The following is a 565875-nucleotide window of genomic DNA, read 5'->3' as shown; positions in this document are numbered from 1 at the left end:
TCAGAGAAAGGTGATCCAAATCAAGATAACTCTGAGATACCACTACACACCTGTCAGATTGGCTAGAATGACAGGGAAACAGAATGACGAATGTTGGAGGAGATGCGGGAAAACTGGGATACTGACACATTGTTGGTGGAATTGTGAACAGATCCAACCATTCTGGAGAGCAATTTGGAACTATGCTCAAAAAGTTATCTTTGAAAGAGATCTTAAAGAAGGGAAAGGGACCTGTATGTGCAAGAATGTTTGTGGCAGCCCTCTTTATAGTGGCCAGAAACTGGAAACTGAGTGGATGCCCATCAATTGGGGAATGGCTGAATAAATTGTGGTATATGAATATAATGGAATATTATTGTTCTGTAAGAAATGACCAGCAGGATGATTTCAGAAAGGCCTGGAGAGATGTTCATGAATTGATGCTGAGTGAAATGAGCAGGACCAGGAGATCATTATATACTTCAACAACAATACTATATGATGATCAATTCTGATGGACCTGACCATCTTCAGCAATGAGATGAACCAAATCAGTTCCAATGAAGCAATAATGAACCAAACCAGCTACATAGAATTCCCAATCCCTCTATTTTTGACTGCCTGCATTTTGGATTTCCTTCACAGGCTAATTGTACAATATTTCAGAGTCCGATTCTTTTTGTACAGCAAAATAACGGTTTGGACATGTATAATTATTTTGTATTTAATTTATACTTTAACCATATTTAACATGTATTGATCATCCTGCCATCTAGGGGAGGGGGTGGGGGGAAGGAGGGGAAAAATTGAAACAAAAGGTTTGGCAATTTTCAATGCTGTAAAATTACCCATGCATATAATTTGTAAATAAAAAGCTATTAAAAATTTAAAAAATAGTTATCTTTGATCCAGCAGTGTTTCTACTGGGCTTATATCCCAAAGAGATATTGAAGAAGAGAAAGAGACCCACATGTGCAAAAATGTTTGTGGCAGCCCTCTTTGTAGTGTCTGGAAACTGGAAACTGAGCGGATGCCCATCAATTGGAGAATGGCTGAATAAATTGTGGTATATGAATGCAGTGGAATACTATTGTTCTGTAAGAAACGACCAGCAGGATGATTTCAGAAAGGCCTGGAGAGATGTTCATGAACTGATGCTGAGTGAAATGAGCAGAACCAGGAGATCATTACGCACGGCAACAAGAAGATTATGTGATGATCAATTCTGATGGACATAGCTTTTTTCAACAATGAGATGATTCAGACCAGTTCCAATGATCTTGTAATGAAACGATCCATCTACATCCAGAGAGAAGACTGTGGGGACTAAGTGTGGCTCACAATATAACATTTTCAGTCTTTTTATTGTTTGCTTTAATTTTGTTTTCTTTTTCAAATTTTTTTCTTTTTTGATTTGATTTTTCGTATGCAGCACTTATAAATATGCATATTTATACTGGATTTAACATAAATATTTTTACCTTGTTTAACATATATTGGATTACTTGCCATCTAGGGGAGGAGATAGAGGAAAGGGAGGAATTTGGAACACAGGGTTTTGCAAGGGTTAATGTTGAAAAATTATCCATGCATATGTTTTAAAAATAAAAAGCTTTAATAAATAAATATATGTATATATTGTATGTGTATACACATACATATGTGTGTGTGTGTGTGTGTGTGTGTGTGTGTGTGTATACTTTCTTGATCTGGTAATTTGTTGTTATATATTTTGAATCCTCCCTAATGTTCTGCTGGGCACATGACAATGTTCTCTTCAGTTTTGTTCTGTTTTGTATTCCTTTTCTGTTTTTCTTTTTTCTTATCTTTTTAAAAAATAAAACAAATTTTAAAAAATTCTGGAAATGAAAAAAAAGAAAAGTTTATAAATACAAACACACATACACATATATAACATGTATATAAACATATATCTATATATAGACATAATACACACTCATATAAATATGTTGTTTTGTTATTGAGTTACTTTTAGTCATGTCTAACTCTGTGACCTTGGGATTTTCTTGGCAAAGATACTGGAGTGGTTTGCCATTTCCTTCTCCAGCCCATTTTACAGATGTGGAAACTGAGGCAAGCAGGCTTTTGTCACTTGCCCGGGGTCACACAGTAAGTGTCTGAAGCTGCATTTGAACTCTTGAAGATGAATCTTCCTGATTCCAAACCCTCTTCAGAGGCTTTAGGGCAGAGTCTTAGAAGAGAACCAGAATTACTAAGTATGATATAGATGAAAAATCAGCAAAGGAGATTAAGAAGGAGCAGTCAGAAAGCCCGGAGGAGAATTAAGAGCACTGAGTATCCAAAGAAGAGAGAGAATTCAGGAGGAGGTGATTACCAACATCAAAAGAAAAGATGAGGATTGAGAAAAAGGCATTACATTTGTCAACTTTGGTAACTTTGAAGAAAATAATTTCACTTGAATGATCAGGTCAGAAGCCAGTTTACAGAGGATTTGAAAAAGAGGGGCTGAGAGATGGCTTTCTCAAGAAGTTTAGCCATGACCAAAAAGAGAGTTATAGGATTACAATTGGTGGGGATAGTTGGATCAAATGAGAGTTTTTTGTTTGGGAGAGACATGAGTATATTTGTAGGCACCAAGAAATAAACCAATAGACAGAAGATAATAAAAGAAATTGGGAATGATAGTGAGGGCATTATTAATGCATATACATATGCAAAATCAATTTACCATTACTTATACTAACTAATGCAATGGAATCATTAATTAGACTAAGACTTCTCAATGCCAGTGATCAAAATTGATTAATCAAATGCATGAAAACATCAGTTCTTCTTCTTAATTAAGCAGTACAAATATGAATCTCACAAGGAATAAACCACCAAACCTGATTTCCTATGGCCTCCCAGTAAGCATGTCTGTACTGGTATTCAACAACAATAAAAGAGAGAATATAGTTGACTTAGTTCAACAAAGGGTCAAGATAAGGAATGGATGAAAGAATAGTTTGTGTAGGGGCAATGACCTGGAAAAGAACTGAGGAATGAAGGAAACAAAGATCATAGTAAAGATATAGAACATGGGTAAGTTGTAAAAAGAAGGAAGAGATGTAATGATAAAGGATTGTGATGAGATAAAAGAATTTTAGAGTTCATGAATATGACAGTGGAATCTTTTTGGGTAATGGCAAGGTTCAAGGGAATGTGTAGTTGAGGTGGAATGGGGGAACAAGCAGTAGGAATTGAGTAGATTGAAAAACTAGGAAGTTAGATTATTTGAGAAAGCATGAAATATATATGCTTAAGTTTCCTAGAATGAGGGAAGAAGTTAGGAAGGAGAGAAAGACAGGCACTAAATTCTTTGAGAAAAGAACATATCTGGAAAAGAAGGTGTACAAATATCTAGAATGAGTGTTAAATTTAAATAGATGGACCTCAAAGGAAAAGTTTCCTAGGTACGGTGCAAGAAGAAGAACTGTTAGGTAAAATCTGGAAGAAACAATGTAGAACAAAGAGAATTCTAATTCCCCATTATGACCAGTGAGTTAGGGTATATAAGATAAGCATAGTATCATCGGGAGGGAATTACATCTTAGGACTAACCAGAAAATGGGATGAATCAGAAAGGAAAAAGATTTATGATGGAAAAAAGTTTCTTAATGAAAGATCAGGAATTCCAGAGAACACAGTGGAAGAAGCACAGAAATTAGTAGGTAAGGTAAGGATTGAAGTGTAAAAGAATATGGGAGTAAGAATTTGGACACCAGGAACAGATTTATACTTTGTCAACTAAGAATCTCTGACATGGGTAGTGTATAATGGATTGGGAGTAAGCAAACTATTAAGGAGTGAGTTTAGGTAGAATATCAGTGATTGTAGAGGGGATCTTTGGAGAAGGCACATGATTAGATTGTTTGATATCCTCCCTTAAGGTCCAATTATTGAGACTAGAGACACCAGGCAGTGGATGATGCTTGATCTTGTGCTGGAGATAGCTTTGGGACAAGGCCCACAAGAATCAGGAGCTGGGGTGAACATTCTAGCATCAGAGATGACTTACTCAATGTTACACTGCAAGGATGTTTCAGAGGAACTTGTAGGACCACTTTTCTATCTAGTAAGCCATACTGCTTAATATAAAGAAAAACAAGTCCACACATTGGCCACATTTGAAAAAAAAAAAAGTTTCATTCTGCATTTTAAATCCATTAATTCTTTATCAAGCAGCAGATAGCTTGTTTCAGTATTGGTCCTCTAGAATAATTATTGATTCCCTGAGTTTCCTTATTTCTAAACAGCCTCCTAGAGAAAGTAGTTTCGAAATGAATTTGGAGTTCTTTCGTGTACATAAAATGAAATATGTAGGAATGATATCTTCCCACCTGCCCTGATATTTAAGCTTAACCACCCCTCTCCACCCAAGGTCAGAAAGTTGTTGGGATCTCAGAGTGTACAAAGGAACACTGAAGACACAAGTCTGGATGTTCGTTGAGCTGATATTCCCCACTCCCATCTAGAGTTTGGTCCTAGTCTCTACTAAGATCTTTCCTCCTGCAGATGCCCTTTGGGGTAGGTGGGACCATCCCTGGATTATATTTGGCTAATAATAATATCATAATCTCCAGATCCTAAAGATGAAAGAACCTCTGAAATCATCTCTTCCCTATGTCCAGAAAGTATAACCCAAACCCATGTAAAGTATTGTATCCTATTTCGAATGACTAAACATTCTCATTTGGTTCTTACACTAATTCTGTGAGCTAAGGACTACAGGTATTTATCTCTTTTTTGGGAAGTGTGGGAGGAGAGTAGGATTAGACCTCTGGTTTCATCAGGGTTGACAGTGCCTGGTATGGAAACTCTTCTTTTCATTGGCAGTTCCTTAAAGTCTTAGAGTATTTCTTGGCGCACTGAAAGATTAAGTGACTTTTTTTAAAAAGTAAGTAAATTACCTCAATTCATTTTGCTTCATTTCAATGCCTTCTTATTTAGCCTTAAATCACTGAATGGGTGTTGCTTCAGACAAACTGACATCTGGTCAAGGTCTCCCATTGCATCTGGAGTCATCTTCAGTCATCTTGACCCAAGTCTTGCCACTTAGACTCAGAAGAAGCTGGAGCTGTTTAGGAAGAACAGGTGAAAAAAACCAAGATCTCCCACTGCATCTAAGCATCTTCAGTTGTCCTGATCTCTATCTTGCCACTAGACCCAGATGGCTCCAGAGACGAGAGCAAGGCTGGTGGCTTTGCACAGCCCTCACTTAAATCCAATTCACTTGCAAGTCATGACATCACCTTTCTAAAGTCACAGTTTTCTTCCAGAATAAAGGACAAACAACAAATGAATTGGGTGAAGTAATCAAGTCTGAGGTTTGGGAAAGGAAAACCATAGATGCTATTCTGGGAAGGGCAGGCAGTAAGATAGACAGCCTCATGCCCCCTTAGGCCTAGGATTCTACATTTAAGTGGACGACAGTTTGTGGGATGACTAGTTATTTTTTATCCTTTCACCTAATATTTTAGAGAAGTTCCCAAACCCTTGTCATCTGTCAGTGATCTGACATGAATCTGTAATATTGGAATGAGGTGACACAATTTTAAAAGAATTTCTAAAATCTGTATATATTTTAGGCTGGTGCTACTTCTTGAAAGTAAGAAAATCTAGAAGTTTACTTCTTACTCTATAAAGTAGGACTTCTTGCTAGTCCTAAACACAATCTCTCTCAAATTCTAAAAGAATCTAGAATCCTGGGTTTAGGAAATGCTTTACAGAAATTCCAAGATTGCATTCCTGACTCAAACATGAGAGCTTAGAGCCTGTGCCCCCCTTTTCACTAATAGCTTTGCTCACCTGACCTAAGACATGGCTAGCTCTTTTTCTGATTTCTCATTTGAGTGATCTGATCTGGAAGAACTCAGATCTCATTCCCGAATTTGGCAAATTTAGTTTATTAAACTCTTTAGAGAAATGCCTACTTATCCCTGACCTTTTTTTTTTTTTTTTGAATTTCTAAACCAGTTGGATAGCTATGAAAAAGAGAACTGCAAATTTTATCACAATGCTCACACTGAAAATTTAACAATCGTCTGTCTCAAGTCAGCTCAAGCTAGCTACTACTAGACTATAGTACACTTTTTTTTAAAAGTTTCTAGTATTTATCTTTTTTTAATAATAGCTTTTTACATAACTGTTGATAGCATAAAATATTTGGGAATCTACCTACCAAAGGAAAGTCAGGAATTATTTGAGCAAAATTACAAAAAAGTTTCCACACAAATAAAGTCAGACTTAAATAATTGGAAAAATATTAAGTGCTCTTGGATAGGCCGAGCGAATATAATAAAGATGACAATACTCCCAAAACTAATCTATTTATTTAGTGCTATACCAATCAGACTTCCAAGAAAATATTTTAATGATTTAGAAAAAATAACAACAAAATTCATATGGAACAATAAAAAGTCGAGAATCTCAAGGGAATTAATGAAAAAAAAATCAAATGAAGGTGGTCTAGCTGTACCTGATCTAAAATTATATTATAAAGCAGCAGTCACCAAAACCATTTGGTATTGGCTAAGAAATAGATTAGTGGATCAGTGGAAAAGGTTAGGTTCACAAGACAGAATAGTCAACTATAGCAATCTAGTGTTTGACAAACCCAAAGATTCTAACTTTTGGGAAAAGAATTCATTATTTGATAAAAACTGCTGGGATAATTGGAAATTAGTATGGCAGAAATTAGGCATGGACCCACACTTAACACCATATACCAAGATAAGATCAAAATGGGTCCATGACTTAGGCATAAAGAACGAGATTATAAATAAGTTAGAGGAACATAGGATAGTTTATCTCTCAGACTTGTGGAGGAGAAAGAAATTTGTGACCAAAGATGAACTAGAGACCATTACTGATCACAAAATAGAAAATTTTGATTATATCAAATTAAAAAGCCTTTGTACAAACAGAACGAATACAAACAAGATTAGTAGGGAAGCAACAAACTGGGAAAACATCTTTACAATGAAAGGTTCTGATAAAGGCCTCATTTCCAAAATATATAGAGAACTGACTCATATAAAAAATCAAGCCATTCTCCAATTGATAAATGGTCAAAGGATATGAACAGACAATTTTCAGATGATGAAATTGAAACTATTACCACTCACATGAAAGAGTGTTCCAAATCACTATTGATCAGAGAAATGCAAATTAAGACAACTCTGAGATACCACTACACACCTGTCAGATTGGCTAAGATGACAGGAAAAAATAATGATGAAAGTTGGAGGGGATGCGGGAAAACAGGGACACTGATGCATTGTTGGTGGAGTTGTGAATGAATCCAATCTTTCTGGAGAGCAATCTGGAATTATGCCCAAAAAGTTATCAAACTGTGCATACCCTTTGATCCAGCAGTGTTTCTATTGGGCTTATACCCCAAAGAGATACTAAAAAAGGGAAAGGGACCGGTATGTGCCAAAATGTTTGTAGAGCCCTGTTTGTAGTGGCTAGAAACTGGAAAATGAATGGATGCCCATCAATTGGAGAATGGCTGGGTAAATTGTGGTATATGAATGTTATGGAATATTATTGCTCTGTAAGGAATGACCAGCAGGATGAATACAGAGAGGCTTGGAGAGACCTACATGGACTGATGCTAAGTGAGATGAGCAGAACCAGGAGATCATTATACACTTCGACAACGATATTATATAAGGATGTATTCTGATGGAAGTGGATTTCTATGACAGAGACCTAACTGAGTTTCAATGGATAAATGATGGACAGAAACAGCTACACCCAAAGAAGGAACACTGGGAAACGAATGTGAACTATTTGCATTTTTGATTTTCTTCCCGAGTTATTTTTACCTTCTGAATCCAATTCTCCCTGTGCAACAGAACTGTTCGGTTCTGCAAATATGTATTGTATCTAGGATATACTGCAACATATTTAACATATATAGGACTGCTTGCCATCTTGGGGGGGGGGTGGAGGGAGGGAGGGGAAAAAACGAAACATAAGCGATTGCAAGGGATAATGTTGTAAAAAATTACCCTGGCATGGATTCTGTCAATACAAAGTTATTATTAAATAAAATAAAATTTAAATTTAAAAAATAATAATAATAGCTTTTTACTTTCAAAATATATGCAAAGATAATTTTCAGCATTCACTCTTGCAAAACTGTATTCCAATTTTTTCTCACTCTCTTCCCCCATCTCCCTAGACAGCAAGTAATCTATGTTAAACATGTGCAATTCTTCTATACATATTTCTACAATTACCACATGAGTAGAGATGCATAGTTGCTGGCTTGCAGCTGTTGCTGAAAGGGGAAGAGAGAGAAGAGAAGAGAGAAAAAGTAGCTTTCTCAAGCATATCCTAGTGATAGTACCTTTCAAACTCAGTGTTCCAGGTCAGCATCTGAGATTCTCCATCTTAGCTAGCAGGTCTGCCCAATGTGACATTATCTCTGATTTCCATGCCTTTGCATAAGCTATATATACATTGCTTTTTCTCCCGAATCCCTCATGCTCCTCAGACTCCTCTAAGATTGATATCAAGTGAAATCTCCTTCAGGAAGCCTTTCTTAATCCACCCCACATCCACCTCCCAATTGTTAGTGTTCTTTCCTTCCTAAAGTCATCTGGTATTTACATACCTGTAGAAATGCTGCCTTTCTCCAGAAGAATGTAAATTCCCAGAAAGAAGAAGCTGTTTCAGGTTCTGTATCTTTTTCTGAGCAACTTGCATAGTACCTTGCTCTTACCCATGTTCCCCCGATAATAAGACACTGTCTTATTAATTTTTTGGACAGAAAAACACCAGAAGGCTTATTTTCAGGGGAGGGCTTATTTTAATGAACATTGACAGCAATTTTAATAAACAGGTAAATGTGAACAAAAAAAAGTACCTTTATTCAATAATGATCATGTCATCTTCTTCAACAACATCGTCATAAGTGTCCATACCCTGAATTCCGTCCTGGATGTCTTGCGCCTCTATTTCCTTCAGAAGAAGTGGACCCAATCTGTCATGTCCAGCAATATAGCTCTCTTTAAATGAATATGTCTTGTCCAGGTAACCTGCTCGTAGTGCCTTGGCGACACAGCTGTCAGTAATTTTATCCCATGACTTCTTCACCCAAGTCACGACTTCTTGCAGACAGGGCTTCACAAAGTTTCCACGCTGATTTCTTTCCATTCTATTTTCAATGTAGTCATTGACTTCCATGCGCAAATGGTCCTTGAATGGCTTGTTTATTGCAATATCAAGGGTCTGGAGATAGGCAGTCATTCCTGCAGGAATCATTACTTGATCTATTCTTCTCTCTGCAAGGAAGTTCTTCATTTCTTTAGTGCAGTAAGTGCTGGCTGAATCCCAGATTATTAACCTCTTTGGTTACCTCGCATAACAAGTGGCAGCATTAAATCAGCCCACTTTCTTATAACGGCTTGTGTACACCAGGCTTTTTCAGTTTCAAGAACGTAAATGCCTGATACACGTTCAATCTTATCTTTCTTGCCCTTACTGATGATTAGAGGTGGCTTTCTTTCCATCCAAACGAATTGCCAAAACACAGGTGACCCGTGCAGACAGAATAATAAAATTATGACCATCAGTCCTTCTTTTCACTCCATCATGCCCCTCAATAATGTTTTAACCCCATCATACTCCCTGAGTTCTTCTTTTATCCTCCATCATGCCCCTTTTATCCTCCATCATGCCCCCTCACTCCTGCTTAGAGGGTACTGTAATGTAGCGTGTAGCGCAGGGGATCACCTTCACTACAGTAGCAATCTCAATAGGGCTTATTTTTGGGGGAGGGCTTATTTTAGAGCACGCTTACACAGTAAGGGGAGGGCTTATTTTAGGGATAGGTCTTATTATCGGGGAAACACGGTAGCTGATACTTAACCAAGGTTTCTTGAATTGAATCACAAAATAATTGCCATTTCGTGGATGTAGTAAATGAAGTATCCATCATCATATAACTAGTAAATGTAAAAACCAGGAGATGATGTCAAGGCTAGTATGCATTCTACTTTAACTTATTATAATGTTCCCATCCTCTTAATTTCTAGGGCAGGAAGCAAATGATTTATTTCATCTGTGTCATCTCTCATATCTGACTGAATCCTTATCATTGTGAACTCCATTGATTCTCCCTCTGGTTTTCTCTCTTAGTACTTATATACTTTCTTGATAATAACTTTAAAATTTATTTTCCTGTGTTATTCAAGTGTTTTTTTCCTACATTTTTTTTCTTGAGGCAATTGGGGTTAAGTGACTTGCCCAGGGTCACACAGCTAGGAAGTGTTAAGTGTTTGAAACTATATTTGAACCTCAGGTCTTCCTGACTTCAAGACTGGTGCTCTATCCACTGTGCCACCTAGCTGCCCCTCGTGTTGTTGGGTTATTTTTTTTTAATGGCTTTTGTATCCATCCTGTCATAACCTGTCACATTTTCCAGACTTCTTGTTCTCCTCCCTTAGGCTTGACTCCATTTTTGGAAAGATGCCCTATAAAAGCTTCTTTGACTCTGCTTTTTTGGCCAATCTAGGATTTTTCCGAGTACTTGGTATTTTTATTCCTAAGCTACACTTTTCCTGGACTTCCAAGAAGGGTTTAAAAAAAAAAAAACAAACAAAAAAACCTCTAAGACTTTCTGCGGTTTGTTGGGTTTTTTTTAGCTCTATTTTTCAATGATTTTTCTATCAAAGGACCACATTTTTTTCCTCTTTTAAACTATATTTAATACATATTAGTTGCATTTCTTTGTTATCATTTCTTCTATATCATGTGGAGTAAATTGAGCTGAAATATCAGGTGTTGTCCTTGTAGCCTGTTAATGATATATAATGTTGCATTCTCTTTTTCTCCCATTTCGAGCTAGCTAGAGTTGGCTCTCTCATCCTACCTCCACTTACTTCAGCAGATCAGGATGTTCCCTAGAGAGCCAATCATGTTGTTACTACTCAGACTTCCCCTAAGGGCAACGCTGAAATGTATTTATGCAGGGAGGAGGGTGAAAAATACATTCTTGCTACTCAAAACAGTAGCCCACTGATGGGCTTCCCATTTACACAAAATTAGTAATAATGATACTATTAATTCTTAAACATAAAATATTTACTAAATGAGAAGAAAAAGAAATAACAATCATAATATAATATTTATTCATTAGAAGGCAAATGGATGAGTAATTTAAATATCATGATCCATCTATAAGTCAATGTATAGATTGTTCATAAGGGAAAAGTGGTTATGTTTTTGTTTGGGTTTAGTTTTTTTACTTAATGATCTTTTCCCCTCAAATAGATGTAAAGATATTTTTCAGCATTCATTTTCATAAAATTTTGAGTTCATGTTTCCTCCCCTCTTTTCCTTCCTTCTACTCAAGATGTGGTTGTATATTTTTAGAAAACTATCAAAGGAATATGTGAGGGAAACTGTATACCATTCACCCTGATGTCCATTGAATATGCTGTCCATGTGCTATATGGTAGGCAAACTTACTTCTTTGCTATATGCTTTTCTTCTGGTCTTCACAACTCTCCTGGGCAAAACTATTTTTCTACTGTTCTTAGGGCACTGAAACAGTGTCAAGTTCTTTTTAACACACAGCCACCACTGACAAAAAACTGAGAAAGTGTCATACTTCCTTTTCCCCCAACAACTCAAAGCAAAGCAGATGCAAGACTTATATCACCCTCTGGTTTTTCCCTTTCAAATTGTAGAGGACAGTAAAAAGCAAGAGACAATCCCCTCTCTTGTATGCTGAAGTGGTGGTGCTGAAGGCAATAAACTCAATCAATTCTTCATATCTGAAGGATTATGTTTCCTCCAACCAATTTTCAGCAGATAAAGTGCTTTCCTATAGTCAAATAGTTCCTTGCATTATCTACAAAATCAGTCTGTCAGTTGTAGTCAACTACTTTCCATTTCTGAAATCAGCCTTTTATAAGCATCTTCTTTTTTAACTTTGTTTTATTTCTGTCTCTAGTTATTTCTGATTCCTTGAATGCTCAACTTTCCCTGTTTCTTCTCCTTTTTCTTTTCCTGTTTTCTCCTGAACTTCTAATGTTTCAAATCAGGGCCTCTCCATGAGCAGTGATCTATCTCTAACTCAGGCTGAAAAACACAACAATTACAGTCCTAATTCAAATTATTCAAATAACTCTCTGTCTCTCTCTCTCTCTCTCTCTCTCTCTCTCTCTCTCTCTCTCTCTCTCTCTCTCTCTTTATATATATATATATATATATATATATATATATATATATATATATATTTCACACACACACACACACTCTCCAAAGAGTTTTGAGAGTTCAAAACCCTGAAAATTGTCATAGATGAATGAACTGGTGAACAAGGATGCCTTACAGTCATTCCCACCTTCATTCAGGGTCTTTTTCTCTGAAATAAACTGTCCTCTCTGTGATTCTCTCAGGGTAGTCTGGCCTCCTCTCAAGTACTTTTATCTGATGGAATATATTTCTTTTTAGGCTGAAGTCATCAGTATTTCCCATATAATCTCTTCTATTTTTTCCCCTTTTCATCAACTAAAATGCCTACATAACAAAGGGACAGTATCTTATACCCACATTTATGTTCAGATCCTCTTGTCCTCTTACATGGAATATTGAAACAGCATAATAATTAAATTAGAATTCCTGTCTTTCAGCCTCTCCTTTCTACAATCCATATTCCAGACAAAACGCTAAAACAATTCTTCCTAAAATACAAATATAACTGTGTCACTTCCTGGCTCAAAAAGTCTTCAAGAATTATCTATTGCTTCTAAGATAAATCAATTTGACATTCAAAACTCTTCATCTACCTTTCCATTCTTGTGAATATTTCTTTCCTTCATTCACTCTGCATTTTAGATAACTTGCCATTTCATACATTTAACATTACATCTCCTACATCATTGCCTTTGCATAATCTCTCTCCCACACCTATAATAAACCTTCCTTTCCATCCCTTACAATTATTAGCTGCTACCTGTCCCTACCAGAGCTTATATATCTAAGCCATGACCAGAAACACCACAGCATGACAGGATGCTGAGCCACTGAAATAATCGTCTTTTAATTAGTACCAAAAGACGCTAGACAGAACTGATAACAAGGAGTCATATTTATCACACTATTGATAACAGAGCTGTTGATTTATTCTAATCCATTGTTTCCCTTCTGCACTTCTCATTCTCTTAAATGAGAGATGAATTTTCTCCCCTACTCCCTTCCTTGTCTCTGTTAAGAGTATGTTCAGGCTGATTTCCGAAAAGCTTAGAAAGACTTGTGTGAACTCATGCTAAATGAAGCAAGCAGATGCAGGAAAACACTGTATACAGCAACAGCAAGATTGTGTGATGATCAGCCATGATAAATTTAGCTTTTTTCAACAATATAATGATCCAAGGTAATTCTAATAACTTGGTATGGAAAATGCTATCTACTCCAGAGAAAGAACTATGGAGACTGAATGCAGATAGAAACATACTATTTTTACCTTTTCCTTCCTTCTGTTTTTTCTTTCTTATGGTTTTTCCTTCTTGTTCTGATTTTTCTCTTCCAATATGACTCATAGAAAGTGAATGTGCATTTATAACCTAACAAAAATTAAACAAACAAAAAAGAATATCTTCACTTTCTGTATTTTTCATGCATCTTCAGAGATGTTTTCTCTAAGATACCATTTATTGTGTGTGTGTGACCTTGGAGAAAAAAGAAGAAAAACAGTTAAGCAGAAAGTTATGGTTGACTACAGAGAGGGATGGGAAGGAAATTCTTTTTTTTAAATTGCTGGAGTGCCAGCTAGGTGCTCAAACTGAACCAAAGAGATTTTTATCAAAACTATATAATAACGTTTCCCCAAAACAGAGATCAAAATAAATCTGCCCCAGATTCTGGATTTTCCTGGGCAAAGAAGAAGCTAAGTAGTCATGTTAGGGGAGAAAGAGGTAAACAAAAGTTTTTATTCTAAGCTTTTCTGGGATAGTTAACTCTTAGTAACTCCTTTTCCCATTATTCTTGACAAGTTCAAAAATTCCTCTCCCCCATAAGTAAGGAAGTGAGAATATTGGTTCTCACTGTGTCCTATTTAATATTTGTTTCTCTTGAGGCTAGATTAATGATCTTCACACAGTAGATATTTAAGTATTTGTTAAATGGAATCATAGAATAATAAGAGAAGTGTCATATAATCTACTGTCTTCTTTGACAGATTATGGAGAATGGAGAAAGTGCTGTGGAATTGGAAAAGAGCAAATATTTTCTCAATTTCTAAAAAAAAAAAAAAAAAGGTTAAAATATACAAATTATAGGTCAGTGAACTTTACTTCTATTCCTGGAAAAACCTTAGAACATATTATTAAAGGGTTGGCTTGTGAGCATTTAGGGAACCAATGATTACTAATAGCTAGTATGGCTTTATCAAGAATGTCATGTCAGACTTTTATTTGGCAGAATGATAGATTAAGAGAATGGTGCAGATATTAGAGACTTAAGTAAAACATTTGACACTCCTAATGCTACTTTTTTGGAGAAAATGAGCTAGTTATAGTCCAGTTGAATGAATTCAGAACTGGATTATTGACTTTATTTTAAAAGTAGTCTTTAGTAGATTGATACTACCTTGGAGGGAGGTCTCTGAAAGATTATTAATGATTTGTCCTTAGATCTGTCCTAGTCATCATTTCTTATCAGTTTCTTAAAGGAAGACAGTCAATCAACAAGCATTTAATAAGGACTTATTATTAGGTGCTGAACTAAATTCTGAGGCTTACAAATAAATTAAATTTTAGACAATTTGAAATAATATTTAAATTAAATATAAAATACCTCCTGCCCTCAGGAAGCTCACTATCTAATGGGAGAGACAATATAAAATTAGTTGCAAATGAGATATAGATAGATATATAGATAGGATAATTTGGGAGAGGTCTCAAAGGAAAGGTTTCTTATAGAAAATAGAATTCTATCTGAGACTTGAAGGAAGCAAGAGGTAGGGAGGTTCAAGGAGCAGTAAAGAGGTTGATGTCGTTAGATCACAAAGTTCAGAGAGGGATAACATTTAAGAAGACTGGAAAATTAAGAAGGAATCAGGCTTTAAAAGCAAAGCCAAGCAGATCAAGAAGGATTTGGTACCCTCCAAAATCTACAAAGAAATAAGGGAGGAGAGAATAAGACAAGGTGGGACATAGAAGGATGTTTACATTTATGGCAGTGGGATAAGGTGTGTAGATTAATGGGAAAAGGATAAAGAGGGAGGTAAAGGGTGCCATAGGATAAGGTGGGTACAGAAGAGGTTTTAACTGGAGTGGGATAAGATGTTTAGATTAATGGGAATGGGATAAAGTGGGAGGGAAAGGACTGGAGAGAAAATAAGGAGAAGGGCACTTGCAGGGAGATTAAGTAATAACAAGTCAAGTAGAAGAGTTAACAGGGACAGGGAATAAGAGGTATACACAAACATAATAACAATGCTCAGGAGTACAGTTTATTTGAAAAAAAGTAGGGGTGGTAGTCTCTCATTGATGACAAAATCAAATTTTAATTAAAAATTTCAGCCAATGTCAATATGGTTTTATATGTGTGTGTGTATGTGTGTGTGTGTATATATGTACATATGTGCATGCATATATGTAGGTATAGCATGTGTGTGCATGTGTGTGTGTGATGGGTGTATGCATATAAATATATCCTTGTTTGAGTGTAGCCTGCTTGAGGGAGGTGATAGGGAAGAAAGGGAAAAAAGAATAAAGTAAAAAATGTAAGGGAGAGAAAAAAGAATAATCTACAAGGAAACAAAGACAAGATGTCTTCTATTATTATATATGCTTTCTTGAAATGAAAATTTATTGTTACATATTTTGAATCTTCCCTAATGTTCTGTTGGGCACATGATGATGATTTTTTTTTCTTTTTTCTATATGTCTTTTTCTATTTTGCTTTTTTTCTTATTTTGCATTTGTTTTAAGTAAATAGAAATATTTTTTAAAAAGATCCTGGAAGTAATCAGGAATCACTGGAATTTATTGAATAGGGAGATGACATAATTGGAACAGTGTTTTGGAAGAGCATTTTGTAGCTGAGTGGAGAACTGACTGAATTGATGAGAGTTGAGACTGGGAAAGCAGTCAGTAAGCTACTGTATTAGTTTAAATATGATAAAATGAGATCTTCCATCAGGGTGGTAGTTGTGTCAGAAGAAAAAGGGAACATGTATAAGAGATGTTATGAAGATAGAATCAACAAGACTTGACAATAGATTAGATATGGATGTGGGGTGAGAGAAAAGTTAGAAAGAAGAGAGGGTTTTAGGGGAAATAAAGGGTTCAGTTTTAGACACATTGAATTTAATATGTCTATAGTTCATCCAATATGTGATGCCCAATAAGGAAGTTGTAGAGATAAGGCTAGAGGTTCAAAGAGAAATTGAGTCTGGATAAATGGATCCAAGAATCATCTGCATAGAAATGCAGATGGGAATCCATAGCAATGATGAGATCACCAAGTGAAAAAAAAATAGAAAGAGAAGGGAAGAAGTCCCAGGACAGAGCCTTGGGAGACACCTATAGTTAGCATTTGTAACCTGGATGAAAATCCAGCAAAGACTGAGAATATGTGTTTCAATAGGTAGGAAGAGAACCTGAAGAGAACAATGTCATAAAAACCTAGAAAAAAGAGAGAATCATGGAGAAGAGGATGATTGACAATGTTAAAGGTTCCAGAGGAAATGAGGATTGAGAAAAGGCCATTAGATTTGATTATTAAATAACATATATTGGAGATATTCTTGTAAGTTTATAGATAATATGAAGCTCAAAATGATAGATAATTAACATGTTGGATAACAGAAACAAGATTTTAAAACAATCTCAATAGGCGAGCATGAAGGGTCAAATTTATTAAGGTAAACTTAAACAATAAAAAAGTTAATTCTATATTTGACTTAAAAATATAATCCCTTGTATTCTGATGGAAGTGGATCTCTTTGATAAAGAGAGCTTTAATTGATGGACAGAAGCAGCTACACCCAAAGAAAGAACACTGGGAAATGTTTGCATTTTTGTTTTTCTTCCTGGGTTATTTCTACCTTCTTTATCTAGGATATACTATAACCTATTCAACATGTAAAGGACTGCTTGCCATCTGGGGGAGGGGGTGGAAGGAGGGAAGGGAAAAATCGGAACAGAAGTGAATGCAAGGGATAATGCTGTAAAAAATTATCCTGGCATGCGTTCTATCAATAAAAAGTTATATATATATATAATCCTTGAGCAAAGGTTGAAGGAGACATAGCTAGAAGATGGTTCTTGTGAAAAAGATCTCATGATTTCAGTGGATCGTAAGCTTAACACAAGTCAACATTCTGACATGACAGCCAAAAGAACTAATAGTATTCTAGACAATATTTGGAGAAGGATAATATTCATAATGAGAAAGATAATAGTTCTACTATACTTTGCTGAGGTCAGACCACTTTTGGTGTATTATGTTCAGTTTGGAGCACTGTGTTTTGGTAATGGCATAGCTGAACTGGAGTATGTCCAATAAAGGTGATAAGAGGGTGATAAGATGACTTAAAAACTTGCCTTATAAATATCTGTTGAAAGAACTGAGGATATTTGGCCTGGGGGGAAAAGGCATAGGGGAAACCTGACTGATTGACATGATAGCTATTTTCAACTATTTGAAGAACTATCATGTGGAAAATGTATTAGGTTTGTTCTATTTGGTCCTAGGGGGAAGGGGAGGAATTTACAGAGAACTATATGTCATCTTTATATAAAGAAACACTTCCTAATAAACTAAGCTGTCTAAAAGTGGGATGTACTGATAAGGAAGACAGCAAGCTTCTCCTCACTGGAAGACTTCTTGTTGGCGATATTACAGAAAAAAATTTTTTTCATCTATATGGTTGGCTTTGAGATTTCTTCTATTTTGTGATGACTATTAGTAGCATGCTAACATATTATAGCAAATCATCTAGAAAGATTGAAAAAGCTTCTGAAAACCAAAGATAGTAGTAATGATAATTTGGAGGAAGTGATATAATGCATGGCATGGACTTAAATTTTATTTTGGTTCCATGAGTATATTATGTTTTTTGTTTGTTTTTGTCTAGATCTGTGATATGATGGTCTCCCTTTGTGGAAAATCTGTAAGCCAACATGGACACTCCTCCTCTACAACTCAAAACTATTTACAATGAAATTCAAAAAATGATTTAATAAACATCCCCTACCCCTCAACCTCCTAGGAGCTCCCTTTAAATCTTCTACTCTCATTATACATTTATGTATGAAGACTAGGTATTTTTAACAGTTAAATGGTTATAGTCAATTTGTATACTGTTTGACTTCCTTTCATTTAACATTATTTCATATAGGTCTTACCATATTTCTTTATATTCCTTATATTTATGGTTCTTGCAGGTTATCTATTATCCATTACATAACTACCAGTTTTGAGCCATCTCCTATTAGAAATTTAGATTGTTTTCAGTTCTTCACTATTACAAATAACACAGTTATAAGTATCTTTATACAAAAATTTTTTTTCTCTCCTAATTACTTGTTTATGGTATGTGTGTGTAGGTATATGATGTACATACCTATATAAACATTTTTGGGGGGAGGTAATCAGGGTTAAGTGACTTGCCCAGGCACACACAACTATTAAGTGTCTGAGATGGAATTTGAACTCAGATCCTCCTGACTCCAGGCCTCCCCCCCATCTACTGTGCCATCTAGCTGCTCTTTAGGATATATTTTCAATGAGGGAATTACAGGGTAAAATTATTTATTATTCTTATTATTTATTATTCTTGCTCTCCTAAAAGATATGGCAAAAAAATGTTTGCTTTTAAAAGTTGTTCAGAATTTTTTTTAGGTGACCCAGCAAATTAACAGCAGAACCAGGTATGAAACCTCAGTCTCCACTGACTAGCACCATTAAGTGCCCCTCTTGAACTCTGCCTTGAAGACACAGATTCAGATTTTTGCATTTAAAAGAGACTTTACAAATCGTCTATGCAAACACTCTAATTAAAATAGCTAAGAGTGTGGAATGTTATGGCTATTCTCTCACATCCACTTGATTATCAAGTGGTCCTTGAAAAGGGGCCAAATATGAACTCTCAGGCCTTCAAGTCTTCTGAGCCTCTTCAAGTGCCCTGAACACTAGGAAATTCACGAAAATTAGCACTCCTCACAAAAAGGCCCTTACATCATAATTGAAATGATTGCTTCCATCTTCTGCTTAGACTGTGGATAATGGATTTATACTTGTAGTACTTATCAGTTAAAGAGCTCTTTACTGCTTTTAACTGTTCCACAGTTACTTTACTTAACAATATAATTTTTTTGGCATATGTGTGATTCATCTGTAGGTGGAACTCCCAGTAGGAAACTTCCCTCCAGTGATGCATTGGTAGCTCATGCAACTTTCAGTCTTAGAGATTCACTTGGGGTATTGAGAATTAAATGCCTTGCTTATTGTCCCATGACTAGAATTTATGCAAGTCCAGATTCAAACTTAGACCTTCCTGACTTCAAGGTTGGCTCTCTATCCATTATGCCAGATTGCCTCTTAGAAACAATGTAAAGTCATAATAGAATTTGCTTACTTTCAAGCTTTCCTAAAAATATTCTTGTTTGTTCAAAGTTTAGAAATTGGCAATAATCCCATCTGTGTGTTAGCACTTACTGTTCCTCATGTCTGGAATGCATATTTTGGAATCTCTGGCTTTCTCCAAGATTCTGCTTGGCCTTTCCTTGTCCTTCAGCTGCTAGTGCCTCCCCTGACCCCTTCCCAACCCACACTATTTGTTGATATCTGTTATATATATTATTTTTAATATATGTGTGCATGTGTGTATTCAATATATGTAATATATACATTATCATATATAATACAAATATATGTAGTACATATGTGTGTATGTATACATAATTTCATTTCTTCTGCTAAACTGTAGGATTTTAGAAGGCAGGAATTGTTTTACTTCTGTATTTGTATTCCAGGTACCTAGCATATAGTGTGAACTTAATAATAAATGCTGTTTTGATGGATGGATTTCAACAGACTTAAAAAAATTTTTTTAGCTAATAATTTGTTTATTTTAATTTTTCTGATTTTTATTAAAGCTTTTTAATTTTCAAATGATATGCATGGATAATTTTTCAACATTAATCCTTGCAAAACCTTGTGTTCCTAGTTTCCCATCTTCTCCCCACTCCCTCCCCATCAACAGACTTTTTTAAAAAAGCAACTACTACTACATATACTAAGCACCAAGTATACAGAGTCAAAAATACTAGTCCTTTTTATTTTATTAGGTGGCTATAATATGTATGCTGAATAGCATAATACAGAGGGTGGTTTGAGAAAATCAAGAGCACAAGTGTTTGGAGAGAACACAATAGGGTCTACAGAGGAGATGTCAACTGAATTCAGCTTTGAAAGAAAATAATATTTTAAAAAGCTGAGATGAGAAGGGAAGGATTGGAGGGGGAGGGAGTTTTATGAATTCACAGTGGCTGGCAGGAGATGGAACATCAAGTGAGTGTTGTCTAGTCTGGTTGGAATGCAGAGTGAATGGCAGTCGATTGAAATAAGGCTGGAAAGGTATGTGTAGCTACTTTGTGAAGGGCTTGGCTTGTTATGCATCAATTCTCTTTTATTGTCCCAACTCAGTTTCCCTAATTATCCTGACTAGGTTTCCCTAAATTGTCCTGCCTCAGTTTCCCTAATTGTTTTGCCTCAGTTTATAACTATTCTGCTCAGTCCTGCAAAACCACCCCTCCTTCTTAATCAGAATATTTGATAAGGATAAAAGATCTTATATTTTAGAATATCAGAATGCCTCTCCCCATCCCAAGCTATTAGAATATCAGATATTTTCTTATCAAGATGCCTCTCTCCATCTCCAGGGTACCTCCCCCCCCCCCATCGCTGTTGGCTCACCCCACCCTGTCAGAGTCCCATTCCTGCCCTCAGCACCCTGACTCCGCCCCTCCCTCAATCTACCCCCTGTGTCTGAGGTCATTGAGAACTCACATTGTTTGCTGGATTGTTTGAGACGATAGTCTCATTCAGCTCTGGGACCAAACCATGGATTCATTTGGTCCCAATAAATCTCTCCCTTTTAAATAAATTATTAAATACTCTCTAATCCCTATCTTGCCTCAATTTCTCCAGCATTACAGGCTCACCAATTTATGTAAAAAGGGGACCACTGAAAGTTTTGGAGTAGAACAGTAACAAAAGTATAGGAAGACTATATGTAGGGAGGATAACTAGGAGGAGAGAATTGAAGATAGGAAAAGACCAGTGGAGAGCCTATTATATTGGAGAGATAGGATGAGATCTGCAGGAAGGGTGGAAGAGAGAATGTGAGAGATGTATGAGGAAAAAATTGATATTGGTTTTGAGGAATGAGAGACATAAGAGACTAGGATAATTTTAACTACAAAGGTAGTAGCATTTTCATAAGAAATCAGGAATTTTGGAGGAGGAAAAAATTTGTGGAAAAGTGATTTCTATCAATGAATCAATCAATGTGAACTCTTAACAACAATGTAGATCCTGCATGAGTCTCACATAAAGTGCCACAAAGAGTTCATTCAATGGGTTGGGGTAACAATCTGAGATCTAAGCAAAATCAATTTATTAGCAAGCTAGCAATTGCTACTAAATAGGTCAATGGACTCTCAAGAATCAAAGACCCTGAATGAGACTAACCATCTTCTTTTAATAGTAAAAAGAAGAGGAACTAATCACAATATATATTCATGTGATTAATACATATTCATAGAATCTAATGCATATTCATGGAATTTACAGGAATGGGGAAGTATCATGAGACCATGAAATTAGGTTGATTTGTAAGATTTGCTTTGGGGACCTTCCTGACCCCACATGACAATATTAAATCAAGGTAATTGAATAATATAACAATGTGCCATAAGAGTATTACAATTTCTAGTCAAACTAAGAGTTTCTGGGAATGGGGAAATGAAAAAAAAAGTATAATTTATGAAAAACTTGTTGATTAATAGGTTAGCGGCATCAGCAGTATTAGTTGAGCATCATATGAAGAAACCATAAACTCAAATGAGGAATTATCTTTACCTGAACTGAACAGAGCAATTACAAGAATAGGGAAGTTTAGCTAAGTTCCATCAAGAAGAATATCTTGATGATATCCCATGTCCTGACAAAAGTCACATATAATCTTCCTATGATATCTTTATAAAAGCAAAGTTTGGGCTCACACAAAGGGGAATGATCACAAATAAGAGTGGATAACCAATTATACTACTAACATAGAGCCTAATCTAATCCTCATTTGATTCTTTCATCACATTCTCTTAACCCTGAATGGATGTCATTGGGGCATTTGGTCAGTCCATCAGTTGTTTCACCCCATCTTATTTTTCAATCATACATTATGACATTCCTTATATTGTTTTTCTTATAATTCTTGATTTATAACATATTGCAGTCTGCTCATGCCTACCTTGGGATAATCCTCTACTTTAATTATTCAGAAAATAAGAATGAAAAAGAAGCAGCAGTAGCAGAAGGAACAGCAATAGTATGAGCTCTAGACTTTGCAAAGCCTTTTCCAGATATTATTTCATTTTGTCCCACAACAACCCTGGTTGGTGGTACATAGTTGTCGTTTATCCTTCAACACCAATCCTAGGAGATAGATGTTATAATTAATTAGACTCACTTTACAGTTAAAGAAACTGAAGCAAATAGACGTGACTTTTGTCACTGAGAGAAACTGTAGGTAGATGAGATCATTAAAAGAATTGTATAATTTACCAAAGGCTTATCTATAGGGAATTCCTCTTTGACTATGCATCTATGCTGGACATCCTTCAGAACAATCAAGACTATCTTTGTTGAACATGCATCTCTCTGTTTTATTCTTGCTTAATATTAATAATCATTGAGTAAATAGTTGTTTCTTTTGTTATATCTTTCAACAAACCTTTTATAATTTTGTTACATGCAAGATACCTTGTATCTTTTAAGCAAGCTTTTCCCTCTACTGAAGCAAATGACGTTTTTATTGTCAACAAAGAATAAACACAATAGGATATTGTATTCCCTATGTCTTCCAATCAGTTGTGTGATTGTTAAGATAGAATCTTCTGTGGAATATTGTTTGTGAAAGATAGCCTGTTCACATCTCATTCTCTGATCAAGCATGCCCTCTATGTGTGTGTAAGAAAGGTTTATTATTATTATGTACATTTTTCCTCCCCCCTCTTCACTGAAAAGAAACAAAGAAATGCAGAGATTGTGTGTTATATAAGCACAGTCAAGCAAAACATATTCCCACATTAGTCATATCTAAAACCAAGTTTCTTGTTCTGCATATTAGGCCATTATCTCTTTGTTGTGAAGTGAACAATATTATTCTGAAGTCATGGTGGATCATTCAGTTGATTAGAGTTCTTAAGTCTTTAAAAATTTTCATTTTTGTAATATGATGTAAATTGTTCTAGTTCTATTCACTTCATTTAAGTATTCCTGTGTCTTTTTTAAATTATCTTCCTCATTTTTTTATAGTAGCCTTTAGTAATAATATTCTCTCAGTATCTTTTTGGGGAATAAGCTAGATTTCTTTGTATACCTTTGGCATCTTTCTTTTTAATAGTTATACTAAGAATTGATCCCCGAAAACCTTGAAATTGTGTCCCCTCTAGAACATGCCTCCTATTTATACTAGGTCTATGAGTCTGACTGCTTTTCTCACTTTCATTTTCTTTAGAAAACGAGAGAGACGGAGAGAAAGAGAAAGAGAGAGAGAGAGAGAGAGAGAGAGAGAGAGAGAGAGAGAGAGAGAGAGAGAATGATTGATCAAACTGAGTCCCTAAGGAGAAGTTTTTGGAATAGAGGATGTTGGTATTATTAGCACAAATTTTAAAATTGAAGGCAGGGGCAGGTTTCAAGGAAGGTGATGATTTCAGTTTTCAACATCTTGAGTTTGAGAATAATCATATGGGTTATCAGCCTGCTAGAAATACAAGGATTATAGCCTTGACTTCAGACAAGGAGCTACAAAGGGAGGGGATAGTATCTTCTTCCTCTTTGTCCTTCTCCACCCCACTCAGTGTCCAGTTCAGAGACTTACCTTCTAATCCAATCCTTAAATTTACAAATGGATAAACAGATTTGGGGACCCATAGTGATTTATCCAAAGTTTACAGGTAGCAATCTCAAAGGCAAAATTTGAACCCAGATTCTCTGACCCAGAGCCAGTGAGTACTCTTTCTCCTCTAACAGGCTTCCTCTAAATTTATGAGGCTTCATTTTCAGACATAGGTGCCAAGGTACTAGACTAGAGGCAGAAAGGAAGGGGCTTTGATCTTCTCTCTCTTCTACACCTTTCATTCTACTGGAACTGGGGAGGGAAGACTGATCGCCTGCTGTGTCTACTGTCTGATGAGGATAAGGGAGGAAATTAGTGTCTTTCACTCCATCAATGCCATGTCACTTCCAAGGCAACAGCACCACCTCAAATCTACTACCCAAGAATTTCCCTTCTGTTTCATTTGCCTGTTGAACTCCTACTTCTCCATCAAGTACCAGTTTAAATGCTATATCCCCTAATCTCTATAGTTCCATTCTGTCCTGTCCCCTCCTCTCCATTTGGCAATAGATAGGATAGAGAATGGGCTTGTGATTTCACTGATAGAGAGAATTCCTTTGAACAATGCAGATCATCATCCTCTTTGCGATTTTCAATCTTAGAGAATTTCTTAGATACTTGTTCAGAATCACATAGCTAATAGGTGTTATTTGAATTCAGTTCTGAAGCCAGCTCTACTATTCCACTGCCTCTCACCAGTCTTATAACAGAGATATATATCCAGAAGCATGCTAAATTAATTCCAACTTCCTTGGAGTGTATTGCTAAATTTTCAATGTGAGCATTTACACCTTGGAAATCAGCAAACATTACAAATCAATGCATGATTTGTTGTTTTGTTGATTGCCTAGACTAAAGAAAATGTCAGACAAAATATTAATAATTCAAATCAAACTTAAGAGTCATGTATACTTTCTCCTCCTAGAGAACCAAATGGTAAACATTTACCAGAACACCCTTACATATGGCCTTGATTTCCAGGCACCAATAACAGGATTATCCTTGACATCATTGTTACAATGGAATGTTGGTTTTTACTAAGCCACCTACAGTTTTCAGCTGAAGATGACATAGGGAAGAAGGGGGATATATCTTATGGGTCCTTAGCTCAACTTAGAGAGTTAGACTCCAAGATTCAGGCCCTAGGGCTTGGCAGCCATATTATCTCTCACTCTGGAAATATACTGTTTTATATTGAAGCTATCATTGTCTGTCCTATTCTCCCTTCTGAAAGCTTTTCAAGGTCAGAGCCCCACATCTATCTCCCCTTGATGACTTGAACATGGTAGATGCTCGATAACTAGTTATTGGATTAAAAAATTAACATCGTTATGTATGCTTAGGTTGGATATGGTATCTTTTTTTCTTGTTATGAACCACCTTCCCCTTCCCCCCCAAGTTCTGAGTATGGGGCCAGAAAGGCTAATAATTCTTGTATGATAGAATAGAAAAAAATGTGACTTTCATGGAGGGAGAATCAAGTTTCTGTGATGTCTACAAGGCCCACCTTTGATGGGGTTGAGAGAGAGCAAGATCTGTCTCTAAGTACATAGAGAGGTAGATGGCATCTAAATGAGAAATTTGGGAAACCTGGATGAATTTATGTTGAATTTTGTATCTCTTGAGCAGAGAGAATATGAGGTCCAGAGCTGCAGAAATGTTCACAGGAATAGGGTCAAACTTCCTTCCCCCAAAAGCATGTAACATAAGAGGAGAAGTCATAGAAGTCCTGCTTCCATATTTTTCTTTGAAATTATGTAACTCTACTAGATTGATTCCTTTAATGTTTTCTTTTGTGTCTTATTAGAATCTGGAGGTGGGACCCTGGGTTCTCAAAGTTGAGCCAGTAGAGGAACAGCTCTAGAAAGTTTTACCCAGAAGGAAAGACTTCAAAAAGAAGCCTAAATTTCTATAGTACTGCTGTCCTTATACTGGCCTGATTAGATTTGAAGAGGCTCACTACCAGCTTGGTTACTGTGTAATGATTTTTTTCTTTTTTTGGTTTTAGTAAATCTACAACTCTTTGAAGACCATTTGCTAAAGCATAATAACACTCCTACATTCCATCTATTTCAACAGAATCAATCAATAAGCATTTATTAACTACCTACTGTGTGCTAGTCATTGTGCCAGGTTCTGAATACATGAAGATATAAATAAAACCTGGAAAAAGTTACATGAACTGATGCTGGGTAAAATGAGCAGAACCAGGAAACCATTATACACAGTAACAGCAATATTGTATGATGATCGCTATGATAAACTTAGCTCTTTTCAGCAATACAGTGATCCAAGACAATTCCAATAGACTTTGGATAGAAAATGTTATCTGCATCCAGAGAGAGAAGTTTGGAAACTGAATACAAATGGAAGCGTAATATTTTCATTTTTTATTTTTCTTTCTCATTGTAATTCCCTTTTGTTCTGATTTTCCTTTCACAACTTGATTAGTATAAAAATAGGTTTTGAATGATTGTACATGTATAATGTACATTACAAAACAAAACTGAACAAAATAATTCCTGCCCTCAAGGAACTTATGTTTTATTGGTGGGGTGTAAAAGATTTACATAGAAATTAGGGATAGAGATTGGATCTGGTTTCATTGACATAGGGAGCTCTTGGGTAAAGAATCTCCTACCATTGCAGGTCAGCTCCTTCTCTAGCACTTAGAGCCTGAAAAAGCTTGCCTATAAACACGGAGAGACTCAGTGACTTGCTCAGTGTCTCACAATAAGTATGATGTCAGAGGTAGGACTTGAACCCATTTCTTCCTGGTTTTGAGACCAGCTGTCCATACTGCCTCTACACACATTTAAAAAATATAAAAGATAAAATTGGTGAGTATAGGAAGGCATTGATATCAGGGGTGGGGATGGGAAAAGGTCTAATGAAGGAAATGGTACTTGAGATAAACTTTGAAAGAAGCTAGGGATTTCAACAGGCATAGGTAAAGAGGGCATACATTCTTCCAAGCACAGGCCACTACCTATACAATGTCACAGAGACAGGAGATCCAGTATTGTGTGTGAGATATAGTAAGAAAGACCACAGGATTCATGAAGGTGAGTTATGTAACAAACTTGGAAAGTCGGCTTGTATCTGACTGTGAAGAACTTTTTTCCCTTAAAAAAATTTTTTTTTATTACACTGCCTTATTTTTAAATCACTTATATTTCCCAGCATATCCCTCCTTTTGTCTTTCCCATAAAAGATATCCCTTAAGACAAAGAATAAATAAGAAAGGAAAAAAAAAATCTGCAGAACTAATCAACATGTGGAAAAGATCTGGCAAATGCATGGTTCCAAAGCTATGATTTCCCCACCTCCCATCTCTGCAAAGAAAGAGGGGTGTGTGTGTGTGTGTGTGTGTGTGTGTGTGTGTGTGTGTGTGTATGTAGGGCTTGGCTTGAAACAGGAAACACAGGAGTCTTTTATTCTAAAGTCAATTAGGAGCCTTAGAGTTTTAAAAATAGAATCAGAGGTCTTTCAAGCATTGACGATAGGCTTAGAATTGTGTAAAATGTTCTAATTTTTCTGGAATTTTTGTAACAAGTAGATTCTTTCTCCTTTTTTCCATCAAATCAACGATTTCTAATGCAGTTAGAGAAAATCAGTAAAACAGAGCTAGTGTTTAAAGTGGGTTTCATGCTCTATGAGAACCCTGTTATGAATCATTATTCTCACACATTCCTTGAATCAAAATGCATCAATTATCAAAACTGACAGACACTCAGCTGGAAGACCAGTTAAAGAAAAGCCCCAGTACAGGAAACAAGGATCAATTAATAATTAATCAACAAGCAGTTATTGCTGCTATGTGTTCAGCAGTATGCTAAGCACTGAAAATAAAAATCTCCAAAAATGCAATAGTAAGAAAACAATTTCTGCATAAGCACATAGATACCCAAGTACAAAATATACACACAAACACCAAATAATTTCAGAGGATGGGATACTTGAAGCTGGAATACTTGTAGCATTTGTATTCAAACTGTGAGAGGAGTTAGGGCTTCTAAAAGACAGAGAAGAGGAAGCAGGGCATTTCAGGCATAGGATCTAGCTTGTATAGGAATATGGAGACTGGTCTCAGAATATTGTATATGCAGGACAATAAATAGGGCTGTTGGAATTTAAAGTGTGTAAAGAGGATTGATGTATAATAAACTTTAAAAGGTAGATTAGAACCAAATTGTAAAAGGCTTTGAATACCAAATGGAAGAGTTTGCATTTTTATCAAGTTCTTAGTTCACAGCAATCAAGTATTGTTGTTAAGTCATTTTTTGGTCCTGTCCAATTCCCTGGGACCCTATTTGGGGTTTTTCGAATGATTTACTATTTTCTTCTCTAGCTTATTTTACAGATGAGGAAACTGAGTCAAACAGATTAAGGGATTTTCCCAGGGTCACATAGCTAGGAAGTATCTGAATCCAGTTTTGAACTCAAAAAGGTTAATCTTCTGACTTCAGATCCAGCACTTTATCCATGTGGCTATCTAAGCTGCCTTACAAAAATAGGTGTAAAACAAAATAGACAAGAAAAGGCATTTAAATTGTATTTTCTCCTTAACTCAAAAGTTTTTAATAATTCTGAAGGGATGCAATGATTATGATTTATTTGTTTCTGTAGGAAAGTATGAATTTTGGGGAAATGAAATTTTTAAAAAATCTGACCTATATAATTTTCTATTGTTATTTAGATTTTTGAGAAATCCTTGAAGCAAATTTTAGTCTTTGGATGTAAAAAGATGCTGTGTATTTTGTCCCCAGAGCTCTCAAAATCTGTGGTTCTGTGATTTGATCACAAGGAAGATCATTGAACATTTAAACAAATACAACATTGTAGGGCAATGGCAATGTGGTTTCTATAAGAGGAAATCATTCCTGACACATCTTTTAGAAGTCAACTTCAATTTCAACAAACATTTATTAAACATCTATTACACAGTACTGAGCCCTGTATAGTGTACTTAAAGGGGAAGTGGGGGATAGGGGGCAATTGATACAACAATAAGCTTACTCTAGTAGAATCTTCAATGTAGTATGAAACATAAATACATATAGGATAAATCCATGAGAAAGGGGCCAATCAGAAATTTTGTGGCATCCTGAGGAGGAAGGAAGAAAGCAAGAAGTATTTTTTAATCTGCCAACTATGCACCAGGCACTATGCTAAATTCTTTATAAATATTATCTTATTGATCCTCACAATAACACTGAGAGGAAGGTGCTATTATAATCCCTATTTACAATTGAAGAAAGAGAGTCAGGTAGCGGTTAAATGACTCACCCTGGTCACAGAGTGAGTAAAATGTCTGAGGTAAGATTGGAACTCAGTTCCTCCTGGCTCCAGGCCCACCTAGCACTTACTATCACTAATTTCTAAGGGAATCAAGGAAGACTTCAAGTTGAGTTTTAAGGATAAGCAGGATTTCAATAAGCTAAAGATGGGAGGATAAGGGTATTGCAAAATAAGTGACCAATATGAGCAAAGACAGAGATGGGACATTTAGCAGTCTGGTTTGACTATGTCTCAAAATATATGGAAGAGAGGAGTGATACATAGAATCAGGAGAGTTGGATAGGACCAGAATATGAAAGACCTTGAATGCCAGTCACAAGCGTATCAACTTTCTTGTATACTAAATGATATTTAAGTCTCCTAGAAGTCACCTGGGGGAAACAATCAGTAGGAAAATGGAAAAAGCAAACATTGTATGCAGATATATGCTTACTAACATTTTTATTTCTTTTTCTCTTTTTTCTTGAGGAACCTTTCCAGTTCCCATTCCTTCCTTATCATGGTAGGACAGGGTGGGTGACTAATCACTGCAGCCAGGGCCAGGTGTTGTGAAGAGTACACTGGGATAGATCCTGGAGAGCTGTAATGGCAAAAATGGAGACCTGGAGCGGAGATGGGTTTAGGACATTATAGTAACCAGAAAACAATGTTAGAACAGGAAGATGGGACTAGGAGAAAGACTTCATAGTCTTAGAGGTCGAGGAGATTAGAACAGGGGACTCATCAGTATTCCATTTTTTAATTTTTATTTTGGCAGTCAATGGGGATGACTATGAGTCATGCAGTTCTGCAACTCCTTTCCGGCAGCCTATCTCATTTTCTCCTGCTCCCGATCAGTGAAAGCAGGGAAAGATCATCAGGAAATATGAGAAGATGAAGCAATTGCTTAATAGTTTTGCTATGTTACAGCTCTTTCCAGTCACTCTACTATGCATAAATAAATTATATAGCCATCAAAAAGCCAACTTTCTAGATCTTTTGGATGAGATTAGTTGATTGAGAGCACAAGATTTCCCAGTTGTGGGTTTGAAGGCTGAAAAACAAGTCAAGATTTCTGTAATTTTCTAATTTCAGAGTGAATTCTTCATTTTCTTGTTTCCAAATCCCTAGATAAATTTTTAACTTGGTCAGCATTGTCCCATGAGCCCTATGGTGTTGAGAGGCCGAGTAATCTAGAGTATATAGGGTGAGCAAGCAGTCTATGGTGACCATGGAGATGATTCGGGTTTTGGGAAATCATTATATAAACAATAATCCATGAAGAAATTACTGGGTTAGTAGTTTGGGGTTAGTGCCACATAGTGGCCAAATTATATACTACACTCTCTTGATGATTAATTTAAAAAGTGACAATCTGCTTTTCTCTTAATTGCAGAAGACAGGGAAATGAGTCTGGTATGTTAAACTTTTGCAACATCAGCAACTCTGAAGTGTAGACCTAGCCCCTATCATCTATTACATGTGGGATTTCTCATCTGGGATATTTTGGGTTATAGCTATTTTTTTCCTTCTGTTTTCCTTTTTAGTAGTTCTGTCTGGGTAACCACAAAAGTCACATTGAGACTACTCCTGAAAATATTTTTTAAATGATTGTATATTTTGAGTTGAATTTTACTTGAGGTTTTTGTTTTTTTCTATTTGAGGGATTTAAAAAAAAAAAAATTTACATTTCCTTTCCTTTTTTGAAGTATTTTCTTTTTTTTCCCCTGAGGCAATTGGGGTTAAGTGACTTGCTCAGGGTCACACAGCTAAGAATTGTTAAGTGGCTGGGACCAGATTCATACTCAGATCCTCTGACTTCAGGGCTGGTGCTCTATCTATCCACTGCATCATCTAGCTGCCCCTTTTTGAAGTATTTTCTTGTTTATTCACTGAAATTGTTTCTTTCCAGTCCAGATTTTTTCATATAATAAAAAATATTAAATTTCCCCCAAAAAACAGGTAGAAGAGAGAAAATGATCAAGAGACTCTCAATAAAATAATTCCCTTTCCCTGCAATACAAATGGTGAAATTACAAAATATAATGTGGAGAAAACAGACAATAAAGTATTAAGCTTTTAAATAAGAGTTCATACTTTGCTACCTCCTTAATGAGTATGAAGAAATAGAGATTAAATTTGATGGAATTGGAGGACAATTTAGTTAGCTATTGATTGGATAAAAGGCAAGGTTATGCACCTAGCAGTTTTTCAAAAGTCAGAGTCTCTAGGGAATCAATCAAAGTAGGAGACAAAGCAGGATATCTCTGAGGAGTGTAAACTTCATGAACTGATAAGAGAACTATCCATGAAAGACAAATTAAGCCCTCATTACTTGCTTCCCTGGAGTGAAATAGAAGTCTTCCCAGCCCCCTACAAGCCTTGACATCTTACTTTAAAATTAATTGCCCAGTAGGAGACACAGGACTCAGTAGAAGGACAGGCTCTGTCAGTCAAGGTATAAGATAGGAACAGAATCTTGATCTGAGTGTTAACCATTGGGAACTTAAATGCAGAGAGGAAAAGACCCAGGGAGTTCAAAGGAGTGAGTCAGTCAACAGAAACACTGAGCCCAAGACAAGAAGAATGAGGATACTGTAAGAAGATATCAAGGTCCTTCTAAACTAGAGGTATGAATTGCCTTGGCTACATGTGTTCCTTAAGTAGATGGCCCTCAACCACAGTATTCTACATGTATGCCCACTCTTTTCATTTATGAAAGAAGTTCCCTTGTTTGCCACTCTAAAAGGTGACAAAAGCTCTGGGACTTAATTGGTTACTGACTCTTGATTCACCTTGATTCCCACCTATGTGAAGTTAAGACTCTTTCTGCAACAGAAGCAGGATGATTTCAGAAAGGCCTGGAGATTCTTAAATAAACGAGGCTAAGTGAAGTGAATAAAACCAAGAGAACGTTGTACACAAGATTATGTGATGATCAACTCTGATGGCCCTGGCTCTTTTCAGCAATGAGGTGATTCAGGCCAGTTCCAATAGGCTTGTGATGGAGCCATTAACATCCAGAGAGAGGACTGTGAGGATTGAGTGTGGATCACAACATAATATTTTCACTTTTTTTGTTGTTTGCTTGTTTTTTCTCTCTTTTTTTTTATGTTTCTCTTATTTTTTTCTTTTTGATCTGAGTTTTCTTGAACAGTCTGATAAATGTGGAAATATGTTTAGAATTGTACATGTTTAACCTATATTGGATTACTTGCTGTCTAGGGGAGGGAGTGAGGGGAAGGGAAGAAAAAAAATTTGTAACATAAAGTTTTGCACTTTGAAAACTAAACTTGCATGCATTTTGAAAATAAAAAGCTATTAAAAAAAAAAAGAGAGAGAGACCCCTTTTGACTTCATGAGTGCTTGAAGAGCACAAGAATAACCATACCCTACCTCATAGACCAGACAAATTTCCACAAGGAGATATATACAGAGAAATTAAGTGCCACTATATCCTTATTGAATATCCTTGCTTTGTTAGGGCAAAGTAAACCTCCTTTTGTTAACTGTTCAATGACCTTTGATTTACCCCATTTTGTGCCAACATTGAACCTGAACTAACAGGATGCTTGTGGTAGGCTTACTTCTAACATCACTGTTGTCATGTGTATTTGTAGGAGTTTGTGCCCTAAGTTTATGGGGAGAATGATTTGTAATTACTATTCTTAATGATGTAATCTAAGAAAATGTTTTTGCTTTAAGCCAAATATGTCCCCAGGCTGATTGTTAAAAGTAAATCTATCAGTAGGAAAGTATAGTTTTAAGAGTAGGAGTCACAGAATACTTGGAAATTGAGATTATCTGTGTTCCTGGTGAATCCAGACTCTAAGTATAAATGATGCAGAAGGTTAGAGAGAGTCAGATCCAGACAGAATGCTACATTTGTTTTTGTTTCTTCATGGTAACTCCCTCTCTCATGATTTACCTACTGTATTTCATAAGATTATAAATATGTTCCATTTATGATTTCCATTGGTTTTTAAGTTGTTACTCATTTGCATATGGGACCAACTGCATATTGTTGGCTCATTCATAAGCTTCTTATTGAAGAAATTGCTCCAGAAATTGTCATATGCATTTTCATCAAGATTTTCAATTAATCAGCAAGTATTTATTAAAATCATTATTATATTTGAGGCACCAAAGAGATAAAGAAAAAAGTAAAAGTATCTGTCCCCAAGGAGCTTTCATTCTAACTAGGGAGAGAAAGTGCACATATGCAAGCTACCTACAAAATAAATACAAAGTAATCTTAACAAGAAAGGGTAGTTAGGTGGCTCAGGTAATAGAGCACTGGGCTTAGGGCTAGGAAAACTGCTTTCTGAGTTTAAATGTGGCTTTAGACACTTAGTTGCTGTGTAATCTTAGTCAAGTCATTAAATCTTTTCTTTTTTAATTGTAGTAAGTTTATAGTAAGTTTATTAATTTCTAATACACATTGCTTTATGAATCATGTTGGAACCGAAAAATCAGACGAAAAGGGAAAAATCATGGAAAAGATGAACAAACAGAAAAAAGAAGTGAACATAGCATGTGTTGATTTACATTCCGTCTTCTTGGTTCTCTTTCTTGATGCAGATGGTATTTTCTGCCCCAAATCTATAGGGATTGCTTTGGACAAATCATTTAATTTTGTTTGCCTTAGTTTCCCCATTTACAAAAAGAGCTAAAGGAGGAAATGAAAAATCACTCCAGTACCTTTGTCAAGGAATCCCCAAATAGGGTCATAAAAGTCAGATGCAACAACTCCACCTTAAAAGGAAACACTGAAGCTGCTGAGGGGATAGAAAAGCCCTTCTGAATAAAGCTGAATTTTTAAGGAAAGCAGAGATCTCCTAAGGTAAAGAAGAGTAACAGCATTCTAGATTGTGAGATGAATTGTGGGTGAGGAACAGAAGCTTAGCATGGTTATATTACAAAAATTGCATATTTGTTTTATAGTTTTATTTGCTTTGAGTCCCTGTTTACATGAAGTTTGATTTTGTACTATTGGTTTTCAGAATATAATTTTAAGTAATGTTTTAATGAAATGGAAGCCAACATTGTGGGGAAATTTTGTGAAACAATAGGTGTAACAACTCCCAAGTATTTCTCAATCCTAGGAGCAGTCCTTGAGCATGAAAATAAGGACATTAGAAAGGAAAGGGTTCTCTACTGAATCTATATCCCAAAGAGATCATAAGAAGAAAAAAGACTCACAGTTGCAAAAATGTTTATAGCAGTCTTTTTCTGTAGTGGCAAGAAACTGAAAAATGAGTAGATACCCATCAGTTGGAAATGGCTGAATTAGTTATGGTATATAAATATGATTGAATATGTGCTATAGTGCTCGCTTCGGCAGCACATATACTAAAATTGGAACGATACAGAGAAGATGAATATGTGCTATAAGAAATGACAAGCAGGCCGATTTCAGAAAAGTCTAGAAAGACTTACATGTACATCATGATGCTAAGTGAAGTGAGCAGAACCAGGAGAACATTGTATGCAGCAACAAGAAGATTATGTGATGATCAACTGTGATAGACTTGGCTCTTTTCAACAAAGAGGTGATCTAAGGCAATTTCAATAGACTTGGGATAGAAAGACGCATTGGTATCCGGAGAGAGAATTATGGAAACTGAATGTGGATCAAGGTATAATATTTTCACCTTTTTGTTGTTTGTTTACTTGCTTTTTTTTTTTTTTTTCTCATTTTTTTCCCCCCGCTTTTGATTTGATTTTTCTTGTGTGGCATGATAAATATAGAAATATGCTTAGACTGGGAAAAACACTTTTACATCCAAAGGATCTGATCAAGGCCTCATTTCCAAAATATATAGAGAATTGACTTAGATTTATAATAGTTCAAGCCATTCTCCAATTGATAAATGGTGAAAGGATACGAACAATTTTCAGATGAAGAAATTAAAACTATATGTAGTTACATGAAAAGGTGTTCCAAATCACTATTGATCAGAGAAATGCAAATTAAGACAACTCTGAAATACCACTACACACCTGTCAAATTAGCTAAGATGACAGGAAAAGATAACAACAAATATTGGAGGGAATATGGGAAAACTGGGACACTGATACATTGTTGATGGAACTGTGAACAGATCCAACCATTTTGGAGAGAAAGTAGGAACTATGCTCAAAAAGTTATCAAACTGTACATACCTTTTGATCCAGCAGTGGTTTTTTGGGCTTATATCCCAAAGAGATCTTAAAGAGGGAAAGAGACTTATATGTGCAAGAATGTTTGTAGCAGCCCTCTTTATAGTGGCAAGAAACTGGAAACTGAGTGGATGCCCATCAATTGGAGAATGGCTGAATAAATTGTGATATATGAATGTTATGGAATATTATTGTTCTGTAAAAAATGACCAGCAGGAGGATTTCAGAAAGGCCTGGAAAGACTTACACGAACTGATGCTGAGTGAAATGAGCAGAACCAGGAGATCATTGTACATGGCAACAAGACTATAAGACGATCAATTCTGATGGACGTGGCTCTCTTCAACAATGAGATGATTCAAACCATTTCTACTTGTTCAGTGATGAAGAGAGCCATCTACACCCAAGAGAGTAAACTGTGGGAACAGAGTGTGAAATACAACATAGCATTCTCACTCTTTCTGTTATTTACTTGTACCTTGTTTTCTTTCTCAGTTTTTCCTTTCTTTCCTTCTTGATCTAATTTTTCTTGTGCAGCAAGATGACTGCATAAATATATTGGATTTAACATGTATTTCAACATATTTAACATGTATTGGACGACCTTCCATCTAGGGGAGGGAGTGGGGGGATGGAAGGGAAAATTTGGAATAGATGGTTTTACAAGAGTCAATGTTGGAAAAATTACTCATGCATATGCTTTGCAAATAAATAATTGAATAATTTAAAAAAAAGAAATATGTTTAGAAGAATTGTGCATGTTTAACCTATATCAGATTGCTTGTTGTCTAGGGAAGGGGAGAAGAGGGGAGAGAAGGAGAATTACTTGGAACTCAAGATTTTTGCAAAGGTGAATGTTGAAAACTATTTGGAAAAATAAAATAATGCTAAAGGAAAAAAATTTAGATAAATATACAGTCATTAAATAGCAGGGTCATACTAGAAGATACCACTCAATTTTTTTGTGTGCAAGCATTACTAGTTAGAGTTTATCACTAAAAAATTCCTGATATAGTGAAAGTAGGTGATAATGCCAGGACACTGATCACTAACCCTCATTTTGAGGGATTGATTAAAAATTTGAAGGCCTTTATGGGTAAAGAAGATTTGCATATGGAAAAACAGTTCTTTCAAAGGAAACTTCACTCACAAAGAATGCTGAGTCTAGGTCTCTTGTGTCACAAGGATATCATAGATCTAAGTCAGGAATCTTTTTAGGAAAAGATCTGTACTCCTCTAGGGAAGAACCAGTTGAAATTTGGACTGGTTATGTCACAGCAAGATTAGAGTATTGGCAAGCAACTGAAAAAATGTACAATCTGGAAGAAACTGTTTTTGCAAAGCTTGAGGACAGAAACTCCTGAAATCACAGGAATACTTACAAAGGCAGGAGAGGCTGGCTATAGGAATTTGGCTAAGATCCATGAGAGGCATATGCTAAAATAGCACCTCAAAAGGATGATGTGGTAATTAGGTTAGTCAATCCTTTGTGCTCCTAGGTTTCTAAGATGGGTTTCCTGGCATGAAAATTTCTTCTCTCATACAGGAAGTAGTATCAAAGGGTCCATAATTCTCTTCTTTTTATCTCTTTATCCAGCCCCAGCTAGAGATAGACCTTCAAGCAAAATAGCTCAGTGTTAGATCACTATCACTTCTCTGGAAATATTTTCTCCTAAGTTGATACCTCCTCACTCTATTTCCAGTTAAGTGCACAAGGAAATGCCAATTGTTTCCCCTATTTATAAAGAGTGCTGATTCTTAGATCATTCTGTAGAATGATCTAATGTAGAATTTTCTTAGATATCACTTGTATTCTATTGTAAAGATAGATTGATTTACCAAACTACTCTACCCTACTTTAAATAATGGATAAAATGTCCTATCAATCAATCAATCTCATTCATCGGTTTCATTTGTCATGTCTGATTCTTCGTGACCCCTGTTGGGATTTTCTTGGCAAAATTACTGGAGTGGTTTATCATTTCCTTCTCCAGATAATTTTTACAAATGAGGAAACTGAGGCAACCAAGATTAAGTGACTTGCCCAGGGTCACAAACTAGTAAGTGTCTGAGGATTTGAATGTATAAAGATGAGGCTTCCTGACTCCAGGTCTGATACTCTTTTCATTGCATCATTTGGTTGCTAGATTTTATATTAAGAACTGGAATGAAGTTGCACAGGAGGAAAGGATCCAATTAACTAAGAAAACTGGTTTGCCTCAGGAGTTGTCCTTATCAATTGCCAAAGTAATTTATAGCCAGGGTCTGTTGAGATGCTGGAGCAAGTATTATATTTCAATAATAACAGAGAGGAAGAGGGTCAGCTTCAGCCTTACATTCCTCTTCCTTCCATGCAAACTGATCACTCTGGGATTTTTGAAGGGTCCAGAGGATTTTAAAATTCTTATTATCTTCCTATCAATGTCCCAGCAGCAAACTAGTGGTATTGTTATTGGGAGTCAAGAACAGACTGGATACAGATTCATAGTTCTAGAAGCAATTGCACTCCCCATCTTCAGTCTCCACTGTCATTTCCAATCAGAGTCTTAGAAATACCAATAGAAGAGAACCATACCTGACGGGTGATGAGATCATGCTTGTTCTTTTCAATACCCAAAGCCACCTCTTTCCCTGATTTTTTTTCTTAAATATATGTTAAATACAATATTTGTATACATATTTATACTGTTATCTTGCTACACAAGAAAAATCGGATTTAGAAAGAAGGTAAAAATAGCCTGGGAAGAAAAACAAAAATGCAAGCAAACAATAACAGAAAGAGTGCAGATGCTATGTTGTGGTCCACACTCATTTCCCAGTGTTTTTTCCCTGGATGTAGCTGGCTCTGTTCATTACTGATCAATTGGAACTGATTTAGTTCATCTCATTGTTGAAGAGGGCCACGTCCATCAGAAGTGATCCTCATATAGTATTATGGATGAAGTATATAATGATCTCCTGGTTCTACTCATTTCACTTAGCACCTGATTTTCTTTTTCTTATTCTCTAAAGGGAAACCAAAACATTCATATATTTATTGTTCTCTTAGAGCCAAGAGCAACAACTCATCACCCCAGAATTTAGCACTGTGATGATGTCATAGTCAGTCAATTGGTGAACCAGCATTTATTAAGCATCTACCATATGTCATATATCAGGGGCATATGTTAGTGGACTGGATAAAGTGCCAGGGCTGATGTCAGGAAGATTCACCTTCCTGAGTTCAAATCTGACATTAAACACTTACTAGCTGTGTGACTCTGAGCGAGTCACTTTACTCTGCTTCAGCTTCCTTATCTGTAAAATAGCTGGAGAAGGAAAAAGCAAACCACTCTAGTATCTTTGCCAAGAAAACCCCAAAGGTAACAAAGTGTCAAATACAACTGAAAAATTTCTGAATAACACCAAAAAGAAAAGAAAAATAACTGAATAACAAAAAATAGCACAGTGTTTGACACATGGTAAGCCCCATATTATAGTAATAGTTATTATTGTTATTATTACCTCATCTTTTCTCAATGTAGATCTCATCAACATTGAAGCCACTTTTCTCCATGAGTGCATCCAATCTGCATGTCATCCTCCTAGTCAGTTCTGTAACCAAAGATACTTCAGTTCTTCCAACTGTCTTTCAGTGCTGATATTTTTGTACCCTGTCTTCATGATTGCCATTCGCTAGTACCATTACCTCTCTAGATAATGTTTTTTGTCCATATTTCTATCTCTTGCTGGATTTTCTGTCATTTCTAGGCTTTGGTTCCGAGTTCATAGTGAAACTGGATTCATTGTTTCCACAGACCAAATATGAGAAGATGTTCCAGAGATGGTGGATGTTGAGCCTACCTGATAGCAATCCCTTTCGCAGCTTCCTACTTACTTGTCTTGTACAATAAGCTTATAACCCAGTAGAAATGTGTCTTTTATAAGAGCCACATGAATGATTGGGCCATAGCTCTTGACTTGCAGAAGCCTGACCATATCCTCATCCTCAGAATCATACCCTACTTGAGAAGGTGGGAACATGCACCACTCCTGAGGCAGATTTACTACAGATTCACAGGCCTCTTACCTAGACAAGAGAAGTATATTGATAGAAAGCTCCAGAGGAGAAGGGAATGGACTAGTACAGGCCCAGAAGAGCAGATATCCTGATATCACATAACAAAAAAGCCTGGAAGCCTAGAGAGATCATTTGGCAATAATGAAATTACACAGGAAGCATAGGCCCTATTCATCCATTTTACTACTAAGCCTGAAAGAAAGGGGAAAAAAAGCCAGATGGATTCATAATTGGAAGAGGTGGCTAGCTACACAAAGTGGGAAAGGTCCCAGAATGAGAGACAGAGTGAGCAAGAGACAGAACCAGAATAGCAGATAGAGGTCCCAGGACATCTATAAAGCGATCTACAATCTGGCTTTCCTTACTTATCTTTAGTCTTAACCATGTGCCAGTCAAGCTTTAACTGAAAAAAAAAATCCCACAATATGCATTTTAAGGTTTTTCTGCTTTATTAATAATACATTTTCTTCATCACATTTTTAATAGGTACAGATGTCAAATGTTATACAATATTATTGTTCTATAAGAAACGACCAGCAGGATAATTTCAGAGAGGCCTGGAGAGACTTACATGAACTGAGGTTAAGTGAAATGAGCAGAACCAGAAGATCATCATATACTTCAACAACAAGATTATATAATGATCAATTCTGATGGATGTGACTCTTTCCAACAATGAGATGATTGAGGCCAGTTCCAATGATCTTGTGATGGAGAGAGCCATCTATACCCAGAGAGAGCATTGTGGAGACTGAGTGGATCACAAAATAACATTCTCACTCTTTTTGTTGTTGTTTGCTTGCATTTTGTATTCTTTCTCATTTTTTCCCTTTTTGATCTGACTTTTCTTTTGCAGCAAGATTATTGTATAAATATGTATACATATATTGGATTTAACATATATTTTAACAGGTTTAACATATTTTGGACTACCTGCCATCTAAGGAGAGAGGATGGAGGGAAGGAGGGGAAAATTTGGAACAGAAGATTTTGTAAAAGTTAATGATGAAAAACTATCCATGCTTGAATGTTTTTGAAATGTTTTAAAAATAAAAAACTTTAATTAAAAAAGAAAAACTAAGTGTAGATACTCAACAAAACAATAAATCATACCCTGATTTCCACAGTACAAATGCTCACACTGAAAATTAAATTTAGTGCTCAGTTTTTTGGGGGAGGGGTTTTGGTGTTTTTTTCCTGAGGCAATTGAGGTTAAGTGACTTGCTAAGGGTCACACAGCCAAAAAGTGTTAAGTGTCTGAGGGTAATTGAGGGCAGGTGCTCTATCCACTGAGCTGCCCCGGCAATCAGTTTTCAAGAGTATTGGAGTCTCTCTATGTAACAGCTCACCATTCTGGGGCGCCCCAAGGGGTGGTTCTAATGGCTCCATTGCTTCCCTGCCAAGCTCCTTCTAACTTAGCCTTGTCTGATTAGAACCATTAGAAATGATGTGGAGAGACAAGATAGGAAGGTAGACTTGGAAGCCCAGAGAAGCTCTACCCCACCTCTCCTCTGCACAGATACAGAAAATAATACAGATTAAATGCTGATCACGATACCCGAGGGAAAAAATTACAATGAACCTGGTCTCCAGCACGATTCAAAGAGGAGGCATCCCTGCTGAGTGAAACGAGCAGGGCCAGGAGATCATTATACACTTCAGCAACAACACTATATGAGGATCAATTCTGATGGACGTGGCCTCTTCAGATGCCAAATCAGTTCCAACGGAGCAGTAATGAACCGAACCAGCTACACCCAGTGAGAGAACTCTGGGAGATGACTAAGAACCACTACATAGAATTCCCAATCCCTCTATTTTTGTCCGCCTGCATTTTGGATTAACTTCACAGGCTAATAGTACATTATTTCAGAATCTGACTCTTTTTGTGCAGCAAAATAACTGTATGGACATGTATACTTATATTGTATTTAACTTATACTTTAACATATTTAACATGTATTGGTCAAACTGCCATCTGGGGGAGGGGGTGGGAGGAAGGAAGGAAAAAGTTGGAAGAAAAGGTTTTGCAATTGTCAGTGCTGAAAAATTACCCATGCATATATTTGTAAATAAAAAGCTATTAAAAAAAAAAAAAGAGGAAGCATCCTGTGTCACGTCAAGCCATGTCACACCACAAGGTGTTATGGCATGTGACGCAGAATGTCACGACATAGCTGCAATAGGGCACGACTCGTGTGTGGCTTGTGTGGGACATGACACGTGACAACAACGCACACGTGACAAGTGCACATGACGTGGCAGTATGACATGGCTTGGTATATACTCGGCATGACAAGACATTGTGACACTGCCATGTAACGCGGCCTGGATATGACATGGCGCGACATGTGACACGTCCTTGGCAAGTGCATGATGTAACTTGAAGTTACTTATTCTTGGACCAGAGGTCTTCTGAAAGCTTTTCCACGTCTAAATTCTTGTTGCTGCTGCCCCCATGTGGCCAAGATGTGGAATCACACCCTTCAAAATAGTATTCGCGGCAATGTTTTGCATGACTTCATAACTACAATGGCTAAGTGAAAGGGGGAAAGAGAAGAATTTGAAACTGAAAATTAAAAAAAAATTAAAATGAACAAAACAAATAAATGCGTGCGCGTGCTAGGATAACTAGGTGGCTCAGCGGATCGAGGACTGGACCTGGAGTCAGGAAGACCGCAGATACTTACTGGTTGTGTGACTCTGGGCAAGTCAATGTTTGCCTCGGTTTCCCCCTCTGTAAAATGAGCTGGAGGAGGAAGTGGCCAACCACTCCAGTATCTTCGCCAAGAAAACCCCAAACGGGATTTTAAAGAACCAGTCAGGACTGACATAACACCCTTGTGCTGCCATCTCGTGGTCTGCGACAATATTGCAACTGAGTGAGGAGGAACACTTTGGCTCCAAATGGTGGTTGTCCCTTAACGGGCTCTAGCTGTACCAGAGCCACTCAGAGCAAGGGGCAGGTAGCTCTCCGCTCCTCTTCTAAGCATCTTAATGCTCCCAAGGGGTATCTGGGTGGGGAACGTAATTAGAATCACAGTTTAAAAGCCGAGACGGCTTCAGAGGTCTCCCAGTTCGACCAGTGTCTGGAGTTCAGAATATCCCAGAAAAACCCCGTCTCTGACAAACTCACGTCTGTGAGAGGGAGATGATCTGGAAGAGACGGAGAGATAGGACACCTCCGAGCTCTCCGGAAACCCGGTTCCGTTCTGGAGATGACACTTTAAGGGCTTTGGTAACGGAGCAAGATGGCGGTTGCCCTGGAGTCCACGTCACATGAAGGTGAAAAAGTGGTTTCGTTTGGAGAAGGGAAGACTCGAGGGGCGCTACTAGTCGGCATCAAGCGTTTGAAGAGCTGTAACGTCGAGGGCAGACTAGATTCGTTCTGTTTGGTCTGAGCGGACAGAACCGTTCTAAGGGACATTGTTAATGAGAGCCGGAGAGACAGAGCACTAGGGGACATTTATTTGGAGATGATAAATATTGAGTGTCTGGAACCTCCCTTTTTGATCCTTAGAAGTGACTGACTTTTCCTCCTCAGGATTCCCAGAGGTTGTTAAGGATGCCTCTTTCCCTCAGTTTCTGTCTGAAAAGGGAGATATTTAAACCTCAAGTTTCTACTCCTTTTGAGCTGTTTCCAATCGTTTTTTATGTCAGGCTTTCCCTAGATAGATCTCATTTTTAGGTGAATTTTTGCCCTTAACTTAGTCCAGAGGAAATACAAATTAGAGACATGAGGAGAGGGCAGGAAGGAGAGATGGATTATGGTTACATTCAATTATGGAAGTCAGGAGATCTAACTTTGGCCTAGGAGTCAGACATTATCCTGAGCCATGAGGTTGATGAGCCATATGTCCGAGATAGGATTTAATCATCAACATGCATTTATTAAGTATCTAATATGGGCTAATCTCTGGAGGTACAAAAAAAAAAAAAAAAGGTACAAGGCAATCCTTATCCTCAAGGAATTCAGACTCTAATAGTACAGATAAAATGAAAACATCTCTAAACACACAAGATATATATAGGATAAACTGTATAGGTAATCTCAGAGGGAATGCTCTAGTATTATGATTATGATTTTACTAATAATTTTGATAAAATTCCTCAAAACTTAAGCTTTTCTTCCTTCCTTCCTTGCTTCCTAATTTTCTTCCTCCCTCTCTCCCTTCCTTCCTTCCTTTCTTCCTTCCTTTCTTTCTTTTTCTTTTTTTCTCTTCTTTCTTTTTCTTTCTTCATTCCTTTCTTTCTCTTTTTTTCTTTCTTTTCCTTCCTTCCTTCCTCCCTCCCTCCCTCCCTCTCTCCTTTCCTTCCTTCCTTCTTTCTTTTCTCCCTTGCTTCAAAAAGATACCACCTTTCACTCAACTTTCATCTGTGGCTCCAAGTACCTGTAGCAGGCTCAGCAGCTTCACTCCAGTTAAACCATTTCTCTCCCACAAAATCTGGTAAAGGTAATGAACAGGCATTTAGAGCTTGGTCACATCCATGACATTAAAGGGTGAGGCAGAGTTGTACAAAGTTGCCAATCTCACTCTCTCTTTCCACATCACTAACTGGTGATGGCCCAGGATGCAGTGGATGATCTGGACATCTTTGAGCTCTAAGCCCTCCACAGCAGCTGCATCAGCTGTCTTTATGCTCATTGGAACAAATTGTTCTCATCAGCCTATTCTGCCAATGAAAGTCTTCACTTGCTTGAGGAAGACATCCCCCTAACTCACTGGTGGATTTGAGGCTTGTTGTTTATTCTCAACTTGATTTAGTGGGAGCTAAGATGGTTCATCCCTGGTGTGGTTATTGAGCATGCTACAGATATTTGGAATCACAGGTGAGAGATGGGTGAAAGGTGGACACCAAAGGGGAATTGTTGTGCCACAGTTCTCTTTTAATGTCCTGATCCAGTTTCCCTAACTGTCCTATTTAGTTACTCTGCCTCAGGTTATAACAATTTCCTCTTAATGTTTGATAGGATAAAGGTCTTACATTTTAGACTTTAGGCTATATTTATTCCCTCTTAATGTTTAATGGGATAAAGGTCTTTATCCATTTTAGACATAATTAAAATATCAGGAACCTCTCTAGTACCTCCCATTATGTCATCATAGGTGCCTCCCCCCATTAGGTCAATTCCATCCAGGTACCTCCCCCATTATGTCATTATTTTTGTTACCCTATAAAAGAATCTTGTGTCTGACATTCAGGGCTGAATTCTTTGAGACAATAGTCTCATTCAGCCCTGGGACCAAACCATGGATCCATTTGGTCCCAGTAAATCTCTCCCTTTTAAATAAATTATTAAATTGTTCTCTAATCACTATCTTGTTCAGTTTTTTCCAGCATTACAGGATGAGCTTGGAAAGGACTTGTAAAGTCCCCATGATGAGGTTCAGCTCTGCTCGATTCCCAGTCAGGGAGCAAAAAATGATGAGGTTCTCTCCTCTCTCAAGGAGTTGTGAGAACCCCCTTCTGGTCGGCTCAGGTCATTCGTAAATGAATTTATGAACCCAAAAAGTTAAACTGGCAAAAGAAGTTTATTGGCACTGGGAAGTCAGCTTTTGCTTGAAGGCTGACTTCCTTAGTGACAGGGTACTGACAGAGAAATAAAGATATAGCAGAGAAATCCTCTAGCAGAGAAATCCCAACAGAGAGAAGATAGGATCCTGTTAGGGAAATAGGTGAGAGGGATAAAGAGGGAATAACGCTGAAAAGAGAATGTCTTTTCAGCAGGCAGAGGGTCACAGCTATGCCAAGAAGAGAGAGGTTCCCTGGCATGATTAGGCTCTCTGCAAGGGATTGGGCTAGAGGAAACTTGGTTTATGGGCAGCTCTTGGTGGGGGCTGGAGAGCAGAATAGAGAATCTTGGAATTGAATGAGTGTCCCTGAACTAATCTTCAACTCAATAAAGCTGGATAGAAATCTCCATCTCCAGCTCTGGCTAAGTAGGAGTTGTCCTGGACTCAACCAGTCTCACTCAGATAACAGAATGAAACCACTTATCTTGATTCCCTGGGGTGGGTCTCTCAGGGGAGAGCTTCTCTGAAGTAGTTTCCCAAGCTTTCCCCCCAAAGTCCAAGAGAGAGTGAGAGAGTTCTGGGACTTCCCTTGTCACTCACACTAGAGGTGCTAGTCCTTCCTGAATACCTTCTATATTCCTTGTCTTGCAGATATCTTAAACTGGATATCCAGTAAACATCTTAAATTCAATTTGTTCAAAACCAGATTCATTATTTCCCTCACTCCCTAGCTTCTCTATTACTATAGAGATTAACACTATCCTCCTAGTGTTAAGACTCCAAACATAGGAGTTATCCTCCACTCCTCATGATCTCTCACACACACACTTCCTCCCCCAATATATCCAATCCATGGTACCCTTTTCTCCTGTGACAATGCTACCATTTTGGTACAAGCCCTGTGAATAATCTATAGAATTGTATTTCTATATAGGGACAAAGACTTAGAGAAAGGTCATGTCAGCTGACTGAATCACTTGTACAAAACAAAATATTGAGCTGCTGAACTGAAATAAAAATCACTCTCAAATGAGAAGTGGGTGAATGGTACCTGCGAGCACTGAGTGCACATGCTTAATGAGTTAATTAATATTGATTTCTTCTACTCTCCAAAGGAGGAATTTTCCATCATTTTTGAACATGGATTGTATGATGAGGAAGGGGAACATGGCAAGGAGGAATATGCAATGGAAGGACCAGGAAGTCTGTTAACTTCATTATCAGCGAGTCAGGATAGGAAATAAAAGCTCTTTCCTGGGTCTATAAACAAAGATCTACCCAGACACTGCCCTAATCCTTTATTAATAGGCACTGTCCCAGAGTAGATCACCCATTTCTTACAAGAATTGTAAATAAACCAACTACATACACTCCTGAGTCATTTTTATCTTTGTAATATATTTCTAACAGCTCTTATCACCTCATACCAGGACTACTGCCACAGCCTGCTGGTGGGTTGAACTACCTCAAGTCTCTCCCCATTTTAATCAATTCAATCACTAGTAAATCTCCTAAAAGGTTATCCCTTCTCTCAGTAAACTCTAGAGAGTTCCTATAAAATACAAAATTCTCTGTTTGGCATTCAGAGTCCTTTATAATTTAGCTTCTTCATATCTTTCCTATCATCTTATTCCTCACAATGTCCTCTTTAACCCAATGCCATTGGCCTCCTGACTCCAGGAACAGCACACTCCATTTCTTAGCTTCAGGCAATTTTTCTGGCTCTCTTTCATTGCTGGCATGTTCTCCTTCCTCCTTTCTGCCTACTGCCTCTCTGGCTTCTTTTAAGTCTCACCTAAAACCCCACCTTCCATAAAGAAGCCTTTCCCAATCTTTTTTAAACTTCTGTTAATGATTTCCTATTTTTCAATACAAATATATATATATATTCATAATACACATATATGATATATATTTATATATTCATATATATATATACATATATATATATATAACATACATATTATAATGCCAGAGAAACTGAGGCAGGATAGAGATTAGAGAATAATTTGATTATTTATTGGAGAGTAAGTCAGTTGACTGGATCAGACTCTTGTCTCAAAGTATCCAGCAGTGAATATCAGATACAAGACTTTAATAGGACAACAAGAACAACAACATAATGAAGGAGGTATCTGGATGGGGATGACCTAATGGGGGGACGCACCTTGAATGACTTAATGGAGGGAGGTACTAGAGAAGTTCCTGATATTCTAATGATATCTAAAATGAATAGACCTTTATCCTGTCAAACATTAAGAAGGAATGATTATAGCCGAAAGATATAAAACCTTTATCTCATCAACATTAAGAGGGAATGGTTATAATCTGAGGCAGAGTAACTGAATAGGACAATTAAGGAAGCTGGGTCAGGACATTAAAAGGGAACTGTGGCACAACAATAAAACATATTACATATATACATATATAAAATTTTGTTTGTTTTTTCCCCATTAAATTATGAGCTCCTTGAGAGCAGGAATTGTGTTTTGCTTTTTTCATACCCCAACAGCTTGTTACAGTGCCTGTCACATAGTAGAAACTTAACAAATGTTTATTACTTAATTAAAATAGAGGTAAAGTGATTTACCTAAAGTCACACAAATTGTCTTGAATCAGATTTCAACTTAGGTCTCCCTGATTCCAGGCACAGCATTTACAGCCTACCAGTTATCTCATAATTAGATAGATAGAGAGACGCTATTATTATCTAGGAGATGAAACGTTAATGTGAAAAACTACATTAGTATTTATTAGTAATTTACTAATTATATTCAATACTAGCAGCAGATAAGGAGCTATCCAGCTCCTCCCAGAATTAGAGAAAAGGGGAGGAGAGAGGACTTTGAACAGAGGGAATTCTTCTGGCCAGGTGATCCAAAGAGGGGGGAGGGGTATGTGGGGGGAACCAGAAAAAAAAGGTTCCTCCCTCCAGTTCCCAAAAGACTGACCAGATTCCCTCCAACTCTAATTCTCTCCTCCCCTCTCCTCCCTCTTTTCCCTTTCTGCTACTAGTCACCTCTCCCCAGAAAGAGGAAAGGGTGGGGTGGCCCTGAACTCTAAACTCTTGGGAGATAAACCTGGACCTTAAAGGAACAGTGTCACCCATTGTCTATATAGTCTACAGTGAGAAGGATTTGGTTCATTCACCATTTAGGCAGGAGAGTTTAGAAAGGTCATTTTAATTTGATTAGGATTAGGGCTGGGTCAGGACTACAAACAAATAAATCCAACTCACAGAAGGAAAATCTTAATTATTAGTAAATATTTATTTAAGATCACAGACCAGAAAGATCCTTTCTTCTCATCTCCTCTTCCTTTCTCTTCTCTGCTTCCTTCTCCTCTCCTCTTCTCTCCCCCACCTCATCCTAGTTTATCTCCAAGACTGGATGGCATCAAAATCAATCCTGATTGAGGATGGATGATTGAAGGAACAGTGTCACCCATTATATAGTCTACAGGAAGAAGGATTTGGTTCATCTAGGCAGTAGAGTTTAGAAAGGTCATTTTAATTTGATTAGGATTAGGGCTGGGTCAGAACTACAAACAAATAAATCCAACTCACAGAAGGAAAATCTTAATTATTAGTAAATATTTATTTAAGATCACAGACCAGAAAGATCTTTTCTTCTCATCTCCTCTTCCTTTCTTTCTCTTCTCTGCTTCCTTCTCCTCTCCTCTTCTCTCTCCCACCTCATCCTAGTTTATCTCCAAGATTGGATGGCATCAAAATCAATCCTGATTGAGGATGGATGATTAAAGGAACAGTGTCACCCATCGTCTATATAGTCTACAGGAAGAAGGATTTGGTTCATCTTGGCAGTAGAGTTTAGAAAGGTCATTTTAATTTGATTAGGATTAGGGCTGGGTCAGGACTACAAACAAATAAATCCAACTCACAAAAGGAAAATCTTTTTTTTTTTAAATTTTATTTTATTTAATAATAACTTTATATTGACAGAATCCATGCCAGGGTAATTTTTTATAACATTATCCCTTGCACTCACTTATGTTTCTATTTTTCCCCTCCCTCCCTCCACCCCCTCCCCAAGATGGCAAGCAGTCCTATTAGACTATGTTAGATATGTTGTAGTATATCCTAGATACAATATATGTTTGCAGAACCGAACAGTTCTCTTGTTGCACAGGGAGAATTGGATTCAGAAGGTAAAAATAACTCGGGAAGAAAATCAAAAATGCAAATAGTTCATATTCGTTTCCCAGTGTTCTTTCTTTGGGTGTAGCTGTTTCTGTCCATCATTTATCCATTGAAACTCAGTTAGGTCTCTTTGTCAAAGAAATCCACTTCCATCAGAATACATCCTCATACAATATCGTTGTCAAAATGTATAATGATCTCCTGGTTCTGCTCATTTCACTTGGCATCAGTTCATGTAAGTCTCTCCAAGCCTCTCTGTATTCATCCTGCTGGTCATTCCTTACAGAGCAATAATATTCCATAACATTATACCACAATTTACCCAGCCATTTTCCAATTGATGGGCATCCATTCATTTTCCAGTTTCTAGCCACTACAAACAGGGCTGCCACAAACATTTTGGCACATACAGGTCCCTTTCCCTTTTTTAGTATCTCTTTGGGGTATAAGCCCAATAGAAACACTGCTGGATCAAAGGGTATGCACATTTTGATAACTTTTTGGGCATAATTCCAGATTGCTCTCCAGAATGGTTGGATTCGTTTACAACTCCATCAACAATGCATCAGTGTCCCAATTTTCCCATATCCCCTCCAACGTTCATCATTATTTTTTCCTGTCATCTTAGCCAATCTGACAGGTGTGTAGTGGTATCTCAGAGTTGTCTTAATTTGCATTTCTCTGATCAATAGTGATTTGGAACACTCTTTCATATGAGTGGTAATAGTTTCAATTACAGAAGGAAAATCTTAATTATTAGTAAATATTTACTTAAGATCACAGACCAGAAAGATCCTTTCTTCTCATCTCCTCTTCCTTTCTTTCTCTTCTCTGCTTGCCTCTCCTCTCCTCTTCTCTCCCCCACCTCATCCTAGTTTATCTCCAAGACTGGATGGCATCAAAATCAATTCTGATTGAGGATGGATGATTCTGTCCCCAGTCAGGGAAGATGTGTGAATCAAATTAAATTTATGACCCACTGCTTCCAGCAATCTCCTGGTTCAGCCTGGCCCAGCCCAGAGGTCAAAGCCTAAGCCAGAGACACCATGATTCCATAGTATAGTGATTCAACACTAAGCTCTGTGGAAAACAAACTTCCCAGAACCCATATTGTGTCCTAAGGACTTTAATGGGACTCTATAAGGGGGTAGGGGGTGGGGAGGGAGAAGGAGAGGGAGAGGGAAAGGAAGAGAAGGGAAAGAGAATATATTTTTTTAATTTTTATTTTAACTTTTCATTTATAAGATATATATGCATGGGTAATTTTTCAGCATTGACAATTGCAAAAGCTTTTGTTCCAATTTTTCTCTTCCTTCCCCCACACCTTCCCCGAGATGGCAGGTAGATCAATACATGTTAAATATGTTAAAGTATATGTTTAATACAATATATGTATACATGTCCATACAGTTATTTTGCTGCACAAGAAGAGTCGGACTTTGAAATAGTGTACAAATAGCCTGTGAAGGAAATAAAAAATGCAGGCAGACAAAAATAGAGGGATTAAGAATTCTATGTAGTGGTTCACACTCATTTCCCAGAGTTGAAAGAGAATATTTTTGTCAAGGATTAAATCCCAATGGGCATCATAAAGAATCAGATACAACTGAATATCAACAACTCGATTGATATTATGGCTCCCAGGAAGATCCAAGAAGGGTAATTTATTGGTACTTGGGTAAGTAAAATACATAGAAGCCCCAGAATACAGAAGCCTCCCTCTTGGGTCCTCTGTAGGGGTGATGGGGGGTCCTGTACAGGTCAGGCATATGTACATAGATGCATAGGGAAGGGATCTTCATTTCTGATAACTTTGTTTTCACTATCACGAGAAAATAGCTCTGAAACTTCTTTGCTGAGATTCTAATTCCTCTGCTTGCTTCCAAACCCTAGAGTATGAGCTTCTGGGTAAGATGAAGGGTCAGCCGGTGGTAGAAATGGGAGTGTGACTGCTGGGCTTTTTTCAGACTCCACCTGGTATCTAGGATGAGTCACAGGGACTGTAATGAGGTCTCTTGGTTGGAGAAAGAACTCAGGAAATGGAGCAGTGACTTCTTTGGACCCAGAAAAGCCCCCACATTCCAACCTACACCTTTTGCCCTGCAGTGACCACAACAATCATTGTGCTCAAGAGAAGAAACACTTTGGCCAAGTACCAACTCTAGGAGCTCCCAAGGAAGAGGGAGGGACCAGGAGACTCAGGCTACAGTGAAGGGAACATCAGAAAGATCTACCTCCTTTTTCATGAGAATGGCAAACAGGATTATCTACACCATTCAGCTGAGGTCTAAAGGCACTTCCAGTACCTGCTGGGGTCACTGGCCTTTCAGCAGTCCACACAACAGAGTTTCAAGTCCATTCTCACTTGGGAGTGGGGAGAGGGGGATGGAGAAATAATAGGGTGGGATCTTTAGTTCACTTCATTTAGCATATGAATTTACATTAATTTCTCCAATTAGAGGATTCTTTGGAAGGTAGAGGTCAGCACTGTTATAGCTGGAGTGAAGGAAGGGGTAGCAGATTAATGGTAGAAAAGTGGGGGAATTCATAAAATTCAAAATCTAATCTAATCCGATCCCTCATTTTATATTTAAGACCTAGAAAGATTAAATAATTTGCTCAAAGTACAGTCAAAATTTGAACCCAGAGCTTCTTTCTAGTCCAAGTCCATTGCTATTTCCAATATGATCTTCTGCCTAGGCTGCTGATGGAGAGCAATTCCCAAATGATAAATCCCACCCTACTTCCCTTCCAGGATAGATCCTCCACCTCTCCTAGGTTACAATTTCTGCCCCTACTCTTGCCTCCTTATCCTGGCACACCTGGGGTTAATACCGGGGGCCCCTGCCCAGGGACAAGGGGAGGGCTTGGTTGAGTAAATAGCCTTGTGAAGGGTGAGTCCAGGCCACTAGTCTCCTGTGAGGGCTGGGCCTCCACTCTGGCTGGGCCTCTGCCACCAGAAAGGTGATTGGTTCCGTGGAGGTGAATGGGAGGGGAGGGAACCCGAGGAGACCGATTACTGGGATTAGAATGAGCGTCGTAGCTGATAAAGGAGCCATCCTGAACCAAGTCCTGTCCCAGACCCTGTTCCGTGCCTGGCAAATATGTCCTCCAAGCTTCTATGAAACCTTTTTACCTCTCCCACACAGCTTAGTCCAGGTGAGCAGGGGTGGGGGTGGGAACTGGAGGGGACCTTAAGGGAACAAAAAGGGCAGGTGCCAGGCAGGAATGGCATTGTTTTGACTCCAGCGGGCACAGAACCCCTGCATATATTTGGGGGAGGAGGCAGAGGGTAAAGCTCAGACTGAGCTCAGGATTGTCTCCTGATATTTGCAGACTGTCCCCTTGTGTCAGGGAGTATGTCACCTTAGATCCCCATCCCTTATTGTTGCCTTAGAGGTATGGCATCTGGTCAGGGCCTGCAGACACTGATTTGACCATAATAGAAACTAACCCCACTTTGACCCCACTCTGTGCTGATAAACAGATAGATGGACACCTAGACCAGAGCTGAGAACCATGGGGGCCTTGACAGGAATTGGCTAAATAGGGATTCTACCCTTCTGCGGCCTTCTCCACCCCACCCAGTCCTTTTCCACCCCATCTCTTTCCAGTTCCTTTCAGACTAGCAAGAGTGGTACTTAGTTCTCAAAGCAGGAGCCCCTGCCTGGCCTCTGCAGGGGCAGAGGGCTGGCTGCCAGGAGGAGACATTATGTATGTCAGGCATTGGACACGAGTGGAAGTAGGGGGCAAATGAAACCAGCAGGTGTTAGCTGAGAGAACCAGTGTAAGTCTGGGATGAGCAGGAGATCAAAATAGGTGTACACTCTCTCCAGTAAGGAGTGAGAGGGATACAGTCAGTACCAAGAGCCTTATGTTCTAGGGTGGCCAGGGGAAGTGCAGTGGGAACCCAGTTTACTAATGGAAAATCCATCTGCCCAGCCCCTAGGGAGGCTATGAAATTGTTCTTTAAGTTGATGATTCTTCCACCTCAATCCACCACCATCAATCAGTCCCATCCAGAGCCCACAATCCTTTGAAGTAGCTCCCAGAGAGCCCCAAATTTCACAGGCTTAGAATATTTACTCCTCCCCTCCCATCCTGGGGTGGGGGTGCAGGTCAGTGAATGAGGTGCCTCCAAGAAGCAGAGATATCAAAGGTGCATTCCTAGGATGGCTGAACTCATTGGGATCCAGAACAGTTAAAGACACATTGTTACTAAGAGTGCTCTGATGTCTTAGGGATTGAAGATAGCCATGGAAGAAGATGGTTTCTGGGTTGCTAGCAGTGAAGAAGCAAACTGATTAGACATTAGAAATTTCCAATTTCAGTCCCTCTCCCCCTTTCATTACAATATTCCTATCCAATCTATTCTTGCCAGGGACTTGAAAGCATAGTGTATAGAGTCTGATCAAATCCCACCTGTGACAATATTAGCCTGGTTGCCTTACTTTCCTCATCTGTGAGATGGGAATAATTCCTATCTGCTATGAAACTGAAACTGAGATAAGTAAACGCTTTTCAAATTTTAAAGTGCTGTATAAATGTAAGCTAATTTTCTTGCTCTAGTCATTCCTCTCTCCCTCCCAAGTCTTTAGCAGATCCTTGTAAATATTCAAATGACGTAAGAATAGCTATCATTTATATAGTTAGTGTCTTAAGGTTTGCAAATATCTCATTTGCTACAACAACCCTAGAAAATAAGTGCTATTATCATCTCCACTTTACAAATGAGGAAACTGAGAAAGGCAAAAGTTAACTGAGTTGCTTCTGGTCATAGGGCTAGTAAATGACTAGCTTTTTTGAAATCAGGTATTTCTGATGCCAGGTCCAATGTTCTATGTATTGTGCCAGGTAGATATAATTTACTTTGACTCCAATATTTTACAGGCATATCATGTTTTATTTATTTTGCTTGATATTCGGTCTGGTACCAATCTATTTTTCAAGCTTTATCTCGTGATTTTCCTCCATTGACTCCATGTTTTAGCCAACCTGGAGTACTCACAATCACTCAAACACACCGTGTACTCTTCCATCTCTGGGTCTTTATTCATTACTCTTGATTCCTGCATTCTCTGCCTCCTTCTTCCTGCTTACCTGCTGAGCACCTACCTATCATGGGCTCTCACCTTCATGAAGCCTTCCCTGATCTCCACAATGGGAAATGACTTCATCCTCCTCAGACCTCACCAGGCACTCTGTACCTCTCTCACGTACAATTATCATGTATGGTTTTGAAATGTGGTTATGCTTGTGTCAAATCCCTACTCTGAGAAGGTAAGATCAGTGATGACAACAGGGGCTGTCTATATATATATATATATATATATATATATATATATATATATGCTTTGAATCTTCACTTCCAAGCTAGAACAGTTCCTTAGATAAAAGGCTGTTTCATACCCTTTGCTGGATTAAATTGAATTTCATTATATAATTTAGGTCAGATTATTTATTTTAGAAACTACAAAAGATTGTTTTTATTTAAGATACACTAATGCTTGGAGGCATTATCATGTCTTTTGGGAATGCCAGTTTCTGATTCCATAGTTTTTTTTTTATTTAATAATAACTTTGTATTGACAGAATCCATGCCAGGGTAATTTTTTACAACATTATCCCTTGCACTCGCTTATGTTTCGTTTTTTCCCCTCCCTCCCTCCACCCTCCCCCCACCCCCAAATGGCAAGCAGTTCTATATATGTTAAATATGTTGCAGTATATCTGATTCCATAGTTAAGAAAATATAATTAGGGCAGCTGAACGGTGCAGTGGATAGAATGGTGGGCCTGGAGTCATTTTTATGAATTCAAATTCAGTGTCAGATATTTACTAACTATGTGATCCTAAGCAAGTCACTTAACCCTGTTTGCCTCAGTTACCCCATCTGTAAAATGAGCTGGAGAAGGAAATGGCCAAACCACCCTAATATCTCTGCCAAGAAAACCCCAAATGGGGTCACAAAAAGTCAGACAGGACTGAAAAATAGCCTGACCACAACAATTATAACAATTCACATCTATATGGCACTTTAAGATCTGCAAACCAATTTTCCTCCAACAACTATATAAGATAGGGCTGATTTGTTTAATTGTTTTAGAAAAGTTGCATTAAACAGGTTTGTCAGCAACAGATCCTAGTCTGAATATACTAGAGGCTCCATCCTTTAAAGGGATCTTTATAAATTACCCTGGCATGGATTCTGTCAATATAAAGTAATTATTAAATAAAAATAAAAAAATAAAAAAATAAAGGGATCTTTATAAATTATTCAAAAAATTTTGAAGACAAGTAATTGTTCTGATGGACCTGGATGTTTAATTAATCTGTAGGGATTCTTACTTAACCTGAGGGTCATCCCTTCCCCACTACTCCAAGGCGAGGACTTTATGGATCAATTTCAGGGCAGCAGTTGGAAGGTTGGGGGGGAAGAGGGGAAGGGGTGTGAGGAACATTTTGTAAACCTGAATAGGAATTACATCGTTATTTCAATATAATTGGTTTCCTACATATTTCCATGTTAAAGATTCTAAAACATGATAATGAGAAGGGGACCCTAATACAAAACAATGTTAAGGACCTTTGATTGGAAGAATTCTCAACAAGCAGAGCTGCTCAGCATCAGCTCTCAAATTGGATTTCCATCTCTACAGAAATGTAACTTGATCATGGCAATAACTGAAGTTACAGGAACTTTATTTGGTAAAATAAATGATTGCATTCATTTGAAGGATTGGACGAATTTGGCTAGTTTGGACATCTCTCTAAACTAGAAATCACAAAGATATAGATTAATATAAAATTATATAAAACTTTCTGACAAATTAATACCTAAACTCAGAGTACTAAAGTTTTTTTTTTTCCCTTCAACATACCTTATTAAATAAACACTTTAAATTCTCGTTGTTTGGACCCAAGGTAGCCAAATCTTTCATAAATATCCATGATGATTTAGGGATGCATTCTCTATCAATGATTTCATTTTTTAAATTTAATTTTCAATTTTCAATTATTAAAAAATTTGTTTTCTGTCTCCCACTTTCTCCTGCCCTGCTGGGGGAAAAAAAGAAACAAAATCTTTATCACAAATATTCACAGTTAAGCAAAATGAAGTCACTGGCAATTTGGGAATCTGTTTTCTTAACTATGAATATTAATTAGTAAGATAAAGAAATTATATCTGGATTCTCCAGGTAACTTTTAAAAGTCAGGTCACAATTCCAGAAGGTACAACGGCCCTTTGGCAACACAAGCCTACCTATTATAGCGGCGATCAATGAGAAAAACTTGGTAGAAAATAATGGTGAAATTCTGTCTTCCTGATGAGAAATAAGTCATTTTATAGCATTAGAGCTGAAAGGGATCACAGTTACCATTGAGTCATTTTCAGAACATATCTCAGAGTAACCTAGTGCATAGGTCACCTGAATTAAGAGTCAGGAAGCCTCAGTTTACCACAGTTTCCCCATTTGTAAAATGGGGATAATAATAGCACCATCTTCTAATGGTTGTTGTGGATGAGATCATGATTATGAGATCATGAGATAATATGATTATAAAATGCTTAGCATAGTATCTGACACTCCAAGATCCCATGGACCATATCATTTCAATATTATCCATGGGATTTTCTTGGCTACTGATACTACAGTGGTTTACCATTTCCTTTTTTACCCTGAGGGTGGGGGATAGAGAAGGAGATTAAGTGACTTGCTCAGGATAGCCTAGCTGGTTGAGACTATATCTGAGTTAAAGTCTTCATGACCCCGAGAGTTGATGCTCTATTCATTGTTACCTAGCTGCCAGGACCATCTCCAGGATTGATCTATATATCTGGACCCAGATGGCTTTGGAGGGAAAAGTGAGGCAGGTGACCTAATACATCCCTCTCTCACTTAAATCCAATTAATTTACAGGGAGGGACCATCTCCCTGATGTCACGGTCCTCTTCGAGGTTGAAAGACAAACAACAGCTGCCCTACTATTTCCTTCCCCAGTAGATTAAGACAGCATCATATAGCTAGTTCATGTCTGAGGTCACATTTGAACTCAGGCCTTCCTGAGTATTCTATCCACTGATCCACCTAGCTGCTCCTCCCATAATAAACTCTATTTAAATACTATTATCATTAGTATATAATGATGCACACTCTTCAGCCTACTTGAAGCCTGAAGTACAAGTGATTTCCTGGATATTTTTCTCTTTCCTGACTCCCAAACCCTTTAACAGAATTATTTTAAACATCTTAAAAAGCAGTGGGGCTTAGTGGATAGAGGGCCAACCTCAGAGTCAGGAAGAATTGATTAAAGTACTATCTTTGCCTCATACTAGCTCTGTGATGATGGCAGGTCACTACCTCTCAGTACTCTAGGTAATTCTCCCAGGTACTTATGAATGAGGATTATCTTGATCTCTTAGTGGCAGAGGGGCTTATTTCTCTCAGTTAGGAAAAGGTAATTGAATCCAAATTCCATCTCTGATATTCATTTGACTCTGAGCAAATTATTTAGCTTTTCAGGTCCCCCGATACTTTTATAAATAATTTTATAAATTACAAACCAGAGAACAGGGCTACTATGTTGAAAAGAAATCCTCTTTGTGGGGCTAGTTTAATCATATGTCTCAACCAAAAAAACCCAACAAAAAAACATCAGTTACCATCTGGACCCCGGGCTATTCCTGACTCCAGTATTATCCAGAACTGACTTGATAGAATCATAGATTTATATCTGGAAGATATTGTGGGGATCATCCAGTCCAAATTTTCTCCCCCCCATCTTAATTTTAGAGAAAAGGAAACAGAGATACCTAGAAATAAAGTGACTTGCCCAAGATTACACCATCAGTAAATAGTAGAAACAAATTTTGAATCTGAATCCTCTAATTCTAACTTCTATGCCCCGTTTACTACACTTTCCTGCCTCTCCAACCACCATATTTTTCTTTTTTTTAATAGCATTTTATTTATTCAATATATATATATAAAGATAGTTTTAAGCATTCATTTTTGTAAGACTTTCTGTTTCAAATGTTTCTCCTTTTATTCCTTACCTCACTCCTCACCAAGAGAGCAAGTAATTTAATATAGTTAAATATATTCAATTCTTTTAAATATGTCAACAATCATCATGTTGTGCAAGAAAAATCATTCCAAAAGGGGAAAAAAACAATAACAAGCAAGCAAAAAGCCCCCAAGAATGTGAAAATACTATGCTTTGATTCACATTCAGTGTCCATAGTTCTTTCTCTGGATATGGATGGAATTTTCCATCCAAAGTCTATTGGAATTGTCTTAGATCACTGTATACTGAGAAGAGCTAAGTTTATTGCAGTTCAGCATTGAAAAAGCATTCTATTATAGTGTACAGTATTTTACTAGTTCTGCTTACTTTACTCAACATCAGTTCATATAAATCTTTCCAGGCTTTTTTGAAATCAGTCTGCTCATCATTTCCCAAACACCATTTTTTAAGGCAATTAGAGTTAAATGATTTGCCCAGGGTCACACACTAATAAATATCAGTGTTCAGATTTGAATTCAAGTCCTCCTGACTGCAAGGCTGGTGCTCTGTCTACCACACTATCTAGCTGTCCCCTAACACACTTTTTACAAGTTATTTTCAACCTTAGGATTAAAACAGAGTTATTATTCCAGTGTTATAAGGAATATCCAAATTCAGAAACTCATTGATTGAAGTCAGCATCTTCTCCTTTATAATTTATAGTCTCAGAGTGTTGCCTAGAGCACTCAGCTAAAATAACTCAGCAGTGTGTGTTAGAGCTAATACTCGAATCTAGGTCTTACTGGCTTTGAGGACAACCTTCTATGCACTCCTACAGGCAGCTTTTCACCATTGTTCTATATCCTTGACTCCTGAACAACAATGTTATAATAGGATTATTCCTAATACTGGCTTCTTAATAGGCAGTTTTCTTCTTATACTGTCTAGTATTCAGCTGAAGATATGACACAAGAGGAAGAAAGGGCTGGGTATCTGGAATACTATATCCTACGTTCCTAATTCAGGCCTCAATCATACTCTCTGGAATAGAGTTGATTTAATGAGAATCATCAAAAGAAATACTGTCCCCAGAAGTACCCAACCAGAGAGTGAAACAGGAGGGGCCAAGACTTTCCCAGAGCATCTGACTGTCAGAGCCAGGCTTTCTATGAATTCAAGTCTGGCTAGTCTCCGTGATGGCTCTTACTGGTCAGGTCTCTCTTACTAGAAGTTGGAAGGAGTGAGACAGGAAAAATTTAAGATGAAGGCAAGTTTATTGCCTTTGTAACAGGTCTTGCAGGGTTACAGTCGAAAGGGTGAATGGTGTTTGTTTGGGTCCTTAGGGTGGGAGACTTGAGGAGGAAGGAAATAAGCAATTGGGTGGTAGAAAATGAGGAATGGATTTTGGATAATGGCCTCTGTGGGTTCAGAAACCCTAAGATTTGAAGAATATGACCAGATTAATCATTCAGCCAAAGGCAACTCTCTTCCTAAAGGAGGCTAGAGATCAGAGTAAAGCTAATGCCGCAGCCTGAGATGGAAGGCACTTGGTCAGATGGAAGACTTTCAATTCTTCTCTAATCTTCCCTCTAAAGACTGGAGATTAAGCTGGCAACTGAGCAACAGAAGAAGGAAATAGCTGTTGGAAGCTACTTTTCCAGACAGTCGATTGTCATTCAATAAACAATTTTATGAAGGCCTTACTATGTGACTAGCACCATGCTAAAGACTGAGGATTCAAAGAAAAGCAAAAACAATTCTTGCCTTCAAGGAATGGAGGGGAAAAAATGCAAACTATGTACATGCAGATTAGATGGGGAAGGGGCTGGAGGGGAAGGGAAGGGAAGGATGGAGAAAGTTCTGCAGAAGACAAGATCTGAGTGATTTCTTGAAGGAAGTCAGGGAACCCAAGAGGCCCAAGTGAGGCGGGAAAGCAGTCCTGATATGGATAGAGAAGAATCATTTTAAAAAGTTAAGGTAGCTGAGAGATTATGCATGAGTACCATCAAGAAGGTAAGTGTTGCCATTTTGTAAAATACTGAGGGAAGCAAAGTATAAGAATGTATAAGAATCCTAGAATGGTGGCAAGGGATTGAGTTATGAAAAATTTTATATTCCAGACAGGAATTTATATTACTCAGAGGTAATAGGGAGCCACAGGAGATTATTGAACAATGTAGTGAGTGAAATGTGTAGCTAAAAAATTGGGATTGGGGTGAACAGAGATTTGAGTCTGAGAGACCATCCAAAAGGCTCTTGTAATACAGTAGTTCAGGAGTGAGGGGATGAAAACCTGCACTAAAGTGGTTCTTTTCTGCATTCCCCATGCTTTGGCCGAGGGAAAATCAACTGCTGTCTCTGGCATCCCTGCAGTTGATTTTCCCAAAGCCAAAGCATTCCCAGCTATGGTGGGAATGGAGAGAGGGTTTGCAGAAACTCTGGAAAGCTAGAAATACTACAGAAGTTTGAGCTGGAGCTTTAGAAATAATGTAGGGGATGTCAAGAAGGAACAGATGGATGAATTCACATTTGGAAAACCACAAATGAAAGGAATGGGCAGAAAGGCAGTGTGGGTAGGATGAATGGCCTCAGAGTCAGGAAAATCAGGATTCAGGTCTTGCTTTGGGCACATACTAGCTGGGTGACCCTGAGAAATCAAGCTAACTGTGCACTGGGTGACTCTCCTAAACAAGTGCCAATCTTATAATTAAGCAGGCCTGGGACTTGGTTTGCCACCTAGCTTCCAGACTCTCCCTCTTTTAGTTTGCACCTTTGCGATCTCTAAGACTGTATTTCCCCTATTAAAAAATCTGCTTATGATGAAGAGCTTTGCTAAATTCTCTTCAGGACTAAGCTCACTATGAGATACTGTCTCTCCTTCATAATACTTTCCTTCTAATGGGGCCATTCTCCTTTCTCTAGATAACTCTGGCTAGTCTAATTTGCCTGACAAACAGCTTTCTTTCATGTTATGGAGTATTTCCCTTCTCCTGGTTAATTGTGAGTTCCCCTGGAGAATTTGTCTTTTTCCTTTGCTCTCCCAATTCTATTTCATACTTAGCAGTCCTGCAGTCTATTGTATCCCTTCATTTTGTCTGTAACCCCTTCTCTTAAATAAATTTTTCTTTTGTTTAAAAAAAAAAAAGAGTGCTAACTTGCATCAAAAGAGAGATTTTCCTTGTGGGGAGTTCCCGATGTCAATGAAATCAGAGATTCAATTCCCAGCCCTAGAAGTTGTTACTGAGTCAGGAGACTGGAAGTCTAAGGACTTCTATCTTCAGGTCTGTGAAATGTTAATGAAGGACTTTTCTTGGAGGATCCAAGCAAGAGAAAACTGGTTTAAATTGATATTTATTATTAGAAATTTCAATTACAACCAAGGAAGGACTTTCAGATCACAAAGGAGGTAAAAAACTTTGGAATACATAACTGAGAAAGACCTTGGGGTCTTTGCTCTTGAAGATTTTTTAAGACGAGCACAGATAATAATGCGTCTCTGGGAACTACATACAAGTAAAAGCAAAAACTTTTGGGGGGTCATTAGCTATTTTTTTAAAAATATTTTTTATTATTTTTTTATTAAAGCTTTTTATTCACAAAGCATGTGCATGGGTAATTTTTCCAACACTGACCCCTGAATAACCTCCTACCGCAAATTTTCCCCTTCTTCCCCCCATTCCCTCCTCCACCTGGTAGGCAGTCCAACACATGCTAAATATGCCAAAATACATGCCAGATCCAATATGTGTATACATATTCACACAGCCATCCAGTTGTGCAAGAAAAATCAGATCAAGAAGGAAGAAAAAGAAAAATTGAGACAAAAGAAACAAAATGAAAGCAAATAATAACAGACAGTGCGAATGCTGTGCTGTGCTCCATTAGCTATTTTAAAAAGCAAGGAAGTGGAGTTGGAATATTGCTTCCCCCCTCCTCCCCTTAGTTACATGCAGCAACAGTGTTTATGAGCAAGCAAATGAGTAGAAGCTGAATTTCTTAGAAATAAGAAGCCTAAAATTCTATTTCTGGTTATGACATAGACAAAAACAAGCTACTTACAGCCTTTATTATGTTTAGATATGGGGAATAGGAAATAGGGAAATGCAAAGGCCAAAGCCAGCCTGCTTGAACCAAGTCTCCTGTCTGCTTTTCACCTATATTTAGTCTACTCAGCCCCTTATCGTAAACCCAGTCCAGGCAAGCAGAGACTTAGTCTTCCAGGGTCATGGATCTTTCCCTGAGACAAAAGGCAATGCAGGTCAAATTCTGTGCTGTTGTTTTCAGAGTGACTATAAAATCCAAGTGTAGACTTTCAAGCCAATAATTGTAGGCCTCATAGTAGACAGAGGAACTGATCTTATAGGTAGGAAGACTCTGACTCTGATACATGCTAACCTTGTAAGCACAGGCAAATCACTTAATCTCTCAGGGTTACAGGTGACTTTCTAAAATTAGAAATTACAGAAGAATTGCTGATCTGTATTGATGCAGTGTATTTTCCATATTGGAAATTTCACATAACAATGAAATCACAAGCCTGGACCAAAACTCAAAACCATACAACCATCATACCAAGAAAAGTCATATATAAGTATTAAGTTCAATGACTCCAGTGAAGCAGAATGGATTTAAATAGAATAAAGTTTCTCCCTAAAATTGCATGATAGGGCCAGCTAGTTGATAAGGGATAGAGCACTGGCCCTGGAGTGAGGAGGACCAGTGTTCAAATTTGACCTTAAACTCTTAATAACTATGTGACACTAGACAAATCACCTAACCCCCCAAATAAATTTTGAATAGAAAAGTAAGAAATTAGAGACAGAATTTTAAAATAACAATTGATATTACAGTTCTTTCAGTCTTCCTCTCTGAATTTTTCCACTTTTTAGATATCAATTTCTCTTTCTGTACCATCTTCCTCCTATCATTCTCTCTGTATCTTTTGGTTTTTTATCTTCTTTCTCTTCACAGCCTTCTATCACTGTCTTTCTGCCTCCATCTCATGCTTTCTCAGGATGTCTGTATCTCCCAGTTTCTTTATCTCTGTATTCCTCTGTTTTTTAAATTGTTCTTGGTCCCCCTGTGTTTCTGTTTCTTTCTTACATTGTATATTCACTTCTCTTTTTCTCTCTTTGTCTCTGATTGCTTGTGTATGTGTGTATTTCTTGTACACTACACACACACACACACACACACACACACACACACACACACACACTTTTCCCCATGTCTATCTCAGTTTCTCTCTGCATTCTTTTGTCTCTGTTTCTGTCCCCATTTGATTTTTTTTTTCAGTTTTTTTTCTGTGATCTCTCTCTGACCTTCATGAATAACCCTTCTTTCCCAGTTCAGTTTGATTTTTAAATTCTTTTATAATAACCTGACCCTGCTGTATTCCCCTTCAGGTATTCAGTGATCCAGTGACGTAAGATTTCTCTTTGATCTTCATCTCCCTGCCCTAAGCGTTTTCATTAACCATTCCCCATTCTTGAAGTTCCCTCCCTTCTTATCTTTACCTATCAGGTTCCTTCAAATCTCAGCTAAAGATCCACTTTCTGCAAGAAGCCTACTAATCCTCTTTTACACTTGTGTTTTCTCTAGGAGATTACCTACAAGTTTAGTCTCTTGGATGTACATAGTTGTTCTCATGTTCTCTTCCCAACTAGACTTTGAGTTCCTTGAAAGTATGGACTGTCTCCCTGTGCAACAAGAAAACTGTTCAGTTCTGCACACATATATTGTATCTAGGATATACTGTAACCTATTCAACATGTAAAGGACTGCTTGCCATCTGGGGGAGGGGGTGGAGGGAGGGAGGGGAAAAATTGGAACAGAAGTGAGTGCAAGGGATAATGCTGTAAAAAAATTACCCTGGCATGGATTCTATCAATAAAAAGCTATTTAAAAAAAAAAAAAAGAAAGTATGGACTGTCTTTTGTCATTTCATCACTTAGAACATAGTAGGTACTTAATAAATGCTTTTGACCAGCTGACCTCAGGCTCTGAAGCCACTATACTCAGAGTTCCAACATTTTACTTCTTCACAATACCCTGAGAAGAAACCAGGACAGTAATTATTATTGCCATATTAAAGATGGGAAACTGAAGTACAGGAAAGTTGAAAGACATGCTCAAGTTAAAGACAATTCAACTGGAAAGTGCTTTAGGTTGAAGTAGTAAGACTTAATTGATTTTTTTCCTGAAGAACAACATTTTGTAGCTCCTTCTTTGTTAACAGTAGAGAATTTGAGTTTCTCTGCATTTCTATCAAGAGCCTTTCTGTACCAGGATCTTTAAGGAAAAAGAATTGTAGAATTAAAAAAAAAAAAACAAAACGATAATAGCTTTTTATTTTTCAAAACACATGCAAAGATAGTTTTTAGCATTCATTTTTGCAAAACCTTGTGTTCCAAAATTTTCTCCCTCCCTCCCCACCTTCCCTCTCTCCTAAACAGCAAACAATCCAGTATAGATTAAACATGTCTGAATTATAGACTATTAAAGCCTTTAAAAGCCATCTAATTTAGCTCCCTAATTTTGCAAATGAGGAAAATGAGGCCTAATGAGGAAAAGGAGATTGTCTCAAAGATCCACAAAGGATAAATAGCAGAATTCAAATTTTAACCTAGTTCTCTAACTAAATTCAATACCACATTTCCTCAAACACTGCCCAGTTCTAATTCTAATACTAATATTCACTTCACGGATCCAGATAACTATTAAACAACTTGAACTTCACTCTAGACCATCTTATAATATACACTTGAAGTCTGATGAACGTATATGTAACTGTAGTACATATGTATATTATTTGCTGTAGAAATGCCGCATCATTTTTTTGAGGGTCTGTGGTGGCAGAATTGGAATTATCCATGAAATGTGAGGATACTCAGTAAAGACAGATGATTCTCTATTTCAGGCAAAAAGTCCACAGTATCATCTATACATCCATCCATCAGTCTGAAGGTAGAGACATTCTCATTTGGTCTTTCCAGAGTTCTTTCTACATCTGCAAGATTTAGTGCAAGGATTTAGCTTGAATAACAGTGACTGAAGGAGAAATACTCTGGAGGAGACCAAGGTTTGGAAGGGGCAAATATTGTTTGGGGAGAAATCATGGGTGGCTGAATTGCAGGGGGAAGAGGTTAGGCTAAAGTTTTCAATGTATTCTATACCCCCAGATTCCAAGTGAATATGGGCATCTCCTACAGAAATGTAGTCTTCAGTGTCTTCCTGGGAGCCACAATAATAGCCGGAATCATTGCTCTCATCGTCTTTCTTGTGGGTGGCTCAGACATTGTCCTGCCTCCAGAAACCAAGGTAGGTGCTCTTCTGCCATATTCCATCCTCCCTATTTTCCTTCACCCCACTGTATCTCCATCCAACCCACACACACACACATACACACACACAGTTTCTATCTTTGGGGCTGCTATATTGGGATTTCAGTATTTTTAGATCCAATGAATTATCTTAACAAAGCACAAGTGACCTGTATCTCATGGTTCCACCAGTATGGAATGGTGTTTGATGCTGGATCCTCACACACATCTCTCTACGTCTACAAGTGGCCAGCAAACAAAGAGAATGACACCGGCATCGTGAGCCAGACTCTGCTCTGCAACGTGGAAGGTCAGTTTGGGGCAGTATACACGGCATCAAAATTATAGATTCTGAGCCAAAAGTTATTTATAGCATGATGCTTCATAGCTATATTATGAATCTCTAGAATCTCAGAAGTGGAAAAATCTAATCCAAGATAAACTAGTATAGGAATCTCCTCTGTTATTTCCTAATGAGAGAGAACATTCAAATTCTATTGTGTGCTCTTTCATGATGGAGAATCCCTGTCTCTCCCAAGGTAGCTTATTCCCTAATAGTTTATTTTTATTCTTTTCACTTAAGAGTATTTTATTTTTTCAATTATATGTAAAGTGTTCAACACTCATTTTTATTTTATTATTATTATTATTATTAATTTTTTCTGAGTCATTTGGGATTAAGTGACTTGCCCAGGGTCACACAGCTAGGAAGTGTTAAGTGTCTGAGGCCAGATTTGAACTCAGGTTCTCCTAACTTCAGAGCTGGTGCTCTACCCACTGGGCCACCTAGCTGCCCCCATCAACATTCATTTTTGTAAGATTTGGTTCTAATTCTTTTTTGAATTTTTTCACCTTTCCTTCCTTACCTAACCCTTTCCACAGACTGCAACCAATCTGATATAGGTTATACAAGTACAATCATTTTAAACATTTCCATATTAGCCAACAAAAGGAAACAAAAGGGAAAAACTAGAAGAAAGAAAAAAACAACAAAAAAGTGAAAATAGTAATCTTCAATCCACATTCAGTTTCCATAGTTTATTCTCTGGATGCAAATTGCATTTTCCAACCCAAGTCTATTGGAATTGTCTTAGGTCACTGTAATACTGAGAACTAAGTCTATCATAGTTGATCATCACACAGTGTTGCTGTTACTGTGTATACTGTTCTCTTGGTTCTGCTCACTTTACTTAACATCAGTTCATATAAATCTTTTCAGTCTTTTCTGAAATCAGCCTGCTCATCATTTCTTATAGAACAATAATATTCCATTACATTCATATAACATAACTATTCAGCCGTTATCCAACTGATAGGCATCCATTCAATTTCCAATCCCTTGCTACCACAAAAAGGGCAGCTCTAATAGTTTAGAAGTTAATTTGTACTGAATTTTGGAGGGAATTTTCTTTCTGCCTAAAGATAGAAAAGTCTTCACGACCCAAAGGGATGATGGTATGTGATAGGTAGAGTATAATCATTGTTTGGAAACATTGTGAAACATCTTTGTTGCCTTAATGCATGGATGATAAATGGTGAAAAATAAAGAAACTAGAAGAAAGTTTAGATAAATTCCTGAATGGCAGATTCCTATGTCAATATATTAAAAACCAGGAATTTGGTTGGGGGCAATAACTGCTCATATTAATGCAGATGACAATCTGTAAGTTCATTTTTTTTGTTTGTTTTTTTATAGCTTTTTATTACAAGATATATGCATGGGTAATTTTTCAGCATTGACATTTGCAAAACCTTTTGTTCCAATTTTTCCCTTTCTTCTCCCCACCCCCTCCCCCAGATGGCAGGTAGACCAATACATGTTAAAACATAAGTTAAATGCAATATATGTATACATATCCATACAGTTATTTTGCTGCACAAGAAATGTGCAGAAGAAAATCGGACTTAGAAATAAGGTAAAATTAACCTGAGAAGGAAATCAAAATGCAAGTGGACAACAACAGAGGGAGTGGAAATGCTATGTTGTGGTTCATATTCATTTCCCAGAGTTCTTTCGCTGGGTATAGCTGGTTCTCTTCATTATTGAACAAATGGAACTCATTTGGTTCATCTCATTGTTGAAGAGGGTCACGTCCATCAGAATTGATCATCATATAGTATTGTTGTTGAAGTATATAATGACCTCCTGGTCCTGCTCATTTCACTCAGCATCAGTTCCTGTAAGTCTCTTCAGGCCTTTCTGAAATCATCCTGCTGGTCATTTCTTACAGAACAATAATATTCCATAATATTAATATACCACAATTTATTCAGCCATTCTCCAATTGATGGGCATCCACTCAGTTTCCAGTTTCTTACCACTACAAACAGGGCTGCCACAAACATTTTGCACATACAGGTCCCTTTCCCTCCTTAAAGATCTCTTTGGGATATAAGCCCAGTAGAAACACTGTTGGATGTATGCGCAGTTTGATAACTTTTTGAGCATAGTTCCAAATTGCTCTCCAGAATGTTCATAATGTATCAGTGTCTCAGTTTTCCCACATCCCCTCCAACATTCAGCATTATCTTTTCTTGTCATCTTAGTCAATCTGACAGGTGTATAATGGTATCTCAGAGTGTAACTTCATTGTTTTAGAGAACTTCTTAAAAGTCAGAAAGATGACTTACCCACACAACTAGACTTGTCAAAAGTACTATTGGAACTTCAGTCTTTCTGATTTCACAAATCCAGCATTTTATCCATTTATCCAGGCAGATCTATGTAGCAAATAAAATGAATCTTTGCAAAAAGGAAACCGAGGGTATTTGACTTGTGAGGTGTTGGAAGTTGACCCATGGAAGATTATCAAGATTTTCCTTAAACTATGTTTAGTGACATCATAGTTGGGAATGCTGGGCTGGAAAAACTATTAAGTCCAAGGTATGGGGCACAGAAGGAAGGAGGGGACACAACAATCACTTTTTTTAAATTTCTGGATTAAAAAATATACATACACAGTAATTAGCATTTATATAACTCTTTGAGGCTTGCAAATATTATCTAATTTTTTTCTAGAAGAACTCTGGGAGGTAAATACTATTGATAACAGTAGGATTATTGTGAGGATCAAATGAGAAAATATATATAAAGTGCTTAGTACAGTGCCTGGCATACAGTAAATGTTACATAAATGCTTATTCCTTTTCTTCTTTCACAAATGAAAAAACTGAAGCAAACAGAGATTAAATGACACAGCTAGTAAGTGTCTCAGGAACCAGCACTCTATCCATTGTACTACTAGTTACCTCTTTCTGGCATGAAAGTATAATGTATATGGACTTGACTCCAAATTAGATCTCAGAGCCTTACTAGCTGGGTGCTTGTAGTCTAGTTAATTAATTACTCTTAGACTTGACTGTAAATTGGGGCTAATTATACCTTGCTCTGTCACTGTGCAGAAAGTGTTCTAAAATCTTTAAAACATAATATAGATGTGTTCCTATTTCTCTCCTTTTTTCTGCCTATCTTTCTCCCTATCTCTCTTTATGCTTCTTTCCTTGTCTCCTTTTGTTAGTTTCTCTCTGTATTTCTATTTTATTTTTCTCTCTGAATCCCCCATTCCTATCCCTTTATCACTGTCTTTCTCTCTTCCCCTCCTTCCCTCCTTCCCTTACACCTTCCTCTAAATCATTTCTCTCTCTTATACACCTTCTCTTATACACCTCCATCTCTCTCTCTTTCAGTTTCCCTTGACATACATTTGCTCTTGTATCTCAGTCCCCATCGCACACTTTTCCAGTTTATTTTTCCTTCCCACTTTAGACTCTGAAGCCAAGTCTTGCACAGGTCCACCATCACCCTTTCAGAAAATAGGAATAAACAGTTAAATTCCAGTAAAGATCCTAATTTCTAGAGTTGTTATTTTTCAGGACCAGGGATTTCTCATTACGTCAATGACCCAGTGAAGGCTGGGGAGAGCCTGAGAGCTTGTATGGAGAAGGCGTTGACCCTGATCCCAGAAGACAGGCATCAGGAGACTCCCACTTTCCTTGGGGCCACAGCAGGGATGAGGCTTCTGAGGTTGATGGGGACCCTGCATGGATGTTAGTGGGGAGCAGGGTGGGAGATACTATCTATCGGTGAAGGTGGAGAGACTTAAAAAATACGATTTTGGAAGATGATGGAATCTATGATTCCATAGATTTATGGAAAGGTATCTAATAGAGGTAGGTAGAAAGGGCAAAAGTCCCTTCTCTTCTACCTCTCAAATCAGCCCCAAGGGCTAATTTGAACAAAAGTGGCTGAATTTGAGATCAGAATTTGGGGGAGTGGGGTAGGCAGGAATCTCAAGAGAGCCTAGGATGAATGATAAATAGATGTCTACTTGTTGAGTTCTTAGCTTGCTTATGGGTGAAGGAAGGCCAACAGGGACCTGGAGATTTACTCTCTTGCTGCTTCCTCTAGCTCTCATCTCACTTTGTCCCAATTCTGTATTGAATTCCTTCATGGTTCCCTCTCTGTACCTCCATTTCCCTTGTGTGTCCCTAATAGTTATATATGGGGAAAACTGAAACGACTGTGATTCACTCATCTCAAACTGGATATTCAGTAAGTGTAAACTGATTAGCCTTAAGCTGGTATGATAAGAGTTCAGAATGGGAAATCAAGAGATGTCTAGATTAAAATCTCAACTCTGATACTTACTAGTTAGCTGTATGGCCTAAGGCAAGTCACTCTGGGAATAATAATAGTTGGTATTTATGTTGGATTTTTCTTTCATTCATTCATTCTTTCTTTTTTGCCAGGCAATTGGGTCTAAGTGACTTGCTCAGGGTCACACAACTAATATTAGGTGTCTGTAGCTGGATTTGAACTCAGGTCCTCCTGGCTTCAGGGCTGGTGCTTTATCCATTGCACCATTTAGCTGCCCTATGCTATATTTTCAAAGTACTTCACTTATATCATTTGCTCTTCACCACAACCTTGGGAAGAAGGGGGAATTACTATCTTTGGTTTACAGATGAGGACATGAAGACTCAGTGAAGTTAAGGGATTTGCCCAGGAATACATAGCTAGCCAGCATCAGAAGTAAAGACTCAGGGCCATCTTTAGCATTCCTTAATGTGACAAGGTTATAACCCTTAAAGTGCTTTTAAAGTGCTACAGATATGGAAGGACTTAGATCAAAAGACAATTTTTCTCTATGGAAGGGGTCTGCAGCCACTTCACTCCCTACCCCCACGCTACTTTCAGAGAGAAGAATAGTTCCCAGGCAGATCGGATCTTTGAAGAAATCAGCAAGACCTTGAACCAGTTTCCAGTCAATTTCCAGGGGGCCCAAATCCTGACAGGAAAGGATGAAGGCTCCTTTGGCTGGATCACTGTTAACTACATCCTGGGGACTCTGGTGAAGGTGCCTTGGGAAATTGGGAAGGGAGAATTGTACAGACCCAAACCATCAATGCCTGGGAGGGTCTGAGTTATTGGTGTACATGGATTTGAGTCACTGGTATTTGGGGGGATCAGTATTCTTTCTCAGGGGAGTGGATCCAACCCCCTATGGCTGAGATGGTGGGAGCCCTAGACCTAGGTGGAGCTTCGACACAGATCTCCTTCCTTCCACTTGACCCCATTGCTGACCCAAGCACCCAGGGCACCTTCCGCCTCTATGGATTTAACTACAGCATCTACACACACAGCTACCTGTGCTATGGGCAGAACCAGATGCAGAAACGCCTCCTGGCACATTTGGTACAGGTGCGTATAGGGATGGGAGAAGATAAAAGGAGTCAAGAAGAGAAGTTGGAGTGTGGGACACAGGAACAAATTCAGCAAGTGGGATGGGGTCAAAATTTCAGGCGTAATGAAACAGAGAAAGGAAAAACTTGAAGGAAAAGGGGACCTTGGGACCTCTATCTAGATGCCAGCTGAGAGAGCAAAGCTGATACCAAAGTGAGATTGAAATGGGATCTAGATGATAAAGCGATGAACAATCTGGAGTGGGGCTAATGACTGTATTTTTCCTAGATCAGACCTTTTGAAGTGGTTCGCAACCCATGCTACCATGGTGGATATGAGGATATGACATCTCTGGCCGACTTGTATGACACACCTTGTGTCCAGAACTCCCAACACTTTGGTCTCCCGAGGAACGTCAAGGTGGAGGGAACAGGAAACCCAGAAGCTTGTTACTCTGCTATCTATAGTCTCTTCAACTTCTCCACCTGTCAGGACCAGAAAGACTGTGCCTTTGATGGCATCTACCAGCCTCAGGAGCATGGCCAATTCTATGTAAGATCCTTCCTCCCAAAAGTTCCACATATACCCCCATCATTTCCCACCCCAAACTTCCTCATGGCACAAGCAAAGGGAAAGAAAAGGTAGAGGGAAGTAGAGACAAAGAGATGAGAGAGAGGAAAAGAAGAAGGTGAGAGAAAAAAAGAAGGAAGGAAGGGGAGAGATAAAGGAGGTAGAGAAATGAAATTCAGGAAGATAGGATTTTCATTCTTGGAGATAGCTAAATTGGACCCTACTATTTTGACCCTACTATTTTCATTCATAAGTACTTTCAGCTCTACAACATATCACCTGTATGACTGCACTGACCTCTAAGAATCCTTCCAGCTTTAAATTTATGGTCTTGTGTTTGGAAAAAGTCCTAAGTTTATAAAAGTGTAACTTTTGGAAGTCTTTAGATGACAAAATTTTTGATTAAAGAAAAGACTCCTATATGTTGGAGGCTGTTAGTGCTTACTAGTATAACTAGTTAAACCATTGAACAAACCCTTTACATCCTGAAGTAATTGTTTGAAGTAGTTTTTCTTGGAAGAAAGAGGCAAGGATGTAAGGTTGATAGTTACTAGGATTGAAGATAAGGGAGAAAGATTCTGAACTTGCCTTTTCCAGTATCTCACTTTGGGTTCCTAGACCCAGGATTTGAGAATTCCCCAATTTCTGGCTCGGGTTATTGAAAACTCTGGAGTCAACCTTATATAGGAAGGATGGAGGCAGAAGAAGGATTTTGAAAACAAATTTTTTCCTTCACAGGCATTTGCTGGATTCTATTACACTTTCCACTTCTTGAATCTCACGGATGGCCAGTCTTTATACACTGTGAATAGGACTATTTGGGAATTCTGCCAAAAGCCCTGGAAACAGGTGAGAGCTGCCATTTGCAACCCCTCTGGGCAAATGCACAAAGTTTGTCATCTGAGATCTGATCTTTTTTTAGGAGCAGAATGCACAGTGAACCATTATCATAGAAAGTTGGAAGAGATTTTAGAAATCTTTTGTGGGTGTTGAAACTTAGAGAATGAGTGAGTCAACCCAAGATCACATAGCTAATTAGTTGCAGGGTAGTAACAGTACTCCCTGGTTCTTTCAGCTATTTCACACTATAACTTAAATATCTTGGTGCCTTTCAAATGTACTTAGCATGTTCTGCTGTGCATTGGAATTAGCTGTATCCCTGTCTTCTTTCTCCTACCATATTATAAAGTTGATGAAGACAGAGATTAGGCTTTTTTTTCTTATTTCTCAGAAAAGTGCTTTGAACTGTTTGAAGATGGTCAGGCCTTTAAATCATAATACCTATCTATGACCAGGACTTAAAAAGTCAGCTTCATAGCATCATTGACCCTAAGAGAGTAGACCTTATCATTAACAGGTCTATACCTAACTAACACAAGCAGCCACTCATCTCTCCTATTCTTCCTCACTCCATCACAGGACTATCCTTTGCTAATACCTATATTAACATCCTAAGCTTTTTATATCTGACCTTAGTCTCTCACCTTTCTAATCTCTTTTTCTTCTGGCTCCAGATGTAATTTAGCTCAACTGATCTAAGGCTCTTTCTCCAGTGCCTTGAAGGCCACTAAATTCCTTTTTGATGTCCTTTTTAACTTGAGTCTGTGGATGTGATGAGAGAAAAGTCTTCCAGGAAGGGATGGAAGCTCCAAAGTTAAAAGGAGTTCCATAACTTCACTTGCTCTCTAGCCACTCTTTACCAATGATAGCTTCAGTTCCTTGGAGCTTGCCTTTTCCTTCCATGTTCCTCATGCTACATCCAGCTCCTCTGGTTGTGAATGGTGGTAATGAGGGGGAAGGCCTTGAACCTCATTTTTTTCTCCTACCCCTAACCATGGGGCCTGCAGGTGGAGGCTAACTACCCTGAGCAGAAACAAAGGCTACCCACCTATTGTACTAATGCCATGTACATCCTCATCCTCCTGACCAGAGGCTACAAATTTGATGATGCAACCTGGAACAACATTCACTTCCGCCGACAGGTAATGGTTCCATTCTCCCCCTTCCAGGAAAAGGTTGAATCCACTTCTGTCATCTACCCCCTGCTCCCATGGGAAAGGGAAAGGAATAAGCATTTATAATATGCTGAATACTTAATAAAATGTTATCTCAGTGGATCCTCACAGGTGTGCTAGATGGGGCTGTTATTAATCCCCATGGGGCTCTCTATTCAGATGTGTGCAGACACAAAGCAGTGCCAGGTTCTGAAGATGAGGGTGCTACCTGTGAGCTTTAATAAATATGAGCATCATTTACCTTTCATGTTACTGTGTCCATTTCCCACAAGAATTCCAATAGTGTAGGTTCACCTGCAAACTTAAGGGCAAGTAGTGAACAGTAACATTATCCAACTTCTAAATAAATTTTGTTGGCTTATGCTGTGTGTAGCCTCATTTAGCCATTCTAAGGCTGCATCTAATGTGCTTGCTACAGGACAGACCCTTTCTGTGTCTCTTTCAGGCTGCAGGTACAGACATTGGCTGGACCCTAGGCTACATGCTGAATATGACCAACATGATCCCGGCTGAGGCGCCAGTCATTCAGATGACAGAAAGTTATGGTGTCTGGATTGCTGGTATCTTCTTTATTGTCCTGGCCATTTTAACGAGCATTATTTTTGGAGTCATCTACTGTTTTTGGAGCCCTGACTAGGTCTCAAACTTAAGTCACTGTGATGAACACCTTTGGGGTGAGGCCAGAGGAGCATGATTCTGAATTTCTGATCAACTAAAAGACTGGTTTATTTAACTCATGGGGGAAATCATTCCATGTCAGCCTGGGGACTTCAAAGTCTATAGGAGGGAACTTCTGTTTCTGACAAGTTTTTGAGGTTCCTTTTAAGTATGCTGACTATTGTATTATATGTATGTTTTCTGTGGGTAATTCTGAGCCTCATTCAATTCTCTGGAAGAGCCTGGGCTTGGGGTGATATTTAGGCATTGAGGGAGAGTGACAGTCTAGGGGCTGAAGTTGGGGTGTGGGAGTATGTCGGTTGGGAGAGAGAGGACTGGGAGAAGAGGAGAGATAGCAAGGTATAATGAATAAAGAACTTGATTGAAGATTTAGGATACCTAAACCTAGTGCTGCCTCTGCAAACAGCTAGTTGTATGACTAGGACAAGCAATTTCCAATTTTGGAACCTCAGTTTTTTAATCTATAAAATAAGGCAGGGGAGGGGTGCAGACCAGATCATTGAGGGTCTCTTCCTGTTCTGCAATTATATGAAAATGACAGAATGATTGAGGGAGCTCTGATTTTTTTCAGAAAGGGATTTGGGGGATGCCTAAGAATGACATCCAAGTATCCCTGGAATATGCACTCATATTGTTGTCAAAGGTGAACTCAGACCACCAGAGACAGGAAAAGTAGCTTCAACAGTACCAAGCCTGAATTCATCTCAGGCTTCTCTAGGCTGAGGATTTTTGTACTTTTTCCTCTCTTCATCTGGATATGGTTACCTTATTCTATAAAACTTGATCCTCCTCCTTCCCTCTCAGTCCTCAAATCCCAGCCTTTTGACTCTTAAGTGTTATCATCCTACATACTTTTATGTTGATTTTTCCATAATGTCTTCCCCATAGATTGTGAGCTCCTTGAGAGCAGGGACTGTCTTGTTGTATCATCAGCATTCAACACAGTGCCTAACACATAGTAAGTGCTTATTAAATGCTTTTTGACTGATTAGGGACCTTATTGACCCCTCAAACCTTCAAACCTAAGTGGCTTCATTCTGCCTATGGTTCCAGAGGCACAGCTCTCACTCTAGGGTCCAAAGCCTAAGCCTCTAAACCTGAAGAGTATTCCAGGAATACCTTCCTCTGGATGCCTCAAAGTTTTGGGAAATGTGCTGTTACTTTTATTAAAATTGCACTTATCCACAGGTTGATTTCTAGTTTTTTTTTCAGCCTTTATATGGCCCACAAAATCATTTGCTAAGGCAACCAAGGTGATGATGAGTTGAAAGTTAGGTAAAACATCCTCCCGCTGTTTTGAGTTCTTTCAGTTGATAATTTTTATGGCCCCTGAATGATGTTACAAATATCCAAATGACCTTGGCAGAAAAAAAGTACCCCACCCCTGCTTTAGACTGACATCTGAGTTTGGGTGAGAGAGGAATAATTCATTTCAATTATGTTATTAAAGATTTATTTTATTAGGCACTATGATGAGCACTGGGAATAAAAATAAAACATCCCCCCTCCTTACCCCCTCCAGGTATAGTCCTCACCCATAAGACTTACATTGCTTCCTGCCTCTATATTTAAAAAAGAAACAAGTTTTTCATCACCTGGCTTCTAGGGAATAACACTGACATTGCAATTAATCTGAATTTGGCTGCCTTTTAGTGTTACATTAATTTATATTATTATAATCAGTATATTCTTGCTTTGCACCAATTTATACATATTTTCCCATATTTTTCTGAATTCCTTATATTCTTCATTCCTTTTTTTTTTTAATTCTTCATTCCTTAAAAGTACAATGATATTACTATACCACAATGCAGTAATCTTTCAATTGCTGATCACCCACTTTGTTTCTAGTTCTTTGTCATTATGAAAAGTACTGCTAGGATTCCGTTAATTTAAACATTTTCTTATGGATGATCTTTTTTATATGCTAACTTTCATTTCTATATATATTCATCTCCTTATCTGTGTTCAGAAAAAAGAGAAAAAAACACATAACAGAAGACTAAAGGCCCTTTATCAGTAAGCCATTCCTTTGTAATAAAGGATAAAAGGAGAAAAAAGTTTACTTAGTAAGACTAACATCAGCCAAAAGGGGGAAGGGAAAGGAATAATCTCTTATATAGTTCTTGTTATGTGTCACACTGTATTGTTCCATGCTCATAGTTTGCTAGTTTTGCAAAGAGAAATGCAGTTTTTCACTGGGCTTAAAACTGGGTCATAATATAATTGTTTCTTTTCTTGTTTTTTTCTACTTATATTGTTATCATTGTCTATATTATTTACACCACTCCATATTTATTCATATGATTCTTCCCATGCTTCTCTAACAGGTATTGGAGCTGAACATATATACTCTTGCTCCAGGGATTCACATTTTCTCTTGCTTGTTATATGCCCAATGCTAAGGAAAATTTCTATAATAAAGTTTGGGTATAAAGTTCATGTCTAGGGTCTACCCTAAAAGGGATTAACATTGATGCTTTTAGTAAAGGTATTCAATATAAAAAGCAGATACTTGGCATAGGAGCAGCTAATTTTCCCCATTACAAAAGAAATAGTTAAAACAAAAGCTCCATAAGTATATGTTAACAAATACTTAAAACATAAAACAAAAACAACATAACCATCAAATATATATATGTGTGTGTGTGTATATATTTATTTATGTTTATATTATACTTTTCCCAAAGGTAAAGATACTTTGTAAGACTGCTAAAAAAAATTTCACTTTTACTCTAGGCCTACTCTCTAGAAAGGATTCTTGTTGGAATACACAGGAATCACCTAACAGTGACTGCTGGAGATCCAACCTAGAATGGATCTCCTCTTGTGAGAGGATGATATAAGGAGACTGGGAGGCAGTTGCTGTTCTCTGACCTCTCTCCTCTTCCCTCTGCCTCCAATTTATCTCATTCCCAGTCCGTAACACCTGTGTCAGCCAAGGTTACCCTGCAACTCCCTCAGATGCTATAATCTACAGCTGTGGAGGCTCTCCGAGAATTGATCTGTCCCTTAACAGATTCTGGCTTTTGTCCTTTTACTGTGGAATTCCAATAGTAGAGCCCTTCCCCTCACAGAAAGATCGTCATCTCTTGCCAACTGACATTAATTCAATGACTCCTGATCTCTTAAACTCAAAAAGTAGGCCCAAGGAGGAAAAAAATGCTCATCTCCTAGGAGTTCTGGTTTCACAGAAAGAAATTCAAACCAGGAGAGACAGTTAGGGCCTTATGATTCTAGAGTCTTTGATTCATCTAAGCAAATACACATTGCTCTGTCTTGTGCCTCTTAACTGCTATGGCTGTTAAGGGCTGGGGGAAAAAGAGAGAACTTAAACCCCTACTTTCCTTTTCCAATTGCCAGATGTCCGTGGGAGATCTGTGTTCTGAACCAGACAAGGCTAAAGATGTTGGAAATCCTTTTTTTGTTGTTCTTAAAACTTACTGAGTAAGGGGCTCTCCCTGGCTCAGTTGCCAAGCCTTTTTGACAAAATTTCCAATCACAGAAGCCAATAAAGATCTGTCACCCCAGTGTATAAAATCTTCAGCTCTGAGCCAGAGCACAGATGAATCTCCTCAGAGCCAGAGAAGATTCACAGATCCATTCCCCATGTTGATTCTTCATATCCATAATTTCATACAGCATAGGAAAACTCCACTAAATTTATTTACAATGTGTTTAGCTCTTCCCTGAATCAAAGGAAAACAAATCTGCTTTGTTGTATAAGGTATCTTGGAGGATGAAGTTCTGCCACTAATGTTAGACCACAAGCAAGTCTCTTCTCTGGACCTCATCTGAAATATAAAGAGGTCTGAGGCAGTTAGATAGAGAGTAGATAGTGTACTGGCCCAAGAGTTAAGAGGACCTGAGTTCAAATATCACCTCAGACACTTGACACTTATTAGCTATGTGACCCTTGGCAAATCACTTAACCTCAATTGCCTTGCCTCTCCCCGACCCCGCCAAAAAAATAAAAAGAAGAGGAAAATAAAAAGTTAGAACTAAAACGCATCTAAAGCAATGGGCTAGGAGGTCTGGAATCCTGGTTTCTAAGGCTAGTCGGGCATGATCTGGCTGCCCTCTAGCATCTTTCTAATTTAATGATTATTGGGCACAGTGGAAAAAGTACTAGATTTAAAAGAAGATCCAAATTTAGATCCCTGTTCTGCTATTTCTTAACTTTGTGACCATAGAGTCTCATTTTCTCCCTCTACAAAATGAATTTAGTGATTTTTAGTCCCTTTTCCCAGTTCCAAATCCTATGATTTGATTAGTCAGGAAGCTGATGTCCTCAGAAATGATTCTCTTCCAGGAGCTATGTGCTCAGCTCTTCTAAAGGAAGCGAGACATGCTGGTTGTGTGATCTTGGCCAAGTAACTAGAATTCTCAGTGCTCTAGCCAACTTTCTAAGACCACTAATTACAAACAAGATAGAGGGAGTTTTTCTCACTTGATAATTCCCTATGCCAGTGAAATCACAGGTCCAATCAATCTCTTTGTCATACAGTGTTAGAGTAAAAATCTAGATGACCATTTATTAGCAAAAGATTACAAAATATGCCAATCTTTTCACTGTAGCACATACTGGATTGTTAACATTGTTGTGGTGCACACTCAGGGTGTCCCAAGGATCTTGATGCAGTTTTGAGTTATTGAAACTAAGTGCAGAGACTTTTCTGGGGGAATCTTTATGTAAATGGGACTTCTGGGGAATGACTTCTGGGGAACACTCTGACTAGGGAAATGGGAACTCCAATGACGGCAAGGATCATGTTCCTTGTTCACTTCCTGGTGCTGGTTCTCCTAGGGAAGGCTTCAGAAGCTGTAAATCATGGGTGGTTCAATAGGAGGTTCCTCTTTGGTCACACTCACCATCTGAGCAAAACACTTGGGAAAAATGCCAATGTGACCTGAGCAATGGCCCTCTAGCCACTCATCATTCACTGAAAAAACGGAGGACATAACAATTAGAAACCAAAAAGTTTCAAAGAGATAGTCTTTAAGTAACATTTTGAAATAGCCAGATCTAAATGATTCATACTTTTGACCAATAGGGAGCAAAGATGTGAAGAATTCTAAAATTTCTATCAAGTTTGGGAAGATGTTTGGAAGTTTACCTCTCAGCAGAGAAGGAACTGGCTATAGAAATTCTATGAGGGGATTGATGAGGTATGGGGGTTGAAACCAGAAAATATATTGGGGTTTGGGACCAGTGTTATATCTCAAAAAAATGTGTAGGCTTACAGCATTTCCAATTTAGACGGAAATATTTTATTATGCTGTTGGCAGCAGGCTAAGTTCCAAAAGAAAGTTTAACAAAGTAGGGGATTATGCCATTGACTGATGGGCTAAGTTCCAAAAAACGTTTAGCTCATATGACCAAGGGAAAAAAAGGATAACCTGATGCCAAAAGGAAGGCAAAATTCTTAGAGAACTTGTTGCCATAAGGTGGGCAATTCCTAATGAACCTGTTATTGTGGCCCTTAGTAAGCAAACTAAGTTCCTAAATGGAGTTATCTAAGAAGTAGGGTACCAGTAGGTTCTTTTATAAGATAAAAATAACCTTGGGAATTGATATCTATAGCTTGGACTTCTGAATGGATACAGTAATTATGAGGTTATGATAGTTTTCTCAATGCAAATGTTTCTGCAAGGAATTCAACAAGGGCCTATTTAAGGACAAGATTATCAATACTACTCTCTACTTGCTTCAGGGAGTAGCAGTGGGAATTCATCTAGGGACCACTGCCACAAAAGCCCACTTAAATTCAACAAAAGCCTTCTCTCCCTATGGCCCACGAAGCTACCAAGAACTGGGGTCTTATTCACCCCACCAGATGATTCAGAATATTTGCATTTTATTCCTTAAAATGCTTTAAAAAAGGGACAAACAACACAAGAATGGGAGGGATTAAGAAAAGCAGTACAACTGCTGGTGATCTGCGGGCAGGTGAAACTGTCAACCTGACTTGCCACAGAATTCAATTTCTGGTCAGGGACCAGGTTCACACAGGCATCTTATCTTTAGGCCTTATTGAATCTTAATTTTTAGAAAAAGGAGTCATAAGATGGACATTTGGATTCTGTCTTTTCCTTTTCCACCTGTATGAAGGGACACAAACTCTTTGGGTCTCAGTTTCTTCATTTTTAAAATGAAGGGGGAGGGACAGTTAGATGGAGCACCAGTCCTGAAATCAGGAAGACCTGAGTTCAAATCAGGCCTCAGACACTTAACACTATTAGCTGTGTGACCCTGGGCAAATCACTTAACCCCAATTGCCTTGAAAAATAAAAATAAAAAATAAAATGAAGGTGGGATGGTGGACTAGATCAGGGCTTCTTAAACTTTTTCTTCTTGTGGCCCCTTTTCACTGGAGAAATTTTCATATGACTCAAAATACATAGGTATATAAGTCTACAAATCAAACATTTGCTGACAATAAACCATAATTTCATGAGCCCCACATTCAGTTACAAGATCCTATATGAGGTTGAGAACCACAGTTTAAGAAGCTGGGGACTAAAAGGACCTCTAAAACCCCAGCTTCTAGAGCCTAAGATCTCTTGAGGTGGTGAACCTCATTTGAAGAGCCTTGGGGGTAGCCAGGAATATACAAGAAGCTTACAGACCAACCTGAGGGAGGCCTAGATATGACAAGTAGTAATTTTTAATGACTGGTCCTGGCAAAAGGAGCTGCCCAAAGGCCAATACCTTCAGAGAGAATGTCCAGAGTATCTCCTTTCTGGAACTCTAGGTCTTCAGGTCCCTTTGCAGAGTAGCTGTACTGAGCAACCATTTGATAGAGCACACGTCGCCCTCCACAGCACTCTGTTCCCTAAGGAGAGAAGATAGCCAGGGCTGAGTGAGAGGTACAAGGTGAGCCAGATTAAGTCAGAGGAGGGAGGGGAACCAGACTGGATAAGGAGAGGAGGGGACAACCAAGATGATGAGAAAAATAAAGCTAGTTAGATGGTAATAGAAGAGAAAACAATTGGTGGGAAAGGTCAATGTGAAGCTTTGGAAGGACAATCAAATACTTGGTCTAGATCTGAATGTATAATTAAGACTAGAATCAACTCACAAGAGTCTGTTAAATTTTCAGTGTGACTGCTGAGGTTCAAAAAGGAGACCCCCAAAAGGTTGGGATCACAGACCAGTGTTTTGAGGTATCTCAAAAGAATTTGTGGCTTGAACCCATCTCCAGGTCAAGGGGAAAAGTTTATTGTAATTGTAACGCCAATTGAAGTGGTCTAAGTTCCAAAAAGATTTAGCAAAGAACCTGGAGCAAGAAGATAAATTTATAGGAAAAAGAACAGGTGCTTCATGTCATGGATATGCTCATTTTATGGCTTAGAGATAGAACTGGAGTGATCCTAGAGGTGGAGTTGAGTGGTTTGGTATATACTTCATTAGTGAATTCTATGCCTTAGAGGTAGAGTTGAGGAGTGGTCTGATACATACCTCATTATTTTCTCAGAAATTTTGATATTTATTGACCAACAGATTGTTATCTGACAGCCAGAATTTCTTATGGAACTAGGCACTACCAAGGCCCAGTGGCCCCAGGGCTATTGCCAAATTTCTTTGAGAAGCTATATCCCATTGATGTAAATTGTGTTCCCTTTAACCTTTGGGAAGCCCCCTGAAATTCCATCTCCCTTTGAGGGGAAATGATGTGAACTGCATCCCCGTTAATCTATGGGGGGAATGATGATTGGGGTCTCAAGTTCTCCCCTGGGAGGGTCATAATGATGCGGGAAAGATTCCTTTCTAGATTCCCACCCTCTCCTAGTTAATAATGTAAATTGCCCTTTAACTCACAAATCCTGGTCCCTTTGAATTCCAATAGAAGATCTGACCTGTTCCCAGCCCTACCCGGATATGAGCCAACTTTGGGGCTACACCCGAAAGCCCCTCGAGCTAAGTCTCCTATTATAAAAAGGCCACGCTGGGAACCCCTCTTTGCAGAGATTCCAAACATGGCTACCATGTGAGGACCCTCTGTCCACTGGACCCTCTGTGCAGTGCCCTCTTTATCTCTAGCTTCACCTATACTTTAACTTTGCTTATCCAATAATAAACCTCTTTTATCAATCTAGCTCTCTGGGCCAATAAATGCTTTTATTGGGAACTCGCACCACTACTAGACCTCCTTGCGCCGAATCTGTACCCCAAACCTGCCATTAGACCTTAACCCTAATTTCATTTAGGTACCCCAAAGCTAGACCTCAACAATACCCTTCCCAGACAACACCCTTCCTAAAATAAGTAATCTCATTCAATTGGAAATCTCAGTCTAGGGCATAGTCAATGTCCTCTATTGAGTGGCTCAAACTGGCAGTTAAGTAATCTCATTTAATTTTGAATTGAATTGAAGCCCCAAGCCTCAGAAGGCTAATAAAAGACAACTCTGAACCCCAAATCTTTGCTAAATCCTAACAGGATTTTGTTCACTGATGATATTTTCTTCTCAGTGGATATGCACCTTTGCTAACTCCTAAACAAGACTCTGCCCACTAAGAAAGCTGTCTTCTTAAGCAAGCTATCTTCTTAATGTAAATAAATCCCCTTTTGCCACATACTTTGGGTTTGTGAATTGTTTTGCAAGGGACTTGCCACATCAACCAGAGGGGATCTCTTACCTTCAATTCTTGCATCTCATCACTATCATGAGCATTTCCCCAGAAATTGATGAACACATTAAGTGAAACTTTACATTTTACTTGTTTTGTTGATTTCTAAGACTTGTAATTCCTCTTTTGTTTTCAAAGAGGACATCATAGAGTGATTGTACAAGAGCTGGATTTTAGGGAGAAAGTCCTCAGCCTCATTCTCTCCTACAGGGTCACCAATGACAAGACAAAGGTCAAGATACCTGATGAAGGCCCAAGATACAATGGGTAACATTTATCTGAGGCAAGCCCATTCAATGACTAAAGGCTAGATAAGAATTACGACAAAAGATGGTCCAATTCGCCAATCATAAAATGATCAATTTAGAAGGGAAAGACCTTAAGCTTCTAGCTTAAGAACAGGAAACAATTGCTATTTACATTCATCCTAAACCATAAAAAGTTTACATTCTTTTTAAAAAAACACAACTTTTTTTTCTCCCTCCCTCCTTTCATTCCTTTACCCCTTTCCTTTCCCTTCTAATGGGTACTTTGCCCAAAGAAATGTAAATTTCGATTGCAGAAAATCAGTAAGATATCTTGGAGTTCATGGTCTAGATTTCTTCCTTAAAGTTTCACCTACAAGGACCACAAAAGGTGCCAGGCCAAGTCACTTGATGGTTTGATTTGGGCCCTGATTGCTTCAGAATGAATATAAATAGCAATTGTATCTGTAAAGGCTGGAAACTTTTAGGACCTTCCCCTCCCATATAAAGGGTAGGTTTTGTTTTGTTTTACTTTGTTGACTAAATAAAAAAAGGTTAATCTTGGCCTTATTTCTTTTTTACCTAGCCTTAATTACTGAATGGGCATTGCTGCAGTCAAACTGAGATCTGTTAAAGACCTTAATTTAAAAAGGCCAAGCTCTCTCAATGCATCCAAGGCCAGCTCCAGTTATCTTAAACTATATCTGATTACTGGACCCAGGTTGCTCTGGAAAAGAAAATGAGGCTAGTGGCTTTACATAGCCCTCCCTCCAATTCACTTACATCCACTTCACTTGCAAGTAATGGTCTCACTCCCAGAAGTCCATCTCTAGAGAATGAAGGACAAACAACTAGAAGAAATCATCCAGACCTAAACAACTGAGCCACAAAGACTTGGCTAGAGGGCTATAACTGACTATTTAATGAGTGATTTGAATTTAAGTAGAAAAGTAGCTCCATTTGAAACACACTGGGTTTTTTTCTTCCCAGAGCTACATGATTGTTTAGGACCTAGATTTTTATTTAAAAAATTTTTAATTTCTATCTATGCTATCTTAGTATTATTTTTTCTTTTTGGGGAAAAAAAAAAAAAGAAAATCTGGGACAATTTACTTTTTTTTCCTACACGGTTTTTATTTAGACTTAAAGTGATAGAGAAAATATTAATGTTAATAATGAAGATTGTTATGCCACAGTTCTTTTTTATTGTCCTGACTCAGTTTCCCTAATTATCCTGACCCAGTCCTGACTCAATTTCTCTGCTTCAGTTTATAATAATCAGCTCAAAGCTCAGTCCTGCAAAACCTCTCCCTCTTTATCAGAATATTTGATAAGAACAAAAGATCTTATGTTTTAGAATATCAGAATGCCTCTCCCCATCCCAAGCTATCAGAATGTCAGATCTTATCAAGATGCCTATGTTGTGGTGTCTCCCCCGTTAGGTCATCCCATGCCCCATGCCCTGTCAGAAGGGATTATCAGAGTCCCCCGTTCCTGTTCTCAGCATCCTGACTCCACCCCTGCCTCAGTCTGATCCATGTGTATATAGATCATTGAGAATCACATTGTTTTCTGGCTTCTTGGAGACCATAGTCTCATTCAGTCCTGAGCCCAAACCATGGATCCATTTGGTCCCAATTAATCTCTCCCATTTAATAAATTATTAAATACTCTCTAATCTCCATCTTGCCTCAGTTTCTCCAGCATTACAAGATTAAACTTAAAATGTACTTTGTTGTTGTTTTTGTTCCAGTTTGTTTTTTAGTAAGCTGGTTGTTAAAAATTTATGAGCTCATTTCTGGGTATTAGGACTCTAATTGGAAATGAAGTGAGCAGGGAGTAAACAAAGATGAAACCAATGATGATGAATTGATGTAAACAGGCCAGAACACACCTACTGCAATTATTACAGTTCTTTGAAGGAGTATTCTGCTAATTAGCCCCTGCACTGCAGCTGGTCTTTGCTAATAACCCTTGAAGAAGGCTGTCACAGTACAGAGAAACAATTACCTTTCTGGGAATTTAGGTGAGTAAATATGTATTTATTCTCTACATTTAACCTGCCATAGTTAGACCCTGGTGCACCAGCAACTTTTGCTTCTTTAGAACCCAGATATGAATGGATATTCTACAGGAAAGGCAAGAGAACTGATAGGTAGAAAAGTGCCCAGAAAGCTGAACAGAACATATAGGAGGAATCTGGAATCTGGAAGCAGAGCAGCTTAGACAGGGGCTTCTATCCATTCCTGGGCAATTCTTATTTCACGAATATTTCTTACTGCCTCCTTTGCCCAGAGGCACTGGGATTCTTACCTGGCAGTGGAGTCTCAGTCTTCTGTCTGCTGCTGCTTCATGCCACATCTTTTTACATGCCTCTTCCCCAGAAATAGGAACAAAGCTCTCACTGTCCTGATGGCTATAACTGCAATGGAGATTTACTTATTGTTCATTTCATGTCACGTGTGTATTCTACCAGGGGATAGACTTCTTATCTGGCAGAGCATGGGCATGTGGCAGAAGATTTACTATTAACACCTAATTTCATTATAGAGGCTTAGGGTCCACCCACCCTGGTCACAGATTGAAATAGATTTTGCCCCTCTAGACAAAAGTGCCCTTTAAACAATTCTTCTGATGAGGTCTTAAACATTAGGTGTGATTAGCCTCAGGAATTGATAAAAATTAATCCCTTAGGCAAGCAGGAAGAGGGCTCTGATAATGGAGATCAGTTTAGTTCCTTGGTCCCACCCTCTAAAGGTGATCCAGTCAGAAATCTAAGTTAAGTCAAGAGCCTGAGGCTAAAATTTCCCTATAAAACAACGTATGGCCCATGGCTTTGCTGCAGCTTTCCTTTGGGTCAGCAAAGGAAAATATAGCCCTCTTCTCATGATGTCTTTCTGCTTACCTTCTCCATGCCATGTGGTATCTCCCTAAACTCCACTATGCTTCTCAATCCCACTTCTCCTTGTAGCTAACTAACTCTTTTAGGTGGTTAGTCCCTTTCAGGATTTAGCCTGCCAGCTAAGGGCTTGCCCCAACCTCATGGAATGCTCCCTATCTACTGGGTAATTTTTGAGTTTCACCAAGGAACTTGTCTTTCATATGTTCTCCCACTCTATTTCATATTTACCATTCCTGTTTTCTATTGTATTCTGTCATTTTGCCTGTAACCCCTTCCTTAAGTAAATCTATCTTTTGCCAAAGAGAATAGCCATTGTGAATTCTTCACATGATCAAACCGCAATTTTTTGTGCCTACCATCATTTAGTGATAAACTCCACATTATAATGTACTGTCTTGGTTTCCGTGATGGCTTCCTTCCCCGCCCCCTTCCTTGCCCCATTGGGACTGAGAGAATAGGGACCACTGGCCACTCTCACATTCCAAAGTTATAAAACTCCAGACGGCTTGGCTCAAATACTTGGGTATCTAATGGGTCCAGACTTCTTTTCTCCTGCTAGATCTGTGAGAATTAAAAAGTTATGATCCTTCCTGGAATTTTCACTCATATAGTGTTCTTACTCCCCCCACCTTCCCCCACCCCCCAACTTTGTTTCCCTAATAGCTAAAGCCCTATAAAAGTCTCTGGAATTAATTGCTAAATGCTGGATACTTTGAGACAAGAATCCAATCCAGCTGACTGGCTATGGCTAGTCCAAATTCTTCACTATTAAAATATTAAAAACCCTAAGCTCTGTCTTGCCTCAGTTTCTCCCAGCATTACAATAAATCATATTACTTCCATGAAAAGACTAATGTTCTACCCTAGTTATTAAAGATGGGTCATAGCCTGAGGGAAAAACTTGAATATTCAAGGCCAGAGCAGAACATCTAATACACCAGAATTGCACATATTTGGCCAAACCCTAACTGAATTATCATTTCTATTTCCTCAGCACAATACTCAGATTCTGCTGGATGGAGCTAAAAGAAGCCAAAGAACCTCACTGAAATGATTGTTGTAGAGTGTCCGCTCTTTGACTCTAATGGAGTGCTTTCTCCAGCTCATTTTACATATAAGGAACTGAAGCAAATTTAAGTAAACCAGGTTAAGTGGCTTGCCCAGGTTTACATAGCTAGTCAGATATGAACTCATGAAGATGAGATTTCCTGATTCCAGTCAATCCTTAAAGTCAAAAGATTTTTTTCTAAAGGATACCACATCCTGAGAGACCGTTCCAAACTCCTATCTTCTCAAGCCTCCTATGCCTCTCCCTCTTATTTACCCCTCTCAGCTAAGTAACTTGTTTCATACTTTATGGAGAAAATAGAAATCATTTACTATGAGCTCCCTATTCTATTCTCTATATCTTAAAATCTGATGACATCCCAAATTGTTTCCTTTAGTCTCTGATTAAAAAAGCTTCCATACCCAATGATCTCATTCCTTCTGTTGCCACTGGATTATTCTTACTCTTTGCCTCTAGATTTTTTAATCTCTTCATCTAAAACTATCACTTTATCAACTGTATTTTTGCTATCTACAAACAAATCCAAGTTCCTCTCTTGTCCATTTCACTGCCAAACTCCTAGAAGCAGTTGTCTATAATCCCTCTAGTTTCTTTTGTCTCACTCATCCTTCAACCCTTTCCAATCCAGCTTTTGACATCATCACTAGGTGGAATTCACTAAATGAAGATACTCTCATGGGTATATAGCTTTAAACTATACTTTAATTGTGACTTGAGACTTTATTATAACAAATAGAGACACAGCTAAAAAGTCGCAGGTATTTTTCCTCTCCTGTTTCCCATTACCTCTTTTTTTTTTTTTTTTTTTTTTTGCTGAGGCAATTGAGGTTAAGTGACTTGCCCAGGGTCATACAGATAGGAGGTATTAAGTGTCTGAGTCCAGATTTGAACCCAATTCCTCCTGACTTCAGGGCTGGTATTCTATTCCCTGTACCAATTAGCTGCCCTCTACCATCTCTTAATTAGTATTTAAGTATCTCTTTTAAAGGTAACTTATTCTTTTATTTCTGAGTTAGATTTCTTCGATTAGAATATAAACCCAGACTTCCCCAAACAATGGGAGAAAAGATTAGGAGGGAGTGGGGGCTTCTGTGTTCAGGGTATTTTGATCTTGTGTTTTGCAGTTTATGCTTTACACTCCCTTTTACTGACCTTGTCATATGGGAGATACTCTTTCTCATAAGATCATAATAAACCTCTTTTTGCTTTTTCTTACTCTGAGAGTCTGATTGTTTTTGTGGTCAATACTGTCCCACATAATCATTCAACCCAAAATTACCAATGATCTCTTTTTTGGTTTGCTTTTTGCTGAGGCAATCGGGGTTAATGACTTGCCCAGGGTCACACAGCTAGGAAGTGTTAAGTAGTCTGAGGCCAGATTTGAATTTAGGTCAAGACTTCTGGGCTGGTGCTCTATCCACTGCACCACCTAGCTGCCCCATTCTGTGATCTCTTAATTGAGAAATCAGATAGCTTTTTCTTAATCTTTAGTCTTCTAGATCTCTCAGTGGTCTTTGGCATTGCCAATTTGTCTTTCCTCTTTATTTATTCTTTCTTCTTTTGAGTTTTCATGACAGTGTTCTCTCTTGGTTTTCCTCCTAGATATTTGATCATTCCTTAGTTTTCTTTTCTGGTTCTTCATCCACGTCATGCCCCATAACTATGGGTGTGCTCCAGGGCTTAGACTTTCTTCTCTTTTCTTCTCTGTCACTTGGTAACCTTATCATCATTTCCCGAATTTCAGTTCCACATCACCAATGAAAAACCTATTGGATATTTCTAAGCAGATATTCATTGGCATCTCAAATATGTTTGAAACATAACTTGTTATTCATCTCTTTAGAACTTCCAAAAAACACCCTCTTCAAAACTTCCTCATTTCTGCTGAGGGCACTATCAGTCTTCTAGGATCACCATTTTATTAACTGACTCCTCATTCTACATTACCCCATAAATCCAATCAGCTGATAAATCTTGTCATTTCTCTCTCCACAATATCTCTCATACTACTTCCTTCTTACTCATATGACCATCACCCTGGGGTCAAACCCTCACCAGGAACTACTGCAGGTTTTCCACTTGATTTCTTAACTCAAATCTCTCCTGTCATCATTTTTCATACAGTCACCAAAGTGATTTTCCTAAATTCCATATCACTCTTCTACTCAATTAAGTCCAAATGCTCCTTAGGGCTTATAGGATCAAATATTAAGTTCCTCTGTGGAACATTTAAAGCCAATCACAACCAGGTTCTGACTTATCTTTCCAGTCTGAATCTCTATTACTTCCTTTCTTCTGCTTTTTGGTCCAGGCAAACACATGACAGACATTCCATCTTATATCTCCTTTGTACTGGCTGCCCTCCACAAATGTAGTATGTTTCCTTTTCACCTCTGCTTCACAAAATTTTTTCTTATTCCTTCAAAATTCAGCTCAAGCACTACATTTTTTTTTTTTTATTTAAACCTGGGGTTACTTGTAATTTAACTTTTTAATTAATTAAATTCTATTTTCCTTCTTTCCCATTTCTCTCTCCCCATATGGAAAAAAAAAGGAAAAAAAAAATCTTGTAACAAATACTCAGGCATCAAATTTTGTGTGAAGCCTTTCCTGATCTCTACACCCCCACCTCTCTACCCCTCAGCTGTTAGTATCCTTCCTCCCAAAATTATCTGTTACTTATTAGAATTATCTCTCCAATTGGATATAAGCTTCTAGAGGGCAGGGGCTGTTTTTTTTTTTTTTCTTTTTTCTTTTTTTCCCCTTATATTCCCAGAACCTAACATGTTATCTGGCATATAGTACAAAATAAATTATAGTTGATTACAACCCTACGAAGGTCAAAGCCTTTATGAATACAGTGGAATGTTAACAATTAATTGTCATAATGTTGTCTACACTAATATAGCTCACTGTATTGTTTCAGTAAAACCAGCAGTAGAGTCTCTGCTGTAATGACCTTAACAGCAAATTGCACAATGGGCCCACTCCAAAATGCTCCTTTAATGTTGAGATGTCTTTTGTCCCTATTAGATATAAATGGAAATAAGAACTTCTAAGTTTCAGGATGGCCCAGTGCTCAGCCAAAATGGGGTTGGGCAGAGGATAAGGAAGAGCAATAAAGAAAATAATGTGACAGGTGAGACTGAGGTCATTAACTGGAGGGTGGGGATAAGAGAGGAAACTGAGGAGACACAGTTCTGGCTCCAGGACAGTCCCTAATTTGAGAAGAAAGATAAAGATTTTTATTTGTTGGATCTGATTCAGAGGACATAGAATCACAAAGTCATAAATTTAGAACTGGAAAAGGCCTTAGAAGCCATTAATTTCAACCCTCTCATTTTATAGGTAAGGAAAACTGAGGCACAGAGTGCTTAAAGTGACTGGTTTATTGTTTTACAGCTAGTAAATGGCTGAGGTAACATTTGAACCCAGATCCTCCCAACTTCAAATCCAATGCCCCGTAGGGATCCAGTAACCCTAACATTACTGTGCCATTATGTCACTACCACATCAGACAGTTTTATGATGGAAGTGGGAGCTGGACTGAAGGAATTTATGAAAGAAATAAGGTGATGATGAAGTAGATATAATGGAAAGAACTTCCTTCAAGGGAAATCTGGCTTCTTGGAAGAAGAATGATCACTGGGGACATTCTTTCAGGCTGCAGAAGAGACATTTGGTAAGAAGTGCTGAACTTAAGTCAATCTTTCTTTAAGACAGGAGCAAGCCAAGCATGTTCAAGGACAGAAAAGAAGGGGCTAGTGGTAAGGAAGAAACAAAGAGATTAATTATGAGAAGAGGTCCTTCAGTAGGTAGGAAGGAGGGGTGAGAAGGAATCAGGGACCTAAATTTTACTGTGATATTTGGGGCTATTCATCATGAGCTCCTTCTTTTCTACATTTTAAAATCCTTTGATATTACATCTAACTGTTTTCCTCTACTCCAGTTTCTGATAGAGATGGTCCCTCATCCCTTGATCCCATCCTTTCTTTCTTCTTCAGCAGATTAACTTCATAATCATCACCCTTCTTTTCAATCCCTGTCTTAAAAAAGGAAGAATTTTTAGTTCCAGGAACTGAAGCTAGGACCAATAGCAGTGTTATTCAGTTTTTCATCCTAATAAATATCCCTGAATTCTCCCTTTGCCCATGAACTGATTTTTCTGGAACCAGTTGGGTTCTTTTTCTTTTTAAAATTAATCTTTATAACAAATATGTACAATCAAGCAAAGCAAATTGACTCATTTGCTTTAGCCAAAAAATATGTCTCATTCTGCACCCTGATGTATATCACCTCTCTGTCAAGAGGTGAATATCATGATTCTTTCTAGCAGGTGCATGTATGCTGGAGCTCACTGTCTTACACAGGGATGCCCTATGTCCTCTCAGGTCAGGACAAAATTCATACCTGAGCTGTGCACATTCTAATTGCTGCAGGAGTTTGTCTTTCAACAGGGCTCTGAGGACAGGCACAGATGCTCCCCTTTCCACCTCCAGGTTCATGGTGAAAGTACATTGCACACTGAGGTTGATGGATGTGTCTGGGCTGCTGGACACCTCTCCCTGGATTGATGGGACCTGATAGGAGACAGAATGAAAATGGGTTGGGTTTAGACAAAGTTACATTAACCAAGTGTGTTCCCAAGGGAATAAGAAAAGATTTATCTTAGGAATATATATCAATAGGAAAGAGAACAGTTGGTTCCCCAAAGAAGAGATGATATAAAGAACTGTAGACTGAATCAGTTTTCCTAGGTCTCCCTTTTGTCTGAGGATGGAGCTGGTGCTAAGCTTCAGAAAAAAAAAAACTTCTACTGGCATATCAGCCTGGACTGGGAGAGATGCTTCCAGAAAACCTGTCTAGAGATATAGTGGGTAAGATAGTAATCTGGGAAGATGGGAGAGGGTTGTTGGGATGAAAGTCTTTGTAAACCTTAAATCCATATAAATGTAAATTATTATTATTTGTGAATCAATAGGCTTTCACTTATATATTTGACTTAGTTATTGGTGTAATCAGCTTGGGGTTAAAGGCCCATAACATTTTTTTTTTGGCTTTTATTATTTCTTATACTACCATGCCTTAAAACATAGATGCATACTGCACAGAGAATCTGGATTTGAAGGTGCTAGCCCCACTTCTAATATGAACGTGCTCTTGTTCACATTACTTGCCTTTTCTGAGCTTCAGGATCCTTGAATGCTAAATAGGAATAATAATACCTGACCTACCAACCATGGTTTTTGTAAGAATCACCTGTGAAATTTCTTTGGAAAATATAACTGCTCCAGTAGTACAGCCACAGCTACTGAAAATCCACAAATAAAAGTTTTTGTCATCAGAATCCTAGGCATTTCAAGTGGATCAGCATTAGAAAATTATATAATTTTATCAGGGGAAATGATATTAAAGAAGAAGCATTAACATCTGCTTTGCCACTATATCCTAATGACTATAGGGTTTTCCTATCTGACTTGCAACTGAAACTTTCCATTTGAGTATTCTCCTCACTAGAATGTAAGTTCTTCAAAAGTAGGGACTATCTTCCTTAGAACAGTGCTAAGAATAAATGCTTTATTCATTCATTTATTTATAACATGCCAAATAGAAAGTTATCATCATTATCATCAACAGCAGTATCATCAACAGCAGTATCATCATCATCATCATCACCATTATCATCATCAGTTCCCTTACAATTCAACCCATTGTCATATCCTGGGGAAGGGACAAAGCAGCAAAATTAAAGGATGCCAGAGTTTTAATGATATACAACAGGATTCTGATGACAAAAACTTTTATTTGTGGATTTTCAGTAGCTGTGGCTGTACTACTGGAGCAGTTATATTTTCCAAAGAAATTTCACAGGTGATTCTTACAAAAACCATGGTTGGTAGGCCAGGTATTAATATCTCTATGTGAACTTGAGATAAGTATAATAGCTATGGAGCCCAACAATATCACTGAATAATACTACTGAATACTTTAGCAATATTACTAAATATACTTGTCAGTGAGATGAAAATGCTGCTATTGAATCTAAGAAATAAATGGAATGGCACAGAGGTACAATCTGGCCTTTCTTAAAGCTATCATAATGATGTAATTGATATAGAGAAAAGCAGAATGAAATTTTTTTGTTTTCCACTACCACAAGAAGCTGATACAATGAAACCAATCAGAAATGTCAAGATCCCATAGGTATCTTTCAGAACAAATAGTGTGCTAAAGTGGGCAATCATGTGTATAATGAAATGAATCTAAGACATAAATACAATAATTTTCAATTTTTTTCTCCCATTTTTATTGTATTTTCTTTTTTATTTTTCATTTTAAAGCTTTTTATTTTTAAAACATATGCATAGTTTTCAATATTCATCCTTGCAAAACCTTATGTCCTATTTTATCCTTTCTCCCTTTCCTAGACAGCAAGTAGTACAATACATATTATATATGTGCAATTCTATTATACATTTTTCCATAATTATCATGCTGCACAAGAAAAATCAGATCAGAAAGGAAAAAAATGAGAAAGAAAACAAAATGCAAGCAAACAACAACAAAAAGAGTGAAAATTTACATTGTGACCCACACTCAGTACCCACAGTCCTTTCTCTGGGTGCAGATGGCTCTCTCCATCACAAGACCATTGGAACTGACCTGAATTACCTCACTGTTGAAAAGAGTCACATCCATTAGAATTAATCATAGTATAAAGATAATGTTTATAAAGATAATCTTCTTGTTGCTGTGTACCATGTTCTTTTAGTTTTACTCACTTCACTTAGCATCAGTTCATGCTTCCAGGCCTTTCTGAAATCATCCTGCTGATTCTTTCTTTCTTTTTTTTTTTTTTGATCATTTCTTATAGAACAATAATATTCCATGACATTCATATACCACAATTTATTCAGCCATTTTCTGAGGATATCTTGATGGGTATTTACTCAGTTTCCAGTTCCTTGCCATTACAAAAAGAAAGAAAGAAAATTTTCACACATGTGGGCCCTTTTACCTTTTTTATGATCTCTTTGGGATACAGACCCAGTAGAGACACTGCTGGATCAAAGGGTATGCAACTTGATAGTTTGATAGCAACTTTGGGCATAGTTCCATATTGTTCTCCAAAATGCTTGGATCAGTTCACAACTCCATCAACAATGTAATAGTCTCATTTTTCCACACCCCCTCCAACATTCATCATTATCTTTTCCTGTCATCTTAGCCAGTCTAAGAGGTGTATAGAAACAAATACTTTCAAAAGGCACCAACATTACCTCATAATCAGAATTAAGCAAGGACCACATATTTTTGTCAATGGTACCTTCAGCGCAGAACAACTAAAAAAAGAAAACTTCATCCTTGAGCCTAATTTAGATGAGATAAGAAATGAAATACATTAAAAAAAAAACCTTAGGGAATAAAAAATATTCATTTAATACACACCTCAAAAATTGTATCTAATAAAAAACAATCAGTGGGGGAAAGCTTAATAAATTTATCTCATAACAAAATAAATGACAGAACAGAACCAACATCTCAAATAATTTTGAAAAAAAACATGAATATATTTAGACTGGAATTCTGAAAAGTCTTTTGAGCTTCATGGTATGAATTAATAGAATAATTATACTAAAATATTCCAAAAAGCTGGCATCTGCTGTTACCAGCATAAATTAAAGCATTCATCCACAGTATTTAACAGAAAGTATAAAAATATTCCAGAACTTCTACTCAACTGCATATGTAGCAGCCTCACCATCATAAGAACCATAAAAAAAGGTAGCGCTATCAAGGAATTATCTTTAAAGACAAGTGTCCAAGCATCATCATGGCAGACATGACCCGAGAAAACTATTAAACAATCATGAAAGATAACACCAGCATCTAGCTGGTACATGAAACAGAAAACTTAAAACACAATATTGCCTAACTAAAGATAACAATAACAACAACAAAAACAACATAGAAAGAATAAAATCTGCAGAACAAAGATGTATCAGAAGTTCAGACTCCTTTAATTAGCAATTGAAAGCAAAGAAAATCAGAGAGTGAGAGAACACCTGAAGAAAGGGGACATATGGAAAATTCTTGGTAATCTGTATGTGTAATTACAAGAAGTCTCACATAACAGGAAAACACTAATGCATTGTTGGTGGAGTTGTGAAATGATTCAATTACTCTGAAGAGCAATTTGGAACTATGCCCCAAAGGCTATGAAACTGTGCATACTCTTTGATCCAACAGTGCCACTACTGGGTCTATATCTCAAAAAAATCATTAAAAAGGGCACTTAACATGTGCAAAAATGTTCCTAATAGCTCTTTTTATAGTAATAAAAAATTGGAAAATAAGTAGATGTCCATCAATTGGGGAATGACTGAATAAGTTATGGTATATGAAAGTAATGGAATATTATTCTTCTATAAAAAATTACAAACAGGTTGATTTTAGAAAGTCTTAGAAAGAGCTACATGAACTGATGCTGAATGAAACAAAGCAGAACCAGGAAAATATTGTACACAACAACAGCAAGATTGTGTAATGATCAATTATGATAGACCTAGTTCTTCTTAGAAGTTTAATGATCCAAGGCAATCCCAATAAACTTTGGATGGAAAATGTCATCTGCATCCAGAGAGAACTATGGAGACAGAATGTAAATCAGCATATAAGGAGACAATGTAAATCAATCTGTGCTATGTACACTTTTTTCCCTTCTTTTTTTTTTTTTCTCATGGTTTCTCCCTTTTGTTTTAATTTTTCTCTCCCAACATAATTCATATGGAAATATGTTAAAAAAAATGCATGTGTATAACCCCCCAAAAACATTTTACGTGTCCCTGGGAAAATAAGCAAAAAAACAAGAAGTACCAAGAAAGAAAATTGTAAGTTAGCTCAAGCAAGAAACAAAGAGTACACTGTTAATATAATGAATAGAGAAGGAGGGGGATGAAATTCTAATTTTTCTTCAAAACTGTTAAGTGATGGGGTCAAATGAATTGCAAAAAGACCATAATTAGTGATTCAAACTAGTCACAGTGACACAAATTATTAATAAAGCACTTTACTAGTTTCCAGTAATAGATAAACCTTATTCTAAGTAGAACCAAAAAGTGAGAATACTAGCAATTCCTACAAAGACAGGCCAATTTGCTTTCAGAACTGAAATGAACATTATGAATTTGAAAAATATACTAATAAAACATTCAAAAAACACAAGGGCTATTACCCTATGGCAGCTCTAGAAAGAATAATAACACACTTCCTTGTCAAAAAGAGTAAGAAGATTGACAGTCCTTTTAGAGAAGATCATTAACAGTTAAAAAGCTGACAGTTATACTCTTAGGATAAATAAACATCATTTAATGAAGTAACAGTATAATTTGATAAAGAGATGTGTATCATTGCATTTGTTGGATGTAACTAAAATATAATCCAGGGACAAAACCAAAAGGCCTTCCACAGTTGATAGCTACATGAAATCCATCAAAAATATGCTGACAAAGAAGTACGGAGCAAATAGCTGAATCTTTCTAACTTGTTTGGGGAAAGAGAGAGGTTTTCTGATATCAATTTAGTCATTGCTACCCAAAATTAAAGAAGAACTGTAGGTCATTACTATAAGAAATTTCAGAAACTTAGTGATCGATATAGAGTATATGAGGAAACAGTAGAACCCGCCCAGCACTGTAGGTGTTTAGCACCTACAGAAAGGTAAGGCAGAATGAGACACATTTTTGGAGATGGTCAATATGGGAATTTTGCTTGACTCTGCTTATTTGTTTTAAAGGTTATTTCTTCCTTTTTCTTTTTTCAGTGTGCATGTGTATGTAGTTAGAGAGAGAAAAGTAAATTCTTGATCTTTGAAAAACTTAATAAAAAACATTAGCTCCTACCAAATACCTACTAAGACTTAGTAGCAGGCTATTGCAATAGCGCAGGTGAGAGTGGTGGCAATACCAAAGGGGAGAAGGGAACATATTTCAGAGATGTTACAAAGGTGAAATCACAGGCCTTGTTGATTAAATAGGGTAAGATAATTGTCACTGTATCATCAGTTATACTACTGGAATTATGCTGAGGATGCTTTCAGTGATCCAACAGAAGATGCACTGACATCTTAATGCTTTTATTCAACTACAAAAAGCAGTTCACAGAACATTAGATTCGAGAAAATAACAGCAAGGTAGCAATTTATCCCAGGACATTTTCTCTGTGAACTGCATTAAAAAAGGTGGGAAGATTTTTTTTTTTCCTTTTTGATCTGATTTTTCTTCTGCAGCATAATAAATGTGTAAATATGTTTAGAAGAATCATACATGTTTTAGCCTGAATTGGATTCTTTGCTGTCTGGAGGAGGGAAGAGGTGAGGCGGGATGGAGAAAGATTTGGGTTTTGTAGAGGTGAGAAAAAAGTATCATTTAAAAAAAGAAGAATGAAATAATTACAATAATGGTGATGATGATGATAATGATAATGGATGGCCCTGCCCTTTGGGAGTTTAAAAATTAGTGCATAGGACTGAAGGATAAAAGGTTAGCTTTGAATTTGTACAAGGACAATGTGAGAAAAACATTTGGAGGAAAGGTGAAGGAGGAATCATCACAGTTCTAGTATAATATTTGCCCCCTATGTAGTCTACAAGTGTGAGGGAAAAGTTACTGAAAGAATACTTCACACAGAGGCAGCATGGAATAGTGAAAAGAACACTAGACTTGGAGTCAGGAAGACTTGAGTTTGAATCTTGCCTCAACCACTAAGCTGTGTGACCCTGGACAAGTCACCACTTCTCTGTGCTTCAATTTCTTCATCTGTAATAGGAAGGAATTTTGACTTGATGGCATCTAAGATTCCTTTCCGGTTTTAAATCTAGGTTTCTATGATATATAATCCATTCAGGAATGACATCCTGAAACAGCTGCTTAACTCTTACCGATATTTCAGGACATACTGTGGAACCCTTGCCAATCCCTTCAGGATGAGGGAATCCTGCAGAAAAATGAAATAGAATGAGGAATAAACTAACTTGAGGCCTCCTGTAAAAATGGCTTTCCTTGTTAAAATTTTTAGGGGAAAGAGTTAGTAGCATGCCTGTGACCCATCAACAGAAAGCCCTTCTTTGAGCTAAGAACTTGAGTCATCTTACCTTGAAGTGGAGAAACTGGTTTACCAACTTGGTTTAAATGGGGCCTTTTATGAGGTCCTTTTGTGGATGAAAATGGGATTCCACTGTGACTTTCCTGCAAGGAAGCCAAATTAAAAAGTCAAAGTATGCATTCACTAGTGTCAGCCTTTCTACATGGAGTTAGCTGTGTGTGTTTCACCAACTTGATGACATTGTATGGCCTATTTATTCTTAATTTTGGTTGTGGTTGTTAATTAAGTGGTCTTACAGTATTTATTTACTGCATAGGAATTTTAGCTACCTCAGAATTCATCAGTGACAAAGGCAAAAAATGAAGCACTGAAATTTCAACTGCATAGTTACTGTGATCTTTTTGCAAAGAGAAGTTTTAGAACTAGTCAAATTACCCAATCCCAGGTTACTGCCACCATTGGATTGGAGTGATCTTGTTTCCACAACATTTGTACTAACTAGGAGTTCAATGGACCTTGACACTCTCAGAAAAAGGCACTAATTTTCCAATATTTGTCTTCACTGTTATTTAACAGAATCTGGGACAAACAGAAAGATTTGGAAATGCTAATATTGTCTGACATGGCTCTGGAGGAGGATTCCTTTCCATATAACAGATAGAGGGACCTGAAATCTTGCTCCAGTAAAGGTATGAGGAAATTATGCTAGGCAGCTAATGGCCTAACATTTCCCTATAATCTGGGAAGATCTTAGCTTTTATATTTTCTAGACTTTTCTTACGATAAATCTAGTAAGCAAGAAATTAAAAGTCTTGAAGACTGTTGCAGGAAATCTGAAAGAGAGCTAAGTTATTATAAAGCTAACAACTTGGTTCTTGGTGGATTCCTCACTTAGGGGTCATTCAGGAAGGACTGACTTGGTCTTGGTTCACAAGATGAGTCTCCTGGGGGCCTTTCTCATTCATTCATTCTTCCCACCCTACCATTCCCTTCTATAGCGCTTTTAAGTCTCACTGATTTGACTACCTTCAGGGGATTGACAGGCTCTTTCAGGGAGATTGGCCAGTGGATTCCCTGAGAAAAGATCAAACAGAAAAGGTACATTTGATTTCATGTGATGGATGGAGAGGAGGGACAGTAGTTCTCTAATTGCTTCTTGGATCGATTCCTACAGTTGGAAAAGGGAAAGGGACCACCTTAAGGGAAATGACCAATAAGCAAAACTCCAGGATTTTATCCATTTCTCCATCCACCTCCAGGCCCTTTCTTTATTTAGACATATCTTCAACTACAATTAGGAAAGGAACATTATGACTAGGCCTGCCACACTTTGACTCTGACAATGCATGAAAGAGGGAAAAACAAAAAAATTGCCCTTCTGCCTATGAGCCTCCCCCTTCTGCTTCTCAGATCACTCTCCTATTACCTCTCATTAAAAAGTTCAAACATTAATGGGACAGGGTCTAAACCTTCTCTTCTCCATGCTGGGTTAGCACAATTCTCTTTAACTCCCCCCTCCCCGCTCCCCTCCAAGTATTTGTTATTCAATTTAAATGCCAACTCTAGAATCTTTTCAGGCTTTTCTCCAGGGCATCAGCAAGATGTCAACAAGAACTGAACCAGGGAGGATATCCTACATTCCCCAAATCATGAATTTTAGACAAGGAGTAACAAAATTTCCCCCCATTTTGAACAGGAACCTGTTGTAATAGTATTTGTTTTCCAAATACATGTAAAGATAGTTTTCAATATTCACTTTTGTTAAGACTTCATGTTTTACACCTGTCAGATTGGCTAGAATGACAGGGAAAGATAATGCGGAATGTTGGAGGGGATGTGGGAAAACTGAGACACTGATACATTGTTGGTGGAATTGTGAATACATCCAGCCATTCTGGAGAGAGATTTGGAACTATGCTCAAAAAGTTTTGATCCAGCAGTGTTACTACTGGGCTTATATCCCAAAGAGATATTAAAGAAAGGAAAGGAACCCGTATGTGCAATAATGTTTGTGGCAGTCCTCTTTGTAGTAGCTAGAAACTAGAAACTGAGTGGATGCCCATCAATTGGAGAATGGCTGAATAAATAAATTGTGGTATATGAATATAATGGAATATTATTGTTCTGTAAGAAATGACCAGCAGGATGATTTCAGAAAGGCCTAGAGAGACTTACATGAACTGATGTTGAGTGAAATGAGCAGGACCAGGAGATTATTATATACTTCAACAATAATACTATATGATGATCAATTCTGATGGATGGAGCTTTCTTCAACAGTGAGATGAACCAAATCAGTTCCAATAGAGCAGTAATGAATTGAACTAGCTATACCCCGCGAAAGAACTCTGGGAGATGACTATGAACCACTACATAGAATTCCCAATCCCTCTTTTTTTGTCTGCCTGCACTTTTGATTTCCATTACAGATTAATTATAGACTATTTCAAAGTCTGATTCTTTTTGTACAGCAAAATAATTGTATGGACATGTATACATATATTGTATTTAACTTATACTTTAATATATTTAACGTGTATTGGTCAACTTGCCATCTAGGGGAGGAGGAGAAAAATTGGAACAAAAGGTTTTGCAATTGTCAATGCTGAAAAATTACCCATGCATATATCTTGTAAATAAAAAGCTATAATTAAAAAAAAGGTTTCATGTTTTAGATTTTTCAGTCTCCCTTCCTTACTTCCCTGTTCCCCAAGACAGAAAGCAATCTGATATGTACAATACTTTTAAACATATTTGTCATGTTTCACATTTGTTTTGTTATACAAGAAAAATTTGACCTACCCCCCAAAAAAACCATGAAAAAGAAATAAACAAAAAAATAAAAATACTATGCTTCAATCCACATTCAGTCTCCACAGCTCTCTCTCTGGATGCAGATGGCATTTTCCATCCAGATTTTATTAGAATTGCCTTGAATCACCACATTGTTAAGAAGAGCCAACTCCATCATAGTTGATCATTACATAATCTTGTGGTTGCTGTTCTCTTGGTTCTGATCACTTCACTTAGCATCAGTTCATGTAAGTCTTTCCAGGCTTTTCTGAAATCAGTCTATTAATCATTTCTTATAGACCAAAAATATTCTATTACATTCATATGTCATAATTTAGTCAGCCATTCCTTAATGGGCATCCACTCAAATGGATAGGTAAGTAGTAAGAAATTAAAGCAACAATTATACATAAGCTCACTTTTCAGACTATATCATTTTGGTAAGGGAAAAAGACTGGACTAAGGTCCCAAAAAGTCTGGGATACCCAATTTTGTGCTACTTGAATAATGTTTCTGCCACAAATATTCCATCTGATTTTAGGAAAAATTGTGCATATATACTCTTACTCATGAAATAGGGAAAAATGAGTTTGGCCAAAGAACTCTAAAGGTTGGTAGGCCATATTAAATGAGCCGACAGAGAGCCAAAGTAGTACAGTGGGGGAAATCCTGGCTTTGGAGTCAGAAGAGTTGGTTTTGACTCTTGACTCTGCTGGTTACCCCCTGTATGACCTTAAGCATGTCATTTCCCTTCCTCTGGGTCTCAGTTTCCCATCTGTAAAATTAGGAAGTTGGATTAACTGACCTCTAAGTCCTTTGACTGTAAGTGAAAGTGCTTTGAAAATTATAAAGCTCCATATGTTTAAGTGGCACGATTATAAAAACATGCCATCCTAATAATCTAATTGAACACATTTGTTCCATTCCAGTGTCTGTCATGGTGCCTGCACATAGTAGACACTCATGGTTGTTCTTTGATTGTTGCTATGAGCACCACTTTCCAAAATAAAAAGTAAAGTAAAATAGGAAAAAGTATACACCAGTCCCTGCCCCCAAAGTATCTGAATGGGTTCATAAAAACCCTTATTCTATAACTTTTAGCTGGAGAGTCATTTCACAAGGAAGGAAAACGTGACCCAATGGGAAAGATCTCTTCTTACCTGTGGTCTGAGAGGCTCAAAACCAATGTATTTGTCATTAGGATTAACAGATGAAATGACCTAGGGCAGAGCAAGAAAAATAGAGACATGTTCTTGGTGAGATTCAGAACTCCATCTTTGGGCATGTCAGAGTGACAAACAGCTGCTCCTGTGCATTTTTATTCTACATAGCTATCACTTAGCTATTATTTACATATTTACTATCTAAATTACTTAGGCTGTGAGTCTGTAGTACTAAATATTCTATAATACAAGGTTGGGAATTCATGTTTTTTTTCATAAAATACTTTGAATATTGGCTCATTCTCTTTAGTTATTGTCTTCCTTAAAATTAGGTTAAATATTAGAAACAGCTGGGCTTCTGTGGGGCAAGGAAAAATAGGTCCTCATCTACAACAATTTTCATGCTAAGGTTTCAACATATCATCTTTCTTCCTTGTTGTCCTTCATCTCAGTCCCCCTGGCAAACTTTCCACGTTTTACCCCTAACTCTACGATCTCACCTCAATATCCTCACATTCCTTACTCTCTTTCCATTATTATCTGGACAGAATCCTATGGAGTTGCTGTCTATATTCCTAATACAGAGTGAGTTAGGTAAGTCTAAGACTAATCACCTAGGAACAGGTGGATGGATGAAAGCCTTTACCAACATTTCCGATTTGTGAGCTTACTTTATGCTTGTTATACAAGATTTAACTTAAAATAGGAAGAATTCTGTTATGATTTCAAATTTTTCTCACTTTGAAAAAATAGATTCAGGATTGGATCCTTTGTTAGGGCTAAGACTCACCCTTCACCCTCTCCTTTTTCCTTTTTTTTTTTTCCCCCCCTTTCCCTTCTCTTCCCTTCCTTCCCCTCTTCTTCCTTCCTGATTCAATAAGACTTAATGATTTGTCTCTACTCCTGACCTCCCCTGTCCCTGTCTCTAGGACTTCTGGGGTCTCAGCTCAAGGTCCTGCTGATTTGAAATTTAGGGGTTTTTTGAAGTTTAAATTAACAATTTGAGTCACTAGCACCAAGCAAGGACTATGATCTTAGCCCAATCTAGTTCTGGGGAAGGTTTTATTGATCCATTCAACTTGTAAGAATTTATAGCTTCCAGAATCCCTATATAAACAAGGCCCTAGAGACTTAGTAAAAATAAGGCTGCTTTACCTTGGGCTTCCCCAGGAAATCCTTTGCATGTAGTTGTTCTACATCCTTCTTTGGGGGACGAAAGATCTCACCCTTGGGAAATTGCAGAAGATCCAGAAATATTCGTTTCTAAGAAGAGGCAAATAATGTTTTTTTTTTAAAAAAATTTTAAACTTTTTATATTAATAGTATTTTATTTTTTCAAATCCATGCTAAAATAGTTTTCAGCATTCATCTTTTTTTGTTTGTTTGTTTAGGAAATGCTGCATATAATTTTATTTCCATTTTATAGATAAAGAAAAAGAGAGGGAAAAAGTTGATAGTTCTAGGAGGAAAAAAAAAGAAGATCGTTGATTGACAACATTCTTACCTTTCATATATACTTTTTTTTTAATAAAACAAACATTTTTAATAGGCATATGTTAAAAATTAAGATAATACAAAATTGTTAATAGGCACACATTAAAATTAATATATATATATATATTACACAAAGATTGTTAATCGGTACATATTAAAATTAACACATAATATATAACACAATAGTGTTAATAGGCACATATTAAAATAAACATATATAACACAAAGGTTGCTAAGGCATATTAATAAGGGCATTTTGGGTGGCTCAGTGGCTAGAAGGCTGGGCCTGGCATCAGGAAAACTCTCTGGTTGTTGCTCAGTTGTGACAGCCATCAGCATTCATCTTTGCAAAATCTTATGTTCCAAATTTTTCTCCCTCCCCAAGAGGGCAAACAATCCAATATAGGTTAACTGTGTATAATTCTTTTTTTCCCCCTGAGATAATTAGGGTTAAGTGACTTGCACAGGGTCACAGCTAGGAACTATTAAGTGTCTGAGGCTGGATTTGAACTCAGGTCCTCTTGACTTCAGAGCCAGTGATCTATCCACTGTGCCATCTAGCTACTCCTGTGTGTAATTCCACCCCCCCCCCCCAAGGTAATTGAGGTTAAGTGACTTCCCCAGGGTCACACAGCTAGGAAATTAAGTGTCTGAGATCAGATTTGAACTCAGGTCCTGACTTCAGGGCTGCTGCTCTATTTACTGCACCAACTAATTGTCCCCTGTGTGTAATTCTTCTAAACATATTTCCGTCTTCATCATGTTGTGCAAGAAAAATCAGATCAAAAACATAAGAAAAAAAACAAGCAAACAACAACAATAACAAAAGGTGAAAATATTATGCTTTGATTCACATTCAGTCTCCATAATTCTCTCTCTGAATATGATCCATGTCTCTTAGAAATGCCTTAAATCATCTCATTATTGAAAAGAGCCAAGTCCATCACAGTTGATCATCACATAATCTTGTTGTTACTATGTGTAATCTTCTCTTGGTTCTGCTCACTTCACTTAGCATCAGTTCATGCAAGTCTTTCCAGGCTTTCCTGAAATCAGTCTGAGGCAAATAATTTCTGATAATGGCTTTGTGATTTTTTAAAAAAAATGCGTCTCCTTGAACTGTTCAGTTCTGCATACATATATTGTATCTAGGATATACTATAACATATTTACCATGTATAAGACTGCTTGCCATCTAGGGCAGGGGGTGGAGGGAGGAAGGGGAAAGGTCCGAATAGAAATGAGTGCAAGGGATAATGTTGTAAAAAATTACCCATGCATATGTTCTGTCAATAAAAAGTTACAATAAAAAAAGTACAATTGGCCACTAAAAAAAAGTGTCTCCTTTTATACTCATTATTATCTCTGGCTATAAGCAATTACCACCAAGGTTGACTGGCACTGTGATAGTCATGGGAAGGATTAGGCTCAATCCTTTGATGATTTGGGGCAGAGAGTGAAAAGACACATACTTGGCATCAGAAAGGTCTCTGTAGGGGAGAGAGTGGTTAGGATGGGGGGTGGGGGAGTTGTCAGATAGCTTCGACAGGAAGGAAGGGAAGAACATAGCATTCTCATTGGCAGAAGTTGTTGCTCCTGGATTTATAGTCAGTGTGTGGGGGCGGTAGGATGAGACTCTCACACATGGTATAGGTTCCTGTGACAACAATAGTTCAAGTCCACCAATTCACTGCTATGAAACCACAGGGCTGATCTCTTTCTGGGCCACTTCCATTGGACCATGGCATGGACAACATTACTGCTGATGTGAATGCTGAAGTATCCTTAAATTGTTCTGGGAGTAATCTTCTGTTCTGGGAGCAGCTTCTGCCAAGACAGTGTCCTTTATCATGCGGCTAGAAGTATAAACCATGTTATATCCTTCCAAGACTATATAAACTATGGGACCAGAGCTCATATGATTGATCAAGTTTGGATAGAAGGACTTCTTTAGGTCACGATAATGCTCAGCAAGGACTTTCTCTGGGGCCAGCCTCTTCTGAACTTTACTGTCATCAGTGTCTGTTCTTGATTCTAGTTAAGTCCCCAGAGATGTAGTGGTGTGGAATGGAGGTAGGCACCCAGGAGGCTCCATAGTGTGCAGCATGGGAAGAAACCCATGTCTTGCCCTTAGCCCTGGGCCCTGGGAGACTGGACTTCTTGCCCTCAGCCTGTCAGTCTTCAAATCTGGCTTGGTGACTTTAGACAGAAATAAGGTAAATAGGGCTTTCTTCATTTTCTAATATTTGGCAGAAGATTATAATACTACAGGAATCTTTAATCCTTAGCTTGGGTGGTACTACTTAAGGTCATCTGATCCTTTCCCTTGTTTCTGGGAAGATTAAAAAATCAACACAACTATTTAATCCACTGACCACCCCTTCTTCTTAGAAATACCAATCACTGTGTCTCAGTCTGATCTGATCATGTGCCTGAAAATTGAAAGTATGACTATTAGACTAGAGAAATCAATATAAAGGGTAAAGATTTGTGTACAAAATAGAAGAAAAAGGGACTGATCTTTTTTGATGAATCTCGAGGCAAACAAGGCACTAAAGACTTAACATAAATAAGACTGTTCTATTTTACTATTATTTCTGATGTCCCTGACCTAGAGAAAGTTTACCTGAGAAGTTTTCACCAGCTTGACAGGTGCCTCTTCTCAGGGATGAGATTCCAGTGATATTATCCACCTGCTTGACTTACCTGTACCTGCTCTGCAGCAGCTTCTAGAGGGGCTGAACTCCCTTCTGGTCTCCTGGAGATGGCCTTTTCTAAGCTTCTGATGGCTTCTTCCCAAAGTCCCAAACGGCACTGAACAGCTGCCATATTGTACAACACCTGAGAATGGTAGGGAAAAGAGAGCTGTAGTAAATGTCATCCCAAAGCATTAGCAGGGATTACATCTACAAAGAAAACTTCACTACAAGGAAAACTAAGTATGAGGCGCTATCCAAATCCCTGTGAGTTGGTTGGTTGGTTGGTTGTTGTTCTTCATACTCAAAGAGCAAAATAGCATCACTAGATTGAGATCAAAGTACAGCTGATCTATTATGATTACTATGAATTTTTATGAACTCAGAAGGTTCTACCACAAATCGTCTGTATGAACATTTGGAATTGTGATGTCTCTAAATTTGTGCATTTACATTTGTTTCGAGTTACTGCAATTCTGCTTATCTGTGCAACTAGGTGATACAATGAATAGAGTGCTCAGTCTGAAGTCAGGAAGATTTGTCACCCTGAGTTGAAATCTGGCCTCAGACATTTACTAGTTGTGTGACCCTAGGCAAGTCATTCAACCCTGTTTACCTCAACTTTCTCATCTCTAAAATGAGATGGAAATGACAAACTACCCTAGTATATTTGTCAAGAAAACCCCAAAAGAGGGCATAAAGAGTGAGACATGACTGAAGAACAATAATTATGCTTTACCCATAAGGGAATGCCTTCTTTAATACATGCCATTTTGGGCAGTCCTTGTTCTGGTGTCTCCCATGTTTCAAACCAATTCCAAAGTTCTTCAGAAAGAGACCTTGAGAGTGAATTTGTATTGTTTCTTCTTTCTTCTGTGTGAGTACTTTTCTTGTGTGAGTTCTCCATAAAATATTCTTTTTGGCAAATGTCCTTTGAACATGGAGAAAATATTCTGAATTTCTCTTGTGTAGGAAGTCTATGTTGAACTTTATCTGAGAGGAGAAATAAGTAACACTGAGCCACCCACGATTTCTGTCTTGATTTTCTTTGTGACCAAACACATAAATATAGCAGCCAGGGGATGAAGCTAACTAACCTACATGGGAATTAAACCCAAAACTCTGACTACTGATTTTTACCTACTGACTCAGATTTGGGCTGAAAGATACTTGGAATGTCTAATATGCAGAATTTCCTTGCTGGATAATTTTTCTTTCTTTTAAAAAAACTATTAAAATTTTTGGATGCATTTTGTTTGGATGCAATGAACACCCAAACAAATTCCTTTACAGTTATATTATTTACCCTGTTCAAACAATTAGGTTATTGATTATTTCCCAAAAAAAGGAATTGTTCTTAAAACTTTGGCAGTATAGTACTGACATTAAACACTATAACTAACTAGAGGTTTTTCCTATCTTTCCATGTTTAATTTATTTACTTTGGTATAATCATTATATATGTTGTTCTTTAAACTCCACTTTATTCACTTTGTATCATGTTATTGGTCTTACTATGTTTTTTAAAAAATATTTTATTGAAGCTTTTCATTTTATTTTCAAAACATATGCAAGGATATTTTTAAACATTGACCCTTGCAAAACTTTGTCTTCCAATTTTTTCCCTCTTTCCTCCTACCTCCTCTCCTAGGTAGCAAGTAATCCAAAATATGTTATACATGATAAAAGATATGTAAATCCAATATAGACATACACATTTATACAATTATCTTGCTGCACAAGAAAAATCAGATCAAAAAGGAAAAAAAATGAGAAATAAAATAAAATTTAAGCAAACAACAAAAGAAGTGAAAATGCTATGTTGTGATCCAAACTCAGTTCCCACAGTGCTCTCTCTGGGTGTAGATGGCTCTCAATCATCATCATAAGATCATTAGAACTGGCCTGAAGAGCCACGTCTATCAGAATAGATTATTATATAATCTTGCTATTGTAGTATACAATGATCTCCTGGTTCTGCTCATTTCACTTAATATCAATTCATGTAAATCTCTTCAGGTCTCTCTGAAATCATCCTGCTGACCATTTCTTATAGAACAATAATATTCCATAACATTCATATACCATATCTTATTCAACCATTCTACAACTGATGTCTTACCATGTTTTTGCAAATTTTTCATATTTATTTTTCCTTATAGTTCAGTAATAATATTCCCTTATTTACACCCCATAATCTGTTCAGCTATTTTCTAATTACTAGATATATTTTATTTCTAGTTCTTTGAATGGTTTAAATAATGTTGCTATAAATATTTTTGTACACATGAATCTTTTCTTACCATTAATAACCTCCTCAGAATATTGTCCTTAGGAATTTTATACTAAAAGTTAGAAACAATATACTACCTTTTTAAAAAAAATTTTTTTTCAAATTGTTTTCCATAAGAGCTGAACCATATCATAGCATCATCAGGAGTGAATTAGTGTGTCTTTTCTCCCACAATTCCAACCCACCCCAGTCATTCATTTGTTTGTCAAAAAATATTTATTAAACATTTCTATACCAGGCACTGTGGATATAAAGACAAAAATTAAACAATTCCTGCCCTCAAAGAGCTTAATTTCTATTGAAAAGAAAACATGTACACAGATAAGGAAAAGCAGCATTGAGTGAAAGGTGAGGAAAATATGCATTTTAGCTATAGGGGACAACCTATTCAAAGACTTAGAGATAGGAAATGGAATGTCTTATGTGGTGAATTAGCCAGTTTAGTGGAATGTACAGTTTGGTAGTATTGCATAGGATGTGGTAAGCCTAGAAAGATAATTTGAAGGCAGATGGTGAAAAATCTTGCTAGCCTGATAGATGGGAAGTGATAGACCTTAAGGTTACTATTAGTCTGTACTTTTTTGCTTATAAATACTCATTTAGGTAACATAATACCAGTCTGTATTCTATAGATTATAGGATGCCTAAAAGTTCTTTAAAAAGTACTTACCTCATGTAGCAAAGAACACTAAAATGCAGTTTGTATGTTTGTTTCTATGTCATTTAGCTATCAAACTATTATGAGATTTAATATTGGACCATGGGTCCAGGCCCCACCATTGGGCATTTTAATTATTCTTTTTCAACTTCATAGATTATGAAATTTTAAAGAATAGGAACCAAGTTTTTTTTTTTTTTAAATTTCTATGTAACACAGGTTGATGTAGAATTTGGCCCAGTATCTGACAGCTCTTATCTTTGTTCTTCCCAGCTCTTACCCTTCCTAAACCCTTAAAATCTATGTTGCCCTCAGCCCTCATCTCTACCCTTCTTGTCCTATGACTTGAAACTTCACTATCACTCAAGTTACCCCAGTCTCTTATCTTGCCCCTTACTACTATTCATTTCATTCCTATCTATCATTTCCTAGCTATCTTTCCAATTATACTGGGAACAGATCTGAGAAAAGGAGATCAAATGTGGTTCCTATTCTCCTGTGTCCAAAAGACCCCGTTCACTTGTCCAAAAGTCCCTGTTCACTCTTCTAAAAGTTTAAAAAAAAAAAAAGGGCACAGAATATCCCTCCTATCCAATAAGTTTTGAAAAACTTGTCAAAATTTATTATAAATATTTATAATATCATATTTGTATTTGTTTTATATAATATACATTTACATTTATAATGTAAGAGGCACTATGTTTTAGTGGATAGAGGGCTTGGGTTCAAGTCTTTTTTCTTATAACATACAGAGTGTATGACTTGAAGCTAGTCACTTAACCTCTCCCTGAGTATCCTAGGCAACTCACTAAGACTGAGCTGGAAGGAAGGTGTCAATTTACACTGGTCAACAGAGCATCCTCATTGGAAGTTCCCTATAATGAAATCAAAAGTCTAATAAAGAATCAAAATTATCACAAATATTTAAACCTGAAAGATAAATGGAAGCCAAGAAACACTTGTTTTTTATTGGTCTATTTACTATCCCTCACATATGACAATCCATATCTCATCTCCACACATGTGCACTGGGTATCCCCTATGTCTAGAATGTCCCCCAAACCTCTTCAGCTCTGTCTCTCTGAATCCCTGGTTTCCTTCAAAATTTATCTTGAAATCCATTTTCTGTAGGAAGCCTTTCTCTGTTACTCCAGTGGCTAGTACCTTTTCCTTTAAAAGTTATCTTGTATCCACTTTATATCTTATGTAAAATAAATTTTGTATATATCCACATATGCACATATTGTCTTACTCATTTAAATGTAAGTTTCTTTAGGGTAGGGGATGTTTTCACCTTTTGTTTGTTTCTCCAAGCACTTAGCAAAATATCTGGCATATAGTAATAAATCTTTTAATAAGTGCTTTTTGATTAACTGAGTCTTCTCAGAACCATTTTTATAAATTTCAAAAATACTTTAAGATACAACTCACTTCATACACCATGGATGTTGTTCACCACCATCTGCTTAGTTGTTTAAAATTATAATAAATACAAATATTTGCTTTATTTAAACAAATAAAGGAAAACCTAGACAGTATATCCCTTAAAAAACTCTAGCCAAAAGCCTTCAGGTCAATTAAGTTGGAATTTTTAATAAACACATCAACATATAACATAGCATAACAATTTTGATGTTCATTAAGCTAATTAGAAAGAGAATTTGTCACCAGAAGTGTTTGTAAATAATGACCTTCATATGAACATTTTGATAAAATGGATCTTTTGCCCTTTTCTGTAAATTAAGTGACAATGGGTATTGAATATTGCATACTATCAGACTCTGCTGATGTATAGGTTGGTTTTGTTGAACTAAGGAAATATAAATAAATTATAATTATATGTGTATATATATGCACACACACACACAGACACACAGACACACACACACATATATATCTCCATTCCTTCTTTTGTTTGAGAGAAAAGGAATTATGGATAGAGAATATGGCATGTACTGTCAGGTGTCACTGCTGTATCTTTATTTTTTTCCTCTGTCACAAAGAACTGCAAAACATTAGTGAGGGGCTCAGGGCATACGACTAGAAATTACAGTGTAAATTAAGTGACTTGCCCAGAGACTAGACTTGAATAAAAACAAAAGGTATCAATCAGACTTAAGAAAAGTGCTGAGTTTATTAGGCAGACCAATGTTAATAAGGAACAAATGGATAAACGAGTTGGTTGTTACTTCTTTTCTCCACAGCTCCTGGCATAGGGATGGGCACATAGGAGGCATCAGAAATGCTTACTGAATTGGACTGAATGTTATCCTTTGTGTTCTATATGTAAAGAAAACAGTCAGGCTACAAAGGGATAGGGCAAGAACTAGCACTCAGCTGTGGGATTGTTGATGAGAACAGAGTAGAGAATGAAGTCAAATCCTCCAGCCTGTTTACATAATTTTAAGAACATTTAAAATGAGATATCCAGGGCCTACAGCAATAATGATTCTGAGCTCTGTTTATACATGTACTTTGAGCTATTTTTGCTTGTAATAAGAGGAGCCTGTACATTTGGGACCAGAGGTAAGCAGTTAAATTACTTAATTACCCAGCCCAGGTTGCATGTCATAGGAGAAACAACTAGGATTACTATTAATATTACTTTTATAAACATACATATTTTCTTTTTTTTTAAATAACTTTTTATTGATAGAACGCATGCCAGGGTAATTTTTTACAGCATTATCCCTTGCATTCACTTCTGTTCCGATTTTTCCCCTCCCTCCCTCCACCCCTTCCACCAGATGGCAAGAGTCCTTTACATGTTGAATGGGTTGCAGTATATCCTAGATACAATATATATGTGCAGAACCGAACAGTTTTCTTGTTGCACAGGGAGAATTGAATTCAGAAGGTATAAATAACCCGGGAAGAAAAACAAAAATGCAAGCAGTTTATATTCATTTCCCAGTATTCTTTCTCTGGGTGTATCTGCTTCTGTCTATCTTTGATCAATTAAGGCTCTCTTTATCAAAGAGGTCCACTTCCATCAGAATACATCCTCAAACAGTATCATTGTTGAGGTATATAATGATCTCCTGGTTCTGCTCATTTCACTCAGCATCAGTTCATGTAAGTCTCGCCAGTCCTCTCTGTATTCATCCTGCTGGTCATTCCTTACAGAACAATAATATTCCATAACATTCATATACCACAATTTACTCAATCATTCTCCAATTGATGGACATCCTTTCATTTTCCAGCTTCTAGCCACTACAAACAGGGCTGCCACAAACATTTTGGCACATACAGGTCCCTTTCCTTTCTTTAGTATCTCTTTGGGGTATAAGCCCAGTAGAAACACTGCTGGATCAAAGGGTATGCACAGTTTGATAACTTTTTGAGCATAGTTCCAAATTGCTCTCCAGAATGGCTGGATGTGTTCACAATTCCACCAACAAAAACATACATATTTTCAACATCAGAATATTCTTCTCAGTAGGGTTTGTAACTATTCATATAGTATTCCATTTAAGATCCAAAAAATGCTTTGTATCAGCTCTGATGACTGGTACTACATACTCCCCATCCCTGACTATCTCCCGTTTTCCTTCTACTCCCTACCCCAAACTTTTTCACACCCTCCACCTTCTTTCCCCTTCCTCCAGCTGAAGAATGAAAAATAATTCTCTTGGTGTCAAAGAGAATAACTTGAGAAAACATAGATCTGAATGGGTGTTGACTATATCACGTCAGTTTTAGGACTTTAGCCCTTTGAAAGGTCAAGAACTGGGCATTTCCCTATTCCCTGCACATTACCCAATAATTTTTGTGAACCATAGAATGGAATGCTGGTTAATGTTTCAGCAGGAAAGAATCATTAGCAAATCATGAATCAGTGTTTTATTTACCCCCCTATCATATTATTATTAGCCTTCAGATGATTCCAAGACATGTGAAATGTAAGATGTCTGAAATTCAAAAACACATGTGCACAAATGCTTTGGTAATATCCATTTATTTATTAAGCACCTGTGCTCAGTCTGGAGCTCATCTGAGGTTAATACAAAGATAAGAGGTTTCTAGCTTCAGTAAGGTTTATAGTCTAATAATGATAAGACACCAATAATAGGGTGATATGACACATTACATGTTAAGTACATCAAAGACTATAAGTACTATATAAAGTCTAGGGAGGAGCAGGGAGTCAGAGAAGACTTAAAGGAAGAGAAAACATTTAAATTAAACTTTAAGGGATAAGAAGGAATTCAATTGAGAAACAAATAAAGACAAAGGATATTTGAGGCAAAGGGAACAGTTTAAGCAAAAGAAGAGACAGACATTCCAGGTTTGAGCAAGCAGGGATTTGTCCCAGGCTTGGTAAATTTAAAGGGTGCAAACTGGTCCCATAGGCACTGTGGATGGAATATAAGGCTATGGTCCTTCTAATCTAAACTAGGGAGAGTGATGTGGAGATGAGCAGCACAGCCAACACGCTGTACTTTGGCCCTCCACTGTGGTCTTGAGAAATTGCAAAATCAGCTCTTCTTCCACGGGAGCACTAGTTAGAATGCTCTGGGTATCTCCCATCCAAGCCAAGTTTAGCAGAGTGGTTGGGGGCTAGGAATAGGAATGAAGGGTAGCTCTCAGTCTTTAAACCTCTCTGTTGGGGTTTAGCCAGGAAGGGGACATGGAGTTATTCTCTTTCTAACATGGGTCCCATCCAGAATAATGTGAGGCTTAGGCTTGGCACGAGTTAGGAAGATTCAAGGGCATTGGCAAGCTGATATCTGACTGAAGCCGGATGGGGTGAACAACTCCGCTTGTTGAGTATGTTATAATAAGAATTCTTTTTCATATACAGATTGGACTATATGGCCACTGAAGTTCTCCTTAATTGTCAAATTCTGAGATTTTGTGGGCAAGATGACAGGTTATCTTACAGGGATCAAAGGTACTTGCTATCATAAGCCCCCATTCACTCCCACCTTGGAGCATCTAGAGCAGAGGTTGGCATAGACATTGCAGGGCTCTGATATGGTTCCTGCCTACCACCCCCTCCACACAAGGTGGGGAGATAAGGCCATTTGGGTACACATCTGCTTGGCCTATGTTGGATGGTTAGGCTAACTCCTACTTTTCCATGTCTTCACATTTTGGTGAATCTTCACTCTTTGTCATCACCTATTTGAGGCTGGGTCTTATTTACTGTGAGCACAGAAAAGAAAAAAATGGGTGCATGTGCCTTCATAAAATGCATTCATTTATACAAGAAGAGTGGTTAATGAAGGGAAGCAGCTGGTTGGAAAAGAGTACTGGGTCTTCCCGCCTCCCCATCAGCTGCCACCCTGATCACACTTACCTAGTACCTAGTTAACAAAAATAATGATTTAAAATGTGATGCTATCCTTCCTTCCACAGCGAAACTCAGAAGTTTTATAAATTCCTCACCTCTCCTTTCTCTCCTCCTACTCACTTAACTCTTTGCAATCTGCTTCCCCACTCAAAATGCAATTGCATCCCCACTCAAAAGTAACTGATCTCTCCAAGTTGTCAAAGGAAGTTTTGACTGTTAAATTCCATGGCCTTTTCTTAGTTCTCCTTCCTTTTTGCCTTCTCTGCAGCTAGATCTGCCCTTTTCTGAATCCTTTGCTGAATCATCATCTTCCACCCCAACTAGCTTGGGATGTTTGGAGGCATTCTTCTCTTTTCTTTCTACATCCTCTCCCCTCACCCTGATCTTATCAGTTCCCATTTGCTGACAACTCTCAGATCTTGTTCTAGTCACTCCTCCTGAGCTCCAGAACCACATCATCAACTAATTAGACATTCTGTAGGCATCTTCAATTCATCATGTCCAAAATTAACTTGTTCTTCTCCACCTGCCCAAACTTTCCTATTCTGTTGAGAATATATCATCTTTCTGAGCACGCAGGCTTGCAATGATGCCATCATCCTCTATTTGTTCTCATTCCTCAACTGCCATATGTCAAGTTTTGTTGCTTCTAATTTTACAGCATTTCTCACATCTGTCCCTTTTTGTCCTCTCATGTAGTCACCATCCTCATTCAGTCTTCATAAGTTCTCATTCTTAACTTTTGCAATAGCCTCCTAATTTTACTCCTAATTTCACAGATCTCTCTCCCTCCTCTCTGTATTGTACTGTATTTTTGTTTATTTTGTTAAACATTACCTAATCACGCTTTTTAATGCTTCAATCTGTATTCATACACAATCAGTTCTTTCTTTGGATACAGAGAGCATCTTTCATCATAAGACCTTCAGAATAATTTTGGATCATTATATTGCTGAGAATAGCAAAGTCATTTACAGCTTGACTTTTTTCTTAAACATCTTTCACATGGCTGCCAAAATTATTTTTCCAAAATGCTAATATGATCATGCCAGTCCCTAACTAAAGAGCTTTGAATAACTCCCTATTGTCTCTAGGATAAAATTCAAACTCCTCAGTTTGGCCTTAAAGTCTTCCAAAATCTGATTCCAGACTACCTTTTCAGATTTATTTCACATCACTTTCTTTTGTGCATTCCATTTAAACTGTTCATCTGACTAATGAACATTTGCAGGAGGTTGATCCCATGCTTAGATTATAATGCCCTCTTTACTTCCACTTGTTAGAATCCTTCCAGGCTCACTCAGTTCATATTGTTCTTAGTCTTAACTGCACTAAGTGGCTAGTATTCTCTCATGAAATATATACTTATTTGTTTACATATTATGTTCCACCATCCCCTGTGCACTGCACCCCTCAATCTCCAATACAATGTAAGGGAGAAAGGGATAGCAGGGAATTAATTGTTTTTGTCTTTGTATCTCTAGTACTTATTATATAACTCTTGACTATAGCATTTGCTATAGTCAAGACATTAATAAGACATTTGTTTGAGGCCAAAGACAAAAGTTTCCATTAGACATTAAAATACCAAAGTAGCACTCTTTTTTTGTGGTTACAAAGAATTGGAAACAAAGTAGTTCCCCTTTGACTAGGTAATGGCTAAGTAAATTGTGGCACATGAATTTGATAGACTACTGTCCCTCAGTTGTATACTTTGTAAACCCATAGACCATAATGTTCATGAAATTGTCTTGGCAAGGATAATGAAGTAGTTTACCATTTCTTTTTCCAGAAGATTAAGACAAACAAAGTGGCTTGCCCAGAATCATATAGCCAGTTAAGTGACTTGGGAGTGGATTTGAAAAGCAACAACAACAAACAATTAAACTAGATACTAAGTAATTAAAAAGACAAAGTTTGATTTAAAAAAGAAATGAGGAAAGGTCCCTTTCTTCTTTGTAGAAATTGGAGACTATGGGTATGGAACATTACATGCACTGTTAAACTCAATTTGAGTATTGGTTAGTCTTGTTGAATTGCTTTTGAAATCTTTTAAAAATTATTTGCAATAAGAGATGGCTTGCTGGAAAGATTTACATGAATTAATGTTAATTGAAGCAAGCAGAACCAAGAAAACATTGTACACAATAAGATTATGTGATGATCAACTGTGATGGATTTGACTCTTTTCAAGAATAAGGTGATTCAAGGCAATTTCAATAGATTTGTGATGGAGTCATTTGTAGCCAGAGAGAGAACTATGGAGATTGAATGTGGATTAAAGCAATAGTATTTTCACCTTTTGGTTGTTGTTATTGTTTGCTTGGGGTTTTTTTTTCCTCTCGTTTATTTTTTTTACCTTTTGATCAGAATTTTCTTGTGTAGCATGATGAATATGGAAATATATTTAGAATTGTATGTTTTTAGCCTATATCAGATTGCTTGCTATCTATGGGAGGAGGTGGGAGGATGGAGAAAGAAAAATGTGGAACACAAGATTTTGCAAAGATGAATATTGAAAACTATCTTTATGTGTATTTGGAAAAATAAAATAAAAATACTAAAAAAAAAAAAAAAAAAAAAAAAAAAGGAGGAAAAAACAAAACACCACCAACAACAACAACAAAAAAACCCCCAAAGACAAAAACAAGAAATGGCTTGCTGGAAGGAGACAGGAAAAGAAACATTTATTAACTTGATTTATTTCTGTCATCACCATTCATACATTCTTCAATGTTTATAATATTTTTATATTATCTTTTATTCTCTCTTCTCTTTTGCCTCTCATATCCTATCAGTCCTGTTAATTCTACCTTTGCAAAATATCTCCTACTCTTTGCTCCTATTGCCACCATACTGATAATGATAATTTTCTACTTCCTCGATTATTATAATAGTGTCCTTATAGGTTTCCTACTTCCATTCTCCTCCTACTCCAAAGCAGCCTTCAAATAAATATCCTTTGACTCCTCAGAAATCCCTCAGTATGATCAAATGTGAATGACTTTGCCATTCTTAGCAAATCAATGATCCAAGACAATTTCAAATGATGAATGAATAATGATGAAAAATGCTAACCATTTCTGATCAAGGTATACTTTTTAAAAATTTTCTTTTTCTGGGGGCTTTTTGGTTGGTGTTTTCTTTAACAAGATGGCTAATATCAATATATGTTTTGCATGACTGCATCTGTATAATCTATATCAAATTGTTTGCCTTCTCAAAGTAAGAGAAGAGGGAAGAAGAAAAAATTTGGCACTCAAAATTTAAAAGACAAATGTTTAAAAAATTTATATTTAATTGGGAAAAATTTTTTTAAAGAAAAAAAAGAAATTTCTTCCTATTATTCCTAAAATTTCTCTGTAAGGCACTCAAGAAACTCCATAACTTTTCCAGTTATTGATTCTCTTTACTCATTTTATGCTTCAGCAAAACTGGATTGTACTCTGTCCTCAGAATGCCTACTACATTCTTATACTTCTGAAGAGTCATAAATAAGAATTCTTGTACCTGGAATAAGAGTCAGCAAAGGTCCCTTCAGTGAGAGGATAGAAGTAGTAGAAATAGAGACTTTAGGACACTAGAAGAGGGTTTGAGCCTTAAGGGATTATTTCTATAGAACATAATTTCCAATCTAATCCAACAAGTACTTTTAAAAGTTATATCGATATTATTGTTTTTATATCACTTAATAAACATTCAGTGCCTGCTCTGTGTTAGGTACTATGCTAAGTGCTAAGGCAAAAAAACGCTTTCTGCTCTCAGTTTCATATTCTAATGAGGGAAACAACATACAACCAACCATGCACAAAGATACTCTTTGAAAAATTGGAAATTTATCCTACTTAACTAATCCAGGAAATAAAATTCCCTCTGATAATCTCAGAGGGAAGACAATGAAATTAAGGGGAACTGGGAAAACTTTTTGAAGAAGATGGAACTTTAGCTGAGGCTTGAAGGATGCCAAAGAAACTAAAAGACAGATGAAGAGGAAAAGAGTTCCAGGCATTGGAAACAGCAAGTGAATATGCTTGGATCTGGGAGGTAGTGTGTGTGTTTAAGGGAGAGCAAAGAGGCTAGTTTTAGTAGACCAGAGTATATGAAAGAGAATAAGGTACAAAGCAGTCAAGTGGTACAATGAACAGACTTGGACTTGGAATCAGGAAGATCTGAGGTTAAATCCTTTTTCATATACTTATTTCATTATGTAAACCTGGACAAGTCATTTAATTTGTCTTGGCCACAAAGTGGAGATAATAATAGCCCTTTTCTCACTGGGTTATTATGAGGATAAGATAACAGTGCAAAGTGTTTTGCAATTCTTAAAGCAATATATAGATGCAAGTATGATGAGGAAGAGAAGGAGGATTCCCCTTGCTCCTTCCAAATCGTCTCCTTATAAAAAGGGTACTTCAAATCATTTGGGGGATGTCCATAAGCAATATGTCCACAGTTCTGGATTATAACTCTCAGAGTGATGTGGAGAAACAGATCCAGCTCTTGAATAATTTAGTGCTTTTCAAGAATGGTATGTCATAAGTGGCATGGCAACTTTCCTTCTTTCTTTTAATACTTACCTCCCAAGTCTGTAATTTGTACCGAAGACCCAGTTGCTTATAGTCAATGAAGGTATTGTTTCTCAGGTTGGCCAAGGCCATGGCATAATCAGAAAGAGCTTCTGGAAACCTGTGACCCAGAAGAGAATCAATTACAACCCAAGATTACTATAAATATAAAGGAGATTCTGTGATGGACCCTCAGTGACTCAATTGCTAAATGAAGGATTTTGAAGCAGAGAGTCAAATTCTTGGACTTAATCTTTAGGACAACAGGAAACCCCAACAAGACACCAAGGACAAAGGTGGTGGTGGAAAAAGAAAACTTTAACATCAAGAACAGCAGGAGGTTGAATACAGAACAAGATATGATAGTTTGGATGAAACATGACTATGGCCATACAATTCTATATAGAGACAAATAAACATGAGAGAGATTATGATGACCAAGTGGGTAAAGTACCAAGTATAGTCAGAACTATACTGAATTTCATTTTGTTGCAATAAAATACTATTTTAGATTTATTCTGAATTGGGACCTTTGAGAGTTTGGCTAGCAACTATCTGTTAATAGGGCAAAAAGTACTTTCCAGCGGGGTGGCAGGGTGCCCTTTACATTTACCTACTTGCTCACCTCCCTCTCCTATGCCACAGGTGTCCCAACTGAAGAATTTAAGGGACACCTGCATTCTAGTCTAGAGGTCTCTGTGGAATTTGTTTCTTCTCATCTTCCCAATATCCCTTTATAACAGACCATGCTTCTCTATTTATATTACTTTATTTCAAAAGATCCCTGATTTCATCAATTTGGGAATCTTGTCCACTGACAGTTTTGAACACCTTCCTGCCTTAATAGATGGTTTCATGAGTTAAAACAACTAAAATAATTTATCCCTTTATGACCAACTTTCTGGGGATGACCCTCTCCCCACTTAGACTAATCCTCAAACAGTAAAAGCATAGTCCATTGCTGGTCCCATGTTACAAACCACCTCAGTTTGGTGTGACCTGTCAGGGTTTATGTTTTCTGGGTATAGCCTTGAAGATTCTGAGTCACCTTTAGATCACATAATGATTAGGGCAGTAACGGAGAGTATGCTTTTTTTAAAATATGATCTTGGTTTGGAAAAGCAGATCTGGTTAGGAGGAAAGTAGGGAGATAGGAATTATATACAGAAGCATCCAAGTTTAGGAACAAAATAGAAAGGTTGGCAAATGCTTGTTTTAAAAGGCAACTGTTAGAATGATAATATTAAAAATGCTGTTAAAGATAGCTAACAATAACGACAATAACAAAGTTAGGAAAGGTTGAGCTTCTTTGCCTTTACTCTTACAAAAAAAAGAGAATGGGGGACAACTGATGAATTTATCTGGAAATGGGAGGGATAGGAAGCATCTTTAACATAAATATCCAACTTTATTAGCAATGCTGTCACTGCTTCCTTTACATTATCTCCCATATCAATACTCTATTCAGAATGTCATAACCCGTCATTTCTCATCCAGATTATCACTCTCAGTCTCCAGCTGTGCTTGATTATTCTAAAACAGTCTTCTCTGTTCACACTGATTGTGCCACCTTCCTTCTTGGAGTCCTATCATGGATTTTTATTGTTCTAAAAGTTAAGGCCATGATCCTCTTCCTGTGCTTCACTGCCCCCAAGGTCCAATGGATGATCTCATCTCTTTGGTTTCCTAGTTCCTACTCCACCTTCCTTAGGCTGAAAACCCCTTTGACATGATTTTCCTGCATCTTCCTCTGAATCTTTAGATATATCTTCTCCTACTTCCCATCTTCTACCTCTAGAAGCATTTAGAAATTCCACCTCTTTCAAAAGATTTCCAGCAATGATTAGAACACTAGTGGCTACCCAAATAATTTATCTATCTGACATGGAAATCTTGTTTCCTTGCTGCATCCTTGACCATAGCCATAATGTATTTTAATATAAATTCTATGTCTTTACTGAATCATTCAAAGTAGGAACTATTTTTATTTTTCTCTTTATGTACCCAATTCCTAAAACAGTGCTTTGTGCACATTAGGAGCTTAATAAATATTTGTTTGAATTGAACTGAATGTTAATATTTCCTTTATTTATAGTTTATCATATATATATATATATGTGTATATATATATATATATCTTTATACATACCATAATCATTTCCAGAACTTCCAGACCCTTAATTCGAAAGCCTTCTTTTGGAATAAAGAGAAACAGTAAAAGATTGTGATGTTGTTTTAGAGTCTTTTTACACATTGGTCTCACCAATATGTCTGATAAACTCTGAAAGGACAGAGAGAGACCATAGCCATCACTATGACTAGCAGAGTAGGCCAACTTTGAAAAGCGAGAAAAGAGGAGAAGCAAGAACAAGGTATATTGGAAACAATAGACTGTAAGAAAATAAACAAGGAGACTTTGTACTCACCTTTCTAGATGAAAGTGAACCTCTCCTCTCAGGAAGAATCCAACAGCCAGACAAGAGTCCTTAGTCACTGTTTGATCTAATGCCTAAGGATCAAAGACAAGGCATCAAAATGCTAAACTGCACAAAACAGCTGCCCTGTCTTGATGTACTAATAAATATAACATGATATATTTGTGAAATAATGCAACCAATTTTCGTAAAATATACACAGAAGTCAGTCTCCTATAGGTCATATCAAAAATATGCTATAAGGTCATTTCAGAATTGTGCACAATTATGTGGGTATTACTTTCAAAAATGCATATCACAACTATTATGCCTTTTCATCCTGTACAAGTTGTATCTAATTCTTTGATAGTGGGTCTACCCAGAATGCTATGGGATATTTATATCTATATCTATTTATCTATCTATCTATAGTGTTGGAACTAAATATTTAGCACTTGTTTTAAGTGGCAAATTGTGTAAAGTATTAAAATTATACAATTGATCCCTTTTCCAGGCTTAAGTATTCTTTTGAATGTGCCTTTAACGAAGACAGCAGCCACCAGTTAAATAAATAAGCCAGCTAGTTGAAGAAAATAATTGTTAATAAAGATCTGATTCAACTAATTTGATAATCACTATGGTCATTATATAAGGGAGACAGCATATTATGAAAAGCACACTGAACTTGGATTCAGAGACATTAGTTTTAAAACCCAATTATGACTTCAAGCAAATCACTTTCCTCTGATATTCCCTTTCTTCATTTACAAAATGAGAATTCCACTAAAAATGACCTTCAAAGTATCTTTTAGCTCTAAAATTCTATGAAGTTGACTATGCTGTAAGTACTGGAGAAATGCTGAAAATACTAGGAAAATTTGGAGAAAAGAAGAGATAAGAATAGGTTTTTTGGGCAAGAGTTTTGAGCCATCTTAAATGATTGGCGGAGTAGATGAGGAAAGATGTTTCAGGTTTAGGCAGAACAGGTTCAAAAAAAGAGGCAGAAATTTATGTCTGAGGGATAACAAGTAGATGAATCTGATAGAAGTAGATGGACAATATTGGGAAGCAACAAGAGATAAGACTGGAAAGGAAAGGGTATAGTGAAGTGTGAAATGCTAGGCTGAAAATTGAAATTCTTTATAAGCAACAGGATGCAGGTTCTTAAACAGGGTTATGAGATCAAACACTATTCAAAGAATATAATTCTAAGCAATAGGGTACCTAGGGTAGATTAAGTAGAGAAGAGATTGGAAGCAAGAAGATCAGTGAGCATGAGACAATAAAGGCTTGGCTGACACTCTCTACAAGGTCTCTGGCTGGAGTTTTAGCTTGTATCATTCTCTCATCTCAGAATAATATTCCTGTCTCAGATTAGGCATATACCTAATGTTTTAGTTTTTGTTTTAGTGTGTTTAGTATAATATGGGCACTGTACCTAGGTATCCCAGTAAATGTTTAATAATTGGCCCTCTAAAAAATACACATGGCATACTTTTCATTTTAATCTGCATTCAATTTAAATTTCTAAAATATAGACAATCAACAAAATAATAAATCAAGCCCTGATTTTTAGTATTTGTCCACTTCTGCTTACCCTGAAAACTGAGCTATTTTCAGCAAATTCTTGGAAGTTTCCTAAATTATTAATATTCCATTTTAAGTCACTTGTATTTAAAAATGACTCAGCATATAATTTATGCCCATCAGGCATTTTCTTTCATGTCTACTTAATCATTTAGACTGAACTTCTTTCACCTTATTTTGTAATGTTCTCAGCACAGTGCCTAGCACACAATAAATGCTTAATGAATATTTATTGAATATTGGATTACTTGCTGTCCAGGGGAGTGGAGTGGGGAGAATGAAGGGAGAAAAATTTGCATGTATTTTGAAAATGAAAAGCTAATGTTAAATAAATATTAACTTTCTAATTATAATCTTAGAAAGTTGTTTATATACATGTCAGAGACAAGATGTGAACCCCCATCTTTTTGCCTCTGAAGTAGTCTCTTTGTCTAGTCTATCACAAATGCCTTACAGTCTATCACTCCAGATGCATTCATTTCCTCCCACTTTTCACCTGAACTACTGAAAGAAGTCACTGATCTTCCTGATTCCAGTTTCACCCCTCAATTCCATATTGCAGCCCCAATAATCTTCCTAGGCTAAAAGACTGACCAAAAAAACCCACCACAATTTGCTTCAGCCTACTTTCCTAGTCCTATTTTATTCTCCTTTTCCTTATAAAGTCTATATTCTAGCCAACTGACTACCTAGTCTTTTTTTTTTTTAATTATAATATTGCATCTTCTATTCCTAATTGTTTATGCTCTCTTTGTCCTCAGGTTTTGTTTTGTTTTCTTTTGGATACAGAACTATATGTAATCTACTGGAAGAGAATCTGAACTATTTTCTGTTTCCAAATTGGAAGCTAGATATTAGAAGCAGGATTTCTCCTTTTTCAAACTGTCCCCAATTCCACCCTTCACATAGGCACAGAATAATCAGTCTTCTACAATGAAGAGCCTTATGCATATGGACTTAAGTCCCAAGTCACATTTATATTTATATATGTTGCATCCTCATATAAGATTCTTGATGACAAGGTACTGCTTTGCTTCTGCCCTTGTATCTCCAATACCTTACACACAGATTCTTTTCAAGGCCAACTCCTCTATAAGTATCCTTTATCCTGTTCCTTATCTTCTCTAGCAGATTGCAACCTCAATTACTTCCCCCTTTCTTATTCTTCTCTACAGCCTTCAAACATACCCAAGTATTTCCCATCTTTAAAATACTTCCTGGAGTAAAGCCAAATTGGTGGAGAAAAGGCAGGGACTAGAGTCTGTTCTTCCAAATTTCCCCTCCGAACAACTTTAAATAACACTTCAAAATAGATTTTGGAGCAGCAGAATCTATAAAAGGATGGTAATAATTTTCCAGTCCAAAACAATTTAGAAAGTGGGCAAGAGGAGCTCAGTCCAGTGCAGGCTGCTCCACAGAGGGCCTGAATTGTTTGGGTCTGAATTGAGTCAGATTAAATGTAAATAGCAGTCATCTTTGCTTTGGCTAGGAACTCTGAGGGTCTTCCCCTCCCAGAATTATTATTTATATTTCTTTGGATAAGATGAAAGAGGAGATTCTTTGTCTCAATTGCTACCTTGTCTTAAAAATTGAATGGATTCTCCTTCAGTCAAACTGAAACCTTTTGAAGACTTTAGCTCCCATTTCATCCAGGATCTTGAGCTATACCATGTCACTGGACCCAGATGACATGTGACCATGCACAGTCCTCCCTCACTGAAATCTAATACACTTGCAAGTCATGGCATCACCTCCTTGATATTATAGTCCTTTTTGAAAATGAGGGACAAACAACAACAAAATCTAGAACTATGCCTAGTATGGATTTAATAAGTGTTGGCCTGAGGAAGACTATTTTTGATTTGATGGGTCAGGGAAAACTTTGTGAAGCAGTTCTCTGAACTTGGCCTTGAAGGAATTGAAGAGTATGATAGACTCCTAGCTTTAGAACAGGAAGAGATCTTAGGCACCCAGTCCTTTAATTGTACAGATGAGGAAATTGAAGTTTAGGTTTGTTGAATTATTGCCCAGAATCAAGTAGGGTGGAAGAGAGTTTTTTTTAGTCAAGCATGGGAGCAACCTGTCCAGATGGGAAAGTGCAGGAGAAGTAAGTTTTAAACAGTAAGCATGGATAGAACATACCATATATGAAGAGAAGTAGCTGAAATTAAGCTAGCAACACAGGTCACAATGCAGTTGTCATTAGCTTTAATTGAGAGGTAATAAATACATAAACATGAACAAATTTTATACCAAATTTCTTTAATAAAGATTTCATTTCTCAGATATATAGAGGACTTAGTCAGGTTTATAGAAATAAGAGCCATTCCTCAATTGACAAATGGTCCAAGCATATAAACAGGAAGATTTTAGATGAACTAATCAAAGCTATCTAATCATATGAAAAAATATTTTAAATCACTACTGATTAGAGAAATGCAAATTAAAACTCTGAACTACCTTCCCATACCTATCAGATTGGCTAATATGTCAGAAAAGGAAAATGACAAAAGTTTGAGATATGGGAAAATTGAAACACTAATACACTATTGGTGAAGTGGTATACTGCTTCAAACACTCTAAAATAATTTGGAACTATGTTCAAAGGATTATAAAATCATGCATGCCCTTTGATCAAATAATATCACTACTAGATCTATATCACAGATTAAAAAAAAAAACAACCTCAAAAACAAAAAAAAAAGAAAAAAAGACCTATATGTACAAAAAATTTTATAGTAACTATTTTAGTGATGGCAAAGAATTAGAAATTGAGAAGATACCCAGCAATTGAGGAATGGCTTAACAAGTTGTATATGATTTTGGTGGAATTTTACTATACTAAAAGAAAAGATAAACAGGATATTTTCAGAAAAACCTGGACTTATATGAATTGATACAAAGTGAAATGAACAGAACTTGGAGAACATTGTATATAGTAAAAGCAATATTGTATGATGATTATCTGTGAATGACTTAGCTATTTTCAGCAAATAGTTCTGAAGGACATGATGAAAAATATTTTCCATCTTCAGATAGAGTCTGAATGTAGATTAAAACATACTTTTTCTTTTGTCTGTGCTTTCTTTCACAACATAACTAACATGGAAATGTTATGTCTGACTACACACGTCTTATCCAAATCAAATTACTAGTTTTCTTAAGAAGGGGTGAGAATTTGAAACTCAAATTTTTTAAATGATTGTTAAAATTTGTTTTACATTAATTGGGGAAAAATAAGTATTACATTAAAAAGTTATCTACTAGTTCCATTACTCCCTTAAGCCCTATATCTCTGCTCCTTTACTTAGCCAAACTCCCAGAAAAAAAACTGTTTTATCCTTGTTTCCTCTACTTCCTTTCTTCACAGCCTTTTGCAATCTGGCTTCAAACTCAACAGAAACCAATCACCAAAGATGCCACTGGTCTCTTCATTGTCAAATCTGATGGTTTTTTCTAGTCCTCATCCTCCTCTACCAGTTTGATGTATTTGTCATTGCTGATACCCTCTCCTTCTAGATATTTTCTATTCTCTGGGCTTTTGTGAAAATATCCTCCCTTGGTTCTCCTCCTACATAACTAACTGCTTTTTCTCGGTCTCCTTTGCTGGTTCATTAACTAGATCACTTCCCCTAACTATGGGTTTTTCCCCATGATTCTGTCTAATCCATAACAGCTTGAATAAATTTAATTATCTTCTTTCTGCAGAAAAATGAGGCAGCTAGGTAGGGCAGTAGATAAAAGCACTGGACTTGGGATCAGGAAAACTCATGTCCTAGAATTCAAATCTGACCTCAGATATTTATCAGCAGCATGACTCCTGGGTATATCACTTAATCCAGTTTGCCTTAGTTTTCTCATTGATAAAAATGATTTGTAAAGGAAATGACAAACTACTCAAGTATCTTTGCCAAGAAAACCCTTCATGGGGTCATATAGAGTCAGATGTCACTAAAATAACCGAAAAACAACAAAATGCTGATGAATGACAAATCTATATATCCAGCCCCAGTTCTTTTCCTGAGCTTTAATCCTGTACAATGCCACTTGTCTTTTGGGCATTTCAAATTGGATTTCTCAAACTTAATATGTTCAAAACGGAAATCATTGTCTTTCCCTTCAAACCCATTCCTCTTTCAAACTTCCAGATTTTTGTTGAAGGTACTGTCATTTTTCCAGTCTCCCCGATTCATAACCTTGGTGTAATAATTGACTTCTCATTCCCCTTCACTTCACATATCCAATCAATTGCCAGATCTTTTCATTTTTACTTCAATAGTATTTTTCTCATACATCTACCACCTTAGTTCAAGCCTTCATCCTTTTTCACCCCAATTCTTGCAATGGCCTTTTAATTGGGTCCACATCCCAACTCATTCGCTAACTCAGTCTCTCCTCCACAAAACTGCCAAAGTGATTATTTTCAAGCATAGTTCTGACCTTGACACTGCTACTCCGTCAACCCCATTGGCTCTTTATTGTTTTAAAAACAAAACACAAAATCCTAGCTTATAAAAACTCTTTATTACCTAGCTCCAACCTATGTCCCCAGGCTCATTGAATTTTGCTTCAACTCCTTCAATCTCAATCTCAACAAACTGTTCTTCTCTCAGTTGCTCAACCAGGACACTTAATTCCCTTTTTCCATGGTTTAATTACATTGGCTGCCCTCTACAGGGACTGTACTTTCTCCTCACATCTGCCTAATATGATTTTTCTTCCTTGGAGATGGAGCTCAAAATATCACCTTTTGTGTAAAGCCTTTCCAGATCATCTCAATTGCTTCTGCCCCCTCTGCCAAGCTTCCTTGTATTTACCTGCTTTGCATTTATTCTGTTTACACCTACATATGGCCAGTTGTTCTCTTCCCTTAAGCTATAAGGTCCTTCTAGCAGGCATTTTAAACTTTATTGTATTTGTATTCCTTGTTCCTAGAAAATAGTAGGACTTTAATATTAAGTGATATATTGATGTCATTTACATGTGGATCCTCCCATTAAAATGTATGTTTTTTTAAGGATGGAAATTTTTTAAAAGTACTTCTTTGTGCATTTTGTCTTTTTTTTTTTTTTTAAGTAAAAAAAGGTTTGAGCTACAATTCGTATTCAAACACAAACAGTTCTTTCTCTGAATCCGGATAACATTTTTCATCATAATGTAGTGGGTTGTGGTCCCTTTAAGAAACTGTATTTCCTATTGATCTATGATTCCTTTCAGATTCCCAGCCTCTCCTGGCTGAAGCATATCCTCCCCAGACAAGTTGTCTTTCCTGGATGCCGGAGTCTTTGATTCACAAATCCTGGTCAAAAAGCATCCCTTTGAATTCCAATAGGAGATCCAGGCTTATCCCAGCCCCCACTGGTTCTGATCTGCTAGAGCTTCCCAATCCCCACCAAGACACTCGGTAAAACAGCTTCCATCAACCAAGATCTTTCCAAATGGACCTTGGTAGCTCACACAGCTGCCAGGAATTTCTGCCCACTGAGAACTGCATTCTCAGTGCAAAACTTCATTTTCCATAGATTTGCCACTATAGAACTCAGTCTCTTGGTAAACTAATTTCTATCTAACAATAAACTTTCATTTTGCAATGAATATTCGGGAATGAGTGAATTCTTGCACTCCTAAAACCTGCAGCAGATTTAAAGGGGATTCTTAATAACTCTCTTACAGCCACTAACCTCTAGACCAACAGGAATCTAGACCTCTAAACCTCATCAATAAGTCTGTCAGAGTTGTCTTGAATCATTGTATTGCTGAGAAGAGCAGTTATTCACAGCTGATTATCTTATTATATTGCTGTTACTTTGAAAACAGTACATTTTACTTTGCATGAGCTCATGGAAGTCTTTCCAGGTTTATATGAGAGTATCCAGCTTGTCATTTCTTATACCACAAAAGTATTTCATCATAATCACATATGACAATTTGTTCAGGCATTGCCCAATTGATGGATATCTCCTCAATTTCTAATTCTTTGCCCTGAGAAAAGAGCTGTTATACATATTTTTGTACATATGGGTCCTTTTCCTTTAATTAAAAAAAAAGTTTTCATCTCCTTTGAAATATATGCCTAGTATTAGATCAAAAGGTATGCATGGTTTTATAGCCCTTTGAGCATAGTTCTAAATTGCTCTACAAAATGGTTGAATCAGTTCATAATTCCATCAATGAAGTATTAATATCTCATTTTTCTCACATTCTTTCCAACATTTGTCATTTTCCTTTTCTGGCCTATTAGTCAATCTAATAGGTAAGAGGTAGTACTTCAGGATTGTTTTAATTTGCATTTCTCCAATTAGTAGTGAGTTAGAATATTTTTCTCATATGGAAATAAATACCTAGATTACTTCATCTGAAAACTGTTCATATCTTTTGATCATTTATCAATTAGGAATGACTTTTATTTTTTATAAATTCAACTCAGTTCCCTATGTTTGAGAAATGAGACCTTTATGAAAAAAATCTTGTTAAGCATTCCTTTGTTTCTTAAGAGCTTAGGACAGTGTCTGATATTTAGTAGTAAATCTTTAGTGAGTTCTTTTTGATTAATTTTGATTGGCTGATTTATAAATGATTATTGAATTAAATTTAATTGGGTAAGGGGTTATTATTCTCATCACTCAGATACAAATGAGGTTCAGGGAAGCTGAATTGCTGGAGGTCACAAGTGGTGAAATAGGAACTAGTATCCTAGAGTCACAATTATTTTCACAACCCTTCGCCACAGAAGAACATGATTCAGTATTAGGGTAGTGTGCCAAGGAGATGGAGATGAGATGTACTAAAAAAACAGTGTCTAAAATGTCTTCTGCCCATAACATGATAAAGGGACCAGAATGCATTTAGAAATTTTTATGACTAGGCTATGTTCTAAGCATTGTGTTTGTTCTTTTTTTCAGCCAGTCTTGTAAGCACTGTGCTTCTCATTAGTTTTTGAGATTGACCTCATTCATATGCCCACAAATAGGTCAGTCTCTGCCTCATAAGGAAGCAAAAAGCTCAGATGCTAGCAAATTCTACCTTAATAAAGATTTGGTCTAATTCCATTTTTTTTTTTTTTTTTTTGTAAGATCTTCATTTTTTTTTAAATTAAATATCCCCCCCCCATTACATTAAAGAACAATTTCAACATTCTCTTAAAATTTTAAGTCCCAAATTCCCCTTCTTTTTTTTCCTCCCCCTTTCACTGAGAAGGCAAGCAATTTGATATGTCATACATGTGTAGTCATAAAAAACACATTTCTATATAAGTATTGCATGTTTAGATCTGACTCTTTTATCCCAAGTTGTGCCCTTAGTGGTTGGAGAGCTGGGAAGTCAATTCTGGATTGGGAAATATACTTGTATCTCTTGTGAGGATGTGCTTAAAGTGAATAGTCTTTTTCTCTCATCTAGGTTCTTTTTTTTCTTTTGATTCACATCCTCATGATCCTGTTTTTCCTGAAAGTTATAGGATGCTTAGGAGGTTGAGGTGCTGACTAATCCTTATTGATCCCAGACATTGTGTATCTGAGCTACAAGGTTGGGATATAATCTTAGGCCTCACTAATACCCCTTTCCTTTGCCCACTTACCAGAAGGGCTGCCTCTGGATTCCCTGTCAGCAGATGCACACAGCCCATGTTGAAGCATATCTTGGCAAAAGGCTCTTCAATTCCGGAGAATAGTTCCAGGGCCAAACCCCAGTCTTCCCTATCCAAAGCTTGGACAGCTTCATGCCAGCTTTTCACCAAATCTTTGTATGACATTAAGGATAATCCTAAAGTGAAGTCTGGCCCAGTAACTCTGAAGGAAATAAAGAGCTCTTTGAAAAGGAATAGAGTGAGCACCCTATAGTTTAGAGATTGTAAGAGAAGCCGACACTCCCCTGAAGGCAGCTTTACGAGTGCGAGAATCTGGGCCAAGCAGGAAGTAAAGCCCCTTTATATTTACCTAAGTAAGAAGAGGTGGAGGCAGCTCTGTGTGTGTGTGTGTGTGTGTGTGTGTGTGTGTGTGTGTGTGTGTGTGTGGAGAGGGGAGTAAAATGTAGCTGGCTGAAAGGATCTTTCAATTGCTGAATTTTGGGAACACCAGCCTTTTAGAGCTAGAGAAAAGGTTCTGTTTCTAAAAGCTATTGTGGGAGTGGGGTATGAATAAGAATAAAATGTTTCACTTTTATACAAGTATTCATATTCTGCATAGACTCTCACCTGTGGTATCTCTGTGGCAGTGCTGAGTGATGGAGCACCTGCTATCAAGCTGCTGTTTGTGTGTTGTGGGGGGTGAGAACAAGAGGGTCTCAGCCTCATCTGTAAAAAACAGAGGAGGATAGCAAGAACCTTCTGGTTCTTTTTTTTGTTTTTTTTCAGAAAGACTCCACAGCCACTGTCCCTGCGGTCTCCCACATTTAAGTCTTTGCCTTGAGCTGAAAGTATTTTAAGGATGTGGTTTAGATTTGAAAATAATAATCAGATTGAAGTTGATTAAATAAAATGGAAAAAAAAAAGATTTCATTTGGTTACTTTATAGTTATGGCATGGGACATGAGGAATTATTCGTAGGAATATGGGGCAGGTAGGATGAGAGGAGAGAAGGGACATATGTGGGAGAATATCTCTGAGGAAAGTGGGGGAAATGTGTGTGTGTGGGGACAGAAGGGCACCTAAAAAAACAGAATGGAAATGTATTCCATGAAGAACTCAAGAAGTTGAGGGGCTCTAAAGGGGCCTGGAGACTAAAAGAATATAATATGGGGGAGATTCTCTGAGATAAGGAGGGGTGAGAAGGAGAGTTTTGGAACTAATTTGATGTAGGAAGATAAATCATGGCTCTAGGTCTGTGTGGGTTCAGGGGTCTTGATCCTCTAATAGGCTTCTAAGGATTGGTGAGTTCCTTGCTCAGATTCTGTTTCATAAGAGGCCCCAGTCATAGGGGTCTTTATTTCTGGCTCTATTCATTCTGAATTCTCCACTTTCTCAACAGTAGCCCTCTCACACTGGAGATATCTTTGCTCTGATGACAACTTTCCTGATTGCTAAGTCCCTAGCCAAGTTATTTCATTCCCAGTAATTCAGGATTTCTCCATTTCTTCATTAGTCCATTCACCAGCCACCTCGGCTGGATACTTTTTCCTTTCCCTTTCCCTCCCTTTTCAATTATATGGTCTTTCTCCATTAGAATATAAATTCTTTGGGGGCAGCTACATGGCACAGTGGATAGAGCACCAACCACGAAGTCAGGAGGACCTGAGTTCAAAAATGATCTGGGCAAGTTACTTAACCCCAATTGTTTCAGCAGAAAAATAAAAAAGATATTAGCAGAGGGCCTAGCACAAAATAAATCCTTAATGCTCTAGTTGGTTAGGCCAGTGGATGTAGCACTGGATCTAGTCATGAAGCCCTGTGTCAAATACAGCTTCAGATGCTTACTAGCTGTGTCACCCTAACTCTGTGTGTGTCTGTGTGTGCACGTGCGCATGTGCCAATCTGATAGTTCTTGATTGGTGAAGTTCAATTAGGAATTTAGAGGGAGAAGTCTAATAAGGAATTGGGGTATAGGAGGACTTTTAAGGAAAAAAATGGTTATATGTTAAGGACCATGCCTAAGTGAAGGAGCAGGTCAATTCTCCCAGAGCCTCCACAGCTATGAATCATAACACTTGAAGGAGTTGCAAAGCAGCTTTAGCTGATGCAGATGTTCCTTGTGGATTGGGAATGAAATAAATTGGAGGCAAGCAGGAAGAGGAGAGAAGTCAGAGAATACAACTGCCTCTGTCTTCTTGTATCATCATCCTCTCACATGAAGAGATCCATTATACAGGTCTGAGTTGGATTTATATATAAATATAAATATAAAAATATATATATATTGGATTTATATATAAATATAAATATATATGTATATGTATATATATATACATATATATGTATATGGAGGTAGAGCTCTAGGACCTTTTTTTGGTGGATATTTTGAGGAAACTCAGTAGCTGGAATAATAATGATATAGATAGATAGATAGATAGATCTAGCTATATCTATCTATCTATATATGAAGAGGTAGAATTCCAGGTCCTTTTTGGTTGGGATTATTTGAGTGATGGAATAATGACATATGTGTATGTGTGTGTGTATGTGAATTTATATATGGAGGTAGAGCTCTAGGACCTTTTTGGGGGGTTGGGGTATTTTTGGGGAGACTCAGTGGTTGGAATAATGATATATATGTATATGTGTGTGTACACACACATATATATATATACAAGCATTATAAGGTTGACAAAGTGCTTTCTATGAATAAATCTCATTTGATCCTTACATCCCTGTGAGATAGCTACAACAGGCATTATTCATATTTTCCAAAGGAGGGAACTGAGAGGTCATGTAGGCCCATTAGCTGGTCATCATGAGAGGTAGGATTCTCTGGGATCTAGGATAGGGAAGCTCTGAGGGGGAAAAGATGATGTGGGATCTCAAGAATTGGTCTTGTTATGTGTGAAATACTAGGATTGTGGGAAGGGACAGAGAGGAACTTTGAGAGTGCTGAGTCTTGGAGCCAGGAGCCAGATACAGGATCTGGATTGGGGGACTCATAGGAGTCTGAGAGAAATAGAATATAGAGGACTTTGGATATGGAGAGACTGAGAAGATAGGATACAGGAAGACTCAACGGAATAGGAGGTGGGGGATTAAGAGGACAGGTGGGGGGAGACTGGGGATACTGAAAATAAAATGTGGGGGACAAACGGGGAGAATATGGGAAGACTGAATGGAATGCGCTGTCGGGGGACCCTAAGGGGACAGGATATGGGGGTTCTAAGTACCGTGTTGTGAGACTCTGAGGGAAATAGGATAGGGTGGGGGAACACTGAGAGACAGAACGTGGTTGGATTCTGAAGGAAGATCTGGAGGGCCTTTGAAGAGATATGCCGACTCTGCCAGGAAGGGACAGGATATGGGGGGGATTAAGAGGGACAAAGTGGGGGGCGGACAGATGGAATCTGGATGGCTCTGAGGATTGAGGGAGCCGGATATGGGAAGACTCAATGAATCATGATGTGTGAGGCCTCTGAGGGAATATTGGGGGCTTTCAGGAGGAGAAAATATGGGGAACTCTGAGGTGACAAAATATGAGGGGATTTAGAGAGTACGCGGAAACTGTGGGAAGACAGGATATAAAGAAAGCGAGTGAAAGGAATGAGAAGGGCAGTGTAGAGAAACTTTGAGAGGACAGGATGTGGGAGGGGATCCTGAGGGCGATGCACCTGTGGCGACCAGGTCGGCCACTTCCCGGAGAGCCACACCCCACCGCTGGGAACATTGGGCCCCATAGCCCTGGGCGGTCCACGCCCACAGGGTAGGCCCGAGGCCTGGGGAGCCTGTGGGGGCCTCCCTGCCCTCAGCAGCGCTCGGGCCCGGCCGGCTTCGGTGCCCCCGGAAAAGTCGTCCGGCACCATTCCGGTGCGCAGCTCCGCCGCCGCCCTGCCGCTGACGTTCCGCTGCCGGGAGGGGAGAGGGCGCCGCCCCGCGGGCTCCGAACGCCGGCTCCACGTGAGTGGCCGCGGGCACACCGGGACATGGGGACATGGGGACACGGGGCCTCGGGGGCCGGGTGGGCCCTGGGCTGGAGATCACGGCTCCGTGATCCGAGAGGGCACCCGTGTAAAAGAGTTGGGGAGCATCGGAGCGGTGTAGGTGGGGGTGTCGGAGGGGGGGAGGGGTCCGGGGCACCTCGTGTAATGGTGGGGGAACTCGCGGCTGGTAGGGATGGTGGATCTGTTCAGGGGTCCCTGAGCCCCACCCCTTCCTTCTCCCACAGGGATCTGGCCCAAAGTCCAAATTCCCAGACCTCTGAGACCTCCCAAAGGGAGCGTCCAACCTCCAGGCATGGTCTAGGATAGTCACCTGCCAAAAGCACCTTTAGTGAAGGTCCTCCCTTTTTTTAAGGTCCAGCCGAAGAGCCACCTCCTCCATGAAGCCTTCCCGGAACGCTTGCTTCCCTCTCTTCCCTTCTCCGCCTCCCCTGCATCCCTCGAAAACCCCCTTCTCTCCCACCCCTCACTCTGGAAATTTTAATTCTCTCCTGCTTTAATTTCTCCGAATACTTTATTCGATCACACCTATATACTTAATCGCATATTTTGATTTGTATTCTTACATATTTGTATTTGGATTTCTTCCTTCCTGCTAGATTGAAAGCTCCCTAAGGTCAGGCCTGTGATTTTCTTTATATTTCCAGCTTAAAATAGAGCCTTGCTCCAGGAGGTGTTTGGTGTTTTGTATTTGTTCAAAAGAAATGGTTTTGGGGTAACCCTGAGCATAGGGAGGTGAATGAGAATTCAGGTCCCAATGTGACTGTAATGTTTAGTTTGGCCTTAAGGTGTCAGTGCAGTCTTGGGAGGAAAGTAGTTTAGGTTAGGAGTAACTATGGAATATAAATATCAATAACTGTTTCTGTTCCTGAGTACAGATACTGTACATTTTAACTAAATGTACAAATGTGCTCTGGTATTTTTGGACATTTTATTTAGTGTTTGCTAACACTAATAAAAATGATTTAAAAAGAAACTATTGAGACTACATTAATTTAGAATTTAGAATTAGATCTAGAGTTGGGCAATCTAATCCATCCAATCAAATCCCCTTTAACCTCCCTCAGTGACTTGCAGAGTAACCAATATTTGAATATTGGTTATCAAAGATTCTTTGACTCCAGATATGACTCTTTCCATTATACTTAGACTGACCAGAAATTTGTGTTAACCCCATTCATAAAGAAAATTCTTATTTGTAAAGTTAATAATTCTTTTAAGACTGACTGAATGGTTTAGTTTAAGGAGTCCTGAATTTGGGAGGTAAGCTTTAGGCTTGTCTTCTACTGCCTTGCTATATAATTTTGTCAAGCCACTCTGTGGGTTTCTTTATATATGCATCTTTATATTCTTTATAATATATCTTTTAAAAAAATGAGATTGGATTAGATGATCTCTATAATCCCATCTAGCTCTAGGCTCTCTGATTCTGAAGATCTCAGAAAGAATGTTTAACAGATTTAGAAGAGTTATTTGTATGTAAATACTGGAAAGAACACTGACTGTGGGAGGCAGAAAAATGAGGTTCCAGTCTAGTCCTTTACTGGAAAGTTTAAACATAGATCATTTTAATCTCATTATTATAATATTGTACTAGGTAATCTTTGAGAATCCTTCCAACCAGATATTTTTAAACATTGCTAAATATGGTTCATGTAAAATAGCTTAAAGAGATATTTCTCAATACTGTTTTTTTCTATTGATTTCTGATGTATTTATTTCCCCAAAAGGGAGAACAATAGATTCTTTTCAGTGTTGTTAATAAATTTATATAAGCATTTATCATTTACAAAATAATTTATGAGTGTTACTCAGTAGGCAGTAGAAGTAGTATTATACTAGTTTTACAGATGAGAAAACGGAGGCTTTAGAGAGATAAAATGGACTGCTGAAGGTCTTATAGTTAATGATTATTAGATTCAGGGTTTAGAGGAAGCTTGATGGCACAGTGGATGGAATATCAGGCCTGGAGTAAGAAGACTTGGATTCAAATGTAGCCTCAGATACTAATTGTATGACCCAGGCAAGCTACTTAATCCTATTTGCCTTAGTTTCCTCATCTGCAAAATGAGCTGGAGAAGGAAATGGAAAACCATTCCAATATCTTAGCCAAGAAAACCCCAAAGAGGATCACAAAGAATTGGACATGACTGAAATAACTGAATTACAACTAGAACCAGGCTTTAAGACTTTTTGTTCCAAGACCGTGAATTTTTTTTCACTCCCACTTAATTTCACTGTTGATTGCTCCCTACATGGGTCTAGGTTATTCAGAATTTCATTTTTTGTTCAATATTAGAGGCTTAATGATAGCTCTTTGAAAGGACTGAGGCAATAAGTATGTCAGTGATGCCTGTCTGGATATCATGTCATATTAGATTCCAAAAAGAGGTGTTTGAACCACACTGAGAGAAATATTAATTTTTAGTTTGATTGTACTTTTTTTTCCCCCTAATTTGAGGGGGGAAAGACAACTATATACCAAGATATAGGAGATTCCTTTTAAAAATATTATAATTTGGACCTGTTGGGTAGAATGTTATGAAACGGGGAATTGTAAAAGATGGTAATAAATTGGTTCATATTTCCTCAAGAAAGAAATTTGAGCATTTTGTGAGTCCTCTGAAATGTTATTATATATAAGTGGGGCCATCCACATAATGTTCTACTTTGCCTATCTTTGGCATTAGTTACCATAGGGAAAACAAGGGGATAGGGGAGAGTCCCAAGATTAGATTAGAAGGGACCTCAGAAGTCACTTAACTCAATTCATAGCTGAATGATAATCCTCTCTGTACAATTCCCTCCAAATGGTTAACCAGACTTAGAAAACCTTCAATAAGGAGGAATTTAATTCCTTTTGAGAGCAGTAATTCCACTTGTGATCAACACTAATAAATACTAAAAACTAATAAAAATAAACAGTAATAAAATAAAAGATTTTATTTCATCAAAACTAAATTTGTCTCTGTAATTCTTACCCACTGATCCTAGTTTTGCCTTTGGGTACCAAACAGAACAATTCTAGGCCTTCCACATGTTATATCTTCATATCTTTGAAGGCAGCTATCATGTTCTCCCTAAGTCTTCTCTTATCTAGGTTAAACATCCCCGTTTTCTTAATTTGATTCTCATATGATATGAATTCTAGACTTCATATTCTTAATTACCGTACTTGGGCATTTTCCAAGTGATTTTCCTAAAATGTGACACCTAGAATGGAGTTAAATAGTACTATAGATGTGCTTTGACTAAATTTGAGAATGTAGTTATCACTCCTTAAATTTCACATACTATGTTTCTCAATGTACTTTAAGATTGTATTAGTTTGAATGTGGGATCAAGGTGTAGTATTTTTACCCTTTTTGTGTTTGTTTGCTTGGTTTTTTTCCTTTTTATTTTTTTTCTCCTTGTGATATGATTTTTTTTCTCAGTGTGATAAATATGGAAATATGTTTATAAAAATTGCACACATCTAACCTATATCAGATTGCTTTCTGTCTTGGGGAGGGAGGATTGGGGAAAAGAGGGAGAAAAAATTGGAACACAAGATTTTGCAAAAGTGAATGTTGGAAACTATCTTTGCATGTATTTGGAAAAATAAAATGCCATTTAAGAAAAAAAAAGATTGCATTAGTTTATTTGACTATCATATCACGCTTGATTCACTGAGTTTGCAATCCATTAAATCCCTTGGGTATTTTTTTTACAAACAATTGTGTTTTAATTATGAAGTTATTTTTTTAACCCATGGATAGATAGTACTTTATTTTTGTTTATTACATTTCATCTTAAAAGTGGATAAGTATACTAAGTGCTGGGAATACAAAGAAAGGCAAAAACAGTCTCTGATCTCAAGGAGCTCATAGTTTAATGAAGGAATCAATATGCAAACAACTATGAACAAATAAGATATATACAGGATAAATTGGAGGTAGGCTCAGAAAGAAGACACTAAGAATAAGAAGTACTGAGAAGAGCTTTTAGCAGAAGGCAGAATTTTAGTCGAGACTTAAAGCCAGGGAAGCTTGGATGTGGAGATGAGAAAGAACATGCCGCATGGGTGATGGCAATGAAAATGCTATTAGTACTTATGTGAGAATGTGCCTCATATGAGGAAGAGTAAAGATCTAGTATCACTAGGTCAAAAATAGATGGAGGAAAAAAATGTAAGAAGACTAGAAAGAAAGAAAAGGGCAAAAAAAAATTGCACCGAAATTTATTGAATGGAATGGGCATATGTGTGATATAGTCAGAACTGTGCTTTGGCAAAATCAGTTTCACAGCTAAATGGAGAGGGGATTTGAGTGTGGCAAGGACAGCAATTAGGATGCTATTGTAATAGCTCAGATGTCAGGTGATGAGAATTTAGACTAGAATGGTTCAGTGTCAAAGGTAGTAAAGGGTGGATTTTCTTTTTAGTAGTATAGCCACAAAGGGGAAGAGAGACATTGGTTATTCGTGGCTAGAGGGGAACAAATGAAGGTTTTTTTTTTTTTTTTTTTTTTTTGAGGTTGAGGGAGACATGAGCATGTTACATTGTAGGCAATTGGGAAGTAATTAATGCAATGGAAGCAATTGAAGATAAGTAAGAGAAAAATAATGGATACAGTAATCTGAGAAGGGTGGAATGGGATCATTTGTGTCTGCAGAAACATTTACCTTGGCAAGGAGAAGGGCTCCTTATTTCTGTGAGGTAGGTGAAGATGGAGATAAATGGCATCTTAGTTATGTGAAATGATATAAAAGGAAAAAGAGGGAACTTTTGGTGAATGGTCTCAATTTTTTCATCTGAAAGGGTAGGAGAGGGAGAGTTAGGGAAGATTTAAGGAAGGATAAAAAAGGTTTAGAAAAAACACTAGGGAGGTTTAAATAAGAGCTAGCATTTCTATTTAAGATTTTTTAAAATTAAAGCTTTTTATTTTTCAAAACATATGCATGGACAATTCTTTTAGCCCTTGTAAAACCTTGTGTTCCAATTTTCCCTCTTTTCCCCCATGTCTTTCCCTAAATGACAAGTAGTCTAATATATATTAAACATGGTAGAAATATGTTAAATCTAATATATATGTATACATATTTATACAATTATTGTGTTCTATAAGGAAAATAAAATCAAACCAGCAAAAAAAGAAGAATAAAATGCGAGCAAGCAACAACAAAAAGAGTGAAAATACTATGTTGTGAACCACATTCAGTTCCCACAGTCCTCTCTTTGGCTGTAGATGGCTCTCTTCATCACTGAACAATTGGAACTTGTTTGAATCATCTCATTGCTGAAGAGAGCTTTGTCTATCAGAATTGATCATTGTATAATCTTCTTGTTGCCATGTATAATGATCTCCTGGTTCTACTCATTTCACTTAGCATCAGTTCATGTAAGTCTCTCCAGGCCTCTCTGAAATCATCCTTCTGGTTGTTTCTTACAGAACAATTTATATTTAAGATTTGTAATACCTCATCTGTAAAAGATTCAAAAGGATTCTTTTGTTGCTGTGAAGGCCCAGATGAGTATATAACATAAACTTGTCATAGATCCGCTTCACCTAGCTTTATGATCTCTAGCTTTGTTCAGTAGTATGTAAACAGGGACAAAGTGCATGTGGGGAGTAACCCAAGGCCACGTTTAGTAGGGCAAATCCTTTGATAGGACAAATAGGCAAGAAACTTGAGAAGAGTGATTGGTTCACTAAGGGTCAAGGGGTCCAAACGAGAATGTAACTAGTGTAGGAGATCGTCTGGGAAAGACCTGAGGGGTGCAGATATTGGAGGCTGCAGTTAGGACAAAGAACAGAATGTGGTGTTGCAATGTTGAGGGAGTGCTGGAATGGCAACAGATTATGCTCAGGTAAAGGAATTTCTGAGATTGAACATGACGTGGAACAACTGTTGACCTCTAATTTTGGATCTCCAATTGCCTTTTAGAAATCTCAGACTAGATGTCCAGTAGACATCCTAAATTCAACGTGTGCAAAAGAACTCTATCTTTCCCTCTAAACTATTCTTCACTTCTATCTTTCCTATTACCATGAAGGGCAACACCATTCTTCTCACTATTCTCCAATATCTTGGAAACATCCTTGTCTCCACAATCTCCCACTCCCCCATGTCCAAGCTGCTAAGGCCTACTGATTGAACTTTTCCAACATCTCATCACTTTGCACCTTGATTACTACAACAGTTTGCTAGTGGATCTGCCTGCCTCAAATCTCTACGTATTCTATCTCCTTTGAGCTACTAAAGTAATTTTCTAAAAGGTAAGCCTGATTATGTCACACTACTCCAAACTCTAGTGGCTTCCTATTGCCTCCAGGAGCAAATACAAAATCCTGTTTGGCATTCCAAGTTCTTTGTAACCTATGCCCCTTCTACCTTTTCAATCTTCTCACACTTTATTCCTCAGCACATACTCTTCAGTCCAGTGACATCGACCTCCTTGGTGTTCCAAGAACCAGGTACTCTTATTGCAGCTCTGAGCATTTTCTCTGGCTATTCCTTATGCTTACAATGATCTCTCTCCTTAGCTCTGCTTCCTGACTTCCTTTAACCTCCAACTAAAATCCTGTCTTCTACAGGAAGGCTTTTGCAGTGCCATTTAGTGCCATTTTTCTGTAACATATTTCCTATTTATTCCATGTACATAGCTTGTTTGTTGTCTTCCCCATTAGATTGTGAACTCCTTGTGGCAAATGCTATTTTTGCCTTTTTGTATCCTCATCATTCAGAATAGTGCCTGATACATAATAGACACTTAATAAATGTTTATTGATTGATGATTGATCCTATTCCCACTAAACTCCCTCCTCCTACAGGAAGACTTCCCTAAACTCCTTCTAATTCCAGTGCCTTCCTTTTATTTTCCTTTTTATCCTTTGTATAGCTTGCTTTGTATATATTTGCACGTTATCTTTCCAGTTAAGATTGTTAGTTCTTTGAAGGCAGGTACTATTTTTAACCTTTTTTTGTATCTCCAGAGTTTAGTACAATGCCTGGATTTGACATTCTGGCAGGGTATCTAGATAAGATGGTTGATACTAAAGAAAGAGCTTTGGAATTCATCTCATACTTGAATATTTTAAAGTTTCTGTGGCTTGACCTAACACTGTATACCAAGATGAGACATAAATGATCTAGACATAAAGAATGATATTATAAACAAATTAGAAGAACATAGGATAATTTACCTCTCAGATTTGTGGAGGAGGATGGAATTTATGACCAAAGAAAAACTAGAGATCATTATTGAACACAAAATAGATAATTTTGATTATATTAAGTTAAATGTACAAACAAAACTAATGCAGACAAGATTAAAAGGGAAGCAATGCATTGGGAAAATATTTTTACATTCAAAGGTTCTGATAAAACCCTCATTTCTAAAATATATAAAGAATTGACTCGAATTTATGAGAATTCAAGCCATTCTCCAGTTGATAAATGGTTAAAGGATATGACTAGACAATTTTCAGATGAAGAAATTGAAACTATTTCTAGTCATATGAAAAGGTGCTCCAAATCACTATTGATCAGAGAAATACAAATTAAGACAACTCTTAAGATACTACTACACACCTCTCAGATTGAATTAGATGACAGGAAAAGATAACGAAAAATATTGGAAGGGATATAGGAAAACTGAGACACTGATACATTGTTGGTGGAACTGTGAACAGATCCAACCATTTTGGAGAGCAATTTAGAACTATGCTCAAAAAGTTATCAAACTGTGCATACCCTTTGAGCCAGCAGTGTTTTTCTGGGTTTATATCCCAAAGAGATCTTAAAGAAGGGAAAGGGACCCACACATGCAAAAATGTTTGTGGCACTCCTTTTTGTAGTGGCCCATCACTTGGGGAATGGCTGAATAAAATATGGTATATGAATGTTATGGAATATTATTCTGCAAGACTTCAGGATGCACTTCCAACAGGATGGCTTCAGAGAAGCCTTGAGAAACTTACATGAACTGATGCTAAGTGAAATAAGCAGAACCAGGAGATCATTTTACACGACAGCAACAAGATTATACGATTATCAATTCTGATAGACGTGGCTCTCTTCAACAATGAGATGATTCAAACCAATTCCATTTGTTCAGTGATGAAGAGAGCCATCTACAGCCAAAGAGAGGACTGTGGGAACTGAGTGTGGTTCACAACATAGCATTTTCACTCTTTGTTGTTTGCTTGCATTTTATTTAGCTTCTCTCTTTTTTTTTTCTTGTGTGGCATGATAATTGTATACATATTAGAATTAACATATATTTCTACCATGTTTAACATATGTTAGACTACTTGCCATCTAGAGGAAGGCATGGGGGAAGAGGAGGGAACTGGAACACAGGGTTTTGCAAGGGTTAATGTTGAAGAATTGTCCATGCATATGTTTTGAAAAATAGAAAACTTTAATTAAAAAAAGTTTCTGTAGGTTTATAGATCTGGTTACTCCTAATAAATCAAACTTTAATCCACTAATGCATGCTCATTTTGTGTAACTCTTGCCAATATCTTCCTTAAAAATGCTTGGGGGCTTTATCTAGACCTCTTGACGTGTAGATAGCTGTAGAATTATTTGTGGATTAACCCTCATTTTCACCATGTGACGGTCCCATTTTCCCCTCCAGAACTAATAGGATCATTGATATCACCAAGGGAAGGAATACTGAGAAGTATCTGAAATATAAATTTAAATGTAAAAGAGGAGAATATTTTCTGTATTTAGCCCACTCAGTGAATACTCTCTAATAGATTGGCTGTCTGCAGAAGAAAGAACACTGGGGTAGACAGTGTGTTAAGTTTGGATAAGCTTTCCATCACTTAGGCTTAAATGACCTTAGTGGCATTAAGCATTATCAGAGCTGAGAACAGGGGTAAGGAAGATAGTACTACCTTCCAGGCAATGGTTTATTTTATTATAACTTTTTATTGACAGAACCCATACCTGGGTAATTTTTTTACAACATTATCCCTTGCACTTACTTCTGTTCCGACTTTTCCCCTCCCTCCCTTCACCCCCTCCCCCAGATAGCAAGCTGTCCTATACATGTTGAATATGTCACCGTATATCCTAGATACAATATATGTGTGTAGAACCGAACAGTTCTCTTGTTGCACAGGAAGAATTGGATTCAAAAGGTAAAAAATAACCTGGGAAGAAAAACAAAAATGCAAACAGTTTACATTCATTTCCCAGTGTTCTTTCTTTGGGTGTAGCTGCTTCTGTCCATCCTTGATCAATTGAAACTGAATTAGATCTCTTTGAAGAGATCCACTTCCATCAGAATACATCCTCAAACAGTATCGTTGTTGAGGTATATAATGATCTCCTGGTTCTGCTCATTTCACTTAGCATCAATTCATGTAAGTCTCTCCAAGCTTCTCTGTATTCATCCTGCTGGTCATTTCTTACAGAACAATAATATTCCATAACATTCATATACCACAATTTACCCAACCATTCTCCAATTGATGGGCATCCATTCATTTTCCATTTTCTAGCCACTACAAATAGGGCTGCCACAAACATTTTGGCATATACAGGTCCCTTTCCCTTCTTTAGTATCTCTCTGGGGTATAAGCCTAGTAGAAACACTGCTGGATCAAAGGGTATGCACAGTTTGATAACTTTTTGAGCATAATTCCAGATTGCTTTCCTGAATGGCTGGATGTATTCACAATTCCACCAACAATGTATTAGTGTCCCTGTTTTCCTACATCCCCTCCAACATTCCGTATTATCTTTCCCTGTCACTCTAGCCAATCTGACAGGTGTGTAGTGGTATCTCAGAGTTGTTTTAATTTGCATTTCTCTGATTAATAATGACTTGGAGCATATTTTCATATGGCTAGAAATAGTTTTAATTTCTTTGTCTGAGAATTGTCTATTCATATCCTTTGACCATTTATCAATTGGAGAATGGCTTGATTTCTTATAAATTAGAGTCAATTCTCTATATATTTTGGAAATGAGGCCTTTATCAGAACCTTTTTTTTTTTATAATAACTTTTTATTGACAGAACCCATTCCAGGGTAATTTTTTACAACTTTATCCCTTGCACTCGCTTCTGTTCCGATTTTTCCCTTCCTTCCCTCCATCCCCTCCCCCAGATGGCATGCAGTCCTATATATATTAAATAGATTACAGTATATCCTAGATACAATATGTGTGTGCAGAACCAAACAGTTCTCTTGTTGCACAGGGAAATTTGGATTCAGAAGGTATAAATAACCCAGGAAGAAAAACAAAAATGCAAGCAGTTTATATTCATTTCCCAGGGTTCTTTCTTTGGGTATAGCTGCTTCTGTCCATCCTTGATCAATTGAAACTGAGTTAGATCTCTTTGTCGAAGAAACCCACTTCCATCAGAATATATCCTCATACAATATCGTTGTTGAGGTATATAATGATCTCCTGGTTCTATCAGAACCTTTGACTATAAAAATGTTTTCCCAGTTTATTATTTCCCTTCTAAAATTGTCTGCATTAGTTTTGTTTGTACAAAAACTTTTCAATTTGATATAATCAAAAATTTCTTTTTTGTAATCAGTAATGATCTCTAGTTCTTCTTTGGTCATAAATTCCTTCTTCTTCCACAGGTCTGAGAGGTAAACTATCCTATGCTCTTCCAATTTATTTATAATCTCATTCTTTATGCCAAGGTCATGAACCCATTTTGACCTTATCTTGGTGTATGGTGTTAAGTGTGGGTCAGTGCCTAGTTTCTACCATACTAATTTCCAATTTTCCCAGCAATTTTTGTCAAATAATGAGTTCTTATCCCCAAAACGGGGATTTTTGGATTTGTCAACCACTAGATTATTAAAGTTATTGGCTGTTTTGTCCTTTGAACCTAACCTATTCCATTGATCAACTAGTCTATTTCTTAGCCAGTACTAGATGGTTTTGGTAACTGCTGCTTTATAATATAATTTTGGATCTAGTACAGCTAGGCCACCTTCATTTGATTTTTTTTTTTTTTCATTAATTCCCTTGAAATTCTTGACCTTTTTTTTTTTTTTTTTTCCATATGAACTTTGTTGCTATTTTTTCTAGGTCATTAAAATTGTTTTTTGGGAGTCTGATTGGTATAGCACTAAATAAATAGATTAGTTTAGGTAGCATTGTCATCTTTATTATATTTGCTCGCCCAATCCAAGAGCATTTAATATTTTTCTAGTTGGTTAGATCAGACTTAATTTGTATAGAAAGTGTTTTGTAGTTTTGCTCATAAAGTTTCTGATTTTCCCTTGGCAAATAATTCCTAAATATTTTATAAATCAATAGTTACTTTAAATGGAATTTCTCTTTGTAACTCTAACTGTTGGGTTTTTTTTAGTGATATATAAGAATGCTGATGACTTATGTGGGTTTATTTTGTATCCTGCAACTTTGCTAAAGGTGTGGATTGTTTCTAATAACCTTTTAGTAGACTCTCTGGGGTTCTCTAAGTATACCATCATATCATCAGCAAAGAGTGATAATTTGGTTTCCTCACAGGCAGTGGGTTTATATTGCTTATTTTTTATTAGTACCAAACTGGGGTTTTGATTCTGTATTCTGAAGTGTGCCGATACTGACTTCTCTGTTGTTGTTATTATTATTTTGTAGAGTAACAGAAGAGATTGCACAGCTGTTAGAGATCTATCACCTTTTCACAAGTAAGTGTTTTTTGGGAGAGACCAATGATAGAAATGTGTGATTATGTCTCTTATATTCAGAAAACTGCTTGCTAGTCATGGAGGACTGAAGATTATACTTGTTATGTCACAGCAAAATTGTTAGGTTTTCCCTCTCTTTCTCTGTCAGTGTTCTCCCATTTCTTGCCCTTTTCCTCTCATAATGCTGAAAGCTTCAAAGAACCACCTTTAAGACAGGATCTTATGCTCCAGTGTTTTTTGACTATTTTCTTCACAGTATATCTCCACAGCACTCTGATGAAGATTTAGAGGTACTTAATTAGATATATTATTTCAAGATAACGTATTAATGGTTTGTAATAGCTCAATTTCTTAATAATCCCTGGCAACATTTGCATCTTTGCATGGCTTTATTGCTTTAACTCAAAGGCAGGGTTGATATCATAATGTGGCTCCAGGCAAGGCTAAGATGATTCCTAATAAAAGGCTACCTGATTAGTCACAGCCTTAAGATTTATCAGAAAAATCTGTGTAATTTCCAAATGGGAGTGAGAAGCATCCAAGGCAACATCTTCCATCTAATCTAGTCCTTTCACATTTTAGCTTTTGCCCAAGACACATAGATAGGTAAGGGACAGAACTTTATTTGAATTCAGATCCTCTGACTCTAAAACTAACATTCTTTTTCCTATCCTCTACCTGGAACTGCAGAAGGGCAGTGAATTAAAAACAACATAGTAATAAAAATGAGTTGGATTGCTTTTTGGAAACTGCTAAATCTGATTGCTTTTTTTCCCCCTCTCAATTATTGTCCTTTTTAATCCCTTTGTAGTATTTAACAATGCTGACCATCTCTTCCTTCTGTACATTTTTACCTTTTTTGATTTTTGTGACAATATGCTCTCTTGGGCATCTTCTTGTCTCTCAGGTCATTTGTCAGGCTGCTTTGTTAGATTATCTATGTCCTGTCCCCTCATTGTATATTCCTTAAGTTTTTGTTCTGGAGCCTTTGGTTCTTCTTTCTGTATGGTACCTTGATGATCTCATCATTTTCCATAGATTCAATTATCATCTTTGTGCTTTAAGAACTTTATAACCAGCCCTAGTCTCCTGAGTTACTCATTACATCATTTCTGAATGTCCTATAGATATTTCAAGCTCAATATATTCTAAGGACCTTACCCCCCTTTCCTAACCTTATCTACTTCTGTAGTACCATTCCTTCAAGACATTCAAATTCATGAACTGAGAGTAATCTTTGATTCTTTATTCCTTTATTCCATGTAATTCCAGTTCTTCTTCTACAACATATTTCCTTTATTTCCTCTTTTCTCCATCCACATAGCCATCACCCTAATTTGGGCCCTTATTATCTCGCCTAGGTTACTGGAATACTTTCTTTAATTGGTCTTCCTGCTTCAAGACTCTCTCTCTTCCTCTTTTTTTTTTTTTTTCCTATTAAAACTTTTTTATTTTCAAAACATATGCATAGATAATTTTCAACATTCATTCTTGCAAAACCTTATGTTCCAAATTTTTTCCTGTCCCTTATCTTCCCCTCACCCTCTCCCCTATATGGCAAGTAATCAAATATATGTTAAATATAAGCACTTCTTCTATACATATTTCCACAATTATGGTGCACAAGAAAAATCAGATCAACAAGAAAGAAAAATGAGAAAGAAAACAAAATGCAAACAAACAATAACTAAAAAAAAAAAAAAAAGTGAAAATACTATGCTGTGATCCACACTCAGTCCCCACAGTCTTCTTTCTGGATACAGATGGCACTCTTTATCACAAGGCCATTGGGACTGGCCTGAATCACCTCATTGTTGGAAAGAAGAGTGTCTTCTTTAATCTATATTCTAGGCAACTTTCAAATTGTTTCTAAGGCATAAGTCTAACCATATCAGTAGCCTATAAAGAGCTGCTTGTGGCTCTATATTGCCGCTAGGATGAAATATAATCTTCTCCAATTGTATTTAAAATCCTTTACAATCTGACTTCAGTCTACCTTTTACCTCCCTTCATACGTGCTATGTTTTAGCCAAACTTGCTATTTGGTCATCATTCTTCCAGGTTGAAATGTACTTCCTCCTTGTTTCTGTCTCTTAGTATTTCTAGCTTCTTTTCCAGTTCCATCATAGAACCACTTCCATCATGAGGCCAGTCTGGCCCCATCTGCCATATTGCCTCTCCCTTAGCACTGACTTTTTAATGACATAAACTTTGGATCACTTGTTGTTCTGATCAGTGCTATATTTTCTGTGTTTTGAAGTTGAGGGAAGTTTTCTTATATTATTTTTGGCATTATGGTGTTGAGATATTTTGATTTGTCATTTTCTTCAAGGAGACTTGGACAACTTAAGTTGTTTCTATTCATCTTGTTTTTGAGGTTAGTGATTTTGGCTTGTATAAAGATCTTGTGTGCTTTTAATATTATTGCCTTTTGCTTCTTTCTAGATGGAGGAAGACCAAAGCACAGTGGTTGGGTCCACTGTAACAAGTCATAGTGGGAATAGGTGGAGAAAAGTTACATATGTTGAGCAATCATGGTTGCTTTGTGATCTGCATTTTGTTGGAGAGAAATTCAAATTAATGATATCATAGATACTGAGTTGTATAGGTATATGCTTTTCCCCCAGTAGAATGAAAGCAGAAGTTATTTATTTTTGTTCTGTATTTCCAGCATCTAGCACTAGTGCTCGGGACATTATCAATGCTTAATGGATGCTTGTTGAATGAATAGTGGGAATACCCAAATTCTGATGAGCTCAAGAATCTACTGAAGTATTGACATATACAGAACGCCTTCTATAATATTCTTCCCTATGGAGTAGGAGATGTTAGACCAAGCTAAAATGCACATTATAATTTGATTTCACCTTTAAGAGAGTTTAGTGCATTTAGTACATGAACAATATTATAGAAAGGTTTTGTCAGCTTGTTTTGTACAAATAAAAAGTTATAGGAATGATGATTACAGGTTTTAATGTGGTGTCTTGTTTTGGTGTCCTTTCTGTTATTTATTTATCCTTCTAAGATTTTTTGTTAACTTCTTTTGTTTTTATATTATCTTTATTTTAAAATCGATCCTTTTAAAAAAATTCTTCCCCAGTGACTCATCTCTCTAATGTTAAAAATAAAATATTAGCAAAAATTTTCTAAAAAGAAAAGAAAATAATGCAATACATTAACTAATTTGATAGTATTTGCAGTATTCCAAACTCATTACCTCCCAATTCTTCAAAGAAGGAAGAGAGTTGAATTTTCTCATTTCTTTGGAGATAGGCTCAGTCATTATAACTATACAGTCTTCAATTTCTTTTTCATTTTCTTTTGTTCTTTCCATTTACCTTGTTAAAATTATTATGTTTGTTGTTTTCTTAGTTCTGCTTACTTTATTCTGCATCGGTTTATAGAAATCTTAGTTTCCTGTATTCTTCATATTCATAGTTTCTTGTAATGCAATAACATTATAATCATGTACAATAATTTCTTTAGTTATTCCCCAGTTAGTAGTTATCTTTTTTGCTTCTAATTTTTTACTTCAGGAAGACATGCTGCTCTAAGTATCTTGAGGCTTTCTATCTTAGACTTACCTTGGAGTAAATGCCTTGTAGTAGGATGTTTATAGCTAGGTAATATTGGGGATAGAGTACTGGTCTAATCTTCATGAATTCAAATTCTGTTTCAGATACTGTGTGATGCTGGAAAAGTCACTTACTCCTGTTTGTCTCTGTTTCTTCATCTGTAGTTTACAAAATATCAAATTCCCTTTGCTAAGAAAACTCCAAATGGGGTCATGAAGAATCAGACATGACTGACCCGACCAAAAAAAAAAAGTGGGATAGTTTGTAAACAGATATGAATGTTACTTTTCCAAATTGCTTTTTCAGAATGTTTGGCCATCAATTATTTATAGTATCAGTATTCTTATTTTTCCATATCTTTTCTAACAATCAACTGGGTGCACTATTGGTCATTCTTTCCAGTTTGCAGAATGTGAGGAATTGTTTTAATGTATATTTTCTTATTGATACTGATTTAGAGGAGTCTTTTTGTGTTTGTTAATAGCTTGTAGTTCTTTTGATAATTATTTGTTCATGTCCTTTGGCCACTTATCCATTGGGGAATATTTATATATATATTTAATTTCCTGTATGTATCTTGATTATCAGATCATTATCAAAGTTTTGATGCAGTTTTTTTTTTTTTTTCAAATTGGTATTTTCCTGTCTTATCCTCCTTGAGGATTAGCATTGATTTTGCAAGTATGAAAACTTTTCCATTTCAAATATCTACATTGTCTTTTGTGATTACATCTATTCTTTATTTGGTTAAGAACTTTACCTGTACTCATCGCTGTGAAAGCTACCTGGTTTGGGTTTTTCCTAATTTTTTTAATGGTATGACCTGATTGTATATTAGTTTTGAGCATATTATATGTGCTAATAGGAGATGTTGCTTTCACCCTAATTTCTGCTAAATTATTTTCTATTTTCTCAAAAGTTTTTGTCAAACAGGAAGTTTTTCTTTAAGTATTTTTATGAAATTGGTTTATTGAACGTTGGTTATTGAGTTTATTGTTTCTTTTTCTTCCTTATCTATTTTTAGTCCATTATTTTTTGGTGGCTTTTAAAAAGTCAATTGTTGATATCACTAGAGGGCAGTATTTCCTAATACATCATTCCAGTATTTATTTTCCTAATAGAAAAAAACAATGTGTGAAAAGGCTAAAATAGTAGGTGATCCAGAAATCGTTTATATTTGCCTAGTGTTCTTGCCAGATTAGATATGTTTATTTTGAAGCATAATTCAGAACTGGAAATGAAATGGACATCTCACATTGTGAAGTTGTGACTTCTGAGGAAATAAAAAAGCTATTCATATTCCTTTTATTGACATCTTCACCTTAGTTCTTCTCATTCTTTCTCTTTCTTAAAAAAAAAAAAAAAATTAACTTCCAGACATGGAGTAATTTATTTTATTACTTATTCTCTTCTTGATAATTAAATGTGTTTACTTGGAGTACTTGAACATGTTTGTTCTTGCTCTTGTGTACTCTCTCTCTCTCTTTTTTTAGGAATGTCTTCTTTTTGAATGCTTGTCTTTTTTCATTGATGTTTGGGCTTAGATTTTCCAAGTATATAATTTTGAATTGTATCTGGAGCTTTTTTATTTTTTAGAATGTATTTTATTTTCTTCTATGATATTTGGCGGGTGTTTTGAAGTTTAAAATTTCCTTCCTTTTGTGTAAAAGTTATTTTTTCTCTAAACTTTAAGAATTTATTGTTTTTCTTTGGAGTTATTCAATTTAATCTCTGTTTTTGAAGTAATGTTTTGCTTTGTTTTTCTGCAGAAGACCTGAGGAGTCTTCTCTTGGGGTTTCATCAGGCATTGGTTCACTTTGCTCTGAGTTGTAACATTCCTTGAAAGAATTTTGTATTTTTGGGGGGCGTTTAATATTCATTCTTCTTTCTATTTTTAAAGAATTTCTCAGATTAATTTATATTTTATGCTTTAGAGTCTTAACATTTTTCCTTTTTGAAATCTTTGGTGTTTCAGCCATTTTCCCATATAGCCCATCATTCCTTTTCTGAATACTCTTCCTTGATGGTGGCAACATCATTCAGTGAGATTGAACTTCAAAGTTATCTCAGCCTTCTCCCTTGTTGGGACATTTATGTTTTCACTGGGCTCAGTCAGTACCTTCCTAAAGGAAAAAACTGATCCTCTTACCCCAGCTTCCAATCTCAATTCTTTCCTTTTCTGGCTGGGCTAAAATCAGTATTTGCCAGGCTTTGCAGGGTTAGAGAAGGGCATTCCTGGAGCCTTGGAGCCCCATGACTTGGGATTGCTCCAGTTATAGTACTAAGCTTCTTCTTCCCCTCTTCCTCATTTGATTTGGAAGAAATGATGTCTAACTTGCAGAGTGAGTTGTGCTGTCATTTTTTTATAGCAGGAGGGGATTGCCCTTTTGGGTCCTTAGCACAGACTGATAGGTCAGTTTGTGTGTATCCCTGGCACAGGCATGGAGGCATATAGGGTTAGGAATAGGGGTCAGAGGGTTTAGTATTCTCTAATGTTAATTTATAAGTCGTTTATCTTGACAGTGGTCTTTTTTCAATCTTGTGGATTCAGCTGAAATTGTCCTACATGTCTGGCATATGTTTTGGTGGGGATTTTTTTGGAGGCAATAGGGACCAGAGAAAATGTGTAGTTTTTTTCTATTATTGGTTATGTAACCTAGAAGCTGTTTTCTTTCCCATTCTGTCTAGAGTTAAGAAGCATCACTTGTCAAACCAATGTATAATTTCCTCATTTTTTTAACCCTTATACTTGTTTCATAGGCATTTCAAATTTATTATATTCAAAACAGAATTCATTATCCTCCTAGATCTAGATTTTTTCCTAACTTTCCTAATACTCTTTACCACCATCCTTCTAGTAACCCAAGTTTACAGCTTGGTGTCATCCTCAACTTCTCACTTATCTCATATATTCTGCCAAATCTTACCTTTCCTTTCACCATATCTCTTGCCTATGTTCTTTTCTCTTCACTTACACAACTACTATCCTGGTTTAGACCTTTATTCCAACTTGCCTAGATCCTGTCCTTATTGATTTCCCTGTGGTTTATAGGTCTCTTCCCACACTAATATACCCTCTATATAACTGCCAAAGTGATTTTCTTAAAGTGTAGGCCTGACCAAATTATCTCCTTGCACCAGTGGCTCCTTATTAGCCCTAGGATCAAATGTAAACTTTTGGTTTGGTATTGAGTTCTCTTTTCTCTCCTCCTCTCTCCCCCAAATAGCAAGCTATCCGATAGAGGTTAAATACCTCTTCTTCTAAACATTTCCATATTCATCATCTTGTACAAGAAAAATCATATTAAAAGGGAAAAAACATGAGAGAAAAAAAAAGTAAACAAACAACAACAAAGGTGAAAATACTATGCTTTCATCCACTTTCAGTCTCTCTCTCTCTTTCCCCCCCTCTTTTTTTTTGCTGAGGCAGTTGAGGTTAAGTGACTTGCCCAGGGTCTCATAGCTAGGAAGTTTAAGTGTCTGAGGTCAGACTTAAACTCAGGCTCTCCTGATTTCAGGGGTGATGCCACCTAGCCGCCTCCCCACATTCAGTCTTTACAGTTCTTTCTCTGGATGGGGATGGTATTTTCCATCCCAAGTATATTGGAATCGCCACCTCATTGTTGAAAAGAACCTATCATTACATAATCTTGTTGTTACTGTGTACAATGTTCTTGGTTCTGCTCACTTAGCATCAGTTCATGTAAGTACAGGTTTTTCTGAAATCGGCCTACTCATCATTTCTTACAGAACAATAATATTCCTTTACATTCATTTACCATAACTTATTCAGCCGCTCCCCAATTTATGAATCTTCACTCAATTTCTAGTTCCTTGCCACTACAAAAAGGGCTTCTACAAACATTTTTGCCTATATAGAGTCCTTTTCTCTCTTTTATTATCTCTTTGTGATACAGACCAGAAGAGACACTGCTGGACCAAAGAGTTTTGTAGCTCTTTGGGAATAGTTGCAGATTGCTCTCCAGAATGGTTGGATCATATTACAACTCCACCAACAATGCATTAGTGTCTCGGTTTTCTCCCATTCCCTCTAAGACTTATCATTATCTTTTCTTGTCATTTTAGCCAATCTGAGAAATGTGAAGTTGTCTTAATTTGCATTTCTCTAATCAATAATGATTTAGAGCATTTCTTCATATGATTAGAAAAGGCTTTAATTATCTGAAAATTGTCTGTTCATATCTGTTAGAATTCTTACAAGGTGCTAAATCAGTGGAATTGATAGAGACAATGGTTGTTTAGCAGGGTGTTTAACAGTTCTCTAGATGTACTTAGTACTTACTACAGTTCCATAAGATTCACACCTTTAAGAGAGGATATGTAAGCTAGAAGTCTCAACCAGGTTTGACTTCGGGAGATTCACAAGCCAGAGACGGCAGTTGGGCAGAACAAAGGAAGACAGAGAAATGGTGGCAGACTGTCCTGTGGAGAACACTGAAACCAAGATCTGGAAGCTCGCCGAACCCCAAGTGAAGGAGATAAGATTTTGAAGGAGACAATAAAGGATTTTGGACTTTACTATCTGGCTGCATTTGGGGTGATTACACTGAACTGAAATGAAGGCTGCTCTCAGAAGCCCCTCAAGAAACCTGCTCCCAGAGAATATTATATTTTACAGGAGAACATTACACATATCTTTTGACCATTTATCAATTGGAAAATACTTGTGTTCTTATAAATTTGAGTCAATTCTCTCTATATAATTTTAGAAATGATGGCCCTTTTCTAATCTTCTTTCATATTACTTTTGTCCACATACTTGATGGTTTGACTTATTAGTCTATTTCTGTTCCTCACATGCCATGCATATTCTATCTCCTGTCCATTGCCTTTGCACTGGCCTTCCATGCCTAGAATACTCTTCCTATTCACCTTTGCCCCTTAGAAGCTTCAGATTTCTTTATGAATCAGCTTTTTAAGCCTGATTTTGCTTTTTTTTATTTGTATTTTTCGGTATCCTAATTCTTAGCCTATTGATTGGTATATAGTTAGTGCCTATTAAATGTTTGTTGTTGAGCTGATTATTTAATTGTCACACTTTTATAAAAGTCCTTTTCCCCTTTTTATAATGAACTTAATAGACATCAACAAACTTGAACAGTTCAGTGTACAAGGAAGAAACTGTGAACTTGTATTATTCACAGTTTGCTTTTTAATGTTTGTATTAAATTTAAAGTAATAGTAACAAAGCTCTCCTGCTTGTCTGTGTGCCTTTCTGAACTTTCTTTTGTTCTCTTCTGTGTATTTTTAAAATGTTTGATTGCTCTCTTCTTTTTTCTTCATCACTGTTATTACCCCTGAACTTTCTCTTGCTCCATAGAAGGCCGCCTTCCTTGTAATAAGTATAATTAAGCAAAATAAATTAACACATAGGTCTTGTACTTTTTAGATAGCCATCCTCTATAGTTCACGCTGAATGTGGGAAAAAGAACCTCAGATGTCTGCCTGGTACCATGGCATGTAAGAGTTAACAGAGGCAGTGATAATGACAGTGGAAGATTTAAGTGAATGAAAGGAAGGGATAATCCCAAGGGAGAAGAAGGTGAAGTTTTCCAGACAAGCTTCCTTGTGTGTCACATTAATATTTATGTTTATCAATCCTTGCTACTTCATATATAAGATTGGAGTAGAGATCAGAGAACATTATCTGACAATCTAGAATCAAGCTCTAGATTGTGTAACATAAGGGAATGATAGGAAATTTCTAATTGCTGACAAAATAAATTAGTTATAATAACCTGTCAGGAATTGAAATTATCCTGTACTATTACTTTAAAGTCATTTTAAATTTGGAATTTTGTCAGCCCCATAACCACATTTGAATAACAAAGTTATGACTAAATCAACAAAAAGCTTAGGAAATGAAGAGAAGATAAATGATTCATTGTGGCTTTTAAAACTTTTGTTTTATCTTCAAATAATCATTTGAATCAAAGATAAAGTATCAATTTTAAGTTTGATTTTTTTCATTTATTGGTGTAATTATAACATTTCTATAGTATATTGATATTTCTTTTAAGAGTATTATATTTTCACTTAATGTGTGAAAACTTGCAATATTTCTGAAGAATTAAGTGCCATCTCTTCCCTACAAAAGGACTTAGGTTAATCCATAGATTTTCCAAAAAGTTTAGTTGCCATAGTGAAATAAATAATAGACACTATCAGCATAATAGGATATAGAGGCTAATGTTGAACTAATAGGGTACTACATTTTTTTGGTATCCTTTTCTTTTTTGTTTTTTTGATCTCCTTTTCAAATCTTTTAAACGTTCATTATGCACTTACCATAAGCAAGGGTATAGTGCTAGTCTCAGATGACCCAGAATCAAAATGAAAGTCTCTTCCTCAGAGGAGCTTTCTTTATCTTAAGGGACTATAGCATATACACAGATAAAAATTTGCAAAACAATCTCAGGTGGGAGAGGCTATAGCAAGTGGGTGTTCAGAAAAGGCTTCTTCTAGAAGATGGCTCTTGAGTTGGGCCTTGAAAAAAGCTCAGGATTCTAGGGGATGGGGGCGGGGAGAGGATGTGGGAAGGGGAGTGCATTCCATTTGGATGTAATGTCAGATATCTGAAGAGATGGCATGCTGAAGTCAGGGAATAGCTAAAGCCTGTTTGTCTAGAATGTAGAGGACATGAATAAGTCTAATGTGGAAAAAAATTGAAAAGTGGGTAGAAACTAGATTTTGTAGTCTTTTAAATGTCAGGTTGAGGAATTACAAAATATTTCAGTGTGAATCTGCCAAGACATCCTTAGAACTTACATGGATTCAGCTATGAAATTCTCTTTACAGAAGTAAAGGGAAGCAAGTAATTGAAATAACATTTAGTGTGCATGATTGGCTTGTGCCACTAGTATAATGAATGCACTTACTTTGTATAAAATTCTGCACTGAGTGATGAAAATATAGATAGAAAAACAAGTCCTTTTTTTTTTTTTAAATCAAATTTCATTTTTTAAATCAGCAAAAATTTGTTGTCTTCCTCCACCCAAATTCCTGGAAAAAAAAACAAAAACAAAAACATGTTACAAATGTAACAAAACAAAATTCTACAGTGGACATGTCCAAAAAATAAGAAAAATTTCTAGAAGGAGGTAGTTAATATGGTTTATCATGATTCTTCCTAAGTCTTTCAAAATTGTTATGTCTTTACAATATTGTCATTGTATACATTGTTTTCCTAGTAGTGCTTATATTCTGCATCAGTTCATATAATCTTACAAGGTTTCTCAAACTATTCCCTTGATCATTTCTTAAAGCACAATAGTATTTTATCACACTTACACACTATATAATCTGTTTAGCCATTCCCCAATTGATGGGCATTTCTTCAGTTTTTTTGTGGGATGGATGCTAGACACCCCCCCTTTCCCAAATTAACTAATCAGAGACATCTTTAGGTACAAAGAGCATTTGTTTAGTCCTTGCAGGGAAAGGCCCAGACACACCTGAGAGACATGTCAGCTCCCAACATGTGCTCATCCACTTGACAAGCTGGAAGAAGGAAAGCTAGTTAAATAGCAAAAGACCCACGTATCTCTTCATTGGATAGACTAAAAGGAAGTAACAACCATCGTTGACCAATGGTCACCAATGTTGTCTGCTTCCTGTGGGTCACATAATTTCCTGTCACTGACCTAGGGTCTTGCCTATAGAGACCCCTAGGCCTAGAGGTCATGTGATTTCCTGCAACCTGAACCCAAGACCTGATCTTCTGGCTCTGCAGACCTCTGGGAATAGGGATCACGTCTTAGGCCTAGTCTCATAGACATCTTGAAAAAGCTTCACCTGTCTATTTCACTCAGTTTCCAATCTTTGCCATTGCAAAAAGAGCTATGAATGGTTTTTTTTTTTTTTTTACATTCTTATTTGCAGTTTGTTTTGCTTGGATCTAATTTTTCTTTTAATATTTGTTATTGTTTTTCAGTAATGTTTCTGACTTTCTGACCCAATTTGGGATTTTCTTGGCAAAAGCACTGGAGTGGCTTCCTTCTTCAATTCATTTTTCAGATAAGGAAACCGAGGCACACAGGGTTAAGTGACTTTCCCAGGGTCACACAGCTAGTATGTTTCTGAGGCCAGATTTGAACTCAGGAAGAGGAGTTTTCCTGATTCCAGGCCTGGCACTCTATCCATTGTGCTATCTACTTGCTCAAGTACTATAATCTAACCTTCCTCTAATTTTCCTCTTCTCTTCTTTCCTTTCTTGTTCATCACTGAGTGAAATGTATTTTTGTACTCAACTATGTGTATATTCTTTCCTTCTTAGACCAATTCAGATGAAAATGAGATTCTGGTGTCAGCACCTCCCATGACCCTTTCCTCCTTGTTTGTTGTTTATCCTTTATTCTCCTAGAGGATCAGAGATATCACCAGGTGATAACTTGCATGTGAATTATATTCAAGTTGCTCAAAGTATCAGCCCCACTTTTTCTTCCAGAGTCATTGAAGTCCAGTGACAAGACAAAAGTCAGGATACAGGGGAAAACCTTGGCATCTTCAATGTCTGACCAAATCCTAAGCACTCCACAGTGCCTGCTTCAGCCGCCTTTATGACTGTTAGAATAAATTGTTCTCATATTCCCATTCAAGTCTTCACATGGCTGAGGGAGACATCTTCCTAACTCCTTGATGGATTTGAGACCTGTCAGTGATTGTTAACCTGCAGTCCAACTGCCAATGCAGTTTTGTCAGGGTATGGCCAATATATATGGTACAGCTTTTTGGAGTCACAGGTGAGAGTTGAATGCCAAATGGACAGCAAAGGTGGATGAGCACTTCTGAAAAGGGGTCAGTAAAATTTCACACCAGAAGTACCAGTCCTCCTTAAAGACATACATTCCCCTTGTTTGTATACTCCCCTTGTGTGGGATTACGGCCACAACACTTCTCTATTGTATTTTTCTTTTACCCTCTTTCCATTCTTTTAAAAGATCATCAAAAGATAACAGCACCTATGTGACCAGGGATAAAAATAAGGTTCAAACTCCTAGTTTGTCCATTGATCTCTGTCTGTTTCCATATGCTGTCCTGGGCTAGAAAAATAACTCATTGTGACTTTTCCCTGGATTTCTCCATTAGGATGTGGTCTACTGTGATTATAGATTAATTGGAGGAACATTTATTTTTGTTTTTGTTGTTTTGGGGGAAAGGACCTTGCTGTATTTCTTCCTATTACTCCTTCATCTTGGTTCTTTCCCTCAGTCTCTGCTTTCAAGTACATGTATTATCTTCTCATATTAGAATCTAAGCAGTTTGTTCTTGTTTAGACCTTATAAGTGTTTGTTTTTGTTAACTTTTTCATGTTTTTCTTGACTATTATTAGCACTTCAGAGTTTGCATAGCTCTGGTCTTTTCATCAGGAATTCTTGACAGTTTTCTGTTTTGTTAAAGGTTCATTTTTTCCTTTCTCTTCTTTTTTATAATATAATGGTTCTCTCTAGGAGCAGGTTTCTTGGGGAGGTTTTCTGGAGGCAGCTTAGTATCAGTTTAGATCAATAATCACCCCAAATGCAGCCAGGGATTAAAGTACAGTCTTTTATTGTCTCTTCCAAAATCTTATCTCCTTCACTTGGGGCTCAGCTAGTTTTCTGGAGGCCTTCTCTCTCCTTGGTTCAAAGAGCTCTTGCCACTAGTCCTTTGCCTCTGCTCCCTTCAGCCTCCAACCAGCACAAAGGTGGAAGATGGAATGAATCTGTCTTGCCCCTGAGAGAGGGCTTCTAGCTCTCAGTCTCCCAGAGTGCTCCTTCTGAGTCTTGTCTCCTTGCCTGGGGCTGGGCAGCTTTCTGGAGAGCCTTTCAGACCAGCTTTAGTCTCAGTGGGGGAAGTGCAGGAGGCCAGCCACCACAGTAGGATGAATGAATCTGGCTGTGCCTCCGAGAGAGGGCTTCTCCTGAACTGACTTAACTGGCTCACTGAAGCTCTATTTATGCTCCTTCTCCGAGACTGGGATTGTGGGATCCGAGAGGGGGATTATGGGTTTCCTTCCAGAGTGCTCTCTGGCTTGCTTTTATGAGCTCTAAAGGTGTGAACACAAGTATTGTTTCTATCAGTTCTACTTAGTATCTTGTTTCAAGTTCTGGTCCATAACATCTCCTCAATCATACCGAACTATGCTAAATTAGATAATTATTGTCTCTATCAACTCTAATGACTTAACACTTTGTAAGGATTCCAACATTTTCTCCCTAAAAAGTGTACTCAATTTTGCTGAGTTAATTATTTTTGATGCAAACATGTATTCTTTGGCTTCTTGGAATATGGTCTCCTAAGTGCTTTACTCTTTATACTGGTAGCTGAGCAATTGTGTATAATTCTAACAGTGGCTCCTTTGTACTTGAATTCTTTCTTTTTGATTGCTTTTCATATTTTTTGTTAACTCTGAAGCTCCAGATTTTGATTATGATATTCTTGGGAGTTTTCATTTGGAGGTTTCTTTCATGAGGTTGCCATGAATTCTTTCAGTTTCCACTTTGCCATCTGGTTTTAAGAGATCTGGACAGTTTTAATATTTCTTGAAATATGAAGCCCGAGTTCTTTGTTTTGATTGTGGTTTTCAGACAATCTAGACAAAAAAAGATTCTTCTTTATATATGTTTTTATTGAGATTGTTTGTTTCTTATATCATATTATCTCAAATATCTCTCCCTCTTGTCTTTCTTGAGAGCCATCCCTTCTAAAAAATATAAGTATTTTTTAGAGAGAGAAAAAAAATCATCACAACTGATCATTGCATTGAATAAGTTCAGACTTCCCTCCCACCTCTATGAGTAGGTGCATTTGGAGTATCCTCTCATATATCTTCATTTCAGTCCTGCTAGATCTTTATAATTTTGTTACATTTACTTTTTGATATTCTGGTGTGTAGCTGTTCTTCCCATTTCTTTTTTGTTTTTACTTTTGTAGTTACTATGTATATTTTTTTATTTTACTCTGTATTACTTCACTTATATAATTTCTTATAGCATAGTAATATTCTATTACATTCACATACCATAATTTGCTCATCCATTCCTTAATTGTTGTATATCTACTTTGTTTCCACTACAGTGATAACTGCTACTAATATTTTGGAATATGAGGACCTTCTTTTTAGAGATGGCTTCCTCGAGGTATAAGCCAAGTAATGAAGACTCTGGTTCAAAGTGCAGGACAGTTTAGTCATTTGTGTAATTCTGTATTGTTTTCCAAAATGATTATATCATTTCAGAGCCACACCATCAATTTATTAGTGTATTTATCATTCTTGAACTTCAACAATGTCTATTGCCATTTAAAATTTTTTTGCCAATCTGTAGGGTGTGAGGTGGAACTTCAATATTGTTTTCATTTTTATTTCTCTCACTCTTAGTGAATTTGAGTATTCTTTTACATAGTTGTGAATACTTTGCAATTCTTTTGAGTATCGTTGTTCATATCCTTTGAGCACTTAATGTACTGGGGAATGACTATTAGTCTCAAATTTAATTATTAATTTTTTTATATATCTTAGATGCCAAACCCTTATCAGAGAAATCTGATACAAAAATTCTTTCTCCATTCAATCATTTCTAAATCCATTAATGTTATCTGTGCAAAAGTTTTTCAGTTTTAAGTAATCAGTTATCTGTTTTATCTTTTGTAATTTTCTCTATTTCTTGTTTGGTTAAGAATATGACTCCAATCCTTAGCTATGAGAGGCATATGACCTGTTTCTCTTCTAATTTTTAACAATAATAAAATCTTTAATATTAAGGTCATATGTATATTTAGAACATACTGTGAAATATGGTATAAGATGTTGATCTCAGCCCTAAACTGCTCTCCAACTTTCCCACTAGTTTTTATCAGATAGGGAGTTTTTTTTTTTCTAGATAATCTATGTTTTCTACTTTATCAAACACTGAATTATTATTACTTCTGATTTTTTCATATCTAATCTGTCCCAGGGACTGCTTTATTTTTGAACCAATACTAGATGACTTTGATGACTGCTGCTTTAGAATACATTTCCCTTTTGTTACTACTACTTTTTATCATTTCCCTTGATATTGTTTTTCTAAATGAATTTTATCCTTTTATGAAGTTTTTTAAAAGTACCCCCTTGGTAATTTGAATGCTATATCATTAAAAGTAAATAATTTTGGTATTATTCTTATTTTTAGCATGTTAGTATGGTGTATCGATGAACAATGAATATTCTTCTCATTATTTAAATTGTAACTGAATCTTTTGTGTGCTTTGGTAGGTTGATCCCCAGATATTTTATGTATTTTGTAGTTATTTAGGATGAAATTTTCCTTTCTGTTATTGCTTCTTGTGTCTTATTATCATGATATAGAAATATTAATTCATAAATTATTAACTGATTATAAATATTAATTAAATTAATATTTATTTTTAAAGCTAATAGCCAGAAAAAGAAAGTTGACTTGGAAAATAGATTGGCAACTATGAATGAGGGAAAAAAATAAACCAGATATCAGTAGATAGAGACATGGTATCGGTCATCAGATATTTAAAAAATTATCTTCTGGAAAGGGAATTAAACTTGTTCTTCTTGGCCTCTAAAAGCAGTAGAAACAATAGGTGGAAGTTACAACAGATTTCAGTTTAAATTAAAACTTCCTAGTTACTGAATTTATACAGTAAAAGGTGCTGCCTTAGAAGGTAGTGTAACCCCTTCTTAAAGACTTGCAAGTGTTTATGTCTAAAATGTTATGGAAGGGATTCTTGGTCAGGTGAGAGATGAACTACCTCAGAAGGGATCTGAGAAGCCATCTGAGGTCTCTTTCCATTTTGAGATTTTAGGATTTTACAAATCTTCCCATTCTCATTGAAACAGTAAAGAAAGACTAATATCATTTTAACTTTGAAATTTATTCAGATATGCCTGTTACCTATTTCATACATTTTCTTTTTTATAATTTTGAAAAGCTCTTGTCTTCCAGGTAAAAGTAGCAGTTTGGAGGGTGGTTATAATGGCACAAAGTCTTCTCTTTAAAGGCTCCTGAAATTTTTCTTCTTTTTTTTTTTAATAAACATTTCTCCCCTCTCCCCCCAATAATGTGTAAAAACAATTTTTAACATTTGTTTTAAAATTTTGAATTCCAAATCCTTTCCCTTCATTTCTCCCTTTCTTCCCTCACATTGAGAAGGCAATCAATTTGATATAGGTTACAAAAGTGCATTCATACAAAACATATTTCCATGACTAATCATGTGAAAAAACAGCAAACAAAAATCAGACAAAAAAACCCAAGAAAAATAAAGAAAAAGTATGCCTCAGTCTGCATTCAGATTGTACCATTTCAGTCTCTGAAAATCAAAAAGTTTTTCATTATAAGTCCTTCTGAATTGTTTTGGATCATTGTGTTTCTAAGAAGAACCAAGTCATTCACAATTGATCATCGTATAATATTGTTGTTACTATATCCAGTGTTCTCCTAGTTCTCATCTCATTTTGCATTAATTTATGGAAGTCTTTCCAACTTTTTCTTAGAGCATTCTGCTTATCATTTCCTATAACACAGTTCTTATAACAGTCAAGATCCTATGCAACAACTTGTTCAGCCATTCTTCAACTAATGGTTATTTCCTTGTTTTCTAATTCTTTGCCACCACTAAAAGAGCTGCTATAAATATTTTTGTACATATAGATCCTTTTCCTTTTTAAAAAAAATTATCATTGGAATACAGTCTTAGTGGTATTGCTAGGTCAAAGGATATGCATGGTTTTATAACCTTTTGAGTGTAGTTCTTCATTGTTCTACAGAATGGTTGAATCAATGTACCACTTCACCAACAATATATTTATATCTAAATTTTCCTACATTCCTTCCAACATTTGTCATTTTCCTTTTCTGCCCTATTAGCCAATTCACCAGGTATGAGGTAGTACTTCAGAGTTGTTTTAATTTGCATTTCTCTAATAATAATGATTTAGAGCATTTAATCTTAATGACTATAGAGAGCTTTTATTACTTTATCTGAAAACTTTTGTTTATATGCTTTGATCATTTATCAATTGAGGAATGGAACTTATTTTTATAAATTTTCCTGAGTTATCTATTAATTTGGAACATAATGTCTATTGGAAAAACCTTCTATAATTTTTTTTTTTCAGGTATGATGGCTATGTATTTCCCTCCATCACATTTTTTTTCTTTTATCCTCTCTCTCCTTCCACCCTGGCCATTCTCAAAAGTATCATATTCTTGACTTTTATCTCTTTCAGTTTGTCCTCCTTTCTGTCAATTCCTTCCTCTTAACTTCTTCTCTTATCCTCTTTCCTTCCTACTTTTCTGTATGGTAAGATAAATTTCTGTACCCAACTTGAGTGTTAAGTTATTCCATTTTTGAGCCAATTTCAATGAGAGTAAGGTTTACATGGTTCTCCTTACCCTCTCCACTGTGAAACCTTTTCCATCTTTTTTATATAAGATAATTACCCCACTTTACCTCTCCTTTTCCTCTTCTCCTAGTACATTCCTCTTTCTCATTCCTTAATTTTTTTTTAGATAATTATACCATCATATTCAGCTCATAATCATGCCTTCTATCAATGTATACTCATTCTAAATGTTCTAATAATGTGAAAGGTTTAGAAGTTATAAGTATCATTTTCCCATGTAGGAATGTAAATAATTTAATCTTATAGAATGCCTTATGATTTCTCTTTCCTTTTTACTTTTTTAATGCTTTTCTTGAGTTTTGTATTTGAAAATCAATTTTTTTATTCAGCCTTGGTCTTTTTCATCAAGAATATTTGAAAGTTCTCTATTTCATTAAATATTTATTTTCCTACCTGAAGGTTTTTAATGGGTAGGTGATTCTTGGTTATAATCCTAGATGTTTTGTACTCTGGAATATCATATTCCAAACCCTCTGAGGCTTTAATGTAGAAACTGCTAATTGATGTGTTGTCCCAACTGTGGCTCTACTATGTAAAATTTTTAAAAAAATTTTTAACCATTGATCTCAAACTCAAATAGAAAATTGAAAAAGAAAATAATTGCCACAGGCACAGCAGAATATGAGAAATATAAAGCAATGAGTTTCCATTTCAAGAAAGCCTTTATGATAATATGATATGATACTACACATTATGTTCATAGTTGTCCATCTTTGCTTCCTTGTAGATTTTCTTTTGTTCTCTGCTATGTACCTTTTTGTCTTAGTAGTATTTTATTTTTCTAAATACACATAAAGATATTTTCTAACATTCATTTTTTAAGATTTTGTGTTCCAAAATTTTCTCCTTCCCTCCTTTACTGTACCCCTCTGATGTAGATTAGATATGTACAGTCTTTTTAAACATGTTTTCATATTTGTCATATTATATAAGAAAAATCAGATCCAACAGGAAAAAAAACCACAGGAATGAAAAAACAAACAAGAGAAGGTAAAAATAATATGCTTCAATCCACATTCAATCTCCATAATTCTCTGTGGATACGGTTGGTATTTTCCATCCCAAGTCTATTGAAATTGTCTTGAATCATCACATTGCTGAGCAGTAGCTCCACAATTTTTGAATAATTTTTTCTGACTGCTTGTAATATTTTCTCCTTGACCTGGGAGCTCTAGAATTTGATTATAATATTCCTGGAAATTTTCATTTTGGGAGGTGATTGATAGATTTTTTTTCAATTTCTGTTTTATCCTCTGATTTTAGAGTGTCAGGGTTGTTTTCCTTAATAATTTCTTGAAAGATGATATCTAGACTTCTTTTTTGGTCATGGCTTTTAGATAGTGCAAATTCTTAAAGTATCTTTCCAGGATCTATTTTCCAAGTTAGTTGTTTTTCCGATGAATTATTTCACATTTTTTCTTTTTTTTCAATCTTTTTTTTTTTTTTTTTGCTTTATTATTTTATGATGTCTCATAAAGTCATTAGCTTCCACTTCCTCTATTCTAATTTTTAAGAAATTATTTTCTTCTATGAGCATTTGTATTTTCTTTTCCATTTGGCCAAGTCCGTTTTTTAAGGAATTCTTTTCCTTCAATGCCTTTTTATAACTTTCTTCCTCTCCTTTCCCTTCTCCCCTCTCCCCAATTTGGTCAGTTCTGCTTTCCAAGGCATTCTCTTCAATGGATTTTAGTGTCTCTTTTACTGTTTGGCCTATTCTGTTTTTAAGGTCTTATTTTTTTCAGTTTGAGGATGTATGCTTCTTTACCACACTTGGCTCTTTTATCATGATTTTCTTTCTTCCCTCTTATTTTTCTTCCCAATTTTTTCTCTACTTTCCTTACTTGATTTTTTAAAAAAATATTTTTCTTTCCCTCATTGACATGTAAAACAATTTTTTAACATTTGTTTTAAAATTTTTGAGTTCCAGATTCTCCCCTTTCTTTCCCACATCTCCCATTGAGAAGGCCTATACATTTTCATAAAAGTTATGTTACAAAAGTAAACATGCATCACTCCCCTTCCCCCAAAAAAATCCCTCAACCTCCCCCCAAAACATCAAACTATGCTTCCATCTATGTTTGGACATAATCAGTATGGATGGTATTTTTTTTTCATCATGAGTCCTTGAGAGTAGTCTTGGATCATTATATTGCTGGGAATAGCAAAGTCGTTTACAGCTGATCATCCAACAACTTTGCTATCACTATTCACATGGTACCTTTCACTTTGCTTGAGCTCATGGAGGACTTCACTGATTTTTCTGAGAGCATCCTGCTTATCATTTCTTATGGAACAAATAATATTTCTTCATAATTTCATACCACAATTTATTCAGCCATTCTCCAATTGATGGTCATTCCCTTAGTTGCCAATTCTTTTCCCTGAGAAAAGAGTTGCTATGAATATTTTTATACATCTAAGTTTTTTTTTCCTTTTTAAAAAATCTCTTTGGGGATTTGTGCCTAGAAAGTGGTATTATTAAGCCAAAGGATATGCATGATTTTATAACCTTTTGGCCATAGATCGTATCTTTTGATCATTTATTAATTGGGGATTAGTTTTTTTAAAAAAAATAAATTTAACTCAGTTCTCTTATGTATACATTTGAGAAATGAGGCCTTCATCAGAAAACTTGCTTCAAAATTACTTTTGCAATTACTATTGATAATTGTATTTCTCTGTTTATTTTATTTTCTTTTTCCTTTCTCCCTAACACTTCTCAAAAGTGTTTTGCTTCTATCTAGCCCCTCCCCCACACTGAGATGTTCCCTCTCTTCTATTACTCTTCTCCCATTTCATATTCTGTTCCTCTCCTACTCTGCTGTAGTGTAAGATAGAATTCTATATCCATATTGAGTGTATATGTTATTTCCTCTTTGAGCCAATTCTGATGAGAGTAAGATTCATTCCCTCTCTCTTCCCTTTCCTTTTCCCCCTCCATTGTAAAAGCTTTTTCTTGCCTTTTCTATGGCAGATAATTTATACCATTCCACCTCTCCCTTTCTTTTTCTCTCAGTACATTCTTCTTTCACCCCTTTTAAAAATTTTATTTTTTAGATATTATTACTTCATGCACAATTCACATCTGTGCTTCTGTCTATATATATTCTTTCTAACTGCCATGAGAAAGTTCTTATGAGTTACAAGTATCATCTTTCCATATAAGAATGTAAACAGATAAAACTTTGTTTCTTATGATTTCCTTTTCCTGATTGCTTCCTTATACTTCTCCTGAATCCATAGAAAATCAGTTTTTCTATTGAGCTCTAATTTTTTCATCATGAATGCTTGAAAATTCTTTATTTCATTGAACCCTCTATTTCATCTTTTCCTATAAAGTTTTGCTGAGTAGGTGATTCTTGGTTATAATTCTAGTGCCATTGCTCTAGGCACTAATAGAAGCTGCTAAAACTTGTGTTATCCTGACTGTGGCTCTATCGTCCTTGAATTATTTCTTTCTAAATGCTTGCAATATTTCTCCTTGATCTGGAAGTTCCAGAATTTGGCTATAATATTCTTGACAGTTTTCATCTTGGGATCGCTTTCAGGAGATGATTAGTAGATTCGTTCGTTCAGTTTCTGTTTTACCCTCTGGTTCTAGAATATCAGGACAGTTTTCTTTGATAATTTCTTGAAAGATGATGTACAGGCCCTTTTTTGATCATGGCTTTCACGTAGACCAATAATTTTTAAATTCTCTCTCCTGGATCTATTTCCCAGGTCAGTTGTTTTTCTAATGAGGTATTTCACTTTTTTTCTATTCGTTCATTCTTTTGGTTTTATTTTATTGTTTTTTGATTTTTAAAAAAATCATTAACTTCCATTTGCTCAATTCTGATTTTTTAAATTAGAGCTTTTTATTTTCAAAATATATAAATGAATAATTTTTAACATTTACCTTACAAAATCTTCTGTTCTAAATTTCTTCCATTCTTTCCTCCCACTCCTCCTCCTAGATAACAAGTAATCCAATGTATGTTAAACATGTGCAATTCTGCTATCTCTACAAATATCATGCTGCACAAGAAAAATCAGATCAAAAAGGAAAAAAAAATGAGAAAGAAAACAAAATGCAAGCAAACAGCAATAAAAAGAGTGAAAATACTATGTTGTGATTTATACTCAGTTCCCATAGTTCACTCTCTGGGTGAAGATAGCTGTCTTCATCACAAGACCATTGGAACTGACCTGAATCATCTCATTGTTGAACAGAGCCACATCCATTAGATCAGTTCTAATTTTTAAGGAATTATTTTCCTCAGTGAACTTTTGTACTTCTTTCCCCATTTGACCAATTTTACTTTGTAAGGCATTCTTCTTAGCTTTTTGTATTTCCTTTTGCCTCACTCTCATTTCTCTTCCCAATTTTTTCCTCTATTTCTTTTACTTGATTTTAAAAATTTCTTTTGGGCTCTCCTCTTCTTCTTTTTTTTTTTTCCCATTTCTTTCTTTCTTTCTTTTAAATAGCTTTTTATTTACAAGATATTGCATGGGTAATTTTTCAGCATTGACAATTGCAAAACCTTTTGTTCCACTTTTTAACTTCTTCCCTCCACCCTCTCCCCCATTTGGCAGGTAGACCAATATATGTTAAATATGTTAAAGTATATGTTAAATACTATACACACACACACACACACACACATAGTTATTTTGCTGCACAAGAAGAATTGAACTTTGAAATAATGTACAATTAACCTGTGAAGGAATTCAAAAATGCAGGCGGACAAAAACAGAGAGATTGGAAATGCTATGTAGTAATTCACACTCATTTCCCAGAATTCTTTCACTGGGTGTAACTGGTTCTATTCATTATTGAACAAATGGAGGTGATTTGATTCATCTCATTGTTGAAGAGAGCCACATCCATCAGAATTGATCATCATATAATTTTGTTGAAATATATAATGATCTCCTAGTCCTGCTCATTTCACTCAGCATCAGTTTATGTAAATCTCTGCAGGCCTTTCTGAGATCATCCTGCTGGTCATTTCTTATAGAACAATAATATTCCATAACATTCATATACCACAATTTATTCAGCTATTCTCCAGTTGATGGACATCCATTCAATTTCCAGTTTCTAGCCACTACAAAAAGGGCTGCCACAAACATTTTTGCATGTACAGGTCTCTTTCCCTTCTTTAAGATCTCTTTGGGATATAAGCCCAGTAGTACCACTGCTAGATCAAAGGGTATGCACAGTTTGATAACTTTTTGAGCATAGTTCCAAACTGCTCTCCAGAATGGGTGGATGTATTCACAATTCCACTAATAATGTGTCAGTGTCCCAGTTTTCCCACATCCCCTCTAACATTCAGCATTATCTTTTCCTGTTTATCCTAGCCAATGTGACAGGTTTGTAGTGGTATCTCAGAATTGTCTTAATTTGCATTTCTCCAATCAATAGTGATTTAGAGCACTTTTTCATATGACTAGAAATAGTTTCAGTTTCTTCATCTGAAAATTGTCTGACCATTTGACCATTTATCATTGGAGAATGGCTTGATTTCTTATAAATTTGAGACAATTCTCTATTTATTTTGGAAATGAGGCCTTTATCAGAACCTTTAACTCTAAAAATGTTTTCCCAATTTATTGTTTCTCTTCTAATCTTGTCTGCATTAGTTTTGTTTGTACAAAAGCTTTTCAATTTGATATAATCAAAATTTTCTATTTTGTGATCCATAATGATCTCTAGTTCTTCTTTGGTTACAAATTCCTTCCTCCTCCAGAGGTCTGAGAAGTAAACTATCCTATGTTCTTCTAATTTATTTATAATCTCATTCTTTATGGCTTTTGGGCTCTTCTATGACCCAAGACCAATTCTTATTTTTCTTGGAGACTTTGTATGTATAGTACCTTTAACTTTGTTATCATCTCCCAAGTATGTACAATTGTGCTCCAGACCCACCCTATTGCAACAGACCCCCTTCTGCCAAACTTCCAAGCTACCTTCAGTGGAAAACTGTTCCACTCTTTTCTTTTTGTGGCTTCTGATGCTCCAAAATTTGTTTAAAGTCATTAATTAAAGGTATTTGGAAGGATCTGGGGGAAAACTTAGGCAAGTCCCTTTCTCCTTTCACTGTGTCGTCTTGACTCTGCCTCTTATTTATTTGATTTTTAAAAGACTTTGAGCTCTTTCATGCACTGACTTATAGCTCTCTGATTTATTCTCCTTTGGATTGTATATTTATTGGTTTCAAGGTCTATATTTTTATCATGGTAAGTATTTAATAAATGCTTATTGTATTGTTTTATTATAAATAAAAACATGTTTATTTTTCATTATCATTTGATGCTCCCTGATCCTTAACCTTCTCCTGTTCCTCCTATCTTTGTGATATTCTCAGATTTCAAGATCTAGAGTAGTTTTTTTCTTTCTCACTCTCACTTTCTCTTTACCTTCATGCACCTATCTCTGATTTTAACTCTCTTTTCTTCTTCCTGCTATACCATATGGTGATCATATCATTACACAATTTCTATTGCCTAATACTCTCCATCATTTAGAATATGTTGTATGAGATTGAGTACCTATTTAAGTATATTACATTGGAGAGATCCTTGAGAAAGAACTGTCAAAATGAGAGTAAGTGGTTGATATGCAGATAACTTTATTCCTAGGACATTAGCAGGTAAGAGATTAACCAGGGAGAAGATTCAATCAACTACTGGATAATAAGATCTAGTAATTTTATGTATATGTGATAATAATTAATTGATACTTATCAATTCATTCTAAGTGATTGACTTAGAAAATTGATAAAATAAGAGGAAAAATGTGAAAACTTTTTTTACAACACATATTTTTAGCCATTTGTGTAAACTCACCACTTTTGTTCAATTATCATGTAACCAGTAATGGTGATATAGCTATACAAAGATTTGCCCTGTGCTTCTTTATGAGAAATAGGTAATCCAGGATTCTGGAAGACTATTTTGGCATAACACAAATTCTGGCAGGTTCTTTCATCTAGGAAAGGCTTTAAGTATAGTTCTGATGAGAGGCAAATTTTGTTTAATAAAAAACAGCTTGGTTAAATATGGAGAGGCATTTTACCACTACCAAAGAAAAATACAAAATACCCTTCAGGCTGACCTTCTGTTTCTGCAATATCTAATAATAATGTGGTAGAAAAGGGGGCAGTGGGAGCTAAGAATCACACATTTTTTTTACACCATCTATAATCTTTAACTTTATTTTTGGTATTCTTAATTTTAAATCCATTTATACTACCCATTTTATTTACCTTGTCTGTACTTTTGAAGGAACTGAATAATGTCAATGTTGACATTCTTGCTTTAAACAGAAATAAAAGAAAAAGTAAGTTACAGTTAAATGAGCTATACTTTGAGAGAGAAAAAAAACCTGTGCAGTTGTCTTTTTCATGCCTTTCAAGACAAAATGAATATTATTCACTGGACATTTTGTCATCTTTAATAGCAGTGTTCGTGTATTTGCCACTGCATGAAAATAATTATAACTTGTGTACCAGCATCTGTTTTAGATCTGTTTAGAGATATTTGTGAAGAACTTGCTAAAAATTATCTAAATTAATATCACAAATGCTTTGTTACCCAGTGATTTCAAAACAAATGTGGGAATAAGTAGGGATGGTGAGAAATATATTGAAAAAAATGAATTAGGAGTAAGAGAGGCTGAAGATTTGTAGACTACACAGAAATCTTGTATCTATTTTTCATGAGTATTTAAAAAAAATCAGAAAGAATTGAGTATGATATGTACCTATTAATTGTGGTGTTCTTTTTCTTCTTTAAAATAATATAAAGCTTCTCTCTGGGGGGAGAGCAGGTTTCTCGGGGAGGTTTTCTGGAGGCAGTCTTAGTATCAGTTAAAAGTAATAATCACCCAAAATGCAGCCAGGTGTTAAAAATGCAAACGTTTATTTTCTCCTTCCAAAGTAGCCAGGTTAGTTTTTCTAGAGGCCTCTCTCTCTTCTTGGTTCTAAAAGCTCTTGCAGCTTTGTCCTTTGTTTCTGCCTCTGCCTCCAGCCAGCACCAAGGTAAAAGTTGTAATGAATCTTTCTTGCCTCCAATATAGCCCGGTTAGCTTAGAGGCCTATCTCTCTGCTTGGTTCCAAGAGCTCCCTCTGAATGTCTCCAAATCCAAGTTTTTCCTTCAGCCCAGCCAGCCAAGTAGAAAATGGAATGGATCTCTCTTGCTTCAGAGAGAAGGCTTTTGGCTCTCAATCTCCCAGAGTGCTCTGCGTCTGTCCCAGCATTCATCTAATTCAGCTGAACTCATGCAGCTTTGTCCTTTGCTTCTGCCTCTGCTTTCTTCAGCCTCCAATTCAGCTCCACTCTCCCTGTAATTCACCTGAATTCTGTCCGAGAGCCTCTGTCTGTTTCTTATATATGAGAGAGAGGAATTGTGGGATGTGAGAGAGAGGGATTATGGGTTTCTCCCATAGTGCTCTCTGGCCTTAAGAACTTCAAGAGGGAGGTGTGAATTCACAAAGTTAGACAGTTAACTTTGTGAATCTCCCATACTTGTGAACTCCAATGAGTAAAGGTGTGAACACAAGCATTGTATCAATTAGTTCTACTTAGTACCTTGTTTCAGGTTCTGGCCCAAAACATTTCGACTCTAATGACTTAACAGTTTGTAAAGATTCCAACAATTAATATCACAGAAATAAAGTTAATTGTATTTTAATGGTCAAGAAATGTTCTCTTATGACTTATTCCTGGTATAGAACTAATTTCTGAATCAGCTTTCTGTATAGCATGTTAGGACAAAGATCAGAATTGGTGCTATTAGAAAGCAAAATGTGAAAAATTTGTGGCATTCAGTTAAAATAACTTAATCCTAATTAATTAAAATAAGTTTTGAAGAGAAAAATGATATCTGGGCAGAAAAATAATAGACAACAAATTGTAATAATTTTATTATTATAGCTAGGCAGCTAAGTGGTGCTGTAGATTGTGTTCTGGGCTTAGAGTCAGGAAGACCCAAATTCAAATTTGGCCTCAGAAACTTACTGGGCAAGCCAATTAACCCTGTTTATCTCAATTTCGTTATCTATAAAATTAGCTGGAGAAGTAAGTAGCAAACCTATCCAGAATCTTTGCCAAAAAAGGCCCTAAATGGGGTTATAAAAAATTGGACCCAATTGAAATGACTGAACAACAATACAATAATTTCATACAAAAATTTTTACATTTGTAAATCAATTGCCAGACCACAGGGACCTTTTTTTGGCAAACACTTGACTTGTCAAGTGGAGGTATTTGGCAGGCAAGAACACTCCGTTTTAGAATATTAACTTATGTATAAAATCTTAGTGACAAATTATGACACGTTAGAAGCAAGAGTGTTTCCTAAAATAAGCATAATCAGGAAATGGAAAAGTCAGTGTAAAGAAAACTTTGTGAAAACAAATTAAGCAAAAACATTTTAAAGACATTTAACAATAAAGAGAAGAAAAATGGAAATGATCTCCAAAAATATTTTTCAAAACAATTTCAAAACATAGTGATGGTAATGAAAATTGCTAAATATGTGCCACTTAAAGCATTGTGGAGTCATGAAATTATGATTTATAAGTAATTGTTTGATTCGTATACCTATTTTATATACTTATATGCCTAGGATCATGTCAAAATTTCTTAGGAGAAAAGGGGTCTTGAGTGGAAAAAAGTTTAAGAAGCTCTGATCTAAGCCATGTTCTCTATAAATTTTATGAAGTTGTAAACAAGTGGTCTCAAGATAACAAATTATAAAAATTGAAATTCACATCTATATTCTATTGTTATAATCTAATAAAATTAGAACAATACTTTCACATTAATACACTCATGGAAATCCTCAGATGGAAATAATTTGGAGCCAAATGTGGAAAGCTTTACCTTATTCTTTTAGAAATATTTTTCAGTGGAAAGATTAAGTTGGGAGAAGAGGTTACCCAGTTAGCTGTGAAGTCTTTGCTAGAAGAAATTAGTCATGGAATACTTAGCAAGATGAGGAAGGTTGGCAATAGGGCTTTTACGCCAAATCTGCATAATAATAACCATAATGTACATGGCTCTTTGTGGTTATAGATAACTTTAATTCATTTGATTCATACAATAATCTTGGGAGACTATATGATTATAGGATTATAGATTTAGAGTTGAAAGGCACCTAATAAACTAACAAATTTATTCTCTTCTATCCACAAATTCATTTTTCAGATGAGGAAACTGAGGCAAAAAGATTAGTTGATTTGTACATGGTCACAAAAGAAGTGTCTAAGTATTTAAGCTTAGGTCCACTTGATTTCATGTCTCTCATAGTATTTCCTTTTTTACAGATTTTTACAGACTGTAGTTTGAGAGACTGTAGTTCTAGATAAGTCCTAGAACTGGAACTTGATTTCAGGCCTTCTGACACTAAGCCTATTGTTTTTTGTTTTTTTTGTTTTTAAACTATAGCATACTGTCTGTCCTGCTATAGGCCTGACCAATAGACTGTTTTGTTTTAGATAGACTCTCTTGGTTTGATAAATTGCCAGGCTCTTGTTCAACATCTATGCATCTTATAGTTAGAATGTGATCTGTAAATATTCATTGAATTGGATTTTATTATTCTGATACCTGATGCATTTCACTGTTCATGAATCATATTTTCACTTTAATAAAGGGCATAGGAGGCAAAATAGTTTCTTAGAATCTGGAAACCAATTAATCTTAGGTCATGGTTAATTCTGTGAGATTTTGAATAAAATGTTTCTCTTTGGATTCATTGATCTATGAGATTCCTTCTAGCTCTGATGTTCCATAATTATATGGAACAGCTAAGGAATTCCATTAAATGAAATAAAGATATATATATGTATATATATGTATACATATATATGTATTTTGATGGCACTCTAGTCATTTGATTACAGCATGCATGTATATATTAGACATTGGCTTTTTAAATTTGTCAATATTGCTGAGTCTGTATGATATAAAACATAATAATTGAGCAGTTTTTTTTTAATATGGTAGAAATACAGGCAGACTAATATAGGAAATGCCTTATTGGATCATTATTACCAAATTCATCTAGAGATGTGTTTTTTCCCCCCATGATCTGCCATGCGATCTATATAGAGCAGACTAAGTGGATTGTGAATGAGCATTTTTACTCAGAAATAGGCAAATGACAAGGATACATCTGAAGCTTGTATAAGAAGCTAACTAAATAAACACATCATTTGAAATATGTATGTATATGAACTGATGCTTAGTGAAATGAGCAGAACCATTATATATGGCAATAGCAAGATTATATGATGATCAAATCTGATGGATATGGCTCTTGTCAACAATAAGGTGATTCAGACCAGTTCCAATGGTCTTGTATTGAAGAAAGCCATCTGCATCCAGAGAGAGGACAGTGAGAACTGAATTTGGACCACAACATAGTATTTTTACTCTTTTTGTTGTTGCTGGCTTGTTTTTTGTTTTCTTTCTTATTTTTTTTCCTTTTTGATCTGATTTTTCTGGAGCAGCATGATATTTGTGGAAATATGTATAGAGGAATTGCACATGTTCAACAAATATTGGATCACTTGCCAACTGGGAGAAGGGGGTATGGAAAGGGAGGGAAAAAATTAAAATACAGGGTTTTGTAGAGGTGAATGTCAAAAATTATTCATGTGTATATTTTGAAAAAAAAAGCTTTACTTAAAAAATATATATGTGTATACACACACACACACACACACACATATACACTTCTTTATACAGGGCATTTTTAGAGACAATATGGCATAGGAACTTGAGCTAACTTTGGAGTCAGCAAGTCCTGCCTTTGACATATACTGGCTCTCTGATTCTGGAACAGTTAGTCATCCAATGTCCTAGGCAACTCTCTCAGACCAGTTTGCATAGCAGCCATGTGTCCCTTTTACAAAAAGTTTTCGTTGTTACCTTTTGGGTCCTCACCACTCTCCTATTGGACAAAGCCGCCACCCTTCTACTTTTTAATTTATGATATAGTGGAAGCTCTTTTAGCTCACAACTGCTTTTAAAAGGTATCACTCTATTAGAAGGATAAGCAGTTCCTTGATGCTGGAGGAATGCCAAGTTTTTCAGAAATGCAAATTGAAGAAATTTTTGCTTTGTTTAGTAGGCTTCAAATTTTTCTTGAAGTAAATCATAGTGCATAGCAAAATGGATACAAAACCTATCTTTTCCCCTTTATTTCTCTCCCCAAATCAAACCAAGAAGAAGAAGGCACTCCTGAGAAATTTCCTCTTTCAGTCTAGTGGAAACCAAAAGTTCTGATGTCCCTTCACCCAGCAACAGGATTCAGCTTTCCCAGGAAATCTTTAGCTCCAGCTGCTAACCAGCAAAGCAACTCCTTCTAGTCAGCAAGATCCCAGGAAAGCAACTGAAGTGTCAGTCATGTCAGCTGGAAACTTTCTATTTCTTCTGGCCCCAGCCTCTTATGACTCTGCCTGGGCTCAGCTTACTCTCCTGCCCCTGCTCTATCTCTCACAGCTTCTTACTGGCTTCTAATGGCCACGCCTAGGGCTTCCTTGTGGTTGGTGACTTGCCTTATAAAATAAAACTCAAATAATTTTTTTTTTATGTCAAGTATATACCCAATTTGTTGTTGTTCAGTCATGTCCAGCTCTTCTTGAACCTCTTTTTGGGCTTTTCTTGGCAGAGCTAATGGAGTGGTTTGCCATTTCCTTCTCTAGCTCATTTTATTTATAAATATATAAATAAAAATCGGGACAAACAGGTCATCCAGTTAGTAAGTGTCTAAGGCCAGATTTGAGTTTAAGATGAATCTTCTTGACTCAAAATCCGGTAGTACCAATGAATAATAGTTATATAATCTTCCAACTGTTCCCGAAAAGATATTTGATTTATAACTTTGTGAGTTATAAACGCTAAAAAACATTCAAATGCAAATGAGATGATGGACCACAATGCCTTGTGCCTTTGTTGCTCTCTCAGTTGAAGCTCTGCCTTCAAAAAAGGCATCTGAGGGACCATTTTCTATCTGATTCTCAGAGCAATCTCTGTCTCTAATATTTTATCCGAGAAATTGTTTCTTTATAAATTGATTTTGTCAGTTTTCCATATGCAAATGTTCTTTATGTGTCACAATTAGTATTTGTTGCCCAACAAATAATAGTCACCTATGAAGTGGCCTTTAGAAAGAACAGCTGTGTAGTTGTATGGTACTGTGGTAAATACTGCTGAGAGTCAAATATAGAATGTCAAAGCTTGGAGGGAACTTATCTATTTAATACAACTTCTTAATTACAAATGAGGAAACTGAGGCCCAGGAATTGAAAGTAGCTTGTCTGAAGAAACACCGAATTAATGGTAAAGTCATGTGTAGATCACAGTTTCAGTACTTTTCTCCCCACTATATATTGCTTATCTTAGAAAGAGGATTGTGGAGTGAACATGAGCAGCTCTCTGTTTTTTGTTTTGTTTTGTTTTTTGTTTTTGCTAAGGCAATTGGGATTAAGTGACTTGCCCAGGGTCACATAGCTAGGAAGTATTAAATGTTTGAGTCCAGATTTGGACTCAAATCCTCCTAACTTCAGGGGTGGTGCTCTATCCTCTGTGCTACTTAGCTGCCCTCCCACTTCCACCTCATGTTTCTTTTGAATAAATGGCACTGAATTGGAATAGAAAACACTAATTTGGAGATGGCTTAGAGATAAGGGAGATCTTATCCATGTTATTGTTATCCATGTATTATGAATTACAATGAGCCTTTGAGAATAGATGCCATCGAGTTTTTAATAGTTTAAAAGAGAGGGCATGGTGTTGTGAGAAGTAACATGGTATAATAGTGTTGAATATTAGTCAGATAGAACTGGGTTCAAATCCTGTCTCAGACACTTAGTAGCTATGTCACCCTGGGCAAGTCACTTAATATCCCTGAATTTTACAGTTTCCTAATCTGTAGAATGAGGGAGGTGAATTTGATAGCTTTAAGTGGCCCTTCTGGATATAAATCTGTGATTCATTGATTCATGGAGCTTAAGAGATTTCAAGTTACTTGAATCTAGAGCTGCTTACATTAAGCTCTTCCACTCTATTATGCTCTTCTTCTGACTGTGTCTTACAATTTTAAATTTTTGACAAAGAGTAAATAAGTCTTGTGGATAAAGAGGAAGATGATTTGGTGACAAAATTTTTAACCAATCTGTAGGAAAATACTAAGCATATAGAGCATGAAAATAGAGAAAAGAAATAATAAAGACTCTGGATTGAGGTTAACCCTGCAGGAAAGTTCTGAAGATGTTTATAATACTTGATATTTATATAGTACTTTAAAGGTAACAAAGATTTGATCCACCTATTTTCTGAATTAATATAATCTTTATTACATTACTAGCACCTTAATGGGCATGCAATTTGCTAAATTAACATAAATTGTATTTTATGGAACTATCACTGGTTATTTATCAAAAGACAACCTAATCTTTTCCATTCCTAGAATGACACTGACATGGAGACAGTTTTTAATCTCAATCCTGCTGTTGTAATATCTCTTTTGCATCCATGTTCAGGGAAGAGACCTCCAACTTTTTATACCAGGTTTGATTCCCTGGGATCGGAGGCAAGGGAATATAGGAGAGAAGGAGTTTCCTAGCTCCACTGATTCCAAATAACTCAGAGGAATTTCAGGGTTACCTGGTTTGGCTTGAGATCCCAGAGATTGTTGGAAAAATTTGGAGCTCCTTGGAAGAGGCATCTTCTTACGAAGACCCTAAAGTAGCTTTTTAAACTTTACTTATTGAAAGGACTGTTACTTAGTCCATTATATTTCAGGCTATTTAGAATTTTATCTGTTTGGGATTTGGTAGCCAATTATGATGTTTGAATTGCCTCCAGGAGACTGAAGTGAAATTCAAAACATGGAGAATTTAGATTATTAGTAAGTTTTAGCAAACAACTAAATTGCTAATGGAAAAGCTGTAAGACTGTAAACTTTGCCAAGTATATGCTGAGAGGATGGAGCCCAGCTGGCTTTTCTGGCAATGTGTTTTTAATTTAGACTTTATTTAGGGAGCAAAGACTGGTATACTGATAATGACGGAATGGAGTGTCTGATATGTTCCTTCTGTTAAGACTCCCATTTCCTATACAATGATTTTTATATTTGATATGTTTTAAAAACATATTTTAGTATTCATATTTAAACTATACAATTTTATTTTATTTTTTCTCAATAATTTTATTTTGCCAAATACATATACAAATAGTTTTCAACATAAATTTTTGTAAGATTTTGTGTTCCAAAATTTTTTTCTTTCCCTCCTTTATTTCCCCTTCCCCAAAACACTGAACAATCTGATATAGGTTATAGATATACAATCCTTTTAAATGTATTTCCATTTTTTTCATGTTGTACAAGAAAAATTAGACCAAAAGAAGAAAAAAAAAAAACCACAAGAAAGAAAAAGCAAACAAAGAAAAAAAGGTAGAAAGAGTCTGCTTTGATACATATTTAGTCTCCATAGTTCTCTCTCTGGATGCAGATGGCATTTTCCATCTGAAGTATATGGGAATTGTCTTGGATCATTGCCTTGCTGAGAAGAACTAAGTTTGTCAAGGATGATCATCACATAATTTTGGTATTACTATGTACAATGTTCTCCTGTAAATCAGACAATTTAAGTTTGAAATATATTGCCACTTAGGCAATATATTTTAAAATTTTATTTTTGGCCTCTGAAATGTGTCTTTCATTACAGCACACTCAGGAAACAATATATAATTGTCATGCTTTACATTCTTGAAAGTAAGTCATATTGATTCAGATAGTATGGAAATTTCTTTAATAGTCTTTTAAAAAATGATACATTTTATTTTTGAAAGCTTTGTTTTGAAAGCATGTTCTTTGTTTCTGAAGTTGATCTTAAGTTGGAGAGGTTTCTGATACCAGCAGCAGGCACTATATTGCAGGTACCTTTTATTTTAAGTAACTTCAACTTTAAGATTAGCTAAATGCTAGAATTGTCAAAGTAGTGAATGAATTTCTCAGAATTTTAGAGTTTAGAGGGACTTCAGAAATTATTTAGTCAAACTCTCATTTAATTAGTGACAAAATTGAGACCCACAGAAATGAGGCGACTAGTCCCAGGTCACAAAGCTAATAGTTGTCAAATCTGAAACTTTCATTCAGGTCTTCTGACTCCTGGGAGTCCCAGTAATCTTTCCAATATCCTTTATTTATTACTTTTTAAAGTATTTTCAGATTTCTCATAGTTACAGCTTTCAAAGAAAGACCTTTACAATTTTATCCTGTAAATCAGGCTTATTGAAAATGGACATGGGAATGTCAATGCATCTTCATTTTTCCATCTTGATTTACTCCAGAACTAGATAAAAATAACATTCAGAGATGATATTTCAGAAAAATTAATAAATGAAGAAATACTTGTCATTCTTATCAAGCTGAGGGAAGAGTTTCTAATTTCCCTAGATTAGGTGCAGTGAAAGTGATTAAGATTTTTTTATAAAGATTTTTTGTTTCAGTGAAGTATTTTCATGATTTCATTATACATGAAACTAAAATATTTAATTGTCTAGGCTGGATACTAGGAAGTCTGGTTTATGCTCAGCCAGTTGAAATGTGTATCGTGAAATATTCATCATAGAAAGTCTTTAGTGATTTGTCACAGGGTTCTAGATTTAGTAATGTGTTTATTTTGAATTTTTGGTTTTGCTTTGTCAAATAGCATGATAGCAACTCATGCTTTTTTGCATTCACATGATATATAATATTTTTTCCGTCCCCTTAGTTTTATTTTCTGTATGTCTTTTTTTTTTTAAGTGTGTTTCTTGTAATACATTGCAAAGGATTGTTTTATCTATTCTATCACTCCTTTTCACTTTATTGAATTGTTTATTCCATTCACATTTAAAATTATAATAGTTGTCTGTGGAGACAACATAAGATTCTTTATCTTTGGTACATAATTTCTATTTTGGAGAGCTTTGATAGTCTTGAAGCTTGGAGAAAATGTCTAATATGCTTTATCTTATTGATCACATGACTTAGAAGTGGTTCTTATATTCTTTCCACTTTACTGCACTGCTTTGTAATTGCCTCAAATATTAGTAATCTCCCTCTTAACTGAGGAATTGAAGTATAAGCAAGATAAGCACTTATCAGGAATCATAGGACTTAGAAGTGGAGAAGAACTGAAAGGTCATCAGTTTGTCCAGGTAATAAATGGCAGAGCTGATAGACTTAAGACCTTTGATTTCAAATTCATTTTCTATAGAGGAATGTTCTTTGGATAGAAGTTAAGAGTCTATGATTGTTTATCTTACAGTACTGCTTTACCCAAATTGTCAGTTAATTACAGGTAAAAAAGAAAAGCTAGAAAACTCATACTATACATTAATGCCTGAGTGGAGTATAAAACTTCTGTTCTCATTTCATACATTATTTAATGTCAGTGTTCTGCTGGGATTGTGTTCTGCCTAACTTGTATGCAGTTTAAAAATAAGACTGTGAAACCATCTGGTTCAGCTTTGCTACTACCACTTTCTGCCAGTAATCTGATACGTTTGGTTAAAGAAATTGGTGACTGTAGAGCTGGTTAAGTGAAGGAGAGCTGAAGAGTGGAAATTGGAAATGCTTGTTCTATGGAACTACTGAGAACTTGTTCGTTGGGTCAGTTTTCTAGAGACTGGGATGTAAAAGAGGTTGGACTCAAGTGTAGTTTATTAATATAAATCCAACTTTGTTGGATTCCTGCTGTTACTCAGTAGTAGAATATGATCAAGGCCCATCTGCAGAATTTGGCTTATCTTCACATTGGCGGATGAGCCTCACCCAAGTTCAGAGAAAAGTTTGACTCAGGGCTATAAAACAATAAAATTAATTATAAAACTGCTTTGTGAGTTACAAAGCAATTGAATTAATATTTTTAAAAACAAACTTTACTTTTAATGGACAAATGGTAAAACAGTGCTCATTTAGGAACTATTTCAGTTTTGCCTTTTTTTTCCCAGTGCTTGACATGGTTTCTGGTAATTAATGGGTGCTTAATAAAGGTTTGTTGATGAATAGATAAAAATTACCACGACAAGGAGGATAGATGAATCAGATTTTTCATGTTTCAGCAAAAACATTGCTATTATATTAGAGTCCATGTGTTAACCTGATGGACCAGTTAATCAGTGCTCAAATCTAACTTACAAGATACTGGAAATAAGAGACTTAGAAAGCTAAGTAGACTTATTAAGAAGGATACACAGAGATGATCAAGCAGAAATTGTTGCCCCAAGATTCATTCCTACTTGTCTTGAAACAGGGCTGAGCCCGAGTTTTCTACATCCTAAGGTATGTTTCAGGTACTTCTGAGATCACATTGCATTCAGGGTCCTGCTTCATTACTGAAGCAGCCTAAATTTCTCTTGAGGAGAGAGGGTTTTTGCTTTGCTTTTTAAAAAAAATATTTAAGAGGTTTTTATACCTCAAAGTAAAAAAATTCTGGCAGTGGCTTTATAACATCAACTGGGTCAGTCTTGTACAGGGAATCTCAAGGGAAAATGGAGGCTAAAAGACACTTGAAACATGACAGTTATGACTTATCATCTCTGAAAGGGGCCTAAAGGACTGAAACAAATAACATGTGTCTGCCACACTGGAAGATTGTACACTTGGGCCTTGTAAATCATTTCATGGGTAATTAATCTTCTGAAACCCCCTGCATTACTTGACTACAGATTTATTTATTACCCATCTCTGGATACTCAGTATCTCTAGGAGAATTTCACACAAAATATTAGACTATTATTCCTGCCTCAAAACTCTTACTCAGGGGTTCTTAATCTTTGATAGTTCTTTGAAACCTACAGAAACCATAGAATAATGATTTCAAATGTGTACATTAAATACAAAGGATTACAAAGGAAACTAATTCTATTCAAATTCAATTACCAAAATATTAAAAAAAGAAAACACTAGCCTACAGATCCCAAGATTTTCTCTAGGCTATTCTAAGAGTAAAGACCTGGGATATTATATGGCTCATATATATATATGGAATATATATAGTCAAAGCAAATAATTAGGATTTATATTTCTTTTTTTTTCTATCTTGTCCTCCCCCCCTTTTTTGTTGTTCTTTCAACAGTAGTTTATTTTTCCAAATACATGTAAAGATAATTTTAAATATTAATTTTTGTAAGATTTTGTGTTCCAAATTTTTTCTCCTTCCCTCCTATACTTCCTCCTTTCCCCAAGATAGCAGATAATCTGATGTAGGTTATACATGTACCATTCTTTTAAGGTATTTCCATATTTGTCATGTTGTGCATTGAAAAAGCAGACTAGAAGAAAAAAACATGAGAAAGAAAAAAGAAACAAACAAAAAAAGGTGAAAATACTATGCTTTGATTCACATTCATTCTCCTTAGTTCTCTCTCTGGTTGCAGATGGCATTTTCGATCCCAAGATTATTGGAATTGCCTTGACTCACTGCATTAGTGTAAAGAGCCAAGTCCATCACAATTGATCAGGATTTGTATTTCTCTATGTTGCTGGGATGATAATAGAGCATTGTAGCAGAGGTGTACTTAGGTATTTTTACATTCATGGCAAATCAAAAGCTACTGTGGACTCCTAAAACTTCATATAGATTTTTATTACAATATCCTGAATGAGGGAAGTAATCTCAGTGGACCCATGTTCTTATCATATATAGAGTGTTGTCTCTGGTTCTGGGTGCAACATTTTAGGAATCATTAGTAAACTGGAGTATATTCACAGGAAAGAGAGCTAGAGAGTGAGGAGACTTGAAGCTGTTTCACACACAATTAGGGTTGGTAAGCTAAAAGAAAAACAATTATGGGGAAACATGATAAAATTTGCTCTAAAGTTTTTGAAGAGTTGTTTTGTAGTAAAGAAATTCAGTTTGTTGTGTTGACTAGAGGATAGAACTGGGACCAGTAGGGTGAAGGAAAAGTATTTTGGTGTAACCTAAGGAAAATGCTTCTTTTAGAAAGTTAGAGCTTCTAAAAATGAAACAGATTACTCTGAGGAATGAAGTCCCTGGGCCTTAGAGACTTTTAAGTAATGTCTGACTGCTTCTTATGTGTTTTTGTAAATAAGATTTGTGATTAAGGCAGGAGTTGATATGTGAAGTCGGTTTCAATTCTAAAATTCTGTAGTTTTAATTAATAAAGACTGAATTAGCTGTGCTTTACCTGAAATGTATGTTTCTGACATTTCGAGTTCTTAGTTCATAGTACCTTGCACCTGTTTCTGTTTTTCCATGAGTGGCTTCGCACTATCTTGATCTCAGCCCTTGGCCTGGTATGACCCAGGGCTGGGTTAAAAATAGCTGTTAAAACATTATCTAAAATACATGGCTTTTCTCAAGTGTAATTGTAGTTCACTACAATTGTGTGTAGTCAAAGACAGAGTGGAGAGTCCAGACTTGGCACTTCCTTTCATGTTACAGGGATATTTTTGCTTTTAAAAAATGTTAAAGAAATATGCCACAAACAGCTGAAATCTCTTACCTGGCACCAAAATCAGAAATATAGATGAAGTTATTTAACCCTTTACTGAGACAACTGAGGTGGAGGGAGGAGGGGGAGACAATGTCCTAACTGAAATAAGGTAATAATTATTGGGGTAAAGAGTGAACTACATTCTCTACCAAGAACATTTCTGGCTTTTCCACAAACAGCATGTCATTTATGTGAAATTTTTATAATTTGTTGTTAACTTTCTTGCTATAGAAACATATTTCCAGTTTTGGGGGGGTATGAGTCTATGAGATATAAGGCTTACAAACAACTTTTTAAGAAATAATCGAGTAAGCTATTTAACTCAACTCTGTGCTTCTTTTCATTCTCTGAGTTATTTGAATCCCATGCATTATTCTCTTGATTTTTTTTTCCTGTTCTTGAGTGTTGGACCAGGATCTGAAAGGATTATCCCTTTGATGGGGTTCTAGTGGCAGTCAGACAGTTGTGGAAATCCCCTTTTGGTCGGAGGCGCAGGTTCTTCATGAAAGAATTCATGAACCTGAAGAGTTTTAGGTTGCAAAAATGGAAGTTTATTGTTGAATGAGAAATCAGCTTTGCTTAGAGACTGACTTCATAGTGGCAAAGTCCTATCAGGGAAATGGAAGCTGGCACTGAGAAGACAATATCTACTCAGCAAGCAGGGTCCTGACAGGCAGTTATACCAAGGGACAAGGCATAGTCCTGCTTTGGACATTCTACAAAAAAGTGAGTTTAGATGTATCCTTTAATAAGGAATCTTGAGTCTCCAGTTTCAGGTTGAAAAGAAAACCAAAGTCCCCAGGCCTAGATCTCCAATTTACTTTTTGAAATCACTTTTTGAAAGCTTCGGGAATTTGGAATTTCCTGAAAAGAGTCTGCATCCCCCAAAGAACAATGGGGTGATTTGCCTTAGAAAAGGCCAGCCTGAGAAATGCAGACTCCATGGAGTCTGGGAGACCCTGATTTCTCAGCTCAAAAAGGGACACAATTTCAGAGTGATAATTTTACAGATTAAAGGGAACACAATTTCACATCCCCTTCACCTTTGGACCTTGGTCCAATAATCACATTGTTGGGCAGTAGACTTTTGAAAATAATGCATTTTTATGTTGTGCTTATAAGTTTTTAGCCCCTCCCCCCCTTTTTTTTTTACAATACTCTTGTGAGTTATAGTGTAAGCATTATTGTTTTCTTTTTATAGATGAGGCGAATGAGACTCAGAGAAGGAAAGTTACTTGCTCATGATCACATGTAAGCATTAATATGTGTTATTAGAAAAGATACTTAAGCCCAGGTTTCCTGATTTCAAATCAGTATGCTTTATTCCAGTATGCTTACATGCACACTTATTTTTAAATATTTGTTGATATATTTTATTTTTATATCACAGGCTTCTCTAGATACCCTTTCCACCACTCATACTCAAAGAACATTCCCTTATAGTAAATAAAAACTGTTTGATTTGACCACATGTGCAACATTCCACATCCATAGCCTCCCTTTCTGTCCCCAACCAAAGTCAAGCAGAGTTATTTTAATTACCCAATGTTTAACTTTGTTTTATTGCTCTTTTCATTTTTTTTACTAGTGTGATTTTGTGTATTTTTCCTCTGATTCTGTTATCAGTTCATACAAATCTTCACATGTTTCTCTGAATTCCTCATATTTATTGTTTCTTAAGGACAATAATATTCCATTAATTCATATGCCCAAGTTTGTTCAGCCATTCCCTGGTTCTTGAGGACTCCCTTTTAAAAAAAATACAAAAAATATTGCCATGAATATTTTAACATATAAAAGACCTTTTTGCTGCCTGACACCTTTGGGGATATGTTCTCTTAAGTTGAAATTGTTGGGCCAAAGAATGTGGAATAGCTCAGTAACTTTTCTTGCATAATTTCAAGTTGTTTTTCAAAAAGATTGGGTTAATTTACATCTCTATGACAGTATTTTAGTCTACCTGCCTTCCTGCAGTCCTCTTTAGTATGGACCATTTTCATATTTTGTCATCTTTGCCAATCTGATGTTTGAAGTGAAACCTTAGAATTGTTTTAATTTTTAATTCGTTTTTCTATTATTAGTGATTTAGAGTAAACTCTGATATGATTATTAATAATTTGCAATTCTTTTTGCTTTTGACATTTGATTGACTTTCCATTCAGTGTACTTTTATTTTTCATATCCTTTAACCTTTTACATATTATATATATGTTATATATACATGTCATGTATATACTATATGTATATTTCCTATATATCTTCAATATGAGACTTTTATCATAATTATTTTATGCAGTTTTCTAGTTGATAGTTTATCTTCTTTTTCTAGCTGCATTGATATTGTTTATACGAAAGGTCTTAAAATGTTATTTAATCAAAAGTATTTTATTTTTTATAATAACCACTATCCCCTTTTTGGTAAGAATTTTTCTCCAGTTAAAAAAAAAGAAAATCCTCCCCATTTAATTAATTAATACCTGTGAAAACTACTTCTTTTCAATTAATTTAATTTAATTTATTTTAAGATGTGACCTTTTGTGATTTATTTCAAGCTTATTATGCTATGTGGTATAAGATGTTGGTATAAACTTAATTATTTTTTTAATCTATCTATCTGGTATTACTGTATCTAGGGTCATCTCAGTCATCTATCTGTATCTTGCCTCTGGACCCAGATGGCTCTGGAGGAGAAAATGAGGCTGATGACTTTGCAAACCCTCTTCACTAAATCCATATTTGTATGTCATGGTATCACCTCTCTGGTGTCATGGTCCTCTTTAAGAATGAAGAACAAATAACAATAATCTGTCTGTCTATCTATCTGTCTGTCTATCTATCTATTATTTTGTGGAACTTCTTTACAGTTTTTCTAGCAATGCTTGTTGATTAAATCTTCTTGGAAATAGTTTATATTCTTGAATTTATCAATTCTCTTATTCAGTTCTTTCTGATGCTTGCTTAAGTAATCTATTCCACTGATCAACTTTTCTATGTTAAATGATGATCAGATAGTTTTAATGATTACTTGAAGTCTTTAAGTGATATTTCCTCTTCATTCCTAATTCTATAAAATGATTTCCTGATAGTTTGACTGACAGAATTAAATCTATAAATTAATCAGGTTGTGATCTATTTGTTCATATCTTTTGCTCATTTAGCTATTAGAGATCTTCCAATCATACTACAAGACCTCTGAAATGATTTTAGAATGCAAGACTCAAATACCTTATAAATGCAAACAATATACCTTTTCCTCGGTGAGGTTGAATTCTTCACCAGTAGCCTTCAGTGAACTACTGTGTGAGAGATTTCGCCAAAACCTTCTACATATGACATGATGCCAGTTTTACTTATATTCTTATCTTTTTTTATTAGGAAAGAGTACCCTTGAGTTGATATTTTTAATTCACCTTGACATTGCTTTTATCATAAAATTTTTATTAGAGGTAGAGCCAAGATGGAGAAGTAGCAGAAAGCAGTATAATGCATTATTCACTGTCACCCCTATCTCCATTTCTCTCAAAATATCTAGAAAATATGCCAGACTAAGTCATGATGGGAAAATCTAGCCAAAAGTCACGAGTCATTTTTCCAGCCCAGAAAGAGTGACTTGCAGAGAAGGGGCTTTGCATCAAGACTAGTGAAAGTACCAACTCATAGATGGGTACTTCAATGTGAATACGTGCCAACTAGTAACTTTGTTACCCACTTTCCAGCTTGGAGTCAAAGATACAGGATAGTGCATTCCTCTCCCCACCTCTGCATGTACTGAACTGTATACTGAGAGATAAACAGGTTCAGAAACAAGCAGTGGTGTTAGGTCTTATATCTCAGAATAGAGGAGCCACAGTCAGGATCACACTCACACATTTTTTTTAAAGCCACCACTATAGAGGAGCAAAGAGCCGGAAATAGTATATTCTGGAAGACAGAGGAAATTTAGGTTTACTACCAAAAATAACTAATCTAGCAAAATGGAAAACAGTTCTACAAGAGGGAAAAAAGAATTTTTAATGAATCAGAGGATTTCCAAGCATTCCTGATGACAAGATCAGAACTGTTTAGAAACTTCAGACACAGAAGCTGAAAAATATGAATAGGTAAATATGAATGAACAAAGATAAAGGAAAAAAGATAAGACTGCTTATACTCTAACATGGGAAGATGTTTCCCTATTGAACCCTACTATTATTTGGGGTTTCAGAGAGTACTTAATTAGATAGAAGGACTGCTAGATGGTACAGTGGATAGAGTACCAGGCCTGTAGTCAGGAAGATTCATCTTCCTGAGTTCAAATTTGGCCTCAAACATGTACAAGCAATGTGATCCTATGTAAGTCATTTAACTCTGCCTCAGTTTCCTCATCTGTAAAATGAGCTGGAGAAGGAAATGGCAAACTACTCCAGTATTTTTGCTAGAAAACCTCAAATGGAGTCATACTTTATGACTTGCAGCAATTAACTGAAAATGACTGAAAAACAATAATAGACCAAAGGTCTGAAAATATTTTTATTATATCTTGAACAACAATTTATACAAATTTAAACAATATACAAATACAATAACATTGTAACAAAGACAAATAACTTTGAAAGACTTAGAAACTATGATCAGTATATTGACCAAGCACAATTCCAGAGGACTAAAGATAAAACATGTCATCTCCTGATAGAGGTGAAAGATTTATGAGTTTATAGTGTAGAATGAGTATATTACTTTGGACTTGGCCAATGCAGAAATTTGTTTTGCTTAACTATACTTGTTTATAAATAGGGGTTTTGTTTTTCTTTCATCCTTAATTGGGAGGAGGAGGTTGGAATGGGAGTGAAAGAAGGCAAATTTTTTGCTGACTGAAAAACATTTTTTGAAAGTTTTTATTAAGGGCCTAACTTGATGGAAATACTGTTCTTAAGTACAATTACATAGACAAAAGATTTTGCCCTCTAGATGATTATAGAGAATAGAAATGACATAGGTAAAAGTATAAAGTGCAAATAATAAAAGCAAGAGGAAGGAATGCAAGCAGGGGTGTGCTGGAACCAGCTCTATAGGCTTGTAAGAGATTATAAAATTTTTACTGTAAGTATTTACACCAGAAATTGACAATCACTACCATTCAATGCCTGATATATTGTTTTGTGGATTGTTTAAAATGAACAAATCTGTTAATAATATAGATTGTTTTTGAATGTGTTTATAAATCCTGCTTCTCCTTTCAGCCTGGCTATTAAATATTTATCAAAACTCCCCCCATATTGCTCTTTAAACACAACTTGAGGCATGAAATAGAAGGCATAAGGACTGAAATCATCACCAGACTGGAGGCCTAGTGACCGGAGGCTGATTATAATATTAATTATAATAACTGCCGTTTATATAGCACTTACAAGGTGCTTTACATTCATTATTTCATTTGAGCCTCCCAGCATTTCTGAATCCAAAATTATATAGGGTAGCTGTAGTTTAGAGGAAAGAGCAATGAAGTTTGGAGATCATAGGTTTGAATCATAGTTCTTCCTCTTATTAACTATGGAATGTTAGATGTTTCATTGAGCACCTCTGTGTTAATTTTGTCTTGTCTAAAATTATCTGATAGTGCCTGAAATAGCTGTTTCACAAGGTTGCTATTAAGTTAAAATTAGGCTGTCACAAAAGTCCTTTTTTGATACTTTATCACTGTGTGATGATGATCCCACGTTATCAAAATTTATATCAACAGAACACAATCCCTGACAATTTTCACCAATATGGAGTTCTTCTGGGTTCAAGCTAGCCAAACTAAAATTAAAAAGACACCTCTCTAGAAGTTTGGCCCCTGGTGAAGAACTCTTTGGCCATGATACCTTCTGAAAAAAGAAAAAACAAATTTTAAAGTAGTCCTCAGTCCTGTGGGGCTTCTTTTAGCAATGATGGTGATGGGTTTGTGGAATAGTAGACAAAATGTCCTAGGGATCCTACAATTTATAGATTGTCTACAAGTCTTTTAACTGTTGGTGCTTTAAATGTGAGAACTTGGTCAAATAGCTGGGAAGGTGATACATTACTAGAGGAACTAATCTATATCACTATTGTCATTCTGACATGTTTAATTAGAATATGGTAGGCCATTTATGTAGTGAGAATGAGAGATAATATATGGACTGAGAGGAAATTCTCTTATATCTTGGATAGCTCTGATATGGATGATTTATGGAAAGATATGGAAAAGAATTACATAGAAAAAAAATCAATCATAAGTCAAGATAAATACTATTGAGGGAATACTCACAATGAATTCTTTGAAGTAATTCTGTGATGTCTATATAATATGATGTAAAAGTGAGTAAATTCTGTGGTATCTACTGGTTGTAAAGCTTGGAGATAAATTTTATAATTTTAATAATTAATAAATATTAATCACCCTGAAGAAATATAGTTTGTGTACCAGCACCACAGTTTCTTTCTTTCTTTTTTTTTATTTTAGCTTTTTATTTACAAGATATATGCATGGGTAATTTTTCAGCATTGACAATTGCAAAATCTTTTGTTCAAATTTTTCCTCTTTTCCCCCACCCCTTCCCCCAGATGGCAGGTTAATCAATACATGTTAAATATGTTAAAATATTTGTTAAATACAATATATGTATATATGTCCATACAATTATTTCAGCACCACAGTTTCTTGATAAACTAGTTAAATCAGGGAAGTATATGTTGGGGATTAGAAATAGTTATGAATGTAACTTCATTCATCATCTTCTTGCCAGGTACAAATCTGAGCAAATATCATTTAACTAAGTATGTTTAAGGAAGCAAAGCAAATATTTATCCTGTCTTTCCCATAAAAGATAGAAGATATTTTAATGTAAGATTTTGTTTAATGATAGAAAAATCCCAGACCAGGAAATTTTAAAAGACATACTTAATAAAAACTAAAGTAAGGGGGCAGCTAGGTGGTGCAGTGGATAGAGCACCAGCTCTGAAGTCAGGAGAACCTGAGTTCAAATCTGGCCTCAGACACTTAACACTTTCTAACTATGTGACCCTGGCCAAGTCATTTAACCCCATTTGCCTTAGCAAAACAAAAACAAACAAACAAAAAAACCAAAACTAAAATAAGTACATACAACTTAAGGATAAGAAAATTCAGTTTGTGGTAGTTTTTCTTCCCATGGGCTCAATGTATCTCTTAAGTATACTTGATATAACTGTGCCTTGAAATTATTTTACTTTTTTTGTAAATGAAGAAATGTAGTGACAGTCCTGACTCTCACAGCAGGTCATTGTTCTGCTATGAAGAGAACCTCATTGGCTTGACTCTGAATTATTTAGTAGACCTTCAAGATTCTCATCAGTGACCAGCACAACTCACGGAAGGATTCATGAAAATGTAGGCACTATTGGGGGAGAAGTAACATTCAGAGCATGCTGTTATACAGAAAACATAGGCATGATAGTGCTTAGGAATGGCATAAACTGAAAGCCTCCCTCATTTCTTCTTTTGCTGTTTAGTGGCTAAAAAAGTCAAGTTTTGCCTTCCTAGGCCTCTCTTCAGTGGATTTGTAATTAGCCCCTGGTGATATTCTATTAGGAATGATGTTAATAAGAAGAATCTATAGAAAAGTAGGCTTTCTAGATCCATTCTGGGCTGCTTTGCTTATTTTTTGGTGTTTTTATTTATGTCCAGTATCTCTTGTAAGCACTTATTCTTTCCTTTGTTAATATTAGCATGCCACCTTTTCCTTTAATCTCTTTTGACAAAAGAAATGCAAGCAGTAATTGGAGAAGAATCTCATTAATTTGTGCACATTACATAGTTTAGTAGATATGGAAATTAAGGAGAAACTTAAAAAAAAAAAAAGACAAATAATAATGTCCCAAATTAGTACCACTGTGAATTAGTTTTCATGTAACAGAGATTAAGACTTATATTGTATAATGCTTATTAAAGACACTGGCAGAAATCATGTAGAAAGGAAGTATTGTTTTCATATGGCATTTCTAGACACAAATGGCATATTTATAATCCTGTGGAGGAAACCTGAACTGAGAATCAGGAAACCTGGAGATCTGGCCAAGGGTTTGCAGATAAGTCACTGTTTCCACCCAGGAGAACAGAGAGACAATCTTTTGCTTCCTCTCTATCTTACCAACATTAAGTGAAATAATGATAGTTTTATTACACTAGCATAATTTGGGGCCATGATAAATCATTGTTAAGCCTATTGCCAGGATAATGCCAGCAGTGGATGGTGAGTAATCCTATAAAGAAGAGATGTCAAACATATGGCTTATAGCATTTCTGCATATTGCTCAAACTAGATTAAAATGTAATTGGGAAATATTTAACAAAATAAATAAAACTACAGTAAAACAAAAAGAAGTCAATATATGTCCTCCAGAGGTCACTATGAATAATTTAGTTGTCTATATTTCTAATTGGCTTTGATTCCACTATTATAAGTTAGTGAACAAGAAGACATCCTATGTAGGTTGAGATGAGGCCAAATGTTGTGGACAAGTGTCTGATTCTCAGTCAGAAGAAAGTGAAAGATGTGAATAGATGAAAAAAGATAAGAAAAGTTCAGTTGTTGTTTTTTTTTTTTTTTTTCATTCATAGCCTGGAAGGAAGGGAATATTTAGATATATGCAATCAGGTGAAAAAAAATGGAAATTCATATTAGGAATTAGAGATAGACCAAGTATAAGTTGAATATATATGTATCATTTTTTACTTTTATATGTGATAATCTCTGGGACTTGGCATTCAGGTTAAAATCTCATAAAGTAATTTTTAAAATTATATTTCAGCTTTCTTGATCCTTGTGAATCTACACAAGTAATTATAAAGCGGGGCTATTTCTTATGAGCATCATCCAGTGGTGTCCCTCAATCTTATTTGTCTGAGTGTGTGTGAATATCCTCAATTATGAATGTGACATAGTACCTATTACTAATGCACATGGTTAATGAAATCTAAACCTGTGACATGAGAAAAGCCCTGGTATTCCTGTGAAATTCAGGCTCAAGTTAGTACCATTGTTTACAGATACTTTAAAACCATTCTTCTTTTTTAAAAGAAAGGGATGGTCACTTGGTGAACTAATAGAACTTTGTAGCTGCCCAATAGAGGAAAATCCTAGTATTGTTTGTTTTTCCTTTAAAATGCACTTCAGCTTTGCATTACATTACCAACAGAATGCCTAATTCAGGCTGTACTCTGAGATAAATAAGGATGTCCAAACACTACTAACCATTAACATATTATTATTTTAAAGAAATTGAATGAAGAGAAGGGAGATTGATCTGTTCAACCTTTTTAGACGCTATGAAACACAATCTCAAAGTAATAACTTTCGGTATTCTAGAAACATGTTGTTACTTGTAAATGCCATTTCTCTAATCCCTTGACAGAATAGAAATTTCCTTTTCCCTCTCCTATATTCACTATAAGCACTCTTGGTGTAGGGTAGGAGGGTAAGGGTTTCTCCAGGGACTTGCTTTTCATTGTTCTCCTGGTTGGCAGGGATTTAAATGACAAGAACAACCCCAAGCTTCAGTTTGTAACTAGCTTTACGCTGGCTTTACATTTGTAGCTCCAGACTGCTTACTGTGTCTCTTCTTTTAGAAAGTGCATCCTGGCATCAGCAACTGCTAATAACTCCTCTGGAGATTTTCATCAATGATTCAGAAATGATGGTGTTTAGGGGGTTTGACAGCTGTGTCCTCTTTGTTAGGGTGGACCTGAAATCCTTTCACTATTTGTTGCCTTCAGTGGAGCAGATGTCTTAGAGTGCCCAACGCTGCATGACTCCACGCGCAAACAGGCAATTAATAGATGCTTTTGGATGAGTATAAGGTTGTTGCTGATTGCTTGCATCCTATCAGCAACTGAATCCCCTCCATCTGTCTAAATATTTTTGTCTTGAAATAAACATGCATTAGAATGAGACAAGAATAACCTTTAGCCCCTTTGGTACTGCCTATTTTAAGGTTTTTTTCTCACTTTATGTTCAGAACCACAAATAACCCTAGTGGTCTTTTAGGAGTAAACAGAAAAGACTTTAAATAATACTATTTGGGCCAGATGAGGAAGTCAATATCAACTTGGAATAATCCTTTTCAAGTGCTTCCTCCTCTATGAAGTCTTGATGTGAGCCACAATGATCTCTCTTCTATGAACTCATGTGGTATTTATTGTCCATACCACACATTTCTTCACTTAAATATATTTATCCTTTTTGCCTTCTGGAGTTTTATGTGTATTAGATCTACATCTAATAGTATCTATTAGTAGTAGTAATCTACTAACTAGTAGTAATTCAGTTCAATTCAACAACCATTTACTAAACTCCTGTTACGTACAGGACACATGGAAAGATTTTCTAATAAGATGAAATTATAGATCCTAGATATATGTACAAGGCAGTATGCCAAGCACTGGGGATACAAAAGTTAAAAAAAAAAAAAAAAGAACCAGTCCTTACCCTCCAAGAACTTACCTTCTACTGGAATTAATATAACATCGCATAGATAAGTAAATAAAAGATAATTTGAGGAGAGAGTTATCACAGCTATAACAATTTGGGGTGGAGGGGGAGATGGGAAGAAGGGGAGAAATCAAGAAGTATCTTACCGTGCCTTATAAACTTTTTTATCCTGGAACACATCAGCCATGGAATTCATGCCTTGGAAACAATTTTTGCCTCTGTTTAAATATAAAGAATTTGACTCAGGACCCTCATTTAGAGGCCTTTTCTCTCTTCATTTCATGCTAGCATTCACTCCTCTGGACTTCTTTATCATGCCCTCCTACCAAGAACATTTCCTCTCCCTCTCCCCCATTTTAATTTTAATTTTATTTTATATCTGTCTTTTTTTTCTTGTATTGTATCCCCAGCTCCTAGCATGGTGTCTGGCATACAATAAGCACTTAATAATTATTAATATATGACCAAGGAGATGATGCACATGATTTGACCTTGAAAGAAGCTGAAGAATCTGAGAGATCAAAAATGAAAAGAGATGGAGATGTCTAGCATGGTGGACAGACATGGATGTGGGAGATATAGCATTGAATTTAGGGAACAGTAATAGACTGGTTAACTAGAATTATAGTGTGTTCAGAAATGTATGGAATTTTATGAAACAAGGCTGGAAATAAAGTTGGGAAATATAGTTCAATTAAATATAGTTGAAAGATTATGAAGGAGTTTAATATTAGGCTGAAGTATTTTATCCTACAGGCAGTAGTGTACTATTGAAGATTTTGAGTAGGAAAGTAACATGTTCTTTTGGTCTTTTAGAAATATTAATTTGGCAACTCAGTGGGAGATGAAGTGGAGAGAGAAAAGAGTTGAGGCAGGGAGACCAATTAGGAAGGAATTGCAATCTTCCATGCAAGAGCTAATGAAGATTTGAACTATATGGTAGCTGCCTGAGTGAAAAGAGATGAAAATGGATGTAAGAAACTTGGAGGTAAATTGACAAGGCTTAATAATTCATTAGATATTAGGAGGTAAGAGAGAAGAAAGTCAAAATACTTCAAGATTTTGAATTTAGGAGATGAGAAGTTGGTTGAAAGTATCCTCGATAGAAATAAAAAGTTTAGGAGAGTGGTAAATTTGGGGAAGACACATTGAATTTGAAACATTGTTAGAAATCCAAATGAATACGTCTAGCAGGTAATTGTGGAATTGTAGTCATCAGCAATGATTGTTGAACATATGGGAACTGTTGAGGAACCAAAAGAAGATAGAAAAATAAAAAGAAGAGCCAAGATAGGACATGGGGTGGATGGAACTAAGGTAAGGGAGCATAAGATGGATACTGTACTAGTAAAGGAGATTGAAATGGAGAAGTCAGGTGGAGACAGAATCAAGTTGGTAAATTAAGAGACAGCATTTTTGCCCAGTTGGCTCAATATATCATCTCCACAGCAACTTGGACCAAATTCCATTTAGGAAAGCTAAGAAAAAATCACAGTCATTTTTTAATTCCAGAGAAATTTAGGAAGAGAAGTCTTCAGACACTGGGGTGGAGGCTGGCCAGGAGCTCAGCTAGTAGCAATAGTGGCAACAATGGAGAACATCCTAACACTCAAGAGATGATAAAGGATCTGAGATGCTTTTAGCATCAGGGCAGAATGAGATCTTGAGACTTTGGAACTAGCACTAGGAATAGGAACCATCTGGCAATTCTGTTGCCCCTTATGCAGTTCTGGGTCACAATACCCAATACTCTTTACCCAGGGTGAAGAGAAATGATTATGAGCAAGGAAAACCCTAGCTATGGATAGAACAAGAAACAAGTTCTAAAAACTTAGTTATATTGCTATGAGCTTAAGAGCAGAGGGGGAATACAATTGTAACCTTTAGGCCTGCATAGAAACCTACTGTGAAATAACCAGATTCTGTAAACAAGACCAAAGGAAACAAGATCAGTTCAATTTCTCTGAACCTGCAGAACTTCCCAGTGAGATAACAGTAAATGAGTACAGTAGTAGTCTACTAGAACTCAACCACACATCATTCAGTAGATCCAAAGAGCTCATACAAAAGGACAGTTAACCATCTCCTCACCAGATCACTTCACTTTGGAAGCACTAAAAAGTTTTAGGTCACTAGGTTGAATTGTGAATATAGCAGAAGGAAATAGAAAGATAGAAGCTTAGAAAGATACCTTTCACAGAATTGAGCAGAGCCCAACACTAAGTAAAGTCCAAAGTCAAGAAATAGGTTAGAAGAATAGGCAGACTAAAAAAGAACCCAACCATAAAGACCAACTGTGGTGACAAGGAAGCTTATGACAGAAACACCAAAGAAAATAATGATGTCAAGATAAGCAAAGCCTCAAAGAAAAGTTGTTTATCAGACATAAGCCCTAAAAAAATTCTTAGAAAAATTTAAAGAGATTTTTTAAAGAGCTAAAAAAAAGAGAGAGAGAGAGATTTTAGAAACCAGATAAGAGGAGAAAATGGGAAAATTCATATGCAGGAAAATTTTGAAAAGGGAATTAACAGCTTCAAGAATGAATAGAACAAAGACAAAAGAAAGAAAATAGAACATGTGAAATATCTAATAAAATAAACAACTGACTTAGAAAATAATTATGAGCAGGATAATTTGAGAATCATTGTGAAAAATAAATCAAAAAAGAGCCTAAACATTACATTTCAAGAAATTGTAGAGGAAAACCACCTAGATCTCTTAGAACCACAGGGCAAAGTAGAAATTGAGAAAATCCATCAGTCACATCCTAAAAGAATTTCCCCAAATGAGAATTTTCAGGAATATTACAACCAAAATCTAGAAATAAGTCAAAGAAAAATTACCGCAAGTAGCAAGCAAGAAATAATTCAAATACTGTGGAACCACAGTTAGATGTATGCAGATTTTATCAGCCACTACTATAAGAAACATAGGATTTGGAATATGATATTCCCGAAGGCAAAGGAGCTAGTATTTCAGCCAAGAATAGCCTATCCAGTGAAACTGAGTATAATCCTATAGGATGAAAAATGGGTTTTTAAAGAAATAGAAGACTTTTAAGCCTTCCTGATGAAAAGACCAGAGCTGACTAGAAAACTTTATATTAAAACACAAGATTCAAGAGAAGCATAAAAGGGTAAACATGAGGAAAAAATCATAAGCAACTAAATTAGATTAAACTGTTTACATTCCTGTATGGGGAGAGGATACTTGCAACTCCTTAGAACTTTATCATGCTTAGGATTCTTAGAGGGAATCTAATTAGACAGAGAGCTTGAGTATGCTTCTTTTATACTGAGATGATTTCAAAAGAATGGGAGAGTGGGGGAAAGAAATGTATAGGCAATATTTGAACATTGCTGTCATTGGAACTGGGTCAAAAAGGGAATAAATATACACACATTTGGGTACAGAAATTCATTTTCCCCAACAGAGAAGTAGGAAGGAAAAGAATTAAGAGAAGGGGTTGGAGAATAAAAGGCTAGATTAGGTTAGGGGAGGTAAATAGTCAGGAGCAAAAGAGACTTTTGAGAAAGAAAATAGGATAAAGGGAAATACATAATTAGGGATTATAATAGGAATCATAATCAAATGAGATTACTAACCTATAAAACAGAAAAGGATATCAGAATGGATTAGAAACCAGAATACAAAAATTATGTTGTGAATAAGAAAAACATTTGAAACAGAAAGATACATATGGAATTAAAACAAAGGGGTAGAGCAGAATCTATTATGTTTTAACTGAAGTAAAAAAGGCAGGGGATAGCAATCATGATGTCAGACAAAGCAAAAGCTAAAATAGATACAGTTAAAACAGATAATAGGGAAATTACATTTTGGTAGGGGGTTTTCCTCATTTTTTTCTTAACAATAGCTTCTTTCTTTCTTTCTTTCTTTCTTTCTTTCTTTCTTTCTTTCTTTCCTTCTTTCTTTCCTTTTTTTTTTTTTTTTTTTTTTTTTTTTTTTTTGCTGAGGCAATTGGGGTTAAGTGAGTCATGTAGCTAGGAAGTGTTAAGTGTCTGAGACCAGATTTGAACTCAGGTCCTCCTGACTTTAGGGTTAGTACTCTATCCACTGTCCCACTTAGCTGCCCCTCTCAATAGCTTTTTATTTTCAAAATGCACTCAAAGATAGTTTTCAATATTTATTCTTGTAAAACCTTGTGTTCCAAATTTTTCTTCTTCCCTTTCCCCATTCCCCTCCCCTAGACAGCAAATAATCCAACATATGTTAAACATGCACTTCTTCTGTACATATTTCCATATTTATTATGCTGCACAAAAATAGTCAGGTCAAAAAGGCAAAAGAAGAGAAAGAAAGAAAAACAAGTAAACAACAACAAAAAAGTGAAAATATTATGCTATGATTCATATTCAGTCCCCATAGTCTTATTTCTGGATGCAGATAGCTCTGTCCATCACATGTCTATTGGAATTGACTTGAATCACCTCATTGTTGAAAAAAGCCAAGTCATCAGAATTGATCATCACATCTTGTTGCTATGTACAATGTTCTCTTGGTTCTATTCACTAAGCACTCACTAAGAGGCCCAGAGAGGGCCTCTCTGAAATCATCTTGCTGATCGCTTTTTCAGAATAATAATATTCCATAACATTCATATACCATAACTTATTTAGCCATTTCCCAATTGATGGGCATTCACTCAGTTTCCAGTTCCTTATCACTGCAAAAAGGGGTGCTACAAATATTTTTGCACATGTGGGTTCTTTCCCCTTTTTTATCTCTTTAGCATACAGACCCAGTAGAGATACTGTTGGATCAAAGGTTTGATTGCCCTTTGGGCATAGTTCCAAATTGCTCTTCAGATTGGATCATTTTACAATTCTACCAATAATGTATTAGTGTCTCACATTTGCTCCAATATTTATCATTATTTCCTGTCATCTTAGCCAATCTGAAAGGTATGTAGTGGTACTTCAGAGAAACTACATTTTGTTAAAAGTACATTGTTCATAACAACGAATTACTATCAATACTTAACATACATTCACCAAATTGCTGAACATGCAAATTATTTTTAAAAAATTTCAGTGGTATTTTATTTTTCAATACATGTAAAGACAGTTTTCAACATTCACTTTTATAAGACTTTGTGTCCTAGATTTTTCTTCCTCCTTCTTTTTCCCCCTTCCTAAGATAGCAAGCAATCTCACACAGATTAAATAATGCAGTTCTTTTAAACATATTTTCATATTTGTCATGTTGTATAAAAACAAATGAGACCAAAAGGAAAAAAAAAACACATGAGAAAGAAAAAAACAATCCAAATAAAAAAGATGAAAATACTATACTTCGATCTACATTCAGACTCCATAGTTCTCTCTCTGAATATGAATGTCATTTTCCATCCTGAGTCTATTGGAATTAGAGCATGCAAATTCTTAAAAAGAATTACAAGAAGAAATAGTACAATTATATTCGTTTAAGATCTCAGTTTAATCCCTCAGACTTAGATATATCTTAACTACAAAAATAAATAAGAAGTTATTTAGATGAATAGTATTTTAGAAAAGTTAGATATGTTAGACCTCTGGAGAATATTGAATAGGAAAATAATGACCATATACCTATTTCTTGGTTGTGCATGGCACTTTCACACATACACAAAATGACCATATTATTAAGGTGTAAAAGCCCCACAGACAAATGCTGAAAAGCAGAAATATTAAATGCATCCTTTTTTTCTGGTTATAATGCAATAAGAATTACATTCAATTAAGGGCCTTTGAACCATAGATTAAAAATCAATTGGAAATTGAATAACTTAATCCCAAAGAATCATCAAAGCATCAAAGAAATAATCAATTTCATAACAGATAATACCAACAGTGAGATGATGTATCAAAACTTGTGATTTGTAACCAAAATAATACATAAAAGAAAATTTATATCTCTGAATATTTATATCAGTTGAAGAGAGAAACAACAGAACCATAAATTGAGCATTGAGATTAAAAAGAAAGCATAGAAAAACAAATTTTAAACCTCCTAATTAGATATCAAAATAGAAATCTTGCAAAGAAGAGATTAATAAAATTTAAGTCAATTTCCCTAGTAAACATTAGATCAAAATGGTAGCAAGGAGATTATAGCAATATATTATGAAGATCATACACTATGGCCAGGATGAATTTATACAGGGAATTTAGGGCTAGTTCAAATGTTAGAAAAACTATAAACACAATTGACTACTATATCAGTAAGAAAAGTAACAAAAATCATGATTATTTTAGTAGATTTAGAAAAAGTTTTTGACAAAACATATGTTTTTTTCCTCCTGTTAAAAACACGGAAAAGCAAAGAAATAAATGTAGCATTTTAAAAAATTGATAAGTATCTAAAACCAAGAGTAAGCATTTATCTATAATGATGATAAGCAAGAAATCTTTCCAGTAAGTACAGGGATGAAGCAAGGAAGTCCATTATCACCATTACTGTTCAGTATTGTACTACAAATGCTAGTTAATAACAATAAGAGAAGAAAAAAAAATAGAAGGAATAAGCATAAGGCAATGATGAAACAAAACTTACTTTTTGCAAATGATATGGTTTAGCTAGAGAGTTCTAGTTACATTTCAATTAATTGAAACAGTAACTTTTACAAAGTTGCAGGATATAAAAGAAAGCCACATAAATCATCAGTATTTATATTACCAACAAAATTAATCGGGAAGAAACAGAGAAATTCCATTTGAAATAACTAAAGACAATATAATTTATTTGGGAATTTACCTACCAAGACACACAGAGGAGCTATATGAAACTGATTATAAAACACTTCACACAAATAAAAACACTTCTAAATAACTGGAAAATATTAATTATTGATGAGTAGGCTAAGCCAATATAATAAAAATAATTTGTCATCTCAATTAATTTACTTATTTGAATGATTTACCAAACTACCAAAGAATTCTTTATAGAGTTAGATAAAAATAAATTCATCTGGAACAAGGTCAAAAATATCAAGGGAATTAGTGAAGAAAAAATGGGAAGAAAGAGGTCCTAGCAGTGCAAAATCTCAAACTATACTCCAAAGCTGTAATCATCATAACAGTTTGGCACTGGGGATGAATTGGAGAAATTAATCATTGGCATAGATTAGTTACATAAAATACAAAAGCAGATTAACATAGTATTCTAGTATTTGATAAACTTTAAAAAAGGAAGTTCACAATAAATACTCCCAGTTTTCTCTGTAAATTAGGATACATGTTTCTCTGTTGAGAGAAAGTGATACATCCAGCCATTCTGGAGAGCAATTTGGAACTATGCTCAAAAAGTTATCAAACTGCATACCCTTTGATCCAGCAGTGTTTCTACTGGGCTTATACCCCAAAGAGATACTGAAGAAGGGAAAGGGACCTGTATGTGCCAAAATGTTTGTGGCAGCCCTGTTTGTAGTGGCTAGAAGCTGGAAAATGAATGGATGCCCATCAATTGGAGAATGGTTGAATAAATTGTGGTATATGAACATTATAGAATATTATTGTTCTGTAAGAAATGATCAGCAGGATGAATACAGAGAGGACTGGCGAGACTTACATGAATTGATGCTAAGTGAAATGAGTAGAACCAGGAGATCATTATATACTTCAACAACGATACTGTTTGAGGATGGATTCTGATGGAAGTGGATCTCTTCGATAAAGAGCTAATTCAGTTTCAATTGATCAAGGATGGACAGAAGCAGCTACACCCAAAGAAAGAACACTGGGAAATGAATATAAACTGCTTGCATTTTTGTTTTTCTTCCCAGGTTATTTATAACTTCTGAATCCAATTCTCCCTGTGCAACAAGAGAACTGTTCGGTTCTGCACACATATATTGTATCTAGGATATACTATAACCTATTTAACATGTAAAGGACTGCTTGCCATCTGGGGGAAGGGGTGGAGAGAGGGAGGGGAAAACTCGGAACCGAAGTGAGTGCAAGGGATAATGCTGTAAAAAATTACCCTGGCATGGATTCTGTCAATAAAAAGTTATTTAAAAAAAAAAAAGAGAGAGAGAGAAAGTAATAACAATAGTGAATAATAAATTGAAGGAGAAGAGTATATTTGAAATAACCACCATACAAAGTATGAGATTTGATCAGGGAAGAATGAAATCATTGCCATGGCCTGGAAAGATTTACATGAACTGATGCTGAGTGAAACAAGTAAAACCAGGAATATAGTGTACACAGTAACAGCAAGATTGAACAATGATTAACTAAGTCTTGGTTCTTCTCAGCGGTTCAGTGATCCAAGTCAATCACAATAGACTTTAGATAGAAAATGGCATTTGCATCCGAAGAGGGAACTATGGAGAATGAATGTAAATCAATACATGCCATGTTCACTTTTTTTTTCTTTTTCTCTTGTGGTTTTTTCCTTTTATTCTGATTTTTCTCTCCCAACATGATTCATAAAGAGATGTGTATTTTAAAAAATCTTAACTATATATATAAAAAAAAGATTGTCATGGAACAGTGAAAGTCCAATTAAGATAAAATATCAGAGAATGTTTGGGAGAGTTAGAGGGAGAAATTTAAAAATTGGACTTTGTGATCCAAGGGAAAAATGACATGTTTCAGCCTTATGGATCTAGTAAGAGTTATAGATGATGAAGAAATCTAGGAGTGGACTCTTTTTATAGGTTGCTAAATTGGATTGAACATGTAGATTTTGGGTATTGAAGAAGTTGGAGACCAGAATATTCCAAGAAACATCAGCACGTTTTGAAGTATCCTAATGTGAAGGCAGGGATAATGTAGACTAGAACACTGTGAACCAGATACTGAATTCCTTGAAATAGGAGGAAGAATAACCAGAAGGTTGGTCAGTGTTACAAGTATTAAATTGAGGAATATAGAGATGAAGTAATCCTCAAACAAATTGTTAATGAAAAATAGCAAAAAAGAAGTCTGGACATATCATCAAGGAGCAAAGATTGCTATTTTTTCTCAATAGTGTTTTAGTTTTCCAATTACACGTAAAAATAGTTTTCAACATTCATATTTGTAAGATTTTGATTTCCAAATTTTTTTTCCTTCCCACTCTTTCCTCTTCCCCAAACAGTAAGCAGTCTGATATAATTTATACGTGTACAATCATCTTAAACATATTTTCATACTAGTTATGTTGTGAAAAAACAATCAGAACAAAAGGAAAAAAGTGAGAAAAAAAGCAAAAAAAGATGAAAATAGTATGCTTTAATACACATTTAATTTCCATAGTTCTTTCTCTGGATGTGAATGACATTTTCCATTGTAATTGTCTTGGATCATTGTATTGCTGAGAAGAGAGCAAGGATCGTGCCTATCTATTCCTTCTGATTCCTTGTATTAGGGACCATGGGGAAAAGGAATACAGTGGTTAGAGCTGAATTAAGTTTAAGAAAACTAAGTAGTCAGATTTCTGTTAGTAATAATAATAGCTAATAGTTAACATTTATGTAGTGTTTATTATATGCCTAAGCATTGTGCTTTATCCTTATCATTTCATTTAATTTTCATAACAACACTAGGTAATTGATGTTCTCATTGTCCCCATTTTATAAAGGGGGAAGTTGAGGCAAATGGTAATTGAGTTCCCCAGCCTTACATAGCTAGGAAGTATCAGATGCTGGATTTGAAATGAGGTCTTCATGACTTCAGGCCTAGTGTTCTCTCCACTGTACCATCTACTAATGGAAGACAGAGAATGAGGTTAAGAGATGCAAGAAGAGGGGAAGTTTTTAAAATTTAGAGCAGGATTTTCCAGAAGTTATGAACAGTAAGAAAGAGAAAAAGATATCAGCTATGAAGGAATTAAGCTGAGGTACATAGAAATATAATATAAGCAGAGTCAGTAGAAGAAGAGATTTTCACTTCACGGCAGGCAGTTCTGAATCCCAGGGATAAGGAGAGCAGAATCTAGCAGGTGAGTCAACAGAAGGGCAAGAGGAACCAGATGATTGGAGTTCCTATATGATGAGTGAAATTCTGTAATGAGTGAAGACTGAGTTGCTGTGGAAGTGGTGGTGGCAGTTTGCACTATTAATCTTTAGGTTAAGTGGGATGGGGGTGATAGAGTGTGGATGATGGGTCCGGTGATCGATAAGAGTTAATTCTTTCTGAGCTTCTGAGTCATTAAAAAATTGATGTATGGATCTTTAACTAGACTGAATTTAGACTTGGCTCTTGTGTGGGTAGTTTCATTCCTCACTGTGGAACAGGTACGCAAATCTCCCAATTCTTGGACATATAAGTCTTCTGTTTCCTTAAGGCCTTGAAGCTCAGGATCTTTGATGGATATAAGACCTCTGCATGAGACCCTATATTACTTCTGGTATCCTGAGGCTTGTGAATCTTGGTTTACTTGATCAGATAGTAATATCCTTAGGGCAAATAAAATTCTTCCTTTCAACTTACTCTGACATTAGAACTGTTTAGTACTGAATGCTAAACCCAGTGATTCTTGGGATGAATAAAACTCAGATCTTTTTAGAAACTGGGGAAATATTTTGCCTGCTTTCGTGGAAACAATATCACTCTTCTGGATATAAAGTTGTCAAGCATCTTTAGCCCTTTCTCTTCAAGTAGCATTTGCTAATGTAAGTAGATCAGATCCAAGGTATTATTCATGTGTTCAAGTGGAAAGTAGGTTCATGTTTTTGGGTAAACAAACTCTGTTTTGATCAGATGTTCTGTCATATTGCAATGGCTCACAAAAATAATTTGGCTTTCGAGTTAGAATTTTTTTTTAATGAAAAAATTTAAATTAATTGCATATGTTGATTGTTAATTTTAAATAGCAATCTAAAAACCACTAAAAGGAGTTAAACCCCAGTAAGGTCTTGAGAAAGACCAGGTCCCTGGGAATACAGTTCATCTTGGCATGGTGACCAGTAGCCTCTGTTTTTCAGACCAGACACCACATTTTCAGCTAGAGACAATTTGGGTTCCAGGCAGATTGTTCTCATTTTACATTAAGGTCAATTAAAAAGAAATCAAGCAGTGGGGAGAATTTGGCATTTGTCTTTACCAGCTGTTTTTATTCTCGGAAATACATTAGCTTTTAGTGTGTTTCTTCAATTTATAATTTATAGATAATACGAACTGCACCCTTTTTTATTAAGCAGTGCATGGGAACAACGACTGGACTTTTTATGATGAGAATTCAAGATAATCTTTATGTACTCTTGGCAAAGACACAGTAACTAGTAGTTGGTGGACTCTTCTATGTAGTCTGGAATTGACCCTCAGCTTAATTTCCTCTGGTCTATGGGGCAAGATATGCTATGATATGTCTATTGTTGTGAATATGCACAACATTTGCTTTAGAAATCTTAGTAGCAAAAAAAAAAATTAATGCCTCTAGAGAGAGATGTTAAATAAACATTAAAAGAAATACCTTTCTCAAAAAGAAAAAAAAAAAAGAACCAGGATATTTCCCAGTTCATAGGTTTTCCTGAATACTATTGTTTTAAAACTGTGAGTAGAAATTTAGATATTTCTTTAACAAAATTTGAAAATGTTATTCATGTTTCCAAACTAGAGGATTTTCTTTCTTCCATGATTCCCTGGGGGAAAAAAACATACAATCTCTTTTCTGTGTGTTTTTGTCATTTTCTATGTTTTGTCATTCTCTGTATCTATCTATATGGGTGTCTATCTTTAAATAAAATGATGTCTCCATCCCACTATGATTCTGTTCTATCTTCTCCCTGTGTCTTCATGTTTTTCTTTTCATCGTTTCTCCTTCCACCTCTTTTTTTAATAGTCCATAATACAGGACTGAAATTTATGTTTCCTCTTCTTAGTTTTAAAAAGTCAACAATTTAACTTTGTCTTAAAAGTCAATAACAACAGTTGTTTACATTTACATAGCTTATTAAGACTTACAACATGCCTTCTTCACAACAACCCCAGGAAAGAGATTCGGCATGCTCCTTTCTTGCAAGAACATGAAAAAATTGAATGATTTGTGTACATGGTCACAAAACTAGGAAATGTTAGCACCAGGTTCAAATGTAGGCCTCCTGATTTCAGATGCCATGCTTTTTTATTATGCTGCCTCTGACAGATATGGTAGATGTGACAGAAGCTTTGCTCTCAAGAAATTATAATCCAATAGTAAGGAAGTGATGTTTACACAAATAACTGATGTGGAACACAGAATGTGGTGAGTATAGAGGAGATATTTAGAAACAGTGCTACAAAAATGATAAGGGGAGAAAAATCATTTTCCAGCTGGGTTGTCAAAAAAGACTTCATGGAGAAGGAAGAATTTGAGTTGGCCTATAAGAAAAGGAATGTCTTCTCTAGCTCTGAGATTCATTGAGCCTGAATAAATCTTTTTTGTACCCTACTTTTCTCCATTCTAATAACAATCATAAAGGGGAAGAGATATTAGTATGAGTAAACAGCATGATGTTGTTTAAAAAATCGATATGATTCTGGAGTATATTAATTTCAATATAACATTGAAGTAACCTTCAACTGTATTTTTTTATTGGTTTTTTGAAAAAAATAAAAAAATGAAGAGTCATTTAGTTGTGGAAACCAAAGAGCATAATCAGATTAGAATGGGGTATGATAATGAACACGATATGTTGTCAAGAACACTAAACTAGAACCTAGTTTAGTTCTGTCTCTGCCACCTTTTAGTCTTTGAGTTTATAAGCTATATGACTTTGAATTAAGTAATTTAATATGTGTGGATTTCCATTTTCTTACTTGGCACATTGTGGGAAGGAAAGGATGTTGGAAAAGATGATCTTCAAAATAATTTCTAGCTTCTGTTTTCTTTCATCTTAAATTTTCCAAGTAACTTTACAAGGAAAGTGCTTAAATATTCTCTATCTCCTGATATTCCAGAACAAGATCAAATGAGTTAGTAGAAGGAGACATTGCATTTTGAAACAAGAAAGAACAGTTCATCACGTTTGTCTACCTTCTACCACTACTTCCCTTGAGAACAAACCTTTCCATCCTCCCTCCAAAGTGTTTTTTGGTGCAGACATTAAAATAGAATCAGATGGTTCTCTACTTCACATTCCCAGAAGTATTTGTAATTCCTTTTTCATTAATCTTAGGTAGTCTCCATTCTGGAAATGATGAATTTGTATTATGGTTTGGCTGCTTAAAGGTGTTAGACCAAATGCTTTTTTAGTGGGTATGACCAACACAGGCTAGAAACACAGCTGGTATTAATTTCCACTGAAGTGTTTCTTTACTTCCTACACATATCCATTCATTCTCTTCTTAGTCATATTGATATTGGTAAACGATATGTAGATTTTGGCTTTGAAATCATATCTAAAACCAAGGGAGAAAAAGGACAAACAGTATTCAGAAAGACTTTTTCTCTCAATCATTATATCCATTTGGAAAAGTCTGAACAATATCAACTAATGTCTAGGCTTAGCTAAGAGCTTTTGCTGTTAAAGTAGAATTTTAACAGCATGACACAGTATGGTATTTGTAGTATATCAAATGAGTTAACATTTTAAAGGGCTTTGCAAATTTTAAAAGTTCCATATAAATGTTAGCTCTTGTTATTATTATTTTTATTGCATTTTTGCTGTTGAAGCTTTAGTAAAAATATCTGGAAGTCTTGTTAATCCTTTGTTTTCTAAGAGAATTTGATTTAACTGAAAATTGCACAGTTGTCATTCTCTCTCTTCTAAAGTCATAGAAATCCAGGGGCAAAGCAAAAGTCAAGACTATTGATGAGGGCCCTGGATGCAGTGGGTGACGTAGGTGTTTTCAGTGTTTGACTAAGCTCTGAGTGCTCCACAATGCCTGCTTTCAGTTGCCTTCATGGCTGTTGGAACACATTTTTCTCATTTGCACATTCTACTGGGAGGAAGAGTCTTCATATGTTTGGGGTAGACAACGTCTCTTACACTGATGGGTTTGAGGTCCATTGGTTATCCTCAGCCTGGCTTAGTTTGGTCTGCTAAGAGTGTGGCCACTGCACCGTGGCTTCTTGGAGTCATGATGAAAGTTGAATGAAGGTGGATACCAAAAATGGATGAGCCGCCCTGAAAAAGGCTCAGCAAGCTCTCACCTCAGAGGTGTTGGTCCTTCCTAAACAACCTGTACACTTTCCCTTTTTCTAGTGGGACAACACCATTCTCTTAGTTCCTCGATCTTGAAACCTAGGAATCGTCCTGAACTCCTTACTATACTGCTCCATTTCCAAATCTATTGCCAAGGCTTATCAATTTTACCTTTGTAGTGTCTCTCAAAAATGCTCCCTTTATTATTCTAAGAAAGCCATCACCACTCTGATGAAGTTTCATCACTTTCTGCTTAGACTACTTTGAAGGTCTGCTAGTAGGTCTGCTTGCCTCAGGTCTCTTCCCATTCTAATCCCATTCATCCACTAAAATGATTTTCCTTTAGGATAGTCTGATTGTGTCAACCCTTTACTTAATAAACTCCAGTGACTCCCTATTGCCTCTAGAATCAAATAAAGCATGCAGTTTGTCATTCAAAGCCCTTTATAACCTAGTTCCTCTTATCTTTCCATTCTTCTTATACTTTACTTCTCCATCCGTGAATGCAATATTCTCTTCTTCTCTAAAAATATATAGTTCTCCAGGAGCAGATTTCTTGGGGGGCTTCTGGAGGCGGCCTTAGTTTCAGTTCTCTGTGATAATCACTTTAAATGCAGCCAGGAGTTAAAATCCAGTCCTTTATTGTCTCTTCCAAAATAGGCCAGTTAGTTTTCTTAGAGGCCTATCTCTCTCCTTGGTTCCAAGAGTTTTTGCCACTAGTCTTTTGTCTCTTTCAGCTTCAGCCTCTCACTCTCTCTGAATCCAAAGCCTCCAGCCAGCACAAAGGTGATATATGGATGAATCTGACTCCGCCTTCAAGAGTGGGCTTGTGGGTTAGTGGGCTTGTCTTTCCTGACTTGTGAATTTCCTGGATTCCTCTCTGATTTGTGAATCTCTTGGACTCCTCTCTGACTTGTGAATCTTGTAGAACTCCAATGAGTACTAAATATATTAGTGAGCTAGAGAACTATTAAGTACCATGCTAAATTAGATAACTGACTTAGCACCTTGTAAGAATTCTAACGTGAACTTTTTTTTTATTTTTTAAAAAAGCATTTTTATTTTTTTTTTCCTGAGGCAATTGGGGTTAAGTAACTTGCCCAGGGTCACATAGCCAGGAAGTGTTAAGTGTCTGAAGTCATATTTGAACTCAGGTTCTCCTGACTTCAGGCTGGTGCTCTCTCTATCCACTGCACCAACTAGCTGCCTCCAAAATTATTATTATTTTTAAAAACATTATTTCCTTTATAAATTTTAAGTTCTAAATTCTCTCCCTGTCTTCTGCCTCCTCCTGCACCCAAGCAAGCAATATATCAATATAAATGTGAAATCATGTAAAATGTATTTTCATTATTAACCATGTTGCAAAAAAAAAAAAAAAAGCAAAAAAAGTGATAAAATTATACTTCAATTTGCACTTGGAGTTCATCAGTTCTCTCTCTGGAGGTGGATTTTTTTCTCCCATCCCGAGTTGTTTGGAATTGAAGGCAGCTAGATAGTTCAGTGGATAAAGTTTAGGAATCAGCTGAGTTCAGTGTGATCTCAGATACTAGCTATATGATCTTGGATGAGTCATTTCTTTTTGCCTTAATCCACTGTAGAAAGAAATAGTAAACTATTCTAGTATCTTTGCAAAAAAAAAAAAAAAAAAAAAACAAACCCACTATGAACAGTGTGATTCATGGGTCACAAAGTGTCAGACATGACTGAGTGACTGATCATTAACTACTACCACCAAGTTTGGAATTGTCTTGGACCATTGTATTGATCTTAGTAGCCAAGTCTTTCACAGTTGATCATCTTTATGACATTGTTACTGTTTACAATGATCTCCCAATTCTATCAGTTCATGTAGGACTTTACATGTTTTTCTGAAACCACCCACTTCATCATTTCTTATAACAAACCAGTACTGATCACAATCGTGTGTCTCAACTTGTTCTGCCATTCTCCAATTGATTAGCATCTCCCCAATTTCCAATTCTTTGCCACCACAAAAAGATGTACTACAAATATTTTTGTACCTATAGGGATTTTTTCTTTTTCTTTGATTTTCTTGAAATACAGACCTAGTAATTGTATTTCTAAGTCAAAGGGTATGCAGTTTTATAGTTTTTTAGGCTTAGTTTCATATTATTCCCAGAATGGTTGGACTAGCTTACAATTCTACCAGCAGTTCATGAATGTAATTTTTTTTTTTGTCATCCCCTCCAGCAATTGTCTTTTTTGCTAGGTGTGAGGTGATACTTCAGAGTTGTTTTAATATGTATTTCTCTAATCAATAGTGATTTAGAGCATCCTTTCATGTGATTATGAATATCTTTGATTTCTTCTTCTAAAAACTGCCTGTTTGTACCCTTTGATCATCTATCAATTGAAGAATCTTATTTTTATAAATTTGACTCAGTTTATGCTAAGTATATATATTTGAGGAGAAATTATCAGAGAAAACTGCTGTAAAAATTTTAATATTGCTTCATTGTCTATGGTTTGTTATTGTTGTTTAGTTGTTCAATCATTTCCAACTTTATGTGACCACATAAACTTTGTTCATGGGATTTTCTTGGCAAAGATACTAGAATAGTTTGACATTTCCTTCTCTAGTTTGTCCTCTTCATTTTACAGATGAGGAACTGGGGACATGGGGTCAAATGACATGCTCAGGGTCATACAGCTAATACGTATCTGAAGCTGAATTTTAACTCATATCTTCTTGATTCCAGACTCAATTTTTGCCTTAATCCACTGCAGAATTCATTGTACCTCCTAGCAAAATGTAGTTTTCCTGCTTATCTCTTTTATTAGGTCTATTTTTGCTTTTGCTTTGTCTGAGATCATGATTATTACTCCTGACTTTTTTTTAACATGCTGAACATATTAAATTTTGCTCCAGCCTTTTATTTTAACTCTGTGTGTGCCTTCTGTTTCAAATGTGTCTGTTGCAAACAATATATTGTTGGACTTTGATTTGTAATCTATTCTGCTGTCTGCTTCCATTTTATGGATGAGCTTATCTAATTTACATTCACTGTTATGATTATTCATTATATTTCTCTCTATCCTATTATCTACTCTTACTCCTTATTCCTCACTTTTTAATCTCATTCTTCTTCAAAAATCTATTTTGTTTCTAGCCACTGTCTCTCTTAATCTGCCCTCCCTTTTATGCTCCCCTCCCCTTTGTCTTATCACCTTTTCTTCCTATTTCCCTATTGGATAAATTATATTTCTATCCACCACTGAGTATATGGTCTTAGTTCTTTGAACCAATTCCAATGAGAGTGAAGGTTAAGTATTTACTGATAGGACCCTTTTCCTTCCCATCCCGCAATTTTTTCCTCCACTGTAAAAACTCTTCTTTGTGAGCCTCTTTTATGTAAGGAAATTTTCCTTAGTCTACCTTTCTCTTATACCTTCTCCTTTCTTATCCCTTCATTTTTTTTAAATTTTGAAAATCATTCCAGGGGCATCAAAATGGAACACGTCCTAACTCTTTTGTCCTTGGGCAAGTCACTTAACCCCAATTGCCTCAAAAAAATAATCATTCCAATATAACTCACACCCTTATACTCTGTTTATGTAAACTTCTTTCAATTGTCCTAATAATTAGGACATAATAATTAGGAGTTATATGTATCATCTTTCCATATAGGAATATAAGTGGTTTAACATTATTGAGACCCTTATGATCACTCTTTCATGTTTATCTTTTTATGTTTCACTTTGAATGTCAAATTTTCTATTTTACTCTGATCTTTTCATTAGGAATGCCTGAAAGTCTACTATTTCATTAAATGTCCATTTCCTTCCCTGAAAAATTATACTCAGTTTTGCTTCAATTTGCATTTGGAGTTTATTTAGTTCCCTTTCTAGAGCTGGATTGCATTTTTCATCATATGTCTTTTGGAATTGTTTTGAATTGTTGTCTTAATCAGAATAGCTAAGTCTTTCACAATTGATTATCCTCACAGTATTCTGTAACTGTATAAATCATTCTCCTGCTTATGCTCACTTTACTTTGCATCATTCACATAAGTCTTTCCAGATTTTTCTAAGAGCATCCTGCTTATTATTTCTTACAGTACAAAAATATTATGTCACAATTATATACAGTTGTTCAGCCATTCATGAATTGATGGGCACATCCCCAATTTCCAATTCCACTTTCATTGGCAGTAGAGTCACTTTTCTCATTTTTGATCCTAGTAATTTGACTTCTTCCTTCCCTCTCTCCTTCCCTCCCTCCCTCCCTCCTTTCTTTCTTTCCCTTCCTTCCTTCCTTCCTTCTTCCTAACATCATTAATTTATTCCTGTACCTCTTTCTATGTAGAATGCTATCCTAAAACTAATAAAGTTCCTAGAAGATACATTTATCATCTTCTCACAGATAAAGGTAAACAGTTTAACATTGAATCTCTTATGATTTCTTTTTTCTTGTTTAACTTTTTATGTTTCTCTTAAGTTTTGTATTTGAAAATCACATTTTCTATTCAGTTCTGATCTTTTCATCAGAAATACTTGTAAATCTTCTATTTCATTAGGATCACTTTTGCTGGATAGGTAATTCTTGATTGTAATCCCAGATGTCTTGTCTTCCAAATCCTTTGCTTCTTTAACACAGCGGCTGTTAAATGTTGTGTGATCTTCTTGATTGCCCCAGTATCTGAATTATTTTTTTTTGACTGCTTGAATTATTTTCTCTTTGAGCTGGAAGCTCTGGAATTTGGCTGTAATATTTCTGGGAGTTTTTATTTTGGGATCTTTTTCAGGTGGTGATTAATGGATTCATTCAATTTCTGTTTTGCACTCCACTTCCAGGATATCAAGGTAGCTTTCTACCTTGATGATTTTTTGAAATATGATATCTAAATTTTTTCTTTGATCATAGCTTTCAGGTAGTCAAATAATTCTTGAGTTGTCTCATCCACATCTATTTTACAGGTCAGTTTTCACATTTTATTTTTTTTAAAAAATTTTTTTGACTTTGCTTTATTATTTCTTTGTGTCTCATGGAGTCATTATCCAGTTCTGCTTTCTTAAGAAGTTATTTTCTTCATTGAATTTTGTCTCTCTTTTACCAAACTGTTAATTGTCTTTTCATAATTTGCTTCCATTTCTTTGGCTAATTTTTTCTCTACCGCTCTTATTTGATTTTGAAAAAATTTTTTAGCTCTTTCAGGAATTCTTCCAGGAATATATCCAACTCATATTCTTCCTCCTCCTCCTCCCCACTCCCACCCCCACTCTCTTACTTCAAGCTCTACTTTTAGCTGTTTTGACTTCATTTTCTTCTTTGATCTTCCCTGTCACCATAGTACCTTTATATGGTCCTTTTTTTGGTTGTTTGCTCATTTTTTCCCACCCTCTTTCTTGATTTAAAACTTCATGTTAAGGTTCGGCTGTGTTCCCAATGTGCAGGGTACCTACCCTGCCTATGGGGGAAGGGGATGGATGGTGAGAAGGAGTTCTGTTTCAAGCTTCAGGATTTTTCATACTGCTCTTTTCAGAGTTCTGGAGTTTTGGACGTTTCAGTGCTTCCAAAATGTTGTTTTGGGAGAGGCATAGTCACTATTCTCTTGGTCTGCACTGTGGCCTTTAACCCAAAAAGGATCCTCAATCCCTTGGGATTGCAAGTGATTCTGCTTCTCAGGACCCCTTCTCTTTTGGGTCTAGAAATGATATTTTCCTCAGGGTCCCTTATCCCTTGGGGCCAGAAGTGATATTGCCCCTTTGGGTTTCCTCTCCTTCCTTTTGTAAGTGCTTCTTTCTATCCTTAAACTGTGATTCAGAATTGGTTATGGACAATGGAGTTGCCAAATAGCATCTAGTCATATGTCCAATGCTGGCATAAGGATCCCTTATAATCTCTTTTTGATCAGTTGCCAGGTTTTGACTAGAGCTCAGATGAGTGCTTCTTTACTCAGCAGTATTCTATCCCATAATGTTTTGGAGGTTTTTTTCCGAAACAGTTTGGGTTAAGTGACTTGCCCAGGGTCACATAACTAGAAAGTGTTAAATATCTGAGACTAGGTTTGAACTCAGGTCTTCCTGAATTCAGGTCTGGTGCTCTATTTACTGTGCCACCTAGCTGCCCCCCATCCCATTATATGTTAATCAGGGTTTTTTCCCCTCTTTGCAGATGTTTTTGTTTTGATTTTTGTTTTCTTTTCTCATTGCTGTACTAGTATTCCTAGAATGATGTTAAATAGCAGGAAGAATGGACATTCTTATTTTGCCTTCTCTGTACTATTTTATAATGTTTTCTGTTATAATTATTGCTAGCTCTTGGTTTTAGATAATATGTTTTTGATCTTTTAAAAGAAAGGCTATTCTACGTCTATGCTTTTTAGAGTTTTTAACACAAAAGAGTGCTATATTTATCAGACTTTTCTGCATCTGTTGAAATAATCATGTAGTTTTTGTTATTTCTATTATTTATAAGAGTAATTAATGCCATTTATTTTCCTTGTGTTGGAATGATCATTGTATCGGTGATACAAATCCAACTTATTGAATTATTTTTTTAGCAATATTGTTGTGATCTTTTTTTGCAAGAATTATTGAGAAATTTTGCCTCAATCTTAGTTGGTACAGTTGTCTTATAAATTACTTGCCATCTCCCCTTTTTCCTTTTCTTTGTTTATCAGGACCATGTTTATCTCACAAAATAAATTTGATACAATATTTTGTCTTTATTTTTAAAAATAATTGTTTCAGCATTGTTAATAATTGGTTTATAAATGTTCGATACAATTCAGCTATAAATCTATATAACTGGAGTTTTTTTCTTTGACAGTGCATTTATGGCTTGCTTAGTTTCTTTTTCTAAGAGTTAATGTTTAAGTTCTCTTTTTATTTTGTAGGTACTCATCTGTTTCCTTTGAATTTTCAGTTTCATTAGCACAGAATTGTATGTAGTTATTTCTGATAATTTTTTTTAATGTCAATAGTATTTTATTTTTCCAATTACCTGGAAAGATAGTTTTCAGTATTCATTTTGTTCTTTTTCCCTTTTAAATAATAGCTTTTTATTTTCAAAAATAATAGCTTTTTATATTTCAAAATTTTATGCAAAGATAGTTTTCAACATTCATCCTTCCAAAACCTTGTGTTCCAAATTTTTTCTCCCTCCCCTCCTTCATTGACACTCTCCTAGGCAGCAAATAATCCAATATATGTTAAACATGTGCAGTTCTTTTATACATATTTCCACAATTACCACAACATTCATTTTTGTAAGATTTTGAGTTATTTATATATCCAGTTTTTTCCCCTCCCTCCCCTGCCTCCCTGTTCCCCAAGACAGAAAACAATCTGATAGAGGTTATATATGTGCAATAATTTTAAAAGTAGAAATTAGAACAAAAAGGGAAAAGCCACAAGAAAAAAAAAGCAAACAATAACAAAGGTGAAAATACTATTCTTTGACCCATATTGAGTCTCAATAGTTTTCTCCCTGGATACAGATGGCATTTTCTATCCCAAATCTATTGGAATTATCTTGAATCACTGTACTGTTAAGAAGAGCTAAGTCTGCCATAGTTGATCATCACATAATCTTGCTGTTACTGTGTAGATATTCTTTCATTTCTGCTCACTTCACTCAACATCTGTTCATATCAGTCTTTACAGGTTTTTCTGAAATTAGTTTGCTTATCATTCCTTTTACAACAATAATATTCCATTACATTCATTTATCATAACTTATTCATTCATTCCCTACCTAAGATCATTCACTCAGTTCAAATTCTTTGTCACCACAAAAAGAACTGCTATAAACATTTTTGCACATATGGATTCTTTCCCCTCTTTTATGATTTCTTTGCATTACAGATCCAGTAATGAAATTGCTGGATCAAAGAGTTTATACAATTTTATATCCCCTTGGGCATAGTTCCAAATGACTCTCCAGAATGTCTGGTATTTTTGATAATTATTGTTATTCCTTCTCTGTTGGCAATTTGCCTTGTTCCTTTTATTGTGATATTGGATTTGCTCTTTTTCTCCATCAAGTTAGCTAATGTTTTATTTATTATGTTGATATTTTATTTTTTAAAGCATAGTTCTCTTAACCTCACCTATGCTATAAATGAAGAGGCTATTCAGGGATCTGCTGATTACTACAGGAGCTTTGACCAGCTCCATTCCCTACTTTGACTGATTTGTCTCTCCTGAGACAATCTGGTGGGGCTTCCTGCTCCTACAAGCTTGCCATATTGATGTTGGACTCAATGTGATCACTCTCTGGGCATAGTCCAAGGAAGGTTAGCACTCCCAAACTCAAAAGATTCACCATCCTCACCTTCTCTCCCAGCAGGGATTACTGGTATGGGCCATCATGCCTAACTTTGTTAGTGTCACTAAAAAATCTGCTCTTGGTTTTACTAATCACTTCTACGTTTTCATGTTTCTCCATTTTTTCTACAATTTTCCATGTTTACTTCTTTTAGTATTATTGATTTGCCTCTTTAATTGTATGCTTGGATGATTCCTAGAATCCCTAGAAAAATAGAAAATATTTTGCTAGTATAAATTTTCAAAGTTACAAATTTTCCTCTAAGAACCGCTTTATCTTTGTCCCTTAGTTTTTGAAGTATTGTCCCTCTGGCATAATTTTAAAATATTTTTCCTTTGGTTTGTTCTTTAATTCACATTCATGATATCCATACCATTTGCTTGTATTTCCTTTATTAATTACTATTTTAACATATCATGATCTGTAAAGGATATATTTTTCTGCCTTTTACCTTTATTTATACTTTAAAACATCAATTTTTTGCAAATGTGCCAAAGGATGCTTAGAAAATATGTATTTTTGGCAAATTAAGACAACTCTGAGATACCATTACACACCTCTCAAATGGTCTAGGATGTCAGGAAAAGATAATGCTGAATGTTGGAGGGGATGTGGGAAAACTGGGACACGGGAAAACTGGGACATTGATACATTGTTGGTGGAATTGTGAATACATCTAGCCATTCTGGAAAGCAATTTGGAACTATGCTGAAAAAGTTATCAAACCGTGCATACCCTTTGATCCAGCAGTGTTATTACTGGGCTTATATCCCAAAGAGATCTTAAAGAAGGAAAAGGGATCTATATGTGCAAAGATGTTTGTGGCAGCCCTTTTTGTAGTGGCTAGAAACTGGAAATTTAATGGATGCCCATCAATTGGAGAATGGCTGACTAAATTGTGGTATATGAATGTTATGGAATATTATTGTTCTGTAAGAAATGACTAGCAGGAGGATTTCAGAAAGGCCTGGCGAGAGAGTGAAATGAGCAGGACCAAGAGATCATTATATATTTCAACAACAATACTATATGATGACCAGTTCTGATGAACATGACTCTCTTCAACAATGAGATGAACCAAATCAGTTCCATTTGTTCAATAATGAATAGAACCAGCTACACCCAGTGAAAGAACTCTGGGAAATAAGTGTGAATCAATACAGAGCATTTCCAATCCCTCTATTTTTGTCTGCTTGCATTTTTTATTTCCTTCTCAAATTAAGTTTACATTATTTCAAAGTCCAATCCTTCTTGTGCAGCAAAATAACTGTATGGATATGTATACATATATTATATTTAACATATATCTTAACATATTTAACATATATTGGTCTATCTGCCATTTGGGGGAGGGAATGGGGGAAAGGAGAGGAGAAGTTGGAACAAAAGGTTTTGCAATTGTCAATGCTGAAAAATTACCCATGCATATATCTTGTAAATAAAAAGCTATAATTTAAAAAAAAAAGAGGGAAAAAAATCTGTATTTTTTAATATTCCCATTTAAGAGATGCTACAGATCTGTCAAACCTAATTTTTTCCAGTGTATTGTTCACTATTTTCTTTCTTGTCTATTCTTCTGTTGGAGTCATTAAGCTGAAGGGAAAAGATAATGAACATATCCAATTGTTATTTTGTTTTAATCTTTCCTGTGGACTTGTCTATTTTCCTCTATGACCCTTTAACCTATACCACAACAGTTTTCTTATCTCTGCTGTTTCATGCCCTTTTCCTCTCTTGGGCTAGGCTTCAATCCTTTATTGTCACCTGCTGCCTGTCTTTTGAGCCCTTCTTGTCAGTGACAGTGGAAACTTAACAGTATTTTCACTTCCTTCAGAATTGAAGAGGTTCTCAATCTTTTTTTGTGTCATGGATGACCTCTTTGGCAGTCTGGTGAACAACCTATGTATTACTTCTCAGTATAATGTTTTTAAATACATAAATAAATTTATTAATTACATATTAACTTATTAAATACATAAGTAAATAAAAAATTTAATACATAAAATAAAATATATAAGATAACTGTTATGCCACAGTTCTCTTTTATTGTCCTGACTCAGTTTCCCTAATTATCCTGATCCAGTCCTGACTCAGGTTCTCTAAATGTTCTGCCTCAGTTTATAATTGTCCTGCAAAAGCTCCCTTCCCTCTTTATCAGAATATTTGATAAGGATAAAAGATCTTATGTTTTAGAATATTAGAATATCAGATACCATCTTATCAAGATGCCTCTCCCCATGTCTGGGGTGCCTCCCCCTATTATGTCATCCCCCTCTCCAGAGGCTCACCCCATCCTGTCAGAATCCTGTTCCCTCTCTCAGTACCCTGACTCCACGCCTGCTTCAGTTGACCCCCTGCATCTGAGCCATATGCATATAGGTCATTGAGAACTCTCATTGTTTACTGGGTTCTTGGAGATGATAGTCTCATTCAGCCCTGGGACCAAACTATGGATCCATTTGTAGCTAGGAAATCTCTCTCTTTTAAATAAATTGTTAAATATTCTCTAATCTTTATCTTGCCTCAGTTTCTCTGGCATTACAATTACATATCTTATACATAATGCATTTATCAAAACTTTTAAAAAAAGTTCATAGATACCAGGTTAAGAACTTTTACTTTGGAATGTAGCCTCTAAATTTCTAAATCCTTGATTGCTTGTGTCTCAAGCAACTGGAACCCTTTAGTCATCTTTCACCTCCTTTCTGGTCATCCTCTCAACCTCCCAAGAATGTCTGGGAATGAATATTCTCAGGAATTCTTTCTGTCTTTTTCTGATATGGATAGGAACAACTAGGGTTAACACTCATCATTTTTTTTTTAATGAGTGTTTATTGATACTTTTACATCCATATCAATACCTGCTCCCCATCCTCCTTCATAATGAAAAAGTACAGGAAGTAAAACAGATCAACCCATTAGTCATATTAGAAAATGTATGCTTAATTATGTATTTATCATTTACCCCCTCCTGGTGGATAGGGTCACTTTTTTTTTTTTTTAAATCATCAACAGCTTTTTTGTACTAGAACTGAAATTCTTGATCAGTTTTTAGAGCTAAATTTCCAAAATTGGCAACCTTTCATCAGAGGCCAAAGAGGGAGCCGTTGGAGAGAGGAACAGAGGTAGGGAACTTCCCCCATCCCCTTTTTTTTGTTCTCTCTATAGGTTACAATTCAGATTTAGTGATAATCGCAAGAGGAATGGGATTATTTCTTGTGATGATAAAGGAAGAAACATAAGAGACACAAAGAGGAAAAACCAAAGGCCAGCTACAAAAACAAAGTCTTTAGGGATACTTTCCACATGAGATTTTCCCTAATCTCTCTAAGTACTAGTGCCTACCTTTCCATCTTGTGCTTCATGACTTACCATTTATTTGCAGTATATTTTCTCTATGTTGACATATGTACATATTTTTTTTCTGTTATAGAATGTAAACTCCTTGCGATTAGGGATTGACTCATTAATTATATGTGAATTCCCAGTGCCTAGTCAGTGCCTGGCATCGAGAAGGTGCTCCAATAGATGCTAGCCAATTGATAGATGCTTCACTGTCACTTTTTTAAAGTTAGGATGGTTTGCATGTTTTTTTCATTGAAGGCATGAAAAACAGTAAATTTAGGCTTCGTTTCCCTGAGGTTACCTTGTATAGAGTGTTCCTGGAAATTAAAGCCAAGTTTTTTGACTTGTAGTTGAGTTCTCTGCTCCCTTGACCATTCTACCTCCCTCTACTAATGGATTTTTATTAAATTGTATTTTGAGTTCACTGCTTAAAAACCAAAAGACCTATGGAAGGAATTTCACTATGTCTAAAATAGTCAATATAAATTATTTACTAACGAAGTAAACATGAATTCATGATTTTTTTACTTCAGCCATATGGGAAGAAATGACAGAAATGGACTCTAGTTTTCCAAGCAAGGGATAAGAATATGCTGAAGAAAATAGTCTAGAAATAAGACAATTTTAATGATAGCCCACATTCCAAGGAGGTTTGTTGAAATTTGAAGATATGGATAAGTGAAACGTTTTTCAGATATGATCAGTATTCTCTTTGGAATTTAATGAAGAATGTTAGATGGGCAAAAACAAATGAAATTTTTATTTGTTTAGGGTAAAGGATTAGAGAATCTTTTTCCTCTTGTCCTCCCAGAGTGTGGTTTAGAGTTAGCTTTGTGGATTTATCCAAGAAAGTTTGTTTTACCTGGCTTTGCTACTTTTGAAAAATAGGACTGGTAGGAGTAGGAGAGGATTTCCTAGATACTTTGGTTCACTTACTTCCTGAAACAGGTTTTTTCTCAGTCATCATGGTTCTTGACCTTTCTTTAGCACTAGACATTGTTGATAATCTCTTGGATATTCTTTCTTTTCCAGGTTTTCATGACTCTGCCTCATCTTAGCTCTACTCCCTGCCTGACCTATACCTTCTTATTCATCTTTTTAAAAAAATAATGTTTTAATTTAATTAATTAATTTTGCTGAGGCAATTGGAGTTAAGTGACTTGCCCACAGTCACACAGCTAGAAGTGTTACGTATCTGAGGCCAGTTTTGAACTCCATTCTTTCTGACTTCAGGGCTGTTGCTCTATCCACTGCACCAACTAGCTATTCCTTTTCTTACTCATCTTTGCTGGATTTTCATCCATGTAATACCCATTAACTATGGTATCCCCTGATGTTTTGTTGTGGTCCCTCTTTTATTTTGCCTCTATACACTCTCATTTGATGATCTCATCATTTCCTCTGGATTCAGTTATCACTTATGTACTGATGATGACTATCTTTCCTGGGCTTCTAGTGCCTTATCATCAACTTCTTTTTAGCTATGTAGAACTGGATATCAATAGGCACCTGTAAATCAATATTTCTAAAACCATTCTATTTGCCTCCTAAATCCTTTCTTTTTTTTGAATTTCTTTATTATTTTGAGGGTATCAGCATCTTTCCAGTTACTCAGGTTTGCAACTTGGTATTATACTTGAATCTTCACCTTCACTCATTCCACATACCCATTCTATTGCCACATCCCATTGTTTCTACTCTTACATCCCTTTTATATGTCTCCTTCACTTTCTTTACAACACAATCAATGGTGCAGTAAAGATCCTTGTCAAATCTCATTTGAACTGTTACAATAACTTTCTTGTTTTTCAGGTTTTCACATCTCAACTCTTTCTTCACTTCATTGCATCCCTTTTTAGCCATGAAGTTGATTTTTTTAAAGCATAGGTCTGACCATTCACGTCTCCCCTTAAGGAGCTCTGTTAGATTCCTCAAAACATTTATTAGTCAAAAACATTTATTAAGCACCTTTGATATACTAGGGACATAGCCCATGTACACAGTTGATTTGAAGTATTCAGTTAACATTTGGCAACTTATAAGCTAAGATGTGAATTCTGAGAACAATACTATAGTTAAACAATGAAAATAATTTAAAGTCATAATGTTATTTTTAAAGGAAAGGGTTATGTAAATGTAGATTCTACAGAAATTTCTCTCTCCCTATTCTCCTATCTGTCTCAAAGAGACAACTTTGATGTATAAACTCTCTAACAAAAGCCTCCATTACATTGACCATCAAGTGGACAAAAATACAGGAAAACTTGGAAAAGATAACATGTCTGTCATCATCACAAACCATTCTATTGAACCTTAAGAGAGGAGAAATTCATTCAATAGTGTTGAGTATTTTGACCAAATCCTTATTAAATTGTATAGTCATTAACAGAAAGTTCAGTCTAGGATCACTGACTATAGATTTCAACTCTCTCCCCCTTACTCTTCTTACTTTCTCAGTGATCCATCTGGAATAAGTATTCTTTTTTATAGAACTGTAACTGTAACTAATACTTTACTTCCCGTTCCCTATCCCTTAAGTACAGACTCTGCCCTCAAAGAGTTTATAATCTAATGGAGAGGACACTATGAAACAGCAATATGGGAAGAAGCTATATTCATTGTATGGATAATCTATATTCAGGGTAAATAAAAAATAATCACCAGAGAGAATTAAGAAAGATTAGGTTTTCAGGTGAAGAAGTATTTGTGGGTTAGGTTTTTTTTGTTTTTGTTTTTGTTTTTTTTTGAGGCAGTTAGGGTTAAGTGATTTATCCAAGGTCATAGAACTAGTAAGTATTAAATGTCTGAGATGGGCTTTGAATTCAGGTTTTCCTGACTCCAGGGCTAGTGGTCTATCCACTATACCATCCAGCTGCTCTCTTTAAGAGAGATTAGAGAACCTTCTTGTAGAAGGGGAGATTTTAGCCTGGTTTGAAAGGAAACCAAAGAAACCAAGAAGTAGAGATTAGGAGGGAAAACATTCCAAGCATGGGGAATAGCCAGTGAAAATGTCTGAGGTTGGAAGATGAAGTATCTTCTTCAAGTAATAGTATGGAAGTCAGAGTCATTGGATCACAATGGATATGGAGAGAGGGGTGGGGTAGAGGAAATATAAAGTGTTCTTTTGCACACTATCCCCCCTATACCTAGAATACTCTGCTTCCTCATTCCCTACTAAGCAGTGCTTAGTATCTTTGGTTTCCTTTAGCTCAAATCACATTTTGCAGGAGATGGTACCTGTTCTCTCTGTCTGATGATGCCTTTTCCTCTGACGTTGCCTTCTATTTTTCTCCCATTCTCTTGTATATACATAGTTATTTATATGTTATTTTCCTCATTAAATGTGAGCCCTTTAAGGTCACGCACGATTTTGGCCCCTTTTTTGTATCTCCAATGCTTAACACACTTTCTAGCACACAATAAATGCTTAATAAATGTTTATTGACTGATTGATTTTAAGTCTGTATTCTGAACATTTGTTCCCTTGGGAGAATTACTTTTAATATAGAGAGTAAAACTGTAATGTTTTCTGATTGCAAACTACTTTGGTAGAACAAGAGACCCTTCCATTTCTATGATAAACATGAATGACCATAATGAATGGGAAGATTGGTGTTATTTTAACAAGGTACCAATTAGGTGACATCTGCTTTTATTAAGTATAATATCTAAGTTCATTCACACTTTTGACCCCTTGTGAACTCTGGTGGTATACATGATTCCGTAGACCACTTTGTAGACCCTTTTGGAAAATACTAGGATGTGTTTGGAATTTACTTTGAAAAGCAAGTCTAAAACATAAACATGTTTTGCAAATCAGACAAATTAAAAAGAGAGTTTGAAACACATGGAATTTACAAGGCAGAAGCCTTTCTTGATAAATTTTTTTTAACATACTTGTACATTGCAGTTTATCCACCAAAGAGTGACATATACTTTTAGTAAGTAATAAAATATGTATGTGTTTCATAATTCCACAGATGACATGTATACTTTAAAAATATTAATAGATCCTTTTGTGGGTCTTAATAAAGATTATATTGCATTTGATAACTTTTGAAATTATAATTATTCCATATATATCCATTATATCCAATATCCATTATAATTAACTAGTCACTCATAGAGCAAAGCAGCTTAATTTAAAGTTTAGGAGAGAGAGTAGAAACCGAACAAATGAATTATTGGCATAAATAATAAAAGTTGGGAAGAATGACAACAATTTCTAGCTCTGAAGAATATATTTGCCTGGTTGGCACACATGATTAATCATAGAATGGTATACACAGTGGTTTACATATACCTTAGTGTAATGAAAGGCCCTGAATCTTTGTGTGGAAACACACAAAATTAAGCAGTAATTATTCTGCAGGAAATAAAATAAGTTTTTTTTGTTTTGTTTTGTTTTGTTTGTTTTGTTTTGTTTTGTTTTGAAGAAGATCTGGGAGTAGTTTTCAGTGTCTTGCAAAATAGCTGCTAGGACACAAGAAAAATTCAGAGAGAAATATCCAACATAACATTTGTTTTACTTTCTTGACTGAAAAGTGACACTGAAATTCTACCAGCAGAGGGGCCTAGAGACCAGTAGAGAGATCATTACCTTCGATTCTGGCTTGATGTTTGAGAATGCACTATTGAAGATCAGGGTCTAGACAGAAAATTGCAAAGAGAACTGGATCAGCGATACTTAATAGCAGTTTCTTTATTTGACAGAATAGCAGGGTTGAACCTAATGGACTCATAAGATCCTTCCTGACTTGAAATCTTTGATCCAATGATTTCATTGAAGCCTCCTTTTTCTTTGTCTGGTTAATGTAACTATAAAAATTATGACTAGGAGGATATGTAGACCTCTTTGTTGTCTCATGTTGTTAGAGACTGTAGTTCTTGGATGAATTCCAGAGGAAGGGGCAGGCTCTGAAAATGTAGTATACTGAAGTTTTCAGGTTACTTCGTTACTTTGTTTCCAGAGAAGCATCATCATGCAATGAAAGAGATTGGTTTTGCAGTTAGTAGACAGACCTTGATTCAATTCCTTTCTTGAGCCTGACATTTGACATATGATCTAGAGCAAGTCATTCTTTCTGAGACTCAGTTTTCTTTTTTTTTATAAGTTGTATATATTAATGCCAGCCCTACTTATTTCATAGGATTATTGAGATGAAGTTGAAAATGTTTTCTAAAAGTGAATTATCATGACTATTTTACCTAAATTGAGTGATGAGAATTTAGTTCATTGACTTAAAGAAGAGTCTTAGCAAGTGGTTCTTATATTTTCATAATATTCCCTTTTCTGTGTCTCAGTTTTACTCCTACCTAGGTGGACAACCTTGAATTTCCTTGCCTGACTGATGGGATGCAGAAAGACCCCAACATTTTCTTGGTAGCTCCCTGAGGACGAGAGTGTCAAAATTAATGTCTCAATAAATTTTGGTCCTTTGAGTCAAAGTATTATATGGTACTTACTGAATTATCAAAATTTTGATCTTTTACTGTGGTTTATGCTTTTTTGAGGGAAAATTTCAGTGGTATGTGGTTAATAACTGAAGTTTATTAATTCAGATTTGGGGGAAAAACCCTACCAAAACCCAAAGAACTTTACTACCAATTGATAATGCCTTGGATTATTTGAATTATTTATTATTATTATTTACTTGCCTTTTAAATCTTTCATTTGCTCCTTTGGGTGTATGTTCATCACCCATTTTTATTTTGGCCTTATAGTCTCCTGAAATCTTGATTTTCCCCCCATTGATATTGTGCTTTTTCAAGCACACTTATATCAGTGACTTGTGTGTAAAAAGAAAGACAAGTATAACCAGAAAGAAAATCATATAGTAGGAGTGAGGCATAACAGTCTTGAGTATTGCAACTGTATCAACATATTATTAAAAGACTCAGAGACTTAAGGTATCATTGGTAAATTGTCTATGGAGAAGTTAGAGAAGGACATGAACAAGAATTACACAGGAAGAGGAAGCTTGAATGTATTGGGATGGAAGAAAGACTAGATCCAGGGAAGCATCAAAATTATCTGAGGATTTCAGTGGTATTAAACTTTTTTCTCTAGCTTGACTAGGGAATGGAACTTTATTATTTAATTCTCAGGGTGATAATGGGTTACAAATATAATAATAGCTAACATTTATGTATCACTTACTATGTGCCAGGCACTATACTAAGAGCTTTATAATTATTCTCTTATTTGATCCTCACAACAACTCTGGGAGGTAGGTGCTGTTATTGTCACCATTTTACTCCAGGCCCAGGACTATTGTACCACTTCAGTATATCATTACCAGGGATAAAGATTTTTACCATAGATGGTTAATTTTTAGAAAAAAAGAATAAGCTATGATATTTTTAATAGTCGTTTGCAGTTCCTCATTGATAATCATGAACATCATTTATCAAATAACCAGACAACTGGTGAAATGAGAGATAGAGTGCTGAACCTGAAGTCATGAAGACCTGAGTTCAAATCCAGGCTCAGACTACTACTACTACTGGACAAGTCACTTAATGGTCTGCTTCAGTTTCTTTAATTATAAAATGAGGATAATAAAATAATTTTTGTAATTGTTTTTATAAGAATATTTTCCCCCTTCCTTTCACATTCCCCATTTGATACTATTCAGAAACAGTAGAAGTTCTAGCTCTAGATTAATATGAACTTATTATATATCAGATATTATTTTCCAACATCTCTGTCTATTCACTGATAATTGCATTTACCATGTTTTTTTTAATTTGTTTTTCATCATATTACATATGTTTAATTTGAGTATAACCAGGTGGTCTCAGAAAGCCATAACACATTGCATTTGTACATTCCCTTAACTCTGATATGCTTCTGATTTCATTCTGTTTACTTTTTTTCTTCCCTGTTCCCAACTACTAAATTTACTTTTCTAAAAAAACTTCTCAAGACTTTCTTTTCACAACTTGAAACTTACTTCATTCTGGTCATAGTTTGTGTTTCTTTTATGTGTGTCATAAAAAAGTCTACCATAAGAATTAGGAAATAGATTTTTAGAATAGATTTTTTAAAATCCACATTTTTAGGGGCTGAAGTGTTTCCTAGTTTAGCATATTAGGCTTTCCCTAATTCCCCCTTGCAGCAAGTAATCCATCCCACCTCTAAATTTTCAGCACTTAGTTTGTACATTTATTGTATTCTGGATTTTAAAATTAGATTTATTATATTTGTGCATGTTACCTCTAGGATATTCTGTCTATATGTTCTGTAAGGGTGGGGTCAAATCTTGTTTATCTTTGTATTAACCTCCTAAGTAATTAGCATAAAGTCCTACCCAGTAAGTATTTGAATAAATATTTGTGTAATGACTAAGGGAATAAATAAGTTCATAAGAAAGTGAACTTGTACTTTTAAGGGATAGGGAACAGGAAGCAAAGTATTGGTTGCAGTTCACATGTATAAAAGAGAATACTTATTCCAGATGGATCAATGAGAAAATGAGAAGAATAAGGGAAAGGGTTGAAACCTGTGGTCAGTGCTCCTAGACTGGACTTGCCATTAGTCTGCACAATTTATTAAGTATTTGGTTAAGCCCTCAACACCCCTGACTGAGGTTCTATAGAATGGAGATGGTGACAGGCATGTTGTATTTTCCTGACTTTTCCTATAAATTTTACCTACTTGATGGTCAATGTAGTGTCTGCTTTTGTTTAAAGAGTTTGCAGCTCAGAGTTGTCTATTTGAGACAGGTAGGAGAATAGGGAGAGAGAAATCTCTTTAGAATCCATTACCTGTATTTACATTTCCCATAACCTTTTCCTTTAAAAAATGACAAACTCATATAACAACTTTAAATTATTTTCATTGTTTTAATAGCACTATCTGCAAAGGATCTCTCTTCTTGGAAAACTTAGAAGTATGAACTTTTGACATCACTTTTTTTCTAAATGAAGCATCTGGGAGTAGTCCACTGCTTTGGGTTAGTGTGCACATATTACTGTTCTCAGAATTCACATTTTAGCTTATAAGTTGCCAATTGTTAACTAAATACTTCAAAATCAAGTGTGTACATGTGCTGCTTTCTATCATTTTCTGACACTTGCAGAAGAGCCCACTGCCAAAAAATCATAACTTGGAGTACTATCCCACATTATGCCTTATAAAATAGATAACTAGATGTTAAAGATTTTAGGCTCTACACATTAATTACTTCTATACTTAAATGGTACTATGATGTTGTGGATATAGGTACTCCCTCATAAGATGCAAATTATAATACCTCTATATCCTCTTATCCTGTGTAATTTTTGTTTCTTCCTGTAAATACTCCACAAAGGGTGTACTCAGTGGTCTGTGGGCTTTCTTCTTCATTTCTCAATTTTGAATGACTACTTACAGAACATGGAGACTGTCTGTCTGTTATTCCTCACTCTTGTTGTGTGGTTAGTCTTCCTTCTTTTCTGGTCATCCATCTCCCTTTTACCATCCTCTTTGTTATCTTTCTTGTGCAATTTTTATTGGTAGTGTGTTATAGATTACTTCTACCCACAATGAACCTCTTCATTGCTTTTTGGGTGGCCACTATTTTAATTCATTGGAAACTCTGGTATTCTATGATTCACAGCCATATAGCATCACTGGAAAAATATTGTTGTTGAATAGATGAACTTTGCTTCAGGGAGAAGCTTAGGGTCATTATTATCATTGTATTACTAACCAAAATTAGTCAGCCAGCCTCCTGTTTATTTCTGGGCTCAATTCATTATCTTTCCAAAGTGTTTTCCTACGGATTTTTGATATGTATTCTGATATATAAAAGTTCTATTTAATTGCATCTTATAATTTGCATAAACAATCTTTATCAATTTGATTTTTTCTATGTATTTAGTTAAGTTGAACTATTTTCAGTGATGATGTCTCATTTAAAAGGCTCTGAAGTCTTCTGAAATTGGCTGCATTCAGCATAATGCCACTTCTTAATAGGAACATCTAGAAGATGTCACTAACTATAAGTCCCTTTTCTATTTGGACCTTCAGCTGGACATTCTCCTTGACAATGGCCAGAATTTTTACTGAAAATATATTTCCTTCTTATTGTTCCTGCTGTTACTGTTGTTTTGCTTCACTTGAGTTGCAAATGTTCTGAATGTTCTGATGTATGCATAATTTTCCATAAGAACAGATCCTTGAGAAATTATTTCATCTTTACTGAAATACACAATTGTATTTTGTCCCAAAGTAATAGAGTATCCATGCCTACGGGGCAAATCCTACTCATACTATTTAAAATGTCACATTTGACCTTCCTCAACGTTCCAATGCCCATAAGACTCTTTTGTTTATTGGTTTAGTTTCATATAGTATCAAAGAATTTAGAGCTAAGAAAGACTTGAAATATGTTCTAGCCTCAAGAAAAGGAAGCTCAGCAGGGTTAAGTGACTTGCTCGTGTTTCTGGAGAAGTCAACTGCACTCAGAATTCATATCCAGTTCTATTATTCTAAATCCAGAAGATTCCTGCCACTCTGCCCCAACAGTTGAATTTGTGTGTGTGTGTGTGTGTGTGTGTGTGTGTGTGTGTGTGTGTACAAATCTTTGTTAAAATACATGGAGCTTTGCTTCTATAGCCCAGGCCTCTTACCTCTCTCCTCAAAAGGAAGTCATCCAGCTGAACATGATTTATTCATGCTCATAGAAGGTTGAGATTGTACTGGACAGTTGATTATTACTTGTAAAATTGACTTTATTTCCTATTAGACCTCCAATAAAATTATACAGAAAGAATTGTGCCATGTGTCTTTTTGGTTTCTGTTCCTTTAAATTAGAGATTTGATTTAAAAAATTACTGATTAGTATCTTTCAGTGAGAGTAGCTAGTGACTTTTCTTTTTCCTCCCTTTTTATTCTATAATTTAGCCCAATTTAACAAACATTTATTGATAACCTACCATGCATAATAGCTTGTGCTGGTACTGTTAATGTATAAGCCACAGTTCTGGCTTTTAAAGATGTAGCCTGCTTAGGGTAGAGGATTTCCAGATACATTTAAAAGGATAATACCCAGTGTTTGGTACAGCCAACAAAGAATGTGGGATTTCAGATGAGGGAAGAATCTCTTATAGATAAGTTAGTCAAGGAACATCACATAAAAGTAGTAGAACTTTAGTTGCACTCTGGAAAAAGGGGACCTTCTTTATTATGATCTAGATAAAATGGCTTTGCTATTCCTTACACATGTGACCTGATCTTTTATCTCTAAGAGACACAGGCCTCTTCCTCATCACTTCCATCTTTTAGACTCCCTTATTTTCTTCAAAATCCAGTTCAGGTGTCACTTACAATGGTGAGCCCTTCCTGATCTTCCTAGCTGCTAGTGCCTTCTAACCAAAACTCATATTTATTTTGTGTGTTTATGTACATTTTGTCTGTCTTAATGGAATGCAAGTTCCTTGAAGATAGAGGTTATTTCATTTTTTACTTTGCATTTCTGGAGCTTAACACAACCTAGCACATTGTAGGGACTTAATAAATGCTTGATAATTAATTTTAGGAATTAAGAGAGGTGGTAGGAAGGACATTTCAATTAGAGGGAACAGTTTGAACAAAGGCTCAGCGAGGTTAATGCACAGAACTTGTTACAATATGAAGGGCTCAGTGGACTTTTTTGACTAGCTAGGAGGGCACATGAAGGGGAAAGGGAAAAGTGGAAAAGATAGTTTAGGATTATATTTTAAAGATCTTTTAATTTTTTTTATCCTATAGACAATGAAGACTCGTGGAAGTGTAACCAAATCACTTGTATATTTTTGCTGGAAGTGAAGCTTGTATGTAAACTGTTTAAGATCTAAACCCATAGTAGGAAATGTGAATAGATGTAAAGTAACATTAGAGTTTGGGTATTCCCACGTTCAAGTAGATAGTATAAACCAGAAAGGGAGCTGGAAAGCACTACCTTCACTGCCTCCATCCCACTATGTTGGTACCATTGTTTCTTGGAAATCAAACAGGCCTTGGCAGATGAAAAGCCTGTCTGTCCATATAAAGTTAGCTTGATTTTTGATCCAGTTCTAAAGTCAGTGGTTTAGTTATTACATCAGAAGTAATGAAGCCAATTACTCAGAAGGCTGCAGTTAATTGGATTTCTGAAGAGCCCATTAAAGTAAATACTGTGCCATGTATTCTGATTTTATGTGGGTGGTGCTTCATTTTATTTATTTATTTCTTAAAACCTGTTATGACAGGAACTACACTGTTGTAATAGCAGATCTGGGAAATCTGACACTTATTTAGTAGCTGGTGGTAGAATTTGGATGGTTTAGAGAGATTATTAAAATAATATGACAAGACATTTTTGGGCTCATTGGGTTGTGTGTGTGTGTATGTGCGTGTGTGCTATATTCTGCAAATTAACATTGCAAGATGTCTCTTGCTGACCTTTTGACTCATTCTTCTGGGAGTTTCTAAGACAGAGTAGGGATGTGCCCCCTTTCACTTACCTAAGAGTGCTGACTTGGTAGAAGACCAAGGGCATCTATCTCTGTTAAGACAGCTGGCAACTTACCTCCTTCTCTTCACTTACAAGATTCAGCTTCTGATTGTGTCTTCTGATACACATTCACTCTGAACAACTATAGCCAATTCAAGTACCAAAATAAATCCAGCAGACGTGAAAACAAGAAAGACGACTCACTTCATATTAAATTGTTGAGCTAAATTTAACATTTATCAGGAACTGAGCTACTTTAATGTGATGTAAAAAAACAAGTAGGCTTTTAAAAAAAGGAATTGGGGAGGAAACTAACAATAAAGAGAAATTATGATTTTTGCTACTTTCAAAAATGGGAGCAGTGCCTAAAGCAATTCCCTTCTGCCAAGAATCTTTCCATTTTTTGAATTATGAGACATAACAGTTTATTGTCAGTGACTTGAAAAACTGCAGAATGACTGGGGGCTGGGTGGGGAAGGGAACAGTATTGAACAATAAGTGGCATTCCTTAGAACGTCAAACTAGGACCATGGGGAAAGCTAGTATTAGTTAAAGAGTTTTCTCTGAGCTGAACCTCCACAACACATCATGATTGCCATTGCTATTGGTCCTTTCTTTCCTAATGAAGGGGTTCTCAGAGCCAAGAGACCCTACTAGCTGCCATCATGCAGTCCCCCAGTGCACTCTAAATAAAGTGAACTGTTTAAATTAGAACTGTAATTGTATTTAGACCAAATCAGGGCAAGTTAAAAATTTTCAGGGAATGTAGTTCCAAGAAAATAGAAGTCTGTAAGAATTATTATCCCTGTTATTATTTTTTTTTAAAAGGGAGGATTCTAGGAAGATGGTGGAGTAGGTCAGTAAATCTCCAGATTTCCTCCATTAACAGAAGAAATTTGCATCTCAAGGAGAATATAGACTGGTGAAAAATTAAGAAGATTTGGCAAAACAAGGGTCCTCCTGGCATTACCCAAGAAGATATGAAGAAAGAACCCAGACCAGGGATTAACCTGTGTGAGGTGCAAACACTTTTAGGCTAGTGTCATAGAAACACCAGTAGGCACTTCTGAGAGTTGGGTTTGGCTGGAGCCTCAGCAGAAACTACAGAAATTTTCACGTTCTGGACTTTACATGGAGCCAGGAGTCTGAGTCCAGGAAGATTGAGGGAACCCGGCTGATTAGGAATGCCAGACCCAGCTGTGCTACAGAGACATGCCCCTAGACACAAAGGAACCAGCATACCCATGAGTGTAGAAGCAATGAGGAAGAAACACTGCTACCTGTGTGTACTTGCAGGAAAGTGGAACTTTTGGTTTGAGGTTCCAGGTCAGAAAGGAGAGCTGAAGTGAAGCTAGAGAAACTATTCCCCAACCCTATGATTAGAAATTCTTATACTACTACTTCTTATTAAAAAGAAAAAAAAAAAAGAATGGGCAAAGAAGAAAGAACTCAACCACAGAAAATTACTATGGGAGTAGGGAAGACTGGGGTTCATCTTTTAGAGGAGGATGGTGAAGTAAAAAAAGCTTGTACCCCAAAGTGTAACATTAAATGACTTCTTGCCCTGAGAAAATTTATAGAAGAACTCAAAAAAGAATTTAAAAATCAAATGAAAGACATTGAAGAAAAACTAAAAAATAAAAACCACCCAAGAAAAACAAGAATATTATAGGGGGAAAAGTTATCTAACCAGAAAAGGAACTACAGAATCTTAAAAATGAAAATAACTCTTTGAAATTTATAATCGTGCAAGGGGAAGCCAATGAAGCTATGAGACCAAAAAATAACAAAACATAATATAAAGAATGAAAAAATAGGATGGAATAGGAAACATAAGAAAAACCACAGATCTGAAGAACAGATCAAGAAGAGAAAATATAAGAATAATTGGAGTAACTAAAAGCTGTGACTAAAAATAAAACAAAACAAAACAAAACCCTTGATACGATAACGCAAGAAATAATCCAAGGAAATTATCCTAGAATGATAGAACAGGAGGGGAAAGTAGAAATAGAAAAAATCCATTGATCACCACTTCAAAGAGATCCTTTTAGAAAATATATAGGACTATTATTGCAAAATTTCAGATTAAAGAGAAAATTTTGGAAGAAAAAGAAACAGGCAATTCAAATATGTTGGAGATACAATCAGAATTGTATGGGACTTAGCAGCAGCCACAACAAAAGACCACAGATCCTGGAATTAAATATACTGGCAATCAAAAGAACTAGGCTTGTGACCAAAAATATATTCAGCAAAATTATCCATATTCAATGAACTTGCAGATTTACAGAACTTTCAACAAACCAGAACTTAATAGAAAATTTAACATATAAGAGCCAATATCAAAGATCAATTTTAAGGGATCAACATGGACAAGGACAAAATTTGTCTAATTGTTATATACTAGACAAATTTTGTCTAATATAAACTGGTAATGGTGATATTTCATAAGAAAGTTTAAGATACTGCTTAGTAGCTGTTGCATATTTTTAAGCCTGAAGATATTCCCAGTAGGAAAAGCCTTCTCTGACCCAGTCCCTTTATTTTGGACTAAAATTGACTCTGGGCAAGCCTGAATAAGGATATCCAGGTTTACCTTTCTTTCCCAGTCATTACATTGAGGGCTTAGTTTTAGCATTACAGTAAAGGGGTAAGAATGCTGACATTATTAGCCAATTCCTCCTTCATTGCCATAAATATCTACTATTAGTCTTAGGGTTGTGAAACTTAAGGAAGGGAACTGGCTACCTCTTCTTCTCTTCCTTTGCCCTGACATTCCTCCCCTAAGCCTGATTTGACCAACCCAAGGCTTTGACACTCATATCTGGGCACAATAATCATTCTGGCGCTACTCCCTGCTCCCTAAGTGGCCTCAGACAAATTACTTAACTTTTTTTCTAGCCTCAAATCTCATCTACAAAATAAGGAGACTGAATTAGTTGATTTCAAGATCCCTTTTGGCTTTAAACCTATGATATGATAAACCTGTGCATAACAATATTAGCATTCTAATTTCCCATTGATTGACAGGTAAGAAAACATTTATTTCAAATGATTTTGATTTTTTTCTTCATGTTTTATAAGAAACTTTGACAATCTGAAGAAGAAAGATTCTGGAATTAGATTTCTTAACCAATGGTAAGGAATATTTAGCCAATGACTAGAAACAAAAGCATTGATGGGCCACCTAAGACAAGCAGGGTAAGCTGTTTGTCAAGGAAGATTCTCTTCTCCATTTGTGGGGCCTGAAGCTGTACTGACAGATATTAGGACTGGAGCCTTGAGCTCTGACCAACAGCTAAAGATGTGATGAGTGGAGAGCTGTTCCACTTCCCTATTTCTAATTTCAAAACACCATTCAAATGGTTCCTTTTAATACAAGTTTTCGACCAAAGGATATTTGCTAATATGAAGTAATCTAACACTGGATTTTAGTGTTTTACGGTCCTGCTGAGTTTTAAAAAGGTTCTGTGTAGTTTTAAATTAATTTTGTATAAGAACAAATATCTTTAGGCATTGGAGGAGATTAAAAAAGAAATGGAGTTCAGTTCTTACTCTCAGGGAGTTTAGTTTTGTTGTAGAAACAAGATGAATACATTTGGAATAACTGTTAAAAAAGGAGAATTGTAATGGATTTGGAATATAAGAAAAGTATATCAACAAAACACATATATAGGGTATCAAAAGAGTACCCAGGCAGGATCTGATTGGGGAGGGGTTAAACCAAAGAGGCTGAACTTCGGCATTGTGGCTTCATAATTAATTGATATGAATGAGACCTGAAAGTGACTATGATCAGTCTGACCTAAGCCACTTGTTGATAACAGTTCAGGACTCAGGGTAGCTACTGTCTCTTAATTTTTAAGTCTAAACTTCTGGACCACCTTTTTAGTAAGATATCAGAAAAAGTCTTTGTGCATTCAGAAATGAACTTATGACTTTTTTGATTCATCTAAACTTAGTTGTGAATTATTTGCTACTTCTACTTCACTATCATGCTTCTTGATTCTAAACATTCAAGGATTGATGGCATTCCATTTCCCTCCTAATTTATTGAAGCTCAGAATTAAGGAATTTCTAGCTGTTTCATGTATGTGAGTCTTTGAAAAATTCTAGTTTGAGACCAACTATCCTTCCTGTTCTCCACTCCCACCCTCACCCCTACTCCCACTCCTCCACCTCTTCCTCCATTTCCTGGTTGAAAAACAAAGGATGAGCAATTCTGATAAAGTCTGGATAGCCAAGGCACAGGGAGGCAGCAGTGGGAAATTAGCAGTTACTGAGATTAGGCAGGAAGCTGTTTCAAAGTAGCATTGTAGAAAGGGTCTTATCCCCAGCAGCCTTTCAGCTGAAACTGATTCCTTTTTTGAACATGTAGCTGCTAGAGGCAACTACAGTCTTCTCACCGCACAGTGTAGCCTGGGGAAGGAAACAGTTCCGGAAAGTAACCTACTGGGAAATAATTTAATCCTTTTTTTTGCATAACTTCTTAGAAAGCTTTCTGATTTCAGCTATTCTCTAACTTCTCTATTCCACTTGTGTCTGCTCTTAATGTTCTGTTCCTCTTTGCATTGTGTAGTTCATCTCTTTTAGCAGCAGCAAAATCCTTGGTTCCCCTGAGGTTTGTCAGAATTGGAGGACAGATAGTGATAACCATTTGCCATATCCATAAGCAGCTTTAGTCATCTTTTGGAATTTAGTGACATTCCATGTTGTATTTTAGGACAACTAGAGAAAGGCAATATTGATTCAACTTTTAGTGGAGTAATAAAGCTAGGTATCTTAACCTTTGGTCAGTTACCAAGTCTTGCTCTTTCTACTTCCACAATATCACTTACATCCAACCCCTTCTCTCTACTCAAGTTCATCAGCTTAATTTAGCTCCCCATCACCTTGTGCCTTAATTATTGAAATAGTTTCCTAATTGGTCTCTTTGCCTCAAGTCTTTTCTCACTCCAGTTCATTCTTGTGATAATACCAATGTGTTTTTTTCTGTTTTTTTCTCTCAGTGACTGTCACTCCCCTTAGTCAATTCCAAAGCCTTTCTTTCTGTTGCTACTAGGATAAAATACAAACTTCTGCCTAGCTTTTCTTTTTAAAAAGTATTTTATTTTTCCTGTAACATGTAAACAATTTTAAACATTTGTTTTTAAAATTTTGATTTTCGGATTCTCTCTCTTCCTCCCTCTGTCCCCACCTAGAAGGCACATGTAAAGTTATGCAAAACACGTTGTGAAAGAAAACAGATTCCCTTCCTTCTCCCCCACAGAAAAACACCTCAAGAAAAATTAAGTAAAATTTAAAAAATATGTACTTCAATCTGTATTCAGACAAAATCAGTTCATTTTTCATCATAAGTCCTCCAGAATTGTCTTGGTATTATATTGCTGAGAATAGCAATGTCTTTCATAGCTGATGATCTTACTACATTGCTGTTACTTTATACACAGTACATTTCACTTTGCATGAGCTTTCTTTTCTGAGAGCATCTTGTTCATCATTTCTTATAGCATGATAATATTGTATCATTATCACATACCACCATTTATTCAGCCATTCTCCAATTGATAGATATCCCCTCAATTTCTAATTCTCTGTCTTGGAAAAAGTGCTGCTATAAATATAAATATAAATCTCTTTTGGGATATATGTCTAGTAGTTATTGCTAGATTAAAGGGTATACATGATTTTATAGCTCTTTGGGTATAGTTCTAAATTGCTCTACAGAATGATTGAATCAGTTCACAATTCTACCAACAACACATTAATGTCTTATTTTTCCCACATTCCTTTCAACATTTGTCATTTTCCTTTTCTGGCCTGTTAGCCAATCTAATAGATATGAAATCGTACTTCAGAATTGTTTTAATTTGCATTTCTCTAATAAGTTAGAGAATTTTTTTTGATATGACTATAAATAACTTGATTACTTCAACTGAAAATTGCTCATGTCTTTTGATCATTTATCTATTGGGGAATGGCTTTTTTAAAAAAATTTGACCAAGTTCCCAATATGTTTGAAAAATGGGACCTTTATCAGAGAAACTTGCTTCAAATATTTTTTCACAATTACTGCTAACTGTATTTTCACTGTTTATTTTATTCTCTCTCTCTTTTCACCCTGTCCCTCCTCAAAAGTATTTTGCCTCTTACTCACTCTTCCCTCAATATATCTCTTCCCTGCTCATATCTTCTTCCTGTCCTACTTTCTTGCAGGGTAAGAGAAATTTCTACACCCAACTGAATGTGTTATTCCCTCTTTGAGCCAATTCTGATAAGAGTAAAGTTTATGCACTTTTCTTCTCTTCTCCTCCTTGCCCTCCACTGTATTTTTCTTGGCTTTTTTATTGCAGATAATTTACACCATTATACCACTCCCATTCTTCCAATCCATTCCTCTCTCATCCCATAATTTAAATTTTTTAAAAGATATTATCCCTTCATATTCAACTCAGAACTGTGCCTTCTGTCTATATATACTCTTTTTAACTGCCCTAATAATGGCAAAGTTCTTATGAGTTACAAATATCATCTTCCCATGTAGGTATATAAACAGATTAACCTTATTAATTAGTTCCTTATGATTTTACTTTCCTGATTACCCCTTTATGCCTCTTCTGAATCCTGTATTTGTTAATCAGCTTTTCTATTCCACTCTGGTCGTTTCATCAAGAATGCTCCCTATTTCATTTAATATCCATTTCTCTCCTTAAAGTATTATACTCACTTTTGCTGGGTAGGTGATTATTGGTTGTAATCCTAATGTTTTTGCTCTCTAGAATATCATATTCTAAGCCCTCCAATCCTTTATGTTTATGTTGCTATTAAATCTTATGTCCTAACTATGGCTCTATTGTACTTGAATTGTTTCTTTCTGGATGCTTGCAATATTTTCTCTTTGACCTGGGAGTTCTGGAATTTGGCTATAATATTCCCAGGAGTTTTCATCTTGAATTTCTTTCAGAAGGTGATTGGTGGATTTTTTAAATTTCTATTTTACTTTCTAATTCTAGAACATCAGGACAGTTTTCTTTGATAATTTTTTGAAAGATGATGTCTAAGTTCTTTTTTTATATATATCATGGCTTTCAGATAATCCAATAATTTTAAAAGTCTCTTTCCTGGATCTATTTTCCAGGTCAGTTGTTTTTCCAGTGAGATTGCTCACATTGTTTTCTATTTTATTATTATTTTGGTTTTGTTTTATTGTTTCTTGATTTCTCATAAAGTCATTAACTTCCATTTGTTCAGTTCTAATTTTTGAGGAATTATTTTCTTCAGTGAGTTTTTGTATCTTATTTTCCATTTGGACAATTTTACTTTTTCAGGCATTCTTCTTATTACTGACTTTTGTACTTCCTTTTGCATCACTCTCGTTTCTCTTTCCAATTTTTCCTCTATTTCTCTTATTTGATTTTCAAAATCCCTTTAGTTTTCCCATGATCTGAGAACAATTCTTATTTTTATTGGAGGCTTTGGATGTAGGAGCTTTATCTTCTGAGTGTATTTTGATTTTCTTTGTCACTGTAATAATTTTCTATGGTCAGAATGTTTTTCTGTTGCTTGCTCATTTTTCCAGCCTATTACTTGACTTTTAACTCTTTGTTAAAGTAGGACTCTGCTTCTAGTGGAGGACACACTGTCCCAAACTTCAGAAATTTTGTGCAACTGTGTTCAGAGATTATTCTAAGGACCTATAACTTTTCAGTTCTTTCAAGGGAGTATGATCCAAAGAGAAATGTGTTTATTCTTCTCCTGGTCAGTGCTCTAGTCTGGGAGAGACCACAACTTGACACCCTTACTGTCTATGGATTGAGACCTTTGGAAGCTGCTGCCACTTCTGCTACTGCTACTGCTACTGAAAAATGGGCATGAGGCCCATTTTTGCTTTGGTGGGTTTGGAACTGTGCTCCAAACTCACCCTAGCCAATACACCCTTTCTACTGACATTCCAAGTTGGAATATTGTTTCATTCCATCTTTTTGTGTTTTCTGATGCTCTTAAATTTTCTTAGAGTCATTATTTAAAGGGATTTGGAGGGATTTGGTGAAGGTGTCAGTGAATCCCTGCTTTTACTCTGCCATACTGACTCTGCCTCCCCCTGTCTAGATTTTAAACACATTTATAAGCTTATTCCAGCCTATCTTTCTAACTTCATTTTCCATTACTCTCCCTTCCATACTTTTTGATATGTTCAAATTGGCCTTCTCTGTTTTTTCTGTTTCTGTGGACTTGCTCTGACTGACTTCCATGCCTGGAATGAACTTGCTCCTTAATTCTCCCTTTCTCTTCCTTCAAGATATAGCCCAAGCACAATCTTCTACATTAAAACTTTAAAAAAATCTTTACAACTACTAGTTCCTTTTATTCTTATTTTGTTTAGAAGTAACTAGGTAGTGTGCTTCATAGAGTGCTAGACTTGGAATCAGGTAGATTTGCCTTCTAATCTTGCTGGAGACATTTGTAGTATGATATTGAGCAAGTCTTTTAATCTCTATTCGCTTCAGTTTCTTCATCTGCAAAATAGCAATGATAATTGCATCTATGTGACTGGGTTATTATGGGGCTCTCATAACATAAAATATGTAAAGTACTTTGCATAACATAAAATACTATATCAATGCTAAACAAATGATTTTATCTTTTAAATTTTTTTTTCTCTTCTGTATATATTCGTATACATGTACTTATTGCTTTCCCAATAATATGTAAATTCCTTGAGCTTGCTTCATTTTTGTATTTATATTTCCTTTTGCTTTGCACATTATAGGTGCTTAATAAATACTTGTAAATTCATTGACATTGTGTTACTATTGTAGTATTATTATTTAATAGGTAATGTGTAGAATCGCCAAAGACTTTAGCTATGGTGGAATGAGAGCTAACTCTTGGGTTTTTAACCGATGCACAGGTGCCTAACATAAAGTTTGCTTGGGGCTTCAGGGTCTTTCTTTTTATATATATGTGTGTCAAGGAAATAATTTTATTTTTTTCCTCCTAGTCTTTTATTTGAAGTGTAGACTACCATCTTGCATTGTTGTACGCCATAACCAATGGACCAGGAAAGCAGCACCAGAGAAAGTGTGGGTGAGTCCCTTTTCTGTACTAATCTGTATTAACTGATAAATGTTTTTAAGTCTTTTTCATGTGTGAGAAACAAATCATTTCCCCCCAACTCCTTGAGAGGAGGAGAGTGCCCCATTTTGTGTTTCTTTTCTATGATAGTGATGCTTTGCCTTTGTATGATTCCTTTTACTTGTTGAGAAGGCTATTATAAGTTCACACTCCTTTTTGTCCATGACATCACTCTCAGTATTAATATATGGTCAGTAAATGTGATTGGCTGATTGACTGTAGAATATTCTATCATGAACCAAAAATGGGGAAATCTTTGTTTGCTTTTTATAAGAGGTTTATCTGCATGGTTGGAGTTTTTGCTCACTAATTCACATCAATATCCTGGAATGTGAGTGAACCAATCTTAGTTACTTTAGACAAACTCAATTGGAGAAGATTGCCTACTGGCTTACTGATTTTTCCTTCTGTGTTTACCAATGTTATGTCCTAATTCCCATGCTTACTTAACTCTCCTCCTTCCATCCCCAATCCAAGTCCAAAGAAGGAAAATAGGAAATATGTCTTTCATATAATAAACTAGCCTGTATAAGCAAACAGATGTATTAGTTGTGGCATAGTGGAATTAAGTTACTTTCTCAGGCTTTCAAAAGAAGTCATTAATAGATTTGGATTGGGATCTCACAATTTCTGGTCTGCTTTCTATGAGAAAGTGCTGATAGACATGGTTTAGCTAATTAAGAAATAAAAACCTCACCCCACATAAGAATTTAAACTGTGATACATTGGAACTGGCTCAGGCTTGAGTAGAGATGAGTTCTAAGTATTGGAGCATAGGGGCCATTCTAGGGCCCCTAGAATACCTACAGATGTAAGATCCCTACATAAGGTGCAAGAGGAATAACATCATATTGAATAGTGTTTTATAATTTCATAGAGATTTATTGGATTATATAATAATTAATAGTTATTTAATTCATAAGCCATCTCAGTTTAAATTATGAAATAAAATGACAACAGTATACCTTTTAAAGCATCTAAAAAAATGAAACAGTCAGAATCACTGAAAGAGATATGAGATTCATTTCTTTATGCTTGTAAGGAAGAATATATCATGAGGGAGTTTGTCAAATGACTTGCTGAAAATAAGATATCGTCTTTGTCTTTTCCCTACTCTTTTAGTCTAATGATCTTATTTGGTTATTGATTGTGAATCCTAATTTTCATTTTTTGGTCCATATTCTTTTAGCCTTTTTAGATTTATCAGAGAGTTTCCTGTGCATCCATATTTATGACTGTGTGACACCCTTGCTTAAGAAGTTCTAAGGGCTTCCATTTGCCTAAAGGATAAACTATAAGTACACATATTTGACATTTAAAGCACTATCTAGAATCATTGGATATTACTCTCCTGTAACACTGCTCTATATTCACACTGGTCTACTTGCTAGTCCTTTTATCCAACATTCCATTTTCCACTGGCAAACCTTTAGATCTGCCCATCTCTCATGTCTGAAATATACTCCCTTCTTAGGGAATGTATTTCTTTGCCTTTTAGAACAGATGCATCTCTATAGAAGTCTGTTCTTATTCTTTCCCCCAGTTCCCCAAGTACTTGGGCCTTTGAAATTATATTTATATGATATTTATGTTGGGTTTAATAATAATAATAGCTAGCATATACATAGCATCTCTTATGCCAGGCACTGTGCAAGCAATTTACAGACATTATCTCATTTATTTATATGTTGTATTCATGTTTTTTTTCCCCTTTTTGTGCAAGTGTCTTGACATTCCTTCCTTCCTTCCTCCCCTTCTCCTTTTCCCCCTTCCTCTTCTCCTTTACTCTTTTACTTCCCTTTCTCTTTCCTTCCTCTTCTTCCCTTTCCCTTCCCTTCTCCTTCTCCTTCCTCTTTCCTTTTCCCTTTCCACTCCCCCTTCATCTTCCCCTTCCCTTTCATTTCCCTTTATACTTCCTTTTCCCTTTCCTTTTCCCTTCTGTTTTTCCCTTTCCTTACCCTTCTCTTTCCCCTTTCCCCTTCTTCCTCTTCCCCTTCCTCTTCTCCTTCCCTTTTCCTTCTCCTTCCCTTTCCCCTTCCCTTTCCTTTTCCTTTTTTACTTCCCCTTCCCATTTCCTTTTTCTTCCATTTTCTTTTTCTTTCTCTTTTCCCTTCTCCTTTCCTTTCCCCTTCCCCTTCTCCTCCCTTTTCCCTTTCCATTCCCTTTTCCCTTTTCCTTTCCTTAATCGTTTTCCTTTTTCTTCATACTTCCCCTTCCCCTTCCTGTTCCCTTCCCTTTCCCTTATCTTTCCTTTCTCCTTCCCTTTCCCCTTTCCCTTCTTTTCCCTTTCCACTTCTACTTTCCTTTGTCTTTCCCCTTCCCTTTCTTCTTTCCTTTCCCCTTTCCCTTTGTTGCCCCTTCCCCTTCCCTTTCCCTTTTCCTTCCTTTTCCTTTTCCCTTTCCTTTTTTTTTTTTGTCTTTGTGTCCTAGACACTTAACAGTTCCTGGCATATAGTACATATTCCATAAGGTTGGCTAAGATGGCAGGAGAAGATAATGACAAATGTTGGCAGGATGTGAGAAAACTAGGACACTAATGCATTATTGGTGGAATGGTGATCTGATCTAGCCGTTCTGGAAAACAAGTTGGAATTATGCCCAAAGAGCTATAAAACTGTGCATACCCTTTAATTCAGCAATGCCATTACTGGTTCTATATCCCAAAGAGATCATAAAGGAAGGGGAAAGACCCACATGTGCAAAAATGTTTGTAACAGCTCTTTTTGTGGTGACAAGGAATTGGAAATTGAGTGGATGCCAATCAATTAGGGAATGGCTGAATAAGTTATGGTATATTAATGTAATGGAATAGTAATGTTATCTGTAAGAAATGGTGAAGTTGCTGATTTCACAGAAGTCTGGAAAGACTTATATGAACTGATGCTGAGTGAGGTGAGCAGAACCAGTTCAACATCGTACATAGTAACGGCAAGATTATGTGATGATCAATTATGATAGACTTAGCTCTTCTCAGCAATACAATGATCCAAGACAATTTCAATAGACTTGTGATGGAAAATGCTGTCTGCATTTTCATTCAGAGAAAGAGCTATATAGCCTGAATGTGGATTGAAGCATACTATTTCATCATTTTTTGTTTTGTTTTTTCTTAATTGAGTTTTTTCCCTTTTGTTCTGATTTTTCTTTCACAGCATGAATAATATAGAAATATGTTTAAAATGATTGTATATGTATAGTATAACCTATTTCAGATTGCTTGTTGTTTTGGGAAGGGGAGAAGTAAGGGAGAAAAGGAGAAAAAAAATTGTAACTCAGAATCTTACCAAAAAATGAATGTTGAAAAATATTTTTATATGTAATTGCAAAAAAAATACTATTAAGTGGTGAAAAAATAAATTATTGTTCAATGAAGGAATGATTGAGTAGTCAAAATTTTATTTTGAGAGCCTCCTGTCCTTTTTGAGCCCTTTTCCCTTTGGGAGGAGACAGAAATATTCACCTTTTTTTTTTCCCCTGAACCTTTTGAAATTTTTGCTCAAAAATACGAAAAAGTCCATGCCAGATTATACATGGGATAACTGTTCTTAGCTGTCACAAACTCTTTAGATGACATATTGCTTCCAGTATTGCATTTTGTCAGCCAATTCTTCCTTGATCAGAATTAAATCCTGAATAACCACTCCTCTTATTACTTCTTCTATCTTTAGAAAAATGAAATTTTCTGCAAGATACCCCAAGAATTTATGAGATGTTGCAAAAATTATAGTAGATAGGAGGATAATGAAGTCCCACAGTCACTATTATATCTTGTGTGTCAGTTTTCATAATTTATGTTAGGAAAACATCATCCAAATTTTCCATCTGGTCAGACAGTCTGCAGGACAGGATAAATAGTATGTCTGTTTTTATTTCTTTTTATTTTCACATAACACTCTCTAGTGAACTTTCATATGAATTTCTAAATATGTATATATATATATATATATATACATATATATATATTTTCTTTACATATACTGTTATCCTAGTTATGATAAACCACCAAGTTTCAATGATACTTCTGAGATCACATTCATAAACTTATGTTAAAACTTCAAATTTACTTTTTATCTGCAAACATTTGTATATACATCACTGAGGTCCTAAATGTTCTTTTGAACTCTCTTCCTAGTTACTTTCTCCTGTGAATTGCTGTACATATCTTCTAATCTTATTCCCATTTCTGTGACTATTGTCTTTCATTGTATCTAGTTTTACCATTGAACCCTGAGAAGCTTAAAATGAGGATATGTAATACATCCAAAGAGATTTTACCCAATATAGTTGGGAAACAAAGACTGAAATCTATTTTGGAATGCTTCATATTCATTTAAAAATGCCTATCTTCCTTTACTTTTCATGACTACCATACTCTCACATATTCAGTAAGCTTCATTTAGTAAAATTAAAATCACTTCTTAATATTTCAAAATTTGATCTGAGAAGATGAATTATAGTGGCTGAGTTATTTGTGAAGGGAAAGAAACCTAGAATAAAATCTTGTTAGATGGAGTTTAAAGATAAAATTTAGTTATGTTAATTGTAGTAGTTTGGGATCCTGTGACCTCAAGGTGTTTATATGAAACGTGTGTTTCCCCTTCATTTCATAGTTATTGTTTGGCTAAACTGGGTGATGGATGATAGAGAAGTCAGAGTCTAGAAATATGTTCAGAAATGGACAGGAAGCCAAGAGAGATCTCTGCCAGCACTTCCTTCCTGTCTGTAAAAGGGGGAGAAGGGAGGGTAACAACCTTGGCTTTCATTTATCCTGAGAAAAGTGTCACCAGGCTAGCCATATTACAGGAAAAATGGTTTATTCTTTCCTCAAATTATAGTGTCCTTCCTTTCCTTTAGCAGTTAGGTTGGTCCAAGAGCCACATAAATAGTGAATCAGATGGAGGATTTTGCTGAAACAAGGCAAATAATCAGAGAATCTGTAATGAAGATGGAGAAATACAGAAATATGATGTGGATTTGAGGAGGAATACTTTTTTTCCCTTTATACTTTAAAGTTATATACATACTACAATAAGTCATCTTGTCCTAATAGCACCAGACATTTTGGTCTTGATACAATAGAATTTTTTAATAATCATGTTAGAAAGGAAAAAGAGAATAGCAATTTCAGACATCATTTTTATTTATTTGGAATACAAAGGGCCACAGGCCAAACTCAGCCCAGGTTTTTAGCCTTTGTGTAGTATCTGGTCAACAGTTGTCCTTGAGGCAACTCCTGTTAGATGATGAAATCTTTAATTCTATAATTGTGGATTACCATTTACTCACTCACTGCTCATGAGGAACAAGGGAGAATAAGGGGAGGTTGAAAGGGGATTTAATTCTTTCTGGCTTAGCTTTCTTTCAATTTTAAAATTCAGATTTATTTTATTGTTGAGTTTGTATTCTCTGCTCTTCTTTCCCCTCTTGAGAAAATAGATTTTTTTTTTTTAAATAAACATACAAGATCAAATAAAACAAATTCCTCTATTGTCCATATGCACTCTGGGTCCATCATCTCTCTCAAGCAATGGGAAGTATATTTTATCATGATTACTCTGGAATTGTTGGTTGATCATTATGTTGATCAAAGTTCTTAAATCTTTTAAAGTTGTTTCTCTTTCCAATATTGTTATTATATATCATTTTCTCCTGGTTTTTCTTATTTCACTTTCCTTCAGTCCATACAAGTCTTCCTAGGTTTCTCTTAATCCATTACCTTCCTCATTTCTCTCCCCTGCCCTATTATTAATTTATTTTAAGCATTGTTTTAAAATTTTAAGTTTTGAATTTTCTCCCTCCCACTCATACTGCCCCACCTACTGAGAAGGCAAGCAATATTTTATCAGTTATACTATGAAATAACGCAAAACATATTTCCATATTAAACATTTTTTAAAAAGCAAGAAAAATAAAGTGAGAAATTTTTACATCAGTATGTACTTAGAATTCATCAGTTCTCTGTCTGGAGTTAGATAGCATTGTTTTCATCATGAGTCCTTTAGAATTATCTTTAATTATTTATATTGCATTGATCAGAGTAGGTACTTTTTTTTTTCCACTGGGAAGTATATAGCAGAATCATCATTACAACATTGCTATTATTGTACACAATGATCTTGTTGTCATTTCACCTTGCATCACGTCATGTTTTCCAGAAACTACTTCCCCTTGTCATTTTCTCTTGAAGAAGAATGTTCAGTCACAATAATATATAACAACTTGTTCAGCCATTCCCCAATTGATGAGCACCCCCTTCGTTTATAGTTTTTTACTAACACAGAAAAAGTGCCATAAATATTTTTATCCATATAATTTCTTTTTCTTTGATCTGTTTAAGATATAGACCTAGTAGTAATAGTAGTAATAATAGTAGTATTGCCACATCAAAGACAAAATATACAATTTTGTAGCTCTTGGACCTAGTTCTAAACTGTTCTCCAGAACTGATGGATAAGTTCACTTCTTCCCCTGTTTTTTCCTCATTTCTTCCAGCATCTGTCATTTGTCATAGGGATAAGGTGATACCTTAGAATTGTTTTAATTTGCCTATATCTCAAGCTATAGATACCTTTGATTTTTTCTTCTGAAAACCACCTGTTTATGCCCTTTGACTATTAAGTGGGGGATGGCTTTTATTTTTATACATTTGACTCATATTCAGTACATGTTTGATAAATGAGGCCTATGGTGCCTTTTAGCAAAAGGTAATTTCCCTGATTATTCTTTTAATTAGGTCAATTTTTGCTTTTGTTTTGTTTGAGATCATGTTTTTTACTCCTGGCTTTTTATAGTTTAACGGGAGCATATTAAAATCTGCTCCAGCCCTTTATTTTAACTGTATGTGCTTTTCTGTTTCAAGTGTGTCTCTTATAAATCACATTGTTAGATTCTGGTTTCTAATTCATTCTGCTATATACACTTCCCTTTTATGGGTGAACTCATCCCATTCACATTCGTAGTTATATTTACTAACTGTGCTTTTCCTTCTATCCAGTTTTTTTTTAACTTTCTTTTTTATCTTTCTTTTTATTCTGTTCCTCCTCAAAAGCCTTTTTTTGTTTTCTAACCATTGTCTTTGTGCACCTCTCTTATGTGAGAAAATTTTTCACTTTCTGTCTCTTAGTTTTCTCCTTTTCCCACTGTATCCCTTTTTTTTAATCCCTTTTTTAAATGAGCAAATTATGCTGGTTTATTTACAGTTGTAATTTTTAAATAGTTAACACAAACTTTTTACATTATTATTATGGGGAAAAAAATCCCATGACTGAATTAGGCAAAAGCCAAAGACTTTGGGAAAGTTTTGTAGGGACCAGGAAAAGGAAATGTAGTATAACAGTCATAGGGCAGGATTATAAATACCAAGTATGTCCCAGGTATAATTTCATGCAAATGTCTTTAGCAATTCAATTCAGTTGCTTTTAGATAGTAAAGCAAATTATTTCTCGAATTAAGGTGCCTCATAACTACTTGATTCCCATTAAAATAACTTAAAAGTAGTTGATTGTTAGAGTCTTTTTTCACTCCTCAAAGCATTAAGTTTATATTTTATGACCTGAAAGTCTATGGATCTGCTACATTCCTTATAAAAAAAAGAATTCCAGAAAGTCATTCCATAACTCCAAACATATTCTAGGGCACTCTCCCAAATATGTTCAAAATGGATCAGAAAAGCTCAACTAAGAAATTTTTTTTAAATGGTTAAACTTTGAAAAACAAGTGCTAAAGTAAAATAGCATTAAGAAGCAAGGATGTGATGATAAGGCATTTCACCTATATAGTGCTCTGATTAGTAACTTTTATTTAGTCTCATTACAGAACAGAACTTCAGATGAGTATAAAACAAAGCATACATTCATACCTGCAGGTTTTGAAACGTACAAAACCAAATAGTTCACTTGTGATGGAGACTACTTTTACTACTCCTGTTTTATCTTTTTCATTTTGAATTTCAAATTTAATGCACTTATTCACTTATCATAATGCTTTAATCATTCCATTTTACTTATTACTAGCACTTAATCTAGCTTTCTCTATGGTAACTATTAGAAATGGCTTTCATATATTTTTTTTTGGCTTTAGTATTTTTAAAGCATTCATTTGTAAGTGTTCAAATTATTCCCCCAATTGTGCATAGATAAGTGTGTGATTTATAAAATATATTTTTACACTTTATAGTAGGGTTACATTATTCAGTCAGTTGGAATCTCCATATCCACCTCATTTATTGAATTCCAGTCCTTTTAAAAACAAGAGAATAAGCAAAATATTTACTACTCTGTAATGTTTTTAGTCTTTGAAAATATTTGTGTTACCCTTCATTTTGGGAGGAGATTTTTCTAACGCTATTGACTCATATCCATGCCCCTTGTCTATGTAAACTTTTAACTATCCTAATAATAATAGAGTTCTTAGGAGTTACATATATCAACTTCCCAGTTTACTTTTATTGAGACTCTTATGATTATTCTTTCATATTTACCTTTTTTTGCTGAAGTATTTTGTTTGAATGTCAGATTTTCTTTTCAGGGCTGGTCTTTATTTATTTATTTTTTAACCAGGAAGGCATTAAAGTTCTCTATTTCATTAACTATCCATTTTCCCCAAAAAGATTATTATTCCGTTTTACTGGGTAATTCTTGGATGTAATCTTAACTTTGTTGTTCTAAGTGGTCCACTCTTTTAACTTGAAGCAACTAAATATTGGGTGATCCTGATTGTGGCTACATGGGCATTTGAAATTTTTCTTTTTGGCTGCTTGAAGTATTTTCTCTTTAATCCAGAAGCTCTGGAATTTGGCCATAATAAAATATAATAATCATTTTGAGATCTCTTTCAGAAAGTGATCAATAGATTTTTTTCACTTCTAGTTTACCTTGTAGATCTAAGCTGTTGGGGCAGTTTTTCTTTGATAATTTCTTGAAACATGATGTCTAGTCTTTGATTATGGCTTTCAGGTGGCCTATTTCCTAGTATTTTAGGCTGTGATTCAGCACCCCATATGAGATCTCATAACTGAATGTGAAGAGTCATAAAATTATGATTTATTATCAGTAAATGTTTGATTTGTATACCTATTTTATAAACATATATGTCCAGGATCAATAAAAACTTCTTGGTCAAAATGATGTTATGAGTAGAAAAAATTTAAGAAGCGGTGATCTAAGACTTTGTAAATTATCTCTCTAGGATCTCTTTTCTAGGTCAGTTATTTTTCCAGTGAGATATTTTACCTTTTCTTCTGTTTTTTTTTTTCATTCTTTTGACTTTATTTTAATGTTTTTTGATTTTTTGTGGGAATCATTAGCTTCCTTTAAATGACTCTAATATTTAAGGAATTATTTTCTTCAGGGAACTTTTTTTTTTACCCTCTTTTTCCATTTGTTCTAGTGTTTTTAAGTAGTTCTTTTCTTCGTTGAATTTTATACCTCCTTTTTCATTCATTCTATTTTTTTTTTTAAGGAGTCATTTTCTTCAGGGAATTTTTGTACCTCTATTTTAGGGCAATTCTGGTTTTTTTTAGCTGCTATTTTCTTTAGTATTTTTGTATCTCTTTTACCAAGCTGCTAATTATATTTCCAAAATGTTCTTGTATTTCTCTCATTTCTTTTGTCTAATTTTTCCTTTTGTCAATCTTTTGTCAATCTCTTTTTTAACTCTTCCAGGAATTCTTGTTGTGCTTTTGTCCAATTAATATTTTTCTTCAAGACCTTTTTTTGTAGCTTTTTTTTTTTTTTTTGGTCTTCTTTCTTGTCATTGTAGTAATTTTTTATGCTCAATTTTTTGTTGTTGTTAGTTGCTCATTTTTGCAACTTATTTCTGACTTTGAACTTTATGTTACAGTTGAGCTCTGTACACCTTGGGATGTAGAAAAATGGTCCTAAGTAAGCCTCAGTCTTTTTTGTGTTGGTGTTTTGAGAATATTTCTAAGCATCTGCAAGTTTTTGATGCTTCCAGGCTATTGTGATTCTGGGAGAGATCTAGCCACTGTTCTCCTGGTCTTTGCTCTGGTCTTTTTATTTTTTAATTAAATAACTTTTTATTGACAGAACCCATGCCAGGGTAATTTTTTACAACATTATCCCTTGCACTCTCTTCTGTTCCGATTTTTCCCCTCCTTCCCTCCACCCCCTCCTTCCCTCCACCCTCTCCCCCAGATAGCAAGCAGTCCTATACATGTTAAATTGGTTCCGTATATCCTAGATACAATATATGTGTGCAGAACTGAACAGTTCTCTTGTTGCACAGGGAGAATTGGATTCAGAAGGTATGCTCTGGTCTTTTTAAGGAAAAGCCTCTGGTTGCTATAGCTGTATGTGTTAATGTTCCTGGTGCTTTGGTTCTGTGACCATGGTCCCTGATCCCTTGTAATCAACCCTCAGTACTCTTCTTTATCTTGGAACTTGCATATTGGCAGTAGAATTACCAGTCAGCATCAGCTGTACCCAGTGCCAGCATAGGTCCTCTTTAATCTCTTTCTGACTAGTTGTCTGACTCCTTTACCATTTTTGGACGGAGAGCTCCTGAAATTGGTGCTGCTATTGTAGCTCCTGGTGATGCAGCTGTTTGTGTGGGCTCCTGACAGATCTCTCTCCTAGTGTCAAAGACTTCTGCTGACCTCTTAAGTTTTCTTAGGCTGGAAAAATGTTTCACCCTGACTTTTTGTTAGCTCTGGTGCTCCAAATTTGATTTGATGAGTTATTTTAAAATTGTTTGAAGAAGAATGTTGAGAGAATTCAGCTGTGTTGCCTCTAATCTACTCTCTTGGCTCTGCCCCTCCCACTTCCTCATTTCTTGTTGCACAATAATATTCCATTATATTCATTTACTATTCCCTAATTGATGGGCACTCCCTCGGTTTCCAATTCTTTGTCACCACAAAAAGAATTGTTATAAATATTTTTGTACCAGTGAGATCCTTTTCATCATTCTTTGATCTCTTTATTGTATAGACTTAGTAGTGGTATCATTAGGTCCAAGAGTATTCCAATTTTTTGGACATAATTCAATTACTTTGGACATAATTCAGGATAACTGAATTAGTTCATCCACAGTCCCTCTAGCATTTGCCATTTTCCTCTTTTTGAAAACTTTGTAAATCTAATGGTTGTGAGATGATACCCTAGAGTTGTTTTCATTTGCATTTCTCTATTAGTTTTTAGAGCATTAAAAATTTTTTTCTTTATAGTTCTAATGGCTTTCCTTATGGTAACATGATATGTTTTTATATAGCAGAATTTAAAGATTTTATATATACATAGGACTAATAAATGGCTCGGGATGGAAAAAATATTCTTAAAGTATAAGTTCTTTGCTCTCATACAAACCCATTTAAGTATGCCAAGCACTTGCTTTCTTAATGTAGCATCCCAAGAACTTACCACAAGAATCTGAATAAGTTCTCCCCTCCCCTTTATATGATTAGTATATCCTTGTCATTCTTTGCCATGGATCTTTGCTTGACATTTTCAAATAAGGATAATACAGGGTTCAATTCAGGAATAGGCATTTTATGGTCCAGAGATGGCAAAGGATCTTGAAAATGCATTGTATGTCTCTATATCCCTAGAGTACACAAGAAACTGGATGAGGTGAGACCACTTCACAGAAAAGATCTTTTTGCCATATTCAGTACTGAGTATAGGACAGAGAACCTTTAGTTTACAATAAATTGATGTTAAAAATAGAACTGTTACAGTCTTCATTGTGAAAGTTGTTTTTCTTCCTAAATGTGCATGATGCCTTATTCTTTGCTAAGACATAGAGCAACTTCCTCTGTCTGGTTTGGGGTGTTTGAATTTTAAAAGCCCCAGAGTCTCCCCTACTATATTCACATGCACATACAAATCCTTAATTTGGAATATTTGGGGAAAGGAGACCCTAACCCTTGTATATCAACATTTCAAAATCCTATCCAAAACTTAAATTGTTTCTCATTTCCCTTGAATGGAGAGATAATTATTACATATTACTTGGAGCATGGAATATGCTAGAAAAAAAGAGAGAGACTGGAGTTTTTTCTTTTCTTTTCTTTCTTTCTTTCTTTCTTTCTTTCTTTCTTTTTTTTTTTTTTTTTTTGCTATTAACAAAGTATAGATGATATCTAAGATCTAGTTAAGACTCCTTTTTTTTTCTTGTATTTTTTGGCACGGAGCTTTACAATTTAAATCTAAACAACTAAATGTCCCTAAATGAGTAAGGAAATGTCCCTTAGTCCTTTAGTCAACATTAATAGGAACTCACACTTATGTCATGTTAAAGTTTATAAAACACTTTGCATAAATATATTATCTCATTTGATTCTCATAAGAACTCTGTAAAATATCATAAGTATTAGTATATATATTATAGAGATGAGGAAACAGATGGTTCAGAAAGATTAATTAATTTATCCATGGTTGCATAATTAGTAAACATCAGAGGCAAGATTCAGATTAAGATCTTTGTTTACTTCAAATTCAGTATACTTTCTTAATAGTTTTTTTTTTTTTATTTGTTTGTTTGGTTTTATCACAACTCCATCAAAATAGAGGTATATAATAAGATCATAGCAAAAGCATTTTTTCTGTTATTGTTAGAAACTTTTAAAAGAGGAAATGAAAGAATTTGCTATTACTCTTCTTTTTAATCTCTGGCATATTTTCCTTTTCCATGACAAAAAAAAAAAAGGGCAGTGCACTCATTTCAAAGGAAAGAAGCAACCAGTAGGTTTAATATTGATCTTTTGGTTCTAGCCCAGAGCATACCCACACTCAGTAACCATGGGTCTTCCTTTTGACCTGTACAGTTTTTGTTGAGGTCTAATCTATGTGTAACATTTCAGATACTCTTTATTTGGTTAATACTTATTTTTCTGCCCTCAAATATTTCCACTACAATTAGCCTCTGCCCTCTAGGTGTTTTGGCATTTTCTGCTGATGACATTAAATGTAATGTCATGTTATTTTGGTTATTCTCTTTTCTCTTCTACCTTCTTTAGACTCTTCATGATCCATTTTCTTCCCCTGCTTTGCAGTATTCAGGTGATAATATCTCTTTGCCTTCTTAGATAAGCTTTTCCACTTTTCTGTGGCTTCTGATATGCATGTAGTGTGTCTAGTACATGCTCACTGCTCAGTCTTCTCTACTAGTGCTGTAAGAATGCTGCTTCTGCCACCTCAAAGCGATTCTACAGGGAAAACACATAGGAACATTACTGCTAAACTTCAAAACCCCCAGATCAAAGAGAAAATTTCACAAGAAACAAAAATGCCTCCTTAATTCAGATATATTGGAGCTTCAATTAGAATTGTACAATATTTATCAGCATCAGGACTGTAGGTCTAGAATATTATATATTGAAAATCGAAAGAATTAGGCCTGTAGCCAAAAATGTCATACCCAGCAACCAAACCTGAACTCAGTAGAAAATTTAATATATAAGCGCCAACATCAGAAACTAATTTTAAGAATTTCACCAAGAACAAACTTTATCTTTTATATATAGAAATGTAAACTATTTGTCTAAAATCAACATCAGTAATTGGATAGTCCAAAAGAAAGATTGGGGCAGAGCTGAGTATAATCTGACTCTAAAAATGAAAACCATCTAGGAGAAGGTAAAAATAATAATTATGCTATACTATTGGGATGCAGAGGAAGAAGAATTATTAGAAGGGGGAGGAGAGCTAGTTATTCTGAAAAACTACTTACATATTAAATAGTTGAGAATGGTTTTGAGAACCAGTACTTGCTTTCAGAAATGATTAATTTACTTCATAGCATTTGGCAGGTAGTTACTGCTGACTTACTCTCAAATTGAGATGTCAGTCTAGAGCTGAACATTATCATTCTCCAATAATAAAGACCTGCCTTTTTTGTTGTTTTGTTTTCTTTTCCCTGCTGCTTTTCAAATACAAGTTGTTTTTTTGTTTCATACTTTCACCAACCAAAGTTCTCTGACAACATAGAAGGTACATGATTTATAAATATAACATTAAAAATATTGACTTCATTATGTATCATCAAGAAAAACAGAACCTCTTTGGAATTAACAATTTTCCAAGTGTACATCCTTAACTTTATATTGTCTTTATGTGGTAATTTTGTCTATTCTAAATATGCTTATATATGAATTTATTTCCCTTGTTAGAATGTAAGCTCTTTAAGCATAAAGATGTTTTCATTCTTTGTATTTATATTTCCAAAGCTAATGTAGTATCTAACATAAAGTAAGCATGTATTAAGTAATTATTGGTTGATGAAATATGGAGTAGATACTACACTAGCTTTGGAGTAGTATCTAACATAGAGTAAGCCTGTATTAAGAATGTGAGAGATAAGAGAAAAGAAGATAGGATTAAATAAAAGTTATAGCAGGTAATTTTGTAAAGATATGTACCTATGATATTCTAGAATCCTTTCCCAAGATGTTTGATTATGATTGAGTCCTGACAGTGAGATGAAGTAGGCACAGGAATGGGAAGATGGGCCCGAGAGAAGGGGTTTATGGAGGAGGAAGAGTTTGTTATGGCAAGTCTTGGAAAGCAATAATGCTGTATTTATACATTTGCCAGCAACCAGCCATATGGCCCAGAACATGATATGCTCAGATGCTTAGTTTTTTCTATTTATAATGTGGACATTTTTTCTTTCTTTTTTTTTCCATTGAGGATACAAGGATGCATATGATAATACTAATTCCTTTTTATTTAAACATTTTATGGTTTACATGTCACTTTTTCCTTAACAACTTTGGGAATAGATTTTATAAGAGATAGCCTTTGCACTGACTTTGCTCCATGCCTGCAATGCACTCCCTCCTCATCTGTCTCCTTGAATCTTTTTCTTCTTTCAAGATTCAAATCAAGCATCACTTTCTACTTGAAGCTTTTTTTTTTATTGATCCTTTCAACTCCTTCTCAAATTACCTTGTATTAAATTACTTAACATTCTTTTTTATGTAACCTGTATATTTGCTTACATTTACGTTTATTGTTTCCCCCATTGGCCTGTAAATTCTTACAAGTTGGAAATTTTTCACATATTGCATTTACTTACTGTGCTGCTTACACTCTAGCCAGCATCCTCCTATCTCTCCCCATGAGTTTCCTTATCCCCTTCCCAGTCCAACTTGCCCGTAGGTCTCCTATCTCTGTTAAGAAAGCTTTTTCACTTCATCTTGCTGGGAACCAGTCCTCCACAAAATATGTCTTGGTCATCTTCTCTTTATACTGTCTGTACTCTGACATCATCTAAATCCCTATGCTTCCAACTCCAGCCTTGAACTCTATCCTGTCTTGCTCCCTATCCCATTTTCCATATCTACTAGGTAAGCTTTGGCCTTCTCTTTCTCAAAATTATTCCTCCATGCTTTTTGGTAACCATACTGTCCCTTCTCCCCCTTTTCAATTCCCTTTTATGTATTGACCTCTCCTATAAAAATGTAAGCTTCCTGTAGGAGAAGAACTGTCTTGCTTGCCAAGTCAACAAGCATTTATTAAGTGCCCGCTATGTGCTAGGCACTCTTTTTATTTTTTAATAGCTTTTTATTTATAAGATATATGCATGGGTAATTTTTCAGCAATGACAGTTGCAAAACCTTTTGTTCCAATTTTTCCCCTCCTTCCCTCCACCTCCTCCCCGAGATGGCAGGTTGACCAATACATGTTAAATATGTTAAAGTATGTTAAATACAATATAAGTATACATGTCCACACAGTTATTTTGCTGCACAAAAAGAATCAGACTTTGAAATAGTGTACAATTAGCCTGTGAAGGAAATCAAAAATGCAGGCAGACAAAAATAGAGGGATTGGGAATTCTATGTAGTGGTTCATAGTCATCTCCCAGAGTTCTTTCCCTTGGTGTAGCTGGTTCAGTTCATTCCTGCTCTATTGGAACTGATATGGTTCATCTCATCACCGAAGAGGGCTGTGCCCATCAGAATTGATCATCTTATAGTATTGTTGTTGAAGTATATCAGGATCTCCTAGTCCTGCTCATTTCACTCAGCATCAGTTCATGTAAGTGAACTTTTTTCATTTTTTCAACTTTTTTTCAGGCTTTTCTGAAATCATCCTGCTGGTCATTTCTTACAGAACAATAATATTCCATAATATCCATATACCATAATTTATTCAGCCATTCTCCAATTGATGGGCATCCACTCAGTTTCCAGTTTCTGGCCACTACAAAGAGGGTTTACACAAACATTCTTTGTGCCAGACACTCTTGCAAGTGCTGGGGATACAAAGGCAAGAACAATATCCATATATCCCTATATCTTAGTATAGAGTCTAAGACATAATAAACTCTTAATGAATGCTTTATCTGTCTATTTATCTATCTCCACAGTGTCTAGCATATAGCAATTGCTTAATAAAATTGATTTTTTTGACTGATTGATGCCCATTTTTCAAATGAGAACACAAGCCCAGAAATATACTTGCTCAAAGTTGCATAGTGAATAACAGCTGAGATTTGACCAACTTTAAGTCCACTATTCTTTAATGCTTCCAGAGTGTCTTAGAAGGAAGGTAGAGATGAATTTAAGATTTGTCACATTTGGAGAGAAACATGTATTGCATATATTTTTTCCTAGGGGGATCATTTACCCCAAATCTGAACCTAAGTTTTGTTACAAGGACCATTCAAAGAGAATGTAGAATGTGTTATCTTCCACTAAAACTTCCCTAGAGGGAAATTAGGATTGGAATTCTGTCCAAGTTTCAAGCAGGTTGCTGGGTTTGGGCTAACCCTGAATGTATGTGTATTTGTATGAAAGTTCTCCTAGCACTTCCTTCCTGCATTTCTGAGGAGAGGGGTGGGGGTGAAAGGGGCAGTAGTGAAGAATGTTTCACTGTTTTCCTTTGAGGGAGGAAGAAAGCTGAAGAAAACAAGAGATGCGATCCTAAGTAAATACTGACCTTTTATTTCAGCTCAGAGATGTTTTTCACTGCCTGGAGCCTCTGGGGAGTAACAGCATCCTCCTTGCTATTGTGCTGCCTACCCCAAAAGGGGGCTAAAGTTCAGCTTTTATGATGTTCTCACTCTGGGCTTATGGGAATAGAGGCCACATTCCTTCTCTTAGGGTCAACTGAGTGCAAAAGACAGCAGAATCCTACAGGCTATATGGTCTAACCTTAGGGCATTAGGCCAATTCAAACTGAAACAGAAATGGATAGATACTTTAGGTGACTGAAACCAACCAACCTGTTTCTGTAAAGTAATTCATATCATGGTGTGGGAAGGAATAGTTGGTGGACTAGTTGGGGATAATAGCTTTCTTTGAATGATAATATCTTGCTACCTCATAAAAATATTACTTATTGATGTCAAAGTATTCTTAAGTATTTTTCCAAGTACTTTTCTTAAGGAATTCTTGCTGTGTTCTTTTCTATATTGTCTTGAGGACAAACCCAATCAAATGTCTTCACATTTTAAGTGGAAAGGTTTTTATCTCATCAACACATTCATCTTTGGGTCAAACTCATCTCTTATCCTCCAAGGAGCTGCCATGATGTCTGGAAGTGTCCTACCTTTGTCACACCCAGAATGCTTCTTTTACCTACCTTTCTAATGGAAGTAAGCTTATTTCAGAATCTCTGATTAGCTTTACAGTATGCTGTGAATAACTGTATGGAAATAGGTTATTGATTTCAAAGTCACCTAAATAATCCATTTCTGTTTTAGTTTGAGTTGGTCTCATACCTAAGATTAGACCATTTAGAATGTAGGATTCTTCTGTTTGTTATTATCAGAGAAGAAATGTGAGCTCTAAGAAGAAAGGGTTAGAAGGATCAGAGAAAGTTTATAAAAGATAATGCATTTGTTAGGTTTTAAAGGATGGATAGTAATTCAGCAGGTAAACAAGCAGAATCTTGACACTAGTGTTGAGTTAATTTGATTGCATTGGTTCCAGTAGGGTGCCAGGAGAATTATGAAACCAATTCTCTGTAGCTATTAAGGCATAACATTCAGTAGTGTTTGTGTATTTTGTCCATGCATGGATTCTCTCTACCATTATCCAGCCACCAAAGATACCAGTCTCAATCTTGATGATAACAAAGGTGGAAGGGGCATATTACTTTCATAATCTCTTGGGAATTGGACTAGCAAAGAATAAGAGCATTGTTGCAGAACTAGAGGTCAAAGGAGGGGAAAGTCTCAGTTTATACCTGCACAACATGCTTTAGGTCTACTTGTTTTCTGCATTACATCCAAATGTTAAAAATTTTAATTTCTGTAAAAACCACAGGGATGCCAATCATTGCAACCAAAAACTACAGCTCAGCATCACTATGGAAGGAGTGTGCATATGAGAAGAAAATACCATCTCAAGGAGACATACATAGCCGCACTATGAAACTCTATAACATCTATAGCAGAAGTCTTCATGAGAACAATTCAAATCTATAAGGGCCTCATATAAGTTAAAGAACTTTCCTCTCAGTCAGAAGAGAACATCCTCTCTGATTTGACCCTATGGTTTTTCAGAGACATTCTCAGCCAGGGGAGGCAGGGATTGAGCAGTACTAAGCATACTGAGTAGAGACACATGTAAGCAAAGACTGGTGTTTTCTGGTCAGAATCCTGGATCCACAAGGGTCCATTCTCAATATGGTATGAAATGTTGGTCTAAACCTAATTTCTGCCAAACTACTCTCCAGTTTTCTCAGCATTTTCTGTTTAATAGTGAATTCTTATCTTAGTATTCCAGTCTTTGGGTTTATTGAACACTTTTCTATGTTAATTTACTTCTGCATGTTCTATATCTAATCTGTTTCAATGATCAAAGTCTCTATTTTTTAACTAGTATCAGATGGTTTCAATGATTTGTAATGTAATATAATGTATTGTATTATATGTAATATAATCTGAGATCTGATACCGCTGTGCCCAAGTTACTTTCTTCAAAACAACCCTGTGAGGTAGTTTTACTATTTTTATTCCCATTTTACAAATCAGGAAACTGAGACTGAGAAAAATTAAGTAAAAAAAAAAAAAAAAGAGAGAGAGAAAAATTAAGTGACTTTAAGTTGTATCCCTGCCAAGTAAGTGTTTGAGGAGTAAAATTAGAAGTTTTCTGATGAATGTGAATACACAGAGAACTCAAAAACCAACTTCGATTTCTTAAAAAAAAAATTGTATGGAAGATGGAAGAAAGGGCAGGGGACAGAGGATGTCTATAAAAGCATGTCATAGGAAAAAAAAACGCTAACTTTGGAATGAGTAAAGGTTAACAAGGAAAGCTAAGGACAACAAAAAGGGTTGCTTTTTAAAAACCTGTCCTAGGAAAAAGATAAAGTTCAAAGACAGAATCAGGCCTCCACTTCATGTGGAGTGGATGATGCCAAAAGACAACTGAGAGAAGACAGTGGCTCAGTTTTTGCTTTTGTTTTTTCGGTCAAGGAGATTGACCTTTGGACTGGAAGGGACAGAACAGAAATAACTATATAATTTGAAGATGTAAGATAATCATGGGATTTATAAGAGATTGCTTAATTATCCTTGATAAATTCAAGTCAACTGGCGACATGAACATCCTAAACAACTTGACAGAGGTCATTGCTGTCAATCAATTCAGAAATATTCAGGAGAATACAAGAGAGAATCAAAGATTTGGAAAAGGGCAAATGTCCCAATTTTCTTTTTTTTATTATAGCTTTTTATTTACAAGATATGTGCATGGTAATTTTTCAGCATTGACCCTTGCAAAACCTTTTGTTCCAACTTTTCCCCTTCTTTCCTCTACCCTCTCCCCTAGATGGCAGGTAGACCAATACATGTTAAATATGTTAAATTATATGTTAAATACAATATATGTATACATATCCATACAGTTATTTTGCTGTACAAGAAAAATCGGACTTAGAAATAAGGTAAAAATAACCTGAGAAGGAAATCAAAAATGCAAGCGGAAAATGTCCCAATTTTCAAAAAGAAAAATATGAACCCTGCAAACTACAAACCAGTTAGCTGTACTTCAGTAGCTGGCAAAACCTTATTACATTATCAAAGAGATGACTGTTCAGTTTCTAGGAAAGGAGGCAGCAGTTGTAAAGAACCAATGTATTTTCAACAAGAATAGTCATTCCAGACAAACTATTTTCTTTTTTCCATAAGTCATAGAATTAAAACTGAAAGAAACCTCAAAATTCCCATCATTTTATAAATAATAATGATAATAATAATTAGAATGATGATTATTATTACTATAGCTAACATATGGATAGTGTTTCCCTATGAGTCAGGCACTGTGCAGAATGTTTTAACAGTTATTATTTCTTTTGTTCCTTACAACCCAAGAAGGCATTATTTTCCTCACAAGACTAAGTGACTTGCCCAGGTTCATATAGCAAATACATGTCTGAGGATAAATTTGAACTTAGGTCTTTTTGATTCCAGGCCTGGTGTTCTTATCTATTCATTGCATCATCTAAGTGCAAATGAGTTTCTTTCTTTCCTCTACCTGCCATCTAGGGGAGAGGGTAGAGGAAAGAAGGAAACTGAATTGCTCAGTGAGTAACAACTTACAGGTAGCAAGTATATGACTATTTTACTTTCCTGCCTGAAAACCTTATTTCTTTCAAAACTCATCTTAAGCACCCTCCACCTACATAATCTTTTCTTGATCCCATTAGTATCACATCTCCATCTCAAAAACTACCTTGCATTCATTTTGCAAATATTTTGTATGTGCTTATAAACATGCATATTATTTACTCTCATAGAATATATTGTCCATGAGTACACATTGTCTTGTTCAGTGTTTTTGAGTCATGTTTAATTCTTCCTCATTTGGACATTTTTTGGCAAAGATATTGGAAGAATCAATTTTTTCTCCAGCCCATTTTACAGATGGGGAAACTGATGTCAAGCAGAGTTAAGTGACTTGTGCAGCATCTGCTTCTAAGTATCTGAGACTGGATTTGAATATATATATATATATATATTTAAAATTATGTATTTATATACATAAAGAGACTGTTCCCTTTTGACTTTGTATTCCCCAGACACATAGCTCCCAGAAATAAGGCAATGTGTCCCAGTCAGACTATATCTAAAACGTCTAGGAAAGACAGTGATAATCTGGAGAACATCCTTGGAAGGGCTTCCAAGATGGTGAAGAGGCTCAAGTGCATGCCATTTAAGGATTAGCTGATGCAACTGGGGTTGTTCAGGTTTGAGAATAGAGGATTTGTGGAACATACCCATGGCAGCTGGCTATATTACCAATCGAGAGCTTAGATTGTTTTATTTGGCTCAGAACTTGGAGCAGTAGGTGAAAGTTACAAAGGAATCCATCTCAACTTGATCTCAGGAAGAGCTCTCCACAGTTAGAACTTTCCTGGAATGTAGTTGGCTGCCTATCTGGAGGTAACGGGCTCCTCATTCCAGGTTTTCAAGTATAAGCTAGATGACTGCTTAGCAGGTATGTTGTGTTATACAAGTCATTGATATCCCATTGAATTATGATATTTTGTGATTCTCTGAGGGTGGATTAAAGTCTTTCTTTAATAAGCATCAATTACATAACCACTAGCCTCCTGATTCTTCCTCCTTTCCTGACATCTGTCTCATAAAAACCTTTGCTTTGTAGTTCTTTAAGGTGTTTAACATTTAACGTTGGATACTGTAATTTATTTGTTGACTTCTTTCCTTCATTAGAGTAGAGGCTGTGTCTTATTTACAATTTGTATCTCCTCCTCTAGGAGGCACGTAACACATGTTTATTGAATGATATGATACCACAGGATATACTTATATGGAAAAATACTGCAGGCCATTCTTGAGCACTCATTCTTTGGGCCTTGGGCCAAGAATAAGTGGGTACAGTCACAGGAGGAAGTTCATCTGAAGATTCCAGTGCACTTCTCAATAGCATTTCTGTCATGGGTCAGAAGATAAGCAAATAGAAGGGAAATTCCTCTTCATTCACTTTAATTCAAAAAGAATTTATTATATATTCAGTATATGTCAGATATTAGACAAGTTGCTGGGGATGCAAAGATAAAAATAAAATAGTTTTTGCCCTCAGAGAGCTTACATTCTTATAGGAGTAGCATGTAAGTACAGTGGGACAAGAAAAAGGATTGATATTGGGATGTAAAGACCCGAGTTAAAATCCTGCCTCTAACACTATGTGTCTGATTTTGGGAAAGTTATTTAGCCTATAGGTCTCAGTTTCCTTTTCTGTAATATGAGGCTATTGTTCAGTTGTTTCATTCAAACCCCATTTCAGTTTTTCTTGACAAATATGTATGTGTGGTTTGCCATTTCCTATTCCAGCTTATTTTACAGATGACAAACAGGATCAAGCATTTTACCCAAAGTTGCAAAGCTTTTTTTTTTTTTTTTAAGTATCTGAGACTGGATTTGAACTCAGATCTTCCAGATTCCAGACTTGAGCTTTATCCACTGTGCTATCTAGCTCCCTCTTATGATATGTACTATGAGGTCAGACCAACTGGTCTCTGAGGACCTTTCCAGTCTAGATTTATGATCCTATAATAAATAAGAGCAAAATATATACAAAATGATTTTTTTGGTTGGGGGAAGTGAGGGTAAGGCACTAGTTTGGAGAAGGAAAAATGTCAGGAAAGGCATTTTTATAGGAAGTGGCACTTCAAGTGAGTCTTTAAAGGAACTACGGATTCTAAGAGGTGAAAATGAGGAAGGAGAGCAGCATGTCAGCTATTAGTATTCAGGAATGATTTCCAATCACAGTGCCCTGTGATTCTTTGTATATATTCACACTGTGTTACTTCCTTCAATACTTTGCCAGTTTGAATACTTTACTCTTTACATACTTTAGTTTTTGTGAGATCTGGTGTCCAAAGCAATTCTTCACCTTGTGGTTAACTTTCTCTTGATGAACCGAACCTTTCTGCACTCAACGTGGCCAACTTTCAGGCAGCAAACTTTTTCAAATGATAAGACACATTTTATGTCTGTGCCTACTCTCAAATACTTTTTAGCTTGATTTAGGACTTGTGAAGGCTCCTGTTCTACTGGCATGTCTTTTAGTAACATGATTACTTCCATACTGTAATAAAGCACTTGAGTTTTAAAAAGAAGTGTTGGAAAATTCAAGGCCAGGAGATATTTTTTCCCATAATCATCTCTTTCCCAAAGCTTCCTTTATCCTTTTTTTTTTCTTCTTCTGTACTATATTCAGGAGAGGTAAGCAACAAATGGTTCGTTTACTTTGTTCCATGCCTGCAGACCACAATTCAGATTCCATAATTCACTTACTAATAAGGTTGAGTCATTGTGAAGACTAACACTATAACACTACCCCAACAAGAATCTGTTTTAGAGAATCTGTAGAAGGTATCTGGAAACAAAAGTAGGAGGATTTATAGTTATGGCCTTATATCCTAAGAGTGAATAGATGAGGCTGGCATTGATCAAGTTAGCCCATAGTTTACCTTTCATCTCCAGTTTCTGTGACTCTCCTTGACCCTGGAAATTCTTTCATCTCCCCCATGGGAGTCTATCCCCAATTTGAAAAATGTTAGTGTATAGTCTTAATTTTACCTTTGGGTTTGACAAATAATATATATTAGTTTCAAAGAGTTACTTCTTGTCCAGTTGAATTTTCCTCACTCTATTCTTGTGACATCACTTTCATTCCACTGTAGCACTTTATACAGGGTGGTCATGAGCAGTCATTGGGGGGTGGGGGGATGGGGATAAAATGCGTTTTCTTCCTTCCTTTTCCCTTTCCTAGGGCTAGGAAAGTATTTTCCTATTGAAATGTCCGTAGTTCAAAAACATTTCCCCCTCTAGCCCCAGCCCCTTAAAATCAACCTTTACATTAACAAATAAAATGAGAAGTAAAAAATTCAGTGTAACTAAAGTTCAATCTGTTCAAAGCTTTCATGATTATACTGAAGCCTTCCTTGGGAATTTTGGAAACCTTGTAAGCAGAATTAAAATAATTTCTCAGCAATGAGAGAGCAAGCTGGGGACTCTCCAACAGATGTAATCACTCAAGGAAAACTTTGTTTGCCTTGGCTGAGTTACTCCTTCATTTTTTCCCTCTTTCATGCAGCCGCCAATCCTCCCCTCCTTCCTTTTCCCTTATTTCCCCCCTCCCCCTTTCTTCTCCCTCCCCTCATCTATTTCTTTCTTTGTCTCTCTCTCTCTGCCTAGACACTCATTGCATTCTGGATCAAACAATAGCAGCTTGGCTACTTCCAAAGCCAACAGAAAATCCAAATGAAAGAAGGGGGCCTTTGGTTGTCATAAGAATTCGTGGCTACTCACTTCCTAGAATTAAACCCTCAGCTCTGATCTGTAACCTAGCCAAGTCTGAGACAATGACAGGGTTTCCATTTTGTTCCTTTGATAGAGACTTAGATACGTGCTCTAAATGGGAAAACAAAACCTGCGTCATGATAGAGAGACAAAATCCAGTTTCTCACATGGTCAGTCCATTCCCCACTTGTGGCACGTTCCCCACTTACCAGCACCCAGACTATTTTGCATTCCCTGGCAGAATCTTAGAGTCAGATTTACACTGTGGAAAATATAATTGTTATTTGTCTTAACTATTAGAGCACTTTGTTCAGTAATAGAAAATACATGTAGATGATTGAGAAAAGGTTATAGCATGGATGATTTAGAAGAGGTCTTTTTGCTATGTAGTACCCACAGTTATTAGACAAATGGCAAGTCATTTATATATTTCATATTTTCACAAAGTGAATATTCAGAGATATGTATCTGTATGAAAGCATATTGGACTTTTTTCTTTTAATTTGAAGAAATGCAATCTAGAGGAGACAGAAAAGAGACTCAAGTGATATGAAGAGAGATCAGTGAGTTATGGAAAGTAATGATGCATTGAGGAAGAGAGAGGTTGAAAAAAAGTGTGTGGTTTAGTGGAAATTTACAGTAAGAGTCACCTGTGGAGAATGGTCTGGTTGAACAACACTTTACCTTGGAGTGTTCATCTCTTAGATACTTATCCAGTATCTCATGGCATCTCAACTCTGATCATCCCTGGGCTCCATTGTTAGTTACATTTATGTTACCTAGAACTGCTAAGTAAACTCACAGGAAAGTGGACTAGTTTCAAAGCCAACTGTTTTCTTAGAATGAATGATGTGCCTGATTGTTGTGTGACCTCACAGTTGTTAGACAGAAACTCCTACTCCACAGTAGTTTAGGCAAGCCCAAGCATATTCTGACCAAAAGATTTTGGGTTGAGAAGATTGAATCTGAGATCAGATCTGTCTAGGAAACTATACTTACCTGATTTGATGTTTCTTTTTCTCAGCAATAGTGCTGGACTGATATGGAAACCCTGTCTTTCTCCCCAACAACCCATTCTTTTCTGTTTTCTAGTTCCTCACGCATATTTTGGACTTCTTCTAGTGACATCATTCTTTTACTTCCTTACTGTTAGAAGTTTTCCCTTCAATGACAGAAATTCTGAAAAAATAAAAGCTAAGGCTTGGCTAGTAACAGTTGAAATTTCATGATTGAAAGTATCTTTAAGCAGCTGAAATTTACTGATATTTAACTACCCATGGAATGTGTTATTGATTTACAAACCATGGATTCAGATGAATTCTTTTAAAAATTATATCCTTTTCAATGTTAGGAAAATTTGGAGAGCCATCTGCAACCGAAAAGAGGGCTGTGAGAACTGAATGTATTTTCACCTTTTTTGCTTGTTTTTGCTATTATTTGCTTGTTTTTTTTTCCTTTCTCATTTTTCCTTTCTGATCTGATTTTTCTTGTGCAGCATATGATAAATGTGGAAATGTGTATAGAAGAATTGCACATGTTTAACATATTGGATAATTTGCTGTCTAAAGGAGGGGAATGAGGGAAAGGGAGGGAGAGAAATTTGGAACACAAAGTTTTGCAAGGGTGAATGTTAAATTATCTTTGCATACCTTTTGAAAATAAAAAGCTATTATTTAAAAAAAATTATATTCTAATGTGGCCCAGGAATTCATAAAGCCTCTAGGATCTGCCGTGTGACCACAGCAGTATCAGAAAGTATGGCACACAGGATTATTTCACAGATGTAAGTGGTGAGACAGAGAGTTTAATGACTCCCTCTGAAGCATATGGCAAGTTAATAACAAAGCCTGTAACAGAATTTAGGTAACTCAAGATGCTACATCCCTTCCTCTTATTGCTTTCTAAGGTGACATTGCCGGTTTCTTCCCCTCAATCCAGTGCTGATAATAAAGCTATCAGTCTCATTCTTGGAAAGCGAAGTATATATTAATGTGTATAAGGAATTGGATTAGTAAAATTTGCCCAGAAATTGCTGGGTAAAGAAACAGTAAGAGCTTTCATATTGTAAATGAGACCATGGACAATGGGGAAACTTAAAATACACACAGAAAATTGGGAATTTAGCCTAAGAAGTAGAGGTGGTTTTTTTGGGAGGAGGTACTAAAATATAATTTTTTTCTTAGAATTTCTAACTAATCTTAATACAGTAGCATAATAAAACTCCCCAATGAATATCACCTTGAGTATCACAAGATCCTCATCCTTGACAAATGGGAGGGAACATTCAGGCACAAAGAATCCAAGGGACTTGTTGAATTGCTCACAACTGGCCAGTCTCTCTTCTTATTCCAAGTCTGGACTAGGTCAAAAGGCCTTGTCCATTCTCACACCAGGGGTTCCCATAAAGCCTTTAGAACTTGGGGTTTTTCTTGCATACAGTTCATAGGCCATTTAATATAAATGTTTCCATCAAAGAATTACCTACCCAGTAATTAATTCCTAGTCCTTGTGATTGAGGGGGGGAAACAATAGGCAAAAAGAAATAGTTAAGTGTACTTGCCTTAAGTTGGATATTTTAATATTCTCTTAGCTAAAATGGAAAAAGACTCAAAGAAATTAACATTTGAATTGAAACCTGGGGAATTAGGAGAAGTAGTGATTTTTCTTAATGGTTCTTTTTAGTTGGGTTAAATTTTATTTTATTTTAAATTATATTTACTTTTTGAAATTACCATTAAAAATGACAAATATGAAATACCTATTTTCTTCCACTTCCGTCCCACACACAGTGTTACTTTGTTACTTTGCTAAAAACAGGTGAGATTTTCTTGTAAGCAGGTGCTTACAAAGGTGGACCTTTGTGCTGAAAATTTAGTCACCTCTGCATCTTTTCCTCAAATTGTTGTGTGTTTGGGGTTTAACTGAAGTATTTATCAGCCACATAACATTTTATTTCATCTGGAAGACTTGTTAGAAGATAGCTTTATTTAATTTCCTCATCTACATTATTTCAGATAATCTATACCCTCTTGTTGCTAAAATCTTAAAGCTTTCAAAAATGTCAAATAACTTACTTATCTTGTTCATTCAGATAAACACCTCTCAACATCCTGTTTTTCTTATGTCATACGAACAGGAAGGGAACAATTGTTTGAAATGTGCGTCAACAGTAGCTGTAACCAGGCAATTTCTGAGTCTCCCATCTACCATAGAAACTTAGGACTATATGCTCCATATGTCTGGAATATAGAGACAGCTTAGTTTGAAAATATGTCTTGGGGTAAAGGATGAAAGCTCCTGAGAAAGCTTGCTGGGGATTTTGGTAAGAGATCTAATAGTCCTGGAGGGAAAATATATGGTCCCATCTGAAGAGGAAGAAATGACTTAGGAAAACTTTCAAAGACTTTTTTAGAGAGATTCTGGAATGAATGGGCAACTACTTGATGTCAAAAGAATACAAGGAAGGTTCCAGTATGTTCCAATGTACCCTGATAATGAATTTAAAGGACACAGGAGGAGAATGATGGAATAGGCATGCATGGATGGGTTATCACTGGAGGATGTAATACATTGAACTGGTGGAGAGTACAGTAGAATGTATTGTACCTTATGAGAGAATGTAAACTCTTTGAGAATAAGGGCTGGTGATTGATTGTGGGTTTTTTTTTTGTTTGTTTGTTTTGTTTTGTTTTGTTTTTTGGTCTTTGTACTTCCAGCACTTAGTACTTTGTTGGTGTTTAATTAGTATTTGAAATGGAATAATAAGATCTGGAACTCAAAGGGACCATTTAGAAACAACCCCATCTGTTTACAGATGAAGAGACTGATTCAAAGAGATGTTATATGATTTGCCCAAGATCCATACAGGTAGTAAATAGTAGAATTGGGACTCCCAAGTTCAGTGTTTTTGTCACTCTGCCATGTTAGGACATAGAAAAGATCAAAATGCTTTGGAGGGAGGAAGGGATAGAGAAACAGTGACAGAAAGTGCTACATAGTATTCTTGATGTAAATTATTAGGTTTATGTATACTCTACAAGAATTGGGACTTTTTTTGTTCCTTTTCCTGAATCTTATTCCAGGACACTTTATGACTTTTCCCCTGTTCTTGTGTGAGAAAGATCACAAATTTAGATTGGGAAGTGATATTGGAGGTTCTAAATTCCAGTGTCCTCCTATTACATATAAGTAAACTGAGGCCCAAAGATATGCTATGACTTGCCTAGAGTTGCATGTACTCAGATGAATTGTAGTCTCATGAATATATGTGATCTTTCTAATAATGCTAGTCTATCTAATTCTGCCCATTCTCTGTGACGCTTTTCCATGTCATCTCATTAGTTCACCAAAATTCCGAGACCTTTCTTGCTTTCTTCTCAAATCATAAAAATACCAGTTGAGCATACAATTGTCAATCTTTATCTCTTATTGACTAAATGAGTAGACCCATGTATTTATTTATTGCTTTTTTTATTGAGGCAGTTGGAGTTAAGTGACTTGCCCAGGGTCACACAGCTAGGAAGTGTTAAGTGTCTGGGACCAGATTTGAACTCAAGTCTTCCTGACATGAGGGCTGGTGCTCTATGTACTGCTGCTCCAACCCATTTATTTTTTTTTTTTATCATGTATCATCTTTCATTCCATGTTCCCTTATTTGCTATGTGCTGCAATCTACATATACCTCCCATGGGCCTTTTCATTGTCTTTTGAGTAATACTTATTTTTAATTCTTCTGAGATGGGGTTTTACACGACTCGTCATACAGCAACATTGATAAGATATTGTAAATAAAAAGACAGATCTTCATTTCAGGAAGAAATTTAGGGTCATAAAAAGAATTCTTCACTTTCCTGAAGGCAATCTAGCCAATTAATCTCCTACTGTTTATTTTATTCCAGTTTATTCATTCTCACTGTCTGTCTCACATATGTATGAGAAGCTCTACAGGTTGTCTATATAATAATAGCATGTCATAATCTAGGCAAATAAAATTCATTTATTTGATTTTTCATGTGTGAATGGTAAGACCAAATTCTTGCAAATGGTATGGCTCTCATTTAGGAGATTCTGAACTGTTTCAAGGCTTGGTGCAACAGACATAATGTTATATGAAAGAAAGAGCATTTGTAAAAGCTATCCATTTTTACCTAATCCTTCCTTAATTTGGATTTTATGCTAAATCACTCCAGGAAATCAATGAACACCTTTGATTGGTGTGTCTTTCCCTGTGTTATGCTTCTTATGAATTGTTTTTTTCAAAATTTAAATTGTTATTGAATTTTTTTAGTCATTTAAATTTTAAGGGTTTTTCCCTATTAAAAAACATAGGAAAATCATTTATTCCAAAAGGATACAGAAATTTAAAATTAAATTCTTTGGAAAAGGAAGGAAACAAATAAGCATATGTTAAATGCTTATTATGTATATTCATATATAATATATAGCACACACACACATATATATGAATATGCATGTATATGCATATATTTTAGATAATATTTGTAAAGCACTTAGCACAGTGCCTGGCACATAGTAATGCTTACTAAATGCTTCCTTCTTTTCTGTAAACATTTTTTCTCTCTTTCTCTCTTTCCCTCCCCCCCCTTTTCCCTCCCCTCCTTTCTTTCTCTCTCTCTTTCCCTCTCTCTCTCTCTCTCCTTCTCCCTCTTCCCCTCCATCCCTCTCTCTCTGAATTTAGTACAGTTCTATCTCCATTAGGGAAATTTTTCCTCCAACAGAATCTCTTGGTGATTCCTAAAACTATAGCTATGCTTAATACTGGGGGAAAGTTAAATGTATTATCTATTTTTTTTTAATGTAGTGAATGAGGGCATCCAAAGAGCACTTTATATATATTAGGCATATAAAATTGGCATATTAGTTATTATTTTAACCATATTATATATAATTATATATTCATAGATATATAACATTTATATTATATAAATATGTATATTATATTTAATTACATTATATATAGTTATAGTATATTAGTAGCAAAATGATTTTTCTAAAAAGATATAGGAAAAAATACTGAAATTTTGAATAAAGTAAAAATTCAATTATATTTTAAGTATTTGTCAGCTAATCTCCTAATAGCTGAGTTAAGGAAGTTTTTGGATTAAAAGGTGCTTTAATTTCCAAGGAATTGTTTTCTTCACCAGAAGACAGAGAATTATGTAGATTACCCTCTTTCTCAAGGCCAGTAATACTTGAGTTAATTGTCATCCAGAGAGGATTGAGCTAGGCCAGAGTGGTAATCATTCAAAAGAGATAGCAAACTATACAAATTATCAGAATGGTAATGCTGCTCTACTATCCTGATTAGGACTTTTGGAATGAATTAGGGGACAAAGATGCTAACATGGCTGGAATATAACTGTCACAGTGATGAGCACCAAGAGGGCTTTGGCCCTAACTATCTTAACCAGCTCTTCTTATTCCATCAATTTAATTTTTTTAATTAAAGCTTTTTATTTTCAAAATACATAAGTGGATAATTTTCAACATCCACCCTTACAAAATCTTGTGTCCTAAATTTTTTTATTCTTTCTTCTTACCCCCGCCCCCTAGACAGTAAGTAATCCAATATGTACTAAACATGTGTAATTCTTCTATTCATATTTCCACAAATATCATGCTACACAAGAAAAATCAGATAAAAAAGAAAAAAATGAGAAAGAAAACAAAATGCAAGCAAATAACAACAAAAAGAGTGAAAATGCTATGTTGGGATCCACACTCAGTGAAGTGTTCTTCCCACAGTTCTTCCGCTGGATGTAGATGGTTCTCTTCATCACAAGATCATTGGAACTGGGTTGAATCATCTCATTGTTGAAGAGAGCCATGTCCATCAGAATTGATCATCATATAATTTTGCTTTTGTCATGTATAAATGGTCTCCTAGTTCTGCTCATTTCACTTAGCATCAGTTCATGCAAGTCTCTTCAGGTCTCTGAAAACATTCTGCTAATCATTTCATATAAAACAATAATATTTCATAGCATTCATATACCATAACTTATTCAGCCATTCTCCAACTGATGGGCATCCACTCATTTTCCAGTTTTTTGCCACTACAAAACATTTTGCCACAAACATTTTTGCATGCGTGGGTCCCTTTCACTCCTTTATGATCTCTTTAGGATGTAAGCCCAGTAGAAACACTGCTGGATCAAAGTCTATTTTTAGTCCTTTGGGCATAGTTCCACATTGCTCTCCAGAATGGTTGAATCAGTTCACAAGTCCACCAACAATGTATTACTGTCCCAGTTTTTCACATCCCCTCCAAGACTTATTGTTATTTTTTCCTGTCATCTTATCCAAACCGAGAGGTGTATAGTGGTATCTCAGAGTTATCTTAATTTTTATTTTTCTGATCAGTAGTGATTTAGAGAACCTTTTCATATGACTAGAAATGATTTTAATTTCTCCACCTAAAAATTGTCTGTTCATATCCTTTGACCATTTATCAGTTGGAGAATGGCTTGAATCCTTATAAATTTGAGTCAATTCTCTATATATTTTAGAAATGAGGCCTTTATCAGAACTCTTGAATGTAAAAAATTTTCCCTGTTATTACTTTCCCTGTAATCTGGTCTGCATTGGTTTTGTTTGTACAAAACCTTTTTAACTTAATATAATCAAAATTATCCATTTTGTATTCAATAATGTATTCCAGTTCTTCTTTCCTTCCTTCTCCACCGCTCTGAGAGGTAAACTATCCTTTGTTTTTCTGATTTGCTTATAATATCCCTCTTTATGTCTAAATCATGAACCCATTTTGACCTTATCTTGGTATAGGATGCTAGGTATGTATAAATCAATGTCTAGTTTCTGCCATACTAATTTCCAATTTTCCCAGAAGGTTTTGTCAAATAGTAAGTTCTTATCCCAAAAGCTAGGGTATTTGGGTTTGTCAAACACTAGATTACTATAGTCATTAACAATTTTATCCTGTGAATCTAACAGCTAGGCTACCTTCATTTGCATTTTTTACATTAATTCCCTTGAAATTTTTGACCTTTTGTTCTTCCAGATGAACTTTGTTATTATTTTTTTTCTAGCTCTATAAAGTGATCTCTTGGGAGTTTGATTGGTATTGCATTGAAAAATAGATTAATTTAGGGTCATTTTTATTATAATATCATGGCCTACCCACGAGACTTGATATTTTTCCAATTGATTAGATCTGATTTTAACCATCAATTTAATTTTTAAATATTTAATCCCCCATTTCCTACTGATGAGGTCTTGAGTAGCCAAGTGAACTTTTGCTCCCTAAGCTAGCAAGAAGGATACTGATGTGTTAGAGACTTTCCTTCTGAGAATTGCCATGTGTGCCATGTCAGGTGGTAGGGTAGGCAGGAGGTTTTGTCTTATAGGTGTTTCCTTGAGATGGCGAGGAGCACTAATTCCAGGTGTCTCCCTTCTATGGACCCACCTACGCAGTGCTAAGTGGGCTAGGCACAAGGCAATCCCAGAGGAGAGTAAATTTAAATGGCCAGCTGTGAGTTCATAGGTGGGGAAAGATGCAGACACATACCCACACACACACCCACACACACATACACACACACATATATACTTGCTCATTCTTCCTGCTAATTCCTGCTGAGATTACCAATAAAGAAAGGCTGTTTGGCATCTTAGCATCCCCTCGTTTTCATGTCTATCTGAGGAAGATTGGTATGTATGACCCTGGCAGTCAGTAGCCTCAGAGAGAGGTTACACTGATTGGATCTTTAAATGAGCATTTTGTTTTTAAGTAGGCCTTTCTTCAAGTAGAGTTGTGATTACAAATCCTATCCCAGGTGAGGGTTTCTAGAAACCCTACCTTTACTTTTCCAACCAGTAAGCCAAATTATAATGCCATACCCCCAGGTTATATTTCCTTTATAAAAGAAAAACTCTTGGTTGATGACATGATAAAAGATCTTTGCGAAATCCCTTTCAGGGTTGCCCTGGCGTGGTGTCCTGCCTCTTGATGTCCTTTTCACTCATTCCCCCCTACCTCTATGCCTCATAGTATCTCTCTCTTTGTTATAGCTAACTCTTTTAAGGCGCTAAATCCCTCTTACGTTTAGCCTACGAGTCAATAGTACAATCTGCTTTCCTACTAACCCCCTTTTTGGGTTAATCCACTAAACTCTGTGGATTTAAACAGCCAATCAATGGCATACTCCTATTTCATGGCATATTACCTTTAATAGGGTCTTTTTCCTGGTTAATTGCTAGTTTCGCTAGGGAACTTGGCTTTCTTCTTGTTAATTGTTAAAACCTTTTTCCTTGCAAATTCATATGATAAATAGCATTCCTTTGTACCTGTCATGATTGTTCCATGTTGTGAACTGAATCTCTGTTATGCTATTTTTACATGATATTCTTTTTAAAATCAATTATTCTAATAAATCTATTTCATATTTATGACTCCTTGTGTCTGCATTACCTTCTAATTTTGTCTCTAACATCTTCTCATATATAAAGATACCTTTGGGCAAAGAAAATGCTGTTTGAATTCTTTACATGTTTCTTGCTTCTCATTTTTCAACCTAGAAATTGCTACTCTGCTCCCATCACTAGGCCAATAGTCATCTTTTGTAACAAAGAAATAAAAGAAAGAAAGAAAACAGTTAAACAAAATTAATGTGTGCATCAAGTCTGGCACTCTATGTAATGTTTTATAACCATTCTGCTAAGAATGAAATGAAATGTCTTTTCTAGGGCCAAACTTACTCCTTATAATTAAATAGTTTTTAGCTTCATTTTTTGTTCTTTCCATTTACATTTCTATAGTTAATGTGTATTTTATTTTCCTAGTTCTAATTCAACATTGCATTAATTCACACACATATCTTCTCATGCTTCTCTGAATTTTTCAAATTCATTGTTTTTTATGACATGATAATATTCTATTACATTTATTGACCACAATTTATTTAGCTTTTCCCCTAAAGATAGGATTCACTTTTTTCCATTATTAAATCCCTTTGTTTCTATCACGTTTATTTCTTATTCCTTCATCCAATGATCCTTCCTTGTAATTTAATCTCCCCAAAACAAATAAACAAAAAACTGTTTAGCAAAACCTTATTGATTACATTTAATGCTGTGAACTCTATTCCTCACCTATAGCCTTCCAACTCAACTATAAAAAGAGAGTAGGTGGTTCATTTCCTTATTTTTTCTCTGGGGCCAAGTTAAGTTCTTAGAATTTCACAGTATTTGGCTTCTTTTTTTTGTTGTTTTTGTTGTCAGTGTTATAATTTTTTTGAATATCATTTCCCTCGTTCTGCATATTTCCTTCTACATGAGTTCATGTGAGTCTTCCTCTGCTTGTTTTAACTGTTCACATTCTACATTTCTTTCAGTGAATGTTATTTTTCTTTTCAAGTAAGACCTTATTCTTTTTTTGTTTTTTTATAGCTATTTATTGACAAAACATATGCACAGGTAATTTTTTAACTTTGACCCTTACAAAAACTTCTGTTCCAACTTTTCTCCTCCTTCCCTCTACCTTCTCCCCTAGATGGCAGTTAGTTCCATACATGTTAAATATGTTATAGTATATGTTAAATACAATGTATGTATACATATTTACACAGTTGTTTTGATACACAAGAAAAATCAGATTTAGAAAGAAGGTAAAAATAAGCTGGGAAAAAAATAAAAATGTAAGCAAACAGTAATAGAGAGTGTAAATGCTATGTTGTGGTCCACACATATTTCCCAGTGTTCTTTTGCTGAGTGTAGCTGGTTCTGTTTATTACTGATCAATTGGAACTGATTGAACTCATTGTTGAAGAGATCCACTTCCATCAGAATTGATCTTCATATAGTACTGTTGTTGAAGTGTGTATAATGATCTTCTGGTTCTGCTCATTCCACTTAGCATCAGTTCATGTAAGTCTCTCCAAGGCTCTATGTATTCATCCTGCTGGTCATTTCTTACAGAACAATAATATTTCATAACATTCATATATCACAATTTATTCAGCCATTCTTCAATTGATGGGCATCCATTCAATTTCCAGTTTCTAGCCACTATAAAAAGGGCTGCCACAAACATTTTTGCACACATAGGTCCTTTTCCCTTCTTTAAGATCTCTTAAAGTAAAGGGATCTTAAAGTAACACTACTGGATCAAAGGGTATGCACAGTTTGACAACTTTTTGAGCATAGTTCCAAATTGCTCTCCAGAATGGTTGGATCCATTCACAACTCCACCAACAATGCATCAGTGTCCCATTTCTCCAACATTCGTCATTATCTTTTCCTGTTATCTTTGCCAATCTGACAGGAGTATAGTGGTATCTCAGAGTTGTCTTAATTTACATTTCTCTGATAAATAATGCTTTGGAATACCTTTTCATATGGGTAGAAATAGTTTCAATTTCATCATCTGAAAATTATTCATATCCTTTGACCATTTATCATTTGGAGAATGACTTGATTTCTTATAAATTTGAGTCAATTCTCTTTATATTTTGGAAATTAGGATTTATCAGAACCTTTAATTGTAAAGATGCTTTCTCTGTTTATTTCTTCCCTTTTAATCTTGTCTGCATTAGTTTTGTTTGTACAAAAGCTTTTTAACTTGATATAATCAAAATTTTCTATTTTGTGATAAATAATAATCTCTAGTTATTTGGTCACAAATTCCTTCCTCCTCTACAAGTCTGAGAGGTAAAGTATCCTATGTTCCTTTAATTTATTTATAATCTCATTCTTTATGACTAAATCATGGTCCACTTTGATCTTATTTTGGTGCATGGTGTTAAGTGTGGGTCCATGCCTAGTTTCTGCCATACTACTTTTCAGTTTTCCCAACAGTTTTTGTCAAATAGTGAATTCTTATCCCAAAAGTTGGGGTCTTTGGGTTTGTCAAACACTAGATTGCTATAATATTGACTATTTTTGTCCTGTGAACCTAACCTATTCCAGTGATTAACTAGTCTATTTCTTAGCCCATACCAAATGGGTATTGGTGACTGCTGCTTTATAATATGGTTTTAGATCAAGTACAGCTAGGCCACCTTCATTTGATTTTTTTTTCATTAGTTCCTTTGAAATTCTTGACTTTTTATTCTTTCAGGTGAATTTTTTTCTGGGTCATTAAAATAGATTCTTGGGAGTCTGGTATAGCACTAAATAAATAGATTAGTTTAGGGAGTATTGTCATCTTTATTATATTCTCTCGACCTATCCAAGAGCACTTAATTTTTTTCCAATTGTTTAGATATGACTTTATTTGTGTGGAAAAGGTTTTGTAGTTTTGCTCATATAGTTCCTGACTTTCCCTTGGCAGATAGATTCCCAAATATTTTACACTATTGGCAGATACTTTAAATGGAATTTCTCTTTGTATGTTGGATTTGTTTAGTGATGTATAAAAATGGTGATGATTAATGTGGATTTATTTTGTGTCCTACAACTTTGCTAAACTTATGGATTATTTATTTCTAATAGCTTTTTAGTAGGATCTCTGGGGTTCTCTAAGTATACCATCATTCATCTGCAAAGAGTGATAATTTGCTTTCCTCATTACCTATTCTAATTCCTTTAATCTCTTTTTCATCTCCTATTGCCAAAGCTAGCATTTCTAACACAATAATAATAATGGTGATAGTGGATAACCTTGTTTCACTCCTGATTTTATTGGGAATGGTTCCAGTTTACCAACATTACATACAATGCTTGACTATTTTAAGGAAAAGTCCATTTATTCCTATACTCTCTAATATTTTTAATAGGAATGGGTATTGGATTTTATCAAATGCTTTTTCTGCATCTATTGAGATGATCATATGGTTTTTGTTAATTTGGTTATTGATGTAGTCATTTATGTTAATAATTTTCCTAATATTGAAGCAGCCTTACATTCCTGGTATAAATCCTACTTGGTCATGGTGTATTAACCTGGGAATAATTTTCTGTAATCTTTTTGCTAATATTTTATTTAAGATTTTTGCATCAATGTTCATTAGGGAGATTGGTCTATAATTTTCTTTTTCTATTTTTGTCCTACCTGGTTTAGGTATCAGTCCCATGTCTGTGCCATAAAGGAATATGGTAGAACTCCTTCATTCCCTATTTTTTCAAATAGTTTATATAGCATTGGAATTAATTGTTCTTTAAATGTTTGAGTAGAATTCATGTGTAAATCCATCTGGTCCTGAGATTTTTTTCTTAGGGAGTTGATTAATAGCTTGTTCTATTTCTTTTTCTAAAATTGGACTATTTAACCAATTTACTTCTTCCTCTGTTAATCTGAGCAACCTATATTTTTGAAGGTATTCATCCATTTCATTTAAGTTATCAAATTAATTGGCATAAAGTTGGGCAAAGTAACTCCTAGTTATTGTTCTAATTTCCTCTTCATTAGTGGAAAGTTCTCCCTTTTCATTTTTAAGAATCACAATTTGATTTTTCTCTTTCCTTTTTATAATCAAATTTACCAAGAGTTTATCTATTTTGTTAGTTTTTCATAGAACCAACTCTTAGTTTTATTTATTAATTCAGTAGTTTTTTTTTTACTCTCGATTTTATTAATCTTTTCTTTTATTTTTTAGAATTTCAAGTTTAGTGTTTGATTGGGGGGTTTAAATTTGCTCTTTTTCTAGTTTTTTCAGTTGCAAGTCTAATTCATTGATTTTCTCTTTTTCTATTTTATGCAAGTAGGCCTCTAGAAATATAAAACTTACCCTTCCTACCGCTTTGGATGCATCCCTCACATTTTGGTATGTCATCTCATTATTGCCATTCTCTTGGGTGAAATTATTAATTGTGTCTATGATTTGCTTTTTCACCCATTCTTTAGTTTCCAATTACTTTTTAGTCTGTTTTCCCCTGACTTTTTATTGAATGTAATTTTTATTGCATTGTGATCTGAAAAGGATGCCTTTACTCTTTCTGCCTCTCTGCATTCGAATTTTATGTTTATGTCCTAATATATGGTCAATTTTTGTATAGATTCTATGGACTGCTGAGAAGAAAGTGTACTCCTTTCTGTTTCCATTTAGTTTTCTCCAAAGATTTATCATACCTAACTTTTCTAGTATTCTATTTACCTCTTTGACTTCTTTCTTATTTATTTTGTGGTTTGATTTATCTAGTTCTCAGAGTACAAGGTTGAGATTTCCCACTATTATAATTTTGCTGTCTCTTTCTTCTTGCAGCTTATTTAACTTCTCCTTTAGGAATTTAGATGCTATACCACTTGGTGCATATGTGTTTCGTATTAATATTGCTTCATTATCTATGCTGCCCTTTAGCAAGATATAGTGCCTTTCCTTATCTCTTTTAATTAGATCAATTTTTGCTTTTGCTTGATCTGAGATCAGGATGGCTACCCATGATTTTTTGACTTTACTTGAAGCATAGCAGATTCTGCTCCAGTGTTTTATCTTTACTCTGAATGTATCACCCTTCTTCAAGTGTGTTTCTTGTAAACAACATATTGCAGGATTCTGGCTTTTAATCCAGACTGCTATCCACTTCTGCTTTATGGGGGAGTTTACTCCATTCACATTTATAGTTAAGATTAATAATTCTATATTTCCTGCCATCTTGTTAACCCCAGATTATGCTTTTCTCTTTCCTTTTCCCCTTACCACCTCCCCAGTATTTAAACTTATGAGCACCAGTTGCCTCACGCAGCCCTCCCTCTTTAAAATCCCTCCCTCCTTCTTAGAGTCTTTCCCCTTTTCTTAAATCTTTCCCTTTCAATTTCTGTATTCCCTTCTATTTATCCTACCCCTTCTCTTTTCACTTTTCCCCTCCCACTTTTCAATGAGGTGGAAGAAGTTTCTCTGTAAATTTTTTGTCTTAATATTTTCTCTTTGAGCCAGTTCTAATGAGAGTAAGATTCACACTATGATCATCACCCTCCCCTTTTCCCCTCCGATATATAGATCCTTTGCATCTTTGTGAGATGTAATTTCCCTCTTTTTACCTCCACATTTCCCTTTTTCTGGTACAATTTCCTTTCCACCTCTAGATTCTTTTTTATATTATAACAGTAAGCCAAATTATACATGTACTCTTTATGTATAATCATAATAGCAATACAGTTCTCAAGACTTCTTTTTACCTTTTTATGCCTCTCTTGAGTCCTATATTTGGAGGTCATACTTTTTGTTTAGCTCTGGTTTTTTCATCAGAAATATATGTAATTCACCTATTTCATTGAATTTCCATCTTCTTCCCTGGAAGAAAATACTCAGTTTGGCTGGGTAAGTTATTTTGGCTGCATACCAAGTTCCTTTGCCTTTCAGAATATCAGATTCTAGGCCCTTCAATCCTTTAATGTAGAAGCTGCTAGGTCCTGAGTGATCCTTATTGTGACTCCTCAGTATTTGAATTGTTTTTTTTTTTTTTTTTTTTTTTGGCTGTTTGTAGTATTTTTTCCTTGATCTGACAGTTCTGGAATTTAGCCTCGATATTTCTTATAGTTTTAATTTTGGGACCTCTTTCAGTAGGTTATTGATGAATTCTTTCAATATCTATTTTAGCTTCTGTTTCTATGACATCTAAGTAGTTCTCTTTGATGATTTCCTAAAAAGTAGTGTCTAGGCGCCTTTTTTCATCGTGTATTTCAGGGAGTCCTATAATCCTTAGATTGCTTCTCTTAGATCTTTTTTCCAGGTCAGTTGTTTTCCTTCATTAGATATTTTACATTTTTTTCTATTTTTTCATTTTTTTGGTTTTGCTTGACTGATTCTTGTTGCCTTATTGAGTCATTTGTTTCTATTTGTTCAGTTATGAATTTTAGTGTGTTATTTTCTTCATTTATTTATTTATTTATTTTTTACTTCTTTTTGTATTTGTCCAATTGAATTTTTGATTGTGTCATTTTGTTCTATGGAATTTTTTTCCCTTTCATAAATTCCAATTTTAGAGAGTTATTTTCTTTTTCTGTATCACAAATTTTGTTTTTCTGGGAGTTGCTTTCTTTTTCCAGTTTATCAAATCTATCTTTTAATGAGTTATATGCTTTTTCCATTTCACTATGTTTGTTTTGTGTTGCCTTTTCCAAACTCTTGCAAGGCTTTCATTTCCTTTCCCCATTTTTCCTCTAGCTCTCTTTTAAAATCCTTTCTAAGTCCTTCTAGAAGAGTCTTGTGTGATGGGGACCAAGTTATTTCCCACCTTGGAGCTTCATCTGGAGACAATCTGTCTTTAATCTCCTCAGGGTTTCAAATCTGTTCTTCTCATTGGCCATAAAAGCTGTCAATTGTTAGTCCTCTTCACTTTTTTACTCATTTTTTTCAAAAAAGTTAAGTTAAGGTCTGCCTTTAGGGTGGAGGAGAGCTTTTCCAAGCAACCGCAGCCTTGCTGGGTCAGTGCTGATTCACTCCTGGTGCTGGCTCTGCCACGTGTAGTTGTTAGCAATGCTCCAGGGCTTTGTGTTGTCTGCCCTGGTGTTTGTGGTCCTAGTCTGCTCAGCCACCCTGAGACTGCACTGTTCCCGTAATCCGAGCTGTCTGTGCTGGCGTTTGTGGTCAGCTGCCCTGGCTTCACTGTCTCTCCCACTTCCTGATTGAAGCAAACCTTCTCTGGTCCTCTTCTTCCTGAAAGCTCTCTGCCCTGGGGGAAGTTGCACTGCCACACTGAGACTGCTCTGCCCTGGTGCCAGCTCTGTCTGTGCTGGCCTTTGTAGTCAGCTGTTTGTGCTTTGCTGCCTCTCTCCCATTTCTGATTGAAACAGATCTTTTCTGGGTCTGTTTCCTCCTGCAAATTCTCTGCCCCGGGACACTGAGCTATCTCTGTGCTGGTGTTTGTATTTGTTGGCCTGGCTGCCTTCCTCCCGGTTCCAATTGAAATGAACCTTTTTTTAGTGATCTTTGAAATTATCTTCTGCTGGTAATTTGTTGCACTCCCAATATTTGTAGGTTATGCCCATCCAGAGCTAATTCAGAGGCTGAATTTCATAATTATTGTGAGGGTTTTAAAGAAGGCCAGAGAGAAATGTGTGTCATCTCCACCATTTTCCTGTGCAGTGTTATTAAATGTTTATACTAAAACTTATTCTGCATTTTCTAATCCCTGGACATCTACTTTATTGCTTGTTCTTTACTATCAAAAAAATGCTATGAATATTTTGATGTACATAGAATCTTTCTGTCCTTTACTCCTTTCTGATTAGCAATGAAATCTCTATATCAAAGAATAAGCATTTAAATTATCTTAATCACATAATTATAAATAATTTTCCAGACTAGTTGGACTAGTTGTTAGTACATACATCTTCTTAAAGTTCTTCAAAAAAGTTACATCTTTTTTTTTCACCTTTGCCAATTTTAAAAAATTATATTTTATTTTTCAATCAGTAAAAGATCACCGTCTCTCCTTACTACCAATTGAGAATGAAAGAAAACCAAAACCCTTGTTTTACAGATATCTCATTCAACAAGAAAATAGAAGGGAGAAGAGAACATTTGTTTAGAGGAAAGGAAAAAGTAGATTAAGGGAAGGATTAGTCTTAAGCAAAACAAATCCTTAAGTAATGATGTACAGACATTTATAGACTTTTTAGAGGTGACAAAAAATGAAAATCTGAGGACTTGCCCATAAATTGGGGAATAGCTGGGCATTATGAATATGTATGTGTATAGGTATGTGTATGTAAATGTATATATGAGAATGTTCTTGTGCTGTAAGAAATGATGAAGGAAATGGTTAAAATGATTAAAAAAAAAAAAAAATACCCGGGAAGACTTATATGAACTGATGCAGAATGAAGTGAGCAAAACCAGAACAATTTATATGTAGTGATAACAAAGGTTATAAAGACAAAGAACTTTAAAAAAATTAGAAACTCTGATGAGCATAATGATCAGCCAAATTCCAAAGACAAAATATAATGAACTGTTGTACTAATTTCCTAATTGAGAGGTGAAGGGTACAGAGTACAAAATGAAATATATTGTTTTAGACATGGCCAACATGGGAAATTGTTTTGCTTGACTGTACATGTCCATCATTGTTCATTTGTTTGCCTTTTTATGTTTTACCTGGGTTTTAACTTCAAAGTTTCTGCACAACGCCAGCTTTTTCATCAGGTATATTTGGAAGTTCTCTTTTTTTGTCAAAAATCCAGTCTTTCCCTTAGAGCATTATACTCAGTTATTGAGTAAGTAAATCTTGGCTGCAAGCCCATACTTTTGCTTTCTGAAATAAGATCTTTCCAGTTCTTTTTACCTTTGTCATGGTGGCTGCCTAAATTATATGTGATTCTGATTGTGGTACTTGAATTTTTTCTTTCTGATTGCTTGTAATATTTTCTCTTTGACTTGGAAGATCTAGATTTTAGTTATAATATTACTGAGAGCTTTCATTAAAAGTTTCTTTCAGGAGGTGACCATAAATTCTGTTTCTAGTTTTCTCTCCAGTTCTAAGAGATCTGGACAGTTTTGTCTTAAGATTTCTTGAAATGTAATCCCAAGGCTGTTTTTATGTTTATGACTTTCAGGCAATTCATTGATTTCAATCATCCCCAAGAGCTCCGATTCCCCTTCTGAGGCAGGATGAGTGGTCTCATTGAATACCAAATCCCTGAAGATAATACTCATTATAAAGTCCCTTTCTCTCCTTAGAGAATATTTGTCTTCGTTCATAAGAGTACTTTATCTTTGCAACTTCTTTCCATTATTTAACATAACTGGCATTTCAAGGCCTTCAAGGTATGACTTCAGTCTACGCTTAAGACTCTCTTACAACTAGTGAATCACCATTCATATCAAAAGTATTCCTTAAAAGATATAGTAATGAAATTGGAGCAAAATATTTATAGTTATACTTTACAAATATATCTAAGGAGAAAATTCTTAAACAAGAAATAGAAGAGGACCCAAAAGATAGAAAAGACATTTCAATTACATGAAATTTTAAAGTTTTTGTGCAAACAGAATCAAAGCTACTAAGATAAAGGAAATCACCAAGTAGGAAAAAACCCATTATATCAGATATCTCAGACAAAGGCCTGATATCTAGGATCTGTTAAGAATCAATACAAATCAATACAAAACAAATAAGACCAAAAAACATTCCCCCAAAATAATAGGGAAGTTAGATAGGAAGAGGACAAAGGATATTAAACAGTTTTCAACTATGCTTCTTTTAGGTTTAACTTTCTTCTGTCTTACTTCAATTTCAGCTAGAATGATATTGACTGATATTTTCATGTTTTCCAATATCATATCCACTTGGTGTATATTAGAAAAGATTTAGATTAATAGTATTTTTGTTAATGCTTTCAGAATCAATAAAATCATATTCTTAACACATATACCTTCTTCCTTCCCTCTCTCTCTTTCTCTCTCTCTGTCTCTCTCTCTCTCTCTCTCTCTCACACACACACACACACACACACACACACACACACACGCGCGCGCGCGCGCGCATACACACAGACACTCACACACACGTTTTCAAAAGAATTGCAAATTATATGAAAGAATGTTCTAAATCATAAAAAAAAAAAAAAGAGAAATGCTAACTAAAATAATCCTGAATTATTAGACTAGAAGAAAGAGTCAGTTTGAAAGATTTTGAATGCCAAATAGAAGATTTGATATATTTAATACTGGGAGTGATAGGAAGCCATTGAATTTATTGAATATACTTTGGGAGGATTAATTTGACAGTTGAGTGGAATGTAGATTAGAATAGAGACTTGAAGTAAGGAGGTCAATCAGAAGGTCCAGAAGATACTGGAATGGTAACTATCAGAGGAGAGAAAGGGACATATATAAAAGATATTATGAATATCTTTTGATGAATATTTTGGGGATAAGAAAGTTAGGAGTCAAGGATGCAAATCTAGGTTGCAAGCCTGGGTGATTGGGAAGATGGTGATATCTTTAACAATAATAGAGGAATTAGGAAGAGGATTTATAGAAAGATAATGTATTTAGTCTTAAACATGTTGTGTTTAAGATGTCCTCAGAATATCCAGTTTTAGGTGTCCAGAAAATAAAGAAAAGGAACTAGTTCAGATCTACTTACTTAGCTTTCCATTCTTCTTAATTAGCTAAAATTAAGGTTTGCAGAGCCACATAGTATTTAATAAAGCTCTTGCAAAAAAAAAAAAAAAAAAAAAAAAAGGTTTCATTAGTACATTTTTTCTTCCAGGCTTGACTTGTGATGTTCCCTTTGCCAGCTGTACAAATGTTTTTAATTTGAAAATGAATTTAGTTTCCAGCATTTTCAGCAAACTTGGTGAAATAACAACTGAATTTTATGATGTCTAAAGCCCAGAAGACAATATTTGCCCCTAGCAGCTTGTGGGTTATGGCTCTAGCTAGTGTTTCAGTGTGTGCTCATTGGATTGTGTGAAAGAGGGGGGAAAAAAAGAAAAAAGTTTTATGAGTTCTCCTGTGGCCAGTGGTTTAACATAGTTTTAAATTGTATTCCCAGGCCCAAAGGGACTTGAATGAGACTTTTAAAATGGCATTATTGAGAAAAAGAATAAAAAGTGACTCTAATTAAAAATTGCTTTTCACAAAGATTACATTGAATATGACTTGATTTCTCCTTTACTATACTAAGGGTACTAGGCCTACACAAGGCCATTACATGCCAGTGAAATTAGTATCTGTCTGAAAGAAAACCTGGGATTTACTGAGGATGGAAGTTTAGAGGGTCCAAATATTTGTCCACTCAACTGATTATATTACAACAACTGCCAAGGTATCACAACAGTGTTTTTAGGAGAAAACTTAGTTTTCTTGTGTTTTCTTTTGCTGTAAAAGGACCAGCTAATTAAAAAAAAAAGAGGTAGTGAATGTCCCTCAATTGTACTCTATCTGAACATAAATTACCATAATTCCACAAAATGTATAGAAGGTTATTGTTGCCTTTCATTCTTAGAGGACCAAGACATCAGGGAGATGATATCATGACATGCAAACAAATAGGATTTAAGTGAGGGAGGACTGGGTCAGCTCACCTTCCTCTCATTTTTCCCTCCAAAGCCATCTGTGTCTAGTAGCCAGAGAGAGATTAAGATGATTGGAGATGGCCCTGGATGAAATGGGAGACATGTGCCTTTTTAAGCTAAGGTCTTCAACGAGTGTCAGTTTGACTGAGGCAGCACCCGTTCAGTAATTAAGGTTAGGTAGAAATTGAGGCAAAGAATCTCTTCTTTCACCTAGCTCCCCCCCCCCCAAAAAAAAGGACAAGAAGACTCCTCAGGGTTTCCACAGATTTATCCCACTTTACACAAATCTTCTTATAAAGATTTTTTTAAACAATATCATAGGACCTGATAATCCAGAAAATAATTATTCTAGAACTTTTTTTTTTCTGAAGCTGAATTTTATTTAGCCTTTTAGGTATCAATTTTTAAAAATATATATTTTTAGCCATGCTAAATTGGATTGAAGGACAACATAGTTGAAAGAAAGTTGGCCTCATGGCAAAGAAGAACAGACTTCATCATATCCTGCCTCAGCCATCGCCTGGGTATGTGACACTGTCCTAGTCACTTAACCACTTGGTGTCTTAGGCCATTCTTTGAGAGTGTGAGTTGCAGAGAAAGTGAAGATTTTCATTGTAATTCTGTATGTTATTAAATTTAAGGGCCGATATTAAATACTTTGGTGCTTTAAACTTGAGGTCTCATAAATGTAGGTACTCTTACCAGTGATTTTTGTTATTCTAACTCACCCTGGAGGTTCTTATGTCTGTTTCATTATTTCTGTTTCCTCTCTCTCTGTAAATATACCATCTTTCCATGTAGTTCTTGTTCATGTCTCCCATATTTCCTATATGGGATATCTTGCACTGTACTACGGTTCTTCCTTTAGTTCTCTTCATATTCCATGAGCACTGGCCCTGGATCAGGAAGACCTATATTCAAATCCAGCCTCAGATACTTTACAAACTGTATGATCCTAGGCAAGTCACTTAACCCTGTTTGCTTCAGTTTCCTTATCTATAATTTGAGTTGGAGAAGGAAATGGCAAGCCCTCTCTGTTATCTTTGCCAAGAAAATTCCAGATTGGGGTCATGAAAAATGTGACTGAACAAGTTCATCTGTTATGCTTGACTTTTGTATTATGAACCTATTTCTTCTTTTGGTCATATTTACCCTTGATGATGTCCTATACATTGCTTTTAATGGGCAGATAATTATTTGTAATATTCTGCAGCTTATTTTGAAAATGAAAAATTTCCCTACTTTTCCCTGTGGATACTCTAATTCTTTTTATTTTTTTATTTTTTTAATAATATTCCAAGGGGCAGCTAGGTGGTACAGTAGATAATCAGCCTTGAAGTCAGGAGGACCTGAATTCAAATCTGATCTCAGACACTTAAGACTTCCTAGCTGTGTGACCCTGGCAAGTCACTTAACCCCAATTGCCTTAGCAAAAAAAAAAAAATATATATATATATATATATATATTCCAAAATAGTTTGCAACATTTACCCTTGCTACACTAATAAATTGATATTCCTAGATTTACTGCTATATACTACCATTGGAAAAATATTGGTATTAAAAAAGACAGGTCTTTTTCATAAAGCTTAAGGGTTATTAAGAGTTTTCTCAGTATTCTTTCCACATTGATTAGTTTTGTCTTTGTCATCTTTGCCAATATGCTATGTGTGAAGTGAAATATTCGAATTGTTTTTATTCATAATTTGTAATTATTTTGAGAACTACTTGTTCACATACTTGACAACTTATCTATTGGTAAATAGCTCTTGGTCCTTACATATTTGTGTCAGTTTAGTTTGATAGCTTTATGTAATAGAAATTGCCTGTTTTACCTTTTTATGTTTATAGTAACAAATCCTTGGTAAATGGGTTCAACCAATTTGGAATTTTGGTTTGGAAACAATTCAGAGCTCTGTAAGAAAATTAAATCAAACTATTCATACTCTTGAAAAACCCTTAGGCTTGAAAGTGTTTCTCACAGAATTCTTGTAAATTTTGTAATTTTTGTAAATTAAATTTTGTAAATGCTTCTTGTTATTCTATATTGTAGTGTAATGCCGGAGAAACTGAGGCAAAAGAGATTAGAGAGTATTTAATATTTTATTTGAAAAGGAGAGATTTACTGGGACCAAATGGATCCATAGTTTGGTCCCAGGGCTGAATGAGACTATTGTCTCCAAGAATCCAGCGAATAAAATGAGTTCTCAATGACATATATACACGTGGCTCAGACACAGGGGATAGACCAAGGCAGGGGCGGTGTCAGGATGCTGAGAGTGGGAACAGGGGACTAACAATCTGGTTCTGACAGGGTGAGGGGAGGCATGGGAGATATCTGATAATCAGTATTACAGAATGGGGAGAGGCACCCAACATTCTGATGATACCTAAGATAGAAGGTCTTTCTCCTTATCTGGATCATCATAATTAGGAGGGAGGGGTAGTTGAGCAGAAAAATTATAAACTGAGGCAGCACAATTCAGGGTAGCTGAGGCAGGACAATAAAAGAGAACTGTGGTATAACAGTAGTAGTATCATAATATTTTAATATTTGTTTAATGTTTCTTCCTCCTTAAGATTTTACAAAGGAGCAGATATCCTAAACTAATATTGATTTTTACTACCATATTTCTATGCTTTAAAAGGCTTTCTTTGTGTGACATTTTTTTTTTTTTTTGCAGTATTATGATTTCCTTCGGAAAATAGTGAATGCATCAATATCTGATGGTTTATTCATTTTCCATTTCTAGTATCATGTCAATTTGATAAGGTCTAGACTTAGGGAACCAAAATGAGATTAGGGTTTCTGGTGGTCAGGGAGTTAAATGATAAAGTCTAGTGGCAGATTCAAGGTTCAGGGAAAGCCAAATGGAGAGGTTTGGCGATTGGATTCGGAGCAACGTTAGGGAGTTTTGGGGAACTCCCTTCTGGCTGCACAGAGATTCTCTGTAAAGGAATTTACAGCTCAAAAACCTAGATTAATAAGAGGTTTATTATAGGAATTGGGAAATAAGGTTAGAAATCCTGACAGAGAGACATAAAGTCTGGTTAAGGAAATAGGTCAGGATAAAGAGAGGATGTCAGTGGAAAAGAATATTATCCAGTGGACAGAGGCTCCTTGGCATAGCAAGCATGGTATAGGTGGCATGTTTGGAACCTCTGCAAAGAGAGGATTTTAGATTGGCTCTTTTATAATAGGAGCTTTGGCTACCAGCTGAAAGGGGCTCGTGGGTGGAGTTTTCTACAAACTGGATTTCAGCTTGGGCTGGAATTTGAATAGAATTCAATGAGTTTCAAGACTGAACCAACTCCACCTAGATAACAGAATGAAACTGTCTTATTGGCTTTCCCTCGGGCGGGGTTCCTCACTGAGGCAGAGTTGAAGGAGAGATTTTCTCCTTCAAGGATTTTTAGAGTTTTGGGGTCCCTTCTTCAAATTGATAAAATAATTTTATTGATATATTTTTACATGATTTACACTTTCCAGTATATCTTTTCTCCTCCTAAAGAACCAGACCTTTTAATAAAGAATTAAAAAGGGATGAAGAATTCAATAAAATTAATCAACATATTTAAAAAGTCTGAGATTATATGGAAAGTGTTATGGCACACTTGTTCCACCCTCATTATTCCCCACTCTCAGAAAGAAGGATAGGAAGGAAGTGCTACCTTCTCAGATCTCTTTTTTGATTCTAGGCTTAATTCATTGTTAATTCCATAGCATTCAGTTTCCATTATTTTATTGTTATTGACAATCCTACCTGGAAAGCCAGACTCAAAGCCAGGAAGACGTGAAAACCAGTAGTCCCTTTGATATTGGGTTGTTTTTGTTTTTGTTTTTAATTTTCATTCCAAAAAAAGACATCAGAAAGTAGATTTCATGACTTGCAAGTGAATTGAAATTAAATGAGGCAGAGTTGTACAAAGTCACCAATCTTACTCTTTTCCTGAATCATCTAGATCCAGAGCAAGATAAAGATTAGGAAGGCTGAAGATGAAACCAGAACCAGTGAGAGGTCTTGGTCTTGTTAAGCTAAAGTCTTTCCCAAGTCTCAATTTGTCTGAGGCAATGCCCATTCAATGATTATGGTTAGGTAAATAATAAGGTTAAAAAATGGCCTCTTTTACTTAGTCAGAAATTAAAAAACAAATCAATCTGGAAAGGAAAAGCCTCCTGCTTCCCCCACCCCAGGATTTCTAGCCAGAACAGAAACAATTGCCATTTACATTTACTCAGAGCCAACAACAAAGTGAGACTTGGGCTGGAACCTATTGTTAGTGAATCAGTAAGAGCCAGAGTGATTTGGGCTTAGGGGATGCTCCGTAAAAAAAGAAATCCAGCCCATAAATTTCAAAATATCTGGCTAGATTTTAGCAATCAAAATTGATATTCCTTTGGGCAGTTGTATGGTAAATAAGGGTATGATGATTCTGTGGTTAGAGGAAGAGTAAAGAGAAGAAGTGTTACTTGTGATACATATTGGCTTGACAACTTTGCAGAAGTCCACTGGGCAGCTTTCTAAGAATTTTTTTGTTATTGTTGCAAAACAATTGGGGTTAAATGACTTACTCAGGATCACACAGGTAGGAAGTATTAAGTGTGAAGTATCTAAGGCTGGATTTGAAGTCAGGTCCTCCTAACTCCAGGGCCAGTACTCTATTCACTACACTATCTAGCTGCCCCTTTTCTAAGACTTATTTAAGAGTAGGGACTCTTCCTGAATAAGGATCAGACCACTGACCAGTAGAGCAGTGGTCACACCTATCTCTAGATCACAACACCAAAAACTTACAAATTTTTGTAAACCCTTAGAGCTGTGAAAAACAGCTGAAATTGGGGGGGCAATAAACACCATGTGTAGCACTGTATATTCTCCCCCCTCCCACACAAGGATGAGCAGCACAAGATTCTGACAAGAAATAGGATGGAAAAATTAGCAAACAAGAACAATAAAAGTAACCTGACTATAAAAAGCTATTATGGCGACAGGAAAGTTCAGGACACAAACTCAAAAGGCAATTATGTAAAAACATCCATAAGTAAAACCTTAAAGAAAAATGTATATTAGAAATAAGCTTAACAAGAATTCCTAAACACTGAAGAGATTTTTAAAAAATTAAATGAGAGCAAGAGGAAAAAAGAGGAGAAGAAATAAAAACAAAAGAAAATTATGAAAAAAATTAATAACTTGGTAAAAGAAACACAAAAGGAATTGAAGAAAATAACTCATTAAACAGTAGAATTAGCCAAATGGATAAAAAGCACAAAATTCAGTGGAGAAAATAATTCCTCAAAAACTAAAATTGATCTAGTGGAAGCTAATGACTCTGAGATATCAAGAAAAAATGAAAGTCAAAAGAATAAGAAAAAGAAGAAAATGTGAACTATTTCATTGGAGAAGCAACTGGCCTGGAAAGTAGATTGAAAAGAGTTAAGAAAATTTAAGAATTATTGGACTGCCTAAAAACCAAATTCCAAAAAATAGCCTACAAATCATATTTCAAGAAATTACAAAGGAAAATTGCCTAGATGTCTTATAATCACACAATATAAATCAAAAGAATCCATTGAGTATTTTCTAAAAGAAATCACAAAATGAAAACTCCTAGGAATATTTTAGCTAAATGGAAGAACTCCCATGGCAAGGAGAAATTACTACAGATTGTTAGAAAAAGAGTCTTCAGATACGGCAGGGTCATTCTAAGGATCTCACAAGATTTAGTAAGCTACCACGATAAAAGAGCAGAGGATTCAGAATATGATATTCTATTAGGCAAACGCACTAGGAATACAACCAAGGATAATCTACCCACCAAAATTTAATATGATCCTTCAGGGGAGGTAGTGGTAAAAGAGAAGCCATACTAAGGGAGTCAATGTGCAGAACCAAAATAGTTTTAAAGAAGGACAGGGTAGGAAGTAGGAAAAAAAAAAGAAAGAGGAAGAAATATAAACAGAAGAAAACACATCATAGTTGTGAATGTGAATGGGATGAACTCACTCATAAAGTAGAAGTGAATAGAAGAATGGATTAATAACCAGAATTCAACAATATGTTGTTTTCAAAAAACATACTTGAAGCAGAAAATAACACACACATACACATACACACACACAGATTTAAAAATGAGAGCTAGGGCAGAATGTATCATGCTTTAGATGAGGTAAAAAAAGACAGGGGTAGCAGTCATGATGTCATATTAAGCAAAAGCAAAGAGATAAAATTAAAAGAGGATAATCAGGTAAACTTCATTTTGCTAAAAGATACCATAGACAATCAATACTAAACATATCTGCAATAAATGTCATAGCATCCAAATTCTTAAAAGAAAAGTTATACAAGTTGCAGGAGGAAATAAATAGTAAAACTACATTAGTGGGGGGGGCCTTAGTTTTTCCTTCTCAGAGCTAGATAAATTTAATCATAACATAAATAAGAAAGAAGTTAAGGAAATGAATGAATTTTTTAAAGTTAGATATGATAAACCTCTAAAAATAATTGAATGAGAATAGAAAGAAGACCCAAGTTTTACTTAACTGTGTGATCCTGGACAAGTCATTTAAAATCTCTGCTTCAGATTCCTCATTTATAAAATGGGATGATATAAGTACCTAATAGTACCTATCTCCCAGAATAGTTATGAAGATCACATGAAATAATATCTGTAAAATACTTTGTAAGCCTTGAAGTACTATGTAAATATTTACTATTGTTATTGTTTGCCATAATTTGTTCAGTCATTCCATAATTGATGGTCAGTCCTTAGATTCTCATTCTTTACCTCAAAATTAGCTACAAACATTTTAGTATATCCTTAATTAGAATTTGTTTTTCTTAGGTTTAATCCTTCCCTGAATTTATTTTTGCTCTAATTTATCTTTCTCCCTCCTTCCTCTTTTTCCCTATTTCTTATTGAATGAATTGTATTTTTGTACACAGCTGTGTGTTAACTATTGTTTTTCCACTTATTTTTTTGTTTGTATAGATTTCTTGCATACTCTGATAGTAAAGGATAATTTCCCCCATAGTTCTTTTCTCCCTTTAATGTATTCCTTTTGCTCTCATTTTCTTTTCTTTTAAAATAATTTTAAAATCACAGAACTGTCTACTTAGACTTTATGAACTCTGATGATAATAGCGTTTTGAAGGGTAATTAAATGATTATGATAATGATATGACTTTATGAACTCTGATGATAATAGCATATGTATGATATATTCATATCATTTCCCCATAGTGCCATCGAAATATTTTTTTTCTTTTTTGTGAGGGCCCTTATGATTGCTTATTCATGTTTACTTGTTTATGTTTCTCTTGAATCCTGTGTTTGTACATTCTAGTCTTTTTATCAAGAATATCTACTTGACTATTTTATTAGGGAATCATTTTTTTTTATCCTTCTGAAAGGTTATTCTTAATTTTGCTGAGTAATAATTCTTGGTTGTAAGCTTCTCTTTTTTTGCCTTTTGTAAATATGCTATTCCAAGCATTCCATTCCTTTTTGTGTTGACTGCTAAATTATGTGCATTCCTGATGTTGACTCTTAAATATTTTTCTTTCTTTCTGACTGCTTGTAGTATTTTTTTTCCTTTGATCTGGACGTTCTGGATTTTCGCTATAGTATTCTTGGGAATTTTTTTATTTTGGAATTCATTTTTAGAGGTGATTGGTATATTCTTTTTATTCCCATTTTACTCTGATTCTAAGAGATTGGGGCAATTTTATTATAAGATTTCTTGAAATATGCCTATATTCTTTTTTTGGTCTTAATTTTCAGGCAGTTCATTAATTCTTGAATTTATTTTCTTGATATATTTTCCAGGTCACTTATTTTCACTATAAAATGTCTTTTTTTTTAATTTCTTAATATTTATTGTTTCATGGAGTCATTAGCTTCTATTTAGTCCATTATAATGTGCAAGGAGTTTTTTAGTAGGTCAAGGTTTTATATCTCTTCTGTCATGCTATTAATTACTTTTCCAATTCTTACTTTCATTTGTTTTCATTTGTTGTTCTAATATTCTCATTTCATTTATCAAAAACATTTTTAACTCTTTTAAAAAGTTGTACTTCATCTCTTTCTGGGATTTGAATTTATTTTCAAACAGTATTTTCTCTCAGGTTTTGCCTGTAGATATTTTGGAGTCATTCTTTTCTTCTGGATTTGTGTTTTGAACATATTGGCTAGCTTTTTTTATGGCGGGCTTCTGTTTTTGTTTGCTCATTCTTCCATTTGACTTTCTGACTTCAAACTTGCTGTTAGAGTGATACTTAAGTGTTAAAACTATAACAATTCTGGAGGGAGGGTCTGCTCTTCTCTTGCAGCTGCTTTTTAGGATAGTGAGTGTTATGTTACTCCATTTTCTTAGGGACAGCTCATACTTTGTTTCTAGAAGTTATCAATGGTTCTGCAGGGGTTTGAATTAGAAAATCTGAGTTCTGCAAGTTGCTAATGTGGACTTGGATCTGAATAGCAGTTAACTATTGCTGGACTCTGCCACTGTTAGCTACCTGGAAAGCTTTGCTGGTTCAGAGTCATGGAACCGAAAAATTCCTTTGATCTGTAATACTTGCCTTTGTTTTTCATCTGAAGGCTACCAACTGGACTAGAATGAGGAATTGAGACCTTGCTTTGTTTTACAGTTGTCTGAGCCACAGAGCTTGTTTGCTTTTGAACTTACTCCTTTGTGGTACACAGTTAAGGACCCATAATTATTCCTTAGGACAACTAGGTGGAGAGGCACAAAAGGTGTCAGGGCTGAAGTCAGAAAAATTCATTTTCCTGAGTTCAAATCTGATTTCAGGCACTTAGTGACCCTGGGCAAGTCACTTAATGAATCCATCTGTATAATGAGCTGGAGAAGGAAATGGCAAATCACTCCAGTATCCTTGCCAGAAAAACCCCAAGTCTCTCCCTAGTTAGTGCAACTGGTCTTTAGAAAGCAGACATTATCTGTTGCTAGTGAGGCTTTTTCAATATGATATAAGCTTGAATTTACTGTTTTCTCGTCCAGTCTTTTAGAACTGAGAATCCCCTCTATACCATGGGGAGTCATCAGAATTGGAATTTTATTTTGTTTTTTCAGGGGCTCCAGCTCTTTGATTTTATTGATTTTCAAAAATGCTTAATGAAGATACTCTATCAGTGCAGATCTAAGACCCTTTTGCAACTTAGGCTCTTAGAAAATTGTCTGGATCATTGAAAATTTAGTGACTTTCCCAAAGACACTCTGCTACTATGTATCAGAGGAAAGAATAGGACTCAGTACTTTCTGACTCTGATTATCAATCATCCCATTATCCATCTTGCCACATTATCAGGTTTACAAAATTAAACATATTTTACAGATGATTAAATGAGATTAAAAGATGTTAAAATGACTTGCTTATTGTTACAGAGATAATATGCATCAGAGTTGGATTTAAACTCATCTTTTCTGACTATGTGTTCAAAATTATTTCCACTATCTTGCAATATCTTAATTATTTTTTTTGTGCCTACCACCAAGTTTGGTGCTATGTACCATTCAAAACAAGTAAACAATATGGTCCCTATCTCAGAGGAACTTTGGATAAAATAGTTATATTATTAAGTTCTGACCTCTCCAATGAGGTATTTTACGTTTTCTTCCATTTTTTCATTCTTTTGTAGTTTGCTTAACTGATTCTTGATGTCTCATAGAGTCATTAGTTTCCATTTGCCTCCTAGTTTTTGTGGTTTTCTTCAGTTTTTGTATCTTTTTTTCCCTATTTGATTAATTCTACTTTTGAAAGTGTTGTTTTCTTCAGTGGATTTTTTTTTTTTTTTTTTTGGCTTTTGACCAATTGTATTTTTTAAGAAATTGCCTTCCTTTTCCAAGCTGTTGACTCTCTCTTGCTTACCTCTCATTTCTTTTCTCATCTTTTTTCTATCTCTCTTTTTTGCCTTTTAAAGTCTTTTATGAGCACTCTCAGGAATCCTCTTTGGGCTTGAGACCAATTCATATCAGTCTTTGAAATTTCCTCTGTGGATATTTTGTCCTCGTCTGAGTTGGTGTTTTGATTTTCCCCGTCACCATAGTAGATTTCTATGGTCAAGTTTCTTTTCTGTTTCTTGTTCATTTTCTTTTCTTTTCTTTTTGCATTTCCTCTTTTTAAAATTTTATGGTTGAAATCTGCTTCTGGAATAAAGGGGGTGCTGTCCCAAGCTTCCCGTGCAGCTCTGAGCCTTGACTTTGAGCACAGGAGCCCCTTGTGTTTGGTGTTTTGTTCCCAACAGGGGATAGATAGCTTTACCTGCTCTTTCCAAGAAACAGCCTGGTTTCCCAGAATTTGCTTTCTGAACTGATAATGGGGGATGCCCCATTAGGCTGCTCCTCTACTGAGCCAGGTTCAAGGATCTTAAAGTTCAAGGAACTTAATTGCTGATTTGACTTTAAGATCCTCTCACTGACTTTCCCAGACTCTGTCTGAGCTGGGATGAACACTTCTTTCACTCCAGTGAGATTGACCTTTTTTGAAGTCCTTCCAATCTATCTTAAGCTGGAGAGTAGTTTTATTCAGTTAGGCTCTGTTCAGAGGCTTGGTTTCATGTGGTTTTTGAGGGGAACTGGAGAGCTTGAGCTGTTCCCTGGCTTTAACTCTCTCATTTTGGCTCCATCTCTGGAAATTCTCTTAAGTTCTGACATCTCAAAGTGTTCTTTTTTTTTTTTTAAATAGCTTTTTATTTACAAGTTATATGTATAGGTAATTTTGCAGCATTGTGTTCTTATTGTTAATATTCACAATATGAATGTATTGATTGCTTTATGTTTGTGTAAGGTTTTGTTTTACAAAGCAGCTTTCTCTTATGGAGTAGTATTATTCTGATTTTACAAAGAGGAAATTGAGGCACAGAAAAATAAAGTGGCATGCCTAATACCACAGTTTCACATATGTCTTAGCCCAGGAACCAAACACCATCATTATCATAATAGTTGACATTAACAGAGCAGTTTAAGGTTTGCAAAACACTGTACACACATTATTTCATTTTAGTCATATACACTGATTTTATGAGTTAGGATTGGCATAATGAATAGAGCACTGGATCTGAAGCCATGAAGACCTAAATTCACATACAACGTCAGACATTATCTGACTGTGTGACCTGGGGCAAATCATTTTACTTCTGACTGCGTCCGTCTCCTCATCTATAAAAATGGGGATAATAATAGCACTTATATCCCAGTTTTATGAAAATAAAATTAGACAATATTTATAAAATGTTTTGTAAACTTTTAAATGCTACATAAATGCTAGCTATTGCTATTGTTGTTCTTAGAGATTATAGATATTATTATATTAGGTATTATAGATATTAACCTCATTTTGCAAATGAGGAAAATGAGAATTTTGTTAAAGACTTCCCTGTGGTTAGGTATTAGAAAGTGTTAGAGTTTTCTTTATGTTGAGTTCATTGCTCTCTCCACTAATATCATGCTGCTTCTCAAAGCATGCTGGCTCATATTTATATAGCAGTTTATAAATAGTATTTTATGTTCTTAAACTATTTCCTTTGATCCTTAGAACAACTAACTCTTTTAGGTAAGCAGAACAGTTATTATTATTTGAGAAAACTCATGAACAACTTATACAAAAAAAGAATGAATGTACATTAAACTATTTACTTCTCTCCAAATTTTGTCCCAATCTTTATAAATGTGTTCACACATTTTTGCCTAATTGAAACTTGTCGTTGTTCAGTTGTTTTTCATGTCTGATTCTTTGTGAGCCTATTTGGGATTTTCTTGGCAAAGATACTAAAATGGTTTGCCATTTTACAGATGAGGAAACTGAGGCAAACAGTTAAGTGACTTACCTAGGGTCACACAACTAGTAAATGTCTGAGGCCAAATTTGAACTCAAGGAACCAAGTCTCCAGGCTTCAGCAGTTTGCGCAGTACACCACCTAGTTGTCTTTCATTGTATATATTACATATTGACAATCCACAGACTTAGAATTTTTAAATATCTATATGTTTACACCAAGAGATTGGCATGTCAGAATAAGCCAGTAAGCCAATTTCTCATTATCAACATGTATTGTTGAGAGTGTACTCTGTGTACACGACTTGTTAAACCTAGTCCTCATTTTGCCTTCCAAAATTCTAGGGCATGGGTTGATTTCCATGACATTGTGTCTCTGTTGCTATTATTATTATAAGGCATTAGTGTCTCTCCTAGAAATGATGAAGAGGTTAAAAGCTTCGCTTCATCCATTAAGTTTTGAATCTCAGAAGTTCTAGAGCTTGGTTGGAAGAGGAGAAATATCAGAATACTGATTTGTAATGATAAAACTACTTTAGTTGTAAATATACCATTGAGAGTTTTTTGTTTGAAGGAATAAGAATGAATCTTCCCTCTTGTTCTTGTTAAAGCATTGCAGGAGTGATGTCTGTTGTTCAGTTGTTTGGGTTCCAGAGGGAGGTTTTTGACGCTGTAATCCTGACTGACAGGAGGTTAATGGTTTCCAAAAGAGTGGCCTGGAATGCCCCATTTCTCTCCACTAGAACAATGCTCCAGTGTGTCTAGGCTGCCTTATAGAAGCAATAAATCTGTTTTGTTTTGTTTTGTTTTTTTCTCTCCCTCAATCCCTCCTCTTTCTCCCCACCCCCACCCCCACCCCTGTCTCTAGGCCAGGACCCACTCCTGTTACTGAAAACCCTTCAAACTCTGTGGACAAAGAGAGAGCTGCAGAAGGTAAGTCCTTTTCTTGGAGCCTGCCCCCCTGCACAATGGAGCTCCTGGCTGTATGCAGAGCATGTCCAGCCCAGTGCAGGGCTGTCAGGACTGTGATTGTATTTGGTTACATTACGCAGAGGGAAAGCCCTGCCGATTGGCAGGCTGGGGGAGGAGGCAGGTCTGTCTGCTTCTCAGCAGACCTGGGGCACAAAGGAGAGAATTCCTCAATACTAAGGCAAAAGGGCTGGAAGCCTAAAATTTCAGCTCTTTTTTTCATCCTCAGCACAAAACCAGAGTGAACCAATTTGGGATCTGTGAAGCATGTTGTAATTCTTTGTCCTTAAATAGCACCTTTGGTAGAGGTCAAAGTACTTTACTCTCATTAACCTTCACAGTACTCTAGTGCAGTAGCTCAGGAACAAGGATGATTATCTTAATTTTCTTTAGAAACAGAGAAGTAACAGATGGATAGTGTCCATCTTCTCAAGGCCAGAGCCACCATTCCTCTCAATCCAATCTCTACTTAGCTGTGTCTTGCAAATCAGTTTTGAAAAATAGACGAGTCACAATTACTTTTTCTTAGCATGCTGGTTTCGTAGCAGAAAGTGTTCCTTGTCTTAGGATGATGCCTGCTTCTAGAAATCCCAGGCCTCAGGTTCTTTTTAAGCAACAATCCAACTTCCTATGTGTGTAGTTTAGTAACCTATATCAGAGAGAAGATGATAACAACAACAACAATAATAATAACAGCCAATACTCATGATTTGCAAAGCCCTTCATCTATTCTGGGTTTGAAGTGGGGAAAGGCATACATGGTTGTCTACGTTTTCCCATCTCTATAAGCTCTTCACTATCAAACTTGAATAAAAGGACTAGGAATTAACCTCAAAGCCTGATTTCAACTCCCTATTATATGCCGCTTACTCCACTTCAATCCCTCCAGCTCTGCTCTTCCCCTGCCCCTCCTTTTGTGGTTATTACTTTACCACTCCTCCTCCTACTGACCACATGAGTACCATAGGCCTCTGATTATGGTTCTGCATTCTTGGCATAGAATACTAGGACTTCAGATGTTATCCCTGAATATAGTGATCATTAGTCTAGAACGGCGAACATTTTTGACACGGCTGTCAAAGCTGGTCCAGCCTGATATAGTATTTCATCAGTTTCACCTAGAGCTCTTGGAAGATTTAGTTGTATCTTCAGCACTTATCCAAAAAATGTAGGAAAAATTAAACATATCATCTCAACAAGTACAAAATGATGGCAGTTTGAATACACATATTCTGAAGTGTTTGGGGATTAGGCTAATCATAATTAGGAATATCATAAAAGGTTTCCTAAGTCAGTTAAGATGTGAGATCATTTTTGAGGTAGTTTTGGGACTTTAGATTTGCAGAAGTTTGGGACAGTAGGTTGACAGGGTCTGTTAAGTTTTCATTGAAGCTGAAGAGGCTGTATATTTGATTTTGTACTTACTCTGATAAAAAATTAACTTCAAAATTCACTCCTTGAAAAGTCAGTGCCTTGAAGCTCCTTGATAACCTTTGCTTGAAGGTCTCTGTGCCTCTCCGCCCACTTTTCCACTCCCCAGCTCACTAACCTACTGGTCTTTATTAAGTTTAGTGGTTAAAGAAGTGAAGAATAGAAGCTGTTTCTGTACTCATGAGCTACTAAAAACCATCATCTAAGGTCCTGAGAAGTATAAGGCAAGCCTAAAATCACACACTTTATTTTTTCATGATTTCAAAATATAATTGATTCACTATTATCTTTCCTTTCCTCCAGATAACAATATATTTAAAACCAGGAGAAGGTGAGGAAATGGGAGGAATGGAACAGTAATCAAGAGACTTTGAGGAAAATAATGGAAAACATTCTTGTAAGAGTTCAACACTCTAGAGAGACATAAATCACCTGTAAACAAAATCTCAAGTTGCAGATTCTATAAGCATATGCAAATCTGTCAAAATGCCATTATTTAGAAATGCATCCCTGTAGTGGAAAAAGAGCTGACCTGCAATGTCTGAAAGATCTAGTGCAGTTCTTATGGCTGTGTCAGTGACACCAGGCAATCCTCTGAGACTAAGGTGCTGCGTTCAAGCGGATCTTCATTAGTAAAGCAAATTTTTCCATCAGAAATTCTGATTAGAGACAGTGGTCACTAAAGTAGAGTTGTGGAGTAACTAGAAGCGATAGACCACTCTGGTTGTAGTGTATTCTCCCCAAGACAGCCCTTCATGAGGCTCATCTCTAGCACAACAGTAGGTTCCTGTATTCCCTGACATCTCTTACTTTGTCCCTTCTATGATGCAAACTCCATCTTCCCTTCGGAGACAAGAGTAGGCTCTCAGGGCAGTTAAAACTTAATTGCTGGCATGGCATGCAGATAGGAGTCATGTAACTTTTGGGGAAAAATCATTCCTCTCCCCACTCTAAACTCATCCTTTGTCTCTCTGATAATTCCTGACTCTGGTGTGCTTTCCCTTCAAAGATGATAAGGAAGTAAGAGGCCTCCCCCCCCCTTTTCATTTGGAGTGGGAGAGAGTGAATTGCACAGTATGAATAGGCATGGATGAGGTTGTTATATGAGAGAGAGGGAGGGGGAGAAAGAGAGAGAGAGAGAGAGAGAGAGACAGAGAGACAGACAGAGAGAGACAGAAAGAGAGGAGAAAGAGAGAGACAGACAGAGAGAGGAAAGAGACAGAGAAAGGAGAAAGAGAGAGACAGAGAGAGGGAAAGAAAGACAGAGAGGAAAGAGAGAAACAGAGACAGAGAGAGGGGAAAGAGAGACAGAGAAGGGAAAGAGAGAGAGACACAGAGACAGAGAGGAAAGAGAGACAGAGACAGAGAGGAGAGAGGAAAGAGGAAAGAGACAGAGAAGAAAGACACACACACACACACACACACACACACACACACAGTACTTATTAAGTACTGAGCGCTTACCATATGACAGGCACTGTGTTAAATGCCAGGAATACAAATATAAGCAAGTAATGCAATTACAGACCTCAAGGAGCCTGTATTGTAATAGAAGGAAAGAACATTAGAAATTTGGTAGGGGGATATCAAAAGCAGTGGCATGGTATAGAGTTAAAATAGCCATGAAATGATTTTTAGTTACCAGCAAGATGAAACAAAAACCCACATGTCAGTCAGAAGACTTTGCAGAATGGAGTACAGGGTTGAGGAAATAGAAGGGGGGAAGTTCAAGTTAGAAGCGGGGAGATATGAGAGAGAAACAAGAATGCTGGCTGTAATATAGGCAGCATGGCAAGGAAATGGCTGAAAGTCAAAATACATACAAAATAAATTCAATGATTTCTTCCAAATCCACCTTCTTCCACACTTATGTTATTTTTGAGGGTGCCAAACCTTTCTAGTCACCCAAGTAGAACTCTATGTCATCTTCCACTCTGCATTCTCTCTTACTCTATATGTCCATTCATTTGGCCAATCTTGTTTGTCTGTTCCACAATATATCTTATATCAGTCCCTGCCTTTTCCTTTCAGATCATTGCTATAGTCTTCTACATGCTTTCCCTACCTCAAGTCTGTCTCCTCCCCACTCCATCCTTTTTATACCTGCCCAAGTGATATTCCCTAAAACTAAATTCCAATCATGTCATTGTCCTATAACAGGGTTGGGGAACCTTTTTTTCTGCCAAAGGCTATTTGGATATTTATAACATCATTCATGGGCTATACAAAATTAATCAACTTATAGAAGTCAATCAATGGGAGGTTGTTGTACCTAGCTTTCATTTCATTGTCATCTGTGGTTGCCTTAGCAAATGAGTTTTTGGGCCAAACATTTTCCACCCCATCCTATATTTTAGTAATTCTTTGTCAACCCTAATATCAAATATTACTTCATTTTTCTCATCCATTTTAAATTCTATTTTTGTATTAAGTTATATGATAATATAATGATTATGTAATGTATCATAATGTTAGTTATTGTCATATTAGTATAATAATATATGTATATAATTTATGAATAAGTAAATATAAACATTGAGGTTTATATTCAATTTTTTTTTCTTGTAGTGCCTAGTCAAAAACCTTTGGAGACTATTGTCCTATGCCAATGACATCCCAGAATCTCAGGTTCTATTCCCTTTCATCCACCATCTCCTTCCCTCTTCATTTCCCATTTAAAAAAATAAAAGAAAGAAATGGATTTATAACTTTTGCTGAATTGTGTAGAAATAAAATTCCTAATGAGAACAATCAAGAAAGATCTTAGTGTGACTAAATATTTGTTATGATACTTTATGCATTGATATTAATTCAGCTATAAATTGATACTAAACATATTTATTTAAAGTTCAATGTTAAGTTTTTAATACAACTTAAAAAAATAAATCCCATTCCTGAACATGGGAACTTGAGACAATATTTTTTCCTAATATAATGTATAGCAAGTTTCCTGATTTTTAATCTCTTCATAAAGGTCCTTGTTCTTTTGTCACTACATTCTTCTAGTTTCTGTGGCATGATGTTTTGGATATAAATCTTATAATAATGAGTAAGAGGATTCTCAGGTATTAGTATGCTATAATGACATTGTTGAATTGAGGGAAGATTTATTAATATGAACTAGAGTCAGAATGATTCTTTTATCATATATTAGTTTCCCATCCCTGAACCCATAGTCCTGATATTACCTTTGTTTCATTGACCATGAAGAAAGGCCTACTTTGGCTCCAAGGAATGAGTACCAGAGTATCAGAGCTCAAACAAAGAACCCTCCCTATAGGACTAATCTCTGGACTTCTTAAGTAACATAATATATAATATAATAATATATAATCACATGTAAATTGAGAGATGTCTTAAAAACTAATAAAGTTAAAACTCTCTAGAAATTTGCATAAAAGGCAAATATTGTATATGCCAAAAGTGTGACTACAAAGTGAAGTAAAACTATACTCAAATATATATTTCTAAATGACATTGTTGCTTCGTTTAAATATTGACCAGGTTTCTGCTAAGTACCCTGTGTGTGGAGGGTTGATGCAAAAATAAAATAAGACACAAACTCTGCCCTCAAAGGCCTTATCATTTGGCAGGAAAAATAACTTCAAAAATGGCATAATACAATGTTGAAAAAATTATTTGCTTTTGTTTCGTATATCCAGCACTTAGCACAATATCTGCCACATAGTGAGCTCTTAATAAATGTTAATTGATTAATACTGCCATGAGAATGGTGCTGTGAGGGCATAGAGGGATAAGTATGAAGTAGTTATCTGGGAAGGCTATACTTACTCAAGTGATACTAATGGTTAATAAGGCTTAGAACATAATAGATATTTTCTAAATATTTGTTGAATAAATGAGTAAATCAAATCATTTTTGAAATTCTTTTCAGAGCTAATTTGCAAGCCACCCACTAAAATGTCTTGTAACCATATAGTGCAGCTCATTTTGAGTTACAATTAATACTCTGATTACTTTCATTTTCATCAAATTTGACTCAGAATGACTTACAATTTTTTCTAGAAATCAGATATGCTTAAAAATATGAAGATTTACAACTTCAGACTATATTTAAAAGAATATGTTGTAGGCAACTACTTCATGACACTCACATTGTCACAATTATTATGTTACACACAATCTTTAGTTTTTTTTTCTTGCTATAGCCTTGCCCTGGGAATACTGGAGATGAATGTTTGGAATATTGTTATCATTAATGTATGTCAGTCCAAGAGGATCATGCCTACAGCTCTTTAACATGCCCATTAAATATCAGACATATTACTTTAGATTTTAAACAAGATCTTATCTAGTACTATACAGAAAATTTCTTACTTTTCATACTGGATTTCTTAGAGAATTGAAATGGATGGTTCAGACTCATAAGGTAGGAATGGAGCTTCTTGGTTGAAGAAGCACTGGGTCTGAGAAAATATGATTTATTTCTCATTCAGTCATGCTGTGACAGTAGGAAAATGATTTTCTTTGGAAAGTGAGGACAATTTAGACCACTGAAGCAAAAAAAAAATTTTTTTTAATTCTGTTATTGCGGAATGAAGGGTTAGAGCAATTAGATTATTCTGGGGAAGGTCTTAGCCTTGGGCTACATCTCCAAATCATTCTTTTAACGTTGTGTTTTATGTGAAGCTCAAGGCTTTCTGATGGAAAGGGAATGGGAGGCCCCAGGGTAGAGCCAAAACTTAAAAGGATCTTTCTGACTAATTGACTCAGTTTCAGGAGCTTGCCCAGCCAGTTTCTCTTAGGCTTATTACTTGAATGTACTTCACTTCAAGGTCTCTGCAGAACATTTCTCTTTTTACTATAGCCCTCATCTAAAGATAATGAATATTGGAAAGTGTGTTACGTTAAAATCCAGACCCCAGGATGCTGCTGGAGATGAATTAGAAGTCCTAGGTAATCCCTCTAGAGATTTCTGTGATTGGAGACTTTGGAGGAAAAAGATTATTGATGTATGAACTGATAATAACTATCATTATCCATTGCAGCTGCCAAGCCATGCTTCTTTTCCTTTTCAGAATCAGTCCCAGAACTTTTGCAGTCAACATGAGTTGGTGTATTGAAGAAATACATTTAAAAAAAAAAAAAAAACAGACAATGAGAATGTGACTCACCAGATCCATAATTTTTTAATGTAAGCCATGTGCTGAGCAGCTGCTGCCTGAGGAGACATGGACAAAAATAAGGGGTACCTCTCTAGCATGGTTCCCCTTTCATTGTTCAAAAGCTAAAATGTAGTTCCATGGCATTGTCCTTTGAAATCTGAATTATTTTGGAGAAATCAAGAGGTGTTGGTTCTTAGGAACTTTGGAAAATGTCCCACAACTTCCTGTTTCTTCCTCTGATTTAGGGAAAGTATATATGCTAATAAGCTCAAAAAACTATGATTTATTATTGTTTCAGTTGTGTTCAACTCTTTGTGACCCTATTTGGGATTTTCTTGGCAAAAATTCTGGAGTGCTTTGCCATTTCTTTCTTCAGATCACTTTACAGATGGAAAAACTGAATCATAGGGTGAAATTACTTGTCCAGGGTCATGTAGCTAGTATGTGTCTGAGGCCAGATTTGAGCTCAGGAAGAGAAGTCTGCCTGATTCCAGACTAGGCATTATATCCACCATATCTTCTATCTACCAAATAAGAAAGTTTTCTTTATATATTTCCTTCTCTCATGGCACTAAGAGGTATATGAAGTTCAGGTATGGAGATGGGGGAATGACTTTCTAAAAGTTCTTACAGGCCCAATAGTCAAAAAGAAGGATTCTTGAAGCTCCTGAGTCAGTATATTTCAGTAAAGAAATTATTGAGCTTTTTAGAAAGGATTCCTGAGCTAGAAGGGATGAGGGGGGAAAAGCCCTCTTATCTTAGATAGTAGTAAAACTCTAAAAGGCAGAAAATAGATTTAGAACTGATATTTTGACATTTTTCTAAATAGGACTATCAAATGCAAACTTGTAGAAAAGATACAGAAAATAATTGTTCATGCTTTAAGCCATAATTTCTTCTTTTCTTCCATTTTGTTCTTGGTTAACTTAAAATGGTGTTATACCCTTGGGAATTTGACAAATAGTAAATTAAGAAAATTGGTTAAAGGAGGAAAAGAACCATCTTCTGGAGTTTATAATTTAACTAGAAGAAAGAGATAGTAGCTATTGATAGAGAACTTCTCTTATCCTTTCATCATACTTCCCCCAATCTATTCACCATGAGATGAAGGGCACTGTATGGGTATTAAAGCATGCCATGCCAGTTCTACTAAACTCCTTGGAAACACCCACCAATGTAAACATTTTAAAATAATTGCCATGGGGTCACATATATTAGATTGGGAGAATCTTCCATATATACATTTTAGTCTTCTCTTGGTACCTTAATTCCAAACTCCCAAAGTTTTAAATTTGGAGTTTTCCTTCACTGAGAGCTTTTCAATGTTTTCTTTTATTCTGATGTTGTCATTGTTTTGAATCCCTTATCCTGTTAATGATTTGAAATGGAAATCTGTACATGAAAAAAAGTCACACTGTTGCTTGAGGCTGCAGAACTCATTTCTTACATCTTTCATTTTGATGAAAAAGAACTTGGATTTACAAGATGTTGTCTTTAAGCTCAGCTTTGCTTGCTGTTTTCCTCTTCTAGTTTGTTTGCTTCCTTCTCCCACCCCCCACCCCCAGTTGTGGGTCTTAGGTGTTATGCTGATTATTTTTGGCAGCAGCAATTATATGATAAGTCTGGGTCTGGGAAGAGTTAAAGAGAAAGCGAGTTTTATTTATGTTCCTTGCTCAGCTCAGGTATGTTGGGACAGCAGATAAAGCAGCTTATAAACCTGTCTGCTTTCACCATCACCACCTTCCAGATAAAAAACAAGCCCCTTTGTCTGCCCTGGAGAACAACCTCTCTGTCTTTATGGGATAATTAGTGTGGACAATTGCTGTTTTCCTTGTTGGGCTTAGGGTGCAGTGGACCAGAAAGGAATCTTTAGTGGTATGAAAAGTCAGTGGGGGCCAGGATGGTGGCTGAATAGCAACAGTTACCTCTCTCAATAGATTAAATTAAAAAAAAAAAAAAAACCAAACCTTTGTGTTGAAAGTGGGGGAAGGGAGTTGTAGGAACTTTTGAATGCCTGACAATGTGGGTTTTGTGTCTCTACAGCTCCGGGAAGTAGCCAGGCAAGGATTCGCTACCCTAGAAGACCCACTTGCAGGCCTTCTGGACATGCTGGAGAGCTATAAAGGCTGGAAGGGAAAAGGACATTCATTGGAGTATTACATCACCAATGAATTAGTTCACTGGCTGAAGGAGCACCCTAGGGAGCCACAGGTTAGGGCCAAGAAGCCCAGACTGTCAATAAAGGTGTTCCTGTTTGCAGAACCCCTATCTTTCCTGGGTCCTACAGTTCTTGCTGTATGGCTTCTTATACTGATTATGATTCTGTAGAATCTAGTGATTAGTCGCTCTGTGGTCCAAAGACATTAATGTAGCATTGAGGTATACCAAAAGTGTAATTTATCATGACATATATAGCATAACAGAATAAAGGCCTAAAGGACCTGAGATAACCTTCGGAATGTATATTATCAAGCCTCTGATTATTGAACCCTTAGCCATTTCTGTCCAGATTTTGTTCTCCTGAAACATGATGCTCCATACTCAAGCTGGTCTTTCAGTACTTTTGGTTTTTGAGAGCTCTGACATTCACTATGTGATCTTGAATAAATTCCTTACATCTCTGGGCCTCATTTATCCTATCTATAAAAACTCAGGTTTCAATTAAATGAGTTCTGAGCACCTCTCTAGTTCCTAAAATTCTGTGATTCAATTTGTTGGAAATGGAGCCTCCATCTCGAATGCTTTGTGTTGAGTTCCTTTAGCAGGACTATCTGGTGGAAGTGGTGATACTTGCAGCACTCTGGTAAAACCCAGGAACCTATTTTTTGAAGATTAATTTACACTTATCAAATTATTTTTTAAATTACACTTATCAAATTATTTTTTAAAATTCCTATCCCCAAGTTAAAGATTCCTGGACTAGTGGTAGGGTTTCATAAGTGCAGTACATGCTATTAAGTTGAAATTATGTGTATCTGATTTCCCTAGTCTGGCTTGAAGCTGAAGAAGTTGCAGACTCGAGCATTTGGGGTTCTTGCCGAGAGCCAGAGTAATCTCCTTGAGCCCCTCATCAACATTTATCAGCTGCAGAAAGCCGACCGGAACACTTTGCTCGGAAATGTCAATCATCTTTACCATAAGGGAAAGTACAAAGAAGTGAGTATAACTTTTTAATGTGGTTTTCAGATCTAGGACTGTGGCTCTGAATGAAATAAATCCATCTAACATCTTGTCCCCCAGGGATAAATTCTGTTTCCTAATGGCAGTAACATACTGTAGCTGCAGCATAGTTACTACTTCCTTTGCCTCCAAATCTGTATCTTTTCATTAGAGGAGGAAAGAAATTGTTATAAGGGAATGAGAAATGAAAGTGAATTCCCTTTCCAATTGGAACTAAATCTTTTTTCCAGTTACAAAAGAGTTTAGAAAATTAGCCACAGGAAAAGTTGACCTGCTCTGCCCTGTTCTTATTGATGGGCTTAGGAATCTCATCAAGATAAAATGATAAAAATAATAATTGACACATAGTGTTTTAAAGGTTGCAGAGTATATTACATAGACTCTTTCATTTGATCCTCACAATAACTAAAGCACTACAGGCATTGTCCCCATTTTACAGACAAGAAAACTGAGGCACAGAGAGCTAAAATGACAGCTCATAAGTGCCAGATGTGAGATTCAAATCCAATTTTCCTGAATCCAAATCCAACAATATATTACCCCATTTCATGTTAAAAGTTTCAGATCTTTTTGGAGGAAAAAATAGGAGTCTTATTAAACATTCAAAAATTCTTATTTTTAAAGGGAATTGTCTATTACATTTTTTAGTTCTGGTATTCCTGATTAATTTCTGAACATAAAGGTAATAATGAATCCTTTGACCTCTTCTAAAGTTTTCCTCAAAGCATGGAAGTGATCCCGGATTTTAGAAGTGTCAGTGGAGCACAAGCTCTGGAAGATCCTACCACTCAGAAAAGACTTCAAGTACAGTCCTGGTAATGGACTCTGTCATCCATGGATAAATGTAGTTAAGCTTGGGGAGTCTCATCACTAGAGAATTTAACCTCCAGGTGATAAATATTTTAACCACAACTCATGAAACTATCTACTAAGATATGGGTAGAACATCCACACAAGTAAAATAGATTTTCAGCATCTAAATGGCTCTATATGCTGCCCAAAATTTGTAAACTGTCCTTGGAGGACCATCTAGCCCAGTACACATATTTTTGGGGCCACTGTACTTTAAGAATAGAGATGATCAGAAGCTGACAGGGCTCTAGTGGTTGCCTATCCTGGCTCCTTCCTATCCAGGTAGTCTTTGGCAATTAAAGCACTCTTTAGAAGTTGCTGCTGCTCTAAGGAGAACTATAGAGGGCTGCAGAAATCCGAAGCTTCTTGTTTTAACAGCACTTCAACTTTCCCTGTTGCTTAGATCTGCTCATAAGGTATGTCGTTGGAAAACACTGAAGCTTCTCTAAGGTACAAGGTATGAGATGGGTAGAAGGGGATTATTGATGGCCAATTTATTCTCCTTGAAGCAGATGCTGTGCCTGTGAACTATTCATGGGAACACATTGTTCAATCACTTTTGTGTTACAGCATCTCCAGGGCTTATTGTAGATCACTGGACTGGGACTTGAGATTAGACCAGTGATTTTATTGGTAGACAAAATTCCTAAACGATGAGGAAACCCTCTCTACCAATACAGGCCTACCATACCTTCTTTGTACCTGGTTGTCCAGAGTCATGAGAGCTTAAGTGACTTTCCAGAGTCACATAGTATATGTGTGTAGGACATGGGGTTTGAGGTCAGATGTCCCTGACTCTAAGACTGGAGTCACAGCACTTCTTACTCTTCTGTTATAGTTGCTTTTCTGGGTTTCATCACTATACTAAAAAGATCTCTTATGATGGACACTTTATCCTAGGTTGGAGGAAGCATGTTGTCAAAGAGAAAACAGTACATTTAGGATTCTAGTCCCAAATCTGCCATTTACTAATCACTTAAAACTACCTGAGTCCTACTTTCTTCTATAAAATGGGGATAAAAATACATGTGCCATCTTACTTCACAGAGTTGTTGTGGAGGTCAAATGTGGAAGCATTTTATAAATTATAAAATGTATGCATGGGATATTATGTCATATAGAATCATAAAATTGCACAATTAGAAGGAAACTTTTAACTAACATGACAATCTCCAGTACAGGATTCATAATAGGGTCATTCAGTTCATTCACAAATATTGTTAATGACCCAAACTTCATTATCTCACAAAGCCACCTATTCCATTGTTGGATGGCTCCAGTTATTAGACAGTTCATTCTTACATGGAGCCAGAAGTCTCCTTTCTTGTAAATTATTTCACTGATCAAGCAGCATAGAGTATATCTTTCATGTCACAACCCTGTAGATGTATGATTACAACTTTTATGTTGTCCCTAAGTTTCTTCTGCTCTGGACTTAATATCCTATCTTCTTTATCTGATTTTCACCATCTGATCTTCACTTATCTGTCCCCTCACTACCTGTCATTCTCCTCTTGATGTGTTCAGGTTTGTCACTGTCCTACCTAAAATGTGGTCACCAAGACTAAACTGTTTTCCAAATATATTCTGACTAGAGCGAAGTGGTATTTATTTTTCTGTATGTGTCCTGCTTCTCTTTCTGAAAGAACTCCTTGAACATCAGGATAATATCTGCATCTCTGGGTAGCCCCTGTACTCTTCAGGGTTCTTCATGTACTAGGTGCTCAGAAAATGTTTGATGAAGATGATGATGATGTCAGAAATCCTAATGGAAGAGAAAATAACCCGAATGTTGTCAAGAAGTACTCCTATCAGATCATCCAATAGCACTAAGTTTCACTCATTCTTTTAATGAGAACAGAATCAGAATGTCTTCAGTAATTTCTGCACAAGTTCCTTCTTAATTGGAAAACTTGGAGTTTTTTCAAAAAGTTTTAGAAGCCCGTTGATAGTTTTTGTGACTTTATTACTACTAGTTTCCCACTCATCTGGAAAAATGCAAAGAGGGAATATTTCATGGTTCTTATTTATCACAATTCTGGTTTTTATTTTAGGGCAGTTGTGATATGAAAACTAAGAAGAATCTATATCTTCTATATCCCTTCCAGGATCCCTTTTTCTTCCCTTGTAGATTTAAAAGACAGAATAACTTTTAAAAAGATATCTAGCATTCAGATTTAAAAGTCTCTTTCCCTGCAACTCAGTTAACTCACTGCAGCATTTTGTTGTTCTGTGTGCCTTCCTTTTAAATTATCTAAAGATGTGCCAGCTGACTAATTCTTGTGGCAGAAGTGAGTAGCAATAGTTGTTCCCAAGGATGAGCAAAAGGAGCTCACATATGAGCCCCACATTCCCAGCCACTTGATGGCACAGTTGCTCCACAGGAGGTGTGCTGAAGCTGCATTTTTCTGACTATAAATAAAGATAATGCTTAAAGATAGAGGCAGAAACTTAGCAGGAGCTATTTAGGGTGTTTAACAGTATCACAGTGGTTAGTTACCCTTCATCAGACTCCTCAGACTGTGGAGAGAGTCAGGAATCATGTCTGCCTTGTTTGTTCTCTTAAATGGAGCTCTATACAGTGCCTGGACCAACATACTCGCTTCTTGAGAAGAGTGAGCCACACAGAAATCTAAAGGGTTTACTTGATGTCCTTACAAATGTAGCCCTGAATTGTATGTTTTCATCCTTCAGTGAATGAAGTTCTCCAAAGGTGACTTATATTTTAATTTAACTATGATTGTCAGTGACTATCTTGAACTCCACCATGGTCCTCAGACTAGGTCTGGGCCGAGTGAAGTGCACACCATGTGTTTTGCAGGGCTCGAAGCCGGTGATGGCATTGTAGCCTTTCAGAAACCTTTTCTTGAGTTCTCTGTTTCAGCATTGGTGAATGGCTTTATGGAAACCAAGATGGCTACTGGTCCTTTCTGAACAATGATGGAATTCAGCAGACTAGCGGCTAATATAGTGCGATGCTATTCTCTGAAGAGACTCTGAATAGGCCAGGCTGTGCTTTAAAAGAATGAAGGGTAGGCAGAAGGCAAGCTAGTGTTTCATGGTCATCTTATGTTACACTTCAGCCTTTCAAAGAGTGTCTGGGGCTGGTTGAATGAACCTCTCTTGCACTCCAAATGCAGGAATCTAAAGACAAAGGGGACTCTTGTCCCTTACAGGCCCCTTTTTCGAATAAAAGCCATTGTCACATGAACAGGGGCAGCCTGGCAGGCTGTGCATGCTTCAGTGCCCCATGATATCGCTAAGTCTCAGCAGAAATCACATTCAGGACCCTGTCAGCTTTGATTAGCAGGGTCTCATGACTTAATGTGCTGCGATATTTCATGTCTAAGGGTGGCGGCTGTCTTTCTGTGGGATGAATGCCCTCTTTTGTCCACTGAGTTATTTTATTTACATTTTTTAAACAGCTTATCAAGGTAAAAAGATAGCATTTCTATTAAAAAAATCAAATTCCTTTGCGTCAGGACCAAGTAGTAAATGCTTCTAAGGTCAGATACAGTGAAATTTGTTTTCACAATCAGAATTGAAGTTCTGGTCTTGTTTAACAGCTTTATATTCAATTCAGAACAGGTGGCAGTGGACTGTATTTAGGAAAGAAACAATAAATAATCTTTTTAGCCTGTCACAGCCAGAAATATTCCCAACCTAAAAAAATCCCTCAGGCTTCTCTCCACAACAGGGCACTATTTTCTTTATCTGCATCACTTCAATTTTATGTAAAAGCAGAGTGCCTAAGCAGAAAGCTGTGGGACAGTTACTTTTGTATGTCAGATGTTCACATCTGGGTGAAGATCTGGGTGGTTCCCCATTTGGGGAGACAGGCACTTCTACAGCCTTTTAATTGGAAGGTTAGCTTTGTGTTGGTATTCACATGGTAATTATTGTTCATAATAGTAAAAATCATAGTGTAGAGTTTAATTATTCTCACAAGTTCTATTCTTTATAGAAGCCAATAAAAATGTACCATACACTGATTGCCTCAATTTTGAAATATGAAAAATGATTGGTTTTTTCATCCTTTTCATAAATCTATCTCATTTGGATCATAATTAGAAAGAGTAATTTTGTCTCCAAAAATGAGCCTTTGTACTCATAAAATGAAGACCTGTGTGCATAAATCAAAGGCTTTACCAGCCCTAATTGTTGGACGCTTCTGTGTGATGATGAACTTATAAGACCTGCAGACAGCATAGTGCCAACATTTTAAATTCTTCAATTGTTCAATATGTGCCAAACCTTGGACTGGGTACTGAGGATGATATAGGAAAGACAATGCTTTATGATATGAAGGAACCCATAGTATGCTTGAAAATACACACACACACACACACACACACACACTTATCGAATTGCAAATGGCAAAGGGCATACCAGGGAGAAATCTCTTGAAACACAAAGTGGAAATGATCAATGTGTGGGGTAAAATTTGTTGTGAAAGGTTTCAGAGAGGAGATGAATTTTTTAGAGGTATCTTAAAGGAAGTGATGGGCATGTATTGGCAGACAGAAGATTCTCTTAAATATTAGGTGACCTCTATCTCAGGGGTTTCTGGGGATGCTGTCACTACAATCTTCTGGGATGGTGCAGGGATTTCTTCAGTCAGATGTCTCCAAGGCAAGCTGGATAAATTCTCATTGTACAAGACTACTAAGCAATGTTTGCAAGGATTTGGGTCTCTGTTGCTATCTTTGCTTCCTGCAAATGATGTAAAATACAGTCCTCCAAGCAGACTCAAGCCCTGTTGCTTTATTGGTGAGTCCTAAGATGTCGTAGCAAATTCTATCTCTGCTCCCTTTCCATTGTCTTTGAAACTGCAGCATTTTCCTGTTGCCTCCAGTATCTAGCCTACTGTGTGCAAAGGCTGCTTTGTGAAAGTGTCTGCTTTCCAGTTCTTCTGCTGACCAATTAGGATTAGATGAGGATAATGCAGTGAGATGCTCCACTCTGAAAATTGATTTGTCCAGGTATCAGGTGGGAGCTAATAACCAGCTTGTCATTCTCATTTCCTTACACTCCAGTAGCAAGACAGGTTGTCATTTGGACCAAGACTGGTTTGTCATTTGGTTTGTCATTTGGACCAAGATTGGACCAAGACTGACCCTGCTACTGGTTCTCTTGCTGTTGAGCCACCTTTGCCTCAGAGTCAAGTCTGCCTGTTGGTTTAAAACAAGGCCACCTGCTTCTGAAGACTTTCCATGAGCAGACTCCCTGCTACAGTTGTTTTCCACCTCTCGATGCTAAGGTTGCATCCAACTGTTGGTAAATTCTTTTAAAAAAAATACATTATATTGATGCCTTTTGTCTGTATGCTATATTCATTTCCCATCCCAATCCCCCACTCCCTCTTGAACCCTTCCATTTGATTAAAAAAAATACAACTAAACAAAAGCATCTAATATAGAAACTGTGTCTGACAATGTACACCCTATTCTGTATGAGTACTTCATTGATGCTGTACCACCAGGGAGGAGATCTATTTTATTATCTCTTGTCTGGGACCTTTATTGACTTTTCCATTATTCAAAATTCAGCTTCCTTTTATTTATGTTATTATAGTCACTTTATATAGTCTTCTTTTGGTTTTGCTTATTTCTGTCTTTATCGTTTCTTACATATCTTTTCTTATTTTTCTGAAGTCTACATATTCATCAATTTTTATTGCTCAGTGATATTTCTTTGCATTGATCAGTCATAGGTTGTTTTTTTCCCATTCACCAGAATGAATGGGAATTAAGGGAATTCACTTTGTTTTCAGTTCTTTACTACTACAGGGTGCTACCCTGGATATTTTGTTGTATTTTAGGCCTTGTTTTTTAAACTTCTTTAGTATATATATGTTATGGAGTAGGATTACAAAGACCATGATCATGATTTCCCTTGAGTAATTCTAATTTGAAATCCTAAATCATTCACTTCATAGCTCCATCAGCAGTGCACTAGAGTCCTTATCATCCCACAGCCTCTTCAGCAATACCTGTTTCATCTTTTACAATCTTTGCCATTTTGCATGGTATAAGGTGAAAGAAATTTCAGATTTGTTTTGATTTTCATTTCTCTTTCCACTAGTGATTAGAACATGTCTTCATGTCATCTCTTAGTAAACTCTTGAAGTACCAAGTCTGCCTTCTCTTTGTGCTCCTGCCTGTTTTTGCTTCCATCCCATTCATGTCCTGGTGCTCTCTATGCTTTTCTCAGTCACGTGGGTCAAGGGAGCTGCCCAAGAGTCTAATGTGATTACTGCTAGAATGATTAAACTCTAAAACATCACTGGTGGACACTTGGACCACGATGATGATATATATTACATAGAGCAGAGGGTGCATATTATAGGTGGCATTTTTCCTGGTGTTGGTTCTGGTGCCAGCTGGGTTCTGATACCAGGCTTCTGCCCATAAAACAGATCTTCAGTTTGAGCCAAATCTTCCCACTGCTCTCTCTAATCTCTTAAAATTTCTGGGCCTGTCCTCCTGCAGTGACTGAGCTTCCACACTGGCTTCTTGTGCATTCTGCATCACCTTTAAACTACTATTTTTGTTAGACCATAGGGAATAATCTTTTCTGGGAAAAGGTAGCCTAAAATTTCATCTTATACTACAGCTTTTTATTCAAGTTTCCTGCCTGCCTACCTGCCTGCTTTCCCTCCTCCCCTCCCTCCTTCCTTTCCTTTCTTATCTTTCCTTTTCTTTCACTCCCTCTGTTTTTCCATTTCTCTCTTTCTTTCTTCCTTTGCTTCTTTTTTCTTTTTCCTTTCCTCCTTCCCTTTCTTCCTCTCCTTATCTCCTTCTTTCCTTCCCTTTGTTCCTACACAAGATACATCATGAACCTGAATTGAATTTTCCTTTGCTATTTCATTTCAAAAGACATATTATACAATCCAAAAAATTTTGCAATCTTGAAAATATGTTGCTATGCCACAAAATTGGATATTTTTATCCTTTTCCTTAGCTTGTATTATGCTGTGACACCATACTCAACACTGGGGCTTGAATGGTTCTAGGTTTGGCACAGTACCAAGAATTTACAGTCTAATGGGGAGCTGAGACAAACAGATGTAACAATCATCTCTGGATTATTTCTTTATGAATTACTAGCCTTGTGAATTTTCAGGAATAAGCATTTACCTCAAACAGACTTTCACAAGCCACTTGGAATATTCCTTGGCCAATTTTTCCTTTACTAGTTGGTATGTATTCAGGAACACAAAAATAATGTTGGTGTTAGTTTTATGAAAACAAACTATTAAGAAAATAGTTTATTCCTAAAATTTGTACTGTTTTCATGATTTTTAAAAATTTTTTTATTATAGCTTTTTATTTACAAGTTATATGCATGGGTAATTTTACAGCATTGACAATTGCCAAACCTTTTGTTCCAATTTTTCCCCTCCTTCCCCCATCCCCTCCCCCACGATGGCAGGTTGACCAATACATGTTAAGTATGGTAAAGCATATATGTCCTAACAGTTATTTTGCTGTACAAAAAGAATAGGAGTTTGAAATAGTGTGCTATTAGCCTCTGAAGGAAATCAAAAATGCAGGTGGACAAAAATAGAGGGATTGGGAATTCTATGTAGTGGTTCATAGTCATCTCCCAGAATTCTTTCGCTGGGTGTAGCTGGTTCAGTTCATTACTGCTCTATTGGAACTGATTCGATTCATCTCATTGCTGAAGATGGCCACATCCATCAGAATTGATCATCATATAGTATTGTTGTTGAAGTATATAATGATCTTCTGGTCCTGCTCATTTCACTCAGAACATGATTTTTTTTTTTAGATTGCTACTTTCAATCCTTTTTATCCCTCCTTCCAGCAGAGCTAACTTTGTAAATAAATAAAACAACATATATCGATTGTTGTGTTTCTACTAAAGTATAATTGTCCTGAAGGCATTATTATAATTATCACAGGAGATAGGCCATTGCTTATCTACATGTCTCTTTCTTGCTCCCAGCCATAGCTAATCTGGTAAACCAGTTCTCTGTCTCAAAAATGTTTGTTTGCCTCAGCAGCACCAGATATGTAGCTTATTTCACTATTAAACTTGACTTGGTGGGAATGGAGAACTGAGAAGAGAGGAGTGGAAGGTGAGAATAACCCAGTTGTTAGAGGGAGAAGAGAGACTGGATAGGATTGATTTTGAAATCAGCAGCTAGATAGTTATCTCTGTTTGGCCAAATCATATTGCTTGCTGTCTTGGAGAGGGAGGAGGGAACAGAGGGAAAGAGGAAAATTTGGAGCTCACAGTTTTACAAAGATGAATGTTAAAAACTATCTTTACAAGTAATTGGGGGAAAATACTATTAAGTAAAATAAAAAGAAAGAAACCAACAGTTAAAAGTTTTTATCTGATCTAGAGAATAACAAAAAAAAAAAAAAAAAAAGCACTGTAAGATAATGAATTTTGATTCAACTTTGGTCTAGAAAACAAGTATAGAAAATTATTTCGGCTACAACATGAAATATGGCTTCAAGTATACAAAAAAACTAGAAAAAGGTTAGTAAAGGGAAAGGCTTTTCTAATCACCTGGGAATAATTAACCAGGGTTTTGACACAGAGTTGGTACTGGAGCCAGAGTAGAACAGGTGAATTTGAATAAGGTAGATAGAGAAGAAAAGGGCAAATTTAATAGAAGATCTTATGCTGGGGGTGGGTGCTGGGGTAAAAGGGTAAAGATTATCTGGAAAAATTGGGCTTAGAAACAGAATAAATTGGTTTTTTAATCTAATAATATGATAAAATGTATACATTTATTAAGTATCTCTAGAACACTGAATTGTCTGTAGATATGCATATGCCAGAGTGTCAGTGGACTCTCTGATATTGTTTTCCTTTAGCTTATTATTTAGCAATAATTAGCAAATTATTAAATTTGAGGGAGTCTGTTAGATAGATGATAAAGAACTAAATGTGGAAGTTAGGAAGATTTTACTTCAAATGCTTCCTACATGATCTGGGTAAATCATTTAACCTCTCAATCTGTTTCTTATCTGTAACATGGGGATAATTACAACATCTACCTCAACAGGTTATTGGGAGCTTTAGATGAAACTGTATAAGTGAAGTATGTTGCAACCTTACAGCAGTGCATAAATATTAGTTATCATTCTTTGAGACACTGGTGTGAAACCTAAAAATAGTCAATGGTTTATGGGCTTAGTAAAGTGCAAGAAGTCAAGAAGAAAGAGATTAGGAAATTACTTGTGTGTGAAACATGAATAAGAAAAAAGAAAAAGAAAGCGTTTTGAAAGGCATCTTGTAAAATGGAAGAGTACTGCACTTGGAACCTGAAGGCATGAATTCAGATATCTCTTTGCTACTTTACTTTCTGTGCAACCTTGGGCCAACTGCCTAAAATCTTTGGGCCTCAGTGTTTTCATTTATAAAAGATGGGAGTTGGGCAAATGACTTCTGGGGCCCTTTATGATTCTAAAATCATATAAGCACTGGTCATACTGTATCTGCAAGAACCGAAAAGTTGGAGGTTTCCTGTATCCATAGAGCAGATTGTATTTGTTTCCAGGTCTTGTCACATAGCCCTGTAAATAGAAAAAAATCAAATCTAGGACCAGGACTCTGGTAGCTTTCTTTCTTTAATGTCTAGGAATCAGGATCAGTGGTAAATCTGGATTTTCCAGATGTAGAAACTGAGGCACAAAGAGGTCAGGTAACTCCAGACCTTCTTTTTTGTGAAGTGGAATAGAAGCACTAGATTAAAGTCAGGAAGACTCAGTTCAAAGCCATCTTCAATCACTTACTAACTATGTGACCTTTTCAAGTCACTTAAACTCTCTTTGCCTCAGTTTCCTCAACTATAAAATGGGAGAAAGAAAAGCACTTCCTTAGCTATATCACTGTGAAAATCAAATGAGCTAATATTTGCAAAAACATGTAGCTCAGTGTCTGGCACAATGTAAGCACTATGTAAATTCTTATTCCCTTTCCCTTCCCCAGTCTTTCTTTTTCTGTTGATGATGAAACCCAGAACATTAACTGTCCATTTAGTTTAGCAATGTAGGATTTTAGAGCTAGAAAGTTATCTAGTCTTAGATATCTAGTCTAGATAACCAGAAAGTTATCTAGTCTTAATACTTTCATTTTACAAACCAGAAATCTGAGGCCATTGATTTGAAGTGATTTTTCCAAGATCATACTTCATGACTATGATAGCAATTAGAAATAGAACCCAGGCTTCCTGATCCTGCCTAATGATCTGTGCATCAAACTTTGTAGTTTGTGTTGACATAGGGTTAATTTGACATGTATAGTGGGCCAGTGACTGATTGGAACATAACAATAATAATAATTCATATTTATGTAGTAATTTAAGGTTTACAAAGTACTTTCCTCATGATAACACTGGCAGGCAGGTAGTAATAAGTATTAATATCTACATTTTCTAGATGAACAAACAGGTGGGGTAAAGGAGCTTGTTCAGGGTCACACAGTAAGTATTAGAGCAAGAATTTGAGCCCAACTCTAGGTTCAGTATCTATACTTCGCCTACCTCTGGACCTTTGAGATATACTGTCTGTTAGGAAAAAAAAAAAAAAGGAGAACAAAGACTTATAAAGAAAATCTACCTTTAGAAATCTGAGTGAAATTCATCTATTGAATCCTCTCTGTTCATAGTGGATCTCTGCAACATAATGCCAAGTATAGTTACTGTTGTATAGAAGTATAGTTACTAATGTTGTGTCATTCTCCTTTCATTTTCTTGGCAACAGGAAAATGCTTTTTTCCTGTCTGGTATCTCCTCCTATTACCTCCATCAGGGATCTCCTTTTCCTCCCTTTTACACTGGGTGTCACTAGCTGAAAACAAATGATTTGTCTAGTTAGTGAGCATCAGATTCTATAAGTAAATATAATGTATGTCCTTTACTTTATTGACTGTAGATTGAGCCTGTTTGCTCCTCCCTGTTTCCCCCTTTCTTAGAGCCAAATGTGAAGGTCCCAAAAAGGTAGCTGTGAGCCTGTTTAGCTGGGTGCTGCAGCTTTTGTCCCTTGGCATGTCTGAAGGCTTCCTCTGCACTATATAGTCTTTTCTGTGGGATGTTTTCCTTCACTGCTGAATACATGTCCTCCAGAGGGAAGATATCTTGCTTATGGAGTTTCTAGTTCTCTTTCCATATTCATATTATGTATCCAGGCAAAAGCTCAATGAATGATAGTCAGGAAATCATATTTCCCTGTATTTCCAGAAATAACTTGCATTTCAAGCTAATCAAGGCATTCCACTTTACCATTGTGACAGATATTTTGTTTGCTTCTCATCATTCTTTCACATTATTCACATATTCATTTTTTCTTTTTGTGCCAAGTATATGAGAATACAGTTTGCCTATAGAATATGTGCCAAACATAGATTTCTAAAATGAAGCATTCTTCCCTTACACTGTGATTTTAAAATTTTCAGGTGACTAAGTGATGGTTCTGTATTTATATTGCTGTGGGAGTATTAACTCTTTGTAGCCTCAATCTAATACACTAAGAAACTGAAGGATTGAGGAATCTTTACCCAAAGCTGACTTCAGGTGAATAATTAGAAGTCCTGTCTCCCAAGTAGAAACTACAATAATTTCAACTTGAAGAAAAGTAGTTTCCTTTTTTCTCTTTGGAAATCTGACTTTCTAGAGCAAATAAGTTTAAACCAAATTTTTCTTTAAACATGTTGAAAATATTTTCCAAAATTCCCTTTAGTCCCACTTAACTATTTTTCTAGACAACAGCCCGGTGATCAGTCATCCAATTGCTATTTCAAGCAAGTTTCAATTTTAAAAAAAATGTGTCTAAGTAGTATAAAGTCTCACTCCTGTGGGGCACCACTGTCCTTGAAGATGCCTGCCTAAAAAACCCTCAATAAGACATTTCCTTTTATTGGTTAGATTTCAGGCAGGGGTTTGCTCTTTGCTCAACTTCTAGGACAGTTATCAGATTGGAGAAGAACCCATCGAAAGAGGAATTGTTAGCAAAGGTCAAGAATCAGAATGAAGGCAACTGACTACATGGAGACCATACCAACTGGCAGAGGGATGAAAAGGCTTCTTGATGCTTATGCCTGCCCCTACCCTTTACTCCACCCCTTTTCATCTCTCCATGAATGCAGTCTATAGGGTAGGGAAGGGAACTGGAAGAAGTGACCAGAACCTTTCCCATGCTTCTATTTTGATCTGTGCTGTGAAAAAAAAGAGGGGGATGGGAAGATGAGAGAATAGCTTAATGTAGCCTGTATGCCTGTCTGTATGTTTGTTCATGCCTGTTATTTTTATATGTAATGGGAGCTCGATCTATGGGAATTATTAATAGCACCAAAAAAAGTCAACAGTACGTGCTGGTAGTCAGGGCTAGAGAAAACGTTTTCTCTTGTGGATTATGGGCATGCTGAAATGCCATATAGGATTCCAGAAAAAGAGGCAACCCTGCCCAGGAGAAGTGTATTCTTTTATGGACAAGTTCTCTGAGACAGGAGTTTTCAAGTTCATATTCGGGAGCATCTCAATGGAATTGGTTTCAGATTAACTGTTGGGTAGCATTCTGGCTTGATATAGCCATAATTAGGCTTCTCATTAATGGAATAGAATTATGTATTACTGAAAAAACAGTCTAGGTTTGGAAATTTGTAACCTTAAGGGTTGCCAACCAAAACATTGATGGTTGTTAATTTATTTTAAGGCAGATGTTTTTAACCCATTTTTTGTGGACCTTTTGGCAGTTTGGTAAAACCAAAGACCCCATCTCAGAATTGTGATTTTACATACATAAAATGGGATATGTAGAATGCAAAGGAAATGTATTATATTGGAATTATCAAATTATTAAAAAGTTCATGGACTCCCAGGTTAAGTGCTTACTTTAAGGAAATAATCAGCTCTTTTTCTTCCTCACCTTCCAAACACTTAAAAGACAGCTACTCTGAGAGTCAGCATAATTCATATAGAAATGATCTGTGACCCAGAGCAAAGGAGTATGTCTAATATCTCTTTATCTCACTCCCCATGAATGCCTGAGTGCTAGGGAGGGCCAGGGCCAGGGTTTCATAGCCAAGGAGCCACAGCCCTCCACTCCAGCTGAGTTGTACAAAGTTGTAATCTGCCATTAGAACAAACTGAGGCAGTCACTAGGGAAGAGACTATCATTCATTGGGCACTTGATGTGCTTGAAGGGGTTAAGGGGAGCAAATAAAGGAGTGAGCAAAGTTTAGGGGAAAAAGAGAAAAGTCAGAGAATTGAATGAAAGGGTGAAATGAGGAGAGGAAACTGTGTAGAAAGTTTACTTTCAACATCAGCTTCTATCCCAGAACTTGGCCACTTAAGTGGTAGGAGCTCTGGTCAGTGATTTTCTAATTCTCCACTCTTAAAAACTCATTGGTTACAGGACCATAGAGGAGCCTTGTTTTGTAGGTATTCCTTCCATTCAGGTAACCTCCTGAACTAGGTGATTCCTTTTTTGTAGGCCAGTCTGGTCAGGACGCCCGTGAAGTGCAGAGTCCCATTGAGTTTGTAGAAAGGAATGAGTTAAACATGATTTAATGTTACATAGGCCCTCACATTTCTAAGTAGGAATGTCAGAATGATCACTCTGAATGTTTTACCCATCTGCTAACTTTGCTGCATTTCTTTCAAATACACGTATGAAAAATCAGTTCTCTTCTCTGTATTTTCCAGGCAGTCATACTAAGTACAAAGCTAAAGTTACAACCAGAATTGGATGTGGAAAAGGTAAGTCATTTGTTTGCATATATGATGTGTTAGAATCAAGCTTCAACAAAATCAGGACCCAAACCACTGTCCTCAAGATAGTGCAGCATTCCTTCTTCAAAAAGAAAATTCTTCTGGGAGATTCAGAGGTAGGTAGGAGTGGGATTCTACTCTAGCTCTGCAGAGAGTCTGGAGGAAAGAGTGGAAGAAGGATGCTATCCATCAGTCAAGAAAAAAGCTCTTTGACAGACATAACAGGATCAGAAAGGATACTGTATTGATCAAAAGAAATTAGAATGATGTAATCTCTTTCCTCCCACCATTGCTACAACTATAAACAAGGATGTGGAAATCCATTGGGTGGTCACTTACACCACTTTGAGTAACTAACCCTAACTTGCACCCAGTGCATTGAGGCCAGCTTAATTTCTTTAGAGCACATGACTGTATTTCTTCCCCGTCCCCTCCCACCCCCCCTGCCCCTTTTGGTTTTAAGCCTAAAAGAGTTAAGAAAACCTAAATATGTTTTTGTTTCATTTACTCTCAATAAGTGTCCTTGTCTCATCCTAAATCAAAAATGTTCTTTCTGACTTCTGACTGAGGTCTGAACTTATTAAGTGTCTAGGCTTATAGTCCTATAGATAGATGGCACAACTGCAGTGTTATAGGTTATAAGTATGAAGTTCAACATTATCATGTTTAATTTCAGAGCTTTCTCCTTCCTGGGTTTCACAGCTTCTTTATACTTTCTGAGTCTGAGGCCTGGTCATTTATTTATCTATTATTATTACAAAGTGTTCATCATAACATGATTGTTGATGTGCATGTGGTTTTCTTCCCTCCACTTTAGATGTGCACACCCCTGCTTCTTCAGGATAAAGCAAACCTTGTTGAGGACTACGTGGCTGACTATCCACACCTTCAGAGCCAACTCTTACAGATCATGGATACATGGTGTCATCCCAGTTTTAATACTAGAGATATTGCCAGGTAAGTAATCCAAAGATGCCATGTAGAGTAATTTTGCAGTGTAATTCTGCTCTCTAGACTTAGGCATCTAAATCAGGTGGTTGAGAAGCAGAGAACATGGCACCACGATGGGTTCTAGAGTCAGGTTCTTCAGCAAAAGTTTTAGAATCTGCTACCTCAGCAGGTTTCAGAGCCACATGGCTGAACAGAATATAAGCAATTAAAAGGTATGGCAAATCAAAAACAAATGACATTAAAAATACTTTGGAAAATTACTTTTCCTTGGAGAAGGAACAAATGACAACTTTAACTCTTCACATATCTTTTACGAGAAGTTTCTGGATATTGTCCCAGGAGCTAATCATTTTTCCTTACAGGTATATAGTGCTTTATAGTTTTTACACACTCATAATCACCCTATGAAATAGATGGTACAGCAATTAATCTCATTTATAGATGAAGAAACTGAAAACTCCTAGGGGTTACCTGATTTTCCTATGCTCCAAGCAGCTTATGAACCCACGCCTCCAATTGCATACATGCTTCTCACCATGTTCCCAGCAGCCACAAGATGTGTATAGAGATCCTCCTGTGGTAGAGTACATTTTGTAGGGATTTTTAAGTTGGGGTAAGGAGGGGGAGTCTCTGTTGATGTAGCTAAGAAATCAATAAAGGCCAAGACTCTGAGCACAGCCTCTCATGATTTTTTTCTCTTGAAAAAGTGTAGATCTGTGTCTGTGTACATGCCTGTATGTATGTTGTTGTCTCTTTTGTCTGCTATGATGGGATGAAGCAGACTGATATGTGACAGTGGTAACTCCTTGTTCTTGCTCCTTCTCCCTTACTACTCCTCCTAAATATTGCACATAGTTTGGAAAGGAGTGAAATTATTCCTTCCTTAAATTTCTCATAGTACTTTACCTGGCTCTCTGCATTTGTTTTTCTCCCTTGTATAGGGGAAGCAATACAATGGATAGAATGCTAAGCCTAGAATCGTTAAGCCCGAGTTGAAATTTGGCCTTAGAAATTTATTGATTATATGACCCTGGGCAATCATTTAATCTGTGTTTTCCTCAGTTTTCTCTTCTAGAAAATGAGGGTGATACTAGAGCTTACCTTGCCGAGTTGTCATAAGGACCAAATGAGATAATTGTAAAGTGCTTAGTATAATGCCTGGCACATGGCACTAGGTAAATGTTAGTTGTAGTTAATTATCATCATCATTATTAATTTGTTTGTTCTGTACTGTTCTTCTTTATTAGATTAAAAACTCTTTTAGAGCAGGACTTACATTTTATCTTTTTATTCCCCATACCTTTCATGTTATATATGCTGAATATGTACTGGATTAAATTGACTAGAATTCTCTGTGGAGATTCATAGTCCCATGACTATCTCACAGGCCTGACTATAAGAATTAAGTGAAGGAGAAACACAGATCCTTGTCTTGAATAGTCTTCTGCTCTGACACATACCAATAATGTTATTAAAAGAACTATGGAAGAAATCTGTGATGATGTACTTGCTTATCTTCTTTCTTGCAGACAGTATCAAAATGTGCCTCCCTCAAGAGCAGACAAACTGAACCAGAAAATGCTGAGCAAACTTGTCTTCAGGCTGCTGGGCCAGTACAACCTAGATCCAGGTGTGTGTCTTTCTTAAAAACCATTTCACCAAAAGATTTCTTTTTTATTTAAAAAAATTACAAACCCAACGAAACCTTTCTATCCAGGCCAGCAGTAATCAGGAGCTAGTTCTGAGTCATGGTTCCATTAATCTTAATTGATGTAATCTCAAAGTGGAGCCTATGAATTATGGAAACAGTCACTTCTTTTGTCGGTGTGGGATGCTAGTGACAGTAGTGTGCTGTTTCATCCTGTGGTATGAAATAAATCCTGACCTCCAAAGAGCTTAAGTCCTTGGATTCTGATGTCCAGCTATGAGTTATCATTCTGTTTCCTAATGAAATAGGCCACCCATAACTCATCAAGGCTTCCAGGGAGGAAGCGCTCACCCAGGGCAGAGAAAAGAAACATGGCAACAGTCCATCTTGAATTTGGTTGGAGGAGGGAGGCTGTAGTTAAAGGATATTTATACTACTCTTGCAACTCATTTAGAAAACAAAACAAAACAGAATTTATGGTGTTCAGAGGAGTCATTTAAATAACTTCCCCTTCAGTCCCAGGCTATTCTTCCCAATCTGTTCATTACATTGCTTTGTATTCCAATTGGAGGAGCAGGGGGCATGAAATAGGGAACAGGTTCCCAGCAGGAGCCTCTGGGTCACTCAGCAGGCCCGAGTCTGCATTCATTGCCACTTGGTCAAGCAGACGGAATATTGCATGCCTCTCCTCTTCCCCTGCCTCTGAACTCCTGAGGGACTGAGGGAATTTGGCTAGCTCTGAGAGCAACGTACCATTCTTCCCCATAAAGGGAGCTGAAGGAAGCATGTCTCTGCAGGCTGGTTTCCTGCCAAAGGCTAGTAGAGTTTACTTGGGTGCATTCTTCAGCCCTTCCTGCATCTCTATCCTATCTTCTCTTCCTTTTCCCCACAAGAGAACAATTTGTGTCCATTCTCCCCAGACCCAGAGCAAAAAACCCAGCTGAAAGCTTCATTTTTGCTGGTGTGAAAGCCTCTGTTGTCAACTTTTAAAAAGCTAACTTCCCTAAGGGGATCTAAAGACTTCTTTTCTATACTGTTCATTAAAGCCCGGCAGGATATCACGGATTGAGGCCAGAAGAGAACCCATACCCACTGTGCACTGTGGCCATTAGCATCATTAGGAGAAAAATCAGCCGTCCACCTGGCAAGCTCTGGAGTTCCATGGCTCTGACCTTCTCTTCCATTTAGGACAGTCTCATTCTGGTCTCTGTGACCTTGCTCATACTCTCCCCACTTCTGAAATGCCAGTCAAAATTCTGGACTTCCTTCAAGACATACCTTTAGGAAGCTTGATAAGACCAGTATACCATAGTGATATTAGTTTTATTGGGAAGATCTGACACTTGCTGTGATACAAGAACCACATTATCTAATATTGTCTTATTATAACTTTAAAGCTGTTTTCTGGGTTTTAAATGGATACATGTTTTATATCCCTGACTACTGTAGAATACACAAGCTGTGTATTCTACTACTTTAAAATACCCAAAAGTCTCGGTGAAGTTTTAAATATTAATAATCTCAAAAGCATAAAAAACAAACTTACAAAAACATCATTTGAAGGCTTAATTATTTGAATTTTCTTTATACTTATTTGGTTTTGTGAATGTTGAATGATAAATTTTCAATTTTAAAAGACAATGTATTTAGTCATTATGATTTATGTGTGTGACACTTTCTGGGTAACACTGGATAAAAGTGAATTGGTAGGGAAAGTCTTCTGGCTTAGTGACTCCAGTCACTGGTTCTATTTCCATTTTTCTTATGTTTTTGTATCAGAACTATCATATAAAAACCTCATTCTTTGGATGGTCTTAAGGCTAGGATTACAAATGCATGCTTTGAGTCACAACAGCAGCTGATGAAAATTTTTACAAAGTTTTAAAAATCAACAAAACATCATTATTTTAGAATGTTAAGTAATAAATTTTTTAAAACCAGTTTGTAGCATTTATATATCTGAAGTTTTTAAAGCTTACATCTGCACTGAGACTTTTGGCACACCCTGTATTCTTCTCAGAATCTGGAGCCCTTTCTTCAGCTTTCCCAGTGCTTGTGCTTGGTGCTTTTCTCCATATCTAGTGCATGTCTTCCAAACACATTCTTCTCATCCCAACTTGGTAGAATACTGTTCATCATACCCTTTGCCTTCCCACCTCCCGCCATCTCTCAAAATGTCCTTTTTGAACCTTTTTCTCTAGCTGTGACGTCCTCTTGATTCTTTAGACTCCAAATTAAGTCCCTCTTCCTTTCTGAAGTCTTCCTGATCACTTCCCTCTTCAAAGTTCCTTCAGTGTTTCTGGGCCATACCACTGATTCCGGCACTTCTCACAGACTGTGTCGTGTTGTTACTTAGCTGTTTCATGGCTATGCTGTGCTTCCCTAGCTTTACTGCCAAACCTTTGAAGGCAGCCACTTCCTCTTCCATTTCTTATTTCTTCGCCTAAACCCTACCATTGAGCCATACACATATTAGGTATTTAATAAGTTCGTGTTGAATGAATATATGAAGTGATTGCAGAATTAATGAATTAAGAGAAGGGCTAATTGCTTCCTATTGACCAGATGTTAATGTGCAGTATTTATTAGTCTTCTGTATTCCTGGTATTTGTTTATATAGTATGTGTTGCTATAGCTCCTAAGTGCTTTCCAGAACAATGTAAACACAGCAAGTTTTGCTGAGAGTGAGTGGGTATCCAGGTGCTTATTGAAGACTGAACACTTGAGAGGGAAGTAGGGGAGGATCACTTCCTGCTTTGGATGTTAGCCATGAGACCCAGTCATATTGTTTTGCATAACAGGAGCCAACAGTGTGATGTGGCAGCTAAAAAAAAATGAATTGAGATTTTTAGGCTGCATCAATAGAAGTCTTAACACCCAGAAGGAGGGAAATGATAACACCATTGACCTCTGCCCTGGTCAGACCAAATCTGGAACATTGTGTTTAATTCTGGACAACACGTGTTATAAAAGACACTGGCAAAATGAAAAGTGTACAGAATAAAACCACCAAGATGATGTAGAATCAGGAAATCATGACAGCTGCCGAAGGGTTGAAGAAATTGAACGTGCTTAACCTATAGAAGAGTAGATTAAAGGAAAGGTGATAGATATTTATAGTTTACATTGCAGTCCACTAAAATTCTCCCCCCCCCTTTTTTTTTTCAGATGAACTTTTATGCTAGCTGTACCTCCTCTGTTTTGTATTTATAAAATTGATTTTTTGAACCCAAGGACAAAACTTTTATCTTTATCCTTTTTTAAATTTCATTTAGATTCAGGCCAATGTTCTCGATTTTCAGGATCTTTTTAAATCCCAACTCTGCCATTCAATGTGTTGGTTCTCCTTAGCTTCATGCTATCTGCAAATTTAATAAACATACCATTTGCTTTTATCCACATAATTGATAAAAATGTTAAATTGTCTCAGTCAAAGGTTCCTGGGACCTCCTGAATGTAGCCCCTCAATCAGTTCCAAATTAATTTAGCTTTATTGTGATGGTATTCACTTGTTTCACTAGCCTGGTACCCCTGCCAAGTATGTAAATGAGGCTAGGCTGGTGCAACCTGTTCTGGAAAAATGCATGATAGCTTCTGGTGATTATCACTTCCTTTTCTAGATATCTACTTTCAAAAACAGATTCTAAAATTACATTAAAAAAGATTTTGTATTTTCAGTATTATACTCTTATACTGTGAAAAGCTTGAGGCATGATTCTCAAGATTTCTTCCCCATTTTAAGTTTATGATCCTTACTAGACAAATTGGGGTCAATTGTTAGAACAGAAATTGCAATGTAAAGAATTACACAGGAATAAGTGTGTGCTTGTAGCCATCCCCAAATATTTTTGAGACTGGACTTGACACCTGGAAGGCCTGGATTGGAATCAACTCAAAACATTGTCAAGTTGTGTGATCTTGGGCAGGTCACAGCACTCTAGTTTCTACAACTGTTGTTTGTTTGTTTTAATACAAATAGTTTTTATTTTTCAAAACACATGCAGAAATAGTTTTCAACATTCATCCTTGCAAAACTTTTTGTTCCAAATTGTTCTTCTTCCCTTCCTACCACCCCTTCTCCTATAGACAAGTAATCCAATATAGGTTAAACATGTAATTTTTTAAAACATATTTCCACATTTATCATGCTGCACAAGAAAAATCAGATCAAATGGGGAAAAAATGAGAAAAAAAAAACAAGTAAGTAAACAACAGGTGAAAATACTATGTTGTGATCCACATTCAGTCCCCACAGTCCTTTCTCTGGGTATAGATGGCTCTCTCCATCACAAGTCTATTGGAATTGGCGTGAATCACTTTACTGTTGAAAAGAGCTAAGTCCATCAGACTTAATCTTCATAAAATCTTGTTGTTGCTGTGCACTATCTTCTCTTAGATCTATTCACTTTATTTAGCATCAGTTCATGTAAGTCTCTCCCGGCCACTCATGAAATCATCATGATAATCATTTTATTACAGAACAATAATATTCCATAATATTCATATACCATAACATATTTAGCCATTCTCAAACTTATGGACACCCACTCAATTTCCAGTTTCCTGCCACTACAAAAAAAAAAAAAAGGCTATTACATTTTTTGTATATATGGGTTTTTTTTCTTTTTATTATCTCTTTGGGATACAGATCTAGTAGAGACTGCAGAATAAAAGAGTATACACAGTTTGATAGCCCTTTGGCCTGCAAGTATTAAATGGAGATAATAACAGTACTTATGCCTATGTTAGGGATTGTTGTGAGTAGTAGATGACAATGTTTTAAAGTGCTTCATAGCTATTTTAGCACTTTTATCAACGTCAGCTATCATTAGTACATCTGTTACAAAAGCATCATATGTTGTTCCTCATGCTCTCTATTAAAAAAGAAAGGAGTTTAGCACAGTGGGTTCATTAACTCCTTGTCCTCAATTAGGTTCTCTTTTCTCTGATGATAACAATCCAGGTTCATCATCTCTGTTGGTTGTGCTTCTGCTTTCCTTGATCACCCCAACCCAGTTGCTTTACTTCAAAGGGTTGGGGTTAGGTTCTAACTTGCCTATAGGCAGGTAGAAGAGAAAAAAAATTTAGTTCAATTCAAAAAGTATTTATTAAGCATCTGTATGGCTGGTTCTGAAGCAGATACTGTAGGGGGTACAATCCAAGAATTGGGATTGATGATAACATTTTCTGCTTCCAAAATGTACCTGTAATTTATTTCTCTTCTTGCACTCAAGTTGCTGGCAGTTTTATGGAGAGATAAGATTGATTTTTTTGAAACAAAAATCATTGAGACATAATAGATGACTAAGGCATGGAGTAAAGTGGTTTGTTCAAGACTACAGCAGTAGTTTGTATGTGATCTTGAACAAGTTACTTTATCTTTCTTCACAATGGGAATTTGCAAATTACTTGTACTATTTCAAAGTGATTTGTTGCAAATTACTTATACTATTTCAAAGTGATTTGTCATTTTATTTTTTCTAGTTACATATAAAAACAAATTTTAATTTTTTTAAATTTTGAATTGCAAATTCCTTTTCCCTTCAGCTCTCATGCAATTTGATTTGGTCATATATATATGTATAGTCATGTAAAACACATTTCCATATTGGTCATGTTGTGAAAGAAAACATGAACCCAAAGGAGAAAAAGAAGGAAAACAAAACAAAACAAAACAAAACAAAAAACCCTTCATTTTACATTCATATTCTATCAGTTCTGGAGGTGAATATCATTTTTCATCATAAATTCTTCAGGATTGTCTTGGATCATTGTATTTCTGAGAATAACTGAGTCATTTACAATAATTATTGTATAATATTGTTATTTCTATGTACACTGTTCTTTGATTCTGCTCACTTCACTTTTCTTCAGTTCTTCTAAGTCTTTTCAGGTTTTTCTTAAAGCATCCTGTTTATTATTTCTTGTAGCATGATAGTATTACAAAAGACATTCCCCAAATGGTGGCATCACCTCAATTTCCAATTCTTTGCCACCACAAAAAGAGCTGCTATAAATATTTTTGTATATGTGGGGTTTTTTCCTTTTTTCTTGAGCTCTTTGGGGTAGAGATCTGGTTTTGGTATTTATTGCTGGGTTAAAAAATTATGCTTGATTTTATAGCTCTGTGGGCATAGTTCCAAAATCAGAATGATTAAAGCAGTTTACAACTCCACCAGCAAAGTATTAGTATCTCAATTTTCCAACATTCCCTCCAATATTTGTCATTTTTCTTTTGTCATATTGTCCAATCTGATAAGTGTGAGGTAGTAACTCAGATTTTTAATTTGCATTTCTCTATAATCAGTAGTGATTTAAGTCATTTTTTTCCACGTAACCCCAGATAGCTTTGATTTCTTCTTCTTAAAAATGCTTCTTTATATCCTTTGAGCTTATATCAATTGGGTAATGGCTTGTATTCTTATAAATTTGGCTCAGTTATCTTTATATTTGAGAAATGAGGCCTTTATCAGAGAAGCTTGCTGTAAAAAAGTTTCAGTTATGATCACTAACTGTATTTCCCACCATCCTGTTCTCTCCCTTTTCACACCGTCCCTCTTCAAAAGTATTTTGCTTCTGACTACACTACTCCCCCCAACCTGCCTTCCATTCTGTCAGCCCCATACTTCTCTCTTACCCACTTTACTTCCTGCTTCCCTGTAGTTACCTTAATAGATTATACCCTAAAAGATACCTGTAGATTTTTATACCTAGTTGAACGTGTAGGTTATTTTCTCTTTGAATCAAATCCTCAAAGGATTTTTGCCAAGGACTTGGTAAACCTTAAAGCATCATACCCATGTGAATTATGATTGTCACTATATAGTTCAGTCTACATGTGCCAAGCAGCTCAGAATAATAGGTTACCAGGCTGGCATTATAAGGCCTCTGAGAGTAGTGTAAGCCAAGGTGGAGAGCTAAATGAGCCTAATGTGCTTCAGGGACAATGAAGAGACTGACATGAATGGAGAAGAGGGTTTGTATTTGAGAATAGTATGAGATTAAGTTGGAGAGGTAGTTTGAGGTCTAGTTATAGAGAGCCTTGAATGTCAGACTAATGAATTTGATCTTGATCCTGTGGGGAGTGAGGAAACAGGAGATAGGAAAAAATTTATTTGGCACTACATCTCAAAGGCTTAATATTCTAGGACTCAGAGTCCTAGTGGTGTGTGTGATTGGTGTGGATATATATTATCAAGTGAAAGTGGTGGATTTGGAAACCTAAATTATAGATTGGTATCTCTGAACTAAGGAATCAAGAAATTTGAGTTCTAATCTTGGTTTTCCAACTAACTAGTATCCACTTATTTTTTCTAAACCTTATTTTCTTCTTTTGTAAAATCAGAGTGTTAGATTCGATCTAGTCTCTAGAAGAACTTAATTGGCCTGAACATGATGAAATCTTTCTCAGGTAAGAGCAGAATGAGATGGAAACAGCAGAGGGCAGAAGAGGACTATATAGGATTCAGAGGGTTTTCTCAGGTAAAGTAGGAGCATCTCCTCCTTCAAACTTAGCTCCTAGGCTGCATGAATCTCCTAGAGATTCATGGTGATCACTGCATCCCTTTCAGAGGTGTAACGTGCTCTTAACAGTCAACCAGGGCATAATTGAGATGTAGAGCTGCAGAAAAAGTGAAGAGATAAATGTCTTAATATTTTATTAACCTGAATTTGAAAATAAGAATTTGTCCAGAGCTATCTTGGTATATTTGAAAATGTTGCTCAGTTGATATGCTATGAGGACTGACAGGATGAGATAAGCATAAATGGGAACTTTCTTTTGTTTAATAGTAAAAATGAAGCTGCTTAAGCATACCATAGAATCTCAGAGCAGTGTCAGAAGGGTCTGTGCTAAGGAACTGTGTCACCATCATTGCACTCACGGACTTACCCCCTTGGGAATATTTCTGCATTTTTGAAGAGATGATTAATGAAGGAGATTTCATAGTCTCCCTCCAAATTGACATTTGATGCCATAGAATCTTTTTTTCATCACCATTAGATGATAATTATTAAATCTTTCAGGGCTGGCTGCATTAAGTAATGTACTGATTCTGCTGACTTCATATGTTTCCTATCTAAAAGAAAATGAGCAAGGACAGGGTAAATATCTAACTTAGTTTTTTCCTCCTTCCTATATATAGAGGAATATATAACCTAGAAGATAGGCTATATCTTCTCTAAGTGAACTTGGAAGAAAAGATTTCATTTTCTCCTTTCATAGTCTTTCCTTTAGCTTATTTACTGAAGGCAAAAATGTAGGCTTTCTACTCTACTCTATGCCTGTCCAGGAAACTGCCCAAGCTATTCCTCATAAGAGAGCTGTGTTTCCCACAAAGCATTTCCCTACAACTCTTTCTTTTTCTCTTATCTGGGTGAACATGTGGAAGGTTGCCTCTTCTAGTTGACTATGAGCCTCCTTTCCAGTCTAAGAATAGAGAAACAGACTCAAGCTCATTCAGTACCTTACTTTATCTCCTAAATCAGTCAATAAGTATTTATTTTCAGGAGATAAGGAAATCTAGGAGCATGTTCTCTCTACCCCTTGAATGTATATATTGTTTTAAAGTAGGCAAGATTCAGACTTGAAATGATTAAAGAAAATTATAAAGTTCTCAGTTTTGTGTTTGATGATCTTGCCAGCTGCTGGTAGTGGACATTTTCAATTGTATGTGTCCCATAAGCATCTCAAAATTCAACATGTTCAAAACAATTTATTTTCTTTACCTATTCCTGAACCCACTCTGCTTCTAAGTTTCTTTGTTCTTCACCCTCTAGTCCCCATGGTTCATAATCTCAGAATCATCTTCCCCTCCTCAATCTCTTCCTCTCCTCCATATTTTTTTTAATCAAAGCTTTTTATTTTCAAAATATTGCATGACATGCTTATTTTATTTATTTATTTTATTATAGCTTTTTATTTACAAGATATATGCATGGGTAATTTTTCAGCATTGACAATTGCAAAACCTTTTGTTCCAATTTTTCCCCTCCTTCCCCCCCACATCCCCTCCCCGAGATGGCAGGTTGACCAATACATGTTAAATATGTTAAAGTATAAGATAAATGCAATATATGTATACATGGCATGACATGTTTAACATATGTGGAATTACTTGCTGACTGAGGGAGAAAGTGGTGGAAGGGAGGGAAAAAATTAGAACACAGTTTTGTAAGAGTGAATGTCAAGAATTACCCATATATATATTGAAAATAAAAAGTTTTAATTAAAAAAACATGTATGGATAATTTTTCGACACTGACCCTTGCAAAACCTTGTGTTCTATCTCCTCCATATCTTATCAGTTGCCAATTCTTATAGATTCTATAGCCACAAAATCTTTTCATGTAGCCCTCATTGAAAAAAATGAGGGGTTCACCTCTTTCCTCTTAATTTTTTACCCTAATATTTTTTCAGCATCTTTCTAATTGGTCTTCTCACTTTGTCTCTCTCCTCTCCATTCCATCCTTCACATACAACTGTCTAAGCTTTATTTGCAAGGCACAGATCTGACTGCATCATACCCCTTCCCAGAAAGCCTAGGCAGCCTCTTCTTGCCTCTAGGATCAAATAGAAACCCACTCTTTTGGGCATTTAAAACCCTTTCCAATCTAGTGTCAGCCTCCCTTTTCAACCTTATTATGTTTTACTTCCTTTCATGTGTACTCTGATGGTCCAGCCAAAGTGGCTTTCTTACTATTGGTCACACCAGATTTCATCATCTGTCTTCATGTCCTAGCACTGGTTGCTCCCCAAGCCTTTAATGTACTCCCTCCTCATCTCTGCCTCTGAGAGTCTATAACTTTCTTCAAAGTTCAACTTTCTCTTGCATAAGCATTTCTTGATTGCCACCTCCCCCACTGTGCTTTTCCACCAGAAAATTTCCTTGGATCTATTTAGTTTATAGTGTTATATTTATGTATATGCTCATATCTTAATTCTTCTGATAACTTCCTTGAGTGCATGGATTATTTTGGTCTATAATCCTGCTACCCATCCAGGCAACTGGATGGCCCAATGGATAGAATCCTTGACTTGGAATTAGGATGGACTGAATTTGAATCTTGTCTCCAACACCCATTAGCTATGTAAGTGACCCTGAGGGAATCACTTAATCTTTTTTTTTCATAGCTTTTTATTTACAAGTTATATGCATGGGTAATTTTATAACACTGACAATTGCCAAACATTTCGTTCCAATTTTTCCCTTCCTTCCCCCCACCCCCTCCCTAGATGGCAGGATGACCAGTAGATGTTAAATATATTAAAGTATAAATTAGATATACAATAAGTATACATGACTAAACTGTTATTTTGCTGTACAAAAAGAATCGGACTCTGAAATATTGTACAATTAGCCTGTGAAGGAAATCCAAAATGCGGGCAGGCAAAAATATAGAGATTGGGAATTCAATGTAATGGTTCTTAGTCATTTCCCAGAGTTCTTTCGCTGGGTGTAGCTGGTTCAGTTCATTACTGCCATTGGAATTGATTTGGTTCATCTCATTGCTGAGGATGCCAGGTCTATCAGAATTGATCATCATATAGTATTGTTGTTGAAGTATATAATGATCTCCTGGCCCTGCTTGTTTCACTCAGCATCAGTTTGTGTAAGTCTCTCCAGGCCTTTCTGAAACTATTGGTCATTTCTTACCGAACAATAATGGAATCACTTAATCTTAATTTCAATTTCTTCATCTGGAAAATGGTGATAATAGTGCCTATCATAAATTTGTTGTGAGGATCCAATGATTTAATTCACAAACACTAAAGACATATAAATGCTAGCTATTATTATTAATTGTTATTTTATTGATAGATTGGATATTTGGTGTTTTTTTTTTAACTATAAGTGCAAATTTTGGGAAGGAGTGAGACTTGGTCTCCCTATCTCATCTAGGCTGGAAATACAGCATCTGACTACCACAGGCCAAATCCCAGTGCTAATTGACACAGAAATTTTGACACTCTATTTTTGACTTGGACCATCTTGCCCTTCCCAAGGCAGCCTGATACCTCTTTCTCCCACGCATACTGATGCTGGCGTTAGTTTGGACACCTGATTGTCCTTAACCCTCTTGCAAATCAGAACTTCCCACCTTAAATGATCTACCAGCCTCAGCTTCCCCATGGCAGGGATGACACACCCAGCTACCATAAGTATTCCTAGAAATGAGAAGAATTAAGACTGTAGTAGTTGGGAAGAGTTCATAGAGAAAGCGAGTCTTAAACACCTTTTTAGAATGATAAGAATCCCTTCTAAGCAGAGATACCCAGAAAAGATTATCCAGCCTTTTTAATCGCAGTAGCTCCTCACTAGCCATAAAATTATTCTCACCTAAATGTTATCTATTTCAGTGTATTTTCCCTCTTGCTGTTATCTCCCTAAAGAGGGAAAGCGGGATTCCAACATTTTTTGCATGACAATCCAGACTTCATGAACTTGAAGTCTGTCATCAGGATTATCAGGATCCAGCCCCAAACAGGAAAGTTTCGTGTTATGCATTTCTGTGTTTGGCATGGTGGTTCCCTCCCTAACTGAGAAAATCCAGTTAGGGGCTGACTGCATTGTCACAGTGGCAGCCTCCCAAGTCACTACCGATACCATGGCCAATAGCCAGCACAAGCAGTTAGTAGTAGCAGCAGCAAACGTCTGCCACTGCTTTTGCCTGTGGAAGACCTTGCAGGGAATCCTTGTGACTGCCCTCAGCAGCCCTGGTGTGGAGTAGCCTGGGCCAAGCAGAGATGATGACTGCCTTTGTTTAGAGGGTAGGTACTTTGAGAAAAGCTTTCCTTGCAGGGTGGTCAGGAAGAACCACTGGCTGTGAGTTTTACTCCTATTTGCAAGCATGTGTAGAGTGTACAATATTCATGGTTTTTTGTTATTCCAATAGCATTTGTCCTTGACAAAGATATCCCAGATAGAGGTTGCTTGTATCTGACTAATAGGTTTGGGTGCAGCGGTTAAATTCTGAAATAATTTGTTATTAGGGATGATGTGCTCCAGTTTGAATTTTTGATGAAATGACAAATACTTTTCACTTAGACAATAGCATGATGAAAGCCACCAAGTTAAATCACAAGATGACTTAAGAGGTGCAGACCAACTGATGTCCAGGGAAAACTGCCTTTCTCTGTATTCGGGTATAAATACATAAAACTGCTTTATGCAGGACATTTGAAAAAGTCAAAGAACTTTTTTGCTATGTCATATAAAATTATCTAGCTACTAGCATATTCTTAGCCCTAATTCTTTGATATTTGGGTTCCAAAATGTCCCCTTAATCAATTTCCCTGCCTCTTCCCTCTTTGGCCTGTCCCATGTATGTTAGTGACTTGTCTGAAATGGCTACTCTGGGCTTGTGTACAAGGCTCAGTGAATAATGGAAGAGCTGTCTGGACAGAGGTGATGGATCAGATTCTCTGGACTCTCAGGTCATAAATAATCACGACTAGAAAAGATTTAGGAGACTATCTAGTCTGCCTCCTTCATTTTACTTATGGGAAATTGAGGCCCAAAGAAAGAAAAAACTTGACCAAGCCTATGCAAAAAAATTATAGCCAAGTAAGTACTAAAATGCAATGCCCCCGTCTGTCTTGAAGTCTAGAATCTTTTTTTTTTTTAACTTCATCATGCTGCTTTCCAAAGAGGGCAAAAGCTGAGATGTGGCCATTATATTATCAAATAAACAAGCAGTTATTAAGCACCTACTATGGGCCAGACACTGAGCTAGGTACTTTTGTTACAAAAACAAAAAATTGGATTAGCCTGTTTTTCAAAGAGCTTAATTATATGGAGGGAAACAACTTGTACATATTAAATAAGAATAGGATAGACATGAAACCTGGAATAATTTCATTGGTGTAGGGAATTCCCAAATGGGGAAATACCATCCACCCAAAGAGATTGGCACCTTCCCTGCAACTTACATCATCTTCAAAAGTCACCTAAGTTAAATGACGTGTCTTGGGTCACACAGCCAATATATATCAGAAATGTAACTTGAATCCAGATCTTCCTGACCAGCTCTTTACCCACAATGCCATTGTTTCTCATAGAAGAAACATGAGATAGTTTAAAAATAAAAACACTGGTACTTGGGGAGATCAGGAAAGGTTTCACATAGAATGTGGCATTTGAGTTGAGTTTTGGCAGAAATAAGTGATTATATAAGACAGACATAAACCAAGCATAATGGGAGCAGCCAGTATAAGTCATGGAGACAAGAGATGCATTGCTGTGCAGGGGTGGGGTGTAATATAAAATGAGAGGGGAAAAGTAGGATTGGAGCTAGGTTGTCTTGGGTTTTGCAAACTTGAGTTTATATTTGAGTTTAGAAGCAATAGGGAGTCACTAAAGTTTATTGAGTAGCAGAGTCACTCAGTTAGTTCCACAGTTCAACACTGGTAGCTCTGTGGAGAATGGATTGGTCTAGGAGAAACTTAAGGCAGGAAGACCATTATAGTCTAAATTAAGGTGTTGGCTGAATGTGTAGTGAGAAGGGGTCAAATGTAGAGATGTTATGAAAGTAGAAGCAAGACTTGGCAACTGATTGTAACCCAAATCTCATTTGATTTGTAAAGATGGTTTGAGGTTCATCAATCTCTGAGCGATGAAAGTAGAGTAATGAAGATAAAGCCAAGAAGTGGCAAGGAGGAGTGAAGAGTATTCTAACTCAGTGAGTCCCAGGGTGTGAGGGAAAGTGCAATCACTGCTGGAAAAGATGGCCAGGGTGGTCGCATAATCAAAAGAGAGCCAAGTCTTGGTGCAAAAAAATGGAAGGAACAAAAAAGGATAAGATAGAAGATGAAAACATGTTTACTAACTCTGAGGGGGCCTTTAAAAAAGCCCAATGAATCCCTCTGTTTTTGTCCACTTGCATTTTTGATTTCCTTCTCAGGTTAATTTTACCTTATTTGTAAGTCCAATTTTTCTTGTACAGCAAAATAATTGGACATGTATACATATATTGTATTTAACATATATTTTAATATATTTAACATGTATTGGTCAATCTGCCATCTTGGGGGGGGGTGGAGGGAAGGAGGGGAAAAGTTGGAACAGAAGGTTTTGCAAGGATCAGTGCTGAAAAATTACCCATGCATATATCTTGTAAATAAAAAGCTATTAAAAAAAAAAAGCCCAGTGGAAAAATGAATAGGTTTGGAGTAGGGCATTGAGGGATAGCAATAAGGGAGTATGGGCAGGGAGGAGATAGAATGACAGTTAAAATGGGGAGGGCATGACAGGATGGGTGCTTAGCATAGGAAATGGCATGCAGAAGGTATTTAATAAATGATTGATAGATTCTTAATTATTGAAGAATGAGTTCTGATAGTTCATCCCCATCCCTAAGGGTAGGATGGAATCTGGTCAGGGCTTAAGCAGCAGCATGTAGCTGGAGAGGTGAGGAGAGGTCCCTGTATGGGACTAGGCTTGGACAAGTGATGAAAGGAATATAGAGGAGTGGGAACCAGATGAGATGGTATTTCAGGACTAGGGGAAAGAGGGCCATTTCCGTCCTAATGTGAGAAAAAGGTTCAGAGTAAGGATCTCAGTTGGGGCAAAAGCTCTTAGTCATCAGCTTAGAGCAGCCACAGCCTCAGTAGGGGCTGCTACCACTACTGGGGGCGAATGGGCTTTTGGCATCTTATCAAGACATAGAATTGGTTAAAATGTTGAAGGGGAAATATGCACAAGGTGACAGTAATTTCATGACAAAGTAATTTCCCGTTCTCTACCACCAACTCCCAGGGTAGGAAAAGAAAGCACAATCAACACACCGTAAGTCTACTAACAAGTCATGGAGTTGAGATATTTTCTCTCTTTTGTTTCAGGTCTCTGCCCAAACGTCATGAACCAGCGACACCTCGGAGCTCTCAGGTACCTCTTCTACAAGAGGTTTGTTGAGGTATGCCTGAATAACTCATGCAAGATATATTTTGCTAAGAAGGTTTGTCCATGTCAAAAAGAAGGCCCTCTACTACTATACTTCTAAGGAAATACAACGCAATTCAATTTAAAATGTTTCTGACCTTTGGACATAGAGTGCCCGCCATGTAGTAGGCACTTGATGCTTGCTGACTAATTGATTGATAGTCATCAAGAACATGGAAGAGAAATACAGTTTGCCTGTGTCTCTATCAGTGGGTTTAGTCAGTCCATCATAAGCATTTAATGCTGTGCCAAATTGTCTTTGGAATGCTGTGAAATCCTGCCCTCTGTACATCGGATTGCATCATCAGTATGCTAACCTGCTTTTCGGGATAGCACTTTCCACTTGGATTCAAGGGTGCAAAAAATTTTCAAAGACGGTGTTCTAGTCTGCTTTCCACAGCACAGCCAAATCTGGATTTCTGCTCCATTCAGATTGAACACTTGCGGTGAGGAAATGAATAAAAATGGCCATGACTGTATATGTTGCATGTCACCTTAGAAAGCAAATTGCCTAGAACCTAGGGGCCATTCTCCCTGTCCATTCTCATGGACTCAAGAGTTCCTGGCTCTGCTCCTAGCTATGTGACTTTAGGCAAATTTTTTCATTCCTCTGGGCTTCGACATCCTCTCCGTAAAATCAAGCAATTAGGCCAGATAAGCTCTGAGTCCCTCACAACTTAATCAGTCCATGAGTTGAGCAGTGGCTTTGATTTCTGCTTTCTTGGTATGAATAAGCTGAGGTTATGTACGCACAGGAAGGAAGCCCTGTGGGCCATGGGATGCCTCTAAGTGGCTACATGTGTGTGTCCCCTCCCTGCCCAGCGGGTCTCCCAGGAGCTCGCATCAGATTGACCTTTGAGTATACATCCCAGATCCCAATAATTATTCCACGATAAAGAGAGAAGGGCACTAAGGGGAACTGACAGCATTTTTCACAGAGAAAATCACCAGTCAGCCAATTTTGCAAGTGTTGCAGACCTAACAGTCTTACTGAAAGGCTCTCCAAGCCATTGTCCATTGCCTATGAGGGACGTCATATTCTGGGAGAAAGTGTCTGGATTTTTAATAACCTTGTACTTCTGATCTGTAGCTTAGAATCCTTTCCAGGATGAGTATGGAGGCTGGCAATATGGTACAGTAGAACCTTGGTTTTGAAGAAGACCTGGGTTCAAATCTTATCACAGATACTTATGTGACTTGGAGCAAGCCCTTACACTCTATGCACTTCAGATTCCTATCCTGTAAATTCTAGGGTTTAGACTTGGCCTCCAAGGTCCCTTTTCAGCTCCATGTCTATGAGCCTATAGTCTCTTCTGGCTGTTTTCAGTCAGAAACCACTTCTGAGTCCTCTGGCATTTGGGATCATTTACATACATTAGAGGGTGAGTGACTTTTTTTTAATTGGAGGAATAGAAATCTACCCAATGATTTCACACCTTCTCCTGTGCAATGGAAGTATGTGTGTAGTATAAACAAGAACAAAGAAGTGACTGCTTTTTCCCCATGATGAATATAGGCAGAAATTAAAAAAAAAATTTGAATTCTTTCACATTTACCAACATTTTTAAGAATACAAAGAAGTAAACCATTTAACAATTTTTGTTTCCACTTGTTATGTGCTGAGGACATGATATTTGACTTTAACACTGAATTCATCTCCCCGATGAGTGTCTGTCACCTCTCATAGCAGACAGGTTTGGATTAGAGTTGTGCGAAAATATTGACTTCCCAAAAGGCAAGAAACCCATTCTAAATAGTGGAGTAATTTTTATGATTTGTGTGTGTGTGACTACATAAAAAAGGTAAAAAGTAAATGTTACATAAATTCCTAGAAGAATTAGAACCATTTACCCATCCTTAAGCTTATTCAAAATCACAATCCAGGTTGCATTTGGACAAGTATGCAAAAAGGCCACAATGAAGGCCATCAAATGCCTATGAGAAAACACTTGCTTTCTTGGTTAGTGAGCTGGAGGGGGACCTCAGAGATCATTTGATCCAATCACCTCATGTTATAGTTAATGAAACTGAGGTCTCAGTCCAGGATTATACAAGTAAAAATAGCAAACTGATTTCAACTCAGGTTTTCTATGCCTAAATCCAGAACTCTTTCCAATGTGCCATGCCCACCCTTGACTTAAGGTTTCATTTGGAATTTGTCCTCCTCCTCCCAGAATACCAGACATCAACTAATCAGAGCAGTCCTGGTTGAAGTATGAAAAGAGTTTTGTGGGAAACTGGAGTTCCTGTGTTCCACTCTTCTGAAGGAAAAAAAGATTGCACTGGGTATATTTTAAATTAGATATGTTGTTCTTATGGCTAGAATTTGAGTGTTGACAATAGAAAATGAGGCAGGTAATTTATTTCAAGTCACTATTAATCTTGTGGTCTTGTGTCTTCCTCTTCATGTCTAATGCCTTTACACCAGAGGATTTATTTTTAAAAATACTTATTTTTCTGTTCTAATTGCTTTTCAGAAAAGCATGACCCAGGAGAATTGGGAAGATCACATTCAGGTGAGTTTAATCTATTATCTGTCTCTAAGAAATTAACTCATTCCAGAGATATGTGAGCATTGAGCTTGGAGCTTAGGATTAAACCCTCTTTGACCTGTTAAGTTAGGCAGTGGAAGGACTATAGAAGAAAAAGATTTGGGGTGCTGAAGTGGAATCTTGCCATTTTTGCAAAGGAAATATAAAGTTCCTTCTCAATTTATGTAGAAGTTGGAATTTTAAATGTATATTTATTACTGTAAAGAATCATAAAGAGGAAACTAAATACCTTTGTAGCTATGTAAAAATATAAACTGTGACACAGACTTGCTTCAAATGTGATAAAGGCACATTTTTATGCACATCTATCATTTTTACTCGTCCATCTGAATATTAGCAGATAGCCTATATGGAAGAGAAAACTTGAATCAGGGCTTTAAAAACATTAAAGTTAATTTTTAACTTTGAGTTCCTAAAAGCTGACAAAATTATACTATTGCCTTTTAATTCATTGAAACTTTTTGTTATTAACAAAAATTGGCTTAAAGCTATAAACAGAAGCCTACATTCATACTTACCTCTGTATGATACATAAAACTCTTTTCTGCAGATCCAGGCTGCCTCTGGGCATATAACCATTTGCTGTTTGTAGAGTCTGATATATTCATTTACTTATAACCTGCAGCATCTGACATTTTGTGTGTGTGTTTTTTTCTCTCTCTCCTTTCCCCCCTTTTCCCCTCTTCCCCCCACCCCCAACTTTGATATTTTGTTAGGATAACATTACTTTGAAATGAGGCTTAAAAGGCCCTCACAGCAGCCATGTATATAGGCACAACTGTCATGAAATTTCATATTTTGGAAATTTACTCAGACTTGTGAAAACTAATGCTTAGTTCTGGCTCTGTTACTGAAGGAAAGGATTGTAATTTTGTGCCAGGTTATCAGTTGAGGATGTCTAATAGATTAGAGCAATATCTTCATTCAAGCTGTGGGCTTGGGATGCATGGGAGGCATTGTGTTATCAGGTGAATATAGAGGAAATATTCTGAGTTCTTTATAAATCACATTCCACAAACACCAAAATGAAAGATAAATGAAATCAAGGGTTCTCTGTATGCTACACAAGGAGGCTACAAAAATAAGTTCATCTTCACAAAAAAAGCATTGGCCATGCATTCATTGGGAGTGACTACAGGAGCCAGTTGATAAATCTTATGATATAATGTGTACACTTTTCTGGCAATTTTCTAACCAACACAAGTCCCCATTAAATCCTACAAAGAACTTCCCTGTCATGTCCTACCCCCAGCTTTGATGAGTGAAGTAGTTCTTTGGCCTTATGTGAGGGAAATAATAACACCTAGCAGAATTTCTTACATCATAAGTCATTCCACAGATGGGTGTGTCTCTTTTTTTTTGGGGGGTAAGCTATGTAGACAAGGCGAAGGTAAAATGAGGAATGATCTGTTTATGAAATCACACTAACTGGTTTGACTGTGAGGTTTTACAGTAGCTCCAAATTTTACCACTAGCTATGGATCTCTCTTCTTCCCCCAAAATTCTGACCCAGGCTCTTTTCTTTTCATCCTTTCTGCTGTCATATTTGGTGATCTCATTAGTTCCCACAGGTTTGTCACTCTGTAAATGATTCCCAGATCTTTATATCTTCCCTGATCTGAGCTCTAATTTTGAATCACCAGCTGTTCTTGGACATTTTGAATTGCATATACTCTAGGCATCTCATACATGTCCAAAACTCACTCTCTTTTCCCCCAGATCCTCTCTTCTTCCTAATTTCCCTGTTACTATCCAAGGACCCCATCATTATTCCTGTCCCCCAGGCTTCCAGTATCATTCTTGACTCTTCAGTTGTATTCACTCCGCATATATACTCAGATATCAAATCTTGCCATTTCTACCTTTTACATTTATTTGTGTATATCTCCTTCTCTCCATTCATGCTACTTTTACCATGGTACAAGGTCCCATGACCTCACATTTGGATTGTTAATAGAAAGCAAGAGCTTTCTAATTGGTTTACCAGAGTTGGACTTGGTTCTTAAGTCTCTCTCCATTTCAGGTCATATACCCAGCTGCAAAAGTGATTTTCTTAAAACATAGGTCTAGACGATCATGCTACTCCAGTTCCCTGCTCAGTAAACTCCAGTGATTCCCTGTTAAAATCGGGATTAAATATAAATTCTTCTCTTTGGCTTTTGAAGTCTTTCAGAATCTTGATCATTCCTACTTTTACTTTCTTCCGTGGACTTTATGATCTGACTTCCCTCTCCTTCTTGCTGGTGGTCAAACACTTCACCTCAGAGCCTACTGGGTACCATTTACACAGTCCTCTGAATTAGCAAGACTGATGTCATAGTGTTAGCAAATCCATCTGTGGCTGTCTCCAAAACAGAATAACTGTAGTTTCAGTAATAAGATCCTAGCGACTCTTGCTTGGTCTTCATCTATAGATGGGGAGTCACTAAGCTGAGGAAAGTACAGGGAGGCACACACTAACATTGATTCCAAAGGAGGAATTTGTAAAACATCTTTGAAGATCCCTGTCTTCCCTGGGATACCTCATAATGCCTCTGGGTTCTCCTTCTCTGATCTAGAATAATGATTAGAAGTTGAGTTTTCCAGCTCTTCCTCTTTCCAGTGTCTTCCTTCCTCAAAGGCAGAGAAGGAGACAGTGACCATAGCAGACAAACAGGCTTTAGTAAAGATTTTGTTTCTAGTCTGTTAGTGTGGTGTTTGGACTTCAATGTGGGAGTGATAGTCAGTCTTCACTCCCCTAAATGCCTTACACCATAGTAAAGGAAATGATTAAGGAAATGTCTGACCTCCAGGGAAAAACAGAAATAAACTAGCTTCTCCTTGCCAAATTAAATCTGATTTTCTCACCCTGGCATTCAAAATCCCCTATGCTATTACCCAAATTTACCATTCCATCCTCTTTCTCACATTGCTGCAACCAGAGGCAGAGAAATGGTAAAGGGTAAGGTACAGCACATGCCTACTTGTTTTTCCTTTATCACCTCTTGTCCTTTGTTACCTCCCCTCTTCTTGGAATCCCTTTCCCCTTATTCCCACCTATTAAAATTTCATAATATGCCAAAGGGCCTCAAGTTGTAGTGAAGAGAATCCAAAAGACCTGAGAGAGAATTCCGGCTCCGCTTTTACCTGTGTGACCTTTGTGAAAATACTTATAGTCTTTCAGTACCTCATTGTTTTCCTTTTTCGTCAAGTTGAGGGCTGGACGAGACTTCTTAAAGTTCCTTTTCAGCTGTCAGTGCTGTAACTGTCCACATACTTTGGTCATATCAAGTAATTTTTGAAATAACTGTGTTAGCTGGGCCTTGGACATCTTTTGTTATGCAGAGATTTTTGTTGCTACAGTATTGGCTGAGATGGGAGTCGGAGCCCACACTCAGTCTCCCCTTCCTGCTTGGGGAAATGCGGCATGTATGACCTGGGGGGCTGTGCTTCTGGGAGCAGAAGGACAACCCAGAAATTTTGCTCACAAAACTATCATTGCTACTCTTAATGGTTCCACATTTCAGTTTAGTAGCAAAAAGGAAACCAACATTTGACCATTATCTTAGCTGATTCTCTTCAGGTGCTTTTGGAATATAGCCATCTCTGCTTTGTAGCCCAGCAGCTGTGGAACAGCTGTACAGGAACCCTGCCCAACTATTTAAGACTCAAAGTGAAGAAAAACAGCGCATCCAATTGAGACTTCGAGGGGAATCTCTGGCCGAATGCAATCCCTTTACTTGGAGTTTTGCCAGGATGTTCTCCATTTCAGTTCCATACTTAGGGAAGGGATCCTTGCTGTTTGTGATTACATGGGAGTCATGAAGTTGTTCGATATTGCTTAAGATTGCAATGGGACTTGGACCAAAGGTGCATCCTAAGCACCTGTTCCCATTTTGTGTGCAAATGGGAACATATTTGTCCTGCCCAGTTCACATGGGAATTCCATTTCAGAGCCTGAACTAGCCCCTGACCTCCTAAGGCTCAGGCCTTCATTTTCTCTTGACTAGACCAGCCCCATCACTCAGGCTGCTGACCTCTCATGCCCCATAGATCCTTGCTGCAGTGATGAAGGCCTCCTGCAAAAGCCAGCTGCTATCCCAGCTCAGCACTGGGAGCCACAGAGCCTCTCCTCTGACTTCTCTATTGTCAGTCAGACGCTTTATGGATTTGTTTGCTTTTCTACTTTAAATGATTTTACCATGAAAATCAAATGATTTTAGCACATGAGTCCTGTTCTCAGCAGAGGACTGCAGGGACAGATGCCAGCAATTTGTAGCAAATGTATAACTATATTCCCACAAAACCTTTACTTTAGTTGCAAGTAAATTGTGCCAAATGTGAACTTAAGATGTTAAAATGTGTTGTGTGTTGGTACTGTAAAATTCATCAGAAGAGGATTTTGAGAGTCATTTTGACTCTTTTTAGGCAATATTAGAGTTAGATCATCTCATGCTGGCAAGAGTTGGGGAGCATACTTGCTGGATGTTGAGAGGTAAGGAATCTCAAGTTCAAATTTCACTGTTTCCTTTGATAGTATACAATTATGAATCTAAAAACTCGCAGTTGTGAATTTATTCTCTATATCTAAATGTACCTCTCTTTTGTTAGAGGTAGATCAGCAAATAGACAAAATATCTTAACTTTCTTCTTCACACATCTCTTCACAACTTTCATTGTTGAGCTTGTCAGTCCATTTTAGCTTATTTGGTCCTCATAGAGGTTAATGAATAGAATTTTGTCTACACTGTCCACTTGGGACTTTAATAGGGGAGTTTTTGCTTTATCACCAGCTCTTCCCCACCAGAAATGTATACTCCATCTTTGGGCTCTAATAGGTAAGCCTTTGTCTTCTCTTGCTCAGAATTAAGCTTCCACCTCACTTCTCAGGTGACCTACTACTCTTTCCCTAGCTTTCCTGTTCTCATTTATGTTTTGTCTTCCTGGATTAAATGTAAGCTTCTTGAAGGCAGAGACTGTCTTGCTTGCTTATAGTTGTATTCCCAAAATTTAACATAGTGCCTAGTATATAGTAAGTGTTGACTAAATGCATATTCATGCTTGCTTTCTCTTTCTCTCATCCCTCATCCTTCTCCTCCTTCTATCTTTTTTTCCTCCATCTACTTCTTTATGCATTCTTTTTAGAAATAGAATTTTTAATCTGGTATCAACATTGTCCATTTCTTCTTTTTTTTTTTCTAATTAAGTGATGGATATGCCACAATTGATAATTGGGAATGTCCCAGTTAACTGACTATAAATCCACTTGACTATACCATTCATTTCACCCACATTTATATATTTTGTCTACTATAAGAGAGTTTGTTCAGTGCCTTGCTGAGATCTAGATATGCTCTACCTTTGGTACTGCCCTAGTAATTCTTTCAAAAAAGAAAATGTGATTAGTTTGTCATGACTTGTTCTCAATTAATCCATGTTGACTGTGGGTGATTACTACTTTTCTAAGTACTCATAAACCAAGTCTTTAACACTAAGAATGTTGATAGGAATATAATTCTAGAATAATCTTTAAGTATTACAGAGCTCAGCTCAGGGAAGGCACAGGAAAGAGCTTAGGGACTATGGGCCAGAGAAAACTTGGTGAGAGAACAATCTGTTTGATGCTACAGTGATTAGTGGACATAAATGGTTAATGCCCCATCATCAGTACTAATTTAGACTAGCTTTTGGCGTCCTTTTTTGGTGTCTGATTTGGCCATTATCTCTTCTAAATCTGGGACATTGTAGAAGAGACCTCAAATATCTTAAACTAATATGATGTGTTTAGAAGTAATGTTTTTTACAAAGTAGTTTATATTTCTGTCATAAATGTTTTGTAATCACTTGAAAAATCCCTGCTCAGCATTCTCTCCTGTCAGCAATAATCAGACAATCCAATCCTGTAACAATCATTCTGACTCATTAAATAACCTTTAAATGGATCAGTACTTGTCTGAGAGTTGCCTTAAGATACACATTGGCTTCTGCGAAGATTGGGCAAATACCCAGCATTCACAAAGGCATGTGGGCTATCTACACTGGGTATTTTGTCCCCATTGTGCATTTAGGCAAAATAATTCGACGAGTTTAGTACTAGAAAGAGATCCAAGTAAATCCATGAATATTTAGAGGTTAAAAAAAAGTGTAAGTGAGCTTGGGTTGGGGGAAAATTCTCTTCACTGAGAAGTCATATAAGTGGCAAGAAATAGAAAACTAATCTTCACTCTTTCTCTCAGAAAGAATGCATATTCCTTAGGAATGTTGTAATTATGGATTTAGGAAATCAGGCCAATTTGCCAGAGTGTGAATTTCAAGATTCATTCATTCTGCCCTCTCAAGCATTGCTTCACCGGAACAGAAAGCACCCAGAGTTGAAATGCACCAAGAGGGATCAAAACAGAGAGAAAATCACTGCAGGTACTTCCATTCACCAGAGATCTCACAAACATACTTATGCTGCTTTGGCTCAGAGCCAGATGAGTTCTGGGAACCCTGGAAAACATGGAAAAGTTGTAACCTAAGCCCCTCTTGTGTGTCGAAAAAGAGCATCAGTAGGGCTGTAGTGCAGTCCCACCATCCTCCAGGTGGTGTTAATTTTTCCCCATGGAGAACTTTCCCAATATACAGAGACAATGATAATTAGAATTTCAAGTCAGTTTAGTTTTAGGAAATGAAAAATAAATGCATAGTAGGATTCTGTGGCCCCTCTTACAACTTTATATACATGCAGAGGTTTTAAGTCACTAGTTAAAAAATTAAAACTAGAGATGTTCATAGTCCAAATGTTCTTAGCAAATGAGAGTGAAATGTAGTTAGAGGCTTTATACATGTTAAAGGAAGCCTGAACATATTAAAATCAGTACGAGTACAGATGATACCATAGGTCATTGGGATGTTAGCGCTGAACCTTAGAATCCTAGACTAGAAGGAAGCTCAGAGGTCACATAATCCAACCCTTTCATTTTATAGTTGAGAAAATGGAGACCCAGAGAGGTAGATGACTTGCCCAAAGAGACAAATTTCAGGAAGTTCTTGGAGAGCACCACGTCAGAACGTGAGCATGTACAAGGTGATGCAGAGGAAATAAGCTAAACTATATTTGAGGGTGACAGTCTCCAAGATTATTGATTTAGAACTGGAAGGGACAAGCTCTCTCATTTTACAATTTTTACATTTTACATTTAGGATTACATTTACAATTAGGAAAACAAAAACCCAGAAAGCTTAAATGACTTAGAAAGCATGTAGAATGAAGCAAGAGGCTTGTGACTCTCTATGGCCATTCTCCCTGTGTTATATCATCCTCTCATAATGGTTTACGGTTTAATTGATAAGAATTTCAGAACTCTAGACAAACTTATTTTTACTAGTCTTGTAGGAATACTCTGTCTCGGTGGGAAGATTGTCATTCCTGGATTTTAAGCTGTTGTCCAGAAATCCAAGGTCCAGTCTCAGTTGTCTTCTTAACCAGTTGTTCACTTACCTAGATCAGCTGAAATTCAGGGGAGATACTGGGAATTAGCCCATTGTAATGAGGCTGCCAAATAGAATGGCATGTAGGTTCCAGAAGGACTGAATGAAAAGGTAAATACCCAGTTGCTAAAACAGCTTCTTTGGTTCAACTTTCAGTAACAGAATTCTGAGTCAGATGGTCCATAGGGAGGAACCAAAGATGTGTACTAGTTCTTAATTACCTATGCCGATACAAGAAAAAAAAAGACATCCAGATAACTTTAAAAAAAAAAAAAAAAAAAAAGGGCAATGCGTAATACAAAATGTATAATTGATTTTGGAATATGCTAGAGATCCAGAGAGAAACCATATGGACCCCTATCTCAGAACCACTGCCCTGTGCTTTTGGACTTTCTCATGTCTCACTCTGTAGTAGACTAAAAACAACTTGAACAAGTGATGCAGAGTAGAAAGGATTATGTCTAGAACTCAGCCTAGCCATGATGAAGAGTTCTGGAGTATTGTTTTTAATAAACTTGTTTGTAAGTATTGATGCCTAAGGTCCCTTATCTTTAAGAAAAGATTAATCCTTCCCATTAGCAAAACATTTATTTTCTTTCCCTCCCACATCCCATCTAATTGAAGGATTCAAAAATAAGGGAAAACCCCATTATAATATGCATAATTTAAGTAAAACTGATCCCCACATTGGACATGTACAAAAATGTTTCATTCTGCATTTTAAATCCATCATTTCTTTGGCAGGAGATGAGTAACATGCTTTATCTTTGATCCTCTAGCTTCATATTTTAATCATCATACTGCTCAAAGTTCTAAAGTCTTTCAAAGTTTTTTTCCTTTATGTTATGTATAAAGCATCCTCTTAGTGCTATTCCTTTTACTTTGTATCAATTCATAGACATCTTTCCAGTTTCCTCTGAAACTATCCATTTCACCATTTCTTATGAAGCAATAATGGTCTATTACTTTCAAATATTGTAATTTATTTAGCCATTTCCCAATAGATGGAAACCCCTTAATTCCATTTTTGTTATTATAAAAAGATATATCAATATTTTTCTATATATGTGTCCTTTTCCTCTTTGATTTCTTGGAGCATGTGTCTAGTAGTAGTATAACTGGGTCAAAGAGCATTCACAGTTTCATGACTTTTAGATCCTAGTTCCTAATTACTTTCTTGAATGGCTAAACAATTCATAGCTTCACCAACAGTGTACAAGTGTGTCTGTTTTTTGACAGCTTCTACCAACAATTGTTATTTTCCTTTTTTATCAGTTTTACTAACTAGTGGGTTGAGGTGTTATCCTAACAGTTGATTTAATTCAAATTTCTCTAATGATTAATGAATTGGAGCATTGTTTCATATAGCTTTTGATAGCTTGGATATCTTTCCTTGAAAACTGCCTCTTCATATTTTTTGACCAGTTATCTATTGAGGAATGGCATTTATTCTTATACTTTCAAATCAGTTCTTTATATATCTTGGATAGAAGACCTTTTTATCAGAGAAATTTACTAGAAAGATTTTTCCCCATTAATTATTTGCTTTCTAATTTTAACTGCATTAATATTATTTGTACAGAATTTTACATTTTGCCATGGTATAAACCCTCATTTATTTGGACTATTGTTTTTCAGTTGGTGTCCCTGACTCATTATTCCCTACTTCAGTCTATCCTCCAATCCATTTATAAAAATTATTTTCCTAGAAGGGATAAGAAAGTGGGAGAAAATTTGGAATTCAAAATTTAAAAGAAAAAGAAAAAAAGAATGTTAATAATAAATAAACAGAAAAAAAAATTTAAATGATCTTCCTAAAGCACAGGTGTCATCATATCATCAATTCCCCCCACCTCAATAAACTCTAGTGGTTCCCTATGACTTTCAGAGTCAGATATAAATTCCTCTGTTTGGCCTTCAAAGTCCTTCATAACCTGGCTCCCTCCTGCCTTTTCAGTCTTCTTACACTTTGTATACTCCCTTGTACTCTACAATCTAGTGACATAGGACTTTTTGCTGTTCCTCAAACAAGAAATTCCACTTCCTAGCTCTGGGCATATTTTCTAGTATGTCCTTCATACCTGGAATCCTCTCTCTCCTTATTGTCATCTTCAAGACCCAACTGAAATACCACCTTCTACAAGAAGTCTTTTCTTATTCCCTTAATATTAGTGCCTGCCAATTTATCCTATATATTTTGCTTATACATAATTGTTTGCATGTTTGTCTCCTCCCTATTTTTTGATCATGAATATCCCATGTCCATAGCTGTGAAAGTTATTTTTTTCCTTATATTTCTAATTTGTTTATGATGTCAACTTTTATGGATAAGTTTTGTGTCTATTTTGAATGACTCCAATTGGTATCTATCTTAGCATGTGGTAATTGAAAAATAGTCTAACCTCCTTTTTTCCTCCCTATACTAGAAAGAGAGTATCATCTAGGAAATAGGTATAATTCTTGAAAAATCTTTCCTGGAGTATTCAAGTATGTCTGTCTCTTCATGTATGACCATGATCTATATCTTCTCCATCAGTTTTATTAGTCACAATATGACTACAATTTAGAAATAAAATTATTACCACATAGGGAAAGATAAGACCTAAAAAGTTTACATATCTATAAATTCTAAGCTCAAAGAGGTCAAGAAAAAAAAGGAAGATTAAATGGGAATTTTATACAACTTGATTTTTTTCATTAGTAAGCAGTCATTTGTTTTTGTCAGAAAAATAGTGAATTTGAAGTCAAAATTCCAAAAGAAAGTATATTTTCCTACAATTCCACTAAAGTTGGATTATTCCTGGGAGTAAAATTTTATACCACAACTTAAAATTAGAAGAAATCTTGTCTATTATCTCTTTACTCCTTCATTAGGAAATTGAAACCAGAAAGATGAAACAGATATAAATAACAGTTGTGGAAAGAACTGAAGGTTTGGTGAATTTTCTAAAGCATATAAAGAACTGAAAAATGTCTTAAGGTTAAGAGATTAATGTATATCTTTAGCAACATAATAGAAATTTAATTTTTTCCACTTAATAGTGAAATATTTAATAGTATTTTTCCAATTACATGTAAAGATAGTTTTCAACATTCATTTCTGTATGATTTTGAATTCCAAATTTTTTTCCCCTTCCTCACTTCCTTCCCCCTTCCTCAAGACAGCAAGTAAGCTGACGTATATTATGTGTGCAAATTTATAATATAATACAATCAATTTAAGCATATTGGAAATATAATTACTTATTTGTTCCCTGTATATGACATTCTGTCTTCTACATCAGTACCCTTGCACAGGCTATCCCCTTAACTAGAAGTTTATCTTATATAAAGGCTGCTTCTTTCCCAGTTTTTGGTGCTGTCATCCTCCTAAAATTACTTTATACGTACTCATTGCCCACTCTCCCCCCACTTCAAAAGTAGAGACTATCAGACATTTTTTCCTTTGTATTTTGTTTTTGCTTTTTTTTGCATAATATAGGTGCTTAATATTTGTTGAAGTGAATGATAAAGGAGAGTAAGGTCAATATTGTTTGCACATAGAGTACAAGGATATAATGTATATACAAGTAGCATAAACTACTACTATAATGTAGTAATTCTACTACAGGATATCAGCAACTTCAGAGGCTATCCAGTCCAACCTGTACCTAAAAAGGTACAACCATATTCTACAATATTTCTGATAGTCATTGAGCATTTTCTTAAAAGATCTTTCTTGAAGGGGAACTATTACTTCCAAGATAGTCCATTTCTATTTTTGGACAGTTATACTTCTTAGAAAGTTTTTCATTTGATTGAGCACAAATCTGCCTTTCTTCAATTTCCACTCATTGCAACTAGTTTTGCTCTTTGGGACCAAGAAGAATAAAATTCCTCCGTTGACTTGGCAGCCCATCAGCTATTTGGATACAACTATCAGATCCTTCCTAAGTCTTCTCTTCTTCAGGCCAAATGTGTAGTTCTTTTAACCAATATTTATATGGCATAATTACTAGTGCCCTCAGCATCCAGATCACCTATTTCTGGACATGTCTTAATTTATTAGTATTCTTCCTAAAATGTTTCAATATTAATTATCTCTCATGCTTATTTTAATATTTTTATAGATACATGACCTCATCAGTATTGGTATATATCCTCTGCTAATACACATTGTAAATACATCATTCCTACTCGACTTGTATGATTTTTGTCTATCCACAGATCTTCCATAGAGTTCATACTCTTAAATCTGGAGACTCTCCTCCATTGTTTTTTTTTTTTTTCCTTTAATAATTTATTGATAGCAGTGTAATACTCAGACTATCCATTTGTTATCCCTCATTCATGCTTCATTAACAACCTACTTCTTTTTCTAGTTTTACATGTTTTGTCACTGGCTTTTATACCTCTTATCATACATTAATCATTGTTGGCAATATGTTGCAGCTTACTTATGTACCTACCATATGTCTTTCTGTTGACATTTGTATCACCTGCAGCCTCCATCAGAACATTCTTTTCCTTACAATCATATGACAAAATCAGGAGAACATTGGTGTTATGGATTTGATTTCATGATTGCAAATAGCCCCTGCTCATAGAAAGTGTTGCCTATGAAATAACCATGTATAGATAAACTTTATCTAATTGTAGACTGGTAAAGAACAGACTGCTAGCCTCCTAAGATACTCTGGTAAGGAAGCAAAAATAAAATCACAAATACAATGCTCCCATTCTTAATGGAATGTGAGGACCATTCAGAGCAGCAGCAACATCTGGCATTAGGACTGCCTTTGGAAGTCTTCTAGCCTAGGACTGAAGCTGTGATGGGCTTCTGTTTCAGGGGAATGACCAAGAAACCTACTGGGCTGGTGAATCAGTGCCAAAGAATGTCTCTCCAAAGAAAGAGAGAAAGAGAACGCGCAGAATAGCTTGCTGCCTCCTGGGTGCCAAGGCAGAGGTGGGACAGGAAGGGCAAAGGATATCCTGAAGAATGTGAGGGAGTTTCCATGTATTGTAGTCCATGTGGGAACCTGGGACCCTGGGAGGAGGAGCCTGGAAAGGCTCAAGGCTGTTTGGAGGATGGAAAAGACAGCCAAAGGAGGGGTCAACTTGGGGGATCTTCCCCAAGGTGATTTAAATGCCTCACTTGAATGAGACAAGGAGACAGCTGAAGTGCCGGTACCTAACTGGTCATTTAGCATGTGACCAGTACAGAAAAAGACCTGTTTTGCAGCCCGATAAAGCACATGTATCTGGATAATTGTACTCCTTATTAAGTAGATAAAAATCCAATCATCCTGTTTTTAAAAAAATTCAGCACCTACTAAGTGGGCTTTTGCTATGTCAATCATAAAAGGGTCCTAGATCATAGATTTCAGAGCTGAGAGGAACCTTAGAAGTGACCTTTTTTCCTTTCATTTTACAGATAAATTAAAGCTTACAAAGGGGATTTTTAGGGAGTTAGTGGCAGCACCACATCCTGGGGTTCTGCTTCCATTTCAGGGATCTTTTCAGAACAGCTCAGTGGTGTGGTGCAAGAAGTCAGGAATATCTGACTTCCTAACTCTGTGACCTTAAACAAGTCATTTAACCACACTTTGCTACAGTTTCTCAACTGTAAAATGAGGAAAACGCTAGCACCAGCCTCCCAGGGTGGTTGTAAGGATCCAATGAGATATTTGTAAAATACTTATCACATTACCTGGCACATTATAGGAAGTTAATAAATGCTTTTTCTCTTCCCTATGTCATATCAACTCCCTGGAAAATTATCAGTCCTCAAAAAATTTTAATTGTTCCCCATAGTCTATAAGCATAAAATATATTCTTCTTAACCTGGCATTTAAGATCTGCACAACCTTTCCAGCCTTATTTTATACTATCATCCTTCAGGAAATCTACATTCTAACTAAACTAGACAGTTGGCTTGTTGGCTCAACCCTTTATAGGCTCTGTCCCCTGTCCCCATGAATTTGTACAAGCCTTTCCCCTTTCCAAGAGTGCATTTCTTTCTCATCTCTGCCTCTTGGAGACCCAGTTTAAACAGTCTATTTCTTTAATCCCCCCACCCCCAATGTGATTGTTTTGTCCTTATTGTCAAATATCTATGGATTTGGGATCATGAGAGCTTTCTACCAATGCTGATTACAATTATTCTGTAAATTAGTAGATAAGTCTTAGGTAGTTTCCTGAGGCTCAGAAGTTAAGTGATAAGCCCTTAGTCACACAACTATCGTAAGTCTTGCCAGTTCTATGCTCACCATTCTGTTCACTATATTATACTGGCTCTCAGCTTTCTTTGTGCTGTAATTATTTTTATATGTATTATGCCAACCCCTCCTCCCTCCTGTAGGCTATAAGCTTCTTGAGATCTGGGACCATTCCATCTGTGTCTTTGTATCCTATGCTGAACCTAGTGTCTTATACACAGTAGGTGCCTAATAAATGTTTTGAATTGGATGAAGCAATGAACCTAGGGCAAGAAGGATGTAAATCTTCTAGGGCTAAGACACAACACTTTCTCATCTTATCAAGGTTAACTTGATCAATTGATTCCATTCTGCCCAAAACAAAGTTTTGCAAGATTTGGTCCACTGGAGACCTGTCATATAGCTTAACTTGTCTTTTTCCCTGTGCCCTCTCCCTCCATCTCTGTGTATTTTTGTATGGCTTTTTTCTTCTAAAGAAAAATCCTTGGGCCACCAACAGATTTGTTTCCTGATCTGAAGTGGAGTGTCTAGCTTGAAGACAACTTCTCACCTTTCCCATCACGATAGGAATCTAAAGAATGCAAGTAGATGTTCCTGGCCACATTCCAAACATTCAAACTCTGTTTGCCCTTGTGAGAAGGCAAGATAGGGAGCCTGATCTCCGGATCCTCCAAGATTAACGTCTCCTTCAGCCACAGGGATTGCCTGGCACTAAGTTACTGTACCTTGGATGCAGAATCTGCTTAACTCAGAATATTTTCAGAAAAATACCTCCTGTTTTCATGTCTATTGTTTTTTACTGCTCTGAAATCACACCACCCTTCATTGTGATTAGGATTTGTACCCAGCAATTAGGGAATGTGGCTTTACTGAAATATAGCCCGTAGAAGAGCACATATCTGTTCTTGGTTGACTAAAGATCAGTGCCACCAAAGTCCAACTTTTAGAGCAGTCCATTGAAGAACAGTTTTGTACCTCATATCCTGTACCAAATATCATTCCTTGAGAAATGCCAGAAGCAGTTTTATTACAAACCCCCTTATACAACTGCTCTTAACCAAACTGTCCAACTCTAAGGCACATTGCTATTCTGAAGTCAACATACAAAATACGCATTCAACTTGGAAGCAGTTTAGACAGAACTAAAGAAAACAAACAAAATCTGTGAATAGCTGAAAGGTAGTATATAGAAAGAACTAAGCCCCAAAATAAAGAGGTATAAAAGTTTCTGCAATAGAAGAGGATAGATTCACAGGAAATGGTGATAATTGGTACCAAGCCCTCTTAAACATAAAATTGTAAGAATCAAGAAGAAAAGATTCATAAGTGAGCAGTAAAGAAGATATAAAATGTTGGAAAACTGGATTGATAAGGACAAGTTTTTAAAAGTTGGATTACCTGTTAAGAAGAAAAGCCAGAAAGTTAAGGCAATACCAAACTAATTACTATTCCATTCTCAGTTACCCCCTCCACCAAGGAGAGCCTCTTCATCTCCCACCAAGACCATAGTACAATTTGGGTCATCATCTTTTGGGACAAAAATCTTTTGTGGACCTGAAATCAAGTTTAGGAAAGTGCAGCCATAATGATCCTGTTCTTTTGTTGTTTCTCTCCTCAATATCCTATCAGGGATTATTGTCCATTGTATCAAATTCCTCAGTAGGCAGGAAAGCCTAACCCAAACTACCTTTTTCTCCCTCTTTTCCTTCCCTTCTTCTTTCACATTCTTCTCATCCTTGGTTCTCTTAATTTCCCCTTTGGATTTTCTTCAACCTGCCTGCCACCCTTGTGCTTTCTGGGTATTCCATCACACTTAGGAGCATCAGAAAATTGAGTTAGCTCTGAAAGAAGTCTTGAAAGTCATGTAGTCTAGACTTTTCATTTTTATAGAAGAGAAAGATAAGACACAGAAAAGCTATGTCCTATTCAAGGTCACACATAAAATAAGTATTCTAATCCAGTCCTTTCACATAAAAATTAAGGCTTTTTCCATTAACAGCAATTCATTACAAAACATTTTTGAACTTATTTACAACTCCATACTTTTCCTTTCCCTTTTATGTAGAGTATCACATAATATCCTGAACTTGGAATGCTCTTTCTGTTCTTTTTTGTAAAACTATACCCTTTCCCTTCTGAAAGTATACCTCTTCTTCACATCCTTTCTTGGTTACCTCTGCTCAATTCTGATCACTTTGCTCCTCAGTTTTCCTTGGCACTGATGAGTGCAGAATTTGCACTATGGTAGTTTAGCCTTATTTCAGTTTGGTAAGTTTTTAGCTTTTTCCATATGTCTGTCCTATCTCCACATTCAGCTATAAGGCTGTAAGAGTCAGAACCATATTCTGGGTGCCCATTAAAATTGTAGAATATCAAAACTTGGAAGATTCCGCATAGATCACCTCATCCAACCTTCTCATGTCACTTATGAGAGAACCAAGACATAGAAAAGTGGCAAGATTTATCTATGGTCACATTATATTTTGTATAGAATGTACAAAATAGGTTCTTGTGTTTTAAGTACCTGACTCAAAAACACAGGGCAGATTCTGGTTTTTTCCCAGCTCCATGTAAGCAAGTGCCTCCTCCTACAATGTGGCCTACAATGTGGTCTCATTACTTCTTCACATGTTATTCTGCATTCATATTTTTCCCTTGCGCTGTAAAGAAGGAGAAGGAAAGGTGCAGAGAGAGAAATGGAAAGAAAGAGATGAAGAAATGAAGAGATGTAGAACAAGAAATGAATAGAGAGTTGGGAAGACAGAGAGATGGAGGGATAGGGAAAAAGTGATGTCCTTATTCCTTGATTCCTTGTCAGTGACTTAGCTGAGGGAATGCCACAAGGTCTTATGGCCCATGAAGACCAAGGTGGCGAGAAAGTCAAAGAAAGGAAGACAAAGGAGATCTTATCTCATGACCCATGTGACTGGAGATTGCCAAGGATTTCAGTTCCCTGGTACTGTTAGGAAGATGAAAGAGAAGCACATAAAGAATATCAGGGGCTAGAAGTACCATCCCCATATATTATCTAATCACAATTTCTGGCTCAGTACCTCACCAGCTGGTCTGGCTTTCTTTAGTAAAGTATATGAATGACTTTCACTAAACATTTGCTGTATTTATGGATTGTGGTAGTGACTTGTCCAAGGCTCCACAGAACTTTGAAGAAGTAGCCAAGCTGTGCAGTCATCAGTTACGCTCTTTCTCTTCTTGCTGTGGGCGTTGCCAGGTCGTGATAATACTCTGTATTGTTTTTGTACACTTCCCATGAGAGCACTCAGAGACCTTCATAAATACAGAATAAGTGTTAGGAGCAGGGGTACTGTGAGTCTCTGTTCCAAACTGTGAGGCAGTCTGACATCATGGTTGTTAGTAGGAAGCCTCACCCAGTGCCAGAGTCATTTTAATTTTCATGTGGGATTAACGGTGTGCCTTTGCCATCCTATTTTGTACCTTGTGTCTTTCACCAGCTGCAGATCGGAAAGATCTGCTTTCAGAGTTGTCTCACATATCAGTAAAGTTAATTTCATATAAGTTCCTTCTTTGTGACCTTCCCCATGCTTTAAAAAAAATTACCACACTTGTTAAACTTCAGCTTATTTTATACAAGAAGGTCTTCTAATCTTTTTCTATTTCAGAACATGGTAGGGGAGAACTTGTGGCTACAGGAACAGCTGATCCAGCTGCTGTTCAGTTACTGTGATGCTGCCACAGCTGCCCAGTGGGCTCTCTACTACCACCTTTCTGGTGAATGTTTGCCTGATAAAGTGGCTGAGAAGATGCATGGACTTCAGCAGCAGGACAGGTGAGGCGTTTATCTTATTTGTCTCTGTGTCTTGGGGAAAATACAAGGCTGTAATGAGAGTAAGCATCAAGTCTCAAGTCCCCAGAAGCCCACAGTTTTACTCATACTGCTGTCAAGTTAAATATTTCTAGATTACCAAGGTGCCTTTTTCCACAATAGACTTTGGCTTCCCTGGTTACTAATGATATTTTACTTTGCTTTATGGAGGATTCTCCCAGGGCACCAGAAAGTTGTTTAGGCTGTTTTAGCTCCCTAGGTGCCACTGTTGCTACCTCTGTGCACTCAAATTGATTTTTAAAAAAATAAGGAAAGGCATGTTTTAAATGGAATAGCTTAAACTGGCCCTTAAGATTAGCTTGTTCTTCCGGGAGATGACTAAGAACCATTACATTGAATTCCCAATCCCTATATTTTTGCCTGCCTGCATTTTGGATTTCCTTCACAGGCTAATTGTACAATATTTCAGAGTCGATTCTTTTTGTACAGCAAAATAGCGGTTTGGTCATGTATACTTATTGTGTATCTAATTTATACTTTAATATATTTAACATCTACTGGTCATCCTGCCACCTAGGGGAGGGGGTGGAGGGAAAGAGGGGAAAAATTGAAACAAAAGGTTTGGCAATTCTCAGTGCTGTAAAATTACCCATACATATAACTTGTAAATAAAAGGCTATTTTAAAAAAAAGATTAGCTTGTTCTTAGAACTAAGGAGCTTTAATATGTTCTGCCTTTCCATTTGATTCCCATTTTCCTTGTTCTGCTCAGTAGCCTGTTTGAGAATGATTAAAACAAGAGAGAAAAAAAGAAACTAAAATGTCTGTTTAGCAGTAGTGGTGTCTGGACAATGGGAGTTTTGTGAGATATAGCATATAGAGGAGGGGAGCCAGAAGCTAGGGAGAAAATTTTGGAAATATTCAAGTGGCTGTGGATCTGGATTGGGAACAAAGATAGTTGAATGGAAATTCAGGTGAAAAGAATTTTATTAGCAAGTAAAAAAGCTGCACTTGTAGGGAGATGGTGGGATGGCCAGATACTTTTGAAGGATACACTAAGTACAGCAGCTCCTCTATTAAAGATCTTATATCAGACTTGGCCATTGAAACTTGGGCTCCTTTAATGAATAGAAGTTGGTTGGATTCATACATTTGTAGAGGTTTGGGAGCTCTTTAGGCTCTCAGTACTCATTGTTTAAAAATTAAGAAATATGTCAGTTTTGAAAGATCCTCACTAGTTAAAAGCAGCATTTGCTATAGGGCCACATCTAAAAATGAAATATAATTGCCCTCAAGGTCATTGTAGTACTACTGGCCCTGATCTCTTTCTTAGGGTCAGGGGCCTCCTACTTGATGTGTCTCCCTCAGTGTTTAGGGACTAAGAATTACCTCACTGCCTTTTGACAGTAATGATAACACATTTCTATTGTGGTTTATAGTTTAGCAAATACGTTTTGCACAGCAGCCCCAAGAGCTTAAAATTATGTAGTCCAAGTATTATTGTTTTACAGAGATTGTAAGTGACTTGTCCAAAATCTCACAGCTTGGAAGTAGAGGAGCCAATATTTTAAATTCAGGTCATTCAACTGCAAGCCTAGTGTTCTTCCATGACAGTTCTCAGTTAAGGGGTCTGAGTTTCCTTTTGCAGTCAGAAGCTGGGTGGACCACAGCGAGCAAGAGCTGTGAAATTTTACATCTTAAATGAAGCATTTTACACTAATGTTAATTTAGGCAACCCATGTGCCGTCCTATAATGCTCTACCTGGACTCTGGAAAAAGTCCAACTGGGTAATTTACCTACTCTGTTGCTTTACTTGCCACTCCAGCTTCCCTGGTCTTGTTTTGTGATTTGCCAGTCTGTTTTCCATCCAGGCTCCACTATCTCTGATATCCCTCTTCTTGCTCTCACTCACTCATAGTCATCTCATCCTCATGGGACCTCTGGGTCAATAACTCCTCACTGGCTTACTTCTGTTTTTCATGATCTTATCTGCCCTGAAGACTTTGTCAAACTTCATGTGACTAAATGTGGAATTAGATGGCTGACCAGTTTGCTGGCTAGAGAACCATTGGACCATACTGTGTCTTTTAACCTCAAATCTTATTTGCAGATATTTAGTAAAAAGAAACAGGTTATATTCAACATGTAAAGGACTGCTTGCCATCTGGGGGAGGGGGTGGAAGGAGGGAGGGGAAAAATCGGAACAGAAGTGGGTACAAGGGATAATGCTGTAAAAAAAATTACCCTGGCATGGGTTCTGTCAACAAAAAGTTATTTAAAGAATAATAAATAAATAAATAAAAGAAACAGGTTAGGAGAAAGCTGTAAAAAGAGTGTGATGATGTTGAGCCAAAAGTAATTTTCCATCTTCAATTACCATCAACTTCAAAGATAAGTACCCCTCAGTTTACTATTTTATTATCTTTATATTACAGGGTGGAAGTGACTAAGGAAAGGACCTGTGATTCTAAAACGGACAAAAAGAATGATCATTATTATCAATTGCCCATACCCAGAGAAAATATTCATTTTCTGCATACCTGGGAGGGAGTGGACAAATGCAGGGATGTGGTACTTCAGGTAAGCCATTCTTCAGGCCATGACACAGCCAAATATGACACTTTAGCAACTGGGAACCAAGATGGAAATACATGCTTAAAACTTGCATGTTTATCATCATTTCTCTCCAGTCTGAATGCTGGAAACTGGTGAATGCATATGTTCTCAAACTCAGCCTTGTAGAGCTTTAGCAAGGCTTTTCTTTATTAAGGTAGGCAAAACTGGACAGGGGCTTTGGTGAAATATTTCCTGGGTGAGACAGACCCAGGTTAGCTTTATCATGAATGAAGCTCTTACTGTATTTGTCTGTGAGGCACTTACCGTGCAGGATTCCTGGAAAAGGAGTGGCATTATTCTTCAAGCATATTTTAATATGACATTTTTTCAAATTATAAAGAAAATCTCTGAATACAGAAATTAATTCTCACCTGCAATGGCAACTTGCTTGTGTTGGTTTTGTTTGTTTTCGGTTTTTTGCTAGCTTTACTGTGCACATTTCTAATTGCAAATGCCTTAGGGTAAAAGAATTTTGCTTTCCCAAACTCTTTATCAAAACACTCTGCTTCCAGACTGGAGACCTTAACCTGATATTGTACAGATGAGGGTACATCCATTTGATAGTATAGTAAGGACTAACTGACTCTTCTTTGAACAGTGTTTTTAAATGCATAATTCAAAATAGATAGGAAACCAATTATATTGAAATAGAGGAAGTCAATTATATTGAAATATAGTTATCAGAATATTAAAAAAAAAATTAAAAGAATTTCACAGACCCCAGGTTTAGAACTAGAACTTCTGACCTCAGGGATGCTGATCTTTGCCTTGATGCAAACAGAAAATAGCTGAGACCAAATAGCAAAAACAGAAACTTCTACAGAGATGAATTTTTAGATTTTTGAATACAAATTTGCTCCTCAGAATTCATTTACATTTTAACCAGGTTTCCTTTTCTCTGTTATGCATTAACTAAATTCTAAATAGTTCTGTGCCAGGGAATAGGTGTTTTTTTTTTTCTCTTAACAAGTAGAGTTCCTATTCCTGTAGAGAGATTTTTCAGTGATTAGTTTCCCTAGGGTGTCACCAGTTATCTCTAGGGTGTATCTCACCAATTATCTCAAAACTATTCTCAAAGTACAATTAACTTTAATTCCCTTTAATTTAAAAGTAAATATTGGTAGAGCTATAATGCAATTTTCAAAGGACATGTTGCTAAATCCAAAGAGGAGATTTCATTTCACAGCTCTCAGTATTGTGGGAATCCTTGTATAATCTCAGGGTAAACCTCATCAGACCCCATCTCCCCCAGACCAGTACTTGGTGACTGCTCTTGCAGCTGTGCACAGCTATCTGGGAGAAGATATCTCTGTTGACACTGTCAGGTTCACCGATGAACCTGATCACAGATGTGGTCTGGCCCTGGCCCACTGAAGTGGAGAGTAGTCTCCCATGGTCAGAGAAATGGCCTTGGCTTTACCTTCTTGAATTCTCATGTTGCTCTTGCTGATTCTTCCTAAAACTGCCCTTCCCCACCGCCACTGCATTTACTGAAGCCCTCTGTCTGTTCTCTGCTGGACCATTTTGATTTCTACTTTAGAGTTTTTTTTAAATGATGGAATTCATTAGGCCTAACTCAAGATACCTCATCACGTGTGGGAGTGATTCTGAGCTTCTGAAGGCTGTACCAGCAAAGTGTAATCTCTGGCAGGCCCTAGGAAGCTGGAAGGGCTTCGTGGAGAATTCTGGCAGTAAACTGCCTGTCTGTCGTCCAAGTACCTGCCTCGTGAAATTCACAGCCGCTCACCAAGTTAATAACTGGGTGGTAAATGTTTTCACCTCAGCCATTCACAGCCTCCCACCATTACCAAGATGTAGAAGAGTTATAACTTGCATCTGTGGAGAGAGCCCTCACCTATGAAATCACTTTTTACATACTATTACATGTGTCCTGTTGTCAATGTTCCAAGTAGTCTGACTCTTCATTCTTTCTCTTCCCTTCTCCCTCACTCAGCTGCTGTTACAGCCCAGGAATCAAGACCATTTTGTACTTCTCTGTTTCATAAATTACATAATGGCAAGCCCACAGCTGAAGAGGCTCTCTGTCCCTTACTAGGCCTGCCCTGGAAACATGGTCTGCTACTGGGGCCAAATTCCAAACCTTTCTAGCATGATAGAACCTTCCAGAGTTTGAATTATTCTGTCACACACAGTGCTTAGAGCTCTGTGGAGGAAAAGAGCTATGGATATCATTTGTGGGAAGTCCGTTGATAAGTTCCTAACTGTCCCCATGGGACCCTGGGCAGGAATTTCCCTTTGTTTCTGATTGTTCTGTTCAAACTCTGTCTTGTCTTTGGATGTACAGCCTGGCCAGGTAGTCGGCATTGACATGGAGTGGAGACCTTCCTTTGGATTGGTGGGAAGGCCAAGAGTGTCGGTGCTGCAAATTGCCACTAAGGAACATGTGTACCTGCTAGACCTGTTGCAGTTCTCAAAACTGGACCAGGAAGAGAAGGAGAAAGAGCTTTGTCATTTCATTTGGAAGCTCTTTTCGGATCCATCCATTATAAAACTAGGTAATAATAGCCTTAGCGTTTGCACTCAGTGAAAACTCCATCTCTAACTTACTGTACAAGACTCTACTTTTCTCATCTTCACCCACTCCTAATTCCTAGGCTTCTACTTTTTTACTTGGTTATATCCTGTAAGATTTCTTTTTCTTGATAATAAAAGAAGAATAAATAGGTAAGTATATATGTTAGCATGTACTCTAGACTGACCATTTATTTACTGAAGGAAATCTGTTTTTGCTTTTTTTTGTTTTTGTTTTTTCAAGAATGTGAACTGTGGAAGTGGCTCATTTGGCTGATTCACAAATGAAACTATTAGAAAATTCCCTAAAGCAGGGATTCCACAGTCTCCCTTATAACGAGAGGGATTGGTGAGGAGATGCCAGGGAAAAGTAGTTTCTCCTCTATTTCTGATTTCAAGAGGACAGCATTGTAATGAGATTTTCTGTCCCACTTGGCCAGCCAAGAGGTACCAGATCAGATCTGGGCCTTGACCTCAGGCCACTTTTTAGCTTCTTTTCTGTGACATAGGGTAGCTTCAGTTACTTTGATCATAATATGGCATAAACTAGGTCTTGGACCAGTCCTATATCATCCTAACTTGTCTCTATATAAAAATACTATTTACCATGCTTCCCTCTCCCTCCTTTGGGATTAAAGAGCTGATAGTTGGAAAGAAGAGTCAAATGTTCTCACATATGAGCACAGGTATGATTTTCCATCCCTACCTGAACATGAAGTTTAGTGGGAAAGAAGACAATAGACCTCATGAAACACATGCCAGTGTTTCCTGTTTATAATGTTAGAAACTTTTTTCCAGGTTATGGAATGTCTGGAGATTTGTGCAGCTTATCAACTACATATCCAGCTCTCAGAGAGATGGAAAAGCAGGCACAAGGAATCCTGGACCTGCTGCAGGTCGACAAACAGGTGAGGATGGGGGTTTCTTCTTCACTAGTGAACAGGGAATCAAACAGATAGATGATCTCTCATGTTTTGTCATGTTATGGACTTGGAATCAGAAGACCTCAGTTCAAATCCTACCCCAAACACTTCCTAGTTACATGACAATGAATAAGTCATTTTATCTCCCTGAGCATCAAATTTCTCTTCTTGAAAATAAGAAAATTATATTAATAGTGTATGCCTCATTTACATAATTATTATGGGAAAAGTGTTTTACAGCCTTAAAGATGGCGTTCATTAGCTTCTTAAGTTTACAAAACTGTTTAATATCATTTCATAACAACCCAGAGAAGAAACTAGCATAGGCATTAGCAATGTGCTGCTCAAGAAGCTTTGGTCACTTCCTATTGATTCGAGAATAAAATGCAAACTTCTGTGTGTAGCATTTGAAGCCTTTTTCCATCTGCCTCCAAACTCTCATTCCTATTATATCACACATTATCCCACTTTGTGCTTTCCATACTCCAACCAAACTGGTCCATTGGCTGTTTTCCCTATAAAACTTTCCATGTCCTATCTCCAGGCCTTTGTATGGCCTGTTTCCCAAAGCTGTGATGCAGAATTCCTCATTTTACCTCTGCCCCTGGGGACCTCTAGATCTTCTTCAGCTTCAAACCAAAGTCCACCTCCTCCAAGGGACCTGTCCCAATGAAATTACTTTATATTTGATTGGCCTAATTTTTACAAAAGCTCCTTGAGGGCAGGGACTATTTTAATTTTCATCTTTGTGTCCTGAGTGGCTAATTTAGTGTCTGGCATAGAAAAAGTGCTTAATAAGTACTACTGAATTGAATTGAATATCCTATTTGAAAGATGAGGACATTTTGAGTCTTAGAGAGGCTAAGGGGCTTATTCATGGTTACACAGCTATTCAGTGTCAGAAGTGGAATTCAAGACTAAATGTCATGACTACAAGTTTAGGGGACTGGAACAAATGCTAAATAAGTGTGAGTGACTATTAATATCATTATTCTATCCTCATGGGCCTCTTCCCATGTTAGACATTGATTGATGTACTTCCCATGGACACACATGATTTAAAGTTGTGGGCCAATTCACAGAATGGGTTCATTTGGACTAAGGTTTTAAATCATAGTGATCCAGTTGACTTTGGGGAAGTAGCACAGTGCTATAAATGAAGAAGAATCCAAGAAAACTAGAGTAAGGAGATGACAACAGTTCACATTTCTATAACCCTTTAAGGATTACCAGAAGCTCTTCTCACAACACTGTCAGGTTGGTAATACAAGTCTGACCTGCCTTTTTATAGATGAAGGCCCTGATTTTAGGAGAAGTTCAGTGATTTGTTGTCAAAGGTCTCACACCTAGTAAATGTCCAAGGCACAATTCTAATCTAGGTCTTCTGATTCTAAATCTAGTATTTTAGCAGCTGTCCTAGATGAAAGGGACCACAAAATCTAGCATTACAGAACTTGGGTTGGAAAAATGAAGCCCACAGGGCTAAATGACCTGCCCCCCAAGTCTCATGTGTAATATAGCTCAAGTCCCATAATTCCAAATAGAATTATTGCTATGCAAATAATAAGGAATATTTTAAAATATAAGCCATGTCAAGAGACACACAAATTTCACGTGATTATGTATTGACTTACATAGATAGGATCATAGTGACATTTAAATTCACAGTGAATACACAAACATAAAAATAGTAACAGATTTTTATATTAGACATTAAAACTTTAATTAATCAAAATGGAAAATTATCATTAATTGAATTTTCTGCTCACCTCAGAGTTAATTAGGAAAACATTTCTTTAGTGTGTACATTTTTAAAATAGATTTTTATTTATAAAATATATGCATGGGTAATTGTTCAGTATTGACAATTACAAAACCTTTTATTCCAATTTTTCCCCTCCTTCTCTCCCCCACTCTCTCCCCCAGATGGCAGGTAGACCAATACATGTAAATATGTTAAAGTATATGTTAAATACAATATATGTATGTATATGTGTGTGTGTGCGTGTGTGTGTATACACAGTTATTTTGCTACACAAGAAGAATCGGACTTTGAAATAATGGTGTACATTCTTTTTTAAGTAGAATGTATTATAAATTAAATTTGTTCTTTATGATTTGTGATTTTATAGTAATGATGATAGCTAACATTTTATGTAAGACTTACTCCGTGGCAGGCACTGTACTAAGTACTTGACAGCTTATAGCACTTGATCTTCCCGACAACCCTGGGGTATAGGTCCTGTTATAATCCTCATTTTACAGTTGAGGAAATTGAGGCAAAAAGTAAATGTCTGCTAATAAATATCTGAGGTCACATTTGAACACATTTTTAACTCAGGACTTAATACTGTATCTACAGTGCCCTCTAACATGTTATACTATATATTCAAAAGATGGGGGGGATTGTGTTGAAATTTGTACTGAACTAGGAGAGAGTCTAGAAGTTCTTCCTACTAATCCTTTATATGTGAATTTGCCTTGTCAAGACATGGATTTTCTCTGAAAGTTCAATATATGGTGGCAAAGTTCTAATTAATTGAAGGTTCTAGTTAGTTGTCATTTAAATCCATGTTTTATTTAAACTGTATATCTCTATCTTTACCTGGCATAATAACCTGCTCCCAATAAGCCTTTAACAAGCATTTGTTCAGTTGAAATAGGTTCCAGGTAAACAACATTTTCATGTATTTACTTGTTCATAATTTCTTTACTAAATTAATACAAAATTTATGGGAAAATGCCGGCAATTTTTATAAGTTTTTTGGAAAGTTACCTTTACTTTCCCCTAAAAAAAAAATTAATGAATGAGGACACATTTAAGACAATCCAATGGAAACATAGTCCCCTAAAAAAGAACTAGAATTTGTTGGGAAATTTACATACTGGAATAGGAACTGCAGGGCTAACTTACTTAAAACACAAAATATTAGCATTTCATGCATGGAGCATTTTTGTACAAAACTGCGTCTACAGAGTGGATAGAATTGTCTTTTAATATATGTCATTGAGAAATCTAATGAAAGAGTTAACTTGGGAATTTCAGATATTCTGCTAGAAGTATAAAGGTCCATAAAACAAACTTTCAAAGGTAGAAGGAACCTTTGAGGTTATCATCTAATCTCTTCCTACATTGCAGAGAAAGGAACTTCTTTTTTAAAAGGGAACTGCATCCATGGGAGAAAGGGGAAGTGTATACTGCAAACACTAAATCTCGTATCTAGCCAAAGAATAGAAATCACTTTCCATTAGAAATTAAAGGGAACTTCAAAAAGTGTCTTGGTCAGTTCTTAATGTTTAATGTAAGAGTTGTACTTTTACAAGTACCATCCCCCACCTTCCTCTAATCAATATATGTTTTTGACAGAGGCATTTTGTCTTCCTATAAGATGTATTTTCAAAATATCATAGCTTCATAGTTTTTCTGAACTTAGTACACATTTTTTTTTTTTTTGTTAAACATTTATTGTCTTTCAGGCTTTCCTTTTATTTTTTTAAGCTTAAGATCTAAGCAGCAATAAAAATAAAAATAGAGTTTATTCTTCATTGTTTGAGCGCCTAACCCTTAAGGATAACATTTTAAAGGCTATATTGGAAAGATTTCATTACCCCAGGATTTTTACTCAGTGAATCCTGAAATTCCACCAATCGAGACTTATTACTTTGGATTGAACGTCACCCTCCCCAGACTCCTTTTTAAAAAGAACATATCCCATTGTGGTATATGAATGTTATGGAATATTATTGCTCTGTAAGGAATGACCAGCAGGATGAATACAGAGAGGCTTGGAGAGACCTACATGGACTGATGCTAAGTGAGATGAGCAGAACCAGGAGATCATTATACACTTCGACAACGATATTGTATGAGGATGTATTCTGATGGAAGTAGATTTCTATGACAAAGAGACTTAACTGAGTTTCAATGGATAAATGATGGACAGAGACAGCTACACCCAGAGAAGGAACACTGAGAAATGAATGTGAACTATTTGCATTTTTGATTTTCTTCCCGAGTTATTTTTACCTTCTGAATCCAATTCTCCCAGTGCAGCAGGAGAACTGTTCGGTTCTGCAAATATGTATTGTATCTAGGATATACTGCAACATATTTAACATATATAGGACTGCTTGCCATCTTAGGGGGGGGGGTGGAGGGAGGGAGGGAAAAAACGAAACATAAGCGAGTGCAAGGGATAATGTTGTAAAAAAAATTATCCTGGCATGGATTCTGTCAATACAAAGTTATTATTAAATAAAATAAAATTTAAATAAAAAAAATAAAAAATAAAAAGAACATATCCCATCTGGGAAGAAAGAAGCCTTCAAACCTCAATTTCATTGTGAGCAATAGGTAGCTGGCAGAGAGCCCTGGGCTTCTGGCAAGAAAGGGTTTCTGAAGATTGTGGGATGCAGAGGAAGTCATGAAAACTTCTCATGTCTCAAAACTTTACTTTTAATTAATCTGGTCATGTCACATTCATTTCTTTAATTCATGGTTCAAAATGATAATGTTATTCACTGACTGAAAAATAGCAAAATATTTTCTTATTGTTGTATGTGACATCATGTTTTATCCTTGTTTATATAGTTGCAGAAAAATTCTGGGTTGTGGAAGAAGCATCACATACCTGTGGAGAGCCTGTGTCAAGAGCCAAGCTTTATAACTAAAAGTCCCAGGCAGGCAGAAAAAGGACTCAGCCTCCTAGTGCAGAATCTCCTGGGCAAACCACTGAACAAAACAGAGCAGCTTTCAAACTGGGAGAAACGGCCCCTCCGGGAGGAGCAGATCCTTTATGCAGGTCTGATGGGCAGCAGAATCAAGGGCACAAGCTTCTGAACTTTGTCAAGATCACGTGTCAGATAGCAAAGGGTCTGGTCAGTGGGGCCCATAAAGCCATAGAATTGTTGATCCATCCTCATGTGGATTAGACTACGAATGTATGTTGTCTTAATGCTCTGCTTCACTACTCCTCACTCATTCAAGAAGTGCACTTCTTGAAGATCTGTTGATGGGTACTATGAGTGACCTTGCTGACAGTATTTGTAAAAGTCTTTTGAACAGAAATCCAAGAACATAAGATAGTTCTGTCATATTTACAAAGGCTTCCTCTGCCTCTATCTTCCCATCCAGGATAATAGGTGAACCAGATTCAGAATTTGTGTTCTAGCTCATGAGACAGGTTTCATTTACTCATTGTCCACTTCAGAGCAGCTTAATAATGAAAGTTCAAGTCATGAAAAACTGGAGTAGGATTGGCTTGTGAACTGGCGTGGTGTGAACCCACACTTTAATGAGAGGAACACTACTGGGAACAAGGGAGAGAAATGTCTTTATTTTCTCCTTACTGATAGAGGAGGAAGGGAGGAAATGTGCTCATCTAGTCCAGTCAGTGACTTCATTCATAAAGACAACTCAATCCCTGCAGTGAAATACTCAGTCATTTGGATAATTGATTTCTTTTAGGTGAATAATAAGAAAAACAACAATAATACCTCCCATTTGTATAATGCTTTATGCTTTCAAAACACTATTCTTTCTATTATCTCATTAGATTGTTACAACAGCCCTATGAGGTAGGCAAAGTGGAGATCATTATCCTCATCTTAAAAATGAGGGAACTGACGCATGGAGAGATGAAGTGATCTGTCTGACCTAGAATCAGGGAGTGTAGGGTAGAACTCGAGTCTCCCAGACCAGTGTTCCTTTTTCTTTATCAGGTACGGTGTGATAGGTGTACAAAACTCATTAAGGAAAATTAATTAGCACCAGACTGTTAGCCAGTTCTCAATAAACTGAAGAACATAATCCAGTGAAACTTCATAATGCTTAAAATGCTATAGCACTGTTTGTTAGTGGACTTTTCCCCCATATAGGATGGCTCTTTTATTGTTTCCCCTTATTAACCTCAAACTCTCGGAGTACATGATCCCTGTGAAGCATTCTTAAGCCGATCTAAAGCAGCATAGCTGAAGTGAATAAGACTGTTATGTTCACCAGGAATTTTTTATGTGTCGACCCAAGACCAATGCCTCAGAAGTTCATTACCCACTCTTGTTTCTTCCCTCTTCACAGCTTCAGATGCATACTGCTTATTGGAAGTCTATGAGATGCTTTGTAAAGATCCAGCCCACTTTGGCTTGACTGCAAATCTGAAGGAGAATCTTGGCAGCAAACAGAGTACAAAGCCAAGGGCAAAGAAGTCGCTCAGCAAGCAAGGGACACAATCACCTCCTAAACAGGTTGGTCAAAAACTTCCTAGAATGTGGTGGATCTGAGTCTATATCACTCACATATGATGATGTGTTGATGCAGGACCTGGTTTTTGTCTCCTGGGCTACCTGCCATCCTCAGTGAACAAATTGCTTCATGCTCAGTCTAGCAGAAGTTAGCTCTTCCAACATTTACCTGGAAGGGATTATTTTGCACTTTGTGGACATTTGTTAAAACTCATTTTCTTCATCCTGGAAAAGTGAAAACTGAAGACATTAAAAACAAGTGGCATTTATATAATGCTTAAATTAAGTATGGACAGTGTTTTATGTACATTATTTCATTCGGGTATCACAACAATCTTTTAAGTGTTAAAATTCCCATTTTATAGATAAGGAAATTGAGGTTCAAAGTTTGTGACTTATCTAGAGTCAAATAACAGAGAAATGTCTTAGTCTGACCAGTCCAATATTCTATCCGCTATACCATAGTGGATTTATTTTTATGTGTGTCTGTGGATTTTTATATATATGTGTATGTGTGTGTATGTCTGTGTATATGTGTGCATGTATATGTATATGTGTATGTATGTATATATGTATGTATGCATATACATATACCCCTTTGCCTCAGTTTCCTATTTGAAAGATGGTGATAACAATAGCACTTTCCACAGTTGTTGTGAAGATCATATCAAAGTTGTAAAAGCATTTAGCATACTACCATGCACATAGTAAGTACTATATAAGCACTTATTCCCTTCTCCATCTTCTGATTCCAAATCTAGAGAAGGAAAACAGAGACTTATTTCAAAAACCCAATAAATGAGAACTATCACCCCTTTTGGGTCTTGAGAAAAGTAATTTTAAAATAGAAAAAAGGAAATGCAGCTTTACACTGAAGGGAATAAACCTAGAGGATCCATTATATAAATTTCTTCTGAAAAACATTTTGATAAATTCTTGATTAACAAATTCATAGGTTACTAAGAGAGAGTATAGTCTTAATTCTGAAGCTTGATGTTAGGGAGCATAGCTATACCCCCTTTTCATTGTCTGTCATGGTAGTGCTGTTGGGGACAGAGTTGAATCTAGATGGAGTATTCATCTGACTTGTCATTTCTGATGTTCTCATGTTCACATCAGGCTCAGTCCACATTCACTTCAGTGTTCCTCTCCACTTTCTAAATAATCCTTGAGATCCCTGCTCACATGGATAATTTTCTAGTATCAGAATTTTTACCCTTTACATAAAGAACAGTAGCAGGAACAATTTGTGAAGGGCAGTCTGGGAGAAACAAGACAGTGATGAGATATTTAAAGTACATTGTCTGGATTTTCCTGTCTTTAAAATTTAACCCTTTCACATTCATTGTACTTTCTGTTACACTTATTTATGCACATTTATATTTCTTCCCTTGTAGACTTGGGTTTTTTGGTTTGTTTGTTTGTTTGCTAAGGCAATTGGGATTAAGTGACTTGCCCAGTGTCACACACCTAGGAAATGTTAAGTATCTGATGTCAGATTTGAACTCAGGTCCTCCTGACTTCAAGGCTTGTGCTCTATCCACTGCTCCCCCTAGCTGCTTCCCCTCTCCGCCCCCAGTAACTTGTAAACTTCTCAAAGGTAGAAATCCTCTCAGTTTTCTTCTTAGTGCTTACAGTGACTAGAACAATGTGTGGCACGTAAATATTTGCTGAATTGAATTGAATTCAAAAACTATTAGGAAAACTAGAAAGCAATCTTTCAGAAATAAGGATCAACCAGTTCTCACGTTATCTACCAGTATTTTAGGTGCAATAATAATAATACCACAAACAGATTAGAAGAGCAAGGTAAAAATATTTTTATAGCTATGGATAAGAGAAAATTTCATAACCAAAAAGTGGATAGAGAGGATCACAGAAAATAAATGGTTTGGTTTTAATTACATAAAGTTGAAAAGTATTTGCATAAACAAAACCAACATAGTTAAAATCAGGAGAGAAATAGGTTACCTGGAGAAAAATCTTTATGAAAGGTTTCTCTAATAAAGGTCTCATTTCCAAGATATATGAAGAATTGGTTAAATTTTACATTAATAAGAATGATTTCCTAATAGAAAAATGATCAAAAGATATGCAATTTTCAAGGGAGTAAATCAAAGCTATCAATATGAAAATATGTTCCAAATTAATAGTGAAAGAACTGCAAATTAAAGCAGCTCTGAAGTTCTACTTCACACTTGTTGACTGATAAAGGTGACAAAAAAGGAAAATGACATTTGGAGGGGCTAAGAGAAAATGCATACAGATGATAGGTAAAATGATCCTGCCATTCTGAAAAGCAACTAAAAATTTTGCTCCCAGTGTGTCTAAACTTTGCAAACCCTTATTAGTAGTACATGGGTACTACTAATACTAGTATTTTAATACTAGGCAATACCCCAGAGAGATTAAATCAAGAGGAAAGGGACCTATATGAACAAAAATATTTATAGCATCTTCTTTGTATTGAAAAGGAACTGAAAACTAAGGAATATCCATCAATTTGGATTTTGTCAAACATGTTATGTTAAACAAATATAATTAATTAAATTGTAGGTACTGGCATCAGCTGGAGAGACACTTTCTGCCAGTGCTTTTCCTGAGATTTCTGCCAAAGACTTCAATGTGGTGTGTGACACCATGCTTCAGGGCCTGGCTCGCTATCTTCGTTGCCTGGGAGTGGATGTACGTGTACTTGAGAATACTGATGACCACCGGCAAGCAGCTGAGGTCAGTTTTCTTATAATTAGTTTTGGCTAGACCTCAGACTGGCTGTTCTGAAATCTATGGGTTATCTCCTATTATAGAATTCCCTTTTCTTCTCTGCTTCAAATTGTGATACAACATGAGGCACACCTTGATGAAATTGCTTATGCTCAGATTTGGCCCTTTGCATCATCCTTACTGTAGCTAAAATCAATTTTTCTTTTTTTTTTTTTAAACCCCCAAAAACAATTTCTAAAAAGGATTTATGCTATAGGAAGGAGACAAGAATAACCTCTAAGAACTCTCTTAGATCCTGGAGGGATGCTACTCACCAGGTTCTAGAAGTGACTCAGTAGGCCACAGCCCAGGATGGATCAGGATCAGTGGCAAGTTCTCCTGATAATTGAGCTTCTGAACCACTTTTTCCCCCCCAAAGGTGCCTCATTAGAGAGTTTACACATTTAAGTCACACATATCTTCATATGTTTTCCTTATTCCAACTTTTCATGTTTATTACTATGCCTTACAAGTAGCAGCTGCTCCCTAAACATTTGTTGTTTGAGCTTATTAAAAACTGGTATCTTAGGAAGTGATGAAATGTGAGCCAGGGTGTTTGCCAGGGTTAAAGCAGTCATATTATGCATTGTCCTGTTAAGAGTGGTAGATTTCTATTTGTGTCCTAATTCTGACTCTTGGAGTCCCTCAGTAGAGGCCCTCCTCTGGGTTTCTTTAGATACGACCTTTAGAAAGACCCTTTTCTAAGTTTACTTTTCTTGTGTGTAAAATGAAGGGGTTCAGATGATACTCTTGAGTTCTGTGATCTCTTCCTTTTCACTGTCCCTACTCAGGACTGTTTTACACCACCCAAATGGGTAGGAACCCTGTCCAATTTTTAATTTAAAAAGGAAAAAAACCCACAAAACACAACACTTTACAATTTATATTATATCACAAATATGAGTGAGGTAGATAGTGTCATTCACATTTTATGTGGTTGACTAGTTGCTCCTAATACTACAGTAACATTCCAGTTAGTCGAGAGACAATTGATAAACTCTAGAATTACCTATTGAATGTCTCCTGGGAAGTTTTACCAAGTGGGGCAGAGAGACATGAAGATATGTTCATGGGGTCACAAAGCTACTAAGTGTTGGAGCCAGAGCTCAAACTCAGCTAAAACTTCCTAAAGACGATGCTACAACACAGTTGTAGAAGGTGTTCCAGTGTTATTTAGCCACTACCTGAGACTTTAACTGGAATGTCCCTTTGGTAGTAAATAACCACATACCCAAGAGTAGTACCCTGGCCTGATAACCTGAACCTAGAGATAATCCAGTTGGTTTTATAATATAATATGTGGTTTCATTTTTTTGAACTAGGTTTTCCTTTTTAATTGTTTGCCTTTCCTAAGAAAACAACAGCTAACTAAGAGGGGAGAATGGTTGGGGCATCACAAACAGGGGAAGGCAGTTTAGAATTTTTTGCTTTGGACAATCCATGTAGAGATAATTGGCTATGTTTAGAAGGGACCACCCATTATTGCATGTAAGCAGCTAAGCTGGGGTTTTTTCCCCCTGTATTTTTCAACCGTGTTATCAACTCCATGTGGACTAACTAGGAAGTGAAGATTCCAGTAGCTTCAATGTCATTGCTCTATTTCTTGAAGAAGAGAGAACTGATTCCCGCAGAAATCCTGGAATTATTTGAAATGTGGTTCCCATTGTCTTTGTCAGCTCTCAGTTGCTAAAGCAACCATAAATATTGTTGCTCTCTGGAAAGGCCTCCTTCTCCTTGTGGATTTTATCCACCCGAGAAAGGGTTTCTTTTGGAAAAGTGTGTGGAAATGTAGGTGCAGGAAGAGTGAAAATTATATCCCCAGAAGACTGATACTTGCCATTTCTCTGAAGTTGGGATCCCTTTTCCAAAAGAGCCCCCAGTCTCCCACAGCTTCACTAGGCCATGGTAGACCAGCCTTACTAGGAAGATGAGGAGAGAGCCTGTACTCCTCTACCTGCTCATCTTAGTTTTGGAAATCTACAATAAATTTCTCTCCCTCACAAACTCACAGCTGCTTCAGCTCTGACATGGGCCTGGGGGTTGGAAACTGGCTTCTTTTGCATGTGAAATGGCAAATACTCAATTCTTAGGCATTTGATGAATGGTTGGAGGTAGTGTGGTAGAACTGACTGTAGTCATATGAGGAGTGGGTGATTGTGGCCAGTATCACCATGTTCCCAATACCTACAATTTCAGGGCTTTCAAACCAGTGGAGATAGGCTTTTGGTACCCATATAAGGTCTCAGACTTTGAAGCACACTTGCCTATGTTTTCAAAATAATTCGGTTTAGCCATTTTTGGTGATTATGAATGTCAAATAAAAATAGAAGTCAAGTGCTTATGAACATTTTTTCTTACACATGTAATTTCAGAATGGCTTAGTGATTACTGAATGCAGTAAATTCTTTTTCTTTGGAAATTCAGAAATAAACATGAAAAGTAATGACAACTAACTTTTCAGTAGCCCAAGAGTTTTAACTTTCTGAGAATTCATGTCTACTTTATCCGTGCACTTTAAAACTGGGAAAGACTTTTGTGTTTCCTGATAGAGGCATCAAATGGCTCCAACACGGTAGAGAAATTGAATGTTTAGGAGAAGAAAGAAGACAAGAGCCTGAAAAATGAAGAAGAGAACAGTGACTTAATTGTAATTATCACCTAATTGATATCCATTATCTTGCCCAAGTTCCAGCTACTGAAAACACTAGCAGTGTTGATTTCTCATTATTAGTCATCTAACAAGGCACACTTCCATGCTCTGCTATATCTGGTATAACCTTCAATTTCTTCAGTAAGAGTCACTGGTGTCTCAGACCCTGTACTCCTCTGATTTCTTCCCTTCCACAAAATAATACAACACAATATACAATATGATCTTTAGGGTGTGTGTGTGTGTGTGTGTGTGTGTGTTTATATGTATTTAGTTACCTCCATCTTTCCCCTATGGGACTTAAGATGCTTTTTGACCACTTGCTAATATAACAGTAAGTAGTTGAGTTTCTGCTGAGTCTTGTGTTCTGGAAATATGATTTTTCATTTTGTTCATTATAACAAAATCCCACTGCAGTGGAACAATTTGTAGAGTTTGTGATAAAGTTTTAGTAGTAGTAGGAGTAAAAAAAATTGAGCTTCAACTCACACCCCTTTGAACAGATGACAAAAATTTGAATTAATAAAAAGTTAAGTTAAATTTTACTGGTTTATTTTTTATCTGAGATCATGTTTTCTAACATCCCAGACCAATGCTTCCCAAAAAGAGAAGCCCAGAAGAGGTAGGACCATGTACCTCAAATAGCAGCCAGTTTGTTCCCTGTTGTCCCCTGGGAGCAACTCAGGATTAGTTCTACTCTCTAAAGAGTGGGAACATCTCCTAAGGAGAAGGCCTAGCATAGAGCACTTGAACACACTAATCACTAAATAAAACTTGATTGATTAGATGATTAATTGTGAAATGCACACCTTGCTGAAAATATGTCTTTGGGGAGAGAGGAGAGACTTTGGAATATTGGCTCCACTGATTCTGAGGAAGAGGAAAAGTCAGGTCAGTGGAAAAGACAGCCATTTCTTTTACCTTTTACAGAATCCCTCTTCCTGAAGCCTCAGGGTCCTTTATATTTCATTCTCTAAGATGTGAGAGACTTTTAGGGATTAGTAGTGGTATATTTTGTCTCCAAAATAACAATTCCCCAATAATTAAACTCTGGCAAGTAAGGTACCAGGTAAAATATCAACTGAAGCCTTCTTTGGGAATTGGCCTTCAGCATGTATGGTTAATTGGGGTCATGCTTATCACTATTGAATATAACAAAGAACAAACTTTTCACCTGCTATATAGCCTTTTAAACGAATACTATATATAGTCTTAGTCCTGTCAAAAAACATGAGTTATTATCAGAGAGGTGCATGTAAAATGGCTAGGTCCTAGCCTTCCAACTTGATGGTATAAAAAATGAAGTCTGGAAGGGAATATGGGAGGATCTCTAAATTTGGACATGTAAGAGAATATTATGTACCTTCCTTCCTAACCCTGCCACTCCCTTTCTCTGTAGCAATCTTTCCTTACTCTTCCCCACACTTGCCAAAGCTAGGGTGATTGTGTAGAAACAGCGGTGCCCAAATTTGTGATTCCCCTTAGTTCTGAGAACATGGTTATTGGTTGGAATACCAGGGGTCCTTAAACTTTTTAAATAGGGGGCCAGTTCACTGTCCCTCAGACTGTTGGAGGGCCGGACTATAGTAAAAACAAAAACTTTGTTTTGTGGGCCTTTAAATAAAGAAACTTCATAGCCCTAGGTGAGGGGAATAATCGTCCACAGCTGCCGCATCTGGCCCACGGGCTGTAGTTTGAGGACCCCTGCCCTAAATAGAGAGTTGGGGCAAGATAGGAGTGAAAAATAGTCAGACGACTCCAAGGCTTGGAGTAAAGCCTGGAAGCCAGCAGTTAAAACAGAACCATAGAGTAGAAATGGAGGAGCAGTCTAGAATGATGTCAGAGCAAAACCATAGCTCAGAATCATTTGGGGAAGCTGAAATAAAGACAGAGAGTTAGAAGTCAAGCAGAAAGATAAGAGCCATGAGAACAAAGACAGTGACATTGGTCAAGGCATAAATGCCAGTAAATGGACAGAAACCAGGTTTTCAGGATTTGTAGGAGCAAGAAGGGCAGCTGGGAGACACAAAGAACAAGAAAGAATCTTGATAATGGAGATAGCTTTCTTGTTATATATACTCAGTGTTTTTCTTAGGGAGTCAGAAACCAATCCCAGCAAATATTCATTAGATGAGATTGAGCTGATGATTGGGAATGTCTAAGTGGACCTATGTGTAAATAGAGTTTGAAATAGTTTTTGATACGTAGATCCTGATAGTCGCTTTGTTCCCTTGAAAACCCCATCTTCCTGCTCCCGTGCTCCTGTTTGTTTTGGACAGATTTATTGAAAATACCCTGTAGTTGATAATCACTTTCTGCTTCTAAACCTTTTTCTAAGTTGCCTTCTATGCTAGCTTGCCAAACTTTTTCTTTCATTGAATTCCAAGAATTCCTGAAATCCCACCTCTTTCCAGATTCCCTGACTAATTAGGAGAGGGGAAGATTCTACCCAGTCTCAGCTAGGCTAACTGTACAGTTTCTGTGATACCCCCGGCCTTAGTCCATTACTTACACATAATGCAACTTTAACCCTTAGCCTACTGGTTCCACTAGCTCAGAGACCATGTTGTTTTTCCTTCTCAGACAACATCTAATACAATAAGGGCAGTTGCCTCTCCGCCCAGAAACTTGTTTGGGGTGTTCCAGGACACCTTGGCAAATATCCCTATTTCCCACCAGCATACTCCCATGTGAAGAAGTGCAGAACATCCTTATTCTCATAGAAATACTGAACCCCACAAAGATATAAAAGATTTTTTTAAAGTGACAATTAAAGGGATCAATCTCTTAGTACTTATGGGTATCTGGCATCTCCACTCTTAGTGTTCTGTCCTAGATCCCCCACTTAGAGTATCATTTTTTGACACTTACTCCTCCCACCACCTTTCCCCCACTATGATCAGTGGCCTCTCCTATACATATCCAAAATATTCCTCTCTTAGATAGCATGTACCTATAGGGAACCAAGGAGTCCTCTGTCATTTCCAAGTACAATGAAGAAAACTATTTGTCTCTCAATCCCTTATACCTCAGATTATATCATACACCCATGCATAGGAATACTGCCATTAAATTTTTTCAAACCTCACCTTGGCTTGGAGGTGACCCTGGCTTCTCAAAAGCTTTTATTGTGCCAGGCACAAACACCAAGACATACTAAACCTAAGTAACTTTGAAGATACTCCTCACCAGGTTTGCCTCTGAATGATGCATTTTTCAGCCACATAAACTTTTGAAGATCCATTACCAAATCAGAAAATCTGTGACTGTGTTGATGAGGGAGACTTCCCATTGGGGAAATCTCAGATAGTTAAAGAACTAACGTAAGTAGGGCAAACCACGGGTTACGGCCAGTATGCCCCCAAAGCATCAGTATATTCAAAAAGCTTAAGATCTGGAAACCTGTAAGGCAAAGCTTAGCCCTACCTCCTAATGTCTTTGAGAGTAGCAGAGTTCTACTTTGGTGGTAAGAATGTTTTCAAATTTCTTTGTCTGACAATACCAGCAAAGCCAGTTTTAACATATGCACGTGAGTTATATGACTGGTACTTAATGTTTCAGAGATTGGTTTCTCGGAGAAAACGCTGACTCTTCATTGGACCAGCATATAAGCAGTGCTGTCCATACATTCTAAACCCTCTAATGTCCTCTTTGGATGCGTCATTTTGATATGTTCCCAAGGTATGCAGGATGGTCCAATTCAGCCTATGCTGTCATTCATAGGCACAAACCAGAAGCTAGAGTCTAGGGAGCTTCTGATGGGGAGTCATAGCCATAAATACACTCTGCCATCTTTCCAAATAACCAGACCTGAACATGCCAGGCATACAGACAAGTAACATATATTTACTAAGTGCCTCCTGTGTTCCATCAGTGGAAAGAAATATATATTCTTAGACATGATCATGTTGATATGTGCTTAGATTAATGATTCCCAACTTTCAAATACGAGGGCTCTTTTTTAATTATAGATTTTTTTATTTACAAGATAAATGTCTGGGTAATTTTTCAGCACTGACAGTTGCAAAACTTTTTGTTCCAATTCTTCCTCTCCTTCCCCCCACCTCCTCCCCCAGATGGCAGGTAGACCAATACATGTTAAATATGTTAAAGTATATGTTAAATACAAATATGTATATATGGAGGACTTTTTTTAATGTCAAAAAACTTAGTACCCCACACATGGCAGTAGGTTGTATTAGATATTAACATTTAATAATTAAGAAAACCTATGATAACAGAAAGATACTTTTGAATGAAATATTTTTGTAATCATAGTAGGGCATAAATTTATTTGAAAAAGAGTAATGTACATATATGTGTGTGTGTGTGTGTGTGTGTATTTATCTATATATATTTGCAAGTCATCGTATTTTTCAGGTTACAGAGGCAATGTTTCTTATTCGGAAATATATTTTTCTATGAATGATTATTTGTAATATTGAGGCATAGAGCATAGGTCTTTGAAGCTAACTTTCAAATAACAATGCTTGGTACAAATATGGATTTATGGACTCATTTGAATAACTCCATGACTCCTCAGCAGTCTATAGTCCAGAGATTTTTTGGTCCTAAAAGGAAAAGATCATTTTATTAGATATGTATTTCACCTGAGAGCAAGCATATTTGCACAATAGAGAAGATAAAATGTTCTTTAAGTGACTGAAAAAATAACTGAATGACTTTTCAAGTCCCTCATGAACAATTTACTCCAAACCACAATGTGGATTTGAGGGTAAGATGGATCTTTGGGATTCTCCCAATAGTTCTGCTCTCAGGGTGGAAGGAAAGGAATGAAAATACCCATATGGAGGAACCAACAGGCCTCCCAAGAGAAACAAGATACCACCTGGATTAATCTGATCATCTGAAGAGAAAAGATCAACATTGTGGGGGAAGGGAGCTAATTCTGAGCAGTCTTCAAAAAAACAATTTCTAAGAGCAAAGATATGTAGAGATTACAAAGGCAGTATGCTTGAATCCTCACAACCTTAGCTGAATCGAGACTTAGCATCCCCTTTATCTTCCCGTAACCACCAAAACCAAGGATAGAGAGCCTGTGAATTATCTGTACATGCTCTGGTCTCACTTCAAAGAAGTGATTTCAAGATTAATTTCTAAGATATTTCAGTTTCACAGATTTATACCTACATGCACTTTATAAAATAGGTATGTACTAATAAAGTGAACTTAATAAAACAAATTATATTTTTCTCATTGACTGTCATTAGAATAGATATGATGATTGAGGAAAAATAGATTGAGCAGAAAGTTTTGTCTGATTGAAAGTTAAATTAAGATGGCAATTTACCCCATGACATAGATAGAAATGAATTATAGATCTGGTGATTTTCTAATTTTACATCATTGATCCCAGAACTTAGCTTTCCATATTTTACTTTTGTTTGATAGAGAAGGCTGTGATGTCACATCTCTAAATTCATTGTTTAATATGAAGTGTTCCAATTTAAACATTTGAGTTTCAAGCTTATTTGATCAATAAGTTCAAACTTTGATACTATAACAATTAATCACATTAAGTAGATGTTGCAAAACCTAACATTTTTACTAGGACAGGGTTTGAATGACTGGAGCAGCAGATTAAATGCTATTCAAGTCCCAGCTATAAGAAAAGGCCCAATCCCATCTATTGCTGCCAGAACTTTGAATCCTTCCTACTTCTTTAACTTACCCAGAGAGAGAATCCCAATAACACTGAAAAATAACAATTAGATTAGAATTTTAACTTCATGAAAAGTTTCAATCATTACTTTCTTGTATTTGAAACATCTAAAGAGAAGGGAAAGACTCATGAAACAAGGAAGAGAACGTTATAGGATAGAGTCTTAGAGAGCCTAAAAGGGACCTGAGAGGTCATGTAGTCCAAACTCTCTCTTTTATGGATAAGGAAACTGACTGAAACCCACAGAAATTAAATTGGGGAGGGGGCGAGGAAAGGGAATAAGTATTTATTAATTATTTATTCAAAGCTTACTATTTACTAGGCACTGTGCTAGGCACTTTTTACAATTATCTTATTTGATCCTTACAACAATTGTGGAAAGCAGATGCTTTTCTTATCTCCATTTTACACTTGAGGAAATGGAGACAAACAGGAGTGAAGTGATTAAATGTTTGAAGTTGGGATTTAAACTTAGGTCTTACTGACTTCAAGGTCTGAGTTTTATATACTGCATCACCTAGCAGCCTAGATGATTTGACAAAGATCATCCAAAGGGTAAAGGGTAGAGCTGGGATTCACACTCGGGTCTTGTAACTCTAAAACCAGTACTCTGTTTTTTACAATGCTGCTTCTCCCCAAAGTGGGTAAATCTCATTGTCACATTTAAGAAAGAAACTAAAACTGGGAGTTTTAAAAAAATATCACTTTGATCTAGCAACATATTATGAAACACAAAACTTGAATGGGAAAAAAAAATATTTATGAGGCAAACATTTTAGCTCCAGACATCATTCAAACCACTTTCAATAGATGATAGTGGTTAAGACTGAATAATAGTTACCCTAGTGCAGAATAATGTCTCGCTGGTCCTCCGGTGGATCTCGAGTAACTTGTCTTCTCACAGAGCGCACTAGATTTGTCTTGGTGGGTTAAGGAGCAGGACCTGAACTCTTGGTGCCCCACGAGGGCAGGACAACGGAAGAGTCCCTGAGGAGGTAGAAAGACCTTTGGGAGCCTTGTAATTTCATCAGTCACTTCTCTTACCTTCCCTGAGGGAATGGAGCTAGGGTGGGGTGGCTCCTGAGAGGACCTACGTTCCCACACCAATCCAGCATTTGTGACACATTCAGGTTGGAGTTCACTCTGAGTGCAGTTCACTTTATTCTTTGTGGTGGTAGAAATTCAATGCTCTGGGATTTAAACAGCACCAGGAATGTGATGGGCAGTTACTGAGTACGTTGGAGGTGGGGCTGTTGGGTCACAGGAAGAGACAGCCCTGAAAGGATTGTCTCAATTGCCTGCCTACTTAATCCCTGACTGAATGGTTATGATGAAACTGTAGTTCAAGACTTGAGAGAGCTTTTCACTTTCTAAGGTCTGCATTGTGCATATTTCTGCCAACAAGATTTGTTAGTGTAGTCTAACTTGGGGCTATCAAAAGGGGATCAGTTACCTGGAAAATCCTAGGTATCAAAACAGCAGAATGTGCATGAAATCACTGAGCCTAGTCAGTCAATAAAAAGGCATTTATTAAGCACCTACCGTGGATCCAACACTGTCCTAAGTGCTGCTCTGGTTGTTAATCCCCGGTTCTGGAAGAGGACCCTAGCAGTAGGAAGGTAAAGCCATGACTTGCAAAGGCAGAAACAGTCCCTGCCCTGGAGGAGCCGATATTCTAAAGGGGGAAGCAATGTGTGAAAAATTGTACATGCCATCAGCCCCGAAGTCAGGAAGGCCCGAGTGCAAATCTCATCTCGGACCCATGACACTTCCTAGCTGTGTGACCCTGGGCAGTTACTTAACACCAGATCCCTCAGGGGGAAAAAATTGTATGTGCAAGTTTCACAGAGTATAAATGAAAGGCAATCCCAGGAGGAGGGCACTGCTAATAAGAGAGACTGGAAAAGCCTTCCCACCGACAGTGGAATAGGAGACAGCCAGGAGGCCCCTGGGAGGAACAGGGACAGCATTCTTTTTGTGAATGGGGTGGGGGAGGGGGAGAAGTAGGAGTCAACCAGTTTAAAAAAAAAAAAAAAAAAAAGGAGAGAGTGGAGACTTGGAATGTTAACTACATCGTGAAGGCAGCCAGTGTCACAGGATTCTAGAGTGAATGGAGAGGAGTAAAGTGTGAAAAGGCTGGGAAGGCAGGCAAATGTTTGATTATGAGGGGTTTAAAAACCAAAGAGGATTTTATATTTGATACTGGAAGTAACAAGGAGCCACTAACTTTATTGAGTTGTGGTTACCAACACACCCACGTCTCCTTCATCTTCAAAAAACTCTCATTTGAGCTTCTATCCCCAGTAACTATCCTGTCTGTCCTTTGTGGCTGAACTCTTACTTTCTCTCCTTGATGCTCTCTTCTCTCTAGGTGTTCTGTACATCACATTCTCCTATTCCACCTCTCTGACCCATCTTTCTATGTCTCCACTGGGTGGTCTTCCAGATCATGGCCACTTACCATGGACGTCCCATAGATTCTTTCCAGGGTCCTATTCTCCCTCTATGTTACTTTACTTGGTGATCCCATCGGCTCCAATGAATCCAATTATTATCTTTATGCTGATGATTCTCAAGTCTCCAACTAACTCTAGGATATCTCCAACTGGAAATCTAGGAGACAGCCTAAATTCAGCATGTCCAAAACTGAACTCATTTTCTTTATGTACCCTCTCTTCTTTCCAGACCTCCCTATTACTGTTGAGGAGACCACCATAGGTATCATCTTTAGCTCTTTGCTCTTTCTTCCCTTTATATCCAATCTACTGCCAAGGCCCATTAATTTTATCCTCATCAGATCTCTTGAATACATCATCCTACTCCCTCCACTTTTCTCCTCTGATACTACTAATATTCTACCACTCTCTCAAGTCCTCACGTCCAGATTCTTGCACTAGTCTGCTGATCAGTCTGACACAAATCTCTGCCCATTCTAGTCCACCTTCCATTTTGCTGCACTGTGATTTTGATAACACACAGGTCTGATTATGTCACATCCATAAATGTGCAAGCACACATGTATGTGCATTACACCAGTCCTTCCCACCCCGCCTCAATAAACTGCAATGGCTCCCTATTTGAGGATCAAAAACAAAATCTGCTTTCATAGCCTGCTCCCCAACTACCACTTGCGTCTACTTGTACCTTTCATCTTCTTTTCTCCCTTCTCATGTTCTTCATAGTTAGAGAAACTTTCCCAAATGTTCATATGGACTATTTGTGTCCAACCTGTGGCAGAGTACTCCAAGCTCACATTGGTCTGATCAGTCACAGTCAAACATACTGTAACTCAACACTACCATAGTAATGTCAAGGGGGAGAGTAATTTTAATAGTAGCTTTTTATTTTTCAAAATACATAAAGATGGTTTCAACATTCACCCTTGCAAAACCTTGTTCCATACTTTTCTCTCTCCCTCTCCTCCCCTAAACAGCTAGTTTATATGTTAAAAATATGTAATTATTCTAAACATATTTCCACGTTTATCATGCTGCACAAGAAAAATCAGATCAAAAAGGAAAAAAAATAAGCAAGCAAACAATAACAACAAAGGTGAAAATACTATGTGGTGATCCACATTCAGTCCCCATAGTCCTTTCCCTGCATGCAAATGGTTCTCTTCATCACAAGTCTATTGGAATTGGCCTGAATCACCTCATTGTTTAAAAGAGCCATGTCCATCACAGTTGATCATCACATAATCTTGTTGTGCTGTGTATGATGTTGCTGTGTACAACTACTCATAGTGATGTCATTTTGATCCAACCAATCTTACACCCTCTCCTCTTCCTCCCCATACTGTTCAATTCAGTTACACTGGTCTCCTAGTTGTATCCCTTGGCTCCATCTCCAGGCTTCCTTGATTTCCTTCAAGACCCAGTTAAAATCTCATCGTCTCTCAATCCCTCTTAATTCTAGTTTCTTCCCTCATTGATTATCTCTTGCTTGTCCTGTATATAGCTTATTTATGCAAATTTGTATGTTCTCCCCTCCATCAGATTGCAAATTCCTTGAGGGAAGGGACTAAGTCTGGCCTCTTTTTGTATCTGTAGTGCAGTGCCTAGCAAAATGTCACATCGTAGGTGCTTAATAAATACTCATAGAATGACTGACTGATGATGTGGTCAGACCACCGCCTTAAAAAAAAATCACCCCCTTTTCATATAATCACCTTTGTAGGAAGTGATATTCCTTTTTGTTCTGAGGAGGGACAAATAAGATATTGATTTATTTGTCATTTCTGTCAATTAATTCATATTAACTTAAATTCTGCCTTCAGATTGCCAGAAAGGAGGGGAGAATCATACTGACCTCTGGATCACCATATCAGAAGGTAAAAAACTTCAGTTTCAGTTATTCAGTCTTTCTGTATTCCTTGACTTTGTACATACTTGATCTTGAGAAAGGGAAAGCCTCACCTCTTACCTATGTTTCTGTTCAGATTTCCAAAGATTTTTCCCTGATATGGGCGATATGTGTATGAGACTCTTTGTAGAGATCAGTTTAGAGTTGAAAGGGGGATCCCCTAATCTTCCCAGAGCCAATTGGCTTCGAGCCATGGGTACTTACATTCAGGTACCCTCCTAGGGCTCTGTATCCACAGAGCTCCTTTGGGTCAAGGACCTTTTTTTTTTTAAAAAACACTGTAACCCTTCTGTTAGCTCTCCTCTGCTGTCACTCTTTGAAGACCCAGTCTCTGCCCCAATCCCTGTTGGGCCTGGCACTACTTCTCTAAACCTCAGGAAAAATCGCCAACTTGGCTCTAGATGCAAAGAGTGACAACCGAGGATTTCCACAGATTGCTAGAGTAGTGACCAAAGGTAGCAGCCTGCCCAGAGTAAGGACGCCATCCACGACCACCCAGTTTCAGAAGTTTTCTGTGTGTGCCACGTAGGCCGGGCACAGAACCCAGGTCCTCTCTGCATGTCAGGGGAAGGCTGTTATAAAAACCAAGCCCTCCCTGTGGGAGGAAGAAGGCTCAGCTCTGTGTCCCGTGTATCTGTTTTGCAGCTGCAGGCCCAGGTGGGGGAAGGACGGTGCTTCTCCGTAAACTGCTCTGACAAGGCCAAGCAGCAGGCTCTCAGCGTCCTGAAGCACTTCAACGTCCGCGTCGCATTCACCGACATCTTCAGCCGCTGCCAGGTAGGCCCTGGGCTCCCAACGTCGCCTGCTTGACGCGGCGCCTAAACTGCTGTTGCTGTGGCGTCTTCCTGTTCTGGGGCTCGCGGTGTTCAGGCAGGCAGGAACAAAATGCCATCATTCTTAAGCCAGTTTAACAGCACTCAGGTCATCCCTTGAGATCTCTAGGGGCATCATGGAATTCTCAAAATGTATCAAAGCAAACTAGATTTGAGTCACTTTAACTTGAAAAGTAAACAGATGCACAGCACCCTTGGAGCATTGTGTTTGAGGGGGTCTGGTCCATGCAGCACACGTGGCCAGGCTCATGTCCTTATTTCCAAAAGGCTTCAAATTGCTGGGATGATGGGTTAGTAGAAACAGGTAAGGATCAGTAGCAAACTTCTCTTTTCTCCATTTTGGTTTTTCAGTCCCCCCACTCAAAAATATATTAACACATTGAATGTGTCTGGTTTTCTTTTTCTCTCCCTTTTGATTTAAATGTAAGTCAGATGTGATTCTGAATGAAATCAACTCATATCAGATAATTGTATTAGAGAAGTATCTTGAGGGCAGTGATGAGCAGGTGGAGTTTTACAGATGGCTCCTGTTGATTTTCTGGCTAAGAGAAATTGGTTAGTTGTTTTGTCCGTTTTCCTTCCTGTCTGTGTAAAGTCTGCCCTGTAATGTAAAGTCTTACACTTTCTGCAAAAGTCAAATCATGCCGCCTGCATAATAAGGTTTTCCTTGTTTTTTTCCCAGCCTCAAGGAGCACCCCCCTCCCAAACTCCTATCGAACCCCCTTGGATTTTCATTCTAAGTATTTTGCATATACTTCTATGTACACTTTGGTAAAATACAGGTAATCTCATTAGGAGCAGGGAGTTTCATTTTTGTCTTTGTATGCCCAAAGATTGATATAAACAGGCTAGTTGATTGATTAGTCCATAATTGCTGCTGGCATTGAAGTCAAAACTCTCAACAAGGTGTAATACAACTATCTCCTACCTTAAGCATATTTCTTGGAATTTCTATTGTTTCAGATGGCAAGAAAATCAATTTTAAAGGCAGGAACAATACCTGGCTTAAAGGATAGATATTTATATCTAACAATTAAATTGTTATTGCTGTTTTTTTAATGCAAGTTTTTAAATGGGGGAAAAAGATATATGTCTTTAACTTTCTATTTGTTCTGATCATGACTATCAAGATTGAATTAGTCAATCTGGAACACACATTAGATTAATATTTTAGGCAGATCAATGAACTTTAGCAACTCTATGGCAAGATAAATGGAAAAAAAATTAGAAAGGAAGAGCCTGGCTAGGAAGATGTCATGAACCATATTTTTGGCCAAGCTCTAGGGTAGAATCAGGGGGACATTTATTACTGATGATTTATTACTATAACCATGGGTCTGTTGTCAGTAAAGTTTTATTTATTTATTTATTATTTTAAATCACTTAGGTATCTGCTCTGGAGAGTGGTACAGAGCATGCAAAATAACATTTCTAGTTCATTGTAGCAAAATATTATTGGTAAGAGTAAAACCAGAACAAGAACATAGAATATAAGTCAAGATGGGGTTTAAAGAATGGGTCATCCCTAACTGAGTTTCAATGGATAAATGATGGACAGAAGCAGCTACACCCAAAGAAGGAACACTGGGAAACAAATGTGAACTATCTGCATTTTTGTTTTTCTTCCCAAATTATTTTTACCTTCTGAATCCAATTCTCCCTGTGCAACAAGAGAACTGTTCAGTTCTGCAAACATATATTGTATCTAGGATATACTGCAACATATTTAACATATATAGGACTGCTTGCTATTTAGGGGAGGGGGGGTGGAGGGAGGGAGGGGAAAAAACGAAACATAAGCGAGTGCAAGGGATAATGTTGTAAAAAATTACCCAGGCATGGGTTCTGTCAATACAAAGTTATTATTAACTAAAATAAAATTTAAATTAAAAAAAAAAAAAAGAATGGGTCATCATAGAAAATCCCCCATCTGTGAAGAACACCCTGGAATATTAGGGATTGGGTTGACAATAGGAAGGAAAAGGGAGTTGAGAGTTTTCTCCTACTACTAGAAGAAACAAAAAGTGTACTTTTACTAAATATTGTTTTACATCTTCTGCTTGACATCTGCAACTTTGAGTTTGTGCTTCATTAAAATTCAAATCCTGTTAAAAACAAAAAGAATTTTAAATTTAATAGCAAGCTTCTTTATACTTCCCAGGTTTGAACTCAGTTCTCTGTGTCCATTGTGGAGTTCAGATTTATGGTTTTTCCTGCTGAATGAGTCATGGTCCCCCCAAAACTTATCTCTCTTGCTTTCCTCTTTTACCTGAAGACCAGACTTTGTTCATTAGAGGATAGGATCCTCAGCTGACCTTAATTCTTTATATTGATGGGGTTGATTTCTCTTTTGAAGTTTCTAAAAATCTTTGGCCACAGCATGATTTAAAATAAATGAAAGGAGGCAGTCTGATGGAAAAACCCAAGAATTGACAAGGTACACTTTGAAATCGACATTACAGAGCTTTGTCCATATTTCCAAGTGAGTTTTACCTTTGAAAACAAAGAGGGAAAAAATCTCTGCCTGGAACAGCACATCCCCATGGACACTGATGCATGCAGAGCCGAAATGTCACCCAAGTCCATGTGATGGGGGGAAGTGGGTACCACCCTGACCATGTGAAAAGGGCTCCACTGGGGGCACCACGTGAGCAGCTTTGAAGTCAGCCTGGGAACTCAGGCCGTATTGGTGGCTGATTAGTAAGAGATCCCTCGAGCTGTCGATTAGGTTGGAAATGAGCCTGTCTCTTGAAAGCCTCTGTGCCCACAGTATGCTCAGCAGGCTTGGGCTCCTTTCATGTGGCTGTAACGTCAAAGCAGATGGAGCTGAGAACTCGCAGCTCTCGCCTTTCTCACTCACGAAGGAAGGAGGAAGGAGCACGAGAGCCTGGCCTCCTCCCCCATGCAATCAGAGCCCAGGTTGGGTTGTGGGCCGGCTGGGTGGGGTGCCCAAAATAAGAAACTTCCTAAGATAAGCGACCTCCTTCATTCCTTTATGTAGATGGACCTAGAGATTGGGAGCCTGAAGGAGCCCACGAGGCCCTAGTCTGAACAAGACCTGCCATCTTTAAATAGCATCCATGACACGCTGTTCTTTGCTCATAAGGGCCTTGTTAGGGGCCTGGGATCTCTTCTATACTTTGCATTCGTTTTGCTTTTAACCTGTGTTATTGTTTTTAGTCTCTTTGTGGTCAGAGAGGAGACATATCATTGAATCTGTGGCTGACATTTGTCATAACATTACTGGGGATGAGCTAGAAAGTCAAACCCGTGCGTGCCTTTAGCAGCGTTTCCTGACCTCCAGGCTCTGCCATCCATGTAGCCTGAGGTTTGATTGGGGGGCAGGGGGAAGGGGAATCATTCTTTATATGTGGAAGGTAGTCTCCCTGTGATCTTGTGTTCCCTCTGCACCCACCCCGCCCTTCCCCATCCCCCACCCTGCTCGGCTCAGGCTCTTTGAAGCACGCCTGTGGCTTTTCTTTCCTAATTTCCTGTGAGTTAGTGTCCCTTCCATATTGCAGAGGCTGCCCCTGATTCCTTGGAGGAGCCCAGGAAGTACCCTCTGCTTTTCATATTCTTTTATATCCTCTATACATCTCCAAAGCATCATAACTGCTGTGTGGGGATCTGAGTTGATTACTAGAAGCCTTGATAATAAGATAAGAGCTTTTTAACACTTCTTTTGTCGGTAGAAACGTTCCCAGCCCTCTGAGGTATTGTAAACAGACTCGAGGCCTGTGCTCTCTCTGGCTTTTGCTTCCTTTTCATCTGCTCTCCCCACCCCTACCTCCAATCTCAAAATGGGAGATGAGGAGGGGTCTAGTTATTCTACCCTCTAGACCCAGCTTTGGCCTGAGGTTCTGGATTAACCCAATTTTCTCATCCAAGTACAAAGGACAAAGACAGTTTCATGATTAAATATGTAGTTTGCAAATATGGTTATTCCTTGACCTCTATTTGCCATGTACCCTCTCCAATCAAATGGCTTTTGATGGGCAAAATGGCTGAGCACGTATGTGATAGACAGAAAATTTGGCCCCAACCAGGCACTGCCTCCTGCTACGGTAATTATTTTGTCTGAAACTTTTCCAGAGTTGGTCTAAGAAAAACAGTTTGGTTGTGTCTGGGGGGTTATTCCTCTTAAGAAGACATGCATACGTGTCTGTTCAGAAGCACGGTTAGAATTGAACTCTTGGTGGACTTAGGCAGCAGGGGTTATAGAGACAAAAACCACAGATGGGGGGTGAGGGTAATTGCATAGCGGTTTTTTCAGGTTATCTCGGGGCTGGGCTGTTTTTCAGAAGGAGTATCGGGTTTGGCCACTGGGCTGGGGGTCAACATGAGCCAGGCTGAGTTGGCTCTGTAGCACAGCAGAGGGAGTTCGGCGAGGGTTCAGCAAGGGAATACTCCGGGGAATTTCTGATACGTTCAGCTTAAGGAATGCTCAGCCTGGCCTCCTCTGGATACTAGGGAGCTCGAGCAAATCAAGGTGGTTAGTAAAACTCAGCAACTGCCTCAGTTCCACAATCATGTCTTTATTCTCTCGGGCAGCAAGGTGATGCCCTGGAATCAGGAAAACCCGAGGCCAGATTTGGCCAGCTACTTAGTGACTATGTGACCCTGGACCAGCCACTTAACTTTGCTTCACTTTGCTCATCTGTACAATGGGGATAATATCACCTCCCTCCCAGTTTATTGTGAAGATCAAATGAGATAATTTCTGAAGTGCTTAGCACACTGCCTCTGGCACATGATAGGCCTTTAAATGCTTGTTCCCTGCTTCCTTCCTCCTCACCCTTACAGCATAACTATGAGATATTTGCTGTTAATGAAGGATTCCAGCCATATTTGAATAAATCCTTGATCTTGCTGATGTCAGTGTATCCTACAGTAGTGCAAATTGGAGAGTCATCCATGGCTTCCTATTTTCTGCAGTTCTTTGTTTTTCCATGGCTGTCCCCCCCAGCCTGAAATCCTCTCCCTCCTCATCCTTGAGTTCCTGACTTTCTCTGTTTTCAGGATGTAGCTGAAATCTTTCCCAGCCCCCTTCAGGCTTTCTCTCTGAGATTATTTCTTATTTATCTTGTTTTTACATAGTTGTTTGAATGTCGCTTCCTTTTTTGACTGAGCAGAGCAGGGACCAGTTTGGTTTTTTGCCTTTGTAGTCTCAGTTGCCTGGTACATAATAAGTATTTAATAAATCGCTCTTGACTTGAAGAGGTTCTAGTAAGGTCAGAGTGCTTTCTAGGCATAAGGGAAAAGCAAAGACAGGAGGAGATAGAGTTCTGTGAGTGAGAAGCAGCTAGAATGTGGGGAGTGTGGAGACAGGGTCTTATGTAGAAGATAGAGCCAAGTTGAAATGACAGAGACATGCTAGCCATCTTCCTTTTATTCATTTAATATTTTATGGATATAAGCCCGGCTTTTAATCTGTTTATCCTTCTCTCACTACAAGACAATCCTGTCTCCCTTTCCAGCCATGTGTATCTTTGATGATATATTTTATGCGGCTTCTTTTGCACAAGTCATTTTTTAAAATATTCTGCAGTTCATTAGTACCCATTGCACTTTGCAGCACCTGAGATTTTGATTGTTCTAAAGCTGATTTTTCCCTAACTTCTCTAACATCATCAAAAGAATACTGCTATTACATAGTTGGGCTTTTGAGATTATTTTAAAAGCACTATGTAATTTCTTGGGTGTTTGCTTATCTCTTATTCAATCCTAGGCCTAGTTTAGTATCTCTCTGCAGTGCCTGTCCAAGATTATTGGCTGTTCACTCAACTTTATCATTATCTGTGCAATAGACATCTTTATCAACTTGGTTTTTCCTGTGTTGACTGATAAGAGCTAGCTCATGAATAACTGTAGATTTCATTGAGGAGATGATCCTGTACTGCTGTGGTGTGGTATGCTGTTTTTCAAAGTATCAATGACCAGAGTTACCATGTCATATTCAGGAAGATCAGTAAAATAGAGGAAAGGAAGAATCTCTCACTTCTCCGCTTCCTGTCTTTTGGTTGTACTAATAGGCTGGTGCTGGACTGGTGTCCATGGTACGCCCTTTCATTCCCTGGCTGTCCCAGAAGCCAGAAAGGCTATGGCCGGAAGTCAAGAGTTGAAAGAATAGCATGAAAATTCATTTGTGATTTTCAGACTTCCTCCATAGCCTCAACCTCACCTCCTGTCACTTCTCAGCATGTTCGTTTCTGGGCAAGAACATCTGCACACCATCCCACGTACCTGACATCTCAGCTCCACCTTTGTGTCTTTGCTCATGTGTTCTCCCAGCTGGATGAAAGCCCCCTCCCCCTCCTCTTTGCCAGCCCCTCTCCTCCCATCCTTCCAGACTGTTCTCTAAACTCCTCTCCTCCAGGAAACATTTCCTAATTCTTCCCACCTGGCTGGGATTTTGCTTTTCACCACATCCCCTAAGCATTGAGTTCCAAAAGTTCTCCTTTTCCAACAGATGTTTCAGTGACTGCAGCTTTGGGAATTAGACCCAGCTATCATGAAAGGGTTTACAGGAGGCATGAAGCAAGATCTCAACCTCTGCAAGTCTTCAATCCCAGCCCCCAGATCAGCAAGCTGTCCTTGTAATTTACCTCTATCTTCCTCAAGTTTGTGATCTTTCTGATTCTCAGGAATGAGCTTTTCCTGCCCTAGAGAGGGGGAGATGATTGGCTCCTCATAGAAATTCTTGTTTCTTCTTAAAGCTGTAGACTCAGTAATTGAGATCAGAAGTAATCCTGACTTTTCCAGTTTGAGAGTTTGCAGGTGCTGGGGAATATAGACTTTTTTAATGACCAGATAATATAGATATTTACATGCCTCTTTCTATTTCCCTCTCTGTCTCTGTCATTCTCTTTGACTGACCCCGAGCCTATGAGGAAGCAAGGGAGCATTTGTCCTGAACTCTGAGCTCTATAACCTGGCCTTGGGTGTTCCAACCCCCGGTCGTCATCTCGACTCAGATCCTGCTCCTTGGGGCGCAGCTACCCGAGAGAGGCCGGGAGACTGCTCTCCCTGCCTCTGAGCAAGGAAGGTGGCCGTACAGCTCTTCCTTGGTGAGCCACATTGTCAGATGACTTCTCGTGTCTCACATGCCACGGTTTGGCCACTGGTTCCTCCTAGTTCCCAGCACAGAACACAAACTGCTGTTTTTGTCTGTCTCCTTAGGATTTCACAGGGCCCCAAAATTGCCTGGCTGGTCCCAATTCTCACCAGCAGGCCTATCAGAGACTTCCTCGTTCCCACAGACTGTGTACTTGACTGCCAAGATTTCAGTATCTTCAGAAATCCAGTGGAGCATGAAGGTCATAGTTAGGGAAGACTGAGAGCCTGGGATTTTTCCCCCTCTCACCAGCTCAGGGCCGATGGCTGTCTTTCCTTGCTAGTAACTGTTTTCACAGGGTTAGCATGAAGTTTGTCTTTTGCCCAGACTAGGGCATGCCAGGCACGGAGATGTTGCAATGTGGCCAGGCCTTGTCTGGAAGACTGTTTGTGTGCCGTGCTCCCTGCAGCATCAGGGTCTCTCCCGGAGATATTTGTCATTTAGCCGGGTTGACAGGCACGTTGTGCACTCCAGCTTTCTTTCATACATCTGTGTTTTCTCTTTTTTCACTTATAGCCTATAGGTATGTTTTCAGTTCTTCAGAAAGAACATGTGTTATTTATGCTAGCTCTTAAAGTGTGAGACTGTTGACACTGTGCTGGCTACTAAGATCCAACTGTTCTTGGCTTACAAAGAAGATTCTGCTATTTTGCTACAAAACCTGCAGCTCTTTAGGCTTCTGAAGTTTGTTTTGCATAAACATCCCGAGCATGATATTTTGTGACTGTATCTTCTGATCTGCTCCAAATCCTTTTTGCCTTAACTCCTGATCCTTTCACAGTTCTTTGCCTGTGAAGAGATGTGCAGAGAGTAGGACTATTTCTTTGGTAACATTTTCCCATGGCACCCAACACACTGAGACGTAACTAGCTTGGGATGAACAGGACTTTGCCCCAGGGCACTGACACCTGGAGGAGGGCAGACTTCCTCCCCAAAGTTGACTGCTGTCCTGGTTCTCCATGATTGCCTCCAGCAGGCAAATACATACATACACATAGAGCCTGTCTTGATAGTTGACCTCCTTTCCCTCCCGCAAGGATGAGGGTTTATGTTCTCTGCAGAGTAGACCCCTGCTAGCACAAGCACACCCAAGGTGATGGGACTGCCCTCTGTTCTGCTGTTTCAACGCCACCCCCAACTGAATTCCCCCAGGTGTAGTTCTTGTTAATTATGCCTCTGTTGGCACACTCAGAATGTACATTTGGATATGTATAAATAAGTATAAAACACCCTTAAAATGTAATTCTCACATAAAGACTTCTTTAGATTGAAACAAAATTTTCTCTTTTGGCCATTATGCTTCTGATAGTTTCTGTGTTCCAGGAATGAATGGAAACTTCATACTTGAATGAGATCTGGAGCTTTACCACTGGAAAGAAAAAGTCAGTAAACAAACTAAACAAATGAAGATTTGTTAGGGAAAAGAAATAGCAGATAGGAAGTAAATTGTGATGAGACACAGAAGCCTCAAGCAAGATCTTGTTAGAGAGGGGAACAGAGAATACATTGGCCAGTGTGATAGTAAACCTCCTTAGCAGGAGGTCTCACAGTCAGTCAAAAAGCATTTATTAAGCATGTGCTATGTGCCAGGTACTGATCTAAGCTCCGTGAAGATAAAGACCAAAAAAGCCCCTTCTCTCAGAAAGGAGAGACAGCATGCAAAACAACTCTATACAAACAAGATGAATTGAAGATAATCTCAAAGCTCTAGTTTAAAGACATACTTGAGGAAAGCTTCTTGTAGAAAGTGGGACACCAAGGATTCCAGGGCAAGGAGGAAGTAGAGACGAGGAGGGAGGAAATTCTAAGCATGGGAGATTGTTTGGTGCTCAAGAAGCAGTGAAGAGGCTTATGTCACTAGACTGCAATGTATATGAAAGGGAGTCAGGTATAGGAAGACTGGAAAGATGGGAAGGAGCCAGGTTCTGAGGATTTAAAGTCAAACAGAGGAGTTGTGCAATTGTGGGGATCAGTTTGACAGCTGAGTGAAGGATGGATTGGAGTAGGACGACACTTGTCAGGGAGACCAATCAGGAGGCAACCACAATGGTCCAGGTTTGAATGAGGGGGGAACAGTGTCAGAGGAGTTATCGGGGGGGGGGGGGGAGAAAGAGGAGGGAAGAGGGAGAAGTCGAGGATGATGTCTAGTTCTGAACCTGGGAGGCAGGAAGGATGTTGGTGCCCTCCAGAGTCCTAGGGAAGTTAGCAGGGAATGTGAGGGTGAGAAGCCTAAACACTGTCTTCTGCACTCCCCTTGTTTTACAAGGGATGGGACTGGGTCCTAGAGAAGTCAACTGAGTTGTCCCTGGGAGTGGTGATCAGGAAAAACTTGAGCTGGGAAAGGTCACTGTCCGGGGCACACATCAAAGCTAATCTTTGGTTCTACTCCTGCTTCTTATACTTAAAATATTCTTTCTTGACAACTTGTTCTCATCAGAACGCCAGTGGCCAGGAAGCATCTGCTGCCTTCTCTTTGCAGAGCGTGCCCTGCCAGACTGGGCAGTGGGGATGTCACCCTGGCTCAGTCCATCTCATGATGCCCACTGATGGGGCAGAGGGCAGCCTGTCTGACTGACTGACTGAATGATTGACGTGCTTCGTCTTCCCCTTCCCTTCTCTCTGCCCCAGCCCCAGGCCCCCATCTTTCCTGATCTTCAGAACCCACTGGATCACATTGCAGATAATGCCACAAACTGCACATTTGTAAGGCAGCACTCTGTGCTTCGTAAGCCTGCTTGCAAACCCTCACGGCACTGACTGCCAAGGGACTTACTTCTGCATGAACGGAACTGCCTTTCCACAGCGCTGATTGCTTACACCTGTGACTACTGTGCTTGGCACTAGTTCCCCTCATTGCTACTTTAGAACATGGATACCTCTTCCTCCAGGACTTTCGTCAGCAGGGGTGACTTCTGTGACAGACTCCATCCCTTCCGTGCCTTAGTAGGAAGCAGCCCCCACAAGCTGATGCCGCGGGGAAAAGAGAGCCGCTCTCATCCTGTGACTGAGCTTCGGAAGGGGAGGTTCCCGGCCTGCCGGGCCCTAGGAGGGACAAGCGTCCAGTGCTCTGTGACCTCGGGCCTCTCCGGCAGCTTCGCTTCTTGTGTGTAACACGGAGGATTGGGGAGAAGGGCGTGGCTAAGAATGGTCAAGCAAGTACCTCTTACCAAGCATCTTCACTGTGATGCTTCACATCCCCAAATGGCAGCAGATAAAGGAAGTTAGCTTAGGAGACCCATTCAGCATTTTCTTACATTTGATGCATATCAAGTTTGCAAAACAAAACAAAATCACCTCCTGTGTCTTTTTGCTGTTGTTTCCTTCACTGGTATTTGTACCAACCGACCAACCAAAAACAGATTTGGTAGGCGAGAGGCATCTGTGGAAGAAGTCAGAATCTAGTCATAGAGAAAGGCCTCATGGTTCAGTAGGAAGAATTTTGGATTTGAGATGAAAAGACCCGGGTTCAAATTCTGCTTTGACAATTACTAGCTGTGTGAACCTGATCAGTTTCTCTGGGCCGCAGTTTATTAACTGTGAAATATAGAGATGATAATGCTAGAGTATCTCCCTCAGGGGGAGTTAGATTTGGAAAGACCTTAAAAATTATCTTCATTTTACTTGTAAGGAAGCTGATTGGAGTTTTAGTAATTTGCTCAAGATTACACTGATGGTGTCAAAATTTAAACTCAGATCTTCCACATCCAATTTGTAAGTAATGTGACTTTTTATCATTAATATTGGATAGAGGCTTTTTTTAAACTGTAGAAGGTAACGTGAGACAGCTGTCCACAGCTCTGATTGTGATAATCCAAGGAGGGACATACATACTAGAAGTTTCTGATTGATGTATCCATGACATCAGGCTTCAAGAGTTTGCAAACAAGAGCCAGTATCCTGGGTTTTGTCTGGACCCTCTCCTCTTCTCCTTCCATACTCCTTCACTAGGCAATCTCATCAGCTCCTGTGGATTTAATTTCCAGCCCTATGGTGATCCATCTTAAATCTTCCTATCTTGCTCTAAACTTTCTACTGACTTCCAATTTCTCATCCCAACTACCCATAGGATATAACAAACAAGTTGTCTAGGAGACATCCCACACTCAATATGTGTAAAACTAAACTCATCTTTCCTCTGCCCTTCCAAAATTTCATTTTATTGTCAAAGGCACCACCATTCTCCCAGTCCCTTAGGCTCACAACTCAGGAGACGTCCTGGATTCCTACTTCTTACTCTCCATATCCTGTTGCCACACTGTGGCCAAGGCCCATCAATTTCACCTTTGCAACAGCTTTTACATATTCCCCCTTCTCTCCTCTGACCCTATTAACCTCATCACCTCACACCTGGACTATTGCTATAACCTGCTTATTGGTCTTTTTGGTGCAAATCCATTCTTCCCACAGCTATCAAAATGGTTTTCCTAAAGTGCGTATCATACCTCTTACTCAGTAAATTCCAGTGTCTCCTTCCAGGTAGACAGGATCAAATACAGAATGCTGTTTGGTATTTAGAGCCCTTCATAACCTAGCCCCCTTCTACCTTTTCAATCTTCTTAAATCTCATACCATTCCTGTACACTCTTTTTCCCTCAGTTTATTTTAATTTTTTTTTTAATTTTCATTTATTTTAAACTCAAACACACACACACACACAAAGTTTTATATGTACACAGCACAACATAAAAATAAGATTCAATATAAAATCATAATCTCTTATTTCATTACTTTTTTATAAATTATGCAATAAATACCACACATAGTTTTCAAAACTATCCTGCTTTTCTGCACTCTTCTAAGTTTTTTTCATTCTTTTCTGTGTACTTTTTATTTTTTTCTCCTTTCTTCCCCACTCTGCCCTAGAGAAGGTTACAATTAGACTCTGTGTGTGTGTGTGTGTGTGTGTGTGTGTGTGTGTGTGTAAAAGCATACTATACATACTTCTGTTTATCATTTCTTTTTCTGGAAGTAGATAGTACCTTCTTAAGTCCTTTGTAGTTTATTAATACTCAAAATCAGTATTGCTGTTATGATATACAATGTTCTCTTGGTTTTGCTTATTTCACTCTTCATTATTTCATGCAAGTCTTTCCATGTTTTTCTAAAATCAATCAGGTTTATCTCTTATAGCACAGTAGCACATCATCACAATCATATACACAATTTGTTTAACCATTGTGTAATTAGATAGGCATCTCTTAATTTCTCACCCTTTGCCATTACAAAGAGAGCTGCTATAAATATTTTAGAACATATAAGTTCTGTTCCTTTTTCCCTAATCACTTTGTGAACGAGACCTAATAGTGATATTGCTGAATCAAAGGTTATTTACAATTTTATAACTCTTTAGATATAATTCCAGATTGCTTTCCAAAATGATTGGATCAGTTCATTGTTCTGCCAACAGTGAATTAGTATCTCAATTTTTCCAAATCCCCTCCAATTTTTGTCGCTTTCCCCTTCTTTCATTTTAGCCAATCTGATAGGTATAAGATGATATTTCAAAGTTGTTTTAATTTATATTTCTCTAATAAACAATGATTCCGAACATTTTTATATGACTATATATAGTTTTGATTTCTTTGAAAAAACTTCCCATTCAAATCATTTGACATTTACCAGTTGAGGAATGACTTATTCTTTTAAATTTGACAAAATTCTTTACAAATTTGAGATAAAAGACCTTTATCAGAGAAACTATCTATAAAACTTTTCCCCAGTTTTCTGCTTTTCTTCTAATCTTGGCTACATTGGTTTTAGTTGTACAAACTCTAATTTAATGTAAGTCAGATTTATCCATTTTACATCTCATAATGCTCTCTTGGTTTATTCCTGAATGGATCTCCTATCTGTAACTCTGATAAGTAATGTGTTCCTTCTTCTTTTAATTTTCTTGTGATAGGTTATATATTCATTTTGACTTTAATCTTGTAATTGATGTAAGAAAGTGATCTATGTCAATTTTTGCCAGACTGCTTTCCAGGTTTCCCAACAATTTTTTATCAAAAAATGAATTCCTATCCCAAAAGCTTCAATCTTTATATTTGTCAAATACAAGGTTACTATAATTATTTGTTACTGTATATTGTTTGTGTGCTTTCACTGCTCTACCTTTCTATTTCTTAGCCAATACCAGATAGTTTTGATAATTACTACTTTATAGTACAGTTTCAGAGCTATTACTGCTAAATCTTCTTCCTTTTTTTTTAATTAATTCCTTTTATTCCTGACCTTTTGTTTTTCTAAATGAACTTTATTATCATTTTTTCTAGCTCAGTAAAATAATTTTTTTGGTAATTTAATTGGGATAGCATTGAATAAATAGATTAGGTTAAATCGTCATTTTTAATATATTGGGTCTGCCTGCCCATGAACAATTAATATTTCTCCAGTTGTTTAATTCCGACTTTATTTGTATAAAATTTTTTTTATAAATATGTTCATATAGTTCCTGGGTTAATTTTGGTAGGTATACTTCCTGGTATTTTATACTGTCTACAATTTTTAAAATGGAATATCTCTTACTATTTCTTTTTGCAGAATTTTGTTGGTGATCTATAAGAATGCTGATGATTTGAGGGGTACTTATTTTTATATCCTGGTACTTTACTAAAATTATTGATTGTTTCATCTAACTTTTTAGTTGAATTTTTAGAATTTTCCAAGTATATCATCAAATCATTTGTAAAAAGAAATAGTTTTGTTACTTCATTGCCCATTCTGATTCTCTAAAATATACTCTTAAATCTAAACATTTGCCTCCTTGCTATTCCTTGAACAATATTCTTCATCTCTTAACCTCAGGCATTTTCAGTGTTTGTCTCACTTGCCTAGAATCCCTCCTTTCTCATTTCTGTTTTCTGCAAGTGCCAATTAAAATCCCACCTTCTACAAGAAGCCTTTCCCAACTTCTCCTAACTTTAGTGCCTTTCCTCTGTTAATTATTTCCAATTTATCTAACTTATTTATATGTGTCTGCTGCCTCCCACATCATATCTTGAGGTCCTTGAGAACAGGTACTGTCTTTTTCCTATCTTTGTATCCCCAGCACTTAACAACAGTGTCTGGCATGTAGTAAGTGCTTAATAAATGCTTATTGACTGACTAACTCTTAAAAACATGCTAGATTTTCATTCATTTTGTTTTTTAGTTTACTCAGGCTCTTCTGTTTGTTTTAGCATCTTTTAAGACTGTTTAGGTTGATTACATGACTAAATTTTATACTCATCTTTAAGAAGAGAAACAACTACCTTGCCTTCACTAGTATTTTCTTTGACTTTGAACTCTTAGTAGTCAACACAGTAAGATTGACCCCACATTTTAACTGCCACACTAAATTTTGTACCCAAGAAATAATCTCTGATTTCCCATGATTACATGTGGTTATCTAGCCAAAAAATATCCCAACAACCAGAAGGAGAGTGTAGGCGTTTGAGCTAAAATGGAAATCTGAAAGGTCAGCTCATGTTACGTGAGGATCATAATGTTATTTTTAAGAGTTTCTTTGGTTCACATGAAACTTCATTTCTCATACTGTCCTGCACTAAGAATAAAATTATGACAACTTCTTCATCCCCAAAATGTCCTAGTCTCCATGGCATGCTGACAGAATTCTTTAGGACTGGGATGATTTCACTGTCACAAGGGCACCCCATGGAATCTACTGTCTATTTAGGAAGTGTTTAGGTCAATAGGGTCATCTTTATTGTTAGAAATAGACATTCCCAAGGCACTTTATGTTAGCAAAGGCTCCTTAGGATGTTACTTATTAATTTCAGTGTGAATGGCCCAGGACATAGGGTGCTGTGACTGACTGTGACTCTTTGCTTGTACTCAGGAGATAGTTCAATTTAGCAAATACTTATTAAGTTCCTGCTATATGTAAGGCATTGGAAAAGTTGAGAATGATAGCCAGTGGCATATCATGTCAAAACCTATAATGGAAAAAATTTTATATCAGTATTACAGTTCCCAACTGGCATAGTGACCAGCATAACACAGGGGTTCTCCTCTCTTCTCTCCATGCTCATTCCTTTTGAAAATATATTTTTATTTTTACAATGAATATCAGTGGAAGTTCTCAAAAAAAAAAAAAAAGGAATTGTAGACTGTTAGCAACCATATGAAAGAACACTCCAAATTACTAATAAGAGAAATGCAAATCAAAACAAACCTGAGGTTTCACTTCACACTTGCCAAGTTAAGAGATAACAAAAGTCATCTATAAACAATATTGGAAGATTTGTGAAATAACAAAGACAACAAGAGTGTAAATGGAAAGTAAAGGTCAAAAGAAGAGAAACTAGATGTTCATGTTTAACCTATATTGTATTGTTTGTTGTCTTGGGGAGGGGGGAGCAGAAAGGAAGAAAAATTTGGAACACAAGGTTTTGCAAAGGTGAATGTTGAAAACTATCTTTGCATATATTTGGGAAAATAAAATACTATTGAAAGAAAAAAAACTACATGTTACAAAATTATTTTTTAAAAACACAAGCTTAGCTGCAAAGAAGAGATCACTCCCATTCCTTTGCATAGGTTAGGGAGCATGAGTTGGAGCACTGGGTATAATTACCATTTTCTTGAGGGCTTTTTAATGTGTTGATTTGTTTTGCTGGTTTTTAAATTTTTTCCTTTTTTAAAAAAATTATTTCTTATAAGGAATGGCTATCTGGGAAAAGAGAAGAAGAAAGATACAGAAGGAAATCTAAGTATTGTGAAACCAAAAGATATCAATAAAAATTATTTTAAAACAATTAGAAAATAAATGCAGTGGGAGAATAAATTTACTTTACTGAAGTTCACCTTACAGCCAGCTTGGATAGAATTCATTTTTCATAAAGTGAGGAATGTCTTTGCACAAACATATTTGCCCATATTGGGGAAGAAAGTGATGGCATCAAAATGAAAGTATTCCATCTGACATAATAGATACTTGATATATTGTTGTTGAATTGAAAAGCAAATAATTCATCTCTAAGAATCCTCAGAACTTTCCCTAGGAACAAAATCATATTCTTGAAAATTATTTTCTTTGTTATTGTTGTTGTTATTTTTTTAACAATAGCTTTTTATTTTTCAAAACACATATGAAGATAGTTTTCAACATTCACTCTTGTGATACTATGTTAGGATCTACATTCAGTCCCCATTGTCCTGTACCTGGATGCAGATGATTCTCTCCATCACAAATCTATAGGAATTGGCCTGGATCACCACACTTTTGAGAAAAGCCAAGTCCATCATAATTGATCATCACCTAATTTTGTTGCTGTGTACAATGTTGAAAATTATTTTCACAAGCAACAAATGAAGAGGAAAACAGCATTTTGGAAATTGAAGTAGCTAGTTTTAAAGCAGAAATTTCAGTGTTTCTGCACTGAGGGGTGAGAGGAATAGCACCAAAAAAGAGGGGGGGAAAGCAGTTCTGTATAAACTGGCCAAACACTTCATTTGGCAGTCCAGAAATGAAAGATAAGTATTCAGTTCTCCTCTCCCATTCCCTCTCTTTCCTCCCCACTCTATCTCTCAAAATTCTGAAGAGATCATCTAGAAAAATGCAAGACCAACCCTTCAAGGCTGGCTGGAGCTCCTCACATTTAGTGACCGTGACCACTATTTTGTGAGAATATAGGCTTCTGGAGAATGGAAACTTATTTTCCTTATCTTATAGGTCTCCTAATTTAATAGATTTTTAATAAACATTTAAAATGTAACTGAATTCATCAATGAATTAATGAAAGAAGAATTAATAAATTAGTGATGACTCTTGTCTAGACTAGTCTAGTAAAAACCAGAACACTCCTACTTCTGTGAATTTGTTTCACCTGGTCTTGGAGATTGGGTCATTCATAATTAACAGAAACAGAAACATTAGAAAAAGAGAAAGCCCCAGAGCTCAGGGGAGGGGTTCACCTTGATTGTCTCTTTGGCCTCAGAAGTTCTTATCTCAGATTACTTGGTGGAAAGAAACAGTTATGCAAAGCATCATCAGGTATATTGGATTTCTTATAGGTGATCAGTGAGGTGTGAACTTGAAAGATAATACTCAGAAAAAAAAAAAATCAACTCTGAGCTTGTATGTAGATGTGATACAGAGAATCCGGATAGTTAACTCAAGTCACTCACGACTGGAAGACAGATTGTGACAACAGTGGGTCTCTTAGCAAAGAAGGAAATGGAAGGATTTGACTGAGTGACTCTGTGCTGGGCATTATTAATAACAATAGTAACAACTAGCATTTATATAGTGCTTTACGTTTGCAAAGTGCCTTACAAATAGTTTGTCATTTGAGCCTCACAACCACCCTGTAGGTAGGTGTTATTATTTTCCCTGCTTTAGGGATGAGAAGTTAAATGACTTGTCCAGAGTTTCACATCTAGTGCTGAAGCAGGATTTGAACTCATGTTTTCCTGGGACTTTCTCATGATTTAAACTTATGACTTCATGAGACCACGAGTTGATAGTAATATATCACTAGGAGAGATGCTTCTCCGCCTTCCTCTCATAAGGAGTGCAGGCTAGCCCAGCTTCCTAGGTCTAGTTGACCTCAATTTAATTCAATTCAATTCAACAGTATATTAAGTTTTTACTGTGCACAGGTTATTATACCAGATACTAAGAACACAAAACTGAAAAAACGATAGTATCTTTCCTCAAGGAGCTCACAGACTTCTGGGACAGTATACATTATGAGCATAGCTGCATATAATATGATGTGATAGGGGCAAACCAGTCACACAAAGGGCTTTGGGGAAAAGGAGGGGAGAATTCCTACTGGAGAGATCAAGGCAGATTTCATGGAAGAGGTACTACCTGAGGTTAGCTGAAAGGAGTTGTAACAGGTGGAAATGAAGACACCTGCATTACAGACTTCAGGTCAACCTAATCAGGAATGCATGAAGCCCATAGGTAAGAGGTTGCAATGGGGAACACTGAGTGGTCCAGTCACTTGGGAACATTGAGTATATGAAAGGGATTGGTTTGAACTAAAACTTGGCTTCACATGGTGAAGGGACTGAAATACCAGGCTAAGGAGTTTCTATTTTATCCCACAGATCAGCATTATCTAAATTTTTGAGCGCTCATTCCCATCACATATATATATATATATATATATACACACACACACACACACATATATACATATATATACATATATATGTGTACATGTACATATATAGGTACTTATAAACTTAAGTGTATGTATGTGCTATCATATTAATCTAATTTGTATATTACAAAGAACATAAAATAGGCATTTTAAAAAGAGATAATTATTGAATAAATGAAATTTTGAAATTTTTATTTATCAGTACTACAAAAAATCTTCAGAGCAATGTGCTTGAATATGCTTTGTTATTATTGTATACCTTGGGAGATAAAAATAATGATTTGTTAGTAATTATTTACTTGGTTAATTTGATCAATGTCAATTGAGCAGACCAGAAGATAATTTTCTTTTTTCTTAGATAACTTTTTAATGAAACATATGCAATATAGCACTCAAATTATATTCATGTTTGGATGGTTTTTAGTTGTGTTTTTGTATGATGTATAGCACAAGCAGAAGATTTATAGAAGACTATAAAGTCCCTGAAGATAGGAGTAAAGCACAATACTAAGGACTTCAAATTCCAAACAGAGGAGATTCTATTTTATCCTAGAAAGGGGATAAGGAGCCTCTGGGTTTTATTGTATAACAGGGAGACATGGTCAGATATGTATTTTAGGAAAATCACAGATGTGTAGAAAATGGATTGGAGAGAAGAAAGCTTGAATCTCAGCTGTTAATGTAATGCAGCACTTACAAAACACTTGTTCACTTGGCTTGAGGCAGAGAGAACAGTTAGAAAGCCTTTGCAGTAGTCCAGGTATGAGATAATGAGGGTCTTCACTGGACTGGTAGTTATGTGGGTGCAGCAAAGGGGATGTTTTTGAGAAAGGTGATAGAGACAGAAACCACAAGATTTGGCAATTACTTAGCTATGTGGAGTAAGTGAAAGTGAGGAGTCAAAAGTGACATCAAGCTTATAAATCTTGGTGACTAAAGAGTTAATGGTACCTTAACAAAAACAGAGATGTTTGGAAGAAGGGTAAATTGGAGCGGGAAAATAATGTAATGGGCTATACAGTACAGTTCACAAACCACTTGTGCATTTCATCTCACACATTGGTACCCTGAGTGGAAAAGGGAAGGATAGAATGCTCTTCCTCATCAGTCACTCCCTTGAAATGTACCTGCCACAGCCACATGGTGATCTGGGAGCAAGGGACAGGTGTACTTTGGGAGAAGGGGGAGTTTTTCCCATGGCACCTGTCCAGCTCCTGCCTGAGTGCCTAAGTGAAGTTTGTTTATAACTGCCCTGAGGGACCATTGGATTATTAGTGCTTTAGGGTTAGTGTTTTAGACTGGAGAGACTGCTGAAATTGTTTTGTGTCTTGTAGTTCATTCTTATTTTCAAGAGACATGAAAGGTCATAAGGATCAGTATCTAGTCCTCCCAACTTGTTGGTCATTTTATTCTGATGCTAGAACGTCAGAACCAGGAGGGGCTAAAATAATTATCTCTTATCTAATCCCCCTGTGATACAGATGCAGGAGTGGTCCTTACAACATTTATTATAATACTGTATATAGCAGCAATTAATTAACAAATGTAAAGCAGCATGCCAGGATAAGAGCTCTGGTTTAGGAGTTAAGATAGACTGGAATTTGAATTATTCCTCTAGCACTTAACTGGCCTTGTGTCCATAGCCACTGACTTACTCTTCTTAAACCTCTCTTTTCTTATTTATAAAACACGAATGGTATTTATAATACCTTCTAATAGGATTGTGGTGAGGAACAAATGAAATAATCTACATCCAGCATTGGATGAACCTTAACACACTATATACATTTTAGTTGTTATCTTTGTTTCCCGAGCGCATTCAAGGAGATAGAAAGTTAAGATAAGACAGGATCTTAGCCACAAGAAACTTCTAGTCTAGAAGGGTAGTTTACAATCTAGAAATCTAGAAACATTTCTGTTTTTACCAACACAAAAAGACTTGAGTGACTAGAAAGCTACTTGCTAATGCCTTTTATGTGAATTTATTTTACTGTAGATCATAGTTCAGATATATGTAGTAATAGCTATCTTAGTCCCACAGAGGAAGTAAGCAATATATGACTTATTTGTTAATCAAGAAACCAGTTTGTATTTGATCTTTTGTTTCCAAGGCTAAATTTTGATACATAAACATTATGTGACCTGAAAAGCATCATTACATTTAGCAACCTAAATGTCACTTTGTTACCTATAATCCCTTACCCACTCTTCATATTCTAGTTCCTAAGAATAGCCCCTACTGTAAATGCAAAAACCTACTAGTTAAAGTCACATTAAAAAGACCAGTAAATGTTTCAAGGAAGTATCTTTCCTCTAAACCCTGCTAAAATCCGCGTGCCAGATCCCAGAGTGCTTATCATCAAGAGCACAGCAAAGGTCCCTTTTTAACCATTCATAGCAATTCTCCTCAGTTTCTGTCTGTGGAATGATAGGAACAATTGTGTATTAAAGGTGGCTAGACAAGTTACCTTTATTCAACTGACTGGCCTGACTGAACTTAAGATTTCCTCAGCTACCCCAAGTATCCTTCTCTGCTTGACCTTCAGATCAGCAGTCCTGAATTGGACCACTTATCTATTCTACAACTATACCTGGAATTGCCCCAGATCACGAGAACTACACTTCAATTCTACAATCCATTCATCTTGCTATTCTCTCTGCCATGAAGAGCATCCATTAAAGAAAATCTTCATTATGATATACCATTCCTCAAGTTATTATGCTATATCTCTCTTCTCTCAGCCAAATCTTAGGGGAAAATGGTTTATACTTGGCAGCCTCCGCTTCCATTCCTCTCACTTTCTAACCTTTTACAGTTTGGCTTCCCACACAATTGAATTTGCTCTTTCCAAAAATGCCAGTAACATTCTAATTTCTACATCAGATGGTCTTTTCTTATCCTTCTTTACCTGTCATCTAAATCTGGCACTCTTGACTCCTCTATCTTCCTGGTTACTCTCCCTTTTTGGCCTTTTGGGACACTACTTTCTCTTGGCTTTTCCCAACTTGTCTGACCTCTCCTCATCCATCTCCTTTGCTGGCACGTCATCCAAAGCATGCTCCTAACTATGGATGTACTTCATGGTTCTGTCCCTGACCCATTTTTTTTCTCTACACTCTCTTTCTTGGTAACATCATCAATTTCTGTGGGTTTAACTATCATCTCTATGCAGATGATCCACAAATCTATGTGGCCAGCCCAAATCTCTCTTTTGAGTTTTAGTCTTATATCACTAGTTGCCTAATGGACATTTCAAACTGGATGTTCAGATAAATCTTAAATTTAACGTGTCCAAAACTGAACCCATTATCTTTCACCCAAAACCTTCCCCTCTTCCAAACATCCCTATTTCTGTCAAAGATACCACCTCTAGTTTCCCAGGTTCATAACCTCAGCATCATCCCTTTTACCATAAGTTTTCTCTCTCTCTCTCTCTCTCTCTCTCTCTCTCTCTCTCTCTCTCTCTCTCTCTCTCTCTCCTCTCTCTCTCTCTCTCCCCCCCACTCTCTATCCTTCTCTCCCTCTCTCCCCACATATCCAGTTAGTTGTCAGATCTTGCCATTTCTGTATCCATGATATCCCTTTTCTCCGCTCACACAAGTAGCACCTTAGCCTATATTATTGTTTCACCTCTCTGATTTTTCTTCCTGATTCAAGTCATTTACCACTTTCTTTAAAAACAGGTCTGAAAATGTTAGTCCCTTAGTCAACTTCAGTGGCTCCCTATTGCTTCTATGATAAAACATAAACATTAGCTTTGGTCTTTCACAATCTATTCCCCAACCTGTCTTTCTGGCTTAATTGAGCATTATTCCCCCTCCCACACTCTATGATTTAGCCAAACCAGGTTTCTCTCCATTTCTCACATGTGAAAGTCCATCTTCCATCTCTCTGCCTTTACATTAGCCATCCTTTGTAATTGGTATACATTCCCTCCTTATCCCAAACTCATAGAATCCCTCTCTTCCTTCAAGGCTCAAGCACTACTTTATGAACCATTTACTGATTCCCTCCAAGTTATAGTTCTCTCCCTTCAAACTAATTTGCATTAATTAATTCTTTGTGTTTATTCTTTTGTATTTATTAGTATTTATTCTCCTTAGTTTAGGTATATTTATATATGTATTTCTCTTATGACTAGAATATAAATTTCTTATGAACAAGTATTTTATTTATTAAATTTTTATTTCCAGCACCTAGGCCTATAATGGGAGCTTAGTAATTGCTTGTTGATTGGCTGATTGATTCATCTAAGCAATTTTCTTTCATGTCCTGCCATTATTTTTCTAATGCTTTAGAAGCTTTCATCTAGGTCTTGGTCACTATTGCGCCATTTGGACTATCAATCTGTTATCCCTTATCTTCATTATATGACAGAGATTGAGAGAAAAAGAGAGAGAGAGAAAGAGAGAACCGCCTATGTACAAAACACTATGCTAAATATCAGGAATACAGATACAAAAAGAAGAAATAGTTCCTTACCTCAAGAAGCTCACATTCTACCAGGAGAATTGATTTAATTCAACAAACATAATAAGTATCTACTATGTGCAAGGCGCTGTTAGGTTATTGAATAAAATTTAAGAAATTCCTCTACCAACCTCAATCAGTTTAACAAAAATAAGGAAATCCATGACATTTCAAAATGCAAAAGCAGATAAACCAACAAGATTGTAATGTTTAACTTTCCTACTGTCATCAAACAAGGGATTTACATGGGGATTATGGCCAAAGTGAGTAGCTATTTCCAGAAATGGAACACTAAAAAAGGAAAACCCAGAGTGTGAGCTTACAATAATCATTCCACCTTACCTGCAGGTTGCAAGATAAAATATACACTTCTTGAGCCAAAGTATGTGTTTTAGTAAAGAGAGGAAGTAACAGCAATAAATTTAGCTTCAGTATCTTGAGGCCATGTGATTTAAAAATGCTGGACTAGGGGATATAAGAAAACTGAACCCAACCTAGCTTAGTCCACTATGCTGGCCTTGCAGGAAATACCTCGAACACTGTTTCCTTATCTCTTCTTTCTTTCTAATCATTCTATAATATTGCAGGCCTTCCTAGTCTCCCTACTTACCGAAAAGAATACAGCTTCCCATAAAGCAGTTCAATGAATCCATCCTCTCAAATGGCATCAGTTTGGCTAAGTATTTTCTCAGTGACATTAGAAGTGTAGAAAATTATTTCTGAGATTAGCTTTTGAGCACATGGGATTCTCTGGCAAACATGCTCCAAAGTATACTCCACTAGAGTGGTTCTCAGACTCCTCAATTATTCTCAATATCCTCTGGGAAATAGATTCAGGAACCGCTCCCTCTGTACAGGTCCCAGTCCTTTATCTTGGTCTTCACATCAAATGAAGGGAATGATCTTATATAAGTTGTCCACATCAGCTTTTTCAGTAGTTCCTTCCTTTGAGAGAAGTTTGAAATTTCTAGGTACCCTTTTTTCCCCAGGAAGGGAAACTGATGGGATATGCTCCTGGACTAGTATTTTTATTTACTGTGAACCCTGAACAATTTCCCTTTATCCCAAGTACTCTAAAAGATTAACTTTTTCTATTGACTGAATCTACTGTTCAAGGAGCTGTTTCAGAAGAAAGTTATCTTTTTCCTGAGTGACATGTTTGATGTCAGAATTTTCAGTGTGTGGGGAAATTGGAATGTCTTGACTTATCTCCTGATAGAACCAAAAGCTAAGGAGAAAGGGTCTTATATACCCTGGGAGGGAAGAATATCAAGACAGACCTCTTCAATAAAGTGGGAGTTAAACAGCACTATTTCCCTTGTTTTGAGGACAGATAAAAATAATGACAATATTGACATGAGGCTTTGCTCACAGCAACTCTGTGAAATGAGCAGTATATGCATTGCGGTCACCAATTTCCAGGTGGAAATTGAGGCATAGAAAAGAAGCTCTAAGAATTGCCTTTGGCCAACTATAAGTATGAGGGCCCTGGTCTCTTGACTCCCTACCCAGCCCTCTTTCCACAACACTTTAGAACACTAATAATAATAATTCATTAAGTACATAACACTTTAACATCTACAAAATAATTTCTTTGCAAAAGCCCAATTAGGAAGGTAGGGAATTATACCCATCTTTTAGAAGGGAAACTGAAGTTTAGGTTAAGGGACTTTCTTGTATTCACACAGCTAAATGTCAAAGCCAGGTTTCTACCAGATCGGACTCAGTGTGCTGCATCCTTATTTTGCTTCATTTTATTTAGAGAGCAAATAATACTTCCATTCTAGCATACACCACTTTCACATTACTTCTAAACTCTTCCTTTTCTGTAGAGGAGCTGAGAATTCTCTGCTTCAATTTCCCATGGCTGCAGTTTGCACTTGGCACTCAGGATTAGAAAGGTTATCTGAGATCATGCACTCACATTGTCATACATGAAACAAGGACTTTTTTGCATTGAAAGTCTCCAAGGGGAGATCATCTTTGCAAGTAATGATGTTATAAGGGAACAACTTTTGCCAAAGACAAAATTGGACTATATATGTAGTAGCTTTAGCAAAACAAAATGAGAAGCAGAAATAAAAGATGTCACTTCTCCATGTCTGTCTCTGTCTCACTTTTTTTTTTGCTTATTGCCAAGATAGAAAAATCAAAGGAACCAAGCAAGAAACTCTCAGCCTCACAAACTATCTGAGCTGTGGATTGTATGTAGATTTCACATACAATTGGAATTGGAGAGAAAATGAGTGCTTATATAAAGTCAGGAAGAAAGGGAGTAGTTTATTGGAGGCGCATGATAATAAGGCAGATTACACTGATCTATGAAAGATTGGGTTGGCCTAGAATTGAGCCTCCTCTGCCCACTAGGTGCCAAGTATATATACATATACTCCTTATTGAGCAAGAGGACTAGTCAGGGCTTCCTGTTCTTCATAAAGCCACAGAGCCCTGGGGCATTTCCTAGTGGGACAGTAGCAGGGAAAGCAAGTATTTTCCCAGGGTCACTTTCCAGCTCCTTTATGCATATTCTTATCAATCTAATCAACTTACCCTGATCTTCAGAGCCTTCATCATCTGCCCTCCATCTTCCTAAGTCTCTCTAGCCTTTGACTCAATCTTCAGAAAGCCAGTTTTGCATGGATTCCATTCATACTGTCTAGGGAATCCTTGAATGACGTTCTGTCTAGAATGTCCTTTCCTCCAGTCCATACCCCATCCTATCTCTGTATGGCATCATATGGCCTTATGTGGTACTTGGGAAATAGGCATCGGTACAGCTTGTTCTTGTTTTGGGGAAGACAGGATCCTTAAAGATTGGTGCTGGTCGGAGATTCTTTTTAAAAAGTGAGAAAAAAATTGAGGTAGTTCATTTCTTTATTTCATTTCACTCAGGTGCCTTCTGCCACAATATCCTATTTGTCTCACATGAAGAGAGGTCTTTACTTCTTCCTAAGGCTAAACCCTCTATGAGTACAAGCAATCCCATTTCATCCCATCTCCTCCAACAGATTGCCCCCTCTGTCTTCCACCACTACTTTTAATCTCCATGTCTACTGGCTCCTTCCCTATTGCCTACAAGCTTGCCTTTGACTTCTTCACCCTTAAAAAAAAACTCTTGCTTAATCTTTCCATACCCACTATCATCCCATATATCTTCTCTTTGTGGCTAATTCTCCTTGAAAATTTCAATCAACAACATATTTCTACTTTCTTTCTTTCATCCTTCATTTTCATTTCTGGCCTCATCATTCAACTAAAACTATTTTCCAAAGTTACCAGTGAGCTATTAATTGTCAAATCCAATGGCCTTTTCTCAGGCCTCGTTCTCCTTGACCTCGCTACAGCTGTTGCTACGCTGTTGATCATCATCTTTTCTTTAATACTCTTTTCTCTCCATATTTTTTGGGACACTACTCTCTCCTGCTTCTCTCCCTGCATATCCACCTACTCCTTCTCAGTAGCTGGGTCTTCAGATTGTGCCATCTAACCATAGGGATTCTATCTTGGACTCTTTTTCCCTCTTTCTCTATATAACTTTACTTGGTGATCTCATCAACTCCCATAGATTTAATTACCATCTTTTTGTTGATGATTGTCAAATCTACATATTCTGCCCCAAACACTCTGCTGATTTCCAGTCTCACAACTGCCACTGCCTTTCAGACATCTCAACCTGGATGTCCAGTAGACATCTTAAACTCAATTGGAAGTCCAAAACTGAGCTCATTATTTTTCCCTCCAAACCCTTTCCCTTTCCTAACTTACATATTACTATTGAGAGCAACATCATCCTCCCAATTCCTCAGGCTTTCAACCTAAGGATCACCATCCCTCACCATCCTTTTTCACCCCACATAACCAACACCTTAAAATTTAATCTTTGCAACATCCCTTGATAATGGCTCTTTCTCTCCCAGTGTAGGTCCCTACCTTATCACACCTGCACTATTGTAATAATAGCCTGCTGGTGGATCCACTTCCCATATGTCTCTCCCCACTTCATTCCATCCTTTATTCAGCCTCTAAAGTGAATCAAGTCTCACCTAAAAATCCTCTCTTCCATAGGAAACATTGCCCAACGTCTCATAATTCTAGTGCCTTTCCTTTTGATTTATTTACTTTTTGTGTGTACTTATTTGTTTGTAAATTGTCTCACCTATTGGATTGTGAACTTCTTAAGGCTGGACATGATACTTTGCTGCTTTTTGTGTCGTTGGTGTTTAGCAGAGTACCTGGCACACAGAGTAGGTGCTTAATAAATGTTTATTGACTGATTATTAAAGCCTCATTCTCATTCAAGGAGATAATTGTTCTAACTCTGCTCTTCCTACCACACTTTGCTTTTTGCCTCATCAATGTTACAATCCTGATTACTGCCTGCTTGCTGTGGTACAGCCTGTTACCTTGGAAATGATGGTCTTCTTCCAAACACCAAGTGACAACTTCCTCAATATGCCCACTAACCAAACAGCTGGGCTGAGGAAATAAAAGCTCTTGTTTAAATAGGGGCAGTTTTGTAATGTACAAGTTTAATGAAACTGTTCAGGGAAACTTGTTTTTATAGAAAAGAAGTGAAAAGTTGTTCCTCCTGATTGTAATTTATTAACAAAAGAGCTAGGCTAAGAACTCATCTGCTAGAAAGAAAGCCCAGAGAGGACAGGCATCTTTAATTCAGGTTTTTAACTCCCCTATAAATATACACATTCAGTGGTCCCAGGAATCAGCAAGTTAGGAAATGTGTATATTGAAAGGTGTGAGGCTTTCTTTAATGGTGAAAAAAAAATGAGATTCTTCTTGCTCACCCGATGATATAAGAAATTATTCAGGACTCAGTTTGTAGGACATAGAGATTGTGCTACCACTAGACCTATGTTGGATTTTTGTTTTGTTTGCATTTTTTAAAATTTTCAAGCATTTATTTTTTTCTCCTTAACACCTCCCCACCCCCACAATAATCAAAAAAGGAAAGCTAAACTCTTGTAATGCTTAATCAAGCAAAACAAATTCCCATATTGGCCTTGTTCAGAAGTGTCTCACACTGCATATTTAGTTCATCAACTCTGTCTGAAAGTGGGAAGCATATTTCTTCATCACAGACCTATAATTTCAAGAAAGTGGAACAAATTCTGTCAGAATAGCCAATCAGAGAAGTTGAATATCCATGGAGTACAGAAATTTGTAGAGTTGTGACAAATGCCCCAAGTGCTCCTTCCACCAAGGGGCTTCCCTGCTTTGCCATGTATCACTTTTGCCATGCTTCCACTGCCTGTTTTACTAACAGGGAATCTTTTCTTAGACTTTGATCTTGGGACTATAGATTGGCCCCATCCCCAAAGTCCCCTGAGCTTTGAATTCTTTGAGACTGATCCCTGATTGACATTATGCTCAAACTTTGATCTAAGGCCACCTCTAGTTCTCAAATTGCATGGCTTTCAGTGGGGAAAGCCCCTAGACAGAACCTTCCCACTTCTTTATGTCAACCTTTCTGTTTTTAATTCAGTAATTCCTGCCTAATTTGGAATACACTTGGTGTGGTGCTTCTGTGGTAACATGTCCCTTAAAAGGGATGAGGTCAGGGACTGGAAAAAGGATTTCCCAGGGAAAGGGATTGCTCCCCCTCATTTGTCTGGTGTTTGTGGCCCAACTTTCCCATGGCATCGAGTTCAGAAGGCATCAGCCCCCATGCCTTTGATCTTTTTTTTTTCCCTCAAGGGGAAGAGATTAAAAAGGAGACAAAAACTTAGGGAGAATGGAACCCATGTAATGGGCCTCTGGAGCACGTCTAGATCTAACTAACATGGAGGGGCTCCCAAGGGGGCTTGCTGGGGCAGGTCCGGATCTCCTAAGATGGAAGCTGACAGGTGTTGCATCTGACCCCTCCCCCAGAGGGTTCCAGTATCCTTAATGGGGTTAGGGAGGATCTAGGCTCCTTGCCAATGGGGCCTGCCCCCACCAACGTGCTTCCCCCAATTGTAGGGGTTGGTCCTCTGCATCCCAGTTCCTTTCAGCCACAGAGTCAGATTAGCTTTTACAAAGGAAAATTTACTTCAGAAAGTTAAAATCACAAATGTGCCTCCCCCAACATGGGGAAGACATACTTTCTTCTCACCCCATCCTCTTTAGTACCGTTTCTGCCTCTGGGGAGGGAAAGGTGTCTGCAGAGCACAGTCCCAGTTCCCAGGCCAGGTCTCCACCCCCACCTCCCCCTTCCCACCTTGGGGTTGAGCATCAGGCCCCTGCTTCCCCCCCTTCACCCTACCCCCACCCCGGCCTTCTCTGAGGGAGGCTTCAAGATCTCTTGGGCTCAAATTCTTGGTCCAGTGAGGATCACCTCCAGATCTAAAACTGAAGACAAATGGAACAGAAGTGAACGCTGCCAGGGCCCTCTTTTGGAGCTGAGATAAAAGGGGGGGGGACAAGGGAGGAAGGCCTTCCCCTCTCACTGGTACAGGTCTCAGGACCTGGCTGTGGGGAACTGGGATCTTCACCCTCAGACACGAGCAGCCAGGAAAGAGTTACAGGCCCAAGTCTCACTAGTTTGGAAAAGGAAGCCTGTTCTGGTCATGTAGCCATTCAGAGGAGGCTGCCCCTTCCAGGGCCTCCATCTTAGGAGATCCGGGCATGCCCAGGCAAGCCTTGTTAGGGGTGCCAGCTTAGTCAGTCTGGGCACAAGGGCCCTGCTGCACACCAGTAGTTAATTATCTCCCCCTGTTACTTGCCAACCCTTTGCCCCTTGGGGAATGCCCCAATTCCTGGGGAGGAAAAATCAAGGGAAGGAAGATTCTGGGGCTTTCAGAGCCTTTGGATACTTCATCAGAATCTTTTCTTAAATGTAGCAACTACAGATGCTATAGTCTTTTTTCTTTTGTGTGAACTTTTCGACCTAAATTTCATCCTGGAATCTAGAGCAAACATGTAGCTGTACCTGGGCTGTGTCTACCCAGCACTAGTCACAGGACAAATGAGCCTGGCTTTGTCTTCATGAAGATCCAAGCAAAGTTTCTTCATCTGTGACACCCTCAGGGATGGTCAGTCTTGAGGCTTTGTTCTTTGAGCCTGCTTCATGGATGGGCAGTTGCAGATTAATAGAAATTTAAAACTATTAAGAACCTGCTCAGTCGACAGATGAGGAAACTGAGACTAAGGGTCATGAATGATCTGCCTGAGTTTACATTGCAAGTTAATTTCTAAACTGAACTAGAACTCAGCCTTCTAACTTTGCATTGTACCAAGTACTCTTTCCACTGTACCATCTGCAAACTTGACCGGGAGTTTCTTTGGCTGCCATTCAGGAGACTTTGGGCTGAATATTCCTGCCAAGAGAAGAAATCAGACACTTTGGCACAGGTGGTGAGAGCTTATTAGAGTCGTGCCAGAATGTGGTTTCATTAAGAGTCCAACTGAAGCTGTTGGATGAAATATGACCTTGAAGGTGTTATCATCCATTTTTGCACAATAGGCAAAGACCAATACAAAGACCAGTGAAGGAAAGTCCATTTTACTCCCATAGTTGCCCCACTAACTCATGCATAGCAGCTTCCATCCTGGGGCCCACCTGCTTCTGGCACAGCTCTCGGAAGAGATGGTAAAGTTTGGTGGGCAGAAATAAGGAGAGCAGCTCTGTCTTCTGAAGGTCACCAACAGAGGACCTGACTGGGGTACTTGCCTCTTTCCAACCATCAGGACGACATGGCATCTGACAGAAAACACCCAGGTCCAAGGTGGATTCAGTCTGACCTAGAAAGATCAGGTAGGGAAGGTCTTGGAGCAATAAATATATCCAACAGTCATCATCATAATACTTTTTGTTTCTATAAGGCCTTCCTTAGAGGATCGCTATGTACACCTAAGGAGCTTCCTACCTCAGAGAAGGGATTTATTATTGTTGTGAGGGAAGGAAAGAAAGACTAAAATGTAATGGCATGAAAGAGGGATCTTCATTCTTCTACAACCATCTTCTTGTTTACTGCATCCTCTCATCTCCCCAAATAGAACGAGATTCTCATGGGCAACATATTGACTTAGAAAATCATAAATTAACATTATCTATGTTGTACTATATTTTTGTTTATCTTGTTAAACATTTCCCCATTTCATTTTAACCAGTTTCATTGACCTATTCTAGAGTTTTGCTTTCCCAGCTGTGAGTCTCCAATATATGCCAAAATAGACAATAAGAGGACTTGGGGTTGGATCAAAAGGATCAGAAAAGATCTCATTTAGAAAATGGCACTGAAGCTGAACTTCAGCGAGTTAAGGACTCAATGAGACAGAAATCTAGCCAGCGTTAAATCTTCATAATCTACCCTGGCCACCTTCTTGCCACCTATACTGCTACTATTCATGTGCCTTTTCCTGCCTTCTACCTCTTTCTGTGGGAACCATAATCAATTCAATCTGCTATTGCTACTAGAGCATACATATCAGTTAGTCCCCTTCTATCTTCCACTCCCATCTCTATTACTTTTCAAACTAAAACACTCCAGCCTCAGATTCTGCTTTATGTCTTGTCTTCCACTGTTTTATATTTGCATCTTAAGTGCTTAACACAAGGTTTAGTACATATTAAGAGTTTATAATTAATTTTTTTTATTCAATCATTCACTAAATAGTAAAAGCCTTCCGGATACTGGGGATGTTTAAAAAAAAAAAAAAAAAAAAAAACAGTTCGGATAATACACACTCCTTTCTCTCATAGAATTTACAACCTGTTCAGGGACAAAACACACACATAACAGATTTCTTTTTGCATTGAAATTCAGAGCCTCTCCCAAAGTATTGACCCCATTTTGTAGAAGATTTAAATCCCACAAGACTAGACGATACTTTGGATCCTGGAACAAGGTGGTAACAGAGAAAAGCTTTGAGTCCAGAACTTGCAAGCTCCAACTTCCATCTCAGACATCAGAGCATTGGTTTCCAAACAGCAACTGTTGTAGTGCTCACAGAAGGAACAGCAGAGTAGAGTAGGATGAAGATGACTCTCAGCTGAAGTTACAGCTCTGCTGCTTCCTATTTCTTCCTTGTGTGACTTTGAGCAAGTCTCTTATCTGCGCTGAACCTCCTCTTATATGTAAAATGAAGGGATTGGACTGAATTCTCTTTAAGAAGCCAAGAAACACTTTAATAGCCTTTTTGTTGTCTCCAGTTCCTATATAGGATAGTAACCAAGCATCCCTAGCCAAATTAATTGGAAGTGTCCTAAGATCCTATCAAACTTCTACTTTTTCATTGATTTTTCCCTTCCTAATCTAAATTCCCCCCACACACACACACACACACTTATGTCCTTAAACCATATTCTTTCTAACAGACCCCAATGAAGGAAAAAGCTGAAAGATATGGCCAATTTAACCTGGGCCTTTCTAGGCCTTATCTTATCTTGTGCCTCCTAATTAGTAGGGCCACTACTCTTAAACAGCTGATACCTTTTCATCCCATGAGGGACTGGAGCCCATGGGCAGAATTGTAGTTGGTAGAAGCCTCAACCAACATCTCAGTACCCTGACCAATGCTGGAGGGTCAGCTGAGGTCAAAGTGCCTGTGGCCACTGGGGGGGAAAAAAACATAACATAGAAATCTCTTCACTGTGGGTCCTTCTGCTTTAAAATTTGTGAAGAATTCTCCAGGATGGAAAGTGATTAATAGCATAGTGGAAGGTGATTTAAATCTCTTCCTCACCCTCAACCCCCAAATGTCCTTCTCTTTAATCTTGATAAGTGGGAGTAGGGGAAGAAAGGAAGAAAACAGCAATTGATTTTTGCTTATTTTATTTTCCTTGGGACCCTGCATTTTATTAGACATATCCAGTTAGTCCCATCATCTTTGAATACAGCTTGTCATAAGTCAGCCAGCCCCTGTAAACTGGGCTGAGAAATATTCTTAACCACATGAGATTCCCTCTGCTCTCTTTGAGCAGACTGAAGGTCTCACTTGGAATGTACACATGAGGATTTTGAATTTCATATCAGAATCCTTTTGTGGCCCTCAGTCTATGAACCTTTATCAGACCCATTGCCTGAGATCAGAATTCCTTGGTTTCCAAGAAGAAAAAAGAAGCAAAATGAAGAGAGAATCTCTAGGAAGAAGAAAAGAGCACCAGTGTCGTGTGGCACTCTGTGGGGGTGGAAGCATGGCTCTTGGTGGGGAACAGGGGACAGGAGACTTTCTGAACTCTGTGCTAAAGGGAGATGTGAAAGGCCTCACAGAGAAACGGTCAGTGGCACTTTCCCATGGCCGATGTTACTCAGGCCGAGTGCTAATGTGAGTAACAGCTGTAGCACAGTCAAGGTTGAGTAATGCTTTTATCCCTTCCCCATTTGGAGACCCTCATCCCTCTGTGCCCCTAGGACCAAGGTCAGAGTTCACTCACAATGTCATGGGTCCCACAGCCATGGTAGGGGGATTGGGAGGGGGCGGGGGAGGAAACTTGCCTCTCTGTCGGCCCTCTGCCTTTTGGCTGGAGGAAAGAAGCCAGAAACATGCCTATTCCTGGGAGTCAGGCTGTGCCCTTGGCTCTCTGTTCCAACAGACTCAGAGGAACCAAAAATAAAAAAAGAATGAATGGAGTGAAAGGAATTGCAAATGGATAAAATAACAGCAGAAAATTGTTCTTTATTTTGAAGGTGGGTCCAAAGCTATCAGCAACATTGTAGGATAGTAGATACTATGTTGAATTTGGAGTTGGGAAGATTTGAGTTCATATTTTCTCTAACACTAGTAGTGTGACTGTAGGAAGACAGTCACTTAATCTTTCTAAGCCTCAGTTTGTTTATCTGTAAAATGGGGATAATAATACCTAAAGTACTATTCTTACAGAGTTTGGGGGAAATTCAGATGAAATGATATACATAGACCCAAAAGTGCTGCATCAATATCACATAATATAGTTGTTATCATTGTTGTCATTCTCTTCAAAGATCCCCAGCAGAGGAGATATCTTGGGTGCCATCATTCAGAATTTGTGCCTGGGATGGAGATACATTTAAGGGAATTGCACATGTTCAACCTATATTGGATTGCTTGCTGTCTTGGGAGGGAGGAAGTAAGAGAGTGAGGACAAAAGGTTTGGAGCACAGGATTCTACAGAAATGGATGTTGGGAACTATCTTTTGTATGTGTTTAGAAAAATAAAATATTAACAAAAGAATTTGTACCTAGAAAATACTGTCATATAGGTGCTTATCTCTCCCATGGGAAGATGATCTTTTTTTTCCCCCTGAGTACCAGCAAGCACTCCTTGATTGTTCTGGAACCCTTTTGGGGGAATAAACCCTTGTTTCTTGGGAAATGACCTCATCCCATCCTATGTGAAAAGAAGAAATTTTTCTCCCTAGAATTTTCTGTTCAATCTGCCTGTGATCATCAAGGGGAAGAAAAAGTCTCCCTATGACTATGACAATAAAACCTTGACAGTGTTTCTTAATATATGGAGCCTGTGCTGTTCTACATGACTTGATTGCAAGGAATTGTTGAGATCCTCCCCATCTCGTAACTGGCAGTGTCCCTGTGCCACACCAAGATCTTGGACAAGGTGCTACTCCTTATCTTGTCACAGTTGTTCCAGCCTGCTGTCGCAGATCATTGTGGGAGGTGCTAACTTCTCACAAGTAGATCCTCTCCTTGAATTAGGAAGCAAAATGTTCACTCCTCATTTCTAAGGCTGTATTCTCTAAACCAAGCCATATCGAGAACCTCAATCTCTGAGTATCTCATTGAATGTGACCTTTTCTTTCCTGGGTTCTGGGTTTCTGTTCCTCCTTGGAAAGTCCTGGCTTTCAAAACTTGGCTTAGCGAAAACCAAGGCACAGCTGAGGAGTCCCACAATGACCTGCTCTCTACAGAGCAGAGGTAAGTCACCAGACATTAAGTGACATGACCCATTTTTTTCCCATAGAGACTAAACTCTGTCATTGCACATTAGGTCTGGTTCATCATAGGGAGTTTTACCAAGAGAATCCAAAACACACTTTTCTCCCTCTGGCATAGTTGGGTTTCTTCAGTAGTGTTCTTATGTGATTCCCCGTTGTTATTCCTATTCACAACCATCTGTCACTATTATCTCTCTCTTACTCCACTGCCATGACCCAACCTGGAAATTTCACTGATCACTTACTCTTTTATGCAGCTATTTTCGGGCATGAATAAAAAGGCTGAGGCTCACTATAGATGTTTAGCACTGAGACTTCATTGCATGGACTGATCCTGGCAGGAAAGATCTGTACTTCCAGAATAGAACCTTGCTGGATTCAGAATAAGGTCAAGCAAAGATGGTTTAATTATAGAAATGAATCCCCAAGGAGCCATATTACAGGTGGCTCATCATAATAAAATATATAGACAATGTTATAAGCAAGAGTCCAGTGTCCATACCCCTGGAAGAGAGAGTTATCAAATTATCGAGGATCAAGAAGGGTGAAGATTACTGAGACAGACTGAATCTATTCTAATGATGTCATCCATAACACTGATGCTCATGTTGTAAATCTCTGTTGGTTTTCTATTCTCCATTACTTCCTATCTCTTTCATGGCTCCTGTTCTCACCCCTCTTTTTCTTACCCAGAGTTCTCTTTTGGTTTAAAAAGATCAGAAGAGACTAGAAGTCTCCTTTTCCTTTGAACTGTATGGCTGAGGAATATAGAATATCGTATTTCTCCTAGTCTACTTAGCAGGTGAAATGTGGTCCAAATGAATTGAATGATGTGAGTCAGAGAGCATGTATGTTCCTAAAGTTCTGTTAGGAAGCCTCACAAAGCTCTTCTGTGTTATCATGTATCATGATTATCTGTGTTTGTATGTTATATTACTAGACTGTGCACTCTGTCAGATCAAAGAGTCTTGTCTAAAAAAAATTTCCCCAAATCTCCTGAAGTGAGATGTTCTGTACTTGGTAGGCACTGAGCAAATGAATTATGCAGCTTACAACTACTCCTCCTGTAGCCAGAGGTTATCCATAATCTTCATTCACTTGTGTGAGAGAGAGAGCAGCTCAGAGAGACAGGGCAGTTGTTTGAACATGTGTCAGCCTGTCGGGGTCACAGGCAGGAGTGGGAAAAGCCTTAACTAATTACCCAAATCTGTACTGATTTTATTCCTAAAAAGGGGAACCCTTGCTTTATCCTCAGTTCTATATATCAGAATTACAAGCTGTCTAATGCCTCAGTGGAAAATTCTGTTTATCAGTTTGCTAGTTTATCTATAATTTGTATTTTCATATTTTACATTTTTGTTCCCTGAAATTAAGGAACATACCTATACACCTTGCTCTATGCGTCGCCTAGAAAAACATTTGGTACAAAGCAGAATAAGAGTAAAGAAAAATGAAATATAGTTTCTTTTAAAGTAGGGATGGAAAAAAAGAAAAACAAGACACTCTATTCAGTGATCTCAAAAGATCTGGAGAAAGAGTCATCTCTACTATACAGGTTAGAATAACTACAGTAGGGCTTTGGATAATGATGTCTCCAAGCAGCTTAGGAGGAATTCTACGATTTCCCATGGGAAAAGAAAGGCTTTCCTCAAGCTCCGGGCTTACTCTTTCCTCTTTGGGAGGCTGAAAATGCTGGATGAAGTTTCACAGGCTCTTTCACCCTTAGTAACCCATTCTGTTCCTAAGCAAACCAGATTATCAACTATTTGTTTTCAGATCACTCACCCAGACTCTCCACCTGAAGTCATCCTCAGCAGTCACCAGTAACAGAATTATCTTTGATGATAAAGTCTCTGAACTTCCAGGCCTCTTTGGCAGATTGTCCATACATCAAGAAACACAGTCTAGGAGTGAATCACAAGTTGTATGGGGGCAGACTGTGCACTCTTAGGTCTCCTGCTTTCCTACCTCTAGAACACCCATGGGTAAAACTGATAATAGCTGTTTTGATGACCAAACAAGTGGCTGAACTACCTCACTGGAAAATTATTTGGGAGAGGGAGATATTTGCTCTATTTTTAAAGGTCCTTCCGAGGGGAATGGGACCACCAAGATCCGAAGAGATGGTGGATTTCTAATTGAGGGATCTTCTGTTATTCTTTCTTGAATCCATTCATGATTCACATGTGCCCCGGCATTCAGCCCAGAGTCATTTCCTCAAACCTTATTCAGAAAGTTTCTAGTCCCCAAAGGGAAATTCCAGAGCAAAAGAAACTCATGTATTTCTGTAGAGTCTTTCCCTCAGGGTTCAAGTATGGGACCAAGCAGGGTATCTTGACCTAGGCAAACCTGAGAACGCACTGAACCTGGAGAAATTTGTGCTCCTTGAAATGGAGGATCCACGATTGGAAATAAACTGAAGAAACTAATGAAGGATAGCCCCATTTCATACCTTAGCTCTCTCTTAAGTTCTGAATTCATTTGGTATTTGCTTTAAGAAAGCATCATGATATGGTAGAACATTAATTTCTGAGTCAAGAGATCAAGATTCAGCTTTTGCCTCAGACTTATCTGTGTGAATGCAAGTGACTTTACCTCTCAAAGTCACAATTTCTCCATCTCTAAAGTGAAGATATTGATACCATACTTAGATTAACTGCCTTAGGCATGTTGGGAGGAAATGCTTTGTAAACCTTAAAGTAACTCTGTATCTTAACTTTCTAAGACTCCGGGGCTCAGGCTAGCTCATGATTTACTTAAGCTGGTAAACCAAATTTATTGTGCCTGTTATTATAATTAATATTTTCAGTTTTATTCTACTGAATAGTTATTTAATGAATACCTACTATGGATAAAGGTCTATCCTTCTCTGGCAGTGATTATCTTAACTACTCTTAAAAAGCTGAAATAAATGGCTTGTGGAAACCACTTCCTAGCAGGCATATCATTTACAGAATTCACCACTGTCTAACATAACATATATGATCAGATTTTTTTTTCTTTTACTGGTGATTTTCAAAATACAAACCTATTTCTGATTTTAAAATGAAAATCATAAAAATAAATAATTAATACTATGAGAATTCATTTTATACAATTTTAAGGTAGTTTAATAAATAAGAAAAGTATACCTGTATACCTTGCTTGGGTGAGCAAAACAGGGCTTTAGGTATTCACACATACTGCAACAGTATCTCACCCTACCTTCATCCCAAACTCAAGAAGGGGATTATAAATAAAATGCTAATCTGAATTTTTAGGGAGTTAACATCAAGGCTTCCTTAAAGACAAATCTAATGATATTTCTATCCTACAGGCTAAACCAGATCAGTGAAAGTTTTTCTTCAGGTGATTTCTGATAATGATTCTGCCTGTCACTATCCTAATTGGTTGCTGTTTATACTTTCAATGAAAGAAAATTGGAATTTTTTGAGTATCTGACATTGAAATAAATTTTGTGATTTTTTTTAAATTTCATTTTTACTCTCAGAGGTTGATAGAAACTTAATCTACTTGCATCTCTTTGTCTGCACTAAAACCAGAAAGTGTTATAAAGACCCCAGGATGTCCCCAATGCCTTGGGAGATGTTTTAATGAGCTTTTCAGAACTTTGACTTACTCTTTTTTTTCCCTGAGAAAACAGGAAGTTGAGTTGGCTGAGAGGAAGCCCACTTTAATCCCCCGAGATAGCCATGTGGTGAGTTGGGTTCTTCAAAAGCTGGCAACAAGGCCTCTGCCCTGCTGGAGACAGACTCTGAGAATCTTAGTCGCAAAATGTTGGTTCCCCAGACACCACATGATAATGAAAGGAGAAGTCATATGCTTAGAGAACAAAAGGCCTGAGTCTCTCCCAAGTCCCAGATTCGCTCAATAGCTTCCTGGAATTGACGACTGGGAACCTTCTTGTTCCTTCAGCTGAGCAGAGATACCTATCTTCCAGAAACCCACTGTTGGAATAAAAATTAATGCTCTCAGTGGAAATGTGAATAGTCAATTATTTTCTGTTCCCCACATAGCTCAAGCTCTTATCCCTTTGGCACACATCTCAGCATATCCAGTAGGGACTGGCCTGGCCCTGAAACTAAGTTATCTTATCTGCTGTGGAAAGGAACACAGAACTCCTGGGTCAGGGGACTTGGATGTAATGTAGACTTCTTCATCATGACAGTTCCTTGCCTGCTTCTCCTAAAGAACTTAGAATTTGCTTAAGAGATCCTTGGTCTGATTTCCTACAGCTCTTCCTAGGACTACCTGCCTGCCTGCCAGAATTCAGGCATTATCAACTTGGACCTTGTAGAAGAAGGTTCCCATCTGACCCTTCTCCAAAGCATTTCAATATTAAATTTTTTTTCCTGACACACAAGTTCTGCTCTGTCTTCCCTTGCTCCCTCAATGCTTATGCTTCAGCCTCTCTGCCTTTAAAGGTAAAGTTTGATCATCAGAACCAGCCACCAGGGAGAATGACCTAGGTGTCCCTCTTCTCCCCAGAGTTTTGGGAACAGCTGGAAGTCTTGCCTCGTTGTACAGTGTAAAAGCAAAGAGGCAGAATTAAATTCAGATCCATTATTTATCCTAAAGTCAGAGGCAAAAGAATGAGGTATGAACTTCAAAAGCTAGAGTTTTTTCCTTCAAAAAAGAATGAGAAAATGGTAGGGCATTGAATGGCCAATCAGGGACAAGTATCTTCAAGAGTTATTTAAAGTTTTTTAAATAGTGTGAGTTATTTAAAATGATAGTGTTTTAGAGAATTATTTTAAATGATATTTTTGGATTTGTCTGGGAAAGAATTAGTACCTCTCCCTATCCGGTGGAGACAAGTGAATGACTTAAGTGACTTCTCAAGTCCTTTACCTAGCAAGAGGATCTTCTGTCAATCTTTACTCAGATTTCATGGATATTGTGTCACTTCTCTTAAATAAACTAAATGAACCTCATAACTTTAGGCCTAGTAGGTTTTGTGAGAAATGTACTGCATGAAATAGGCCAAGAATGAAGCCATGGATTAAGCAGTGTTTTCTCTTCTGTCTTGTTTTTTTTCTCCCTCCTCCTCAGCCCCATCTGAACTACGCCAGCAGCCAGGCAACATGACTCTTATCAGCCTTTGCCAATGTAGTTTCATAAACTCATTCCTGGGAACAGCTGAGCATCTATAACAGGCTCAGTTCCACAAGTTACAGTTCTTGAACTATGTCTCCATAGGCCCTATCTCCGTGGGTTAGGTAGTCCATCTCTCTCCCTTTAGAATATCCCTTTCATTGATTACATTCATGTATACATATACACATATGTATTTTCAAAGTAGTTCTCATAGGTAACTCTTATACTTGTAAAATGCTGAAGATTCACGTTGATGTTGAAACACAGACTCATTTGGCCCCTATTCTGCATCACATGTGTATAGATTACATCTCTGTGAACAGTTATAAGTCCATAGGCTATGTTTGCATAATCATCTGGGGACCCATAGGTCATCTGTCATTGGGTTACCTATTTGTAGGTTGCTGAATCATTTTGACTTTTTAGTGGAAGCATGCCGGAGATGTGGGAAGCTCTGAAGCTTCATGCCAAACGTTGCCCCCTCTTTCTCCGACTGTGTAACATCTAAGCTCTTCAAACTGTGTGGGCCAACCTTGTGACACCATTGGCACCCTCACCAGAAGTGACCTCTGCCCCCCAAAGCCTTTCCCATCATACCCTTAGGTCCCTCCCCAGCAGTATTATTGTTTCCAACAAAGTGGGCAGAACTTTATCTGACCCCACTCCCTATTTCCAGGGGAATTGGATGGGCCTGGGTGTGAGGTCCATGTGATCTTGGTGCTGGTGACGGAGAATCTAGTCGCTCCACAGACTGTAGGTGCCATCCTGTTTTCTGAAGGCACTCAGACAAAGAAGTTGTAGAATTGATCTTGGCAGAGCGAGTGTCCCATTTCAGACAAGTGCTGAGCCAGAAGATAGCTGAGACCAGGAACTAACCAGAGTGTTTAATTTGACAAGTAGAGGGCCCTGGATGAAAGCTGCCCATGGATGCCCATGGAGAAGGAAACTGACCTAGCCACCCATGCAGAAGATCTGCTCTTTACATTCAATAATGCTTTCCTGATATTTTGAAACATGTCTCACTGTACCCCAGAAGAGGGAGAAGGCTATGGTTGTGCTTCATGTTATTCCCCCCAATAAGCTCAGAGGACAGATCTGTTCACAGTCTCGATTAACAATAGCTTCCATTTTTATGTAGCACCTGATAATTTAACAGTATCTTCTTCATTGAAATTTAGAGATTTATACTCATGATCATACACTTAGCAGGTCCTGAGGTGAGGACTTCAGTTTTCTCCACAATCCTCAGATGTTTAAGTCATTAGCCACCCTGCTTTAGTAGAGTAATGCATCTATGCAGATCCTCACAATCCCTCCCAGTTTGGGACCTGCCTACCTCCCGAACCTCTGTGTAGTTCAGTAACATGTAGAAACCACTTCTGGTTTCAGCAGGACTAGAGTTCTGCTTTTCCTGGCTCACAGATTCTGGTTCAGTTTCTTCTCTTGGATTCGTGCAATATGCTTGCAGCCTGGTGCCAGGATCCTTGCATCTGGAAGGACAGCCCATTCATAATGTGCCTAAGTCGAGTCGCATTGCAGCCAACTTGGCAGCAGACATGGGAGGAAAAAGTCTGGCACAAAGCTCCTCTTTTTATTGTGGTTGTTTGTTGCTTCCAGTTGTGGAGAGAGCAGGGAGGGAAGGGGGCCTGGTTCTCCTGGCAGTGCCTCACAGAAATGTTTGCTTTAGATGAGTGATCTGACCAGCCCCAGCTCACCGCTGTATGTCGTCTTAGAAAGCTACCCAACATTTGAAGCATTTCCTGGAAAATGCAGTGGTGGTGTTTCTACAGCAGGGCTGCCTTCATCTGCTACATTCTCCTTTAGTCTGCAGTAAAGTCAAGGGTCCAAAAGAGAAGAATGAGCAGGACTGTGTTTATTTCCAAGGTCCCTGGGAAAAGGGCTTCCAAGTAAAGATGAGTTCATCTGTTCCAGAAAAGAAATAGAATTTGGAAGTTATGACTTCCATAGATCCATAGACTTTTAGGGCACAAAAGGACCTGGTAAGTTCCTGGAAAACAGAATTTGCATCTTATTTTGTCTCATTTATATTCTGACCTCCAAGCCCAGGGCCTTGCAAATAATAACTATTATTACTATTATTATTATTAATGGTAATAGTAAAAATATGCTTATGGCTATCAACTTGAGTGTCTTCATTATACAATTAAGGAAATTATGTCCCAAAGAAATAAAGTGGCTTTCTGTAGTCATCAAAAAAGTGTAAATGAAGCTACCAAAAACAAAATCTAGAGTTTCCAACCCCCATGAGAAGAACACTGTCAAGAACTGAAAAAAGACTCATAAGGCAGCTAGAGAGTGCCATAGTGTGGGAATCAGTAAGACCTGAGTCCAAATCCAGTGTCAGGCACTTAGTGATCGTATTATTTGGGGCTGGTCACTTAATTAGTCTGCCTCAGTTTTCTCATTTGTAAAACAGGATAATAATAGAATGTATCTTGAAAGATTGCTGTGAGTATCAAATGAAATATTTATTAAGTGCTCAGCACAGTGACTGGTATATAATAAGCACTATATAAATCTTATCTCTTATTGTTGTTAAGTGTAGGGAAAGTCCCTTTTGTAGCTTCTTATTTCTATCAATACCCCTACTATTCTTACTATAGTTGGTTATAAAGCCCCAGTCATCTTTAGCTCATTCTTCTACTTCACCCACTAAATCCAGTCAGTTCTCAAGTACTATTGGTTATTTCTCCAGTATCCCTCACATTCTTTTCCATCCTCATGACAGTCAACCTAATCCAGATCCTCATTTCTTCATGCATGGATTACTACTTCAGTAGCTTCCTAACTAGTATTTTTACTAATCACTGTTTTTCTTCTAATTCACCTGTCTATGCTGCCAGAATCTTCCTGAAACACTTCTTTCACCATGTCATTTCTTTGCTCTGATACCTTCAGTGGTTTCATACTGACCTCCATATTGGCCATATGCCTCATAGTGACCTTCAAGGTTTTCCATAATTTGGCATCAATCTACCCAAGTCACCATTCTGTCATTATTCCCAAAGGTGACCTTCTCTCCTTTAATCAGAACCACCTCTTTATCATCCCTAATTCTTGTGCACACCACTGCCTCTGCACCTTTATTCTGGATGTTCTCTGTACCCAAGATTCCCCTTTTCCTGCTGTTAAACATATCCTCCCTGTACTCCACGACTCAATTTAGGTCTAAGTATCTGTCTGTCAACAAGCATGTATTTAATGCTTGCCCTGTGTACCAGGTACTATGCTAAGCACTGGGTATACCAAAAAAAGCTAAAACAGATGATCATTGTATAATATTGCTGTTATTGTAAACAGTGTTTTCCTGGTTCTAGTTACTTCACTTTGCATCACTTCATTTAAGTCTTTTAAGATTTTTCTGAAATCAGCCTGCTCATCATTTCTCATAGCACAATAGTATTCCATCACAATCATATACCATAACTTGTTCAGCCATTCCCCATTTGATAGGCATCTCTTTCATTTCCAATTCTTTACCGCCCAAAAAAAAGAGAGAGAGAACTATTTTAAATATTTTTCTTGTTATAGGTCCTCTCCCTTTAAAAAAAAAAAATCTCTTTGGAATTCAGGCCTCATGTGGAATTGCTGCATCAAAGGGTATATACATACAGTTTTATAGACTCTCCAAAATGGTTGGATCAGTTCACAACTCTGCCAATCATATATTAGTGTCACAGTTTTCCCATACTTTCTCCAACATTTGTCATTTTCCTTTTATTATATGATCTGTTCTGAAAGGTGTAAGGTAGTACCTCAGAATTGTTTTATTTTGCAGTTTTCCAATCAGTAGTGATTTAGAGAATTTTCTTATGTGACTATAGATAGTTTTGATTCCTACATCTGAAAACTGCCCATTCATATCCTTTGGCCATTTATCAATTGGAGAATGAATCTTCTTATAAATTTAACTCAGTTTTCTATATATTTGAGAAATAAGATCTTTATCAGAGAAACTTACTGTGAAAAATTTTTTCCCAGTTTTTGAAGAATTCTGGGTTTTAACCCATTCTACAGTCCATTTCCAGTTTATGGGTTGATTCATCTTATTCACGTGTATGATTATTAACTATGTATTTCCCTCATTCTAATTTTTCCCTGTTTATCCTTCTCTCTATTCTTTTACTCTCTTCTTTCTCAAAGGTGTTTTGCTTTTGACCCCTTTCCAAATTCTGCCTCCTTTCTATTGGTTTTCCCTCTCTTTTATCTCTCTCCCTTCCTACTTTCATGTAAGATAGATTTCTATACTCTGCTAAGTGTATATGTTATTCCCTCTTTGAGCTAATTCTATTCAAAATAAGATTCAAGGGGCAGCTATGTGGTTCAGTGGATAAAGCATCAGATGCTTAACACTTCCTAGCTGTGTGACCCTGGGCAAGTTACTTAACCTCAATTGCCTCAGCAAAAAAAAAAAAAAAAAAAAAAAAAAAAAAAAGATTCAAGCACTACTTGCCACTACGATATCATCTTCCTCTCCACTGTAAAAGTTTTTTCACACCTCTTTTATATGATATAATTTGCCCCATTCTGCCTCTCCCTTCCTCTATTTCTCAATACATTCTTCTTTCTCACACCTTAATTTTTTTGGATATCATCCCATCATAATCAACTCATACCAATGCCCTCTCTTTATGAATATTCTTTCTAACTCTTCTAATAATGGTAAAATTCTTAGGAGTTACAAGTATCATCTTCCCTTGAAAGATATTAACAGTCTAACTTCATTGAACACCTTGTGGTTTCTTTTTCTTGTTTACTGCTTTATGTTTCTCTTTAGTCTTATAATTTGAAAAGCATCAGGAATGCTTGAAAGTTCTCAATTTTATTAAATGTGTTTTTTTTTCATCTGAAGGATCATACTCAGTTTTGCTGGAAAGGTGATTCAATGGTAATCCCAACTCATTTGCTATCTGGAATATCTTATTCGAAACCTTCTGATCCTTTTATGTAGAAACTGCTAAATCTAATGCTATCCTTTCTCTGATCTTACAATATGTGAATTATTTATTTCTAGTTGTTTGTCTCATTAGATCTGAGATTTCTGGAATTTGTCTACAATATTCTTGGAAGTTTTCATTTTGGGATCGCTTTCAGGAGATGATCAGTGAATTCTTTCTATTAATAGTATTTTATTTTTTTCAATTGCATGTAAAGATGATTTTTAACATTCATTTTTGTAAGATTTTGAGTTTCAAATTTTTCTCCTTTTCTCCTACCCTTCCCCAAGAAAGAAAGCAATCTGATACAGGTTATACATGTACAATCATTTTAAACACATTTCTATATTAGTCATATTGTGAAATAAAAATAAGAACAAAAGGGAAAAACCAAAATGAAAATGGTTAGCTTCAATCTGCATTCATTTTCCATAATTTTTTCCTTGTTAATTTTTTAAAATGATATTTATACTTTTTTTTAAATTATGGCTAAAAATTTTAGTCCACATATTTTAGTCCAAAAAAACATTTTCACAGTTAAACGTTCTGATAAAGGCCTCATTTCCAAAATATATAGAGAACTGACCCAAATTTATAAGAAATCAAGCCATTCTCCAATTGATAAATGGTCAAAGGATATGAACAGACAATTTTCAGAGGATGAAATTGAAACTATTACCACTCATATGAAAGAGTGTTCCAAATCATTATTGATCAGAGAAATGCAAATTAAGACAACTCTGAGATACCACTACACACCTGTCAGATTGGCTAAGATGACAGGAAAAAATAATGATGAATGTTGGAGGGGATGCGGGAAAACTGGGACACTAATGCATTGTTGGTGGAGTTGTGAACGAATCCAACCATTCTGGAGAGCAATCTGGAATTATGCCCAAAAAGTTATCAAACTGTGCATACCCTTTGATCCAGCAGTGTTTCTATTGGGCTTATATCCCAAAGAAATACTAAAGAAGGGAAAGGGACCTGTATGCGCCAAAATGTTTGTAGCAGCCCTGTTTGTAGTGGCTAGAAACTGGAAAATGAATGGATGCCCATCAATTGGAGAATGGCTGGGTAAATTGTGGTATATGAATGTTATGGAATATTATTGTTCTGTAAGAAATGACCAACAGGATGAATACAGAGAGGACTGGCGAGACTTACATGAACTGATGCTAAGTGAAATGAGCAGAACCAGGAGATCATTATACACTTCGACAACGATATTGTATGAGGACATATTTTGATGGAAGTGGATTTCTTTGACAAAGAGACCTGAGTTTCAATTGATAAATGACAGACAAAAGCAGCTACACCCAAAGAAAGAACACTGGGAAACGAATGTGAACTATCTGCATTTTTGTTTTTCTTCCCGGGTAATTTATACCTTCTGAATCCAATTCTCCCTATGCAACAAGAGAACTGTTCGGTTCTGCAAACACATATTGTATCTAGGATATACTGCAACATATCCAACATATAAAGGACTGCTTGCCATCTAGGGGAGGGGGTGGAGGGAGGGAGGGAAAAAAAAATCGGAACAGAAACGAGTGTCAACATAAAGTAATTATTAAATAAAAATTTAAATAAATAAATAAATAAATAAAGTTATTTGGAAAGAATTTGGCAGAGCTCAGATGAATCCCCACCTTTACTCTGCCATCTTGACTTCATTTCTGTATTGTTCTATACAGGATTTTAAATGCTTGGGGGAGGAGAAAGGGGAAAGGCTATATGCATTTGATCCTGAGGGTATTAGCCAGGAACCACCAAAGTCTATTGAGGAGGAATCTGGCATATTCAGATCTATACTTTTTTTTTTTAAATAACTTTTTATCGACAGAACCCATGCCAGGGTAATTTTTTACAGCATTATCCCTTGCACTCACTTCTGTTCCGATTTTTCCCCTCCCTCTCTTCACCCCCTCTCCCAGAAGGCAAGCAGTCCTTTACATGTTAAATAGGTTACAGTATCAGATCTATACTTCTTTTGAAAAATCACTTTGTTAGCTAAAGGGTTGAAAGAATGGAGTAAGGAACGATTTGAGTCAGGGAGACCAATTAAAAGGGTTTTGTAATAGTCCAGGCAAAAGTTTATAGTACCTGATCTAGGGTGGTGGCTGTATGAATACAATATAGACAAGACATGTTGTGAAAGGAAAAACAAAAACATTTGGCAACTTATTGGATATAGGTGAGAAGGGTAAGTATAAATGAGGACTCAAGGATGACACTGAAGTTATGAGTCTGGGTGAGAAAAAGGATGGTAGTAACCTTGACAGAAATAAAGAAGTTTGAAAAAGAGAATGATTTGGGGCAAAAGATAACAAGTTCTTTCTTCAGAGTATTGAGTTTTAGATTTCCATGGACCAAGTTGAGGTGTCTAAAAGGTCGTTGGAGATGCAGTCTGGAGGTCAGGAGAGAGACAAGGACTAGGTCAATAGATCTGATGATCATCTGCATAGAGATGACAATTGAAGCCATGGGACCTAATGAGATCATCAAGAGAGAGCAGATAGAGAAAAGAGAAAAGGACCCAGGACAGGGCCTTCAGGAATACACGAAGTTAGTGTGCATCATGTGATGAATCAGCTAAAAAGACTGAGCAAGAATGGTCAGCCAGCCAGGACCCGAGTCCAAATATGGTCTCAGACAATACTTCCTAGTTGTGTGACCCTGGCAAGTCACTTAGCTCCAAAAATGCTAATCTAAGCACCAAGATTATACCATCATATTGGATAATGAAGACATAATTTTGGAGAAGGCAATTTTAGTTGAAGAATGAAATTGGAAGCCAGACTGCAAAAGATGTAAAGGAAAGTAAGAAGAGAGGAAGTGGAGACACAAATTCTAGATGGCTTTTTCAAAGAATTTAGCCTAATAGAGAAATATATTAGGGTAAGGGGATGTTAGGATCAACTCGGGGAGGAGAGGGTCCTTAAGAGTAGCAGAGATATGGGCATGTTTGTAGACATCTGAGAGGGACCTTGATAGGGAGAAATGAAAATAAGAGAGAGAGAATGTAGTTGATAGTAGAGATAGTTTTCAGGAAAACAGAAATAGACGGGATCAAGAGTTAGTACAACCTTGTCAAGGAGAAAGACCACTTTCCCATCAAAGATCAGAGAGGAGACAATAGAGAAAGATGTCTGAGTCATATGAAATGAGAGAAGGAGGAACTCTTGTTGAATGGTCTAATTTTTTCTAGTAAATTATAAAGCAAGTTTCTCATGTGATAGCATAGTAGGAAGGGGGGAAATACATACGCATAGAAGAATATACAAAATAAATACAAGGAAATATGAGTGGGAAAAAATCAGGAAAGATTTCTTCTAGAAGTGTCCTTTGAACTGAGTTCTGTGAAATCATTCCAGCTGGTGCCACTCAACCTTGGTCCTTCTCTTCCTGACTTCCAATTGTACTTACAGCCTATGCCACATAACTAGGATCTGATCATTTGCTGTCCTGCTCTCTAAATGTGTCATACAATGGTTTTATAATATTAAGGTTCAACGTATCCCTCATCATTGACTCACAGCTCTTTGTGGGCAGGAAATGTGTCCTATTATTGCTTGCTAGACATTTGCAAGGGGAGTAAATACATGTTGAATGTATTGTGGGTATTTATTAAATGTAAATGAAGCATGGACAAATCTACTTTTTTTATTGGAGGAGAAGGGGATTGCTTGTATCTTTGAACCATAAAGAGCAACGAAGCTGAATTTCCTAAACACAGCTAGGGTTTGGTGAACATAAAGAGACACAGTGTAGAAAGGGATGCCTAGATGAGAAGAGTTGGCGGGGCTTCCACGTGATCATGGCTGGGCTCTTCTTGTTGCAGGTACACTGGGCCTAGTGGTGTGGTGGATTGCCCCATTAGACTCTAGGCCTCAAGCCATGTTTGCAGCCACTGTTGAGGCGGGGCTTGCTGCCAGCTGCCCCACACTGTCTGTTAGGAGGATCATGAGACTGTTGCCCACAGGCTACCCCTGCAACATGAAGGCCAGGCCCTGCACAAAACAAGGCTTGGTCAAGCCCCCAGCTCCTCTTGCCCCTCACATTGGGGATGGACAACAGAGACGCGCAGTGTGAGGGAAGGCACTATGGTCACCCCTGCCAGACCTGCTGCTGCAACAAGCTGCCCCTTACATAAGGGGATGTGCCGTGCCAATCGCCGGCACCCCAGTGGCCTCTGCTGTGGGGCCAAGGGCACTGGATGTTTTGAAGGAAGAAGCTTTGATGGGATACCCCCCAGATGCTGTCCTGAGTGGAATGAGACCACTCCCATCCAAATGCTCCATCCTCGCCTTTAGGACACTGCGGGTGGAGTATATTGCTCAGGCCTGCTCAGGCTCCATATCATCATGGTCATTATGCTGATCCTTGCTTTCTCCCCAGACATCTTCCTTTCCCCCTCAGATCATAGCCTTGGTCTCCAGAGGGTAAGGATGGGAAGCAGAGAGGCAAGAGAAAAGTCTCTAACACTATACTTCTCTATGGCCATTCATCATCTTTAACTTTAAGGGCTCCATTTGTCCAACTGCTCTTTTCTCCTATATCCAACGGGATGTTTTATCAATGATACTACAATAACATTTTAACATTTTGAGGAAAGAAAGAAAGGGAAGAAGGGAGAGAGAGACAGACACAGAGACAAAGACACACACACACAGAGAGAGAGAGAGAATATCCCATGAGTTTGCTTAAACAGATAGAATTTGTTTGTCTGTCATTTCCCTGGCCCTGCTGCTGCCCATGGTTTCATGCCTCCCTAATGATTTACATGAGAACCAGCATATTATGTCCTCTTTCACCCTTTTCTTTTTCCCTCCTCTCCCAATTGGATACAGAGTTTGAGCCAGTATCATAGCCAAAATCCACATTGAACTCCTACTGATAGACAATTTCTCTCTGGCAAAGCAAACTTCCTATTCCAGAAAATTCCAGGAAGTCTGTTGACTTACAGTTTCATTATGTCTTTCTGAGGTAAACCTCACCAAGAAGGCATTAAGGTAGGGAAGGGAATTTTCTGTAACTATACTAATATTAACCATGACCATTTCATGGATAAACAATCCCCTGGGATGTCAGTCCTAATGTCAGGAAAGCCATGAAAACAAAAAACAAAAAAATATGATTTATCAAACTCAGTATTCCAAATGAATATATTATAATCATTACATTTGAATATAAAGTGTCTTCAGTTAGGATTATGGGATTTTGGAGTTTAGGGTTCTCTTGAGGAGGATTGCATTCATTTATCTTAAGGTCTTTAAGAAAAAGTAAACTGATTTTGATAATATACGTGTCCCTATTGTGGTTCATTTTTCCTAATGGTGTCCAATAAATTTGGCTGAAGTTATGTGTAGTTGACATCAATTCTGCCATCTGTCAGTCATCTATTCCTAACTCATTCTAACCTTGCTAGTCACCTTAATCAGGTCATCTCCCAAACTGTGCTTCAATATTTGTACTAGTAGATTAGGAAGAATGCTATCTTTTACTGGGGAATATTAATAACAATAATAATAATAGCCTATCATTATAATTATATGTAATATATATACATATATATGTATATATGCATACATATGCATAAAAAGCATACATATATGCTTTTAAAAAATCATAATATTATATATACATATATATAATATTATGATTTTTAAAAAGCATTCACCCTAGGATTTGGGACATTTTGATGAGAAAATAAAAATTGGCTTAGGGGCTTTGTAGAAGTAGATATCCTCTGCAACACATTAGTAGCATTCTTCTTGTGTTTTTATATCCTATTTTATTGATATCTTTTGTTTCATATTACCATCATTTATGAATAGATTTCTCTATCTTTTAGTGATTGATCCCTTATCACAAAGAATAAAGAATAAAAAATAAAGCACTTCAGCAAAACAAATCAATAGATCAGCCAAACCTGTCAATTTATGCAGCACTTCCCCAACTCTACTCAGATCATTATAAATTATAAAGTTTTTTAGTTTAGTGTTTTTTCTCATTTCTATTCACATGCTCATTTTGTATATTGTCTTCCCAGATCTATATCAATTCATAAAAGTCTTGCTTTGCTTGTTTTACTTACTCATATTCATTGTTTTGTATTGTACAATAATATCCTATTATGTTCATGTAGCACAATTTGTTTAACCATTCCCTAATAGTTAGGCATTTATTTTATTTTCAGTTCTTTACTACCATAAAACGTGCTTCTATGAATATTTGTAGTGTAGAAACCCTTTTCTTCTATCTTAGACCTTCTTGAAGCATATAGCTAGCAGTGGAATATCTATATTGAAGGATATGGATGTTTTAATCACTTTTTTTTAATGTATGTCCAAATTGTTTTTTTGAATGGTAAAATTAATTCATAGCTTCACCAACAGTTCCTCAGTGTGCACATCTTCCCCTAGCCCCTCCAACATTAACTTATCTCCGTGTGTTTTGTTAACATTGAGAATTTCATCATCCTTTATGGCCCTCAGGCTGTTCTCACTGAAGCAAAGGGATGGTTCTATTAAATTTTTAAATAGCCCACTAATGGAAAGGAACATTGTCATGGATATCTTAGAACAGGAAATAAAGAAAACTACATGTTTTTATTAGATTTTGGAATATATGTTGTTTATATTTTTATAAATCAACCTTCCTGCTTTAGCCTTCTTCCCTTTTATTAGGGAGGGAAGGAGGGAGAGAGGGACTGGATCTTGGATTCCATTGATGCAAGAAACCTCCAGAAAGGAAACTAGCAAAGCAGGTCAGCACTTATTCTATAGTTTGTGGTCTTAGCAAGTTTCCTGGGCCACCAAGAGGTTAAGTGACTTGCCCAGGAACACATAGGCAAGATGTGTCAGATGCCTGGACTTAAGAGTCTTGCTGATTCCAAGATCAGTTCACTATCTACTTTGTACATTGCCTCTCTCTTTGTCCCACACACTGGTAATAATCCCTGTCAGTAGAGTATCCCAACTCATACTTTATTGAGGAGATTAAGGCCATATGCAATGAGCTTTCACCCATTTCCCTTCTTTCATCTCCAAGCTCATTGAGATCACCCACCATTCTTTCGTTACTGTGGGCTAGACCATGAGTGGAATTGGGAAGATCTGAATTAACTTCCACATTCTCATAAGTACCAACTAGCACTCTTATGAGCCAAGATTTTATGGACCAGACTTGGGACAGTTTGAATTAACTTGGTCCCCAGGTAGATTGATCTGGGACTTCCGATGAACCCTTTCTTCTTCTTCTTTTTAATCATAGCTTTTTATTTACAAGATATATGCATGGGTAATTTTTCAGCTTTGACAATTGCAAAACCTTTTGTTCCTGTTTTTCCCCTCCTTCCCCCCATCTCCTCTCCCAGATGGCAGGTAGATCGGTACATGTTAAATATGTTAAAGTATATGTTAAATACAATATATGTATACATATCCATATAATTAACCTATGGACCCTTTCAGGAAGAAAGACAGAAAAACAAATTTAGAATCTTGTGAGGGATCTCTGAGACCCTAGAGAGCTCCCCTTCCAATGGCTCCCTGCTGGCAACTTTGAACTCCATGAACTGCTTTTTAACTATCTTGGGAATTGCTTTTCCACAGGACTTGATGGATATTGTTTATTTTTTAAATGATTTATTTGAATCCTTGGACTCTGAGTCCATTACACCAGATATGGATCCACAACCTAGATATTCCTTTTTTACTGGTGTCTTTGAGGGAGAGAGACAATCTTTACTCCCTTTCTAACATCTCCTTCCTGCTGCCTACAAACATACCCAAATCTCTCTTTTCAAAACCTTTTTCCTGGTGTCTACCATCCCTTCAATTTGAAATCCTATATTTTTCTTCCCTTTCACAATCATAATCCTAGAAAAAAAATTATCTATGCTCATTTCCTCTACTTCCTCTTCTTTCATTTCTCAATCTTTTCCATTTGACCTCCTAACTAAAACTGCTCTTTCCAGAATTATCACTAATCTCTTACTTGCCATATCTGTTGGCCTTTTCTCAGTTCTCATTCTTCCTGACCTTTTCTGTGGTATTTTACACCACTGACCACTTTCTCCTACTCTCTTCCCTCTTAGTTTTCATGACACTGTTCTCTTGGTTCTCCTCAATCTTTTTTTTTTCTTGGATAGGTCATCAGGCATATCCTGCCACCAAATCTTGAGATTCTGTCCAAGGCTCCTCCATGATGTCATTCAATTCTGATCTCTATGCTGATGATTTCTAGATCTGTACATCTAGTAGTCTCCCTTCTGAGCAACAGTCCTGCATCACCAATTGCCTATTTCAAGATGTATATCCCATAAGCATCTTAAAATTCAAAATGGAACTCAATTTCTCTCACTCCAAATCCATCTCTCTTCTTAACTTCCCTAATTTTGTGAAGGGTCCCACTGTCCTTCTGGTCACCCAAGTTCATATCTTCAGAGTCATCCTTAATTCTTCACTCTCTTTCACTTCCAACATCCAGATAGTTGCCAGATCTTATTGATTTTATCTTCACATCTCTCACATCTATCCCTTTCTCTATACTTACACTACTAATACTCTGGTAGCATCCTCATTTTTCTTCCTGTATCAGATATTTTCCCTTCACAACCCATTCAGCACACGGCTGCCAAATTGATTTTCCTAAAGCACAGATCAAACTATGTCTTGCTCAATAAACTCTACTTTTGATATAGTTTTGCACAATGGGACCCATTCTTACTTTTGCAGCTTTGTGTTACGTGGAGTTACTCCCTACCACACTCTCCACGCTCTAGCCAAACTGCTCTTCTTCCTGTAACTCACATATCATACTCCATTTTCTATCTTTGTTACTTTCCATCAGCTATCCCCTGTGCCCAACATGCTCACCTTCCTCACTCCCACCTCTTGGAATCTTGGTTTTTCTTTCAAAACTCAACTGAAGTCCTTCCTTTCTTTTCTGAAATCTTTGGTTGATAGACTTGTATTTATTTTGCATATATTTAAGTGTGTATGTTCTTCCCTTTTAGAAGGTAAGTCCTAAGAACTGGGAGTGTTTCACTTTTTTTGTCCTTGTATCCCTAGTGCCTGGCACATAATTATCCATAGGCAGCTTGGTAGTGCAGTTGACAGGACACTGGAAGTACAAGACTTCCTGGAATCAGGAAGACTCGAGTTCAAATCTGATCTCAGATACTTATTAGCTGTATAGCCTGCAGCAATTCTTGTGCCTCGATTTCTCATCTATAAAACAGAAATGTTAGTATCTATCTCCCAGGTTTGTTGTGAGAATGAATGTGATAATGTTTGCACAGTGCTTCGCAAACCTTTAAAACACTATATCAATTCTACCTATCATTGTACTAGAATGCACTTAAAAATGTTTATTGTATTAAATGGTGGGAATGAATAATTCATCTATAAATAATGGAGAGTTGATGTATATATTTTTGGTGTCCCAGGTAAGGAAGTAGTGATCTGTTGTCTCAACAGGCCCTTCCTTTCTATAGACAAATATGTGGCTTATTACCCCCTGACTCGACATGCCAAATCATGCTGTTTATCCCTGGGCAGCCTGACCAGCAGAGCACCTCTTTACTCAGTGCACTATCAGGAATGGGTCATGTCTCAAATTGGGCTCTAGAACCCCATGAGGCATCCTGTGAATGAGTCGTTTTGTGAGGTAGAGTTCTCACGCTATTAATACCTCATTTGAGATAAGGGAAGAGGGAAAAAGCCCTGCATGGAAATATTCCTTCTAAGTGGCACAATGTGATGCTTCTAAAAATACATGTTTGTGTTTGCTAGCCTCTTAACTCAGCTCTGTGGGAGCCTCCTCTGCTCTTGGAGAAGCCGTTTGCACTGTGGACCTTAGAAGCATTCCCTAGTGACCCCAACTCTTCCTGGAATAAAGGGTAAAAGAGGGCAAAGAAAAGGATTGTTCCTTAGCCACACTTCACTTTTCTTAGTTCACATCCTCTCAGCCTCTTTTTTTTTTCTTTCTTCTCTCAGGAAGACCTTCATTTAGTTCAATGAATATGTTATTAAGTGCCTACTATGCACATGGCACTGGATTAGGTTAGGTCTGATTAATTTCTCACAGAAGTCCTGCCAAATGTTAGGAGAGCCCAGACCAGAAAATGACTGCCCCCTGTCCCCCAAAGCTCCTGAAAGGTCTGGATAGGGAAATATATAGTCCCTCGAGGTCACCCAGACTTTTTCTGTGACACTTGGAAGATCACAACACTTCTTATTTCCCTCATTCAATTGTCCATCTCCTGCAGCCTCGGACAAAGACATTTGATATTTAGTATAGTTATACAACCAGCCACACATTAATTCTATGAAGTTGGCTCACTGAGCCTGGTCATCACTCCACTGCTAATGCAACTAAAGACAGATTACAAAACCCTATGGCCAGCAGGCCCCTCAAAGGTGTGATCACTTCACTTCAGGTCCAGTGAGGGATTTTCTACTACAGGCTCTCTCCATTTTGAGCTATGTTTTTGGCAGTCCTCCTCCTAGCAAGGATAAAGAAGAGGAAGGAGGATAGAGGGCCTGGATCTATTCCAGCCCAATCATCTCCATCTGAATCCTTTCCCACACCAGTCCTGCTGATGGAAGAAAATTTAACTCGGGGCCCAACCCCATGAGCCATGTGGAAAAACTCCTGCTGTTTGGAATTGGATGCCCAATCCGATCTAGGGAGACAAGTCAGAGAGCAAAATAAACCTACCTGAGGAAGTTCAAAGATGTTCCTATTTTTCTAGTATATTTACCTTATATGTAGTTTTGAGATGGAAATGTAATCTCAATGAAAAGAAACCTAAAAATCATCACATAGATGCTATTCTTCAGGATAGTAAAAATAAAGGAGGGAGAAGATAGATAGCTAGCTAGATAGATAGATAGATATAATATATAAGATATAAGATATGATTGACTAACCAGGAGAATTCAGGATAGGGCAAGAAATCAGGACCTTTTATTCAGATCACTATACCTTAGGAAATGCTTAGTCATTGATAAACTGCTAGACTTTAACTAGGAATCGATCATGACTCTTAATTCCGGCTGGTTTCATGGAAGTACAAAGTCCCCATCTTTTAACAAGTTCTATCTTCTAGCTGGAAATAAAGGTAAAGGGGATGTGAACTGGCTACTGAAATAAGCCAAGTGACTTTGGAAGATGAACACTTTTCAAAGCATGAGTGGAGACAAATTACGAAGGAGAAAAAAAGCATTGTACTGGAGATTACGAAGGAGAAAAAAGCATTGTACTGGAGATTCTATGGAGAAGGGAAGTTTAAATAAACAGTGGTAATGGCTGCTATGTCGTTTCCAAAGGGGTCTTTAGCAGCGAAGAGATGGCCTCATAAAATAGGAAGAGCCAGAAGAGACTACAAAAAGTTATATTAGGTGCTCTTTGTGTTTGAGGAGTTTGGAAAGTGGCAGTGAGGTGTTATGTGGCCATGCCTAGAGGGAAAGTGGTTCAGTGGAAAGAATTCAGGCTCAGCACTTAAATGTAATGGCTCCTTCCTACCTGTGTGACCTCTGGTCAGATATAACCTCCCTGGGTTTCAGTTCCCTCCCCTGTAAAGTGAAAGGGGTTGAGCCAGATGACCGAATTTTATCCCGTTTCCATAGACTTGAACTCTGAGTCAGGATACTTGCGTTCTAGTCTGAGTTTTGCCAGTATCTGAATTAGCCCAAGTTTCCCCATTTATCAAATGGGGAAAATACAAATTACCCTGTTAATTTCACAGCATTTCATAGATGATGGATTTAAAACTGGAAGGGAAGAAACAAACATTTATATAGCACCCACTATGTGTCGGGCACTGTGCCAAATGCTTTTTATAAATATTATCTCATGCCTCTCATTTTACAGATGAGGAAACATTTGCCTATGGTCATACAAGTAGTAAATGATAGAACTAGAATTTGAACCCAGGTCCTCTGGCTCCAGGACCAGCATTTTCACACTACACTTGGCCATGCTTGTATTGGGAGACTCTAGGAGTTAGTGTGAGAGCACTTTAAAAATAAGCTTTACCATGATAAATGTGGAAATATGTTTGGAAAAATTGCACATGTTTAATGTATGTTGGATTACTTACTGTCTAGGGGAAGGAGGTGAGAAGAAAGAGGGAGAAAAATTTGGAACACAAGGTTTTGCAAGGGTGAATGTTGAAAATTATTTTTGCATGTATTTTGAAAATTAAAAGCTATTATTAAAACTAAAAAAAATTTAAAAATAAGCTATGCAAGTTTATAGCAACATTATGATTGACATTAATAATAAAAGAGGTGGCATTCTGATAGCCTAGATCCAGCTCTCTAGGTTTCTGACTAGGAGGTTTTGTTTCTGGAAGAAGAGGAATTTATCCCCTTCTCACTGGCCGTTCTGTCAGTAGATTCCATCCAGAGCATGTAATTAGTATACAACTACATTGTAACCATTATTTCTTTCTCTTTTACTGGCTCCCAGTCTCCATGAGTATAAAGTTTAGTGGATGATAGATGTTTTCTCTCTATATTAACCTTTAGTGTAGGGGATGCCTTTTCTGAAAGAAGTTGCTTCCTGTTTGAGTTTTTCTTCCACCTTGACCCATGTTTCAGTCTTCCCCACAAAGAGGGAGAACGGTAACAGTGGTGTGCCTGTAAAGTCCCCTTCCTCTGCTCTGCAGGTGCAAAGGGTTTCCGGGAGGCACGGTGTGTGTCTGGCTAGAGAGCTGCTTCAAGCTCTTGGGGAGGAAGGCCATGAGTAAACATTGGTACCCCAAGGTCAGCCGCTGGGAAATCCAGCAAGAAGCTGCTTTCTACTGTGGTCTCAGATCTACTAGCATTTCCTCTTCTCCCAGCTGCTGGCTTCCTGCCAGTCCAAATACTCCCCCCTGGACTCAGGCAGTCTGTGCAGCTGACCTCACCCGTTCTCCTGTGCTTTTCACTCGTGACCTCGGTGGTGGTGCAGAAGATGAGAGATGTCCAGTGGAGGTGACCGGAGCTGTGCTCATCTGCTGCTGAGAACGCAAACTGGGAAGCACAACAGCGAAGGAGGGAAACTTTCCCAGTGATTCCATGTCCATGTACAAATCTAACAAATTGAATTTTAATGTAGATAAATATAAATTCCTCTAACTCAAAAACTCAACCACAGGATGAAGGAGCCCTGGATTAATAGTAGTTTGTGCAAAGAATAACAGTAACAATGATGATGTTTATGTAGCTTTGTAAGGTTTACACATAACACTTTTTACACATTAACTCATTCATTCTTCACATTATCCCTGTGGAGTAAGGATTACAGGTATCTTATAGATGTGGTATCTGAGGCTCAGAGAGGTTAAAGGATTTGCCTGTGATCACACAGTAAGTATATATTAAAAGTGAGATCCACACCATGCCCATTTTTTTCAATGTTCAATGCAGAATTTTAATTGATTACAAGCTTAAAATGAATTGACAGTGTCACATGGCTGCCTAAAAAAAAGTTATTGAAATTATAGACTGAATTAAACTTCCCTTGAAAAGTAAGGCTTACATCCTCCCAAAGACCATTCCTTGATTTCTCTGGACCTCTGAATGCAGAAAAGACGTTTGCCTTCTCTTCTTCCCCAATCGTATCCTCCTCTTCCCAGCATCTCACTGGTAGCTCCCTAAGTGAGAAGATTTGAAAATACTTTTGAGGGTAGGCCAGAGAATGAGTGCTGTAGACTAATGACTGTGTTCCCTTCTCAGTAGCCTTAGCTTGAGCCTGCTTCTCTTGAATCCTCAGGGTTATTTTTCTTCTTCAGATGTGATTTTCTTCCCTAGAGAAAATACTGTCCTATTCTGTGAGTTCTTCTCTCTTTCTACTCTGGCCAGCATTCTGAGACTTCTCTCCTGGGACCATTTGGTGTCTTCAGGGAGCAATAGGCAGCTGCACGGGGTATTTGGCTGCTTGCCACTTAGACAGCGAATTTAGTCACCAAGATCCTCCAGCTCACAAAACCACAGGTTTAATTGGTTGCACAGAGTGGGTGTCTAGTGGTTTCACCGGAGATGAAATCAGACAAAATGTGGGAGCCCAGATTTTCATAAAATCTCCCATCTGCATTTCTTCTGGATTGGGCATGGCTGCACTGTGGCTGAGAAAGAATGCAGAGCACTGCAGGGAAACCCTGAATATTCCAGGGTGAATATCCCTGAAGGGGCCCACAACTTGGCCCATCAAATAGAGATAAAAGAAGCTTCCCTTTTGTGATATCCTCACTCAAAAGGCAAGACGACTCAGGATGGAGACCATGGGCCCCTGGAATTACTGAGTAGAAGGGGGACCTGTCTTTGCCAAAGAGGAACCTCTCGTGAGTCATTTCTCAGGAATGAAATCTTTTGGCTTCTGTGGAAACGTCACTTTGATCTTGATTCTCAAGGACCCTCTCCCCCCCACCCAGTTTGGTTGACTTCCCCCCATCTGTTTTATTCCCAAGCTGTATGCTTGATAGATAAGGGGAGTTTTCAAATGCAAGAAGAAATCATTATGTGTCTTTTCAACCTTGTAAACGCCAAGTCCCAGGTTGAGCTCTTGGCGACTTTCCTCCTGTGTAAAAAAAAGGTATGATGATACCCCTCACAGAGTTTTGTTTTATTCCCAAGGCCTACCTCCCCCCCAACTCTGCCCCTCTCTGGGTGAATGTCATCTCCCCTCCTGGGGATCAGCTGGCTTTGGCACAGGCAAGCTTGGGCCCTCTTCCCTCCTTCCATCTTCTCTTTCCCCTGGTGTTTCCAACCATGCCAGGATTCAGTGATTTGGCTGATTAGGTCGTCCCCTGCAGAAGTTGTGCATTTGATACCCCTTCCCTCAGAAGCCTCTTTCTCTGCAGAAGTGCGGTCCAAAGCCCAGGGCCAATTCGTAGCATCACAGGGGAGCCCTGCTCCCAGGCAGAGCCTTTGCATGCCTCTTCCTCTCTCCTTCCTTGCCAGTAACACCCCTGAGTGGCAGGAAGGAGCAGAGCCTGGAAAGCATTCCAGACTAGCAGGGGAAGGCCAGGCCCTTCAGGGCACACCCACCACCCAGGACAGGACCATGCATGTGGAGGTACTTAGTACTTCCTGAATACATCAATATAGGTTTTTGCCTCCTGCTAGATCTTTTCCAGAAGGCTCCTAGCAATGCTGTACTAAGTGAGGAAGTCTGTCCCACTCCCAGGAAGCTTCCCCAGGAAGGGCAGAGGTGACCCATGGAATCATGCCTTCTCCGCTTCTTAGCTGGGTAATTTGGATTAAGGCTCTTAACTTCTTTAACTTAACTTCCTTTTTTTGTAAAATTAGGATAATGAGATTTTTCTATGTCCCCTACAGTGTTGTTGCAAAGAAAGTGTTCCGTAGAATATGACGTCCTTGAGGGTTGCTTTTGTCCATGTCTTCCCAGCACCTGGAAGAATTCCTTGTAGGAAGTTAGGCATTTAATAAGTATTGGTTAAATTGAAGTGAGTTTGTCCTAAACCTTAAAGTACCATCTAAATGTCCATGACCTTTAGCCTTCTTGCCTGCTCAACTCACCTGCCCTATCAATAAGACAAAACCCTAAAAGGAAAGACATATAGAACTGTAGAAGCAAGGGCCTTCCAACCACCTAGGCCCAATCTCAGCCTTCCTATTCTGAACTTGGCACTCCTAAGCCTTATCCCTTTGATTTCCTCCCTTAAGCCCTCTAGGAGAGCAATCTGTTGGAAACCTACAAGGATCCATTCCCTTTCACATTTTCTGCCTCAGTTCTCCCATCTTAATACAGGTTTCTTACTAATGAGCTGTTTAAATAGTCCTCAGAGGCCCTTGCTAGATGGACAGAGCTGTCCAGTGGGCACCAGGTCCATTAAGAAAGGTCTGATAGGGAGAGCAATCTGGAATTATGCCCAAAAAGTTATCAAACTGTGCATACCCTTTGATCCAGCAGTGTTACTTCTGGGCTTATATCCCAAAGAGATCTTTTTTTAACTTTTTTAAAAATTTAATTTAATTTTATTTTTTTTAAATTTTTATTTAATAATTACTTTATATTGACAGAATCCATGCCAGGGTAATTTTTTTTTACAACATTATCCCTTGCACTCGTTTCTGTTCCGATTTTTTTCCCCTCCCTCCCTCCACCCCCTCCCCTAGATGGCAAGCAGTCCTTTATATGTTGGATATGTTGCAGTATATCCTAGATACAATATATGTTTGCAGAACCGAAAAGTTCTCTTGTGGCACAGGGAGAATTGGATTCAGAAGGTAAAAATAACTCGGGAAGAAAATCAAAAATGCAGATAGTTCACATTCATTTCCCAGTGTTCCTTCTTTGGGTGTAGCTGTTTCTGTCCATCATTTATCCATTGAAACTCAGGTCTCTTTATCGAAGAAATCCACTTCCATCAGAATACATCCTGATACAGTATCGTTATCGAAGTGTATAATGATCTCCTGGTTCTGCTCATTTCACTTAGCATCAGTTCATGTAAGTCTCTCCAGTCCTCTCCAAAGAGATCTTAAAGGAGAGAAAGGGACCCATATGTGCAAAAATGTTTGTGGCAGCCCTGTTTGTAGTGGCTAGAAACTGGAAATTGAATGGATGCCCATCAATTGGAGAATGGCTGGGTAAATTGTGGTATATGAATGTTATGGAATATTATTGTTCTGTAAGGAATAACCAGCAGGATGAATACAGAGAGGCTTGGAGAGACCTACATGAACTGATGCTAAGTGAAATGAGCAGAACCAGGAGATCATTATACACTTCGATAACGATACTGTATCAGGATGTATTCTGATGGAAGTGGATTTCTTCGATAAAGAGACCTGAGTTTCAATGGATAAATGATGGACAGAAACAGCTACACCCAAAGAAGGAACACTGGGAAATGAATGTGAACTATCTGCATTTTTGATTTTCTTCCCGAGTTATTTTTACCTTCTGAATCCAATTCTCCCTGTGCCACAAGAGAACTGTTCGGTTCTGCAAACATATATTGTATCTAAGATATACTGCAACATATCTAACATATATAGGACTGCTTGCCATCTTGGGGAGGGGGTGGAGGGAGGGAGGGGAAAAATCGGAACATAAGCGAGTGCAAGGAATAATGTTGTAAAAAATTACCCTGGCATGGATTCTGTCAATATAAAGTTATTATTAAATAAATAAATAAAAAAAAGAAAGAAAGGCCTGATAGGAACAGAGTCTTTCTCTACTGGGATCTTGTCCAAAGAGCAATTATCTCCTTGGTGTCAGGCTGTTCAAAAAGGAGTAGACCAAAACAATCTTTTACAGTGACTGAAACTAGATTGGCCATTTTCTTGGTATGCAGCTAGGAAAACAATGGAGATGAAGTAGAATAATCCACCACTGGTCTTCTCTCCCCTCATTCCCCTGCCTTGAACTCTTCTGGATTGAAATCCAGGAACCCCACCTCAAATGACACAGTCTAGATTCACAAAAAGTTCCCCACTCAAGACTTTTCTCCCCCTATACTGAGCTTCTGAGCCCCAGGGAAAGGAGTCCCCAACCAGAGAAGAGACCCAGTGCCTTTCAGGAGACTGAGGTGGCTGTTTGGGAAGGTCACTGTTCACTGTTGTGTGTTAAAGAGTTAATAATTGCTATCTAGATAGTCCTTTACCTCTCAGGCACCTGGAAAAGCATTGTCTCCCTGGCTGCATCCCAAGAACATGGCCAATTGATCACTATGAAAGATTATTTCGGTCTGCTCCTTTTTGAACAGCCTAACACCAAGGAGATAATTGCTCTTTGGACAAGATCACAGGAAAGAAAATGATTGTTTCCTTTATCAGGCCTTTCTTCATAGACCTGGTGCTCACAAGATATCTCTGTCCATCTAGCAGGGGTCTCTGAGGAGTATTTAAACAGCTCATTAGTAAGAACCCTCCATTGATGTGGAAGAATTGAGACAGAAAATGTGAAAGGGAGTGAGTCCTTGTAGGCTTCCCACAGGTTGCTCTCCCAAAGGGTTTAAGACAGTATGCTTTGGGGTCTCTTCCCCATCCCCCACAGACCACAGATCATAGACTCTATTGCTCAGCTGGCCTGGGGAGCAATATTCAGATCACCTTCCTCATTGCTTGGAATTGGTAATCTGCTCCAAATAATACTGGGGCAGAACTATCAGACCAGTCCACTTCTATGCCTAACTTGGCTAACCAAGTTAACAGCTGGGAATGGGAGGCATGGGATTTGAGAGGGAGACACCAGAACAATCCCATTAGGAAGTAAAAATTCCATCTCCTGGGTGATCAGCTACAAACCTATATGAACTTACAACTGTGCCCTCTTTTAGAAGATCACTGAGGCTATAGAGGAATAAAGCAGGAGGGAAGAGGCCCAGGTTTTGTGAGTGAGACCAATTTGGGATGCTTGGCTTTGAAAGCAGATTGATAATAAGAGAGCCAAACAGGACTATAGAGAGAAAGAAGGAGCTGTATGCTTGATAGATAAGGGGAGTTTTCAAATGCAAGAAGAAATCATTACATGTCTTTTCATGTAAACACCAAGTCCCAGGTTGAGCTCTTGGAGACTTTTCTCCTGTGTAAAAAAAGGTATGATGATACCCCTCACAGAGTTTTGTCAGGAAAGTACTATATGAAATTAAACTTTTTTGTTGTTTGTCTTTAGCACAGCCACATGGGGAATATGGTTCAATGTTTGTTGAATCAGAAGGTCTAGATTCAAATTCCAGTTCTGTTATTTAATCCCTCTGTGACTTGGATAAATCATTTAGCCTCCCTGGGCCTACATCTGGACCTGAGGAATGAGTAAGGCAGGCAAGAAGACGTCTAAAGAGCCTTTTAACTCTAAATCTATCATTCTGTTATCTTAGGATATTAATGATCAGTTTCAATTCCCCCACAAAGCATATGAAGCATAAGGGAGTATAAAAGAAGGAAATCAGGGGATGGAATTATGGCTGGATGATGATCTGATACATTGCCCCTATTTTGTGGAAGGGGAAACAGGCGTTCAGAGAGGAAATTATTTGTCCAAGGTCACATTGCTAATAAGAGGCAAAAATGGGGTTCTGGCCCTGCTCCTCTACCACCAGGTCATCACATTTCTGCTACACTATACCCAGAGGGGCTCAAACCCCAGCAGCCTCCTATAGATGTCTCAGATGACAACTGCCTTTGTTACTGGGGTAGACAGTACATAATACAGGCTTGGAATTTGGAGGTTGGGGTTTGGATTTGGGCTTTGAAACACGTTTATTATGTGACCTCTATAATTCAAGGGCTAACAAATAATGAGCCCTTAAGAAATGTCTGTTGATTATTGACTGGTTGTCATGAAGAAAACACTTTGCAAACTTTAAAAGCCACATAGCTAAAAATAACCAGCATTTGCTTAACACTTTGAGATTGCTAAAAGTTTCTTTACAAAAATTATCCCACAACAAGTCTTTATTATTATCTGAGCTTCAGAGAGATTGAGTGTCTTGCCCAATCAGTTCACTAATAAGCTAGGCAGTTACTAATTCCTAGTCAGCTAGGCTATCTAAGGCCGGATTTTCTCTCAGGTCTTCCAGCTTGTAGGCCCAGTGCTCTATCCAGGACTGAGTCAAGCTGAATACATAACTACTAGATTTTGAATCGGCTCTTTTTCCAGAGACTATGGGAGAATTTTTTTTTTTTGGGCTGAGGCAATTGGGGGTTAAGTGACTTGCCCAGGGTCACACAGCCAACAAGTGTTAAGTGTTTGAGGTCGATTTGAACTCAGGTCCTCCTGACTTCAGGGCTGGTGTTCTATCTACTGAGTCACCTAGCTATCCCCAAATTTTAAATATAAGTTAAGAAAGTCCAGGATGATGATGTAAGCATGTCTACAGCTACCTTCACCCCTTTGTTATTTCTGGCCACAGATTTTTCCAGCCTAAGAATCAAGGTTTGAATGTGATGGTCTCAATCCACTGGTTACATGTCTTTGAGGTGTTGGTTACCTCCATGTGGCAAGGGGTGTCCACCTACTCTCAAGATAGCTCTGTCTTGGAAATAGTTCCCCCTCAGCATCCCAAGTCTCCCATCTCCATCCCTGAGATCTGAGGGACCTAGGAGTGTAAGGAAAGATTGCTGCAGAGCCAGTACTGTGCAACACGTTGGGCCTGTTCTGCCCCCGCACACAGAGCCACTGACCACACAGCCCCGGAGCACTGGGAGGGCATGGTTTTCCTGCCTTCTGCATTTTCCCTGGAAATTTTGTCTGTTATTCTTAGGGTGGCTGACATGGGGTCATTCTTCAGCAGAGAAATGAAATCCTGGAAAACTGGGACCCCAGAGCTGCCTCCTGTTATATATATAAATGGAATGGAAAATTATTTCAAATACAAAGTGCGCTGCCCTCTGAGAATGTTCTCACAGAATGACTCCTGGGATTTTTTTGCCTCCTCAAAGGGGAGCTCTCTCATTGGTGAAGACTTCCCGGCCTATAAGTGTCCCATGTGCCTAGGCTGACCCCAACAGTACGAACTCTCTGCCTGGAGGCGGAGAGAGGTGTGCACTCCAAGGGCTGTCCTTACCTACTGAGCTGACCCAACACTGATCCGTATCCCCACTGATAAGAAAGAAGAGCCCTGAAGAGCTCTTTCTTAACCCTGTCCTCTTAGCTACCGAGAACATGGATTTGTGAGATGACTGGCCAGAGTTAGAGTATCACTCTGTAATAAAGAAACAGAATTCTTTCCCAAAGTGCTGAGAAATATGGCCAGGTGGTCATATAGGAATTGAAACTACAAACCTGATCTTGCTGACAGCAGAGGAAAAGCATCCCAGACTAGCAAGGAATATGTAATACGCATGAGGTGATTTCATTGCTTCTCTGCCAATAGCAGTGTTGGTAACTGGTAGCCATGGATGTATCTGGTAAAGGGCAGTGTGTTGTATCTTTTTCACATACCACTTTCCCTCCCCGCCCAGTTTTTACTGTTGCCTTTTGGGTTTGTTTTTTTTAACATCCTCATAGTATTCCACCCTCTCCGTGACCCATCCTTCCATCCCCCCAAACCAGTCAGGATTGTACTCTAAAGCTACCCATCCCATCTGCTGTGCTCTCTGGGATGCTTATTCCTTAGTAAACAAACTTGCTTTCATCTTAAATCTTTGCCATTCCTTCCATCTTTTGATTCTCACTGAGACCTGGTTGCCTCTAAATGACACAGACTCCCTGGCTACCCTTTCCAGCTGCTTCCTCATTGCAATTTTCATGCTTTCCCTTTACACCCATCAAACAGTAACCACTGCCCCTTGACTCAACCCATTTCTACTAAGCAGTCAACATTCTGATAGTTATTGTCTACCAACCTCCAGAATATTCTTATTTTTTTACTCAGGGAATTCATTGCCTAACACAGTCTTCCTTCTTCCCCTAATTCTGCCCTCATATTTAGTGGCTTTAAAATACATATTGATATTCTTGCAAACACATAACCCCCTAGGTTCTCAGCTCACTCCTTAACCCCACCTCAGCCACACACTAACATAGCTACATGTTTGATCCATTCATCACCCATAAATGTATTACTTCTATGCTCGTGATCTCTGAAATTCCCTTATTTGATCATAATCGGTTATCACGCTACATTTCTTTCCGCCTTGTAATCTCAAACCCTGTTTTTCATCCTCATAGTAATCTCCAATCTCAGTCTTTCCAATTCTTTCACACACCATCCATCATTCCCATATTGATTACATTTTCCTCATTTCCTTATTTTATCCATTAGTGAACCAGCTTAATTCTACAGACTCTTCTTTGAGTTCCTTGCCTCCTTTTTCTATCATTGATCTTGCCCTGCCAAGCCTTACTCTTGGATTACTTTTATCATGCCCTATCTTTGCTCCTATTCTTGTGTGGCTGAACAAAATCAGAGAAAGTCTCAAAGCTGTATTTACTGAATCCACTACAAATTTATGTTACATAACTTCACCTAGACTTTCAGCTCAGCAAACCAATCCTTTTATACTTCCTTAAACTGGTTCTCTGTTTCACCTGCCAGAGTGTAACTTTTCCAAACCATCACTTTCCATGTGATATTGATTTTTTATTCTTTGAAAGCTTATATTCCACCTGTTATTGTCATACAACTACATTAGTAGGATGTTGTATTAATTTTGGCTTTATTTTTCTTCTTTTACACTGGGGGTAGGGTAGAAAGAAAATAAATGTTGTTGGGCCTTTGCTTTCATAGGAAGCTTAAGGTTATGAAAAGGGCTTTACAGTTTCCCAAATGAAGTCTAACCCGCTCTTGTCTTCTGCCTCATCTCTGGACCCAATTCATTATCTGTCTCTCCCAGACATATATACTGATTTTCATTTTTTTATAGCTTTTTATTTACAAGTTATATGCATGGGTAATTTTTCAGCATTGACAGTTGCCAAACCTTTTGTTCCAATTTTCCCCTCCTTTCCCCTCTCCCTTCCCCCAGATGGCAGGTAGATCAATACATGTTAAATATGTTAAAGTATATGTTAAATACAATATAAATATACATGTCCGTACAGTTGTTTTGCTGCACAAGAAGAATCAGACTTTGAAATAGTGTACAATTAACCTGTGAAGGAAATCAAAAATGCAGGCGGACAAAAATAGAGGGATTGGGAATTCTATGTAGTAGTTCTCACTCATTTCCCACGGTTCTTTCCCTGGTTGTAGCTGGTTCAGTTCATTACTGTTCTTTTGGAACTGATTTGGTTCATCTCATTGTTGAAGAGGGCCGTGTCCATCAGAATTGATCATCATATAGTATTGTTGTTGAAGTATATCGTGATCTCCTGGTTCTGCTCATTTCACTCAGCATCAGTTCATGTAAGTCTCTCCAGGCCTTTCTGAAATCATCCTGCTGGTCATTTCTTTACAGAACAATAATATTCCATAACATTCATATACCACAATTTTTTCAGCCATTCCCCAATTGATGGGCATTTATTCAGTTTCCAATTTCTGGCCCCTACAAAGAGGGCTGCCACAAACATTCTTGTACATAAAGCTCCCTTTCCCTTCTTTAGTATCTCTTTGGGGTATAAACCCAATAGAAACACTGCTGGATCCAAGGGTATGCACAGTTTGATAACTTTTTGAACATAGTTCCAAATTGCTCTCCAGAATGGCTGGATGTGTTCACAATTCTAACAACAGTGCATCAGTGTCCCAGTTTTGCCACATCCCCTCCAACATTCATCATTATTTTTTCCTATCATCTTAGCCAATCTGACAGATGTGTAGTGGTATCTCAGAGTTGTCTTAATTTGCATTTCTCTGATTAATAATGACTTGGAGCATCTTTTCATATGGCTAGAAATAGTTTCAGTTTCTTCATCTACGAATTGTCTGTTCAAATCCTTTGACAACTTATCAATTCCAGACATACATACTGATTTTCAGACATTGTAATTTGCCTATCCTGGTGCATGTTATGATATGGAGTGTAGAGTCTTCTTCATTTATTTGGTCTTTCCTATGAATAGTTAGTCCAAACTCTTCAGAGTGATTACAGATTTCTTCCAAGTGGCATTGAAATGTATTGAAATGTTCTGGGTATCCATACAATCAGTACAGTGTTATCCACAAACCTCATCTTCAAGGAATTCCCCTTCAGCTTTGACTCAGTACTGGACCCCTTCCATCACAGTATCAAATACCTTTAGCATCTTTCTGCTTTATGCCTTCCCTAATGTTTATGATCAAAGGGTCATTAAATATGATAATTTTGCATCCATTAGGGAACCCCAAGTGATTTTAAAATATGGATGGGGAACAACTTGTTGAAAAAGAGTCTGTAAGTCTCCACCAAATCAAATTTAAAAAAAAATTTATCTACAAACAGAAAACACAGTAGAATTTTATAATCTTGTTATATTTCCCCCATAGTTCTCTTTATATCTCCTCTCCCATTTACAGTACCTTTGAGAGTCATCTCTATAAATGAATCAATCACTCTTGATGAAAATATTAGGAAACATTCAGACTTTCATAAACAATAAACAACAATGTATACATCTTTTCCATTTCTAACAAAAGACTATCATGAAAGTAGCTGACCCTACATATAGAACTTTAACATTTTATAAAACTCTTTGTCATATGTTATCTTCATTTGATCCTCACAGCAACCCTTTGAAGTATCATTATCCCATTTTAGAACTGAGGAAACTGAGACATGGAGGGATTCTGTGACTTTCTAGGGAATATACTAAGTGGCAAAACTACTCTTTCAACCTAGTCTTGTGTTTCTAAATCCAGTCTTCAACCCAAGATACTACTTGGTCTCATTCAAGTAATAAGAAAGATCTTATCCATAGAGGACTCATAGTTAAAGCTTTGACTGCCTCTTTGTATTGGTGCCCATATGGCTGCACACAAGGAAGAATTGGAATGACTGTCACACAAGCCCAGAAACAGCCAGGGAACTTCCAAAAGAAATCTGGCTTTAAATACAGAGGAAATAGGAGAGTACTTGGCTCAAATTGTAGCCTTTTTTTTTTTTATGTTGACCATATTTTCCTTTTCTTTATGGGGCCCTGGTTAAGTGTCAAGGTAGAGTGGTCTAGAAATGAAAAGTGGAGGAGAAAGTTAGACCTATTTTTGATAGTATCATTCAGATCCTTTGAAGCTAGCATTATAATGAGACTATTCCAGTGTCTCTCCCCCCACCCCAGTAGGTATAAAGATAAATACTAGATCCACATGTCACCTCATCAATATAGAGGCAATTTTTGACATTCTTTCTTTTTTAATTTTCAGTTCCAAACTCTCTCCCTCCAACCCCTCTGCTATCCATTGAGAAGGCAAGCAACATGGTACCCATTCTACATGTGAAGTCATGCAAAAAAAAAAATGATCTGGGCAACTTTTGGATGAATAAATTCCCTCAGATGGTGCAGGTTGCCACCTTCTTTGCAATTTATAGTCTTAGAGTTGCCTAGAGCTCAGAAAGATTTAATAACTTAGTCACTGTGCATCAGAGGCAAGACCTGAAGCCACTTTCCTAAATCTGAGGCTGCCTCTGTGTTCTACTCCTCTTATACAAGTTTTATATGAAGGTCTCTTCTGACCCCAAACAGTAATGTTCTAACAGAATTTTCCCGTTCTTAGTTGGCCCCCCCAAAGCATCTTTATGGTGGGATTCTACTCTGCATGGTGCCAGGACTTAGGAGGAAAGGGTCAGGGGCCACAGAGAAGGGAATGAGGAAAAGAGCACTCCCTTGGGGGAGCAGAGGAAGTGTCTGATGTCTCACAGCTACCAGGGCTTTGTCTCCCCTAGGGGCTGCCACCTCCTCTGGCCATAGGAAAAAAAAAAGGGCTAAGCCAGGAGATCTAAGCAAATGCAGTGCAATCAGTAGTTATGATGTAGTTATAATGGCAGAAATGGAAAATGCCACAGGAAAAATCCAGACTCACCCCAGCCCCAGGGACTGAATCTTCCATCTGCCTGGAACATAAAAAAGCAAGTATATAGGAGGGGTAGGCTCTCTAACTCACAAACTGGGGAAGATGGATAGCGTTAAAATGGTCCTTTCACTCAATCATTCAACAACATTAATTAAGCACCCACTCTGTATACAGTCTATTTCCTAGATCTTACTGAAACCTGGCTTCCCCTGATGCCAGTCTCTCTGGCCCCTCTTTCCAGTATTGAATGTATCTTCTCTCATTCTCCTCAACTCACTGTCAAGGTAGGAAAATTAGAATACTCCATGTTTCTCATTGTTCCTTTTAGGTTCTCCCCTGCCTTCAATACTATTCTCCTTTGAGGCTCATGCACTTCATAACTGTTTCTACAGACTTCTAGATCATTTTCCTTCCATCCCCAGTGACTTCAGTACCTGACATAATTTTTCTTCTTCCAGACTCCTGCCTCATTATTGGGGACTTCAGTATACCTATTGATTCTCCCTCAAACACCCTAATCCTTAATCTACTTACTTCCCATAAGCTACTTCTCTACCGCACCTCAGAAATACATAAAGATGATCATAATTTTGAATTTTGCCATCTCCTACATTTCCTGTACTACTTTCATGTTCAAAAATTCCAAAATCCCTTTATCTGACTTGAATCTATTGGATGTCTTCCTCTTTCTCTGTCTTCACTTACCAAACCCTCAATCCTTGACCCTTTGGTTCTCGCCCAGGCCATCACCCCTACACTAGCCACTCTATTCTTCATCTTGACCCCTTGGTGAACCAGTTCAACTGCATGCTGTCTTTTTCTTTTGAGTCCCTGTTCCCTTTTCATATTGCTAATTGCATTCTGCCAATCCTCATCAACTTTGGATCACTCCTACCTAAGTTAATTACTTAACAGAAGTCATTATTACATCCCATGATATGCTTACTGCACCATACAGTTTTCTATGACTTTTTAATCACCCACAATTTTAACTTCTTGAATCTTTCAAGGTGTTCCATAATTTGCAACTATACAAGCATCTCACTGATATGAAATGACATTCTAACATAACTGGGGGAAAACTCCATGAGATTTATAAAGAGGTTATTTAATGTATATTTTAAATGGAGCCATATAATTTGATGTCATATACATTAAAAAATTAATCTTGGTTTGACTCCCTTTTTATTTTTGAAGTCATACTTAAAGTCTATTAAGAATTAATAAAGAAGAATTGTTTTTTTTTTTAAATGGGGTTTTGTGTCAGGGAGGAATGTGAGTTTACCAAAAGTGCTATATAATTTCCCAAATACTATTCAATCCACTCTCTTCTTCCCATTCAATTCTAAGCTTACTTTGTTTCTACCTATAGTACCTGTCCAAGATGTTTGTAATAATGTAATAACTCAGATGCCTGCTTTAGCCAACAGTTTTTCAAAATGTAGACAACTTTCAGTCTTATCTACTTGCCCTTATTGTTTTTAAAATGTGGATTGTTATCTGAATTTCTTATGAATAGCTGTGAATTTCATTGAAGATACCTTGTATTATTTCATATTCTACCAGTTCTAATCAGATACAAACCTGATCTAACTTTTTTTTTAACTGAAGGTACTATATAGCTACTGTTAAAAGAACTGGAGCCTCTCCTAATATAAACTAGATGTTTGTGTATCTTTATTCAGAGCATGCACTAAAAACATCTGTAAATACAAGAAAACAACATTTTGACTTAGGAACAAAAGGAGTGTACCAAAATGTTCCAGGGTTATTTATACAGAAAAACTTATTTTAATTTGATAATTATTGAACAGGCTGCCCCAAAGCACTGTAATATTTAAACTGCCTTTGTTTATTCTGACAAAACCTGCACTACAAAAATATAAATTAGTCTCAAGTATGTTGAGACCATTAAAGTTTTTGATTTTCATATAAAAACTATTCTTTTTAGAACTTGTGACCAACATAATGTCAAGAACAGTTGATGTAACATGGCCAGGGGATAGGAGGAGGAGGATTAATCATAGTTTTTTGTTTAGTTTGGTTTCAGCTTAAGTCCATTATGGCTATGCCTAGCCTTAGATCCATTATCATCTTTTCTAAATAAAACTTAACTATGACTTTAGAATTAAAAAGGAAGACAAACCAAGAAATTTTGTTAAACATTTGATATCTGTGATTATATGCTATATGACTCTAATAAAAAATACATTAAGCAGCCTTTTCATCTCACAGAACTTTTCCCTAATGACATCAGAATGTCATTTTGCACTCAGTTAAGTATAAAATTCTTAACATATTCCAGGGAAAGATAGAGATTGAACTTTCCAAGCTTGAATCTGTTGAGCTAGTGAATGAAGATGACAACTATCTTGGTCTCCTTTAGTCAAAACACATTGAGCGTGAAAATATCAAAAAGAAGGCCATGGTTATTAAAGGGATTTACTGGCATTATGAAATTAAAGCTAAATGGAAAGAGCACATTTAAATCAATTAACACTTGTTTGAATGTACGTTTTTGTAACTACAAAATAGACCAGAACAGATCTGGGAAATATCCTAATAAAAACCCATAAAATATTAACAAAATACAAGGATCATCACCCTAAGGCAACATCAAAATAATGACGTTTTCTTGTTCAGAAAAGAGAAAGAGGCTTAATATGCATTTCTTTTTTTAATAGAATAATTCTAAATCCATGCAAAGAGAGTTTTCAACATTCGCCTTTGTAAAACATTATGATCCAAATTTTTCTCCCCTTTCTCCTTCCCCAAGACAGCAAGCAATTCAATATAGGTTTAACATATGTAATTCTTCTAAACATTAATATACATTTCTTAAGGAACATGATAAGCAGCTCAAAATCCTACAGAAATATTTTTGGAAGAAATAAAGAAATAAATATCACCTCACTAATTGTTCTTTCCAAGTTATTATTGATGTCTTAATTGCCAAATTTAATCATTTACTCATCTTTCTTCTGCAGCCTTTGACACATTTAATCACCCTCTTCTCTTTTATTCTTTCTTCTCTAAGTTTTCAGGTCACAGCTTCTCTTTTGGTTCTTATTCTACCTATGTGACCACTCCTCATTTTCCTCTGTTGGTTCTTCCTCCAAGTCATGCCCTGTAATCATAGGTGTCCCTCAGATGTCTGTCCTGGATCTTCTCCCTTTGTACTATTTCACTCAGTCTCGTCTGTTCCCCTGATTCAATTATCATCTCTTTGCCTTGGATTCACAAATCTCTTTATCCAGCCCTAACCTTTTCACTAACCTCCAACTTCACATTTCCCAGTTGCCCAATAGGTGTCTCAAATTGACGGTCCTATAGACATCTTAAACATTATTCCCCCCTCCCCAGATTCCTCCCTCTTCTGAACTTCCCTGTTACTATTGAGGGCACCAATATCTTTCCTACTGATGAGGGTTCCCATCCTTGATGTCTTCCTCTATTTCTCTCTTGCGTTAACTTCATATAACCAACCTGCTGCCAAGAGCTGTTGATTTCATCTTTGCAGCATCTCTCACATAGGACCCCTTCTTTCCTCTGACACTGCACCCACCAGAGTACAGATCCTCATCATCTCACACCTGACTTGTTGCAGTCTTTGACTGGAATTCTACCTGCTTCAAGCCTTTCCCTACTCCTGCTCCCCTCAAATGTCAAAGCTGTCTTCCTAAAGGAAAGCAGACTTCTTTCAAGTCTGACCATAACATCCTTTGATACTGAATAAATTTCAGTGACTCCCTATCACCCTCAAGAGCAAATATATACTCATTTGCTTGCTTTTTGACATGCTTTATAACTGAGCCCCTACCCCAACTTTCCAAGTTTCTTTTACTTTATACTGCTCTTCTCCGAAACATACTAAGAGCTATCTTAGACCTGGCTTTCATGCTGTTTCATTAGTAAACACTCCATCTCCCTACTATGGTCATTTTCAGTAGTTCTCTCCCATTCTTGGAATGCTCTCTTTCCTATTCTTTGCCTACTTATTTTCCTAAATTTCTTCAAGTCCTCACTAAAATTTCACCTTCAGCAAGGAGCTGTTCTTGATACTCATTAATTCTAGTGTCTTTCCTTTGTTGATTATTTCCAATTTTACCTATGTATACTTGATTTGTACACAGTTGTTCATATGTGCTCCCTCAATTAGGCTGTGAATTCTTTAAAAGTGGGACTATCTTTTTGCCTTTTTTTTTTTTTTTTTGTATTCTAAGTACATAATGCTTGACAAGTAGTGGATGCTTGATAAATGTTTGTTGATGGACTGGCTGACAGTAGTATAACCTAATAATATGTATACACCATTGGATTTGTTGAGTGGAACTAAAAATAGCTTATCTCCAGGTGGAGCCTATGAAAAATAATTTAAGGGGAAAAAAAAGAAAAAGAAAGGATAAAATCTATATGTCCTCAGTATGGCTGGTGTTCAACTGAGGATATTTTCTGTGAGCCTGCACAGAGTAAGCTTTAATGCTAACACTTTTCTTCAACTTAAGAACAGAGTAAATAGATCACAGATTTGAAGCTAGAAGGGGGCTTGTAACCACATAGTCTGACCCTTTCATGTTACTGATATGAGGAGTAACTTTCCTAATGTCCTACTACTAGAAAGCATCTGGAGCAAGATTTGGACCAAGATTCTCTTGACTTTTAAGATTTTTCTTTTATCTGCTATACTATTGTGCTGTCTGGTTATTTTATCCACTTGTATAGTAGCCTTTGAAATATTAACTATAAAAGAATAATAATATGAGACTGGTTTGTACCAAAATGACTTCTATATGAATCTCATTCAAAAAGATAAGAACAAATTATTAATAATGATGAAAAAATATTCTAAGAACCAAACCAGACTGAAGGTTTCCTTTCTTCCATTCCTCAACCCAGTTAAAAAGCATTTCAGACCCTACTGGTGCTTGTTAAAGGAAAAATGTATAAATGATACCGTCAACCCACAGCCTTGTATACTGTTCTCCCACAATCCCATTCCTAGAACTTAGGCTCCCAAAGCTCCTAGTGTTTCATCGACTCAGGGTTAGACAATTCTAAAGGAATCTTCTCCCATTAATGACTATGATATAAGCCTCACTTTGTAAAAAGAAAGCTTCCCCAAGCCTTAGTAACTACATAAGGCCCTGGAGACATATGCAAAGAGAAGAGCTTGATAAAATAGAATATTACATGTTTGTAGGCAATAAAGCTCCCAGTACTGTCTTTCTTTGCCATTGATTTGTTCAAAACTGTATTAGTCAAGAGGAGTAAGCCTATTTCTGAAAGTCATCACTGCAAAGGTTGTTTTTCCCTGGAGGATTCCAGACAAAGTTAAACTTAGCTTCCACTTTGTTTTCCTTCTCTGTTATTTTGGTGGTATTCTCTGGTGGGAAATCTACTTAGTTTGCAAAGGATTCCCATCAGCAAAATGAAAATGGAATTCTTTTGGTCTATTAGGCAGTGGTAGCATATTGACTTAGGAAACCACAAATTAACCTATGTATAATTGTTTCTACATAGTCGTCTAAAGGTTGTTTTCTCCAGTAGATTGTGAGCTCCTTAAGAAAAAGGACTGTTTTTGTCTTTCTTCTTATTTCCAGCACTTAGTTCATTGTCTAGCACACTGCAGATACTTAATAAATTCTTGTTGACTTGACAGAGTGTTCCTTATTCTTGGGTAGTTTATACTGTAGTTAAGAAGACTATTCAATTTTGACTCATTAAACATTTGTTAAGCACCTAGTTATATGATACTGTAATAGACTTTGAGGGAAACATAAAGATGAACATAAACTTCCTGCCCTTGTCAGGATTTACATACATGAAGCAACACATAGCCTAAAGAAAAAGAAGGAATTTTGGAAAATTATTCCAAAATTGAACATGTGGGAGCATAAAGGGTGACTACCTGAAAGGATTATTTATTTAGTATATACATAAGATTCTTTTACCCCTTCCTGCCATTAGACACTCCTGTGACCCACACATAAGCCACTCCAACTTCATCCCTGAAGAAGATGGGGGTTGGGGGTGAGGGGATAGACAAGGCAGTGTGTCAGGATGACAAGCTATATGGCAGAAGAACCATGGAAATTGGGGATCATCAAGTAGGAATGTCCTTTAGAAGGGGACATTCCCAGTGACTTTCAGCATGGGAAAATACTTTATCAAAGAAACTTGGGTTTTTTAAAAAATCTAAACATGAACCCTTGACACAGCACCACATAATGTCTATTTTTAATTTTTCTTCTAGCTCCTTCAGCTCCTTCTTCACTATGGTCAGTGGCATGCAGCAGCTTTCATAGTAGTGAGATTATTCAAATTTCCCAAAACATTAAGTGAAGTCAAATCCAGAGAAAGGTATATCTAAGAGCACTGAACGAATAAACCATTTATTCCTTTCTCTTTAGCATTTACATACTGAAAGCCCAAAAGGAACATGGATTCAAATGTCTTCATTGATAAGGAATCGGGACTGAACTTTGTTGAAAGGATCTAATAATAGTCACTTTCCTTGTTGTTTCTGAGACACTGGAAATCTAAGGAAATTAATAAATTAAATATAATTAATTCATTTTATTTTATTAATAATTTAATAAATTCAATTCAAAATAATTTGTCTTTACTGAGCATTTACTGTGTACTTGGTCATCTGTTTGGTCCTTGTATTCCAGAAGCATAATTCAATTTGACCAGTGTTTCTTAAGTGCCTACTATGTGTAAATCAGACTTGGAATTGGTAAATGCAAAGGAAATAGCTTCTGCTCTCATTTACATTATCCTGGGAGAAACAAGATGTACACAGTGAAATAATTCAAGATACTTGAGGAGGAAGAGAATACTAACTTGTGAGGAGATTGGGAAAGGCTTTCTATAGAATGTGGCTTCTAAGGCCTTCAGATTAGCCCTGAACAAATTCTGAAAGGCAGAGATGAGGAATGAGCAAATCCCAGAAATGAGGAAACCACTGTGCACAGGATGTAGGCAGAATGCCAAATTGGGCAACAGCAAATAGGGTTCAATGTAGCATGCATGAAAAGTAATAATAGTTTGAGAAGATTGGTAGGACCTAAATTGTAGTGGGGTTTTTTAAGCTTTTTAATTTTTTTTCTTATCAGACTTTTTTTTTATTATTACTTTTTATCAACAGAACATATGCATGGGTATTTTTTTACAGCATTATCCCTTGTACTCACTTCTTTTCCTACTTTTCCCCTCCCTCCACCCCCTCCCTTAGATGGCAGGCAGTCTCATACATGTTAAATATGTTAAAGTATATCCTAGATACAATATATGTGTGCAGAACCATACAATTCTCTTGTTGCACAAGAAAAATTGGATTCAGAAGGTAAAAATAACCTGGGAAGAAAAACAAATAATGTACACAGTTCACACTCATTTCCCAGTGTTCCTTCTCTGGGTGTAGCTGCTTCTGTCCATCATTGATCAATTGGAACAGAATTAGATCTTCTGTTTGTCAAAGAAATCCATCTCCATCAGAATGCATTCTCATACAGTATTGTTGTTGAAGTGTATAATGATCTCCCAGTTCTGCTCATTTCACTCAGCATCAGTTCATGTAAGTCTCGCCAGTCCTCTCTGTATTCATCCTGCTGGTCATTTCTTACAGAACAATAACATTCCATAATATTCATATACCATAATTTACCCAACCATTCTCCAATTGATGGGCATCCATTCATTTTCCAGTTTCTGGCCATTACAAAGAGGGCTGCCACAAACATTCTTGCACATACAGGTCCCTTTCCCTTCTTTAAGATTTCTTTGGGATATAAGCTCAGTAGTAACTGAGGGTCAAAGGGTATGCATAGTTTAATAACTTTTGGGGCATAATTCCAGATTGCTCTCCAGAATGGTTGGATCCATTCACAACTCCACCAACAATGTATTAGGGTCCCAGTTTTCACACATCCCCTCCAACATTTGTCATTATCTTTTCCTGTCATCCTAGCCAATCTGACAGGTGTGTAATGGTACCTCAGAGTTGTCTTAATTTTCATTTCTCTGATCAATAGTGATTTGAAATACTCTTTCATATGACTAGAAATAGTTTCAATTTCTGCGTCTGAGAATTCTCTGTTCATATCCTTTGACCATTTATCAATTGGAGAATGGCTTGATTTCTTATCAATTAGAGTCAATTCTCTATATATTTTGGAAATGAGGCCTTTATCAGAACCTTTAACTGTAAAATTGTTTTCCCAGTTTGTTGCTTCCCTTCTAATCTTGTTTGCATTAGTTTTGTTTCTACAAATGCTTTTTAATTTGATATAATCAAAATTTTCTATTTTGTGATCAATAGTGATCTCTAGTTCTTCTTTGGTCACAAATTCCTTCCTCCTCCACAAGTCTGAGAGATAAAACTATCCTATGTTCCTCTAATTTAATCTCATTCTTTATCCCTAAATCATGTACCCATTTTGATCTTATCTCGGTGTACAGTGTTAAGTGTGGGTCCATGCCTAATTTATGCCATACTAATTTCTAGTTTTCCTGGCAGTTTTTGTCAAATAATGAATTCTTATCCCAAAAGTTGGGATCTTTGGGTTTGTCAAACATCAGATTGCTATAGTTATTGACTATTTTGTCCTGTGAACCTAACTTATTCCACTGATCAACTAATCTATTTCTTAGCCAGTACCAAATGGTTTTGGTGACCGCTACTTTATAATATAGTTTTAGATCTGGTACAACTAGGCCACCTTCATTTGATTTTTTTTTTCATTAATTCCCTTGAAATTCTTGACCTTTTGTTTTTCCATATGAATTTTGTTGCTATTTTTTCTAGGTCATTAAGATAGTTTCTTAGGAGTCTGATTGGTATAGCACTAAATAAATAGATTAGTTTAGGGAGTATTGTCATCTTTATTATATTTGCTTGGCCTTAAGCTTTTTATTTTTAAAACATATGGTTAGATAATTTTCAATATGCATCTTGCAAAACCTTGTGTTCCAATTTTTTTTCTTCCTCTCTTCCCTCAAATCTTTCTCCTAGACATTAAGTAATTCACTTGATGTTAAACATATATAATTCTTCTACACATATTTCCAGTTATCACGCTACACAAGAAAAATCAGATCAAAAAGGAAAAAAGTGAGAAAGACAACAAAATGCAAGCAAACAACAAAAAGAGTGAAAATGCTATGTTGTGATCCATGCTCAGTCCCCACAGTCCTCTCTCTGTGTGTTGATGGCTCTCTCCATCACAAGACTATTGGACCTGGCCTGAATCACCTTACTATTGAAAAGAGCCACATTCATCAGAACTGATCATCATATAATGTTGTTGCTGTGTACAATAGTCTCCTGGTTCTGCTCATTTCACTTAACATCAGTTCATGTAAGTCTCTCCAGGCCTCTGAAATCATCTTGCTGATCATTTCTTATATAACAATAATATTCCACAATATTCATATACCACAACTTATTCAACCATTCTCCAACTGATGAGCATCCCTCTAGTTTCCAGTTTCTTGCCACTACAAAAAGCGCTGCCACAAACATTTTTGCACATGTGGGTCCTTTTCCCTTTTGATTGTTTTGGGGGATAGGCCCAGGAGAGACACTGCTGGATCAAAGGGTATGCACAGTTTAATAGCTTTGGGGCATAGTTTCATATTGCTCTCCAGAATGATTGGATTCACAGTTCCACCAACAATGTATCAATGACCCAGTTTTCCCATATTCCCTTTAACATTTGTCATTATTTTTTCCTGTCATCTTAGCCAATCTGAAAGGTGTGTGGCGATACCTCAGAATTGTCTAAATTTGCATTTTTCTGATCAATAGCAATTTAGAGCACTTTTTCATATAACTAGAAATGTTTTTAATTTCTTCATCTGAAAATTGTTCATATTCTTTAATCATTTATTAATTGGAGAATGGTTTATATTCTTATAAATTTGATTTTCTATATATTTAGAAATGAGGCCTTTATCAGAACCCTGTTTACTGCTTCCCTTCTAATCTTGTCTGCATTGGTTTTATTTATATAAAAACTTTTTAACTTAATGTAATCAAATTACATGTCATCCATTTTGCATTCTGCAATGTACTCTAGTTCATCTTTGGCCACAAATTCCTTTCTTCTCCATATATCTGAGAAGTAGACTATCCTTTGTTCTTCTAATTTGCTTATAGTATCATTCTTTAGTCTAAATCTGAACCTATTTTGATCTTATCTTGATATAAGTTGTTAGTATAAGTTAATGCCTAGTTTTTATCCTACTAATTTCCAATTTTCCCAGCAATTTTTGTCAAATAGTAAGTTCTTATCCCAGAAGCTGGGACCTTTGGGTTTATCAAACACTAGATTACTATAATCATTGACTAATGTGTCTTGTGAACCTAACCTATTTCATGGATCCACTGCTCTATTTCTTAGCTTGTAGCAAATGGTTTTGATGATTGCTACTTTATAAATTAGTTTTGGGTCTGGTACAGCTAGGCCACCTTCATTTGCATTTTTTTTCATTAATTCCCTTGAAATCCTTGACCTTTTGTTCTTCCAGTTGAACTTTGTTATTATTTTTTCTAGTTCTATAAAATAATTTCTTGGGAATTTGATTGCTGTGGCACTGAGTAAATTTAGGTAGAATTATAATGTTTATTATATTAGTTCAGCATACCCATATTATACAGTTGGTTAGATCTGACTTTACTTGTGTGGAAAATGTTTTGTAATTGTGTTCTATAGTTCCTAACTTTGCCTTGGTAGGTAGACTCCCAAATATTTTATATTATCTACAGTTATTTTAAATGAAATTGCTCTTTGTATCTTTCACTACTGGACTTCGTTGATAACATTTAGAAATGCTGATGATTTATGTGGATTTATTTTATACCTTGCAACTTTGGTAAAATTGTGAATTGTTTTTAGTAGTTTTATAGTTGATTCTCTAGGATTCTCTAAATATGCCCTCATATTTTCTACAAAGAGTGATAATTTGATTTCCTCATTATGTACTACAATTCCTTTAATTTCCTTTTCTTCTCTTATTGCTAAAGCTAACATTTCTAATACAACATTGAAAAGTAGTGGTGATAGTGAGCAACCTTATTCCACCCCTAATCTTATTGGGAATGGTTCTAGTTTATCCCCATCACAAGGGTTATTTTAAAACAAGGGTTTTTAAATAGTTGCTATTGATCATTTTAAGGAAAACTCCATTTATTACTATACTGCCTAGGGTTTTTAATAGGAATGGTATTGGATTTTATTAAATGCTTTTTCTGCATCTATTGAGATAATGATGATTTCTGTTAGTTTGGTTATTGATATAGTCAATTATTCTATTAGTTGTCCTAATATTGAACTAGCTCTGCATTCCTGGTATAAATCCTACTTTCTCATGGTGTATTATTTACTAATAATTTGCTGTAATCTCTTTGCTAACATTTTATTTAAGATTTTTGCATCAAAAAAATTAAAAATAAAAGATTTTTGCATCAATATTCATTAGAAAAATTGGTCTATAATTTTCTTTCTCTGTTTTTGACCCTATCTGGTCTAGGTATCAGCAACATATTTGTGTCATATAAGGAATTTGGTAGGACTCCTTTCCCTATTTTTGCAAATAGTTTGCATAGTATTGGAATTAATTGTTCTTTAAATGTTTGGTAGAATTCACATGTAAATCCATCTGGCCCTGGAGAGTTTTTTCTTAGGAAATTCATTAATAGCTTGTTTGATTTTTTTTTCTAAAATGGAACTATTTAGATAATTTATTTCCTACTCTGTTAATTTTGGCAATCTATATTTTTGAGGTATTCATCCATTTCACTTAGATTATCAGATTTATTGGCATACAGTTGGACAAAATAACTGCTAATTATTGCTCTAATTTCCTCTTCATTGGTGGAAAGTTCATACTTTTCACTTTTGATACTAATAATTTGATTTTCTTCTTTCATTATTGTAATCAAATTAACTAAATGTTGATCTATTTTATTGTTGTTGGGTTGTTTGTTTTTTTTTTTTTATAAAACCAACTCTTAGCTTGGTTTATTAGTTAAATAGTTTTCTCACTTTCAATTCTATTCATTAATTTCCTCTTTTATTTTCAGAATTTCAAATTTGGCATTTAATTGGGGGCTTTTAATTTGTTCTTTTTCTAGATTTTTTATTTGCATGCCCAATTCACTGAGCTTCTCTTTCACAATTTTATGCAAATGAACATTTAGTGATATAAAACTTCCCCTAAAAATTGCTTTGTCTGAGGCATATTTTGATCCCATAAATTTTGCTATGTTGTCTCATTATCCATTGTATCTATGATTTGATGTTTCATCCACTTATTCTTTAGTATTAGATTATTTAATTTCCAATTAATATTTGTTCTATTTTCCCCTGACCCTTTATCACATGTAATTTTTTATTGCATTATGATCTAAAAAAGATGAATTTACTATTTCTACCTTTCTGCATTTGATAATGGTCAACTTTTGTGTAGGGTTCCATGTTCCATGTACTGCTGACAAAAAAGTATATTCTTTTCTGTCTCCATTCAATTTTCTCCAAAGGTTTGTCATATCTAACTTTTCTAAAATTCTATTTACTTCCTTAACTTCTTTCTTATTTATTTTGTGGTTCAATTTATTTAGTTCTGGTAAAGCAAGGTTGAGATCCCCCATTAATATAGTTTTTCTGTCTAATTCTAATTGCAGCTCTTTTAACTTCTCTAGGAATTTAGATTCTATACCACTTGGTTGCATATATGTTTAGTATTGATATTACTTCATTATGTAATGAAGAGAGCAAAGTTCTGAAGTGTGGAATATGAAAGAAAAGAAACTTAGCAAAAAGTAGTTTCCTTCCTTATCTCTTTTAATTAGATTTATTTTTATTTTTGCTTGATCTGAAATCAAGATTGCTACCTCTGTTTTTTTTTTTTTACTTCATCTGAAGCATAATAGATTCTGCTCTAGCCTTTTACCTTTACTCTGTATGTAGCTCTCTGCTTTAAATGTGTTTTTTTTTATATATATATATAATGTATTGTAGGATTTGGGCTGCTATCCATTTCTGTTTTATGGGAGAATTCATCCCATCCACATTCACAGTTAAAATTACTAACTGTATTTCCTGCTATCTTATTTACCTCAAGTTATACTTTTATCTTTCCTTTCCCCCGCTTTTTCTCCTTCGCAGTATTTTGCTTCTGACCACCATCTCCCTCAAAGAGCCTCCTTCTTTCTCATCCTTTTCCCCTTCTATTTCTGTTCTCCCTTCTATTAGCCTCCTTTCCTTTACCCTTTCTTCTCCTACTTCTCTATAGGGTGAGACAAGTTTCTTATAGAGAGTTTTTAGAACTAAAGAATTTTTATTTTGTCCTCGAGGTCACCAGCAAATAGAGCAGAATTATGGAAACTAAGGGAGAAGAGAGCATCCAGGAGGTGTCCAAAAATGCAGAAAGGTCAAGTAGAATGACAATTAAGAAAGAGTTGTTGGATCTAGCAATTAAAGCAATCATTGGTAACCCTGTAGAGGACAGTCTCATTGGCATGAAAGGTACAGAATGCCAAATGTCAATATATAGAAGGTGACATATTATGTATAAATAATTCTTTTTTGTTTAGCTATGAAAAAGAGAAGAAATGTAAGATAATGTAATATTGTAGTAATGTAAGAGAGGGCTATGTGAAAAAAATTTTAAAGTAATTATTGATATCTTTTGTTTTAATATCACCTTCATTTCTCAATGTATCCATATGTTCTTTACCCAGTGAGTCAAGCTATCTCATGTAACAAAACTAAACTAAACTAGCCAACACATCAGTGGAATCTATCAGTTATATACAGTGTTCCATATTCATAATTACTCAATAATGCAAAGAAAGGAGAGAGCAGTTTTCTCTTCTCTTTTCTGGAACCAAGTTTGAAATGAAAGTTGTTTAAAGATTGGAACAACCCCATGAACAACTTGTCTTACACCCGCAGAGAACAAACCAGTGGCTAAGGACTCAGTACAGTGCCTAGCACATAGTACGTACTTAATAAATATTTATCAATTTAAATTCTATAGTCTCTGGATAAGGAGAAGTTGAAGAACATTGATTTAAACATATTCTTAAAGAAAACAGGAGGGGATGAGATCTGAGAGCACAAATCAAAGGATTGGCTTTGGCAAGGAGAAGATCTATCTTTCTGATTGGAACAAAGGAAGAGAAAATTGTAGACAAGATATAAAAGTTATGAAATGTGAAATATGAGAGAAAAGAAGCTGGCAACAGATGGGCTCTATTTTTTCATTAAAGTAAGCAACAAAAACTTTTGCTGAGAGAAAAGAGGAAATGAATGGTAAATGAGCTTAAAGAGAGAACATTTGGAATAACTGCTGTGAGAACCATATCGAATTAATTTTAAAATTAATTGAAAAAATAATTTCAGCAAAGTAGCAGTATATAAAATGCCCCCTGCCTTTCTCTATATAAAACTCAGTAGAAAGAAATAGAAAGGGAAATTAATTCCATTCAAAATAACTATAGAATCTATAATAAAATTTTGAGCAGTCTGCATACCAGGACACACATAAGAACTCTATGAATACAACTATAAAACATTCTTTACAGAAATACAAATCTAAATAATTGGAGAGACATGAATTGCTCATGACTAGTCCATGCCATATAATAAAAATAATAATACCCACGTAGTAATTTACAAATTTTTTTTTATTTAGTGCCATTCCACTTAACTACCAAAGGATTTAATTGTACAGCTAGGAAAAAAAAGAATTCATCAGGAAAAAATGAAGATCAAGAATCTCATGGAAATAATGAAGAAAAAAAATGGAAAGGGAGCCCAATAGTAGTCCCACTTCTCAAACTATACAACAAAGCAATCTAGCAACAATATAGCAAAACTATTTGGTGCTGATTAAAGAATAAAAAGGACAGCTAGGTGATGCAGTGAATAGATCAAAAAACCTGGAGTCAGGAAGACCTGAGTTCAAATATGACCTCAGATACATAGTAGTTATACGATCCTGAGCAAGTCATTTAATCATGCTTGCTTCTATTTCCTCGTCTGGAAAAGGAAATGGCAAATTCCTCTAGTATCTTTGCCACAAAAAATCCAAATAAGGTCACAAAGAGTCAGAGATGATTAAATAACTGCACAGCCAAAAGAGCAGAAAAGTCTGTCAATAGACAACATTCAGAAACAGATAAACATAATGTTCAGTTACTCTAAAGACCCCAGTTATTAGAATGAAGACCCATTATTCCACCAAAAAAAAATGCTAGGAAAACAATCTGGTAGAACTGTGTTTAGAGTAATAGCTATACCAAGATAAGTTCCAAATATATATAAATTTATATAACCAAATTAGCAGAGTAAGTAAAACATATTTAATGCAGCTGTGAATCAAGAAAGAAATCATAATGAAAAAAGAATAGAAAGATCACAAGATTAAAAGGTTAATTTTGATTACATAAATGTGGAGGTTTTTGCATAAACAGAATTAATGCAGTTAAAAATTAAGATTAGAACATTTAACAGAAAAATTAATTCTTTGCATTAGCTTTCTCTGATAAAGAAAGGTGATATCTAAGATACAAGATAGACAAGAGATTCAAGGAACTGATTCAAATATATGTAAGAATAAGAGCCATTCCCCAGTAGGTCAAAGGCAGGCAGTTCGCAAAATAATCCAAGCTATCAATAGAAATATGAAAAATAATCAGAACAGGTTTGAAAATAGCATGTAGAATTCGTTATTTGGAGGAAGAAACAGTGTTTATGGTACAGATTTTCAGCTTTGTGTGTAGTCATCTTTTTCTCCTGCTTTGTGTATTGAAAGACTTTTCTTATTGGGTATTAGGTTCAACATGGAGGGAAATATTTTAAAGAGAATATGATAATCAGTGAGAATAAAAGGATTTTTCTGCAGCATTGTGGGAAAAATTGAGATTTGATCATTAAGCATATCATTGATCCAGTTAGTAATGTTAGAATTTCCCTTAGCCCCATGCCAAGTTGAAGTAGAGAAGTATGTGACTAATGATGAGACAGAGTCCAATGGTCCAAGATTAGATGATTGTGTAGTTGAACTGGTCAATCAAAAGGTCAAGACTGCAAAAGAGAGAAAAATGAGACCAGCAGGGACTACAGCCTAGGAAAACAGACTTGGGTGGAAGAGGTAGATGATATTTGATGTAGTGGACAGTAAGAATAGACTTAAGAAGTGGGAGGCCAGAGCAAGAGATGAATTGATAAGATATTCTGATGCAAGAGGAGGTAGAGAATCCATGGAAGGGTAAAGTTAAGGTAAATAAGGACAAAAATAAGGGGAAAGTAGCAGGAGGAAGGGATTTTAGCAATAGTAAAAACTTGTATAGCATGGCTGGTCATTCCAAATACAGGGGATCTGGGAATGTGAATAACAGATGAAAGTAGCAGGTAGTTCTATCTACACATCTGGTAGCTAAAATAAGAATCAGAAAAAACTGAATTTGAATTCTGACTCTGATACTCGTGTGACTCTGGACAAGGCAACTTCTCTGTGTCATCACTATAGACTTGTGAGGATCAAATGAATTAACATATGTAAAGCACTTTACAAATCTCAAAGTGCGATATCAATACTAGTTATTATTATTTGGGTTAATAAATAACTGGTGTTCAGACTCCCCACTCTTGCAGGAGGGAGTCTCACCCCAAAGTATCAAGTGATGAGGCACACCCAAGAGATACCTGCAAGTGGAGCAAGCTCTGAGATCTTAAACCTGAGTCATTCAACAAGCCTACTGTGTTCTCAAACCTTACAGAGATTCCAAAGCTATATTTACAAGTTTCTAATTATAATGTTTTTCAAGAATTTTTAGAGTGTAAGTACTTCACAAGTAGGAATTCTTTCATTCATTGTAATTGTGTGCCTAATATAGCACATAGTAAGTGTGCAATAAATACTTGTTCATTGATTAATTGATTGATTGGCAATTGCCATTTACTACATCAGGGTCCTGTAGCAATCAGCCAACAGATTGGTAAAGTCCTAACTAGGATTCAGAGAATTCAGAGCCTGGAGGAGAAACAAGCCTCACACACTTGAACAATTGATGACAGAATATTGTTATCAAGTCCTGGATTTTTATGGTCTGGGCTGTAATATCAAGCTGACAAAAAGGAAAAACTAGATCCCTGTGAACTTTAGGCATCAGGGAAGTTTTCACAGACTTGGAGTTTGAAGACATAATAAGATTGAGATCAGTAGAAAATGGTGAATACAAAGGCATGAAATCAAGACAGAGGTGGGAATTAACAGAACATGAGTGAGACTTCCGGCCAAGATGGTGGAGAGGAAATACACTTCTGTGTAACCTCCGTGTTTTTCTCTCACTATTCATTTCATTTCATGCCTCTGAATTAATGCTCGACTGAAAAAAAACCATACAATTACTTACCAAGAGAAACCATCCTTGAGACTCGTCAAGAAAGGTCTGTTTTTGCGCGAGGGCGGGGACGGTATTTGGAAGCAGTCTGCGGGCAGCAGCTGCAACCAGAGCACAGATAGCAGCTCAGAACCGGGTAGAGCGGAGAGGGGGTGGGGCACGATCGCAGCCGTCTCTGCGGGGAGAGCTTTGCTATAGGAGCAAGTCAGCAGCCCAGCAAAGAAGCTAAAAACACCGGGGGTGAAGAATACAACCCCAAACAGCTGGAGTCTCTCGGGACCTGGCCACCCCTCCCCCACAGTGTCTCAGCCCGCTCGGATCTCAGAGCGCTCGGATCTCAGCGCGCAGGCGCCATAGCACAGTAGGACCCGTGCCTCACGAATACCCTGCCCCTCCCCCAAAGAAAGCAGCCTCCATTCAAGGGGTTTTTTTCCTTCTGTTTCTTTGATAGTTTGTCTTTGATAAATAGACAGAATGAGCAAGAAACTGAAAAAGAATTTAACCCTGGACAGCTTTTATACAGATAAAGAGCAGACTCCAAACCCTGAGGAGACTAAAAACAAACAGTCCCCAGGTGAATCCCCGAAGGAGGAGACCTTATGTCCCTCAGCACAGATGAATCTCATGGAGGAAATTAAAAAGGCTCTCACAAGGGAGCTAGAAGAAAAATGGGAAAAGGAGAGGGAGGCTTGGCAAAAGAGCCTGGAGAAGTCAGTTAAAGAGATAGTGGATAAAGAAACCAAATCCTTGAAAAATAGGATTGGTGAACTGGAAAACAAAATTGGCGAAATGGAAAAAAATTCCACAGAACAAAAGAACTCAATTGGACAATTAGAAAAAGATCTTAAAAAAGTGAGTGAAGAAAATACCTCACTGAAAATCAGGGTCGAACAATTGGAATTGAATGATTCGAGGAGACAAGAAGAATCAGTCAAGCAAATCCAAAAAAATCAAACAATGGAAAAGGATGTGAAATACCTTCTGGGGAAGACAACAGACCTGGAAAACAGATCCAGGAGAGACAACCTGAGAATCATCGGACTTCCAGAAAAGTATGATGAAAAAAAAAGCCTGGACACTGTCTTCCAGGAAATTATCAAAGAGAACTGCCCAGAAGTCATAGGAACAGAGGAAAAAATAAACATTGAAAGGATTCATCGATCACCCACTGAAAGGGATCCTAAAATCAAAACACCAAGGAATATAGTGGCCAAATGCCAGAACCCTCAGATGAAAGAAAAAATATTGCAGGCGGCTAGAAAAACCCAATTCAAGTATCAAGGAGCCACAATAAGGATCACCCAGGATCTGGCAGCATCCACATTAAAAGATCGAAGGGCCTGGAATATGATATTCCGAAAGGCTAAGGAACTTGGTATGCAACCAAAAATAACTTACCCAGCGAGATTGAGCATCTTTTTCCAGGGAAGAAGATGGACATTCAACGAAATAAGCGAATTTCATCTATTTCTGATGAAAAAGCCAGAACTTAACAAAAAATTTGATCTACAAGCACAGAACTCAAGAGAAATCTAAAAAGGTAAAGATTAATCTTGGGAACTATATTTCGGCTGTAAAGATGTATAAAGAATACATGTATACCTTGTTCTAGAAACTAGTTGTGGAAAGGACATTGTACTAGAAAAAAGGGAAAGTGGGGGTACTACATTTCATGAAGAGGCAAAGAAAACCTAGTATATCTGAGAGAAAGAATGGAGAGGGATGAAAATAGTGAGTATTTTACTGCTTTCAGAATTGGCATTAAGAGAAGAATTTTAGACATATTCAATCTATGGTGAAACTTCTCCCACCTCAGTGAAAAGTGAGAAGGGAAAAGTGAAAAAGGAAGGAATAAGCTAAGTGGAAGGGAATACGGTAACTGGGAGGGAAAGGGGCAAGTTGGGGGGGGGGGAACTCTAAGGGAGGGGGAGGGATACTGAAAAAGGGAGGGCTGTGAGAAGCAAGGGGAGCTCACAAGCTTAATACTGGGAAGGGGGGTAAGGGAGTAAGAAGGGAGAAAAGCATAAACCGGGGTTAACAAGATGGCAAGTAATACAGAATTGGTCATTTTAACCATAAATGTGAACGGGGTAAACTCCTCTATAAAGAGGAAGCGGTTAGCAGAATGGATTAAAAGCCAGAATCCTACAATATGTTGTATACAGGAAACACACCTGAAGCGGGGTGATACATGCAGGTTAAAGGTAAAAGGTTGGAGCAAAATCTACTATGCTTCAGGTGAAGCCAAAAAAGCAGGGGTAGCCATCCTGATCTCAGATCAAGCTAAAGCAAAAATTGATCTAATCAAAAGAGATAAGGAAGGGCACTATATCTTGCTAAAGGGTAAAATGAATAATGAAGAAGTATCTATATTAAATATATATGCACCAAGTAGTGTAGCATCTAAATTCTTAAAAGAGAAATTAAGAGAGCTGCAAGAAGAAATAGACAGTAAAATTATAATAGTGGGAGATCTCAACCTTGCACTCTCAGAATTAGATAAATCAAACCACAAAATAAATAAGAAAGAAATCAAAAGAGATAAATAGAATACTAGAAAAATTAGATATGATAGATCTCTGGAGAAAATGTAATGGGGACAGAAAGGAGTACACCTTCTTTTCAGCAGTTCATGGAACTTATACAAAAATTGATCATATATTAGGACATAAAAATCTCAAACTCAAATGCAGTAAGGCAGAAATAGTGAATGCATCCTTTTCAGACCATGATGCATTGAAAATTACATTCAATAAAAAGCCACAGGAAAGTAGACCAAAAAATAATTGGAAACTAAATAATCTCATACTAAAGAATGATTGGGTGAAACAACAAATTATAGACATAATTAATAACTTCATCCAAGAAAATGATAATAATGAGACATCATACCAAAATGTATGGGATGCAGCCAAAGCGGTAATAAGGGGAAATCTCATATCTCTAGAGGCCTATTTGTATAAAATAGAGAAAGAGAAGGTCAATGAATTGGGCTTGCAACTAAAAATGCTAGAAAAGGAACAAATTAAAAACCCGCAATCAAACACTAAACTTGAAATACAAAAAATAAAAGGAGAGATCAATAAAATTGAAAGTAAAAAAACTATTGAATTGATTAATAAAACTAAGAGTTGGTTCTATGAAAAAACCAACAAAATAGACAAACCCTTAGTAAATCTGATTAAAAAAAGGAAAGAGGAAAATCAAATTGTTAGTCTTAAAAATGAAAAGGGAGAACTCACCACTAACGAAGAGGAAATTAGAGCAATAATTAGGAGTTACTTTGCCCAACTTTACACCAATAAATTTGACAACTTAAATGAAATAGAAGAATACCTCCAAAAATATAGCTTACCTAAACTAACAGAGGAAGAAGTAAATATCCTAAACACTCCTATCTCAGAAAAAGAAATAGAACAAACTATCAATCAACTCCCTAAGAAAAAAACCCCAGGACCAGATGGATTTACATCCGAATTCTATCAAACATTTAAAGATCAGTTAACTCCAATGCTAAATAAACTATTTGAAGAAGTAGGGATTGAAGGAGTCCTACCAAACTCCTTTTATGACACAGATATGGTACTGATACCTAAACCAGGTAGGCTGAAAACAGAGAAAGAAAATTATAGACCAATCTCCCTAATGAATATTGATGCTAAAATCTTAAATAAAATATTAGCAAAAAGATTACAGAAAATCATCCCCAGGATAATACACTATGACCAAGTAGGATTTATACCAGGAATGCAGGGCTGGTTCAATATTAGGAAAACTATTAACATAATTGACTATATCAACAACCAACCAAACAAAAACCATATGATCATTTCAATAGATGCAGAAAAAGCATTTGATAAAATCCAACAGCCATTCCTAATAAAAACACTTGAGAGCATAGGAATAAAAGGACTTTTCCTTAAAATAGTTAGGAGCATATATTTTAAACCTTCAGTAAGCATCATATGCAATGGGGAAAAACTGGAACCTTTCCCGGTAAGATCTGGAGTGAAGTAAGGTTGCCCACTATCACCATTATTATTCAATATTGTATTAGAAACACTGGCCTCTGCAATAAGAGTCGAGAAAGAGATTAAAGGAATTAGAGTAGGCAATGAGGAAACCAAACTATCACTCTTTGCAGATGATATGATGGTATACCTAGAAAACCCCAGAGATTCTACTAAAAAGCTATTAGAAATAATTCATAATTTTAGCAAAGTAGCAGGATACAAAATAAATCCCCATAAATCCTCAGCATTCTTATACACCACTAACAAAATCCAAGAGCAAGAGATACAAAGAGAAATTCCATTCAAAATAACTGTTGATAGCATAAAATATTTGGGAATCTACTTACCAAAGGAAAGTCAGGAATTATATGAGCAAAATTACAAAAAAGTTTTCACACAAATAAAGTCAGACTTAAATAATTGGAAAAATATTAAGTGCTCTTGGATAGGCCGAGCGAATATAATAAAGATGACAGTACTCCCTAAACTAATCTATTTATTTAGTGCTATACCAATCAGACTTCCAAGAAAATATTTTAATGATTTAGAAAAAATAACAACAAAATTCATATGGAACAATAAAAAGTCGAGAATCTCAAGGGAATTAATGAAAAAAAAATCAAATGAAGGTGGTCTAGCTGTACCTGATCTAAAATTATATTATAAAGCAGCAGTCACCAAAACCATCTGGTATTGGCTTAGAAATAGATTAGTTGATCAGTGGAAAAGGTTAGGTTCACAAGACAGAATAGTCAACTATAGCAATCTAGTGTTTGACAAACCCAAAGATTCTAAATTTTGGGATAAGATTTCATTTTTTGATAAAAACTGCTGGGATAACTGGAAATTAGTATGGCAGAAATTAGGCAAGGACCCACACTTAACACCACATACCAAGATAAGATCAAAATGGGTCCATGACCTAGGCATAAAGAACGAGATTATAAATAAATTAGAGGAACATAGGATAGTTTATCTCTCAGACTTGTGGAGGAGAAAGAAATTTGTGACCAAAGATGAACTAGAGACCATTACCAATCACAAAATAGAAAATTTTGATTATATCAAATTAAAAAGCCTTTGTACAAACAGAACGAATGCAAACAAGATTAGTAGGGAAGCAACAAACTGGGAAAACATCTTTACAATTAAAGGTTCTGATAAAGGCCTCATTTCCAAAATATATAGAGAACTGACTCAAATTTATAAAAAATCAAGCCATTCTCCAATTGATAAATGGTCAAAGGATATGAACAGACAATTTTCAGATGAAGAAATTGAAACTATTACCACTCACATGAAAGAGTGTTCCAAATCACTATTGATCAGAGAAATGCAAATTAAGACAACTCTGAGATATCACTACACACCTGTCAGATTGGCTAAGATGACAGGAAAAAACAATGATGAATGTTGGAGGGGATGCGGGAAAACTGGGACACTAATGCATTGTTGGTGGAATTGTGAACAAATCCAGCCATTCTGGAGAGCGATCTGGAATTATGCCCAAAAAGTTATCAAACTGTGCATACCCTTTGATCCAGCAGTGTTTCTATTGGGCTTATACCCCAAAGAGATACTAAAAAAGGGAAGGGGACCTGTATGTGCCAAAATGTTTGTAGCAGCCCTGTTTGTAGTGGCCAGAAACTGGAAAATGAATGGATGCCCATCAATTGGAGAATGGCTGGGTAAATTGTGGTATATGAATGTTATGGAATATTATTGCTCTGTAAGGAATGACCAGCAGGATGAATACAGAGAGGCTTGGAGAGACCTACATGGACTGATGCTAAGTGAGATGAGCAGAACCAGGAGATCATTATACACTTCGACAACGATATTGTATGAGGATGTATTCTGATGGAAGTGGATTTCTCTGACAAAGAGACTTAACTGAGTTTCATTGGAGAAATGATGGACAGAAACAGCTACACCCAAAGAAGGAATACTGGGAAATGAATGTGAACTATTTGCATTTTTGATTTTCTTCCCGAGTTATTTTTACCTTCTGAATCCAATTCTCCCTGTGCAACAAGAGAACTGTTCGGTTCTGCAAATATGTATTGTATCTAGGATATACTGCAACATGTTTAGCATATATAGGACTGCTTGCCATCCTGGGGCGGGGGGGGGGAGGAGGGAGGGAGGGGAAAAAATGAAACATAAGTGATTGCAAGGGATAATGTCGTGTAGAAATTATCCTGGCATGGATTCTGTCAATGCGAAGTTATTATTAAATAAAAAAAAATTTATTAAAAAAAAAAAAAAAAAAAACAGAACATGAGTGATAGACAACAAAAAGTCCTGCCCAATGTTAGAATTTATCTTGAGGATGAAATTGGATAAGAAGAATGGAACAGATCAAGGATGGCCTTCAGTACTGTCTGAGTGCTTCTTACTCCATGTTGTAAGCAGTGGAAGTCATGATAAGAAGGTAGTATTTAGGGAGCTTGTTCTGACAGGTTTTCCAGGTGGGTTGGAGTGGGAAGAGAATGAAGTTAGGGAGGCCAGGAAAGACCAGAGAGAGAAGGAGTATGTTGTAATAATTCAGAGATGAGGTTAGGAGCCTGAGCCAGGAGACTGGTAATAACAGTAGTGTCATGGTAACATTCATTATCTTTGCTTTCCAGCTGAGAATATGGACCCAAAGGCATGTGATATCAACTACACACACTCAGCATCTTAGTGGTTAAGCTCAGGAGGGCCTGTCCTTCCTCCTTTAACCTTGGCTGTTATCTTTAACATAGTACCAAATGAGGCAAAGGGATATACCATCAATCTTGTGTATCTTGGACAGACTGGAGTATTGGAAGGTGGGAGGCAGAATACCTAAGAAGTAAACACCAGCGCATATTAGGAGATGTTTATGACCACTGGAATTGATGTTTTCTTAGATTTAGCCTGATTCCCAATTGGTTCCTCAACCCTAGTTGTTTGGGAAAGTGATGCTGAGGCTGTCACAGAGGGTCTGCATCAGTCCTGGAGTGAGGAATGGTCCTTGATCCTTCTACTGGAGTAGCCAGACTCACTGAGCAGCTGCTAAAGGCTGCATAGGTCACCTCAGCTGGTCCTGCGCGACTTCATGGCTCATGTGGCCAACATGTCAACAAGACTCAATCCAGTTCAGGACTGCATATGTTCATTAAGCATCTGCCCTATTCACATCAGTGTGTTCTGCACTGGGGGAAACTGCACATTTTGGGATGGCAGATTCTCCTTCCTTTATGGGGTTTGTGCCTGCTCTTCTCCTGTATGTGCCATTGTGACTCAGATTGTGATGCCCAGACCATGCAGTCTGGAGTCACCTTGAAGTAAGATTCTCAGAGTGCCCAGAGTTAAAGTGCAGGACAGACAAGCTAATGGAGAAGAAAGAGGGTTCAGGACCACACGCCACTATTTTCCCAGTATTTTAGTTAATGTTGAATAGAACAAGAATGAAATGATTCTTAGATGAATGACCCAAATATCAACTTCCAGGACACAGTGAACTGGAAAATAATCAGCCTATTCAGCATAGGATGTGGCCTGAATGGCACAGGTCCATTCCAAATGTATTTGTTTTCCTTGCAGTGTGTATACTGTTGCTGTTGTTGTTGCTGAGAGCGACTGGTCCTTTGTGGCCCTTTGGTAGATGGCGACCTCAGAGGGACCACGAGATCCCAGAAGCCTGCCCTAGCTATTTCCCAGGATTGACTTTGGCATAGAAGGCATTCTTACAGAAGTTTTTTCTTCTTAGGAAATGTCTGTGCGGAGCCTGACACCTTCTGTACAATCCCACCCAAGTTACTAAACAGAGACCTTCTTACAGTGAGAATCACAAATTTGTCATTTTATAAGACCTAAAGTCTTCTCATCTTTGAGCTAAATGTTCCGATTCATTCAACTGATCCTTGTTTATTGGGTCTCCAGCCCTTCATCGTCCTTGTCACGCCCCTTTGGACGAATTCGAATTTGTTAATGTCCTTAAAATGGGCTGCTCCAAACTGAGCACCACAGTCCAGAGATGAAGAAAGCAGAGGAAATCATTCCCAGTACTGTGCCTCTGACAGTGCATGGGAGCTTCTGTTGGGGAATGTGATGGCTCCATCCCTGCAGGCAGGAAGGAGCTTATGATGCTATTTTGACAGTGAGAGATGCACTCTTATCTAATTATCTAGTCCCATCCTAACATTTCCGGGGAATGAATTTCTCTGCATCCTCTACTGCTTGTAGTTGTTGAAGAAGATATGTGTGTGTGTGTGTGTGTGTATGTGTGTGTGTATGTGTGTCTATACATACATACATACATACACACACACACACACACACACCACAAATGTACATATTTGTTGTTGTTCACTCCTTCCGGTTATGTCTAACTCTTTGTGACCCCACTTAGGGTTTCTTTTTTTTTTAATATTAAATTGTGGGGGGTTTTATAGCTTTTTATTGCCAAAACATATGCATGGTTTATTTTTCAACATTGGCCCTTGCCAAAAACTTCTGTTCCAACTTTTCCTCTCTTTCCCTTCACTCCCTCCCTTACATGGCAGTTAGTCCCATACATGTTAAATATGTTAAAGTATATATTAAATACAATATATGTATACATATTTATACAGTTATCTTGCTGCACAAAAAAAAAATCGGATTTAGAAAGAAGATAAAAATAACCTGGGAAGAAAAACAAAAATGCAAGCAGTCCATATTCATTTCCCAGTGTTCTTTTGCTGGATGTAGCTGGTTTTGTTCATCATTGATCAATTGGAATTGATTTGCACCCTTTCATTGTTGAAGAGAGCCCCTTCCATCAGAATTGATCCTCATATAGAATTGTTGTTGAAGTGTTTTCACTTAGCATCAGTTCATGTAAGTTTTTCCAAGCCTCTGTATTCATCCTGCTGGTCATTTCTTAAAGAGCAATAAAATTCCATAACATTCATATACCATAATGTACTCAGTCATTCTCCAATTGATGGGCATGCATTCAATTTCTAGCCACTACAAACAGGGCTGCCACAAACATTTTTGCACATATGGGTCCCTTTCCCTTCTTTAGTATCTCTTTGGGGTATAAGCCCAGTAGAAATACTGCTGGATCAAAGACTATGCACAGTTTGATAACTTTGGGGGCATAATTCCAGATTGCTCTCCAGAATGGTTGGATCCATTCACAACTCCACCAACAATGCATCAGTGTCCCAGTTTTCCCATATCCCCTCTAACATTCATCATTATTTTTTCCTTTCATCTTAACCAATCTGACACATGTGTAGTGGTATCTCAGAGTTGTCTTAATTTGCATTTCTCTGATCATCCTTTCATATGAGTAGAAATAGTTTCAATTTCATTATCCAAAAATTGGCTATTCAGATCCTCTGACCATTTATCAATTGGATAATTGTCTTGATTTCTTATAGAGTCAATTCTCTATATATTTTGGAAATGAGGCCTTTATCAGAACCTTTAACTGTAAAAATGTTTTCCCATTTTATTGCTTCCCTTCTAATCTTGTTTGCATTAGTTTTGTTTGTACAAAAGCTTTTTAACTTGATATAATCAAAATTTTCTATTTTGTGATCAATAATGATCTCTAATTTTTCTTTGGTCACAAATTCCTTCCTCTTCCACAGATCTGAGAGGTAAACTATTCTATGTTCTTCTAATTTATTTATAATATCATTCTTTATGCCTAAATCATGAACCCATTTGATCTTATCTTGGTGTACGGTGTTAAGTGTGGATTAAGACCTAGTTTCTGCCATACTAATACACAATTTTCCAAGCAGTTTTTGCTAAAGAGTGAATTCTTATCCCAAAAGCTGCGCCTGAAGTAACACAAGGAATCCCAGTCCTAACGAAATAATTCTTCTAACATGACAAAAAGTTGCCCCCACATCCATTCTCTTCCAAATTGCCCCATGTCTAAATATAAAAATCCTCATCACTCTTGCAATTTTATCTGTTATCCTAAGAGGTTGAAGAAGTCTTTGGGTTTGTCAAACACTAGATTGCTATAGTTATTGACTATTTTGTCCTGTGAACCTAACCCATTCCACTGATCAACTAGTCCACTTAGGGTTTCTTGACAAAGATACTGGGTAGATTTGGCCATTTGCTTCTCCAGCTCATTATATAAATGAAGAACTAGAACAAACAGGGTTAAGTGCCTTGCCTATGTTCACACAGCCAGTAAATATCTGATGTTGGATTTGAACTCACAAAGATAAATCTTCCTGCCTCTAGACCCTGCACTCTATCTGCCATACCACCTAATTCATTCACTTTCACACATATCCAGGGAAAGATGAGATGAGCAAAGGCTAGAAGAATTAATGAAAGAAATTACATATCCATACACCAAAATCACTCTTGGCTCTAGATAGGGAATAACACGATAAAATGGAAAACCGGGCCTTGGATTCAGAATCCTAGTTTCGGTTACTATCCAAATGACCCTAAACAAATCCTTTCACTTCTGAGACTTGTTTTCTTCATCTGCCAAACTGAGTTCAGAGCCCTGTCATGAAGAAGCATTTTGTAAACCACAAACTACTGTATAAAAGTGAGCTCTTGTAACTAAGTTCCTTTCTACTGAGAAGTACTAGAGATCGTGTTCTGAAACTGTAAAGAGGAATTGAGGTTAGGGTTAAGTTGGGGTGAATTTCCCAGGAGCCCAGGTTTTAAACCATGGAAGACATCAGAAAAGAAGAAGAGATGAAAATGCTATAGTGGTCAGAGCTGACATTTGGAAGCAGGAGACGATCCCACATCCCAGCCCTGACTCCATCACTGACTAGCAAATAAGTTTCCTAGTCTGTGAAATGATTCAGACTATGTATGGGACCAAATGGGACGATTGTAAAGTGCTTAGCACAGTCCCTGACACATAGTAAGTGCTGTATAGATGTTAGCTATTATTATCATATTATCTCTAAACCCTTTCCAGCCCTAAAGTTTATAAGAAAGATTTAGAGAGCATCTTTTCTAGTTCATTTATTTTATAGAAGAAGAATCTAACAAGGTACAGAGAGATGAAATGTTTTTTCCTGAGGTTACACAAATAGTAAGACAGTATCAAAATTTGAGTTCAGGTTCTCTGATGATAGTCCCTGGGTTTTTTTCCTCTGTATCACTCTGATCTCTTCTGAGCAGCTCAGGAATCCTCACTAGACACTTTGCCAAATAGCATAGACAGTTAACTTAGAAGCAGGTGGATGGACCAGCTAGTCAGCTCTGTTTTCTACTCCTGAATGGTCTGATGGGCATTGGACCAACCACTGGACCATTTAAAGAGACCCTGACAGCTCTTTCCAAGGACTGAGCCTAGATTCCTGGCCCATTCTCTGATTCCTTAGTGAATGCACTGGTAATTTGTGTGTGACAGGGCTTTAAAAAAACAAAGAGCCAGAGAGCTGAAAATTTGTGTGGAAAATGAAGGAAATATCTGCGGATCCTGGTTGTGGCTGTGAGTGGAATTGTTTCCCAACATGTACACAGTTCATAATGTTTCATTTTCCCAACTTTAATTCCTGAGAATATAGACCATGAAGTACACACATTCCTCTGCTTTTCCTCTTTCCTTATAGTTTATTCAGAGACAGGAAAAGAGGTGAGATGAAATGAGAGTAGAGGAAAAGGGGAGGGGAGAGAAAGAAAGAAAGAGAGAGAGAGAAGAGAAGAGAAGAGAAGAGAAGAGAAGAGAAGAGAAGAGAAGAGAAGAGGAAGAGATAGACAGAGACAGAGAGAAACAGAGAAAGACAGAGAGAAGAGGAGAGGAGGAATATAAGAGGAGGGGGTGAGAAAGAGGAGGAAAGAAAGGGAGATGAGAAGAAAGGAGAAGGGAGAAAAAAGAGAACAAGAAAGGAGAGAAGATGAGAGAAGAGAGAAATGAGAGAAGAGATGAGATAGAACCCTTGTTTAGTATATCTAAATAACTGAAGCCAGATCCACATTTCCTTCCATATCACCTTTCAGATTTTCCATCCTCTTTGGAAACAGTATCATGTCTGGCTCCTCTTACCTCTGCAGCCCCACCTGCAATGACTTCAAGGATGAGGGTTTCATAGCTAGTATCCCCAAGCTAAATGGAGTCTCCAGGAATCAAAGAGGAGTAATTATGGATGGAGCTTCTTGTCCTTGTGTTTCAGACCATGAGGGGCTAAGGGCCAGGGGATGAATAGGCTGAAAAAGCCCCTGGACACTCTCTCTTTGTCCACTTTGGAGACAGCAAAGGATTTTGAGGAACTATATGTCTATGCCTTTGAAAATGACAATGGAAACCTGTTTCAGTGACTCCTAGGACCCAAAGAAGAGAATTTTACAATTCTCCTGCAGGACCAAACCACATTAATGCTTATTCTTAAACTTAACAAAACTTGTCCTCAGATTTCCAAACTGAGGGTACAGAGATTAAGAATGGCATTGTCACCCAAAGCCCAGGAGTTTTGCCCACCAGTAGGGCAGGGTTTGGGAAGAAGGGGGAGGTGAGAGGCCCATTTCCCCTTTTGTTTGCCTCTAATGTCTGGTGCTGCCTCTGAAACGCTTGTAATTCTAATATATGACCTAAAAATGGAGAGAGGCCAAAAGCAAGACATGTCTGTGCCTCACCAACTGACCTCTCTCTTCCTCCTGCTTCTCTTTTCTTTCTCCTTTTCTAAAAACTCTGCTGAGAATGGTTCTCACGCTGGCTTTTTCTTCCCCTGCCTCCTCCTCTCCCTCTTTTGTCAGGCCCCCCAGCCCAGGGAGGAGTGCTAGGGGAGGGCTCCACCCCCCAGACCTCATTCCCACACTCATAATTCCTGGGTCACAGGAGACACAAAAGGGGTTGCTGTGCTCTCCGGCCCTAGCTTGGTGGGGGGTTGCAAGGGGAAAGAAGGGAGGGAGGGAAGGAGAAAGAGGAGGAGACATGGCACAATCATTTTTTTTAACCCAAGCTTTATTGGCTCTACCTTACTTTCACACTGAAGATGACCTTCTTCCCTATCCCCTGTGCTCACCCCCTCGTTAATCTTCCTTACTCTCCTGGGGCAGTCTTGGTTTTCTTTTTCTTCCTTAGTGACTCTGTTTCTCTGGGAATTTTAGCCATTTTCCTTCCATCATTCCCTCCATAATAATACTTTAGAAAGAATACTAAGTGTGAGGAATGCATGAAGTAAGGATCAGGGGTGGAATCAAGGAAAAGTGGTAGAAAGAGTGACTTTTTAATGTGGGGACTTAAGCTTTCCCAAAGTTATATGTCTCTAGGTGTTCCTGAAAGCTGTTCCCTGGGAACAAGAAAGGGTTAAGTCTCCAGGCTGAGGTGGCAACAGTCCAGGTACCAGGCAAAGGCATCTGGGTCTGGAAGGCAGAGTTGGGAGTTGTAAGATAAAACCTTGGTCTGCCCTTTAAGAATATTCCATATAAAGAAACTAAAACTGTTTCATCTTTCTGTTGGAATGTTCTACCTGTGCCCCCATTGCCTGGCAGAAGTATCTCATCCCCTTCTCTACTTTCTGCACATAAGGTCCAAATGTTTTCTCCTCAAGTCACAAGTGCTCCTGCCGTGTGTCCAGTCCTGTGTTTGGTTACTCTGAGATGGAGGTTAAAAAAAGGAGCAGATATGGCCCTTACCCTTGGGTAGCTTACAATCTGACAAGAGAGACAAGAGCCATACACTCACAACCAGTGAAAAACTATTCCTAGGAAAAAAATGGAAATTTGAACAGAATAGACAAAAATAAACAAATAAACCAAGTGCTACAAAATTAAAATCTTTTTATTTGAAATTGAGCATTAAAGACCATATACCTAGAAGCAATTCAGGGAAAATGCAAACCAAAGATTTAAGATAACACAAGCACTGCCCTCAAGGTACTTACAAGGGACAAGATATATCCATAAATAATTTCAATGCAAGTTATATGTGTGTGTGTGTGTTAATAGGAGTCCTTGCCAGATAAGTGGTCAAAGGATATGAATAGATAATTTCTAAAAGAAGAAATGCAAAATATCAACAACTATATGAAAAATTTTCTCAAAATCATTAATAATTAAAGAAATGCAAATTAAAGCAACTCTGAGATTCCACCTCACATTTATCATAGGAGCAAGGATGAGCAAAAGATGAAAATGGCAGATGTTGGAAGGGTCATGGGAAGTCAGGGAACAGTAATGCACTGCTGGTGGAACTATGCACTAGTCCAGCCAAACTGGAAAACTTTCATAGCCGATCAAATTATTTCCATCCCTTATCCTGGGTAGAGATTAAAGTCCACAGTGCTTCGAACTGAGTTCTCTGGTTTCTTCTTTCTGTTGCGCAAGCAGGACAGAAGAACAATTCATAGGCAAATGAGATCAAGGCAGAGGTGTGCTAGAACTTGTTCATACCAGCTTTTATAAGAGCTGATTGTTAAATCTTCTGTGTAAGCATTTATGCTTCAAAACCCAGCAAATATTACATACACATTGGGGCTTTATTTATCATTTTGTGGGTTGTCTAGACTTAAGAAAGTGATAAGTAAAATGTTGATAATGCAGATTAAATTCTTTTGGCAGTTTTTGTTTTTGGAAGGCAGCTTTATCTGGAGCCCCTGGACCTATGTCTAAGTATTTTGAGGCTTCAAGAATTGTGGGCATGCCTTTCAAGTGAGGGTCTCCTCACTCACCTCCAGCTTGTCTGAGCACAGAACACAAAAGCTGTAATTTCTTTATCCCTTTGCCAATATGCACTTCACTGAGTAGCCTTGTAATGTATTTGGATTGCTGTTTGGTTGCTGAGGTCTCTAGAAGGCCTTATCCCTTCCCACCTAATCAAAAAATTAAAATAAAGAACCCAGGATATGCCTTCATGAGGTCACAGAATCACAGAGTTTTTTCTGGCCTCAACCCATTCCCCAGAGATGCATCTCCGCTCTCCAGAGGTGAAATTATTTCTTATCTGTGACCCCCATTTCCCTTGCTGAAGTATGAGCTCATTTCCTCTTGTTCTATCCTCAGTAGAGCTTGTGAATAGCTAGGCACCCCCATACCCTCTATCCTCCTCCCCAAGGATGGACTTTCCTTTAGTTCCTCAGAGCCTGTTAAGTTATCTCCCTTCCAGCCCATATAACTCCCAGAACCCTAACCTTGTCTATGAAATTCTGTTTAAATTCAGTCTTAGATTTGGCTACTTTCTTCTGTACTTGTTTACTCCCCTCCCCTTCCCCTCACTTTCACATTCTCCTCCCTGTCCATGATACAAAGTTGTCTCAGGCACAGAATCCTAGTAAGAGGTTAAATCTATTAGCACAAAGCATCAGATTGAAAATGAAACCGTTCGACCTATTTTGCCTACATCAAAATAGCTAATTTGTCTAATATTTTTTCAGTGAATTTCCTGCATGGCCTAGCGTGTTATGCAAAAAAGTGGCTACAGATACAGCTTAAGTGATAAGATAAAAACTAGTTTAAACAGTACTTTTCTGTCACCCAGAACTCTAAGGCCAGCACTTCTTCACATTTATAGTATAATGATGATTGATGCTCCCCTCCAAAAAAAAATCCTCCTGAGACCCTGAAACTTCTGACTTCTACATCAGAAAAGAAAAGCTGTAAGTACATTTGGCATAGCTGTAATCTTAAGATATCATATCATATTCTTTTTCTTTGAAAATCTATAATCTGTACGTGGCACATAGAGCAGCCTTCTATTAAATAAGGAAAGGGCTCTCCGACTGACAAGATATAGTTGTTTCCCCATCCATCCTAGGCCTTTTCATTGCTGCAGTGCAGCTGTGCCTGCTCTGGTTCCCAGCTGGGCAACAGAGTAATCTTAAGTATCACCCAACTTGGTCAGCCTCTCAACTTCTAAGCTAGGAGGCTCAGAGCAGAAACCTGGGCAGATTTGGGACAATTAAAGAACTGGAAAGACTTCCTAGGTTTCCTCTATGGTTTTAGGGAGCACTATAAACTCCCACATCCACTCCAAGTCTACTCTTTGGCTTCTGACGTGTTCCCGCGGCCCCTGAGGCTGGCAGCATCTCGGGGTCAATGTGGGCCACATCTTCCCCACTCCAGGCCGCCTCATCAGTTCCCCCGCCAGCCTCCAAACCAGGCCTGGCAGCCAAAGTGCAGCAAACCCTGACTGGCCTGTACCTCCTCTAGTGGCTCCCTCACAGGATGGCAGCCTCTCCCTTCATCAGGAAGTAACAGCTCACAAGGATGAAAGAGAAGGTGGCTCCCTGAGTGTTTTCAGACTTCTAGAAATAACATTGGAGATTCAGAGAGAAACGGATCCCACTGACATAGCCATTTCAGAGGAAGTTCACTCTGCTCATTATTGACATAACTGTCACCCTGTCCTTCCGACTGTGGCTCTGTGGGGAATGATAGGTCTTAGAAAATGGTCCCCATATTGAATATATTAGAAGCTAAATCTATCAGGCTGGCATTATTGGAGGGGAAACAAGGGGAAGTTGGACATCTAGACTATTGCCATCCTTATTCCCTGTCTCCTCTCCAGCTTAAAGTCAAGAAGACCTGGATTCTAGCCCAACCTCCGATACACACCGTGTCACCCTGGACACATCATTTAATCTCCTGATGTCCTAAGAAATTCTTTGAATCTATTAAGTCACAGAGCAATTGCAGGTCTGCTTTAGGAAAAGCTATTTCTTCACTGGAGTTTTCTTACATTGATGAAATAACAAGTCCAGGGTGAGGGCACAGAGCTCACAAGTATTCTGAGGTCCCATTTTTATACTTCCTATCATAACAAGTAGCTTTCAAATCCATCAGTTCACTGAGATTTATTCTCCTTTCCTGGGCATGTCCAGGAAATATCCATTAGAGTCTCTTCATCTTCCTATAGTGAACTTAAGCTCCTATTTCTTCCATATCCATTGTCCCTGCTTCCAAACTGACCCAAGTCTCCTTCACTTAGCAGCCACTAAATGAGTTGTCTCAGTGAAGCTTATAGCTTCACACACCAGCTTCCCAACCACGATTCAGAAGGCAGTCCTCCCCAGCCAACCTCATGAATCACATTTTATCTCTTTACTTCAGATCTTTAAAAGGCTGTCACCTTGAAGAAGGATTAGACTCGTTCTGTTTTGCCCCAGAGGGAAAGCTTAGGCCTAATATTGCTCTGAATCCTCTTTTCCCTCAAGAATCCATCAAGGAGGCAGATCTTAAAAGTGATATGATTTGGTTTGTCAGATGGGAAAGGATTTTGCTCCTTTCTGAATTTTTGCAAATCCATTTCCTCCACACTATTAAGTTTCCCCAAGAAACTTTCTTGACTTCCTTTGTTGTCTTAGCTAGGAAATAGAGCAGCTCCCCTCACTTTGATTCCTGGGTCCTGAAGAGCAGAGGGGAGACAGCTCACCTCCCCTCTGGTCACTATATCTTTGAAATCTAGGTGGAGCTACCTGACATATTTTCTGCTGTTTGACTAACCTTGTAGCAGTATTCCTGGGAGTTCCCCGAAAGTTTTTTCAGTCCTTCCGCCTGCCTTTCCATAAGCAGTAAGTGTCTTTGCACTGTCCCACTAGGGACTAAATGTTCTGGGTTCAGTAATCCTCTCTGGGAGAGGAGAAATTGAAGTCTAGGCTCTCAGGGGCCATGCTGGCATGGTTCGAAATGTTACTTTTACTCACCACCTTCCCAACCATAGTTTAGGTGGCAGCCTCTCCAGCCAACATCATGAATCACTTTTATCTTTTTACTTCAAGTCTTTAAAGGGCTGTCACCTCGAAGAAGGATTAGACTCGTTCTGTTTTGTCCCAGAGGGCAGAATTAAAAGCAATTGGTAAAAACAGTAAAGAGGCAAATTTAGACTGGAGGTCAGAAAAAACTAAGTGACAATTAGAGTTCTTCTGAAGTGTAATGTGTAAAATGGGTTGGGAAATGTGGGCTCCTCCATTTATTATTGGAGGACTGTAGGCAAAGACTATGTGACCACTTGTAAGGTATGAGTTATAGAAGGAATTATTTACCAAGTAGTGACTGAGCTAAATCACCAACAAGGTCCTTTCACACTCTGAAATTCTTTGATGCTATATAGCCCCTGTAAAATATGAAACTTCGGTGACTATAGATCATAGGTATTAAACCACCAATTGTGTGCTCAATTAAAATTTTTTGTAGTGAATCCCTATAAATCCTGTTCAGATCATCCTAATAAATCCTACAGGAGTCACTGTTTTAGTGACCTTCCACATCATGTTGCCCTGAAAACATCCATTTTTTTAAAATATTTTTTATTCCTAGGAACTGGATCCCACACATATCTGCTGATTTATTTTATTCCAAGTAATCAGTTCATAGATTTATAGGATCATAGATTTAGGGTTGAAAGCAACCATATAAGTTGTCTAATCCAACCTTTTCAGGATTAAGAGTCAGTCTGTGGCTTAGGTCAGGATTTATTCTGTGATCAAAAGTCAGTCTGTGATCTGGATCAGAGATGGGTCCATGGCTAGGGTTAAGGTTCAAAGCTGTGGCCAAGGTTAAATGTTATTTATGGCTGTGGAAGAATACTTCGACGCAGGTATAGATCTTTAACTTTTTTTTTAATAACTTTTTATTGATAGAACCCATGCCAGGGTAATTTTTTACAGCATTATCCCTTGCACTCACTTTGGTTCCGATTTTTCCCCTCCCTCCCTCCACCCTCTCCGCCAGATGGCAAGCAGTCCTATACATGTTGAATGGGTTACAGTATATCCTAGATACAATATATGTGTGCAGAACCGAACAGTTTTCTTGTTGCACAGGGAGAATTGGATTCAGAAGGTATAAATAACCCGGGAAGAAAAACAAAAAAGCAAGCAGTTTATATTCATTTCCAGTGTTCTTTCTCTGGGTGTAGCTGTTTCTGTCCATCTTTGATCAATTAAGGCTCTCTTTATCGAAGAGATCCACTTCCATCAGAATACATCCTCAAACAGTATCATTGTTGAGGTATATAATGATCTCCTGGTTCTGCTCATTTCACTTAGCATCAGTTCATGTAAGTCTCACCAGTCCTCTCTGTATTCATCCTGCTGGTCATTCCTTACAGAACAATAATATTCCATAACATTCATATACCACAATTTACTCAACCATTCTCCAATTGATGGGCATCCTTTCATTTTCCAGCTTCTAGCCACTACAAACAGGGCTGCCACAAACATTTTGGCACATACAGGGCCCTTTCCTTTCTTTAGTATCTCTTTGGGCTATAAGCCCAGGAGAAACACTGCTGGATCAAAGGGTATGCACAGTTTGATAACTTTTTGGGCATAATTCCAGATTGCTCTCCAGAATGGTTGGATTCGTTCACAATTCCACCAACAATGTATCAGTGTCCCTGTTTTCCCACATCCCCTCCAACATTCCACATTATCTTTCCCTGTCACTCTAGCCAATCTGACAGGTGTGTAGTGGTATCTCAGAATTGTCTTAATTTGCATTTCTCTGATTAATAATGATTTGGAGCATATTTTCATATGTCTATAAATAGTTTTAATTTCTTCATCTGAAAATTGTCTGTTCATATCCTTTGACCATTTATCAATTAGAGAATGGCTTGATTTCTTATAAATTAGAGTTAATTCTCTATATATTTTGGAAATGAGGCCTTTAGATCTTTAACTTTTTGATAACTTTGGCCTTATCAGCCTTATGTTCTGATCACCTTATCTATAAAACCAGAGCAATTCTCCGCACAAAATAGATGAGCAACAGAAAATTGTGGACCAAATACAAGTGACGGTGCATGTTCACCTGCACAGCCTTCTGTTCCATAGTCCTAGTAGCCAACTATGCATGGTTCAGTGAATGCTCATTGGCAGTTCTTGCAGTACAGTCCCCCAAACCTACTGAGGGCAGATGAAGTCCTAAAAAGGTTCACCCGTAATGACCTTTGGTCTCTTTAGGTGAGAACTCTAGTCCCTGCAGCCCTTTGTTTTTCTGCCTATTAGTAGACTGCCTCTTTCTTATTTCCCATCAAGGATTCTCCAGTCAATCCAACTCCACAGTTTCTGAGTAAAGGCTAAGATTAAAGCTCTGTTAATGCTCCCTGATGGTGAGAAAGGAGAGAATAGCATCCTCCTCCACAAGAATGACCCCAACCCACATTGACCTTCTTCTCTGACCTCCAGGTATATTCAGAGCAAGAGCTACATAACATCCCACTGACTTATTCTTGTATGGCATCACTCTGTTTTATGTTTGTGAACTTTGTCTTTTCACAGAGGCTGAGGTCTTTAGGATCTTCTCTCTTGCTGTTTCCCCCACAGCATAACTGAGCTCAGGGCTAGACAAAAGGGAGTCTGTAAAGATTCATATCCTTTCCCCTTCTCCTCACCTATATTAATCTTATCAGACTCCAGGTCACAAAATATCCAGCTATTTCTATAGAAAGCTGAATCCCACCTTGCCTGGAAGTTAACTTAACCTTTGAGATTGCATACAGTTAAGTCTGTTCTAACTAGGTCTGTCAGTAAAGTGATTGTAGTATAGACGCTATTTCAAACTACACCTAAGTCAGGGAATGCAGTCTATGATGGCCAAGTATATTGGGATGGCTTTGAGGGAGAAGCACGAATTTTTTAAAAGTTACCTTTGTGAGAGCCATCTACACCTAGAGAGAGGACTGTGGAAATGTGTGGATCACAGCATAGCATTTCCACTCTTTTTGTTGTGGTTTGCTTGCATTCTGTTTTCCTCTTTGATTTGATTTTTCTTGTGCAACAAGATAATTATATAAATATGTATGCATATATTGGATTTAACATATATTTTTACCATGTTTAACATATATTGGATTACTTGTCATCTGGGGGAAAGGATGGGGGAAAACTTGGAATACAAATTTTTGCAAGGGTTAATATTTTAAAAATTATCCATGCAGGTGTTTTGAAAATAAAAAGCTTTAATTTAAAAAAAAAATAGGATAAGAAAAAAAGAAAAAGTTACCTTTGTATAGGTTTTTGCTTGGCTATCAGCCACACTTTGCTCTCTCTGAATTGGTAGAGAGAAACATGGCTCCTAGGCCATGGCTACTGTTTCTTCAGGGATACTTGGGTATATGCTGCATATTGCCTTATCCAGCCAGGGCAGCTCTACTGACCACATGTGATATCATAGAAAAGACTGAGGAGTCAAGAATTAGTGGCTCGGCAACTAATTGGCCATGATTTAAGACAAGTCTTCTTACTTTGGGGACTTCATTCTCTTCATCTATAAAATTCAAGGGTTGTAAATGATCTCTAGGTTCCTTCTAATTTTAACCCTCTCTTTTTCACAAGCTACTACCCTTAGAATGTTTTCCACTGTACTACACACCCCTCTGCCCCACCAAGCTGTTTTCATCACTATCCCCAACACCTGCTGTGCTCTTTTCCACTCCTTCCAAATTTTAAAGGTTTTATTTCTTTTTGGAATGCCTTCTCCTCGCTGCTCTTTCTAAATTATACTAAATCTCAACTAAATTCTTACTAAATTCTACTAAAACTTAGGATCCAGCTCAGCTCCCTGAGTTTTCTCCAACTTCCTCCCTGCTTAGTTCACATTGATCTTTCCTTCTCTGATCTCTGAACCAACCATGCTGGCTCTCCCTTAATGATAACTGAACTTTGCTGTTCCCTTGTCTTCCCCTTTGTGTCATCTTCTCAGCTAAAAGGATGAGTCCCCAAGGGCTAGGACCAGAATGGTCACTACTTAAGTAAGTACTTCCTTCCTGACAAGTTCCAGAATCCTTGACCTGGAAGAGACCTACCAGGATCTAGGCAAGAGAAAATTACTGTACTTGGATCCCAGCACAGTTACCACTGTTTGCCAAGTTGCCCTTTTTCCAAGTCTTATGTGCCCTTCAGTGCCCCCTTTTCCTCTTCAGTAGGTGGAGACTCATTTCCATCAAGTCTGATAGAAATGGGTGTTTACAAGGTGTCCCAGCTCTCCCCTCAGGACGTACATGCCCAGCCTTCTAACAGATCCTTGCAACCCTGATTGAGAGAGTACTGGCAGGCAAGGATCCTGAGAATCAGTCACAATAATGCTGCAGACCTCTTTCTGGTTTTGAACAGCCAAGCCTGCATCTTTGCCTTTGAATGAGCCTAACTGGAAAGCCCACAAAGTGTTAAGCCTTTGAAAAGGGCTCCTGGAAGCTGGGCATCTTGCCACCCTCAGCATTGGACACAGAGCTTTCTCTAATTACCATGGCATCACCTGCTAGAGAGAAGGGGCTCCAAGCAAGCTTCTCCGGGTCACTGTAAGCCCTGGCAATGGCCTGATTTCAGCTGACCAAAGCAAGGAAGAGCCATTGGAATCTGGCACTTACACTCTTGAGCTCCCTCTGGGACTCTGGTGACTACTTGGTTTCTTTACTCAGGAGCATCAAGCTGATCCACCCAAATCTCAGTCCTTCCAGGCAATTAGGCTCTTTGGTACTTAAGCAGCATTACCCTTCCCTACTAACAGAACTGATAGAGCCTAAAATGAGCTTTCAGGCCCCAGCATCTTCTCCTCTTGCGCCCAGAATGCTCATTTCACTCCTCCAAAGCTTCCAAAGACTAAAGTACCGCTAATTGTCCCTTTCTTAACTGCACTTACCATGCACTGTGCTAAGTGTTGAAGGCAATATTCACAATGGGAAAATAACCTGGGAATTAGTCAGAAGCCTGGAGTTCAAGTCTCTTTTCTGATCCAGTCCCATTCATGCTTTGGTTTCCTCTTCCATAAAACAGTATTAATGGTGTTTGGACTGGCTACTTCACACACTTGTCAGGAGGAAACTTCTCTGCACCCTAGAAATCTGAATTATTGCTATTAGTAACTGGTTTATATTATAGTTATATGTGTGTATGTCTTGTATCTCCTTTCCAGACTGCACATTCCTGATTGTCAAGGCAGGGTCTTTATCTCATTTACCCTCACTCATCTTTTTGAGAGAGGCAGTGAGTATGTTGTAGTGAGAAGAACATTTTGGAGTCAAAAGGGAACTGACTAGTAGTTAGTTGGGTGACTAGAGATATAATATCCTGAACTTTAGTTTTCTTATATATGAAATGGGGATAGTTCTTTCACTATCTACCTCACAAGACTGCTCTACAGATTTTACATGTTATATAAAATGGTAATGGTTATTATGATTATCCTTCACTAGACTACATTTGTGATAAATGCAGCCAGAATTAGGTCCTAGTAATCCAGGAGACTGTGGGAACAGAGAGCAAGCATGCTGGACTGGGCTGCTGCTGACTGATGGACCTTTTGATTCCCACCAAATTCTTAACAACCCTTAGGGAAGGTGGGAACAGAAGTGGTGTGAAGGGTTAATATAAGGAGGTGCTAATGCATCGGGGTTGGCCCCTGGTTTCCTGTTTGTACCAAGATGCAACCTCTCCCCCCACCTTTCCTCAATTAGCCTCCATCTGGCCCTCTCCATCCCGTCCTGCTCACCACGAGTTCTCGTTTGTAGGAATTTGTTAAATCCATAAGGTGTGTAATTCTTGAGCTGGGACTGTGGTGGGGGAAGGGAGGAGACTCACAATTAGGGCCCTTCCATTTCTGGGCATTGTTGTTTTGCTCTAAGAGTCTGATCCCCTCCCCTTCCCATGGGGGTAATCTGGGACCATATGTGCCATAGCAGGAACAACCAGCCCAGCTGCCTCTCCACTACACCAAGCCTTCTCCCTTCCTTCCCTCAGATTCTCTATCAGAACCTGGAGAAGGAAGGCTCCTTTCTTGGGCCAGGGCCAGGAGGCACTTTAGAAGGCAGTGCTGACTCCTGTTCTCAGTTTTATTTTTTTGGTTGATCTCTCTAAGATCTCTTCCATTCCATTCTCAGACCATGGTGGTCTCTGCAAGGAGCCTCTTTCTCTTGGATGAGCTAGCTTGGAGCATTTGCTCCATGTCTTGAAGCATCCTTGTGCCCTCCACTTCTTTTAGAGGCTTTTTCTAAATACTTTGCAATGTCAAACTTAAAGAGGCCATGGTTCCAGTAAGCAAACGTTAATCAAGAGCCTTCTAAATTCACAGTTCTGAACTAAGGATAAAAACTTGAAACACGATGCCCTCTTTCCATCCATGATGCCATCTGCTGGGGGTGGGGTGGACATATATGTAAACAAATAAATATAATAGAATGAGTTGAGAATGACTGGTTTTACCCATTTGGGGTGGGATTTAACAGACTGCATTCTGCTCTAAGTACTTGTTTTCCCTGGATCCATAGAATCAGAAGAAGTTGAAAGAAGAAATAACTCAGAGGTTATTTCCCCAACTCCTTTTTAAATGATTAACCCTGTCTATAGTATTCTGCATAAAATCATCCAGACTTTACTCAAAGACTTCCTTTCATTCCTTGCAACCTTCCCTGGGTCCTCTGTCCCCATTCCGTGTCTTTATGTATATCATCCCTAAAAAGAACTGTAGGAACCCAGGCAGGTCCTAGAAGTACTGTGGGAACATAGGTTCTGGAGCACCAGCATGGGCTGCAGATCTCTACCTAGGAAACACATTCTGGAGGCCTGCTCTGCAGAATCACAGACCTTGCACTGTGCCCAACCCCAGCATAGTTCTGAATTCCCAGAGGCCTCAGATCCAGAGGTTTGACAGCTGCTGGCAGCCTCATCATCAGGTGAAATTTGGACTAAACTTGACAAGCATGTCCATAGACAACTGTACATTGAAGCTTTTGCCTGGTCAAATTATTTCAGGAATCTAGCTGTTTTAGTAGTCTTCGGGACCAGAAATGGCAGTTGCCAACACAGGAGAAACAAAGCCACTATTTACCTCCCGTTGTGGCCTTAAATGACAGCCCCCTTGTCCTTCCCTCCTAAGTTATGGAAGCATTGTCTCTTTTAAGCTGTTAACTCCTTCATCCTATGGTGGTTATTTATCCTTCATTCTCGAAGAGGACCAATGACACTCAAGGAGCACTTCCCCTGAATTGGGTTGAAGTGAAGCAGAGTTTTTAAGCAGAGTTGTACAATCTTCAGCCTCCCTCTCTCCTCCAGAGTCATGGAAGTCCAATGGCAAGAACAAAAAAGAATGAACTGGAGATGGCCCAGGAGGTCGTGAGTGACCTTGGCCTTTCCAAATTAGGATTTTTCCCAGGTATGTTTGTCTGAGACAACTCCCTCTCAATAACAAAGGAAAAGATAAGAGTTGAGACAGAAGATCTGATTTGATTTGCCATCAAATATATGTATATGTATATGTATATATATATATATTTATATGTCGTGAGTGACCTTGGCCTTTCCAAATTAGGATTTTTCCCAGGTATGTTTGTCTGAGAATAGAAGACAATTGTTTTTTACATTAATCTTGAGTCATCAAAAGCCTAAACAACGAGTCAGAGACCTGGGGTTCTAGCTGAGACTTGGAGGAGGCCAGTGAAACCAGAAGGTGGAGATGAGTTCCAGGTACAGGGTAAAAAAGTCTGGAGTCAGAAGATGGAATATGGGATGTGCACAATTCCTGCCTCAAAGAGCAAAGGGGGAGATAAGGTATAAGGAAGTGGTAGATAGGACCCAGGTGTGAAGGGCTTTAAAAGCCAAACACAGGGTTTTCTATTTGATCCTGGAGGTATTAGAGGGCTATTGGAGCAGGGTGACATGGTCAAACCTGTGCTGAAAAGTCAATTTGACCTCTAAGTTGAAGATGGACTGGAATGAGGAGAGATTTAAGATATGGTCAGAAGAAGGGAAGGGAATAAGTACTTACAAAGCACCTATTATGTGCTGGAGCCATGAGATGAGCGCTGTTATTGTCCCATTTTTCAAATTAGAAAACTGAGATTAAACAGAAGTTGAGTGACTTGCCAGGATCACACAGCTAATGAGGCAAGGACAGATTTGAATTAAGGGTTTTTTTCACACCAGGCCCAGCACTTATCTGCTGCACCATGAGTTTCTCTGCATTTCCCAGCTCATTGGTGCTTCACTTCTAAATCCTAGGAACCTTAACTTCAATAAGAAGTTAACCTTGCTACCTATTCAGACAGCACTTGTCTGAAAGGTATTCTTCCTTCCCAGCTGATGCCCAAGTGAAGAGATTGTCTAAAGTAACAGGAGATGTTCTCAGGTTCTGGGATCTGGCAAATCCTGTTTTCTCATACCTGGAAGGGAGCCACCTACTCAGGCACTTGGGAGCATCTTAAAATTCCAGCCTATCACAGACCTGAACCCAGAGTCTTTCCTTCCCAGTCATGCACAGCTGCCTGTGCTCTAAAGCTTGGAGCTCTCGGTCCTTTAAGCCCTGTACTTCCCCCTCACCATCTGTGACCTCATCTAAGGACTGCAGGGAATTGCAAATCAGTGTCCTGTTTGAGAGAGCCCAGATTGTGTATCGGGGTATGTCGTTACTTACTGAGTGGCAAGGGTCTCAGCTGCCTCCACTAATGCTGGATGAAATCTGAGCTAAGCCAAGACCTTCCCAGCCCGGGTTTGCCTGTTTGTTTGGTGCCCTTTGGGATTTAGGTACCTGGATGCAGTTTTCCCAGAGAGTAGAGAGAATGTGGGGTAGTGGACTCATATCCTCAGAGCTGGAAGGGTACTCAGATGAGGCTGTCCTTGGGCCTCCTACCCAAGGCAGGAACTCACACTCCATCCCTTGGTGGGGGGTCAGCCTCTCCAGGAGCACTCCAGTGACTGGGAGTCTGTTTGGCTCTTTGCCACCCTCATTGTCCCCTGGAGGGAGGGGTACTTCACTTTATCATGCCTTTCTTAAAATATGAATCTGAGCAATTTCGGATTCTGATGCAGAAAATCCACAGCCTAGAATCCGCTTGTTCAAATCAAGCCAACTTCACTTCCTGTGTCCGCTGTATATCAAGATAACAACACAGACTTGACAAGCTCTCCAGAGCTGCCAGCTCCCTGATAGTGGCCGGGCTACAATTTGCTGCCGCTAAAAGATTAGATTTGTCCGTTTTATTGGCCCTGCCGAAGGGTAGGACCTACTGGCTATGTTAGACATCGTCTGGGATCTCTCCGAAAGGAAAGGAAGTAGCAGATTGTGGAGGGTCTCTGAAAGGGCTAGCAGTCAGAATCCCCCGACTAGGCCTGTGGATGACAAGCTACAGGGGCCTGACAAGGAAGAGAGACTGCAAGGGAGGGGAAAATGTCACAGCAGACCATGATAGAAGGCTAAGTTCAGAATGGTCCAGTGTAGAAGATCAGTAGAACAGTGCAGGGTAAACCAGTGAATCAGGCCCTTGGTAACTTCTCTTCTCATGTATGTGGCCAACTCTTCATGAAAGGCTGGATTGGAAAAGCTAAACTGGGTAAACTCTGCAGACTAACACTTGTCTGTGCCCATGTGTCAGATTAGGAGCTCCTTGACCAGTTTGGGCTTGACTTTCAGACACTGTATGGTAGAAAAGGCATTTAACATGAAGTCGGGAAGAGTCGAGTTCAGATACTGCCTCAAATAATCCCTGATTGGATAAATCACTCAATTTACTTGCCCTAGTTTCCTCATCTATAAATTAGCCTGAATAATAGTATCTACATTATTGTGGTGATTGTGAGGATAAGGTGAATTAATATTTGCAAAGTACTTTACAAACCTATATAAATGCCATTTATTATTCTGTATTCAACCTACATGTCCAAGTTGTAGTCTCAGCAGGAACAGTTAAGACCCCAAGGGCTCTGGATATAACATGGTGGGCCCTGGCTATCACAAACCTGTCTGTCAAATTTAAACCTTCCTCACACAATTTACATGAAAGGTTTATAGACTGTAATATGAAAAGACACACCTAAGTTCAGAGCATTCCTTTTTCATATTTCTTCAGCCCTTACAGCAGTCAGTCTTCCCACTGGTTCAATCTCTTCATATGTGTCAAGTGATAGAAAATTCACCAACTGCTGAGCAATCCATTTTACTTTTGGACAGCTCTTAGTTGTTTGTTTAAAAAAAAAAAAAAACTTCCTTATACTGAGCTGACATTTAACTCGCTGTAACATCTACCCCTAATCCTAGTTCTGTCCTCTGGGGCCACACAGAATACATCTAATTCTTGCTCCAGATGATGACTCTTCAATTATTTTAAGGCAGTTCTCATGCATTCTCCCCCTAAATCTTATCTGGCCTCTCCAGGCTAAGTGTCCCAAGTTCCTTCAACTGATCCTTATATGGCATAGTTTCAGGCCCCTTCTCCATCCTGGTCAGCTTCCTCTGGACATGTGCTACAAGATCAGAGCCTGCCTAACCTGAGGCACACAGAACTGAACAGAAGACTTCAGATATGGTCAGACTAGGCACAGGATAGGAGCAGTACTGCCCTCACATTCTGAACACCAGATTTCATGCAATTTAAAATCATTTCAGGTTTTTTAAGTGCCATGTCACTCTGTTGACTCATATTGAACTTGCAGTCAATTAACTTAGTTCCCCTGGGCTTGACTACTGAGAAACTGAACAATAAGATCATAGAATAAAGGCCCCAGCCATACAGAGTAGGCCCTGCCTCTGACTAGCATGGTCATAGAATCATAGGTTCAAAGCTGGAAGGAAATTTAGTAGTCATCTATATTAACTCCCTCATTTTACATTCCAGAAAGCTAAGGTCCAGAGAAGTTGTGACTCACCAAGGGCACACTGGTGATCAATATTCAAAGCCAAGTCATGATTCCAAATCCATCATTCTTTCCACTATAGAGCAGCAGAATCTGGCAAGTGACCAGTGATATTCCCTTTGTCACATAGATCCTTGGAGAAGACAGCTGTATGTGCTGGTTTAAATGGTTTCTAGGCTTGTCAAACTGATGCTGCCTGTATTTTCCAGCATCTTACTTTCACTGTCACTGAGCATCTGGTGAAGACCTTTTTTTCTGTCTCTAAATATCCCTAGAAATGCCCTGCCAAGTAGTCTAGTGATGTTTTCCTATTTTACAGACTGACAAAGTAAGGCCAAAAGGTTTTCTGCTACCCAGAGTATCTGCTTTCCTGCCCTCAATCTGGATGGGAGACTGATGAAGTACCTCAGTGATTGTTTATCCTTCCAGTCAAAGAAAAGAGAATTGGTGGGGACTAGAACAAGTTTAGGAGAGTTCAATGTGAATTTCATTAAAACATCCTGGGGTCAGATTTTATGAGCTGGCTCCCAGAATTAAGTGAAATATTTATCGGCAGAAAGAGGTGAAGAAGTCAGCAGTTTCTTCTCAATTAAGTAATCTCTGGGCTTTTTTTACAGCTTCCAGAGCAAGAAGCCAATCCATTCAGCCCAGAGCCTCACATCTTACAATTCCTGAATTGTGTTCCTACTCAGAAAACTCACCAGATTAAACCTTGACAATCCCTGTTAGTAAGGAACAACACAAGCACCAGTCCTTTGCCTATAACCTAATATCTACCCAGAAGATACACAATCATGCATCCTTATTATTAGCCAAAGGCATTTCAGATACTAGTCTACAAAGTCTTATATCCATCATCTATCCAAAAAGATCACCTGCAGACACCAATGGAAGGTCCTTGTCTCATCTGTCTGCCCCCAGATAGGCAATCTGGGAGAGGAAGAAGTGGGGTTTAGAGGGACCCAGTGGTTTCTCTCTGTTTAGAAAGGGTGGGGTAGACAGGTTGGCGTATTTAAATCATCTTCAGGATTGCCAGAAAGCTAAACAATGAGTTTATTTTCTACCTTTGGGAAAGATGGAAACTGTCGCCTCCTTAAATTTATTATTTTTCTCTTGGTACATTTTCCCAGCCCAGAAAGCAGAAGTGATGCCTGAGAACCAGGATGAAGGTTGAGCTCCACCAAAGCCCAGAATGGGGAATTGGGCCTGGACAACTTTGTTAGGTCCCAGACCAAGACAGGGAAGGAATGGAGAAAGAAGGAGGGTGGCAGGATCCTTCGGAGATTACTATGGATTGGTATTTGTACAGTGCAAGAAGATCTGGGGACCTGAGACCTAGGGACATAGCTTAGGAGAGTGGGGGTAAAGGGAATCTCATTCCACCCTGATTCCATTTTATTCAGCACAGCAAATATTTATAGACAACTATTTTCCACTATTTCTTTTGCCAGGAAGCAGTATAGTATAATGGATAGAGTTTTAAGATTAGAGCTAGGAAGACTTGGGTTCAAAAACTTTACTTAAGCACTTGCTATGTGATCCTGGGCAAGTCACTTAACTATTTTGTGTCTTAGTTTATTGATTTATAAAATGAGGTCGTTGAATTTGATAGTCTCTAAGGGCCCTTGCAACTCTGAATCTGTAAACCTATGATAACAAAAAGATAGAGCTTGGTCAGTGACGCATAAGTGAGAATGAACGTGCAGATTCCTAAGGTGTCTAGAAGACTGGAGGGTTGGATAGACTTAGAACCTCGGATTCTGAACAGCCTTTAATAGAAGGCTGAGGGTTAGAGTGGCTGCCCCAGGCAGGAGAGTGACAAGATGAGTGTTTTAAAATGATTAATCTGATGGCAGAAATTGAGCATAGAGGATTAAAGACACAGGGACTGGAGATTAACAGTAATACAAACAAGAGTGAGACAGCAGGGGCTGTGTATGATAGAGAGCTGATTATTCTCCCCTTTTCAAAATAATTGTTTCCGTAAGGAAAATACTGAAGTTCCCGAACTCATTCCACAAACATTAAGTTTCTCGTATGTGCGTAGTCTCAAGAAGTCACAGACAAGTAAAATGTAGGGTCTCTGCCTGAAAGGAGTTCACAATCTGTGTAAGGAAGATAGGAACATCTAGAATATTTCTCAAGAGTCAAGAAAAGTCACAAGGCAGTAAAATAGTGCTTCTTCTTGTTGTTCTATTCATTTCAGTCATGGCTGCCTCTGTGTGATCCCATCTGAGATTTTCTTGGTAAAGACACTGAAGTGAGTTGCCATTTCTTTCTCCATCTCACTGTAGAGAGAAGGAAACTGAAGCAAACAGGGATACGAGACTTGCTCAGGATTACACAGCTAGGAATTGTCTGAGACCAGTCTTCCTGATCCGGGCCTGATCCAGCACATCCCCTGGCTGTCCTAAAATAAGTGCTAGATTAGTATTTTGGACCATGCCTGGGCAGAGCAACATGTTTCTGAACAAAAATGGCCTTGGCAAGCCTCACAGAGGAACAGAACCAGAATTGGGCCTTAGACAATGGATGGAGTTTGGATAGGCAAAAAGGATGGTGATTCCTAGGTTACCTCCGAAGAGTCTTTGAAAACTATGCAACGGAATGTGAACCAAACTAAGCAACCTTCCTTTGGGTTGAAACCAAAGGTCTTGGAGGTCTGAAAAAGTGGTTGGGAGATAGCCTTTTTAATTTTAAGTTCTACATTTATTAAGGACTTATTTGTACAGACCACTGGATACAGGTTAGATTAGACATAGGGCCCTTCCCTAATGAAACTGATAGACTAGATAAGACACATTAAGAGAACTATAATACAGAATTGGCAAAGACATTAGAAAGAGGCAAGCAGAGTGCTTTGTGAGGTGACTTCTGTACCCATACCGAGAAATCCTTTTGTCTTGACCCCAGGCATGCTTTTCAAGGGATCCAGGAAGTCAACAGACTTGATTCCCCTTTTGGGGTTTTGGTGGGGAAAGGCTGGAGCAGGTGACTTACCCATCAAGCCAAAGCTTGATGTCTGGCTGATTTGGTTCTCAGGCACCACTTCTGCTTTCCAAGCTGGGAAAACACAAGCAAGTGAGGAAAATAATAAATGTAATAAGGCAATAATGTTTGCTTTTTTCAAGGCACCAGAAAAGATAGAAAGGCCCTTTTGTTGAAAATAAACAGGGACTTACCACGAGTGGCCCATCCCAGGCCACTACATTACTATACCATCCTTGGCTTATTCTCGCAGTTGTATTACTGGGATCCCACAGTTTCTGAAGCCTTGCCAGACAGGACAACAGGAAGCCTCCAGAGGCTCCCAGCTGCTTCATGGTCATCTTATCGGATAACGTTCTGGTCTGTAATTAATTAAAACAAAAAAGTGGAGGGTTGTAGAGTGGAAATTATGGAAGGGTTCTGAACTTGGAGTCAGGAGACTTGAATTCAAATCCTGGCTATTGTAACTGGGTAAATTACTGCATCTCCCTGAACCTAGAAATCCACTACTTTACCTGTTAGGAGGAAAATGCTTTGTAAATCTTAAAATTAGATATAAATATGAAATGTTAAAATATGGGTAAAGAATTTAGGCAGAATGAACACTCTCCCATCACAAACACTTCTGGGCTCAAGAGGAATGAGCAGAGTTGGGGGAGGGGGAAGGATGGGCAGGGCTACTTTCAGAATGCCCCTTGTCTTTCATCTCCTGTGTCTGGTTCTATAATATTGCTCAAATTGTGCCCCCTCCTGTCTGTCCAAGCTGTCTTCTCCTTTATCACAGTGGTGGAGAGCACAGCTTTTCTCACTTCACCAGCTTCAGAGTATTCCCTTTACAACTCTTTCATCTCCCCCAGTCCAGCCCCATAACACTTCGAATTGCTTCTTGCTCCCACCTCTGTTGTGAAACTCCTTAATCACTTTCCGGTTTTTCTTTGTCCTTCCCACCATTTATCCTACTTTCCTTTCAAATGATCTCTCTCTCTTTTTTTTTTTTCCCAGTGATTTATTTTTTAATTTTTAAATTTTATTTATTTTTTTTCATAATTATAACTTTTTATTGACAGAACCCGTGCCAGGGTAATTTTTTACAGCATTATCCCTTGCACTCGTTTCTGTTCCGATTTTTCCCCTCCCTCCCTCCATCCCCTCCCCCAGATGGCAAGCAGTCCTATATATGTTAAATATGTTGCAGTATATCCTAGATACAATATATGTGTGCAGAACCGAACAGTTCTCTTGTTGCACAGGAAGAATTGGATTCAGAAGGTAGAAATAACCCGGGAAGAAAAACAAAAATGCAAGCAGTTTACATTCATTTCCCAGTGTTCTTTCTTTGGGTGTAGCTGCTTCTGTCCATCCTTGATCAATTGAAACTGAGTTAGATCTTCTCTTTGTCGAAGAGATCCACTTCCTCATACATCCTCATACAGTATCATTGTTGAAGTCAAATGATCTCCTAACTCAAGGATGCTCACCTCTGCATCACTGGGGCCCTATAGTCAATGCTTCAAGAATCCGTGATTTCATAGTTGTTAGGTACTTCCTCTGACAGCACAGACCACAACTTTTCTGTTCCTTAGGAGGCGGTCTTTGTGAGTGAGGGTGGCCAAAAAATTCATCATCTTGTGGTCAACCTTTGATGAGTTCTCTGAATCCGCTGAGCCGGTGCTCGGATGATAAATATCACCAGGCCTCTGCTATACTGAACGCCACCTCAGTCTGATGAGACCTGCCAGGATTCATTCTCCTGCTGGCAAATCCTTCAAGAAGCCAAGCTCACATTCGTGCCACAGAGAGGCACTGGAGGATTAAGTTAGGATCGCCCATTTAAGGCTAGAAGAGACAGCAGAGTCCAGCCCCTGCATTTCCAATTGAGGGACCTGTGGCAGAGAAAGTTTAAGGGACTTGCATAAATCACACACAGCTAGAAAATATGTGGGGCAGGATTTGAACCAACATTTTCAAATCAGAGCAAAAAGCTGTTACCTTCTCCACCACTACCTCCATTCTTGCTTGGGCCCTCTTCATCATCAGTTCAAGCTGTTTATTCAAAAGAAACTTTGTTGAGCATCTGTAACTTTCTGTGTGCTACAGACTATCACATCTGGATTGTCTCTCCAAAAAGCGTCAAAGCAGGGCCTGCTGAGTTCAGTGATTTTAACCTTATGTCCCCTTTCTGAGCTCTGGACAATTTTGCTGCTATCACCTCTCAGTCTCTTAGTCTAGGAACAAACACCACCAGGTGGTGACCAAACAATACTCGGAAATATTGAGGTATAAATTTCACACACATACACCCACCCTGCCCCCCTCCCAGTTCCTCACTTGTCAGGCACATTAGAGGGCTGCGGGTTTTATTTAAACAGTAGTCTAAATAAATAGTTTCTTCACCTGTAAAATAGAGATAATAGTACCTACCCCCCATGTTGTTGTAATGATAAAATAAGATTTTATTTATATATATATGTATATATGTATATATGTGTGTATATATATATATATGTATGTATGTATTATATCTAGAGAGAGGTGCTTTACAAAGCTTAAAGCAATCTCTATCATTTATTTTAACACAATTGCTTTCCTTTGTAGTCTTGTGTTTTTTTATTTTATGCATTTAAAGGCATTTATTCTGAAGATGGGTCCATAGGCATGCCCAAACTACCAAAGGAGTCTTTGACACAAAAACCCTTAAGAATGGCTGCTCTTGGAGTGTGGACTCTGTTAGAGAGAATATGGATGGGCCTGAGTATGGCAAATAATAGGCAAACCCAGCAGGACCTTGGGAAATTTAGCAAATCCCTCTACCTACCTAGTGCACAAAGATGCTGCCCTAAAAATAGGAGCCTCAGGAACCTTGGACATTGCCTGTGGGTTTGCTGGAGTGATGCTCCCCCTTCCCTTTACTTTCAAAGGAAGCTACTTTTTTTCTCCAGAATCACCTTAGGCAATTTTTCTACCTGCTCTTGGCCCCAGCCCCCAGGACAGCCTGTCTTTGGCCATTTAGTGTGAGGCCCCAGCCTAGACGCTCTGTGTGCGGCCTGGCCCCTGGGACAGACAGCAGGCAGCATTTCCACGCCCCCTCTGCCCCCGCTGCCCCCTCCCGGGCTCGCTCTCTTTGTCCCCCTGCCTCTATCTCTCTCTATCTCTGTCTCCCCCTGCGAACACACAGCCCTTCTGTGGGGCTTGACAGGCCATGGAGGAGGAGAAAGATTGAGCTAAGTATATGGAACCGCATTTCTAACTAAGTATATTCGGGCTGCAGTCCGAATGCCGCCTCCCCTCCATCTCCAGCTTCTTTTTCTACCGCTTGGTCTGAATCCATGCCTTGTTTGCAGGGCTACGGAACAGGCTGATGGGCTAAGCCCCAAGTCAGCGGATGTTCTTAGACTACTGTTTGGACTGAAATCCTTTCCTGAAGAACTGACTTGCCGTTCCTCCCCTAAGGGGCCAGCTTTCCCGAAGCTGACGGGTGCAGAGCTGTTCCTCGGCTCAGTGGCCTTTTTTCTGTCTCTCAGAGTTATCCCTACCAGTTAAGACAATCTTTTCAGAAAAATCTCTGCCTCATCCTCTACAGAGCTGCCCTAACTAGGGCAAAGGGCCAGCTACCTACAGCTACCAGCTCTGAGACCCTGTGAGGCCCTGGCTCAGGATCTTAGCCCACCTTTATTGCCCAAATGAGCATCTTTCCTTCATCTTCCAAAACGCCAGCCTCTGTCGCTTGGCTCCCACACTTTGGGGGGATAAGAGGGGGACTGCCTCCTGGCCACCTTAGGGTGCAGGCTTTGACCAGACCCAAAGGCAAGACAGTGTCGGGTCCTCTGTATGAATACTTCTTTGGGACACTGGGAAGCAAACAGCTCTTGGCACTCCAGGCTCACTCAAGGGAGGAGATTTAAACTGGCAGAGCCCGGGCCTGTCAGCCAGTTTGCTTTCCCTGCTCCCCTCTGGCCATCCTCTGGTAGATGTCACTGTCTGGCCATGATTCAGTGCCAGGGATGGGCTGGCACCCTGGGGCTCGGAGGATGGGGAGGTACCACGTCATCCCTCCCGCAGACTCACTGCCTTGGTAGAGTGCAGTGTCTCACTTTCAAGGGAAAAAAACGGTGTTGCAACCAACTCCCATTCCAGGTAGACAGGCTGGAGGCAGCCCCCACCCACCGTGCGAGCCCAGGAATCCCAAAGAGAGGTGCTTCGGTCCCTGGCGAGGTGGGAGGGGGCAGATCCAGGGCTTCCTTTTGAGTCTATCTTAATCACTCTAATCTGAGTAACCCCCTTTCAAATGCCTGTCACTCTCGGTGCCGTAACGCACCCTCACTCACAGGATCGCAGAAATTCCCAGCCCTAGCCCCTCCTTCCGCCGGCTGGGCGGGCTCTCTCCAACTACTCGGGCTCTCTCAGGCTGTTTGTTTCCCACTGCCTTTGCTGTGACTAAAGCGAGCCCGCCGGCCTGCCTGCCTGCCCGCCCGCCTGCCCATCCTCCCACTTTCCCACACTGCTTAGCAATCAGCAAGTTCTCACACTCACCACCCCCCTCCCCCCCTCCCAGGCCGCCTAGTCTGCCTAAGAGAGCAGGCCCGCCGGCCTGGCCTTCAGCTTCCCCAGATCTGGGAACTGCCCCCCTTCTGTAGAAGGACCCTGGGCTTCCTTTCGATTCCTCGCTGCCTAAGTTCTCTTTCATTCTCATCTTTCTTCCTTTAGCTTCATTGCTGGCTCTGAATCCAGCTGTCCATATCTGCCCTTTCTCCCCTCCCCCTTCTCTCTTCTCTGATTCCCTTCCATCTCCTCTCCATTTTCTCTTTTCCCCCCTTTCCTTCTTCCTTTCCCCATCCCCCTCCTCCTAGCTGTCCCCTCCCCTCTCCTTTTACCTTTGTCTTCTTTTCCCCCTTTCTACAGAAACTATAGATGGTGCAGGGAGAATCATGCACTTACCTTAGCAATTGGAAAATTCAGTTAACATAGTGATCAAGGAGTAGAGGGAGGCCTAGGAGAAGGAATAGCAGTGATACAAACTATACTAACTTTCAAAGTTCAAAATTTTAATCCCCTGTCCTTCCCCCTTCAAATGACAACCACATTTTATAAATAGAAACAGGACAGTCTTCCTCCATGACATTTGCACAGAAATTTCAGGACACTTGGAATAAGATCTCACATCTTATATTTCCAAACTTGCATGAATCGCAGGTACCAGTGAAATTACACTCTGCAAAGCTGCATATTTTCAAAAACAAAACAAACGTGAGAGAGGACAAAACGCAATGGTGTACAAATCCTCAGGGTAAGCTCCTGTGTTGCTCAGCTTATCTCCAAGGATAGCATTGACTAGGAGATAGCACCAAGGATGTCAAGAGTAGCATTTAAGCAGAGAGAATATACACCAAGAGTTCTCAACCCTCTAGCAATCTAAGGAAGCTTGTGGACTCTTCAGAATAATATTTTTAAATACATCAAATAAAATACATAAGGAAACAATCATATCAAAATGCAGTTTAAAAAAATATTTTAAACTAAGTATGGGTACCCCAAGTTAGAGGAAAAGAGACTAGATAATTTCTAAAGTTTATTGTTTACGTTTACATGTGATTATTTCTCTATTCTCTTACAAAGAAAGTAAGAAAAGGAGAAAAATCCTATGGAAATGGTTAAAAATTGTGCTTACCTTCCCTACCACCCTATGGGTAGTGCCAAAATACACACAATTCTTTCTTTCACCTCTGGTCTCTTTACCTGAACTTTGTAGCAACAAACCTTAGAAACCTTAAGCAGCCTGGGACTCACGAGATAATTAAATTGTCTTATCAGTCAATTGATCTACATATGCTAAGGGCCTCCTATACAGAGGGCCCGGTGCTGGACACCAGGAAGGACAGATCCAGTGGATGAAAGCTCTCTGAAGCATCTTCATGTGGTAGAGGGACTAGTTGTTTAGCCCCAGGGCAGAATCTGAGAGAAGGTAGATTTAGGTTTAACATTAGAAAAAATCTTCCTAGGAATTCAAGTGATCTAAAAGTAAACGGTCAGCTTTTGGGAGGTAATATTTCTGAATGACTCTGGGCAAGTCATTTAACCCCACTAAATCACTTTGCAAACTTTAAGGCATTATTGAAATGTCAATTATTATCAGAATCTGGCCCGACCTTGCCCTTTGCCTGAGTGGGATCACAAATTGAGGAGTGCTAATTGCTGAAAATTCTCTTTTTTCCCCCTACCCTTTGGGCACAGAAAACAAATCAGCGGAGATGTTTTTTAGTTTTCGTGGTCTTTGGGGCTTCCCTTTCTTAGTCTCCCAGATGGAGCAGAGACGTGGCAAACTATAAGACAGAAAATATTAAGAGCTTCTTACTTTCCTATGATTGGATTTGAGGATCTTGGTACCTATTTCTTTGGATCTTCTCTAAGGAAGTGAGTGGATATGGAAGATATGATAAGGAGCAATTATTAGAAACACAAAGTAACTTCATGTCATTTTTTTTTCTTCAAGGTTCAGCCTGTCTCAATGATTCTGTAGGTTTAGCTCCAAATGTAGAATATAACTTTTTTTCTGTTCACTTAAGGACACAAAGCCTAGTGCTGCTGGGTCTCTGGCCTGACCTCAGTGCCCTATAAACCTAACCCCTGGTCAGGAAAGACAAAACTGCCTTTGCCTTATCTCCATCTGCTTAGAGAAGAGTTTAACCTAACAAGATTAGCATTGGAGTTCTCTGTCTCTTTCTCCTTTTTTCTTTGAATGCTTTGCAAAGAAAATAGCATTAGGATCCTGACAATGGGCTCCAGACCTCATATGCTAGGGAAAAGGGAATGGGGAGGGCCCTGATGTCTCTGCTAGAAATGAAAAGTTCTGATGTTAGCTCCCAAATCTTTGAGTTTTCTGAGCTCAGGGGAGTTCAGTCCTTGAGGTCAGGGGTCCTCATTCTTTGAGCCCTGGTAGCTCCTAGTGCAGAAATAGTCACAGTTTGAGTAAATGATTGTAAGCTACTCAAGGGCAGGAACTCAGCTTTATTTCATCTTTGTATCCCGGCAAATGCATGCACATGATAAATTCTAAACAAGTGTTCATTCAGTTGAACTGAATTGGCCAGAAAAGGGGAAATTACTTTCTTATGGACTGTTGTTCCCTTATGTGTATCTATCTTCCTGTTACCATTACAATAAACAACCAATCCCTGATCCTACCAAAAACTTCTCTGAAAGAGGTATGGTGCTTTGTCCAGATTACTAACTGTATCAATTAACATGGTTTGTATTCTCTCTCTCTCTCTCTCTCTCTCTCTCTCTCTCTCTCTCTCTCTCTCTCTCTCTCTCTCTCTCTCTTTCTTTCTCTCTTTCTCTCTCTCTCTCTCTCTCACACACACACACACACACACGCACACACACACATTCACTCTCCCTCCCTTCCCCCTCTCTTCTTTCTCTTTCCTCTCTCTCCTTCTCTCCTTTCACTTTCTCTCTGACTTTCTCTTTCTCTCTCCTTCTCTCTTTCTCCTTTCTCTACTTTCTCTTTCCTCTCTCCTTTCACTATATCACTTTCTCTCTGACTTTCTTCTCAGTTTCTCTTTCCTTCTCCCCTCTCTCTCCCTCCTCTTTCTCCTCTCTCTACTTTCTCTTTCCTCTCTCCCCTTTCACTATCTCACTTTCTGACTTCATTCTTTTTTCAATTTCTCTTTCCTTCTCTCTTTTCCTATCTTCATCTTTCTCTCCCTGTTCCCCTATCTTTTTTTCCCTCTCTATCTCCCCCTCCCTCTCACCTCCTTTCCTGCTCCTCTCCTTCCCCCCGTATTTGTCATCTTTTTTTCCCAATGTCTTCCTCACTCCTACCTTCTCTATCTTTGTCTTTCTCTTCCTCTGAATCTCTCAACATTACATCCATATTCCCTAACTTGAAAGGAGTCACATGCTTATGAGACCTTAACATATATCCTAGAGACCTAAGTCATTTTGAGTTTGAGAAAACAGTCTTGTTCAGTACAGAGCAGGAGAGATCCTGACTCAGTCTACATGACCCAGTGAAAAAATAATTATGGAGGTAATCCATTTTCTTTTAAAATTGTACCTCTCCCAGTTAGAGAGCCATCTTGAGGTTTTCCCAGACTCATATTGTCCCTGAAGTTGTCAGGAGGTGAAGCCCACCAGTCACGCTGAGGGCCCAGAAAAGGTACTGGGTGACCTCTCTCCCCCTCCCCACTGCCTACCCACAACTCCCCTTTTGGATATTTCCCCTTCTACATTGTCCAGAGCTTGAATCAGACCTGACAAAGGGGATTAGGGGATAGCCCTGCTAAATAGAGGAGCAGGTTGGATTCCGTGGGAACCAGATCCAGGGCACAGGGAAAAGGGTCCAGGCTAACCCCAGGTCACACAGAGAGCCGGAGCAGGAGCCATGCCCGCCGGCCGGAGGAGATTCTCTTGGACACTGGCTTTTGTAGGGCCAAGTCCCATCAACCCAGCATGTATCATGATCTCTATTGACAGGGACAGAAAAGAGCTATTGTTAGCCTAAGAAGCCCTCCCTTTCAGGCCCCCAGCTCAGCTCTCCCAGCCACGTCACAGTCATAGAGGTACCAGGAGGTGGGCCCCCCAAAATAGGCAGCCCCACACTGTCTGCTTCCTGTTATTTGTAGAAGTAAGAGGAGCCCAGAGCAACATTGTCAAGCAGCAGTTTGTCTTTAACATCCCTCTACCCCCTGCACATCCCATCTATCCCTCCATTCCACAAAAACGTTTTAAACATTAGCTATGTGGAGAGCTCTTATTGCTGGTACTGGGGTGTTTATATGAATTTATATAAGTTTAGATGAAAAATTACTCTTACCCTCATGAAGCTTAAAGTCTAGCAAGTAGATAAACTACAAATGTTATATCATAACAATGCTAAGTGCCTTAGAGAGATTAAAGAAAAAATGCTATAGAAATTCCAAGAAAGGTTCCACACCAGTAAGAGCGGAGAGCGAAAAGGAGGGCAAGTAGAACATCCTAGGCAGAGGGGACAGTATGAGCAAAAAACACAGAGGCAGACCCAAGAGTAGGTTGGAGAAGACCTGAGGGCAGTGAGTGATCTAATCCTGAGGAAAAGATTGGAAATGGAGGTCAGGGCCCAATTGTTGCAGAAGTCCTCAAACTTTTTAAATAGGGGGTCAGTTCACTGTCCCTCAGACTGTTGCAGGGCCGGACTATAGTAAAAACAAAAACTTTGTTTTGTGGGCCTTTAAATAAAGAAACTTCATAGCCCTGGATGAGGGGGATAAACATCCTCAGCTGCTACATCTGGCCCGTGGCTGTAGTTTGAGGATCCCTTGGAGCCTTGAAAGCCAAGCAACCAAACATACCTTGTCTTGCCATACATTCTCTCTGTCTTCCTCATCTCCCTCTTCTTCCTCCCTTCTTCCTTCTCTCTCCTATATGCCTCTCTCTCTCTCTCTCTCTCTCTCTCTCTCTCTCTCTCTCTCTCTCTCTCTCTCTCCCCACACACACACACACACACACACACACACTAAAAGAGTGCTAAAGAGAGCATCTTCACTCAGTCCTCCATCACAAAGCACAGGTGACCTCCCTCTTATACCCCTCATGGCCCATGGCCCTTTGGTGTAGGGATCCAAGACTGCTGACCTGCTCCTCTTCCTTAGTGCGATAGTCCTGCCAGTGTAGGAAGACACTGTTTGTTTAGGCTCTTCCTCCAGGCTTCAGCCCCTTGGGCCCTTGCCAGATCGGAGGTGAAAGAAGCTTCTGTTTCACCCTGGCTTAGAAATAAGCCTTTGGTGCAGTTTAGAAGCATCAGATGCACACGTACTTGGTTCTGTATAGGGCAGTACACCTGAATCTACAAGTCATCTGGGTTCAAAATCTGGGACCAACAAGGAAGCCACCACTGAAAATTCCGTTCTCTCTTCCTGTCCCTCCCCAGTTGGGCCCTCTTTGAGACCTGGAAGTCTCTCTGTTAGTCACTGACAGCATCACAGTCAGTCAGTAAATGTTAAGTGACTTGTAGGTGTCAGGCCCAGTCATCTCTGAGGATACAAAAAGAGGCAAACACAGTCCCTACCCTCAAGGGGCTTACAGTCCAACAGGGTGGACAGCAAGCAAACAAATGTGTACAAACAAGCTAGGAAAAGATTAAGCACGAAAAAATTAGAGGAAAGTCACTAGTCGTAAGGGGTTGGGAAAGGCTTCCTGGAGATGGGACTTAGTTGGGAAGGAAACCCAGAAGCAGAGATGAGAAGGAAGTGCATCCCAGAAAATGCCTACAGCCCAGAGACAGAGTATCTTCCTTATGGGGCAGCCGGACCAGGGCCACTGGATTGAAGAACATGTCAGGGAGTAAAGTAGGGGAAAGGTAGGAGAGCTTTTGGAGGGCTTTGATGCCAGAGGATTTTGTCTTTGATCTTGGAGGTGATAGGGAGCCACTGGAGTTTGGGAAATGACATGAATCGTGGGTTTTAAGCTGAAAAGGACCTTAGAGATCACGGGTCTAACCCCCTTGTTTTACATACTGAGGTCCCGAGAGGTTGCAACTGCTCAAGGCAAGTTTGGAGTCAAATTGTGCCTCAGATAATATTGGGAAAGTTACTTGACCACGTTTGGGCCTTCGTCTGTAGGAGGATCAGGTTTGGCAAGCTGGCCTCTTTCAGTTCTAGGTCAGTGACCCTAAGTGCTGAGACCAAATGCAGCACGTGCTGCCTGCTGGGGCTCTGAGCGCCAGACAGGGTTTTGGGAGGTCCCCGTGATTCAACCAGGATGCCCGATGGAAAGGAAGGTGACTTCCTCGGATCAAAATATAGCTGAGCAGGACTTAGAGATCAGCCCATTCCTTTCGCGTATGTGGAAACTGCAGTCTAGGGATGCTAATTCAGGGTCACACAGTAGGTTGAGAGCCAGAGCAAAACCTCCTGGGCTGACTCCAATCCGAAGCCGTTTCAGATAGGTAACCCAGCTGTCCTCCAGCCAAGGTGCGTGTCTCTGTTATCCTAAGGGGTAATGTGTTGGGTCACATCTTCCTGGGAGTAAGTTAAACCATTAGCACTAAAAAACACATTAGATTTCTTCAAATTAACTGTAAGCCAGACCCTAATAATGGATTTATAAACGTTCCTCCTGGTCCGATGTCCAAGATGTTTCCTTCTACGCTGACCCTCCATTCGTTATTATACCCTGCCCTCTCCCCGGCCTTTGGGAAGGAAAAGGCCACAAAGAGACTGGGATGAGTTCCTCAGAGACAGCTGAGAACCTGACCATCTGAGGACAGATTCTCAGGAAAGTGTCCAGTTGTGCACATGTTCAGCACCCAAAGGCACGAAGGGGGGCGAGGAGGAGACAGTACAAGGGGACAAGGATGCACAGAAGGAGCTTGTTGTGGTTTGAAAGTATCTTCTGCTACTAGTAAGTAGGTGAGACAGGAAGAGAAACTGGGTCAGCAGGCTGCGTGTGGGCACCAGGCAGCTGGAGCTGGCTCTGGGTGGGGCCGGGTTTCTGCTGCATTCAGAGAAGGGATGCTGGGTAGGAGGAGAGGCCACTTGGGGGGAGCTAGTCCTCAGGGGACTGGATAGCCTGCTCAGGCGGAGGGTGTGGGAGCGCAGGGGGCCTAGCCCCAAGGGGAGGCTGTGGGAAGACTGCTGAGAAAGCATCCCTTCCCTGCAGTTTGAAAAGGAAAGTGGACGGAGCTGTTGCCAGGAGAGCCAGTCTTGGGAAAATAGGAATAACGACACTTGCTGGTGCTTGTAAGGAACTTTGAAGTTTACAAAGCCCTTCCCGAGCTTACAGCAGCCTTGTGAGGAAGATAGCGGGCTCTATTTCCCCCAGTTTACAGATGAGGAAATTATGGTTCAGTGAAGTTATAGGACCTGATCACCCTCATATGCTGGTAAATGATTTTGTGATATTTCCATACCAGAACTGAACTAGGTATCACAGCTCTATGTGAAATGCTTATTCCATCCCACGTACTGTCTGAGGGAGTAGCCGGGGGATTGGAGGGGTAACAGGACATACTCCAGAGACCCCCTTGACAAGTGACTAGCCTGAGACGCTGCCCCAGCTCTGCTGTCCAACTGAAGGGAGGAGGGAGAAAACGTAGCCACCTGTGGTCTGATGGACAGAGATGATCAGGAGAAACAGTAGCAAAGCAGGATCGGAAGGGGGACGCACACATCCCAGAAGGGAAGGAGACTTGAGGAATCCGTGTTTACCTCCGCGTAGAGACTAATTGTTGAACTGCTTTGGCTCCAGAGGTACTGGACAAATATGAATTCATATAGACAAGGAGACAAGTTTGCACAGACGGGGCAGATATGGAAGGGTCTCGGTCTTTTAACCTAGTGTATTTCATTCCTGTACCTGTGTGCTCAATTGTTTATAGATTTTGCAACTCTTACACTTATTTTTGGCTCAGAGGGTTTTTTCCTACCCCCATGGCTATGTGTATTAACCAGGTTAACCACTTCAGATTCAGCTTCAACTTTAATTCCACCCCCTCCTCCATCTTCCTTCCCTAGAATATTGTTCTCAAGTTCAGAGGCTTTACAAATTGCATTGAAATAAAAAATAATAAATCTCAAGACTTGTTCATCTTTTGGACTTCAAACCAAAAACATTTCTGATCACAAATAGGGACAGAATGAATTTTCTGGGATATTGTTAAGACCTGGGATCCCCTATTCGCACAACTTCGATCCCTAAATCTACTATAATTCCTTCTCTTGCTTGTGATAACTGTTGCCCAAAGTGTCCATATCCCCATCCAATATGTACTGTAAAGGCAAACTGCTCAGCCTAGTGCACATGGGCCCATCAAAGCTTGGAAAGGTTCAATGATATGGTCATAGCACTGACAAATTGCATCACTGATTTAGATCTGGCAGGGACCTTCTGGATTAACTTGTCCAGAGGTATCAAACTTGAAGCCCAGTGCCCACCAGCCAGCATAGTACTGCCCTCATCAGATTAAAATGCCCTTGTAATCATTTTGTTCAATCTCCTTGTTTTATGCTTGCAAATGTCTAATGACCTAGAGGTGACCTATGGTAGAAAAAAGACTAGAACCTGAGATAATTAACTCCTAGGACACCACACTGCACCAAATATACAACTCTGATAATCTGTTATAATCTGTTAATTTACACTGACCAAACCTATGCTGGTTAATAATGCAAATAAAAATGCAGTGTAACACAGATAATGTTAGTTTGTGATTTTCTGAGTCAAAATACAGCCTACAGGGAGCCATTTATATTTGAGTTTGATGCTACTGATTTAGTCCAATACCTTCATTTTCATAGGGGGAAGAGGAGCCCAGAAAGTTCTCACAGTTAATCAGTAGCAGGGCCAGGACTGGAACCTGGACCCTTGGCTTCCAAGTCCATTATTCTCTCTCTAATTGGTGCAGCCTCTCAGTATATCCTGGGATTCTCATTTTAAGTCGGTCTCATCCTAAAACAGTTTATTACTCTTCTTGGCAAGAAGGGAGGATTCACAGAACTATGCCAAAGGACCCCACTGAAGTCACTCCTGAGGAATGTACACCTTCAAGGCACGCTGTCCACTCCCATGCTAGCTCACTTGTGTCAAATCACAAACTCTTTGATCTCTTAAGCCTGAGAGATCATTGAGTAACTCAAGAACAATGCCTTTTGCTCCTCATTTGGCTGCTGTTAGCCTGTGAAGCCAAATGAGGAAGAAAGACAAGATTCTCAAGACTCTTTGGACAGTGGAGTCCAAAAGTGATGCTGGGGTGGTCAGTATGAACAGAGGTTGTCAAGATGGCAGGTTTTGTGTCGTACAATATCCGGGAGTCAGGAAACTTAAGCTCCACTCCTTTCTCTACCACAGACCACCTCTGTGATCTTGGAGAGGTCCCTCCCCACTGTGGGCCAAAATCTCTATGTATATAAAATTAGGAGATTGAACAAAACAAGCAATGACAGAAAGAAACTTGATTTGGACTCCTGTGTAACCAATAGGGAAATAGCTTAAACATCTTTAAAATGGAGATCACAATTCTTATATTACTCACCTCATGAGATCATTGTGAGAAAAGTACTTTTTAAATTCAAAAGCATCATAAGCTGAAATTATATTAATTGTCTGACTCATGCATATCTCAAATTATATCATGATATAAATCAGGGTCTCTGGGGATAGATGATACAATGGAAAAAACATCAATATCATAATCAGAAAACCTGGATTCAAGTTCCTCTTCTGCCTATCACTTTCTTCTTATGGGCCTGTTTTCTCTTTTATCAGATAAAGGGGTCAGACCCCTAAGATTTCTTCTTAGCTTGATAAGTTTATGAACTCTGATCTGATGCATATCTTAAGTTAAAAAAAAAAAAAAATGTGTGATTTAGCCAGTACTGCCCTAAACTACTCTGTCTTCTCTACCTTATTGGGCTTCCCCTAACTCTACAAAATACTGAAGATTTGGGAACATAAAGGTAGTTGGAATCTTTTTTGTTCCTTTCTAGCACTATATCAAAATAAATCATTGCCCTTCTCATCCCTTGTGCCAGGGCCTATGATGTCACTGGAATTTCTCTTTCTCTTGGCTCTGAGTTCAGATTTAAGGCTGGTATCTCAATTTAAAGGCTCCCCATTGCTAAGGGGATGGGTGAAGGAAGCCAGCTGGAGAGGAAAGTGATGTGATTAGAATACAAATTCAAAATCTTATCCATCCAAAAAGAGATCTCAGAAAGCATTTAACAAAGAAATATTTTTCCTTCTCTTTTCCTTGACCATTAATATATGGCTCTGGGAGTTGAATATCCCTTTGGACTCCTGATAACTCTTTTCTCTCTTTCTCTCTCTCTCTCTCTCTCTCTCTCTCTCTCTCTCTCTCTTTCTTTCTCTCTCTCTCTCTCTCTCTCTCTCTCTCTTTCTTTCTCTCTCTCTCTCTCTCTTTCTCTCTCTCTCTCTCTCTTTCTCTCTCTCTCTCTCTCTCTCTTTCTCTCTCTCTCTCTCTCTCTCTCTCTCTCTTTCTCTCTCTCTCTCTCTCTCTCTCTCTCTCTCTCTCTCTCTCTCTCTCTCTCTCTCTCTCTTTACAAAACATGCATGGGTAATTTTTCAACATTGACCCTTACAAAGCCTTCTGTTCCAAATTTTTTCCTCTTTTCCCCCCACCCTCTCACCTAAATGGCAGGTAGTCCCATACATGTTAAATATGCTAAAATATGTTAAATCCAATATATATATATACATATTTCTACAGTTATCTTGCTGCACAAGAAAAATCAGATCAATAAGGAAGAAAAAACTGAGAAAGAAAACAAAATGCAAGCAAACAACAACAGAAAGAGTGAGAATGGTGTGTTATGATCCACACTCAGTTCCCACAGGTCTCTCTCTCTCTCTCTCTGGGTGTAGATGGTTCTCTTCATCACTGCACAAGTGGAACTGGTTTGAATCATCTCATTGTTGAAGAGAGCCACGCCTATCAGAATTGATCATCGTATAACCTTGTTACTACATACAATGATCTCCTGCTTCTGCTCATTTCACTCAGCATCAGTTCTTGTAAGTCTCTCCAGGCCTTTCTGAAATGATTCTGCTGGTCATTTCTTATAGAATAATATTCCATTACATTCATATACCATAACCAGCTGATGGGCATCCATTCAGTTTCCAGTTTCTGGCCACTACAAAAAGGGCTGCCACAAACATTTTTGCGTATGTGGATCCTTTTTCCTCCTTTAAGATCTCTCTGGGGTATAAACCCAGTAGAAACACTGCTGGGTCAAAGAGTATTCATAGTTTAATAACTTTTTAAGCACACTTCCAAATTGCTCTCCAGAATGGTTGGATCTGTTCACAACTCCACCAACGATGTATCAGTGTCCTAATTTTCCCACATCCCTTTCAACATTTGTTATTATCTTTTCCTGTCATCTTAGCCAATCTGACAGATGTGTAGTGGTATCTCAGAGTTGTCTTAATTTACATTTCTGTAACCAATGTGATTTAGAGTATTTTTATATGACTATAAATAGTTTCAATTTCTTCATCTGAAAATTGTCTGTTCATATTCTTTGACCATTTATTAATTGGAGAATGGCTTGAATTCTTATAAATTTGAGTCAGTTTTCTACATATTTTAGAAATGAGGCCTTTATCAGAATCTTTGAATGTAAAAATGTTTTTCCAGTTTATTGCTGGTAGCCTTATTCTCAATCAGGATTCATTCCTTGATTCAGTCAACATTTATTAAACACTTGTTGTCTATCTGTATGATCTTGGGCAAGCTACTTTAAGCCTCATGACCTGTTTTCTTCTTTGTGAAAGAAGAGGGTTAGAGTAGATGGCTTCTGAGATCTCTTTCAGGCTTTAACTAAAAGCTGTGAAGCACTGTGTGCCAGACCTTGTGCTGGATGCTAAGAATACAAAGATGAAAACAAAACAGATTCTATTCTCCTATTTCACAATAAGAAATAATGAGACAATTCCAGAGAAACCTAGGAAGAATGAATTAATGCAGAGTGAAGTGAACAAATCTAAAAGAATACTATAATACTCTTTTTAAAAAATCTTAAAAGATTTAAGAATTCTTATCAATGAAGGGGACAATCAGAAGGCTGAGGATGAATCATGCTTCCTAAGTGACACAGTGGCTGGAGCACTGGACTCAGAGTCATGGAGAGCTGAGTTCAAATCTTGTCTCAGATACAAACTAGTTGTGTGATCCTGAGCCTTTCTCAGCTTCAGGGTCCTTATCTGTACAATAGAGATAACAACTGAATTTACAAAGGTTTTTATGAGAGTTAAGTGAGAGAGCATATCTAAACTGCTTTACAAACCTTGAAACACTGTATAAATGCAAACGTAGGTGATTATGTTTCCCACCTCTTGGCAAAAACGTAATTAATTAGAGGTACAAAATGAGGCATACATTTTCACATATGTCCAATATATGTCTGTTTCATTTGATTTTACTTATTTGTTTCAAGAGAAAGCTTTGATATTTGGAAAAAGAGTTATAGGAGAAAGAGGAATTAAAAGTGATGAAGAAGAGAGATAGAAAGGAAGAAGAGGGAAAGGAAAGAAAGAGGCAGTCTGCCCATCCTGTTTTCTCTGTCTCTTCTGTCATCCCCAGTCTCTCACATATCTTCAATTTCTTCCAAGTCTACTGGTTGCTTCCCTACCGCTTACAAACATAGTTGCCTCCTCCATCAGTTCATCCATCCTCTGCTAATTCTTATCCCATTTCTTCTCTTTTGTGACTAAATTCCTTGAGAAAGCACTATAAGTGCTTCTACTTTCTTCTCACTTTCCTAAATCCCTGCAGTCTGGTTTCAGCTGCTCTCTCCACAATTACCAATGACTTAATTGTCAAAGCTGGTGGCTCTTTCCCAGTCCTCAACCTCCTGTAGCCTTTGGCCCTATTGATCACCCTCTTCTCCTGGATGTTCTTCTAAGTTTTCAGGACACTGCTTGCTCCAGATCCTTTTACCACCTTCTCAGTCTCCTTTTCTGAATCTCTGAGTGTCCCACAGGGCCTTCTCTCCCAGCCCTCTCTCCTGCCCGTATACTCTTTCACTTGGTGATATTATCATCTCCCATGGTTTCAGTGAATATCTCTGTGCTGAAGATTCTCAGATTGGTGTATCTTATCTATAACCATAGACTGCTTGGGTCTGCTTGTCACAAGTGCTGCCTGCTCTAAATCATCCTCTTTCACATTTCAAAACGATCCTTCCTCCATGTCACCTCCCCTCCTCGGGAAGCTCTAGGGGCTCCTTAACACTTGTAGCATCAAAAAGAAAATATTCTGCCATCCAAAGCTTCACATGACCTGGCCCCTCGTCCTCCTTTCCAGTCTTCTCACACACCCCCACATACACAGGTTTCCTTCTTGTTCTTCCCTCTAGATCCTCTGTCTCCTGACTCCTGGCATTTTTACTGGCTGTGCCCCTGCCTGGAACACTCTCCCTCTTCATCCCCACCTACAGGAAGCCTTTTCATATGCTCCTTAATTCTACTGACTTCCCCAATTTATCCTATATAGGGCTCGTTTGTACATAGAAACCTTGTTTTCATGTTGTTTTCCCCTTAGACTGAGAGCTTTTTGAGAGCAGGGGCTGTCTTTTACTTTTTTTATACTTCTAGTGCTTATCAGAGTGCCTGGCACATAGTAGATGCTTGACAGATGTTCATCAAATAACTGACTGAGTAAATAAAAAGCCTGAACTGAAGTAAAACAAGAAGACAGGTTCTTCTGGCACATTCTGGTTTTGTGATTCCAGGGAAGTTTGAGAGTCCCAGACAAGTCTCTGATATTGCCAAGTACTTGGTCATCTACTCAAGAGTTCCCTCTAAATCAATGAAGTCACAGAAATTTAATGTGTACTTTTAAAAACAAACTATTTATAATAGAGATTCATAGTTTCATATACAGTCTCCTTTTTATGTTCTTTATAGATAGAAATGGTCATGGTTTCTGGATGTTCATCAAGTCCATGATGTAAAAAAACCTTTTTTTAAAAAAAATCATCCCTGCTTCTTAGGAACTTACATTCTATCAAAAGAAACAGCACGTGTACAGGTTAACAAGTACAAAGGAAATTTAGGAATCACTAATGGGTAAGGGTGGAGGGCAGGGTAGAGAGGTTCCTGAGTTGAGTCTTGAAGGACTCTAAGAATTCTTTGGAGCAGAAGGAAGGAGGGAGCACATTCCAGATCTGGAGGATGGCCTGTGCAAGGCCTGGAGATAGAAGCAGAAATGCTGTTTATTGGGATGGCAAGGAGGCCAATGTGACTGGAACACAAAGTGCTTGGAGGGAATGCCTAGAGAGAAAGGGACAGATGCAAAAATCCTGGTGTTTTCTGAGAGCTGTTTCATTCTGTGGCTCGAGAAGGTTTGCACCTAAGTCACTGTTGTTCTTTCCAAAGTGCCCTGACAAGCCAGAAAGGATAGTCAGCTACAGCCTCAAATTTACCTTATACTTAAACACAATCCTATGGGAAGGATTGGCCACAAAGATGTTTTCCATGATTTGAATGAAAACATTTCTTACCTATTCTTCATGCCTAAAGCATATCTTTCCTAGTCCAGATCGCTGTCTTTTGAGATCTTCTTAATTCAATTAGTTCATCAAAAAACATTTATTAAGTACCTATGATATGCCAAATACTGTGCTAAGCATTGAGGATACAAAAAGAGGCAAAAGATAGTTCCTGCCCCTCAGGAGCTTACAGTCTAGTAGGGAAGATTTTTTAGGGTTTATTGGACTTGCTATCTCTTCCATTAAACTTTCCCAGACCTCTCATCCACCAAGTCCAGCTGAGAAGAGCCCCCTCTTGGTATCCCCCATTGCCTGGTAAAGTACCTACCTTGTAGTAGTTACTTAATACTAATTTATTAAGCTGTGTTGACAGAGTAATGCATTAAACACTAGAGATACAAAGGCAAAAGACAGTGCCTACCCTCAAGGAGCTTACAGTCTAATGGAGGAGACAACATAAATACAAATACACACAAAGGAGACTATATATAAGAAAAATAAAACTTAATTAATTGAGAGAAGGCCCTGGAATTAAGAGGAGTTGGGGAAGGTTTCCTGTAGGAGATATGATTTTAGCGAACTTAAAGGAAGCCAGGGAGTTCAATTGTCAGAGCAGTGAAGGGAGAAAATTCCAAGCAGAAGAAACAGCTGAAAAAAAAAAAAGAATCAGAGTCTAGCAATGGAATGTCTTGTTTGTGGAATAATCAGGGAGGCAGTATCATTAGATTAAAAAGAACATGCCATGTACTTCTACCATGTTTAACATGTATTGGATTGCTTGCCATTTGGGATAGGGGGTGGGGAAAGAGGTTGGAGCACAGGGCTTTGCAGGGGTTCATGTTGAAGAATTATCCATGGGTATGTTTTGAAAAGTAGAAAGTTTTAATTAAAAAAAAAAATCTGAAACTGGAGGGGAAGGGGAAGTACATGTCAGGAATACCAATCTAAGATGACTAGAAAAGTGGGAGGAGGCTAAAGGGCTTTGAATGCCAAGCAGAGCATTTTTGCATTTGATTCTGAAAGGTGATAGCCACTAGAGCTTATGGGAGAATGGGGGGAGGGACCAACATGACGTGTTTGGGCCTTCCCTTTTGTAAAATCACTTTAATGACTGAATCAAGAATGGATTAGAATTGGGAGATACTTGACTTGAGTCAGGGAGCCTCACCAGTAGGCTAGTCAGTAATCCAAGTGTGAGGTGAAGAGCAGGGGCAGTATCAGGGGAAAGGGGCTTATTCAAGAAATGCTACAAAGATGAAATCACAGGCCTCCACACAGCTTGGTCATTGGGGTATAGGGGAGAGCAAAGAAGACAGATGAGGAGTCTAGAATGACTCTTAGTCCCTCAATTTTCCTAGGAATCATTCTAGATTCCTCATTTACAGTAATGAGCCGGGAAGAAGAGCTGGGGGGAAAGAAAATGAGCTTTGGACATAGTCATTTTAAGATTTCTACTGGATATCTAGTTTGAGATGAAAGACCACTAGAAATGCACAATTAGAGGGCAGCAGAGAGTTTGGAACAAGAGAAGTGCTCAGGATAGAGATAATAGTCATATCCATAGGAGCTGATAAGAGTATTGTGCAGCATAAGAGAGGGTCCAGGAAAGAATCCAGAAAGACACCTCCAGTTAAAGGGCATCATCTGGAAAAGGATCCAGCATAGAACAGGAGTGTCAGAAAGGTAGGAGGAGAACCAGAAGAAAGGGGACATGTCCTGAAAACCTAAAAGGAAGAAAGTATTAAGAAGGGAGAGGTGATCACGAGTGTCGAAGGCTGCAGAGAGGGAGAATGAGGAGTGAGAAAAGATCATTGGATTTGGCAACTAAGAGATCATTAGTTACTTTAGAGAGAGCAGTTCTCTCTTCATTGTTGTTATGAATGAATGTTAAATGAAGTCAGAAGCCAGGTTGTAAGAGGTTATGAAGAGAGGAAGAGGAGAGAAAGTGGAAGCACCTATTGTAGAAAGCCTTTTTGAGAAGGGTAAAATAGATTTAGGGCACTGTTTAGCAGTGCTTTTTTCCAGAAGAGAGACATGAGTATGTTTGTAAGCCATAGGGAATGAGCCAGAAGCCAGAGATTGAAAATAATAAAATTGAGAAAGAGTGAGGACAAGAGGGACAGTCTGTGGAGGAGAGAGGCTAAATGGGGTCACTTGAACAAGTAGAGGGGTTGGCCTTGCTAAGGAGTGAGACCATTCATCCTCTGAGAGCAGCATGTCTAAGCAGTTTGCTGTCTGAGCAGACAGATTTTGTTCACTAAAATCAAATCTGCTTAAGACATCACTGGTTAGTGCAGTCTCACCATTTTTGTTTGTATGCTTGATTTTAAGGAACGTTTTCTCAAATGAGAATTCAAAGACACTTTGACTTTTGGCCAGTGAGTGAGCCCACAACTATTGTCTGAAAATCTGCATTTTCAAACCCTGACAACTACTATCTGTGTAAACCTAGAGAAGCCATTTAACTTCTCCAAAGCTCAATACTTGCTGTATCTAACACCCAGAATTAATCAGAAGTCACTTTTGTAAATTGTTAACAGGCTTTCAAAATGAAAATTATTTCACTTCTTGGCAAAATTACAGATAGACAGTTTTCTCCATCTCTGAGATGATCCAGGTCGTTCTGGGACAGGGTCTCTGGGCTAGGCATGGGTAAAAGAACTTTGTAGAAACAAGGACACTGAGGCAAAAAGAATTCCTTCAAAGGGAGACTGTTCCTATCCAGAACAGGGACAGATTTTGACACGAGAGCTATCTTCAACTTGAGGATATTCCCAAGGATTTCTGATTTGGCAGCCGCAGGTTTACTGCTTACTCAGCTCAAGTCACCTCCAGGATCCCCCCCCCCCTTCAAACATTCTTTTTCCCCTCCATTTCCTCTCATACACCTCCTAATTACCTTCTTCCCCAGCCCTAACCCAGGCCAAAGGTGCTGCCCAAGGTGCTGAGAGGATCATTTGGCCTCAGCCATTGGGCCTAATGATCCGGACACTGTCTTTCATCCTCAGCCCTTTGGCCCAGGATCAACCCCAACACCTGTTTGACATTTTACTCCTTTGGGGAGAGGGCAGACAGACCAACAAATCAACAACTCTAGGTGGGAGAGAGGAGAGGGCCAACAATTTCTACTGGAGTGAAATCCAACAGATCTATCCTTGGGGGTGGGGAAGGCTGACAGCTCTGAGGGAGCTGGGGATAGCAGACAGACAGACAGACAGAAGTCCCTGACCCAGAGAGTCACTGACCCATGAAAACTGCAATCAGTTCTTGAATAAAGCAGACAGACTTCATATTGTTGGTGGGGGAGGTATGTAAGACAGAATAGAGGAAGAGGGTTGGGGTGGGCAACTACCCCTAAGAACACCCATAAAACAGCAAGCTAATTATAAACAGCCTTCACTGTCACTCAAGCTCTAGAGATATGGGGTTGCAGGCAAGGTTTGACTTTAATCAAACTACAAACTAAGGGTAACTGTACTAATCCGATGAACATTCTCCAAAGAACAATGATAACAGCACACCTCTTAGGAACCCTTATGTGGAGTCAGAGGATCTGTATTCTTACCAGAATTTTTTACTTACTATCCCTCTGCCCTTCTTGAACAAAGTATTTAACCCTTCTACACCTCAGTTTGCTCATCTGTAAAATGAACTAGAGGGGCAGCTGGGTGGTATGTTGGATAGCATCAGCCCTAGAGTCAGGAGGACCTGAATTTAGATCTGGCTTCTGATAACTTATAAAGTTCCTTTCAGTTCCAAATTCTATAAAAGGCCATATACACTCTAAGAAAGGGAAAAAAAACCTAGATCAAAATCTTCCCCCAAATAAATCTGAATGATGCTAAAATATCTTCAATGGGCTCAAGGGTCTGTCTTGTGGGTTACAAAGGGTCTTAACTTGCTAAGAACTGTTGTCTAGGACTATTTCTCTTCATTCTTTCTAGATCTAATGTTTTGGAGCTATGCAGTCTGGAAACTGAAGCCTACAAAAGATTTAAGATCGTGGAATAGTCTTCTTAGATAGCATTTTATAGTCCAGAGTGATCCCACATACCCCTAAGCTTCTCTTAATCTGTCATGGCTTAGCCTTCTAGGGACTTGCCTAAACCCATAAGTCAGAAGTCACTTTATATTCTGAACCTGTCCTAATTTCTAGGGAATGAGTGTTGTCGAATGCAGGACAGATTTTCTTCAAGTTTGGGCTGAGTCCTTAGTTAGTCTCCCACAGCCTCTTCTTTTAGAAGGATTGAATGAATAGGGGAGAACCCCATTGAAAAGATTTCAAGTTGCTTACCCTGATTCATTTATTAATGGTAGGGGTATTTTATGGCCATTTGGAGTACAACAGTATTCTTATTCCCATTTCAGAACTTGGATGCAGAAGGTTCTGTCCCATCCTAAGCACAGCTTGCTTTCTTGGATACATTGCACTGTCAGATTGCCCTCATGGTCTTAGGCTCACTTTTTCAGATCACTCATCTTCCCCAAACTCTTCCACGGTCTCTTCCCTGCAAACAGGACAAATGTTTTTGCTTTTATTTGTTTTTATTCTGGGGTGCCTGGCTCGTTCTGGAATTCACTAAGGATGTACTTGGGAGAGGGGAGAAGGAAAACGATGTGGAAATTTCCAAAAGGAAGACCCAGCAGTCAATAAGAATATTCAGTTCAGGTCAATGTATCTAGTAGGAATGTCACTTAGGTCAAGTAAGTGACTTACTTGAAGCCAGATTATTTCTTGAATTGGCTTTAGGGGAGGAATGCTGTATCTGTAAGAACCTATATGGGTTCTACTCTGCCATTCCAGAAAAGCCTATGTTAGAGACCAAGCTGTTATTTTATGTGTATTCACTGTTGTCTTACATTTTATTTAGTAACACACAAATGATGCTTTCTCTTAATTTAACCTAATTGGTCAAAGTCAGTTTCACAAGCAGTTCTTTTTTAGTTTACAAATAGATTTTTAAATGGTTTCTTCCCTGTTTTGATGACCATTTCAATATGTTATCTATCCCCTGCTTCCCAGTCCTACTCTCCTTCACTTCATTCTCTTAATATGCTGGAGCTACATGTGAATAGTGCCCCCCATCCTTTTGTCTGGACTTCAGGAGGCAGAAACTATATTCATATAGAGACTCCACCTTTCTACTAATCTCAGGGCCTAACTGCTCTGTCTTTTGACTATCTGTGAACATGATGATGTAGTTAAGGGATTTAAAGTAGGAATGGACCTTAGAGTTGATTGAGCTCATTTTGCAGATGAGAAAATTGAGGTACTAACTGACATTTGAACCCAGACCCTTTGATTCTGAATCTAAGGTACCTTCTATAATTTTCCAGTCTGCCCGCAATAGAAACTTACTGATGCCTCCTGAATGCCTAGCGTAAGCTATGGACTGAAAGGGAGATGGACAAAAGATGCCCATATTGTGAGAACCTTATCCATCAGCAAATACTAAGACCACTTCAACTTACAAAAGACCAATATCTGTTCATTGGCAAAATCCCTTTAGTGTATTTAAGGGTTTGTGTGTATATTAAGTCCTGTTAAATGAAGATAAGGGAACCTATGACAGATAGATATCTATCAGAACTAGAAAGAACCGAGGTCTTCAGTGGAAATACATATATAATGTATATGTCATAGTTAGCATTTATGTAGCACTTTAAAGTTTTCAAAATGTTTTTCACAACATATTTTCAAAATATGTAAAATAAATATTTTTGTTAAGAAGCTAAGAAATTGTTACTAGCCCCGTATCACTTAGCTAAATGACAGAGCTAGACTTGGAATCCCTGTCCCTCCAGAATCCAAGTCCTCTTTCTGAAATGTTCCCCTAACTCTCTGAATAGGATTTAATTCACAGAGATCAGCTTGTGCAAAGTGAGTAGCACTCCCGTAGTTTCTCCAGGATCCCTAAGGGGAAAGACTCTTTTACAGATTAGGAAACTGAGGAGATGCTGAGGCTGTAAGGTTTGGGAAGGGTTGTTCTGAAGTCTTTCAAAAGGCATGGAGACTATGCTCAAATATCCATAATTACACATTGACTCTCTTCACTGTCTCCCTCCCCCTCCCCTCTCCACTCCCTCCCTTTTCTCTCCCCTCTCTCCCCTTCTCTTTTCTTCTCCTCGGATCAGACTCACTCTCCCCAGGCAGGGGCGTTGCTGGGAATTCCAGTGAGTTCCCAGAGCTGGGCCACCCCCACCCCGCCCCCCCGGCCCGCCCCCCTGCCTCTCTTTCACGGAGCTAAACTCTGGGAACAATCTTCTCCCTCCTTTTCCCCAACCCCCAAACCCACCATGGACAAATGGCAACACACCAGGCAGCATTTGCTGAGTCCCACAGCTAGGGACGGGGACATGTGTGTGAACTGGCAAAGCAAAAATGCCACGGAAGGGGTGGAGTGGTAGAGAGATTAGAGGCCAGACCGGGGATGGGGGGGAGGACCCTCTCTACCTCTGTAGGGTGAGCCCTGAGGTGGCCACGTCCCCTGACTGTGTCTCGGAGCTCTCATGGCTTCTCCCAAACTTCCATTGTCCTTCCCAGCTAAGCCTACAAATCCTTCATCAGTTTGTGCCCTCGTTCTTACATTTCCTTTCCAATCAAGGGTACATATTTAAATTTCAGGTCCCCCAAGGAAGTTTTTGCCAAAAGCTAGTTCCCCATTCCCTTGGGAATTATTTTCTGTAATCCTCACCTTCACTTCCCCCTTCTGGGGTGATTCTCTCCAGTTCCATAAAGAACATAACCCATCCTTCAGCCTCCCAGCTTCCCATTTTGTTCACATAGACACAAACACACTCATACAAACACACATGTATAATAGTTTGGGAGGTGAAGGGGGCTGACCATGGCATTTTCCCTTTGAACATTGAAACTGGCATGTTTCCCAAAAGCCCATTTTTACCAGCAGCCTAGGACCTCCCCCAAAGTCTGTGTTACCTTAACTAATCTGATCTCCCTCTTTCCTTCACTTCACCTCTTTCTTCCTTTCTTCCTTCACTTCACCCCTTCCTTCCTCCTTCCCTCCATCCTTTTCTTCCTTCCTTCACTTCACCCCTTCCTTCCTCCTTCCCTCCATCCTTTTCTTTCCTCATTCCCTTCTCCTGCAGCACTGGCCTGTTTGTCAACCTCCCTGACTGGGACCGAGTCTCCTTTACCTCCCACACACCACCCCAGCCCTGCCTCCTCCTCCCCTTCTTCTCACACAGGTGAGTGAGCTGATGTGAAAGTTCTAGTTATGACTCAGAAAGAAGGTGTGAGCAGGGCCTCACTGCGCCTGGGCAGCAGCCCCAGCCCAGTGTGGCAGGACTTTCCCACACTCCTCAAGGGTGTGTTTCCCAGGCTAGTTGTGTTTTCGGAAGGTGCTGTTGCATGTTACCCCTCCTGAGGTCAGGTTGCTCATCCCTCAGGCTCTCCTGTACTGCACTGGGTGGGTGGGACCCCTTCAGGAGCCATGAACCTGAAACAAGCAGCTTGTTAAAAAAAAAAAAAATCCAAAGAAAATTAATGTAAAGTCTTCTTCCTGCTGTTTTCACTTGCCTTTCCATCTTCCAGGAATAGACTTTCAGATAGCATCATGGTCCCAAGCATCTCTCAGCTTCTCACTCATCTTTGGGAGTGGATCCTTCACATTTAGAAGTGAATAAAAAAGTGTAGGTGTTGAGAGGAGCAATAACTTGCCCTGCATTTCACACTTATTTTTCCCTTTTGGCCTCCGCTCCCATCCCTATTCCATCTCCTCTTGGGGTGGAATGAGGGGAGTAAAGTCCTTGTAAGGAATATTCACAATTATTTCAGGCTAAAAAGGATGCACTTTATTCAGAGCAAAAAGTGACCTCAATTGTCCTATGTGTTAGATACAACAAACATTTTAAGTGCATACTATTTATAGGCCAGTCAGACTATGGGAGAGATACATCTTATTTAGATAAGATATATTCCTTACCCTCCAGGAACTTAACAGGTTTATTTATGGTCCAATGGAGACCAGATCTGAATCTTTGAGTCAGATACTTAATAATGCATCACTTTGAACAAAACATTTAAACTCTATGAGCCTCAGTTTTCTCTTCCATAATATGGGAATTAAAAAAGAAAAACCACAAGCATTTACTGTCTACTATGTATGCACTGTTATTTTACAAATACTATTTCATTGGATCCTTAGGGGAGGTAAATGCTAGTATTATCCCCATTTTACAGTTGCAGAGACTAAGATAGACAGAATTCAAGTGATTTGGTAGAGGCCATACAGTCAGCAGCTTCTGAGGTTAAATTTAAATTCAGGCTTTTCTGATTTCAGGCCCAGGGTTTTATCCACTGTGCCGCCTATTTGCAATAATACTTTCATTCACAGAATTACTGTCCAAAAAAGCCCTTTGTACAAGGACTCTACAAATAATGTATTATTTGCATTTTATATCTTGTCTATCCTGTTGCTGCCCTCCCTGGAAGAGGTGGTCACAGGAAAAGGAAGAAATGTAGCTGAGATTGATATAACATGGATCATGGATTTGAAAAGTCTTCTTTCTTAATGTTTGATATTAAAACCATGATTTTATTTTTATTATTAAGCTCCTTTCAGCCCCCAAAAAGGGAGTAGCAGGAGCCTGGCAGAGCCCTGCTCTGGCTCTCTTGATCTGATGGGATGTCCCTGAGGGGTGAGAATCCAGGGCCTCCAGTCTTAGACCGGGGCTTTCCCCAGTCAGGAAGCAGCTGGTGATAAGGTCCTGCTTTCTGCATCATTTCTCTAGAGCTCTGTGCTGCTGCCTTCTCGTGAGAACCTTAGGAGTGAGGCAGACAGACACATAGCCTGAGAACCACTAAACTGAGAACTCTTTCCCAGAAACTTACCTGCTTGTTTATCTGGGGTCAACCAGATAGGACCAGATGCTTTCCGGGGGCATCTATATGATGTAATGTCAGTCCCATGCCTGCCTGACCAGATCAGCCAAATGCTCTTCACCATCACTATCTTTATCCTTATAATAGTCAATTCATTTCAGCAGTATGGTGTACTGTGGAGTGTCCAGGCCCATGATGGGATATATAGTAGGGAAGATGAGAGAAGAGCAAATAGAGAGCCATAAGGAAGCACGTAAGCTTCCTGGGGAGACATACAGGAAGCAGGGAACAAGATGAAGCAGAGGATGGTGGAGTATTCATGGGAATGGTACCTGCCCATTCTTTGAGACCCAGACCAGATTGCTTCATGTCTGAGGTTCTCAGGTGCTTTGGAACAGCCCTTCCTTCCTAGGTCTTACCCCACCTGCCTGGTGAGAAAGAGGAAGAGCCAATGATGAATCAGAGAGGAGGGAGGAAGGAAGAGAATGATTCTCTTGGAAGACAGAATGATTGATGGTCAAAGCATGAGTGCCCCAGGCCGTTTACGATTTTATTTCAATTCTCTTGATGCCCAGGGGTAACCTCAAAGCTGTTCCCACAAATTCAAGTATATTATTCCTAGTTTAGAGCCATGTTACTGAAGGGTAGAATGGGAAAAACACTGAATTTGGAGCCAGGAGATCTGGACTCAAATCCCAGTCATCACACTGAAAACCACTGTGTGACCACCTTGCCTTTCATGCTTTTGAAATCGTTCTCAGCTCCAAGTTAACCTTCCTGAACTTTATTTTCCTCATCTGTAGCATAAAGCTATTACTATATATTTACTATACTTTGTGAGAAAAAAATGTTCTATAAACTTCAAAGCACAATAGAAATGCAAGTTATTGTCGTTGTTATTTCTGATCAGGTGCTTAGCACAGTGCCAGGTGCATAGCCGGCATTTAATAAATGTTTATTGATTGATCAATCAGTAGAGTAGCTGAGATAGAAGACAGTAAATTCCACTCTTGTGAGACAGAAAGTTTAAGTATTTATTCCAGGGCTGCGCAGAATTCTTCCTTGTTAGAGAAATTACACCCTTTCCCGTTCTTACTGATGTGAGAATCATTTTCTGGGCTCCTACTAGTCTAGACTTCAGGTGGGGAAAGAGAAACCTTTTGGCTATCCTTTGGCATGGTATTTGCTGGTTGCAATACCAGTGGCATTTCCTTGTTTCTTGTTCAGAATTAGGGATCTCTGGTGTTCATTTGCAACTGTCCCCATTCTCATCACGTACACAAAGGTGTGAAGAGGTGACTCAGTCAGTGCTTTTTACATCATAGGTGCCTTAGAAATATTTACTAAATTGAGTCCAGAATGGGGAAAATAAGAGAGAGACAACTCTGAGGGAAAGAGGTGGCAAAGAGTGGGGATGGACAACTCCCCCATGGAAGTTCTCAGAGAAAAACATATTTCAAGACGGGTTGAATCACCTGGGAATTGAGCATACAAAGGGAAGAGTAATTTAGGTGTGCAGGCTAATAGGCAAAAAGCAAGCGTCCTCGTCTCCAGATGATTTTCATGGTTGGAGGTTCAGCAGCCCCTACCCAAGCTTCTCCCAGCATCCACAGCAGAGTCAAGGTGTCAAAGTTAAGAGGAAGTCAGGAAGCCACTAAAGAACTAAACTTCTCCCTGAGCAGGGAAGAACTTGCTTTTCAAGCTTTTGAAATAGATCTGCACTGCCAGTTGGCTGGTACAGGCCCAGACCCATAGTGCTGTCACCTGAGGCCGGGCTGACCCTGGTCCCCCAGCCAACATCCCTGCGCCAGCTGGTTCCCACTCCCAGGCCGCAGCGGCGCTGCCGTGGGGGAAAACCACTACCTGTGACTCCTGAGGGGTGGGGATGACTGAGCCCGAGCCTTTCGGAATGGGCAATGAGTGTTTGGTCTGGGAGCTCCCGGTGACTCAGTGTGAGCTGGTAGCGAGGCTCCTCCCCCGGGAACGCGCTCCCCCGGCACATGCCAGCGAGAGCTCGCTCTCTCCTTGACCACGTAAGTCCCCGCGGCCAGCGTGCAGTTGGGGCCAAAGCGCGGCCCTGCTCAGCCTCGGAGGGCACCGCCGGACCAGGGGCTCGCACCTTCCCCAGCAGAGGAAGCACGCGGAGGACGCGCGGCTGTGAAAAGGCAGAGCTGCAAGCTCTAGTCTCCTCCCTCTCCCCGTTGCCTTCTTGTACATCAGGGCTCCCCACCCCCTTCCCCCTTCTCCTTGGCTCTTATTACCACCATTGCCAAACAGAGCTGGCCCATGGCTGCTCACTCTGCCCGTAGAACTCTTTCGATGTCAGGGAGGTCACCGAGGGGAGGAGGTCTCCGAACGGCCGGCAGAGCCGGGGGGAAGGGAAAGAAGGGCTGACTTTGACCCTGCTGCTGGGCTTGGTTTTGGAGGATAAAGCCAGGCAGAGAAGGGGGCCGGCGGGTCTATCTCGCAGGCTACCTCAGTCTACTCCCATATAAACTCCCCTCTCCCCACTGGTTAGATAGCCACCGGCAGGCCGTGGAGCTTCAGATATTTTCCCACCGAGAAGCCTTTGTGTCATCATCCTTAACGAGAAAAGGAAGAATGTTCCCATGAATTTGGTGTTAATTGTATCAGCACCTCCTTCTCAGGGCCCTTCCCCCCCTTCCCCAGCCCCACGCCTCATCTTAACATGACAGGTCGGGGGAAACAAACCCGTTAGTGGGACAGGGAGTGGGGGTGGGGCTCAGGCACAGAGGATCTGGCTTTCCCTCCCCAGCTATAGGTCTTCCCCCCACTGCACCCCGTCAACAGGTCACGGGTCTGCTAGCAGCCAATTCGGTGCTCCAGGGAGAGAGATCCAGCTGTGCTTCCCAGACTAAGGCCAGCAGGGGCCAAAGGAGGCTTGGCCGGCTGATTCCTAGAAATGGTTAGCCAGCAGCCTAAAGGATTCACAGGCAAGCTGAGGCATCCTGGGGAGGGCTACCAAACCCCCTGATCTGCAGCTGGGGGGGCGGGGGAGAATACCAGGGACCTACTTAGGGCCCCAAAAAGGGAAGGGGCCTAATGGGAAGTGGTATTTAGGAACCCCACGGTCCCACCTGTGTCCAGTGGATTAGAAGGCAGACCTAGAATTTGGTGCAGTGATACAGGTCCTAGCCGGAGGGGAGGGTGATTGCCTGCCTGCCCGTGCAGGACCCCGCAGGCAGAACAGAGGTCCCTGTTCAGTCACTAAGCAGAAGATGAAATCCAGAGGTAATAGCCCAGCTGCTCCCTGCCTCTCTCCCTCTTCCCCGAAAAAGCTGCCCCAGCCCCTGGGCGCGTGGGAGGTCAGTTACATCAGTAAGTCACCCTGGTACACGGTCACACAATGAAGCAGCATCACAAGTGTTGCAATTCTTAAGGCCTGTGGGAGAAGGGTGTGGCAGGGAACTGAGGGCCCACAACCCCTCTCCACCACCACGGGCAGTCACCAGGGCTCCCACTCCCCGGGGAGCTTCCCCATTACTCCCCTGCCCACGAGGCCCCAGCATCTCCTGGTCACATGCTAGCCGGGCTCCAAGGACGGAAGGAGAGACCAGCTGGGCTTGCTCCCAGCCGTTCCCCACCTCCCTCCATCCTCCTCCCTCTCTTGCTGGGGAATTCCCTTCCTGAGAGCCTCCTCTCGGCTCCTAGCAGAGCTCGCACCCACAAGACAGTGAGCCGCGTCCCCTAGAGCCCATGTGCCCCCTGTGGCCGGCGCAGGCCGTGGGGCCTCTGAGGAGCACAGCGAGCCGCGCGCTCGGGGCCGGCTCCTTGTTCAGGTCCCTCTTGCTCTACTTTTGTCTCTGCTGCCATTGTGCCCGGTTCCCTCAAGATGACTCGCCTCCATGTGCCCTGACCTCCTCCTGCGAGTAGTGACTGACCCCGGAGACAGGCTGCAGTGCTGGGGAGCGGGCACCTGCCCAAGGAGGTGGGGGGCTTGTGACCTGAGACCAAGCTAGAGGGTCCGACACACCGAAGGGGCCGCTGAACCTAAAAAGGAAGGGAAGGGGGTGGGGCGGGCTGCGCTGAAACAATCCCACATAGGGCGGGCTAGAGCCGGACACGCATCCGCTACAGCATCGGAGGAACGCAGAGAGAATCAGCTTGTTAAAGCTGGAAGAAGCCTTAAAGGCTTTTCTCAGCCAGGCTCCCCTCGTTTTCAGATGGGGAAACTGAGGCCTAGAAAGGGGAAGTGGCTACTACTTAGCGGCAAGTTGGCTTTGTGCGTGTTCAGCCTGTGGCTTTGGCTGCCAGCCAGGGTCCTCCCAGGCTTTCCTTAGCATCCCATCTAACCCCTCCGTCTTGGTCTCTGTAGGTATGTAACTGTGACAAGTACCTGAAGATCTCCAAGGAGAAGATCAGACACTTGATGAAGATCAGTGGCTACCTGTCGGGGGAAGACGACACAGGTGAATAAGACGGCAAGCGTGGATGGTGTCTGGGTCCAGAGTCTGTGCTTTTAGTCCAGGTGACATTGATTCCCTCTGAGTTCCTCAGCCTCCCCCAGCTGCCATGGCCTCCATCCAGCCTGTTACCCATCCTCATGAAGGCTTGCCCAAGTCTCACTGGGAAAGCAACATGTACACAGCTTACAAAGTGCTTCCCCAAACTCTACAAAGCAGTGAAAGGATTTTCATGCCCATTTTATGAGTGAGAAAAGTAAGGCACAAAAAAAGATTTCAATGTGTACACAAGTAAGCAGGATCCAAGGTACAGTGTCAAGGAGACAGGAAAGCTCAGGACACAGTGTGCCCCAGGAAAGTTTGAGGAAGCAGAGGATGCTTTCATGCTTCAGTAATTAACTGATCATCTCACTTTCCTAATCTACAGTCACTCAATAAGCAATTATTAAGCGCCAACTATATGTCAGACATCATGCCAACCACTGGGAGATGGGAAGATAGGTTAGAAACAGACCCTGCTCCCAAAGGACTCAGTCTGATGAGAGAGACAGTGCGCACCCAACTATACACCAACAGGATAAAGGATAAGTTGGGAGTGCTCTCAGAGGGAAGGCCCCCAAATTAAAGAGATCAGAAAGAGCATCTTGTAGAAGATGAGGCTTTAGGGGGCCCTCGAAGCAGGGAAGCCCACAGGCAGGAATGAGGAAGTCAGGGATGATGGGGACTGAGAAAGGCCACTGGATTTGGCAATGAAGAGCTCGCTGGTAACTTTGAAGAGGGCAGTTTCAGTTCAGTGATGTTGGAAACCAGATTACTGAAGGCTGAGCAGTTTCTCAGAAGTGTTTGAAAGTGCTTCCAGCTGTATTCTGCTCTCTGTGACCCCAGGGCCCTCCCATCCATGCACCGTTTGCTATTTCCTTCTCCAGGGAATTAAGTTTCTTGCCCAAGGTCACACAGTTAGTAACTGTCTGAGACACGATTGGAACTCAAGTCTTCCTGACTCCTGGCCTGGCCCTCTATCCACCAAGCCAACCAGCTGTACCTAGAGAGGAATGAGTAAAGGCCGCCTAGAGATTTGAATGTGAAATGTAGTTAATACATATATACATATACACATCATATACACATGTACACATCAAGGGCTGGTGGAGGCAGGGGGAGACCAGAGCAGATTTGGAGGCAGCAAGAAAACTAGGGAGAGACTGAAGATTGAGGAAGGGGAAATAACTGAGGAAGCAATCTAATGAAGAAGAAAAGAGGCAATGAGATGAAGGGCACATGTGGAAACTGATCTTGGCAAGGAGAAGGGCTGCCTCATCACAGGAGAAAATGGAGCAGAGAAGGAGAGATTCAGGGATGACATCAAAGAATTTTGAAAAGTGAAAGCAGAGGAGGGGGGTTTCAATGCAAATGGCCTCATCTTCTGGGTGAAGCAAGAGTCTAAATTCTTTGGATGGAAGGTGGAGTAAGGAAAGGGAATAGGAAATTCAGGTCCTCTTAAACCACTGCCTGCTTCCCTTCGGTCTGCCTACCTGCAGGGGTCACTCCCTGTCATTGCCAAGAGCCAAATTACCAAGAAAATCTATCTACACTTTCTCCCATCTTCTCTGACTCCTTGAGCCCTGACTGTCACACTTCCAAGCCCACCACTGGACCAAAGCTGTCTCTTCCAGCATTGCTAAAAATCTTTTCTCAACAAGTTCCTCTTCCTAGATGCTCTTAACTCCCTGACTTTCATATTCTGCTCTCTCCTAGTTCTTCAGCTCCTTCTCAGTCTCTTTTACTGGATCTTCATCCGTCTCCTACCCATTATCACTCCATTATCACTCCAAGATTGTTCCACAGAGCTCTATCCTGGGCTATATGCTTATCTCTAATTCTCTCTCTCTCTCTACCTTATTATCTCTCTTAATGTTCAATTACCATATGTGTACAGAAGACTTTTTTTCTCCCCACTATGCCCCAAGGCCCCTTTCTAAACCCTAACACCCAACCCTGCTTTTTCAGCTTCCTTTTGTATGTGTTCTTCTCCCTTAGGAATTGTAAACTCCTGGAGGACAAGGACTATCTTTTTTTTTTTTTTTTTGGGGGGGGGGGGAAGGGGAGGCGAGGTATTTGTGTTTCTTCTCCTCCCCCTACTAAATAAATGTATATTAATTGATTGATTAAAATCTATATACTTAGTTCTAATCTCTATTGAATTTTAATCCCTTCTAGACTTCTCCACCAGAATGTCCCATTGTCATTTCAAACTCAACATCTCTAAATAGAATTTATTATCTTCTTCCCTTCCATACCCCCAACCTTCTAGACTTTCTTGTTTCCCGAAGTATTACTATTTTTCCAATCACCTAGGTTTATAACCTTTAAAGTCATCCTGTATTCTCGTCTCCTCCTCATGACCTTTCCCCTTCCTTATCTAATTACTTGCTAAATTTCATTGATTCTGCTACCCCCAAAATCTTCATTCACACAGCCAGCACTCAAATTCAGGCCCTATTCTTAGTGCCTCCAAAACTAAACCTCCCCACTCCATCTAGCTATCAAAATAATCTATCTCAAATTGACCTTGATCTCTAGCACACAAATCATCAATAGATCCCTTCTCCTGAAGAAATGCAAACTCATCCACTTTCTTTTTTTTTTTTTCTTTAATAACTTTTTATTGACAGAACCCATGCCAGGAAAATTTTTTACAGCATTATCCCTTGCACTCACTTCTGTTCCGATTTTTTCCCCTCCTCCCCCAGATGGCAAGCAGTCCTTTACATGTTGAATAGGTTACAGTATATCCTAGATACAGAAGGTAGAAATAACCCGGGAAGAAAAACAAAAATGCAAACAGTTTACATTCATTTCCCAGTGTTCTTTCTTTGGGTGTAGCTGCTTCTGTCCATAATTGATCAATTGAAACTGAAACTCATCCACTTTCAGTCCTTCTTAATCTGACTTCAGAAAGGTTACCCATTATTCCCCTTCACGAATTATGTATTATATCCAAACAAGCATTCTCCACATAGGTCTCCTTCCTTCTTGACTCTACAAAGGCTGTCTCTCATGACTGAGATGCTCTTCTCCTCTCCTCATCTCAACCTCTCAGAAGTCTTAACTTTTTACATGCAAGTCCCCTCTTGAAATGAACCTGTACTGATCTTCTCAGCTATTAGTGCTCTAACTCTCCTCAAATTACATTGTATAGTCTGATCTGTTCATAAATGTGTATTCCCCAAATTTAAAAGTAGGCTTCTTGAGGGTAGCTTTTTGTCTCAGATCCCCAATGCCTATCTATCACAGTGACTTTCCATATGATAGCCATTTTATAAATTCTTAAACTGATCACACTAAAAATAGAAAGGTCCTTCATTCCAATGATCAGAAATGGAAAGCATTGCTTGTTCCCTGTGCCAACCTCTTCCCATAGTTTGGCAATGGTGAGTATGGGTACCAGAAGGACACTTAGACATGGTGCTTCCCCAAAGTAGAGATATAGTTGTGGAGAGGAAGAGCAAGAGTTTGAAACAAGGACTTTCACTTACTCTAAAAAATCTCACATTCCAGGCCTGAAGTTTTTCTAATTTAAGGAACTTCTAGAGAAGATTAGTATGAACTCAGCTCTTTTGAGTAGAGTCTGACTTGGAAGGATGATTAAGAGAGACAGGATTTAAGGATTAAATCATTTCCATTTCGGTGAATAGGATCTGGGATCCTACCTCATGGCCTGAAAACTATGAAACTCCTCTTCCCTTTGGAAAAGAAATTCCATATAATTATCCTTCTAATTGAAACTTACCCCAAATCTTCCATGTTTTTTATTTTTAAATGGAAGAGGAAGGAACCTTTCCCATTATTGTTACTGCCCCATTACTAGGAACTAGGATCCTTGCCTTATTTCATAGTAGTTTTATGAAAAAATTTGTTTCCGGTCAAGAACTGAAACAACAGTAGGTGAGTCTGGTGAAAGACAGAAATTCCTTTCCAGCTGCCCATTATACAATTTCTAGTTAAGGCCTGTGTTCTCCTATAGCTTTACCAGCAAGTTGGTTGCCTCAACAGTGAGAGGCCAGGTAGGGAGCTTAGACTGGTTGCCCTCCTACCCTTGCTCCAGTGCCTTTGTTTTATGGCAAAGCTGGTGTGTTATTAAAGGGACAATTAATTGTTATCTAATCGTTCATTTGCATTTTGCACCTGGGGCACCGAGAGCTTTCCCAGGGTTGGGGCACACTTTCCACCCAGGTTGCTTGGACTTGTGTTCATTCTCTAAGAAAGTCTTCAAGCCCAGACAGCTCTTCTTGGGGGAGGAAGTTCCTTTCATGGTGGTCCATGCAAGGGGTCTGGGGCATGAAGAAGAGATGTGTGGCCTTGGATGGGAGAGAGCTAGGAGCATCTCTTCTCTAGGGGCAGTCCTGAACCCTCTGCCTGGGCTCCCAGTCTTGCTGAGAGAGATACTAGTAAATCACCGAATCTTGGGGCTGAAAATTGGGAGACACCTTAGAGATCATACAGGACAATCCCCTCATCTGACTGATGAAGAAACCCAGACCAAGACAGAAGTGTCTTCCCCAAGGCCACAGAAGTTAATATTTGTGTGACTGAATTGCCGGTTCCCTGACTTAACCCATCCTCACTCCACTCCGTCATGCTTTGGAAATCAGATGAAAGTAGCTCAGTGCATTTTAATAAACAAAGGAAATTGAGATCTGTTGAAGGGACCAAGGGCTCTTCCATATAAAGCAAACCTTGAAATACTACATTCATGTTAGCTCTTCTATTAACATTCCTAGTGGAACTCTGGATCAAGGGCATGAGTGCAGTTGTTAGGTGTCATGGAGGAAGTCAGGGCAGCCTGTTTGATGGAGTTAAAAATCAAAACGTATTCCTAACTCCTCTGTGTGAAAGTTCTGAAGACTTAGGAGCCACTTCTCTACCACATTACTGAATTATATCTTCCATAAAAAAAGGATTAGTAGGAACCATAAAGGATGAGACAGGAGAATCGCTGTTCCCAGGCTGCCTCCAAAATTTCAGAGGAAGAGTAAGATGAAACAGAATTGATCCTTCCTCCAAACCTCACTCACAGCAAAAAAGAAATAGATTCAGAGACCCAGGGAGCTTTGACTGTAAACCTCCTAAGCCATGCAGACACAGGAAGGGAGGCTGAATATATCCAAAGCGGCGGCACCTTGTACTGGGTTTATCCAAGAGCCAATGCTCAGTGCCCTTCCCCCAGCCCTTAAGCACACTGCTCCACAAGCCCTGTTTCTACACAAAGGACATTTGGGTCTCTCCAGTGATCCCAGGGTGACCATTTGTTTCCTAGCATTTGGCACAGTTGTCCCCCGTCTTTTCCTGAGAGCCCCAGACTGGATTGGGTTGTGACAAAAGAGGAGGAAAAGGGAGTCCTGCTGGGAGGGAGGACACCCCTGCCATCATTCCCATCCCTTTTTCCCATCACTTCTCCCTAAGGCTTCCTGAGCCTGGGCCTGGGCCTGAGTCTGCCCCATTGGGTGCAAACCTCCAGCCAGACTGAAACTCTCTCAAGGCAGGAACCATTGAAGGAGTTAGGGACAGTGGAGAGTGAGCTCCATTTGGAATCAGGATTGGAGTTCAAATCTTTATTACCAGCTTCACAACATACCATTCTTGTGACTTTGGATAAGTCACTTAACCTCTTAAGGACCCAGTTTTCTTACATGAAAAATTCAGGAGCTGGACTAGAAGGCTTTAACAGTCCCTTTCAGTTCTAAATTGGTGATCTTGTGGTTACCCTGGCAGGTGGGTCAGGCAAAAACATAGGAAGGTATTAGCTAACAGCTGCCCAGCCTCAGTTATCTCCTTCCCCCCAGCCCAAGGCCACCAAAGTCTCCTCCACAGCCAGTTTTCAAATCCTAGTCCTAGCTCCTACCAGAAACGCTTTGTCAGTTGATAATAGGACAGGAGTGGATCCGTGAGAAGTAAGCTATGGGCATTCCCCGGGCTGTCAGAAGGGCATAGGTCACATTGCCTGGTGTTTGTCACCATCCCCTGGGAGCAGGCTGGTTCCAGGAGGAGGCTTTTGTACTGCCAGGCCTGGCTGGGCGGCCCTGGTGGTCCTTGTCTCTTCTAGGGGGCTGTGTTGTACGGCCTCTGTCATTAGCCACTTTCATTCCTTCATTCATTCATCCCTTCATCTCTCTGCTTCTCCTTCTGAAATTGCTCTGCTCTGGGATAGTCTGGCTTCACTTTAAGAATGTTTCCCTGGCCCTGGGACATGTGTGTGTGTTACCGTATATCAGGTAAAAAATAGTGCACTTTACAATTTACAAAGCACTTTGATGCAATATATATGTATGTATGTATGTATGTATGTATGTACACACACCTCTCTATCCATCTATCTAAAATTGCTTTTGATGTAGTGTCTACATACTGTATGAACCTTGGTGGAGAGACAAACTCATCAGCCCCTTGTGGCCAGGCCGTGGGCATACAGCCAAGCAGAACATCTTCCACTGGCACAGCTCCTTGGGCCCTTTGAGCCACCTATCTCTTCTCTGCCCCATACAGGCTTTCTCAGTCAAGCTACTGGGGAGCCAGGACAGGCACCTCTTCCTCCTAATAATAGTGTTGGGAAAGCTATCATTTTCCTCCTCCCTAACCAAGAGCCCTGAATTGATAGATTTCCACAATAGTTCAGCCCACAGACCACTTTAAAACTAGGAAAAATCTGCCTAACTTACCTCCATCAGTCAGTATATTTACTGGTTTGGCTCCCAAGGATAGCAGTTTAATTTGCAGGGAGGCTCATGGGACAGCAAGTTCTAACTTGTGTTTAGGGTTTGTCTCAACCCAGAACTGGGAAGACAGGAACTTCTGGGAATCTGCTCCCCTCACCTGTCCTCTCCTTGCTTCTTCTTGGTCCTCTACCTGCCCCTTGGCACTTAGCCCCCCTTAGGCACCAGCATCTGTGAAGTCCGTCTTTTTGCTAGAGAGAATAGAGAGGAAAGCATCCTCTCTTAGGGAGACAGGAACCTCCATGGCATAAGCTGCAGACACCGTAGCCCAGAGCCTGAGTCAGTCAGAGGCCCTGAAGCACTTTCTAAAAGGGAAATGAATGACTATTGGCAAATCACTTCTGTCTGTATCTAGATTTCCTTGTGTATAAAAAAGAAATAATATTTGTCCTTGCTGATAGGGGTCAGATGAGATAATAGATATGAAAGTGTTTGATTTCTATAATGCACTCTGAAAATATAGGAATTATTTTTAAGTAATGGGGAGCCACATAAGGTTTCTAAACAGTGGAGTGAAATGATAGTCATGTTGATGATGATGATGATGATGATAACAAGATGACATTCATATAACATTTTAAAGTTTGCAAAATAGTTTACATATATTATCTTACTTGAATCTCACAATGACCCTGTGAAGTACAGGTATTATCATCACTTCATTTTACAGATGGAGAAATTGAAGTTCAAATAAGATTAGGCCTTGTCCATGATGATACTACGAGTATCTGAGAAGGTACTTGCAGCCAAGCACACGATGAGCCTGAGAGCATTTTATGGGAAGAACTGAAGCTGTGGAAGGGGAGAGATTAGAATGCTAAGACCAGTTAGGATATTTCTTCAGGAGTCCAGGCCTGAGGAAATGAGAATTTTAAACAGGTGGTGTACAGTATTCTGTAGAAATGAAAAGGAGGCATCAAGGAGGACAAAATCTCATTACTTCAGGCCCCTGATTGAAGTTAATATTTATAATGTAAAAAAGTTCATGTTTATAATATAGGATAAAAATTTTTAAAGTTTACTCTGCTAATTACTGGTATAAACAAACAGTAATGGGGAGCAATTGTCCACAGGACCCCTCGACTAACTCTGCCCCAGATACAGCCTGTGGTCAGGGAGGCAGCACTCAGAGCCTAGACACCAGATCTTCAGAATCCACGTTTCCAGGTATCTTCTGTGGTCTGGCACCCTAGGGCAGTGTGGGCACAGATTCACAAGCTAAACCAGAATACACAGGATACATCCCTCCGGGGTTTCCCTTTAGTATTGAGAGAGGTTCAAGTAGAGCACCAGCATCCCCAGAGGGGAGGTCCTCGTACACTCAGCAGCCATGTTCTCTGCTATCTGGGCGATCATCGCCTGTCCTTCTCATCTTCTCCCCGCATCCCTGTCCTTCTCCAGCAGCACTAGGGGCCGACCACTTCTGCAGTGAAATCCTTGTTTTAATCTGAATTCTCATGTTAAGCACAAGCAGTCTCAGCATGAGAGAAAAAGCCTCATAAACTTCTTGCAGAAAGCTTCTCTTTTGTGTGTGTGTCTCTGGGTCTCCAGTGCCTTGAACACATTATTTAATAAATATATATTGAATTGAAATGAAGCTGGTTCAAGCCTCGAGACTGTCTGACCATGTCTGCCTTCCTACCCCTCAGAGCTCAGCTGAATGAACTTCTCTGCTTTACTAATCACTGTTTTTCAAACTTGTAAATCATTTTAGCAGCATCCTGTGTGTGTGTACTCGCACGTGCATGCAGAAAGAGCTATGAAAGCAGACAGTTGATGCTTTTTATTTTGTGTTCCTGGACTTACTTGGAAATACCAAGATAATTTTTTCAAAAATATTCTGTGATAGTTTGAACTTTTTGCTATGGCCTGCTTTTCTGTAGGCTTAGTAAAGTGCATGCCCACCTCAGTTCTCCCTGCCCTACCCAATCCTTCCCTGGGCCCAAGTGGAAAACTGCTGAAAGATCTCTGCCTGCCCCTTTTCCCACTGAAGGTGTTGCACAATCCCGCTCCTTTGTCCTCCTTGTCTTATCTGGAATATCTGTGACAGATAGCAGCCACCTTCCCTGCCTACCTGTAGCCGGGACAATTTCTCAGCCTTGTAACTTTCCTTATCATCCGATCTCAAACCAAGAACTTGTTCCCAGAGACCTTTGAGCCCCAAGAATGTTCCTTAGGTGTGTTTTCCAACCCATGCAGGCTTTTACAGTCCAGGTTCTGCTACTCCAGGATCACCCAAGTAGGTCAAGTGCCAGGGCACTTTGGGATATATGGGCACTGCAGATCTAGGGAGAAGTGTAAAGATGGGTTCCCCGTTCCGTGGGTATCTCACTGCCCAGGGACTTGACCACATGCCTCAGCAGCCAAAGCAAGCCTTAGGGTCCTACCTTCCTATCAGCTGCGAGGTAGAGGGTGCCAATTCAGGGCAGGAGATACCACCAGGATGACAGTGTTCCCTCTGAGGAAAGGGTACTTCCTTATCCCAGTCAGCAGGAAATGGGCACAGTGTGACTTTAGTCACAGTGAGAAGCTCCGGGGAGGCATCTCCAAGATACTGTGATACTGTGGGACGGATGCTAACTCTGGGTTCCGTTCCTGGATCCCCAGCATACACACCACCTGTATGTCCTTAGGCCAGTCGCCAGTCACTCTCTCAGGGCCTTAGTTCCATGATCTGTAAAGTGATGACTTTGGAGTAGATTTCTGCTGAAGTTCCTTCCAGTGGAAAATACTATGATCGTTTCTATGAACCCCCTTCACCTAGGAGATCAATGATATTTTTCAGAGGGCTAAAGGGATTAGAGTAACTGTGTCTATGGTCAGTGGCTAGATTAGATTTATGGACGAGGATAAAGATCTGGTTGCTCAGTCTGTGGCCATGGCTAGAAGCAGAGGATTTAAAGGGGGCTCAGGCCCCAAAGTCTTTCTTGTTTGTAAAATAGGGATAATAGTAATCTCTACTTCACAGGATTGTTGTGAGGGTCCACCAAGATGAAATATTGAAAACACCCTGTAAATGTCAGTTATCATCATCACTGTTGTTGATAGTTTTCTTTCCAATGCATCATATCTCCTCCTTAGAGTGGAGCTCTGGGGGCCCGAAAGGCAGGAGCCCCCAGATGTGGGTTTCATAAGCATCTGGTTCTAAACCAATCCAACCCACTCTAAGCTCTAAACTCTAAGCTAATATTCAATTCGATTCAACATTTATTAGTGTGTGGAAGACTCAGTGCTGGCAGTTGCAGAAAAAGAAACAGTCCTTGGGCACTGGGGAATTTGTCCTCCTCTGCAGGGCTACAACCAGTATACAACAGCCGTGTTACAGGGGAAGTGGAGGCAGAAGGGGGTGCTCACTCCTGGGAGGGACGTGACCCCCCACGCTGACCTTTGCCAACAGTTGAGGTCCTGGGGCGGCAGATTGGTCTGGTCGACTCCCTTCTGCACTCCCCCAGGGCACAGTGCAAAATGCATCTCTATAACCAACCTTTTAAAGCTGGCTGTTCGACCTAGGATCTTTTGAAGTCTATTTATACCGAATGCCACACTCGGGCCCTGAGGCCGGGTATCAGAAAGGTACAATTTTATAAATTAACAGAATTATAATAAAGGTCACAAAGCAGCTGGAGCCAAGTAGCAGGAGCAGCAGCAGCAGCTTAAAACCCTCACAGATCAGGGGTGAATCTGATGGGATGGATCCACTTCTGGGGCCGGGCCTTTTCCACTACACAGGGCACATAAAATGGCCCGGGACTGTGTGTGATCCCAGGCTGAAACTGTATTTCAGATGGAGCCATAGAGAGAAGGGATGCAAGTGTCCTGGGTCAGTCCGCAAGGAGTTCCTAGGGAAGGGAGCTAAGCTGGGCCTCTGCAGAGCCGAAGGGGAGAGAGGAATAACAATGAAGAGAGGACTCACTTTCCCACAGCCTGTTGCCCTTGTGCTTTACAAAGGCCATGTCTTTTGTGGGTGCCTGTGGTCCGCAGGCAGTCCTTATTTTACTTCTTGGCTTCCACTAGCTGCAAAGGTGCAGGTGGGGGCATGGATACCACCCAAGTTGCTCCTAACTAGGAGCAGGTAGAAGGATGAGGGCTTTCCCTTCCCCCGCAGACCTTGCTGGGACTCTTCCCTGCTGTGGTTTCTAATATTGCTGGGCTCACTGGCTTGAAGTCTGTCTCTCCTCCAACCCCTCACCCCACTTCTTTTCTCATGGGTGCTCAGGTGTGGGAGCAAGAGGAGAGCTTCTCGACGTCTGTGTCTGGGAAACCAGACTCTCTCAGGTCGGGCCAGAGTATTTTGTGAGGTTCTCGTCTGATTAATCTGGGAGTTAAATGTGGGCTTCGGAGGGACGAGTCCTTGCTCTGATTATGACCAGGCCCCTCACTGGTTTATCAGGGACTCTGCTTCCAGCAGAACTTCGCTTCCAGCGACCCCAGCAAGGAGCCTCTACGAGCACCTCTCATCTGGCAGGGGGGTGGTTCTCCTAAGTGCCCGCAGCCTCTCGGGGCCACGGGCTCATGACTCTGGCTCGGGGAGTGCAGGCATTTGTGTAAGTGTGAGAAAGGAGAGGAGCCAGGCCGAGGGCGTGTGAGAGGATGGAGCGGGAGTGAGCAGAGAAGGAGGCTGAGGCAGTGTGGGAGGCGAGGGGAGGGCCCCGAGCCAGGGCCGGTGCCAGTTTGCCCTCTGGGCTGGGCGGGTGCCCCTTCCCGGGCCCACATTCCAGGCACCCCAGCTCACCTTGCCTTGACTCCCCACAAGGCCCCACTGTGCTGTGTGCTCCTCTCACATAGATAAGGCTGCTTCCTCTCCTCCCACCCCGCCCCCCACTTAAAAAGCCCTCTGGGGTTGGGCCCTGAGGAACTGATGACCTTTTCACAGCAACTTTTGTGTTCGATGTAAGCTTGTTTGTCTAGTTGGCACCCTGCTCTTGGGCTCCTTGTGGCCTTTTCAAACCGCTGGGACCAGGGGGCGGGTGTCTTCAAAAGCCTTTCAAAAGGATCCCGTCCTAGGAGGGAAAAAGTTTTACAAGCTCCCATTGAAAAATGGTTACTTTGAAGTGATGTTGCATTTTCTACCCTTTGAAGCAGACAATTAAAGGGGGCCCGGAGTGAAAGGCAAAGAGCTGGACTTCGCTTGGGGCTGTGAGGGCTGGCTGGAATGGCAGTGAGAAGGGGGCAGAGGCAGGTCCTAACGGGAGCTCAGCCTGAGCTAGGCCGGAGCTGGAGCGGAGAGGACAGGAGTGAGGAGAAGAGGCGAGGAGAAAAGGGGAGCAGAGCAGGGAAGGAGGATGGGACAGAGAGCTGGAAGAAAGGAAGAGAGCCAGAAAAAGAGGACAGAGGAGAACTGGGTGGGGGGAGAGAGGGAGGGCACAGACTAGAGAGCTAGGGGAAAGGAAACAGAGCTGGGAACAGACGGGGACACCCAGACAGCCCTCTGCCTGGCCAGCCTTTTCCGACAGGGTTTGGAAAGGATTGGAACCTCCCACGTCGTGGGCTTTTCCGGGGGGAGAGGAGCAGGGGGGTGAGCAATCCCAGATGGAGGGATGCAGGGGAAGTACTGTGAAGTAGCTTCCCTCCTTTCAGATTAGAAATCCCCAGGACAGACCGAAGAGAATGGGGAGCCCCAGTGTAAAGAGAGGAGCATACCAAGCATTCCTGGAAGCTCTGAGGCGCACAAACGCAGGCGCTCACTCAGTGCAGGGGGTGAAAACCGTCACTTCCAGAAAGAGTCCTGGCCCCCAAGCATCCTAGCAAAGTTAACTCTTCAGGCGCTGGCTCGGAAACAAAGGAGCCTTGGGCCTGCCACTGATTTCCATGCGATCCTTCTGGACTTCAAGGCTGCTGCTTCAGAACTTGAATCAGGAAGCTGTGCTGGTCTCCTCCACCCTGATCCCCCTCCAGCACCCGCCACCCTCCCTCAGCCCAGTGACACTCCCGAGAGCACTCCTGTGCTTCACCCCAACTGATTGCTGCAGTTTAGAAATCGAGGAGAAAGGCAAGGAAGATTTTGAAAGCTGTTTGAAGGCAGTGTTGAGTCTTTCCTTGTTTGAAGATACTTCCCAAGAATCAGCAGTTCCAATTCAGAGGGTCTAGTCATTGTTGCATATGTGGAACCAATAGCTAAGTTCTTAACCTTTTTTTTAAATTTTAGATCTCTGTGACAGTTTGGCCTTTGGCTGGCTTCTTTCTCAGAATAATGCTTTTAAAAGCATAAGTATGATGCATAAGATTACAAAGGAAACCATTTCTATTGAAATAGTTAGCAAAAAATTTCTTTCCTGGTCTGACCTGGTCTATCTGAAATTAATTAGCAAGAAGTCTCTAAATTTAGCCTATCCTAAATTTCCAAGGGCTGAAAGAAATTACAAATTTTATGTTGTGATAATGGTCCTTGTTAGTTTTCTTCTTTCACTCATGGCACCCTTATAAATGGCTTTGCTGCTTTGAGGTGGAGTATCTAAGATAAAAACACTTGCCACCTGTCTTCACCTTTACTTTGTTCACCCTCTGAAAGGACTCCCTGTGAAGCACTTCGTTGCTGTTCCATCCTGCCAGCCTCTTTGTGATCCCACCTGGGGGTTTCTTGGCAAAAATACAGGAGGGGTTTGCCATCTCCTTCTCTAGCTGAGGCAAACAGGATTGAATGGCTCAGTCAGACTCACACAGCTAATAAGTGTCTGAGATCAGATCTGAACTCATGAACACGAGTTTTCCTGATTCCAAGCCCCATGCTCTGAAGCTTGCACCAGCTAGTCTCCCAGCACTTATATCAGACTTAAACTACCAGACACCCATATTTGCGGCTAAGTCTAATGATATCCACCCAGGTCCAACAGGGTGATGTATGAATAGAAATTGAACCAATAGAAATGCCAAGCAAAGAAATGCATATCGTAGTACTAACATAAAAACGTATAATATGAGTTTCCTTATTCAGCCTAAATGCATGTCTGGAGCATAGATGAGTAAGAGGAGGTAGCCATGTGAATACCATTACCCAAAGAGTATGAAAGGGCATAAGCATTGCTCTAAAACTGGAGGGAACTTCAGATATCTTTTAGTTCCTAGATTTTACAGATGGGGACTAGAGAGGTAAAGTCACATGCCCAATGTCACATTAGTAGTAAGCATCAAAGGGGGGATCTGAACCCAAGTATCCACAATCAGTATGTTCTTTTCCATTGTCCCATTATACAGCTATCACAAGTGTTCTCCCCATTTAAGTTCTTCTCACTTCTGAATGAAACCAATTCCACAAATATTTATTAAATAAAAGCTTTGTGCCAGGTGCTGTGCTCCAGCACTGGGAGTATAAAGATGAAAACTGACACAGCCGCAGCCCGTGGGGAGCTTACAATGTGTCCAAAACAACTCACTCTCTTTTCTCCCCCACCAGCATCCCACCCCGCCCCCAATCTGGAATCCCTATTACTGTCCTTGACACTGTTTGCTCATTGTTTGTCCTGTTTTCTGGAAGAGGGCCATGACGTCAGGAAGGCGATGCCATGACTTGCAAGTGAATTGGATTTAAGTGAGGGAGGGCCGGGTTCATGGCCAGATATATAGATCAGAATGGCCGGAGATGGCCCCAGACACACCACCCAGATCAGCAGGTCTGCGACCTGGCGTCATCCTTGATACTCCCATTTATTCACTCTATGTGCAGTCAGTCATCAAAACTTGTCCCGCCTGCCTCTCCCAGCAAGTGCCATTTTCTCCATTCACAAAGTACCTCCTTGGTTGGCGTCCTCAGCCCCCCTCATCTCTAGTAATCAGACCCTGGCATCGAGACACAGGCCTCCTCCGAACTGTCAAAACAGTTTTCCTGAAGCATTGGCTTGACCCCACTTAATAAACTGCAGTGGCTTCCTATTACCTCCAGGATTAAATGTGAAAGATGGTGGTGGTGGTCTTTTAAAATTCTCCACCACCTGGCTCCGTCCCACCTTTCCCATTCCCCCCCACATTACGCCCCGCCACATAATCTGTAGTGACGTCGCGCTAACCTACTTGCTGTTGCTCCAATCATAGTGCTCCATCTCCTGCCTCTGTCTTTGGGTGCATTATCCCCTCGTCCTGCTCATCACTGCCTTATGGTGGAAGGCTTCCTTCAGAACTTGTCTCAGAGACCACTTTCACAAGAGATGCTTTGGACATAGGAGACATAGTACCTGTCCTCAAGGAGCTTATGCATCCACAAATATGTTTATTACAGGCAAAACAGATAAGATCTTCCCCAGTTTCCCTGCTGCTCCCGACTTTCCCTCTAAATTCACCTTCCATCTATGCATAGCTTGTCTGTATCTATTTTACACATGCATAAATTCATTGGGAGCAGACGCTGCTTTCTCTTACCTCTGGTACCTGACTCGGTACATATAGAATGATGAGCTCTTAGTAAATGTTTAATTGATTAATCTAGGGAATAAATATGCAAGTGAGAATAATATCAGAAAGACAGAGAAAGCAGATTTAGACAACATGGTCGGAAGATTTGAGGAGGGAGAGGAATCTGCAGGGAGACAGGGTTTCCCAGAGAAGCTGGTAGCTGAGCAGAGCCAAGGAAGCAATACATGCCAGTGAGGTAGACAGAGTACAAATGCAAAGAGACCCAGGATAGCAGAGCGAGTTCCAGGGACAGCGAAATAAACTAGCTTAGCTGCAACATAAAGTATGTATGTCAAAGGCAATAGAGTGAAATAAAGCTGGGGAATTAAAGCCAGATTGGGGGCTAAGAGGAACCTTAAGTTCCAGACCAAGGAATCTATATTTTATCCTATAGGTAATGGAGGAAAGCAGAATGTTTTTGAGCAAGAAAATCACGTAATCAACTCCATATCCATTATTAGGAAGATTATTTTGGTACATATGAAAAATAGATCAGAAATTGTAATAATGAAAATGGTAAGCAATAGTCCAGGAGCCAAGGATGATGAAGGCTTGAGCTTAAGGAATCTTTTTGGAGAAGGTGGGATTTAAATTAAGCCATTTGGATGTGAGAAGTTTCCTAGATTTGTTTATTTTTTATTATGTTTTTACAGGCTGCCCCAAGAGTCCTGAAGAGGAATGGGAGCTGTGCCCCAAGGCAGAGACTCCAACCTTATCAGAAACGGTCCCTGAGCAGCTCCCAGGCTGTACCTATAACCCAGACTGCCGTTGGCTGGGAGACTCAGACCTGGATGTGGGGTCCCTCACCCTGAAAAATGGGACCACCCTGCAGATCAGAACCATCCCCCTTGGGGTGCTGGAGAAAACAGACCTGTCCCATTTCTATTGCTGCACTCAGTGTGGCAAAGTGTTTTGGGAAGGTTCCCATTTCGGGCGAGTGGTCTCTCAATTCCAGGAGATCTTAGACGGTTCAGAGCCCCAGACTCAGAATTTGTATGAACTGAGCTGAGCTGGGCTGGGCTGGGCTGGGCTGGGCTGGAAGGTCCGACCGTGGCTTCCTTCTGTGGGGAGCCAGTTACCAACCACAAATGCAGGCTTTAAACCCTCCCTGTGGAGGAGACAGATAAGCCCTAGGCATCCTGTCCTGTTCTATCCTGTGCTGTCCTATCCCATTCCACTCATACTCTGCTCCTGGATACAAGGTGGAAAGTTTGGTTTGCTATTCACTTTGAGATATTTAGCGTGAGCATACTGCCTGGTGTGTGTGTGTGTATGTGTGTGTGTGTGAGAGAGAGAGAGAGAGTCAGACAGACAGACAGACAGACAGACTGGAAAAAACACTCCCTGGAGAGGGGGCTATTTCTATGAAACACTTATTCTATTTAAAAAAGAGAGAGAGAAAAGAAAAGAAAAAGAATGCTAACAAGAATCCTGGTAATGTTTTCCTAAAAGAGATTTTTATTCAAAGTCTCTGTTATTTTGGGTTATTTCTCTGCAATAGTCTCCTCTGAGTGGAGAGGAACAAGTGAATGGGGTGACCTAGAGTTAAAACTCCATCATCCCTTTTTCCCAGCACTGAATCCTACACCTTCCTTCCCTCTTTCTTAGTGGCCAGTTTCTGCTTTGGTGCTTACTCATCTGGGGACAGATTTCTGATTCTAGGAAAGCTTTAGGAATCTGTCTTTGAACATAGTCAAGGTATGTTTAAAGGAAGAAGAGGAAGGAAAAAGGCTGGTTTGGAATCAGTTAAAAGAATAGGAGGAACAGATGAGGGCAGGAAGAAAGATGAGGAAACTCTCAGAAGGGAAGGACAGATTAAGGAAGGATCTGTGATCTTTTAGGAATCGCTCCCACTGCCCAGTAAGTGGAGCTGGCTACCAGTAGTGTAGTGGATAGTATTAGAGATAGGAAGCTCTGAGTTCCTATCTTCCCTCAAATAAGAGAAATTACTACCTGTGCAATTCATTTCCCCACTCTATTAAGCCTCAGTTTTCTCATCTGTAAAGTAAAAAGTGGATTTGATGACCTCCAAAATCCTATCCAGCTCTTAAATCTATGTACTATGAGTGTGATTCTAATAATCACATTTATATAGTATTTTGTTTTCATTACAGCATATTTGCTTAATTAGTATTGATAGGGCAAATGTTATCATCATCATATTCCAAATGAAAGAGGCTAAGGAGAATGTCTTGCTCAGCTTCACACAACCAGTGTGACATTCAAATCCAAATCTCCCAAGTCTAGCACTCCTTCCACTAACTACCTCTGAGATCAATGAATCACAAGGCAAGAACACTTCCCCACTCTTGAGGGAAGGAGAGATATTTGGAGGGCTCCAGTTCATTTCAACAAACATTTATTAGAGATCTACTACATGCAAGGTCTATGCTAGCCTGAAGTCACCAAGACAAAATACCCAAACCTTCTATATCCCCAAGAAATTTATATTATAAGGGGGAGAAATATAGACAGGGCTGAAGTAATCGAGCATAAAGTCTTCCAAGAAAAGCAAGTTCCTACTAATAACTAGAGAAGGTGCAGGGAGAGGAGATCCAGAAAGGCCTCATTCTGAGGCAGTTCCCAAGTTCGCTTGTTTTACAGATGAGGGAGCTCTTAAAAAGTCAACTCTATTTAGAAACCTTCTCCATAGGAGGACTGGTAAAAACAGCCCCATCCTTTCAGCTCAGGATCTAGGTTCCAAGTCCCATCTGCCTGGCTCTGAGTGGGCCCCACGTTGAGGGGAGCTAAAAGGCTGAGCCTCTCACTGGCTTTAGAATTTCTAGGTGATGTTTTCTAATAGCCCCTCCTAAAACATTCCTCTTTGGAAGATGGAACCTTGATTCCTGTCCTTACTGGACAAAATACCCTAGACCTGCTTGCTCTCTTGTCCTGACACCTTTCCCTCAGCCATCTTGGAGACAGAGCTTATCCTCTAGTCTGGGCTGACTTGAACTTGCTGTACTTAGCTTTTGTAAAGTGACTTGGGGGGGGGGGGGTTACCTTTTTTAAAAAGGAATTTCTTTTCCCCTCTTTTTATTGAATTGAAAATACAATCTAAGCAGCCCATCATATTTTAATGTCACCTATGCTAAGCCTGCCTAAATGAGTATCAATGATTTTACCATTTGCCAGATTTTCTGAGCACCCATTCTCCCTCTATAGACATTTCTCTCCATTACCCAGAATGAGGAGCATGAAAAGAGTGAATGGCTTCATATGCCCTTATATCTCAGTAGGAGAGCCTCTGCAAGCTCAGAACAATCCCGCATTTTCTCTCCTCTCTCTCTTTTCCCCCTCCTCTTTCCCACAGTGAACCCTTCTTCCCTTTCCCTCACAGCATAGCTGAAGGGGACATTAGATATACTTAACTTGAGCCCTGACAATTCAGCCTAAACTATTCTCTCATTCTCAGTATCTCTGGATTTGCAAGGACTTTGGAGACAAGATAGTCTAAACAAAAATCCCTTCTAAAATATAGCTCGAGCATGGTTATCTAGCCTTTACTGACGATCTCTAAGGAGAAGGAACCCACCTTTTAGATAACTCTATTGCTGGGAAATTTCTCCTGACATCAAGTTTAAATCTGTCTTTCTATAACTTTCATCTGTTATTTCTGCTTCAGTCACCCGAAGCCAAAAGGACAAACCCTATTCTGCTCCTTCAAAGGCCTAATCAAATACTTCAAGACAACTATCACATCCCCTTCTCTGTGTTTTCTTCTCCAGTTCTTTATATGGCAAGATCTCAAGGCCTTTGCTCATCCTGATAGTCTTCTTTTGGACATCCCCTAGCTAATCAATCTTTTTCCTAAAATGTGGCCAGGATCGAGCACAGGATCTCTGACCTATCCTAGCAATCACCGGGAGCCAATTGACATTTTTCTAAAGTACTTAGCACCTGACCTGGCACTTAGTAGATATTCAATAAATGTTGATTGCCTTTGTCCCTTCCCCCAGCTTCTGATAACTCTTCTTCATCTGGGAGTTATCCCACACTTTCCAATCCTTGTCCCGCAGCTCAATTTTCACTTTAGCTATAGCTAGCACCTTTTTCCAGTTGCCATCAGAACACCTCTACCGGGATGTTCCACATCTAAGCATTGCCCTGCTACTTCCTGTGTGATCCATTCAGGCTCGTTCTCATTTCTAAAGTGAGGATGTTAGACCAGACAGTGTCTACACCTCTTCTCAATTATGACCTATGTCCAAAAGCAAATTCATTCCCTTCCAAATAGGATGGCCCACTAATTAACCAGATCTTCAGAAAACATCCATGAAGAATTGACCTGGTAATGTTTGACCGAAGCAGCCCTGCTTATCCCCATCCCAGGCCAGCCAGCCTACCAGATTCCCTGATCCAAAGAAACACTGGAAGTTCTGTGGCGAAACTGGCAGTGGTCTTAGTTTTATTATTATTAAAGCTTTTTATTTTCAAAATATATGCATAGATAATTTTCAACAATTTCCAAATTGTTTTCCTTCCTTTCCCCACTACCCCCTCCTCTAGATGGTAAGTAATCCGATATATAAACATGTGCAATTCTTCTATATATATTTCTACGATTATCATGCTGCACAAGAAAAATCAGATCAAAAAGGGAAAAATGAGAATGAAAACAAAATGCAAGCAAATAAGAGAGAGTGAGAATGCTATGTTGTGGTCCATATTCAGTTCCCACAGTTCTCTCCCTGGGTGTAGATGGCTTTCTTCATCACTGAACAAATAGAACTGGTTTGAATCATCTCTTTGTTGAAGAGAGCCACAACCATCAGAACTGATCATTGTATAGTCTTGTTGTTGTCGTGTGCAGTGATCTCCTGGTTCTGCTCATTTCACTCAGCATCAGTTCTTATAGTTCTCTCCAGGCTTCTCTGAAATCATCCTGCTGATTGTTTCTTACCGAACAATAATATTCCACAGCACTCATATATCACAATTTATTCAGCCATTCTCCAATTGACGGGCATCCACTCAGTTTCCAGTTTCTATCCACTACAAACAGGGCTGCTACAAACATTTTGGCACATACAGGTCCCTTTCCTTTCTTTAGTATCTCTTTGGGATATAAGCCCAGTGGAAACACTGCTGGATCCAAGGGTATGCACAGTTCGATAACTTTTTGAACATAGTTCCAAATTGCTCTCCAGAATCTCTGGATCCGTTCATAATTCCACCAATTATGTATCAGTGTCCCAGTTTTCCCACACACACCCCCAACATTGGTCATTATCTTTTCCTGTCATTTTAGCCAATCTGACAGGTGTGTAGTGGTACCTCAGAGTTATCTTAATTTGGCACTGGTCTTTTTTAGCTAAACCCTAGATCACTTAGGCATCAAAGTCCCGGAACTTCTGACACTTGATTCAGAATCCCTGGGAACAGATGGCACCTTTGCTTTCAATGTCTCTTTAGCCATCCTCTCCCAGACCTCAGAGCTTCCTTGTTCCTATGTTGCTCACTCCCATCACCCTCCCCCAGGAAAGCCAGCATGCTGGGCACATTTTGTCACATCTATGAGAGAACCAATTCACAACCTCCCCCTTCCAAAAGACAGCCCTTGGTCCTGTGAAAAAGTAAAGGTTTCTTGCCCCTAAATGAGACCTGAAATTAAAACTTAGAACCGTTGCAGATATGAGTTCCCCTATTACTATGCATCAAGCATACCTACCATAAGTCTACCTATTCTTAGACTTATCTTACAGTCCCCAGTAATAAAGGCAGGCAGGAAAAAGGCTAATTGACCACCACTATAATGGCCACTTAGATTAGCCAATATAGGTGGAATGTCACCATATGTTTCCCGGCTATGGGTCATCACCCCTTTGGGTCCATTTGTTCCCTCTCCCTCTGGGAAAAAAGCTGAGACCAGACTGCCGTCTCCGAACTTTATTGCTGTTGGTGATGGCTTGCTTCTGGGTCACAGGGAAACACTCAGCCATTTGCCAAGGAGGCGTGAGTCAGGGGAGACTGGTTTTAAAGTGGGGGGAGGGAACATAAGGGAAACATCCTTTGAAGGAACCCTCTGATGCTCCTGGTGAATGGTATACACATACATTCCAGGAGAGTAAAAGGTCTATGGAGCCGAAGCTGGATCTTTATTTGTCCACGAGTTAGTTAACTTGAGGCTGAAGTTGGTGGAGGGTGGGGAAGTTGTGTCCTGGGCTACAGCCCGGGCTGTGGGCAGGGTCAGAAGTCAGTCTGTGGTAGAATTTAGGAATTAGTTTGTAGCTGGATAAGTCTGTTGCCAGGATTAGGAATCAATGTCCATGACCTGTGATGGGGCATAAGATTCAGTCTATGGCCACTTTAGGGCCTAGTTGCAGACATTAAGCTCCAAGAGCAAAGAGACTGTGTCTCATTTAAACTTTGTGCCCCTTTTACCACAGTCTGCTGTATATCCTATGTGTATATATATATATATATATATATATATATATATATGCCCACTTTTGCCAGGAACTGTTCTTGACAGAATAAAACAGTCCCTTGTCTCCATATTCAGTTTTCACAGCTCCACCATGCCCCGTCCCTGACCTCCCATTAGGGCCACAGTCCACATTTCTAGCTGCCACCACAACCCCTCTATATGCAGGCAAGTCCTCCTCAACCTCAGTTTCTACATTGGTAAAATGGGGACCAATCAAGCAATGGGCATTTATTAGGTATATAACTGATGGTGATGTAAAAACAAAAATGAAATTTCCCCTCGCCTTGGGGAGCTTACATTTTGGTGGATGGTAGTAAGACAGCTCACAGGATGTTTGTGGGGAAGTCTATATTCTGTCAAGGATAGAAATGTGTAGTATGTTAATATATACAAAAAATACAGAAGATAGCCAAAAGGAGAGACACAAGCAACTGAGAGGCTCAGGAAAATAACTCGTATTGGATGTGACAACCGAAGCAAACTTTGAAAGAAACCAGAAAGTCTAAGAGGTTCAATTTCAATTCAGTAAACATTTATTAAATACCCACTATGTGCTAAGCATTGGGGGTACAAAAAGAGCAAAAGACAGTCTCTGTCCTCAAAGAGTTTACAATCTAATGAGAGGGAGAGGACAACATGCAAACACTATACACAAAACAAGCCATATATAGGATAAAAAGGGAATAACTAAAATCAAGAAGGCATAGAGTAAAGGGGGGTTAGGGATGGTTTCCTGTGGAAGATGGGATTTTAGTTAAAAGCAACCTTAGAGGTCAGTAATCACAGTGGAGGAGGAGAGTTCCAGAAATAGAGAACAGTCAGAGAAAATGCCTGGAGCTGAAAGATGGGAGTGTTTCTTTCATGTAACAGCTAAGAGATGAAGAGAAAGTTACTGGGGATTGACTACCTGCAAGGAATGTGCAGAGTCCTCTATAAGAAACAGCAAGATGACTGATGTGTCGGGAAGGATAGAGTGCACAAAAGTGCAATGTGTGAGGAAACTAGGAAGATAGATGGGAGCCAGGTCAGGAAAGACCCTAAAGCTAATACAAAATTTGTATCTGGTCCTAGAGATAATAGGAAGCTACCAGAGTTTGTTGATCAAGCATCTATGCTCTAGGAAAATCACCTTGTCCTCTGTGAAGGTGGATTGAAAGAAGAGTCTTGGGGCAGGGAAACCTGCATTAGTCCAGATCAGAGGCAATGAGGGCCTGAACTGGACGGGGAGGGGAGGTGGCAATGGGAATGTCCCTTGCATGGGGACACAAAGAAAGAATGGAAAAGACTTGGCTAGTGATCGGAGAGGAGGGAAGATCCAGCCATCCCAGATAACTCAAAGGATACTGTCCTAAAAATAAACAAGGAAATGCAGAAGAGGGGTGACTGGGGGAAGAAGTAATAAGATCTAGTTTTGGACACAATGGATTTGAGTTGCTTCTAGGAAATCTAGTTCAAAATGGTAAATAGGTAGGTGGTGGTAGTTGAGCCATAGGGCTCAGGAAAAAAAATGATGGCTAGATGGCTGGGAGTCAACAGCATGAAAATGATAAATTCAGAGGTAAGAGCTGATGAGGTCACCCAAAAGAGTGAAAAGAGAGAAGAGGAAAGCCCTGGACAGAGCCTTGGAAGAGCCCCAGTTAGAGAGCACAACATGGGTGATGGTTGATCCACCAAAGGAGCCTGAGAAGGTATAGTCGGAGAGGTAGAAGAACCAAGTGAGAATAGTATCCTGAAAACTGTTAGAGAAGAGAGTATCCAAGGAGAGGGGGTGGTGAAAAGTATTTAGTCCTGTAGAAATGCCAAGAAGGATATTGGGTAGGGACCAAGACATTATGGTAGGCTTTGAAGAGACAAAGCAAGACTGTGATACTTGCCAACCTTCAGAAATTTACACTTGACTGCTTGTATTAAAATACTTCACCTGAGATAATGTGAAGTTTTCATTTATTCAAAAATAGACATCTAAAGAAAATAGTGAAAATAGGAAATAGTGTTTTGGTCCTAGAAATCTGACTTGTTTTACAGGTAAGTAGTACCTTAAGAGTGAATTAGAAGGGGCAGTTAGATGGCACAGTGGATAGAGCACTGGTCCTGAAGTTCAAATTTGCTTCAGATATTTAATACTTATTAGTTGTGTGACCCTAAGCAAGTCACATAGCCCCAGTTTTCTCAAAAAAAAAAAAAAACCCAGGATTTTTTATTTGGAAAGGCTCTTTCAAAAAAAAGAAAAGCAGAGAATATATTTAGGTGTTAGGTTCAGGAAACTAATTAGCTTCTGCCAAATATATCCTTCTTGCAAGCTGATGGCAGGGCCCCTGTATGACACAATCTCTGAATTGTTCATTGATTCTTTCAAATTTATTCATTTTACATAAAGAAACTAGGCTGTTTGGAGAGGCAAAAACAAAATAAAGAAATAAACTGATTCTTAGAGGGCAGAAGAATTAATCCTAACAATTCAAACTGTGCAGAGGTATAAAAGCTTGTCTTGAGAGTACAGTGGATTTCCCATCTCAGGAGGTCTTAGGGAGGGAGAGGTCAGAATGGGGTGCAAGGGCCTGATTATTTGGTGAGGATATTGTCAGAGGAAATTCTTGTTTAAGCATGATTTGGACTAGATAACTTCC

The 565875-nt window shown here is 37.8% G+C and overlaps 3 protein-coding genes and 2 long non-coding RNA genes across 7 annotated transcripts; 2 read left to right on the top strand and 3 right to left on the bottom strand.

Moving 5' to 3' along the window:
- Positions 1-52302: 52302 nt before the first annotated feature.
- Positions 52303-77050, top strand: ENTPD8 (ectonucleoside triphosphate diphosphohydrolase 8). Of its 3 annotated transcripts, none has more exons than XM_051976914.1 (11): positions 52303-52490; positions 65260-65421; positions 65522-65660; positions 65855-65972; positions 69536-69686; positions 70860-71019; positions 71133-71363; positions 71634-71897; positions 72654-72764; positions 73763-73897; positions 74376-77050. In XM_051976914.1, exons 3-11 carry the CDS (start codon positions 65535-65537, stop codon positions 74565-74567), a joined length of 1488 nt encoding a protein of 495 aa, XP_051832874.1. In that variant the 5' UTR covers positions 52303-52490; positions 65260-65421; positions 65522-65534; the 3' UTR covers positions 74568-77050. The 3 variants fall into 3 exon arrangements, with proteins under 3 accessions (XP_051832874.1, XP_051832873.1, XP_051832872.1); XM_051976913.1 differs by having other exon boundaries at positions 63942-65421; XM_051976912.1 differs by lacking the exon at positions 52303-52490 and having other exon boundaries at positions 63535-65421.
- Positions 77051-79117: 2067 nt separating this feature from the next.
- NOXA1 (NADPH oxidase activator 1) lies at positions 79118-131398 on the bottom strand. The gene is made up of 12 exons (XM_051976915.1): positions 131100-131398; positions 121949-122031; positions 119535-119643; positions 106718-106852; positions 103673-103780; positions 102515-102574; positions 98611-98704; positions 98398-98453; positions 91869-92038; positions 85801-85909; positions 81321-81444; positions 79118-79551 (listed from the first exon to the last, which is right to left on the bottom strand). The coding sequence occupies exons 1-12, from the start codon at positions 131271-131273 to the stop codon at positions 79424-79426; spliced, it is 1350 nt and encodes a 449-aa protein (XP_051832875.1). The 5' UTR covers positions 131274-131398; the 3' UTR covers positions 79118-79423.
- Positions 131399-134189: 2791 nt separating this feature from the next.
- On the top strand, positions 134190-561257 carry EXD3 (exonuclease 3'-5' domain containing 3). Its single transcript, XM_051976911.1, has 22 exons — positions 134190-135050; positions 146700-146749; positions 241884-241969; positions 299862-299926; positions 308563-308730; positions 309508-309675; positions 324236-324289; positions 325119-325258; positions 326782-326882; positions 341740-341813; positions 344317-344355; positions 361679-361845; positions 364278-364422; positions 366764-366974; positions 367789-367898; positions 372505-372715; positions 373990-374156; positions 376710-376883; positions 389529-389582; positions 390260-390391; positions 541579-541672; positions 557472-561257. Exons 3-22 carry the CDS (start codon positions 241936-241938, stop codon positions 557825-557827), a joined length of 2664 nt encoding a protein of 887 aa, XP_051832871.1. The 5' UTR covers positions 134190-135050; positions 146700-146749; positions 241884-241935; the 3' UTR covers positions 557828-561257.
- On the bottom strand, positions 361797-366497 carry LOC127549098 (uncharacterized). Its single transcript, XR_007950519.1, has 3 exons — positions 366314-366497; positions 364383-364471; positions 361797-361875 (listed from the first exon to the last, which is right to left on the bottom strand). It is a non-coding gene; the product is annotated as an uncharacterized LOC127549098 (long non-coding RNA).
- Positions 508961-514560, bottom strand: LOC127549099 (uncharacterized). The gene is made up of 3 exons (XR_007950520.1): positions 514344-514560; positions 509603-509770; positions 508961-509483 (listed from the first exon to the last, which is right to left on the bottom strand). It is a non-coding gene; the product is annotated as an uncharacterized LOC127549099 (long non-coding RNA).
- Positions 561258-565875: the final 4618 nt, after the last annotated feature.

Source organism: Antechinus flavipes, chromosome 2, assembly GCF_016432865.1.
Source record: "Antechinus flavipes isolate AdamAnt ecotype Samford, QLD, Australia chromosome 2, AdamAnt_v2, whole genome shotgun sequence".
In the NCBI taxonomy this organism is placed as follows: domain Eukaryota; kingdom Metazoa; phylum Chordata; class Mammalia; order Dasyuromorphia; family Dasyuridae; genus Antechinus; species Antechinus flavipes.
The sequence above is the reverse complement of the archived record's forward strand: the minus strand, read 5'-3'. Positions and strand labels throughout refer to the sequence as shown.

Coding starts and splice junctions, on each gene's coding strand:
- ENTPD8 (XM_051976914.1), top strand. CDS start 65,535: ATGGGCATCTCCTACAGAAATGTAGTCTTCAGTGTCTTCCTGGGAGCC. Junction 65,661..65,854: donor TCCTGCCTCCAGAAACCAAG/GTAGGTGCTCTT, acceptor TGGTTCCACCAG/TATGGAATGGTGTTTGATGC. Junction 69,687..70,859: donor GCAGGGATGAGGCTTCTGAG/GTTGATGGGGAC, acceptor CGCTACTTTCAG/AGAGAAGAATAGTTCCCAGG.
- NOXA1 (XM_051976915.1), bottom strand. CDS start 131,273: ATGTCATACAAAGATTTGGTGAAAAGCTGGCATGAAGCTGTCCAAGCT. Junction 98,705..102,514: donor TTGAGCCTCTCAGACCACAG/GTAAGAAGAGAT, acceptor GCTTCCTTGCAG/GAAAGTCACAGTGGAATCCC. Junction 98,454..98,610: donor ACCAGTTTCTCCACTTCAAG/GTAAGATGACTC, acceptor ATTTTTCTGCAG/GATTCCCTCATCCTGAAGGG.
- EXD3 (XM_051976911.1), top strand. CDS start 241,936: ATGGACCAGGAAAGCAGCACCAGAGAAAGTGTGG. Junction 299,927..308,562: donor CAAAGAGAGAGCTGCAGAAG/GTAAGTCCTTTT, acceptor GTGTCTCTACAG/CTCCGGGAAGTAGCCAGGCA. Junction 541,673..557,471: donor GTCGGGGGAAGACGACACAG/GTGAATAAGACG, acceptor ATGTTTTTACAG/GCTGCCCCAAGAGTCCTGAA.